At 38.4% G+C, this 487,701-nt stretch overlaps 2 protein-coding genes across 11 annotated transcripts; one reads left to right on the top strand and one right to left on the bottom strand.

Annotated features, from left to right (window-relative positions):
- The first annotated feature begins 53,388 nt into the window (after positions 1-53,388).
- Positions 53,389-354,423, top strand: SULF1 (sulfatase 1). Of its 10 annotated transcripts, XM_021555564.3 has the most exons (23): positions 232,626-233,045; positions 234,325-234,417; positions 257,265-257,362; positions 291,950-292,009; positions 292,327-292,560; positions 297,910-298,149; positions 310,475-310,626; positions 312,650-312,819; positions 322,348-322,498; positions 323,503-323,678; positions 324,230-324,358; positions 324,621-324,677; positions 325,667-325,796; positions 339,533-339,749; positions 342,759-343,005; positions 344,169-344,265; positions 344,353-344,447; positions 344,852-344,917; positions 345,408-345,580; positions 346,601-346,743; positions 346,848-346,971; positions 347,868-347,901; positions 353,048-353,183. In XM_021555564.3, exons 5-23 carry the CDS (start codon positions 292,389-292,391, stop codon positions 353,076-353,078), a joined length of 2,604 nt encoding a protein of 867 aa, XP_021411239.1. In that variant the 5' UTR covers positions 232,626-233,045; positions 234,325-234,417; positions 257,265-257,362; positions 291,950-292,009; positions 292,327-292,388; the 3' UTR covers positions 353,079-353,183. The 10 variants fall into 10 exon arrangements, with proteins under 10 accessions (XP_077639406.1, XP_077639405.1, XP_077639401.1 ...); XM_077783279.1 differs by lacking the exons at positions 232,626-233,045; positions 234,325-234,417; positions 353,048-353,183 and adding exons at positions 64,108-64,126; positions 115,181-115,252 and having other exon boundaries at positions 347,868-348,595; XM_077783265.1 differs by lacking the exon at positions 353,048-353,183 and having other exon boundaries at positions 347,868-348,595.
- Positions 354,424-357,601: 3,178 nt separating this feature from the next.
- Positions 357,602-430,764, bottom strand: SLCO5A1 (solute carrier organic anion transporter family member 5A1). Its single transcript, XM_031503737.2, has 9 exons — positions 429,843-430,764; positions 399,279-399,411; positions 392,812-393,032; positions 385,368-385,532; positions 381,911-382,109; positions 374,032-374,191; positions 370,249-370,490; positions 366,984-367,048; positions 357,602-365,770 (listed from the first exon to the last, which is right to left on the bottom strand). The coding sequence occupies exons 1-9, from the start codon at positions 430,762-430,764 to the stop codon at positions 365,325-365,327; spliced, it is 2,553 nt and encodes an 850-aa protein (XP_031359597.2). The 3' UTR covers positions 357,602-365,324.
- Between the last annotated feature and the right edge of the window lie 56,937 nt (positions 430,765-487,701).

Genomic DNA, 487,701 nt, shown 5'->3' with positions numbered 1-487,701 from the left:
TTTATATTCATTTCAGGAAGGTACTTTGTTAATTTGCTGTCAGTAAAGAAAATCTGTAATGCTGTGTGCATTTGCAATATACTTGGAGACTCATTTGCATACAGGAGGGTATATTAGCATCGATTAGTCAGCTGTGCTCAGAAAAGCGTTCTTGTGAAACTGATATCTCCTTTTCATGAGTTTTATTCTGCGTTAGTGGCCCTCATTTCACTTTTTACCTTGACATTACTGAAAAATATAAAATAGGATTGCCTTTTCTTCTTTCAGTTGCTTCACTAAACATCTGCTAAGCTGCATGCTTTCTGCTTCATGTCATTACTGTGTGAAATTATGACTACATTTAATCCTTGGAGAAAAATCTCATTGACTTCCGGAGAACCAAGATTGCTTACAACAAGTTGAGAAATAAATTGGAATTTGGCAGCATCTTAATTTTAGAAGTTCTGGCATATATGAGAACTTGAAGACAGTTTTGGCCCAGTAGGGCAGAGATATTTGATCAGGGATGTCTGGTTAGATTTTTTGGTTATAGGTGAGGAAATACAAGACGGGCTTTATTCAGAAAGGCAGAATATCAATTGTGTCACTGGTATTCAGAGGGGAAAAAGGCTTTTCAATTACAGATATAGTGAGTGCATCAAGAGTTGTCAGAGTGATTAAGAATTTAACACATACTAATGGTACACAAGTATCTCAAGGTGTGACAGGATGGCCTGGGTGGTCTCAGTTGTAAAAGCCCTGAGCCCTGTGAAGCCCTGAGCTCCTGAGATATATGGCTGTTCTTGGGGCTGGCCAGAACAATGGTATTATTCTGGAACACTTTCTAAGCTGAAGGGCAGAGGATAAAACCACAGAAAACATTTATTTCTTTATGCTAAAACATACAGAAAATCCCATGTGGTTTTTTTTTTGTTTTGTTTTGGTTTTGTGGGTTTTTTTTTGTTGTTGTTTTTTGTGGGGTTTTTTGTGTGGTTTTTTTTGTTTGGTTTGTTGTTGTTGTTGTTGTTGTTGTTTTAGTTCTCATAATTTTGACATGATCTCATGATTTTTTAACACTCATAGTTAGCACTACTCCCTCTAAAGCATATGGCAAACAATTTTGGCTGATATTAGTGCTCAGCCCAGCAACCAGAGCTGGCACTGCAGAGGAGAAGCAGCCACCTGGTGCCCTGACTGCAAACAAACTGGCAGTGAAGCATAGCAAGTCAGGAGAGCTCCAAAGAGGAGCTGAGATGTACTTAATAGGCAACAAGCAGCTCGCCTTAGGGGGCCAGGGAGCACAAGCAGCAGCTGGGCAGACCATGTAGAATGCATGTGTGATAAACTTCTTTTCACCTCCAAGCTACAGGAAGCCTTATTCATTTTCTGTTTGGCCTTTTTTGGCTTCAGGAACCAGTTTCTCAATTTCGTATGGAATAAACTGTGCCTACATGGTGTCTAATTGAATTCAGAGTCAGCTGTGGATGCTCTTGATGCTTCTTTAGTTGGTTTGGCAAGAATTTCAAGGTGGAGGGGTTTTTTTGTTTGTTTTTGACTCTGCACCAGGCACAAATAAAGCTATTGTAAAGCTGCATAGAAATGTGCTGCTGTCTAGTTGCATGGAACAGAACAGATTTAGCACTTTTCAGAAAGATACTTTGTGGGTCATTGCTGGTGCTATTCAGTTACTGAATTTTGATGGAAAAAAGAGTAATGAGAAACAGATACATTTTTCCTAGCCATATGTTTGCAACTTAATTTTTTTAATCCTTTATGAATGCAGTAATGTAGGGATGCAGAATTTTAAATAGCACTTGTTAATGAAAAAAACCAAATATGTCTCAGTATATAAAAATGCATTAGCTTGTCTAAAAAGCAGCTGTTTTTCTTTCAAGGGCCAATTTATAATAAAATAGGCTTTATTACCATATGAGTTACTGCTGCTTCTTTTTAAGGCCTTCATACCCTCAATACTTTATTTGGCTAATCTTAAAAACAACCTTAATGTATCTGTATTCATTTCAATAAAATTATATTATTAATGGATTTCCTTCTGTACTGCCCATATAAAGTAATTTCATCATTAGTCAGATTTTAAAGACTGTGTTCTTGCTACCCCAGTGTTTAGCTCTAGGATTTGTAAGTATGACTGGGCGAAAAACAGGGAAGAACTTTTGCTTGCATAAAGCTATTATAATTAAGCAATTTCTTTTGAAATATTCAGTAGAAGGTTTCTCTGAGCAAACCATTATCTTGAAAATTTCAGCAATAATTTAGAAACACTGACAAAACACTCAGTTGTACTCTGTATTAACAAAACCTTCTGGCCCTGTAGGAATGTTTCCTAATAATACGGCCTTATTCACTGTTCAGGTGTCTTTCTTCTGAGTCAATACTTACAAAAGAGGGAGAAAAATAGTTTCCTGCTTCCTGCAGTATTGTTTTAGGTATGTAAGTAAAATCTACATTTTACTTACAGAGGTAGCTAGACAAGTGCAGGGGAAGTCCTATAATCCAACAACTAAATTCAGAAGAATATATGAATTTGATGAAAGCCAGCTCACATGCATGAATGCAATTCTATCATTTCATTCCTCTGGCTGTACATGGACATGCTTCACATTTAATCCAATAAACTATTCATGTAAAATACAGAAATGCTCCCCTGGGTTAGATTACACCAACCTGGACTGCTCTGCAGTAAGCATGCTAACCATAAAGTTACTGTTCTTTTACTAACTCTGTATTACTAGCTCCAGTCAGCTTCATTGGAAAAAAAGATGTGCAAAAATATGTGTTCAGAGAATTTTATGCCCATTCAGTCTTTTCCCTGGTTTCTACTTTTTTATGGATCAGAGAATAGATAGTTAGGCAATACAATTACTTTTGTAGATATTTTTGTGCTTTACAGTTTTAGCTGAAATTGCAAAAGTTTGGGATTAATCAAAAAAAGTTTAAAGAGACCACTGGTTTGACAGCATTAGCATACTTCTGCTATATTGCTGAATTAAATTGCTTATAATTATCAAGTTGCTGACTAAAAGAAGATATCTATTTTTAAGTTAAATTTCTGACACAACTGTTTATTAGAACTTTGGTTGCTGTTTTCTTTCTTGACATGTTATATAAAACTAAAGCATAATCAAATATGCTAAACTAAAACATAATCAAATTTAGTTTGATTACACATCTTTTTCTTTTTCATTTGGATATTACAGTCAGCTATTTTCTATGGCTTGTCTGCCCTAGATATGCAGCAAATCTAATATGTAACTGTCTGTAGAAGTTTCCTCTACATCAGCTTTAAATCTATCATGGTGCATCTTTAAGTGAAAACACTGCTCTAGACCATAAGTTCAGTTTAATCAGCAAAGCAGTCTAGTGGTGTTTTCACTTACACAAACACAGTACGAAGGTAGAAATTTCCCTTTATTAAGAACTGAAATTTAATCTATGAAGATCCAATCATTGTAGATCTTTGTTGTTGGAAGATGCAGTGCTTTAGTGACTAATATTACACTATTCCAGAAGTTCTGCTGTAAAATTTGCTCCCCTCTCCAGCTCATGCATCTTTATTGTATAAAAAGTATCTGTGTTTGAACCTCACATTGTTTTTTCTTTAATTATTATTAGCTAGTCCTGAAGAATGCTTCTAGTTCTAAAATGTTTAGGTAGAATCACTGAACCAATCAACTCTAGATTCCTGGACCTTCTTTTGAGTGCTTAATGATGGAATATTGTTCTAAATTGAGAGACAGAAGAGACCTTTTTGCCCACTAAAATCAGCTACACAACAGCTCTGAAGAGACCCCCAGGAGAGTGAACATAAATAGTTTCTCTTGTGAGTTACTTGAATGCTGAGCTGCTGATTCTCACCAGGGATCTTTTCTCCCAGAAATGTACACGTTTGCCTAGAGAGGGAGTGTAATGGGAAATGGGGCTCCAGATATCAGTTTCTTACTCTCCCTGCAGCATCTCTGGAGATGGAGAACCCCTCTCATTATCTTTAGAAAATCAGTTACCCAAGTGCTTGTATTTTGCATGACAGCTCTTTCTCAGAACAAAATCTTTTCTCCTTGAATACATTCTTTATATCTTAATTGCCTACATCTTGCTTCAGCTCAGATAACAATGAATTGAGATACCACCCAAAGCAAGAAAATTAATTACTGGTCCTGTAAACCCTTTTACATTTTTGCAGTGATGCAAATGTGGTCAGGATTTAATTCCAAGTTACAAACAATGCTAAAGAAGCATTGTTACAGCCCCACAGATTTGTCAGCAGCACACAGCAAGGGTGGACATGCTGCTGCTCTGAGAAGCCCTGCTTTTGCACTAAAAGTGACATGAGATGAAACAGCAAAGAGTCCTTTGAGCATCCATGCTTCAGCCATTGTAGCTATCTCCAAAAGTGCATGAGGATTTCATGAGTGCATTTCAAAAACTTGCCAAAATACTCCCTGGGGCCTGATCAGTACCATAATTCAAAATCTCTCCTAATTGCCCCCAGAAATCATTCTCTTCTTATTGATGTGTGTAATTCAACACCTACACACTCGCAACTCCAGGTTTAATAAAGTCTGGGGCCCTTTAGCTGAGATTCCACAGCAACTTATACTTCTTATCTCCCCCAGGTGTAGTTATATTTCTGTGTCCAGAATACATTATCTGTTATTGACTTTTCATCTGGACACAGATCTTGCAGAATTTTAAATATTTTCCTATGAGGATGAGTTGAAAACCTCTGATGGGTTTGCCTGGGGTACTGTGATGCATAGGCCTTCTGAGAGAGACTGTAGCATCAACTTCATCTGTAATTCTGTGTCTGCTCTATGCAAAGACAGGAAGCTATTTAAAGACAGCTAAAGTTCCTGATGTAAGAATAACCAAAACTCCTGAGACAGATGTACACTCACTATCTCTCTTTAAAACAATTAATTTGAAGTGTGAATTAATGTTATCTTCTTTCTTCTATCACTTTTTCTGCACACAAAATGTTTGTTAATAGTAATTCTCTGTTCAAATGGTGTAACACTGAGTTTTCAGCATTTGGACATATCAGAAGAAGGTTGACCTATTTAGGAAAAATAAATGTTGTACCCTGTAGATTTTAAAAAGGGTAAGAGAATGAATCTAAGAGTGTAGGAATGTTTATTTCAGTATTGTGATCTGTATTCAGACTGCTTTATTTGTCTAGCTTGAGGTAAAAAACATACAGTAGATCCTTCTCTGCTCCATTCCACTGGAACTACATTCAAGTACATAAGATATAAATTTTGTCAGCCCTTCATAATACTTTTTACTAGAGATTCAGAAATTTTCACTAGAGATTCAGAAATCTGAGAACATTGACAAGTGTCATGCAGAATACTGAGAAATAATATCTACAGAGAATGTTCATATGTTTTTTGCTTGACTTTGACCTTGATGGTCATGTGGTATCATGCTTTTTTCTCAGCTGCTTACCTGACCCATGATACTTTTCAGTTCTATAGCTAATGTAGTTATGAAATGCTATACACTGATATGTAATAACAGAGACAGTGAGATAAGGTTTATCCTGTACTTATTAATACAGAGGAAATACTGATGTTTGTGTATAAGGTTGTCCCATCTGTGACATGCCATATCCTTAAGAATGGTCTTCTCTTACTCACAGCATTAATAAATTCTCTGTTCAAAAAGCTACACTCATTTCTGAACAGTGAAAACCATCATATCCAAATTGTCCTGTTGTCTTTTTAACCTGGTGTATTCTCTTCTTCGCAAGGCAAAGTTGTCCTAGCAGAGAGCAGCCTCCCAGCAGCTGCATCTTCTTGGCACCCTGAAAGATCAGTTGCATCCTGGATGATGTTTCCAGCAGATTCTGTAGTATACAGTGAACTTTCAGCTCTCAGAGTCCTCATGTTTTATGCTCTTGGAAGACATCCAGTTTTATTACATAACATTTTTAAAATATCATCTGAAGGTTTTCATCATTCTTTCAAAACTATTTCTTTTGATTATAAGTGAGATTTGACATAGATTAATTACAGGGCCACAATTTTTCCATTAGGAATATCTTTTCTCTTCCTTCCCATTGCCTCCATATTAAATATTTTTTTAAGTTCTTAATTGAGATGGCTACTCTTATATTAATGTAGCACTTTTGAGTGATTCTGAGAACCAGTGATAGTTTTTCCTGCTGTTAATTGTAATTTAACACTACCATGGGATTTTGGGGAGAGAGGGCGATAACTGAGAGAGACTTAAATAAAAAAGTTTATCTTTTAGCATGTTGAAATTTTGAATTTTAAATTCTTTGTTATGTCATATTGCTTGTAAAATTGCATTTTTCTATTTGAAACACATTCATAAGATCTGGCAGCAAAAAAATCTCTCATTTCTCTGTTTAGTGTGCCAGTAATTGGTCTGTATTTTGATTTCATACCCTATGATGTCACAGGAATACTGTAGTGTTCTGTTTTATAGCCTTCATGCTTCTTCAGTATTGAAGTTTGGTCATAGCTCAATTTAGCAAACTAACTAACCTCATAGCAAACTAACATTTATGGTTCTCACAGGCTCCTGTGAATTTCTAAAGAATGTTCTTCATTCTTCAATAAAAAATTAGTTGTTTTGGCTTATGTTTCAGCTTGTGTTAGTTCGTATTTCTCAGTAGAAAAATACATGCCACTGGACAAGAGGAATTTTCTGGGATTTTGTTTGTATAATTTCTTTGCTTTTTTTAATGCTAATGGGATGGCATTTAGCCACCTAGAATATGCAGCTAAGTGTCAGCTAATATGATGACAGTCTGATTGCCTCCAGGTAGAGGCAAAGGGGCATTTGCCAAGTGTACTGAAATACAGTGAAATGTGCCCTGAGATCCACAACATTCCACTTTCTTCCAGCAAATCAAGTTCTTTGAATTCCTCTCCTTCAACGGCTCTGAGGAAACTTTTGCTGCACTTTTTTGTCCTATTCATTGTCTGTCCCCAGTACACGGCTTTCCACATGAAGCATGTCCTTTTGCTTATTGGCTGAAGTGCTGTTTTCATTGTAGCTCTCCTTGGTGGAGTGTTGGAATGGCCTCAGATGTGACTTCACAGGTGGAGAAAATTTGAGATGTGTTGGGAAGTGAAGGGAGTTTGCACATGGGTGTTCTGTGCTGCTGTTTGTGCTGTGTGAGTGTGTGGACATTTCTGTACATCTCTACTGCTTTCTGTTTGAACGAGTGGAGCTGGGTGGGCACCTCTGCTCCAAGCTGCTCTTTCTCAGGTGCTTGGCCACACATTTCCGAAGGATTCACAGCACTGCTGCTGGGCTACCTCATCACTTTGAGCTGAACTCCTTCACTGATTGCAGTATCAGTTTGGGAAACAGAGATTCTTGCTGACACTCTTTGATGCACCCCAAATCTTCTGTGCTCTCACAGTTCCCACATCCTGTGACAGCACTTGGACACTTCCACAGTCATCTGACACTGATGTTCCAGGAAGATGCCCTGCTGCTGTCCTGAGATGAGCGGTCTTGTCTCAGCTTTGAGAATAAGCTCAGATCCACAAGTCAATGGTGCAGTTCTTATCGTTAAAATGATACAATTTAGTGTTCATTGTTCTGCTGCCAAGCAAGTATCTGGCTCTGGACAGGACTGTAAGAATTTAGAAGTGCTTTCTGCAAACCCTCTATTTGATGCTGATGTGCTGAAATACTCCAGAAAGTGCTTCTCTCAGTCCCAGAACTTGATGAACAGGCAGTATTTACTGCAATCTATTTTTGACCTTCAGAGCTTTCAAATCTGCCCTTTGCTTTGTACATTCTGTACACAGAGGTACCAATTTCCTCTCTTATGAGGGAGAGAAAAGTTATTCATATTGTGATAGGTTCTGTAACTTTACAGAATGAGAAAATACTTTTATTTCTGGCAATGGAAAGCAATATTTATATCACAGAGAGGAGGTAGACTCCAATATATTATACAGGATTCTAAATTTATTATACACATTGAATTTTTTCACTCAACAAGATTCATTTTTTTATAAGATTTAAGGTTCCTTTGATGAAATATTTGAAACTTGAGACTTTTTTTATTGCTTCTATTGCCTTGAAGTTGAAATTGATCATGTAATAAAATATACTTATTCTGGACATACAATTATGAAGCTTTCTTCTCTACAGAATAATTTTGAGTTACTATTCTACTGGCATATTTCAGAGGAACAAGATTTAGCAAGGGCTAACTTATAGAAGACACGTAGAATAAGCAGATACAAAGTTTGATCTACCAGTATACACCTAAGTATCTTTTTTTTCTGTGAGGGTTAGAAAATTAGTCTTTGAGCTGTAGCCTAGTGCAAACAGTAAACAAATAGTGTGATTTGGCCCTTTTGGAAAGTGACTGTGTATTTCCAGTGGTGGCAGGCAGCACCACTCTGATTTATAGCAGAACATCTTTCACTTAATATTGACCATATGGCAATTTTCATCACCTACATCGTGCAGGACCTGTGTCAGAAGCACACAAAGCAATGAGCCTTATTCCCAGGAAATGTGACTAAGATAGAGGATGCTGCATTGTGTCATATTGATTGATAGCACAAACCAGTCATAATTAAATATCTCTTAATCTTTTGTAAACATGTGGCAGGCTTTTGAACTTTATTGCATTATTTGGACATTATTGAATTATCAAGTATGCCAGGTTTTTTTGAAATTGTAGATTTGAAGAAGATTACAACAAGAATATGTCATGGAACTATTTTATTTACTATAACCTATTTTATACATAATCTATATTAATTGATAGCTTTAATGCCAGAAATGGGGAAGTAGGGATATTTTTGGGAGTACTTGATCTTCATAGAATCATAGAATGGTTTGGGTTGGAAGGGACCTTAAGAATCATCTAGTTCAAATCCCCCTGCCTTGGGCAGAGACACCTTTCACTAGACCAGGTTGCTCAGAGCCTCATACAACCTAGACTTGAAAATTTCCAGGGATTGGGCATCCACAACTTCTATGGGCAACTTGCTTCAGTGCCTCAACATACTCAGTGTGAAGAATTTCTTCCTAGAGCAAATCTAAACCTGCAGTCTTTCAGTTTGAATCCATTTCCCTTTCTCTTGTTACTACATTCTCTTGTAACTAGTCCCTCTCCATCTTTCTTGTAGGCTCCCTTCATGTGCTGGAATGATGAGAATATTGCAGATCTTTCACAATGAAATTTTTCCTCCCAGTCGTTTATTTTTATAGTTCTAATTGTTGCACTGCATATTGGAACAAAGCTGGAAGCAGGAACACTTATATTTGGAGAGGAAACATTTTTTTCCACTACTTATGGAAATATTCATTACTGGAATTCTTTGACGGCAGTGACTTGGCTGATATGCAGGACTGTAGGAGGGTGTTGTTGGTGCAAGTGAAATAGACTTGGCTTGGTACCTCACTGTACCCACATTATTTATGCACTGGTTATGTGTGGCTAGTTGGAAAGGGAACTTCTTGGACTGTCTGGTGACACTGCCAGGTGACATGCCCAACATCATTATGTAGGGCATGCTGCCTGTGACATTAACTCCCATTTGGCAACATGTCTTGCCAAAGGTGTGTGTAGAGATCTGCCCTTCAGTTGACTGATATTGGATGATTTATTGAATACATAAAGCTTTGTGAGCTAGACATAACAATTCCACTGAGGCTGAAAATCATATGGCTCTGTAGTTGGACTGCCTAATGGCCAGCGTGTGCCTTCTCAAGCCATTGGGGCCTGTTCTGATCATACTGGGACTACAGTAGTTGCTGCTGAGAAACCTCCCCTTTCCCGGTGCCAGGGTTTATGTATTGTTAACTGCTTTCTTTTGTCAATCACTTTCAGCCAGATTGTTTCCCAAATCACTAAAGTATTAAGCCTAAAAACTAAAACTATATCTTGGGTCAAAGATGGAGCTGATGTTTACAGAAACCTCTAGCTAGTTGAAATGCAAAAAGCAGTAGATCCAAGACACAATATGATTGTACTATAGGCATATGGAGGTGGAGTTGGAGGGTGGGAGGTGAGGGATAGGAGGAAGAAATGCTGATCCACTATAAACAGACAGTGCATATAAGTACAGTAAAACCACATATGGAAAAACATGGCCAGTATGCATTATAAGTATGATTACAACCTCTCACCTAGTCCCAGATCCTTTTGCAATCAATTATGAACTATTGACTTTACTATGAGTTCTCTCAGGTGCTTTCTGATACCATAATTGCTTTTATAATGGAAAAAGAATTAAGTGATAAGAGAGAGAGAGAGAGAGAGAGAGCTCAAAACACATTTATTGTATCTGTGATAAGAATGAATTGCTGCAATGATAAAGTAAGTCGTGGGAAAGACAAGAGTGGTAATTTTTGTAGTCAAGGAGAAGAAAAATAATCTGATAAAAAAATATTATGTTGAATTCCTTCTGCCTCAATAATGTTAATAAAGATTGGCTGGAAACCACTTAACTCTCAGTGACACCCACTATTCTTTCAGACATTCAGTAGTTCATGGGTCCTGCAAATCAAGTTGTCTATCAATGTAAGTTCAAGGGGCCAGCATTTGGGTTTGGTTAACTATCCTTCCTGATGGGTCTTACCAAAATCTCCTGAATATCCCTCCATAAGTCTCCAGAACACTTATGTGTCTAACTTCAACAAATTAATCTTCCTAATTTTTTTTCTTTTTTTTTTCCTTTTTTTTTTTTTTTTTTTTTTACAAAATCAGGTACTTCCTTTAGACACACCCCATGGTTTGCATAGTCATTTTAGCCACATGAAATCACAGTGATTTCTGTGGTATCCTTTGCAGTTGGAAACATTTAGTAAATTTATGAAAATGGACCACTTTCATTAAAAATACTCACTCCTGTCATGGACTTGTCAATATCCTTAGGCTTTAAACATATGGCTTGTAAATATGTAGTGTTTAAAGCATTACTTATGTTTTGTTTCATATTAATATATGTGATAACAGACTTCTAAAGAGGTCTGCCCACATTTTGGGGTGTTGGATTATGTGTGCATTTCTTGAGTCTACAATAAAAAAATAAGAGCCGTATTTAGTAGAAGTCAGCGTAGCTACAACAGATTTATCATGGGCAAGTTCTTTAATTTTGATTTTTCATGAAGGAAAAAATGTTTTTTCTCTCTTGCATAATGATAATAATATTGAATATAATGTTTCTTTAGCAGAATTCTGATGGGAATTCATTATTCTTTCCTGACAAATGCTTTTTTAGAAAAAAAAATATTTTTGGAAAAAGACTTAAGTTCTACCGAAGTATGCCAAATATGTCTATATAAATGTAACATGTACTGACTTCTTCTATATTAAACATTTGTGTTTACTGGCAGCCAAACCAAACAATGGTGCAATAAAAATAAACAAATAGAGAAACTTGGTTTCTATTTCTAGTTTTTTGCCATCCAATCAGGTAGAGCCAGTTTTTACCTCCTTTGATGAAAATAGAGTACAAAGAGAACTTGACTGATTAGAGAAGTACAGTTCTTAGACTGAAATGATGAGACACTTCTGATCATAGGCTGTAGACCAACATTTAAGAGTAAAATTTAAGAGCTTTGATACTGATTTTCCAGTGGTGGGATTTCATACCTTTTACTTTCAGATTTCATTAGTGGTCTGGAACTAAATGAAAAGGGAGAGGCTTTTCTTAGATGTCAGGAGAGTTGACCATCCCTCAAACTTAATAATTGTGCTGTGGCAATTAAAATGATACCAACAGAATTCTGGTGTGTCTTTGTATCAGACTAAGAATGCTGTTTCTTCTTTACTTAAAAACAGCTTTAAATTGAACATCTGAACTTAGATAGATTGCATGTTTACCCAAATATTTACAGACTTCCCAAAATTGTTTGACCCTTTATCCAGAAAGGAAGAGAGGAGATACTTTACCTACTGCCAATGAGCTGAGTAACCTAACCCTCTCAGTTGTAAAGCTGCTCAGTGCATTGGAAGATTAACTAAAAGGGTCTCTGGAAAATTGCCAGGCTTTTTAAAAAATTAATGCCATCTATTTTTAATAAATGTTGATATGTCACTATCTTCTATACAATTAACGAGTAGGTTAATTGTTCTTCCCTCATGTGATGCAGTTCCTGATCCCTTTCAGCTGCCAGTTTGCTATTACTACAGGAGGTTGTAAATAAGAACGTTTCTGAGTGACTTGATAGACGAATGTCTTGTGTTACGTGAAAAGGGCTTCCCCATGCTTTATGAGTTGTGATGGTAGAATAGGAATTCACCGTGGGTATTCTCAGTTCAGTCAGAGAGAAAACGAAGGTTTCTAACCAGGCAGAAGCCTGGGAAACAGTTGAGAAAGAATGTAAATAATTCTTTATCTCTCTTGTTGCTCACATTGTTTATAGATAAATTCTGACACTGGGTGTCATTCACTGCACACCGATGGTGTGAGATGTTTTTACTCTCGGACCAATAGAATGGGTCTGGATGATACTCTCTATAAAAGAGAGATGTATTTGAAATAAATCAGATTTCTACTCTCTTCCCTTCTGAAGTGGAGCCATTTCATACCGTCCTTCCTCAATGGCATCAATTCACCATTGCCAAAATTATATGTGCTGTCTACGGCGTGCATTATGATTACATTCACTGTCATACCTCTGGGTACACTTCCTTTTCTGTGACCTGTAATTCTGCATGCAAGCTTCTGGGTTTTTTCAGCTACTCTTCGTTATTAGTTTGCCAAGTGCCATTTAATGTCCCTGTTCAAGGAGATACTTTCCTTGTTCATGCCTACAGTTAGATTGAAATCAAAGATAATTCAGAATTGGGCAGGATAAATGAGCTCTGTCCTCCAGACACACTTAGAACATACTTCCCTTGCATGTGAAAGCATTGCTACGTGCTCTGTGTCCCATGTTTTGAAGTGATTCCTCAAGTCTTGTGAACTGGATTCCATAAACCATAATCTGATAAGATTACTCTTTATCAGGGACTCAGTATTAACATTATTTACCTTCATGGATGTGTTCCTTTGTTTTGATGTGTATATGCTGATTTGTTCAACATTGAATAGAGAATATCTAAGATATACAATGTCAATAGTAGTTTCTTATCATAAGCATGTTTGAAGAATGTCTATCAAATTTCATTTACCCTTTTCCTCAGCAAGTGAGATTGTAACTCTGTTTTGTGACATGGGCTTTTTGTTCCATGTGAGTACAGCACTTGGCTAATCTGCTGTGATTTTAGGGTACAGCACTGGAAAGTCAGGTCCTATTGAGATCTGGTTTTAGCAGCTCTGATAGGTACCCCTTGTAGTGTCTCACTCAAATTTATATTATAAACTCTTTGCCTTTATATGGCTGAACCCAGCAAAGTAGAATCAAATAAAATATGGAATGTGGCATGGCTTCAGTAATAATTAAGGTGGGCTCTCAGGTGGATGTACTGTTGCAATTCATAGTAGCTTCATCCATTGGCTTCTTTCTCTATCAGTCAGAAAAAAAATCCCTTTTGCATTTATGCATTGCTAAAAAACACACACAAATGCATGCTGGATGCAAATTTTTATACATTTTAAAAATTTAAATTGAAATTAACATTTAAAAGCATTTCCATGCTAAGGGTAATAATATTTCAAAAAGCTTCATCTTACTATCCTACTCCAGATGAGTATGCATGTGAAAAATGCTGAATTAAATTCTCTTAGAGATGACAATTAGATTTTAACTTTTTTTTATAAATTTCAAGGTTTTTCACTGGTCAAATCAGCTGATATTATAAGTGCTGTTGGCTCAGGAGACACTATTATATTCCAAGAGGATAGCCACTAGCTGCTGTCTTATTCCAAGACAATAACCTCTAGATGAATACCATGAGATTTAAAGAATGCTGAATAGTTCCTAGTTTCAGCCTGCCTCATTTTATAGCTCCCTCCATTTGATTACAGTGTCCTTGGAGCATGGAGAATAACCCCAAAAAACCCTGTATTTTTGTAACCTATCCAAAAGATGACACTTGAAATAAATTTGCTATACGCTTGTGGTCACATTAAATCAGCATTGTAATAATGACAAATCAGTCCATTGAAATGTCAAAATGCTAAAATATTTCTGACCTAAAAGAGATCTGTTTTCAAATACATGCTTGTATTCGTAGTGTAAACATAAAATATGAAGATGGTGGAAACCAGACTCACAGCAAGGCCTTTGTGCATTACTGCTAGTTTTCAAAGAGGCTATAGAGACTATATGGAGTATGCCATGCCTCACATTGTTAATGTTAAACTATTTAGTGATTTAGCCTTTTATTAAATGACAATGTTTGAATAATGGACAATACAGGTGGAAAAACTTATTCTTTAGCTAAGCCAACATAGTTAGAGTTTGTGGCCTCTCTGTTATTGTTCATCTAGAAAATAGGGAAAATAGCTATACTGTGAATCACTCTATGGAATACTTTAGAATACCATGTTATTGAATTCCCCATGAAACCTGGCTGGATTACAACACTACTTCTTTTCCTATCCATTATCAGTAAAATCCCACAGAGGCAATAGTGGACTTTTAATGACCTTTGTTTATAAAATCATCAAAACTGTATCTATACTAACTTGACAGTTAATTTAAAAAGGTTTGTCTCAAGTTTGATGTGTACATTGGTTAAATAGCTTCTTCAAGCCCTCTCATTCATACTTATACTGTATCATGAAATAGCAAAGTTTAATAGTTCAGATACTTTTCCTGTATGGAACACAGGCATTTTATCAAAGCTAGAGCATTAGAAACACAAACCAGCACTGAAACTGCTATTTCTCAATTTTGACATGAATACTAGCACTTTCTAAGTGACATTGTAGTGATCACAGAAAAATTATTTCCCTTATTTATGCTATGCTAATATCAAATTTCACCTTTTGTCTTTTAAATCTCCACAGTAATATTCCTACATCCACTGAGAACAATAAGCGATCTGGATGAAGGATCAAACATTTTACAAGAAGTTTTTTATGTACTTCTTCCCACAACCCCACAGCTCAGAGAAATCCACTCAATCTTCTGTTTTGGTTGTCATTTGTTTCATTCCTGTCTTTTCAGGCAAAATGGAATAAAGACTGCTAGGTGAGTAACTACACACGGACACTGAAGCAATGAAATTCACAGAATGCATGATTCCTTTACTGGAGATGTCTCTGTATGCACCTATAGATTATCTCAGAACTAACAAAGTCTCACTTTCATATCCAAAACATTCTGAGCTAATCAAACAAACCCCACTTTATTGACTCTGTATATAAATATAAAATTTTAACAGCTCTAGTTATCACCTAACTCTAAATGTCATGAAACTTTTCAGGCAGAAAACCAATGAATAGATTTTAGCACAGATAGGTTCTAAATACAGCCAGATCCTCAGCAGAAAAGCATCTATCCTGTCTTTTAAAAGGCTGCAGATTCAGAAATTTTGCTTAAAAAAGCTAAAAATTGAACTGAGCACAAATCTTGGCCTTAAAAAAGGTAGAGAAATCTTCACTCTGTAGCGCACTCTGGTGTTTAGGGTCCTGCTCACAAAAACCAGTGGCATTGGATTGCTGTTCTGGAATCAGAAGGATGGTTTGATTGTGATTTTCCAACATCTTGAGTGCTCTAGGCAGCAATATATAGAACCAGAACCTCTCTATTGTTTGTTTGGATTTTTTTTTTTTGTTTGTTTTCTTTTTTTTTTTTTTTTTCCATTTTGCTTCAGGCTTTTGAATACTGAAATGTGGAACTGCTCTACCAGACAAAAGAGCAAGGTCAGAATAGTTAGTTCTCTAGTTGTGATGACACACGCTTGGATGAGTTCATGGCCCCTCACTTTTGCATCTGATTTTTTGGAAAAGACTGTGCATATGCAGGAAGATTCTGTAAATATTTTCAACAATCAAATTTCTCACTGGAAGCTCTTGGTCCTTCTTTCTTTCTCTGTGCCTCCATGAAGGAGCTGATAAAGTTTCTAAAGTTTCTTTAGAACATTTTGTTTTCTGCCTAAAAATCAGGACCTAGCCCTGGTAGAAAAAATAGATGCTTAAATGGTCATCTTTCTGCTTTATTTTATTTTGTACTATCCTCCTGCCATGTGTTTTCACTGAGCAAGAAAACTCTGCTTGATAGTGCCTAGACAATGCAAACTTGAGAAATTATTAGTTGTAGACATTTCTAAACAACATTTCTATACCATACCATTTTCCTTATCAAAGCTACTGCTAATCATCTGGTGATGTATTAAATAATTTCAATTTCTTGATCATGCATTAATTCAAGAAAGTGCCATGGTGACCCATTTAATCCACTGTAAAGCCAATCACTACAATAAGGATATAATAACTATGAGGTGTTCTTTGGAAAGGCAATTTAGGTCTTCTGGTAAGGACTACATAGCTGTTACTTAGCCAAGTGCAGTATTGTACATCTGTGCCTTGCATCACATAGCTTTGCACAGGTCAATGTGCATGCACAAACTTACCTGGGAACAAATACAATACTGATTTGAAGACCCCTGTAATAAGTGGATGAAATGCCAGCTTTTGAAATTCTGCTTCTATATCCAGAGCATATAGTGAGCGTGGCACAGTCTCCAGAGAAGGCAGAAAGACAGATGACACGTGGTAAGCACATCTAGAAAACCATGCAGAAAGCTACCAAAAAAGAGTTAGGAAAAATGCAGTAAGTTTGGCTCTGCACTCACTGTTTGGATGGATGGATTGGGAGAGGAAATCATTTGAGAGCAGCCTGAGGGTTCTGAAGGATGAAAAGCTGGACATGAGCTAAGTGTGAGCTTGTTAGCCTAGAAAGTGAGGGCATCCTGGGCTACATCAGAGGAGGAGTGGCCTATAGATTGAGGAAGTGATTCTGCCCCTCTACTCAGCCCCTGTGTGACCCCACCTAGAATTCTGTGTCCAGGCCTCAAATCTTCAGCACAAGGAAGATGTGGACCTTTTAGAACAGTTCCTATGTGGGTCATGAGGATGATCAAAGGGTTTGAGCACCTGTCCTATGAAGACAGGCTAAGAGAATTGGGATTGTTCAGTCTGGAGGAGGGTTCAGGGACACCTCATTGTGGCCTTCCAATATCTAAAGGTTGTTTATTAAAATAAGGAGGGTGACATTTTATGAGAGCATATAATGATAGGGTAAGGGAAAAAGGATTTAAACTAAAAGAGAACAAATTTAGATTCTATGCTAGGAAGAAATCTTCAGTGTGAGAGTGGTGTTGCACTGGAACAGGTTACGTGAAGAGGTTTTAGGTGCCCCATCTGTGGCAGTGCTCAACGCAAGGTTGGATGGGCCTTGGGCAACTTAGTCCAGTAGACAGTGTTGGTGGAGATTGGAAAGAGATGCTCTTTAGGGACCCTTCCTATATGAACCAATCTATGGTTGGCTTGAAAAGAGCTGTTTCAAACCATCAAGATATTCAGCTTTAAAACAGCATTTGGAGGGGCTTACTAATGCCATTGTTCAACTGAAGAGTTGAACAAGTGTCTTTCTTTCTTTAGTTTCTTTTCTTTATTTTGGTTTGATCTGACTTTTTAAATTAAATTAGTTGGTCTTGCTTCTATTTGCTCCATACCTAATTGTGTGTATTAAACAGCCACTGAGTTACTTATTACAATCAGTGATTGTCTCTTAAGACTGCCACAAAATCTATGGCAGAACTTCAGACACAGCAGAGGTTAAATGTGTCTGTTCATATTGTAATTTAATCACAGGCCACTGGCTTTGTAGACATGCAGGGTTTGGTTTGGTGAGCAGGCTCAGTAGTTGCCAGTGTTGTGAAGGTTGAGTTATGCTTGAAAATGTTCTTCTGGTTATTGCACACGGATAGGTCAGAGGTCTTGTTACCAGGATGGATATTTGTCTGGATTCAATGCCTTGATCTCTCTGTTGAATCAGTTTCAAGGGCAGACCTTTATTTTGCTATAAAATATGAATGCTATCATACAGGAATAAAAGATATTTCATTGAATTATTCAGTAATGATAAATTTTTATATAGTGAGGGCAGTTTCTTGTGAACACATGGTTGCTGCAAGCTGGGTATTGTAGTCTCAGTAGCTGCAGAACAAATTTTCCTTTCCACCCACTTCCTGACAAAGAATTACCAAAGAAATAGCCCACCATGTCTTCTGTTTAAAATTAATTGCCAAGACCAGGTACTCCAAAAAGAGGAAATCAGTGGAGTTATCTTAATTTGTCCTCCTACATAAATAGACAGTGCTTTCATAAACAGGAAGAACTAAGCATCATTAGGAAGCACATTTGCCCTAAGTGCATTTTCTGGAAATATTTATGCTCGGCTCCTTGTTTTTTGATAATCAGCCTACATAGCTGGGAGAAAAGTAGTCTTGGGTCCTTTGCTTCATTACAGGCTGCAGGCTGATCTCTTACAGCCTCAGACTTGTTCCTTAGAACTATTTTACTATTTCTGGGGGAGAAGTAATCTCAGTTGTATGATGACTGATTCCCTTACTTCTTATATACCTCTAAGACATCCATTCAGTTTCAGGGGGATTCCACATTATGCAGCAATTTAGATGACTTTTATGGATTACTTACTGTGTTTAGCACTGTGTGTATGGGATGCCTGTCACAAATCAGATCTGCCAGAAGGGGGATGTCAATGTGGTTAATTGCTTTGATGTAACTGTATTACATATTGGATATAATTGAGCTAGTAAAATTACCCTTTTCTAACAATTAAACACCTCAAATCTAATTTGCTACTTTTAGAGTAATATTATTTGATTTATAATGTGCTGGGAATGGCTGTAGTCATTGTAGATCTATGAAAATACTTATATCTGGTGGTGACACAACACATTTAAACTTCTAAAATATATGTTTAATTTGGTATTTAAGACATTTACATTTTAAAACAGTTTTACTGAAAAACTGAGCTATATTCAGGTAGAAAAGGCTGTTGTATTTTAGATTTCTTTCAACTCAATGTCTTCCAAAGCATGTGCCAGTTATGTTGGACTGCTCTAGTGCTTGCAAGTTTCAACATCTGCTGGATTCCTTATTTTTCCTGTATAATGCTGGAACCAAGCTCATTTCTACTTGATAATCAAAGTTCTGTCCATCATAGCTGTACAACCCCTTCAAACATTGCATGTATGGCAGTGACTTTGGTCTTTGTAATCTTTTTTTTTGAGTTTTGTTTTTCCTTTTCTATCCTATGCTCTTCCTTCTTTGCTATGCTTTCTAAAAGTTTTCTTATATCTCTCCTGATTTAGTCTGTGGTTTAGCATCATAAAGATTTTTGTGCATGATAAAGACACATTCATAATCTAAAACCAACCTTGAACAAAATGTCAGGGTTTTGCAAAATACCTGCCCTGGCAATCAAGGCAAACATCCTTTTGACTGCAGAGCGCAAACCTCAGAAATTACTCTTTCCCTTCCCATTTCTCTCCTTTGCCCCATTTCCTCTTCTCTTCTTAGTACCTTTTCTTAGGGAAACACCTTTGCTTTTCTAAGACCTGAAGACCCCAGTCCTGCTCTCCTTAGCCCTGTTGTTGTCCATTACTCTCAAACATGCTGATAGGGAGAGCATCCATCTCCCAGGCTCAGGACCCAGGACAGGAAAGAGACCAAAAAGCAGTTCTGAAATTTCCTTGCTCCTCACAACAAAGCCTGGACCAGGAAGTGTCCACTGAAAGGAGAGGAGTAAATTACAGTAAACCTGGTGCTCTAGCAGCAGTTATTTAGGATATGTTGCTATGGAGCATTTGCAGCTACTAACTGGGTCTTGGCCTTGACCTGTCACTGTATAAAACTGTCATTATTTGCATTCACAGGAGCTTCAACATCTCCAAACAAAATGAGTTAAGTAACATCTCATTGCTTTTTAATGGGTTTGCAATTTTAATTTTAAGAGGGCAAGTGTTACTGCATGTTTGTTACTGCTGGTAATGAAGATACTGGTCTCAGAGCAAAGTTTTCTCAGGATAGTAGAGAAGCTTTTTGAGATCTTTTTTGCTTTTGTCTAGTCCCTGCCCTTTGAATTGTTTAATGGAGGCAAACACACAGGCAGGAGATATTGATTAAATCTTTGTCAGCTCTTTCAGTTCCCAGCTAATTTAGAATCTGAATGCTAGCCCCAACTCCATTAACACTGAAATAATCAAATGTGTGTTATTTTGGACCAACTTAGCTTACATTAGTTCTGTTATCTTGTCTTCTTGAAGCACATGACCATTAAACTCAGCCATGTAATAGATAATGCAGTAATGTTTGCACAGTTCATGTCTTATTACAACTGATTATGTACTTGGACAATCAGTACTGTACGACCAGTCCCAAGAGAGGACTATAATTCAGCAGTTCTTCTGAATGCCCTATGAACAAAAGCATGCCCACATGCCTTCTCCATCTATACCCTGTCAACATGCCAGCGCTGCAGGAATTAAAATTTGCTGCAGCTTCACTGCATTTTTGTGCTTTTTTTGGAGTCTGAGATGAACAGCCTGAAAAGTAGATATTTTTGTTATTTTTTGAGTTTTCTCAGGATAGAATTTGGATCAATCACCTCTTTGTTTTTTCAATGTAATTTGATTTCAAACCCCTATTTTTCCATTGCATTGCTGAGCTAGCTTTTTGCTTTCACTAAGAAGGATTGGAATAACTTCATATTGTCTCACTGAACGTGACAGTTGACATCCTGAAATTATATATTTATGTATGTTAAACCACAATTAAAACACACTATGTTGCACTTTAAAAGCTGATCTCATCATCTTAAGTTTAGCTCATTTTTCTCTTTCTTCACCAATGCTCCCATTCCAATGGTGGATTGAAACCAGGCTTTCTGGCTGCAGCCTTTGAAATGTGAATTTCATCAGTGATAGAGCACTGGAATGTCTGATTCGAAGCAGAAAAGATTTATTGCAATCAGTGTTAGTGTGCACAAAGTCACGCCATCCTGTTTTAGAAGTTACCTACTGCCTCTCTCTTGCCTCCAACCACTCCACCTGACTTAGACCTTACTGTAGAACAGTGTACTTGAAATCCCATCTCAGACAAGGGTGGGGTTTTCTAATGATTCATTCAAATATGTAATAATTATGATCAAAGCATATTTCACAAATTGAAATTAATCACATTTTTAGTGTTGGCCCATGAACAATAAACAATTTCTTGTAGGGGGCCCTATTAGAGATCAGTGAAAGTTCAGAACTTAATTTGTCTTTAGTGCATTTTTTTTGGGGGGGGGGGGGGGGTAGTAAATTATTTCATACAGACTTTCTGGCTCTATGTGAGCTTTCCTTTTGGCACAACTTTACTTAAAAAAAATGTAGAACAGACAGTAGCTGCATTTCATAAACCATTCTATTATTTCAAGTTTATTTTTAATACTATAAATTGACAGAAAAAGCTTGGCAAGTGTGTTAGATCAATTATCTGTGATGCTTTTAATTTATAGGGGAGATTGTGATTTTCTACTAAGCACGAAATCATATTAGCAATTGGCAACTAAAAAACACATTTTCCTAAAAGCTGTACATGGAGCAAATGAAAAGTGTACAATCAGGAAGAAACCTTGTGGGAGTTTTCTTTTTCTTTCTGTAACATTGTATAAGTACAGGTAAATTTTAGACAACTGGGAGCAGTTTGTTTAGGCAGATATCTGTTCAAAGTGCTTTTAAGCATAGACTCGCTGTGAGTCTATCTGGTTTTGCTGTCACAAGGGTTCCTATGTCATTCTCATATTGAAATTAGGTTCCTCTCCTGAAATGTGGGAAAGATTCCACAAAATGTCTGTTGTTCACAATCGATACAGGAAGTAAATCAATCTACTGAGTAACAGATCTCTTCAGAAAGTGCCAAAAAAGCTATGAGTTATTTGAGGGATATGACCTTGCTGTCCTCTCATTGTCTCAGGGGATGACAAAAGGAGTTAATTTCATGTATATTCCTCATCTAGATATTTATCATCAGTAGTGATACATTCTTAAATTTTCTTTAAACACCTCCAAGATGAGTTTCTAGTGCTGGCCAAACATTCCAGATTGGTTCTAACAAAAGGGAAAACTTTTAAAAGTTTGAGAAAAAAATATGAATGATAGCTGTGAGGGAACGTTAGGTTCTTCACAGGGTAAGGACATGACAGGACAGAGAAAAATACAGTGCACATTGGAGAACAAAATAGAAAAATTTTTTTTTAAATGTCTTTTTTGATTTCTCTTCAGAAATGTTTTTGGGTTGGAAAAGTAATAAGATGGGTCCAGCACAGCTCTCAGTGTGGCTGGATTTACAATTTTGTGAGGCTTTTAGTACAGTGAAGTCCCAGAAATTCCAGATGTTTTCAGGATATACTCACAAACCAAATAGAAATTTGGTTATAGGTCATGTAGGTAGCCCAGGATCTCGGGATTATTATAATTAAGCTTTGCCAATATTTTTCACAAAGTATCCTGAAAGCTAGATTAAAGACGAATATGAATGAGGGTTTCTACCAGCTGTGTGGGTCCATCTTTACAAGAACTTCTGCTATGAACAGGCCTTTGCCAATTAATTCTTATTCCTGTTATCTTTATCTTAGTAGAGGCCTTGTTTTTTGGAGGAGTCCTGAGAATCTCTGGAATTCTGCCAGAATTCCAGAATCTGCCAGAAACTGAGAATCTCTGGCTTTTCTGCCACTTCATTTCCCAGAGACCCTGTAAAATGATAGGGTAAAGCCCCAGATTTGTACTGGTAGACTTTGGAATTACAGGAGTACATAGGCTTACCATTTCTCTCCACAACATTGAGCCATGGAGGTTAGGAGAAGAGTCTTTAATTGACTGTTTGATACTTTCAATACATGCAGAGCTGTAACCAAGCTAAACTTGAGAACTAAGAACCTAATCAGCTCCTACCAGTTTGCATATTTTTTGTTTAATTTATATGTAATACAATTTTCCCACAGCTTACACTGGAGGAAGTTTGCATATGCTGACACACTTGCTTATTGATACTGTATTTTACTCTAGGATTTATGAATGAAGACTTTTCTGAATGTTTTTTACTTTAGTGTATGTGCAATCTGCCATGGCAAGATCTACAGAATTCAAGGGCAGATCAGTTTTGAGAAGATTTTAAATTGTATTCAGAAAGCAAGTTAGGAGATAATTCGATGACCACTCTTGTGGAATAAAATTGTGTCTCTTTTGTGAAGACACTGCTGTAATTGTTTTGTTAGTTTTGACTTAATGATTGTAGTGAAATACTCAAGACTTGACTACTGGTTACCAAATTTACTCATTTTATATGGATGTTAGCTGTGTTTTAACAGAATGGGGATGGACTTGCTGTAAGAGCTAATGCCACTACTAGTTCACAAGATGAAATAATTTCTCTTTATTTTGCTTTTAATTGATTTGGATTATATAATCTGTGCCTTTTGCTCTGTGTTTAGTAACCTCAGTGCAGTGTGTTCTGCTGCTTTAAATTACAGTGGCTTTAATAGTACATGCAATTCAAAACCTTGTTTGGATATATCTTAGTTGTTTTACTTCTTGTAGCTTTAAATTATAACTGTTTAGGTCAGAGAAGAAAGTCTGTTTTATCTGTTTCAGGTGGTTAATCTCAAAACATCACCTCTCTTTAGTTTTTCAATCTCCTGTCCTTCCACTTTTTGTTGGTAAATTCTATTGATTCCCATGGTGGACGAAACCTTCTCCTTGCACCACTTATCCTCTGCTGGGTTGTCCTGTGTCTTGGCTAAGACAGCCTTGCTGCCAGTCTCAGTGGCCACCATCTGTTGTTTTTACAGGCTTTTGTGCATTCATGGGAAAACTCCAGCCAGGCTTCCATCTATTTTGTTTAAATCCCTGGTGCTCTGCTGCGGTGCTATTTACTAAGCTAGACATAAGTCAAAAATTGACTGCTCATCTAAACTCATCAACTAAACAAATTTCCAATTCATATTTATGGTCTATCTCAATTTATTCTTGCTGAGGATCTGCCTTACCTTATTTCATTAGCTGAAGTAGCCCACTGCACCCCTTACTTATTAATATTTATTTGGACAGCAGAAGGGAAGCTGACTGAGTGGTTCTTGCATAGCCTGTCCCACTGGAAGGTACTAGAGAGTGGCTAGGACACAAGGAAGGTCTACAGGTCTCTCCAGGGAAAAGGTCTGAGACTCTGTGCAGAGCTTGCTACAATGAGGAGCCTTAGTCTTGTTTGAAAGTCTTACATGCTTCTCTAATAGAAAAATAGTACAAATAATAACACCTTCATCTTAACTCTCATACTCCTCTGAGCTTTGTGTTTGTAATATATTAACACAGGCAGACATTGATAAGTACTTTTTTTCCACTTCTTTTTGCTGTCAAATTTAATCTGTAAATGGATATTACATATTTCTGAAGTACTATCTATTCAAGTAACAGAAATTCTTATCTATTTATGCAGGGACTAACTAGCAAAATGAAGGACAAAGGCTGTGACTGAGGTAGTTGTGCACATAAGGTACAAAAGTACTTGAATCATTCCCTGAAGACAAAGATGTGCACAGCTCAGTTCACTTACCTCTGACACACACAAGCCCAGGTGGACTTATTCTCTCAGTATGTCTGCCTCTTATTAATGCTATTAAAAATTATTGCTCCAAACAAGACGAAAATATGCCCTTAAGGTAACAGTTTAACATTTATTTCCAATCTTATATTTGCTTTTTTGGAAACATAGAAGAGAAATATCCCTCATTTCCCAGGTGGAGTAAAGGGGAACAATATAAACTTTGTATTTTAGTGTGAAAAATGTAAACACAGATGAAATGTACTTCAGAACTCATTTTGCCAAAGCTTTTCTTGGATGATTTCCATCTGCATAGTTATTGTAATTATTTTCCAAATGTTACCCATGTGATTCTCGTTTGCTGCGTGTTTAATTCCCTGCCTTAAATGAGGGCACTCAGGTATGACTAAAGACGGCAGAAATCTAAAGATTTGTAGGTAGCCTGCATAATGGCCCCACAGCAGTCACATAGGTGCTCATGTGCTCTTATATGAAATACAAGGACTGGTTAAAATTCTATGTGTGGATTCAATCTTGTGCCTTTTGAAGCTAAAAAGCAGATGTTATCCATGGCATGATTCTTCATGCATAAAATTAATATTTAAAATTAATTTTAAAAATTTATTTCTGCTATTTGACATGTAAAAGCCTAAGGTTTTCCATCAAAAGTATCTAAACTAAGTAATTAAAGGTCAAAGCATTTGCAGTAAAATTAGAGCTACTTTTGAATTACGTTATTCTCATTATTTACTTCTCTTATTCCTTCTCCTCTAGACAACAACTACAGAAAAGCAGTGTGTCTCAAATTCAGTATAAGAGTCAAAACTCGTCAGCTTAGACATTAGTTAATCAACCAACAATAAAAATTTTGGACTTAAGGCTCCTTTTACTTATGCTTGTTCTATGGCTAAGAAACTTCAATGAATTTAATACTCCCAGCAGTAAAATGCAGAGTATGTCCATTAAAATTTTTCATCCTACATGAATGTGGCCTTTCTGCTTTCCTTTCACTTCTCTTAATTTAGAAATGTCTGGTTGAATCACAATGGTGTTGCCAGATTATCTAGGAGTTGGGGAAGCTGCAATGCTAACACCAAGGTGACTTTCTTGCAATCCTGAAAGAACATTAAAAAATTCTAGAAAAAGTCCAAACCCTGGAAGAATGTTAAATGCAATCTGTCAATCTTAGACTAAATCTCAAAACAGAGGACTGTTTCCTCCTGCAATATTTGGATATTCTGGCATATTGGTGGAGGTAACATAATTCCCTGAAAAATGTTCTGCACAACACTTTTTTGTTTAATGAACCTTGAATTGGTGTCAGAATATCTTTTTAGTTTTATGTAATACAGCATAATGCTCCATTTACTGAAGCAGAGCATAGAAAACAGAGAAGCCAATGGATCACAACTGTCAAAAAGCAACTGCTTCCATAATGATCCCTATATCCCTCCCAGTGCAAGAGACAGAGGGCAGCCTTGCATTTCTTTTTTTTTCTATCCTCCTTGGCTTTGCTTTATGTTTTGATTCCAAATGTTATGAGACACAAGGTAAGTTATTCAAAACTATTTATTAGCTTGTTAAACAGAAATGCCTTTGCTCCTTGGCCAGGTTTTATAGGAACCCACAAAACATTGAAGTACCTCACAGGCAGAGCCCCACCTTCGCAGATGACATCAGTGCAACAGGACTTGATTTTTCAATATATCTTTAAAAATATATTTCTAACAAGTACACATTCTTACATGTATTTTCTTTCACTTGAATCAGCCAACTTATATGAAGTCATGATTTATGTCTCCCAAAGGATCTTAAGAATTTAGAATCTATAAGCCTGATCCTAATGTCTTTACTCAGGCAAAATGCCTGGAATAAACCAGAGAATGTATATAAGGCTTCGTATAGCATTTGGCCCCATGAATTTAGAAACACCATTAAGAAAAGCATTTGCAGGTAACAAAGGTGAACTTTCCTCATATCTAAAAGCAAAGGAGCATTAAGATACACCACGGTTTATTCCACACATACAACTTTCAGCAGTTTGCTTAATGGACTCTATCATATTTTCAACAATGTCCATTGAGTCCATCCCAGCAGGCACTGATACACATACTTGGGTGTATCTTTATGAGCCTTTCAGCTTAGTCCAGCTGAGTGAGCATTCCTGAGTGAGCATCCTGTTCTCTATCAACATTTTGTGGAGATTCCTCCTCGCACCCAGGCAGTGTTTTGAGCTAAGCCATAGCAGAAAATATGCATCAGGAGCTGAACTAATGCAGCCCCGCAGCTCATGAGGGGCTTTGGTTCTACATGGGCAGACCAGAGCTTGTCTGAACCAATGTCCTGTCCTCCCAAACACAGAAAATTTAGAAGTCTGGACCTTGACTCTAGCTCTTTTGCTTTCCAGATCTGCTCATGTTGGGGTGCACAACTTGTCGGGGTAGATACAGTCACATGTTGCTCGTGATCCTAGTACAAAGCGGACTGTAACTGCAGCCTCAGCAACTAACCCACATGTCTGCTGCACATCTGTACAGTGAACAAGTCTGTGATAGGGGTTTTCTGGGGGGATTGTTGTTTTCTTTCTTTCTTTTTTTTTTTTTTTTAACTTCTATCAGGGAGTCTTAAATCTGGAGTTGTGGTTTTCTGTTATTGAATGTAATTTCAGTGAAGAGATCGGTTGCATCTATCTGCCCTTATCAGTTAGTGCCTCAAGCTCAGCATAATCTCAGTGTTTTATAGACAAGCCATATGTTATTTGAAAATCTCTTACCTGGAAAACTGTTCCTTTCTTACTGTGGAAAGATTTATTTCACTGAAACCAACACAATTTAGCCTTATCAGGCAATAAGTTTCAGTGACATGTGTCAAAGATCCCAGAATGGATGGAGCTGATTGAAATCCAGGCTGCCCTGCTAAACTGGTATTACTTCTGCCTTAAGCCGCAATACTTGAGCCAGAGTCCTTCAGGAAGCTGCCCCATCAAAGGTTTGTTTTCATCCAGTCACCCACCTAGGGTGGGTCACTGGCATTTCTCAGCCACACAGCTATGGCAAGGATGACCAGGACAGGAGTGGTGCTGAAGCCTGGACCACAATAATTCAGACCTAAATAGTTTTCAGCAGATTTCTAGGTTTATGCAAATGGAATTACACTGATTTGTAGCTGTTGAACATGGCTTGTGAAATTTAAGTAAAAAAATCTTATCTGGTAACTATTTCAGAAAGCATTCCATATTCAGTGTGAACCATTACAGAACTGGGATTGTTAAAATAAGAAGAATGAATTGTGATATAGATCCTAAAACCCACCATCCTTTTAATGCAATCTGTTCCCTAATTCATCTCTGTGTTGCCCCTTTTTCCTCTGAGTGGAAAGTTCACATGACACCATTAGAAGCGAGCACTCCAAAAGGCAGAGAGAGGCCACTTCATGTACTGTTTTGGAAGTTCCCTAAAGTGAAAAATGATATTCTTGAGGATGAAAATTCCACAATGCCTTAAGGTACAGTACATTCTCTAAAAATGATGCCTAAGCATATTTTTTACTATCTGTAATACTTCCAGCATAGTAAGATTACAGACATGCTCGTAAGGATTTGCTGAGAGCTATAACAGTCAAATCCTTCCATAAATTATCAGCACAAGAAAGCAGTCTTTTACTAGAAATTGATTTAACACTAACAAAATTGTGCTTATCTTAATGAGTTAATTTGGTGTTCTCATGCATATCATATACACTTCCTTGGGGCTTTAAATAGCATCTAAAAATACATGTAATGGATATTTAAAGTGAATTGTCTCTCATCTATGGAAATATTAGTTCTATTTCTGAATTAATGCAATTGACATCTAAATAGGTGAAATGGGAATTTCAATAGAAATTCAAAATGGACTTTGCAATATAGAAGTATTGATTGATGACTTCCTTCATTAATGTATATCAAATAAAAGGCTATAAAATTAGAAGGTCATGCTGACATCACTTATTATGATTACTTGCTGCCCTGGACACTTTTATTAATGTCTTAATGCTCAGTAGCTTTAAGCCACCTATCAATTTGCAAAATAAAAGACAATTGATCTAGTTATTTTTAATGGCTGCATATTTCTTAGCTGTATAGTGGTGGTGCCTTGTTTTTTTCAGCAGAAAAGGATCTTCCTTCAAACTATTCAATATTTGTTATGAGTAAAGATTTTAAAAGTAATTGAATACTTAATTAATCTAAAAGTCTTAAAAAGAATTAAAAGTTCAGCTTGGGGAAGGTGAGACAGGCCTGTTTTGTTGTGTTTTTGTAATTGTGAATGACTTCTGGGTGTGAAGTTTGCTCAGGTGATGATGGCAATACCTGAGTAATCAAAGTCAGCAATAAGCCTTCAGTCATGAAGAAGGAAAAGTTCCATATCTTAAAGATGTAGCATTCAGGTGAATAGTGAAATCCTCAGTGTAAATATGGGACACATTTAGCATAGCATACCCCAGAAATTTAAAAAAAATTTGTTTACAGATTACATTTACAATCTGGTATACATTTACAGTCTGGTGACAGATTACACTTAATTATTATTCTCGTTCTCAATACAACTCTCCCCAGTTCCTCTCAAAAGATTAACTGCATCTGTCAAACAGAGAAAGTACTCTTGTGAGCAAATGCACACAAAAATGACACTCTATTGGTGACAACAGAGTCTCAATATTGCAGGGAATTCACACAAAAACTGTAATAGTATAGAGGAGCTTTTTTACCCTAAAAATAGTGATGCTGTACTATTGAACACTGGCAGCATACACGGGGAATGCAGACGATAGCCACTGCGGAAGGACAGTGCTGGTGTCTTTTTAAGTCACTGTTCCGCACAAAAAAGTAAAATCATCTAACTTCTTAATATGATAATCTGTTATTAGCCAAATGTTTTAGTAGGCACATCCAAATCTTGTTAATCCATGCTACTGTATTTCTAGGGACACACAAGCTACCTTGTACTTTGCACTGCTGTTTTATTCTGTAACATCATGTATCATGAATACAAAACTGTAAAGCAAATTAAACAGAATCCTGCTCAAAGCAAAATATAGCTAACCCCCCCAAAAATAATTCTTATAAATTGAAACATGAGGGAATATATGCAAAAAAAAATCACCCTATGCTGTCAAAATAAAAATGGAGTAGAGTTCCTCACATATATAACACCTTACCATATATTTCTGTTCCCCCTTCCACTCACTTGAACACTCTGTTTAAGTATATTGAAATACCAGTTAGGTGTTTATTTTAAAAATTAAGAAATGTTTAGGAAATGACACAGTTTAGCCAGTGGCAAATAAGTGAAATTAAAAGTTGGCCTTCTGCCGCTGAAAACAGAGACATGCTCCTAATGTGTTGACTCAAAGCTCATAACATTTCTGGCAAATGAAACATGAAGCATATTGTCAGATAAGTAAAGACTGTTACATCCAGAAAACTACTTTGCATAAACGCTAAGATTCCAAGTCAAGCACTGAGAAGTTAATAATTGCTGGGGTTAAACTGCCTAAGTAATATTAATTCAACCTACTTGTACATATTATGATGTTCTTTAATTACATGATAATTGCAATACCTATTAAGTGCACAGAACATGGTGAGGGTAAGATTCAGCTGCCAGTCCAGCTCTGTCTGGAAACTTTCCATCCAGTCATTTGCTGTTCTTCCATTTGGCCAGATGCTGGGACCTTGCAGGATTGCCTCGATGACATCCTTCTGGGAGGAGGTGGTGGGAGGCACACGTCTCTCCTTGCAGCTGGGCTCAGAGCCAGAAGTCATGGTGCCAACATAACCTGCAAAAAGAAATCCCAAGGGCAGGAGTTAGTCCTACATCTACGGAGCTTTGTTCACCTGATTTATTGCATGAGTTTGCTTGTGGGAACACTTGATATGTTTTTACAGAAGCTGAAAGGTGTCAGTGAATAAAATGGAGGCTTTCAAGAAAAGAAAGGACAATATCACTACTACAAAAAACTGAAAAAGACACCAACATTTAAATGGCCCTTATCTCTGTTTCTGTCACAGAATTCTTCATAGAAGATGATCAAATACTTTTAATTAACTTTCTCACAGCTGCCTATTTCCAATCCCAGCACTAGCAGTAAGAAAGAGAAACTTCTTCAGGAAAATCATCCTTATTTGTTAAGCATTGTGACAGTACTAACAATAGGACTGAATTCAAAGATGGGGAATAAATACTTGTACTGTATTTAATACATTAATCTTGGAAAAAGTATAGAACTGTGAGCCATGTAGTAGCTGTTGTCTGTTTGATTATCCTACAAAGGAGGCTGTGTAAGAAATGGGCAGTTAGAGACTTGTATACATGTATACTCATGTATAAAGAGTAGATTTGTTACAATGTTAATTCTAACTATTGTCACTTTTGCGAGGGATTCTTTGTTTTAATGTGTTCCATTATGCATAGTTGTCACATAGGGAAGGAGCAGGGGAAGGAATGACTCTCCACAAATTCAGGGCCAACAAGCCTGGAAACTTCAGAACTCAGCTAAGACCCCAGTCCACGCTTGCCATGGTTGGCTATTACCTAGCGTTAAGCCACACATTTTAGCAGTGGTTTTCACAGCAATGTTTCATTGCACTACAGAGGGACCCAGGACTGCTGCTTTTCTTCACAGATTTCTAAAGGGAACAATTTCACCACTTGTCTATAGACATGCTTGTTTCTGCTTCTCAGCCCTCTCCTGCTCCTTTCTGCTTTCGTCCAGACCCTCAGCTTCTGACCTCTCTCCACACATGCCTTTTGTTTCCTTGTCTCTCTTTCCCCTTGGATCAGATTCTTTCCTTTACTGCCAGGACACTAATGTGAATGGCATGCCTGAAGGATAGAAACTGGTTTTCTCTCTTAGATCTGGACTACTGGCATGACAAAACTGCTCCATCCCTTGCAGCATTTCTCCCAGGGAAACATGCATATTTCCAGTATTTTCAGCCACAAGCATTTAAAACATCAGGACATAGACCACGACAGATGATGAAACTGCTTTCACAGTCACAGGACTGTGTTAAAAAAACCCCAAACCCCAAACTTCTGTTGTTCTTTTTATTACACTTCTTGGGCTTTATTTATTCTCAATTATTTTTTAAGGTTTTACCATGTAGTTACACTGCATTTTCAAGCTTTTCATTATAAGAGTGAGTTCTGGAAACATTCTCTTAAAAATATTGACAACTAAAATTTTCTTAAGCTCAGCAGAACTTCAGAATTTGTCATTTTAAGAATGTAAAGTGGTGCAGAATGTGGGCTAGAACCAGGAGCATTGTTGGCTCTTCCCCTTGTCCATGTATGGTGATAAGGCATGCTCAAGGCCCAGAAAATCCTTGGAAAATTTAGCTGCCAGGCTTCAGCTGACTGTCTGAAACGTGTAGCAATGTGTTTTCCAAAGCTGTCTCCATCAGCATTTTAATTGACATAGATTTTTGTGGCAAGAAACCTCCTGAGCAGATTCACACCTCTGCTCCTAGCAGCAAGGATAACAGACTTCTTTCATGAGGCAGCTGGGAGGATTTTTACATGGACACCATTTTAACGTAAATACTCTTCCTGGAAATGGGTGAAGCATTTAAGATTACTCTCTCTAGAAGAATTCAGCCTGAAATGAGCTAACAGCATTACATACTTCAGGGAGAATAATTGAAATATGGCAAACTTCTGAGACACTCAAAATAAAAGTCACTGTGGGAAAAAATTATGCAATATGGCATTGTTACCATTCATGTTTAACATGAGGTGAAGTTGGGGAGTCTAATAAATTTATTCCATATTCACTTTAAAGTTTGTTTTAACACTTAGATATGTATTGATACTATGAGACTATGTTTATATACTTCAGTTACACTGCTGGAATTAAGTACCTAACTTTAATTATGTGTATATAAGGACCTGTTATTTTATATTAATGGATGTTACTTTTAAGTCCGATTTTAAAATATAATTTCAGGACATTATCCCACTTTAAAATTCTGGATTACACAAAGATATCCTTCTGATTAACAGTACTACTCAAAATCAGTTTTAATATATAGTAATTGGAAATAAGGACACTTGGTATTAAGAATACCAATTCTTTTTGCTATTTGTCAGTTGTGGCTCCAATTACTGCCCTGTCACTTTGGAAAATCTCCTTTACTTAGTGGGAGTTGACAGCTTCAAGAATAAAGAAAAGTGGCAAAATATATTTTATAACCTTCAAAATTACACTTTTTGATTGTTTTCTACTTATATGTATACAGATCTGAATTCAGTTGGTAATTAAATTTCTTCATACATTATGGGTATCACAGGTTCATTTACAATCCAATGTTTGAAACTCTTTGAATCTTTGAAATTATGATGGGCCAAACCCTACCCTATCCCACTGGACTAAATCCAAAATCCAAAATAATATTGTGAAGAACTTTTTAAAAAAAGGACCTGGAATTCAGACTTACGCCAGCGAACTTACTTTCATATTCACATTAAGGAAAGGCTGACAGCTCAGTAAAGTATCTAGCTGTGAATGCAATTTAATGAATAAAACCATGGTTCAAATTAGGCAGTAGGAGGAATTAACAGATGACTGTTGTGGTACTTGTGTTGCACTTGTATTATATTCCAACCATGACTTTTTCTGCTTCCTCTCTGAATCTGTCCCAGATATATAGAATACTTAAACCTTTGTATCCTCTAAACCTACAGTTAGAGCTCTCATAAATGGTGAAGAATTACATCAGTCTTCCACACACAACTCTTACAGCTGTTGAATGCCTACAGTATGCTGCACACAAGTGATAAAAGTGTGTATGTGTGACACTATGTCTGCTTGGTAGCGGAAAGGGAGAGAGAGATGCTGAAATACTCAATTCTACTATTAAATAATGACTTGCTTATGAGACTCACTGACCTGTTAAATGCAAACATCTGGTCTAGGTGTTCAGGATCCAAATGAATTACCCACCAAAGACTAACCAGGCATATCAGACCTCTACTCACTCCCAACAACCAAATCACCCAATATTTCACTTGTAGAAAAAGTAAGTGTTTTGTTAAAATGGGGCTAGTCAAATAAAGGCTTTTTCCAGTACTGACAATAAGGCTTTATGATTTGTGTTACTGTATTAATCAGCAATGTTCTGTTGCTATTCTGCTAAACATACCAAAAGCTTCAGTTTTCTCATGACTTTCCTCAATCACACTCTGATCCCAGCCTGTCTGATAATTTATAGACAGGTCTTTCTGGAACTGGGAAAGAACAAAAGTCAGAACTATGGAGAAGGGTTTGTTTATCACTTCAATTTAATATACACTTCTGTGTGGGTCAGTATTAAACAACTTATGCATGGTTTTGAAGCAGTTGTGATAAATGATAGTGCCAAAGACTTTACTGATACTAATCTGAGACCAGGTTACTTGCAGTTGTTCTATTTTTATTACCTTAATGGGCATATGCCAGACTTGGTTCGCCACTTACATGGCTAGTTGCGGCCATGCCACAGAAGCTTCAATGTTGGTCTGTGACAGAACAGCTCACGTCTCTGTGCTTGCTGACAGCTGAAGAGGAAGAATGATCAGTATGCCTCTCTTTGCTCTTGCCTTGTCTGATATCTATTTTCAATACATTGTTTTGTTGCTGCTCTATGGATCACTGGGAGACAACTAGTCTTGCCTTCGGGAAGGCAGAAATCAGACCACTGGCTCTGTGTTGCAGAGAACAAAGAAGAAAGTGTGTGCCACTGCTGGGTGTTTGGCATTTGATTAAATCATGTTTTCTCAGAAGCCTGAATTGAGCTTCCCTCCCTAGAAGGGCAAAAGCTGTGCCTATGTAAAAACCAGGTGGCTGCAAATCCTGTCTAGCCATGCTTAGGTCTCAATTATCCAGTAAGGCATCTGTGTCTCCTATGGTCCTGGGTCTTTTAACCCAGGGGGAGAGACTAGATTATTCAAGTTAGAGAATATGAACTGGCTGCAGCAGTCATAGCAAAACTCCTGCCTCCAGCAGGTGAGCTGAATGGCTTTTTCTAACAGGAACAGTAGTTGTCTCCTGGCACTACCTGCAGAATAACATCTGCTAGGAGGCTGGCAAAGAGCAGTGGGAAGAGTTGGCTCTGTGGATTATAAACCTTGGATGCCTTCTTATCCAAATTTTGTAACTTTCTCCTGCTAGTAAGCCAAGTGTTGCTTAAAAATAAAGGAATATGTTCTCTCACATAAAAAATGATCACTGGAAGGAAACTCTTAACCCTGATGTTAACACAGTTAAGCTTCCTTTGTCCTGGTGAAGGAATGCAGAGCTGTGTGTGAGGATGTGAGGATGGGGAATAGAGAACAGGTGGAAATATACTTTAGCAAATGCATGACATCTACCTTCTTACATGCTGTCTAAGCGAGAGATGCTTTGGTAATGACTATACATAATTTTCTTTTCTTGTCCACCCCCACCCATCTTCCTCCTGACCTGCATAACTTATTCTATTCTTAATTCTCACCTTCTGGCAATACTTTGTAAAAATGGTCTACATGCGCGCTAGTCTATAGCTGGAGAAACTAGCAGAGAACTGGATGCAAAAGAACAATATTTAAGAAAAAATCACTGATTGTTAGTAATGCCATACTAACTAGTTGTATCTTCTCTTTATATGTTTTATCCATTTTGTTTTATTTATTTATTTTAGATTGTTGGCATGCTGGAGCAGGAGCTGCATTTTATTATGGCTTTTTAAAACTACACTGAAATTGCAAATAAGAGAGTTTACATCAATCAGGAAAATGAAAATGATTTTACAAAGAGGGACATCACTGTACTTTTTTGGGACTTCAAGTAAATTTTATGTTACTAAACAGTCAAAAGTCAAATCTAGGCTGTAATGCAAAATTAGCAGTTCATTATGTACTTTTCAAGAAAAGTTATGCATGAAGGTGGAGCCATAGTTATGAAAGCTTTAAAATCTTACAGTGAATTGACATCAACGGCAGTGAAAAAATTACTTTATTTACAGACAGGAAATCTTCTCAGATAAACAGATTGATAGCTGTTTAACATTTCCTGTTGATGCTGTTCCTGTTTTCCAGTTACTCTTCAAACAGGCTGATTTAAAAATGCTAATAGGTGGATTAACATTGTGCCACAAAATGCTATACAAGGTCTCCAAACACAAATATGTAAAGCTAAGCTAGTTTAGTAACCTAATTTAATAACTGATATTTAAATATACTTATAGACAATGCAATAAACCTAAACAATTCACATACTAGTGCTGTTTATCCTCTGTGAATCTGTTTTCAATAGCTGACTTGTTTAACCAACATAAACAACTCCTTTATTAAATCATGTATAATTTTGGAACTTGGGTTAAAACATTCCCACAATATTTGGTGCAGATGTTGTAAAGTTGTAAAAATCTGCAGAAAATCCAGTTTTAAAGCTGGTTATTTTAGGATTAAGAACAAGATGAGTAAACTGAATGAATGTCAAACACACTATAAATTATGAAAACATTAAGCAACTGCTTTTTACCTTATTTGCCTTTGTGGTGAGGGTAACAAGTACGGGGACAATGGGGAATCTATCTGATCACACATCACCTGACAGACTTTTGAAATATTGTGGATTAAAGTCCAGCACTGGCGCATACAAAGTCATTCTACAAAATTGTTGAATACTATAGGTACCACCATTTTTTAGGTATCATCAGTGTTTCTTTTGTGGTTGAGTTTCTTCAGTGTTCACATGCCCAAAGATACCTCCAGTCCCTGTACCTGTTTCTTCCCTTTGTTGAGTGGAATTCAGGACCCAGAAGGACTAGAAACTTCTTCAACCAATTTTTCTCACCCTGCACTATCCTCCCAGCTACCTTTCCTTCTACCAGTTCTGCTATGTGGCAAGGGGAAGGTTGTCCATTACTTTCCCAAATATTCATAAACAATTTACTGTTCCCCTCAAGTATGGTCAACCAATCTCACAACTGTGAGGGCAGAAACAACTCTTTCTTAATTCTGACCTGACTGATTCTTACTGCTTACCTGAGATACCAGGTCTAACACTTTGGGCCACATTCACACTCTGAGCAAACCTGAATAAGAGAGGACAAAGGGCCATGCTTTTAATGTCACCAAGCTTGTGGGGGCTGAAGAGCCAGCCCAAGAAGATCCTGTTGCACTGTCCTGAGGGCCAACCCCTGCACCACAGACTCTCTGGTTAGGGTGAGCAAAAATCGCCCCCAGAGGCCTTTGCAGTTCTATGTTAATTCCTTGTTGCCCATTAGTCCCTTCCCTCATGCTCCGCTCCTGAGCCTGCATCCCATTGGTTACCAATTTTGCCCCACCCTTCACCTTCCCTATATACAGCCCTGTTTTTCCCCAGTTTGGGGAGCTTCTGTTCCTGACTCCCTTCGCAGAGGACCCTGCTCTCAATAGGGGCTACTAATCTGTGGAACGCCATACAGAGCTCCAGTATCTTTCTGCACATTGCCTGAAGGAAGAAGCCAGAGCCGAGTATCACACACCAGGCTGGGAGAAGGGCGTGCCTGTGCTTCTGAGCCATTCTTAGGATGCTCTTCAGGAAGGTCACGGTACCCTTACCACCACCCCGCCACTGCGGCACAAGTGAGGTTTGAGGCTTGTGGTGTGATGGTAAATTGAATAGAGCAGCCTCACATTTTGTATTGTGTTCCTGTAGCTGGGCACGTGGAGGGCTCATGCAATTCTTCATTGATGCTGGGACATGTTCTTGAGCTGTAGTGTAGCTTCAATTATGTTTGGAATATGATAATTTGTAAAACTACCTCTGAAAATACTGACTGAGTGAACAGTGAAAAATTGTTTATAAGCTGTGCATGTCAAGGAGCACAAACTCAGGGGCTGCCTGTAAGATGCTGTTTGGGGCATTTCTGTGCCCAACCCAAAATTTCTTTACAAGCTTCCAATGGGAAATACAGTGTCATAGATTATGTACCAAGGGAGAAATTTAAGGAACTTCAGTTGAAGTGGTAGCCTGGTCAGGGTCCTTGATGAATGAAAAAAATTCAAGGTACTGCAATAAAATCTCAAAATAAATAGTGATTTTTGTTTTCAGTTTAAACACTTCAGTATTTTGATAAATCGCTAAGAAAATACAAAACCTAAATCAGAATGTGTCCTCTTCCTCCCATGACCAGGAACTGGTGTATCACATGTGGATTAAGTAAAAAGAAGAAACCTCGTGAAAGAAGAAGAAAGTCGTGTGAGTGATTCACTTTATTAACTCTAAGTTAAAGAAAAGCTATATTTGAACATCCATTTTCCTGTAATTTTGTGCATGCATGCTATACAGGAACAGATTAATTATGATTGTGAAAGTCTACGTAAGTGAATGGTAAGGGAACAAATGTACAGGAGTGCTGCCTCTGAGTTTGCAAGCTGGAGCACTCCAGCTTGCAAAGTCAGAGTTGGAAGTCTCTTTGATGACTGAAATAGCTGAAGGTACCGGAATGTTTCAGTCAAAGACAAATTTTGGTAATTCTTGCCATTGGCAGCTACTGATCATGTCTATATGTTACACAAGTATCTTCAAAGATTCCCCAAGATAAATGAGTGTGAATAGCTGCTCATGGTTAAGCAACATCCATACTTTATCCTTCCATCTGCCAGCCTTTGCCAGCCTTAAATCCCTATCCCCTAGCACACATTCCTAAATTTTCCCTTCTTCAGACACACACTTAAGTTTCTCCCTCTTTCCTGCCTACGCTATCAAGTGGATCTAGGGTGCGTGAGGACTCCTGAGAAGTATTTAATAGATGTGGTCATATTTACTCCTGTCAGCTGCACTGAAAGTTATGAAATACCTCTGCCACCACCACCACTGTTCCCTCAGAGAAACTTGCTGACAATTGCTTGAAGGGTGGCTATTTCCCATTGTGCTCTATGACAGTAAAGCCAAATGACCCCAGGGAGAAGGATGACCTCATAACCGGTGAGGAGATGCAGACAAGAGAATCCCATTAAGAACAAAGAGACAGAAATGCCACTTGAAAAATCAGAGCCCACTGAGGTCAGCTGGGAAAGAATAAGGGGAGATGGCAGCCATGTTGAAAGGCATCTTCAACAAGGCAGTGTTGGACTTTTCTACTGACCAACTTTGTCATGGAGACTGTTTGTTGATGAAAATTAACATTAAAATATCTAAATCACTGAATTTTATAGATTTTTTTCAAAACCTAGCAATTATATAGGGGGGTTAGAACAACCTCCCTATTTTAAACAAATGTGGCATTCTGATAAGTCCCCATCTGTGAGTGAAATCATGCAGTTGGTCTCCAAATTACTTTAAAAGTTATTCTTGCAAATAGGATGCACTGGCTGTTGAAATAGAAAAAGAGTGTTTTATTCCATGTAATGGATCTATCTCAAATAAAACAAAAAACCCCAAACCAAACCAAAATGAAAGACTGTAATCTGAGACACTGAGAGACAGTGAATAAATTAATTTGTGGGTAGAATAAAATGATGCAAAGACATGGACATATTGTTTATGTTATAACTTTACAGAATTGATCAGAAAATAAAAATCAACTACTTTATTTGTTGAAGAGTTTTTTTGCTTTTATAGTGGAAATGATGATTTATTTATAGGCCTGCCACTAACTGCTGCTAGAACCTAGTGTTCCTTCTCAAAATTAATACCTATAAATAACTGACATTAGGGAGAATAAAATCCATGGTCCTGTATACATTGTATTTGTACATCTTCTTTACTTATTTTCTTTGTGTTTTGACCTATATAATTTTCCTCTCGATGGCTAGACAAATTTAACTTTCGCAAATTAAAACTTGAGATGACATTTATTTCTCTAAAATACGTAGTTTTGAGACCATAACTAAATATGTTATGAATTATAACTGCAGTCCACTGAGTTACATACTCGCTTGACAGAAATAAATAAATGTTAGCTAGAATCAAATTGTAGAACTCAAAGTGTACTGTCTTAAAAATAAATAATTAAAAGCCTAGATATTTTCTTTGAGATGTATTGAACCAGGATAAAAAGAAGTGCATCTTTCATGAAATTGAATTAGCTTTCACACACCTATTTGCAATTTTCACAAAGGCAAAAAATCAGGAATACTGTTAAAAGCATCTGCTAAGCAGATACTTGTAAAAGACTATGAATCATTTCTGTGTACAGTACACAGCTTTAAAGGAAGATTTTTGATGCATTAAATGTTGATCCTTGTAATCCTGGTTATTCTTTCTTGTCTCAGTTGTTTATTTCTAGTTACAAGGTCATTCAGCTCTTTCTGTATCTCATGTTGAATTTGACATTAGAACCATGAAACATTAATTTTCCTTTCTTTTAGCTGAACTACTTATTGTAAAAAAAATCCTTAAAACATGTAGATACAAATTATTTTGAGCTTTAAGAAAATTCGAACTGATTTTGGAAAAAAAACTTTATAATTTTTCTGCCTGAAATCTTCTTTCCCATGATATGCATTATGACTTGGCTTTCAGGACCATCCTTATTTAATTATGCTGTTTTAAGTCAAATATTGAGATAAATTTGGAGCTTTTCCAAAATACTTCCCTGAGACATAATCTGTTCCTTGTTGCAATATTTTTTTTGCTCTGAAAATCTAACTTTCTCTTGTGATAATTTCAAAGTAAATTTTTAGTTTTAAGTTAGATGATCAAACTGATCAATCTGTACTCTTAACCAAGAAATGAGCAAATACAGCAGTAACATTTTTTGTTTGTTCCTGAAAAAAATGTTTTGCCAATACTGCAGGAAGTACAGTTTTTTCCCTATTATTTTTAGCTCCAGAAATTTAAACTGCAATCCTGAAATCTTCATGTGGTCTACATCTGCATGATGAAATTACCTTAACTGGGACCAATTGCTTCTTTTTCTAAACAGCTACCTAAGTGTGTTTGCAAGATTGGAGTCTTAGAATATTTTCATTTTAAACAATACGATAACAGCAATCTGTAATGGTGACTCGAGACTGCCATTCATTTAGAGAAATGGAATCTAATTTGTTTCAGCCAGGACTAATCTTTCTCTTGAATGAAAACAATGGGTTTGGCTTTTTGTTGTTCACAGTGTTGTTTTAAAAGAGCGCTTGGTCACTTTTTGAGAGGGATTATATGTTATATTGCCTATGATAGCAGTGGATTCAGTTTGATGCCTTTGACGACCCCCTTCAATCTTGTGCTTGTATATTAACCCAGTCATTATTATTGCTGCTGTTTTGATAGATATTTTTTGTTATGTCCAAAATTTTAATTGGTGTATTGTCCTGCATAGCAGCACACATGTTACACTTAAAGTGTTGGCTGACAAGAATTCTACAAAAGTAACCTGCTAGAAGAGACATTCAGTGATTAACAAATTTACTGGTATATTCTTGCTATGACAAATAGGGAACACAACTGTATCCACTGCTTTTCTCTTTTTTTTTTCTAGGTTATCCTCTTTAAAAAGTGTACCCTGTAGGTGTTCATGTTAGCTGGTATTTCCTTTCAGTGTCTCCAGTAAGTTATCCTTTCATTGTGGGTAAGTAAGAGTTTGCAAAACTTTGCACCCTTATTCTTAAATTAAATACTGACAAGGAATGGAAGTGTAAAGCATGCTAATAAGCAAGACCTCCCTGTGGGAACCTGTGATAGAAGACTGTTTCACATTGAGAGGCAGACAGTGCTGTTGACACAGGCTGTCAAAAAGGCTTCATGTCTTTGAAAGAAAATCTTAATCTTCTTTATTCATGTGTGAACAGGTCCAGGCCTTCATCCCGTAGCTCATATGCATTGACTGTTTAAACTGTGGGTTGCTAGGCTTTGGGTAGGGTTTGTTTGCTTGTGTCTACATTGTACGAATGGATGAGGACTGAAAATTAAAATCTGTCTGACACAGAGCACTGCTTTTCTGTCTCTGTTTGAAGAGACATGGCAACCCAGGGTGAAATGAAAAGGAATTTTATTGAGCGCAAAAACCGCTCAGTGTTTAAATGTTGGACGCAGGAACTGAATGGTCAATTTGGGAGGCTTGTAGGTTGTTTATAGACATTGGGATGGCTGTCAATCACAGTACAATGGTGAAATTTGTGTTGGAAAAAAAGTGCTTTTTAGTGACTGAACTCCTGTTTCCTGTTAAAATGCTCACATCAACAAACAAAAAGAGGTTTTGTCTGAAGTTTACAAGCAAGAAAATTTCAGAATAACAGAGATGCTGCTACTGTTGTGGCATCTTTTGATCATTGCGGCACTAACTATTTAACATTTAAGACCAAATTTTACGGGGAAAGATCCTATTGCTCCATGGATCAGATTCTGATCTACTTCTGTGGCTTATAAATCAAGAATAAAATCCAGGAATATGTAGATTAAATGAATGGCATTATGGTATTGAAAAGCAGTATGACTGTGGGTTCTGAAACTTTGTGTATGTCTGTGCTTAGATATGTTTTACATGTTCTCTATATGTTTATAAATCAATAACAAGGAGAAGCAGAAGATAAATAGCACCTATAAAAATGTAATCTCTTCCAGCACTTGTTAGTAACAAGTAGAGGGAAAAGCCTTATTTCAGAAGCAACTTTCCCCTTTCCATTTATTGTTAAAGCTAACTGGAAGCATTTTGTTACTTCATTTTACAGAAACTTATCTCAGCTATAATATTTCATGCTGAAATTTGGCCAAATGTCAAACTTGCCACCATAGGCTTTGGAATAATTTTAAAAAGAAAAAAATAATAGAGGGAACTGAAGGAAATAGAAAATAAGACTGTTTTAACAGAATCAAATTTAAAGTGTTAGTGCTGTTGGCTTTTTCTGGTTTTATAACATGAAAAAGCATGTTTTACAGAACACTGGCTGAGAACTCAGACCTCAAAATCTGACATAAAATGTGGTTTCTGGGCCCCTGTGGGATTCGTAGGAGGAAAGAAAAAGAAGACTGTTTCTCTCATTTCAATTCTTTCACCTCCCAGCATTTCAGCCCCCAGCCTTAGTGGCAGGGGAAGCAGGGAGGCTCAAAATGGCCAAGGCAGGACAGAGCTACCATCTAAGTGATAGTTCATTAAATTCTTACTCACTTTATGACCATTCAGCCCTTATATTTTCCATAATCACTGGGAGCGCATAGAGCATTGGAATGTCATGCAGTTTTCTGGTTCTGAACAACAGGGCTCTTCCTTTGTGTTCACCTTCATATTTTCACTAACTTCCTCAATATATGTATATGTGTTTACAGTACTTTTCGTGTCTTTCTGAGCAGGTTTTTCATTGGTACATGCAGTAATAAGCTACTTGCCATTTTGTAGACATGTGTGTATAGTTAATCCTGAAATAGCTACCACTTTCAAATGTCTTCATTACTTGTTTGATGCTTCTCCTTTAATATAAAGCCTGTGATGTAGATAGTTACTGAAATATTCATCATGAGGAACTTTCTGTAATTTTTAAATGAGCGAGTACCTCTGCAGACAGTCTCAAAACTAAATTTTCTATCTCTTTGCAGATTTCTGAAATTTGTTGTCTATTTACCTTTTCCAATCTTTGCCTAATTCCTTCAGTAGCATCAGTTACAGAGCTTACACAAACCACCAAAATTTAGTCATATCACTGCTTTCCAAACTGGAATTTCTGTTTTTTGAGATGCATCTTTCTTTCAATTTAAATTTACCATAGTAAAGCATGTACAGCCCTAATTCATTGTTTAATAATTGGCTATTTACTGCAACTCTCTCTCTTTTCAGGTTTTGTTGGCTTGACAACAAGCCCTAAGATAAACTGTTGTGGGTAACTGCACAGAAAAACAGAACTGGAGTTTACATTTGGAGAGAGAGTGAATTTTTTTAATCCCTGTATTATATACAGGAACTATACAGGCACTCAACCTGCTCAATGGAAATTCACAGAGGGATGTCTCACCTGGAAGTTCATTTTCTCTTCTCAAGTATCCCACATTGCTTGTTGCAAAAGAGCTTTCCTCCTTCATTCCCTTCAGCTGCAGCTGCATTTATCTTCAGCAAGAATACAGCTGCATGAGTGAAATGCTGTGGGGTTTTCCAAGCACTGTGCTTAGCTGTACTGCCACACTCAGCAGCTTTAGGTGATTTGTATTACCTAGCTGTATGCCATTTTCCTCTCTTCTGTAAAATGAGATCAGCGATAAGGTTTCTGCATAAAAGCAGCGATGAAAACTGATTTTATGAAAAGCAAAGTTGCTGTTGTTTATTACTACTCATAAGTCTCAGCTGAGTAAAGCATTTCAATTTCTTTATAGTTTCCTTCACCAATACATCAACACAACTTGTGTTGCTTTCTCTGTGCATGACTAAGAGGTAAATATGTCTTCTCTTGCAGAAAAGTAGAACATTTACATTTTTGTTTTCACTCATCATCTTCCATGTTAACTCTTGTAAGGTCCTACTATTTATTAGTCTCCCTGATTTAATCCCTTAGAAGTATATGTCAGTATAAGCTGTTCTTGCTTGATCAATACATTATTCTTGTTTATTACCAATCTACCGCCCTTTAGCATGCTCGATAGATACAGCTGCCCCTGGAGTCAGCTTCCTCCCAGGTTTGTCTCCTTCTGTCCAAGGTCTGCTCCCTTTGCCATCAGGAAGGTCAAATGCAGAGCTTTCTTAATATGCTAACCCTATTCTTGTTCTATTGATTTCTTCCTCTATGCTATGACCAGCTTTTGAAGTCTTGATTTGCCAAGGTCTTCCCATCTTAAAATGTCTCCTAAAGACTGACCTTTTCTACAAGTATTGTAAAAGGAAACCATTGCTCTTCTTTCCAGGTGTGCTTTAGTCTTTCCTCTGCATTGTAGGGTCCTTGGGGTCAGGGACTGGGTCAGATTCTCTGAATATGGACAAGAGCTTTATTTTTTAAGGAATTTTATCTGGTATAGAGGAGCCACTGCAAACTGGACAGCTAGCTAGGAACTGTATGCTACATACAGTGGTCAAACAACAAACTACATCTTTCAGGCAGCAAGTGTTCCTCTCCCTCCCCCCTTCCTCCAGGCTTTATTCTGGAGGTCTAAGTTTATAACAAAAGAAACAAAAAGGTTTTTATATAAATGGAAAAGCAAATGGAGCCCAGCTCATGTTACAACTCAGCCTTCTGACAGCCCGGAATGGAGATCTGCCCTAGTTAGAGGCCTCTCTTTGCTCTGAACTGCAAGGGAGCTTTTAATATTCCCTCACTTGCTTTGAGTGCTCTCTGATTAGACCTTCACCTTCAGCTCAGTCTTAACCCAAACTGTACATTTGGCAAAGGTTGCTGCAACAGTTTTGTCTGTACAGTAACTGCAACAGTGGAGCCATTATCCACTGCCTCAGTGTTATTGGGGTATAAATAAGAAGCAGGGTGTGTATGCACAGCGTTGTGATAGCTCAGAAAACTCCACTGTGTTGCAAGTCCTTTAAAGTAATATAGCGAGAAAGTATTTCAACTTTCCATTAGTCATAAAAGCCACATTTTTAATATGCATGATTAAATTTAGTCAGGAAGATAAATGTGTGTTGTTTTTTCTCCTTTTTTTTTCTTTATGAAAGAGATTAATGGAAACAACCCAACACATTTGGTGTTGGTGCTTAAATATGTTTAAATTTAAGAGGGTGCTTTAAATTAACAAAGCAGGTGGCAGAATGACTAAACTCAACCTTCATATTCAGGTGCCTAATTTTAGGCAAGGCAGTATTAGTAGGATTAAATATCTTTTATTGGACTATTTAGAAAAAAAACTCAGACTTGGGAACACAAATCATTCTCTTTTTAGGTGCTTGAAACTTTAGAGAAATCATTCATGCTGTAATAGATGGTCTGTGCTGAAAAGAAACCACATTTGATACTTTATTTCTTGCAGGCTTTCTGCAAGCCATGTAACAAAGGTAGAATACAATTTTAAAAGCAAATGCCTGGAAAAGCTGCAAGATGTAGTGATGCCTGAATTGAGAGCCACAGATTGCTGCCAGATTTTGAGGCTGAATGATTGTCGTTTTATGTTAAACTGACTTGTAGATGACAATTTTTTTGCTATTTTTGCCTATTTTAAAAATAATTTATTCCTTTAAAATGAGAGCTTCCAAAATTTTATGGTTGTAAAATAATAAAGATTTTGGAGGGGGTGTGGGAAAATAACTAGAGTACTCTATGGCTCCCAAATAAAATGGAAAGTGTGGTCACTGGCAAGAACAATTTGAATCTGGTATATTTCCTGAAATAAATCACTATCTGGCTTCTTGTATAGTTATCTCAGTACATAAAAATTTGTGAAGAGTAGGAGAAGCTTGGGCAGGTCTATTCAGAGTAATAACATGGCATACAGAGCATCACACAATCCTTCCATGCAAGGTTCATCCAATGTCATAAGCTCTTTTCTAAACTTTCTTTGCCCTTTGTTATGCTTTCTGCCTTTGCAGAAGAGAGAAGCATGAGGAGATTTCAGGGATATTATTTTCTCTAGTTTTATAAAGGACCAGATAAAACCCCGTATGACCTTTAGAGCTGCAGGTGACCCTGTGATGAATGCTGGGCACATCATAGTATTGTGATGTGTCCTTTCCACTTAGAGCCCATAAAGTCTAAGTTCCCAAAATGAGTAGCTGCAATCTTATGCTAGTGAAGAAACAGATGGATGTGCCACTGATGTTTGGAGCCAATAATTTTCAAGATGCCAACTTCCATGCATTGTAAAAATGGCTAATTGCTTTGCTTTCCTAACTGCCTTTCACTTGGTGGGATGCCATTGGCCTTTTGTTAGTTGGCTATTTTGTTAGTGCTCTGCACTCTACACCCCTGCTTCTGTTTCTCTGGATGTTAGGCAGTGAGTTATATATTCACTTGAGAGACAACCCTCCCAGTTTTGAGAATGAATGCAAAAGAGAAGCTGGATAAGCACTTTGTTTCTCTTTAAATTTGAAATCTACAAAAAGTAATGTGTAGCGTGTGTGTGGAAGAACCTTCAGTTTCTACTAGCAGTACAAGGATTTATGGGGGAAAGACTTCTTTAGAAGACTCTTGCTGTGTCATGAGAAATAGTATAGATAGATATACAGATCTATCTAATTTTTATGCCTGTACACTCCTCCTTAAAAGGATTGCCAGCTTTGTCAAACAGTGAGGTTTCGGTACAGTTAGCTTTTCTTTCTCCTGGGAAGAATACATTGACTTTGACTGGTTTGCCCTTTGTGAGCCTGGTCTTAAGGACTCTGAATCTCATCCTAAAACACACTCTAGACAGCAAAGTAGAAAATGCGTGCTCATTGCCTGAGCACTGCCCTGTTTCTGCTAAAACTAAGACTTCATTCTATATTGTAATAGGTCTGGCAAAAGGAAGCCAAGAGCCTCACAGGGGGCCAGCAGGTTTTTGGATCTCAGTTGGAGTTTACTTGTGAGCTTTTTCTTAATATCACAATGGGCTCTTGCTGTGTCCTTCTAATGCCTCAGCAATGAAGTCAGGGTGTATTATGCCATCTGTCCAGGAGTCAACACTACAGGTCAAGCTAATTTAAACTGGCACTTTTCATCTCCCTATGCTTGTATGCATTACATTTAATAGTTTAAGTGAGTGATTGTATCTCCTGACCCTGCAACAAAGACAAAGCACATGTTTGTATTTTTTCATTATCTCTAGTTGTCAGGAATAAGGACATTTGATCCTTTAATGAAAAATATGGTTTAATCAGGGACTGATACACAACTTTTGGTTTAGGACTGGTTATGTTCCTTTAAATTATTTTTCATGCCCTTTCAATTTTTTTTTTCTTTGAAAGGTAAGTAAGAAGGAAAACTTATATATGGTGGAACTTTGTTATTTAATCCTAGATTGAAGAGTTTAAATGTAAAAATCATTCTTTTTCACATTTAGAGTTAAAAAATAGAGTTAAAAAATTTATCAGGGGAACTGTTTACCCTCTGGCAAACAGAAGAGTTAAGTGATGATCCTGGAGCAAAATTACTCCCATAAACACTTTGAATGCTGTGAAAAGAGTAACCTCTCCATAAATATTTCTCAGCTGAGCTCTGCAATCAGCTGAGAGAAGTTAAATGTATAGACATGATGGGTGAATTTTTAGAATGGAGGTTTGATAAATGAAAAATATGCACAACAGTATAATAATACACGCTAAAAATTCTAGGGAAAGCTTTCTCAAGAGTAGTACTCAGTTTGTTTCTTCTGTCATATTTTTCCTCCTTCTTTCTGCTATTTCTCTGACTTGTTTCTCCTCACCACCATGCTTCCAGTATTTTCCTTTTTCTGACCCTGGAGAAATAGAATCATTGCTGAGGAGGGAAAGGGAAGAAAGACCACACACAAGTATTTATTTCTTAAAAACATCTGAAGTTTGGAACAGGGATATTGTTCTTATTATTAGATTGTCAATATGCTATTTTCCCTCATTTCCAGAAATGTTATACAATTACAATAACATAAATCTATCTCCTGCAACCATATTAGCCCAGGGCACCAAAGCTATGGCTGCCAAACTCAAGATCATTTCAGAACCAATTGAGATGGATCTATGTAAATTAACTCCGTAGACAGATATATGGGTTGTTTGTTTTTGTTATAATGAATCTTAGTGTTAACCTATATGATGGCTATGACCAGCTATTAGTACAATTTTTTTTGTGATGCAAACCTTTTGTCAATTATCAAAGGCATGGCAACATTCAACACACACACAGAACCACATAAAGTCTAAATATTAGGAAATGAGAATAAATACTCAGAGCTTCAAACACTACACTGAGGTAGAAAGAAGAGACACATGTCCCTCCTTGTCATCCAAGGGACCCTGGAACTGAGAGAAACCAAAGGACAAAATGTGACTGAGCCAAAAGCCAGTGTGCAGACATGAAGGTACAGCCTGCCCAAGGTACAGCTTACAGCTGAAAGTGTTTGAATTGCCAAAATTAATGTTTTTACAGAAAGGTATTAATTTCACACCTACTTTCCATACTAGTGAAGTTAAACTTGGGACAAGGAGCACAAACATACTAAATCGCTCATTAACAAGGGTAAAAGGAAAAGAAAACACAATATGCAATAGATATTTTTCATATAATACTGAGTGTAATTTCATATGCATATACAAGGAAATATCTGTGTTATAAGCAGGTACAAACAGAGCAAATAAAAAAAAATTGAACTAAAATTTAAAAGCTGGAAAGAAATATAATTCTTTCAGAACCATGTGCAACATTTTCAAAACTAACCCTCATATTCTATACTGTTTCTTATCCCTATTGCATCTAAAATATACTGAAATTTGCTAATACTGATATATGGTTTATTAATCAAAGTGAAACTGTAAAGTATTTCTTACAATTATTGTGAGTGAAATATTGCATTCTAGGTAAAGGTTACCAGTCCAGAAGCGAGATTCATAATTGAGAAGTAGGAATAATGGCATATTACACCACTGTTGAAAGAAGAAAATTATGAGAAGCTATAATGGTGACTTCATTGGCTGTTATAAATCTGGCAGGGGAATGATGTCACATAGAGCTGTACCTTTAAAAAGACATTAAATTAATCCAGTAAGGCAGAACAAAAGTGGCTTAGATTAGAATTACACATGAATATTAATTCAGGGCAAAATGTATTATATATTCAAAATCAATTCCTAAAGAAGGGACCTGACAAATTTAATGAATAAGTACAGAAACTCCCATTATCAGTAATAAAACTATTAAAAAAATTGAAGGATTAACATTTATTAGGTTGAATGTGTTGTACTTACACGGCATGATAAAAAACTGAGGTACTTTTATTCATGCTTGCAATTCTAATGTATATAAATCACAGGAAGGACCCATCGTCAAAGAGCATTTAGAGAAGAGGGAAGGGACAGATAGTCATTAGCAGCAAAATAAGTGAGAGGTTTTTGTGGGAGAGGGAGTGCTGGAGAGTGATCTAGCCTCCTTTGCTTCCAGCAGACTAAATGATGTTATTCTACATTATAAAAACAGACTTAACAAGCGGGCATTTCCCTTTAATTCAGGTTAATTCCTGCTTGTTGTGGTGTTCAGCCCTTGCTGCCATGGCAGCAAATTTCAACCCATGAAACACCAGATCACTGATCACAGACGCTGCCGATGGTGCAAACTGCAACGTCCCCTGTGCTTCCTGCAGTGCGGTTCCCCACAGGAGAAGGCATTCTCTGACTTTTGCCTTAATTGGCATGGCATAATGGGTCCTGTAGAGGAACTGACAACATCCTACAGAACATTCTGAGATCCATTCTAGCTTTGTTTTCCTTAGGAGAGGCTTTCTGCTTTGTAGTCCCAGCTGAACTTAGGAATGAGTTTGCTATTTCCCAATGCCTACGTGAGAATGTCTGTTAAGGGAGTTGCTCTCAGGACACCAAGCTCCATAGAGCTCGACTTCCAGAAGACCTTTTTAGAGCACGAAGAGCAGGAGCCAAGCCCATGGCTCTTGCACAGTCTATGGTAGTTCACCTGCATAGTTTGTCTCAGGCAGTCTTGGATTGATGAAGTTTTACACTGTGTGAATACATCAACTACTGATTTTTGAGAAGGCAAACTTGTTTATCTGTCATTTACACAATTTGTTTCCCCCCCTCGAAATGCTGATTTTTGACAGGGCAGGTAGAAGAATGGTACCTTGCTTCTGTGAACTACTGGTTAGTAATAGAGTACTATGTTCTGTTTTCTGTTCAGCAGATAAAAATTCAGAACCAAAATTCACATGTTGTGGAGACTGCAAATTCTTTTCCTTTGCACAAGCTTTTGGGAACAGAAGGTTTTTTCTTCCTGCACATCTGACCTTACAGGAATTTTGCTCTTTAGGAAGGAAGGGCATACTGTGGTTTCATTTGCAGAAGTCAAGAAGGATAATTGTCCCTATAGGCTTTATAGACCGGGCTTTTGGCTTGTTTGGGAATACTGTCTTAGGAGATTGATGCCAGTTTTGCCTTGTTTATTTTTTTCATATTCACTCTACTGTGCATGGTGTTTTGCTGATCTGTCTTTGGAACAAGTGGCATGTTAGTTGAGGAAGGAGATTTGTTGGTAACTGACATTAGAAAGAATCCACAGAAGATTAAAAGAATATTGTTCTTTCTTCTGTTCTTCTTTTATCTTACTCTCTTCTCTCTGAGCTCTTGTAAGCTTGTTTAGTAGGCTGAGATATGTTGTGTATATTATATAAGGGTATTATGTAAGAGGCTTCTGACAAAAAATATATTGCACTTACTGAGACTTGATGAAATGTGAAAGAAATAAAGTTACAAATGTACAGTAATATTTGGCTAGGTATGGACATTAACAGACATTATTTGTTGAAATTCCTTCTCTAAATCAGTAAATTATTGGAAATGAGCAGAAATCATTAGTATTGATGCTGCTGCAATACTTCCTCTCTGTTAAAATTTCATTAACACTTTCTCTCTATTGAAACTGCAGAAATGTAAATCTTACTGTATGTGATCAATAAACAAATTAGCCAAAGGTAGCTTTCAGTCTTATACCTTTACTTTGAATAAATTGAGGAATTTAATTTAATTTTAATATTATACTAAAGGGAAGAAAGAAAAGTGAAAAAACAAGCAAAAAGTGTTCTATAATTTTGGGACAGAATATATTGAGCATTTTTTTCCTGTACTGACATACTGCATGTAGTGGCACCTTATTTCAACATTTACTTCTGTTATGATTAAGAAACTTGTGGGGGTTTTTTCCTTCAGCCAATTATGCCTGGTAAGCAGATGTTGGTTTAAGTAGCATAACCAACAATTAATTGGGTGCCAGAGGCTCAGAACACTCTTCCACTTTCAGAAAGTGGAAAGCCCCTTTCTGATTTGGGAGCATGTATAGCCAGTCCAAGTTCAGAGCTGGAGACAAGTTGTGTGCTGCAGTATTATTCTCTTGCTGACATACTCTGCTTCATGCGGTGTTGTAGGGCTTGCTCTGCACATCCCACTTCTGTCTATGTCATACAAGTGCTTAGGATAATGCACTAAAGCTGTGGTTTACTGTGCCTTAGAGGAGTGGCAAAGTTTACTGCTGTCTTTGAGACATTTGTAAAAAGCAATTGCTGCTGTAGCACACTAACACACAGCCATTTAAGCAGGAACACCTGAGAGGTTTTGCAGCTTTCCTTCCAAAAATGACTGCCTGATCAGCTGCAAGTTTTCTTTCCATGCTCAGTTATTTTGAATTTTTTCCTTTGTTTTTTCTAACAATGGTACAGCTGACCTAATGAGTTTACAAGCAATAGGTAAAAATAATTGCATAATAATTAAGGATATAGTTTCTGTTCTATAAACTGATTTGGTTTAATTTTAATAAGAGCTGAACTTGATCCATCTGCAAGTGAGGGCTCGGTTGCTCCAAACAGATAAACACGCTACAGATTTTGTACAGCTAAGATGTCTGCAATGTTTTATAAGCCAGAGGAGAGACTGTTTTATTTAACATAGTTCACACTGAAAATATGATTTTATTCTAAGTTTAAAGGAGAAGTGCAAATTCTAAACCACAGGCTTTGTTAAAGCTTTCTAATTCCATTCCAAGTATTATGGAAGTCTGATGTTTGAATAAGGCCAAGTCATCTTTTAATTCCTAAACTGGCTCCCATAAAAGGCTGAAAAGTCTTTGATCTGTGTAAAAGAGATCACCAGGGAGAAGTCTCTGCTTCTGTTTGTCCAAATGTTGCAAGCAGAGTCTCTAGGCTATAGCTAACAACTGAAATTATATTTGTTTGTGTCTTAGGCAGACATTTTGATTTGCATATAAAAGGGGTTTCAGTGGCAATATCAGCTCTTTCATGGGATTTGCAAAGGAGGAAAAAGGGTAGTCAAAGTTTCATCTAATAGACTGGCTTGCAATGATGTAATGAATTAGAGTGTGGTAGTATAAATATTTCCTGATATCATACTTCTATTTCTAAAATTATCTGTATGTACATACCAAATCTGATAAATTCAATGCGAAACTGGGGAAAGAAACTTTTCCAATATTGGACTAAAACATGGAAATAAAATACCCTCTATGGAATGGAACGAAATAGAATAGACTAGGAGGGGATAGAAGTTTCCTGAAAGAAAGAAAAAAAATATCTGGAAGATTATTCTAGGAGGAATAAGGGAAATTCACCTCCCATATATGTGTAAAGTTTGTAGAAATACAGTTTCTAGCAAGGTCTCCTGAATTTTTTTACTGGTCATCTTAGAGAAAAATAGAAAATACAGAAACAGGCTGAAGAGCTTGTTTGACTATTTAATAGCAAAAAATATGAAGGAAGCACCGGAATTATAAAGAAGACTCCATGCTACAGCTTATGTTGATGGCATCTAGTTTTATTTTGAGTGAAGTGGGAGGCAGAGTACCATGCAATAACACTGTCATATGTCTTATGACTGAAGTTATACTTCTCATAAGCAGAAAGGTTATTTATAATCACCTGTGAAAATTGCCTACCAGTATTTTTTCTACATAGCACACTCCTGTAATTACCTTTTATTTTTTCCAAAGAAAGTCAAAGAGGATTTAATGAAAAAACCTTTCCAGTTTCTGTCTCCTCCCATCCATAACAGTCTTATGTGAGGGCATAGACAGGAAAAACTGTTCTTGCAAGCCAGACTTTATTGCTCTCTTCTTGAACATTTATCACATCCAAATGCAGATACCAGAGGTTGTCCTTCAGAAGAACCATGCTAGATTAGGCTGGTACTTATCTCTTCATGTCACTGGAGCCCTTGACTACATGCTAGAGATTATACTTGCTTTTTCCATTATCCCCTTTTGGCCATCATTTTAATTCCCTTTTGATGTTACATGGAAAAAATTGTAATTTTTAAAATTACATGAGCTAAGTTTACATGAACTAACTTCATCCCTTGAAGCCTTACATCTTCCCTCTCAGTATGAAATATGGCAACTCTAGAGGTAAATGCATGTTTTTAACAAATAGTAGAGATGTTAACTAGATTAGAATTTGTTTCTAGTAGTATATATATTGCTTCAGCACATTAGGTTTTATTGTTCTTCATGAGAATGATGTAATATCATGACCTCATATTAAGAGCTAATGCAAAGTACAGCTGCTCTTCTACAAGAGTCCTTTTAAACAATGCAAATGTGTTGCTTTCCTGTCTGCTCTACTCAGAAAGGCACATGTCCTCCAAATAGTAGCTTTTTAGCTTGATGTAGCTGGAAAAATAAAATATGTCATCTCTTCCTGCAAATTTTGCCTTTGTTATCTATGTAGTGAGTAATTGCTAAAATAAAGGGTCTGGACAATCTTAATGACATCCAAAGAGTTCAAAGGAGTCTGTAAAGTTTGTCATCACTGCTTAAGTTGTCAAATCATAGAAAATAGTCGTGGAAAAAACCTCAAGAGGTCATGAAGTCTCTAAACTAAGATCAGCTATACCTATATTTTTTTCCTGAAAGATGTTTGTCTAACCTTTTTCAGTGATGGAAATTCCATGACCTTCTGAGAAAAATCTATTCCAAAGCTCTTTCTTAATGTTTAACCTTTGATGCTGTCACTGCTTGTTCTTTCCACCATGAGCAAGTAGAACAGATGATTTTCTTCTTCTTGACAAGAGCTTTTCATGTAATTGAAGGATGCTATGATCTTGCCCCTCTTTTCCAGCAAACTATTTTTCTGCCTTTGTGTTTTCTAATCTTTAACCATTTTCTTTGCTCTTTTCTGGAGAGGTGCTGAAGCAAGAAGATTTTATATCCTTCTTCTAACCCTGTTACCTTCCTTTCAATCTTCCTACTAGTTTAGCAAGCAGAATAGAGATAAGGCTCTTTAGATCATCATGTTCTCTCCCAGGTTACCTGAAGAATTTGCTTTGGTATTGTTAGCTATTTTTTACTTTTGTCTAGTTAGCTCTTTGCTTTCGTCACTGATTTGTGGCTTTATTTGGGGGGTTTTTCTTTATAATTTTAAATGCAAATAAATATATTTATTTGAATATAAACAAATGTAATCTGTATTGATCATAAAATCATTGAGGTGACTCCAAAAATATTATTCTTCAGGGGAGTTTTGTCACTTCTTGTATTGCTGAATGTATTTCCATCCAGCTGAGCAGGAAAGGCTAGACATGCTTGTTTGCCTTGAAAGCTATGATTACCTTGGTTTCCATATGATCTGCATCTGTAGTTAACTGTATTAGTTAACTTTGGTTAAAATATCATCACCAAGGATCTGATTTAAACCATTACCATAAACAAACACTTCATTTTCAAGGGACATCATTAGGGACATCAAATCCCTTTGGCTTCTGCACACAGTTTTTTTCTAAGACATTTTGCCTTCTTTAGAGCTTCAGAATCACTTTTGCATCGAAACTTTATGTTAGTTAGCAGCAGGGTTTTGAGTTCTTTTTTGTCTGTACTTTGTCTATTGACTGAGCTGCACCCATTTCCACTATGAAGTGTAGGTCAGTGCTTTTTTCTTTCTCCCTATGCAGCTGTCCTTCTGGCAGTCCTCATGGAGAATTTCTTCCAGTTTTGTTTCAGTCCCTGAACTCTACAGTACTGAGCCAAAAACTCTGTCTTGCAAGTACCATCAAAATATCTGTTTCTTAAGCTTGTGGGATCAGTCTCTTTTTTTTTGTACTCTGCCTGGAAATTCCAAAGTTATGCCTGATAGGAGATCCCCTTGTAACATCTGTTCTGGGACCACACCTTTAAGTCATTAGCAGTGGATGTAGCATTGGCTTGCTAATCCAACCCGTGGACAAGAGAAAAAATGGATGTTGAAATTAGACATTGAAATAAATTCTCCACTGCCACTACCCCAATAAAATTATGTAACACTTAATACTTGCTTGACTTTGGGAGCATTTTGTTGCTCTGAATTATGAGCAATACAATTGTGGCATTTATTGGAACACATTAGTCCTGGGCAAGGATTTTGGATTTCCATAAAAAAATGTAGCTATGTGACTTAAAACAGTTTTTGCATAAAAGAACAAAAAATTAAAATTTTAAAAGACAGATAGCAGCTCAGGATTTTACATGGCTTTAGCCTAGAAAATAAGTTTCTGGTCTTGAAACAAAATTTAATGAGGCTGTCAAAATTAGCTTTCTATCTTTATGGACATCTATGTGACCTTTGTGAGGACCCTTTCTGATTTTCCATGAACCTCATCTGGAAGTAAATGCAATAAGTCCTTTCTCTTCCCCTTTTCCAATGCTTTTTGAGATGCAGATATTCATGCATGGGTCACAACAGTTCTGAAGTCCAAGAAAGTAAAACCATGTGGTCAGGGGCTTTAAGAATTGTCAGTAAAGCCATATATATGTTGTGCTTTTATATATGGGAAAAAAATAATGGTTTCCTCTCATATTTGAATTTGAGGGGAAAAGAGAATTTTCAAAGGCATGAAAGAGTTCAGTCTTCTGAGCATGGATATCTAAGCAAGATGTGATCCTAAAATGACAAGGAGTCAACATCTGGGTATGTTTTCCCACATTAGCAACTGCTGTCCTAAGTATGTGATGTTAAACAGCTGCTCTGTTTCACCCCAGAGGTAAGACTATTCTGTATTGAATTTACATTTAAGTCTCTTATAACTTTCAAGATAAAAAGGTATTAGAGAATGTGTAAAGTAGAGGCACTGAATCTTCACTCTACTTGGTAACTAGAAACTCATGTTTTAATTCAATAAAAAGGTGCTGACATGTTTTAATGTTTTTTCTTGGCACTACCGTATTTCATTATCCAACTACCGTTTCTCATTATCTATGTACTAAGTTGTTCAAGTCAGTAATTTCAGTCTCTCCCCACCATGTATGACTGAAATAACATAGACATATTAACAGCTGGTCCATTCCAAAGTACTGTACCTTTGTCTACAGTTTGCAGTAAGAATGATCTCTATCCTCCCAACAGCATCAAGCCATTGTGCAGGCTGAAAAGCCTGATGGCTTGTGAAGCTGAGTGTCTTAGTAAGGTTTCTTACCATACTGCTTTTTTGTAGAAGAAAAAAGATTGTATAGGATCAGGGAAATAATTTGGGACATGTTTGTATTTAATAATATTACGATCAGGAGATTTATAATGGGTAAAAATGTTGAATGTTTTGTAAATGATGCAGGCATTCTTCCTGTAGTGATTATAGACAGGATACTGAAATGTAGCACACCAATGTCTGTAGTTTCTGTCTGCATTTCTGTATCTTAAATGAGATGAATCATGCTACTAGAAAGAAAAAGCGTGACTATAACACAGCTGCACTGGATGGGACTACAGTTCCCCAAAACCTCCATGACTTTTTGTAAACATGTTCATAACAAGGCAGAAATACGATTTTCTATGCACTTGCACAGAGAAATAAGACACAATTGTGATTTCTTACAGAATTGCTGATGTGAGAATTATGATGTCACTTCTTCCAAAAGTTTCATTGTAAAAGATTCTTTTAAGGTGGCCTTTTTTTCTAAGTCCAGATGGAAGCAGTTAACCATTTTCCTGATTTCTAAGGCTAAACTGAGCTCCAAGTGCACTTGCAAAATCAATGGCTCTGGAGTTAACTTTGTTTACTAATGTAGTTCAAACATTAGCTCAATTATATATTTTTCCCTCAAAATAAGTTCATAACTTTTTTTCCATAAGAGGATATGGTGAGATGATACTTTTCAGTTTGGATTACTGCAAAAGATCTGACTTGCAGTGTAAGAACTGCAAAGAATAACCTGGAAGAGACCCTGAAAATATTTTCAAGTATCTCTCTCCTAAAGTCTATTGAAGAACATACCTGAAAATGGTATGGAGATTTTTATGCTTCTTATTAACTATAGAGTGTCTGAATTATTGCTGTAAAAGAAAAATAAGATTATTGTGGTAGCTGGAACTATATTTTGAGCGAGTAGAACCCTCTGAGTATTCTAAGACTGAAAAAGTCTTGTACATCCACTTTTCCTTCTTTTGCCCTAGCCTTGTTAAACAAAGGCATGTGAGTGTTTTCATAGAGAGGGCAAATGTTCACTTATTTACTGTTTCAAAATTATCTACAAACAGCCATAATTTACTTGTCATGCATGTTAATGAATTGTGCTCTACTGGACTGTTTACCTTCACTAATTGTATGTATTTTTGCACTTGCAATTCAATGCTGTGATCCTTACTCCACAGTGTTAGTTCTAGAGTCACAAGAAAGCCTTACAAGGTGTTCTCTTCCCCTTGTGGAATATTACTCTGTATTCACCTCACATAACACAGACTCTTTATAGATTACAAACGTCATTCAAGTCAAGCCAGTCTGGTTGTGAGTGTCCTCTAAATAAACTTCCTTTTATGTCCCTGGTCTTAAAGTCTGTTCTCTGTCTCCATTTTCTTTGCTCTTTTGTGTGGGCTTGAGATTTATAAGGACTGCTGTTACAAGCTATACATTTTCTTACATTAGTCCTTTTGGTCTCAAGACCTTGGAACAGAGAATTTACAGTGGCCATAAAAAGGACCCCCCAAAAATACCTTTGCAAATGTTCTGAATTTGATGAAGAAAACTCGTGAGATGAAAGGTCATTCCTATTATTCTCCATGGAGAAAACCAGCTCCTGGCTACCATTAAAATTAGTGAGGATCTTACAGCAACTCTCTTTTTAAAAGCTAGAGAAAATTCTTACCATTTTTAGAGTCTTGATCTGTACCTTTGCAGAGAGCCAAGCTGGCTTGAGATCTGAGAAACTTTCATCTTCAGGAAAATTCAAGCACAGCTCCCAGAGTTTTTCTTAGGTCTATGTCTAAGGGAACTGTATTTCTTCATGGAACATAGTGGAATATTCTAAACAAAATACGAAAACCTGTTATAAATAAGCCTAATTAAGCATTTTCAGATGAATAAACAGTAGTTTCATAACCCTTGCTATGAAATCTCATAATCTTATAATTAATTCCATGTTTAATATCAAAATGACAGCTCAATGGAGTTTCTTTGAGGATTAAATAGGGCAATGTATCATATGCAGTTTTCCTGCTCCATATACTTCAGATTTTACATGGGGATGACGTCATACTAGATCCACGTGATCTATTACCTGGATCATGTGTGGTAAATAATGTTGAACCTGGTACCTTGCAAGTGAGATCCTTTTTTGGGATTGCACTCCCTAAGGTTGTCTTTGCTCACATTCCTCCAAACTGGTCATCTCACTCTGAAGCATCATCTGTATAGTCTATAAAAAGTAAGAAGTGAAAATCAGACTTTGGTTTTCTTAGGATGTATTCCAGGATTCTATGACTTGTGTGAGGTATGTTTCCCACTGTTACTAGCACGCTGGATGAGATCTTAATTGATCTCTTGTTCTTTATTTTCTGGGCAGAATGGAGTCTTTGAAGATGAATACTGGCTCATAAACTAAATGCTTTCAGCTGTTGCTGCTGAACACAATTCCTAACAATCTTCTAAAAAGATTTTTGTCAGTTGCTAAGATATTTCAGTGTTTTTATGGAGAAGAAAAGGTTGTATTTTAACCCTTAAACAACTTCTGGATAACATTGCAAGTCATTCTAAATGTGTACAGTAGAAATTTAACAGCTGGAGAAGGAAAGCACTCTTTATTAAGGCAAAGCATTTAGAAATGTGAACACTATCCTGATTAGATGCAGGATTAATATGACCTGTTATGCAGGAGGTCATACTCATTGAGTAAGTTGGTCTACTCTAAACTTAAAAAACATGAATGGATAAACTTAAATAAGCTTGAATATTTCTACTGTGTGTATATGTAGTAACTAGGTGAGAAAAGGTTGCAGGACAAGACCAGTGTGCTGACACAACACAAGGTAGTATTAATCTTTCACAGAAAGCCATTTCAAGCCCTTTCTTCCCTGTATTCCAGAAAGGAGCGACATGTTACATGGTGCAGCTGGCAGCTTGTCTTGGCCTGATAATGCATGATCAGAGCCTCATGAAACAGTTTAGCTGGAACGCCCTCCCAGTACATAAAATATTCTAAATGAAAAACAGAAACACAGTGGGATGAGAGGAGTGTGTTTGGGAGTCAGGCGTGTCTGAGTCCAAATTCTCCCATAACAGAACTTCCCCTCCCTGCCTTTCTCTCTCCCCAGCTGAGCAGGTCACAGTATTCTCTGTCTTGCTGGAGTAAATGTTGACAGTCTTTTGAACCTCTCCAGCAAGTCAGAAGATTACTTCAGGAGCTTTAAATTCTACACACATCACGTTAACCTTGCTGCCAGGCAGCAAGAGGCTGGAGAACAGCTGATGGGAATAAATAGTATGGGAGTCTTGTGACTGCTGCCTGGAATTAATGCAGGGTGCACAAACAGGGGGAAGGGAAAAGAGAAACTAGGATCTCCATTATAGCCAGGGTTGGACCCAAAACTCACATTATTGTATAAACTGCTATGGATGAAGTAGTAAAATCCAGAACTTCCATGTTATTGCATTTGTGTGTTCTCTGTTGGGAAGCCATTTGAGCTGCCACTGTAAGTCTTTGGTGCGATGGGAGAACAAATGTCAAGTAGGATTAAAAGATAAATCCATATTCCATATAGCAGGAAAAAAGTCTTGTTTCCTCTAGGGAACTTGTAGAGGTGATGGGAAGCACCTCACTCTCCCTGTTTCTCTGCTGAAAGCAAGACATCTCAGCTGTTTCCCAACCTGCCATCACGTTTTGTCCCCTTTTTCTGGTATACATAAGAAGTGGCAAACCACTACACATACCACCTGCAGCTCAGACAGTTCATGCTGTTGGCTGAGGAATTCATATTTTGATAGCACACTTTTCAAGAATCCACAAGAAGGAATTTTTGTTTAGTAGATTTAGCAGCCCCCCTCCCACCCAAAAAAGGTAAATTGCATACATAAAACTGCCTTTGAGGGCAAACTCTTGCAGCTGTTACATAGAAAACACCAGAATTAAGGGTGTTGCTTGCTTGTTTTCCAAAATTATTTAATTTTCCAGTGATTAGCTTTTAGATTATCTGTAACTTCTGTGAGCATGTGCTTCTTTCCTGCAAGGTCACTGCCTCATTCAGAGCAGTACATACTCGATGAGCAACTGCTTAATCTTTCCTTCCTTTTGTGTTCCCTGTAGCATTGCTATGTACTACCTTGCTATAAAACCCACACTACTCATCTCATGGAGTTTTCTGTAAGACTGATCGCTTTGGGTTTTCTTTTTAAAGCACTTAATTTTTTTTTCCATTTCTGTGAGAGAAAGAACTCATTTTCTCAAGATTTCCTACAAAATACTAATCCACACTTTAAATTACTAAGGTGGATTTTTTTTTTTTTTTTAAGTAGCACATTCATTTTGAGTACCCAGTTCCAGAAGACTCAAACACAAAGTGATAAGCAGCTTTCACCATGAGAGCAGCCAAAATAAATCTAACACACCTTGTGGAACAACATCTAGGGCCTTTGCGACATGTTGAATACAATTGAAGGACCACAGTTCCTTGAGTTTCTTTCAACTTCTGCAGCAAGAAGAGATCTTGCAATCAAGAGGTACCTATTTTCAAGAGAGTCATGGGCAATGGTCTACTCTGCTTAATCAACTGGACAATTTAACTGAAAATAGTGTGTTACAGTCTTTAATGTCATGGTTTCTTGAATGTACTTGCAGAAGGATACTAGCTTAGGACTATGGGGACAGTCTAATCATTGATTTCTCTTAATTATTGCAATCTAAAATTCTTTTGTATTGTATTTTCTTTTATGAATTTGTCTTAGTTTTTGAGAGTTTTGCTAAATTATGCTTGAATGTGGAAATCAAAAGTGTTCTAGTTTTTTTCACATATTTGGAAATATTTTCTTGGATAACAATATGGAACAAGCTCTTAGAAATGAGAGCATCTCCACTACCTCTTGATTATATTTAATGCTTCAGTTCTCTTGCATAATGCTTTCATGAAAGTTGGGGTAGAAGGAGGAATGGACCGTTGTTTAGCAACTATAATTTGTATAAAATGAGATCTTAGTGTGCTCTTTTCACAATAGTCTTGTTACAATTAACTTTAACACAAGATATTACAAGAACTCTGTAGATTTCCTGCCAGCATGTACTGTTCAGATATTGAAGAATACACTGAAGATGTCAATCCTGTACTGACTTGTGAAACTTCCAGCAGTTCATAACTAGTTCTTTGCCTTAGACGTCACAAAATCAAATCCTTATTATATCACATGAGTTCCATATTAGGCTGGAATTCCAATGGAAATTCATGAGGGACTTTCTGTCTGCAGGGTTTTGTAATGTGGCTATGAATACCACTAAAAATGTTTTTCTTAAAAGCTGGATATCCACACATGTCCTATTGGTAAACCACTGGGTTGCTGAATTAAGGTTTTATTTACCACTGAAATAAATATACTACCCAGTATACACATATTCAGGAACCACATATGGGAACCATTCCTGAGCTATATCAACATCAGTTAAGTTGTTTGCTGTATTTAATGCTGTGTGTTAGTATTGGGAAGTATGATTTAAAATCATTAGCTTTGCTAGTTAATCTCCTCATCTTTTCCAGAGATCTGGAATCTGTGAAAATCTTGGTCTTTGCAAATTTGGAACTGTTTTGCATGCATTTTACTTCTAATTTGTTACATGATGAGATGAGTAATGAGAAATGCTGTCTGAATAAAATTTTTTCCTGAATAATTTAATAAACCATATACATTTTTTCCAGATTATTTATGGCTGTAGCCATTTGATACTGTATATTTTTTAAAAGTTGATTGTTGGCACTAGCTGATACACCTGTCATAGTACCTATTTACAGTATATACATCCTCCCTGCCAAGTTAGGTCATAGTTTGCAATGTGGTTAGCACTGAATTCACAACATGGCATGATTGTGTATAACAATCTGAACTTGTGAAACCAACTAAATGGTGGTAATCTTATAGGGAGTTTTATTAAGTTGTAGCTACACATGGGAATATAGAAAAAATGTTGCTGAAACTAAAATTTATATTATTAATCATTTCAAAATGAATTTTCTTCTTGGTGTGGGTATTTTTGTTCAGGATAATTAACTAACCATAGTTTGTTTATACAAGGTGTGTGTAATCTGTTTATAGAGCATGGCAGCTGACATAATGTAGCTCTTGGAGAGCTGTGACATTCCCTTCCCACAAGTAACATTTGAAATGATAAAACAACATTCAGATGAATAACTCCCCACCAGGTAAAAATCATTACAGCCCACATTCTCCAATAATATTTTCAATCCACCTTGTTAAACCTTTCCACAGAAGCAACCCCACTTGCTGTAACTGTAGAGCTATTCTTTGGCGAGTTTGGGGCCCCAAAAATGTGTCTGAAGTAAATTTACTGTTACTGAGAAGAGTGTTTTTTGTAGACCAAAATGTTATGATTTGGCTCAGACAAAAATAATGATACTTGATTAGGGGATTAGAAACACAAACACACAAGTCCCCTGTCATCTGGTTGGAAATATGGCATAATAGGGCATGAGGAATTTGAGCCCAAGTGTTTGCCATCTTTGAGACTCACATTGTGCCTGGACTCTGAAAAAGTTTTCTCTAAGATCACTACATGCTACTCAGAGGAGAGCTTTCAGAAATGGCAGGATATCAAACTTCTCTATTTGATGGCCTCCTAAAGTATGCATCATTTTTTGCTCCAGGGTCCATGTGAATGTCTTTTTTCTGGACTGGTGTATTTGTCCCTGTAGAATTACAAAGCAGGGAGCATATTATTGTGGGATCTGCTCTGCATGGAAGTGTTGTGCAAAGATGGACAATATACCTACTGCCTACATCTTCTGGGAGGGACACTGTGCCAAGAGGGCTTAGAGCTGATGTGAATGGCTCTGGCTTTGATTTGCAGCACAAGCACCTCAGCAGGCCTGTGTTTGATGGATTCAAACTCCCAGGGGAAAGGTAACCTGGCAGAAGTGATGTCTGCTGAGGATTAAATTTGTTGGCCTTCAAATAGCTTAAATACATGTAGCGAGTGGATACAAACTAGAATAAATTATCCAGGGAAGCAGTCTGGCACAGGACTGAGGGCCGTGTACATCTCTTTCTTCAGTCTGCAGTGGTAAAGCAAAGAGGGAAGCACAGTTAAAACAAGAAATTGTGTTAACAAAAGAGAGTGGAGAAACATTGCCTCTTCTTGTGCAGTATTGTGCAGTATTCTTTTCCCCCTAGATATAGCATCTTTCAGTTCTTCATGCTTGCAGCCTGGCTCCCAGGACACAGTAGAAAAGAAAAAGAGATGTAGCTGGCTTGGGATACAGATTTCTGTCAGTGAGGTCCTCCTCCACCCTGAAGGAAATCCATTGCCATACAGTATGTCCCAGTGCTGAAGCATTGCCGGTGTTCGTACACAAGTGAAGATGTTTGCTCTGGAGTCTCTGTGCTCTCCAGCCTGTGGAGACTCTCACAGTCATGCCAATGGACAGCCTAGAGGGCTCTTCTGACTTGAAAATTCAACTTGCAAGGTACACTAGAGCTGCTCCTACCCATCTGTTGATTTATTTACACAGTAGTTTCTTCTTATAACTGCTATTTGCTGGTAATAGCACCTCCTTCATCTTACTTTGACAGCACATGAAATAGGTGCAAATGAGCTAGCTATTTACCCATTTGCCAGCTCTGAGCTGCAAACTCTGTAAGTATGCCCAAATTATCCATTTCTGCAGAATTGTGACTACAGCTGAAAAGTTAAAAGAGAGTGGACAGGATCGTGTTCTGCAAATAAGTGAACTTAGTCCTGAATTCTATAAATGCAGTAAAAGTGAGTGGGCGATTGCAGTTAACCTTTCCATAGCTGCACTTCTGCAATTTGAGATCCAGCAGGCATAGGTGAAATGGGACAGTGACTGTTTGTCTCTACCTGAAAGATATGTCAGGAAAGACCCCTGGCTGGTAGAGTGGTTACCTGGAAGTGAGTAGAGACTCATATTAGGAGAAAATTTCCAGTTTTATTTAAATAATAGGATATTTTGTTATTTAATTCAGTGAGATAGGCTGTCAGTCCCAAATCCTTGAGCATATAAGAAGACTGCAGCATGAAGAGGTGTTACTTTCTTACTGTATGTAGGGCTAGGATGGATGTCAGAATCAGGTAGGGGGTGAAGTGGTAGGAAGAGAGGTCATTTTTTCAGTAGGTTGGACAGTGAGATATTCACTGTACCAAGCACCTGCCATACTGAATGGTGTATATATAGCTGTTTCCAAATGATTTTTCTGCTGAAACCTTTCAAGCTGCTGTGGCAATGATACAGTATGTAATGTATGCTGGTTTCTCTGTGTAGGATGTTGTCATGCATCTCTTTTGTATCAACCTGTGACTATGTGGTTCTTTAACTAGTGGATGGGTGCTCAAGTCTTCCTCATGGGGTATATCATGTAAAAGCTGCAGGTTTTTCTTCCTAATACTTTTATTTTGCATATATGATGTGTACCTGAAATATTTGTCCTTGGTTTTTGTAGATTTTATGTGACATATTTGCTGTCTTCCAGAAATGTCCAATATATTACTAGAATTTTGAGAGAGGGAATAAGATGACCTACTGTGTTCTATTTCTGGGAACATTCCTACATGATAGTTGTGTTTACACTGACGGTATCCTCAAGCCCACACTTAAAATGTAGATCAAACAGTATTGCCAGCATGTTTTTTCCTTGAGAGTTTTTTCCAAATATGGAGTAATATTTGCTGCTCTGCCAGTATTCTTGCAGCTAGTATCTGTTTTATATTTCAGTGCAATTCATTTTGTTAAAGAAAGAAAGAAAAGCATAATGGCCAATGTCTGGCTAAAACATGCAATTGGGAGTATTGAATATGTTGTGATTTCAGATGGTAAATGATAAATAAATATGCAAGGAGCATGCAGCAATGAACTGTTTGGTATAGTGTTGCTATTCTACTATTGCTTTTATGTTCAGATGACACTAAGATAGTCTTGTAATGGCATAAAATAGAAATTGGGTGATTAAGAAGTCTGCTCTCAAGCTATTTAATATGCAATGTACTGCTAAGAACCCTGCTACAGTGGGGATACAGATATATAGCTGGGCCTCACACATTTGATTCATGGTTTGTTAATAATATGTGATCAGTTAAACAGTACAGAATGAATATATAACATTATTTAATAATTTAGAAATCACAAAATTTGCTAAATAATAGGGTAAGGAAAATTGAGTTTGTGTAGCTTTTTGTCATTGCAGAGCAGTCCAAGCTAGCCTTTAATTTTCATTACTGGGTCAAGTTACAGTGTCATTTATAAAAGGCACATTTTAACAATCTTCATTAGGAAAAATTCTATAATTTTTCCTCAAGGGTCATAAGATATTGCACAAAAACCGAAATAATCTTAGGCTACTGATCTGAAAAATGCTTTCTTTTTTTACATTCTTTGCACCATAAGAGGGCAAAAGCCCAGTATCTGTGCTGTTACTCACTTTGGTATATTTCATCCTCTTCAAAAGGCTTCATCTCTCTGGACAGCCCAAACGATTAATCTAGGAGAAAAGAGTCAAGCACTTAGTAGCAGAATGTTACTTTATTGAGCACTTAAACTGTGGCCAGGAAAAGCAAATACACTCTGAATCAACCCAGTGCAGTGAAGTGGAATATAAATGTTGCAGAGCTTATCTATGGAAGCATGTTGTCATTTCTCTGAGGTTTCTATCAAACTTTTAATCAAAACCATAGCTGAAATTGGCCCACATTACTGTGATCATTTTTGAATGTTCTGTACTGTTAAGTCTAGCACACAGATTTATAATGTTTGAACACTAGCACTTTTGCCAAAAGTTACAAGAAAGTTGCAGGCTTCAGACACACATCATCAGTACATGTAATATATCTACTTCAGAAGCAAAGAAAAGTGCACTGGAGATGGCCACAAATGCACTCCTGTGGCTAGAACCAATGATCCAATAAAGCTGCAAGATGATCTGGGAAATGTATTACTTTAATGAATAAGGTGGAATGTATTCACAAAGACCAGCTGCAGATCAGGTAGGCTAAAGGCCTGTATTAGCTCCTGTAGAAGTCAGTTTGGAAAACCTGTAGTTAGAGTTCAACACTAAATTGGCCTTCACTGAATGGCAGTGCTGCCGGCACTGATTTAATATCTCGCTTAGTGATGTGTTTTTTCTATTAGTTCACTTTTCTTAGCACAGTTGGTCATTGTGCCTCTTATCTTTCTTAAATACATATTGTGAGGGTCATACCGAAATATGTGAAGATAATCTCCATACATAGTCCACAATGCCTACTGCACGTGCCTGAAGTTCATGTTTCAAACTTCAGGCAGAAAGATCCTAGCACTGCCATAAGCTCTAGTTTAGGCTTCACTTCCTGTTTTGTTGTTTTCAGTGCATGTAAACAAGCACTTGCTCGCGTGTTCTGATAGCCCATGGAAACAGACATGTCTATAGGCAATTTTGGGTTTTTTTTGTCTGATAATACAACTACTAGAATAGCTGTTAGTCTAGTGACTTCATATAACACTAGATTTTATATGCAGACATCAAAAAACACAGGTACCTTATGTTCTAGGCATCTTTGGTTTATATTAGAAACACAGAAAAGAATACAAAACAAAAAATGAAAACCAGGAGTTGTTCGCCTAATTTCACAGCTGATACTTTTTCTATGATGGCAGTATTATAAAAATGCTTCAAGAAGTATCAAAAGAAAAAATATTTATGTGCACATAATACATAATGTTAGTGAAGTAATTATTTAGTAAACTATACTAGTTAATCATGACCTCGTTAAAGGGTTTTGAGAAATGCAGGTTGATCACAAGCATATAATGAATCATAAGGTAAGGAAAGGATATACTAACATTGTCATTTATTGATAGTTTTTTCCAAGAAGAACACCGTATGTTGTTTGTTTTAATAATGGAATAGGTGTGAAGAATAAACTTCATGTAAGGATCAGCAGACAGTGTAAAATGTGTATTTTACTAGTGGTTTGACAGTTTAGTTGCTTGTTTCTAACTTTTAAAAACTAGAAAATAAAAATAATATATTTATGGTGATTAGATGAAATATTGAATTAATTTAATGAGGCGTGTTGAATTAGGAAAAATGTCATTCATTTGGTTCTCCTTTTGCTAAACTTTATCTCGCTGGGAACTGATCTTGGAAAAAAGTCATTCTGTACTCAATTTTGAAAGGGTTTCCATTTGGTTTCATGATATTTTTCCCAATGTTTTAAAGGTAAATAGGCATTCAAGCCCTCTAGATACTCTGAAGAGTTAAGTGACCATGATCAGGGTTTTCTGAGGCAGTCACATAGTTAGCTGGGGGAAAAAATTACTTATGTTTATGAAGCATCCAAGTCCATTATCCTTTATGTAGCCAAGACCCCAGATTACCCTGATGTTCTTGGCTGAGTACATGATGAATGGGTTGGCTGGAGGAAGGAACTGGTAGAATTTGTAATTTCCATGTATCTCTGGGAGGTCCCTATGAGGAAGTCTCAAGCAGTAATTTGAAGGCTCCTCACATTATGTAGTTAAGGATTATTATTTTTCTATCTTTTGAAATGAATTGCATAAGGTAATTTAGACAATAGGAGTAGTAAGTGAAATAAAATCATTCTAAATGGAACTTTGTTTCCTTCTTAACACATCATCCATTTTGATTCTTACCTCCTTCCTGTCACTCTAGCATCTGAATGACTTAATTTTTCATGCCTCTGTTTAATATTTGCCCTGTAAATTAACAGAATAGTGGTGTCTACATCTAAATTACTAGATTGGGGTGGGGTGGGGGAAGGAGTCTTCCACTTTCTGAGTTCTTGGTGAGATTCTGCCATGCACCAGCACACACCAGAATTTATGAAGAAATAAAACCGAGGCGTTCTGTCTAGAAGTATTCTCCAGTGACCACCATCTTTGTCCCAGCCAAGCCATGGTCCATGCCATAATCCACTCAGTCTAGGTGCTGCCATAATCACCAACGGTGCTTACTCCATACAAAAGGAGGGAGACACTTAGAAAGTCATCTATTCTTCATAGATCTGTTAGCAGAAATACTATTTACATATCCATAACAGAAAAGGTCATGGAGCTTACAAAACTTTTTTGTGTTAATGTCACCCATTGAAAATCATCAGGTAGCACGGATCACGGAATTACTTTCAGCTAAGCCAGAAATACAAGAGTCAGATGTTACAAATAAACTCCAATTTCAATTGATTGAATAATTATTTTATTCAGCCAATTTTCTTTAGAAAATGTTTATATCAAATAGTTTGAAAACTGTTCCAGAAGTCAGTTGTTGTTTTTCATTGGGAATGCATGAGCAAATGGAAGGTCATTTGATTGATACTAGCATCACACATAAATATGACGCCTCATTCTATCTTAATATATGTGACAAGCAACTTCACTCCCAGCAAAACTAAACCTGGATGTCCTTTTTGCTAATTTAAACAAATATTCAGTTTATTCAGTTTTAATCCTGTTTGTAAGCAAACAATACACTCCTGCGTCCCTTCCAGAAACAAATACCTCTGTATGTTTGAAGACAAAACTTTAATCTGATACAAGTTCATCCTTCCTGGTATCATTTAACTTGATGTCAGGGTTTACTGAAAGTCTTCATTCAGAACTTTTAAGAACACACTGTTTTTTGATGGAATAACCCTTTTGTGAACCACATTGCTGCCTATAGAAAATGTTGACTCTTGGTTGAAATTGCTGGAAAACCAGAAGTGCTATGTTGGATGTACTTTCTCCATTCTTCCCATTCCCACTTACTTCTGTGTCCAGCTTCCTTGGTCAGATTACACTGCCTGTAAAGCATTTAAATGCCTCTAAGAGCAGTGAAATTCAGTAGACTGTGAAGGCAGACAGGACAAAATGTTAGAAGAAAACATTTGCAAACAATTGTTTTTCTTCCTTTTTCTCCTGGCTTTGAGGTCTGTTACTCTGAAGTAGTGATTTACAACAAGATCATGTTACTTAACATATTCATCATAGTTTTGACAGCTTAATAGGTTTCAATAGCACATTTTAAAAAGCTGACAAACATTTCAAAATATAATTCCTGATATGTCATTAAAATAATGCTATTCTAAGGTATTTCCTTTATAAACAAAATAAAACAATACAAAACTTCAAACAAAAATTCACCATGCTTTTAAGGGCTTAAAACAATGATTTTTTTTTTCTTTGAGGTTTCACAAGTTCTGGAACAGTAAATAAAGCATGATTTCTAATGTGTTTCTGTGGCCTATAAGAAAGCAGATACAATAAAACTGTAGTTTACACAGAGCAGTTGAAGAAGTGTTAATTTATGAGGAACAGTCAGCCCTATTGTCTAGATTTGCTCCTTAACAACAAAAAACTCTGGATAAATCCTGACTACCTTGAATTCCGTGGGAATTTAATCACTGACTTCAACAGCTTGGATTGTACTAGTACTAGTAAATAAAAAATGCTTGGGGCTCTCCTCTGCACCACTGCATTGTAGTTGCCTACTGGGACTATCTTCATGCCCCTTCCCAAGCCCTGCACAGGAGTGCTGGGGTAGAGATGTAACTGACCCAGGACTAAGTCACACCCAAGACTTTTCTGGAAATCAGCAGCACAAAGTAACATAGACATGAGTGCTGAGGCAAGAAATTCACCTTCTCCTCCCAGTCTCTTTTAGCTAAAATATACTTGTCCCTTGTTTCTCCTATAATTTCAATATCTGAAAGACTAGATTATAAATATGGGATCACATGATTTTTTGCCAGTGCAGTTCAAAGGGATCAAGAACTTTTCCAGTGAAGTTGATGGTTAGTTGAAAGCTTGATTTGACTGAATTCTCCCCCCTCAAAGTAAAAAAAGAAAAAAAAATCTGTAGAGTAATAAAATTTTAAGTGTCCTTAAAACTGTAAATGTTAAGCAACTATTTTATTTAATTACTTACCATATGCCACATTTGGCACACACTAAAATCTGTAGGATTTTTATGTGTTTCTTACTGCTCCGTAACTAGTACTTAGTTAAATATTTAATCTAAAACTCCTTAAATACAGAAGTGCCCTGCATGAATTTATAGTCTTCTGTCATGCAAGAAAGGAAGAGGTAAAAATTTGCAACTCTATAAAGCTTTAGAGAGTAAGAAACCATATATAATGAATAGGAATCACCTTCCCTCTGGATCACTGAAACTTAGGTCATATGCTCCATCCAATTTGACAAAATTTTTACAAATTAAATTATCCTGTAGTGCAAACTTAGTGCATCTTCCTATCTGCCATGTATCTATTTGAAAGCAAATATTCAGTTCAATTTTCATGTACAAATACATGCTCTTTCAGACTGGCAAGTCTAAAAATGTTTCATCTAAATGTGCAATTAAGTATTTAAATTAAATTTGTGTTTTTCCTGTTGATCATCTGTTGTGTATCTTCTCTCAATTATGACTCCAGAGAGTTGAAAATAAGGCTTTGTCTTGTATGAAAGTCACAGTATGAAAGATATTGAAGGCAGAAACAGCTGTATGGCATGCTAAATCAAATAAAACTTATTACAATTAATTTTTGTAGCCTTATTTAAAAATAAAATTGTTGCCAGACGAGGAATTTTAAACCACATAGAGAAAGAATTTCTGCCTTTTGATTCCCTCTTTTAGGTTGTAATGGCATAAAAAAAAACTGGGGACGAAGAATGGAACAAGAAGTATTCACTTAATGAAAATAATTATAAAATTAAATAAAATACAAGCAAAGCCATAGTTCATCTGAGTCCAAAGGACTTGAACATAGAGCCTTCTCTACTCTACCTTTTCTTAATAGTGACAGACTTTCATATGTGACAAGGAGAACTATGGGAAATGTTTCACTTTTATTTTGCCTAAAGAACCTGCATTTTTTTCCTTGAAAGTGATTCCATTGGAAATATGGAAGCACATGGAAATAAAAGTGAGATTTTTTTTTTCTGAAAAATTAATGATCCAAAAGAATTTGTTAGTACTTGTGTGCTTTCCAAATGTAAAATGGAAAAGATGTCTCCCTCCTGGAATTTTTTTTGGTTATTGTTATTTTTTAGAATGGATGAAAATTACAAAGCTTAATATTGTCAACAAAAGTCCTAAAGTCTTCCTCAATGCTGGTAACATATGGCATTCTTTAATTTTATGTCTCTCTGATCACCAGGGTCATTAAATCAAACCATGATCTAGAGTCATCAAAGGGATAATGTACCATGGAAAGATGAAGTTAATTCAATTGCAATAACTTTATTAGCACTACATGGTACCCAGGTACAGTGGAAGTTAATGAAGGCAATGAATAGTCAACATCTGTTCATTGAAAATAATTTAGCCCTAATTTAGTGTAGAGAGATAACTCCTGCACTGAAAGATCAGTTTTTTCTATTGCTGCCTAGTATACAAAATCAGCATACTAATTTTGCACAGATTTCTAATGGAACAGTCCTGACCTTGTATCAGAAATGAGAACTGTGATTATGAAGAGTAAATAGTTTTTGTCTGAAAGTCTGGCATTCTTTGATCATCATTTTTAAAATTGCTTAGGTGGACATTCATCAATGATCAACTGCAGGGCTTAGAATAATAATGAACACTGTGCTCATCACTGGGGAAAGGTCACTTGAAACTCAAAATTTGTTCCCGTCCTGTTCATTTTTTTTTAATATACCTCTTTATTTTTATATGCTCATCTGTTGGGTAGCCTACTTACCAAGAAACTTAGTTGAAAGCTGAGGATTGAAGGTGTACTGACCTTGTGGCATAGAATATTTCCTTCTCATCTAAAAGAGTAAATACTCAATGCTGTTAATTAAGACTTAAATGAAAGAGATAGTGTTTCTTGTTGCTGTTGGTTTCATCTATAATTTTTCAAGCTTTCTTGGAAGCTGTCTTAATGAAGCATTCCTCACAGTGAACTGGTTTGTGCAAACCAAACATTTGAAGAAGCATGTTACAAACATGAATCAAGCGGAAACAGAGGGCTTAAGGCCCTATTTGAAAAAAAAAATATATTATTTGTAAGTTATCTTCCCTTTTTGGCTTAGAATATTCCGCCAACATCATAATTTCTGGAAAGATAGTATCCAGGAAGAATTTGAAGCTAGTTGTTTCATGTAATCTATTTTCTGATAGCTAATAGTGGACTGTCCATTACTTATTATTTAGGAAATGGATTGAAAGAACTCAGCTACTAATGTAAAGTCCTGTAAGTCAAATACATACTGGAGTTTAAGCATAATAAAGTATTTGCCAAAAGGTAGCAAGGAGAGGGAAACTAAAGGTATGTCTAAAATTGCTTCTATAAGGCTCTGAGAAAATTTTTATTAGGAAGTTCTTTCCCTTCTATAACAGCAAATGCATGAAAGACAGTGCATCAATATTCTGTCAATGGCAGATGAGCTTCTTTATGAGTAAATAAGTGTTAGAGTTGCAGTTATTCACATTTAATGGTATCCTTAGGAAAGACACAGGTTACATTTTTTCTTTGTGCTTCACTGCAATCACTTTCTTACCCGTTAATTCCTGAAGAGATCTGAGCACTGCAGCTCTTACAAATGACTGATGTAACAGGTTCAAGAGCCAGACAGGCATAAATCCCTTTTCTTAGATGTCTTCTAGGGTGCTGACAAACCTGCAATCAGCAACACGACAGTATGGTATGTTTAAAGCTGTGGATGAGCCTCAGCCTTTCTATTTAATGACATATTTCTTGTAAGCAAATATGCAGTGGAAACTGAACTCTGTGTGTGTGTGATTTTGTGTGTTTTGGTATTTAATGCAGCTGTTAAATACCAGATTAATGTCTCTGTACAAACCTACTCAGTTAGCCAGGTCTGAATAAATAATGTATTAAGTCTTATTCTGAGTCTCCTAATAAAGCACATTGAACCATTCCTTTTAATATTGTTGCTATAACCTAACATAAGAAACTAGTATTACTTTCTTCACAATAGGGAAGTCAAAGATTAACAGAGTCTCAAGTGGAATCTTTGTGGTAAAGAACCAGGGTCAGTAGATTGAAAGGTTACCTTAAATTACCCCAGCAACAGTTAACTTCCAGAAGTTCAGATTTATCAGTCCACTCTCAAAAGACTAAATTTACTCAAATAGCAGGTAATTTCATATCTGTAAGTAGCATAAAATGCAATGGATTGGGCAGTAAGAAAGAAAATGCTGATTTACTAGAAGAGTTAATTAATTTACTTTGAAAAAAAAAAATTAAAATATAGTGCTTGGCTTAAAGGTGTGGATTTTGACTTGGGATCATAAAAAGGAGATCTGACTGTTTTAATTCCTGACACAGTTCTTCCAGTCTACTTTCAGAAGCTTTTTGTAGCCCAGAGTGATAGACAGCAGAGAAATGATTTTCTAATTTTTATTTATTTTAGCTGATCTATAAACAGTGCTTTGACCTTAAGATTGAGATTCCAGAGACTTATTCTCCTTGGAACCAGGAAGCTAAAGAAACCCAGACAAAGTCACGAACAGGGGCAACTTTTTTTTTTTTTCACTTGTCATGAGGAGAATAAAGCTTTTATCATTGCTGATAAAAAATGACTGCAACACTTATTGCTTTCAATGTAGGAAGCTGCAAGATCAAGGTAATAGGGCATTCTCCAAAGGACACAATGGGAAGTAAAACCACTATTCTAGTATAGTGAAATAGAAATTCTTACGAAAATGTGGTCATCCATTTTAAACTGAATGATACTCAAGGAAAGAAAAAGACCATAGCTGGGCTTTTTTGGTGCACTATAATCACAGTCAGCCTAAAGCCCTGAGTAATGAAGCAGATGATCCTATGTGAGGTTGTCCATCTAAGCTTCCCAGCAGTAAGGAATTTACTATAACAATTTATGGACTTTGGTTCCCATGGAAGGAAATATGTGTATGCCTATCCTGATGTAACTGAAAGTAAAAGCTGAAAAATAAAGTAACTGTTCCCAGAGCTTTTCACGTTCGACTTGATTTCTGCATTAATCATCTCTATCACAAACAGTCCTTGGCTGTAGTCCATGAAGACAAAGGAATAATTTCACAAAGCAAAGGAAGACATTATTCATTTACTTGTGGACATCCTCAGTCTGAAAGGTAATCTTTCAATAACAGAGAAATTTAATGTGGAAGCAGTGATATTGACAAGTAAGGTTAAACAGACTGAAACAATGTTGAGTTGCACTTCAGATGCTGGATAAAGACACTTCTCTTTGCCCCAATGTGTTTGAAGCTTTGAATCCTGGAAAAGTTAGGGCTAATCTTAACTTTTTTTTTCTTTCTCTTTCTTTTTCTGTCAAATGCCAGTTAGAGAACCAATCATAGTGCTTATCATGTAACTTAGAAGATTTCCCACAAAATTTAAAAGGTTTTTCACAAAAAAAAAAAAAAAAATCACAAGTAAAAAGTCTGAGAGATAATAATCTGTATTAATGTGCAATGTAATTCACAACCTTCTCCCCTACAGCTGAGTGCTGAGATGCTCAGAGCCTGGAAGGACAGAGAGAGAGTTAATCAATCCATGGAAACTAATTTCTGAAGTAAAAGATACAAAGCTGATACAAAATTGGAATTTCTTTCAATGAAGAGTTCTGCAGGAATGATTATTTTGGTAGAATGCATAGGAAAGCTTTTCCTGTGTCCAGTGGGAAAATTTTGCTCTGTGATGTTGAAGCCACTGAGTTTGGGCTGTGTTTCCCACAGCACCTTTGGATGCAAGGTGTCCTAGGAGGGCATTCAGCAGTGATGAGCTGCAGGGCTTGGAGCAGGGTTCCCAGATCTTCCCACCCACGGGGACACCTGTGGCATGAGTGCTCCTGTTACAGACAGGGAAATGCTGGGAGCACAGGAGGTGAGCTGATGAGAATTTAGACAAAGTTTCTAAAAAAATAATTTTTCCTCAAAAGTTTGCTTGACCGGCCTAATATCATAAAGTATTTTGATCACTATATTTTTCAGAATAAGACCCTTTCACTATAAGTTTTCAATTACTTCAGAGAGTGGCATTATCACCATGTCTCCTAGCTTCTGTCTTATCTTTTTTGGCATTAACATGTCTATAATTAATTAAAGGGTTGTGATCAAGAATGCCTTTCATGTGTCTGAATTGATGTATTTTCCTCTGTAAGATGAGGGTATAGAGCTGATGAATGAAAGATCCTGGTTGTTTTCTTGATTGGGATTTTTTTAGTTTCTTTGGGTTTTTTTGTTTGTTGTTTTTTTTTAGGGGGAAGAATGTGAGAAGAGGGGTAAAAGTAGAAAAGTTTTGGGATCTTGGGAGGTCATGGATTCACAGTCAGACAAGGTTGCTCAGGGTTTATTCAGGAAAGTTTTGAAAATATCCAAGAATGCATATTCAACCGCCTTTCTTCTGCTGTTTTTCCCTTGCTGACGTTTGTGTCTGCTGCCTCTTGCAATAGGACTGTGTGTCTCCAGCACCATTTTCTCTGTAACCCCTTGGCAGGTAGCTGAAGGCAACAACACTACTCCTACCTCTAACCTTTTTCTCTTCAGATTGAACAACCTCCCAACACTGTCAGTTGCTTTTCATGCACCAGGTGCTCCAGCCCCCTCATCTTCTTGGTGGCCGTCCAATGGCCTTGCTCCAGTTTCTCAATGTCTTTTTTCATTTCTCATACAGCAGAGCCTAAAGCTGGAGGCATAAGTCCAAACGTGGTCTCACGAGTGCTAAATACAGGAGAACAAATGCTCCCCTTGGCCTGCTAGCAAGAGTATACTCCTGCTAAAGCTGCTGAGTGAGCAGCTGTCCTTCCTCCCTGCAGAGGTAAACTTCTGGGTTTTGTTCACCAGCACCCCTACTTCCTTGTCTTCTTTCTCTCCTATCAGTGCCAAGTCTTTACTTTTACATGCTCTTCTTTCATGCCAGATGCAGAATTCTGTATTTGTCCTTGGAAAATTGTGCCTGCAGAAGTGTACTCTTGCTCATGCTTTAAACCCTGGGTTGTAGTCATTGACACATTACTTGAGTAATACAAACCAAATACTACTGTAGTCCTTAAGTACTTATAACTGTGTCTTTTTTCAGCCACAAAAATTGGCAGAGAAAAACAAGAAAAAATAATTTAGCTTTCTGAAGTGAATGTTGTCCCTGTAGGAACTAAACTGTATCCCTTTGGATAATATTTTTTTTTCAGTGGCATTTTTATTTTAGCACCCAAAAGCTATAAATATTAAATGCACATCCAAATTTATTGCAAATGTTACTGTGAGTGTATTAAGACAGCTATTTATTTATCTGTGCCTGAATGAGATATAAATTACCTTATTTGCCTAAGTAAGCACCACTAAAATTTCTGCCACGCATTCAGGCACTGAATCCTAGTGAAGGCTTCCAAGACATGGTCAGCAGCTTCTGGGCTTAGTTCCCTCTGTGAACTCAGCATTCAAAGAAAGAGGATGAAGACTCTTTGCCAGATAAGAGAGGGAAAAGCATTTTGTTATTAGTATGCAGAGATGAGGAATTGTGTGACTCAGTTTGTATAAAACCACAATCTGAATAAGCCCGGGTGAGACTTGGCAGGTGAATCCACCAAACCAGCCTTTGAGAATGTCCCTAAAAACCTAATTGGTGACACAGCCAGATGAAAGAAAAATAAAAATGGCTGTGATGATCAATCTTTCCAGTGCCCCATAAAGGGCCAAAAGGCTGCAGTGCATAAATCCTTTTACAAATCTTTTTCTTTTATTACTCTTGTTTAGTGTCAACCTTATCTTGCATTTAAGACAGCAAGTGTGATGAAGTCTCTGCAGGATTGACATCAGTATGCATTTTCACTATGCATTTTCACTCCACAGATGGAATTAATACTTGACACAAGCAGTTCAAAACTGACTTGTTTTTCGACATAGCCATCTGGTCTTTTTTATTCTCAGTGCTGAGGACACAGGTACCTAATATTCAGGGTATTCCAGCAGGTCAAATCTCTCTCTTGGAGACCTACTCTGCTTGTTTCAGTCTTCCATTCTGGATACAAATTCTACAACTACATATGGACTTATAAAAGAGCCTAAATAGCACTTAATACAATTTTGCGCACTTTAATATTAAAATATATATTCACAAGTAAGATGCTAACTTTTTTTAAAGGGTGACTTTTAAAACAGATATGAAATGTGATTTTTTAAACCACAATGAAAATACAGTTGTTCAATAGGGAGGCAAGTGAAGTCTACATCTAATCCATTTCACTGCTTCATTCCATTGCTCAGTTTCAGTCTACCACAAAGATCAGGAAAAGAGCTGTTAAGATAAAGGATGGGAGTTTTGTATTGGAATTTCCCTGAACCTGATCTTGTTCTGAATTTGATGAGATTGTTTTACTGCCTAGTGGAAAGGATTAATAGTGGGTAGACAAAACTGTTAACAATGGCAAAAAGTTTGTCTATAAAGAGTTGAAATATCAGCTTGGGATGCACAAATGGAAAAAAGCCTAATATTTTCTGACCTCCTTCTGTATTTGTCATTGTCCACCCAGTTGTTTTATTATACAAATGCTTTGCTGTGGAATGGAAAATCCCTGTTTGACTCCTTTTCTTGTGTAAGTTCATAATAAGCCCTTTGATGGAGTGGAGATCTAAGGCAAGTACAATAGAAATCAGTCTCAGAACTTTCTCCCAAGATTTTTGAGAACTTTTAGAAATTAATGCTGTTGTGACTTCTCAAAAAAAAACCTCAAAAATTTTTGTAATGTGATCTCAGAAATGCAGCATGCAGCACTTCCATACTAGCCCTATCTCTTGGTCATCAGCTGAAGTTTTATTGAGAAACAAAAACCTAAAAGTCCTGGGAGCACAGCAGGTTATAGGTTTGTACTTTTTTTCAGGGGCTATTTCTGATCTTGTGATGCAGCTGTGGTGAGGTTAGTGGATCAGAACAAGAGGAGCCAAAAATTATATACATGGCACATGATTCTCTATCTGAAGCAATAAGTGCAAACTTCTTAAGGCACTGGAGAACTCCAGTGACTTACTGTATCTGGATGGCTCTGATAAGCTTTAAAATAGCTGTGTAACAGTCATGGTGATCTGTGTAGTACAGAGCAAAATATGTAGCCATTTATTACAGATATGTACTCCTAGAATCATGAATCTTTGGAAGTATTGAATGTTTGAAACAACTAGTGAGCAAAGCAATGAGGTAAACCTTCCTACTTTATTTGGTCTGGGCATAGCAGACAGTGATTTGAAGTAATTATCTTACATATTTTATGTTTCTGGGACCAAAAATCTCATGAGATAATGGCACTGTGGGAAATCAAAAGCAGAATATATGTTTGCATATTTCAAACCCCTTCCCCTCATTCTTCCCCTTGGCTGGGTTGACGTGCTCAGCTCTGAGCCACCACTCTGCTGTTCAAGGTGTGTTGAACCTGGCCAGGCTGGCAGGGTGTGATGCTGGTGGATAATGATGCAGAGTGCCTGCTCGATGAGGGGCTGGCCCAGCGCCGTGGCAGGTCCATGATGTATGCACCAATCCAGGGCACAGATTCCCAGACGGGAGCGCAGCGCTGCTCTGCGGATGGGATAAGTGCTCTCATTATTCACACTCTGGACAGAATAAGTGCTTCCATTACTCACGTGTGGGTCCACTATATATTATGTAAAATATGTATCTTTATTGTTTACTCAGTCACAGTGCAGCATTTTATCAAGGACAGTGTTAGTGATTTAAGTATGGGAGCACATGGCCTTTTTAACCTTTTTTAATTTGCTCCTATCATACTTGTAGGTGGTCTCAGGAATAAAATCAGAGTGATCTGTTATGTCACCAAAGCAAATGCTGTGCCAGTGAAGAATTTATGTCCTTTCGTGGGGATTGTGTTCATATATCAGGTGGAACTGCTCTTGATTGGTAACAAAATGAAAATGCTAGTTAAACTGACAATTTTGAATTTAAAATATACTATAAAAACAAGATTAAAATATTTTGAAATATTGTAATAGATAAAGGATATTTATTTTCCCAAATAATTACTTCATGGATGGTACAAAGACATCTATATTACTGTTACAGATTACTAATGAAAGTTTTTCCTGTAGCCTGAGTATATCACTTTTACTTTGATATATGTTGAAATACAGTAGTCTGTATTTCAACTCTGAAATATAGATGTGATTCAAACTTTGAAAGCTCTTGGGGACAAGGACAAAGTAAGGGAAAAGTTCCTTTTCACCTGTTTACATCAGGTTCAATGCCAGTGAAGACACCAAGAATTGGCACTCACAAGTATTGCTTGCTTTGACATGCCCCTTGAAAAAATTACAAATTAAAACTCACAAAACCAGAAAGAATTAAGATGAAGAAGACGAGGAGATCAGCAAAGCAGCCAAAGGCTTGGTCTTCTGTAGAATAGTATCACAAATTAAAAAGCTATTTGCAGACAATTTACCCAAGAGACAACGAAACGTTAACTCAACTGCAGGAGCTAGCACATACAAAAAGTAATATCAAATTGTTGGTGACAGGGATATATGTCTTCCTTTCTTTAAATTTAACCCAGTGTTTCTAGGAGCCCTTTTTGACAGCATTTCAAAAAAGCCCCTTGAATAATTATTCCATGATATAACTGTATCCATTTTGGCAGGGCCAAATCCTGTTCATCACTGTTACCCAGATCACAGGCAAAAGTGGGAAGGACTGGCTTTTTTTTAAAATTATTTTAATTTTTTTCTATTTTTTTCCCCCCTCTGCTTTTATTTGAAAATGGAACAGGAAATGACTGATGTATCTGTTAGAATGATGGAGTGGTAGCAGCTTAAACAGCTTCTCTTCTGCTATAAGCATCTTAATTCTGACCGGTCACGTGAAGATATATATGTCATTTTGTTCAATTCTAGTTTCAGTCAGTGCAGGAATTTGTAGCTGAGTGTGATGTGGAACACCTTCAAATTTAGTGCAGGCATTTACCCAGACTGAATACGCAGACAGTCTAAAGCGGAATGAGGATGCTTAGAGTTCAGAGGATTTATTTTGGAGCTAAAAAACAACTATTTAGACAGTTCACTTAAGAGACAAAGTAGAAAAGTTGAGATCTGAGCCTCTGGTGGTCTGTGCAACCTGAGTTCCTGTCTTGCTGTACAGCCTATCTTGAGCTGTTTAGACAGAACCCTGCCTGCACAAGGCAATAGTGCCCATTATCTTTGTATGCAGTCCTGTAAAACACTCTGATACCTTTCTATTGGAAAGAGGTTGCGTGAGAATGCCTTCTTATTATATGAATCCAAATTTGTTGCTAGTGTAGCATTTGTCTCATATGGCCCTGGATTTCTAAATTTTTACATCCCCCAGACGAGGCTCAGATTTATTGGAAAGTCTAACAGACCATGTGAGAATGTTCCCATTTACTGCATTTCTATTTAATAAGTCAACTTCATTGCTTTTCTTGTTATTTATGCGCAATATCAGGCACAAATGCACAAATCACTGTTATATGCGATGCTTAATGGAGAGGCAGTGAAATTGCCAACAGATCTAAAAGATATCCTTTCCTGCCTTCCCTTCTGCAATCTGTCTCAGGGTTACACCTGGTGCCATTCCTGCCAGCTAACAAGCCTGGGTAATCTTGCTGCTGGTCCTTCTGCTGATTAGTATTGATTATTCCTCTCACCTGAAAATGAAGAGTTGTTATTGAACTCACAAGGCCATATGCTGAGAATGCAAACATCTTCTGCTACCCCTGCAGTAATAAAACATCCAAGGGACCTGTTTCTACCTGTTTATAAAGAGGACCAAGTAACTGCCCAAGGCCTATTTAAAGCAGTGTTTAAACTGGGGACAAATGGGGAATTGCTGTCTGTGGAGTGTAGGCAGAACTGGTGCTCATCTGGGAAGTGCTGCAGCTCTACTCAGGAATAGAAAGCTGACACTTTCAGGCAGCTTGAGTGTGTCCAGCAATCTGTCATGCAGTTTGTCCTAAAAACTTACGTAAATTAGCAACTGACCTGACTAAAATATCTCCTTCAGTGATATTTTGGGTTGCTGGTAGTTTACAGGATGAATTTTGCTTTCTACCCATTCTTAACTGTGTCCTGCATAGACAGATACAAAATCCTATCTCCCATATAAAACAGAGTATATGTATTTTCCTGTGTTTTGCTCTCTGGAAAGAAAGGAAACTAAGAATTACTGATGAGAAAAGTGTCAGTTAACTGAAAATGCTGGTTATATTTCAACTATAAAACAATTATACTGGAAGCTATCAAATTTAGGTATTGAATTCATCCTCTTTTACAGCTGGAGGCTTATAAATTTCTTCTACTGGGAAACATTAATCATGACTGATGTTTCTCAGCAACATTGAGACAGGGTAATAAATGCTAGGGAAGAGAAACACGAAGCCTAAAACTTGAGCTGGTTCATGTCACCTGTTTTGTATTGGTTTTAAACAGTCAAATTGCCTTAATTTACAAACCTGTAGCTTGCATCTTAATTTCAGCTTACAAAGAGCAGAGATAGATGTCTCCGTTATGCTGTAGGTATTGACAAATTTCTTCTCCCACTTTGTCACTTCAGCAGTTAATTGGAGCCATCTCTTCTCCATGCCTTTTTCTAAGCATGTGCCTGAAAGTTGGCCCTCCTTGTGGTGTCTGTATTATTAACTGTATTGGCAGGGACCTCACTGTTTCTTTTTCACAGGTTATCAATAAAGATATTAAACATTGCCACGGTCTAGTTGACAAGGTGGTTTTTGGTCACAGGTTGGACTTGATGATCTCAAAGGTCTTTTCTAGCCTTGTTGATTCTGTGACTTTTTAATAATAATGGCAAACACTTAAAATCCTTTGGTTGAGAATCAAGTGAGGTTGTAAGACTTTCAAAGAATGACTCAGTCCATTTTTTTGCCTGTTTATTGCATTATCCCCTGAGGCTGAAGTTACCAGATATTACTAATGTCTGAGGTACTCGGACACTGATAGATTGATGTAAAAATATCAGTATTTCTGCCTTTCACTTGTGAACTTTCAATTTTGGATTCATTGCTGTATTAAAAATGTATGTGTTTATGATGACCATTAATACCATTAAAAGTAAGTAAAACAATAACCATCTCTAAATTTTGCTAAATTTTTCATAGTCCAAATGGACATTTTGAGTAAAATACTACAAGGAAGTCTCTTGGTTAAAGCCATTCTTTTTTATTTTACTAAATAAATAATGAATTCAGAAAGTTATTGCAAACTTTAGTAATTTCTGGGGAGGGGAGAAGTAATTTGTTTTTTTGATACACCAATTCCTTAAGCGTTCCTCAAAGAGTCCTACTCTTTCTGCTAAGGCATCCTTTGTGAAATGGTCTGGGTTGTGGAGCTGAACTTTCCACGTGACTTTTTATAGCTAGTTCCTCAATCCCTCCATCTTCATCTGCTTTCTACTGGCCAAGAAGGTTAAATTCTTCTCAGCTGCCATTTCATGCTCCATTTTCCAAAGGTGCAAAGCTTCTGATTCGAGTATTGTCTAACTGACAATTCCTCCCAGTGTATATTTGCTTGAAGTGGGCGAGGGGTTATGCATCAAGTTAATGTGATGACATACAAGCAAAAAATAACTGGAGTAAGTGTGGGTTATTAAAAATCTGTTTATCTGCAAGGTGTTTTTAGAGTTGCAGTTCTTCTTGATGACAGGTAGTAATGGTTCCAGTGAGCTGGAGGCTGGCATACTGTTGAAGCTTACACCAATTATATTTTTCCTTTAGACCATGTGGGTGATAAGAGATTTTTTAAAATAAATGTGTCTGACAAACAAATCTGCATCAAAAATTGTTTATGTGAGAGATCAGGTCATCTTGCCAGAAGTGCAGACCAGCCCATTTTTTCTGTCAGCTACTTTAGAATGCTGTGATTTTGGTTCTCTCCTTTATTCTAGCTGAGTCCCTGCTCAGAGACCATAGTTCTGTTATGCCCACCTGAGAATTATTTTGAATTAAATGGATCTTAAGACTTAGGGCATTCAATTTGGTATTTTCCATAGGTTCTACATGACCTCAATAAAACTCTAAGGGAACGAACAGCATAACTTCAGACACCTGAATGAAGTGCTTTAGTGCCAGTTCATCTATCAGGGCTTGTCCAACAGTCAAATGTCTTGCCCTAGCATTAATTTAGAAAGTATTTAATGAGGAGGTCTAAATGGAAGGTAAATGGGTGCGCTAAATTTTCTCACTTTGTGTTGCAATATCTATCAAAAATGTAGTTAGAATACAGAATGCATCTCTCCTTCAGACAAGGCTTAGTAGAAATATTGAAAGAGGTGCTGTTAGATGTTATTGCATGTACCTATCACTCCTCCATAGCTTTGGAGTCCCTAATCATGTTACAGTTTCTTGCATCTTGCTTTTGTTTAATTTCAGATACATAAATCTCACTTTTAAAATTCCAAAATAAAGCTTTTATTTGCAGGTTATCCTTCAAGTACATAAGAATGGCTACATAAAAATGTCAGAGGTCCTTGAGCAATATAGCCCCCAACATTTTAGCCTTTAGGGTCAATTGGTATGATTTACTACTTTTTCTAAGAAGAGACCTCACTATTCTCACTTTCTAGGATTTGTTTGGGATGGATTTTCATGTGTTGCTTATTCACAAAAAGGCAAAAGATGTGCCATATCTTTTTGATAGTCCTGAGTAACCAAAGATTACAGAGTTAAATGACAGCACTTAATCAAGTCATTGTGAAGTATCTGGGTATCCAGCTATCCCTTTTCAATTCTAATCTTCTCCTTTCACCCCAGTTCCTTCAAGCTGCCTCTGCTGCCATCTCCTGCTCAGAACATGACCAGGGACAAGCATCCTGGCAGGTTGCAACAGGGTCAGCCTCCATCCATCTGAAAACCTGGGAGTACTGTGTGTTTAGCACTTAATTGTGTCAGAACCCTCCTCAAGAGTGCACCTGCCTCCTACTTGGAACTGAGAGGTTGCCTAATTACATCATCATCTTAGAAAGGCCACTCAAATGTAAAAGCTGTGGAGAAAGTAGAGAGATGGGAAGACAAAAATATCAGGTATAACTGCTCCCCTCTCTTTTCAAATTGTGCTTTGACTTTCGTGAGCCAGAGAATCAGCATGTTTGGCCAAAAATCCCAGATGCAAAGGTCAAGCAATAAAGATAACATACTTTATTATTGTAAGAAACCATAAGTTATTTAGGATGGAGATCCTTCCGCAATACTGAGGTTTTGTCCACTGAAAACACACCCAGCTTTCTGTATCTTTTGCTGTGAAACGGGGCTTATAATTTTGGTATGCATTTAGAGGTCATGTTGAGCTGAAAGGAAATATATAAAAATTTGGTTTATATAATTAGAATCAGATAAAGCTTCAAGTTGGTTTTTTACAGTATGCAACATCTATTATGTGAGAACAAAATACAGTGCAGTTAGTTCAAAGATAAACTACTATAGTAATGAAAAAAAAAGTGTTTTCAAAAGATTTTTTTTTCCTGGGGACCCAGCAGGCTATTTATTCAGCCTTCCTTCCTTTGTCTCTTCCTCTTTCTCTCTTTCTCTTTATTTCTCTTTTTCTCTCTTGCCTTTTCTTCTCTCTTTGCTCTTTTATCTTTCTCTCTTTTGAAAAGGCCATCTGCAGACTGAAAAATTCCTAGCTTGAAAAATGTTCATGAAAATTGATCAGTTATCAAACCTGATAAATTTTTGGTTTTGTAAAAAATATTTTAAAAATAAAATTTTAATTTTTTTTTGGCAGTTCACTTTTAAATTGAGCTATTATTTTGCATTTATTGCATATTATTATTTTGCATCAGGCACTTTATTGCAGATTATATGGTTATATTGAAGTTACATGAACTGGGGCACCTAAGGGAATGTTTTTATATCAGAAAAAAAAATGGTCTGGATTGAAATGCAGCATGAATCATTAGAGAAGTTTAGAAGTACAAGAAGATAAATGTGACTAGATAAATGTCCCTAGTCACTCAACAGAGAACATCTGGTAGGTAAGATGCCTTATAAATAAATACCTGAAAGAACCTTGGTTTTAGTAAGTATCAACAAAACATGAAAATGTGCTCTAAAAATCTGAAAAATGTTTATTATTGGTTTCATTTAAGAAGGATAGAATATACTATGCATTTGTCTGATCACACTGGGAGACTCATGGAATTGCTACAACAGCTAGCTGGAATGAAGTCAGTTTAGAAACTCCAGGTCAGGCCTGTGGAGGGATACTGGTGCAAAGCAGCTTATTGCAGTCATCAAAACATTGGGCACATGGCAGCCACACTGATAAATGGAATCCCCTCTGGGAATCTTCTCTCAGATTATACTTTTAGGATGGGCATGCAAGCAGTTGAAGGCAAAGAGCTGTCCCAAAAATATGGTGGAGATCTTTCTGAAAGTGTGGTGGACACCTTCCCTTCTCACCTGGCTCTGCCTGGTTTCTGGCCTCAGTTCCTTGGTCTGCCACCTGCAGTTTCCAGTTGGGATGTGGAAACACATGCTGAAGAAGGGTGCTCATTCAACTCCCAAGATCCTTTTCAAGACTGTCTACTTGAAGAAATATCAACAATTGAACTAGCAGACTTTGACCAGATTACAGTTTGCAAGACTGCTCACCGGAAAACAAACACATAACTCAAAAATAAATGCAGATTTACCTATAAAATATCTTATTTACTTAGTCAGGTGTTATTTTCTGTATCTATCACTGTATAGAAAGATTCACAGGGTCTGGAAAGAGATTAGTTTGTCACTTGATTGATGCAAAAAACTTGAGTTCTGATACCCTCTTCAGGGATTTCTTAATGTTTATTTTGTGCTAAACAACCATTGAAGAAAATGCACAAACATTTTGTTTGTATTTAGGAGTAGAAACAAAAGTCACATTCAGTGTCTATTCTAGGAAGATGTGCCTGGAACTACTTGCTGGCACAAACACGTTCAAGTCTGCTAATCTGAAGACGTTGTAAATGGCAAAAAAGTGACCCATATTCAGCCTACTAAACATTTTTATCCTCCAAAACTGTCTTGTGGGGACTGCTCCTGGGATGCATTAATTTCCAGACAATGTCCAGGATCTGCTTGGAGGAGAGTAAATCGGCCAGTGCCAAAAACAGTCCAGAGTGCTCTCTGACAGTTCAACAGTGTGGGTGCTCCAGCCCTGCTGCCCAGGAACAAGTCCTCTCTGTGGTACAGGTTAATTTACTGGCATGGGCAGAAACAAACTCTTCTGGGTGTCACTGGGGCAAGAATGCTATAATCTGAGATTTTTCCTTTATTTTCATTACACAAAGAGAAAATGGCTTCCCCTTCACACACCCACCATGACAGTCTCCAGCCAAATTTACTGTCTTGAATGAGCCCTGCTGAGATGAGGATGCTGGTCTTCTGCTAGAGCCACCATCTCCTCTTCTGGCTGGTTTTACTTTTACATCTTTTTTTTTTATACAGATCAGTCTTTCTTGTTAATGATACAGTGAAAACCCATCTCTCTATTACCTGGACTTCCTCAGCCCAATTTGGTTTTATCTGGTGATGCTGTGTTCTCACCTTCCTCTGGATCTCACTCTGAATCCCACTGGGAGATACATGTCCTTTATTTCGTGCCTGATTTGGTCCTTGTGTGAGTGATTATGTGAGTCCATTCTGGTAATTGATTCAGAAAAAACTTAAAGTTTTGGTTTAAGGTTTAGGTTTTCAGTCAGATAATTTCCCAGAACTGGCTTGCTGCTACTGTTTATGTGATCTGAAGAAGGAGGAATAAATGCTTGCAGGCAGCTCTTAATTATACAGACACAAGTGCAAATGGAATTTTTGCAGAAGGCAGGCAGGAAGAACACCAAAGCAGGACTTTGTGGGTGAAAGGAACTCAGTGTCTCTTTGCTCCAGGGCTAAGATGGCTGAGGCAAGCACTAAAGCAAAAGCTGAAGCACTTCAGGATTTTTTATCAAAATCTCTCCTGTCTGCAGCCTTTAAATGTACCAGAGACTATTAATGGATTTCAAAATGACACTTCAGGAAACAGCATATAACTGTTACCTACTGCCAACTTCAGGTGTCTGCCTTTTGTGAATTTGGGCCCAAATTCATGAGAAAGCCCAGTTGCCAAAATTCAGAATCCCTGAATTTTTCTGCAGCTCCCTTCAAGACACAGCATCTTCCCAGACAAGCTACTGCAAACTGTGTAGGATGTTTTAAAGTAATTTATTTAAGAATTGCTTTTCAGTATAAATAAAACATTCAATATTTTAGTTGACATGAGATCCCAATTTCTTTTTTTTTTTTTTTTTTTTTTTCCTCCCAGAAGTACCTTATATTGTGCAGCTGGATTTAAACTCTTTGTTCAGTCATTGGGGAAAAAAGACATGGTCTTTTTTGTGATTTACTTAGCTGAGTATGTAAGCAGCATTTTTTTTTAATGTGAGAAACTGTAAGAGAAATGAGGCATATAATATTTTCAAATTTAAGAAATTGCAGCCTATATTTGGGCTGTCTTAGGTGTAGTAGCCCCCTTGTTTATCTCTGTAGCACGTTCAGGTCTAGTAATCTGAAGACATGTACTAAATCTTTTTGCCTACAGACTCTGAGAGACTTCTGTTTATTGACCAAAATGGAATGAAAAATACCCCATTTTTTTGATCCTTATCAAAATAAACTGTATCCATGTTAATTCACAATGTTATTCCATAAACATTTTTTTAAAGCAATAAGGAGGGGAACACACACACACAAGTATTCAGCACAAAAATACTGTGGGTACACTTTTCTGTAAATATTAATCCCCTAATCATGAAATTCTCCTTCATGTGAATCCAAAAGAACTATGTCTGGGCAGATACTACCATTTTCTTTTCCATGAATAGTTGAGTTTTTTCAACAAATTCATTCTGGCTGTATTAATGGCTGTTCTGTATTTTCTTTGTGTCAAAACTCAGACAAATGCTCTTATTGTCCAGAAAGTTGGCAGAAACTCTGAATATTGGGGAAAAAAATTCCATGTGACCTATAATTCCAATCAAAATGAGTACGGCCACTCAACAGGGCCAATCCAAAGCCTATTTTAAGTCAGTGGGAGATTTTCCATCAAGTTCAATAGGATTTGGATGAAGTCCATGCTGTATACTGGCAACAAACAGCTCATTCACAAACTACAGACCACAGCTTGTTTGCTGAAATTTTGGAATGAATAATTTTGAATCATGAAGCAAAAGTCCTCAAAATTGTAAGCAGCTCATGGGCAATTTGTACACTCTGAAAACAGTTGCTGTGCATTAGTAAGCTTACTTTGACACAACAAAAGTACAGCAGTGAACTGCCTGGTGGTTGATGTCTAAATTCTGTAAGCATCTGTCGGGTGATAGGAAACATTGAGTTTTAGGTTTGGGTTTACTTATTATTCAGCATTTATTACCTTATATATGTATATATATTTCAAATGAAGCTTCAGAACATGCTTGAAAAATAATTGGTGTTTCCTGTAACTGGCAACTATCTAGTGTTAGTCTTTCCTAGCAGCAGCAGCAGCAGCACCAGCACAGCTCACTAAAATGTTTCTGGTCTTCTGCATCTTTGTTCTGCTTCTGTTCAGTTAAACTATTCCCACTACATTCAATCTTGTAAGCATGTAGTTCAGTCATTTTGAAATTCCAGCAGGCAGGCTGAAGTTAGTTGAGTGTCATAGAGTCCTAACATATACAGAGCTGGAAGAAACCTCTTTGGTCTTCTGACCAAACCCTCAGCTCAAAACAGGGACAGCTTATTCCAGTTTGTTGACAGTTGTCTGATTTTGTCCTGCATACCTCTAAAGCTGGAGACTTCACAACCTCCCCCAGCTTCTTGAGGACCCTGTTCTCATCATGGGGCTTCTCATGGTTTAAATCTCCTTTCTCCAATCTGAATCAAGAGTTTCATAGCTCCATCTTCTACCTGAGGCCATTTGTCCTATCACTGTGTATGTGGAAGGAGAGTCTGGCTCTGTTTTTTTATCTACACCTTCCCCTTATGTCACTGAAGACCTGCAGAACCTTCGAGTTCTCTCTTTAAGGTTCTCTGTATGTTGTACTCTGCAGGTGCCTAACTATCTGATGGCCTTCCACTATATCAGGAGCTTGTAACTGGATGCTATATACCAAAAGCAGTCTCTCAAGTGCTGAATATAAAAAAATTATCTGCTGGCAGTGCTTACGCTGTTCTTGAAACTCATGAGGTTCCTGTCAGGCTGTCAAGATCCCTCATATCTCTCCACCTAAATAAGGCATCAAAATGCAGCCAAGTAAAGCAAATGGCATATTTTCTGCTGATGAAGACCATATGGGATCCATTTATTGCTGATTCCATGGTTAGACTCTGCCAGGAAATGATACCTGCTTTCTGTCTAGCTTTTTGTTGTTGATTGCGAGGTCACCAGGTCTTCACCAGTAAAAATTAGGCAATAATATGGCAATGAAGTCCCATAATGTCTAAAGCAGCTCAGCAGATCCTGATGTGTCTATTGATACACTGTGCCAAGAGTAATTATATCTCCAAATAACTTGCTTGTTATCTTGAAGACCAGCTCAGAAATCTATTTTCTGATTCAGAAATTTTTGAGTGACCAGAGCTTAGCAACTTTGCTCCTATACATGTGCAAGAAATACTGCAGTTTCAGCTTTCTTGTATGTAGGAACTGCAATAACACTGAGAAGATTTAGACCCCTGCACTGCCTTGCCTCCTTAATAATAATCAGCCTCCTTTCCTTGGCTGATCTCTTTATAGGACAAAGAGGAATGTATGTATTGAGTAAAACCATAAATTCAAAAGGTTTGCTTAAACAATGAGGTGGATGGAAGAGGGGAGATCCATTAGGGATTTTGCAAATCATTAGATTTGCAGATGTGATGACCACACCTTTATTTCAGGCTAATTTTGGTAGTTGACTGAATTTCATGTGATTACTTTTGCTGTCATTGAATTAGAAAAGAACTTATGAAATTCTTTAAATAGCCTAGACATTCCATTAACTGCTTAAAATGCAAGGCTTTGTCAGGCAAAGCTGAAAGTAAAATTTATTGATAGCAAAACTAAAAGGTAACATTTTTTTCTGAGTTGAGTATTTCTCCACAATATCCAAAGTGCTGTATTTTGAAAGATTTCAGCTTCCCATAAATCTAGACTTTTAACTAATGCCTATGTTATATAGAAAATAAGATGGTGGAGGTTCTCTTGCACAGAAAAGTGTAATTTGAGGTACTCTTGAGGTGAAAAATCTGTGTTCACACTCATATCATCATTGTTTACTTCAGAACCATTTAATATAAAATAGATTTGCTTGCTTTAGATAGACATAACTGTTACCTAAGGATTGCTGTTGTTTATTTTGCTCACACTCATGAAAACTGAAAAAATCTAGGGGCTATGATTCACAGAGAATGTCACTTTGTATATTTCTGACTACTGTCTCAACTTGCTTTGTATTTATATTTTGACTACTGGCTTTCTAAAAAATCCAGTGCCTCTTTGTTCAAAATCAGTGTAGATTAGACAATGTACTTTTGGGAGGCAGTTTTCTTTTTTGTTTCCTTTGAATGTGAAAGTATTTTGCTTTTAAAATCATGTGCTAGATGCTAATTTCATGTTTCTTTCTGTGGAATGTCACTGTCAAAATTTATGAAGTTTCTGCTGTATTTCAGTATTTCCTCACTGTCCAGACTATTTAGTCCTATTTGTCTCATACTGATGTTCTTAAAAGCTTTTCACTTGTGTTAACTAGGCTCTAAAGACACCTTTGTGTATAAGTATTATTATTGCTATTTTTAGCAGGACCTAGGTTATGAATTTTGATGAGATCTCCATATATATTGGTTAACTACATGCATCTGATTTGAAATGTCTGTGGTTTAAGTGTTTTAAAGAGAACAATTTCTCTATCTTTAGGCATGTGCATACTATATTTATTGTTTCTCCCTACACAAAGAAATTTGTCCAGGACCTGGTTATTTATCCCATAATTCTACTAAGTTCCCATGATCTCCCCTGTACCACAGCCAACTAAATAGTGCACAAGAATAACCCCTTGGGGTTATCCTAGGGAATCATGACTAAACAGACATGAGCACACTTGGGATGATCAGTGACAGATGTCTCATTTGCTGGTTCATCTGTGCACAATTCATTGGCCTCTGTTGGATGTGGCTTGGCAGTTTTTTAGGCAAATTCTGAACAACTTTTGCTGATTACTCAAACACACAAATAGCAACCCCAAAAGAAGAGCAACAGGTCCCAGTGAGGTGGTTTGAACAGCTTGTATTGAGGTGCCTAGGCAGCATTCTCTCAAGACAAAATTAATTACCTTGAAAAACAACTGACCATACTGAAAAGGATTTGATTCCTCATCGTACTGCTATATAGAACTGGGTTATGTGATTCTCTTCTGGGAAAGAGGCATGATTTTTTTCAAAATAGAAAAAATCCTACAAACATTCCCCTACATTTCTTTTCTGGGAGCCTAAATTCAAAGAGTTTAAGCATGAGAACTTTGGCAACAAAAGCAGTGTGCTTGCTGACATTTTTTCTTATTGGGGTTATATTTTCCAGGTTAGTTTTGTAAAGGTCAAGCCTATACCCTACCTAAATGACCACCTATTTTGAGGCTAGTGCTTTGCCCTTGTATCCATCTGGAAGGTGTGACTTAAATAATGGAAAGATTACGGATTTTCTTTACTATTTTGTATATATTTTTATATATTCAAGTGTTAAGAATATGAATCTAACTTTGCTGCATGATGCTTGTGGTTTAGCTCTCCTTCTTGGTGTCTGTCATCATATAATCGGGGATTATGGGGCAGTAAAATGGCATTTGATCTTAGACCATCAAAATAGAAGAACTTTATGCCAAATCTCTCCTCAGTCCTTACTCCATCATTCAGAGAGCTTTCCTGCTCCATTACCAACTTGTCTTTTAAAATAATGAGATGTGATTGGAGTTATTATTCCCTTCCTCTTCTTTTCTGCCACACTGTCAAGCACTACCAATGAAAGAGTGAATGTCATGAGATGCTGACTACCTAAGTTAAATTGAGGCCTTTTAACAATAATAAGTCTATTACATGCAATATTAGATCACTTCCTGTTACTCTGGGCAACAGCCTTTCCAGAAAAAAAAAGCCATTTCAATTTCCAACATCAAGAATTCCTCACAACATTTTCACTTAATCTCATGGTATTACAAATACAGCACCAGACTGACAGATGAGCCTAGGAAATAGCAACTGGCCACCTACCTTAACTCACAAACCTCAAACTATGAGCATTAAAAATGCCATCACCTTGCTCTCCTGGCTTGAGCTGTGAAAATTGTACTTCTGTGGGAGCCAGAACAGTCATGTTGCATGATGTCATTTTGTAGTGGAGGAGACTATAGTAAGATAGTTCTGCCATTTCTCTTTTCAGCCATTCTAGTGTAGAAATTTGTGTGTAAAATTAGTGCTCCGTAATTAATAGAGTAGTACAGGCTGGATAACTGAGACCATAAGGGAATGTGGTACATTAGGAATGTAGAGATGCCAGAGCTGCATTTCAGTCTGCCTAAAGAAGAAACATCAAAAATCTTAGGACATAGAAGGACAGATGAATAGGGGATTGAAGTAATTTGTTTACATTATAGTTATGTCTCTTCTAGAATAAAGGTCTGCTTTTACTGAGGTGCAGGATTTGTTCTGTAAAAGCACCAGGAACAAATGCACTTTGTTCAGAGTGGCTGTGGTGCTGTTCTATCTCCTTTGCAGTGTTCCATATTATGACATATGCCTTTTGGATATCTCTCTACAGTACATACTTCAGCCTCCTACAGCGGTGACTTTGAGAGATTTTGTCTGAGGTAATTTAGACTTTTTTTTGAGATTATGGGAAATTACAAGAGATATTAGTACCCATATATTTTATTTTAAGTAATCAAGAACTTGCACAATTTTCCTTCCTGGAAAAAAATTAATATTCTTGTTGTCCAAAGTGAATGCCTACTTGGAGATGCTACTCTCACATCTTCTACTTTTACATGGTCTTTGCTGGAACTGCTGAAAAGCACTGCTGAAGATTTGGGAAAGTAGAGTGAGAAAAATCACTGGCAAAATTAATCATGGCCAAATTTTCTCAAATTTGGTCAGATTCTATCTTGTGCAGATAGAATCTGACCAAACATAGTGTTAACTCAAGGAATATTTGCTTTGTTGTACTACTAATATCCTTTGTTTTGCCTGGGACTAGGGAACTACAGAGTAGTAAGAATTCAGGTATGTTTTTCTTTTTTAATTATAAGTCCATGCAGACCCCTGGTAGATTGCATCATTCTCTTATTCTTTTTCTCATACATGTCCTTTTTAATATAGAAGAACATCACATCTTATGTTAGCTAAGAACAGTTTTTTAACTTAGAGCTCATGGCAGTCCACGAAATGAGTAAGATCTGTCCATGGTCCTCATATGAGGCTGTAAAACAAGAAACATGCTCTTGCAAAGTCCCTGATTTTAACTTTGGTGAGCCTCTGTTCTCACCATAAGTCTATGGCTGGCCAAGAACTGTTACTGAAGGAAATAAAAGAATTCTTATTTTTGGGACCATTTTTGGGAGTAGATTTGACCATGATTATTTTTGGGAGTAGATTTGATGATGATATCCCAGCCCTCAGATTTTTGGTTTACTCTTAAGTAAAGGCATCCCTTAGGGGTGGAGTTTTATTGTTCATTATTTATTCTAATGCAAATCAGCATGTTTAACACTCATCTCCACTGGTATCCTTAATCTTCCTTTTTTGATTTTAAAGTGAAGATGGAAGATTTTTATATTCTAAGACAATGACTACACAATTGAATGTGCATCCTACCTTTGAAATCTGACTGAGGTTATCTATTTGAAAAATGAGGATATGCAACAAAGTAACATAAAATAATAAAGGCTTAAAAGGAGCATTCTGAAAATTAAAAAAAATTACTATGAATATAGCAGGATAAAAGAAATATAGAACAACTGCTTTTTATGTAGTTGAACAGTTGCAACACAAGATTTTTAATGCTAGAGTTTTCAAAAGGGACATGAAACCTAGGGATATAACTGAGCCTCCTGTTAGAAGCTTTAAGAAAAAAAATATCTTACACTTACCTTCCCAGGCCTGTTCATGCAGTCTAATCTTCACCAGTGGTATGTTCTTTTCTTACTTTTTCTGCAGGAAAAACTCATAAGAGAGGATTTTCATCATAATATTTCTTAAATATTTTTAAGTGGATATTTATAACTCTTCCTGCTGGTGGAAAGATATAACTGTCTCTCATAGCTGCTTCTCATACAGCTTTCTTCAGTTGATTTTATCTTCAATGACATCAATGTCGATGTTTCCTGAGAAAAATATTTTGCACTTCTGTTTTGTACTTCAGATATATGAAGAATAGATAGGAAATATAAATAGAATTTATAGGACCTACAAGGATGTATATTGTAAAATAAATAATCCAGAGATGCCACGTATCTTTTCTCTAACTAATTCCTTGTTGCTTTCTGACTTGTTTCTGAAAAAATCTTTCTAAAGTTGAGACAAATTTCATGCATACAGATGTCAATAATCTGAATTGTTCTGTTCCTTGCACTCCTGTTTGTGCTCCTCCACAGTCATGATTTGTCGTTGTTTTTCAAATAATGGTGTCCTGGAAAATTTACTCATATAAGTACCACTTAGAGCTACATTATGTTTTGGCTGGGCATGCTTGGATGATGACCACCTAAACCAAAAAAAATAACCCCTGTAAACTGGACATTTTTTCCAGATTCCCAAAGAAACAGGAAGAAAAGTTGTAGAACCTATGAGGAAAAGAAAAAAGAAGCTCTACTTACAAGCATTATACTTTTAGTTTTTAGTATTACTCCACCCAAGCTACCAGTTCTAGTGGTGAAAATCCATCTTGTGACTGTTTATGTTATTTTGAAGTGCTTTTGAAAACTGCCTCTGAGGTCTGTCTTTTACTAACTCCACCAATTTGCCTTTTATGGTACAGCTGCTTGCTGAGTTCGATCCTGAGCCAATAAGAGAGAACAAAGCTGCAGTTTGAGTCAGTCTACGCAAGAAGGAAGAAATTATATTGAGAATCTTGTTGAATTGGATTTGAACAAAAAACTATTTATTGGCATTCCTAAGTGATCTGAAGGATTAATTAGTGAGAAAATGGTGTATAGAAATTATAAAATGAGAGAAAGGCTTCATTTCAGCTTATAGGCTATAATACTTTTATTTCCACTTCTGAAAGACGCTTCTGTAAGGAATTAACCTTTGTATTGACATTTTCAATCCACAAATAGGTTTTAGGTTACACTTAAATGAGGCTTCGATTGCTGACTCTGGAATTTAACTAGTGAATGAGCAATTCAGCAGAAATTCGTAAACATGAATGTTACAAGTTCCCGGTATCATATTCTTGTTAGAAAAACCTCAGTACTTACAATTTCTCCAGAACATTTTTTCCATAATTTACTTTTAAAATCATGACAGGAGAACAAAGGATTGGCTGACATTTAAGGTGAAATAGGAGGATTTCCTCATATTTTATTTCTAAGTTTGTTTTTCTTCTATTGCAGACTATGGGAGGAATAATTTGTGTCTGTTTTAAATCAGCTGGTATCAACATGAGAAATTACTAAGGGTGTCACTTGACTGGAAGTGGAAACTGTTTTGTTTCCTTTAAAAAAAAACATAATAATTTATCATTTTTAGACAAGCATTCAGAAAATGATATTGTAGCAGTTATCTGCTCTTTTTTCATAGCCTCAGAATTTCACCATGCTTGTGTGTGCCTATGCAAGATGAAAGAATAATTTGTGGCTCAGTTTTGTGCCTTCCAGTTGTATTTGCTCATTTTCTTTTGGGAAATGATCTGTTCTAGAGGATGCCTGGATTTGGCGCACTTGTTCAAAGACAATGTAATTTTAAAAATTGAAGTAAAAATTGTTGTGACAATTTTGGCAGAAAGTAGAAACTATTAGTCCTGGGTCTCACATCACAAGTAGAACTACTACTTTGTGCAACAGCATTAATTATATACACTATCAAAATCTCATTTATAGAACTCTCCATCATAAACCAACTCATGAGTTATTTCCTATTAATACAGTTCTCAGTTTCTGGGCTGTCAGTGCGCATAGGCAGGAAACAAATCACCTAAACAGTCTGTGTGGAATGAATTGAAGAATAAAAGCATGTAACAATAAAAATGGTAGTCTAAACATCTCAGCAAAGGAGCAAGATTTAAGAGTACAGTTAGCTGATGGTTGCTTAGACAAAAAGCAGTAAATTAGAGACTATAAATAACAGAACAGTTACAGGCTTTGTAATAATGTCCTGTAACATAATTTGAGAGGCAATGGTTTACTATTATTACCTCTAATGACCAGACTGTATAAAGAAAAGAATCTGTAAAGCACACTACACCTATAAATTTAATGAAGCACGTTTAGTCTACAAACACACACCACAAATATAAATGTCCATTTCATGTATAGTTAAATGAGAAAAACAGAAAATACTCGAGACAGAAGAGTCACCCCAAAGCTGAAGTCTGAGAGAGTTTATTACAGCTCTCCTTTGTGCCTATCTCACAGATAACACACGTTTCCACCTGAGACTAGAGTTAACACCAATTAGCACTCAGAAGCTTATTTATCGTAAGAGGTCTTTTCCAACCTGAATGAGTCTATGATTACTTCTTTCTGGAACTTACCAGTTAGTTATCAGATTTCATTCCTGAAGTTATGTGCATGTATGTGTGTATGGTAAGGTTTAATTTGTTTTTGGCCCTAGGAAGATTTTAGGTATTGCAGATCCTAGCTGCAGATTCTTCACCCTTTACCTCAACCTGTGCCAGATAATATTGTTTTCTCTAGATGTTTCTGCTTTGTGGTGCCCAGAAATGTCTAGAGCTTTGACAGCAAATTTGACACTACTTCCAAAATCAAGATTTTTCTCTTCCCAAAGAATTTAGTGTCTCTCTGGATCTGTGACCCTGAAAAAGGGTCATATTACACCTTCCCTTGGGTTCAGTTCAGAGGCTCACTTGACGGCTTATAAGGCATCTCAGTTTATTTATCTTTTTACTGAATATATGAAGCTCCCTGCATTGGCTAATGTAATAAAGGTGATACTGTTTACTGATGACTGAAATGCTCCTGTGTATCAGCTGAGGTGGTTGAAAGGATGGAGCCACGTGCTGAGGAACAGTTGGGGCATGAGAGCTGGTAGAAACCCCTCTCTGCCCTGTGGATGCTGAGTGGTGCTGCAGTCCCAGTTCTGCTCTGGGATCTGACCACGCTGGGTGTGTAGACCCAGAGGGTCTGTGCCTGGGAGATGAAAAGAGGCTGAAACCTATCCCAGGAAACAAGTGGGTGTTGTTCACAGCTGAGAAAGAGGTCTGGAAATACTTTGTAAAATTATGGGGAGAAAAAGATCTGCTTGCCTAGAGGAAAGATTGCTCTCCAAGAAAAGCTAACAGGAAGATAGAACTCGGCAAACATGGTCAGACAGTTTCCTCAGCAAAGCTACAGACCCCGCAGCACCTTGCCAGGTCTTACCTGACAAACTAAAGCACTTACCAGCACTCATTTTCTGGGCAGTGCTTCTTTCTCAGTATGTTTTAGTCAATGTTTCAAGACGTGGCTACCATCCTCTAGGAACATTCAGTCATGGTGATGTCTCACTGAAACAGGCTGGTGATCTCACTTGGTGACCACCGCTCATGTAGCAGGACAGCTGCCCAAGCTAGGCTTCCTTAGCTTTAAATGGCATCATATGAAATAAGTGAATAGTTGATGTAAAATATACCTTGCTCTCTGCATTTAAGACATTAGATAAACAGATTATTTAAATACAGATGATGTGGTATTTCTGGATATATTTACCAGAGTGCTTTATTACGAAAGAGTCCATGTTTATACTGTGTGCATGTGATCTTCGGAATGGAAAAATTGCATCCTCTTTATAAAAATCATGGGATCTCTGAAATTATCAGAGACATCATCCTGTCTAAAACCTCTTCCTCCTTTGTGCAGGCATCTTTCAAGATGCTGGTGCTGTTCAGTAACATAAACACTTCTCTTTGTTCTAGAGCATGTGACAGCACAAGATATATTTTTTCCCTTTTGAAATTTCAAACTCCCAACTTTCTTTCAGCTCTTTATGGTAAATTGTTCCTTAGGTGACAGGAAGTTCATAATATGTGCCTGAACATTTATGAGAAAATGCTACATTATAAACGTGTACATTTCTGAGTGAGAGCAAACTAACTTCAAAACACCAGCAGCTTATCACAGCATTATTCTAATGTAAAAGAATATTTTTTTCTATTTTATTTTACTGACAGATAATATAGGGAGGATGAAAGACAGATGGCAGCTTTTCAATTTAGTCAAGAGAAGATTTCCCATAACCATTTATTTAAATAATTCATTTGATGCAAGGAAATTATTAATTGTTCTTTAAGTAATGAGCTTTGACATTAATAGCTCCTTAAAATCTGTCTTTAATTTTCCAAGAAACTATGTTCATGCTTTGGATTAACATAAAACAATAAAATAATTATATGGAATCATGATTCAAACATTTCTGATCTCATTATTTTTAACTTGATTTTCAAGTTGTCAGACTATATAACTTGTGCAAAGAAATAGCCAGCTTTACAGAACTTTACAAAAAGCTGACACAGTCGGTTACCATTTAATCATTTCAATAAGATATTTGTTCTGCTGACTTTGAAGACAACTTGTAATGGTGCCTGCCTAGTACCTGCCCCTGAAGTTGGTTTTGAATGACAGGAACTCAGTAAGTATTTCTTTACCAGGATGAAGGTTGTTTTTCTGCTTCCCTGCCTTCACCAGCCTTCACAGTTCTGGGGATGGAGAGGAAAGAGGGAGGCAGTCCTGCTTTAAAGAGGCTGTGTAAATGGAGAGGAAGGAGAGAGGCAGTCCTGCTTTCACAGGGCACTCCATCTGCCCTGACTGTACAACACCTTGGCACAAGCAGCAGCCCTTTCCCAGAGTATGACTCAACTGTATTTTCATTTAAAAATGCAGATGGGAAATTGCCTCATCAAACCCAGGGGACAACATCAGGCATTGAGAGCAGCAAGAAGTTTATATCTTGAAGCAAAATTAGCTAGTTTTTAACATGAGTTTTGGCTTTCCTGGCCCAGGTCTTGACAAGAAAAAACCTACAAACTGTTTAAGCAGTAGAGAGAAATCTGTAGATTTAAATGTGAATGTAACTTCATTCCAATTTGTCATCAGTATTTAAGGGAATGGGGAGCTCTGAGAGGTCAGTTTGCAGAAAGACCGTGAGAAGAAAATGGGCAACCTTCCTGGCCTAATCCCCTCCCCCTCCCAAGGGAGTTCTTACAGACTGTGACATCATAGCTATATATATTTAACCCTGCCGGAAAGCATGTTGAGAAGACTTATTATTGGTTATTTGATTTAGAAATATTTGCATTATTAAAAAAAACCAAACATCTGCTGCTATTTTTTTGCATTTTTTGTTGTTGCTGAGGTATGTGTCTTTGTGAAGTCCTTATGTGCATTTTCACTTAAGCACAGTGCTTCAAAAGCACTCTCCATCTTAAAATTCATCCTAGTATTTGTGGTTTTTTTTTAAAATGGAACCACTCTGTGACAATGTGGGTGGCTGGGTATGTCATAATCCTGTCATGCACTTGGGTGCTCAGGCTGCAAAGAATCTCTTCATTTTCAAGTAGGCAGGAGAATTTCTTTACCTGAATGAAAAGAAGGCTTTTCCTTCCTTGGTGGAAGATGCCACCCAAGTAGGCTGTGAGGAAAAGGCAGTAAGCCTCTCCCCTTAACTCAAACTTGCCTCTTGATGAACCATTTGATTTTGAGTTGTATCTTATTGTTGTGGTATTTCTGTCCCAGGGCATGGGATACTGTGCTGTTATTAAAAACATGTTAGCGGAACCAAGCATTTGATGGTACAGAGAAAGCAGTAAGCAAAGCAGGCTATGGAAGTGCACTCTGAAAGTCAAAATGTGCTATGGAAAGTAGGTATATTTGAACATATGATCCTAGTGAGTCTGCTCAGCTGCTAGAGAGTTTGGGAAGAAAGAAATTCTGGGTAAGTTGATGGGAGACAGGCTTTGACTGCTACTGAGTGAGTTGATCCAGATGAGTGAAAATATTTTGCTGATAGGATTTAGCATGTGTGACAACAGTATGGAAAACTCTCTGGGGGGAAAAAAATCCTGAAAGGATTGCTTATGGTATAATCCTACAAACGCTTTTGTTCAAAGCCAAGGGAAAAAGTTGCCTGTATATCCCAAAAGGACTGTATCTTTTCTGGGGCTTGACTGTGAGAAATCTAAGCTTATGAAGTAGGAAAAGTATCTTTAGTATTTCTTCCTTAATGATAAAGGAAGGCTGAAATTTATGTGAAGGTTGTGTAGGTGGATAATTCTCTGCCAGGTGGATAGGGGGTTGGGTTTTGAAGGAAGCTTGCTAAGTGTCAATTATAATTTAGATGTTCCTTTTTCTACCCCATTGCTTCTGGGAAGCAGGAGTGGCTCTTAAAAGCTATGGGCCAGGTATTTTTTATTAGATTTTTTCTGTTTTGTTCAGTTTTTCTCTAACTCAGATAAAGTGATTGGTTTTCTTAGTCCTCTAGCTGATAAACTTCTCAAAGATTTACTATTTGTATTTATTTTACAAAGAAGAGAACTCTTTACTCTGATTAGTATTTCAGTGAGAAATTGATCCAATAAATTAACTGACATGGTTATGCAGATTTATCCAAATTGAAGGAGTTTTAACAATATACTTGAGTTTTGTAGTGTGACAATGAGTTATGCACTCATTATGAATTTTCTTGTAACTTCAGCACTGTGGTCCTTTGAGTCTGTTTTGCATTGCTATTTTTCTTGACTGAAGACAGAAAGACCCTGCAATAAATTATCTCTCATAACTGATTCTTTTCTATATTATGCTTTATTATGCCCCCAAAATACTTTTTTTTAAGATGGTGCTGATTTTGCTGAGCTGGGGAGTTGCTGGACACCTATAGCTTGTGTGATCTTCTTGCTTAAGTTAAAATAGTTCTGTGATTGATATTCCCCATTAAGTTGTTATCCTAAACACATAATCTCTTCTGTACTTGCTGTTTGTTTGCAGCTAAAGTGATATCCCCTGTGCCATTTTAACATGCATCTGTAAATGTCAAATATTCTCAAACAAAGCCATGATGGAGCATGATGGAATGTCATTAAAAAGTGAGTTCCATTTCACTGCTGCAGCAAACCTGTTCACTTCAGAATACCCCTCATGGGCATGGAGCAGCATGGAATGTGACAGGCAATCCTGAAGAAACAGCAAAACACAACTTTCATGATAAATATAGAACTGCTAACCATGGGAATATAGTGCCAAATTGTGGTTTATTTTACATTGGGACAGAACCCCGTGAGGCAGGATAATATTTCCAAGCATTAGCAACAGTCAATTCCTATGTGAGAAATTAAAAGTTACATTGAGAAATTGTTTGCATATGTACAATATTTTAATATGGCATTTTGTCCTTTAAATATAGTATGGCAGAATTTTCACTTAAAATTCAGCTAGTAGTTCAATACATTAACTGTGTGTTTCAACATGAACTGTGCTGTCATCTGTGTTGTTAGATATTAACAATTAAAACTACATTTAAAAACTGTCATTCAGTTCAGACAATCTTACAAGCATTTTTTTAAATTGCTAATGACATAATTTAATGGCCAAGGAATTATCAGTATTATATATAAATATTATATCTTGTTTTAAACAATGGGCACCCATTTTGGAACTGCAGATTGTTCTTCACTTACATGACCATGATAAGCAGAAGAAATAGCCTTGCAATTTTATAGTGGAATACAACTTGTCCATTCAGTTTGAAGGTATGTCTAGTCAGTTCAGAGAATAATCTTTACTAATGACATAGACAAAGGGATTGACTGCACCCTTTTACAGATGACACCCAATTTACAGCTGAGTGATGCAGCTGACACCTGAAAGACAGGATGCCATTGAGAGGGACCTGGACAAGCTTGAGAAATGGTCCCTTGAGGTTTAACCAGGTGCAGGGTGCTGCACCTGGCTTGGGGAAACACTTGGTCTCAACACAGGCTGTGCAATAAACAGTGAGAGCATCTTTCTGAGAGGGACGAGGGGTGCTGGTGAGTGAGAGGCTGGACACGAGCTGACAATGTGCACTTGTAGCTCAGAAACCAGACAAGGTTCTGGTATATATCAGAAACAATGTGGCCAGAAGGTCAAGGCAGAGGATTCTGCCTCTCTGCTCTGCTCTTATGAGACCCACCTGGAGTTCTGTGTCCAGCTCTGGGATCCACAGCACAGGAAGGACAAGGACCTGCGATAGCAAGTCCACAGGAGGGACACCAAGATACTTAGAGGGATGAAGCACTTCTCATACAAGGAAAATCTGTGGGAATTGGTTTTGTTTAACCTGGATAAGAGAAGGCTTTGGGGTCACCTAATTGCCAGCTTTCAGTTCCTGAAGGGGCCTACAAGAAAAATAGAGAGGGACTTTTTACAAGAGCATGTAGTGACAGGAGGGGCATGGGTTCAAACTAAAAGAGAGTAGGTTTGAATTAGACATTAAGTTCTTTGCTTTGGGGGTGGTAAGGCACTGGAACAGGTTGACTAGGGAAGTTTTGAATTCCCCATCCCTGGAAGTGTTCAAGGCCAGGTGGGAAGCAACCTGTCTAGTAGAAAGGGTCCCTGTCCATGGCATGGGGACTGGAACTAAATGATCTTTATGGTCCCTTCCAACCCAGCCATTCTATGATTCTGTGAAAAAAGTATTAAAATATACTAACTGAATAACTGAAATAGACAGTGCTAAGGTAATTGTAAGAGAAGAAGAAAAATTCCTGAGAAAAGTAAGTTTGGAGAAGATTAGGTACTTGTGGGAGCAGTGAGTTATATGGCTCGGTAGTAAAAGAAGGGAAGATAAAATTTGTAAATATCCCTTTCCATTTAGGAATGCCTAATGGGGAAAGACGAAGAGGAATAAGATAGACCAAGACACATTCCTCAAAAGCTGCAAATATCAAGGGAGATAGACCTGAAGAAGAAGGAAAGTAGATAAATAAGGTTTGACAGCCATTTAAAAAGATGCTTTAGGGAATAGATAAGCACACAGTGTAAGCATTTGGAACAGGAAGACCTGCAAAGTTTTGAAAGCACGAGGGAGAAAAGTGAGAAAGCATAAAACTGATAATGAGGGAATGAATTTTGAAAACAAGATGGATAACAGCTTTGGAATTTGGTGCAGAAATGGGAAACAGTTCACAGAAAACAGGAGCAAATCAAGCATCTTTCTGAGGTGACAGTGGCACATTTGCAAGTCAACTGAAAACATGGATTAAGCATAGTGCAGAAAATGACTTGTGCAAATGTGGCAGCTGAAACTCTGATAAAGTAAAAAAATGGTATTGATGAGGAGCTAACAAGAGAAGAAGGGATAATCTTTGATTCACATCTTGAAGAATTCTATTACAGTAGGGAAAATAAAGTCTCAAGGGTCATGAAGTGAGATAGGCTAAAAATCAGCACCCACAGAGAGTAGGAGATAAAACCAAGTAGACTATAGAAGGCCATTTTTTGTTATTTACTTGTAAAAAGGAGAGGTTTTTTTAATGCAGTAAATGTGTTGCCTATGCTAAGTGGTAATACTGTTCTCCTGTGTCTTGTGGCTATTTTGAAAAGTTTAAAAGTTTGTTTTAAAATGACTACTATTTACTTTAAAAGATGGCATGTCCAGATTTGTCTTTAGATGACTTGAACTCTCTCAGACTGAGGTAAGTACAGCCTTTATCATAAAATTAATTTTTAACTGATTTTGTGTATGAATCCTTTATGAGTTGTTTCATTACTCCCTAGAGCAGCGATTGCAATGAAAACCATATCTACACTATAATTACCTTTACTGCAGAAAAACCCCAGAGGGTTAAAATTCTTAATTCACCATTCCAAGAAATGGTGGGATGCATTTCTAAGTATGGAGATGCTATTTTCAGTTGTAGATTATATATTCCAAATTAAATTAACACAGTTTTTAATTCCTGTAATTAATGCTGCTAAAGAAGTTTAAAAAACAAAGGTTGTGGTACTTCTAGTTAGTATCATAGTATTGCTTTCACTGTAAAATAAATACTTCAGAAAATATTTAGCCTTGGTGCAGACAGGTCCTAATCCCCTGTTGTGCTGATCCTAAAATGAAGTTAGATTTGCTTAGACCAGATCTTATTTTGGTATATGGAAATAAATGTTTTTATGATGTGAAATGCACAAGAACCAGAAATACTAAGCAAGAATGCCAAAAGTACAGCAACCTCCAGTGGGTGCTGTGGTATCCAAAATGATATCATGGTAGTGAGTATATCATAAACACTTAGTTAGTTCATCTAAACTGACACTGCAAGAGACCAGCATAGTATATAGCATGAAGCCAATGGAAAGATGTGTTAAAGGATCAAGTTTAGATAAAAATACTGACTTTATTAAAGAGATATTTGCAACATTGCCAAACGCAAATACTCAGAATGAATGTTTTGAATTTGACTTGAAATGAACACTGTATCTCTAAGTATACTTCTACTTTTATGAGTCAGTGATTTGGGTTTTTTTTAGAATTTAAGATTAGTAAGAACAGGACATATTTTAATTTTTTTCTGCACAACCATTACTGCCTTAAAACTTCATTAAAAAAGACAAGGTTCTTCTAGAACCTGAAGAATCTCAGAGCAAGTACTTCAGATAAATGGTGAAATGATGAAGCTTTCCATAAAATTATAAAGTCTGCCATACCATTTGTGAGACATATTGTTTTCCACATATACATTCCACTTTTTAAAGTATGATAATACCAACTACAAGACTGGTAGTAAAATCCTTGCAAGCAGGGACATGCTGTATCAAAAAAAAAAAAAAAAACAAACAACAAGCAACCTCTGAACACAGCTGAGGATAAAATTAGTCTGGGCAATGGAAGTCAGAGGAATCTTATTCATGCTTGATGGCTTCATTGGACAGTCAAGGCAACATGTAATATGATATATTGTTATGCCTGGAATTAGCTCTATTTTCCTTTTATTTTACCATCTCTTCAAATTAAACCTCTGCTACATCACTTTTTCATTACACTTTTTCTAGTCTAGCCCAAACAGAAGAGACTTAATCTGGTCAACACATATGCTAAGAGCACACAGTGGAAAAACCTAGATGGTCAATATTAATACTACTACTTTATAAACTCTTCTTCTCTGAGCCTTACTAGATCCCACAGAAATCTCTGTAAATTATTCTGGTTTCTGAAATATTTAGAAATCATATTACAGAAATCGCCAACAGGGTAGGATGTACTCAACATTTAGGTGTCATTTTCAGTAAATTTCCATTTTATTATAGTGCCTATAATTCTCCTAGAGTGTAATGTAACCACAAGGAAATCCACAGAGGCATGCAATAAGCTTTTGATTTTTTTTTTTACATTGAGCTTTTTTGTCATGTGAATATTTGAAATTGAGTTCATTATATGCTTTGTTAAACACATTTTAGTCCAAACAGAAAAATCCAAAGATACCTGATCATGCTATTGTTAAATAACATAACCAGGGTGCGGAGAGGGGATGGTGCAGAGTAGGTATGGACAAGAGCTTTTGGCAATCGAGCAGAACAAATAAAGCCCAAGAAACTTGCACGTTTTTACCACTAGATATAATACCATCACCAGCCACACGAACCTAAAGGACCAGAGAATGCACAATTCAGCACCTCCCCTCCCCTCAGTAGGGAGTTACTGCCATGCAGAATCTATCTCACCCCCTAAAAGCCACGGACATGTACAGATGCATGATTTTGTCAGGATCCCTTCAGTGTAAGATCTTGCAAGCAGATCCTTGCTTAAGGTTGCTGGTACAGAATCATGAGCTGTTATTACTGTGAGGAAGAGGACAATTTAATTTGCATTACAATTGTAAGTACTTCTGTGAATTGGCTTCTAGGGACACAAAAAGAAGTATTCCTTTCTCTCTCTCCTTTGGAGGACAAATGCTACTAGTGGAGGATCCTGAAGAAACACTTCTGGAGAGTATGTGTCCTTAACTTGTGACTAAAAGCACTGAAGTTGTGATCAATAGAAAGGACTCTAAAGTAGCAGCATTTTAATATTTTGTCAGTTATTTTAACCAAGGAAATCCTTAGAACAGGCCATTCACTTTGAAAAGAGTCAGAAAGATCAGTCCTGTAGCAGCTTAATAGTCAGGTAACAGCTTCAGAAAACATCTTTTAATTCTTTCCTGTTCTTGGTGGTCATGAAGGTAGAAGCACACTGACTGCTGGTGTGTCCAACACTGTTGAAACTGTTTAATGGAGAAATAAACCACTTTACTTTCCAGGAAAGCCAGTATACCTGGCAAGAGTATATCTATATTTCAAAGTCCTTGCCAGACAGGCACTTTTGTATGAATGGTGACGGTCCAAGTGAAAACAGAATGCAACCTGGATTTAGAATTTAATGTATTTTTTAAATGAAAATAAAGAGTTTTTTCTGCTTCATCATCTGCATAGTCAAAATCTGGAATTTATTAAGGCATTAAATATGAACTGGGGATTTTGTCCAGCATTTTTTTCTATTATTTCCATTACTCTTCAGAATAAAAGGCATCCTAATATTGTACAAAACTGAAATTTATGTATTAAAGACTGACTTTCCTGTATGGAATAAAGAGATAAATATTCAGCATGGGAGGGGGGAAAAGGCAACTAATACAGATTTTCTTAATTTCATGTATATTTATAAAACACAGTAAAAGTACTGTAAATGAACTACAAAAACTTGGTCTGTTTATTAAAGATAAGGTCCCACATTTTAGAACCACACACTAAGTGGAAGATATTCAGTTTTATTTCTGCAAGAGCTGGTCCAGTTATTTCTGATTAGTTGCTGAGACATTTTAGAAACTATCAGATATATTTATCCACATTTGCTTGGCTGACTTTCAAGGAGAGGATCAAGAAAGGAAATGGAGAACACCAATGATAAATATTCCCAGGAACATTCTGAAGTTGGCATACTCTCAAAATCATGTTTCACTGAGATTTAGATGATCTGCATATTATGTACAGTCTCTGGAAAATGAACTAAATGAGTGCATTCTGTGCTGTGGTTCTTGAGTTCAAGAAATGTGTACTGAATCTGCTGTGTTTTCTGTAGCTATTTGCTGGTAAGAAGTCATAGCATAAAATGACTCAAAAAAATTTGTGGAACTAAAAGTCATACTTCTGGAAGTATGAAGAGCACACTGTATCAGCTGAGCATACTGAGCTTGTTGAAACAGGCTGGCTCAGTGATGTCTACTTGCAAAATTCTGTTTTTTCTTAGCTTGTAACTAAGTATTTCAAAATTTTGTTTTTCTCCATATAACCCCATACTACTTCTTTATTTCAGAGAAATTACCTCTTCACTTAACCTCTACAGAAATGTTATTATTGCATGAGTAATTAATATTTTGTCAGTATATGCCCATTAAGTGAGCAGAAAAATTATACTAGGGAGCAATTCTTGCTGCACTTACTCCATGGCAGATGAATTGTTTTCAAATGGAATGGTTATTGGTGACAACAGAACTGCATCTACAGAAAAATATTAGGATAAATTGATATTAAGTAAGAAGACATGTGTTTTATCTACGTTGTGGCAGCATTATTTTAATCCAAAAAATATCTGTAATATGATCTCTAACATAGTCAAAGTGATATGAGGAGATACAGAACTATGTTGTGTGAACCATGGACATTGATATACACATTCTGTTGTTGAAATCTAGTGTGGTTCCTCCACTTTCAAAATCTGAAGGAAAAGGAAGGACCAAGCAGTTTGATTGTATTTTGCGGCTTCATCTGTATGTTATGTGACATTTATAACACCAGATCCACTTAAAGGAACTGGTATGTTATGTTGCAATTAATTTTTAATTAGCAATAGTTCATATATAAATTACCTTTTTTGCTGCTACAGCAAGTTATTTATCCAAGCTAAAATTATAAAACTTGTAAGTCAGGAATAACTGTCACACTTTCTATGTTGCTATTCAGCAAAAATAAGACTTTAAAACACTTTATTAAGACAGCCATATTTCATTACAGACCTGTCAGTATTGGAATGATTGTGTTTGAAAAAATAGTCACCCCCATTGGTATTACTTTCCTGCAAATTTACAGTGCTCTTGAGAAGTACCCAGAAGCTAAAGTAGTCGCGGTAGGCAGGTGTGAGGGAACAACTGCAGAATGGATGAGTATGACATAAACAGATTCATGTGATTGGCAAAATGCAACTCACAACATAAGGAAAGACCAGAAGACCAGGCACTCATGAGGGAAATAAAGTGTATTTATTTTTATGAGATTTGACTGTTGACTTTTATTTGTGCAAAAAAACCCAAAACAAAACAAAATAGCAGTACTGCAAATATTATCTATGGAAACTATTGAATTGTGGAATGGATTAGAATCATAAAAAAAAAACAAACCCAAGATGCCTTTTTTTTGATGTGTGTAAATTGACTTTCCTGTGGGATCTTCATGAAGAATCAAAAAATCTATGCATATCTGGCATGCAAAAAAGGATCTGTGCATGTTTTGCCAGCATGAACTGTGTCTTCAGCCCCCTCTTAAATCTATCAGGAACTTGAATGCATATTTTGGTCTGGGCCCTCTGAAGTCAAGTTATGCCTCGGTTTCCATCTGGGATTTCACCAGGAAGTGCTTCAAGTACCAAGCTGTAGGCTGATACTATGAGATTTGCAGACCTGAGAAATTCAGATAAGCCCATACAAACTTTGAACCGCCAAACCTTTTGAAGTTTGCCTGTCAAGAAGTGTAACTCCACTGCTGTCTTCAGACAACACTGAAGAATGAATGGAAACAGATCTCTGTTTCAAAAAGCTCCTGTGGGTGGCTTAAGGACAAAAGGATAAATAAAATTATATATGGAAATATATAATGCTTTCAGAGAAGTACTCTGTCTCTTTGCATACTTGAGTATTTCTCTGCATCCATGATGGTAACAAAAGCCCATAAAATCAGTTTATTTCCTGCTTGCTCCTGCAGTTTCATTGCGGTTGATCCAACGCAGCGACGTGTTCTTTAAACATTAATTTCTCTATTTATACAGTCAAGCTGTTGTTGTTTACCATATTCCCATTAAGCTGGTCAAGGGTGTATACTTGAGAGAAAATTCGGCAGTAGCCAGAAGCTGCTGCAGTAGAAAGAAGACTAAACAACCAGCAGTCATTGACAGGGACTCAGTGTGGGGCAGAGCCTGGCCCATGAGCCTATGCCAATATTTCTGTGTCTGTGACTAAAGTCATAGAGTGTCATCAGCCATTAGATCACCACCCCATTTTTAACAGCAACAAATAGCAGATAATACAGAAAAGTGTACAAGGATTGGGAAAATTTAGGGTGACGCTTCTTGCAAACATTCCCAGATTTTAATAGTCTTTGAACAAGCTATTTTCCAAACTAAATGTGGCATGGCCATTACACATTTAAAGTTCCTGTAGACTTTCTTCACAAATTGTGGGTTCAGAAGACTATTTCTAGGATACAAAATCATGTGGCAATTAATTCTGCAAAGTCACAAATTGTCTGACTTATACATCATCTACAACTATATATTTTTTAGAGGAAAAAAAAAGTTATATTTTTAATAATCTCTTTGTTAAATAAATTTGTTTTCTGCCTTTCATGCTATGAAAAAAGGAGTGATTTTTATTATACTGACTCAAGATAGAAGAGAAGATTTTATGTAGATCTAAATAACTTTCCAATACCCAAGATGAGCTTACTGAGAAAACTGTCAGGCTCTTCATAATGTGAGGATGTGAAGATGATGGACATATATTGAAACAATAAATTGTTGGATGAGTTAGGAAGAAAAGCTTTTAGATTATGAGGGCAGTGCAGCAGTATAGGAGCTGTGGCAGAGCCTCATCCCTAATGGGCTACAGCTGTGAAAATCGGGTGAACAGCATTGCAGGTATGAGACCTGGAGTGCCCAGGTGCACTGACCAACCACCAAAGGGAACAGAGGGAACACAGGGGCAATGCATGAACATGAGGGGTATAACAGGTTGGGCTAAAGACCAAGATGGGTAGCTGCTTGCAGCATTCTGAAGCGATGTGATGTTCTGCTGTATGGGCAGATGCCTGAAGCCTTCTGATGAGGTGTGGTGTTACTCTGTATGGGGCTGTTTAAAGCTTTCTGCTATTGTAGGGTGATGTTCTGTATATTGTGTCTGTCTCAACTGCAACATATGTGGCAACAGTTCACAGCTTTGGAGTTTGTTCAGATCCGGTTGGGTAAACCCCAGCTGTCACCCTGTTAAAAAATAGGTGGTTGGCCTAGAGTCTTCCTGAGGTCTTTTCCAAACTTTTCTTTCATATGCTCTTATGTTGTATTCCCTGCTAGATTTCTCTTTTCCAAAGGAAAAAGTTCTTCCCAATATAGAGACCACTTACTGCCATTGAATGTTTTTGTTGCACTTCTACCTTTTACTGTGTCTTTTTTGTTAAAGGGCAACCAGAACTGCACATGCTTTTCAGAAGAGTGTGCACTGAAGGTGTTCAGTGCCTTGTTCTTTAATCCCTCAGTAGTATCTTTGTCCTGGTTTGTTTGCCTCTGACTGAACCTCGCTATGCAGTAGATATTTATTATGCAATAATCCAACAGCTGTGGGTGCCTGTCAAATGGTCACAGCAAATTTACAGCCTGTTACTTTGTATATACAATTAAGTCTGGTTGTACTCATTGACCCAGATTTTCATCTGTTGTTTAATGTCTAATATTGCTAACTCATTTTGCAGTGCTTTCAGTCAGCATAGCTTTGATCTCATCTGATTTTTTTTTTGCATCAAAAGTTTAATTACAGAATAAACAGTCATGCAAATGATATATTTCTTTTATATTATGTTTTTACCTACTTTCCAGGCACCTTAAAATCTGTTAGCAAACAAAAACTCACTATCATAGGAGAGTGAAGATGTAAAGTTCTGTTATTCTTGTCCACGTTCTTATTATTTTTTCCACTGTTATATGTTTTAGACCTCATTTTCTTGATCTTCTAGTTGGACATGGCTTCCATTTCTAAATTATTTGTTAATAATTTACATTGCTAACTTATTGATTTATAATTCTTTACCCTGATGTTTAGCCTTGGCTTTTTTTTGTTCCTTCCAATGTTATTTGTCTTGCTAGAATATCTATTCAAAGTCTCTGTTGTGATGTCTCCCTAAGTTTTGGCTATTCCTAATAAAGTTCCATTGATAAAGCTTCTAGGGTATAATTAGTAATTATGTATTAGACCAATTCACACATGTCTCAAGAGGAACTTGGGAATTGCTTCTCCTTTTGAGCATTCCCTAATTTGCTGTTCATAAAAGAAATAAATTATGGCATGGAAAACCCACAGCCTTTGTGTGTGGTTTTCATGACATCTACTTAACCCACCCAACAGACTGAATCCCCCTTCAGCTTTCACAGTCTCTCCACTTCTGTGGCTGTGTGGCAATTTGTACATACTTATTATGAGACCTCTGATGGGTTGTGAAGGGAAGGGTTGCAAGATTTAAGCTACTGGGGAAATCTGCCTGTGTTTCTAAAGGAAGGATTTACCGTGTCAGGAGTTCTTGCATCACTTTTATCCTTCAATGGTTCCTGGTGCCCTATTAATGTGCTGTTTAAGCTGGTAATGTAATATGGCAAGCAATCTGTAAACACTTTATTTCTGCAATATCATTTCTTGTATTGATTTAATCAGTGTAAGGCTGACATTTGGGCTTGTTCTTCCCTGACGGAGGCTCTGAAATCATTCAGGTCTTTTAGAGGCCAGAATGTTGACACCAAAATGGAACCCCAAAGCCAGAAGGCCTCAAGAGAAAAATACTAATCAGTAGAGAAAGGGAAAAACCCTTCTTAAGTTTCATTTACATAAATTACATCTTTGCCAAGAAAACTTTCTCCAGTGTTTTCAGTTATGTGTTTTTAATATCTTTGTATTCTGGCTATAGAAAAACAGAGTCATTACTGGAGACACAGGTACAAATGATGTCCGTGGAATGGGGGGAAAAAAGTAGAAGAGAGATCCTGAGGCACTTGAGTGTTCACAGTACAGAAATGTCTATCACTTTGTCCTGAATGGTAAAAGCTATCCAGATGAGAAGATGAAAAGAATGACCATAGCCAGATGTCTTTGATTCCAAACCACAAGAAAAGAAGCATGCACCTACCAAGGAAAGTTTGAGGTCATGAGCAAATCTTGCAAATTACCTGAATTTTCTTAGATCAGAGCTTGTTAAATGTTGCAGTGCTGCAGTACTTGCATCTAGGACTAGGTATTATGTGTCAGATAGCTTTTATGAATAGTCTTTTCAGCTGCTTTTATGGAGTCTTTACTGAAAATGTGCAAGCCAATAAGAGACCTGTGAAAGGGGAAGGTGATCTGGTTCCTATTAGTAACCGAGTCTGCCTCTGTGTTGAAGTCCAAAGGTGTTAAGGCAAGAAAGGGAGCTCATGACTTTTAGATTTTGGTACATCCTTCTCTACCAAAGTAGAGAAGTTAGTGAAGTTAGATTCAGGCCTGTCTAACAGTTAGCTTCACTGAAAGCTAAGGCAGTACAAGTGAGCCATTTACACACTGGTTGGAAAGAGGGTTATGAGGCATTTGTCCATTCATGAAAAAAGGGGCCTTTGCCTAGAAATTATTTTTTGCTCATTCCCCTGTCTGTAATGGAAATGGCTTATGGTGCTGACTGAAAGTGAAGGATAAAAGCATTGTAGATGGCAGTGGAGGAAAAACATGAAGAGATTCCTGTGCTAGGAATGAATAAGATATCATTTTTATTAAAGGGATAAGGCACTTGGCAGACACATCTGCATGTGGTTAGCTGATCCTGAAAGAGAAACCTGTCTGCTTCCTATACTGTCAGCTACCTCTTCAAAACAAACTTATCCTTACAGTTTGAAAAGCAGAGATAGAAGGTTATCATGAAACAACTATTGCACATCTGGTAACCATAGGTTATGAAGGAACACTGGCCAGCCAAGTGTGCTGGCTCTTGTGCTGCAAAGACTGTCAGCAGCACTCTATCCATTCAAATCCATGTACCTGCGCTAGGGTCAATCTCCACAACATACTCTTGTGAGCTATTCACTTACTGCTCATGTTGTGTCAATTTAAGAAGGTTTAGCATTTATTCTAATAATTGTAAACCATCCTGGAAGTTTGCTATTTATCTCATTTGACTATTGTGTGGAACTAAACTGTTAGTTCAGAGTTCCTAGTTTTGTTTTTTGATTTGTATTTTTTAGTTTTAACTTTTTCATTTTTCAAGGGAGGTAATTTAAAAGAGGATAGCTTTTATTTCTTTGTTTTCATGTCTTTTCCTTCTCCAAATTTAGTGAGGTTGCACAGGTGATCCTGTGGGCCTGTCAACAAGCTTGTCAATATAAACATTTTGATTAAATCCAGTCTGTTTTAACCAAGTCTGTTTATCAGGCACTTCTGTCATCTGTGGTTTGTTGGGAAATAAAACAATTGATCCAGTTCCTATTAAAGATCTAAGCCCAGATCACACTTTGAAGTGAATGGCATGACATCCATTGTTTGGTGGGAGTAGACTCAAGCAAAACTACTTTTTACAGAACAACACAGACAATTTTATATTTTTACTTTTGCACTGCAGATGTCTTGATTGCTAACACTCCTGAATTCTTCAGAAAAACGTCAATTACAGGACAGTTAAAAAGTGTCTGGGTGAATTTCAGTAATGCTGCAATATGGAGGACAGTGAGACAGCTAATTTGCCAGCCATGAATCTATTCAGCAGTTTGACAGGTCTGCTTGTGGACACATGACCTCATGTTCACAGTAAACATTGGGCTACATTTAATGTAGGAGGTATTCTGGAGGATCCTTATGCAAAGTGTAGGCATTAATAACTGCTTTACAAAAGGAACAAAGTCTGCAGAAAGATATCTGGAATTTTTCTCTTTCTTATAGCATGATGCTCTAACCTGGTATACACAGTTTTTTCTCAAAGTGTGAGACCCTACCACTCTCTCTCTAGACACCAGGTCTGCTCACTGTCACCCTCTCTCTGGAATGATGAATGTAGAACTGATGCCTTCACAATGACTGATCTTCAAAGTGGGAACGTCTCCCCTCCCACCCCACCCTGGTGTATTGTTTATAGCCTGATGTTTATAGTCCTGTGGTTAAGGAGCTCCTGGGAAATAAGGGTTTGCGTGCCTGCATGACAGGAGGATATTGCACTTCAGCTTCCTAATTGCCACTCTTCTACTGTGTGAAAAAGGGAGGGGGTGAATAAATCTCTGTGGTCTCTTTTAGAAAGGCAGGAAAAACTAGGGAGGTCTTCAGAGCACTACCTGAGCAGCTTTCAGGTGACCATGGCAGGGACACCGGGGAGAACACACTCCAGCCACCAAGTACTTTTAGGATGCCATGGTGGTGTCTGTTGCTCTGAGCTTTACTTCAAGGTCCCAGCGTGAAGTTAAGGTAGATTATGTATCAGGTTGATTAGAGAGGTTCAAGAGGAAACTTTTACTCTTGTTCTATTTCTGGTATTTCAGATGCTTGTGTTTTTCTTTTTTCCTAGGTCCTAGTACTAACATTCATCTAAGGAAGTAGGAAATGGCTGAGATAAATAGATTTATTTTAACAAATGGAGGTAAGTGGATCAATCTTGTGCTGAAATAAGATCTTTTGGATGTCTCCATTGGGTTTTACTTGTGTACTACTGAGTTTCTCATAGCATGAGTCTTCCCAACATAATTAGCAAAAATGAGAGAGAGGTTTTTCTTTGGGGGGGGCTCTTGCTGATAAGGTGTTGAAATAATTTTTCTTCCCCTGTAAACCAATATGTATTTGCAGGTTGAGGAAACTAGTGGAACAGAGCAGCTTTACATTCCATCCACTTTTGCTAAGGCTGGGAACAGCTGGCTCAAGAGCTTTGTTCATCATCTAATTTGGGGCACTACAAAAAGGAAAACTTCACACAGACACAGGCTTTCCAGACCTCCCTCATAACATGGAATTTTCTCTGTTGTGCCTTCAAACCCTATGTCCTGTATAAAAAGCACACAGGAGATAATTTTTTCCATATTTTCCTTGTTTGTCTCCTATCTATTCTTTCCCAGGCTGTGGCTCTGAGAAATAAGCATTCATAGTAGCAGAGAGAGGGAAAGAGGTTTTCAACGTTCCGATTTTAATACTTCAAACCTGGCATTCTTATGCAGCTATTTTCCATATTTTACCCTATCTATACATTACAGTTCAAGTATGCAAGGAGACATTTAAGAACAAAAAAAGATGACCTCTACAATTAAAGGTAAAATTTTATATCAGCCTATCAGGCTTCTTGTAACTTTAACAAAGACTTTTCTAGTGATTCACTGCTGTTTAAAAAAAAAAAAAAAAAAAACCAAAAAAAAAAACCCAAAAAAAACCCACAAAACACCTCTGCTTGCTCTGATGTAAGCAGTTATCTGAGAAAGTCCCAGGTGTATTCATTCCTTGAGATGCTGCACTGAAGTAAGACCTTGATTGTTCTTTTGCTGTTATAGTATCAGGATTTTTGGTCCAAGGGAGAAGTACAGGTCATGAATTAGTGGTCCATGACATTTAAATGCTTATCATTTCTTGCTTCCTTAAGGAGCTGAGATAGTTCAGTGTATTAAATAAACTGGGACTGGGTGGAGTAAGTAGGAACATCTGCATGTCTTATGTTATGACTCCCCTAGCAGTCATCTGTAGTGCTGTATGGTTCCAGAAAGTCTCTCAAGCATATAGATGGTGGTGTTCCAACAAGCTGGAGCTGCTGGCTGCAGCTGATGTTTCAGCAAGTTACTTTATCTGCAGCTGTCTTCATCTGTTGCTAGATTTAGGGAAGAATATCCTTAGATTTTGTATGCTGAAGGAGGAGGGAAAAAAAGTAAAAATACAGAAATCAAAAAAGTAAAGAAGGGATACCAAGAGAAGTCTAAGACTCTGAAGATGCAAGGAAGTTTTAGAAGAGGTTATGAGAATGGTTCCTTTTAAGTACATGGTATGATTATGCTAGTAGGATGAGCTCCTCCAGTTCAGTCACTATGACAAAATGCACTACTGTTGAGGATGGGTTTACATGATCATGCAATCCCAGTAAATAAGCCTAATTCTTACAGAGAAATCCATAGTGATATTATTGATGAACAAAGCACAAATATTTGAAGAAAAATCATGTTATCACCTTTCCTCAGGACTATGAACATCTATTGTTAACTTCAACATCTAATAGTTAACTTCAACTCAATTTCTTTTTTGTGTGTGTATTTTTAGTTTATATGCCATGAAAATACATTGCCTCACAAGAGGAAATAGCTCACAAGTTCCAGCAACCACAATAGCAGCTGTCAATTTGCTCAGTTTATGGTTACTTTCTCAGTAGATTGATCAGATAAAAAGGTTCTAACTGCACAATTCTATTTTATTTGCAAAACTGAACAAAATAATAAAAATATGTTAGAAAGGGTTTGCAAGTTAAATAGCACATCTCAGCATCATTTAGCTGCCATTTCCCCTACTGCCATTCTCATTCTACTCTCTTTTCCTCCCTGGCTCAGCCCAGTTAATGGTGTTTCCCCTCCCTGTTGTCCCTCTGCTTCTTCATTCTCTCAGTTCTATTATAACTGAATAATAGTTCATTCTGAACTGAGCTTTCAAGAACATTCTTGCTAGCTCATAAATGGAAACTGAATAAGTTGGATTTAAATTAAGATCCTTGGGGTTTTATTTGCTTTAATTGATTTGTGGGACAAGGTGATTTGTATGTTCAATTGCATCTTTACTGGAAATGAGCTGTCTTCCTCCTTTCATAATTTAATGCATAATGGAGGGGAAAGAAAGAACATTATGTATTTCTACTTGTCAGGTTGCAGACAGCTGTGAAGGTACATGGCTCATTCAAGAGAAATGCCTTTTACTCAGAAATGTTGAATGCTGATAAAGATCAGAAATTCTGCAAAGAGAAAAGAATCCCTAAGCAACAAGCCCTAAAGCCATAACTGAGATTTAAAAAGAGATTTAGATTTAGGAACGGATATCATTGTGTGTCTTGAAGATGGGGATAGTCATGAGGTAAATTTTACTGGGTTTTCCATTCCCAGTAGTATTCCTAATCATATTGAGTCTAGGAAAATGAAATTTTTCCTCTCTAAGAGCCCGTCACAATTTGAAATCCTGATGTTAGTAAAAGTCACAACTGTGAAGATCTGAGAAATAAGCCTGTTTGGTCCACATTTCTATTTATGAAGCAAGGTTTTCTAAGAAGGAATATTGCATGTTAAACCAGCTGAAATTGCAAGAAAAATGAAAAATTAAGCAAAGTACTGTCACGCTACATAAATTTTACTTTATAATTAAGCACATTTTCTGCAAGTAGATTTCCCTTGCTAGCGAGAGTGAGAGATGATAACTTCCTAGAGGAAAAATTAATTTATAATGGCCAAGATTCACTCAAGATGTTGCTATTATTACTTAGGGTGTTGGTGTTATTATTTATTGCTTTACTTGCATTCAGAACATGAGTTTGTAGTTCATACCTCAAAAGAGAAAAACACTAACTTAAGCACAGCACAGGGCTTTTCTGTCCTAGTTTTTGTCTGATGTACTGGGCTTTTGAACCCAAGTTTCTTTGTTTTTAGCTGTGTTATTACAGTGCAAACCTGGGCATTAGCCCTAGAAGCTGTTTCTCACTTTCTGCTTGTGTTACTCTCTAGCAAAACTGATGTGGGAATTGGATGCCTGAACTATTCTAGAAGTATGAACCCAAGCTGAATGCAATAGCTGTGTCTTTCCTGCTAAACTCAGATGATCACTTTATTTCAAAGGATGACAGCTGTATCCATTAACCTTATGAAAGGTTTCCTAGAGACAACCTGAAGCTACAACATAAGTCATGCATTTGCTCTGTAATGCTCTGGTTCAAAGTGCAAGCAAATAGTTTGGGGTGTGGTATTTTTACTGTTCATAGCAACGTTGTTAATCATTGCTTCTTGCTCTGGACTAGACAAACTGCCAGAAGAGGTTCAGTTCTATTTCACAGTTAATTTCACACTGATATTGCCCAATAGGCACAAAGATCTATTCTGGCAGCTGGATATAGCTGGAGCATAGAGATACTCCAGCCAGGCTTTAGAAAGGGGAAGTTCCCAGCAAGTCAGTTAAGCTAAATCTGCCCCATGAACTTGTCTACAGAACTTCCAAAACTTTTCAGGTCCAATAGAGCATACATCCCTATTCCCAAATCAGGTCTTTCATTCCTAGTGGTAATTGAAAAAAGCCCTGCACCATGATTTTGAAATCAATTGATTCTGTTCTCAGCCAAACCAACTCTAGTCCTTTAAGTTGATGATAACCATTTCCTTAGGAAGCTGTGCTCTGCTCAGTGCTATCTTCCTGCCTCCTTTACCAAGTTCTCCTCTATGGCATGAGCCCTGTCTGAAAACTGAGGAAAATTCAGAGAAACTACTACATTAAGTAGTATTTTAAGCATATAATATTGGATGGGGGAGAGCATGGAATAATGTCATCCTTTTCCTAATTCAGTCAATAGACATAGACTGCAGCAGTGGCTTCAAATTTCTAGCACATGATGCTTCAGCCTGCAAAACCCACAGTTTTTGAGCACTACCTAAGACTAAGAATCTTTAATGACTGCTACAGAGGTTGCTGTGCTGTCTTCCCAAAACTCCTGGTAAAAATAGATGAGGAGTGTTCTCCAAATCTGTATAATTATAATGGAATTGTGTTAGTAGATATGTGTACACGGAACCCAAATCAAATGCAGGAGTACCTCAAAATATTTTTTCTGTAGTTTGTCTCCAGAGGGGTAGATTTTATCCTAATTAAATTTTTCTCAGTGGCAAGTAAAGCACTTAAAAAACCTATTCACCAAGTTATTCACACATAAAAGGACTTTGGAGCCAGAAAGAAGAAAAGCAATTCTAATTACAAATCAAGGGGATTCCATCAACTTCAGAGAAGCTGGAGTGAAAGCCAGGATGAGAGAAGCTGCATGTTGTGGAGGAATTAAGCCCAGGAAAAGGACACTGAGAGGATCCTATCCCATCTGTTGCCCAAAAGTGGTCAGGAGAGGGTGATGAGGTGTTTCTTGTTTTGTCCATGCCTCTGTCTTATTCTGCTTGAAGACTATTGTATTGGCCTGAGTAAAGTTTTGCTGTTTTATGGTTTTTGAAAGTGTACAAAGTCTGTTTGTAGGCCTTGAATAAATGCCTCTTGATAAGGTAGTTGTAAATTAAAACACTAACAAGATAGGAGCTATTAAAAATAACAACTTGAACTGGTGGGTAGTTTCAACAGAGAATTCTAGTGTGAAATTCTTCTCATGAAAATGCTTCATTTGAAGCATACTGAAGCAGTATCAGGATTGAGAAAAAATGTGCTATAATCCAGTTTCTGATAATTGAATGGCTAACCAAAGGATCTTAAATAATCTGTGCTACACAGAAATCACAATGATTGTATAATTTTAATTGTGTGTATGGGGGCTGATTTTCTTAAATGTTCCTAAATGCAAAGATGTGGACTTCCAGAAAGCTATATATGGAATAACCAGAAATTTGAAGTGACTTAGGACAAATGGAATTTTTTTTACTATTCTTCATTTTATTTTCATGTTTATTACTTTCCTTTTGCCCTCCTCCCTCATAAGTTCTTAATCAGTGATTTACCCTTCCTTAGCAATTTTCCTGAGAAAACTTCCAGTAGATGACATACTTTAAAATTTGAAAAAAACTCTGAAGGTCCTTGAACTAGTTTGTTTTGTTCTCATTATTTTTACACATATGCATCTTTCTTTATGTGGCTGTCACTTAGCAGCATAATTGTTCCAAGCCAGTTTATCAAAGTAAAGCTCCTTTTAGCACATAGATAAAGACACATTTGTATCCTTTCAGTTTTCTCCAGAAAGTTGATGCCACTTGATGGTGGTTGAATATAATAATATCTATCTCTGGGTAGATTTAACATCAAAATAAAGTGAAATAGTGTGAACATCTGATTAACATATGGAAAGATTTTCTAAATAAGGCTTTCTTTTCAAGTGCTGAAAGTTTGACAGTCTTTTATACTGTTTTATGATGCTGTGGTAGCAATTCCATGGTTATAGCTATAATCTGCTTTAAGACTTGATTTTGAAAGCCCAAACTCTTCAGTATATCAGTGTTGAGAAAAAAACAATATTTAGTATGGCATTTTTCATGTGTGGTCTTCAACGAGAGAGAGCACATATTTATGGGAAACAATCAGATGATACACACAGAAATTAGAAAGTTTGAATAACCAACCATTTCATCTTATGTAAAAGCTTCCAAACCCATCATGAGCACAGAGCACTTTACATGCATGTATAGAATATGAGCTCATATAACAAGGTAGTATGTCACTACTAAAACAAGTATGGGAGAGGATCATACTCCAGTGAAATGTTATGGTTATATTTAGAAAACTTTTAGTGCAGGCTGTACAGTTTTAGGTTTTAGAATTAAATTCCAAGTTTTAAGTATAAATACTCTTGTTTTTAGTCATGCATTGTTGATTCAAGTGAGCAAAACGATTTATAATCTTGGTTTTCCTGAGATGGTCAATTTAATCTGAACTTGGATGATTCTGAAATACTTTTAGATGCTTACTTACTGAATAGCGATGTCCAGTTGCCAAAATAATGGAAAAAATGTATTAAAGATATGACAGAAAAAAGTGTGAAAAGGAATGAAGTAAAGAAAGAAAAATTGTCATGCAATAAAATACTCTATAGGAAATATTTGAAATATGTCTCTAATAAGTCCTCTTTTGTGACAGCTCAATAATCTGTTTCTTATAAGGCTGTTCAGTAACCTTTCTGTTTTCCTGGCTCTCTTTAGCAGAATTTCTGGAATCAGGATTCCACTGCTAATTAAACAGAACAATAACAATATTTCTTTTATCATTTCCCTAACTGGTAGGATTGAGAAAGTCATGTGCATTCACCAGTTATACACATTATTTCCTGTCTGAAGCATGTCTGGCACTGGGCCCACAGCAAACTTTTGCGTGGAGGAGGAGCTCCAGTTTCTCCTGAGTGCAGTCAGTGGCATCTCCCTCTGCTCTGTGACAAACCCTGTGCCTGGTGTCTTTCCTGGTAGCTGCAGCCCAGTTGTAGCTGCCCTTGAGAATACATTTGCCCAGAGGTCAGCGTTGGTGTCATCCCCTACTAGGACACTGGAAAATGTGAGTTTGTGGAACTGGCTCTTGCACACAAGAAAATTTTCCTCAGTCCACTCCTCTATTGGACAAGTTCAGATGTTAAGAGCATGTTCTCTTCTTTCACATACCCTACAAATAATTTTTAATCTCAGTGGCAGGTACACTCTTAAGAAACTTTGAGTAAATTTTATACTACATTTGTAGCAATGTAATACTACATAAAAAATAGCTGAGGACAAATAATATTAAGGACTATGCTTTTAATTTTTTAAAGGATACTTGAAAAGGAAGTCCTTTCAGATGACTTGAAAATATTTTTTCACAGTATTCCATATTAAATACTTAAGATGTGTTCTAAGTGGATATATTCAATTGTAATTTGCAAAATGAAAGAGCACATGAGCCAGTCCCAAAACCCATGGGGATATTTTCCTCATTCCAGACAGGGAGCTCATAGGATGCACAAGTTTACACAAGACTGTGGTATGTGCTCCTAAGAAGCTTAGTATTAGGAGCTTCTGGTGGGGCTTGAAAGTTCCAGAGAAAAAATGTATAGATATAATAACATCCATTATTGTATGTAACTCTTGCCTTCACCACAAAGAGGGCTCAGTTAATTGATTAGAAATCTCACACATGAGCCCAGCTTTGGGTAGGAGAGTACAACAGGTTTAAGATTGGAATGTAGGAATAAAGATGGCCAGGATAAAGGGAAATGTGTGAGTGCTAGACAGAGAAGAAAGAGAAGCCAATTCACCTGAAACACACTACAGCTCTCAAGGAGTGCCCAGATTTTCAAGTGCATGTGGGTTCTGCATTTGGGTGGTTTGTGACAAACTTGCTCTTCATATTGAAAAGTTTCCTTTCCCTTTTAATAGTGAATGAAAAGAAACATTTGAGATTCACTTCACCTTGAGTTTTTTTTATTGAAGACTGAGATACAGAGCTCTGATTGTATGCCATCTAGGAGTGTTACAGGGAAAAAGTACTTTTGGGGACTTCTGAATCAAGACCACAGGGATTCACAACAATGTGACTATTTTGAATAAGCATTTTGGGTTAGTTACCACACCACCAAAACTTTCCATTTGAGCTAATATAAAAACCAGAAGCAAAAGTGACAAGGAAGGCATGTTAATGGGGTCTCTGGCCAAGAGAAATGTTTGTTATTACAGGACTGGAGGAATAGAAGGATAACAGCTTCCTGTCTGGCTTGTTACCTAATTATTAGAGTAGAATAGAGGAGCAGGTATACTGGGTTGAGCTTTGCAGCAAAATACCTGGGGGAACATGGGATCTGGTTGGTAATTGGGATGGAGCATAATTTACCAATATTAAAAACATCACAGTAGTAAATTACTATCTGGAGAAAAACAGCCATTCTGTTCTTCAAATATCTGCTTCAGGTAAAGTGAAATATGCATCATAGAATAAAGCTTTACTGTATGGTTTATCCAGAGTTAGTCTAGCATCAAATCTATAAGCGGTTCATAACAACTCTATAGGTATTTGTCCTGCTAATTATTGTTTATTTTATTATTTGTAATTTTTCTTCTATTTTTGTAAAAAAAAAAAAAAAAAAAGGTTTAAGATGTTAAATATCAGGGATTGTTCTGCAAGATTTTTTTTAACTTTATAGGGTATTTAGCATTTAGACTCCCTCTGTACAGAGCAATATCCTTCTTATTTTAGACCCTTTGGGACAAAATGAATTGCCCTCTGGAATTACCTACATCACTTGAGAACAACTGAGGGGCCCAGATTACTTTTCAGAATAAATAGGAGAGAACTAAAATGCAATTCATCCTGGATAAATCAATACTTGTTCTGTCCCAAGACAACAAATGTAATCTTCAACTCTGTAATAAACTCCACACAGGTGAAACACATGCCAGATTACATCCCCTCTGGATATTGTTGTGAGTCTTATGGTATGCTGAGGGTTTTTTTTTTTCAGTTATGCTTCAGGGTACCTGCTGTAACTTTTCTACTTTTCTCTATATTGTCTCTTACTGAACTATTATAGCAATTGGTAGTATTTTCCAGTATGTGTTTTATAGCCCAGCAAGGAGGAAGAGGGGAGTTCAGCCAGGGGCAGGGTAGGACCAGACCCTTTGCTTATGACTGACAGAGCAACAGAACAAAGTGCTTTTTCAGATTGTATATGAAAGGATAAAAAATGAAATTATGTTCTTTTCCCTTATCTGCAAGTAAAGTATTAGAAGTGATTGTTTATATTGCAATAGACAGTTAATGAACTGTGTTCATACATTAAATGGAATAATTACTTCAAGAGCAGTTCTTCATATTTTTGTTATATTTTCAGGGTGGTTGGCATAAGATTCATGTGGCACAAAAAACTAATGATGGGCCTCAATTCTGCTTCAGAAACAAAAGAAGACTTAACTTTCTGCTATTTGAAAATTGCTAGGAAGACAGCATTCTTAGAGATGGATTTGGAAGGACTTATTCCTCTATTTGTTTACCATGGAAACTCTATTAACCTGGCAGGTCCTGTGGCAATCCTCCTTTAACCATGATATAAACCTCAGTTTTTCAAAGAGATAAAATTTCTTCCCTATCCCATCATTCTTATTGTTACTTCTGCTTTGTCTTCTTCTGGAATGGTCAATTGCAACTGGTAGCACTACATTGGTTAGCCAGCTCTCTTCCCTGATTTTCTTGTCATCTTACTTCCTGCCTCATTGCCTTTTATAAAAGGATTAAGTTTCCCCAAATATTTTTTCCTTGCAGGTGGGTTTCAGGACTTGTCAATTTTGGCATACAGCTTTATGTTCTATGCAATCCAGATCAGGAGGGATTAGTATAAAGTCTCATTCTTTTTCATCATTCTCCATATGCTGTACATTCTCCATTGGCTGTAGCCCAGAATTGCTGCATCACCTCTTCTCCAACCTCATCTACCCCTCTTACCTCTTCAGATTATAATGGTCCCTTTTTTGGATGTGCAGCCACTTGTTTGAAGAATGCCAGGCATTGTGTAGCAAAACCTCAAATGTTCCATAACTTCTGTTTCATTAATGGGTTAAATACAAAAAAGAACCTGGTAGGTTTTTACACAGCCTGTGGGCAAATGATAAGAAAGGCATGTTGTGGCTACACAGAGCCATAAAAAGTCTGTGGTGTGAGGCAAAATGCTGGAAACCTGTCTTCCATTTGGCAAGCACAACCTGCATTCAGTTGTGTTCATACACAAAACACTGAGGAAAAAGGTAAAATAAAGAATGTTTTCAGGAGGGATTGTAATTTATTTGCTTAAGCTCATTAATATTTAAACTGTCACCTAAGAATTGCATGTATATTAATGAGCATAATCCATCCATTGGATTATGCATCCAGAATTCTACAAGGAATGTCTCAAGTCCACATCAAGTTTTCACATATGCTATATTTTCTTTTAGGTGAAAACTATATATCACACATTGCCAGACAACTTCCTGCTAACTAATGATGAGTCTTATTTGTTCAGTCCTCTATCGAGATTAATGTAGAATTGGTGAATTAACTTCAGATGTTCATAATTTGTGAAAGTAGGATGGGGAAAGCTGCAAATAAACAGGACAACATCACACTTGTAGTTGAGTGGTATCTCAGTGTTCTTTCAGCAGTGCCCAAATCTACTGTAAAAATTCAGACGGAAAAAGAATTAATCAGCAAACAAATAATTTCAGAAGTCTGTGTCTATGTATATGTAATTATGTGTGAGCATGTGTATGTACATCAACATATATGGTTCTGTATCCAGATTATCAGTATGGAAGCTGAATGAGTACTAGATAATATAGAGTGTAATTCATAGTTATTTTGTACTATTTTGATCTTATTCATTAGTTTTCAATCAGGTTTTGAAGAATACATATAAGAAAAATACAGAGATCTTTGTGAAGACTATAGATAACATTATTATGGCAACTATAAAAATTATCTAATTTGATTTTCAAGCTTAGGTGCAGCTCTTGTAAGGTTAAAATCCAACAACAAAGTAAAAATTATGACATTTATTTATTAATTTGATTTTTTTAAAGCTACTATATAGACTGCAATTGTTCTTTTCATGTTGTCTTGCTTCTTTCCTTGCTGCCTCTTATAAAATGACCAAAATATCCCTAAATTTAGATCTGGGGAAGAAAAAAAATATCATGTTCTTTATAAAATGAAATATACTTTTAAAAAATTGTCTTTTTAAGGTTTTATAAAGTTCTCAAATTAACTTAATCATATCTAATCTGTTCAAAGTTTCTAGACTAATTTGAACTATCATTGGAATACTAATTGCATTATTTACCTTCGTTCTTATATAAAACTGCTTGGGAATTTAAGTGAAAACTTCAACAAATGAAAATTTTTTTAGTTATTGGTATGGATCAAGAAATTAAAATTTACTGTCATGGATAATTAGAATTTAACAGAATTTTCAGATCAAATTTGTTATTGCTGCAAAATTGCTGCACTATGAAAGCAACTGTATATCAAATACTTTATACCTTTGGAGTAAGTGAAAACTTAATACTTGATTTAAACTAAACAGGTAATTTCTAGAAGATTTTAAAGAAGAATCATCAATCATCCAGAACTCCAATCAGTCCACTTACTGGAGCTGAAAGAAATCATTAACATGGGCTTTTGTTTTTTTATGCTGCACCCCTGTGCTGAATATAACTTTCACAGCTTTGCAGGCAGTTTCTGGACAATCTCATTTGTTATGGAGTTGTCTGCTGCATAGTTAAAAGGTGCCTGTTTATTTTGGCAGTGCACTTGGTAACTGATTTGCAGGATTTTTAGATTTCAATGTTCTGCTCAGTTATGTAGTCCTGAGCGAAATAAAGGATTTATACTTCAGGCAAAAAACATGCATTACCTTGGACATTGGGAACTTGGGTCACACTGCAACCTCAGGCTCTTGTAGACATACTTTCCTTCATCATCATTATTGATACTGGTATAGTAAATACATTCCTTATACTTGAAAATGTAAATTAGTTTTCTTCCCTCAGAAACAATTTTCTTCTAATAGCATATGTAACTCTTCTGTCCTCAGGAATGAGTAATAATATTGAACATATAGAAAAGTTTAAAGTTAAGGGAGAATATGCTAACACACTTCTCAAAGCCAGCAAATTGTGGCCTTATGTTTGAAGACTCAGAGGCCTGATGAGAGCACCCCTGCAACCACAATGTGTCATCTCCAGGTCCTCCAATGATGCTGCATCCTGATTAGAACTTTAACATTCAAAAGTCACTGACAAGTCTATTAGTGGCAGGAATAAAAAGAAGTTTCCCCCAAATATCTGAAGAACCACTATTAAGAAACTGAATTGGAGGTAAGTGGAGTACACTACATGTGTTCAATGGCTCTGGATTTTTGTGTGATTTTCTAGGGCTGTGAATACTGGAATAGCTGATGCCCAAGAGCAAACCCCAAAGTTTTGGCAGAGTAGCGTTTCATTTAGGTCTAACTTCAGCACCACAGGAACTAGGAATTGTAATGCAGGGACATTTAAACTGCTGTTTAGAAGCCAAGATTCCAGAGAGTAGCTAAACTATGTGAAGTTTATCTGACTAAGATAAGAAGCAGATCAGTGGTTCACGCAAAAATTTACCAAACTCTCATCTATTCTGTTTGCTGAACTTTCTCATGCCTCAAACGTGACAGGTAATCATAAGAAAGATCTATCAGGTATCTATAAGAAAGATAACAAAATAAAAACTCAGCAATGCCTTTTGACTTTGACAGGTAGATTGGACCTAATTACTCATAAGAGAAAAGATGATCATAGCTTGAGTGTCCATTGAAGGATCTGTGACACTTCTATACTTGACCACTGAAAATCACTATAAATCTAGAATAATTTTCCCCTCAAAAATTCTAAAAATTCATATCAAAATTGTCCAATATGAAGCATATCTTGTGACCTTAAGGGTCTAGACAGGAATTTAGATTCTTCCTACAGATAAAATTCTGGCCTCATAGGAGACAAAAACACATCTAGTCAAGAATGATAGTTTCAGGAGTTGAGGCAAGTTAAATACAGAACTGAAATACTAAGACAAGGGGCCAGAAACAATCTGTTCAAAGTCTAGAGCCTGGAACAAACTGGACACTTTTCAGACCTTACTGGAACAATGGCATGAAGCACTCATCCAGTATCTATTCAAATGCAGGAAACTAAGGAGATTGTCAAATCTGTAAGATTTCTCATGGTCGTACTCATATTTCCAGTGCTAGGCTTACATGGCCTGTATCATATAAGCTTTGCAGCCTTCAGTGAGGCAATCTGTGAGTGTATGGGGGAGATTAGCACACTCACAGGACATAGCCTTGGTCATTTAGATCAAACGGAACTCAGTTTCACAGGATTCTATTTATATCTTCAAAAACTAATTGGCCAAATAATCCTCTCTCCTTCTTTGTTCAACATTTATATTATATATATAATTCAACAATTATATTTGTAGACTTAAAATTAATAACTTAAACATTATAGAAAATAACTTTAAATTAACTTAAAATTAACTTAAAAATAACTTTAAAATAACTTAAAATTATAGAAAAGTCATTGTGGAATGAATAATCAGTTATATCCATAATTATTTGCCTGTTCAGCATATAGATGTTCAATGTAAACAGAGCTGACTCCCAGATGTTCTAATGCTTGATTGGGATCAACACTTGCATAAAGAACATATGGGTGATAGTAATTTTGGTATGATTTAGGTGATGTTGATAGAAAGAATGAAATTAATACAAAGTTATTCCCTGCAGCATCCTCTCTGTAAGAGCACATCCTCCTTGCGAAAATGCATTTGGACACACTTCTGCTTCTTGAACGTTTGAATCACCAAAAGTGTGTGTAAGAATCCCTTTGTTCAGCCATAGGCTTGCTGACTAACCATCATTCTAGGATGAAATCATAGCAATTATCTTTTATTACATATGCAATCTCTAAAAATACCTTAACCAAACATTCCTTTATAGGCTCCATGATTGGTGAAAAGCACAACAGCCATGTTGTTATCTAATGTTAACAGTGTTTCCAAAATGTGACCAAAGTCCCTCGTTTGGAGTGAAACAATCACCCATAAATGGCTGGATGGAATTAATGCATTTTCTAAGAAGGAGTGATGCTTGTTAAACCAGCCAAACTTAAAAAAAAGTATTCCCACTCTACATAAACTTTGCTTTATAATTAAATGGTTGAAGTAATCAAGGGCACTCTTCTTAAATTCTCTTAAACACAAAAGTTTTAAGGACATACAGTGAGCTGAAGAGCTCCTGATAAATTGCTGGCACAAAGCTTGTCCTAGTGGACCAAGTAGCTAAGACCCTAATGTCATTCAATACAATCTTACATCATTGCTAGGGGTAGGGGAAAGGGACTCTCCCTCACTTCCCAGAAGAAAGGTAATCCCTTTTCCAGTTGGGAAAATGTCTGTCGTCTAGTTGGGTTGGGTTTTAAATGTGGATCATTCATTTGTTATTGGTTTTGTTGCTGTTATTGTTAGTTTTCTTGTTTAATTGCTGTTTCCAGTAAATTGTTTATCTCAACCTAAAATTTTCACCTTTTTGTGCCTCCAATTCTCAGCTCCATCCCTGGAGTGAGAAGGAAAGGTGTGGGGCAGGAGCAAACGAGCATCTGTGGATGGGCGAGTTTCAGAGTGGGACACTAAACTGGGGAGTACCATTCCTAAACCATGACTAAGGTTTACACTAGTGTCCTCACAGGACTGTCAGAGAACCAAAATGCAAAATACCATCTGTTCTTCAGTCATAAAACATGTTAGACCCCTAATATCCATAGTAAAAGTGCAAAGTTTAATCTCTAAAGATTATAAAGAATAAGAAAGAAATATATATTGTGTTACCTTGTAACATTCAGAGATACAATAATTATCACATAAAAACTGGAATAGGCTGAAGGATGACATTATAAAAGAACATATTATAGGCAAGTACTTGAAAGTGTATTTCAAACCACTATTTTAAAATTACCTGTACGTAGGAGCAGAAATAAACCCTTGGAATCAATAGTAATCTTTTAATGTGTTTGTATTTAAATAATAATTTTTATTATGCTTGTTTTTGCTTGATTATTAAAGCAAGGAAAAAAATATCCAAAGTTATTATAACTACTTTTCAAAACATGTTTAAACAAATCACTTCTACCAGGCTTATTTAAGGCATACAATACAAAGGTACATACTTTCTGTTCTGTACTAGCAAGGCATTCGATCATAGCCAATTTGCAGCAGTGAAAAGGAGAGCTGAAATTCCAAATTGATTCAAAATCTACATTTTCCTCCCTCTAATTTATTAAATGTTAATTATGTCTTTTTTCTTAGAGAATTTTTTTTTAATTAATTGTGCATGAGAAGAAACAGTTGTTTGGTTTTAATGTTTTTCTTCAATATATTCTAAAATGCCTTAATCATGTTTTTGAAATCATAATCCCTATCTGTTGATTAGGAATGATTTAGCACCATAATGAAATAGTTAGAAAGAGCTCCATAAGGACCACATATGGGAATTTACATCAAAAGGCAAAATATGGAATTCATAATGTATATAAAAATATATGTATTAGATCAAATAGACTCTTTTCCATGAAGCTTTTACTCTACCACTTAGAGTGAATAGATAATATTGAAAGACTCATTAAGTATTTGATCCTTGAGCATCAGAAAGAATATTTTAAGCAGAAGATAAAGGCATTTGACATTCCTACAATGCAGCAGGTATGAAATCATTCCTCATAAAAAAAAGTTTAGTGGTCATCAAACTTAGGAATGCATTAGAAGAAGGGTCTATTTGTTCTATTATCTGTTGTGGGGTTTTTGACATGATTGGTACTTCTGTTTCAGCAAAGAAAGATTACCTGTAGTGTTATCTTGTTGCATTCAGTCTATCAGTGACTCATTGACCTCTACTTCTAATGGCTTAAACCCAGCATAACAGTTGCTTCTTTTGATCAGAGTAGATATAACCAACACCTCAAAAAAGATGGCAGAACCTTGTTAGTCAGCCTCAGAGACTACTGGAGAAATTATACCTGCTAATGGGGATCCTTGCTGTTAAACATAACCTTGAGATTCTATTTTCCTTTTATGAAACTGTTCTAACGGCAATCAACGGTTTCAATAAATATATCATTTTACCTTAAAATCTTTACAGAATTCATGGATCTCATGTACTAGGCATCCAATTCCATTGGGTATGGAGAATCCATGATTCCAGGGAGGACAAGTCAAACTACACTCCAGCACTGAGCTGTGAGTTCCTAAAAATTTCTTTTTCAACTCATACCTGAACACTTACAGGATGCTCATAGCATCCTGTAAGGACTTTGGGGTCTCCATGAACTCCCTTCTGACATTCCTCTTTGCATGGTCCTGTTTCTTTGCACTACTCTTTTACATCTTCAAGAATATTTAGTGTTCCTCTATGACCTCCAGCTTTTTAGCTCTGTTCTGTTCTGTAAGACTCATCTTTTTCTGTTAGACTTGCTTCCCTCTGTCATTACTATATTATATTCCTCATTTTTTTTGTCTTATTTGTTTGCTGAGTCCAGTCTCAGCTGAGCAATAGTTTTTGGTGCAGGAACTTATCAGTGTATCATTTTAATGTATCCACAAATCTTTTGTATTTTTTTCACTGTAATAGATTTGTGGGGATATAAACTTTCTAAACTACCTGCTTTTCATAATTAAAAGATACTTTAAAGGTAGCTTTTGATTATAAATTAAAATTTTAAAGGAATGGAGTTTGTGCAATAGCAGTCCAGACACTTTATTTTCATAGTCATCTGTTCCTTCACATGGCTATGTTGATAAGAATGTGTTTTCGATTTGGTTTTTTATCTTTGCTATTTTATGAGTATTAATAATTCACAATAACTCACTCTTGATATATATCAAATTATTTTACTTTATATTATTTATTACTACAAGTCTGAAAACACAATATCCTCAATAATGAAAGATAGAAGAAGAAAGATAGAATTACAGAGAAGCAGCATTCCATATACTCCTGATTATAAATATATTCAAAGTCCTTTCAAATATGGAAACACTTTTGAGTGAGTCAAAATTGAGTCAAACTCATCCATTTTGAGTGAATAATTGCTTTTGTCACAGATTTTAAGTTCATTGCCTTCATAAAAAAGAGCATTATTCTGAATAATACTGCTGTCTTGGCTTTTAAAACCTCTATACATAGGCATTTCTTTCTGGAAAAAAAAATGCTTAGCTTTTATATAAACTGCCAGTGAAATCATGTCCACCTTTTAGTTACAGTAGCCTGTATTCACCTAGATATTCTCCAGATTTGTTGTCCCAGTTGAAATGGTAGTACTTCAAGTTTGGAAGGGTTAATTTCTATACCCCATCCCTCTGGGGACACTCCATTAAACTGAGCCAGAAAAAGCATGAAGCTCATTCTTCAATTCAGCAGCTAATCTATATTAGGAAATTAAATGCTTGCAGGCTCTTTTTTCCCAGCCTGGATTGTTGGCACATTCTGGCCATGATCATGTTGTGTAATGCCACTCTGGTAAGGAATGGACCATTGCCAGCTGACGGTACTTCTAGGACTGTGCATATTCCCAAACTCTATTTGGGAAATATTTTGGTTGGTAAAAGATGATGCAGGTAAAAAGAATAGCAGCAGCCACTCTAGAAATATAATCATTTAGCCTATCAGTACCCTGAGAGTGTTTAATTTTCCTATTTGGATACAGCCATCATGGCTGAAGTTTATGGATACATTGGAACCAACTGCATAAACTCGAGGGAATTGAGCAGAGCTGAGATGACGACCCTTGTGATCAAATCTTTACCACAAATTTAAGTGAGCTCTTTACATGTTAGAATGAAAAACAATGTTTAGTTCAAGCCTAATTGATTAGCTAAAGGGGACTTTTCTAACTACTTTATCTGTATCAGAAGAAAGCAAACCGTCAGAATTTAAGTACATTGCTGTTCTTCTGTGACGTGTCCATCCTCCATTGTCCTCAATCCCAGGTCGCATTTAGGAGAGTCTGTTCCTTCAGTAGGAGTCCTTTCATTCTTCCTGTGGAACCATATTGCTTTCCTTGGAGTCTCTCTTTACATCTCTCATTCATCTGCCTTTCATCTGTATGTCTCTTCAGATACAGTTTTCAAAATCCCAACTGTGGTTTTCTTCCTTATTGCACTTTATAAATGGTTCAGCTGCAGCCATTTCAGAGTTTTGCTATAATGTCATTCAAGGAACGGCACTTTCTTTATGTGACTTTTATCACAACTAACTGTTTATTCAAAATCAGAAAGTAGTACTAGAATGAAAGACAACTCCATCCACAGCATTTGCTGAGTGACAGTTCAGCTTTATACTGGCAGGCAGGGAGGCCCAGAGGAGTGGGTTAACAGAATGAAGTGAGGCTGAGGAGCTAAAGATACTACTATATAAGATTTGGGTATTCATTTTTTTTTTTGATAGTGTTAGTCTGGTCACGTATATTCAGTGGTCATTTGTGGCTGGAACAAATTACTCCTAGTCTTCAGCTTAATTTTATGCAAAACTGTTCAAAATGCACACTCCAAGATGACTCAGTGATGACATATGGGGACAACTGGGACATCAGTTTCAAATACACCTTGTTCAAACTCTACTTCATCCCTAACTTTTTTATTTGTGTCAGGAAGAGATCTGAGGTTATCAGAAGAAATTTTATATGAAGGTTTAGCAAATATTGTTAAAAAATGTAGACAATACTAAAAATCAACCAAAAGGCTGTAATATTTACCAAAATATTTCAAGTGAACAACCACTGTCATATTGAAACACCTTTACATAGCAAGAGGTGGAATAAAAAGAGTGAGAAAGAAAGAGTAAAAACCAAAACAAAACACAAAACAAAACAAAACAAAAAAACCACTAGGCATTGATTAGTAAAAAAAAACAGTAAAGAAACATAGAAGTGAACCTCAGGAACTCATACTTAAAGACACAAATCTAGTCTGTGCTAAATTACAGATCTGAGACAATAAAGTTTCAATTAATTTTCAATAAACTCTTTCTTAAGGTAACTGAATTTAGATTCATATTAAGACTTTACTGTCTATATATAGCACAGCACACTATAAATAGCACACATAAAGCAACAAAAAAAAGTCATTAGCAGCTGTAGCTCCCTTGATCCACTTAATTAGGAAATATCTGTGGTGCAGTCAGTGGTCTTTTCCATAATTGCTTAATATGGAACAGGATGATATGAAAGCAAAACATGTGTTTGGGAGATTGTAGCTCACCAATTTACCATGCATATGTTTTAAATGCTTCTAAAAAGTACATTTTCATCATAGAAAGAAATAATACATCATGGAAGCCACTAAGTTATAAGATGTCAACTGTTTCCAACTTCAAAAGCCAGACTCTTATCTTGATCAGTGGGTGGTGGAAGTTAATATTTTTTTAAGTGAAAGTTAAGGAATGGGGTACATAGACAAAAGTTGGAATTCATTTAAATAAATAAGAGTTGCTATTTCTTTCTTAGGAATATTCTGCACTTTAGTCTTGTAACACATATGATTTTTAAATCTCCTGAATTGGCAAAGGCCTCTGAGAAAGTGACAAGACTGTAGATTAAGAGCACTCAAAAGTAAATCTGAATTCCTTTTTTTTTTTTTTTCTGTTGAAACATGAACAGTATTCATTTCTAAATGCACTTTTCTACCATGCATTTTTTATACCTAGTAAAATAAAACGAAATCTATATACTGCTAGTTAGTAATATTCAGTGTCAAAAAAAATTAAAATTTAGTGCATTTTTCTCCCACTTGTAAAAAAGATAAAAGGAAATGGAAGAGAAAACTTATTTATAAAGAAAAAAATGTAGAGAATTAATTTACCTGTGAGTGTCTGGGCTTGGTAGAAAAATGCCATATCAGAAACAAGTCTTTAAACACTGATTTTGTTCCTCCCAAAACAACAATAGTTGCCACCCTTAGCAAAAGCTGTTGTTTCATTTACGCTTCTGTGTTCTTTAAAAATCTTTACAGAAATTAATTGTGCACTTTTGAGCTAAGATACCTGTAAATCACGGCATGTCAACTTCATGACAACAATCTTTTAGGATTTGAATTAATAATTTTGGTTGCCTGATAATTTCTTTGGTTTTGTACTTTTCTTTTCAGTAGACAAAATACGTAGGTTAAGCAGAGTGGTAACCTTTTAGAAGGGAGGGACTGTGAGAATGAGCTTTTATTGCTCTTGTCTTTCTCTTGTTTTCTTATGGACTGGTCTCAAATATTACCTCCCATCAGTTTTTGATCTGTGGACAAAATAATCTTGATCAAGAGTGTTGTTTCTCTTCTCATTTATTTGTATTCACATGATTCTGTCACTGAACTGTTGAAAAGCCCCCAGAAAAAGTGCAGGATGGTGGCAAGGGGAGGCACTGGGAAGACTGGAGTCAGGAAAGAGGTAAGGAGTCAGTCAACACAGAGCCTGTAAATTTTGAGATAGCTGTCTGACTGGCTTTGTTTTGGGAGTATAGACTTTCTCACTCTTAAGTGACCAAATTATTTTTCTTTTTGTCCGCACTAGACTGTGGAATGATGAGGGCCCCTAGAAGAATAAATTGGAATTTGATGGCTGTGGTAACAGAGGGGCTGAAAAGTCAATGTGGTTGTTAAAACAAGCCTTTCCTCCCATGTGTTGCCATACATGCCAGCATCAAGTGTTCCTGACAGGAGTGAGAAAATAAGTGAGATAAAATCCCAATTGGCTCAGCTTAATTCAGTGATGAAGGTGATGTTGTAAACACCAAGAGAAAGGAGAGAGACCAAATACCAAAGGTGATATTAGATAAACTCCAAGTATAATACATGGACAACAACATTTAAAAATCTTTTATTTTTTTACTTTCCTCTTTGCTCACGAGGAGCTTTTTTTTTAACCGACATGTTTTGAATTCACAGTCCCCTCAGATTTTTCAAAGGCATTCAGATGGTGTCAGAATTAATGCTTAGAGAGTGACAGCTTCTTGTAAATACAATTAAAAGTCACTACAGGATGAGTAAAGTATTGTGAAGTTAACTACTACAGAGTCAGAGGAATTTTGAAAAATTGTATAGGTAAATAACAAAAAGTAATAATTATTGAAGATTTTAATTCAAATTGTCTTAAATAATCCCTCAATTAAGAAGTGTGTCAACTTAAAAAAAATGGAGGGTGGCAAAAATTAAAAATATTATTGGGCAGATCTTTCAGCAGTATCTTAGGGCTAGCTCCACCCTCTGCCAAAATCCAGTTTTCGTTATTAAGAACTAAAAAGGACATGAAGAGTTTTCTAATGCAAGTTTTATTCTGTGTTTGTAGAAGACAATACCTGTCCCATAGTCATGGTCCTAAAACTTTTCACAGGCTGAGGGCTTATCTGAGACAAATTTAGACAGTGTAAATATTTTATGAAGGTATTCGTTTGATAGAGAGGCACATTAGTATGTAATAAGGACAGTTTTCAGGCTTCCTCTAATTGGGTCTGAGCCTTCAGCACATATGTAAAGAAAAAACCAGAAGAACTTGTGGGCTTTGTTTTACCTTGTGCCTAAGGACAGAGATTTTAAAAAGTCTTCTAAAAAGATAAAAATAAGAAAATAGCCCTCTCTATTGAATATTTGTTGCCCATTATTTATATTTTGTATTAATCCAAGACTTCAGACTCTTCCTTGATCTGCAGCAGGAGTCAAGATGTTACGCTCTTGCTTTGTAAAGAAGAGAGAACAAATGGAAGCAGCAGTAGCTAATCACCTTTTATGGATTCAGCTATACCTTTTATAATCAGCTTTTAGAGACTCAGAAACTTGTCATACTTTGAGCATGTTGCATGGGGCAAGGTCATTCCTTAATAATATTAAAAATCTCATGGAGTCCAGCAGCACTCTGGAAAACTACATTCTTTCCCACTGAGGGGTCCTTTGGGGTTGTCAGTGGTTTTGTTTTCTCCTGCTGTTTCCCTGCAGCATAAAACAGCTTTGAAATTTTTTTTCTAGATTGCAAGTCTTCAGCTATCAGACACTAGGAAGCAGTATTTGGTGCAGAAATGTTTCAAACCTTTTTTTTATTAGGTTTTTGCTTGTGGTTATAAAATTTTAACTTTTTTATTCCAATGGGCCAGGTGTGGGTTACTAGCTATGTTTCTAAGAGCTTTTGATCAATTTTCAATAAGAACAGTGATGCTGAATATGGAACAGAAGCATGATAGCAGTGGGAATGTAGAAAAGGAAATTATAACTGCAGTGGAAACCAAAAGTCAAGCAACTTAATGTACTCATGTTGGGGGAAATAGATAGTCTCCCTGTAGTACTACAAAAACTCACACATGAAGGTGCAGATCAGGCAGCTTTTAAATAAATCTCTTAAATCAGGAAAGGTAAAATTAAAAAACAGTCAATGTAGGATATATATATACCAAATAGAATATAAATAATGGCATACATGAATGTTAGTTATGTACAAGACTTTAGAACACTCAAAAAATGTAGAGGTAAATAAAAATGAAATGGAGCATAGATTTACCCAATTCACATTTTACCAAAGCAATATAATGTCTTTTTTAGATGAGTGATTCTTAAAGACAGGGATATGAAAATCAGTCTAACTTCTTAGAAATCCAGTAAATAATTTTATGTGACTTCATGTAAAGAATGTATTTAGTTACAATAGAGACAATTAAATTAAGAGTTGCCAGACTTTTCTGAATCAAAATATCTTTATTAAAAAAATGGAATGGTTCCACTAGTGACCTTGACACAAAAAAGTAGGCATATGTAATGATTTTTATTAACAAAGATATAAAATGTTATTAATAAAGAGAAGGGCGGGAATATCTTATGAAGGGCTGAATAATTCTAAGTACACAAAAATTCTACACATGTAATGCATACACTAGTACAACAGTGGCAAACTGAGTAGTATTTAATTAAATGCAATTTCTGCTGTTAAGATGAAATGACTGAAACAAATGAGAAGCTGCTTAATCTTGGAGAACTAATTGATCATGAGATGAAAATGTGCTTGTATCATGAAGTATTCTGAAACTAGAAAATTTAATGAAATATTTGTAATCTTATGTGGGAGCTTATGTGGAAATATTTCTAGGAGGTTTGTCATAGTTATGAGAGGCCTTTTAAAAAGGGGGAATTTCAGAAGAGTTTCCCAGTCTGACATGTTTGTGCAGTATAGAGAGAAAAGCTAAATGAACTGAAGGATGTAGCTGGTATTAAGTTGAGGGGAGAGTAAAATGGCTGGTAATTTATGTAGGATGGAAACCCTTAATCATGAGAAGATTTCTAGCTCAGTCTTATATTATCAGTGGGTGCTAAAAGCATCCCTGTGGTTTCAAGATGGAACTTGGTAAATGTATTAAATAAAATAATATGTGGTTATGTATGTATTATGACTTATTTACTGCCTGGAAAGCAGAATCCACTATTCACCCATCAGTCCTCTATTAAAAAACTGGCTAAATCATAAGCTCTTTAACTTAAAAAAAAGTATTAACTTTCACTTTTCTTTTTTTAGCCCTCCAAATCTATTTTCAGCCAAGCCTTCCAACAGTTGAGGGCTACAATCCCATTTATTTTCTGATAAAATTCTCATTTCTAAAATCATAACCGTACTCCAAGGTCTAAGAATTAGAATTCTGGGTTATAACACCCCAAACCCAGTTCTAGATGGCCAGAAGAGCCAAGAGGCTTCAGTCAGGCTGACACCTTATGATGACAAGGAACAGACAACTTATAGGGGTTTTTTATACCTCTCCACAAATCTCTGATGCACACGCATTTTGGACACTGGTGTGCCATCCTCTTTCCTCTTCCCCATGTCAAGAAGGAATAGTGTAGCAATAAGTAAATATCTGGGGAAGGATGCCCAGGAATTTGAAAAGGCATCCTCCATGAGGGAAACAATAAATTAGAATAGGACCCTTCAGCCTGGCAAGAGATTAATAAGGAAGAATATTCACACACGTGTGAATAAAATGTGTGTGAAATATAAGAAAAGTTGGTATGTATGCTTCCACCAGTTAAAAAAATGATAATAATATTATATGAAGCTAGAATGGGACAGATTCTTCACACAAATGAAGGTAGCTTGTTTGCCAGTAGCTTGCAATCAAGATATGTCATTCCTTCCCTCAGGATGCTGCCACACCTGGCTCAGAAAATCTCTGAGCTGCCTGCTGCTGGGGGTAAGCCAGTATCCTGGAGAAGCATTGTTAAAGCTTGACTTGATCTTACACTTTTCCAGCCTTTGTTACTGCCAGCATCAGCTGTGCAGGATGGAGTTTTGTTTTGACCTGACACAGTCTCTTTTCAAAATAATTTTGATAAATTCAGGAATTAGTCAAGAGAATATTGCTGGACATTTCAACAAGGTCTGGAGCAATGACCAACAAAGAATTCATCCTATCTCCAATATGCTACAATTTTTTTTTAAATCCTTTGCAAACATGTACACTGGTCTTGGCTGCTTCCTCCCTCATCAGAAACAGTTCTAACTCTTGCTTTTCCTATTTCTCAAATCCCACAAAACCAAGTTAGGAGGGAGCTGCACTGCAGCTAATTGGAAGGAAATTAAGGAGGTTCAATTTGTCCTCCTATTTCATTGCAAATAGAATTGTTCCAGTCAGCATCTCACATGCAATGCTGGTGAATACATGTGACAGAGCAGGCTGAGCCTTTAACTACTGATTATTCACAAGAAATGGGAGACTTGGCTTGCATTTCAGAGGGCAGGCTGTGCTTCCAGTTTTTTGTAGGAAGAGAAGAAAATTATGTTTACCTGCAAGATGAACATACTTTATGTGGAGATTGTGAGGAGATAATCAGTGTGAAATCCTATGCCATGATTTTCAGAATAAAGCCACAAAATAAATTAGCAAGGAGAAAGTTGTCTGTACCTTTGCCTTACCCTCTTTAATGACAATACTTTTACTGTTTTCTCAGTATTTTCAAACTGTAGGATTTATTATGCACTCAGGTTTGGTTTTGTTTAATTTTAGCCGTTTTTGACATTACATAAGCAGGAAGTTTTGATCTTTATCTCCTTTTTCTTTTAAACTTTTCTGTATAGCAAGCAATATAAAATTGTGACTCAGTGTGTTTATGACGTGTCACCTGATAGGTCCAATAAATGTAGTATCAATGTTAGTTGACAATTTTGACTTTGAAGATGGCTATTATCTCCAAGAAGTGGAGATATTTTAAGTTCCTTTGAAAAATTTCAGAGGAAGATGCAAGCTTTACTTACTTAATTTTGTGTTCAAATACCAGATGCAAATTGCTACCCCTTGACTTAAAGTCATAATTTATAATTAATGCAGAACAATTCCTTTTTTTTAGTCATAGCATTTGTTGGTGCCAAGATGTACACCTGTTAGTTTGCTTGATCCTTGGAGCATACTACTAGATTTCTCATGCATGTTTAAAAATTTATCAACTTGAAGACCAAAACTAATCAAGTAACTCCTTTGGTTCCAGTGTACCAATCTTTCATGGCTCTCTGTTATACAACCAGCTTTATCCAGGACATTTATCCAGCATGGAAATTGGGAGCTACTGTAAAACTCTTCTATCAGTAGTGATGTTTGAAATATGTGCCTTGGTCCCCCGCAGTTAAAGCATTGCAAATTGTCAAATTATATGTGACAGACTGATTGTGATTTGTCTTTTTCATGACAGGAAAAGGTGTTTTCCTAATCCTGGGGGAAAAAAACCCCAAAACATTCAGCTACACTGAGAGATTATTCGGATCCCATTTAGCTGTTATTTTGTGAAAGGTTCGGGGATTTTTTAACAGGCAAATACAATTTTCTCCCAGGATAGTATTTTATAATTCGTGTTTTTCTTTCCCATATTAATAGTGCTGTATAAATTTCACAAAAATTCTGTGATCGCACAACCTACTGATGACTTGTAGTCATGAAACCATTAGTCTATTCAGCTACAGGAAAATTAAAATATTTTATGCTTATTGCTGGTGTTGTACAAAGAGAAAGTCATTCACTGAGAGCTACACAATATGTCACTTCCTCTGCAAAGGAACAACTGTAGTTGCCTTTGGTGGAAAATACTTGTGGTGTCAACAGTGGATGAAGTCAGGCAGTGCATTCCAGTGTGAACGTACTGAACACCAGGGATGACTCTGCTGGAGTCACACTTGGGTGCTGCAGTTACATAACTGCCCCAGAAACTTCACTTCTTAGCCAAGATTTTTCTTCACATAATAACTGTGTTATAGCTGACAGAAAATATTCTCCTCTTTTCATCACAGGGTAGGATAGACAACATAGACAACATCTGTTAAAAAGACCCTAAAATAGAGCTGGTGTGAGATATAAAGCTCTTCTAAAAAATAAATGGGAAGAAAGGAACTACCATTTTTCAGAAAAAATTAAGTACTTTATTTTTGTTTATTGGTTAGTTAATGGAAACAATATATAGTGTTACAATGAAGAAAAATATCAAATATTCATTACCCACTGTTGCTGGCACATAGCACAAAAACTAGCAAGTAAGCTGGAACAATCTTAAAAATAAGTCCTTCAAATTTTTGTTAAAACACTCCTGTGCAGGAGTTAAATAACTAATTGAATTAGTTAAGTCTAGTATTTGTTGATGTCTTAATTAGATAATTATATGTTAAATATTCGCTGTCTATAATCTACATCTATCTGTAACTGAAATTCAGCAATTGTGACTAATTGAACAGTCTGTAATGATTCTGGAGTCCAAACTGACTCAAGCGTAATTTGCAACATGACTATGAATGCAACACTCATTCACAACTTTTCTGGGCAACGTGTTCCAGTACTTCATCACCCTTAAATTTCTTCCTAATATTTCACCTAAACCTACTTTTGGTTTAAAACTTACCTTTTGTCCTGTCAAACTAAAAATACAGTATGATAATTATACATAACAATTTGGGAATTCAGATCTAGTATTAGCTCTGCTTAGACTATTCTAGGCACAGCTTTTTATATTCATTACCCAGTAATTTGTAATCTGCTCTCCTCAGGTTTCCACTATGGCTTATTTTTTTTTTTTTTAATCTCGTTGTGTCAATGAGCTTCCTTTTACAATTTTGGAAGTCTGAAATCTGCTATTTGTCATATCTCTGATGTCAACATCCTTGATGTGCTCATTAAAGCATTGTAGCATGCAGCATACTGAGCCCCACTTGACTCGAGTCAAATGTGGCATCACATCTCTCTGTGACTGAGAGAGGAGCCTCCTCAAATGAGCCACAGACTGCCAGGCAGCAGTACATCCACAGAACAGAGAGAAGCTTAGAAAACTGGCTGTCGTCTTCCTCATCTTGATATTTGGTCTACCCCTTGGAAGGAGGATTTGATGAGGCAATGTGGAGACAGTTTTGTGAAACCAAACCAGCCCACTGGGGAGGCGCTCTGAGATGCTGATGCATTTCTGACACTGCATCCACTGGTTATCCACAGAGGAATGCTTCACTTGGCTGGGCTCAGCCCAACCACACATAACCAGAACTGCTTTCAGCTGCTGTCATTTGAACCTCTGCTTGTTAAGCCCTTATCAAGGGACAGTGCTAAAAAATAATAGAACTGTTGCTAGAGACATAGCATATTTTACACAGAAAATTCATTTCACCAAGTTTGAAGTGAAACCACTTTAAAATTAAAATGCATATGACCTTTTAATAGTTTCTTCTCAACAGCATTTACAACTGACCCATTATGTAAAAAGTAACTAACTGCACTAAATTCATATTCTCTTACCAGTGCTTGCCCTTCTTGTCAAGAGTGCAGAATGCATCTCTAATAAGATGGTTCAGGTCCTCACCTGCTGTGAAAGGCCTGTCAAGTAGAGACTGAGTTTTACATTAACTAGACTGTTCTCTTTTGGAAAAATACCCCTGATACCTGTTTGGGATGATTTCAAGCGTCCTTCAAGTCACCATTATGGCTCAGAGTGCAGTTTAATTTAGAGAAAGAGTAATACCAAAAGCCTATAAATTTAAAAATATACTTCATGTAAACTCAGGTGAGAGAAGTTCTCAGCTGATAGGGAAAAAAGTCCTCTTCAAATGGAAAATGTTGTTTGTTCTTTTTCAAGGCAGGTGGTAAGCAATGCTCTTGAGGAGATAAAAATGACTTTTATTTCCTTTCCCCATGCAGAAGATCAAAAGAAAAGTAGGCAACTGCCAGACTTAATGAGCCATGCTGAAGGGCTGCATCCTGACAGAATTAATGCATCATTTATAAAGTACTTCGTAGGAAAATGATTTAGTGAATCACGTATGACTTTGATGTCTTGTAACGCTACTGCATTTTAATATTCATGCAAATAATTTAGCAGTTACAAATGACAAAATCATACATACCAATAGCTGGAAGAACATGTTGTGGGATCATTGGTGTGGAATGGTTACAGTTAGGAGAGTTGGGATGAATCAGTGCACACTATAAGTTTTGGGACCTGCATATGAGTCCTTGACTTGCACCCAAATAAATGTCACTCAGTGTGGTGGAAAGATATAAATGGTCTCTGGCAGACTGTATGCTGCCTTTGAATGGTCCTGCTCTGCTCATTCCAGTTGGGACTAAAAGTCTCTGAGTGGAGAGCTGGCAATCCTGCTCTTGCCCAAAGCACAGGGCACTGCAATGCATATCTGCTGTAGAAGGAAATGAAGAACTAAATTATGTCTGTGCTACAGACCTCTGTGAAGGATACTGAGTACTCCCAGATCACCCCTGCATGCAGCTGCACAGGTCCTGTTTCCAAACTCAGTGTTTTCTTCTGTTGATCAGAGGAATGGAGCACCTCTCTCTCCTATGAGGAAAAGCAGAGAGAAATGGGATTGTTCAGCCTGCAAAATAGCAGGCTTCAGAGTGACCTAATTGTGGACTTCCAGTATTTGAAGGGCCCTACAAGAAAAATGGAGAGAGAATTTTTTACAAGATCATGTAGTGCTAGAACAAGGGGGAATGGATTCAAACTGAAAGAGAGTAGATTAGGATTTGATATTAGGGAAAAAGTAGTTTTTACTGTCAGGTTGGTGAGGCATTGGACTAGGTTGTCCTGAGAAGTTGTGGATGTAATTTCCTCTAATTGTATATGGCCAGGTATATGTATATGGATGGGGCTTTGAGTCACCTGGTCTAGTGGAATGGGCCCCGTCCATGGCAGGGGGATAGGAACTAGATGATCTTTAATGTCTCTTCCAATCCAGGCCATTCTATGATTTTATTATAATCTACCAATTTTTTTTTTTTTTTAGTAAGGATTCTGCCACCTTTTTTTCAGTAATAAGGTCTGTAGGATACTAAACAGAAGAGTACTTTTCAAATTTTTCCTTGAGACACAGGACTCCAAAATGCCCAGACTATCCCACAGGTTTCTCAGATCTTGCAGTGGCTCAGATATTTTCCTCTGATTTCTATCCCACTCTAGGTACTCTGGCTTCTAGCTTAAACATCTTCAAACATAGTTTGGCAAGCAAGAAATGAATATAGTCTTATACAAATTCTTAACCCTAGTCACTTTGCTCTGAAAAGGCACAGATAGAGGGCTCTGGAAGAACATGCAAATCCTAAGGCAGAGCTTTGCTTAACCTATTCTTCATCTTTCTGCAGTGAACACCTCAGCCTAGGTGAAGTTCCCGTGTTCCCTTGTCTACCCTGGCAAATTCTTATTAAGCAGCAGCACACCTAAAGTAGCACCTTCTAATGTGGTCTCACTCCTGTGCCTCCTTTTTCCATAAATCCAGCCTAAGGATAAGTAGTTATAACATGCAAATTATATTGTTTGATCCAGCAATTGGGAATACAAGTTCCCAATGTCTCTGTATGGTTTTGCCATTCACTTTAGCTCTAAATCATTCTTTCTGTGCAAAACAACTGTCTGAAGTATTTCACAGCATGTTTCTTTGTCCTCAAATAGACAGGATTCCAGCATATTGCAAAAAGAAGTGGAATTCCTACTTGGAGCCAGAAATATCCTAGCTTATCAGAGAGGAAATTGGGCACTGGGTTTTGTCTGGATTCATGGTGCATCCCTGACATTTGTTCCTGAACCTGTAACTCTGCCAATATACTCAGTTTTATGTAAAATTTATCAAGAACTAAATGTACTGGCAATCCTGATGTGAGAAGTTCCAAAACTCAGTCTTGGGATTGCTGCATGATTTCACTGCATCAAGAATGGCTTAGGAGGGACTCTTCTCTCATTGCTTTTGCACTTTGCCCTGGGGATAAAAAAGTATTACCTTTCTCCTCCTCCTTCAGTGAATATGGGGATTTATATCTTCCTTGGAATTGTCTAGCTGATGCTGGAGACAGCTTAATGAATATTTTTTCATTTCCTGTGGTCTGCACTACATTCTCTAGGAAAAGGCAGAAAGCTCTCAAACAAAAAACTATAATTTGTTCACTACAAAACCAGAGCAAAATTATTCTTTTGACCCCCTCTGGCAGCCTGCTTTTTACTGATTGTGCCATTTCTATGCCTCTGAAAAAACTGTCCTTTTAACAAGTTAAAAGCTTACTTAGTTTACCTGAACACTCTAATGGAAAGATAAATATGACTTCTCTTTTTCCTCAGTATGTAGCATGAAAATAGACAAGATCATTGGGATTTATGTGGAAAAATGTGGCTGGCTTCTAGTATTGGATTATGAAATGCAATTTAGGATCACTAAGAGCAAACATATATTTTGAAAACCTGATTAAGTACTTATTTTGGAAGGTCAAATATGGCAAGTAATTTTTTAAATTATTTTTAATGGTTCTTTTTAAGTTAAAACTTTTGCCATTTTGGAGGAAATCACATTCAACTCTATTTTGGCAGATAGTAGTGCAGAAAAAGTATTTTTTAATGTCCATAGTTGGTTGAGGAATACCATTATTTAATGGGTTTTAGAGAAAAATAACTGTATTTAGATGAGGGCTTTTCTTATAACTGCATTTCAGCAACATCAGAATTAACATAGTTCATTCAGAATGTCTTCATTATGTAATATGTCCTAGAAGACTGAATAAAGAAATAAAAACATCTTGCTGTATAATACAGAAGTTTAACCTTTTATGATATGACTACATGGAGAAGTATTTTGAGAACTTAATTTCAGGTACTCACTGTTTAGCAATTTATTAAAATCTCTTCACACTTCAGTAAACTTTATGTATTGTGGCTTTCATTCATTTCCTCCCTGACAGGTTGAATGAAAATATAAAATACAGCTCTTGTATATTCATCTTTATTCTCTGTGGTTGTTTTCCCTTAAATGAACAAGTATTATTGGCTTTTATTCAGGCTTATAAGTGAAAAAAATCCCTATAGTACAATTCAGGCAGCACAGGAGGACGTCACATATCTCTGAATACACTTGGAGATAAAGAACTTAAAATTGAGAACTATTTTAAAATCTGCTTCTGTTAACAACCATATGTCTAGACCACACTCATTCATATAATACACCCAATGTATTACCTCTGAGTAGCAAAATTGTTCTTCATTCACAGAAATACATCATAGTATGGCATTTCTCAAACTTCAATTTTTCTATTGCTGAAATTGTTCTTACTTTAAAAAAAGTCCCCTCAAAATAGTAGATAGGTTTATACTGATAAAAGTTGATAAATGAAAATACACATAGCTGAGAAGCACTTTTACATTCTCTGTAAAACGAAACTGTGTTTTTCCATTTCCCTAAAATAGTATATTATTTTGGTTTTGAGTTTTCAGCAGACTGGTGTCTTTCAAACAAAAATTTTACTGATCATTTTTAGAGAGCTTGTTTAATTTTATAGAGTAATTGTTGCATTTGCAATTCTACTCAGTAAATAATGCATGCAATTCACGTTTGTTCTGAGGTGTTAGAAGAGCTCCTGATGATAAAAATATTTCTGTGAGAGCATAAAATTTTAAATCTAGTTTGTCTGGGTTTCACCTAACAAATGGTGGGATGCATCTATTTCTTTGTCACCTTAGCTGATATGTAAGCAGAATGGATACAACCAAATAGAGGTGTACCTGTTCATTCATGAGAAATAAGTTTAATTTTACTCACACCTTTTCTCCAGCTCCTGTTTTGTAAGTCAATGGAAAACATCCAAAGTGAGAATCCTAGAAGATTATCTATCTTCACAAGTTCATTTGTGGTTCTGACATTACTTTTTTAAGGGCAAAATGAAACTTTTCCGATATTATTTAAGCTTTTTACTTAATTACCAAGCAGGTAATCATTTTACCTGACACCAAGAAATGGAGCTGTTTGTGAGGTAAATTACTTTTCCGAATGAAGTAAATACTGGGGAGATTAAGTGCAAAACAGGTGTCATATCTGGGACCAAATTCAGAGACAGTATCACTTGGTGAAAACCGTGCTTCACTAAATGCACAGGCAATGTCTTATACTGATTAAATCTTATCCCCAAAAAGAAGAATTAAGAACATTATGAAGAAGCATAAATTGAAGGGCGCAGGTTTTTTTCCTCATTTACTCTTAAATCTTCTAAAATCTGTTTGCCAAGTAAATTAAGTGTAAAGGCAAACTGAAGTATACACCCAAGATTTTTCCTTATGACTTTCTCACCCAGGATGACTGCAAGAGGCTGCAGCAGACTGAGGCACAGCCACATGGGTGTGTGACCAGACTGGCCTCTGCTTGTAAAGGACCCATGAGGAACAGAGCATGAAGCCAAGCAACTCTGAGGATATCGCTGTTTTTACTAGAGGCAGAGTAGCCTGACAAGACAGATCAAACTGTGGCCATTCGTTACTTCTCTGACATCCTTTTTATCTAGTCGTACATGCATAATTTCAACTTTCCATCTCACGGGCTGGTTTACAGTCTTCTGGGATTCATAAGAAGGTCCTTCAGTGTGCAATCTTATTCTTCCTTATGACCAGGCCCTAATTCCACAGTAGCTGTAAGCCATGTTCTTGTTTCACAAAATAGCTTCCTTGAGGAAATTACTTGAACTTTAGGCATTTCATAGCTCCTGTGGATTTTTCTGACCATTTAGAGACATGAAAATATCTGGGCTTAAGATATTTTCTTCTCCTTCATTGCTGGAAGATAGAAACAATGAAAGACAGGAATGGCACACCTTTTCTATCCAGGTAAGTTTTTTGCATTTTGGATGAGACCTTCAGTTTCACTGCAGTGCAGAGAATTGTTACTCCAAGACATTTTGCTGTAAACATACAGGGAAGGACTTGACTGTAAGTTCCATTCCAATGTCATCCCTAAATAAACTGTCAAAAACCTTCTCTTTAGATCACCAGCTAAGGTTATCTGAGAGAATTTCAGCATCTTGGTGGCAGAGTGGGATGAAGTCTGTGTCTCTTTGATGTGCGGCTCTCATGGAATCTTCTGCCACATGAGTCTATATCCTTTTGAGGTAACTTTCTGGGAAACTTGAAGGTCAGTAATTGTTCACAGTCACACAGAGCTGCCTTTTCAAGAAAACACTTGGTTTTAAACTAGAAGGCTTTGTATTTCTATTCTTCAAAGCAGAGTAAACATCAAGTCAAATGTGCATATTTGTCACCTGGTGCTGTTTTCTTCTTTCTCACAAGGCAGTCATCTCACAGCCTCCTTTTGGGAGGCTGGCTTAGTGCTTGTCTCAAAACTCTCCTGGCTTCAGTGTTTCCTCTGCTGCACCTACTGCCAGATCAAGGTCTACTCAAAACTTTCTTCCCTTGTTTTCACTTGCAGTCACGTTAACTCAACATGAGCTGTGCTTTCTGGTGTAGAGAAGAAAATTGTGTTGGTCCATCAGCTCTCAAGCTGTGAGGTTCAGTTGATGGCTGCCCAGCCACAGGGACAGCCATGAGAGTGTGATTACTGCTTGTTCTTTGTGTTGCTTCCTTCTTTTACTATGAATGAAAAAAAAAAAAAGAATGCCTTCAATTCAGTTAGATGATCATGTAGAAGCACATGGGGGAAAGCAGAGTTATATTTTGTGTATGTATTTGTGTGTATAGATATGTGCATTATATAATATATATTTATAACTGTAAAGATTTACCTTATACAATGCAAATAGTTATGTTCTTTGTGGACCTATTTCTGTCGCAGAAACTACATCATTCCCATAGTGTGCTCCCAGCATAATCCTGTTCTCCAGTTGAGGTGAGAATCAATTAGCCTTTGCTGTCTCCTCTGTCACTTTTTGTGACAATCCTCTTGGGTTACTCTTTAGTATGGATCTATCTACTGCCAATTCTAGCTATCTCAATGCTAAACAGATGTCATTTTTTGCTTTGTAACAAGACCACATCTCTCTCACACCAAGTGACAGCATTTCCAATGAACTTCTAAGCAGAAGTTTAGTGATACAGTGTCTCTACTGGTAAAGGACAGAAGAGGCTCCAAAGGGATTTTTTTGTCTCACTAGGGTTCTAAACCAACAGATTATTTGAATATATATGAAACAGCAAAAAATAAGAATAAAATTAATTCTCTTTCTAGACTGAATTCTTCTCAGAGTATTTTTCACAATTTTGGAGCTGATGCTAACTACTTCAAACTTCTTAATCATTTTAAATACAAGTGTTTGTGGGCATACGTTGTGGTCTGTCATTCTAAATATTTATTTATAATTAAGGTGCAGCATAAATCATGGACAAACATGAAAAGTCATTTATCCTAGAGATAAAAAAATTCAAATAGAAATTTCCTTTTAGATTTGGCATACAATTCATGCTTAAGAATAAATGTGATTATGATACAGATATTCTGAGAAAAACAATATATGTAAAATCTATACTGTTGATATTTTTTAAGTAGTCATATTTTATTTTAAATAATTTATTCTTTTGAACCTGAGGTGCAAAAATAACTTTAGATCTAAGAGGCATGAGCATAGTCACAAAAAGGACAATCTAAATAGACATATGTTGCAGTCCTGAAGTAATGTCTTCTATCCTTCCCCATAGTTCCACTTTTCTTCAGTATCAGACTGTACACAGACTTTCCTCCACAAGATAGTGAGTACAATGATTGTGTTAAGTAAATGACCATGCAGATTATTGACCAATGATGGTGTAAAAAGGCTTTTGGTAGCTTATGGTGCTGTGGAGTCTTATAGAATTACAGTGATACCAACCAAGGTAGTATCTTCTTGTGTCCCTGCTCCCTTTGGGCAGCTGTGCACACATCTGTATTCCAATCAGATTAAAATTATTGACCAAATATTGTCTAATAAGAAGGAATTTACTAACTTTATCTCATCAAGTTCTACACAGCCAAGTTTTGAGTGTATTTTATCTTGGAAAGCTTGTTTTGTAATAAACTTGGGGATCATTAGAGTAATAGAATCATATAATATGCTGAGTAGGAAGGGACTCACAAGTACCATCAAGTTGAACTGTCAGCTAATTTTACCAAGCTTTAACATTTTCTCTCACTAGGCCAAAAAAAAATACATTTAAACAGTCTCACTTGGATACTCTAATTCAAATAAATCCAAGATACTGCAATATTTTACTTATACAGAAATTCAAAACCATTTTGAAAAGCAAAAATAAGGAATTGCATGTTTCAATTCCTAGAAAGGAACCATTAATGATACACATACTATAACTAAATAACGTGTAAATCATGGAATATCAATAATTCTATTCCTAAATAGCCAAGGAAGCAATTTCTCTTCAAAGGGAAAATAGGTAACTTAGGTTAGTTGATGTTCTGTATCCAGAGGGAACATCACTGTTGATGTTTTTTGTTCTACACTGTGGCCTAGTGCCATCTCTAAATCAAAATTCATTTATCTTTTTTTTTCAAATAGAAGAGTTTTCTTTCATTTGTTTAGATGAAGCTAGTGATTTTCCTTCCTGACTCTCACTGGCAATCTGTCTGTCCTTATGGAATGTATGAAACACAAGACAGATATATTCTTTTTCCTAACACAGCAAAATTTCTAGATAGCAATTCTGTCCATTATCATGAAGCATTTTCATCAAAACATCTAAACAGAGATTTGGTTTTAATTTTGCCTACATTATAATGAATTCTAAGACTTGGGATTTTATAATGCTACCAGATAGAACCTCCAAGGAGAACATCTTGTTTTTCCAGGGCCATCTTTCTTGATGTATTACAACTCCTGTTGATATGAAAAGTACCCTCCCATTCCTATTGAGAACACATTCCTAGCAAAAGATAATTAAGAAAAGCAAACACCTACTTTTAAAATACTTGCCTTTTATGACTACATCAAAAGCTGAATGACTGCTAAAGACTGAAGAAAAAAAAAAATATACTGTTTTCTTAAAGCTGAAGCATTACCAATTCTTTTCAATAACTCAGAAAAAAAAAGGTTCAGGGAACTCTAGCAAGTACCAACTTTCTGAAACTTCAGCAAGTTATTTTAAACAGGTCTCTCAGTTTCCTTCACTTTGCTGAGTATTGGGATATTTGAATCACTTAACTTCTTGAACTGAATTATTTTGTGCACCACAAGCCAGATTTTGCAATATCAACAGCTCATCATGAAACAGAGCCAATGCAGCACCAGGAAATAGCTAAAGCAAGAGAAGAAACAGATTTGTTTAATTTTGCACAAATATTCATTAGAAATCAGTGTTCAAGGTAAAGAAAATCCAGAACACGTATAAAGTTTTCCTAAAAAATGTTTGGATAAAATTAATTTCATATTTGTGAAGTTTTCCACAGACTACTGAAGACTGAGTAACAACTGTTGCCAAAACTTTAATCTCAGTCAGTTTTATGGCCCTTGCCTTATTCCTAAAAGTATTTTTTTCAAAGAAGAGTTTTAGAAGACAGTCAACAGTCAAGCTTTTAAAGTAGCAGGAATCTTTAAGAAAATATTTTTTAATGCTATTTGAGATTATTTTTTTTCTTTCCTTAGAAATACAGTTAACATCCATGCTTAATTTCTTAATGATGAGTACTGAGTGTACATGTATTTGTTGTCTACCTGTGTATCAAATTCTATAAGAACAAATAGTTTTTCCTGAAAAATGCTTTCTGCAAGAGTTAGGGGGGGAAAGTACAATCCAGACAGCTTTCCCATGGCAGAGTTTCACACAATTTCATAATTCTATATAGTCATATTTGTAAGGGTGTATGGATAAGAGACAATTTTCCCATTTGACAGTTTCCAACTATATAAAATCCACTACAAGAGACATGAGAAAGATAACATACATAACATCTATGTGAGGTTCTTTTCACTCTTTTTATCTGTTAGTACCAAGGATTGTCACATTTGGAATATCTAATTATTTAATCTGGGAAAAAAAAGTGATTTGACAATTTCCCACATTTATGGAAATGTCATCTTTGCATGATTTCTCTCACCTTCTGGAGCCTGTTTATTTTATGTGTGTATATCATAACTGCAGTCCATGTACCCCATGGCTAGCACTATATTAAAAGAAGCTTTCTTCAGTTTAAAGTGAAATAAAACCAGAGAGATATGTGCTCTGGAGTAATAAGGAAAACACAAAGATTTAAAAGTACTTAACATTACTTACTGCCGTGTTTGCAAATGTCAAAGACCATTCACAGATGGAGGGGTTTTTCCTGGGTTTAAAGTCTTTATTGTCCACAAGAAAGACAAGAAATTGTTTCATGAAGATGTCAAGGGATACCACAATGGTCATTAATACTGGTGTACTGAATGGGAAAGAGAAAAGGCAGAGTCAGGAATGCTTGTAACGCAAACATGACCTGCAGCACAGAGCCCAACAGCAACAGGGAATACAGCAGAAACGGGGCCCATGAGTCAACTCCTTTTCTGTCACCATGGTCTCATCCCTTTAAAGTGCCTTTTGGCACTGTCCAGCTGAGAGAAGCCAGAATTTCAACAGTAAAAACACGATCTCAGATATCATAGTCGTAGAAAGAGAAAGAAATGCTAAATGTCTGGTTTCCTAGCCATCAGACTGAGGGTACACCTGCCCCCACCTCTTTTATAGAACTTCCCTAAACACCAGAGATTTTAAAGGAGCAGGGAGATTTACCAACACTTTTTTACACAGTGTTGTAGCGCTAAAGGCAGGCGCAGTCAAGTAGAGTTTAGTTTTTACTGCTAAACATAGGGAATGTTTCAGAAACATAACCTCCAGGGAAGTTGAACAGCCCAAGATTCAACTCCAAAACATCTTCAAGGCCTACTGCTTTTTATGGGAAACAGAAGGTCAGAAAGTCTTTAGACTAAATAAAAGCAGTTACTTCATCAAAGAGTTCTGTTTGATAGATACACTAAAACACAGAATAGCATTATCTAAAGAGTAACAAAGAGGAGAATCAAAAAGGAAGGGGCAGATGAGCAGGTTTTAGAGTCATAGATCATTTAGATTGGAAAAGACCTTTAAGGTCAAGTCCAACAGTTGCTGTAGCGCTGACAAGTCCATCACTAAACCATATCCATAAGTTCCACATCTAAGCTTCTCCAGGGATGGTGACTCACCCACTTCCATGGGCAGCTTGTTGCATTGCATTGCTTGAAAACCCTTTCTTTGAAGAATTTTTTCTTGATATCCAATCTAAAATTCCTCTGATGTAATTTGAGGCCCTTTTCTCTTGTCCTACTATTTGTTACCTTGGGGAGAGGAGACCAACACCCACCTTACTGCAGCCTGCTTTCAGATGGTTGTAGAGAGCAATAAGGTCTCTCTTGAGTCCTTTTCTCCCGAGCAACACCAGCTCCCTCAGATGCTCCTCATGAGACTTGTACTCCAGACCCTTCCCCAGCTCTGTTGCCCTTCTCTGGACATGTTCCAGCAGCTCAGTGTCCTTGCAGTGAGAGGCCCAGAACTGAGCACAACATTCAAGGTCAGCCTCACCAGTGCTGAGGACAGGGGGACAATCACTGCCCTGGTCCTGCTGGCCACACTATTCCTGATACAAGCCAGGTGCCATTGTCTGCCTTGGCCAGCTGAGCACATGCTGCTCATGTTCAACTGCTGTCAACCAGCACCCCAGGTCTTTTTCCAATGGGCAACCACTTTCCACTATACAGCCACTCTGCCCCAAATCTGTAGCAGGGCATGGCGTGGTTGTGACCCAAGTCCAGGATTCAGTAGTTCATCTTACTAAACCTCCTAAAACTGACCTTGGCCCATCAATACAGGGTGTCCAGACTCATCTGCAGAGCTTCCTGCCCTCCAGCAGACCAATGCTCCCATATATAGGCCATGTCATGACACTCAAGATAATTGGTTCCACATTGTGCTGGTTTTCACCTTCTCTTAAAAACAGAAAGATTTGATTAGTTCAAGTTCTCATGTTAGAAGTCCATTTTGAAGGGATGGATAATCAGTTGCTTGGATGTATACCGCCTTTTCATTATCAGAGAAGTATTTCTTGCTGAGACCTTTATATGGGTTACATTGCCCTTTCATTAGCATGGTTTCTCAGTGCCTGACAGTAATACTCTGGGGGACAAAGAGTGGCACCTGCCACATGAGATTTTTATCTTCCTATCCTCTTCCCAAACAGAAATTTCTCAATAAGTGAAATATTTTTCCCTGGTAGGTTTTACTTTGTCATATGTACATGCAGCAAAGTGCTTGTTTTAAATATAGCTAGGTCAAAGAAATTATGATTTCTAGTTCCTGTGGAAGTTCATTTCATAGTCTTGCTCTGAAGATCTCTTGTCTGGTTCAAAGACTCTTATCCTTGAGGAAAATAGTTGAATTGCAATTGAGGGTCATCAACTTGAATGGGAGCCAGCAGCTTTTAATTTAATGACTTAATTAATCCCTGTTCTTCAATTAAAGATCAATCATTTCTTTCCTTTTTTTCCTCCCATTTTTTAACAGAAGATATTCTGTGAGGTTTTTCTCCTTTTTGATAAAAGCATCTGAATGATTGGGTATGATGTGATGAAATTTTACAACTATTAGTCCTGTTCTGCAGAGCTGTTGATCTGCCAGTTCACAGTACTTTTTGTTTTAAAAATGTGACATTTCATTTTGGTTTCCTCTCTACTCTTTAACAGGAGAGAAATATATCTCCTAAACTAAAAAGTTAGAAAGAATTAGGGAAGGAAAGAGTTTCAAGGTTCTGAAAAGATACAGCTGATTACAAGATGAAAAAGATAATTGAGTAAATACTTATACTTTTAATACACATTTGTCATGCGTTTTGCACTGCTTTTTATCCTGAGCATTATTTTTCTTCTACCAGTTTGCTTGTGGCTCCGCTCAAATAAAGTAGATTAACTTTCAGCATGATTTATTGCAATCAGTAAAGATTGATATCATATGCTATTAAGTCACTTGTATAGAGATGTCAAACAATTAATTAATCAAATCACTGAAATCCAAAGTGTAATAACAGAGCAAATATTTTTATTTGAGCCAAAGTACTGCAACTGTGAAGAAATATTGGGACAGAAGGCCATTAGGGTCACCTTTCAGAAAATGAAATTAAAACAAGTCCCAAAAAAAAAAAATTGTTTGACTGAAAAAATACAACTTAATCTAAAGGATTCTGAGTTCACAGCAAAACAGCAAAATGGAAGCAGAATGTGCACAGTTAATTCTCTCCTGAACATTCTAACTTTACCAAAAGCAAAATTCCAGCCTCCTGAATGTATGCAGTACACTGGGTTAGGGAACCTTTATCTAAATGAAACCATGTTCCTGTATCAGCTCTGCTTCCTTCCTTATCTTGTTCTCAGGTTGACTAAGAAAGTTAAACACTGCTGTCTTCAGTGTGAGCCCTGTTTAGGAAGAACTTCCACAGTCAAAACACATATGGATCAGGTCTAAATATATTATACAAAACCCCTCACACTATATGTGAAAAGTTAGACAGAAGAATCAGATTTACTTAGAAAAGGCAGAAAACATGGTGAGACTGTGTGATATACCTTAAAATATACTTTGTACAGAACCAAGACCAGCAGGTCAAAAGAGATAATCCTTCCTGTCTTCTACTCCACCGTTCTGAAATCCACCTGGAGTACAATATCCAGATCAGGGACCTCAGCACAGGAAAACATGGACCTGCTCCAGCAAGCCCAGAGAAGGGCCATGAAGATGCTCAGAAGCCTGGAGCACCGCTCCTGTGAAGGCAGGCTGAGGGATCTGAGGGATCAGCCTGGAGAAGAAAAGTGTCTGAGGAAATTTTATAGCACCCTCCAGTACTTAAAGGGGCTACAAGAGAGCTGAAGAGGGATTTTGTACAAGGGCACATAAGTAATAGGACAAGGACTGATGGCTTTAAACTGAAAGGTTTGGGTAGGTTTGGGTTCAATATGGGGAAGAAATTTTTCTCTGTGAGGGTGCTGAGACACAGGAACAGGCTTCCCAGAGAAGCCATGAGTGTTCCATCCCTGGAAATGTTCAAGGCCAGATTGAGTGGATCTCTGAGTAACCTGCTCTAGTGGAAGGTGTCCATGACCAGGGCACAGAGATTGGAAAAAAGTTATCTTTAAAGTCCCTTCTGATCCAAACCATCCTATAATTCTGTGAATCACTCCAGCATTGTACACATCTATAATAACAGATTAGTAGTGCATCTCCTGGATGGACTCCAGTCTTACTTAGAGAAGATGTTCTTATGCCTATTCTAGAGAAAGGAATTATGCATTTCCCTTCCTATATCTCTGAAGACATAACTTTGAACAGTGAAACAGAAATATTTTAACTTGTAAAATTGTTTTAAAAGTCTGCTTTTCTTCCAAATATTTCGGTGATTTATGGATTTATACTAATCACACTCCTTTAAACTTTGTGATATGTAATTTTGCGTAAATGCCAGTATTTTAATCCCACTGTCTATTAAGAGTTTTGGTACTGTTTACTTTAATGTAAGACCTAGGGAAAATTAAGTATCAAAAACTTCATGTTTTCTAGGACTTTAGACTGTGTATATATATGTGTGTGTGTGTGTGTGTGTGCACATATATGCATTTCTATGTATAAAATGGTAGCTGTAGTATTGCTATGGTTGAAATCAGACCAAAAAGAGGCACCTACCCTCATTTCAGTTATATGTAAGAAGCGATACACCTGTCAAAATCCCAAGTCATACAGGCATATTGTCAGTGTGCTCAGGAGAGAAAAGTAATTGGGCAGAGACATTTTCTGGCTGATGTTCTGCATATGTAAGAGAGGAGGAAGATGAGAATAAGAGGGATGAGAGAAAAAAGACAAAAAATCTGCAAGCCACAGTAAATATCTTTACGTTGTGTTTTGAGAGATGTCCAAATAGTGAACATGGAAACATAGCTTTGTGTCTTGCTTCCCTGACAAGATGAGACACCACCTCTTAGGCACAGTTAGAGGTTTATGTGCTGTTGATGTGCTGTTAGCTCAGTGTGGGGCACTTTGGGTGCTCTCAGGCACACCTCCATTCTGTATCTGCAGGCTGCCTGCAAGCATTTCTGCAATCACTCGCACTGCTGCCCAGGAGTTGTCTGTATATAGTGAAGGCAAGCAGACCTGGAAATATGCCATGTTTCTGGCTTCTTCAAGGCTCTACTTTAAGACTCCTATCGACAAAGCCAAAGACTGGTAACATGATCCTGAAAAAACTCCAAACCCCCTACTGAAAGTATTTGTGTCAAATGTTGTTTGCCAGAGATTTGGATTAAATTATGAGCAATTTTCGAAAGTAAAAATATATGGACAAAATAACCTGAAATTAAAGAAAATCTTCCTTAAAGACAAATTGATGTGAAGATAAGAGAAAGAAAAGGTGTGTAAATACCAGTAAGAGTGGCATATGTTTTGAGATACAGTGAACACTTCTTAATGCCATCTCTCAAAACCAGTGAGCAGTAATACTGTTTAAATGACATAAATAAATGCTGTACCTATCTTATAATATTCATATAGTGCAAATCTGTCTACAGCTCTGTGGAAAGAGAGCTGCATCCTCAGCAGAGCTGTGCACCTTCAGAGACATGCAAGGCCTACAGCCAGGCAGGCAAGACATGTCTTGTCTTTCTCCAGAAGACAAAGGGGGATAGCATTTTCTGCCCTGTGATTTTAAGGCATGTAATTAACCTGCTTCTATTTACTGGATACACGAATGCTCCTGGGAGAGTGAACTCTTCTTCTTTGAGGAGTGTAACAAATAAACAAAATGGACTGGCTGTTTAATCAAGTAATTGCCCTAACGATGCCCTCCTAGGCACAAACACTGGTGGATTTGGGAGAGAGCTTGAGTGTTGTTGACTTTTGGTCATGTTACAAAGGCCATTTATTTACTCAGATTTCTCCTCAGAGAAGAGCTAAATGGGCAGAGTTATTTCCTCTAATCACAGAGGACGCTTTTTAACATTCTGGTTAATTTGGTTATATTTTACCACTCTCTAGTTTTTATTTTATTAGCTTTTTTAAAAAAATAATATTTTGGAGATGTATTCCAGCTTACTAATAAAATAAAACAATTTTAAGATGAATGTACATATTTTCCAGGTTTAAGAATTAAATTTATGAATGAAATTAAAAAGAAGTATTAAACTTTAATTCAATTGCCTAATTTCAGATCAATATTGAGTTTGGAGGGCCATATTTATAGGGAATTCACGGACCCAACATAAATCCATGGCCAGTTGTATTGAAAGGCAGAAGTTAAATACTTCCAAAAATATAAAAAAATAAAAATAACAACTTGCTGTTTAATTATTAAATTCTTTTCATACTCTATTTCTTTCCAAACTTTGGTCATCCCTGACAATTTTTTAAACAGCTATAATTGTAAAGTAGCAGTCCTCAGCAGATACTCATCAATAGCATTGCTCCAGGAGTATAATAAATCCAGAGAAATTCCTTACACCAGCAGAATAAACAACATGCTCCTACATCTCCTTCAAATCTGAATACAAACTGGTTTTTCATAGCACAGAACTAGAAACTAGTGGAAAGGTTGAGAAAGGACAAACTGATATGGCTAATGTGGGAAGGGGCAGCTTAACAAGACAGCCCCCAAACTGTGCTCCCACAGGAGCTGCAACAGGCTGCTGAATTGTCATCTACATCTGGAAGAAAGGAGATTCAACATCTCCTTCTGCAAAGCCTATTAATCCTCTCACACTTTCTTTCTTTCAAAGGTGTCTTTCTTGTACACCTTTGTCTGCACTTGCTTTCTGTAGTTACAACAAATAGCTCCTAATGAACAAATAACTTATAATCATACCCACTGATCCTTCCCCAACTCATGAAAGAAACTGCTACTTGACTTTAGATAAGAACAATGAGATGAACAATCATCTTATGCCCAAAATTGCTTCTCCTCAGTCATTGTCATTTTCCTCTCGTTTGGTTGAAGTATGCCACATCTTTTCTTCCTCCATCAGGCTTTAGGACTGTTAATCATGCACACTTTGCATGCTCGAAGTGGGCAGCTGTGACTGGCTGGGGGAAGTGGTCTCTCTGTCAACAAGACCAGAACCTACAACACTACCAGCTTCTTGTCAGTTTTAATAATTTAATTTCTAAGCCCTGGAACGCGGTACTAATGTGTTACCCTGTCATCATTTTTAATCCCATTGCACCTGGTCTGTGCTCACTCTTAAATGCCACTGTAGTGTTTTTCAAATTGTAGCTAGTTGTGTCTCCTCTGGCAAAGTGATATCTGTAATTTAGAGCTGTGTGACGAATCTGCCTCCCTGGTTTAGCTAATGGTTCATCCAATCAGCCGGACACAGACGCAGCTAGCATGGCAGAGGCAGGAAAATGTGTGGGAGTTTCTTTAATAATGTGGTCATTTATTAATGATACTGCTTGCATTTGGGACTTTTGTAACTCATCAGGGAATCCTACTATTCACAAGTATATAAAAGGGGGATAAAAATATATTTTGTCCTTCAATCCAGACTGAGGACAACTCACAGTAGACTGCCCCAAAACTTGATCTCATCAACATTTTTGTGAGATAATGTGATACAAATTAAAAAAAAAACACTCAAACCATCTGCTTGCCATTGTTTGCAACAGTTTAAAGCAAATTTCAAAAAAATGTATAAAAACTTCCTGTAGCTTTTGTAAGTGAAGATTTTTCCTGAGCATACTGACACAAAGTAGTGGTTTGTATTAGGGCAACAGTCACCAGCATAAGGATTGAAGTTATAATTTCTTATGCTTATCTTTGCTGGCTGTCCAGCAGGTCATAAACTGGGAATTTGTCCTGCACGTTTGCTAAGTTTCTGGATGCAGTCCAGTGGCTCTCCTGACATTCCCTCTCTTACTGAAACATGTTGTAATGGCTAAGGTTGTGCATAACCTGCTAATGAGGTCATATAACAGTTGCTCTGTTACTCTCAGTTGTTACAGGAACCACAGTTCATTCTTTCTGGCCTTTTTGTAAGGCATTTTGTGATAGTTTAACAGTGAAGAAACTGTGTCTGACCAAATTTCATGCAGACATGGGAGAGTTGTGAAGAATATACACACTATGTGTAGCAGAAAAACACAATACAGTGTTCTTTGGGCATAGTATCCTTTCTTTCAGGGAGACCACAAGTCTAATTGGTAGTTATTTCATGATCCCTGTTTTCCTTAATTTATTTGTATATCTTTATGTTAGTGTGTGTTGACTGTTCTACTCCAGAAGGAACACTTAAATGAAAATATTGAATTCAAGTATATTAAAGTGCTCACATGAGATGACGTCTTTGTTGGTATTACTGAGGGAGGTGCTAAAGAAATGGGTGATCTTTAATGCTTATAATGGGCACCACTCTAGAGAATCAGAGGATGTACAAGGTTTTATTTTATTTTATTTCACAATTTTTTTCCATAAAGGGGATAGCTAACCACTTTTATAAACCTACTGCCTTGTTCAACAGTTTGGCACAAACTTCAAGGGGCTATTCCAGCTGCATCTGATCGATCCTTGACACAATGAATAGAGATTAAATAGACCTTCTGGTATTATGAGTGTTTGTCTTCTTTTATTCCTACTGGACTACAAAAACTGCCCTTCACACTGGCCAGTTTTCAAACATGAGGATACAAACTGGGGATTAAACTAAGAGGGAAGTGCTTTTTATTTGATCTAAATGGTTTTTTTGCTATACAAGCAGAACACAAAGATCTAGAAAGAAAAATAAACACATTTTCTTAATTTATCTTGCCATGAGAATTCAGTGTATCCAAGAGAAACTTTGTTTACTTCCTTTTCCAAACACATTCCTTTGAAGTCAGAAAAACTAAAGGTATTTGATTTGTGTCCAATATTCTCAGGATCATATGCCCAGTTGCAGTAATCTTTTTTTACATATTTTATTTTAAGATGAGCTAATGAGTCACATTCACTGCACTCATTTATGTTTTATGATGGCATTTCAAAAGTCATGTTGTACAGTTACATACTCAGGCTCACACTTATGCAGAGGCAGTGCAAATTGGCACCACAATTATGTTGCCAGGAAAAGGCACATTTTCAGAGCATACATAAATTTATCTATAGTCAACAAAGTAATACAGTGAGAGGTGTCCACCCAGTTGAGCAAGACACTTGAAAAATACTTTTACACAATGAAAGGAAAATTCTGAAAGGCAGAAGTTCATTTGCACAGGACATAAGGTGAAAAATTGTGCTACTGTCTTAATTAAATCCATTTCAGTACTGGAGATTCAAGATGTCCTGAAGGCAAATTCAGAAATTTGGCTTAATTCTGACAGCTCCCCATGGCAGCTCTGAGACCCGAATAACAGAGAAGGGGCCTGCGGGTATCAGGATATTTCAGACACAAGTGTTCTCCACTCTCTTTACTTCAATAATTGTTTAGCTGCCCATGCCTCCCACATCACTACCCTCTTCTCACAGCAGTCCTGGCTTTCCCTTATTGGCCCATGCATGCTTCCTTCAATGTACTCATGTCTTTCCAGTGTCAGGTCCCCACTGAGTCTACCATGATCTAGTAAACCCATATTTTTGTATCTCCTAAGATTAGTTAAATTGTGTTGGCAGCATTAGAAATTGTACAATGCCAAAATGTCCTTTTTTCACATAGATTTCAATTACCTCTACTCATAGATTAAAGTGAGTGAGAATAGATACAGGGATTTAGTTTTTCATAAGGAGCATTTAGCAAAGATGGCAGAAAGCCTTCTAGACAAGATGAAGAGTTTTTTTGTATTGTTTATTACCAGATTTGCAGGTCCAAGCTAAACCTAGCTTAAACAAAAGGGAGTTCATTCATTAAATTCACAGGTTTAGGATCAGACTCTAAACATAATCTTTTTTTACAGTCTACTAGCCTATTGAATTGGAACAGTACAAAAACCAAATCAACATGAGGCGTTGGTTCAGAGATATATGAATCTAAGATTTAAGAAATCTAGAAAAGTCTAAATGTCTTGTGTTAGCAATATTTTCATCTTTACAATCAAAGCATGGTCAACATTCTTAAAAGTTTAATTTATTCTATGAAAAAGTGTTATGCAGGTCCAATAACTTTTGATGTGTCACAGATAGCAGTAAAACATCTGACATGGATTTTTTGTGAACTTATTGCTCCTTAAAATTACTGTAGACCACTTACCACAAAATGAGAAAATAGGTGCTGTACGATTTACTGTAGAAGGGAAGATAATTAACTCTAATTAATTCATTACATCTCAGATTACTTAATGACATCAAAACCCTACTACTAAAGATAACACTAAAAATTTCCTACTAACTAAAAATTTCCTTTTCATCAAGTTACCAAATATGATTTATCCAATGTTCCTGATGCACTAATTTTTCTCAGATGTTTTCTCTGACTCTGGGGTAAGAACCAGTTTCTGGAGGGTGCCCTGCATTTTTCTGGACAATCAAGTTGTGTGTTAAGAGCTTCAAGACTGGCCTTGGTACACAGCCATTGTGAGGAAATGACAGTGTATACAGTCCAATACTGAGAAATAAAAGTTTCTCAATCACTGATTTATGACTGCTCACACCAGAGTCACTGACAGTTAAAGGAACTAATTACATCTAGCTTAACTGGAAAGTATGATTATTCTTGTTTCGATATTACTAGTGTTGGTTGTTGTTGTCTAGCTGCTATTTATAACACATAATTTTTGGTTTTGTGTTCTGGTAAACCATATCTTCTTCCTGACAAAACCAGAATGTTTTGTTTCTGAGGTAAGCATTGAGATTAAAAATCGAAACTGAAGGAAAATTCTAAAATAAATTAATTCTTTAACTAAAAAAAAAAAAAAAAAAAAAAAAAAAAAGATAAATTACAATATAAACCAGTGAGATAGGATTCAATGATTAAATTTATATTACTTCACTGCAGAAATATACTGGGACAATGTAATAAAACATTTCAGGTTAAACTAATTCATATTTCTTGAAAATAATATAATATAATAACAAAATAATTTTGGCAAAGATTTTGACCCAGTTCTGCAAGGAATCCTTTCTGAATCAGCACAAAATAAGTCATTGAGACCAGAAATTCATTATCCTAAATGACCACAGTTTGAAGGAAAAAGTTAACCTTTACAAGTGGGTCCTTGATAACTTAAATTTATAAAAAGATGCTCCAGTTGTGCCTATTCATAATTGGAAATATAATGCATATCAGATTATATGAAGCTTTTTAATCTATTTTGCTTAAGAATAGACTGTAGGCAGGTGTCAGAAAGGAACATCACAGCTTGGTGTAAGCTGCCAGGCTGCAATTTGTGACAATAAGAAATATAAATCAAGGGGGACTGAATCCCAGAAGACACTGACATTGTGGTACTTCTTCATCTCTGCAAATAAATATCTTTACAAAAGGCCCTTTGACAAACTCCTAATTGTCTGTTGTTTAGTGCAAAGTTCCTTCAAACAGAGATGCTCCCTTCTAAAAGCACACAGAGGCAGCCTGCATTAACAGCCTTTGGGTCAGCTTTGAAACACTTGCATGAAACTGCATGTGGAGTCTTGTACTATCCCAGTTCCTTGGATAATGCAATATTTCAGCCCCTAAGCCTCTTAAGTTTGCATATTTCGTGAATTGTATATGGAATTTGAGAAAAGTATGAGAAATAGAAACTTTCAGGCAATAAAATCCTATGATTCAAATATTTCTTGAAAACATGTCTCTCTGATCACTTAATTTTTTACTTTAAACTGTGTAAGTACTTTGCAAATTGTTAGTTTTTATGCACTGGGATAATTTCAAATGAACTTATTTCCTCTATTAATTCTAAAGAAAAACACATTGGCACAAAAATAAAAGTTGCTGACACTTACAAAAAAAAAAAAAAAAGTGAGTAGTTTTTTGAAGTAATGATCAAGTAATTATATGTAAAAGGCTTGTGCTGCCATTTCAGTAATTTTCCATGTTTTACTCTCCAATAGAGCAATTACGATGAGGATGTTTCAGACATTTAGATTGTATTACTGTGTTCACTAGTTACCCTGGAGAAGTGAGCTCTTTGCCTCTTCTCCAAAGTCATCTATCACTAAACCTTAAACACTTGAACATTTTCTAGGGAGATTAGCACTAGAGTCCTAAAGCCCCACTTAAAAAGATGGGAACATTTAAGGTGTGACAGGGAAAATACGGGAAGCATGAATGATCTGAGATTTCCTGATGCTACTAGATTACAAATGACAAAAAGCACAATTTGTAGAAAACTACAGGTAGATTGTCCTTAACTGTCCCTTCTTTGTTAAAATCCAAGACTTTCCTTCCTCATAGTATTTCACTTTAAGTAATGTGCTTGACATGTATCATATCAAATAAGCTCCTTGAGAACTGACATTTTTCTATGCATTTACAAAGCAGCTGTTAAAATTATTTTAATTCCTTGTATTACTTTTAAAATCCAACTTCACTAAGACTGAACACTACAGCAGCACAACCTAACCAACTACTCGCTTTTACCATTGTGAAGTTATGTAGTGATACAAGCTAAAAACCCCATAAAATTAATTTCTACTTGCATTCCTGTAGTGTTGAATTCTAACACCTATCCATCTGCCAAGAAAGCATTCATCTGCAGCTTTAAACAAAGTCCTTCCCAGTTCTCTCTTTGTTTTTGGTGTTTTGTTTTGGCATTTTTTTGTTGTCTTCTATTCTTTCTTTCTTTTTTTTTTTTAATTTATTTTACAGCATTTTGATTAGCAAACAATATCTGGTTCTTCTTCATCATTTACCTCTTCCAGAAAACTTGGGGATAAAAACTACAATTCCTAAAGCAATCAATGAGTCCTAGCAGGCTTTTTGTATTTTATATGTCAAAGATGAAAGAAATGGATCAGATGTTACAACACTGCAAAATTCCACCATGATGTCTCAGGTACTCAAATCCAATAAAATATATTGTTCTTGTGCTAACCCATACTGACTGGCACCCCAAGGGGATTTTTCTTTTACTTCTCCAAGTCTTCTCCAAAACATACAGTGTTGCAGTACACAAAATAACATTTGGATGTTGATTCTTTAACTTCCAGGAATTCTATCTTGGACAATTCGACATTTTCACATTTTTCAGTGCAGATTAAAACATACTTGCGTACACTGTCCTGCTAGATGACAGTCACTTCATGAACATAAAAGTGGTATTTGAAAAGACTGGGTGAGTTACTGGATGCATTTTAGAGGTTTCTTTGGAGAGATGGATCTTGATGAATGTCACCTCTTTTTCTTGTGTGCTTTTCTTTCTGGGTGGGTTTTTGGCTTTTTGGGGTGGCAGTGGGTGTGGGTTGTTTTTGCTTTACAAGACCTTACAACATTTTGTGTTTTTCTTCCAGTCATAACTAATAGTTGAAGCCAGGGGAAAAAATTAGAAAATATGTGGTAATTAATTTCTATCTAAACAGTAGATATGTTAATTTATATTTCCCTCTGGGGGGAAGGTGTGTTTTCACAACCATCACAAATATCATCCTGTGGCCAACTTGCAGTTCCAGAGTTCAAATGATCCAGATTTCATGGGATAATGCAGAAGGTATTTCAGAAAAGCTTAAATTGTTCTTTTATAAATACTTTGCTCTTTTAAATTTTGCTGATTATGTGGGTTTGCTAGCATATAGAAAGCAAACTGAAAAACAAATAAATTTCATGAGAATAGCTTATTGTCTGAATGGTAAATTGTTGAGCTTTCTGTACTTTTTATAAGTCAATCAAAAAGGTTTTCTCTTGTAGAGAATGTATTGCTCATACTCTTTTACTGCTGCCTCACTGATATCAAGCAGAATGGAATTATACAGAGTCATACAAAGTGTTGTTAAGAAGTGAGAGACAAGGATTTATTAGGTAACTATGTATGATAAACAGGAAATTATATGTTTTCATAAATATCTGAGATTTTGTTCCCTGACTGGAACACTTTCTGAAATTTGCTTTCTTGGTTCTCATCCACTCTTGCACCTAGTGATCAGCTGAAACAAACCTTGAACAATATTCCTGCCAAACACTTTTATCTTGTATTTTCCATTCTGTTTGAAAATATTTCTTTGATCTATCATGCTCTAAATTTACAAAAAAATTTCTAACGCTGATTTTCAGATGATAAACATAAATTTTAGTATCCATAAGATTAAATAGATGTCCTTATTATTGTGCAATCAGTCATAGAGCATAAAAATAAACAGGAACTCAAAGTCCACATTTCATTTGAAGTTGTGAACAGTTTCCTATGGGTAATTTTTTGGAAAGAATCTTAATTTTTTGTAAACATCTTGGGCTTGGCTCTGTGCAGCTCATAGAGTTGCACACACACACAAAACTCCCTATACATAGTAGGGTGCAGCTCCTCAGTTTTGTTTTATTTCATTCCATCTGTTATTTCTCACCTGAACAAGAAGGGATAGGAATATCACTTTCTTTTCTTCCTGTTGGTTTATGGATATCCAATATAGTTCTAGTTTAATCCTCTGGACTTCAGCAAAAAACAATACCTAAAAACATCCCACCCCCCACACACTCATTAGTGAGGCATTTAATTTGTTTTATTTAGCAAGGTGTTGACATTCTGATCTTGTGCAAAAAGTTCCACACTGCAGCTGATTTGGGGGAGCAAGAAAAAGAGAAAAAGACTTACTGTTTTTAAAACGATGTCTGAATTATAGGTCAAGCAATGTTTAGTACAATATTTGTCCTTTAGACTGAGGCATGCCAGAAATGGTAGTTTCAAGTTGTGATTAGGAAGGAAGAGAAATAGAGGAGACAAGTAGGAGCAAAGAAGTTTCCTGTGAGCAATGGAAAGACTGTAAAGGAAACAGGCACATTTAAAAGATAGAAGACTCATTGAGATGAAATTACAGCTGGCCAAAGCAACCATCAAAAAAACAGTTTCCATATCTTAGAACTGTCCATCCCTTTCCCAACACAAGATGTGCTGAGTAATTTCCAAGGAAAAAAGTATTAGAAGTATTTCCTGAATTATAAAATCTAATTCATCTTCCTGTGAGGTGCAACACAAGCAAGGTTTAACAGTGGTCCATTGAGCAAGACTCTTGTTTCTAGCTCTAGCTAATGTCAAATGCTGTCTGAAGCAGAGGACCTTGTGGTAGATAGACAGTACCAAATAACATAATTTTAGGAAAAAAATCTTCTTGTTAACATTACTCTTAAATCTAGTGTCTGTTTCCAATCAGAAGTTTTTTTTCCTAGTGGGTAGGCTTGTTTTCTTCCCATTCTTCTGCAATTTAGTCAGGAAGCCTTTTGTCTCTATTTCTCTTTTGAATTCTCCCAAGGTTTTAAACTTAATAGTACCTTGTAGTGACAAGCTTTAGTCATTGTCAATTTGACTTCTAGAAATGTAATTGTTTTTACTGGTTTGGAGTTTTCTCTATCTTTCAAATAGTAGCCTCTTCTTTCATGGAAATGGGAAGTCTCTTGTTTCTATTTGCCTTCATTTAGCCATTTATTATTATTCTCTTCAACTGAGCCTCTCCTGTTTCTCTCCTTTCTAAATAAAGAAGTCACAGACAGTTTCAATCACTCTTCATGTGGAATGTTTCCTGCACCCATGACATCTCTTATCAGGCACTTCTATTAATAGAAATTAAGGAATTGGAAATTCAAACTTGCACTAGATTTTGTGCTTGGGTTCTTGCTTGTAAAATAAGGCAAAATAATGCTAACTTGATCACATACTTATTACAAATATGTGTGCCAATTCTGTTGTTTGATTGCACTTTCATTGCATATTTTGCCATTTTTGTTTTGAATCCAACAGCATCTGCTGCCTCCATTTCCACACACAGTCCACCTTTGGGCAGAAGATATACCGTGATAAAAACTCATCTCAGGGTATGAAATTTGTCTTCCCTTTTGTAATTTATTTCTGCCATAGCATCATCAGTATTTGATAGATGACACTGGTTTTGTTTTGCTCTGTCACAAATATCACCTGAGAGGTCTGTACAGTCATTTCTGCTTCTCCTTTCTACCCCTACTGGCAGTGTGCTCAGCAGGGATGTAATCAGGAGATAGCTGTTAGAGGATGCATTTCCAAATGGGATGAGTATGGTCTGCAATTCCTATAAGATTTCCATATCCATATCTCCTATTTCAGTCTTCGTTCATCCTTCTCATGAGCACTTTAAAACAAATGCATTTACCATTAGGCCCTAATATATCACTGTTTATTAAGATTGTACATGACCAACAAAAGAAATAAATCACAGAAATTAGACATAATCTCAATACACAATCCATGACTGAGTGAGCTTTTCTAAAATCCTAAGCAGTTTTTTTTTAACATAGTTGCCTCATGGATCCAGCCAGCAATGCTAACTCAGTACCACCCAGAACATCTCAGCACCGCAAGTTCCTAAGTTCAACTAGCAATTTTCTTCAACACAAGTGACAGGGATGGGATTCTTGCAGCAAAGTAAAGGGGGACATATTTCAAGGCACAGCCATAATTTTAATTTTTTCCCCTGATATCTGACAAGTCATTCAAAATAAAAGGAGGCTGTTGGCAAGACTTCAAAAGGAGGCTTGTGGATGAAGTACTATATGCACTGCTTTACCTGGCTAAGCTCTTGGAGACCAACAAAGATAAAACACATAACTTTTGGGTCAGCCAGGAACCTCTTTGCAAAACTACAGATGGAAAGTTGCCTGGTCATTGTAAAGTAACAAGGTATTCAAAGATTACAAAACAGTACATTGCCCTTTCATTGTGGATATTAATTTCTGTAAGACATAAATCAAGTATATGCTTTAGAGATGAGAAATATCATAAACGTGAAGCAGAATGTAACTCTACATGGCTATTTTCTTGGTAAAACTGCTAGTTAACAATTTGCATTTTCTTCAAACTACAATTATCCTAAAGTATTAAAAGGTTCTAGCATAAAAAAGCAAATATTTACATAACAGACAGCAGAACTGGCCAGATTCTTTTCCTCGGTGCAAAATTTTGATATTTGATTGCATTCTAAATTGAACTAAAAAGGCATCTCTGAGTGCTTTGAGCAAAGCTGAGTCACTAATGGACTAAATATGTTCCCAGGGAGGTATGGCGATAAAATCAACTGGATCTGGTGGAGTATAACCATATCCTATAACCATGAAGAAGGAGGAAAATAATGAAGACTAAAAAAAAAAAAAATATATATATATAGCATTCCAGCTTCAGTAATGGCATAGGATAGGGCATGGAAGAGTTACTGACAGAAGGATAGTGTTAGATAGAAGAGCACAAAAATCCTCAGGCCTTCATAAGGGCCACATCAAGAAAACCATGAAAATGAAGCTAAAACTTACATTTGCTTGGCATTTCTACCTATGTAGAGAGAACTAGCAAAATAAATCAAAGGAAAATGTTTTGAAGCAGCAAGCAACAGGTAAAGTTGCTGCTAGCTGCTGGCTGCCTTAGGACAGCTGAAGGGAAGCTCTAAGACCAGAGAAGCTGCAGTAGCAATGTGCAGATTCCAACCTATGCATGCATACTGCAAACATATACACACACATACATGTGTGTGTGTGTGTGTGTGTGTGTGTGTGTGTGTGTGCGCGCGTGTGCGCGCGCATTGTTTTTTTTCTTTATTGCCTCTTCTGGTCATTCCAATAACATTGCCAGCTTAATAATGAAGAGCATCCTGTTACAAAGTCTGGAAATTCAGCCATCTGTACTTGATTTCTTCTAGATAGTATTTCTGTGAAAGAATGACAAGGCTATAAGAAAATGACAATCTATAAAAGAATAACAAGCTATAAAAGCAGAATTTCTAATCTTGTTTAGAAATTCTGCTGTGTCATACCTGTAATGTGCAAAATCAACCCACAAGTGGATTGCAATGAAGTAACAGATTATTTTCCCATCATAAATTATTTTAACCTGATGCAACAGCAAGCACATTTTAAAATCTGCTTCATTCTTATAAAGAACTTTGTCTTTCATTGTGCTATGGCTACATAGCCTAAACCCACTTGGATAAAACATATTCAGTATTTCCACTAGCATTTTCCCCTGTCAAATGTTCCATAATTACAGTTAAAAGTTAGAATTAAATAAAACTCGTTTTAATCTCATAACCTATTTTATGGCAGGTAGGTAGGGAAAGGGAGTTGAAGATCACCCTCTTAATCATGAGGCAGGAGAGATTGTCATATATTTGCCATGTCTCTCAAATGCAATAAGTAAGGATTGTGAAATACTGTCTTAAGCTTGTGACCATACTAAATGTGGTCTGTCATATTCAGCAGATTGGCAACAGCATTAAAGTAAATTTAGTAACAAATTGTTGCATTTTTTGACTAGTTACTCTGAGGGAAAAAAAGAAGGCATGGTGAAAAATAACCAAGCAGCACTTTTTATTTGATAACCTTGCTTATAGGGAATTTTAGCACCACATCAATCCAGCAGTTCCATAGCATTATGTGACAGTGTGAGTGTGAGAAGATGGCCAGGCTGGTACTGAAAAATAAAACCACAAGATTTATGGAAGGAAAAGCTGTCATCAGTAGAGATCTGTACATGTCCTTGACTAGTTGCAGAGGATAAAGTGTGTCAAGATATTTTGCATCTTTCCAGCCAGGCAGGTCTGTTTCATTCAGTTATTCCTCAGCTCCTCCTTCTGCCCAGCCCTACTGGCTCCAGTGGCATAGCTGAAATACAAGACGAGTCATCTCCTGGGGACATTGCCTTGGGGGTATTTTACGCTCCCTTAAATAGAGATCAAGCACATGGACTCCGAATTCTTTGCAATGAGAATGGAAAACTCTTCATCTCTTAGTATTTCTTTCAAGGGTGTCTTTTCCAGGATTGAGAGAAGGGAGAGGGTTTCAAAAGCAATGTGGCCTTCTGCCAACAGCAGAGATGTGTTTCAGAGTCACTGGATGACCTGTTATGATACAGGGAAGTATTTGATCAAGCTGACAGGGCTGTACTAGAGCAGATGCCTTGGTTGGTGGACAAGTGTGACAGACAAGAGTTTTTGCACATGTGAGCCAAAGTGGAACTGGAGAGTTACTGTTATTCATCACCAGTCTGTCAATGCTGAGGTGGAAAAAAAGGAGTCATACAAACTATTTTCACCCAACAGTGTGGGATGTCCTCTGGAGTGTTTTTCAAACGGCTCAAAATTCATATAATACTGCCACAATTATATGATTAACTTCTAGCCAAAAACATCCACAGAAAACCTTAAAGATGAAAGTCTGAATTTACATCTTCAGAATGAAAGACTTTCACAGACCAAGGACAGATGCTTTGCACATACGGATGATAATTTATTATGCCTTAATCACCATTATCTTATGTTTACTAGAAAAGTCATATAAATATGTCTGAAAGGCTTTAAAAAATGTTTGTCCTCTAGTTTTAGAAAGTGAGGAAGGTTTAAAATTACTTTGATGAAGCAGGAGATTAAAAAGTCTAAGGGTGGCTTGGATCCTTTGAAATGGCTCCCTTTCTATCCATGCTGAAATTTTTACAAAACATTTCTATGATCACATATTCACGATGGGGATGATTGTTCATGCTGTCAATATCTCTATTGTTCATATTCTAAATATCTCTAGTCTTTTTCTGTGTCCTCTGCCCAAAATTAAGGGGCTCGCTGAAGTACAGCAGTGTTAGACTGACATAGATGTATATGTGAATAAATGTATTTCAGAAAGGTTTAGCTCACTGAAGGACAATGGTCCCTCCAAAATCCTGCAAGTCAGGAAGTAGCTGTAGCTCAGCTTCCCTCTCAAGGTATCAAAGGAAAAATCATATTTGTGGGAGCTGGAGAAGGAGACTATTTCTTTGTTTTACAGCCAGTGTTTGCTGAGGTATATTGGTCCCCAGTTCAGGGAAATTTTTCTGTCTTGTTTTTGCACAGCAATAATTTATTTTGCTGTTATAACAGTCCAACCTTCATAAAAGAGATATTGCTCAGTACTTCTAGTAACAACTCTACTAATGAGCCTGATACAGGCAAAAGTTTTCAGTGAGAGAGTAACGACTGAAACTTTGATCTCCACTGGAGACTCCAAAAACGAACTCCTCAGGTTTCAAATTTACTAGCAGTCTGACACATCACTGCCATAAACACTAGGACAAAGGGAAAATATTTTTTTATATTCTGCATATAGAAGGATATTAATTATGAGTTGTGACTGCCTGCAGAGCAGCTGTGGTTCTTTTAATGAATAGTCTTCCAATGTCTAAAATAAAATTCCAAGACTGGTGGAGATTTGCAATTGGAAAAGCTATATAAGCTATTTATATGAGAAAATCAACTATAAAAAAATACTTGCTAAACGTTTCTGGCTTCTGTATTGCAGCTGTACACTGAACTCCTTAGTCAAATGTATGTCCTCATCACTGGTATAACCTCCCAGAAGTAACTTGGTTTAGAGGTCATTTAGATTAGAGTTCTCTCTCCTGAAGCTGGATAATAAGTTTATCTTTTCTATAAAATTATCCCCAAAAGTATCAACCATGCTGATATTTTCTAAGAGATTCATCAAACATTGGTAGGACTTGTACTTTACCAAGGGACTTTCTAAAGGGATTTTCCTCAGGGTGATAGGAAGTATCAGGACAAAATAGCTTTATAAACCAAATATGTTTAAATATTCTAAAATTTCCCTGAGACTAACCCAACTCATATTAAATGGCATCCTTTTAGGCAAGTTGGCATACTTCTGCAAAATTGCGGCAAGGTGCACCCTGGTGCCTTATCAATGAAAGAGCAAAGCAGCGTGACCTTGGCAGCGCCGCGGCGGCGGGGCCGGGCGGGCCGGGCCGGGCGCTCCGGGCACCGCCGAGCGCTCAGCGCTCAGCCCGCCCGGCCCGGCCCCGCCGCGCTCCGGGCACCGCCGAGCGCTCAGCGCTCAGCCCGCCCGGCCCCGCCGCGCTCCGGGCACCCGCCGAGCGCTCAGCGCTCAGCCCGCCCGGCCCCGCCGCGCTCCGGGCACCCGCCGAGCGCTCAGCGCTCAGCCCGCCCGGCCCCGCCGCGCTCCGGGCACCCGCCGAGCGCTCAGCCCTCAGCCCGCCCGGCCGCGCTCCGGGCACCCGCCGAGCGCTCAGCCCTCAGCCCGCCCCGCCGCGCTCCGGGCACCCGCCGAGCGCTCAGCCCTCAGCCCGCTCGGCCCCGCCGCGCTCCGGGCACCCGCCGAGCGCTCAGCCCGCCCGGCCCGGCCCCGCTCCGGGCACCCGCCGAGCGCTCAGCCCGCCCGGCCCCGCCGCGCTCCGGGCACCCGCCGAGCGCTCAGCCCGCCCGGCCCCGCCGCTGCCCCGCTCTGCGCCCCCGCTCCCCGCCTCTCTGCCCGACCGCAGCCTCCGCCTCCCGCCCGCCGCCAGGTGAGTCCGCCGCTCCTTCCTCATCCTCCCCGCCGCCCCCGGGATGCGCCCCTCTGCCGCAGCCCCCCGGCTGTTTGCGAGCACCACGGGACCCCGCGCGGAGGGAAGCTGTTAAACGGTTCCTAAGGATTTTCCCACGTAAAATACGCCAGAAAACTCCACAAACAAGCAAATAATAAAACCCCCAATTACGTTAGCTTGTCTTTATTTATTGCCCAGTTGAAAATGAGGTTCAAATGACATGTTATGGAGACAAGACAGGGTTTGGGAAGGACAGTGAGCACTGAGGGACTTTTAAAGAGCTGGAGAAATTCATCTTCATTGTGGAGGAAATTAAACGTTTCTGGTGGTTTGTTGTTTTTGTCTTTTTGTGTTGTAATGGTTTGGGGTTGGGGTTTTTTTTGGTTTGTTTATTTGTTCATTTCCCAGTAAGTCACCAACAGACGTTTTATGAAGTTAGCCACAGCTCAACACTCTGTTGGAAAATATTTTTGTTTCAGAGTGGATAAAGCATCAGGAGTGCAGTAAACATTTTAAACTTAGAACTGCAACAGATACAGTAAATCACATGTTGTTTGCGTGTTGGAGCAGGAATCCCTGGAGCTGCAGCTAGTTCAGTCCCTACAGCAAGTTCACCCTGGGACAGTTCCCAGAGCATTTTTGGCTTTTGCAAGGCACTTTTTATGGTTCATTGTATCTTCCCTATGGCACATAGATCTCAGTAGTGGCTGATTGATAAAGCTGGCCACATTTTAGGCCCCTGACTCATGCCAAATGCAGGAGGTGAGAAAAACTAAGGTGCATGGCTGAGTTCCTTCTGGTGGATGGAAACAACAGATAAATTCAAGTGAGATTCTTTCTGTCCAGATCTAGTTCTGGAGGTGGTTTGCCCTCTCTGATGGTAACACAGGGAGCTAGCACCCTAGCACAGATGCTGCAGTTGTATGTCCTCACTCAGGTGACATCTAGCTCAGCTGTCATCACGCTATGTCCTTGTCTTCCGCAGACCGTGATTACTGATGGTGCACAAAGTTCCTCCTGATCTGACAGCTGTCAAAGAGAGGACACCTGTCAGCTGGAGAGAGTTGTAGCTGTCTCATTTCTAGACAGCAAATAGAATGAAAAGAAATTAAAACCTTCAATTCTGGTCTGGTTTTTCTTTTTATTATTATTATTATTTTTCTTTTTACTTCCCCACTGAGTTAATAATATTGTAGCTGTTACAGAAATATTAGCTGGTTACGGGTGGGATGGGAGGTGGCCCTCAGTCTGTATGGGAGGGATGTGGTCTCATTTAAGATGTGGTTCACAAAATGGAAAAGTTTGTGTAAAGGGAGTTGCCTCTGTTCCGCTCTTTTTTGAACAGGTGCCCACATTACAAACACCACCACAGCCTGCAGTATTAGCAGAGAGGTTAACAAATTGGCTGATCCCAGTTATTCTTTCCAAATATCCTTGTACTCTGAAATGTAACAGTCCAGCTCAGTGAGAGTAAATCAGTAAGATGGTGGCCTGCCTGCACTGCCACATCTTCTGTGTGTAAAAGAGTTTTATTTTTTGCTTCATTTTATGTATTAGAAGCCTTTATTTATGTTAGAAAATTTGTTCTTCCTTAAACTCCTTTCACAGCTTTTTGCATAATTAAGGCATAGAGAGAGGCATGCCATCATCAAGTTTTTAAGGACCTATTCAAGTTTGCCTGTAAATTAAGATTGTGTCACAGCAAGGGGATGGAGGAAGAGAGAACAGTTCTGTGACAAAGCCAATTTCATACGGCCATATCTATGTAAAGCAGAGACTGGCAGGAGTAAGCGCCTCAGAGTCTAAGCTTGTTAGTTAATTAAGTTATTAGCAAACTTTATAAGTAAGCTGTACTCTCAGGAAATGAAATCACTGTAAAAAATAGCATGATAGTAATCTTGCTTCTTTACATATTTTAAGAAACTATAGAAGCTATTTAAACTATAGAAACTATTTAAAGAAACTTTCACTGATGTACACACAGTGCAACTGGAAATTTTCTTCCAGTTTACTTTCAATGTGGGTCTTTTTTGGCATTAATTATAGCCTAGAATTGCTTTCTTCATTAATTTTATTATAGTCGTTGTGCAATTTTATTATTTATATGCATATGATGATACTAGTTTAAGGGTACTATTCAGTGTTTTAGAAAATGGAAAAAAAAGTATTAATCTAAAACTTTTCCAAACAGCTGATCACAAATATAATATTTTTTGTTTGTTCTGAGTGCATCCTCTGATAATCTAATATATTTACACATGCCATACACATACTGCTTTTCTTGTTTCCTTTCCAGACAAACATGTTGGAAATATGAGGGCCATTTATGATCACATTTTCCTCTCTCCAGCTAAATTCTGTTCCACTTGGTCTAATTCCGAACCTGTTATGGACATTGATAAGACAAAATGCGATCCAGTGATGCTTTGAGGTTGTGATGTCCTTCTTTGTATTTTCTTCAGCAAACACAATCAGTGGTATGGCATAGATGACATTGCAGCTAAAAAGACATGAGCAAGGGGAGTGGAAGAGCTGCTGGTTCAAAGCCACTTGTATGATATTATCTAAAGAGGAATGAACAGATGGGGATTTTTCAGGTGTGGGTTCTAGGTGCTGTTGCAGGTATCTGCTCTCGTGCTTTTTAGACGGCACTCAGAAACATGCTGGACAGTAATAGTAGTAACAATGGTAGATGTCTTCTCTGTTTTCCTAAAGACCAGGTACCACTCCATTTTCTAGACAGAAATATATTTATCCTCAGATTGAAATACTGCAAATTATTCTGTCACAGTTAGGAGAAGTAAAGCCAAGCAATTAAGTATGGAAGTTAGACCTAGTTCAAATGAACACTCCCATGGCAATATTTCCCTTTCTATTGCTTCCCTAAGCAATACTTTCATTGCTTGTGTACATTTCATAAGTGTTACCAAGTGTGCATGGTATTAAAACTCTCTGGTAAATGGAGACAAGATATTAGACATAAACACAGAGGTCACACAGCTCCGGAAAGAACCACCAGGCACAACTCTAGCTAGAGGAAGGAACCAGCTGATACTGAAACCAACTGCTGCAATCAGTATCTATCTATATATATTTCAAGCATGAGTAGCATTCAGAGTCATGTGAAAGAAGGTGATGTGATATTTTGGAGAAAAGTACACCAAGGGCATATTAAAGGCACTTCAGAGACTTTAATGCAACAATTATTTTCCCTTTTATTTTAAAAATATTTTTCAATTAGGCTTAGATCAGAATAAATCAACATCTTTGACAGCGTCAGGAGAGATTGAATGGACTGGACTTCCAAAATACAGTTCTGGAGGCCAGTAGGTGCCAAGAAGGGACACAAGAAAACATAAAATTATATGACTGCAAAAAAGATGCCAACACACCTAGGGAGGTCATAATTTAAGCTGTCTGGTTTCCAAAAATACACTTTTGAGTAGCACATGGTTTCTTGTTTCAAGACAGGCATCAAAGCAGCAGTCCTGATATATTAGCAGACAGGCAGACTGAGGATGTCAATAAATGCAGCAGTCTTTGATGAGATGCTTTTCTCAAATGTGGCAAGTTGATTAATCTGCTAATTAAAAGTGAATGTATGGAGCGGCAATGATCCCAGTCTTGTCTACCCCGCAGCTCCGCCATTGCTGTCACTGGCAGAGCACCCCGCAGCACACACACTGTTCAAACTGACAGAAGGAGTTTTTCTGGCATAGTTATACCACCTCCCTAAGTGATGTAAGTTGAGCCAATATAAGCTCTCTCCTTCTGGCAAAGTTATGTCCACACCAGGAGTTCTGCAAACATAGCAATATCTGCTGGGGACGTGAATTTTTAACACTGGCAACTGCCATAGCTATGTTGGCAAAACATAATTTGGAACAGGCAGGAAAAAATGCATTTATCACCCCATCCTCAGCCATTTGCAAAGCATTAAAGAGTCCTTAATACATAAATTTCTCTTAATGGTTATACTTTGCAGACAGAAATTCTTATTTCAGTGAGAGGGACTGTATGTTGTTGTATTTATTAAAAATGCACTGCTTCTGCTTCCTAATTCTTAGTGATTTCTATCACTGGGGTGTCTCTTGATGGCATCTAGAGTATTTATAAAATATGAAAATAACTTGATACAGTTTGAGTGTTCTACAGAAGCATAACACTTCCAGACTGAGACTTCTGTTTGGCTGAAGTCTTGGTCTCCCATCCTCATTCTGGATAGGCTGGAAGTATACAACATGCACAACCATGGCACCTGGCACTGCACCACCAAACTCCATGTGTGTCCTCCTTTTCAGAGTTATGGCCAGCATCTGTAGTGGACAAAACATGAAATTTTTTTTTCAGAAGAAAGCAATTTTACTGTAAGCAATCTTATCAAAGTAGGTGAAGAAGCAAGTTGTTTATGCAACGCAAACCAGAGTGACTTTTGTGCAAAGTTCAGGTAGGCACCTTCAGTCTGGAAAAAATGCAGCTGTCTCCTTGCAATCTCTAATTGTCTCATCACTAGTCATTCCCAGTTTCCACAGAACACCAGGAGCAGGGGGAGAATTGTGAATGCTTGCATTGGCATTTCCCTTTCTGCTGCATCAAAGGTCACCACCACCTTGCTGGGAGTTACCATCTCTCCCCTGGGCTAGATGAGATGGAGCTGGAAGGATTGTCTAGCCCATGTCAGCCAGAAAGAGATGGGTAAGCAATAATTCACTGTTTAAACAGGCTTTAAGTAAATTGGCTCATTTTAAGCACCAATTTTAGCAATAGTTTAGCCAGAAAATCAGGAGTGGGAGGGCGTGCATAACCTCTAGGAAGAGGGTGGTGACAAGTAGCTGGCTGAGGGCTGCATATGAAAACCACTGCTAGTGGCACAGCAGCAGCCAAAGAAGTATGACTATACTGACTGTTAGCACTGCTGGCAGCTTGCTACTGGCTTTATCTGGATGGAAATCATCTAGATTCCTCACTCAAAAAATGCCTATCACTGTAAAAATGGGGAAGGGAGTGGAATTTCTAATATTCATGGGATATCTTGTATCTATCACACAAAAAAAAAAAAAAAAAAAGAAAAAAGGAGAAGGAAAGAAACTTTCATAATCAAAAGGAATAAAGTAAGGGCAAATGTAGGCAGAAGATCAAAAGGCATCTCTGCCAGTGAAATCCATTAGCCTTGAAGTAATCTCCTAAGGGAACTGAAGACATTCCCATTGCTTGAGATATTTAAAACTAGGTTAGACAAAACACTAGGAAGTGTACAATGGAGGACAATCCATAATCAGCAGGGAAAGGGCTTAAATAGTCTTAATAAGCCTTTAACATATATTCTGTGATTTCAGTGCCAAGACTTCACATGTCCCTCTTCTCTGTCTCCTCCCTGCAGCTGCCATAATGGGAGATTGTGAAATCACTGTAAATGTGAGCAATTAACTATTGTAATAGAATTTGATAATGCAATGGTGCTGCATTTTTATTCCTCTTAGTCTCAACTAAGACTCCTTTTACAGTGGATTTAAGCTGACTTTTTAGTAGACCTATTGCAATCTTCCGGTACAGAGATTTAGAGTGGTGATTCTAATTGCTTTGGGTTTCAGGCAGTGATTTTATTTTTAGTTAAATCTATCCATTTTTCCTCCTAAATTTCAAAATTCCTAAGTAGTTAATCTAAAAAATCCCATCTTTTATTTCTATGTTTAGTCACTCACCATTATTATCCCACATCCTTCAGTCTTTTGAGAGCACAGAAGTGCCAAGAGGTTCTTCTTAGTAAATCAACAGGTAAAAGATGTGCTTTGTGGCATAAAGATGAATTAGTATTTATATCTCTGTTCTGTAAGTCACTGTAGAAGTATTCAGATCAACAGTGTATGTTAATATACACTGTCTAAGAAGAATTTATTGCTTCACAAATGCCACTACTTGCTATGATCTCTGAAATTTTTCATGTTTCCTGTTGTGTTGGTTTGAGACTGTGTCCTTAGGTCCAGATGACTGCTTGAATCATGTTCACACTGGAACATGGGGTATTTTGTTTAGGATCACCAGGGGAGAGGCCAGCACTGTGGTTTAGAGAGGTCCTACTAGTGGAGACAGCTCAGTGAAATCAAGTTTCATGCTTAAGGTAAAATGAGTTGCAATGACTTTCAATTGGCAACTTTTTAAGTCCTTTTAGTTTATGCTCTGATGAAGAATTGCTTTGTATGTACACATCCAAAAAGTCAAAGTCATATCCCAAATGAATTAAATTTAAATAACATGTGGTTTCTTTGTGTAATTTTGCATGAGCATTATTGCACCCATAAATCAGTGCTAGTCAGTTTTGGTCTTTTGCATATTTAACAAATTTCTATAAGTAATACATGACATTCAACTTGGGTATAAAACTGTCTTCAGACAGCTGGGAATTCATAGCTAGAATAGGAATCTTATGGAAAAAAAAAGTTGTTTAAATCAGAAAAATGGTGATTTATAAATGGCTTTGTAGCAGAGAGGTTATTACTGTTCTCTGGAGTTACAGCTGGTAACATCAATGATAGATGTGGCAGTGGGGAAGGAATATGATGATTGAAAAGTAGGCTCCGTTTTCTTTTTCACATCCAAGTGGCACTTACAGCAGCAGATTCTCTTTTGTGTCATCATTTTCAGCGGGATTGAGCAAATGGTTACCTGCAAAACCTTGAAGTGGTACACACATAAATCTAGAAGAAGCCCTGACCATAATTTCAAGATCCAGATTGAATTTTCTCTACATAACATCATTAGGAAGAAAGCTTTGTGCTAGGTAATTGATTTTTTTAATGTCTTGAGAATTAATTTTCACCAGGAAAAATTATGGTAGCTTTTTTACAAGTGAAGTAAACAACTATATTACACTGTGGGAGGTGGACCCTGACATACCTATTCATCTTAAGACAATTCATTCTTCTCAAACCACTTCAATTCTAGCCTAACTTTTGATGACGAAGTATTGCTCAAAGGTTGTGAGGAACTTATTATATGTTACTTGCCAATATTTTATTATTATTGATCTAAAATAGAAAAAAAAGGTCAGTGAATTTAGAACAAGGATGAATATGGCTTTTAAGCTGCATCTATAACAATATGATTAGTAGCTATTTTTCCCTTGCACCTTAAAACTCAGCATAGATTGATATATTGGCAGTTGTTTTTAATTTTCCTCATCCTATTCTTTTGACAATGAGAAAAGGAACACATGGCTTATACGTACTCTAGTAAATTTAAAAGTACCAGCAAATGCTCTATGGCATTGAAAAGCCTGGCATGGAACATTCCACATATACACAATTACATTATTTTCTGAATAATGACCAGCTGCAAACTGTTTTTTTCTGTACTGTGACGGCTCCCAGACTCTGCCCAAACCATGACACCTCCTCACCAGGAAAGATGATGCTGCTCAAAGACCTTTTCCACACCTGAAAACTGCCCTCACTTATATTACTGTTGTGCCATTTCAGTGGTATAATAATTTACTTAGAAGTCAAATACTTTTGTGGTTCAAGTCAGGATCGTTTATAAAATGCCTCATTGTGTTTAAAAAAATGTAGTGGTGATAACTTTAAAAAGTTTTCCAAATAGCTTGTTGAGTATTATTTTAAGTAAATGTAGTTAAACATCTAGCCATTTGACATTGTTGTTGTCAATGTGATAATATTTCAAGCTTAAATCTGTGCTATCTAGGCTAGACTTTTCTCTGAGTTTTAAGACAAAGAATAAAGCAAGAGCAGACACAGCTTGTGTGACTTCTGGAGAAGAGCCCCTAGCATTGGCATAGCTGTATGAATACTTGGGAGTTGCCATAAGTTCAGGTGGCTCCAGGGTACAATGAAGAACCTGTCCAGACATACATTTATTGCAGCTGGATGGTTTTGCTTATAGAGCTGGGATCCCAAAACATCCATCTGGAAAGCATACTGAAAGCTTAAGGAAGCATAAGCAGCGTTCCTGATGATTTTAGGAAAAACTGTCTAAGGAAATTTGGTAAGACTCCAACTCACGTTTACATTTCTTTAACCCCTTTGGCTTAAAATCCTACCTGGTTGACTAAGCCAGAAGGAAAATTAGCTGGGGTACATTCAGACATTTCCCAGCTATTTCATCTGGGTCACTCAACCCCACAGCAAGCCAATGAACTCATCATAAGATAAGAATAAGAGTTAAATAACACTGTAAGTGCAGTTAGAAGTGAGGTAATATGACAGCGAGGTGCTGTCAGCACCCTACACTGCAGGAAACTTTCAGCTTGAAGTCACCTGTGGTGCCCAAATGAGTAATGCTACTTTTGGAATTGTATCCTTCCTGTTGATATGACATAGCCAGCTGCACGAGGATTTTAGTATGATGGGACAGATTAGATCTGTCTTGATAGGGCATCCTGAAAAGGATGGACCCAATCGGAGGGACTGGAAGGGTGCTCTGGGCTTCTTCTATCCTTGTGTCCCTGACTGACCTTTGCTGCGTGGCTGTTCCATTTAAACACAAAGGATATTTTTGTCCTGGCAGTCCTGCAAGTCTTCTCTGGGAGTAAAGAATCAACCCACTACATCTTGTGCTCTGTATTTTTATGAGCGATCATTCTTCAGCCTGCACTCTAATCAGAGTTATCCTCAATAGGATTTATATAGATGCCTCTTTTAAAAATGTGACCTTCAAGTAGAGTAACAATAAAAGACATATGAGAAGATGCTAAACATATTGTTTTATTTTAGCTGTGCTGGCTGTAGAATTAATGGAAATATTTAAAATGTTTTTCTCTCCTGTTAAAAACATAGAGATTTGAATGCCTTAAGAACACAATCCTAATGGGAAAAGTGTTCTTTTCATATAACCTATTATTGGAGTAAGCATAATTTCAAACAAGCAAATTATCAGTTTTATTTTATTTTTGGTAAAAACTCCATTCATACAAGATAATTGAAGGTATAATTTTAGACTTTTTATATTTTAGCATGATAAAATGTGGTAAAAGATAGGAAAAATAGTCTGATTATTCCATTTACTGGAATAATATTACTTTAAATACAGGTAATGAAACTCTTTGTTTCACTGAAATCAATGGGAAATCAGTGGGAAAATGCCAATGGCTTTTAAACTGAGCTGTGGCTTAGTTCTTCTTCCTGCTCTGCTTGTTTTTTAAATTTGATTTCTAGGATTTACGTTTGAGAGGGCTCTTAATATTTTCCAGTTGAGCATGTATACATACAAATTTATACATGTATGTGTGTGTGTTTGTAAAGAAATGGACTTGAAGAGAGTTATCTGTTTGCTTTTTTTGGAGAGAGCCATTACAATGGCAGCATTTGTCAGGGTATACCACAATTATCTCTGATTTCAGCAGTTGGAGACATATGAGCATTGTAACTCCTGGTAAACAAATACTGAGTTGACAGGACACCTTCCAGGTCAGAAACCATGCTAGATGGCTAAATAATCTAAAAACCCACCTGTGCCATTCAGGAAAAAGACTTGGGGTGTGAAAGGGTGAGGTTTTTGGTAGCATCACACTGGTTTGCCTCCAACCCCACCGAGTTGATAGGAGCACTGCCCATCTTCAGAAGAAGCTTCAGAAGAGCAGGGCTCAGCAGTACTGCTCACAGGAGTCACATCACACCATTTGCTCTTTCTACTTATTCCAAAAAGAAAAAATGTCTTGACCTATGCCTAACTTTGTTGCGCTTAATTTGCCAGCTGGTGAGTGTCACATGTTTAATTTGGGCAATGTAAATAACAATCTCTTCAGTAGCTGAGATTTTCACTGACAACACAGTTGCTGAGCTTAGACAGCTGATTGCTGCTGCTGTAGAGCTAAGTCCTTAAATATTATCAAACTAATACCCTTGTATGGTCACACTGGATACAGATTAGTGAAAGCCATAATCCTATTTAATTTAACACAGTCCCAGGGATTTTCCTCTACAAAGAACTTGGTCACATGCATACTGCATAATTTGCATAGTTCTTAAATATATGGACCCTCTCTAGGAGCAGGGCTGTCTGCTAATTTAATGGCAGTTATTAAATCCCATTGTACTTTGTACCACAATCCAGATGCAGGTATATGCTAGAAAAAGCTCATGGTTCATTAGAATTTGTTATGGCTCTGAGCTATGCCACAGCTGGTTCTCTCAGGTCATCTGTTTCAGCCTCAGAGGAGGGTGTTAACCCTCAGCAAAGGTAATAAGACAAAGGACTGCAATTAATTTTAACCACAGTGCAGCCCAGCCAAGATCCAGCTGTCCAAGGACTCAGACATAAAAACTGACTGTGCTTGTACTGTCACAGATTCTGGGGTTTGTGGTTAAGCAACTCATATCTCAGTCATAGGAAAGGTCTGATTTTTATGTGCTGAGCACAGTTAAGTTAATTTGCCTTCAACAACATGTGATATCTTTGACACTACAGCAGATTAGACTTGGAGAATTAGGGCTACCCTTTTTTGTTTCTGGGATTTTTTTTTTCTTTTCTTTTTTGGTTGTCTTCTTTTTTCTCCCTCCATGCAGAACTATTGTCTGAATGGAAAAAGGAGACACTTTCCCCCTGTCAAGGTCTCTTAGCTAACATCATTGCTTATCACAGGCCAGCTGCAGATTGCTAGGACCGTGTTCTAGCTTGGCAGTCACAGACACACTGCAGACCTCACAGGGCACAGATGGTACAGCTCTGTTGGGTGACCCTGGGCAGAAGTATGAGAGTCTAGAGGAAAGGAGATGTGCTGAAAGCTGTAAGCTATGTGGTCAGCTCTGTGTTCAAACACATATTGAATCCCAGCAGGCTGAAACCACAGGATGCTCTGCCACCTAGTCAGGAGCTTCCTTTCCAAGCACAGCATCAGTCCAGCTAATCTTGCAACTGTCTTAGTTCAATTTTTTTTTTTTTTCCTGTTACACAATGTTTGCAGCCTTTTATAGGCTTTAGGTATTTATTGTAGGGAAATGATGGTGAAATTTTGATCAACAGATTTCAGGGTAGTCAAGCAGCTCCAGACACAGGGAGCAATCTTCCACCTTTATTTTCCTGGCAATTTCCAAGCATGTTGCGACAAATATGTGGCCTGGCTGATTTCCATGTGAAAGAGTGTCCCTGCTCTCTTTTAGAAGGCTTGGTATATAAAAGCAGCTCAGGCAGAGAAACTTCTTCACCCACTATAGCACCATGCTGGAGGTAGAAGCTTTCCCCTCCGGGAAGCAGAGAGAGTGGTTTGAGCTGATTAGGTTTCCAGATTATTTTCAACAACTTAGGCACCAGCTGAATGGCTGTTGGCTTAAAGAACAGAGTAATTATTAATATTATTACTACTATTAGCATTAGTAATAAAGTAATGCTTCTTCCAAAAGTGCCTAAGGAGCAAGTTGAGCTTAAACTTCACCTTGCTAGGTGCCCCACAGTTTTGGGCTGTCATTCAAGAACACAGTAGATGCTGCTTCAGGGTTCCCACTACTGGATCAAAAGCACCAGAGCCACAGGAGCCAACATGCTGATGCTTTATGAAATAATGCCTTCCCCAGCCATCCACTGTGGTACCAAACCAACTGCAGCCTGTTTACTCAGCACTGGCAGAGTCAGCATAAACCCCAGATCAGGTTCTCCCAAAGCTCAGTTGTGTGACCTCCTCTGGGTCAAAACCACACTGAACATCTACTGCTAGCTTTCATGGAAACATGGTCTCAGAAGACACAGTGATTTTCTCGTGAAGAGCTTGCCAACTACACAGACAACCTCAGAATAGAGGTTTAATGGCAAAGTGAAAGGAATAGAAAGATGGTGTTTGGAGGCGTAGTGAGGGAATGAAAGACTGTGAGGAGAATACACCAATGGAAAGGTGAGGGAGGGTAAGGACACAGAAAAGCAAGGAGAAATAAGAAAACAGATGGATGAAGAAGCTGTTAAAATACCTAGCTGAGAAAGAAGAGACAGAAGAAAGAGACAATACAAAGGGAACTGGAAAGCCTGGGCATAAGTCTGGGAAGTTGCTGTGCTGTGCATTACCCTAGCTGGGTTTCCCCCAATATCTTCCTGGGAGAAAAACCCAGAAGGCATTTGTCTTGCTCACAGGTAGCAGAAACCTCACTGAGACTCAGAAACCAACCTCTACCACATCCAGAGCTATAGTTTCTCCTTTTACCTACTCTTCTTGCTGGTGTTTGCTGTTCTTACAAACACTTCTTTAGTCTGGCAGAGATGAATAAGGCATAAAGGACAGCGGCCGCCTCCAGAGTTTGCTCATCACAAAAGGATAAGCTACTCTGTCTTCTAAAACTGACACCTTATCAGAAAAGCAGAACCTGATGACATTTAGCTCTCGTTACAAATATTTACATGTATAGTTGAGATTTGTCAGTTTTACTGCTCTCAGTCATGCATAGCAGAGTTTGCCTTATTTGCAGTATGTTTTCACATGTTGTACATCTTTAATCAGGCTGGAGTGTGGACTGGTTTAATTTTTTTCCATTGATGGCTCCTGCGTGTAGACTAGAGGAATTGTTATAGCTTTGGCTTTTCTAGTGTCACATCCTGAAGCAATTATAGGAAGTAACAATTAATTTTATGCCTTCTAGCTCCTTCAATTTGATTATAAATTTGGATTAGTTACATATGTATTGGCTGCTGCATCAAGATCCAATATTAGACTTCTTTTTTTTCATAATTTCATGTGAAAAGTAGAAGACAGCAATATGTATGCATCTCTAAGATGAAAACTCTTATCATAAGTAAAGTGATCCTAAAATGGTATGGTATTATCTGATATTGAGATTAGTAGGCACCATGATACAGTTCTTTCACTGCAATACTCATCTTTTCTCTGTTCTGGATTTCCCCTCCCCTACCTTCTGTCCTCATCTTCTGTCCCTGAATGGGGACTGTGCTGCCCCACAGTTGTTGAAAACTAGAGCTTCTATGAATGTGTATGTTGCAAAGGCAACGTTTGAACGCCACAGTGCCACCTTGCTTTCTTTAAAACAAGGTGGCACTTTGATATTACTGGAAATGTCCGTGTGGGAAAAGATTAAAGCACTGTAGTCTGCATCTTCTAAAGACCAGAATTTCCTGTATACCTTTTCTTATCCTGCTGACCTGCTGATTTTTGTATAACTTCTAATGAGTTTAGGCCTGCTATCCCTGTTTCCAAGAAACAAACAAACAAAAAGCTAGTGGTAGCTTACCTGGCATCTTTTATTCTCTAAAATGTGTATAACCACAAAATGCTGAGGTGATACACATTGCCCAAGGAAAACGTGACTCCTGAATTATCCTGGTGAGCAAGCTGAGTAATTGGCTTGTGAAGAGAAGAGAAGGAGAGAGGGGATCTGGCAAAAAATCCACTGTATGTCTACCACAGTTGAAATATCTTTGATTTATTAAAAAGAAGGAGAAGGTAGCAATCTAATTTAGAAGAGCTTTTTGTAAGATTGTGTAATTGTAAAAATCTGAAGTAAGTAAAGCCAAAGAAAAATGCTTTATTAAGTAAATAATAAGTAATTTATTACGCTTGTTAAAAAACATGCAGAATATTACACTGCAAATAATATCTTCTAAATCTGTGAACTAGTAACAAGATCACTGGTCATAGTCTTTGTTTCCTCTCTGTTTTTGAAAATGCCTCAGTATATAATAATTACTTTATAATAAAGAAGTATCTGATTTACTGGAAACAGTAATGAAATATTAGTTGCTATTAATGTCAGCTGAATGTTCCACAATTTTATTATTTCTGCACACTGAAGTAAACTGTGAAATTCTATTCCTTGAAATATATACAGATTATTTTGTATTATTATCCAAATTTATTTTACAATCTTTCTTCTATTGGAAATGCAACTATACTGCAAAAGTTTGAAAACAAAAGGGATGGGCACATTAAAAATAAACTCAGGAAAAACTACGGTGTTCAGTTGATCTGTCATTGTGAGATATGTATTTATATATACACATATGTATTCCTGTCCTGAAGTTTTACGTGGCTCTATGAAAATTCTTAACCCTTTCTCCTTCCAGTTTTTGAGGAGCTTGTTTTATGTGGTGGCCCTTTACCTTCCCTGAGCTCTGGTGTGAGTTTTCAGAGAAGTGGACCAGAATTTGCAATTCTGTGGGCTTCCTCCCTTCACCTCCCTCCTTCCCACAGGGACTTTCCCATTTTTCTCCTAGAAAGCCTATTTTATTAAATAAATCAAGCTTAGATTCAAAAGCATATCGAACGTGCTCACAGAGCTGGGAGCACTAATTAAGGAGCCCGTGGGGGTGTGGGGCAGCGCTGGAGCTCTCTGAGAGGAGCACAGGATCAGCTCCACATCCCACTCTGCTGAGTGCACCACTGCTGCTGAGGGAGAGCGTGGGGGGAGGAAGGCAAAGGGCTCCCTTCAGCCTCTTCAGCTTGTGCTACAAAGCCTGAGAAAACATCTGGTCTTTACAGATTCGAAAGGAAAAACTTTTACATAAGAATACAAATTGGGAAACATATTTCTTCACAAGCCCTTGAAAATGAGTGTCACCCACGACATATATTATGTCCACCACATACATTATGTCCCTGAACTGAGCTAAATTGAAGCCAGACATATATTTCTCTTTGATGACTCCATCAAGGTATGTTTTAACTCCTCTCCCCAGTTCTTCAGTCTCTCAAAAGATACATGTGTAGATAAGGGAACAGCCTCAAATCCATGCACAGGAACAGCAGCCAAACAAATGGCTTTCAAAAGAAAAATCCAGCTTTGTAGATCTCTCTTCCTGCAAACAATTTCCTTTTCCAGTTATATGTTTCAGTTCCTAAAAAGAAACTTCCCTGGAAGAGGCAGAGGAGACAGGGAAATAAGAGTTCGAGTAATACTACGTATTTTGAAACTGGAGAAATCTGACTCAAAACTTCCAGCCATCCCTCAGGTAAATAGATACAAAGATGCTTTAATTTGCATGTTTGTATGCCCTAGTTAGTAACTCAGACATTTTTGGCGTCTACACATACTTATCAAAAATAAGTTATATTCAACAGGCTTGCTCTGCAGGGAGTTTGAGTAGGGTACAATTGTTTGATAGCATGGTTGGTGTTAATGAGATTACTGTAACTTGAAAAATGCATCTTATTTTCTATTACCTCTTACTGAGTGTCAAAACCAGTCTACAAGCTTATATATATTTAGCAGACACTGTCAGGTCTAAGAACCAAATCTTGTTGTGAACTATATTTTGAAATGCTGGGCCTGGTGAAAATAAGCCAGACATCCTTATTTGAGGTGAAACTTAAACCCTGCTTTCAAAAGGCTTCATCTTTTTTTTTTTTTTTTTTTGGAGAGAGATAAATGGCCATAATGGCCCCTTATAAAATCAGGAAGACAGGATGAATCAGGACAAAATGCACTTCCTCACCAATTCCCATCTCCATAGAAACTCCTCATCTCTGCTATGCCTTCTGCCTATACAGATTAGGCAACCCTGTCTTCCAATAACAGACAGTGAATTCTGACGCTTGCATTGTCTAACAGAGGGGTATCTTGAAGAGCAGAATCTAAGTATAAAAAGAGAATTTTGCCAAGAATTTAGTGTTGCATTTCCCAGCTTTCAAATTCTTCCTGTTGCTTTTAAGGTTCATAAGAAAATGTCTCATGAGAAGCATCAGTATTTGCTGCCAGGGTACCCACAAGTCTGATAACACTTTTCTCAAACTATTTTTGCTTCAAAGGATGTGGTGCCATTAAAAGACTAGTCCACACTACCCAGTATTGCAATTCATATCACTTATGGGGAAGACAGGGAATCATCAGAATCAGACTGTGGGATGCTAATTTAAACATAAAGCTTTATTTTCACATTCATTTAATAGTTTATGCATGAATGGATATGCTTTTCCAGCGGTTCAGATAAGCAGACAAAGAGAATGGTGTTTTAATGAAGTGAAATATATGAGAAAATGTATTCATTGATTATTAGGAAAAGAAGAAGTTATTAAACCTCAGTAGATAAGCATCAGCTCGCAAAGTTCCTTTGTTAATAAGAATAAATTGATAGATTTATAGACTTTAAATTTGGTGAGATCATTTGATTGTCTCATCAGACCTGTAAATCAAAGACACTAAATTTCACAGTATTACCTCTGAGCTGAATAGAGCTAGACAAAACATGTTGGTAAAGCAGTACATGAAACAAAAGATGCAATTCAGCTTCACAGAAGCCTTATAGCTTTGGGTCAAATCTACCTTCATTAAGTTTCAAAAATAAAGAAAACTTCTAAAATTGAAGTGCTGCTTTCCACAGTTTTTCAGCTTTGACTTAGCATACCTATTGTGTGTTGATTTACCTATGAAAATGGCATTTCTCTTTTCCTTGTTCTAGACTTAGTCCATAACACACACATGCACACACAGAGCAAAATCATATCCCTCTGAAAAACATGAGGATTTCAAACAGCAAAAGTTTCAAAATTTCTGTTGTTTCAAAGGCTGATCACTCCTTTTGTGTGAAAAGCTGAAGTGCATAATTTCTTATATAAATATGTCCAGCTTTAGCATTTAACTTTTATGATATCTTCTTGACTGCTGAAGGACCCTCTATTTTCTTCTTATAACTCTACTGTATTCAAGTGTCTCTCAGTTTTATTTTTAATGGACTAAATCTGTTGAAGTATTTAAGTCTCTCCCAATAAGGTATTTTCTATGGCTTTTGAATTAGTCTGTGACTCTACTTTTAAAAGTGCAATTTTTTTCCAATATATCTTCCTTTCTAATGAATTCATCTTTGCTAGAGAGAAAAATGAAGATGTCACCCATTTTCTCTACATTTATACATCCATGGATTATATTAGCCCTTTTGTCATAACCTTGTAGTGAACACTTATGCTTTACTGCTTACCTACTTTGACACTAAATTATTTCAGAAAGATTGCTTTTCAAGATACTATTCTAACTTGATTTCAGAATGCCATTTTAACAAATGTCCTAGCTTTATATGTCTGCAGTAGCCAAAACTTACAGAAATATTGTCTTTTGAAAGGATTGTTTATGTGTTCTGTCTTCATTAATATATGATAATGTTGGTGTTATGTGCAGATTTGTATTTGCAAGTTATTAATTGAAACAGTAAGAGGATTTAAGTTTCATGCTGACATGACCAGAAACATGCCCATTCAGTGCATATTTTTTATTAATAAATTTTGGGAACAAGGAAGTTACATATTTTGATTTCTTTACCCGTGTGTATTTAATCCCAATACAACTGCTCCTCATCTACATCCTGGTCTCCAACAGTTCTTGTGCCTCCATGAGATGTGTTCCCTAGCCCACACTCTCTGATCCATTGCTCATGTTATCCTCAGGTTCTTGTCTTAGTCACAAGATCTTCATTACATTTTCAACAAAAATTCTTTTACTTCTTTTCTCTTAATGGTTATTTTTTTTTTCTCTTGATGGAGATGCCTTTCTTTGCCTATCATTTACATGGCTGAAAGTACCATGTAGAAATAATTTCTGGGATGAAAGATGAAAAGTTGTGCACTGATCTCATGCTTCACCTATGAAGATTTTCCCCTCAGACCAGAGCACCAGTGCTTGGGCAATTTACACTGTATTGATTCCAAGGAGGAAAAATTACTGTCTGACAGCTACACCACATCCTTTATTAGCATCCAAAGTAGAGCTGGCATTTAGCTAATGAAGCTTAACTATCTCCTTTTGCAGCTGCTGGAAGAAGTAGTCATTTTGGAGGTGCAATTAATATTCAGGGTTATGTCCTTTTGTCACACTTAAACACCTGAAGCACATTGTCCTTGGTGAATCTGGGCCCTTGCCTGAACACCACAAGGGCAGAATTGTAATGGTTTCTCTGTCTTCATTTTGTCATTGTTTAAAGTTATTAAAAATATGGAAAGAGAGAGGACTTTAGAGTTTAGAATAAATTAACTGTTATTTTTGCCTTTGTGTAAAGGATTTTCTGCACTTTCATAAAAAGCTAATTATCTATGGTACCTACACCTGTATTAGTCAGAGATATCATTAAACTGGCCCTTGCTATATTCAGTATACTCAAATCAAAAGGCATTTCTAGTTGTTTCCAGCAGCAGCCATAGAACCCTGCTCTGTGCTTACACATCTGATAAGAGTTTCTTTCTGAGTGATCATATAGCATAGGACAATGTGACAAAATTTCTTTCTATGTTGTTTATGAACAGTACATGATAGAAAGTATTACAAGACTAATTGGAGTTATTACAACAGTGTGCTTGGCTCCCTTCTCCCTTCTCTTGACTAATTAGCCTTTTAACATTACAAAATGGCTCTGGCATGAGCTGTCAGAAAGTACTGCTCCAGAGTCACTACTACACATGAAGCTGTCTGCATACATTCATAAGGAATTTGCCACTGCTGTTAGAAATCCTTGTTCTCATTATTTTCTTTTCTTTTGCCTATTTAGGATGTTCTGGGTCACTAGATGTTATCACTTGTACCTTCTCATTCTTTGCTCTGTCTCTCTGCATGCTTAGGGAATTCACGTGAACACCAGCTTCGTTATTTCTCTTGGGTCAGTTGTGGCACTCCTTGCAACCAGGAAAAATCATCACTTCTATATTAAAATACTGAGTTAGATACAGAACCATGAGCCTGCATTAGAAAATAGTATTTTTTCAATTAGTCTCATCACAAACTGCAGCTTAGTGTTTGTTTTTGCATTCCACTCTTTCTCTTAATTCCCTGATTTACTCCATCAAGGAATACTGAGTTCTATTGTTTTAGGAAGTACTCCTAGTAATCAGGGCCCCTTTATCCCTACCATGGTCCTGCATAAATATAGTGCCAGATAATCTCTTGAATAGTTTTTTAAAGAAGTAAAGAACAAACCAAACTGCAAAGTAAGTTGGAAGGAGCTGTTGGCACAGAGCTGGAACTTTCTCCTTCCTGAGAGCAGGGGACAAAATGAGAGAATTGACAGGCTGAGAGAGATGGTGTTGCTCAGTCTGAAGACAGACTGAAAGACATGAGATCCTAGAAAGCCAGAGAGATACTAGAGCATCTTCCTGCACCTAAAGGGATCCTACAAGTAGACTAGACATGGACTTTTCAGAAGGGCATGTAACAATAGTACACGGGCGAATGGCTTTAAGCTGAAGAGGGCAGGTTTAGATTGGATATTAGCAAGAAAACCTTCCTGTGGGGGTGGTAAAACACTGGAAGAGGTTGCCCAGGGAAGCTGTGGTTACCCTATCCTTTCTCCTTTAGACTGTACTCAATTGATTCTCCATCCTCTCTGGTGTTGCTGGGGAGTGCCCCAAATACATAAGCAGCACCTTGCTCTTGACCTTGTTAAACTTCATGAGGTTCTCACAGGAGCATCTCTCAAGCCTGCCGTGGTCCCTCAAGGAAAATAATTTTATTGTGCACTGCTGTACCACTCTGTAAAAATTGCACTCTGCTTTCTTTTTTTCCACAAGTGTTCTTTTTCTTGACTTCACCAGTGAAAATTCAAACTGTCTTGCTTTCCAATTTACGATGCTTTCAAATGGTTTTTAGCCTCTAGAGAGCACTCAAACAGCAACTGTATATTGGTCTTTCCTCAGCTGATGCTTATCACTGCCCCTTCCTCATAATGCTACGCCTGTGCTCTCCAGGCCAGCTTTTTAACTTAATACCTAGAGGAGGCAGTTACCAGAAGAGTTCCTCTAGGGGAACCTAAACTGCAGTAGCTCAGATGCTTTGCTAAGAAAGCTTTTCTCAGGTATCCTTTCAAGTACTTAAAAAGAAGAAAGATTTGTCTGGAAATTGCATTTTCCCTATTTTTCTTTTAGCTAGCTTCAAATTCTTCTTTGGAGAAAACCATCATTATGAACTCTCAGATACATAAATTATTATTATTTTTCCCAAAAAAACTCATTTAGCATTGAGTCAGTTATGTCTCATTAAATATGTATCTTGAAAACACCTGCAATGCACAACCAGAATTTGTTCTGAATATTTTTCAAAAATAGTTTTGTTTCTTTCCATGGGCAATTGAAATGGAAATCTTTCTATTGATTGGTCAGGCATTTACAAAATGTGTTAATGATTTTCTTAAGGGACACATTGGTGGCATTGGTTTATAGATGAGGAAAGGAAAAGGTTCATTACTGTGTTTAAATACAAGTGCCAAAAAGATGACTGTTAAAAGTACCAGGGATTGGCTAAACACAGACCCTTCGTGACAACGTTTCTTGTATGGTACTTCTCCCAGAAAGTCAAACTAAATGCTATATGCTCAATGTCCCATGTTTTCATTCACCATGATAACTAGCTAAATGTGACCTTGATTTTTAAATCCATGTGTTACTATCTGTAGTAAAAGAGAACTAAAAATGAAAAATTCCATAGCATTTTTTCTCCCAAAGGAAACATAGGGTTACTTGATTACTTGATTTTTCTTCTTTACTTTCAGAAAATGTGATAGAAAAATTTTGAATATAAGACAGAAAGAAAAGTGGTGCGTTTGTGTTTAAGGCAGGAAAACTCAAATTCAATGTTAAGGCATATTTTATTAGGGTAGTTATTAGGATTGGTCAAACACTTTCCATTGGTTCTGTTTTCCCATAGGAAACAGTTTTTTAACAAATTATTTTGTGGCTAAAATATTTGTTTTTAATAAAACTTTCTCCACTCCTTCTTTCTTAAGATTCTCAAGTATTGAGTTAGAATAATTTTTCCAAATCAGGTTCATTGCAATTGCTGCCAAAGATTTTTTTGTCCCATGTGAACCAGGTTTGCACCTAGATGCCGCCTGCTATGGGAAATCATAGGCACCCCTAACATTCAAATTGTCCTTGAAGAGAGGAAAAAGGGTAGAAAATACCTTTGGGATTTGGACTGCAGGTAACCCCAAAAAAAGTTTTTTTTCCTCACTAGCATTTAATTGGAGGAAACCAATGGAGGGGAATTTTAAGCATGTTAAGCAAGGTTGGTAACCTGCCTTTTTTTTCCAGAGAGCCTACCAGTTAAGTCTTTCTTCCAAAACTGGACACCTGAAATCAACATTCTCCTCCTCCAGAGGATTTAAACATGTATGTCCCATATTCTCAAATAATGTCTCAGCCATCAAACATTAGAGATGGGATGTTCTTCAGCTAAGAGTTCTCTAGCTTGCTACAGCAGTGATGTTCTCATATAGGGTATCCTGAGATAAACGCTCCTCAGTTGCCCATATGAAAGAATCCCGTCCTGTATAATAGAAAACAATGCACGTTTCTGACACAAAGTGAAGTGACTCAGGCCAGCCTTGTTTCAAAAGAGGGCTCTGCTATTCTGTTGCCCAAATCCAGCCAATAGTTAAGCCTTTTAAAAATGTAGTTTGAAAGCTCTCAGTTGAAACTTTTTAAGCTTTTGGTAACTCTGTTTCCAAAGAATATTTTTGCACTTCAGTTGGGTATGTAATTGAAATAGACTGTTTGGGACTGTGTAGGCTATCAAATCCATTTAACCATGTCCGTAAGGATTTCCTGTCAGATCCCAGCAACATGGAAAAAGAAGGTGTTGTATTTGAATGAAATGTAAAAAAGGCTTGTACAGCTGAGCAGCAATGAAAATACTAGAAAGAGATAGCAATAGGAATTAAAGAGGGAAAGAAATTGGCTGCAAAATAATACTGCATGAGGAATTGGGATGGGCAGGAGATTTGGACCTAAGGTAACTGGGCCTGCATGGGATGCAGGATAGATAAGATAAGGGAGTAGACAGAGATCTATGTGTACCTCATCACACTATTCCCTGGAGGATAAGAAAAAAAATCACAGTACTTTTGTGTCCCACTTGTCTGCAGGCAGGACACAGCTCTTGCACACCACATCAGAGCTGCCCATGGTGGATATGCTCTGGCTGGTGCAGACCCCATAGCAGCAAGCAATTTTCCACACCACAAATATATTGGTACTTACTGTGATGGCACTAAGCTTGGGGACGTCCAGCACAGGTTTTGATAGGAAAACAGAAGGGAATTAAATTCTCAAAGTATTTTCTATTTTAAATACCAGCTTGGAAGACTATAATGTTGTAAAGCTAAGCCAAGAATGATGCCAGAAGGCAATTTGCCTGCAAAATTTCTTTTTCTCAGGTACCACCAACTGGCACTTTGGGTACACAAGCCCATCCTCCTCCAGTTCACTGGGCTCATAGGGGCATCCAGGGGAAGTCACACTGAGTGACACCAGCCCTCCACCCCACTGAGGTGTTCAGAATTTCCCTTTGGAGGCAACTTACCTCTCTTCCTTCACTATGCAGGAGTTTGTAAGATAGGTGCTAAGTGTAAAGGCATTCAGATGGTCTTGATTCTACTGTTATCCCACAGGACATCTATCATCTGCACTATACAGAGAACCTACACTTTTTCTGAGATATAATCAAAAGTATTTAGCAAAAACACTGCTGTTTGTGGGACTTCTCAGTTTGATAAGGGCAAGAAGGAAATGGCAAGAAGGGGAAATGAACCTTGTTAAATTTTGGGTTCCTCTAGGATTTGTAACCATTTAATGAAGAAAAGAAGTTTCAGATGGTCACTTATCTTTAGCATGCCTTTCTGGAGAAATGTGGGCAGATTTATAGAGAAAAAAAATACTCCCTCTTGGAGATGCAGTAAACAAAGCAACTCATTCTTCAAACAGATAAAGCTCTTCTTAATGTGGAGGACTCTCAAAAATATCAGGTCCTGCTTCTTTAAATTATATGGCCAAAATCCTTTTGGCCTTTTGACCTAAAGTTCCCCCCTAATGAAAGGATGATAGCACTTTCCTGTTGCAATGTGTCCCTGTCCTCAGAAACATGCTGTAAAAATAAATTCATCGTGTTCACAAAACCTTTAGATACAATATTGTGAGTAGAGCCATGAAAATGTTCATGGGGAATTTAATAACTCCGTCTTCAGAGCAGGATATGAATTGCGTATAGTAAATAAGGCCTCTGGGCACAAACATTGTGTAGCTGCTCATTGTTTGAACTCTGCCAATCCTAAGAATTGAATGAAAAGAGAGGAATGGTAAAAGAGCTGATTTTACCTTTTCTATTTCCCTTTACTTAGAAAATTTTACTTTTGATACTTCTTGACTTCTGAAAGTTTTCCTTGCCAGCTCTTGCAAACTTTTAAGATATATTTAGCATGCAATTAAAAGATTTTTCTTCAAATCAGCAGGAGGTTTGCTTTGCATGTAGCTCCCAAATTGCTCCTGGCTACATCCATGTTTTGATTCAGATCAGATTCTAGGCAGCTGAAAAGGGTCCATAAATATATTTGTTCTTCAGAGAAGGCCTTTTCACTGCTCCCTCATCTTGATGTCAAGGAACCTCAGCTGACTTCAGTAAGAAAACTTGTGCTAATAAGAAAACTTATTATATTTTTTGGCACTGAAAGCGCACTTCCTCATACAACTGACTGCAGAAATCAACATAAATCAAAATTTTGAAGAACCTTGGTTTATTCAAAATAATTTTTTATTTTTGTTTTTAAAGTTTTTATATTCTGTCTGAAGTTTAACTGACAGGTTTTTGCTTGGAGTGTCCTCTTGTCTCTGAGCTATTGTTGCTATTGTCCTGAAAACAGTACTGTTCATGGTGCAAACTCTCACAAGGAATAGACAACCTACTGTTCCTAAAGGATATCCAGAAATGAAAGAAATACACAGAATGATTCTTTTAAAGACAGAACTATAACAAGGTGAAATTTTATTTCATGTCATTTCCTTCTATGTTCTATTTAGACAGAAATCTTTGCAGTCTCCATATATCTGTCAAACAGAAAATACTGATGAATGAGCTTGGGTATAGTATACTTTCACTGGTCTTGTTTGTTTTCCATCTTTTTTTTTTTTTTACATAAGAGTCAAAGATATACTTTTGCTTGGTCCCTGAAAAGGTCAGAAGCAGTCTGCAGGAATAACTAACTGATATGATGAGGTGAATTATCTGCCTACCAGAAGACAGCCAGCGTGACTGGGACTGAGCCCTGCCCTGGCTGGTGCAGAACAACAGAAAAGTCAGGTTTTACGTGTTCAATTTTGAAAAGATAGCCTCCTGTACAAGTTCTTATCTGGGGTATTCAAGTCAATGATTGCATGTCATGCATCATCACACATGCACCTCTCTACTGAAAATGGAGGAATTTCTGTTAAACCTAAACCCCTTCTTATTATATACTAAACCTACTAAAGCCAAAGAATATCTTCCTCCCAAAATCCCTTTTTCCCAGTTAGCCATTTCAGACATCTTCAGAAATAACCATCTGTAGTACAGATGCTAGAAGTTAAAGATCAAGTGGTAGACTTAATGCTGAATTTCACTTTTATGTTTAGACTTGTATGACCAGGTCTCATTCTCTAGTGGATTTATATGATTCTATTTTCCTTTTAAAAATATATGAGAGAAATGCTCATAGGCCCTTAAATACAGCAGTATGAATACAACACTATAATTAATGCCCTGGTCTACTCCCTCTTTTTCTTTTTTTTATTTTCAGGGAACAAGTCCTGTGGAGTTTGCAGATTGATTCAATTGCAAAGTTAGATTCCCACTGTGATAGCCGTTTTCAAACCACTGGGCTATTCTGCCTGTCCTGCCAGCCAGGGAACAATGGGTGCTAATTAAAACCCTGCTTAAAAGGTTCCCCTTTACTTCAGCATTGAGGCTTTCAGGGGGCAGACGGGGGAAGGATGCCTTGTTCTGTTTATGCATATGCAAGCACTTAGTGAGCTGGGTGGCTGACTGTGGGTCGAGAAAACACTACAAAAGCCTGGTGCTTATAGGAAAGGGCTGTATTTCAACCTGATAAGGTTAGTTAACAGACTAGACTGAAGAGGGCCCAGCTGTATTTTCTTTCCAAAATTTGAGGCACATTTCAAAATAGAGATCGAGGCTTTTATAATTTGCTTTTACTGAGATACTCAGGTCTCTGTCTTCTTGTATTGGAGTGAGCATTTTTCCTAAAGTATAAGGATAAGGAGTGAGTTTATTTTATTTTTACTAATGAGATTAAATATTTTAAACAACTGGCTTTCAAGCAAACTGCTTGTGCCAAAATGTATATATGGAGTAAAATTTCTTTCTTACATCAAGGGTTTGTTTCTTGAGCCAACTTTTTAATAAAACTTTAAGAGCTCTCATTAGATACTTTTGTTGCTCAGTGGTATAACTGAGTTCTAAGAAGTATATCAACCTCTACCATTTTCAAGGTGGAAAAATGAGAAATGACCTATACCTTAGAGCTTCATTTGTAAATTAATATATAAAACTGCTCAGTTCCAAAATATGGCAGATAAAGAATCAGTTTCATTATGTCAAGCAATTCAATATGCTTTGGTTTTCAGCGAGAGCTGAAAAAGAAAACACAACACTGCAAATAAACTCATCAATAAGCCACACAGGTTTTTGTTTGATGTCATTTGTAACTGACAACTTGATCAATCTTGCATTGAATAGTCCCTTAGAAATACAAGAGTAATAGGAGCAGAATCTGTCTCATTTCTTTTGTTGAATAGCAGTTCACTTGGTGGCATTCACAAACCTGTCCTAGCCTTCTTCAGCTGTTTTCCTTGTATAAAACTATCTCATCCATTGAGGTAGTAGAAAATATTTAAGGGGACAAATTGCATGTCATTGATAGTGAATGGCTGAAATGAAAAATTCACAGATAACCTCATAGTTTGACAGGTATTATTCTAAATCTTCCTGCTTGTTTCAATCTCTATGAAGAATGAGTGCTTGTGAAGAAATCAGGAGTGCCTTTCAAATTAGTCACCCACCAAAAAGACTATTAATTTTTTTTTTTTTACTGTCTGCAAACACTGAATAAATTGTTAGCTGTATAGCTATTTTAATTAAAGTCCTGATAAGATATTTCTCATTTTTATCTTTACAGCCATATGCTGTAATAATTAATATTGCTTAATAGAGCTACTTGCATGCTGAAGACTGCTTAAAAGACTAAAGATGTCTAGGATTGGGGCATATGGCCTTTGTTGTGAGCCCCATGCACTGAGGAATAAAGACAGTGAAGCCCAACCTCCTACTCTCACTTTGTCACTCCGTGGCTGTTCACACTGTGATTCCTGCTGTGGGGAGAAGGCAACTGCTTTTTCTTCTAATTTTTCCTTTTTTTTTCCTCTTTATTTTCTTTTTCCTTCTTTTTTTTTTTTTTTTTTTTTTTTTTTGGGATTGTTGTTGTTTCCCATAGGAGTGGAGAGGGGAATGAGACTTTGGGATAAACCTGTCTCTGCCCTTGCATTTGCCTTTTCCATTTACTCTGCTGGGCATGCAGAGAACAGTGAAGGTTCTGAGCAAAGGGGACAGGACCTGAGTCAGTGTGCCAGCCCAGCCACCCTTCTCATGAGCACAGCGAAATTCATATCAATGGAGAAGCAAGGTGCTTATGACAAAACTGTAGTCCCAAGCCAGATGCACACATTTGTTCACAGATAGGCAGGAGCTTTGCTAAGGTGATGCCCTACACAGATACTCAGTTCGGAAAGAGCTGCCATGCAGTCTCCAAGGTCTGATCCTGTAGCCCACGTACCACTGCCTCACCAGGATGAGGAGATGGGGACCACCTGAAGAGCCTCTCTCTACAACACAAACCTACAGCCAGTGCCAAGCACCAGGTCTGTAAGGGTATTTGAAGACCTCTTGAACAGGCACTTCAGAGGGTGAAGATAATTTTAGGAACACCTCAGCAAGGATGTTACTTCTTTATTCACTGGAGCTTTTTCAGGGATTACTCAACAGTACAAACTGAAATAATCAAATCATAAAAGCTGTTGCCCAGACCCTCACTAACAAAGAGCGTTTTCCCTGGTCACAGGAAAAACGGTGTTGCTGTGGCTACAGGCAAGAATCCAAAAAAGATTAACAAAACCCTGTTAGTGGATAATCCCTGGAAAGGTAGTCTAACACCAGATTTCTCTGTTTTCTGCCAGCATCACCCAATATTACCTAGCTTCCAGCATTGACAGTTAAACCTCAAGGAGTGAAGTTCAGCTAGACAGCTGGCCAGCGTCACACAAGCTTGCTGAATGGAAATGTAAAATCCAGGACTAGGTGCCTTTTGATCTCATCTTCTCAGTTGCTCATCTTCATATCTGCTCCTGCCTGTGCCACCATGGTTGATGCCAGCTCAGGTAAATAGATAAGAATTTTCTAATTTGCCTCAGCCCATCTATGTCCGTTTTCCTAAAGGATCGTACCATCTGTTCCTCAGCTGGATGCTGAGGATAGCCAGGAGCAGATAAGATTTTCTCAGAACACACTGGTGATTGCTCCTGGGAAACAAAGTCAGGGATTCCTGGGAGACTGACAAACTATGCCCCACTGTGGTAATGGAAAACTGAACACTGCATCTCTTCTGTCCTGTGGCCTTCACAAGGATACTGTGTGAGATGGTAGCAAGAGAAGGGTTTCCACCATTTTCACTCTTGGGCTGTGGGTCCCAGTTGCCAGGGGCATAACTTTGTGTGTTCAAAAGCTGATCTAACTCTAACACTCCTTCACTGCTCTCTGTCAGGTATGAACAGGCCCAGTGTAAACCTGAGCAATCAACTTCTGGAACCAACCTACAGTTGGAATAAAGTGGGAAGGGAAAAAATATTTCTGATTTTAGGGACACATTTAGTGTGCACATTAAGGCGCTTAGTTTTTTGGGTGTAGATAATTAATCTGATGACCCAGGAACTCACTTCTCAAGACACTTGTAATATATACATTTTTTGATTAAGGAAAAGAAGCTATTATCCTTGAATATATCTAGTCTGATCTAAAGGGGATGCTTGAACTTTTGCTGCATGATTGGCAGGGTATTTTATTAAAATGCTGTGCATAGGCTTTAATATATTGAATTCTCACCTTTTTATAGCATTCTCTAACAAATGTTATTGTGTCTCTGATAAGTACATCTGTTTGAATCAGTAGATTCAAGGCTGGTCACCAAATTCTTTTATTTTCAACAGCTAATTTACACAGCTGCTGAGCTTCAATCTTGAATGATTAACATAATTCTGTGATTAACATAATTCTGTGTCAATCCATTTCTTCTTATCCCCCATCCTATCCATTGTGACTGAACTTTAATGCCACCTGTGAGACTGGCAGGTGGGTCACATCCAGTCTTGCACAGAACTTGTGCTGTGCAAAGATGGGTTAGGAAGGATCCTGCAGGATCTTTCATCCCAATTTCTCCTGGCTCTGTGTATCAGTGTGAGTGCTGAGAAAGTTCAAGAAGATATGGAGCCTGCAAGAAGGTATAGATAGCTCTGCAAGAATTTGTACACCAGTTCTGACAATGCACATGCTTTAATGTGTGCTCAGGCATAAGCCTTACCCTGGACTAATGAGCTAAAAACTTGTGATTATTGTAGTGCATGTTCTAACCTAGATATCTCTAATTCAGGCAGGTGTTTAGATAACATGTAATTTAACCCAAGCTTTTTCTCTGATGGAAAAAGAGCTCCTCTTACCAGGACCTAGATTCACTGGATATTATTTGAAATTGGCTTATATATGTCCTGAACATAATCAAAGGCAATCTTACAAGCCTTATTCTGTAGTCCACAAGAAAGATGAACTGCCCCTATAGTTTCCATATTCTCTCTTCTCAGAGGATCTAAAAGAATTCTTAAGGGTCTATATAGCAATGGAAAGTACTTATCATCATTTCACTTTTGGTTGTCAATTTTTGCCTGTTGCCAGGGTATTTGTAAATATTAGCGGCCAGTGTCTTGGTGGGTGATGGTGATGTGCTATGTTTGTTTCTGTTTCTGATGGCCATTGGAAGCCTATGTCTTAGTGATTTTAAGAACCCAAGAGCAATTCTAATTTATTCTACAGATTGGTGCAATAATTCAGAAGAAAGCTTTTGCACTGGGATAAAAGCTGATATTATTTTGTGGGTTTAAATGCTTTTCTCAAGGTATATGTGGATAAAACTTCCAACAAGAAGTGACAGTATGTGGCTAGATATTGATCAAACAGGTGAATAATTTCAATAAATTTAGGCTTACTACATCAATTATAAGCATTATCCTTTCCGTATGCTATGGACAAAATATATTCAGATACTGTGATACCTAAATGAAATGTGATTTAAATACAGTAAATTAGATCCTATTGGTTAGTAACAAAATGCAGGTGATGTGCACAAAAAAAAAAGCACAGTGAAATTGTGCAGCTTGCTGAGAGTGGAGATTTCACATACCCCTACCTTATTCTGAATTGTATTGTTTCCTGCTCTGGGAAGCCGCAGAAATTGTATCATAGAGTATTTTGATAGTTCAAATGCATTTATACATAATGATGAGACAATTGCCATGCCTGTAATGTCTGCAGAGGTTTGCATACTGGAAGTTTGCTCAAAATTTACATAAGATTTTACTAAAATATAGAAACCTGCTGTCTCAAACCAGTAGCAAGTGCTCAGTCTGAAACAAAGCTAACCAGAAAATAACAAAAAAGCTGCTTTCTGTTCCCTGCTAGTGCCAAGGGCCTTAACACTGTGCACATAGTATATAAATAAACCACTGTGATCAACACCTGAGAGCTTATAAATGTCTGAAATGTATGGTGACAATTTGCAGAACTTCTGCATTGCTCCCTCATGCCCACTTATGAACTATTTGGATAATCTGGAACCTGTTAGGCAGTACCATACACCATTGTTTGCTGGTCTGCTCTAGGCCTGCGCAGTGCAATAGTAAACACTGCTAGGAATGCTTCAGTTTGTACTGGGGAGGGCAGAGACGTGCAGCTCTCCCTCGCTGTTTGCAATGCAAGTGTGCGTGGCAAAATGAGTTGCAACTGGACCACCTTAGCCAGCTGGTAAAACCATGTCTGCTCTCAGCTACCAGTCTTACATCTTAGTGTTCCTCTGTTTTCACCCAGGTTTGCATTATTCTTTATCCTGTGTGTCTCACTGTGTGTGCCTCTGTGCTTTTATCACCGTGCTTTTATCAGCTGTGGAAAACTAGGTCTGGAAACCTGTATGTGTTGGGCTCAGTTCACCTCTACTATAACACTGTGGGTTCAAGAATACTTGGTGGCCAAATTCCCGTGTAGGTCTTTGTGGCAAGCAGATGGAAATTCCACAGAGGTCTCTGGATCTCGTTCAGAACTGGCCTGAATGATTCTTACTCATCATGTGTGACTGATCATTAAAAGGCTTTTAAGTGTTTCCAAGCTGTTCCCCAATTTATCATACGGTTTGGATGCAGAGGAAAAAAATATATGTATTCAAGTTCCAATTGAAGAAAATTAACAACAAATAGAACAGAGAAAGTCCTATTCACGTTCTACACTCCTGTCTTCTTGCTTCTTTCCTGCTCTTTTACACTTCTGTGCTGTTTCACATCCATCTGCCCTTCACATTCCTGCACCCCCGCCCCCCCCCCCAATCACTAATTCCTATGCTGTCTAAAATGCCTTTGAGTCCTATTTCAGTTCTGGTGTTCAATAGATGTGAGTCCCATTGATTTATGCCAAGACTGAATTTTGTCCCCATAGCATACCAAATTGCTTCTGCACACACAGGGAATGCCAAATCAGTGTACAGACATACTACTTGGTAACTACTTTATTACTCATCTACACTTGGCATGGAATTCATGCCCTCATTTATGACATTGCTGAGTCTGGTTTGTTATATGAATTTGATCCTATACAAAGCTGACTGGCTTAGAGCACTGGCAGTGGATACAACACCCACCCCTTGTAAATTATCAGCTCAAATTCTAATCAAGTCATTAAATCAAACCAACCAAAAGCTCTTTCAGTGCAATGCTGTTATAAAAATGAAGTTGGTCTCCTCCTGGTTCCCAGTACATGTGTATCAACACCACAGTTGACTCTAGCACCCTTGCTGGATACGAAAGCTCCCGAGCCCAGGATTTAAGCAGGCAGGGAGACTGAACTCTTTGTCCTGGCCTCAGGTCATGGCAGGTTGATGAACAAGCAAGTCCTACTTCTGCCTCAGCTATAGCTGCCTTCTATTTTCTGGGACTGACAGCCTGGCACCTTCTACAAACATCTTGTTTTCATTAAAAATATTCTACTCTAGACTGATTGCATAATATATGTATATTCTCTCTTTTTAAGAGAAGTGTTAGAGCTAACAGGCGTTTGGTTTGAGTAGGAATTGCAGGACTGTGACCCCTCTGGGATCTTTGTCCTAGATTTCAGCCTTGGCAGGTGGAGCATTCTGTAACCAGTTGACATTTAGTGGCAAGTTTGTGAGTCAAATATCTTGTTTTATTTTTTCCTTTTTGGTTTGGATGAGTTTGTATGAGTTTCTAAAGTATTTGGGAAAGGCATGAGTTTTGTGGTGCCACTGCACCTTCATCGAGCCAGAGAAGTTGCTTTCCTCATTGAGAAATCTCACTTCAAAAGAAGTTGCGATGTTTTCTAAATTACTGTTTCAGCTGGCTTTTATTTCCAAATGTCTGCATCACTCAGAAAATCTGAGTTTGTCCTGGTTTGTGGTATTTCTGATTTATTTTCCTTTTTAGAGGGAATCTTTTTTTTTTACATATGTCCACTTTTTTCACACAAAACATGCGCGTGCACACACACACACACACGCACAAAAAGAAAAGAGAATTTGGAATGACCTCTGTTCTTATTGCAGTTTGAGGAAAGAAAATAAGAATGTAGAAAAATTCTGGATCTCGGCCATTACAATGAAAAACATCTGTTGAAGCCTTTGTAAGCATAAATTTATCTTACCATGGGCATGATTATTGATTAAAATCCACATTCTTTTTTCTAATAAATTTAATTCTTATAATTTTTCTATTAAATTTTTTCCTAATAAATTATTTCAGCTTTATTTTCCTCCTCAATAAAGAAAGGTAGAAACTTGTTGCATGTTAGTGCTTCTGTAAAGCAGAGGTGGCCAAAGTTTATTCTAGGCACAACCTGATGGTGGTCCAGAGTGCTGGATGATCCCACAGTGCTGGCTCCTTTCCTCTCTTTCTCACTGTTAAATTACATAAAATAGTTTCCTACTGTTGTGTTTCCATGTAAGCAACCAAACAAAGTCCTGTGGAGGTATGTGTAACTCTGAAATCTGAGTGGTTTCTCTGACTGAATGTGAAGAGCAGCATGAGGCAAATCCATAAAATTCCTGTTTCAAGAGATCTATCAAATCTAAGGGCTGCAGTGTCTCCAGACTTGCAGGGACAACTAATTATGTCCAAGGTTGTCTGGTTATGAATGAGTATTACACAGTCTTGCTGGGATACGGATCTGTTTTGGGATCTGTGTCAGAGTTAGGACATGCCCATGCCTGAGTCATAGCAGCACACCCGGAGAATCGGAAGAGGCCAGACCTGGATGGGTTCCAGTTCCCCTCCTGGACTGGGCAGGGAGTCCTTGGGAGACTCAGAGGTCTGCTTGCCACAGAGGTGTCTGTGCTCTCTCCCAAAGGAATTTTGGTGAAGAAACATGAAAACACTCTTTCTCACTATATATTCCATCGCACAACTTTCTTCAATGTGAAATTTTTATTTAATTACACTGATAAAACTCCTCCCTGTGATTTATTTTCTGGAACCTCTGCAGGTTTAAGAAGGAAAGTGCTCTGTACATTTCTGTTCAAACTAAAAATATATCTTCTACAGAAAATGTCCATTTCATGCCCTTGTGTGGTTTTATTTAATCTTCCAAACCCATATCTAATCTAAAGGCATAAATCACTTTCCAAGACTCAGTAAATTCAATGGGTGTGTTAGGCTGCCTCAGAAAGTTAGCTAATGAATTGGGTCATGGACTTAGCAATGTTTGAGAGAAATTGTAAATGATGCCTGTTTTTATTGGAGTGAAGTAACATTTAAGCATAGGTAATACACATGATAAACTTGCAACACTAGCAAACTGAAAAACACATGGGACCCATGCGTGTGCCAATTCAAATATAACTTTATTAAATGCACCTGATTTTAAGCTACCTTTTAGTATTCCATTTAGCAGTTTAATGAGAACCAGTTATAACATACTTGGGGTTTTTTTTTCTGTGTTCAGAATTCAGCAAGCTACACAGCTAACATGCATATCCATTCAGGCAGGCAGAATCAGAAAAATACAATGAAGGCCTTTACTGTATGTAAATGTAGGACATCAGTGTGACCCTTTAAACCAACACATCCCTTACACACTCTGCAGAGAACATCTGAAGCAGAAGCTATCAGTGTTTCCTTAAGACATTTGAGCAAAAAGACTGTATCATGAATTAAAGAGCTCAAGCTGTTGACTACAAGGAGTCCGGCATTAGCAGAGAATGGTACCGAGCAGTGTCCATTCTTGCACAAACATCTGCAGCCATTGAAATGGCCACTTGCTCCTGAAGGCAGGGGAGCAGTCTATTATGGACATGTTACAGAGTTCTCTTTCAGCTGCTGTTTGCCTGAAGTGCCAGGTGCAAAAGATGTGCTATAAAAGAGAAGAGGGTAATGGTCACATCGATTACAAATTGATAATTGCTCACTCACTATTTCCCTGGTGTTCAGCTGACTGGCTGTTTCAGCAATTATTTTCTTGTTCTTTATTTCTATTAATGGTGTGCCCAATATTGGGGACTTTCCTTCTTTTGTAGCTCTAACCCGCTATTGAAGTCCTGGAAGTGTAATGTATAGCATTAGCTTTAGTGTGTCTGATTAATGTAATCACAAGCTTAGTTCTGGAAGGAATCCACCCTGTAGTTTACATTAGCTGTTAGATGACCTAAAATTCTCCTCTCTCCCCCATCCATGTGCAAAGTACTGCTTACATGTTTTTCCTTTTCTTTTTGTTTATTCTTACAATTTTGCTAAGTCTGGTGAAAGAGCTGACTGCCTGCCATTTTCCACATTCTCAGTAACCTTATAGTTCTGAGTTCTGTTTTCAGATGCACAGGGATGATGAGGGTCACAGAGTAACATACGCCTTTGTTAATTTAGCTGCTGCATCTGTGGCTGCTGATTTATATGGGTTAGAAACTGTTCAGAAAGATAGCCACAAAAGCCTGCAAGCATCTCTTTTTTCTCTTTTCCCCCCTCTTTTTTCTTCTTCTTTCTTTTTTTTTTTTTTTTTAATGACAATACTTTATCTTTTTTTCCAGCTGAGATATTATGGGGAGTGACATCCTTTGTATAAATTAATCAAACCATTGATTTTTAAAGATATGAAAATTAAAGCCTTTCAGTTTCTTCACTTAGTATTTATTTTCTCAAGTAAGAAATCTTGGCTTACATAAGGATTTCAAGATCAAATGCAAGTTGTCTATATTTTATTCGGACTCCAGAAATGTCAATTCTGGATTGGGTTTTGTTTTGTGGTGTTTAAGTTACATAGAATTAAACTCCATGGCAGCATATACAAGATAGTAAAAGAGGGTGAAAGAAACAAAACCTGCATTTCCCTTTCTCTGTGAAGAAAATAGTAAACTATTTGAAGAGGCCAATTATGTAAGTTGAGATCAATATAGCATTAAAAATCACTTAGGATGAAATGCCAGACGATGACAGATTATCATATGAATTAGATCTGTGCTTGCAGGAACAATTATGATGGTACCTGTTAGAAGCTTACTGTTGTTATTTCAGTACAGCAGGTCTCCTCCTATCAATGAACAAAAACTTCAATAATATTGATTGTTTTGAAAATTCTGGCAGATTCTCTACCTGGTAAAGGCATCAGGGAGCTGTGTAACAGATAAAGTGCCCAGTAAAATCTGGGAGTTTGCAGGTGGGGAGCTGTAGATGAAAGTGATCAAATTATTTTTAATAGAATTCTCTAGAATATGAGGCTTCTTAGAGTGATCCACAAAGCTGGTGATATTCATGAGCCCAGATTGGTTTTCTTGATAGCTGCAAGAAGGCTTTGAGTGGCAGCAGCTATGTACTACCATGCAAAGTTTTGAGATAAGGATTAGATTAATCCAGTGAATTGTGATACTATACAAATCTCTGACAGTAACTGAAATCAAAAATTATTTCCTCACAAACAGACTAAGAAGAAATAAAAGGCAAGGGTTCTGGGGTTATTGTTTGTGCTGCTGGAAGTGGGAAATGTAGAAACTCAGGAATATACAGAATGTATGCTCTGGCCTCCATTGCTGCCAATGTATGTTAATTCTTTTATTTCTAACTCAGAACATCTAGGCTAGCAAATCTGGCATAATTAATTGTCTAATTCTGTGTTTCAGTGTCATTTAGTCACAAGCAAAATTTGCTGCATGAAATAATTTGTTATTTTGGATGAGCATTATTAAATCTACTCTGGCTGTGTCAGATAAAGGATGAGACCACTACAAGCAAAGTAAAAGTGGATCCCTTTTCCACTATAAGCCATCTCAAGTACCTGCTGGCTTTGCAGGCAGGCATCTCCCTGCCTTGCTGGGACACTGCTTGCTGTGGCTGAGACGCTGGTACTCACTCCTTCCATTTTAAATTGTTGCTTTCTGATGGCAGCTCCTCACAAGCCTGTGAGAAACCACTTGTCCTTCCACATTCTTTCCATATGGTGCTGTACAGAAATTGCCGTGTGTGCTTCCCTGTGAGGAGGAGAGTGTTTACAGGAAACAAGTGTGAATCAAAATAAGTATAAATTTTCTGGTGGTTTTTGCACCCAAGCGCAGAGCCGGTGCACAGTCCTTACCTTGGAGCTGCCAGCGGAGCCTGTGCTGTGGAGCTGGGCTGCATGGCAATGCCACGGCCGGGCCAGCGCTTTGTGCAAGTGCCCTAATTGGGAATGCCGGGTCTCATCCATCCAGCAAAGCGTGCTGAAAGCACAGTAGCCTGCCTGGGCTCAGCACTGTCCTACCCCATTATGGCTCAGAACTGAACTGCAACCACAGCCAGATAGTTTAGGGGACTGCTTGTGGTGAGTACTGTATGTGGCAATAGTTTCAGTTAATGCATAGGATGTTGTTCTGTGTTCTCTCTCTTTCCTGAACTTTTAACCTCATCCCACCTCTACCCATGCTTGAAATGACAGCCACTGAAAAGGGGGGTGGGGGAATGCTTTCCATTCCTTTCTCTGTTTAAATATGCAAATATACAAATATGCTTAAGCTGATCATAGGCTTTGGTACTGCTTTCACTCCCCCTCAGTGACTCCATCTTCCCAGTCAAAGTGGTGGTCCCCATGAGTAAAAGGGAGTTTACTTCAAGGTAAGGTACTTTATTTCAGGACAGATGCCAAAAGAATGCAAGAAAGCACTTAGACACTTTTAATGGACAATGGTTTTACTGATGCTCTCAACTTTGAGCTCATATATGGGATATTATGAGCTAAGTCGTCCAAATATATATATTCACATTTCAAAAAAAGCAAACATCTTAGGGAGTATAACACTTTCATGTTGCTGGAGAAGACTATTCACTTTCCAGTTCACTTCTTGCTGGTGTGTAGATGTTAAAAATGAAAACTTAAAAATAATTCTTAACTTTGGCAGTGAGATCAACATCAGTGCATATCTGTCAGTGCTACTCACTTAGCCTGTGGTCCCTCTGCATAACTTGACAGAGGGTCAAAGCCATTCTGACAGCTCCACAATGGAAGAAAGATGTGGTGACAGGCAATGTTGAAGAGCCAAAGATGTCAACAGGATCTCCAAATATCCAAAGGCCTTGAAAACCAAAACTCTGAGCTGCAGAAAGGCAGTAAGTTTGTCAAACGTAGGAAAGGCAATCTAGCATGAGATGGGCCCTTTAGACAGAATCAGAGGATACCTGGAGATACTGGCGTGACTAAACATTTATGAATCCTATTTATGGACTGCCAGATACATGGAAAGGACTGAAGTCACTTTGCAGCCAACTATCAAACTTTAACCCATCATATTTTTATAGGGAGTTGTTAAGTTGAAGTAATTTACACTTCTCTAATAAACCCCATTGCAAAAGATTTCTAAACTAATTTTCCTCCCTTTGGAGCTTTGTCCCAAGTATCTGTAAGTATCTAAGGCCATATGTGGTGCATTTCAGCTGGAATAAAATTATTTCATTTAGCTCACTACTTTTTATTTTTTTCCCAAAGTAGCTCATAGTTTTCCAAGTAAATAACAAAAAGGACAATCATTTTTATTTTATAATTTGCAAGAGCATGGGCTACTCTGGTTTAGGCTTGGAATGTATTAATAGATGCTAATCTGGTGTAATAGGTGTGATCTGGTGTCTGCATTTTTGATGTCTGTGTAGTTAAATATGCAATCAGGATTTTAGATAACAATGGACTTAGATTTTCTGCCTTAACACAGATGTGATTAATCACTTAACTATGCACTGACTTTACAAATGATATTCAACAATGATGGGGATCATTCAGAATTTTCAGAGTTAAAAATGGGAGGTGCTGGTAGGTTCATCACATGCCTTGTCATGACTTCACATGTCTTGTCATGCTTATGGCTCTGTTAAGTGGTACTGGCAGCTGAAAGAAAAGCAGCTAGAGAGGCTTGGCATGTTGAGGAAACTTAGAAGCAAAGGGTGAGATAATTGCTCTCAGGTGTGCACTGAAAAAACTGGTGTTTTATCTAGATACTATTAGTACTCCATGGAGCCACAGTGAAATACTAATAGCTCTGCAGTGAACATTGAAAAAAAGATGCTGCTGCTTCCTGAATACTCAGGCAGTATCTTCAGTTTGCAGCTCCTTGTTGAAACTGAGACCTTGTCATGGTTAAAGAATTGGAGCAGAAAGTGTGTAAAATCCAGTGAGGACATGATTCCATCCTCATTGCTGCTTCTGATGGTTGACAGACCTGAAGGAAGTGGAGTCAGGCACAACATTCCTTAACACTACCAAGGGGGAAGACCCTGCTTCCCTTTCACAAATCTCCTTCCTTGCCTCCTCTCTGCCACATTCTCCCATCCCTTCAATTTGGCAGCATTTTGGCTGACACAGCTCAGTTTCCCAGGCTGACAAGACAGCAAAAACACGGGCATTTCTCTCCCATTTTTGGTGACCTAAATCTCTCAGATAATGGACTCTGACACAAGGCAAGTGTAGGAGAAAGGTGAGAGATGAAGATGGAAAGAGGAAGAGGGTCAGACTGCAAAGGAAGAGAGCAAAAGAGAACATTTGGGAAGTGATGCCAGCTTGGCACTTGAAACAAGAGCAGGAATGTGTTCTGGAGGCAGGGAAGGTCCACCACATTTGCTCAGCTTCAGTGGCCTGAAAAAAGAGCCTCTTAGGAAATCTGCCACTGTGTTTGGAACATATACTTAAATTATAACTTTTCTTTTTCCTCAAAAAAAGATGAGTAATTTGGATCTGGGACAAAAAAAAAAGGAAATTTTGGCTTATCCTACAAACAGGATATGGGTGTTTATTTGAGTCAGGGATATTTCTGTTTAAAAGAACGGTATGATGTGTTGCTTCTTGCTATGCTATGGACTAAAGAAGCTATTCCTAAACTCTTTTTGAAGAGACCATATTCTCCTTTTCACCTCTGACTTAAAGATGGTCTCTGAAAGAGGCTTCAAGGGAAAACTTATGAATTGCATACAGAAAAATGTCAGTGTCCAGCTGACCCTCCACAAGTGTGATGCAGATGTTTCAAATCACACGTATGTTCCACTAATGCATATTGGATAAGTGCAAAATCCTTATTGCCTAGTCAACAAATCTTAAAAATACATGCTGGTATTTCAGTTGTTACTAAAAATGCTTTACTTCTGTTATTATACCATCAGTGATACACAAAGTAATTGTGTGGTAGTTCTTGCTGGGCCCTGATTTTTAGCTATTGACAAGCCTTACATGCAGAGTTAAAATACTGTGATATCCTATGAGTTAAATTTGACAGCTTAAGGTAAATTAGCCTAAAGATCCTTCTCCACAGATCTAGTAGGTGTAAAATCTGACTCTTGCTAGGTTTGCTTTCCCTACAGAGATATTCAAAGAGCAATAAACTTCTGCTGAACAAGTCTCAGGTCCTGACATACAGTTACTGACCATGTTGCAATCACAGGTGTGTACCTATATGAGAGCTGGAGTTGGTCTTCTCTACTGATAATGGTGAAGTATTTCTTGCAGCAATCAAGTAGACCAGGTTCTGGTGTCTCATTGCTACAGTAAGCACCATCCCCCCTCTTAGCAGCAATTTTAAACTTATTTGGCATTCTGCAGCAGCTGCCAGCTGTAGTGCAGGTGTAGCCTCTGATGGGCCTGTTTAGAGTCCTGCTCTCACTGTCCTAGTAACTTTTCCTGGAGGTAGTTTGCACTGCAGTAGTATCCAAAGCAAGATAACACCCCCAGCATTTATCTGGATGCCTTTCAGATGGCAATATGTTGGGAAACCTGAGTGACACGAGTGTTTCTGTAACATCTCAGCCCTAAAACTGAGTGAAGGGTTGGTGCAGACACAGCCTTGAGAAGTCATCTCTCGCTCTCTGCAACAGATATTAAATGCAATTTAGAGCTTTAGGAAAGCATTAGGAGTGCCTTCTACCTTTTCCCATTCTCCTGATTTTGCCTTTCTGGTTTAGCCAAAGAAAATAACTTGGAGGCAGAAGGAAAGAGGAGTCTGAGCAGCTGTTACTGAGACCATGGTATTTTGCTGATTCAGCAAAGAAAAGAACAAGATACATTTACTTACATTTTATTGTGGTTGAATACCATTTACAGGATTGTAACATTAGGTTGCATGACCAATATATGGAAAAGAAACCACAGCTGAGATGAAGCTTTGAGGTCAGAGACAAGAGAAACTTCTACAACAGCGGGGTGAGAGTACTGCCATGGGAGGTGGTCCTAGCTAAAACTTCTCAGTTGTTCAACAGCCTCACCCCAGTCAGCTGCTCCCTGTCAGCAAGGGCTGGCACTGCTCTTTGCCCACTCCTCACTCCAGTCATGAACCTATAAAGCAGAAACAGTCTTACGGGTTTCAGAGTAATGAATTTTGTGCATTAAGGTAAGCATAATTGCTTCATTAATTCTTGGTACACCTTAAAAAATCTATGCATTCTAGTGGGGACTTGCCAAGGCACAATAATTCAGCAACAGGAAAGAGTTAAACTCCAGATTTTCACAAACACCTATGGCTCCAAGCCTCATTTGGAAGTGAGTAGGACTGCAGTGCTCTGTTCAAGCACATGTCCATCAGCCAAACTACCAGAAGCAGGGAAGTCAGCATTTGCAAAAAATATGCCTGATTTTTCTGGGACATGGGATTTACATGCTCCTCTGTAAGTTTTCAATTATTTGGAACGTCCAACTACTTCTTTCTGTGAGAAATGTTTTCTGACAAGAACATTGCTGACTCATCCATCAGCAGCTAGCAGTACTTTGTGTGGCTCCTGTTATGATATATGGAATAGCTTATAATACTCCTGTATGCAGTGATCTTTTACTGAGCAGCATGATCCTGGGAAGAGTCACATAATTCCTCTGATCCAAGAACCTAATTCACTTTGACATTAAATCAGAAATCCTAAATGAATATACTGACTAACCTGTATGAATGCTCTGCCAAGGATGGATGGCCACTTGGTCTAATAATACTTCATTAACTGTATGGTAGCAAAACCAACTATAGCTAGATTACTTAAAATTTAAAGGGTCCAGTATTTCCCAGACACTTTTTTTTCCCCTGTGCATGGGTCCTCACTAATTAAGGAAGTCCAGCTTTATAGGTGAAGCAATACCAAAAAAGCACCAATAAAATTTTTAAAGCTCTCTAAAACATTTTAATACCTTATTTCATGTGGCATATACAGAGTTATGATGGTTCATATGGTATAAAGTTTTTTATTAGCGGTCCACTGGGGAGACTGCATAACTCAATCACTCTTTTGCAACTCATTTAATGCACATCACCACAGCATTTGACTAGCATACTTAGCACAAATTGAAGTCAGTAAAATATTTGACTCAGCAGCCCATTACATATTTACACAAAGAGAGAGTTAACTGGAAACTAATTTAGGGAATTAGTGGTTGGTTACAAAACACAGTATAAACAGACCAACTTTTTCTCCAGATAAGGCTACCTTCTTCCCAAAAACCTGTAGGTCTTGCAGTGCTTTTCCCAAAAAATGTGTGGTATAAAAATTGCAAAATCAAGTGTCTTGTGCTTTAACATCTTTTTATGAAACAAATGGTGAAACTGATATGGGAGGTATAGGATTCATTTTCTCCCTCTCCCTTCTTCTCCTTTTCCCTTTCCCAATGTTTAGAGAGATTCACTTCAAACAGGATAAGCAGGATTGTAAGGTTCTTCTTCTAAAAGCCTACTTCTTTCCATGTTTGACAACATCTGACACACCCAAATGTAAGAGCTCAGTCAGTCAGTCCCCAAAGTGCACAGGGATGGTGACACCACACATAGTGCAGTCACTTTTTAGGTGACCATCACTCTTGATTTCCCTACAGCAGTAGCTAGCAGAGCATCAGAGATGGCACCTATCCAAAAGAGAATAGAGACTGGTCATCCTCTGTTATTTTGTATGTCACCAGCATCAGGAGATTAATTGTGTTTTCAACTGAGAATTTCCTTTGAATTACAAAAATGTTGGTTAAAACCCTCCTGTTTATCATAGAACAAACACAGATGGCTATAGTATACCATTTTCTTGTCTTATGATATGGCATACTGACCCTCTATAAAGAACTTGAAGCTTGTTGTGTGAAGCAGTAGAAAAGAGGAAAAAAAGCACTTTGCAGGAACAGATTAAAGACCCACATACACAAGTGTTTGAGAAACAGGAAATTTAATTTAGATCTTCAGACATTTCAGAGTAAATGTTTGATTCTTCTGTTAAGGTGAAAAGAGTTATTTCAGTCTGTTTCTACTAATATTAACCTGTATTTGTTGCATTTATATAGTATACTTTTCACAGTGACATGTGGCCAAGAAATGAAAATTTCCCTGGTTGACATTAGAACAAACAAATGATCTCCTGGAATTGTTTTCATAGATTTCTGAGAAAAGCCTGCTGATTACATCATTTACCTGAAATCTTCTACACCAGCTTAAAAAGTGCCATGCAGTGCAACTTGAAGCAGAGATATGAGCAATAGACCAGAGAAATGTTATGACCATTGGGTCTAAAAAACAGTTTTGCTTTGGCTTCAATGTTTAATTATTTATACAAAACAATATTCCAAATAAGAGACTAAACTTGGCAACAAGGAATAAAAATGTTTTATTCCTCTACATCCTTTTGAAAATCTATCTACAACTGGCTGAGGTATATATATATATATATATCAGAACTGCAAAAAATTCCACTGCATGTTGTTCCATCCACATACAGCTCTGACATGTCAGCTGGGTTGATTGTGTACCTTCCCACAACTGCAAGGGAGGTGCAGATCTCCTCTAACATTATTTGATATTTACTAGACTTTAAAAATGATTGTGCATTAATTTAACACATTGTCTGTCACAATCCTGAAGAAGAAGGAATAAACAATCTAATAACTAATACAGAAAGCTGCAGATATTGAATAAGGCAGGAAAAAACATGCAACACAGACAAAATGAATGAATGGGATTGATAAGAGTCAAAGAACACTGGGATAGCTTATAAATAGAAAAGTGTTTTTTAAAGTGCAATAGCTGTGAACTACACTTCACTTAGCTGTGAACATCCCACTGCTAAGAAATAAATAGCTATTGTAGTAGATTCCTCTTCTCTAACCCTTAGTAGCTGCTCTACAAACATAATCTTGTTTATTTATAAACAATTATAAAATTACTGAATTTAGTTATAAAATTACTGATTTTGTTTAAGAGGCAGGGAATCCAGTCTTTTAATAAATGCTATGGACTTTTTCTGAGGAACATCAAGGTCTTGTCAGTTTTTCAATATTCCTTTTTTTTTAAATATGTGTATAAAGCCAGATAGATGGTGCTAAAACTGTTAAAACCCCATAAAATCTCAGACAAATTACTTCAACCAGAATGATGATAATCTGGGAAACTTCAAAATTCTCCCCAACTATATTCTTGTAAATTTGTATGTGACCCATGCCTTATTAAATGATCCTTAATTTGAGAACTTCTAAGTGCCTTTAATACTTGATCATTGAATCTAAATGTTCTTTTAAATTCTTTTAATTTCCTCCTTAAAAAACCATCAAAGTAAAAACGATATTTCAAAGAGCTAATCCTTTATCAGCAGTTAATAGCTCGGTTCTGCTGTGCATACAGCAGCAAAATCCTCATTGAAATCAATGTCTAAGTTCAGAGACTTCTTTTTCACTGGATGCCTTTAAAGAAGTATGGAATTTCTGTCCCAGAAAAGATATGGCTCAAATTAAATTTCTGCAGCAGTTAGATTCAGGGCTACAGGCCAGGGATGGGTGGTATATACAACAGGGTAGGTCCATCAAAGACATATGGTCTGGTAAGCTTAAGAAAATCAGGGTAGATATAGAAGAAAATTGGTGGCAAAGCAGGTAGCCTGGGTGCCAAAATGGTGATTTAAAAGCAGAGCAAAAATAGCCCTTAAGAGTTACAGCAAACTTCTCATTGTGAAGAAGCAACAGCACGTAATACATGCTCTGCTTTGGCCTGACACCATATGGAAATTCCCAATGAAAGGGGATTGCAACTCCAGCAGGGAAAGTGTTTCCATTTGCTTAGCACAGATTAAGAAGGAATCTCATCCTATGGCCAGTTTTTGGCCCTGAAGATTGACAGGGTCTCATGTCTCTAACTAAAGGTACCAAGAAGTGCCTGGAAAGGGGCAAAATAAATTTGCATGCCATCTTTTATATTTACTAGATAGTGACACTAACACAAATGCCCATGTTATAACATAATATATAATACATATCTTTATTTTTTTGAAACTTGTGTTTATTGCATAACTTTCCCCAAAATATTCCATTTGGAAACATTGCTTTCATAAAGACCACATCTCACTTTAAGTTCTGTAATGATCAAGTTAAAGGACTACTTGGGAAGGTAGTAACCACTTGCAGCAAGATAGATTAATTGGTATCCTAACTGTAACCTTGTGCTCTACAGTAGCAAACTCTGAGGAAACTTGTACATGTTAGCAACAATATCAGCTATGAATTAGTAAAACAGGTACTTCCAAAGCCACTTTATTAGTTTGTTACATGTTTCTCTTTTTGACTAATATCTATTTGATTGCTTGCCAAAGGTAACTGCGGATAGTGAACAATATGGAACTACTACACTTCTTCCCTCTGAGAAAACACACAAGTCCTACCCCACTCTATGTACAGCTTCCTGAGTTTGAGCATGTGTTTTCAGGCATGGAAATGGCTGTCCTTGCCTTATTAAGTTATATTATTACCTCTGGTACTGACAACAGCAATCAAAAAGTCACATAAACAATGAAAGACTGTGGAAGAAGCCAAAGTTTTGGATATACATATATATATACAGGCAAAGAATAGTTCCTATTAAAAGATTCCATGGTACATTCTATATTTACCAAGACAGGACCTTATTTTTAATTTTTTTAAGCTTGCATCTGAATGACCCAAACATACTAATCATGAATGCGTGTAATTTTTTTCTCCCTCCTTCTGCTCGATCCTGAATTTAAATCATAATGCTGAACTTGTGACGTCACTCTCAATCATTTCCACATGGCTTCACTTGTAGGATCAAAAAGAAGGTGAAGTTCTCTTGTGTCAGCAGAAAGCTGATTTGGGGGATGGAAGATAATTCAGTGAAATTTCTAGTAATGACAAGAAGACTTCAAAGAAACCTGCAGGTAAAGTACTATTCTTTTTCAGTAAATAGTTGCTCTGCCTCAATTTTAACACTATTAATAGAGGTTCAGTTTTAAAAGGGACTCTGCTCCTAAGGAGATCCTGAGTCTTCAGATGCTTCAGTTCATTTAGAAAATCTTTCATGGATTTAAAATCAACAGGTGTATTCCAGAAAATAAACCTCAGTGGAAACAGGTTAAGATAACAGCATGGTGGGCAGCCTAGCTTCATATTTCCATTTTCTCTGGTACATTAGTTTTCTAAAGATGGCATTTTGGCTCTGATCAAATGGAAGGGCAAAGGTTACCGAATGTGAGGCTGTAGCTGCTGGAAGAGAGAACCAGTACAATGGTGGGGGAAAGCAGGCCACCAGCATTAAGCATGGAGAGATGTGGGAAACTCGCAAAAAGGAAGAGGATGTCATTTTCTGAGAAACCAGGAAATGAGCTCTGTGTTCAAGTATTTCTATTTATGGAATAAGAATTGTAAATATCACAGGAGATATTTGATACTGAGACAAGGAAATACGTGTCAGGCCTTTTAGTTTTAAGCCTTTGTCTTTGCATGGGCTGCTTTTGTTCAAGGAAGGAGCAATGAAAAAGGAGGGATTTGGGAAAAAAAGCTTTCTGCTGCAGCATTTCCCAAACTATTTTTCCTGCGCCCCTCTCCCAAGTGAGTTCTACCGTTCATGACCCTTCTCTCCGCTTTCCTCCCCAGCTCATTCAGCATCCAGCATTCAGGATTACAGCCACTCATCTCAGTTTGCAGCCCTGACATTATCTCTCATACCCCCCCTCCTTCTTTCCCAGAGAGAGGGTGAGTCCTAGTTTGGGAACTGCTGTTTCCACTGGATTCCAGTTCCTGGCAACCTATCTGTAAAATACTTTGACCAAAAGGGAGCTGTTCCCCAGAGACTGTGATGCTAATTCTGCTGTGTAGTTATGGTGTGATTTCAGAGCAATCTCCTGGCTGCACACCAGTGGGCTTGTCCCTAAATGAGAACCTCTACAATGCATTTTTTAAGCATATCACCTCACAGCCTTTGAGGTTAGCTGCACAGTTTGGTTAGAAAAGTGTCTCTGTGCTCATTTCTATTCAACTTGGAGCCCAAAAATGTTCTCCCTCTTCTGCCAATAACCTTTATTAATTTAGATAATTTTCCTTTAGGTTTCATTTGTTCTATGTTTTTAAGGCAAAATCAAGCATTACAGAAAAGGAGGATGGGACACACCACTGTTTCCACTGCTAATTTTTAAAATGTAGGCAGAAAGTATGTGACTCTTCTATTCCAGGGTCTTTCCCAGAGCTAACTCTCATTCCCATTGTATTTATATTCACCAGAACCACTGACTTGTTTGCCTGAGTGAGTGGCTGCTCAATTCCTGGAGGCCATTTACTTATCATTTACAAGATGGAGACAACAGCAGTGCTCAGCACTATCTGTTTATCTACCCAAATATGGATTTTAAAGACTCATTACAGTTATTTGACTTTGAAACCTCTCAGCCCTGAATACCAGGTAAATAAAACAAATAGGCCATTTGGTAGAATTCCTGCTATTTTGTTTAAAGGTTTCCAAGACACTCAATCACCTTATCTCTAAAATAGTGTATCCTTCTCCCACTGTTTGTTTATTTTTTTCAAATGTAAAGCATTGCATCTGAAATCCAGGAAGCAATAGTGACATGCTTTGGGGAGAGTGTGGAAGTGAAGGCAAATTATTTGAAGTTATGACCTCTGTAGCAACCTTAGATGTGAGGTACTTGCCTGGCCCATGCTCATGAACCCTGAGGAGGACACACCAGCATGTCAGGCACCCCATTCTTCATGCCACCCTTCTTCTGACACATATTTAACTTCCTTGCCATGTGCCAAAGTTAGGAGAAGTTGCTAGATGTCATCATGGCTCTTGTTATCTGTGGTACCCTGCATGCTTCCTCTTCATGGCAGTAGGCAAATTAGGTTTATATAGGAGATACATTATTTTGCCTGAAACTAAAGTCACTGGGGATAAGTCTATCATGAACAAAATACATCTCTGTTCCAACCCTATGCACTTGAGAGGTTTTTCTGCCTGTCTTTCCCGCAGTAGCTTTGCTGTGAGTGGTGTCCCCACACTCATCCCATGCCGGCTGCTGCTGTGTGCCAGGGCAGCCATCTCTGCCTGCCAGAGGATGCAAAGCAGCTCCACAGGGACTGTAGGGAACATATCCAGTCCATCCCGGCTCCTGTCAGGCCAGCATTTGTACTTGTGTGAGATGTAGGTGATTGCTAAAATTGTTTCTGAGACTGCTTGTTATATAAAAAAAGACAGTGACAGAATTGTATGGAAATGCAATCTGATGTAAAACCACAGTGCTATTTTACTTTTCAGAAAGGCTTTGTAATGTGTTTGAATTGGCTACCTGGCTATCTTTGGCTGTGACTGCTAATCCTTCAGTATCCTTGAAGGTGTCCTTGATACTCTAAATGAGCTGATATTTTTAGAATATTTCAATTTTTATTATCAGTTATGCAATGGACATATCACTGAGTATTTTTCTGTCAGTGCAATTAAAACGCTTAATCCCCTCAGAGAAAATTACAATGACAGAAACCATGGATAAAAATCAGCTCTAAGTATAAGGAGAGCAAGAAGTCAATAAATTTATCAGGCAACAATTTTTCCAAAAGCTTTGTTCAGTCTCCTAAAACATTGGGACAGTTCTTTTGCAGAGGCAAACTCAATAAGAGTACTGTATGGATACAGAGGATGTGTTCTGCACTTGAAAAACTGGGGTGCCCCAGAAGTGGGGCCCAAGACCAACTCAGAATTTCTAAGGAGCTGAAGGGACTGTGACAGCAAAGCAGTGGTGTGCCCTGGCACTGAGCTGGGAACAGTTGAGAAACAAATCTGTGTGTTTAGCAAGAATCAGAATGGTCCAGATCTCACCCTATGGACAAGAGACAAGGCTTAATTTTGAATGGGAGGCATTCTCTGCAGTGACCCTTGCTTTGCCAAAATGATCCAAATTCATCTCCAATGAAAGAGTCTTCAGAAAACATGGTACATGAAAGGCCTTTCCTGGGACATCTGCAACGTCATTCTGCTTGTGGAAATAAAGAACCTCAGAAAATACAATCTTTACATAAGAAAAAATTATGTGCCCTAATTAACACATCTTGTTCATAAAGAGGTACCTTCTATCAAACAGTATATCAACTTTTTTCTATATTTTTTCAATATGTTCCTGACTTTGCAACAATCAATGTGCAGGGGAACTTATGTGTGTTCATATCTTGATCTAACAACTATTAAAGCTATACTCGTAAAACACTTCTGATTTTGCTAGGTGAGGCTGAAATGTCAGCCTGTTTTTCAAAAGCATCCTTGATACCACTTCCTTTTAATATGCACTGTATGCACATAAATAATGCTTATCAAGAAGACCTTCCAGGGAATTTCTATAATCTAAATAAATGTCTTTGAGATTACTAATATTCAAAATATAAAAAGTACTCTCTTCTTTTAGCTTAAGTTTTTACTCTCTGGAAAGAGAAACTGGAATTTCAGAACTACAAAGGGTTTTCAAGGATATACGGGTGAGATTTCTCCTTGGAAAGGCACAGATAGCTAGTCTCAAATCCAAGGGGCCCATGAAGAGTGTCTGGGTTTCTGGAATGAATTGCTAAGTTGTACGTACAGGTGCTAAGTGTGATTACGTCAAAGTGTAAGTGCAGGAAATGAGATCACCCAAAGGTACCACAGGCACTGCAGTATTAAGAACTGGGTATTGCAACTGTATTTATCTCCAGGTTTTAAATCCCCCCTGTTGAACCCCTTATTAACGATTTTGTTAAAAGCTGTGAAGGAGACCAGGCTGGGGTAGAGGGATACAAAGAATTCAGAGTGAGTTTTCAATTAAAATCCACAGTCTGTTCTGTTTATGATAATCTCTAAATTCTTTTGAAGAATTGATCATTATAACTCTGTCTAATCTGTTTTCAAAACAGATTCTGAAATAGCCATTGTGTCCGCACCTTCTGTTTTTATAACTTATGTACTTTGATATTGTAATTGATCCAAGTGGGTGCAATTAAATCTTTATTTGGAAACTTGCACCAAAGCAAGTCATTCAGTAAAAAAAAAAAAACACCAATGTGCTTTGACTCTAGATTCTCACACATATTTGCACTTACAATCAAAGCTTTTGTTCTGTTAAACTAACAAGGGCTGTTTAGCATAAGAAAGAGTTAACACAGGCTGCCTTACTTTGTGCTAATTTTGGGAATAACAGTTGAATGGAAAAAAATTTGCAGGAAACTATGCTGTCCCGGTAAAAATCACCAATTTTTATTTTAATAAGTAACTCACCACAAGTGGAGAGGTTTAAAAAAGACCTGATGATATGCCAATGATTACTGTCACTCAGTGATAAAATACTTCTCTCGTTTTTCCTAAGAAAGATCACAAGAGAGCAGATCAGATCTCTAGCTCAAAATTGCTTCTAAACTAGGCAGTGAATTCCACTCCACCACTTTCACTTGGGGGGATTTCACATCAGCACAAGTCAGGCAGGGATCAAGATCTGCAATTAGTCGTTTGTTGGCATATCTTTATTTATTAGTTCTGTGACACAGTTATTGATCAGCCATCACATTGCTACTTATAATTCAGGCACTGCTGTCTTAAAACTTAGCTGTGGATTGGATTCTGTGAAAGGAATTTTTGTAGAAGGGTAAGCATGATTTATTTCAGTGAAATGATCTGTCTGCTTGGTCCCACTGCAGGGAGAGGCTGTAAAAGCACAGAGCTTAGTCAGGCTGTCAGCTGCTTCTGGAAAAACAACAGGTTAAAAGTTTTTTTTCATTCACGCAGAGACTCTCAACTAATAGGAAAAATCTTAAATGCAATAAAACATGGTGTGTATATGTACATGCGTATATTTACATTTATATAAAATATAGTTCCTTTTTCTTCTGAGAAAGCTCAGGTAGACCACTTTACCACCTATGAAGCAAAATCATGAAAGCACACAGAGGGTGTAATCAGGTTTAAAAACCCTTACAAGTGGGTATAAAAACCTCTATATTCATTTATCTGGAAAATACCATCTTGGCCTTCTTGAGAGCCAAAGATGATGTCCTCAAAAGGGCACTCTTTGGCAGAATACACCTCCAGCAAAAGCAAGGTTATTTATGGAGCTCCTGTGTCAAGCTACCTTCCTGACAGGAAAGGTCAGCCTCCTTGTGTCTCCAACAAGCATGGCAGAGACTCTAACCTCAGTCTATCATAATTATGAGGAAATCAAGTTCAACTCCACTGAAACTTTTTTATTGTTGATTAGACTGGCCTGAATAGCATCAGGGCTAAAACCTAAAAATAATACTTTTTATCTGAAGATTGCCTCTCGATATAATTCAGCATCTCAGGGACAGGTCTCATATCCTGTAGTAGGACAACTGCACATTAGTAGAACACTTTCTGTCCTTTGTACCATCCGAGAAGAGGTGGCCCTTGTAAAGTTTCTCCAGTTTGACTTGTCCTGAGTTTGTGTGAGTTCTAAAATTTGATTTTAAGATCAACTTAAGCCCATTTAAGATGAGATTGTCTCTGAAGGAAGATGAATCTTATTTTTTCTCTCCCTTGGCTCTGTGCCTTTTCTTGTGTCAGCCCTATAATTTTCATAGCTTTGTGGTCTGATTAAACCTGAGTAAAATTTAGCCACTCAAAAAACCACCAAAGTGGTCAGTTAATGTTTACACAAAGAAGTCAGCAAGAACAAGAAACATGTGAGCAGAGCAAGAGGAAACAATGGATTGTTTCTGCCAGAGGTTTTTGCTGGATGTGAACCTGTCCTTGGAAGCTGTATCACCTGCAGTTGGAGTAGAGCTCATAGCCACCTTAGTGGAGCCATTTGTTGGACTGCACATCAAACAACAGCCCTTACTACAGTTCTTTTGCAAATTCTGATTTTTCAGTGACTCTCTGATAGCATCCAGTTTGAAGAAAATGTTAGAAAGGCCTTGGATTTATTAAAGTGCAGATTAAAAACAAGTTTCGAAACTAGTTGCAAAATGGCATTTCTGTCCTGTTTTTAGAACTATGTGTACAGCCTTGGGAAGAGAATGAGCCAACTATAAAAAATATTCTGAATCCCTTAGGACAGTACAGAAGAAAGAATAGCTCTGCCTTTTACATTAATCTAACCAACCAGGTTCTACCTTCCTACTCATCGATACCAGAATGAGGAGGAAAAATATTTTCCCTCCCTTCAACCGAATATGGAATTCAAATAAAAACAAAGTAAAGCAGCCAGGCAAATAGTACAACTTCCTGCTCCAGTCCCTCTAAAATTCAATTTTACTGACATAAGCTTGGAAAAGATTCAGTGCCCCAAATTACCACTGAGAGTAAATAATAATTACTTTTGTCATGACAGGAGATTTTGGGTAAGTGTCAGCCTAAGGACAGCAGATGAGACTCTCTGTTGGGAGCTTTCCTTTGCTGCTGTGGAAGGTTTTTTGTGGACAGGGAGAGACAAAGGAGACCTGAAGGGGTACTTAGGCCCATGGTGGCATCAGAAGCAGAAAGTGCTTTTCCAGACAGAATTCCATTCTGTCTCTTTCAGTCCTGACCCTTCCCTCTCCCCTGTGTCCCTTGCCCTTTAGTACTCACAGTCTGGGAAGTGCCACAGGACTGTCTAAGGAGAGAGAGGGAATGTGGCTGCTGTACTAAAGGGCAGTGGAGGAGAGTGAAAACGGAAAGCCATGAGGATGAAGAATCAGATCCTCCTGTGTCACAGTTGAAGAGAAAGTACAGAGAGGAGCAAAGAGACCAGCAAAACAGGCAGGAATTTCTCTTCTGACCCACAGCCTTTCGGAAATGCCATGTCCAGAACACTCCGCAGCCCAATGTTGTTTTTTTCCAATTCTGACTTTCATGAAAACCTCCTTTAGGTAGATCAAGGATGGATGTTCCCCTAGGACCTTTTCCTAACCCGTCCAAATCTTTACTCCTTCTTTGAAGACCTCTCAATGCCATGCCAATCATCTTGAATGCCCTCAGCCTCTTTTACTTTCTGAGATTGACTAGTACCTTCTTGTTCTGCAAAGTACTATGCCTTTTTCCTTCCTTCCTCCCCCAAATCCTTCTGCCACTGCTACGATATTGAATTTTGCCTAGCCTTTGGAGAGCACAATTACAGCTAGTCAATACAGTTGAACTATTTGCTGTGCATTGGGACCCTTAGATGGTGACACTTACTCTGCCCAAACTAGTTCTGCCTGGAAAGAAATGGGAACTCTCTTTCCATTACCACTGAACATCCTCAGCAATACCAATACAGGACCTACACCTGCTACTGGGATTTTTATGCATCTTCAATGATTGTTCTGACCTGCAAAGTAATCAAAATATCTTCCAGCAGCTCACAACCCCACATCAGCTCTTCTCTCTTGGGCTTTCTCAATATTACATTTCAGTTTTCAGTCTGCCCTCACTTTTTCAGTTTTCTTTACAATTACAATTAATTTCTTTTTTTTGTTGTTTTTTCACTGACACAGGATGTGAGGCATAGATGTTTCCAGGAGGTGAATTAGAGGTTTTGGCAGTGGAGTGAGGAACATATGGGATTTTGGCACCTACAAAAAGAATGGCAAGTGGGTTGGTGGGATAGGGATGGTAACTTTCCTTCTTTTTTCCTTCTTTTTCCTTTTTTTTAGAGTAACTACATTTGAATTGTTATCTATACATCATGTTTCTAAATATACTGCATTATTATGGCTTTATTTTGCTTTCAATCTATGATATCCCTAATTTAGGCCCAGTAACAAGAATTTAAATATAGAATTATATACACATGTAAATATATATGTGTTTTACATACATATATATTTAATTCTACTAATAAACATTACCTATACACATCTACACATACTTTTTTAGAGATGGGTATTGACATTTAAGTCATTCCCCTGGGCAGGAGAAGGTAATAGTTACACCCAAGACAATTCTAAGAATACTTTTGCTGGAGTCAAGTTTTCTCCATGCAATGAATACTGTTTTATCATTCTTTTGGTGACATAAAACTCTATTATGTCTTTAGTTGTGCTTACCTTAGGTGTTGTGACTATGTCATGATTTATGATCAGGAGGGCCTTGAATGAGATTGCCAGCTGTTATGGCTGCATTGCCCTACCTGTTTATTTGTATGTCCTTACATGAGATGCCAGTTTTTTTGAGGTTAATTGTCTTAGCAGGTGTAACTGTAAAGTTAATTATATGTGAGGCAAGGTAAGCATATTAGCTTCTTTTCTCAGTGAGACTGAAAGGTCCCTGCTACTATACAAAAATTTCTGTACACAGAGGTATAGCTGGTCCTGCAATGTGTCTGCTCTTTCTGTCCCCAAATATTTTCATCATTGTGTCTGAGATCACAAAAGGGTTAAATGAAATGTTTTCCTAAATTGTTATGGGATTTGCTGATACTTTGTTGTTATAAAACTAAAAGGGCTACAGGGGCTGTTGCTTCCTTGACTCTCTAGGAAAAAAATGAATCTGTATGTTAAACTGTGTGTATTCCCACGCTCTGTCCAGAAGAACATCATGAACATAGTTGGTTTTTTTTAGGCAAGCGGTACCTTGATTATGTGCAATAGTAGAAGCATGCTCAAAGGGGAAGGAGTAATATTAAACATTCACAATTACACTTTTCCTGATTTTGGTGAGTTTAACATGGAGTCATCAAAATCCTTCATTCTTTGTTATTGCAATTTTTTCAGGCTGAAAGATTTGAGTAGGAGCAAAGATGATAATTATGTAAGAGGGAGGGACTTAAAGATGTCCACTGGTCATCACTTTACTAATGCTTAACATTAAAAGCTATGAGACATTCTGGCTTCTAAATTTTTGGCATTTTTTCAATTTTTGTTAAGTATTGGATGGTTTACCTCAAATTTCTTTCAGTAATGAAATTGAACTCTGTCCAAAAATGTGAAGTCAGCACAAGTTCTGAGAGCATGTTGCTCTCTGAGTTCTCACACTTTTAAAGCCTTATAGATTCCATATATATTCTCTCCTTGATGTGCTCCCTACTGCTGAGAATGGGATCACCTACCTTGTGCAGACTGGTTAAATCTGTTGATTTTCCTGCCTATATTTGCCCCTATTTTCCAGCTGTCTGGTGTGTTGAGCTCTTCCCAGACGCAATGATCACTTGTTTACTGCGCTGGAGTTGAAACTCTTGTCCAGCTGGCAGCTGAGAAGGGAAGAACCACAGCTTCTTGGTGCATTAAGTAGTCATATTAGGCTCTAGCTTGGAAAAACTTTTGCTGGCTTTGTTTTCTTTTTCCCTAACAATGACATGACAAATATGCTGCGTTTTCATTTGCTGAGTTCTTTTGGTCTTCTTTATTTAATTCTGGGATACTAAAAAAAAAAAAAAAGCACCTATGACAAATTTAATCAGCTCTTCTGCTAGGCTAAGACATGTGCCTTTTTATTGCAGTGATCTCGTTTGGTAGTAAATTGCTATGCAACCACTAATGAGGGAGTTACCTTAGAAGAAATGGTAACCAAAAAGAATCAGTGTTTTGAGAGTGGGTGTAAGTGAAGAAACACAAATTCGAGACTGACAATTATTTCAGCTATTAATCTTCTTCTGGAGGCAAGTGATAGTGATGACAACAACCTGACAAATTGTAAAGCCCTGTGATGAATTGAGTCAATTATGATCTTTTGTCTGTCTCACCTGCACTCTATCCTCTGTTCTGGTTACCCCTCAGGGGAACTGTTTTTAGTATTGTAGTCCTAAAACAGGTTGTAGCTGGGTATAACTTCCATACCATCTGATTCCATTGCAGGGAAAATGGAGCAGGGCAGAAGAGCTTCCTTAAAAAATTGAAGTCTATATCCTTCCATCCCACAAGAGCTATGCACAGGCAGGTAATCCTGATTCTGGAACTATGCCCTTAATGCATTTCTAAAGCAATCCTTTTGTAGCTAGCACATGTATGGTTTCATACTAAGAGAGTACATGTATAGGCCTATGCACATTTCCTCAGAAAATATGGGAATTGTTCTGGGATGCCTGGATTAACATCCACACTTCTAGGGTACAGAATTCTGCATGTGTGCTATATGTAACTCACCAAATTTCTCAATATTTTTTGTACATTAAGCCTATTGTGTTTTTACACAGAATAATCACTGTTGGAATATTTTTTTTCAGGTGAATAGGTTTGAGCAGGGGCAGTGAGAAGAAAGCTATCCAGCAGGCATTTGGTTGCATGTCCTCAAAGTTATTTATTTCTTCTTCCTCTGGCCAAGTTTTTGATCTTTAGCTATACCACTTAAATGTCTCCATGTTTGGTAGAAGAGTTCTGAGAGCCCCTGAAGCAATTTAGATGACTGTAGTGAAGGGATGCCTGACTCCTGAGTCTTGCACAGCACTGGGGTCTCTGCATGGAGGAAACGCTTCTAAAAGACCATGTGTTTCTGAAATTTAGGTGACTCCAGGTTAAGAAATAGTTGAGTGGACTTTTGAACAAAATATAGTTTAGGATTTAGCTCAAAAATTTTACATGAGCCTATGTCTGACTTTGGAATGCCCACATATGGAGAAAACAAAAATTAAATGCTGGCATACAGCAGCTGCTGTATATTCAATACTTTTGATCAGACCTTTTTTACTAAGACTCCTGAACATGGATTTATGAGCCAATCTCTAAAAATCTTGGCTGAAGTTCTTAAAAGGAATTTATCTCTCTTATACTACCCACCATGAGGCCCCAAAATTGCCAAATTCTTTAAGAAAGAAAAAGCAGCTGTGCCACACTAAGTCATAGATATACTAAGGCTTGGCACCCTCCAGTAGTGGAAAATAGTGGATGGTTGGGGCAAAGCGTAAGAATAGTAGAAGCACAGAATATTTGTCCAGGATCCACTCCAGGTGATTCAGGGATTCCCTGTACCAGAAGCTATATATTTGGATTTAATTGCAGTAATTTTTTTCTCCATGAACTTGTCCAAACACTTGAATATATGTCGTTTTATCCTCTCTGCATCTTGCAGCAAGTGGCTCCAAGGTTTCACTGTGCTCCACATCAACATATCTTCCTGTGCTTCTTGGAACCTGCTGTTTGCTGGGATCTTTAGAAAGACACATTGGGTTTTAATTATTTAGCTTTTCTTTGCAATTCAGGATTTCAAAGGCTTTTTTATTACATCTCATTTTCTACGCGATATCATTGAAACTCAACAGGAGCATGAGCGTGCTATTCATGCATGAGCATGCATTTCAAGATATCATTAACAGTAAACTTTTCTGTAGATTTATAGCCATGTTCTAGAACCTCTTCTGTTCCTATATAAACTCTTCAAAAATAATTGAATCCGGGGTAGACATAAAATGATTCAAGGAAATAAAAAGTCATCTTCCATTCATACTGGCAGGAAAGATAGACTGAGGTTGCTGCAGGAATAATGAAAAATCCCCTTTAATTATTTTTGAGAGCTGAAAATGCCAGAGTTGAGAATTACATGATATTCCTGAGCAGAGGTGCATGTGTGTGATTATGTGGATATGTTCCACACTGGCACACAAAACTGCCAAGGCCATATGTGCTGGAGAAAAGGTGGTGAGTTAAAATCTAGGCAACACAGAGAGAACCTCAGTGCCCTGCCTTAAAGCTGCTGTTGGCTACCATGGAAACCAATTGGAACCACTATGTGAGGGACATGTTATCTGTGGGAACAAAACAGGAGTGACTATTTCTCAATATTAAAATTACCTACAATTAATCTTGCATATTAGGATGTCCTGAGTTATTTGCATAAAGCGTTATTCACTTTGTTACCAGCCTTATGTGAGTGGGGGCAGCCTGACCTTAGCAAGAGTTCAAGGATTTGACAGTCAACTTGAGAACCTGTTTTATGATGCATAATTTTAACAGCATCTTGGGTATGGCTCTTCAGTGCAGCTTTCATTTCAGCCTTAAAACCTAAACTCTTTGCAGATGGCAGTGTGCATAGAGGAGAAGTGGTGGTAAAGTCTGTTATAAGCTGTCATAGCAAACTAAATCTGGCTATAGTCACACAAGTAGCAGTAGCTTTTAAGTGAAAACATGATCACGCGTGATGTTTGAAGGCTATTAGTAACACTAGTAATAGAGATGAAAATTTGTATTTCAAGTCATGGCAGAGTCTTTGAAGAGAAATGTGGGGTGTGTGTCTCTGTATACAAAACACTAAATTAGGGGACATTTTAAACATGTCAATTTTACAATATTGTGACTTGATAGGCATCAGCAGAGGCATCCCTGGCTTACACAGGCATAAAAACCAACAGATCTGGGCCTGTGCATCACACAAATGCTCAGTAACTTGTTTATGTATATTTATACTCAGATATAATAAACAACATTGAATAAGCATATACCACATCAAAACATAAAATAATCGTATGCACATAACTGTCATTCATGTTGGTTAGAGATTGAACCCTGCTGAATTTGCCTCTCATCTGACCAATAAAACAGAGCATCTGTGAGGTAGGCTGCATTTTAGAAAATGAGTCAGTACACAAGATGATGCAGCACAATTTGACGGGCTTTTTTGATATTGCACACCTTTGATCACTATAGATTTTTAATGCAGTTACTGTACAATACTGGTAAGAAGTACAGCTACAGAAAATGCAGATGAGCTCAATAAAGTCTCCAGGGCTTTTTAAGGATGTAAGGTTATCCAGCCTGTTTACAGATCACAGTCTGCTAGAATGAAACAAAATCAAACCGAACCCTTGCCCTGAAGATATAATTGACAACATTAAGAATCTTACAATACCTCAGGGACAGTAGTTGCATCTCTACTTCACCACATATTATTGCTGAAAGTATTATTCAGCTGTTTATTTATCTGGAATTTGCAGATTAGGGAGTAGTGTTTTAGTGGATACCAAACAACTGTGATAGCAGATTCAGAGTAATAGGCTGAAACAGACACTGTATCATCACTTTGGGGAAGAATTTAGACAAATACAGTTGTGACTAGATTTTCTTCTTTTTCCTTTCTTTTCCAGGTCAGCTTTGCTAACAGCTATCTGGGCTCAGACCCCAGCTCTTGAATCTCACATTTTATTAAGTATTCACTTTGCCACTAGTCTTTCAGAAACAGCCTCATGTAAGGTATTAAAGAAGGAGTAAGCCAAATCAACATTTCAAGACTCTCATATGGCTTTCATATATCTGGGCAGAGTGTGTCTTTTCACAATTGCAAACCTTTCTTCAGGTTGGATGTTAACACTTTCAGAGTAACTTTTAATGCCAAAACAACGTCCTTCCCTTTCAGTTCAAAGAAAACAACATCTGTCATAATGTGAAATGTAGATTTAATACAAGTGTCAAGTCAGGCACTTGGTAATGAGGTAAAAACCCTTGAGATTTTAAGTCTCTCTTCCACGCTATCCTATTACAGGGAGGGGAAAGGAAAGAACTTTTTCTCTGGCACTTAGCAGCTTTTCTGTGTCCCTTATCTATCTTTCCCGGACATCTTCTGTAAATTAGTGGCTTTTTCCTGGCAGTGTCCCTGAGAGGAAGGAAGGTGTGATAATATTTGCTTTGTGGCAGAAGGCAACTGAGGTACAGACTAGACACAGTCCAGACTTGCCGCGGCACTGCCCGGAGCCCCCCAGCCCCGACTGGGGCGCTGACGGGTCCCGGGGGAAGGGCAGCGCTCCCGAAACTGCGGCCGCATCCCGCAGGACACTGCGGGGCGGCGCGGCGGTGGCGGAAGCGGGTGGGAAGGGGGGAAGCAACAGGCTGGTGGCAGCTTCCCGGCCGGGGGCGGCAGCCGGGGCCGCGGAGCGGGGCCGGAGCTGTCACAGCAGCGCCGCGGGCGCGGAGCGGCCGCTGCACAGCCGGGGCGGGCGGGCAGCGTGCGCCGCCGGGCCGCTGGGAGAGCAGGGGCGGCCGGCCCGCGCCCCGGGAAGCGCGGGCTCGGGGGAAGGACTCGCAGATGTCTGAGTGCAGAAGCAGAAATATTTGCTCTTCGGATATCCCCTCTTCTCCCCGCCTCGGCCCCCACCCCGGTTTTCCTCTAGCCTCTCTCCACCGTTCTCCCAGGAAGGCTGGAAGCAGCCACGGGGTAACCGCGGCACGGTAAGGAGTCGGGATTTTGGGATGCAGATGTCACATCGCCGTGCAAACGACTCCCGCAGTAGCACTTTATCAGGATTTCAAACGGCACCATTTATCTCTTTTAGAATAGCGTCTCTCGGAGGAGATTGCCCTCAAAAGACCCGCCACAAAACATGCTAGTGTTGCTCTTGTGCTTCTGTGCATCCCACTGCGAAGGGGTCCCAGTGGTCCCTTGGGAATACAAGGAGTTGTGAGAAGTTACACAACTGGCCACCAGACTAATCCACTCCCTCTACCTTCCCGCGAGTACCTCCCCCTTCTGCTCTTTTTTTCAATAGCAGCCCTTTCTCAAAATCTCAGGTTACTTTGCTAAAGAGTTCTCAGCCTTATAGTTTCTGCCCTTGTCTCTGCCTCCAGCTCCTTAAGAGCCACCCAACCCCAGCGATTGGATTGGGCAGCCCGTCTTGACACACCACTGTGCTGAGTGCTTGAGGACGTGTTTCAACAGATGGTTGGGGTTAGTGTGTGTCATCACACTCGAGTGGGGATTAGGGGAGAGAGGCAGCCTTGCTGGAGCTGTGTGGTCTTCCCCAAGTGTGAGCTGCAAGCAAAAGAAGAAATACCTAGCTCTGGGGAAGAAACGGGAAGAGTCGTTTCCAGCAGTTCAGAGGGAAAAATAAAACCGCACATTTTGTTCAGGTAAAGTAAAAGGTACCTCATGCCTCTCTCAATCTCTCTCTCTCTCTCTGTCTCTCTCTCTCTTTTTTTTTTTTTTTTTTTCTTCACGGTTTTCAGAGGAATGCTAGCGCAGCACACTTGTCAAAGCCAGTTGCTGCTGCCTTATCAATGCTGCTATTGTACGGCTGACAGATAACAGCGAGCACAGCCTGATGCTTGGCTGTCTTCACAGAGCTAACACTCTTAACGCCGCTAAGGTCACGCTTTCCGAGGTGTAGATTGGGAAATCTCCCCTGGAGCGGTGTATCCCAGCCCTGCGGGAGCCTCCTCCGCTGCCCCCGCAGGCACCGCTCTCCGCTGGGCGCACACGTGTGTGTGTGCCCGGAGCGGCGCGGGGACGCGGCGGGGGCGCGGGTGGCGCTGGCTCTGCGAGCGCCGCCGTGCTCCATCCAGCACAGCCGTGGAAACGGCGTGGTCGGGCGGGAGGGAGAAGGGACCGCGGCAGAGCATTTCCTAGGTTTTAAGCAGGATGCTTCAGCAGCGCGCAGTCTGCCTGGGGCTCAGCTGGGAGGCAAACCAGACTGTTTTGAAAGTGCGTTTGAGATGTCTGTAAAGTTTGAAGACTCATTTTAGAGACCTGCCTGGGCTCCTGAAAATCGGCATCGAGACGGTTTGGCTTACACATGGGCATAAAGTTAAGAGAAAATCAGGAAAGCAGGGAAAGTCAGGGTACAAAGTAATGGTGCTCTTGCAGCTGCAGCAGAGCAGATGGATGTAATTCATTTGCAGATCTGTTTGTGAAAGTTTTACAAGTCATTGAAAACGAAGTAGCATCACTATAATGGATCATTAAAGACTCGCTATATTTATCGATTCTAAACTAGCGATTTGAAGTGTTAATTAGAAGTAGGCAAAAATTTATGTTTAGGAAGGAAGAGGGGCAGAAATATAATTAGAAATTAGTTATGGAAGTACTCTGCTATAATTTTCATTTAATTCCGCTATTAAGTTCATTGATGTCTGGAGCGTGGGAAGCCCAGCAAATGAACTAAATCAGAAATGTTATCGCTAATTACAGTATGTTAGCTTATCAGAAAAGATGTTTTCATTGTTTAATTCTAAATTATCTAGATAGAGAAATTAGAGGATGGATTATTTTTCCTTTTATTTGGTTTGGAGTTGTTTAGTTTAAAATTTTCTGTATATATATATATATATATATATATATATATATATATGCTGTTTTCCTGTGCAGAGTAAAAAAATAATTTGATTATTTGCTTCTTTTGCACCTTAACAGTTCCTCACAGTAACTGTCACATACCTCTGGTGCTTATGAATTATTGGCCTCCTACTTGTGAAAGAAATCTAACACTGTCCTCACCACTTACAGGTGAGATATTCTATATATAATACTGTATATAGTGTGCTCTGAAATAAGATCTGTTTAGTAGGCTGAGCAAGGGGATTTATAGCTGGTGCTTTGTGATTTTGGTATTCAACTGTGTAACGATGCCCGTAAACCCATGTTTCATTTTGCACATATATTTTTGCCTCAAACCAACTATTATGTTTGCTTTTTTTCCTTGAACAGACTATTTGGCCTCTTTACAGGCTGTTCTCAGCTTGTATTTTCAAGCACACTCTTAAGTACGAATGTGTCCTCAGAAGTCATCCACAGCAATTTGAAACAGAGAATTAGCTAAATCCCAAAAATCACTGTACAACCAGACCAAGATTTATGTGAATAAATTTGACCATTTTGGTTTTTTCTCTCAGTCTACACTTTCTCATTGTAAAAAGTGATGGAAACTTTTACAAGCTTAAAATGAAAAACAAAACCAAAGGAAAACCTCATTATAACTCCACATATAAGTCTTGTATATTGGATTTCTCCTCTTTCTCCCAGTATGTCCTGTGAGAAGCTCAATACGCCAGCTTCAGCACACAGAGGTTCAGACTTCCAGCAAAGCTGAGGTGCAGCACTGCAAGCTGCAGAGCCTGATGCTGTCACTGCCTTACTGAAACCTTTCCATCTTTGTGGGTATCACTGGATCACAGATCAGCTGACCTACAAGAAACCATATTTTTTGAAGAAAGTGCATAACTAATTACACATGCCCAACTTGTTATTGTTTTACTAGGGAAAAAAAAAAAACAAGCTAGTTTCTCTAGCACTGCCAGAAAATTTTGTTGAGAAACTAAGAACAGCAAATCATGTTTTTCCTTCCTTCATAATGATGGGGCTGTTTAAAAGACAATGCCCACGGGGCAGTCCAGCTTCTTGTCAAAATGTAATCTACTGTTCCAGATGGTAAACATTCAAAGACATATTTATGGTGACTTCTACATACCTTCCTTTGACATTGGCTTTTTTTTTTCCTGAGAGCACTTGTGCTGGGTACTCACATGAAGTTCCCATTAGCATCCTAGCAGCTGTAAAAGTGTTCAGAGCTCACAAAGATGTTCCTCACAGTGAGATAAAAATAATCTTATAAAAAGATCTGAGACAGTAAAAGTTCCATGATATGCTCAAGGTAAAAAATTCCAGAGGTACAAAAAAAAATCCATAAACTGCTGCATGAAAGCTGTAACACATTTTTGTTGCGGCTAATTCATCTTTGCTTGATATGGAATGCTGAACATACCAGGCATGTCTGTACTATCAACTCTGTTTGTGATGTGAGGCAACTTGCACTGCACAAAAGCTGGTGCATTTCTTTTTCCCCCAGCTAATGAAAATTAGGTGGGATACTTATTGTCTTCACAGAGTTTTCAAAGTGTCACCCTGTTTTTTTGGTTTTGGTTTTGGTTTTTTTTCTCTCAGTGCTCTGAGCAGTTAGGTAGAGCACATGAAAATGTTTTACAGCCAGAATGTATTCTGCCTTGAATTGTCTTAATTATGTGTCATTTTATTGCTTGTCAGGGGCTTCCTCTTCTTAGCACTTTAAACTTGAGGTGGGTGAGCTCATTACGTCACAATATACAACTTCAGTTTTTGCTTCTTGGCACGTCTCCTTGGCCTTTCATTGATTTTTGTTTCTATTTCAGAGGGAAAAAAAATATGATTTGTGTAATTTACATTGAAAAAACCCCCTTGGTGAATTTCCAAATGGCATGTAAATGCACCTTCAAAAAGTAGGTTAAATTAGACATTGTTAGGGAAAAAAATGCATGTAGAAATCCAGAAGTATCCTAGAGATTACAAGTAACAGTGTGAAAATTATTTTAACCACTTTTATTCCAGTCAGGAACTGATAAAATCAGTTTATTTAAAATGTTGTGATGCTGGTGACAGTGCTCCTAAATGTCATGAAATGACATGAATGAAATGAAAGCCATTATAAGACCCACACTGAGTGGATGTTAGACAGCTAAGGAAAAGAATATTCTGAAATATTTGCAAATTCTGTTCTGGCTATAAACACTTTACTGCAGACTATTTTGACAGTTTTCAGGTTTTTTATCTAGCTTTGTTTAACTTACATCCTGCACTTGATAACATATATATATATATATGTATATGTATATATATATATATATGTATATATTGATATATGACTGAATGTTCATGCAGGATCAGGAGTTTGAGCCTTGTGTAATGTCAGGGCCCATTCTCACACTGATGAGGCAGGACACTTTGTTGCAGATGTCATGGGAGTCATGGGTTCCATGATTTCCTTAGCTTTAGAAAGAGCTTTGGGGGATTTGTGTTTGAGTGGGAAGGCAGACTGATGTGATAACAATTGAGAAAGCTCCTTTCTGAGCGCCTTGTGAGCTGCAGTGTTCAACAGAGAACGAGGGTCCCGTGACAACTCTGCGGTGACATAGAAAGAATCCAATTAGTGGCCACTCCTGTTGTTGATACAAGATCTCTCCTAAAACATTTCCACCATTACCACCCCCACTGTAATCCCATCCACGACACTGATAATGGGATCAAGAGTGTCTTTTCAGAATGCCTGTTTAAATTTTAACTGCCATCTTTGGAGATTTTGAAGATATTAAATCAGAAGACACTGAATAACACAGCTCTCAAGAGAGCTTTGTGACACCATAAGACCCAGTCGTCTTCCTCATACTACAACTTCCTAATGCCTCCATCACAGGTAGAGCTGCATCAAGTGGGCTACAGGTGAAGTAGGAGGGGCTGTATGTACATAGTGAATATTCCATTGAGTTGTGTCTGTCCTTGCACTGCAGTTACCTGTAGACTTTGTCCCTGAGCAGTTACATGTGTAAAAAACAGCAGTCGAAGGCAGTGGGAGAGGGTACAGTCCCCTGTGCTGTGCCCTAGCAGTGGCAGCAAGTCATCCTGCTTCTCCCTTTAACAAGCCTGAAGTCATTGCTCTGCCTTTCCAGCTGGATCAGCAGCATAATATTCTCTCCTGCCCCCCCTCAAAATTTTTTTTTGTCTTTCACTTGCTCCAACGCTAATTCATCATTTCCATATCATCAGAGTGCAGTAACTCCATTGTTATTCTTACCAAGAGGGGCAAGTTCAATGCTGTCATGTGCTTGGAGAGGACACTGTAAAGTGGAAAGGCTCAAGGCTCTAAGCAGTGCCACCTCAGAATGCAGCACAGTAATTATTAAATTAATAGCCAAACCAGACTCTTTTTTAGCTGAATTATTTTAGCACATTTCAGTTATGTCAGTAGACTGCTTTTGAGGACCCCTGCAAGATCTTTGTTTAACATTGCTTGTTCATACTCAAAAGCTGTTAACTCATGACAGTAATTCCATTTTAATTTCATGTGTCTTAAGAATTTTATTTTCTGAGGAAACTAATACTTGTTTTATCCTATGGTTTATGCAGATTTAGTGTCAGTGATTTTCCCAGAACTTTAGTACCCACTTTCAGAATCTGCTGAAAAGGTTGGTAAGCCTTTGTTACTGTGTGCTCTATTAATCCTGGAGTTCTGAACCTTCCCAGTCATAACCACCATCAGTGGTTTGGTTACACTGAAACATTTTTTGTAAAGGTTGACCTTTACACTCAAAATTTTATAATTATTTCCTTTTTTTTATAATTACTTCTTTTGCAGCAAAAATTAACTTTAAATTAAATATAAGCTTGCATTATAGTATTTATATCTGCAAATTTGGTAGTATTGCTGGAATATATACTGGAAGATTTCTAGATGTGGTACTGTGCTGTAGAATTCCAGGCTGTAGATCAGTATTAGACTATCCATAGAACACTTCATGAAGTTTCTATATAGAAGCAAAAGACTAGAAAGTCCATGATGTTGTATTCAAAAAAAAAAAAAAAAAAAAAAATCCTATGCTGGTTTGAATGTAATTATGGCACTGCATACTGCCATTTCTCTGTGATGTGGCTCTAACCCATCTTAGCAAGGAGAGGAGCTGCTTGACAGCAGCTGTATTTTTGTGGTGCTTCACAGGAGGTGAACTCTGTTTGGAAAGCCCACAGAGAAGATGGGGAAGCTTTTGGCACTAGAGTTCTGGAGAATAAATGTAACAGGGAGCTGAACACAGGGGATTGTTTTTCTCAAAAGCATCTATTAAAACTGAATAGTGGTCTGTTCCAGTATTGTAATTGCAATGTGCCAAGATGTTCGTTATTCTACCATGTGCACTGTTTTGTCTGTTTTCACTTAAAAACAAAAAAATATGTTGCCAAGCCTGTAAATGCCTGCAAAACTGCCAACTCTCCTGACTTTTATCAGTAGTCTGAAGATATTTAGCCTTTTTTTGTAAAGCTTCAAGTGTAAGAGTCAAGATATAACGTGAGAATTTCAGATCTCTGGTTTCTGATTTTTAAACCTAATCCTCCTGGTTACTGAGACAGCTGGCTTGCATGCAGCTCCAGAAACATGAAGGAAACTAACAGAAATCCAAAATCTGCCTATGTAAATGCACACAGGCTGTGTGAACAAGGTGGGTTTGTGCATGTCATGCCTGGCAATTAAAGCAACCCAACTTTTTTTCATGAGGTTTACTGTAATCAGCTCCCCCTGAAATTTCTGATCGGTTGTCTGATAACTCCCATTTTGTTAAAGAGGTTTTATTGCAACAGAGGGTGAGGTTTCTTGTCTCCTCTCAGACAGCAGAATAGCTTGCTGCCCTGGAGAAACCCATCCTTGATCTTCCATCCTCTGCCTGCAGCAGTGTTCTTCCTCGTGCCAGGCTCTTGGCTCACCTCCTGGAGTGCTGAATGAACTCATCAGGGCAGTGGGACACTCTGTTGGCTGCCTGCCTACTGCGTTGGTTCATCTCAGCAAGTGGACAGAGGGTCCACAAAGAACAGTGAAAGTGGTTGGAGCTGGTGGCTTGGGGTGAGGAGGGGAAACATGGCCAACAGTGAGCTGTAAGATATTCAGGTACCTGGTGACACTTTCTCAACCCACACACTGGGGCACTGTGTGTGTCTACAGTAGAAGTGTGGTAACATGTGTGTGACTGTGCCAGCATCACCATGAGCATGAGGCTAAATGTGCACTTTTAATGAAAGCTTATCCCTTTTTATTTAGAGAATCACTGCAGTGTCACTCAGGATATAGAAAGTCCTCCATTACCACTTCTGACTCTAATCCAACAACTAGGCTTTGAAGAGAAGCTAGTAAGTGGTGTGGAGACAAAAGAGGAAAGAAACAATAGTGCCTGCTCATGTGCTGCTTTAAAAAGGTGAATAAGATTGTGAGGGTGGGATCCAGCCTGTGTAGCCAAGGCGCCCCTTGGGTCTTAAATACTTATGTAGCAGCTACCTAAAGGTGTCTTCTCTCTCTGATCAATGAAGAGAGTCCCCCTGAAGACCTCCAGGCACTGCAGTTAGGAAAGCAGGATTTCCTTTTGTAAATCTTCAAAGGCACCTGCCTCTTTCCATATGTAGGGATGAAGCTCGATTCCTTTGCAAAGATTTCTAAAGAGGTTAACCTGGAAGAACTAGATATCATCTTGAGTTTCTTGATCAGCCCATAGATGAGCAATGCCATGGATAAACATTGTATTTGAACAGCTGGGATGTAATTCCTACACGGGTCTTTAAGGTGTTTCCTATACTTTCCACAGAAGAATGTATGAAGCAGGTCTTTCATTTGAACCCTGGAGCTATGATCCACTTGAAGAGACTAGGATACTTAGATTAATGTAGTTTTGGTGCTAACTGTAGAAATAGAACTCTGTACTCCTCCAAAGTGTCACCTGTTTTATTGCTGGGTTATGCTGAGCAAAAAATGTAGATATAAATTATACAGGTTACAGCAAAAGGTTTTAAAAATCATTCAGTGTTGTTACTTAAGGAATGTTTCAAAGGCCAGTGTGGTAGATAAATCTTAGGGGAATCAGAGATGGTGGTGGTGGTGCCCACAAGGAGCAAAATCACAATGACGAATAATGGATGATCTTAGAGGAATAAGATGTTGAACAAAGAATGGAAGAAAGAGAGAAAAGTAAAATATTCAGGACCCATGTTTCTGGATCTACCTATGCTAAATCTTTTGAGGATTATTTCCCTGTGACTTGACTGCCTAGGAGTATGCCAGTCACAAATTAGAGAACAGTAGTGCAATAATAAGCTGAACATCCTGTAAAGAACCAGCAAAGGATGTCTTTTAGCTATCACTTTATTTTTCCATGAGGACTGCAAAAATGCTAAGAATAATAGATTTTAGAATAATATTAGGGTTTTGGTAACTTTGTGACAATAAAGAATTCTGCATTAATCCAATCTTTGTAGAAATATTGAGCAAAGGTTCCTTTGATGTAATTCCCCGCTATTTTATTTTAGCTATAACATGTGAAATCTTGAATGTGTGTTTAGTAAAGCACATGTGAATTTAACTTGTTATCTATTATACATCTAGGGCAAATTTATGAACTGAGACTGTAACACTATCTGCTTGGCCACCAGGAGGTGGTAGGATTTAGGGAGACAACTACCATAGTTAGACCAATAAAAATGTTCTGAAGTAAACACAAGTAACTGTCAGGAATTCCAGTAGTTTCTTTTATTTCTATAACAGTAAGACATTGGTATTTTTTTATCCCACTGTAAACTTCCTTCCATTGCCAATATATAGGCTTACAGAGGAAGGCTTCCTGAGCTCTACTGCTCTGCAATTCAACTCCTAAGTGAAAAAAGCCACTGAATTTGGGTTTTGTTTTCCTTCTGCTTGGTATGGAGCATTCGTCTAAAACAGAGATCCTCTGAAGTGAGGAAGGACAAAAAGAAGAGACTTTGAGGTATGAATAGTCAGAAATCACCAGAGTCCTCAAAAGAATACAGTTCAACATAGGTAGATGTGCAGCTATAGAGAGGTATTGAAAGAAGTACACCATTTTTTCAGATTTTCCCCATCCTTTGCAGCTCACGTCCCATTTTGTCTTTTAATAAATTGCTCTGCAAACATCTCCTCTTCATAAATTTTGCACAATTTTGCACATCATCTATTTGTAAAGTGTTTGAGATGTTATAAACCATGTCTCAAGAAATAGGTCTGTGTTGCAGTTATTTGTTTTGGTCTTGAGTACCATGGATATCTATAGCACAAAGACAACCTCTATCAAATCCTGTGAAACCTTTAGAGAGTATAATAGTTGCCAACGTGCAAAGTGGTCTGCAAAATCCAGATAAAACAAGGACATGGCTAAGTATATCTGACGTATGTGCTGTCTTGGACAAGTGACATTGTGAAATTCTATCTTGATGTTGTGTGTTTTGATGACCCTGTCTATCTTGTATGTAAGGATGGAGAATTTACTGCTCTTTCTGGTAGCTGCAGAGCATTTGCAGTGTAAGAATATCATGTGTACTTTGTGTATTCCTCCTTTTATATGCTGTGTAAGAATCCTTAGCTGTTGTTAAGAATTCCAGAGGGTTATTAGAGAGGATCAGTTGCTGAGGAGTTTGAATCTGTGTTGAGGGAGTTCTGCAATGATATTCATATGCCTATCACACTGCTGTTGGGTGCTGGTTCAAGGCTGCTTTGAATAAAGCTGTTTCCTACATACTGTGTACAGTTTAATGAAGTCATCAATATGGGCATCAGCAGCTCAAGTTCAGATGAGTGATGCTGCTGCTGTGACCTGTCTGCTTCACTCCTCTGATGGAGATTACTCATGTACACACCTTGGAAACCCCAGGGCAACATACAGTGCAGAGCAAATTTTCATTTCCTACAGGAATTATTTGCCCTTCAGTCACAGACCATTCCGATAACAACAGTAATTAACCATTCTGCATTTGCTGCAGGATCACAGCTCAGTATGAAGCCCGAACTGTGACACTAGTGCTGCCATGACAGTGGAAGAGGGACACAGACATGTGGAGTACCAGAGTGTTGAATCTGGTAGCTATTTGAACTATTCACTAGTTTGTTTTAGTCTCCAGCCACTAGTGACTGCCAGAGTTGCTATTTCCCTGCCTACAGTAGAAGAATATGCTGGCCTTTTCAGTTCAGAATTGATCTTAGTAATGCATGTATTTATGAGTCTGGGTTTTTGAAGTCATACCCAACTGTCAAAAAATTCATCTCTAAAAAAAGTGTTGCAGTTATTTTGGATGAGAGCCTAACACAGGGAGATAGAGCAGGTTTCCTAGAATGCCTCACCCATCTCTTCCAGACACCTTGCTGAGTCACATCTGGTATGAAAAGAGGAGTCCATGTCTCAGTCCTTATCTTCAAATCTCTGTGTGGGCCACTCTCATTGTTTGAAGAAGCTTTTTGCCCCACTTCATGAATTGTCAACATATACAGTTATAGGAAAAATGATACTGAACAATGAAGGATGAAAATTGAGGTGGGCAAGAAAGCACCCTGCTGACACTATAGGGCAAGAGACATCACATATTAGACTGAGAGACTAGGAAACTTCTAAAATAGATGGAGTAGGAGTCTGAATCATGACAGATGGATATCCCAAAGGAAGGTAGACTAGATTTGGTGAGTGGAGAAAGGAATGAAAATATATTATTTTTCTCTCTCAGTAGCATTTCTGAGTGCTTGTTACACATATCTCTTGATCCATTCATGTATCTGTCTGCTCAAAGTTATACTTATCTGTTCTTCCAGGAGAAATCCTGAGTGTGACATTTACCATATATTATATTCTGTTGCCCAGAAACCATAGTTGTGTTATGGACATGAGGAGGTGAGAGTGTCAAAGCAGAGCTATTTTGTTTTCTAAGCAGCTTGGAAATTACATACCTGTAGACATTAATTTTCATCTCTTTTGTAGTGCTTGAAGAAAATATTTTCTTCCTTAGAAGCTTCATATAAAAAAAAAATTCACTTTGGTAAAGCCACATATGCCTTGGTAACTGTTCAGCTTAGAGTACCTGTACATGGAAGTACACAGGGTGGATGATTACCTTGCATACCACCGTTTAAACAATTTGCTAAGGCTAAAGGTATTATTCTCTTTTCTCTTTCTTATGCATCCTTCATACTTTTCCCTGTTTTGTGTACAGTACACAAATTATTTTCTATTTACACTTTTCTCTTTTGACAAAAGATGCTTTAGATCTTGTCTCCAATGCTGTCAGGAAACTGCTTTAAATGAAAGTGTGGAGTGATGTGGAATAGTTTTAATGAAGACCAAAAGAATGTGAATTTCATCTTTTTCATAGGAAGTTTTGTTCTGTTCCATCCTGTGCCCTGCTTAAATACATTGGCCTTTTTTGACCTTTTTCTTGATGAAGGTTAAGTGGGAAATATCTTGGCTGAAGCCTTTCCAGCTTAACCAGAAAGACTTTTCACAGTTCATGTTTACTTTCCCTGTTATGGTCATTCATCTTTTCTGAATGAAAATTGTTACCCTGGATTTTCAGAGGGAAATTAATAGCTTGTAACATTGATGATGAAGTGTCAAGCATTCTTCTTTCATGTCTCCAGCTCTATTTTGCTAGTGATGATTTTGTCAGTTCTCTTGCTAGAGATTACCAAATCTGGGGAAAAAAATCTGTTTGGTTAATGGTTGCCTTCCAAGCATCTTCCTTATTGTCATTAAGAACAAATGAACAGAATTGCTGCATTTGCAATTTATTGAGTGCATTGCTTCTGCAAAAATCTAGAAATATTGCTATGTTTTCATTTCTGTCTGGGCATCATTTCTACTACTGCCACACACAGAGTGAGACAGAATGCTTTTGGCTAGATAGGGGGTCTCAGTCCATGGTGTGCTCACTCCAAAAGTATTTTTCAGTCATCTTGTAAAAAAGTTTCAGAGACAGCAGGAACCATGTCCTCAGAGCATGCTGCTTTAATGGAAAGGCAGTCGTGTTATTCAGGTACCCACTCTTGAGAGGAGAAAAGCTTGGTCTGAAGCTCTCTTCTGCTCTCAGTCTCAGTAGTAACCATCGCTGAATTTTGAAGTTTGGGATGTCTCCATTTGTTATACCACATCGAATTGTGTTCCATGGAGCTTTGTTACAAGACACAGAATAATGTGCAGTAATAGTGGTAGGTACTGTGTAGTGCAGGGAAAGAACCGGCCAATCTTCACACTGAAATTTCTTTTTGGTTTAGTTCTCAATGTAAGTTTTACCCTCACAAAGCTCAATTGTGTGAGTAGCACTGTGTTCATCCATAAATATTCTGAATGGAGATGGTCAAGTCAATTCTTTATCCCTCTGTCAAGAATAAGGAACATCAACCTTTCCTGTGAAGACACTCTCAACCAGGCCCTTCACAAATATATCAAATATTTCATATACTCACACACTGGAACATTCAGTCTGGAAAGGACTCGGGAGGTCTCAGGTGGTGCTAAAACTAGACTATAAGATCAGGGCCTGTTGTTCAGGACTTTATTCAGGTGCATCTTGAAAATCCCTTGAAGATATTAAGTGCACAGTGTCTTGGGCAACTTGTTCTGCTATCTGACTTTGTTTCAGAGAAGAAGTTTGATTTATATCCAGTCTGACTTGTTTCAGCTTATGCCCCTTATCTCTTGTATTCCTGCCATGCACTGCTGACTCCTGACAGAGCCTGACACTCTCCCTTTATAACCTAATTACAGGCACTGGGCAGCTGCTCTGAAGACCCTCGCCATGTCCAGCTAATCTCCAGGAGGAACAACCCCAGGTTCTCATTGCAGGGCAAATGCTCCATCCCTAAAACATCTTGCTAGACCTCCACTCGTCTTGCTGCAGTTCATCACAGCTGGTTTTGTACTGTAGGTCCAAAAACTGAGCATAAGTGCCACTTAATGAGCTCTGAGCAGAGGGACTTCATGTCTGTCCTTGCTGATTTCCATTAGGATCCTGATGGCCTATTGTTCCAGCCCACCTAGGTCCTTCTGTCAGTCCTGTCTTGAGGAGATCCATTGCTACCTCCAATTCAGTGTCATTATGTAACTTAATAACTGTTACTTGCTTCAAACACTTGCCCTCAACTTGTTTTCAATATCTTACTTTAAATTAAATTTTATACTCAATTTTCATCCTGACTTCTCAGTTCCTTTGAGTAAACTGGATATTTATAAAAAGCAGTATATAAAGCAATTACTTCCAGCTTATAGTTTGCCTATGATATGTGCAGTTGTTCTTAGCTCACATTTAAATAGATCTTCCAGTCACAGTGAACTGCAGGAGAAATATTTCTCAAAATACATTCAAATGAGAAGATGCTCTTCCTGTGTTTGGCTAGGTCTGTCACATAAGGTATTCTTCAAATAGTATCTCAAATTCAGTTGTTTACTGTGCAGTCCAACTAAATAGTGTTGAGGACTACTACTTAAAACATATAAACTAAAACTATGCAAGATTTTTTACTTTGAGTTTAGGTTTTATTTTCAGCATGGATTTTTATTGCCTTCAACAGAAGTTTAGGAAGACTTTGAATTAACTTTTTGAGTCCTAAAATAAATGCATTTCAAACAACAGCATCCCACAGCCTGGAACTGTTATTAACATTGACATTAGTGGTATTATTTCCCCTGAATATCTTGCTGCTTTACAGCAATGCTGCATTTCCTCATCTTCATGTTGCTGGAACTACTTCCCATAATTTATTGTCGATTCTCCATAGTGGTGCTTCTTATATGTCTCTATAACTTTAGAACTGACAATTATAACAATCTAATTTTAGTCCAATATACATATATCCTATTGATGGATGTATTGTCCTTATGAAGTTATTTTAAAATTCTGTTTGTAGCCAGATAAAGAATTTACCACTAGAATTGAAATTTATCAACTTAAAACATGCAAAGTCTAAAGCCACCCTAGTTTAGAGAATATTTTGTGTTAATTTTAGCCTGATTTCTACCTGAGTTTGCTCATACCTGCCCCCTTCAAAAGCCTCCTGCTCTCTGAGCTTAGCTACTTTGTGACTAGCAGTGAACATTCAATTAATTCAATGCCAGGCATTTAATTAGGAACACTACTAACCTCTGGTAGTATTCTAGGAAACACAAGTTTAATTTCTCCTGTTACAGGTATAAGAAAAAATATCTTAACCACTTTTTTATTAAGAATTTTGTTTGGCATGTAAGAGAAGATCAGCTGTTGACTCATCCATTATGCAAGTGATGTGACCACCTGCACCAGTCATCCAAGTCTTGAACATCTACACATGAATACAGGTTTTCTGAAGCTCAGTCCACACCTGAGCAATCTTTGTCAGAGTTTCACAGTATGAGGAAAGTGAAAGGAAACTCCATGGTTTTGTATAGGGTTGTGGTAAGGGAGAATACTTATTTATGAGACTTTTTTATAAGGTTTAGCATTAAAAATACTCAAAACAACCTAAACTTGAGCAACACTTACATCCTAAAACCTGGCTTTTTTCTCTATGCTTTTCCATGATCCATTCCTTTGTAATTGGTCATAGGTAACCATAATGTAATAGCAGTCATCACCACAAATCAGTAAGTGTCTCTGAAACTCACAGCTTGTCTAGAGTGGCATTTATTGACATTTTGGAGCAGTGCAAACTCGCTTTTGATGTTTTGAAACTGGCTCAGCATTCCTCAAATGTGACAGTGGAGCCCCACAGGCATGTGGTAAAGGTACTCCCTGTAGCAAAGAGATCTGTGACCACTCTCATCTGAAGGCTGTTTCTAATTTTTTTACCAGTATTCTTTGCACCACAAGATCTTGACCCTACAAGGGTTGAGCTCCTCCTATAAATTCCTGAAGAGAATAAGTTGTCTATTCCTGAGCAGGATAATTTAGACATACAAATTCTGACAAGGCAAAAGTGTTCTCCTTCTCACCAGCCTGCTAGATCTACTCTTTGCTCAGCAAGATGATGGGTCTGAAATACTGTCTTAAGATTTCTCACTTGTAGCTTGGAGCCTCAACACAGATCTTTATTCTGCACCGATCCTTGATCTCTGATGCCTCAGGGAGATTTTGGAATCTGTCCTCCTGGCTCTTGCTCCTGTAATCTCCTGGAAATTAGAAGTCCTGTTGCAAACAAAGATGAATGTCCTCCATAGAATCTCCTCAGCTACTCTGTATCTTGATGCACATTGAAGTATTTTTAAATGGTATTTTATATGCCAAGATATGAACAAGAAGCACTGGGGAGCTCTCCCATCAGGATAGACCTCATATTCTGCTGATTTAGAGGGTTAGTAAATTTGTCCAAAGATAGGACTATAGAAAATGGAATAATTGGAAGAACTAATTTATTCATTTAATAGCATATAAAATTGTACATCAGGGCCTTGAGTTTCACTGGTGAATTGATATTGTATGCCATGATATTAAGGGGAGAAATGCTGATACCAATTTTCTCACTGTAGATTTCAGGAAAAGATAACAATATACAATAGAAGAGATGGATGAAAGAAAGTAGACATGAATTTTTAAGATCTAAAATAGCTTTTATAACTAAGAGTTTTCACAGTCCTTTATATCGCTGGAAAAACTCAAAAGATACATAGATGCTAAAAAAACCCTTCTCCTTGGAAGAGGAGACAATGTGGCTGAAGCTTGACTATAATCAAATTTAGATTTTGTGAGTAGGATGTGGAAAAAATGGTCTTAGTAAGAACTAGTTCCACCATCATGTTTTAATAAGGAAAGTGAATGTTTTTTTCTGTGGGCACGTGTGTGGGAGGCAAAACAACAGAAGTAAATCCCTGTATCTCTAGCATTAGAATACTTAATGTAGCTTTCACTGTTTTGGACATACTTTTCTTCAGGATTTTTCCATTTTTAAGTTCAATATAAGGACATAAAAATAAACAAATTGCACAGACACAAGAGAGGCAGTGCAAGCTATACTTCTCAGCCAATCCATGAGTTTTTTGCCTCCATCTTTAATCCACCTTTGTTAATATAGCAACATAAGATTTCAACAAGAGTGGTTTTTTTTTTTCCTGAAGAGCAACATTTGTTATCACTCTTTATTATGTAATGTATTGAGAACGCAAAATGTCTGGATAAACTGATAAGTCACCTTTTTGACTTATAAAAATATATTCACACTGATTACTACAGCAGTGTTGCTTAAGGCTAATTGTATAATAGATACAAATTCATCCCATAATTCTTTTAATCTCGGCAAATATATTGCAAATGTTTAGTGTCTATTGCGGCAACATAAAGCAAAAGTCATAATTAACCCAAACAAAACAAATCAAAGGAGACAAACACAAAACAAAGGAGAGTTTTCAAGTGTGTTTCCAATTTCAGAAAAAAAAAACCCTCATAGATTTTTCTTTTTTTTCTTTTTTCACATCTTGAATCAGACATCAGCAAATGTGTTTGTATGTGTGCATTTTCCCCAAAGCACTTAGAAGAATGTCATGTGAGAATTATCTTTTCCATTCACAGTCATGCTGCTATTTGGTCACATTTCAATCCACTGAAAGAAAAAAAGAAGGTGGGGGGAATTGAAAGCCCAAAAGAACCGCTTAAATTATTTCAAACTTCAATGGTGCTGCAGCCCTTAACAGAAGGCAGAGCTCAGTTGTGTCCATGGAACGGTTCCACATTTCTTAAAAAAAAAGCTAATAAAAATTTTAAAAAGCACAGACATTAACAAGCTAACACAAAAGATTTATCACTTACATTTATTTTCTTTTCTATCTGTTTCTAGTAAACTTCTGCATTCCCAAATAACAGAGGCAAATTTCCAGCAAGTAAACTTCTTTCTCTCCTTCCTCACCTTCATGTTTCATTTTCCTCAATTGCTCCTTAAATTTTTTAATTAAGCTCATCTTGCTTTTTGATCAATGGATTGTAGTGACATTGTTCTTTACGTTCAGAAGGCGACAAAGAGTTGTAAAATTTCAAGTCACACTGACTTTGTTATTATAAGTACCGAAATACAGGAAAACCTGTTTTATTATAAGACTCCTGAGATATTTTTCTGTCTGAAACAACCTTGTCAGTAGGTTGTGTTTCTTGCTAAACAAAAAGCTGTATTTTGCTGCTGAATAATCTGCCAGAACAGTAAGGCAGAGGAATATGTTCGTATTTTATCAACCAAGAAAGTACACATATAATTGAGAGGTCATTAACGCTCAAGTCACATCTAAGAAATTCCCGTTTCATGTATTTTGAGTGTTAGTTAATATTTTAAGTCTATTTTGTGGCTGCCATGTCTTTCAAACACCCAACTAAGATGGACATCCCTTCAAATACAAATTAATACTTTTCTCCCTTCATGATTCCATACTAGAAACATGGGAATGCTTTACATCCTGAAAAATTATAGTGGTTGTATAGAAGACTATGTCAAGGAGATTCTGTTGCCTTTCTGGTGTTTCTAAGATGGCACATATCTTTTGCCCGTTTCCTTAGTTATTGATGCTCTTGGAATGATGGTAACAGGAATATCCATCCCCAGAGTCTTTATTTATATTCAGAATTAGTACACTTGCCAAATAAAACCAATCATAGATGCATAGAATCATAGAATGGTTTGGGTTAGAAGGGACCTTATAGATTGTCTAGTTCCAAACTCTGCCACGTGCAGAGGCACCTTCCACAAGACTAGGCTGCCCAAGGCCCATCCAACCTGGCATTAAACACTTCCAGGGATGGGGCATCCACAGCTTCTTTGGCAACCTCTTCCAGGGCTTCACCACCCTCACACTACAGAATTTCTTTCTAATATCTTATCTAAACCTACTCTCTCAGTTTGAAGCCATTACTCCTTGTCCGGCCCCTACATGGCCTTGTAAAATGTTCCTTGCCAGATTTTGGTAGGGCCCTCTTTGGTACTGAATGGCTTCTCTAAGGTCCTTTTAGAACCTTCTCTTCTGCAGGCTGAACAACCCCAGCTCTTCTCCTCTGAAGACAGGCTTCAGAGGAGAGGTGTTCCAGACCTCTAACCTTGGTGGCCATTCCCTGGGTGTATTCCAACAGTTCAACATGCTTCTTGTGTTGGGGGTCCAAGACTTGATGGACCACTCCAGGTGGGGTCTCATGAGAGAGTAGAGGGGAAGTAGAGGGGAAGAATCACTACCTCTGACCTGCTGGACACATTTCTTTTGATGCAGCCCAGGACACAGGCTTTCTGGCCTTCAGGCACATATTGCTGGATCATGTTGAGCTTCTTGTCAGCCAACACCCCCAATTCCTTCTACCCAGGCTGCACTCAACTCATTCTCTGCCCAGCTTGTGCTTGTGCACAGGACTAACTCAATGGAGATGCAGCCCTCCGTACCTGGCCTCATTGAACTTCATGATTTTTTCATGGACCCACATCTCAAGCCTGTCATGGTCCCACTGGGTGGCATCCCCACTTCCAGGGTGTCAACTGCACCACACAGCTTGGTGTGTTAGGCAAGCTGTGCCAGTCTCAATACAAAACCCTGAGCACTTTTCACTGCTCTTCTCTTGGACATTGAGCCACTGACCCCAGCCTTTTGAGTGTGACCACCCAGGCAATTCTTTATCCAACAAGTTTTCAGTCTATCAAATCCACACATTTCCAGTTCATAGACAAGGAGACATTGTCAAATGTTTTACACAAATTCAGGTAGATGACATCGGTTGCTCTTCCAATGCCATAACCCCTCTGGTTATATCAAGGAAGAAAAATCACAAGTTCTATATAAAGTAATAAAGTTATATTGAATTTCGTATTTTTCTATTATTGTCGAGTGTTTACTATATTTCTATTGCCTACTATGTTGACTTTATTGTATTTCTGCTTTAGTACTCTTAATGTTCAAACTTTTGGCTTTGCTTTCTACATTTATGTTATAAAGCAGAATTTTCCCCTTTGTTCTTTTGAAGTTAAGAATTATGCCTAGTTTGTCACCAACTAGCTAGCAATACACTGGGAAGCAGACTTGAATCCTGTATCAGCATTTTTTCACAGTGTAGCAAAATAGATTCCTGCATCAGGCTAGCATCTTTTTCAAACATTCAACTGCTACTGTTATTTTTAGTTGTATCTACTAAAATAATGAAAAAATAAATTATTGAAGTAATTTGTTTCAGGAGAAAAAGTATTTATGTAGCTTAATTATATTTAATTTGAGTGTGTTGCTCATGACTGCTAAAAGCAGTATTTACTCTCAAAAAGGTGACCTCAAGTAGTTTTCTTCTGTACCTTCTTACCCAGAAATGGGCGTCAGGGGTCATTTAATAACTGATGCTGAATTGCTCCTTGTATATCCAGTATATTGGTAGCAAGCCATCTTCAGCTGCAAGTGATCAAAAATGCTTATAAATTAGTCTGAGATAATCCTACTGAGTTATGACTATCTAAAAGCATATGAGATTAGTTATAACTGTGCTGTTTGGAATACAGAAATAGATGTATTGATCTTCGTAGGCTGATCCTTTTTTTTTTTAAATAGATGTTTCCATTGTGATGGCAGTAGTGCTGAATGAGTGCTGAAGTCATTAAGGTTCATAAGTTGCTGACATTTGGTGCCTTTTAACTACTCTATCTTCTCAATCTATTATGAGCAATGCTAGATGGCCAAATAACAGTGCCAGACAGTGTGAGAATTCTGTGTACACTGAAGATCCCTTATATGTCAATAATGGAGTGCAGTTCTGAGTAATACTAAGTTATATCCTTATCCAGAAATACCTCCTACTGCCTACTGAAGTCAATGAGAAAGACAAAGCCAGAAGAAAATTCAATGCTTGCATAAATTGTGGTTCCTCAGGCTGCTTTGCAATCATTGTTGTTGGTAGTCCAGCAAAAAATAATATTGGGCACCTGGATTTGGATTCTGCTGTCCATTTATTGGCAATTGTGAAGTCTGCCACCAAAATATTTTCCAGGGCATTCTGTTTTCAGTGAGTTACATCTGCAATCATGTTGCCCTTCTAACTTATATATAGAATATTTATACATATGGAAATGCACACAGAAATCACCAAATTGTCCACTGAAATAAAGTTGTTTCTGAGTGAAATGGGAAACTGCTGCATGAGGTCATTGTACGTCATAGGTCTGATGAAGAAAGGAACATGTCTTGGGCTGAGTCTGTAGGAAGAGGTAGGTGTGGTATTTTCCTGTTTTCTGAAAGACCTCCCTTCTGGCATGAAACTGAGTGTATAAATTTAGGTCTGTCTGAGATGAAATGAATCACACACAACACTCCCAGCAGTCCCTCAGGTCTTCCTTGGAGGCTTTGTGACAGTGTTTCTTTTGTCAAATTAAATAAGATGACTGCAGCCCCAGGAGATTGTTACCACCATGTATTACCACTTCTGGAATGATTTGGAAAACTTTTTATCACCAATATGTCCCAGGTATGGGAAAAGTCCTGCACACAGTAAACTCTCCTATGTTTTATGGGTTATCTATGTTATACAGGGAGATTTATTTCAGTGTCACATATGCATTTACATTCCCCCAAATTCCCAAACAATATGCCATCTGGCAGTATCTAAACTCCTGCTGCTCAAAGGCAGAAGCAATAAATAATCATTTTATGTATTACAGTGTGCTGTAAGCCTTTCTCATCATGGGATGCCACGTTTCCATCTGTACCGCAGTTTGGAAATGCATTGTGACTAAGTTACTGTCTGTATTAAGAATTTATACTAAGAATTTTGGTAGTAAATGATGCACAGAAACCCAAGGAATAAAAATAAGAAAATAAAAATTAAAATTCTAATTCAATTTCTTTAAACACAGGAGTATTTAAAGCAAAAAATTAATCCTTTTTCCATAAAATCAAATTATGATATAACCTCCTCTCAAAAGTTAAGTCATAACAAACTCTTTTGTACACCTACAGGAAAACATTGTAATTTCATATGTTCATGAATGTGGAAAACAGGGATCTGGAAACTTTGACAATGGTAGTTACCATCTCCATATGTAGTTTTCTGCTCTGTATGGACTTGATCACACCTCCTTAGGTAAATGGAAGGATTCTTGTTGATTCCAGTGTTGTTTGACTTCAGTATGTCATTCAAGGGCTTATTTCATCATTACTCCGTTTCATCATCTGATATTATTCTTTTGTATGTATAGATAAAGAGATTCCTAAAGCCAGTGTTTCACCCCAGATGGTGCAATTAGGTAATTCTTGATTTTGTCTTATCATGTCCTTGAAATTAATATCTTCTGTTTGCAGTGAGCAAAAAAAAAAAAGTATATTTAGAAAATCATCTCTCTCTCAGTGATAGAGGAAGATATTTTTACAAATGAAAAAAAGATATTTTCTTGTCCACATGCAGTCAGCTTACTGACTGTGAACATGAATGATGTAAAGATGTTTTTTTAAACATCTTCTTTCTGTTTAACTTGGTATTCTAGCCATTGTTTTCTTCATTAGCTTAGTAATCTTAATAATTTGTTTTATTTTCTTTGCTATTACATTCTTGGCCATTAGAAAGCCCTTCCCTTCCAAAAAATTCTTTGCCCAATTTGTTTCCCATAACAACAACAATAATAGGGAAAAAATACTCATTTTAATAGCAATTTAAGGGCCAAAATTCATCCTTTGGTACTTCAACGCAGTCATCCTTTCTGTGGGATTTGCACTCAGATTACTAAAGCTAAACATCTGGCCTGATGCATCACAGCCCACCTCTCCCATGTAGCTACAACAAGCAACAGTTACAAAACAGAGTAAGACATCATTAACGTTTTAAAACTGAAGGAATAATATGCTTAATCATCTTGAAGTATTTGCATGCCTATCCTTCCTTCACATCCCCTTGTACTTTAGCCGATGGCTGATATTTCCTCACACCATGAGGCTTGGTCTAGCTAACACAGAAAGTGGAAAAAACATGTCTTTTTTGACTTCTTGGCCTTTCATTATATCACAGATTTTGCTGTGAGAAAAAAGAACTGGTTGAACGCCTGTTCATTCAACCAGCTCCTGTGGGAAGGGGCCTGATGCACTCACCCATCCCTAGTGCTGGTCACCAAAGAGTTATGGCACTCAGAAGGTTGGCAGAGCATTGCTGGCTCCTCTGATGTGGTCAAAGGAGAGCTTGTGTGGCCACTGGGACAGACAAGTTGTGTTGAGGGTCATCGACTGTGAGAGTGCCTTTTTTTAATTCCTAACCTCTTGCTCCAAGCAATATACATGCCCAAGGGTGCTGAGGGTATCTGGAGAGAAAGCCAAGTCTTCATTAGTTGCCCATAACTTTATATGACATCAACGGTGAGCAAAAAGGTTCAATAGTAGCTAGTGATAATATCAAAGAAACCCTTCAGTCTAATTATCCGAGCAATTACTACCCTGCTAAAAAATTGGAACCCAAACAACAAAAATAATTCATTATTAAAAGCTGGACAAACTAATCTTTCAAATAAAGAGATACAAAGCCACATATTATGTAAAACAATAATAATATTAATTTTCACTTCTGTAGTTCTTTCATACCTGTGTATTTTTTAAACACTAAGAGTGTTCAGCACAGATTATGAGCTTAAATTTTCAAGGTGAAATTGCAGAAGACCTACTGGTTTTCAAAGCCACTACCAAACTGAAAATCTAACATCACATTTGTTTATATTTTGATTTATTAGGAAGCAGGCTTAACTGAACTTACTGGCTGGAATCTAGATAAGTCTTGCTGGATTTCTGCTTTGCACCTGCAGAAGCAGTTTTAGAGAGCTGTTGCCTTCTGTAGATACTGTATGCTGCCTGCATAATCTTATCAAGAAAATAATTAAATAAGAAAAATAATTGTTTATAAAAGCAAAAAATTGCAGTACCAATGTATTTTGCTGTAACTGCTCCTTGCTGAAATTTGAAACCATGGTCCTAGTGAAGTTTATGGGACAGCTCAAAAAACATTCATGTATGCAATGTTTTTCTTACTGTGCTGGGATTTACTCCTAGAAGTAAAGTGATAGGTATAGTGATTTTTTTGTTGGTTTTTTTTCCTTCCAAAATATTATTAAGTTTATGGCTTAGAAATGGCTATAATTTCTATTGGTTTATTTATTGCAGAAAAAAAAAATACTGAACTGGGAGTGGAAAAATAATGACAATATTTCTTTCTTGCATAAGAAAAAGGTAAGATTTAGAGGACCATAATACTGCAGGTACTTATTTATGGCATACTAATAACTATGAGGTAATTTGTTAAGTTCCCAAATACTGGCAGCTTTTGATTTAAACTTATTCAGACCTTCACAATCCTGGCTGCCTAAAAACTGATGATTTAAAATTCACAATCCTTTCCAATTAACTGAGACAATGAGTCTACTGTTTATGCCACTGTATTAACCTGTTCTGCATTAGAAAAGAAAAGGTTACATTTCATTTTGTAGCAGCATATTAGCCTTGTATGTATTTCAGGTTCCTCAGTTTTGATTTATACTATCTCCAGTTTGGGTTTATTGAAGGGAGAGGTCATTCTTTCATCCTTTCTTTTTTTTCCTCCCACTCCATTCCCTGGGAGCTATAAATGCCCCAGTTATCCTGGGATTTTTTTTTTTTTTTTGTCCCAGGTACCCAGCTGTGACTGAAATAATGCTCCCCATCTGTGTTCATTGTTTGCATTGATGGTGTCTGTGCAAGTCACCAGAGCTTTCCTAATAAGGTTCAGTTTGACCTTTCAGAAGTTCTAAAATGAAGAATCTAACTGCGCTCACCAGCCTCAAAAGAGATAGACTTCTCTGCCACTGCCCTTACAAACAGCTGTAAAAAACAGTAAAGAACCAAAACCAAAGTCAGCCCTCTAGGTTGTTCAAGAGTGCTCAAGCACTGGACAACCAGGGGCTGGCTGCTCTTCCCAGAATGGTGGTGCACCAGATGGAGAGAGATCCTGGAGAAGGGGAGCAGACAGACTGACAAAGAGACTTCACAACAGAGGATGAGAAAGTCTACAAAGATGCCCTTTTAACTGACAGGCTGATTTTTAGGCAGGGAAGCACTGTCTGGTGGTTTCAGTGCCCATGTGTTCAAGGCAAGGGCTTCAAGCTGCACATGCTGACTTCTGGTGTGGTGATCCCCTGGTTCTCCTCCTTTTTCTGAGAGCACTGGAACTGGTGTGACAACACAGGGAGCCAAGTGAAAGGGCTGAACCATCTAAGAAATAATCTTGTTTGCTAGTTTGCTCTAATGACTTTGGCAGGTTATGGTTAGTATTTGGACAGATTTGTTCTCTCACCTGGCTCCCCTCAGCCCAGAAGCATTTGTGCTGACCTATCCAGGGGAGACTCGCTGCCAGGATGGTGGGGGAAGGTGGTGTCTCTTCTGTCAGAAGCTTGTGCTGAGTTGAGGCTGAAACTATGGCTCACGTCAACAAAATATTTCCTGTGTTCATGAAAACAAATGAAGCAAAGCTCTTTTTTTCTGTCAGGGAAACCTTCTGACTGAATTTGCCTTTGATATCTGGAGTCTTAATGAACCTTGGTTCAGAAGCAAGAAAGTTGATATTTACCAGTTGGTTTTTATCAAAGGAAGAAAAAGAGCAAGGAATTCAGATAAACAAAGCAGATACTGGTAGCTACCTCTCAATGCCTAAAGACAAAATGGAATAGTTTGTGCTAATTTATATATGATTTCAGTATTATCTAATTTTAGTAAAGGACAGCCGAAAAATTATGAATTAGACAAGTATCTCCAAAACAGAAGTTTCAATTAAAATATTACAAATATTCTCAGAAAATATCCTGTCAAGTTATAGAACTGAGGTATATTAAGGCTCTCAGTTTCAATTACTTTAACTATAGCAACATGCTGACTTGCAAGCAAGGTAATTATATGTGGATAAACTTGATTCTACAGAGTGATACAGCTAAGTAAATAGGAATTCATAAGTTAAAGTTTACAAACAAATTCTAAACCCGGTATGAACAGAGATTGTGTTACAACTGTGTGGTTCTTAGTAGTTATAAGTATTAATGTGTTCTCCCCTTTTTGCAGGTTTTGCCCATAATAAATTCACTGAGCAAGACATACGGACTTCTATCCAATGCTATGAAAATTAACCAAGGCACATTAACTTCAGGAAATTTTCAAAGGTAAAAAATATGTGTATTCAGTAATTAATTAAACCAAATAAGCCATCAACTTATGCTACATAGTTTAAGTATTATGTCAGGTCAATAATTAAGCTGTAGTAAATCTGGAAGTTCTATTCTGCCAAACTTTAAAGGCTCAAGACTAACCCAAGGACCCTTCACATTTTAGTAACCCAGTGAATGATTACACAGATAGCTTTTCAATCCAACGTTTGCTACTATTAACTTTATTTTTTAAGACATCCAGGAATTCTATGTTCTGTGGTTATTTAATAATATCCTGTGAAAAACTGTATGCCTGTCTTGAATTTATGAAAAGGAATATTTAATAGGCTTCAGTTATGTCAAGATAAAAGTGCAGTTTTCCTGTAGGAAAAGATATACATTAAGCAAAAATAATGATTTGGAATTTTCCCTTGTTTATGTGAACATGACAATTATGAAAACTTGAACCTAATATCACTGTATGCAGCTGGTCATGGTAAAGAAAAAGTATTTTGCAAGCTGTCTTATGCGACTCTGCCAAAGCAATTCCAAAATATCTGTGGTAGTACTGTGCTTTCAAGGTCTGGCTGACTTTTAGGTGGAACTCTTACCAAGTTGTGTGGTGACCTCGTGATGTGGGAATTATGGCAATAGACTCGGTATCAAATCATACATCTCAGCATAGCAAATAAAAATATAAAGCCACATGATGGAACACAGAGCAGGAAGTTTGAAATGCTCTGAGATTCATTTTTTCCCCTCAGCGATATTATTTTCTGTCACCTCATTTACATAAAATATTTCTGGTTAAACAATTTACGAATTCATGTGATTTAATAGCAGGTATATGTGTGGCAGAGGTAAATTTGGACTTAAAATTAAGACATTGCTAGCAGTGAAAGACAGCTGGTATACATCAAGTTTATTTCACATGCAAGTCTTTGTATGGGATTTTCTTGGAACCAGTAACTTTCTGACATGTTAGCTCATAGTTTATTTTAATTACAAAATATCTAAATTTCCAGATCTTCAGATAATGTTTCATAATTACTAGAATTAACATAAGATTATTCAATCTGCTTTATTTTCCCTCCAGATGTGTGGCTGCATAATGGTCCCATATAAAGCAGATATTATTTTCTTGCATGCAGCATATCAGAATATCCAGGCTTTCCTATACCAGTGATCTAGTAATTAACTTACTTTCCAACTTAATTTTCTCTCCCAGCTTTATCTAAATTTTACTATGTTTACCTATAGGTTTATCTATAATTTTCCTATGTTGCTCTGAAAGAGGTTAACCAGACTAAGGCCAAGAAAATACTACAGATTTCCACAGAAGTTGAAGTTATGAATAATATGATATAGATGAGTGCTCTTGATTTTGATGGAGAGAATGGATCGGATTATTATTTCCATACCTTTCAGTCCTACTCAATGAAATGACAAGTGATCATTTTGGTCATGTTCCCAGTCTACCAAAGGCAGGAAGCCCAAATAATCTTAAGAAGGATGTTATATTGGAAGAATTCCAAGCCATTTTTGCTGATCCAAAGGTTAATTTTTTTTTGAAGCTTGAACATTTTTTTGTCTAACATGAAATTTCAGTGATTCACTCTTCATTGACTACATTATCTGCTGTTCTAGAGAAATTTTACAAGTTTATAAGCATACCTTTTCTCTACAGATTTAGGACCATAATGTCTTATACTATGTACCTATAACTGTGAATGTACATAAATATAATACATATTTATCAGTATTAGGAATGCCTTTAGAATATTTATTATTAAATAAAGTGTAATCACTTGCACCCTGGATAAAATAGTTGGAAAGTTCCAAGAAAAATGTAAAGTCAACTTTTTGACCTGAAGCTTAAAAATCATGTCTCTTATGTAAATAATCTATTAATGACACACTCAGTGCAAAGAATTTTCTGGCACATTATCCACTGACATTCCAGGATCCAACTTCAGTTAAGTTGAATTCTACTGAACCCTGGGGGTCAGTTTTTTTAGAAATGCAGTTTCATTGCTGCCTGCACATGTATCCCAGTTCCAGCTCCAAATGTATACATAGGATTCCCAGTTTATTTTTGGGAAGTGAAAGAGCTTGAAATACCCATTTCAGTCCATCTGAAATGAGCATGATCCTGAAATGAGAGCTGGAGAAACTTGCATGTTACAGGACTTAAGAAAGTGAGTATGTATGAGGTCAAGAGAACAGGGCTGACCAGCAGTGTCTCCAAGAGAAACCTGGGTAGATGGTCAGATGGGTCTCACAGAATAATTCAGAAAAATCTCAAGTCAGCAGTTTGCTAGGAGAGGTTAGGAAGCTGAGGAACAGACACAGAGTATTAGAGCATGTAATATTTTCTTGCAGTTCAGTGCATCACCCTTCATTTTACTGTGTTTGCACTACGGGCCCATCAACAAGGTATTGCTGAGAGTCCTGTTTGCAGATGTACAGCAGAGCTCCTGCCTTTTTGTAGAGTTCCTTTTTCTGTGCTGTGATACTTCATTGTTATTATTTGTCTACACAGAATGCAGCCAAGTTGGGCTGAATCTGTAATAAGCTTTTCTCTAGCTAGAATCTTGTCAATTGTTCTTCTTGTTTAGAGGCTTTTTCTTTCTCTCCTGCTAAAAGGTCACAAGGAAATACCCACCAAAAATAGGGAGATTCTTTAGGAAAAGTCCTCTAACCCATACAGAGAAGTGCATCTCTGTATTGCGTGCCTATACAAGTTCAGACATGCACCCACAGAAAGATTATCTGCCGACAAGCCTGACAAGAAGCTAGTCACTTCTGCATACCCCCTGTGTGATCTCTATCATCAGTGACTTCAGTTCTCTGAGTAGCATATTCCACTTTTGCCAACAAAACTGACTCTTTTTCCTCTCATATTGCCAAGTTTCTCAGTTAGGAAAAGTGTATTATGTAGAAGGGGATTATTAGCTGAAAGATAAGGTGGGGTGGGGGTATAAATGATTTCTAACTACAATAGTTATAGCTGGAAAAATGAGATATTAGAAAAATACACAAATTTGCCCCTTCTTTTCCTCTCCATTTTGTGACTTTCTTGCCTACATCATATTTCTGATCTGACCTGGTAAACAAGACCCTTTTCCATTTCCATTCTTTCCCATCACACTCTCACACATAAGCCTTTCCCATGTTTCTCTATATACACTGTTGATTAAGATCTAGAGGGAGTTTTTTTACAGACTGTCAATACAGTAGAAAGTCTGTGATCTCAGAGTTTTCCCTTTAGAAGCTGTGAAAATGAAGATTCTTGGCTTCGTTTTTAGTATATCTGTAACCTACCACATGTCACTTAACTTGTTTGCCTTTGTGGCTGCTCATCCCTATTAAATTAGTTCACACCAGTAGAGCTGCAAAGAGAAAGGATGAGGTTTTTCTCCTTCGTTTCCTCCTGCTACTTAGTGGGAAGGGGTTCTCAGCTGCTGATTATGTTGCTTCACTGGTTTTCTTACTGGCGTGTTTCTCTGCACCACATGCCTTAATGAGGAACAGGCGGTCAGCAGTTTGGTGGGCAGTGTGCTCAGAGTGTGCTCGGGAAAAGAGACAAGGGCAAGAGTAAAAGAGATCCAAATAGCTTCCTTTCCAACCTGCACCAAAATGAAGGCAGGAACTTTTTTTCTAAGTTTACTCTTAGGATTTCAAGTTCAGCTGTCAAATTGCTAGTCTCTGGAAGTATTTATAAGCCTTTTCTAACATTTAGGTGGCAGGGTTTTTTTTTTCCTGTAAGAGCCAAGTCACTTCCTTCCTGTCCAGTATCAGTCATTACTTGCTGAAGAAATATAACCATGCAAGGACACCAAAATAAAACATGCATAGGCCGATAAAATACTTCCAGTATTTCATGTAAGAAATGTTTTTAAGGTGGATTTTGTAGAAGAATTGTATGTGTCATTATTTCCCCTACCTCCTCCCAAATATTTCCCATCAAATGAACATTTAAGAATTGTGATTTTTTTTTTTAAACCATACACTTCTACACTTCTACACTTCATGCCAGTAATTTGATTCAAAATTATCTCAACATTTTTCTTGCAAAAATGCAAAGTTGCCCTATAAAATAATTCGGGTTCTAATTATTATAGAATAATAGCCATAGAATGATTTGTATTGGAAGACACCTTAAAGATCCTCATGGAGAAGAATTTCTTCCTAATATCTAACCTAAATTGATCCTTTTGTCTTTTAAAGACATTCCCCCTTGTCCTATCCCTACATAGCCTTGTAAAATGTCCCCCTCCTGCTCTTCAGTACTAAAAGGCCCTAAGGCCTCTCTGGAGCATTTTCTTCTCCAGGTTGAAGAATCCCAACTGTTTTAGCCTGTCTTCAGAGGAGAGGTGCTCCAGCCTTCTCATCATCTTAATGGCTCTCCTGTGGACATGCTTCAACAATTCCATGTCCTTCTTGTGTTGAAAACCCCAAGAGCTGGATGCAGCGCTCCAGGTGGGGGTCTCACAAGACTGGAGTAGAGGGGTGAAATCACTTCCGTCGACATGCTGGCCACTCTCTTTTTGATGTAGCCCAGGGCACAGTTGGCTTTCTGGGATGAAAGTGCACATTGCTGGGTTATGCTGAACTTGTCAACCAACACACCAAGTCTTTACCTCAGGGCTGCTCTCAGTCCTTTCTCTGCCCAGTCCATGCTTGTCCTTGATCCACATGCAGGACCTTGCACTTGGCCTTGTTTATCTTTATGAGGTGCATGTGGGAACAAGATCACAGATATAGTCTGGGAAAGGAAGAAAAGAATGCTAGAAAGGAAACTCTTTTGTGACTTTACATATTAAGCGAAAAATGTCAGAAGAAAACTGTTAAAGCAAAACCATGTGAACAGGCAGAACTGCCTAATGTCACATAAGTGGTGAGATAAAGCAATAGTAAAACTGTAAATGCTTTTTGAGTGAGGTATATGGGTATATGGGTAACATTTTTTTCACAGAGGACTTTTTTGGACATCCAGAAAAAAAACTATGTATCTGCAACTGCTTAAATCTACTTGCAGTGAGAAAAGTATTTGGACATGTGTTTATGTATGTGCTATTGACATAGCAATGAAGCAGCTTACTGACTCAGGGCCAAGAAACACTAATGGTAAAACTTTCCAGCATTTGTAGTTGCCTTGATGTTTTACATAAGACATCATTTCTTATTGTCACCTCAATTTGTAATCATTTTCCCTATTGCCTCCTTACTTCTGGGGAAGAATTCAACCATGTTTCACACTTTATTCCTCATGTGGAAGAAAAATTCATGGGTTTCCAGCCAGTTTTGTGGTTCCTAATATATAGGAGTATGTACAGAGGAGAGAGGTGTATGTATGAGACTCTCTATGAAAGATATCCCCTTCTCAGCTTCTTTGGTGCTACATTGCAGTGAGAAAACTGGTGCCCTAGTTAGTTGGATAAGCTAGTATTTAGAGTAATCTAGTCCCACCTTCTTGCTCTGGCAAGACTTCCTGTGTGACAGTGCTACAGCCAATGCCACAGGGAAAACATTGCTTCACCACCTCACAGAACAGATACATTCAAGATTGTGAAGTGCTTGGGTAATGCAGTGGGATGCTCATAAATGCCCCAGAGAAATCCCAGGCTTCATGGCTCGACAGCTACATATCACACAGGGAGAATATTTATCTCCAGGAACTGATCCTGGAAGGTGCAAGCCACAACAGTTCCCATTGAAGGTGTTCTCAGACCCCTCAGTGCTCAGAGATTCTATGGCATTTTGAAATTCTGTGACATGTGAGTTAAGATGACTAAGGCAATAAAATATAAACACTGATTAACAAAGCAGGTCTTTATACCCATTAAATTTATATTTATAAATAGCCAAAGACATGACTGAGTGACAATGTTCAACCATGCAACAAACTGAAAGCAAATAAAGATATGATGACACAGTAATTGTAACTGAAATGAAAACATTCTTTACCCAGCATTTTTAGATTCTTATAGACACATTAACTTTTTCTTTAGGTAGCAGGCCTTCCCCACTTCATAGTTTAAATGGTACCAGATTAAACCATCATGTACACTGTGTGTTCCTGAATATTTAAAACTCTGCGTAACTATTGAAATAATCCAGAATAAGACAACAAAAGAAAACAGTTTTTCTGTGAAAATTTAAACTTTGTATTTAATTTGTGATTTAGATAAATTCATAACTATCCCCATGGCCATGATGCCATGGAAGGGGTGAAATGTGCTTGCACAGTCTAATGCTAAAATTACACTTAAAAGTCCAGAAGAATTATATTCTCTCATGTTCAGAACATCGTGGATGTATTTTATGCCTCAAAGCACTCATCGGGATCATGATGAATTTTTAACCATATAAAAGAAGATATGCATTTTAAGAATATTTTGGGATGGAAGTGGTGATGTTTATTTTTCTTTCTATCTTTTTCTAACTGCTGTTGTACCAACTTCAGAATGCATTATCTGATTCTCAGATGCATGGCAATTTTCTGCTGAGTCTGTTGAGAAAAGTCTCTGTTGAAACTTTTCTTCCCATCTGAATATTGTATCTCATACACAAATAGGCTGGGATTAAAATAAAAAGAGGTTAAGGTGAAGCATGATGGTGAAATACGGGATTAACAAAGATCTAACTATTAACTCAAAAGCTATTAACTAGAATAGACAAAACAGCAATACTAATAGGTGGAGAAATTGTGGTAAGAGAGAGCTGAGGGGATCTGTCTCATTCCAGGAATATATGAATGGTAGAACAGCTCTACTGTTCTACTGACTTCTAAAAAAATTTGTGTGATATTCATGAATGTGCAACTCTGTCATATGACTAGTGTCATAAAAGTTCCACGTCTTCCATGGTTCATGGTGGTTACAGTGATCCTGTTAAAGCTATCAGCTTCTTCAAGCAAGTTTACAAATATAATTTCTATCTTAGAAATCACTGTTACTAAAGGTAGATGGGCTACATTAGATACATTTGAGTAGAAAAAGTTTTCTGCCTCCAAGTTTTAGATGTCCTATGTAGACTTATTTATTAGACTATCACCATTATAACAGCTAAACGAGACATCTGTCTTTGGAAGACATCTCTTCTGGTTCTGCTCTTGCTTTAGTCCTATATCTGTTATTCACCAAGCAAACATTGCTGAATAAGAAAGCATCACTTTTTAAGTTGAATTTTCAGTGTAGGGTAATACTAAATGTGCATTCTTGATCTGCATATTGAATAGCGGCAAAGTAGTTTTATTTGCATTTTAAAATGCAAACTTGAAATGCGTGCACTTTCTGTCTAAAAACAGCATTAGAGATTTTTAGCTCTGAAGTTTCACTGTCTGGATTTTCTTGGTTGGTCGATTGGCTGAGTTGTTTTTTTTTTTTTTTGTAGACAGGTCCTTTCTGTAAGTATAAATAAAGTAAAACATTTTCATGTTGCATTGTTACTTCACTATATGAAGAAAACAAGGGATCATTTCACCCTTCATTGAAATGCAGCCATTTCAATGATGTATAATTTTATGGATGCTAGCAAACTAAACAAGGGATTAATGTAAACAAACTAAACAAGGGACTAAAGTAGAATAATGTATGCTGCTAAAACTGCAGAGAAAACTAAAAAAACTGTTTCGATAAAGGGAGATGTTTGACTTGCTTCAAGCTATAAAAGAAAATTTGTGATTCTCCTAAGTCCACAATCCCTAGATTAATGTTAGTGTCAAATTGACTCTGTGTTAAGCTCATTTGATGTACCTCTGGGCTATAAGATGTTACTTTGCCAGCAGCAAAGGTCACATGTTTTTAGGTACTGACAGTGCAAGTAATGACAAGTTTCTGTGTTTGGGTGGATCAGGGTCTTTTTAGCTTTCATTCAATGAATTTGGCAAAGTGTAGCCTCTGCCCAAGAGGGCCCTGTGCCTTTGAGCATGCAGCTGAGGGAATTGTCAAACCTCCAGCTCGAAATCTATAGCTTCATTTAGCTCAGACCTCCCAAAGGAATGTTTATGCCCTTAGCTAAATAGCAAACAATTTTTACATGGGTGGAAAATTTTTTCTTCTTCAGATAAAGAGAAAGAATCATTTATATATTTAGCCCTAAGAATATTTTTTTTAAAATATGTTTAGGTATGGTAGATCAAACTAGACTTACAATTACAGTTATGAAAAACAACAGCTTTTGTGAAACTTTGCAAGCACTGGTCTTAAGGAAGGAAGCCTGTTCAAATAGCTAAAACTCAGGAGCAGAGCTGAAGTGCTGCTTTCCTGGCTCCTTCCTGGGTTGTTGAGTGACAAAATAAGTCGTGTAACAATACCAAGATTTACACAACGTTGTGAGTCATCTCTAACAGGTAATCAGAAAATACATTAAGCCACTCAGATGGGAGCCTGAAACTTCCCAAACAATCACAGAGTACACATGACTTCTCCTGTGCATTGGAGTGATGAAGAGTGCTTTGAGAAAAGTTTTGTTCTCTAAGGCAAAAGGCAATAAAGGGAGTTTAGGTCAGAATGCTCTGGGAACAGAATTTGCTAAGTATTATCTGACACCTACAATCTGTTGGGTAGGTTTCTTTCCTCCCAGCATGAGATCTGAGTAAGGGGAAATGATAACAGCTTATAGTGGATGACAAGGGGATGGATACCCCAGACAGCTGTCTCTTGCACAAACACAGACACAGTCAGTCTTCTCTGAGAAACAGATGCTTGAAACCTGAAGTCATGCCCTCAGTCTCAGTGCTTGCTCTTAGGCTCTTCCTAATTATTCCAAAATTTTTGTTTGATAAGAAGCAGAAATGTGTCAAGAATGCCAGCAACCCATCACCATGTCAAGAGATCTAACCTGCAGAACTAAGGCACCCCACCCCACACCCCGCTCCCCAGCATATGGATCTTACCTGATCCAGCTTCCTAGAAGAGCTGTATTTAAACTCTTGTCACCATTGCCTGGTGACTGAGGAACACTCCTGGGACTGGAGCTGGAGCTCCAGATGTCTTCATGATGAGGAACCCTTGAAATTGAGACTTCCAGTTTCTGATGGATCCCCAACATCCCATGAATTTTCCATGAATAGTATGTGCCTCACAAATTGGAGTCCTTTGGAGAATTATGCCTGTTTTGCATCTCCCAAGCAGCTTTAGCTAAAAGGCAGGATCTCAAGCAATTAGTGCAACACAGACAGGGTGACAACTGAGTAGACCCAGAAGCCCAGCATTAGGTCTCCAAAGAACTTGAGGTATCTTAAGCTGTGCAGCACGATAGGTATGGATTATTTTAATTGCTCTTGTGATGTTAAGCCCCCAAGTTTCTCTGAAAGGGCACTGACGTGATTTGTTGTGTACTTGCTGAAAAGCACAGTGGTTCATGCTATAGTGACCCAAGTACTGACAGAGATTGTTAATTTGTTTGTATATGTGTCACAGTTCCTAGAAGTGCCTATGCAAGGATTTAACTGAACCTGATTAGCTTAATCAGCTCAGATCTGTATATGGACATGCCTTTTTCACTTCTGTGTTATTTGTTTCACTGCCTCCTTTCTCTTTTTCCTTTAGTCACATTTTTTCTTAATGAAGTTTACATAACTTTAAAGTCCATAAACTTTTCTCTGAGTCTTTTCCTTTTTATTCTCTTCTTAGTTGCATTTTTAACTCTGTAGAAAGTTGTAAAAGGCGTAAAACTGGCAAAAAGAAATATAAGTAGCAAAAAGATGAGACTGAATACAACCTGAAAATGCAATATAGTTTGCCCTCAAGCTTTTAATAGCAAATTTGGGATCTGGACATCTCCCTGAGCCTTCTAGCACAGCTGAGCAGAGAAAGGGGAAAGGACCACCATCGAGTATGTTGATGCATTAGGCTTCAGAAAAAAGCAAAAAAAATATTAGAGGACAAAACTGGCCATGCTTTCCTTCACAGTAGCATTGGGTACTCAGGCATAACTTCCCTAAAGCATAAGGAAAAGCAGTAAATAAATATTTTTAGTACTGCAAGTGTAATCTTATGTCAGTGTCACTCCTCCAAAGGCAACAGCATTTTATTTGCTTGTATTGAGGGTTGCAATTTTTGCTTATGAATACAAGCCTGTATTTTTCATATGAACTGCAGATTGCAAAACATTAATATGTTTTCTCTCCTTTTATGAGAAAATAAGTGTACTAAGTTTTAAATGCATGCATAAGAAAATAATGTGTATGTGCACCTGTAAGTAGCTATCAGTGAAGACATAGGTGTCACTTCTAGCCTTGTGACAATCACTGCTTCCCCAGACACAAGCTGGGAAATTATGAAAATGTATTAATCTGTCCTCAGTGTGGCTATTTAATCTTCTTCCTCTTATTCTGTCACTTTTGTACTTGTGTAATAATTGTATCTTTGCATACAACTTGAAGGAGCATCACCAGGGAGATTTTTTTTTTATGTATGTATGGTAGGTTGATTATATCCTAAAACTTTCAATTTTTCACTTTTCAATATCTTTTCTGTAAAAAGGGTAAGGCAATAGCTCACATAAGGGCACTAATTATCTCATCTACTGGGTTGGATCAAGACACCTAGACACTAGGATGTGAATATCTGGACTCCCAGTATAGGCAATAGCATTTGAGTCAATACAGCCAGTGGAGCTTGGAGAGCTGCACCTGGACAGTGAAATAATTTCCAGGTTCCCCTAACTGTACAGGCTAGATTGTCCTCTGACTGTCATAAGAACTTAAACTCCTACCAACATTTTGATAATTAAATCTTGATGTCTGTGGTGCAGAGGTGAATCCTATCCTGTGAAATCATTTAAGAAGATGCAGATGTATGTGTGAAGTAGACAGTGATTGAATTTAAACTGTTGTGATCGTAACATGAATAAATTCCTATTCTGTTATGTAGCCATCGGGTGTAATTAAAATCCAGTGTATGGTTAACTTACTTTTATTTACCTATCACAGGAGAGATATATATGTTGTATTCGTAAGGCAAGTAACTCTAGATTATTTTTTCATATTTAATATATTCAGGGTGGTCAGTAAACATTTAGTAATGCTAACTCCCATTAAGCATTACATAAGTCAATTACACTTACTCATTTCCAATGAAAATATTAAAACCAGAAGTCAGAGAGCTAGTCCTGTAGAATTTGAACAATTCCAAATAATGATTAGTACCACACTTGTTTAGCGCTAAGTAGGATGGAGGCCTCGGGGCTGTGTTCATACCACGAGAGAGGCTGATCCCAAGACCCATGGAGCACTGCCAAGTGGTCAAAACAGACCTGAAGTGATTCATAAATTTTCATGCTTGATTCCATGCACAGAGGTGAATCTGACTCTCTGACCTTCCTTTAAGTAACAAGATTCATTCTTGTTTTTCTGTGCAAAACAAGTTGCTGACAGCCTAGGAATAAAGAAGGGTTTTAATTTCTTTTCAGCTCAGAGCTCTTAAATTTTTCTGTCCCAGCACTGCCTCACTAGGTGTGTTGGTTGTGCACCCATTCAGAAGCAGGATACAGTCAGCACTTAATTATCCATGTGTTGCAGATTATTCATGCCACAGGTATCAGCTGAAGCAGAGAGATGCATGAATGTTTTTAAAGTCCTTCCAGGAGCATCTCAAGTCTATAATTGTTACAGCAGCTTTTGAGTTACACAGAACTGAAGATCATAAGCCCATATAAATCTTATCTGGCTCCACAGTAAGCCAGCTCCCTGGGAAACACAGAGGCTTGTGGTGTCAACCTGTATCCAGCTGGAGTTTATTAATTTTGGCTCAATGCTGCTCTGCCAAACCCATAGTGGAGCTGGCTTTGGTGGCAATCCATCTGACAGGTGACAAAGGGTGGAGGGAGTGAATCAGCTGCTTCTGAGCCATGGTCCATTTTTCTAGAAGAAGAGTTTGCAATTTATTAGAGGAGGCACTGTGCTTAGCACTGAGCACTGTACTAAGACAGTTTGGTCCTGTTTTAAAAATATTTTTTTAAATTTTTTTAAATTATTTTATTTTATTTTAATATTTTAATTTCAACTAGCATGTATTTTTGGTGTGACTGGAGGAGTTGCATGGACTTGTGTTCAATCATAAAAGTAAATTCTAGATAGCTGTAGATTGAGGGGATTTTAGTTCTTATTTAGTTTTCATAGGATAGAGGTTTCTAGGCTGCCAAAAAGTAATCCATTTTAAAGATGTCTATTCATCTTTAAAATGTGCTTCACATCAAGAGACTTCATTGCATCAATCCTACGCTGACACTGACCTGAACTGCTCTTGAAAGCCTATGGAATAGCACTACAGCACTAATTTTTCAATTTCTCCAAACTTTTAACACTCATTCATATGTAGTTTCTTTACAGGACAGTGAGACACATATGTTTTAGAGTAAACTTGAAAGCCTAGCCTCAGACTTTGTAAAGTCTTAGAGGTTTATGGTGGCTGTGAAATTTGTTAAGTTTAAAGCATGATGCTTCCACATCTGATGGAGGCACTTCCAACAAAGTTATTCCTAGAGGCCCTTGGTTTTATTTTGTCAAGAGCAGAGAATTCTGATCAATAAACTTTTGGATAATTCAATAAGATTCTTTATGACTTTTATTTCTGTATTTTTACTTTTCCCTTCAAAGGTCCTATTTCAAGCAGCAGAGGTCCTAAAACTGTAATGTCATCTTGTGTATAAATAACACCAGAAACCTCAAACATTCTGTTAGACAATGGAAAAGAAAATACATGGACAAGACAGAGACATAACTAGAGAAAATGTAACAAGAAAAATATCTTAATTGTGCTGAAGAAAACATTTCTATGGCCTGTAAATAGTTTTGATTTCTATAGCAATCATCAATAACTTTCTAAAAAGATTAATTAATTGAGTCTCACAATTTGAAAGGTGAATAAGAGTTATATTGGGATGGTTCTGTTTTTCACTGGAGTATAGTCTGATCCACTTGTGATTGATATTTGACAAAATACACTGCTGTTGACCCAGATGGTAACAATCACATACAGAAAGTATTTCTAGATCATAACTGTAGTGAAGATTTTGATGCAAACTTCCTAGCATTTAATGTAAGCAGTGGCAGAACTAAGACACCACTTAACCTGAGAAGGGAATTACTGTCAGTATTGTCTGTTAAATGCATTGGGACCTGCCATAAATACAGGTAGTTCCAACCATGCTTTGCTAATTGCCTGGGTAAGTCCCTCAATCTTCTCTTATCAAAATAAGGACCAAAGACACACCATGTGGAACAGATTCTGAAAGCTCTGTGAAGCCAGCAAAATATGTTCCCTCTGACCCCAGAGAAAACTTCACATTTGGTAAGACTTCAGTTTGATTGTATTTCTTTGAGCCTTTCTGCTACAAGGTTTAATAATTTGAATTATGTCAATAATTGCCCAAGTTTGCCTACATGAGCTAAGTCATTTAAGAAATTACTTAGGAAAGTAATGAATTTGATGAGAGTATAAGTTAAACTAATTAATCATCAGTTAGTCACAGTCTTGTCTCTAGACAAGCAACAGTCTTGCAATATGCAGTAACTGGGGAAAACAAGTAAAAATACTGTATTTCACATGAGCTTTTATTTCACTGTGATTGTGGTAGTGTATAGACACACTATAACATGATTAAAATGCAAAACCCAATGTACTTTGTCCTTACAGTGTCCTTACTGTTTGCCCTTACAGTGATGTAATCCAGATACTGTATTCTTCAATTTAATTTCCTCAGCCTGTTGGAAAAAGAAAGCCTCTTTCATGAGAACACATCTTTTCCTAAAGCTTCAGAAGTTTTAAATGTATGTATGTAACTAACAAACTAATCTGTCTTCATGTTACCCCTGTTGTAGAACTGTAGAATTCTGATAATTCAGAAAACAGAGTGTTTTCTGTACAATGTTCAGAATCATCTCTTTATAGACAAAATTCAGTGCTTATCACAGCATCTAGAACAGCTTTGGTTAGCAAATCCTTTCTGTCTGTAAGTCTCCTGGAGCTAAATGTTCTGCAGTAGCTTCAGAGCCTCAGTGTGTTTCTAACACCTCATAGCTACCTGTGATACAGTGCTGCAGCTGAGCTTTGATGGGACAAGGGTTTTTATCCAAGACGAATCATGTCTCTGCTTTAACAGCAGAAACTTTTTTAAAAGGCCTTTGTGGTTTCAGCTGTCATTTTCAACTTTAAGGATCTAACTTAAGGGCAGTTTAGCATATTTAGCATTCGCTTGACAGACCCTTGGTGTGTTCCTTATCTCTATCCAGTGGTTTCCTTTCAGCTCACCTGAGTGAACTTTCAGTCCACTGGATTGAAACTTTCAGCTGCTTCTGCAGCTTCTTTTTACTCTGTCAAATCTGTCTGAACTGTACCAAACTGAGCAGAACTAAAAACAGAGCAATAACTAGGAATTAAGAAGCTAATACTAGTGTGACCAAATGTACTAATCATGAAACAAAACAATAAAATTTCACTGCTTCAATAAAAGCTTGCTTGCTATACTATATGAATTCCTTTATTTTACATGCTGAGTGGAAGATGCAAGAAATGTGTCTTTCTTATGGGATGATTTAGTTCATTCATACCATAGCCATAGGCAAAATTCCTCAGCACACTATATTTTGCTCTGAAAATATTCGTGTTCTGAAGTCTAGTTCAAATGTTTAGTCACTTAGATATTTGAACAAACCAAATGTTTAACATTTCATGTCAATTTTTAACAAAGTCCATTTTATATACAAAAAACAGTTCCTAGCTAAATCTTGAGTTTACTTTTGCCAACTGCAGTGCCAACCTCACTGAATCCTTAAATACCTGAGGACCAGGTGCAGTAATACAAAAGCACAGTAAAAACAAATTACTATATTCACCTTAAGTATATTAATTGTAGAGGAAGCCCTGCGTTAGCAAGGTGTCCAAAGAATTTAAGGCAATTATGTGATGTGAAGCTGTAGTGCAATACCATTATTCCCAGCCTTGCCAGCACACAGTTGGACAGCAGTTTTCTTTTGTCTGGAGAATAAACAATTATTCTGCCTGTTTCCCACTTCTGCCCTACCAAAATGAGTAAAAGGACAGGATCCTCACCAAAACAGTTTAACGAAAAGGGAACGCTCTCATGCAGGAGGTACATACCAGCTCATATCTTGATAAGATGGCTGCAAAGCAGAGAAGGGCTGAAATTTCAGAATCATATCATTCTGTGGCTTCTTTTGTGACATCCCACTTTCTTAGATGGGAAATTACTTTTATTTTAAAGTAAAGACACATGGAATTAAAACTTTTTACTTCTATCCAAGTGAAAACCACGCTTCAGAATCATACAGCTGGTTTGGCCTGGGACATGGGAGTGTTCCTTCTGATTCTCTGTCATTAATGGAGGCACTGAGGAGCATGGATTAAATTTTTTATTTAAACCAACTACTTAATTACATTAAAAAAGTAAGTTGGATAAAATTATTCAGATTTTCTTGACAATATCTTAAAAACAATTCCCTGCACAGCTTCACATATAAAGTAGAAAAGACTTACCTAAAGTGACTTGACCACAGGATTTGTACCAAGAATCAGAGGCAGAAAAAGTAGTCAGAAAGAAATGATACTTCAAACAAAGTGGAGCAATATTTCCTGACATTTTTGTTGATTGATTTTTTTTAGAATTTATTTTTATTATTTTTTAAGCACTGAATGATACTTTGTTTTAGTGGAGGTAAGTTGCCCAAGCTAGCAGGCTACATGACAGTGAAGTCATGTTTTGATTAGCATCGAGACTCCTGCTGACCTAAATCAATTCACTGTGCAAACATATGAGAGTCCAAAAAAGTAATACTCAGAATTAATGATGTTTGGTTATCCATTCTCCAGTGAGGTTTAAAACACAGATGAATGTGGTGCCCTTCCCATTGTGTGTCATCAGATCCATCTTTCACGGTCCTAAAGAAAGCATATTTTTAGCGCTGCTAGCTCATTCTCTTTTATCAGACATCTCAATTTTTGGCATCATATGATTCTAGGAAAACTTATCTCTAATTTGAAAGAAAGAAATAAACACATTTTAGTACCTAGGATTGCCAAAAATAGTTTCAAAATGCACAATCTTAGGGGCTAGGAAGCCAAAAGTAACATGAACACAGAATTTATTAATTTTTTAAAGAGTATTATTTTGAAAATAGTTTCTTGATTTATCTTGGGCATTTGACTGACATATTTATTTAACACTTGCTGTTGGCAGGAGTAAAATCTTCATTTCTTGGTGGTTCTTCTGATTACTGCTGTGCAGTAAAGTGAACATCTCTGTCATTTTCATCCAGATGGACCATCTTCTTTCTTTAGTGCTGCTGTTGCTATTGAAGTAAGCAAAAGTGTTGCAAATAATTTCAGAACAGATCTTAACAAAAATATATTTTGGGAAATCTAAGCAGAGTCTTTCAGACCATGTCAGACTGGACCTCTTCTGCAGCATGGTTAAATCATCATTGTTATTATTTTATTCCCTCTGTATAAATATGACATCAGTATAAAAATCTTTTTGATGTCTAGGATAGTGTATGGCATCACAGGAAAACTAAAGAGGTCTTCTAAGCTGATTAAATAAAACCAACAAGAGTCACAGGAGGGAAAGGAGGAGGGAAAACGCTTGCCTGATCTAAGATGTTTGCAAAAGCTGCAGCAATTCTCCACCAGTTAAGGATTGAAGTTTCCCTGGTGGACTGATGACCTTTGATGTGATAATTGCTGGTTTTCCTGAAACTCCCAAAAGAGAACATGTATAGTAGGGTTAGAATAAAAAGGGATAAATATTAATGAAGCATTGCATTTTCATTCAAAAACAGCAGGAGCCAAGCAGTTAAACGCTCCTTTTCATCCCATGAAACAGGATATAAACTAAGATCCCTATAATATTTGCCACACAACTTACAAACCCTAATCTCTGAGTAGTTTTACAGTGTCATGTATCTCTGTGGGTATGAGCTTATTCTGTTGTTGAAAAGTTCATTAATTATCTTAGATTTTTCTTCTTTTGAAATTGTAATGTAAATTAAAGTTTAATTTTTTGAAGTATTAAGTTTTTGCCTCCAATGTAACACATACATAAGTGTTAGGGTATTAATTTTTCATTATGGTGACCTTAGAAATTTTATTCTTCAGGTGAGGCTGGAGAAAGTGCCCCTAGGATAGGAAAATGGTGAAAGTATTATCCTTTCCTTGTTGTGGTTCACATGAAAGTTTTTATCCTTTACCTGCATCCAAGTTGATCCTAAGTTACTACTTTTCAGCATCCACTTGCACACAATTCACTGTCATGTGATTGATCACAGAAAATAAGAGGGATATGTGCTATAATTAGTATGCAGTTTGCTTGCTATCTCACAAGCTGGGTGAAAAAAAATATTTGCAGAATAAAAAGTGACACTATAAGCCCATTGCTTACCACAAGAACTTTTTTGAGTTGTTTGGGAGTTTCCTTGGGTTTTTGTTTGGGTTTGGTTTGCTTCTTTGGTGTTTTTTTTTCTTCTCTTTTTTTTTTTTTTTTTTTTTTTTTTTTTTTTTTTGTAATAGAGACAGAGAGTTTTATTTATCTGGTGAAGCTACTTTCCTCTGCAGCTAGCTGTTGCTTTAGTTAGCAGGTGAAAATTACTTAAGAGTTTGTCAAAAGGCTTACAATCTCTATTTAGATTTAATTTACATGTCTGTAATGGCTTGGAAAAGATTGAGTATTAGCCTGTCCTCTAGCATGTCAGTCATATTATGCTGTTATCTTGAAGTATTTTAAAGACAAATAAAATTGAGATTTTCAGACTGATTAGGTGGTGTGACTGCAAAGGCATTTTTGCATTGAAGAAATGTCTTTGTTATAGCAGCCATCATATCTGACCTGCTCCCTAGGTCAATAAAGATGAAGGGCTCTTGGTCTGCTGCAGAAGAAACTCATTGTGGCTCATGACTGGCCCTGCTTTCACATGCATACACTTACTGCCAGCCTAGCAACATGCACCTTCTCTCCAAATGATTAATATAGCATCAAATGAGACATACTGTTTCACTGGAAAACATCCTTGTGAGGCTGGCTGAAATGGGAGGTTAAATATCAAAGGGCTAACACAAAGAAAGGGACTGATCAAACAACTAGACTATTCTGTGATTTACATGGGTTATTTTGCTGATGATTAGGTAAAGAAAAGCCTGCTGAGATGAAGAGTAAGCAATTACATATTGAGGAAACTCTCATACTTATTACCTTATTAGTAGTATTCATAGACTGAGAGACCCTCCACAGGGTGATCCCCAGCTAATTCCTTATCGACAAGGGCTTTGATGTGCATACATTATGTGGTTTTCTTGGAGGAAAAGGCAGGAATTATTCATTGAATACATAACCATCTAGCATCCGAAGAAAATTGCAGAATTGAGGAACCCTTTGTAAATAAAGAAGGCTGCATGTTAACTAATGCGTGTATCCCATCTTCAGCTGTCAATGTAATTTCCTAGGTTAATAAAAAGAATAAGAAAAGTAATAAGAATCATAACCACTGATTAGTTCAAGACAGAATAATTCCTAAATTGTGAGGGAGACACTACACTGTCAGCAGAGATTACAACATCAGTAATAGTTGTCTGTGGAACTAGAGAAAACTTTGATTACTTGATCCCAAAAGTTTCCTTTTACTGAACTTTTGGTGTGTTACATGCACAGATAAGACTTGGAAAAATTATACTTGACAAACTTTTTCACTAGAATGGCCATACCTGGTTCTTTCCATGTGAGATACTGCTTTCTCTCTGGTAAGGAGCCCTGCCTCTATGCTGATGGTCATTTTAAACTCCTTTCCTGCTCCAGGGCAAGGGAAAGATGATTGAGAAAAATTAGGTTCAGATGTGAGTTGATATTGTTAGATAGACTCAAATACAATGGTGAGAAAGAAGAGGATGTCCTACTGCCTGTGCCAGTAATGAACCAAAAACCCCAACAGATGGTAACTACTGTTCAAATGCTGGGAAGCGTTTCTCATAAAGGTACAAGCCTGTTGTGAGGACTTTGTGGCAGCTTGGAGTCTACCTGTGAATAAAGCAGCTAAGTAATACCAATAACCTGGCTATGGGATCAGCAATTCATCTGGCCTAACTGTGCTAACTTACAGTTGTTCAAGATGTGCTGCATTTGCTGCAACAGGTGATGCTCTTATTTAACATCATGTAACCACCAAGATAGCCCACAACACTGCAGGAAGCATATTTTGGTCCTCACTGTTACTTTCATTACTGAAGTCTGAATGCCCTATAGATCATGCAATTTAAAACCACTTTGTCTTCAAAGAGAGTGTTGAGGATTTAAGCGTAGAAGGATGGCTGCATAGTTCTATATGGCAGAGAACCACATCACAGCTGAAGACTGCAAAAAGAAAATTTCATATTAATAGATAGGTAAATATCAGTAAATCTTTTCAAGTCCCCTTATTTAGCTCCTAAGGTAATGCACACTTTACATAACTGAAGGTCATGTTTTGAGCCCTGCCAGTTCCTAAGCCCCATGGAGCTGCTTGCTCACTTACACCCATCAGAATGGGGGAGAGAATAGGAACAGTAAAATTGAGAAAACCTGTGTTTTGAGATAAAGAGAGTTAATGACTCTGTAAAGAAGGATAATAATACTACTAACACTCATACTAATAGAATTAGAATACACAAAACAAGTGATGGACAATTAATTGCTCACCGCTTGGTGACCAGTATCCAGCCAGTTACCAAGCAGCAGCTTCCAGCCAGCTTTCCCCCCAGTTTATATACTGAGCATGATGCCGTGTGTTATAGAATATCCCTTGGATCAGCTGGGGTCAGCTGTCCAGGCTGTGTCCCCTCCCAACTTCTTGTGCCCCTCCAGCCTTCTCACTGTCATCAGCATGAGAAGCTGAAAAGCCCTTGACTTCGTACAAACATTACTTAGCACCAACTGAAAACATGCAGTGCGCTATCAACATTGTTCTGGTACTAATCCCAAGACATGACACTATGCCAGCTACTAGGAAGAAAACTATCCCAGAAGAAACCAGGACACACAGTCTGTCTCACATTACTGCTGTACAGATCAGTAAGTGAAATTATGGTTTTACTTTGAACATTGACTCTAGTATGGCATTGTAAGGTTATAATTTCTCTTAATTTCTGCATAGTGTGTGATCATTTTACAAGTAAAGAGATTAATTAAGTGTAAGACAGTATTAGCTTAAATGCAAGGTTGATGAATGTGAGTTGTGGAATATATCAGCAAGAAGTCTTACCTGAATGATCATGAAGGATCCAAGTTCATGGTCCTGTCTAGCTTGACATGTCATCATCCAAAATAAATTAATGAATGGTGTTGGTTTAGAAAGCGCTGTCTGGTATAACATCCTCAGTCATAATATCATTGGGTTTTAAGTCAGGCCTTGTACTTATGAGTCCTGTAATTTAATATTATAGGGATGTATGAGCTGCATTATATCTTTCATTAAGAGTAAAGATGGCCAGAGGATCACAGTTTAGCTTTCAAGGATTCTTTTTATTTTTTCATTTCACAGTGCAATGGAAACAAAAGACTTCCAGTGTTTTGGTTTTTTTTTCTTTCTATAGCATGAAATTGTGTTGAAATTTATTTTCAGATTGAAAAGTAAAGGTTTTCCATCTGAGTCTCACACTTCAGAGTAAGCAAAAAGCTTAGTCCGAAGTCAGAGTACCCAAGCTGATCCTTCTTCATTTTAGTTTCAGTGCTACTGTGTTAATACCAGTGATAATCAATTAACTAATTCTTTGCATGGTAAATCATGAACTTTTATGAAGTTTCTTACATAACTTTTATGAACATTATGTAAGAAAACATTAAAAAATACTGGAAGTGTTATATTCCATGTATCATTTACAGACACAGAGAATGACAGATTAAAAATTTGTCCAAAAGTCCTATTCAACAGGATATTTCCATAACAGATGGCATGAGGAGTAGTTTTTCAAGCCTAAGGCAGGTATTAGATGCTAACTTGTGACATTCATCACACAGTCTAGGAGATCCATCTGATTCACACTAGTCAATCAGCTGCCTTGGTTTTAAGCAATTTCATGCTAAAAAGAAAATGTATTAGCAATAGCTCTTTGCTATTTGGTTACAGCTATTTGCTTCCTAAAATTGCCTTCCCACTGTGTCCTCACCTGTAAGCTAAAACCTCTATAATTTTGCATAGTTGCTGAACCGAATGTTAAACCATAGAAGATATGGTAATTTATAATAAATAGGCTCCTCTTTATCATGCTGGTAAAGGTGATTTGTGACATTCTACTGTATCACAGGTCTTGGTTGTTGTTGTTTACACTGCTGCACACACATTAGCTGATTCTGTGGTTTTACCTGTCACAATTTCCTGGTGAAATACAACTTTTAGGGAAACTTTCCTGAAGTTACAGACACCAGTTTTGATTCTCATTCAGCCATATAGGTCCTTGTTCAGGCACTTACAACTGATCCTGTTGCTGGCTGTGCGTGTCACAGCCGTGAGGCACTGCTGGTCCCTGCCCACCCTCCAGCACCTTCAGCTCCCTGCCTATGCCCAGGACTCCGTTTCAGCCCTCCAGGGCTTCCTACATCTGCCCACAGTACAGGACTCTGTTCCAGCCCTGAAATGGAGTCCTGTAGGCTCCTAGACTCCTCCCAGGCATTTCCCAGCATGGCCTGTGCCTGTCCTCATGCCCAGGGAGCTGGGGCTGCCGCTGTGCCATCTTCACACCCCACTGCTGGCTGTGGGCTAGGGTGGGACAGGCTGCCAAAATCCTGCCCAGCTGCTCCTGGCCATGACCCACAGGGCCCATGCAGCATCCTGAAAATGTGCTCATAGGTGTTGTTGGAAACACAGGAGGATTTCATTTGCACATACATAAAAATTGCATTAGCAGGTGTAGAAAACAGATGCCAACGCTCAGACATTTTGTCATATCTCTTTCCTGGCTCTACCCTGTGAAAAGTGGAATATGTAACTCAATATTGTAATAAAGGCCTATTTTGGTAAGGAAAATCAAGCGAGGAAATGTGCAAGAGTTTAACAAATCATTGCAGTGTTAACATAAATGCCTCTGACAGGTCAACAGAACTTTTTAAATGTAGGAGATAATGGAAACATAAGCTGGTGCCATACGATACTTTAGCACAATGCATTTTTCATTTCAGATTCTTTCTCCTTCTTCATACCCTGAAATGTTTGATATATTTTTGACCAAATTTAAACATGTCTATAATCTGACCATATTATACAAGGCTGGGGAAAAGATAAGTTTCTAGGAGCTTTCAACAGGGGACAAAGTGTGGATTATGCTTTGTGCTCTGTGGGTGCTGTCACCCACATCCTCAAAGTTGGGAGGGGATTTAGGGTGTGTTTTGTGTTCAAAACCACCTTGATTTTAAAGGAGGTGAGAAGAGCCACGAATATTATAAAAACACTTTATAAACTTGAATAAAAGAACAAATACATGAAGATGCTGTATTATTAGGGCATCATCTTTCCTGCAATGTGGAATTCTTTTGTGGTGCCTCTCTGCATACCACCACCACCACCACAGTAAGTGGTTTCCCAAACAGTGTTGATTTTCTTTATGTGCAAATTGCCATCTCCAGATATGCATCAAGACACTAAACACTAATTACGGCATGGTTTCAGTCCTGAAATTTTTCTGTGTTTATGTTCAGTTCTGAATTCTTCTGCCACAAAGGAAAATGTTTTTGCAGCAAACAGTGGGGATTATGCCATGGCTTCCATGTAGACTTTTTCTGAAGCTTCTGCTCAATAGGCGTTTGCTCTTCACTGCAAGCCATGGAAAGCACCTTTAATTTTGGATGGAATTTATTTGGAGTCTGTATAAATATAAGAAACCTGTGATCCTGAGTCTCAGACTATCTACTGGTAGGATCTTATGATCAGAGCTTGCCTCCATGAGTAACCTGTACTTTTGGGAAGATTCTATGAGAACAAATGCAAATTAATAACCTCATTTCTAGGGTAGAAAAACTCTGGGAAACACATTAAATATTGTGTGGTTAACAGATCATAATGACATCTCACAAAAAATAGTACATTTTTGATAGATTTTAAGATAAAATATAAAAATTATTTGTAAAATTTAATGCATGCAGAGCTTGTTATGATTTTACTCCTTTTTTAAGAGACTTCCTATAAAACTGCTTTATTATAGTTACAAATTTTACATAGAAATTTCTTAAATTAAATTTAGAAATAAACATGTCTTGCAAATGCAATGCAATAGAGACTTTGGGAAATTGTCATGATTCACCATCTGCAGCCCTGTGTTTAGTGTTTTGCAGTCTTCCAAGAAATAAATAAGCAGTCCAAATTATATTTTAAGGAACAATTGGAACTTGTTGACAGTGTTAAAAATTGAAATTCCATATTTTAAAGCAATATCTGTTTCACATAGTGAGACAGAAGATGTAGCATTTAAGCTGCCTTCATTTAGACTTTAAAATCAGTCATGGGACACAAGGGGTCCCTCTGGAAAACTATTCATTTAACTCAATAAATTACTCATTTTTGCTTGTTTATTTTAAAGGACAACATATACAGGAATGTATTCATGGCAGATGAATTAGCTCCTGTATTATGAGTGTGCAATGTGGTTAGTATGAAACATTTACACCACCCAGCTCATCAGAAACAAGTGAGATCATTTGTTTCATTCCAACTGTGCTCTTTGCGTTTACATGGGGCCTGGGTATTTCAAATCTCTCTTTTCTCATACATAAAGTTGTACTTTCTTTCCAAGTCCCAACTGCTTTAATTTTTTATTAAGAAGAGAAAAAACCCTAAAAGTATTTTTAAATCAGGTTTCATTTCTGTTGAAGAAATGACCACTGAAATAACTGGAAGACTTTTCCCCATTTCAAAGGACAAGGATAAAATCTGAAATTCTGGCTAGTTCTTTTGACTGAGAAACCAAATTTAGCCTTCAGCATTTAAGAATTCTAAATAGGGGGACAAATCTCAGTAATTTCTTATAAACTGTGTACAGTGATTAAATGGGTGGAACAGAAGGCCAATAGAAAGGGTCTCAGACTTGTGGGCAATGACAGACGCAGATGTTGTTCTTTGATGCTACTATATCCTAAATTCTAGGATTGTCTGAAATAGTCTGTCCAGCTCTAGGTTGCAGTATGGGAGTGTGTAAACTGGAGAGTATCTGTTGGCAGATAGCCATCAAGATGCTGGGGTGCTGCAGTTATTGTCCCAAATGAAGGAGTTAGAGGAGAAGGGTTGTTTGGCCTGGAGAAGGAGCAGCTCTGGAGGGTCCAACTAGACAGAGGTCACTGATAAGAGAAAGCCTCATTCTTAACAGTCATCCATGGTAGGAGGACAGGGCAAGAAGGCAACGGACATAACTTGAAATAGAAGACATTCAGACTGGGTCTAAAGAAAAACAAATTTCACTTTCAGAACAGCTGAGCAGTGGAATAGGGCCTCAGAGTATCTGGGCAGTGTCCACCCTTGGGGTTTTCAAACATGACCTGGTAAAGCCCTGAGCAGCCTGATCTGACCTCACAGCTGAGCCTGCTAAGGACAGAGAAGCGGATTCTCTATTGGTCTAAACATTCCTGAATTAGGTCATTGACCGTTTATGAGACACCTTTCATGTAAGAACAGTTTATCTGAATGTAGGGAAAAAAAACCCAACCATCCAGTAAAGCAAACATTGATGTTTGATAATCACTGTAAAATGAGATGCCTCTCAAATTCCTTCCTACACAAAATGAAGAAAAACGCTATGGTCCTGATCTTTGCCTTTCTAACTCCTCTCAATTTTCTGGGGCCAACTTCCTATACATCCTAATCCTTGATATTCCTGATCCATGTTGCATTATTCAGAAGCTTCTGCCTAATGATTACCAATTTCCATTCCGTCTTCCCTTCTCTCTGCATAATGCACAGTCCAGTGTAGCGACATAAGATGGACTGCCTGCTCCACCACTCCTAGAAAATATAATTCAGTATGTGCTGAGCACCTGAGTAGAATCTGGGCTCATGAGCAGGCTTACAATTAATCATATATAAAGATATACAGTTATCTATATTTATAAAAAATAAAGATGATATAAAATCATGCCTCTTCATTGCTAAATAGAAACTTTGCTTAATAAGAAGGGCATTGGAAACAAAAAAAATGTTTGCCTCAATATAGTCAGCTTCATCTTCCATGCTTTAGACTCTTCTCTCATCTACAGAAGCCAGTACGGTGAAATTGAAATACCTGTATGTGTACTTGAAAGATGAAGAAAGTGTTTCCCCAGGCGTTTTCACTAGGAAAATGAAGGTGCATTTATATGTGCTATCCCTTCAAAATGTTTTCTGAGATAAAGTTGTTCACAGAATAATTTCAGGAAGTCATTCCTGAGTTTTTTAGATCTCAGACTGAAGAGCATTTTCAAACAGCCCTTTGAGAATGGTTTTTCAGAATTCAAGTTGGAATAATTGGTGTTCCTCAGACAAAAAAGCTGTATATGGTATATTCTGTCCTTGAATCGGGAAATGTGACTCTAATTTCAGGCTTTTTTGACATGACTTTTCAGATGAAAGCCAATATTATGATGCTTTGTACATTTTGGCCTTTCTTCATGTACTATTGATGCTTAGATGTTTTCTGAAATAAAGATACCATAGATCTTAAAATATTGTTGCACCAGGAATGAAGAGCCTGCAGGAAGTTGTTTTAAGGAGCTGAGCAGTCCTGTTGAATACAAGGCTTATTTCATTTGCACAGCAGGACATATATCAGAGGTTAACTAAGTCTTAGACACCTGGTTTGGCAGTAAAAGCCGTCAGTTGTACTCCTTGCTCATATTTGCTGCCATTCCTGTACTAAACTGAGTTTTCCCATGGTGAATCAGTTACAGGTCACTCTGCAAATCTCCCTGAGCAGACTCAGGTGTGTTCTTGAGTGGGGATGGTGGAACAGAGAGGTGAGGGGAGGCGAGGGGACTGGGAGGATCTCTGTGATAGCAGACACTAGTCCCCCATGCTCCTGGTAGCTGGGGTTCTACCTTGTGTACCACCAGAAAATGGAGCTTGGGAACTCCAAGGGCTTCCTGATTACAAAGGAGATTAATAGTAAGGTTGAGATTAAAAGTAAGGGTGATGTTGTTCCAAGCAGTGCCTCAAGTCAATGCATCTTCCTTGCTGACTAGTCTTTATGGAACAGGATATGAAGCATGGTTTGTTTTTGGTTTTTTGTTTTTGTAACAAATTGTTATGTTTGGTCTGTCTGTTTACTATTAATAGTAGGCTGGTTTTTCTATACTACAGGTTTGTCAGGGAGGAGTTTATTTGAAAAACACATTTCTTGGCCTGTCAAGGAGATTTTACATGTATATCAGTGAAGGCAGAATTTATACTGTGCCAGGACTGGAAAAACTGCTTGACAAGAAGTAGCATAGTAGGAGAGATCTTGCTTTAAAAACAGAACTCAGGACCTGAGGCATTGGTGCATATCTTAGCAGGCCAATTATGTTCAGTTTGAACTTATTGAAAGTAAAACTCATTAGAATATAATGGGATTATATTTAAAAATTTTATTAGGCTAGGAGTCCAGACCTGAAAGTGAAAGAAAAAGTCAACAGACACCACATACAACGTGTAGTGGACCTAGGTACACAAGAACATGTTCACTGTATTTAAGCACACAAAGTTCTGGCACTAAAAATAAATTTACTTTCTGCACTGTAGTATAATAAAAGAAGTTTTCCAAAAGCACTTAGAACTGCCTGACTCCCCTGGCTATCCAGGGCACCTGTCTAAAGTCCTACAGTGTTTCTGAGTAGTCCATCTTCTGTCAATACAACTAAAAATGTATTTGAGTTCCTCTCCTAGAAATACAGGTGACATATTCTGTTTCCATACGCGCACTTGTGTAGATTCATACAGGCAATTCCTCCCCCTTCAGTCCTTACATCACCTCCTCTGATGCCCATGAGCTGTTGCTGCTTCCCCTGGTCAGCCAGCAAGGAGAGTGGCCAGGGCAGCCATGGGTTAGGCTCATCTTCCTCTCAAGACCACCCACCCCCATGGCAGCACCACCTACCCTATCCCCTCCCTGTGACAGCAGACATTTGGGGGCAAGTAAACACATCTAGAAAGAGAACTTTTTAAATGAAGGGTTTTCTCTCCAGAGGGGATGTGGAAAGCTATGGTCTTGCACAGTTTCTAAAGCCAGTAAACTTAAAAACAGGGATTTAAAGACACATGCAAATGTGTTGCTGTTGTTCACTAAGGAAAAATACCACGCTCCAGCACGGTGTGGATGAATGGAGGCAGAGATCTCTGAAGTTTGCTCTTGGGGAAAGAGGTTTATTGGGGGTGCAGGAGGGTCCTGCCTCGTGCTCCCAGACGCAGCACGTGGCCGGGCCTGAGAGCGTGGGGGAGGGGAGAGATAAAAGGATGCTCTAGGAGACGGGAAGCCCCAAGGGAGGGGATGAGGTTCCAGGAGGGGAGGAAGTTCCAAGAGGGGGGAAGAGGTTCCAAGAGACCGCGTGGCCCCTCAAAGCCTCCTTATCAGGGGCTCCTAGGTGGGTTGGGATGAGGCATATCCAATGGGGTTACAGACTCTGATGTTTTAGGGGAGGGTACAGAGGTGTGGGATGAGCCATACATCTTGTGGGGGATGGGATGGAACAGCCCATTTCACCCCAGGACTCATCCGAAGGCAGGGGTGTCATCCGGCCAACTGGGAGAACTGTTCTCATCCTAGCTGTATTATTTATGAACAATCATATTTATCTATCATCTGCAACAGTTCACCTCTGTGATATGATCTCCCGTTGCAAGGCTACTTACTGAATTGTCAGTGTGTTATTGTGTAGTATATTTTCATAATGCCCCACACTGCTAAAGTGGCAAGTGAGGCATTATGCTATTCATAGCAAAAATATGTGGATTTAAAATAGTATTTTAAAATTACCTGAGATTCCCTCATATACAAAATTTAGTTTTTATATTTGAAAAATATTTGGAGTCTTTTAGTAATTATATTACCTTCTAGCTGGAAAGCTACTTCCTTTAAAGATGAAAAAAATCTGATATCAGAAGACTGCTTGGAGCCTAGCATGCATCTAATTATCTCGCTCAGTCTTAATTATTTAGCAAGTGCTAATAAACTGCACGTATCATGACACTCATGTGTAATAAGCATATAAATTTAATTTATTTTTTTCCCTCTCTTTGAAGACTAACAGACATGGAATTCAATGACAAGGCAATGGCATTATAGCCTCCAATATAACATGAGGTTTTAATAAGCCTCCTGTTTGCTGCACACATGTGCTTAAGACTGCCTGGAAACCAAATCAGTAGAAAAAAGGGATTACTTTAGATTACTTTGAAATGTGCATTGTTTGAAATGGCCTCTGGTGACCAGCTTTCATGAATGGCTGATTTTACTTGTGGGGCACATCATCTGGCTCAATTATACCACGCTCTTTTGTATGACAAGTGCACTCCTTGGCTGTGTTGAAATATGAAAATCTAAAACAAAGTAAATCAGATAGTGAGAAATAAATTTAGATAACATCACATGATTAGAAGTTCGTAACTTAAGAGTGGGCATTCTTCTTAAAAAAAATATGTGGGAATTTTGTTTTGAAACTTCCACAGATTTGAAGTTAATATAAAAAACATTATTTTTTATTTTCTTTAATGTTTTGTTCAGCTATATTAGCAGCATCAAAATGAAATACATGTTTTTCTTTTCTCAGATAATTTTGCCTTCTCTTGTATATTTTTAAAATGTTATTGTAGTTTGTTGTTTCACCCAATCAGAAGAAATGTTGGAAACTTCTACCTACTAAGGATATCCCCTAACTTGTACAAAGTCATAAAAGTGGGTTAGCAAGCCTGCATTACACTTTCAAGTCACTGCAAGCTTTTTCCTTTCCTGTCAGTAACTGTTTGCGAAATTACAATGTAAAAACGTAATATAAGGTTATGATTCTCCCTACCTGCAATTACTTTAAATTATAGTTACTTTAAATTAATCTAGCCTGAGGCACTGAGGATCCATCCATTAGAATACACAGATTACATTTGAAAGGGGAGAAGATATCTGATTGATTAGCTAAGTGTGTTGGAAATCCAATAGATAATGATTAGATTAGACCCAGATAGGAACTACATTCTTTGTGTTCACTGTAAATCCTGTACTTTACAACCTAGATTAGGGGATTAACCTTTAAAACAAAGTGGTAAATCTTGCTTTTTCCTGACTTCTGCTGTACTGTAAATGTGTTTCCCATGGCTGCAGGCTTAATATTCCCACAGGAAACTGACCTGCAGATTTACGCAGCATGCTTGGTAGTCTGAGATTGTAGTGTTTGCCTTTAAATATGAGATAGAAGAGTAAGATGTGAGAAGAGCTTTAACATTGCTAAACTTAAAACAGTCATCTGTCAACAGCTTTTTCCACTGAAGTGCTTCACTGTATTAGTGAAAGTGAGAGTTGCTGTTGTGGTTGTAGGGTGTTACAACCCTCTAGTTGTCAAGGCAATATGATTTAAGGGAGAGATTTAAGACCTATGAACTACTGGGTTGCTCGGTGCAGTGAACATCTCACCTCCCTGACCTTTTATTATGTAGTTTCGATCTGTCTGCACAATCTTCATGCAATTACTAATCTTATGAAGTTGCTAAATTTGTTGAGTCTCAAACCATACACTTGTTATGATTCACAATATAGACCATGTGAGACTTGGAGAGGTCCATCCACCCTGTGACACAAACATCAAGGATTCACAGAATCTGTATGTGTGTGGCTCGGGAAGCCCCTTTCACCTTCTTTCACCCTGGAGTTTCCATGTATGCAAAGTGTTCTCAAAAACAGCAGCAATGTCAGGTGGACTCATCTCAATTTAAAGCATACAATGGTAGTTATAATAGTAGTTGTAAACCCTGAATCTGACATTTGTAGGGTCATGATGGATGAAGCCACCTCCAGTTTACATGATGCCACTGACAGTGGTTTCTGGCACTACAGGCAGACTGGCAGGTTTTTGAAATTATGCTGAGCTGGTGCCCAGCAAAGTGACCAATCTCCAAGGTCACATTGGAAATTAAAAAACACTGACAAGAGCAGAATCCCAACTCTGAATCAAGAGAGCTTTTCTATTTGTCCTTTTCCTTTCTCTTTTTCTTATTGAAAGTCAGATTTTAAGGAAACAGAGAATGCTGGGATCATATTCCTGTAAAAAAAGCTCATTAAAGCCAAAACTGTCAAGTCAGCAGGTCAGAGGTAACATACATAGGAAGATGCTCTTCTGCTTGACGTGAGCAAATCTAGTTTTCTTGTGGTGATTGATATCCAAGGATTTGTTTCTTTGAGAGGTTTTATCCATTTATTTATCAGAGAAACCTATAAGAAAAAAATTATCCAAGATTATAATTTACATAAAGCAAACTATGCAACTGAACACTTGCAATGACAAGGTCTTCTGCTTCTTTTCTATGTATTTAATATATTTTTGTGCAATTTCCTTACACTTGTCAGAGAATTTTAAAAATGTCCTAAGTTGCAACACATTTGTTTGTGAACTATATCTTAATTACATACAACTATGTCAGTTTATGGAGGCGGAGAAATCTAATTGCAGAGATCAAATCTGTAGGATGGTGGATAGTAAAGAAGAGCACAACACAAAAAGGTGCTGCATTAGAAGTTTATTGATTTAAGAACCCTGTGATACCTTACATTCTCAATTCACTGGACATATTTACTAGTAATATCTGGGAAACAGAAGCCAGAATTCTCATCCTCATGTTTGCTGATGGTACAAAACTGGGGGTAGTGACTGATACACCTGTGTGCTGCCATGGCAGGAGGTTTGGACTTGATGATTTCCAGAGTTCCCTACCAACCCTAATAATTCTGTGATTCTTAAGCTCTGCAGTTACAGTGTCATTATTTCTAGTATTATTATTTTATTACTACTGTTTCCTTTATTCTCTGATCCATTCTTGTTTCAAAGGAAAGGCCACTAGGACAGTGGGCCTTAATCTGTGACTTTGGATAATATAATGCCTCAATGTTCATGCTCAAAAGAAAACAATGCAGAGATGACAAAGTTTTTTGCCCTTTGTTACCCCTTGGTTGTGAATTACTTATATGGGGCATTGGATAGCACATAGTACTGGAGATGTCCAGTATCATTACTCCTCTCCCCACATCTGAAAATGTGTTTATATAAGACAAATTCCCTGTGCAATGATATGTGGAAAACACATTTTTAGATTATTAAATATGAATAAGTTCCTATATCTTTAAAATTTATAATGGCATATTCATGTGCATACTCAGTACTCTGTTTCATAAACAAAGTGCATGACTCTGGACAGTTTTTATTGGCCAAACACAAAATGGCATTTTAAATTAATCAAGTGAAAATGTGGACATAAGAACAAAGTGGCAAATGCTCCTTTTTTGAATACTGTTCCAAACTAAGCACTTTCAGTCAATGCCATGAAAAATCTTGAACAGTTCTGGATGAAAATGAGTAACAAGTCTACAGACTTTCAAAAGATACTGTTCTGCCTTTTGTTTTTCTGCTAAATCACTGAAAGATACTCTCTTATGAGACCTTGAAATAAAGTCCTCATAGCTTTTTATGCCACACCACACAAAGTGGCACTGTAGCCTTTCTTTGCAGTGCTCTGCCAGTGTAAATCAAGTTTCATGGATAATTAATTCTCCATGCCAATAAAACCCTGAACTGCATGTTATAATACTAACTGCATAGAAACAACTAAAGATGCAAGTTTTCAGATTTTATTCCTTGAAAAGTGATAGCAAACTATGTATTTCTGCCTCTGTGGAAAAAAAAAATAGTTTCCTTGGATTCTTCTGGTTTCATTAATTTACTAACTAAAATTTGGTTATGATAGGTATCTTCTATAAGAAAAATATACTCTAAAATTCCCATATAGAAGTTAGATCAGCACTTGTTTATTTGGCTAGAAAAAAGTATTTTGCAGTACCATCTTGATTTCCTAACACAAAAAAATTACTATTTGCTTCCCCATGTGACTTTGAAAAGTTCTTTTTTAGAATTTCTCCTATTTTTGTCTGTTTCTTAAGACAAATTGCAGTATCTGCAGGGGCACTTATATGCTACCAGCCAGTATCCAACACAAATATTTCAGCCTTGTCTTCCCTATTAACCTTGTATTTTGACAGTTTTCTTTACTTCATTTCCTTCTAGGACCGGGAAACAGTCTGTAAAAAGACAAGTTGTCAAAGATCACCTTTTAATAAAGATTTGCCATATGCAAAACTGAAAGATGAGCAATAAAACATGGCATTGCTGTACTCTTGTATAAGAACCATTCAATGAAACTTGAATAATTAATTTTATATGTATAAATCTGTCCTGGTATTTTCCTTTATCCATCAAGAATAAAAATGTTAAGAGTGGGAAGAGAATGTTTCATACTCTTATTTCTAGCAAAGACCTAAGGTGCCTCAAACATGCTAGAGGAAAGGGATTTTTTTTAAATACTAATACGGAGCAGACAGGTTGAAATGAAGAATACTTGTTAATGGCCATTTGGATTAGTGTAAATTTTATTAGCACTGAGGTGTAATTGTCAGGAACTTGCAGTTTCGTGTGGTGGGGGATTATTTAAACACATTGGTGCCAATGTTTGCTCAGCACAGTCAGGATGACTGCACTTTCGGGTCAACATTGTCTGAAAAAGTTTGCTGTACAACAGAGGTAAGAAACTAAACATTGAGTTTCACTTCCTATAGCCTTTTGTGCTTTGTTATGTGAGTCAAAGTTTTGCTATTTAAAGATCAGACATCTAGAGACATTGTATTTCTGCTTTTACACCAAGAGCATGTATCTGGTGTCTGTCAGAAGAAAGCTGACTTCTCTGGTCACCCTAGTCTTCGGGGCTCTTGTCCGATTTTATGTGACTTAAGAACATATACATGAAAATGGAACTATTTTTAAAAGTCCATCCAGGCTAATTACAGACTTCCAGTGACTTATCTGAATATTGTGTAGTCACTGAAATAGCATTTGCTTTTCGATGGCGATCCCCTGTATTGACTTTGCAGTTCTGTAATGTTAGCAGAAGGCTGGAGTGTTGGTTGGTGCAGAGACAATGAAAGACAAGATTTCTCTGCCACGGATGCTTGGATTTTCCTTTTAAAGACGTTCACACTCTTCTGGTGTAATTACAGCCTGCCAGAGTGAGGAGCATGAAACTGTTTAGCTTGCGAAGCTTAAAATAAAAGGTGTATGTGGAAACAAGAACACGATCCTTTTTCTAGCAGTCCAGCACCAAGTCCCATCCCCTCCCTCTGCTGTGGCTTCTTCCCCTGAAATTTAGAGCATCTCCTTATTAACGCATTTTTAGGTGAGTGATTGGAGGCCCCTTTTGTCTTCTGTGTTGCTCTCATTATTTCTGTTTATTAATCTGTTTGTGGCTCATGTTGCATGTCTGAAGTCTCAGGTGTGGGTGCACAGATCTCGTGATTTATGCTCCAGTCTAATTATATAAGGCACACCCCAGTTCCCATGCAGTTTTCCCCTTGGGCAAACTTCTTGATTGTTCTTGGGCTTGGGTGGTTTTGTGAGTTTTTTTAATTGACCGATATCACCGTGCTTTTATCCACAGTCTCAGAATAAAACCAGAAGAAATCTATGCGGCAGGTCAATACCCTGGAGGGCACAGGCATGACTCCGTGGTTTCTTTCCCACCCCCTTCCTTTTTGCCCCTAGATATTCCCTCCCTTCCCTTGTATTACAGACAGGTTTTGCAGAGCTTCAGTCAGTAATGCCAAAAATGTTAAAGTGTAAGTGGCTACCCCTTCCTCTCCAGACCAATCAGTCATTTTCAGTCACTGGTTTAAATGTGCCGCAGCAAAGCCAAGCCTCTGTGCTTGCAGCAGGTCTTACAAAAGCAAGGCTGTTTGACTGACAGGCACGGAGAGGGGGCTCTGATAAGGCACTGAGACAAGTCTGGAAGCGGAGTGTCAAGGACGAGGCTGTGGCAGAGGTACTGTGCATTATGGATGAGGCGCTCAGCTCTGTCGCTGATTGATTGAGGGATGGTTGTGCTCTTTCACAACGCTGGGTAAGATCATATGGACCGTCATTTAATATGAGCTTTCTTGTCAGTGGGAAGATGACTTTTCACACAGTGATCCCATGCAGTTTGTAAATGACATCCATGCTCTCCCCTCTGCTTTTTAAGGGATTAGTCTCTCATGCAGGTGGGTTAACCCAAAACGGTGTTAGTGCTTGCCAGGTGTCATATGCTGGAATTAATGCTTGTTCTCAGAATCTCACTATAAATCTGACTATGAATATTGGAAAAGCACCTGTGTCTGATGATATGAGATATATGCCCTTTATCTCTAGCAGCCAAGATGCCATCCAACCCCTGCATAGGTATGGTATTAAATTAGATAGGGGAGCTATGGAGAATGCAATTTTTTCACTCTTTTCTTTCAGGACAGAGAAAGAAGCTGTAACAAACAGTTCTGGAGACTTTGAAGCACAGCCACAGTACTGAGGGCACTGACTCACAAGACTTCTGCTTTCTTCTTCTCACAGGGCTCCTCCTACAGATGTTCTGAACACGTCTGCATCCCGGCAATTTTTTACTGTGCCCAGGTACTGAATGTAAGGAGCCAAGCTTCATAAAAAGCGTGGGGTGTAGGAGAAGGAGCACTGTGAGGAATTTACCAGAAGTCATGTCTATACAAAATGCAGGCATGACTTCAAGCAAAAATTTATTTGAGAGAGCATAGTTGCAGAATGACCAAGTTTATTCTTAGAAAATGACAGAATAAAGCTCTCATTCAACAATATGGCTTATAATCATGTTAAATGGTATGTGTCAGGCTTGACTTCCTTAAGTGCCATCCTTTCAATGTATGACTGGAAGTTTATTTATTGCTTGAACAGAATCTCTTTTCCTCCTTTTACAGTCTTGAAAACTAGAGTTCAGGGACTTCTGGATCAGTCTTTTCATTGAAATACTGGAACTACTATGAAGCCTTCTTGGTTTGCACTCATGTTGGCAGTGCTCAGTACTGAAATGCTAACAAGTCACTGTTCCACCATCAAGTCTCCAAGGTTCAGAGGACGTGTGCAGCAGGAGCGAAAAAATATCAGACCAAATATCATCCTTGTACTCACAGATGATCAAGATGTGGAACTAGGTGAGAAATAATTGTTGTTTGCTACTACATTTTTTCATGTGTCTTTCAGTAGTTTATGTCAAGCCAAAAGAACTTTAGATTCAGGGAAGTTGCTGGTCCTGGAATAGTAACAGAATGTGGGACAAGTTTGGAAAATGAATTAACAGTATTATTTAATGGCATTCACCACATTTAATTACAGACTTTAGGAAATACATGATTAGCAAAATCCACCATGGGAAATTTTAATCAGCACAACAAAATGATTTAATAATGTATGCAAGGACGTACATGTAAAAAACTTGCATCAAAAATCTTTTCTCACTCTATGACTTTTTGTAGCATTTAGAAATAGGAGGCTTGTGAGGCCAGCATTTCCCTCAATACGTATAGGTGTCTGTATCTCCACATATTTGTCACAGGGATGTATGTCATCTGACATACTTATCCACACAGACAAACTGGTCTAGTTACAGGATTTAGTAATCTTAATATTTACCTGAATTACTGACGTGTTTAAAATCCATCTGCTTTAAGAACTATGCTGTATGTATAAAAGCATGGTAGTTTTGCATTCACAAGTATAGTAAATATCTGAGCACATACCAGTTAGAAGTGATTTTTGCATATTTTTCTTAGAGTGGAAAAAGTTAAAACACTTAGATGATGTTCCAGGAGGCCTTTGAATGTTTTCCATTAAGTAAGTTAGAAAGATATTAATGGTAGTTATGCATATAACTGATTTTTTGGTTCACTGCCCAAAATGAAAAATCAAGGAGAGAAAGAGGATCATTTTAGGTTACCCCCAAGCAAATATTTTGGGTTGTGAGATCAAAAAGGTGAAAAAACGGCAAATTAAGTTGAAATGAAATCTTACATTCTTAGCTTTTTTTTATGAGAGACATATTTTTAATGGAAGTATAGTGAATTTCTAGACAAAATGCCATATGGCATTGAAAAATAAATGCTTCATTCAAGAAAACTTCATTTGTTCTAAAATCGCATACTTTCAGACAGAAGATTGCAGACAAAATATGATCTGTATCTAAATGCAGTTCTTTGGTTGCTAGCATTTTTGTATTTGCCATGATGCAATAATAATTCCACAGTTCTTCAGGGTTCTGAAAAGATAATTAATAAACTATATTTCATGACTGAGGATTGGCACTTTTATGCAGCGGAGCTCCAAACACAGGCCTTTAGATCTGAGTGATTCTTATCTTTTTTCTTTTTCACTCTTTCAAATCTCTGCTCTGTTTAGCCATGCTGCATAATGAATAGCTGTTCCCAGTGCTATTTTTGGTCTAAAATACAGGTCTTACAATGGGAGTACATTTCTTCTTGATGGAGTCTTTCTGAAAAAATTTGTTAAAAGGGTCAAGTCAAGTCTTCCTTTCCGTGGTCTGAAAGAGTTACTCTCTCCAGGGCACTCAGGGCACTGGGGAAGGTAGGTCAGCAGACACACATCTCTGAACACAGTGTTACCAACTTGCTGTCCTCAGTCTTGCAAGAAGGTTTGCGAGCAGTGAAAAAGGAGGAAGGATGTGGCGAGTCACTTTGTTCATACTGTGGAGCTCTTCTCTTTGAAAGCTACTCTGAATGTTCACAGGGCACTCTGGCTCCTATTAGCAGGCAGCTGAGCAATAGCCTGGGTGTGTGTGCATTCCCACTGCCTTGAATGAACACACAGGTTTCCCCTTTTCATAGATCATTTCACAGGAAACAGCATTCAGCCTAAAGATTTACTGTACTGCATTATTCGCACTTCTGCTAATAAATCATTCTGCTTATTTGAAAAATAAAGCCAAACTGTTTTCCATGTGTGAGTTTTCCTCTTGCTCTTCATTGATTCCTGAGAAATGTCTTAAATTTCTCAAAAGTCAGTGGGAAATAACACTTTCTGCCACAAACAGAATAAAACTTAGGCATTGGTATCCAAAAATTACAAGACTGAAAGTTGCTGAACATGGATTATTTGCTATTGTATTCCCAGCATGAACATTTCTAAAAGCTATTCTAAATGAATTCTTTAACATAAAAGCATATAAGGTGCATTATAGACTTCAATAAGGAAGAATTTGTCTCCAGAGCTTGTATAATCATTGAACAAAAATATTCATCTGACTGAGTGCAACTGATATATAGAGGAGTCATCCAAATTAAATTTGCAAGAGGCAGGGCATTTGCATTTAGTTAGTGCTCAAGCCATAGGGGTATGCACATCTTCTATTGATCTGCACCATCCCCCTGAGTTTTGCATTCTGAGTGCAAAGAAATTCAGCAGAGTTGTGTCTCATTCGCTCTATTAGATAAAACCAACAAATTGACCCACAGTTTGTGGGGATCAGCTAAATCAGCTAGTGGATTTCAGCTTAAGCTGTGTGAAGTAGCCTGGCCCACAGCTCTTGAAGTAATTCAGCAAATACTTGGGCTCAAATGGTATTTTACTTCTTAAATCATGCCACTGTGCGCTGTCTTTCCCCTACCAAGATCCTGAGGGTAGAGGACTCACTGCCCAATGAATGCATCTTGCTCAAGGCAAAGCTCCCAGAACCCAGAACTTCTTCCCTCTTGCAGACAGCATGCTGTGGTGCTTCAGGCCAGTGGCCCCAGCTCCCACTGGGGTCAGGTCCATATTCTCTTCTGTCCAACATTTTGTTTGCCTTTTGATCTCTTCCCCTGTCCTCCCAATTCTCTATTATTTGCACACATTAGTACCTCAGTATATGACACCCCAATCTCACTATAAAAAATATCTTGCATAATGTCACATAGAAGTAAAAACTATTGAGTATGTTGGTAATTACAGTGGTTTTGACCCTTTTTTACAGCCTAATGCACCACCGAGTGAAATCTACATAAACCAGCTACTGCATAGAGCACTGGGTGAAGAGATCATAGCATCATCTACATGCATCAAAGGCATAATTTGCCTGGTGTGCTTTCCATCTTCCCTAGAACTAGTGCACTAAAAAACATAACCCAAAAAAATGGGGATATGTGCTGATCTGAAAAAGTCCATTACCTTCCTGGGCCCTTGCATACACCCCTATAAAGACAGGGTGGCTCCTAGACATCCCTTTGTAGAGATGCCCACCCCATAGCAATTTTAAAGACTTGGTACTTTGGTTACCAAACATATTTCTTGAAGTATGAGAATAGACTGAGAAGTGACACTGAACTTCTTGTCTGACAAAACTCACTAACTTCTGTGTCCAAAGTGGCCATTCCCAGTTATCTGGTTGCCCTCAGGTGCTCCCCAGCCCGTCATGTAGAGCGCGAGTGTCCTGCTGACAGACAGCGCCTGAGCACGTGTGCCCTGAAGACTGTGGGCCAGATGGTAAAAAACACAAGCTGTGAGGAGAGTCACAGACAGCAAAGGATTATAACTTATATCAGCAACTTTTATCTCCTGCTTGTGTTTTGTTTTCCAAATGAGGACGTCTCACCTGCTTTGAAGTGCCTGTTCCAGAATTTCCAGAGGGGCTTAATCTATTATCAGTGTCAGTAAGTGCATACCTGGAGGGAAAACTTAGTCATAAACAGCAGGTTTGCAAGAGCAGAGGGCTGACCAGCTGGAGGAATGAGGAAGCACTCTAACAGCTACTCATTTATAATACATGGAGGCAGGAAAGTGAAGATGAGCTCTGCTGCAGTTACTGTGCATTAGGGTGCCTGAATAGCCCACTTTCTATCAGAGCACCTCGAAGCACTTTACAGCCAAGTTCTCAGGAAAAAACTGTGACCTTTCAAAAATGGGAAAGCTCTGGTGAAATCAGAACAGAACAAAACAAAGCAAAAACTAAAAAGTCAGCCTAAGGTCCAAGATAAAAGCATGTAGAATGAGGATGATCTCTCATTTGTCTTTTACTTAACAATTCAGTTAAATGCTCCTACTCATGTAAATGGAGACCTTTTGTGTTCAGGGACCTCTCAGTTACTCTTCTTCTTTCTTGTATCCCTAGCACATGGGATTCAGGAAAGCACAAATGCAGGTGTTCTGCATTTAGAAAATAAGGGCAATGAAAATTGAGTCCAAAGTGATGGTGACTTTCATACACAGTATTAAATGTATCCTTAAGGACAGAGACCCTGGCATTTTAAATGAAATGCAGAAGAACCTACTGCCTCTTCCCTTTTTTTAACAATATTTTTGCACAAAAGTCTTCATATTCAGCACTGACTCATTAGCCTAAAACCAAAACAGAGTATGCTTAACTTTAACTAGTAAGATAATTTTTAAGATTTTACTGCTAACATCTAAAGTTGAGTCTCCTTAGGAGTTTTATGGTTTTACAGGCAGGTTTGCAATTGTTTTAGAACATTTTTAGTTTAATTTTCAATCAACATAAACAAAACCATCAAGAAAAATTGTTGTATCAGAAGAATCAACAGATTTAAATGTAAAGGACAGTCAGACGCAAAAAAAAAAAAAAAAAATATATAATTCCAGAAACTCTTTTTTATCACCAACATTGTGCAAGTACTACAATTCACAGATTTGTTTCCTAGGCACATACTGACATATCTACAATTCACCCCCACCCTTCAATATCTGCTCTGTTGGATAACATAAAGAACAAACTTTGACAGCTGTCAGCAAATACTGACAGGCTCTATCCAAGGCTGCTCAGCCTTTTTGCAATCAGAAATCTGCAAGCCCTGCCTGTCTCACCTTGCAGTTCATGAAGATGCTTTGAAGGATGCAAAAAATGTCTTTGTTCTTTCAACAGTATCAATGCAATTTCTTGAGAAAGGTGCTGCATTTTGCCTTTTTTTTTGCAAACTGATTTGAGCACAGTGCTTTAGTATCAGAACCAGACATGCTGATCTTGTGTCCACAGAAACTTTCCTTTAGAATAATTGCTACTGAATTCTCTCCTTCCTTCTTCTGTCTCTCACTCCCTCCTTTACTCCCTTCCTCTCTCTATTCTCTCTTTCTTGTGTTATCTGATAAAATGGAAAGAGTATTAACATTTTAATTGATAATCTCAGTATTTTACATATTTTACTGGCATATTGACATACTCAGTCTGTGTAGCATACTGCTTTTCTACAGCTGCATTTGAAGAACTATTGACCTATAAATTTGATACAGTTTTGACACTGTTTCTAGATTAGTCCATATTTTAACTTTGTTTTGAAGTCTGAGGGAAAATAAAATCATCTTTCTGGAATCCTTAAAAGTATTTTTGTTGGTATAGTAAAAATGTGATCTTTTCTCCTAAAATTACCAAAGCTACAGAGTCAAGCACACTGATGTTCAGAGGCAAGATAATCACTGACACTTTACTTTTAACAGCAAAATAACAGCCAATATATTCAAACTATCTTTTACGGCACAGTGGTGATCAGTACCTCTTATTGCAGGTTCTTTGCAAGTGATGAATAAAACCAGGAGGATTATGGAGAATGGAGGAGCCTCTTTCATCAATGCCTTTGTAACTACCCCCATGTGCTGCCCATCTCGTTCCTCGATGCTGACTGGGAAGTATGTGCACAACCACAACATTTACACCAACAACGAAAACTGCTCTTCTCCCTCATGGCAGGCTACTCATGAGCCTCGTACCTTTGCAGTGTATCTCAATAACACTGGGTACAGAACAGGTAAGAGATGAAGCACAGCTCTTGGTTTAAAGTGAAAATGACATATTCAGCAATTGCTCTTAAGTCACTGCTTGAAATGAAACTGCTCTTGGCTGTGATGGAGTTCATTACCTTCCTAGGAGTTGCTGTAGTGTTGTGTATTTGATTTAGCATGAGAATGATCTCGATAGCAGAACAAAGCTTTTAGTTGCTGCTAAGTAGTGCATATACCAAGTCAAAAGCTTTTAGTGTCTCATGCTGAGAAGAAAGAAAGCTGGAAGGGCACAAAAATTTGGGAGGAGACACAGCTGGAACAACTGATCTAAACCAACCAGTGGGATATTCCATAGCATAAGGCATCATGTTCAGTACACAAACTGGAGAAAAGCTTGCCAGAGGATGCTGCTTAGAAACTGGTTGGATGAGAAACTTGGTAAATGAGTGATGAACAGTTCTATTTTGTATTACCTGGGGGTTTGGGAGTTTTTTGTGGTGTTTATTTCTCTCTCCCTTTTTGTTGTTTCCCAAAATATTATTATTACTATTACTATTACTATTGCTATTGCTATTGCTATTGCTATTGCTATTGCTATTAGTATTACATCTATTTAAATTGTTAAACTGTTCTTTTCTCGAGCCATGGATTTTACCTTCTTTCTTGTTCTCCTCCCCATCCCACTGTGGCAGGGGGTGGGGAGTGAGAAAGCAACTTACTGGTACTTAGTTGCTGACTGGGGTTAAACCACAGCAAAAGCAACTGTTGTCCCAAACTTGCTGTGCAGGGCAGAGGTTGAATATTATGGAGAGTAGGGCAGTACTGCCTGCTGGTCCACATCTGCAGTAACAGCCAGGTAAAGAAACCCACTGGTAGTGAAGCAGCATATTTTCACATTTGCATGTCCCAGGTGGGAAATAAGCTGCTGGGCAGTTACACCTACAGTGAAAGAGGTGCATTTTAGTGGCATTGTGGGTCTGAACTGGCAGGTCCAGGCGTGATTATGGTCAATATTGCATCCTGTTTGTGGACAGCTGTTAGCAGTTATGGAAGAAGATGTCAGGGCCAGGCTGGGAACTGGTGCCAAGGACCTCACAGGAGTGGAGGGACTGTCATGGGAGCAAAACAAGGTGAATAGTATAATTTAAACTTTGCTGTGGGGTGATATTTCATTTGCATTTTCTGAAAAGGAATAGAAACATGCCTTTAAGAAGGATTGTTCTACTGTGCACCAATAAGATTTGATAGTTTTCTTGTAAATTCCTGGTGGTTTTCCGTAGTCAGGAGATCCCTTTCCTGTCTACAAAGAACTCTTCTTATTCCTCTCGTCTGTGCTTCAGCTTGATGTAAAACTCAATTCATTTCTCCATCACCTATCCCCAAAAATTGAATCTGTAGACACATTAGGCTCCATCCTGACTTCCCTTCCTCAAGGTACCAGAGTTGTGCGAGGTTGTCAGAGTGCAATTTGTCCAGAAGTGTCATTCAGCTACACAGACTCCCCTTTACAGAGCAAGGAGGCACAGATCTCCTGCCAACTGCCTTCCTTACAATGTAACTGGCAGCAAAGAAACTTGTTTCTATCCGCAGCTCAGGCACAAAAAGGGATTGCTTTCAAAACACAGAGCTGGCAAATGTCTCCGTGCTGTCTGCTAGTCTTAAATCTCTTAAAGCTACTACCTCCAATGCCTCAAGTTTATCTCCCTCTGTGCTATCTTTTGTTCACCACAGACAGTTCTCTCTTTTTTCTGTCTCTCTGCATCTCTAGTTCTGGAGAACTTCTGCTTCTTGTATTGAAAACAAAACCAGACATATCTTTAACTTTTTTGGGCTCTGACATATGAGCTGAATAGTACTTCAGTCACTATGAAGCTGGTCTCAATGAAGTTGCCATCTGAGTACAGCATTGCTAAGCCTGAGTAGGGGTCAGCATCAAGGCTTTGGAGGAAAAAAGGAAGGAAGAGTGAATTGACCAACACTGTTAGAAAAGGTGCTGAATTTGACCTAAAATATAAGCTTTATCTCATGACTTACATCTCAGAAATCCTTTCTGCTTGATGTATGGCTGCTTCATGTGGGACCTGGCTTTAGTGCTCTTAAAAAATCAGCATCCTATTGGTTTGTCATCTATGTTTTGCACAACTAAATGCTTCACACATAAGCAGAACAGCTTCTGTCACTAGTCTTTTTTGCCCCTCTGAGGGTAAACACAGCTTAGAGCATACCTTCTGCACTGCCTTGTGTTATGAAGACATGTGGAGATGCTTACTAAATGCAGACTTGACCCTATTACATAGAAAGGAAAAAGGGGTCAAAAGGAAAGGAACAGGAAAAAAGTACTTTTTCAAAGGCAGGCAAACAGAACATCAGTCCTAAAACTGTCAGGATAGGTGAGTTTTAACAAAGGGCAGAAAAGAGTAGAAAATGGAAACAAATGGAAATACCTGCATGAATCTCCAATTCTGACTGAGGTACCTTGTTCAATCCTACAATACTATGGCTGCAAAGATTTATCTTTTTACTCCTTGTAAGATAACCCTATCTTCTAATTAAGCCACAATTATTTTTTGAGGTGGTAGCTTAATTAACAGCAGATCTTATAATACATTTCTCAAGGATAGTGTTGCCTTATTAAAAAGTCACCAAAAGTCTGCTAGCCAAGTGATAATCGACATTTCACAGCTAGAAAGTTTAGTAAAATTATAATCACTCAAAAATACCTGGGAGACAAGAATAATTGGGAGTGAAAATGAGGAAACTGTGGAGAGAGGTTGCAGATGTTATAGATACTTACCCTGTGCATTTCTACATGTTTTGACAGTAAATCAGTAACCTCCTCAATGGGAAACTGAGACACATAAAGAGAAGTGAATGACCCAGGCCAGTCACAGTTTAGTGGCAGTCCTGATAAGACACCTGACCAGAGAGCTTCAGTCTGGATGAGACGATGTACAGTACCTCCAGTCTGGTAGAATTTATGCATTTTTTGCATAGGATCAAATTAATACATGTCAATGGCAATATACGGGGGGGGGGGGGGGGGGGGGGAAGTGTTTCTATAATGCCCTCACTTCTGTTTGCTCCATTTCTCAATATCTATAAAGCATCCATTGTCTAAACGTGCAGCAGCCTTTACTAAGGCCCCTCTATTGCAATTGATCACATGTGGGCAGACTGTTATGAGGGGAGTTGTGCTGAAGCCATGAGGACTCCACACAAGCACAGCAGGCCCTTTAAAGTGAGGTCTGAAACGTGCTCTAATAAACTGTGATTATAATTAGAGCCCACTGGGGAAACCTGGCAAAGGACAGAATGTTTTTTTCTTTCCTTTTTCTGTTTTATTCTTCTACTCTGATGTGATCTAAGGGCAAGGTTGCATTTCATGGAAACATCCCTTTTTGAAGTTTGTATGTCAGTGCTAAATCATAGGCAGACACTGTGCTGGACACTAGCAAGGCAGGCAGCATACAGAAAAAATACTGGGCAGTAGCAGGGCAGACAATATTCAGAAATAACAGTGACAAACTGAAATCACTTTTGCTTCTAATTATAATTTTCCAAAACTATTAAGGATGTTTCAATGTTTACAGTTTACCGTATTCACAAGATGTATATCAATGCAGCAACGAACCAATTGCACAGCTTCTTGATTGTCCACAAAACTGGTAATATTAAATTTGAATTTGTAGGACATAGCAGGGAAGGCACACAGTAAAGAGGTAGAAAGAGAAAACAAAGCAGCTCTGGAGAGTTTCAGTGATGACATTTGTTTTAATTACATAGGATCCAGGCAGCCACACTAGAGAGGAGAAAGAGTCCCTCACTTTCAAATTTTTTGAAACTAAGAGAAATGCTTGAGAAGTTTTCTTTCATCTCATAGTTTTTTTATATCAATAGATATTCCTTCAGATATTTAGATTTAGAAGTTTAATTCATAAATTTACTAACTGCAGGAGTTAGAGATTTTGCTTTGTACTTTCCAAAGTATTGGCTGGTCATTTGCTGTTCTTTCAGTCTCATAATTTCTTCATCTCCTACTGCTCTGTTCCAGTCCTACAGCACATAGTCTTGCCTCTCAGATGTGCCCTTTGCTGTTGCTAGTTCCCCCTGTCATTCACCTACACAAAGACAAAGGAAAATCCCAGAAGTGAAACTTTGGCTTCATTAGTAGGAAAGGGAAATTGTGCTACATTTTAATATTTGAGCAGCACCCAAGGATAATCTTGGTATTTTAGAAGACAAACCATCACATGAGAACAGCCAACATTCAGAAGATATAAATAAAATAAACACTTTATTTTTGAGTAGTGGGTCATACCTTACATACTGCAGGATTTTACATTTTTACCAGCTGAAGTTTCATCCCTTTGCAAGTATGAAAAGAAGTATAAGTTTTAAATTCTTATCCTGACTTAACACACCTACGCACTCTAAACCCTCTCTGCTTAATGTTACCTTGTAGAATTACTACTCTCTAATCCTCTCTCCTCTTAGCCCTTCACAGCCAGTGTAATTGTGCAGGAGGGAGCAGGACTCTGCCTTGGCTCAGCAGCTGCTGACAGTCTCACAGCACCATGCCAAACTTCATGGAATCCCACCTGAAAGAACAAGGACCACCAAATTAGGCAATTATTTGCTTGCACTTTTTGGAATTGTCTTTGGGAAGATGTATTTCCCAGTATTTTATTTCTTGCTCAGATGTATCAACTGATTAGAATAACACTCAAGATTCATGCATGGGAGTGTTCTGATGCCATTTGTGGGACAAAAACGGTAACATGCAAAGTTAAGCAGCTCAAATGTTAATTCCTGAATTCCTTCATTTGTAAGACTCCAAACTCAAGAAGTGACACCAAGATGCCCCTATGTGGCATGTTTTGACATTAGTCACAGACTTCTGTGCAGTGATGAGCAGAAATGGTCACTTAGTTGACAACTGGCTAATGTGTTCAACAGCACATATCAGTGTGCCCATTGACATCTGTCACTTATGGGTACATTTCTTCGTGTAATGAACAAGGAACTGATAAAGCACTGAGATGACAGGAAGCTGAAAGTTAAGGAGTATTTAAACTGTGCACCATTCCCTTCTGACACACAGGGACATGTTAATCTTTCATAAAGAGAGCAAAAGCTATGCCTCCTGAAGGTGTAGGCAGACAATAAATTTCCTCTGGAGGCAAAGCCAGTATGTTTCCTGTTCACAGTCTTGCAGTACAAATCACTGCCAGCACTTGCTATTTTTAATCTGCATCATTTCAGTGACCTAATTTGTATCCTACCTCATGCACCCTTTCAAAGCAGAGAGGGTGGCACAATATGATACAGAGGTGGGAATGAGTGAGCAGAGAATAAATCCTGGTTTTCAGATTATTTCTAAAGTGAAAAGAAGGAAAGAGAGAACTCTGAGTTTTCAGGCTCTTTCTTAATTGGTATGAAATATTCTGGGAAGCATCAAACATAATTTAATCTGCAAATATTTTAAATAATTAAAAATATGTCTAGGTTTTCAGAATAATTTGCACTTTCTGTCTATGAAAAAATGTATAAATGAAAGTGCAATGTGGTGAATGTGTGCACATAGTCCACAGAAAGTGAAATGTAGAAGAAGAAAAAGGCCAAAAGAATAACATGCAGGATTTTCTAGTTCTATGGTATCATGTGAAGTGAAACTTTTTTGGTTTCTGTCCAGGACTTCATCAAATACCACAGTATATCTGCCTACTTATGCTTAAAGCAGAATTCTATGCTATCAAATATCACACAGAAAACCATACACTAAAAGACTTTTAACAAGTTTATATATTCAAGTGCTTAATTTAGGAAAATCTGGGTAGAACATTTTCTATGCAACCATTTCATCTCTTGTTCACATGGCCAAATTATAGTCCTTGACTACATAACAGCATACCACTTTATGGAGGATGATATTTCCTCCATTTGAAAAGATAGACTAGTTCTATCAAAGGACACAGTGCTGGCCTCCACATCAGCAAGGATCAGGGTTTCATATCCCATCTTCCCCATGCCACTGCTCACTTGCTGAGAAACTAAGCAAAGTGGGGTTTTATAACATACATAGGGCTGGGCACGCTGCTGTACGTTTCTAGATGTCTTATGAAAGGCAGGAGCCAGTAAGACTCAAGAGTCCTTTCAGACATTACTGTGTCCTCCACTCTGACCAAAAGGACTTCTGACTCCCTCCATCCTACCCACCTTAGGCAGTGCAGTGTCCACTCCTCAGTTTTCTTGCCCTGCAAGACATCACTTTGGCCTCTGCTCTGAGCTTTGTCCCTATGCTTCTCTGTCCTCAAGTCATTCCCTCCCTCCCTCTCTCCCTCTCTTCCTCCCTCCTCTCTCAAGTCCAGTCAGTTCTTGACAGACATGTCCTGTTCCCACTGCTTACCATTAACGATCTCCTTTTCCAGCCTGATCAGCAAATCTGTTTCTCCCACCCGGCTTGTCAATCAGCTTCTTTCTCCTTTCTGCACTCATTGTCCCAGTTCTTGGTTGACATTCCCAGTCCTGGGGCCCCAAGCCCCCACTGCTTCTTCCCCCGCCCCATTCCTTTGCTGGATTTCCTGCCATTCCCCAGACTGCTTGTCCTTATCGGGTCACCTCCTGCCCTCTGCATTTCAATCAACTTTCTCCCTCCTACTGACACCATTCACAGGTGGACAGGGAATAAATGTCCTGAGGTGTCCAGATCTCCAGCACATGCAAATTACAGGGTTTTATTCAAAGGATTCTAATAGATGCCTCCTTGGCAGAGAGACCATCATGTCTTTCACAGAGCTCCTGCTCTCAGTGCAGAGCATGTAAGTACTATCAAATGAAATCTTACATAATTTTTTTCAGATGTTAAGCCTAATTTCTTTTCCATTGCTGTGGTTCTCAAAGATGGCTACTGTTTGGGCTAAAAAGTTTCAAAAAATTCAGCCTGAGGCAGACATCCAGTGTGGAAAATTTAAGTCCAAGTATAAGAGAGTTAGAAGCAGCTGAAAACAGGGTCTTATAATGAGAAGTGTCAGACAACATCAGTATTGGAAAGTGCTACCAGCTTGGCCCATAATACAGGCTTTGTTAAAGACATCACGCAGGCTAACAATTGCTATATCAAGTTATAGGCTAATGCCTTTTGCAAGTGCAAAAAGTTACAAAATCCTTGATGATCTTTTTGGTTGCAGTGGTAAACCTGGCAGCAACTGGGAAAGACCCACAAAGCTGGAGAAAAAGTAAAAAACCTGGGGTTTTCTACCATGTTTGAGTTACAAGACTGGGAACCGTGTAATCTGAATTATATTCTTGGCAATGCCACAGGCTTCCTGCATGACTTGGGTGTAGCTGAGGTTAACCTCTTAGTGCCTCAGTTTCCTCATCATATTTTTTGGGACAATGCTTATTTCATTTCCTAGGCAGTGCTGGCATACTGAGCTGGCTTTCTACACTCCAGTGATGTGATACACTAATCCTCTGCAATTTTTCAACAAAGAGGAAAAATCAAACTTCCAGGGTTTGAATCTATGGCTGGCATAATGGGAAGAAAGCAAGGAGGAATTTACTGGAATGATTCAGAAGCTGAAATTATATTGGGTTCTGTCCACAGAAGCATAGAATCACTGTGTTTGAGTCCTGAAATGTCATATAAACAGTGCCTTGCAACTCCTGTAAATGGTTTCCTGACTTTGTTAAAGGAAGTGGCTGTCTACTTAAAGCTCTTGTCTGGGTCACAGTGACTAAACCTTTTTGCAGTGTGGGTTTTTAAAGGTTTGCATTTGTTTTAACTTGGAAACATTCCCATAAGTCTCAACAAATAACAAGGGTGTAGAACATGATATATGTCCTTTGATCCATGGAAGTGCAGAGATGTCTCACTAGTAGATGTAGCCCAGCTCACCTGTGCACTAATCCACTAATGCTGACAGGAGTCAGAGGACTAACTCTATTGTGTAACACTGTAAACATTAGTCATAATTGCTAGAAAAAAGTGCTAGAAAAAGAAGTCCTGGGAATTATGAGAATTTGAATCACAGTCAGCTGTAAGTATTAGAGAGCTCCTGGATAAAATTATATTTGTCTTGCACCCTTTGCAACCCTCTGAATTTCTCAGTCCCGTACAGAAATCATTAGCTAACTGTAAAAGGGAAAACAAAACACTGTCTTAAGGCATCTGTTCATGTCAGGTACCAGACATATATATTCTTCAGCCCCTCCAGAGACACACAGATGTCTGTAAAACTGTCCACCATGCCATGTGTTGTTGTTTACATAAACATAATTGAACATACTAATACAGAATACAATTATTCTGATATTCAAAGCTACACTACATGTGATTAGAAAATAACAATGTGTCCTGGGAATAGTTAGCAAAACTGCCAGAATGCAGATAAAAATTGTCTTATTAAAATGCAAAAGTAAGCATTTATCTTTGCTGCTATCCCTATGGGGGCTATTACACATAATAATGAAAAGATGTCCCTTGAAATGGCATTACTTTTTAATGAGGCTTTTACCCACTGAGTCATAATCTCCATTTTACTAATTGCAAGCAGAAATGGCTTCCTAAACCCTTCCTAAATCTAAACTGCTGAGTACAAGCGGCTTCTGAAGCTGAGGCTTCCCAGTCAGTTCTCAGACTTGGGCAATTCAGCAAGTGTTGGGCTACAGCTAAGTTGAAGATGGGGGTTGACTCTACAAGCCAAGCATATGAAGACCCAGCAAAAACATCTGCACATCACAATGTCAGTTCCTGGGCAGTTCTTAGACATACTCCATAGTGCTTTACTTGTTAACAATCCTCTGGTTAAACAAAAAACAACTAGGATACCCATGGTGATTACTTAGTGATTGTAATTAGTCCCAGGGACACTCCTGTGCTTTCCTTTTACACTGGCACTTTTCTTCATTCAGAGCCTGAAGGGCCAGACACTTAACCGCTGGTACTGGGCCCCAGTTCTGACTCACTGGCCCTGTCCTATTCTCAGTAGTACTCAAAATACCACATGGTGCAAAGACTGAACGCTTCTGTTTCAGTAAAAGCCTGGCTTTTCCCTTCATCTGTCTAATTACTCATATCCTCTTGAGCTTATGACCAATAAACCATTTTTGGTTAAAGCATTTTGGCAAATATGATCCATTGTCACAGCCACCGTTTCTTCTAGTATTCAGGTCTTTGCTACACATTTGACATGGGAATTGCTTTACACAGCAACATGGAGAAACATCTATTTCTGCAAACTGTCACTCAGGGAGCTGCTTAAAATTTGACAGCACTGAGATTATTTTTATGATAAAATACTGAATCATTGCAAACACAAAGGTGAATGGTTCAGGCTGTCAGTCTGAGGTCTCATAATATGAACTGAAATATGGGGTTCAGTGGGCCAAAAGGTATCCCGCAAAACATTATTAAAGTTAGAAAATTAAGTAATTTAAAGCAAGGAAACTCCAAGATTAATTGGCCCTCCCCAGCTCCAAGCTATCCTTTATTTTCAAATTCAGTTTATCTATTCTCATCCTTATGCCCCAGGTCATTTCATCTCTTCATTTTATGCTGGTGGCTTTCTCTCAGGTAATGAATATCAAAAAAGAGTCAGGAGTAAGGGAAACTGATGGCTTTTTGTTTTAATGCCAAAAATTAAATTTGGGGAACGTTCTCAAATCCATAAAGGAGCACTCCATTGTGATGTTAAAGTGAGAAGGTGGAGTAATCATCTGTGTGCTACAGTTTTTCTGAGCTTGGTCATTTTGAGACAGATTTTCATAGTCACCTCTGTTGTTTATAAAGGTCCTACATCAAATCCTACATCAAGACACTAGAACTTCTTATAGAAAAGTTTGACAATTATTTTTAAATGAGTGAACCCATTTCTTTTTCCCAGTCTTTTTCTTGGAAATTACTGAACTGTTTGGCTAAAAGGTTCCATACAGCCTGAGTCAGATAGCATGGAAACTATCACCACTAATGATTAAAGTCTGGCAAGGCTGTAAATAGCAGAGTCCAGGTCTCCAAGTGAGTCAATTTTATAATACATGGGGAGTTCAAACCATCCTATATGATGAATTGTTATAGCTTCCATTTCACAATTTGAAAACCTCTATTTGTGACAGACAGGTTGGTAATAGAGCCCTTTACTCATGAGCACAGGACACAAAGGTTCCCCAAAATCGTACAGCAGCTGCTGGTAGACCTGGGATGGCACTCAGAAGGGCTGACCTCAGATTTCCCCTGTAACCACAGACTGCCCTTAGTTTTGCTCGGCTCTCTCTGTTACATCACTTTCCCATATTTTTCTTCAGTGTTGTCTCTCTCTGTCTTCTCTTCCCCTTCTCCTTTTTCCTTGGTTTCCCTTCTCACTGAATTTCACCCTTTACCCATATACTTTCCAATGATATCTGGCTGAGAGTTTAAACCAGTTTGGCTGCCTTAGATGAGAGGTATGGTTTCCAGTCCAGGAGACAACAGTGCTGGGCACGCATTCCCTGCCCACTGTCACTCTCTTCACCTCACAGTTCTTGATTTCTGGTAGGCCTCAGGATAAAAAAGGAGACAGGTTGGATTGCTTTCTTGGTGGCTGTGGGAAGAAGAGCTGGAAGCCCCGTCTAATGTCTGTAGGACTTGTTTATATGTCACATTCCACGTGGTATAGGAAAGTAACATTATATATATGACCGTAATCTCTGGTTACATTTGGCATTTGGCAGTTCCCTGATTGAATTGCATCATATTTATGTTGCCTCAGACAAGTCTTAATTATTAACATTTTGATTTTTCCACCAGTTTTCCCAAGATGTTCACCATGCCCACATCAATCAGATCTGAATTATTTGAGCCTTCCACAAATGTGCTTTTTTTGGTTAGATTGCATGTGTCTAGGTTGGATGTGAGGCTTTCCAATGTGACTTCATTTCCTAGTAGGAAACAAGCACAGGGATTCAAGGTATGTCCCACTGCCCAGCTGAGGGACAGCATCTCTGGGCAGCAGCTCTTTGCAGACAAGCCTGACTGCTGAGTTGGGGCTGGCAGCAAGGACAGGGCTGGGCACTGTGAGGGGTGCAGGGACAGCTATGAAGAGCTCTGTCCCTGGAAAGGGAGAGGTCTCTGTTATTCCCTCCTCTGCCATGGTGTCTGATTTTGTGAGCACCAGGAGTACCTGTGTGCATACTGCTTGGGGACACAAGCAGCAGAACTGCTGGCACAGGTGGCCCTCCAGGGGCTTGTAAACCTCAAGAAAATTAGAAAGGGAAACAGTGAAGATACTGAGACACCCCAGTAGGTCACTGGGACTGAATTGGAGGTAATCAATCCCAAAAAACCCACATGGCAAACCTGATCAGGTGTCTTGTCACTGCAGTTCCCAGGCAGTGGAAAAGCAGAATGGACCCATCCAAACTGACTATTTGATCCAGGTCACAGAACATACACAAGCAGCTAAAGACCTCCCATACCCCTCTCTCCCTAGAAGCAACGTGGCTGCATTTGCCAGGGTCCTATGCCAGTATTAATGCTCCCTTCCAAGGGCAGCTGGCTGGCTTTTGGTGTCTGTGTATCTTTGCCACAGGCAATTCACAACTCCCAAAGAGCTGGGAGCCCACTGCATTGTGAGATTGCTTTTCTTCCCACTTCTTTGCAGATGAATTGGCAGGAGCACCTATAAACCTACAGCAAAGGCTGAAATTTTCAGTCTGAGTGGGTTCTGACTTGTAACCTTGAGGTAATGGGAAAACATAAATGGAGTTTGGCAAGCCAGGTAGAGGATTTTGACCTCCAAGTCTTTGCCTCTTTGTAGGTTTTGCCTTGGAGATGATGTGGCAACAAAGCAGGGTGGGGATCCCTTCTTGCTCTACCTGAACATGTCCTAGTGGGATAGAGATCTGTACTTCCCAGACCTTTTATCAAACCAGCAAATGTAGCCAGGATAGCAAGCCTGAACTTTCAAAAAGTCAGAAGCCAAGCTCTGAAACATCACAGGACTTGCTTAAAACCACAAGGTGTTTCTCAGATGTTTCCTCTGGGCACTGAGCTTTTATTTCATATTCAAGTGGAAACCAAGAGGAGTATATTCTTTCTAAAAGAAACCCTGAAAGTATTTCACATGAACACTGGATTCCAAAAGATTAAGAATAAAACATAAAGTCACGAAGGCTTTCAACTCTCATAAAAGTCTGGAAATAACTTATTTTAATCTCAAAACCCTCTAAGTTATAAAAGGAAGATTTTTGGTAAAGCAACTCTGACTCATTCTAACACATTTTCTCTTCATTCATATGTTCTTTTGACTCAGACTAAAAGACTTGGATTGCAAAGCCTCATACGTGTGTGTGTGTTCTTTTTTTTTTACTTCACAGCTTTTTTTGGGAAATACCTCAATGAATACAATGGCAGCTACATCCCTCCTGGGTGGAGAGAGTGGGTTGGATTAGTGAAGAACTCTCGCTTCTATAATTACACCATTTCTCGCAATGGTAACAAAGAGAAACACGGATTTGATTATGCAAAGGTATTTTCCAGACACATAAATGTCACATGATTAATCCATACAAAAATAACTTTCAGATAATTAATTAACAAGATAATTAATTAAGTAAACAACTACAACCATGAAATTGAGATGTCATTTTCAGATCAATTTCCACATAAGAATATTAATCACTCAACAGAAGAATGTTCCCAAGGCTCTTCAGTGGAGCCTGGTGATACCTCCCTCCTTCCTCTCCTCCCTCCCTCTCCCTGACAGAATGTAAAGTTTTGGTGTCAGAAGCAAAGAGTAAATAAAAGCCTTTCCCGAAAAGAATTGTGCCCCTTGCGCTACTGAACTTTAAAGTTTGCTGAGTGTTTTCAGTTATTACCCACAGAAGAGCCTTGGTTAATGTTGTTTTCCATTATGGAGTGCACACCAAAGAAAGGCTGTGTGCCTGTGGTGTCACACTCCGGATATGAGTATAAGAGTAGATAAGGGCAAGAACACGGCCGCTGGAAAAGTTCAGAGCTTGTTTGTGCTTTTGAAAAACTGTGGAAAATATGCCAAGGTGACCTGCCCACTGCCATGAAGTTTCTTGGAAAGGCTTAGGAGGGGAGATCTCAGACAGTTCAGCCTGCAGAAAGCAATCTGGAATTTCCTCAAATTGTAGCTCAAGGAAGATGATACAGATGTTGCAGCTGTGGTTTCTGACCCATGTAATGAGTTTTTATTGGAAGCTAGTGACGCCTGTTTCTGATTTTCCCATCCATAGAAATTACATTATACTGATTATATATTTATACAGAGTATAAAAAAAAAGGAAATATAGAATACTGGTTAGTTATACATTCTTTACACACCCTGTGTATGTAGCTAGAATAAACTGGGAAACAGGAGGGGAGTAGATGCTTTGGGAGAGCAGTCATACAGGCATTTCACTCAGGCCACAAACCCAGAAATTATCACAGCCCTGGTGCCTCACACTCGTTATCCATTTTGGAAATGAAAGGATCACTCACTGTCTCATCCATATGCTTGCAGGATTTGTAGCAGCCAGGGCTACTGTGCATGTTCCAAGTGTGCTGCAGGAAAGGGGAAGGGGCAGGGGACAGGGAGCGGGTGACCAAGGAGGTCACAGCTGGATGGCTTGTCCTAGCACTGACATGTGACACAGACCTTGTCCCTCAGGCTCTGCTTTTGCAGCTGTTCAGGGCCTTGAATCCACAACATAAGATTAGTCATGCCTGGAAGTGCTTGAAATTACAAACATTGTCTCAGCACTTTCTCAATGAAGCTCGAGCTAGACCTCCAGGCCAACAGTGAATACTCCAAGGTGGCAGGTGGTTTAATTTAAGTTTTCATCTATTTTTCTTAGTTCCATTTCCTCCCTTTTCCTTGTAGGCTTCCATTTGCCACCTTAGCTGTGGGTTAAGCCAGTTTATTAGCGAGTCACAACCTTAATCTCAGCAGCTGCACTACTTAAAGTTGCACAATTAAATGAACAGAGCCCTCAGGAATTCAACTGCTCTCTGCATTCTCATTTGCAATTTCTTTGATTAAGATTTTTTGCAATCTGTTGCCTGTTGTAGCTGTCTTACACTTTGTACATATGCAAAAGTATAGTCTGAACAAGGAGTGTGCGACAGAGGTTTATGTAAACATAAAACCAGATTAAGATTCAATGTTATTTGGGAGCTATTACCTTGTGAGGTGTTTCATCAATGAAATTTAAGAAACATATCTTTGTCAGTACAGTCTGACATTTTAAATGTTACTTAGCATTATATTACCAAATCTGGTTATCAAATTTACTTAATACTTGCTGTTGTATCTGATTTGCAAAATACTGTCTCATTTTATGTGGCATTGCCTGCTTAAGAAAATAATTACTGCTCAGTCTCCCCTATGCTCCCTCAAATCATACATCTCTTTGATGGTATGCTTTTACTTCCTGACCTGAGCTTTAATGAGGACTTGAAAAATAACGTAATAACATGATAGTGTGTGATCTAATTAATCATGCACTTTGTAACTTTTGCTTTGTGTTAATCATATGTTCCAGGACTACTTCACAGACCTAATCACTAATGAGAGCATTAATTACTTCAGAATGTCTAAGAGGATATATCCCCATAGGCCCATAATGATGGTCATCAGCCACGCTGCACCCCATGGCCCCGAGGATTCTGCACCGCAATTCTCAGAGCTCTACCCCAACGCTTCACAGCACATGTAAGTGAAACTCACACACTGCCGGACCCGCTCCTTGTATCTGCTTCTGCGCAGGATTTGTTTATGGAGACGTTGCAGGAGCAGGGAATTCAAATATAAGACACTCATGTAAGCAGAGAATGTTTGCTTGTTTCTTTTGCTGTGCTTGTTCCTTTTGCGGGGGAGAGTGACAGCTCTGACCATTATTAAAGCAGAGAGAAGCTCTTTTCCTCCTGGGAAGTTGTGGGAGATTAAAAGGTCAGTATTTGGCTTTGTAAGGGCAGCTTCTTACAATACCCTGAAAATATGTAGACACAGGTCAGGATCTGTTGGAAAGATATTACTTCCTTCGTTTCCCTCTAAGATATGCGCTTCCTGGGCTCTAACTAACTGAACGCATTGAGAGTAAAAACACCCTTTTGAAGCTTTTGAGAGCATCAGATTTGTTTATAGACTAGATACTGGCAGATTCCCAAAATAGCCTATTGGTCTGCACTTTTAAATAACATGCTTAATCTTTTCTGGTGATTAAGCTATAACAAAAAACCCCAACTCTTCATTTTGTTTCTAGAAGAAAAAGCCATTTCAGGTAAAAATCTGTGGAGAGTCTACATCTGTGGATTCCTCATCTTGCTTCCTACCTTGAAAATTCTGGGTCCTTTTCATTATAGTGAGAGGCTATGGAAGATTTCCATTGCACTTGTGACTCCCATGGGTTTGTAGACCAGTCTTTCCATTTGTTCTGAAACAATGTATTTGCACATCTTTAGAAAACAATAGAACAAAAACAACTAAAAAAAAGTAAAACCAAAATCTTAATAAAGTATTTCATCTGGATTGTACATTTATCTGTCCTCTCAAAATGAGGATAAATCAATTTCATTAGACAATGGAAAAGCTCCTTGGTCTAAAAATTTTGGACACTCTGCAGTAGTACACACACCAGTATGGTTTTTCAACTTACATCAAATACTTTAAAATTTCTAGGAGTAGTAGTTACTGCATAAACTGCCTGCATAAACTGATCACTGGTTGGAGCCAGAAAGAGATTTGCTGTTCATGGCACATGATTACATTTTTGTTGTTTCGCATCTTTTATCCTCTTACAGGCTGCTACTTTCTAGATATGCCAGTTTCCCTGACCGTATAATCTTATATTCTCCGTGATCTGACATTCCTAAGACCAAACTTTGCAAGTAACGCAAACCAGTCAGCAATATTTTGTAGTTACTAAAATATTCAGAGTAGTTTCTACCCATATAGGGAACTAATGAAGTTGAGATTTTAGTTGGTAAATAAGGTAGACACAAATACATTAAACCTGTCATATTGGGTTGTATGCAAAAACATTCTCAGGCCTGAATTATGTGCTCCAGCAGAAAGTAGCAGGGAACAATGGTAGAGTGAGGGGGAAGTAAAACCACATATTTTTTTGCCTGTTCTTCTAGCTTCTGAAAATCACGAGTTTAGGTGAACATCCATGTCAGGATGTCCCATTCTCTTTGCATTGGTTTAATCTCTTTTTGAATTCTGGTAGCAGCCCCACCATCCTGCAGCAGCAAGTTCTACAGTGTCACTTTGTGCACTGGGGACAAAGGGCTACTTTTTCTTTCCTTCTAAACCTGCAGCTTGGTTATGCCACCTGTGTCCCCTGCTTCCCATTCTGTGAAGAATAATGAATAGTCACTATATCAAATTGAAAGGATTTCTCCCATGTCTCCTTTCAATTGCCGCTTTTCATTACCAGAGAGTTATATCTATTTGTTCTCACTCCATTCAACAGATTGTCTCCCATTTAGTGGCAGAGACTGCCTGGCCTCAGGCAAGCCATCCTGCCTGCTGGGGGACTATCCATCATGCAGAAGGGCAGGATCCAAACTGCTTCCTCTTAGCTGTGGGGACGGTGTCTGAGAGAAAAGCACTGAATCATTGTATCTCACCCTAGCTCTCCCCAGGCCAAAGAAACTCATTTGAGGCTCCTTGCTCCCCTCTGACAAGTGCTTGTAGGAACTTGCTTTGGTTTTTCATGCTCTTGACACTTTCTGCTGCTTGATGTTTTCAGCCTGCTTGTTTTCTAGCTTGTCCTGGTACGGCAAAAGGCTTTAGTTAGTCTCCAAATTTTTAGCTGTGTCTCTACCTTATATACAGGTTACATGTTACCTGCAAAAGTTAAGCAAAATCCTAGCTACAATTAATTTTTATTTGTGTGGACTCCTGGGGTCTAAATACCTTGCTCTGCTAGGCTACTTGTGAGAGCACTCAGCTGTGCTTCTTCTTTTCTTCTGGTGTTGTTGATTTCTTGGCAAGCTTCTTGTAAAGAGTTTTTTCTCCAATGACCTTAAGAGATCCTTGCTGGCTTGTTTTGTGTTTCTTATTGCACTGACTGACTGCATGTGTTAAAGTTCAGTCTGCAGGCTGAGAAATGAGACAAATTGAAGATAAACTGCTAATTTGGGTTTGGGTGACTGAAGATTCCAACTGATTTCTCTATCAAAAATATGAGCAACGTGCTCTGAAAGATATGAGAAGTTCAGTTCTCATAGAAATATTCTGCGTTCCCTATGAAAACAGAACAAGAACAATAAAATCCCTCCTGCCAAGGTTTGTGTAATTTGAACATTTAACCCTTAGGTTTTCTTCCTTGGTGGTCAAGCACCATTTGAATCTCTTTCGTTCTGACCTTGGGTGACAGCCATCTGACCTTGGATTTTGTTTTTAAAAATGTAGTTGCTGTATCATGTTACTGTAACGCCTACCTCCAACAAAGAAGGGAAGCCAGGTCAAAAGCTGCTTGCTGGCTTAACAAACTGAGATGGAAGGTTATACCTACAAACTAAGGATTAAGATAGCCTGTCAACCACATGTAAGAAGTTTTGCTTAAGAGAACAGTAGCTGAAGCAGACCCTTAAATTACATGATGTCTCTTTGCTGGTAAAGTGCCTGCTAAAGATTTAAATGCTGCCTCTATAAATTAAAACAAAACCAAACAACATAAAAAAACAGACCAAAAGTTTGTTTAGAAGAAGTTTTCCACTGGAACATATAAAAAAGGGAGTGGCTATGGCAGGAAATACTCCAGTTCAGGGAGAGCTCTGCCCTCAAGTGTGGGCGTCTATTGGTCCCATTTCCTTGCTTATCACCATGGCAAAAATAAAATTAAATTAATGCAGCAGCAAAGACCCTAAGATTCATGCAAAATACATCAAAGACAAAAAGAAAATTGAGAATTACATGCCATCATTATGTTACAGTCCTGTCCTCTTCAATACAAACAGGCTCTGCAGTGGAATGGAAAGTCTTACAAAGACAACAACAGTAATGATGTGTACACTGTTTACTTATGAAGTGATTCCTGTTAATTCTTATTAACTCCAGATTAAAATGAAACACAAACTATATCATATGGGAAGCAGCAGACTCTTTATCGTTTTTAAGCATCCATTCTCCCCTCCCACTCTCCCACTTCTTCTCTCCATAATGTATGTCCTATTTCTGACATCTAAAAATATTTCTGAAGGTTTATCCTGGCTGCTATCACCATAATGAGTGAAATATTTTCGAAAAATAAATCATACTAATGCATGTACTCTAACTATCCCCAGACATAATTTCTGAGAAAGAAAATGGAACTAGAGAAGATGTACTAGATGAAAGCAATACATAGATTTTTGCTGTGGTAATGAACATCATCTGTTAGGGAGCAGGGTTGTTAGACCTTCGGAAACGTTGTTAAATATGAAAATATGTTACAGGACAATCTTGTTTCACCAGACATATGAGCAGGTAAGCTTTGACTAAAAGGATACTCTGATGAAAGCCTGAATTATCTGTTATGCTCAGGGCCTCTGACTCTTTTAACTTCCCTTTACCTTCCAGTGTGAACCAGTCTTAGGGGAACTGTGAATCCTTATAAACAGACCTAGGCTGTTTATAAGCTGTGAAGTAAACAAACACTAGAAGCAAAAATCTACAGGAGGCAGGTTTACTGAAGAATGTAAAAAATGGAAATCTGAACCACTGCTGGCTGGGCTGAGTTAAAATACTTGGGCTGGCAGGAGGACTCACAGCCAGATTTTATGACTACCTGGAGGCAATCCTATTGCCAAGCTAGAAACATTAGGAGGAGCAGATAGAAATGGAATCTGATCTATCTTGGAATAGATCAGAAAACTTCACAAGCTAAGAAAAGGTAGGTGATATGAAAGGCAGAAGTTTATATTTCCATTTAAAGATCATATGAAAGGTGCTGATATGCCAGGTGTGTAGGTCTGAAGTAGTGTAGCATGAAAAGAAATGTTGTAGCTCTGCATCCCCAGAGCAGTCTTCAGTGTGAGTTTGGGGTGTGAGCTGGCTCCATCTGGAATCACTGAGGCCAAGTCTCAAACATGTGCCAGTAGCAATAGCACTTCTTGTAATGTGGGCACAGGGCCATTAGAGTGGGATCATGCATTTGCATCAGTAATAAACCTTGACATGGCAGTATGCAGTGTCACTGCTGGCCCAAGGCTTGCTTGGACTCCTGACTTAGAGAGAAGTGATCACAATCATCACACCCATCATTGTGAGTGTGATTTTAAAGGCAAGACAAGAAGAAATGGTGTGAATAGAAATGTAAGTAATATTCTAGTTGCACAATTAACTTCTGCAGGAACAACAAATAATGTTTCCTAAGTGGAAAAGGTGTTAACAGGCAACAACTGTCTCTCTTCTTTATTCTAAAATATAGCAGTTGTGTTCACGTCAGGAGTGAAACTTTCATACCCCACATACCCAGATCTATAAATATCACTGGGTTTTAAAGAGTCCCCTTTTAAAAGGCAGAAAAAGCAGACCCAGAGTGGTGAAATTCAACTTCACATTAATAATAACCATGGCTACTGGCTGTGGTTTTGTTTTTTGGGTTTTTTTACTCAGAATTTTGCCCAGAACCTAGGCTTCCTGCTTTCCAAGAACAGTATCTAAACCTGGAAGTCTATTTTCCCTGGAAACAAAGAATTTGCTTCTTTTGTTTATTTTCACTTGAAGAAACATGACCACTTATGCTGTGTTTGCTAATCATATTTCAAAGAATAATAGAGGTGCTAATTCTGTACAGAAACTGTTCATTTTTCTCAATCAGTTTTACCAAAGGTATTATTTTAAAATATTGTTGACTTTTATTTTTATGAAATGAAAATATTCTTGAGGTATCTAAGAATAGCGTATTATTTTCACTAACTGGAGAACTCACAATCCAAATAGAAAATTAGCCAACACTTTTGGGACAAAACCCCCTGCGAACTTTATAGAATTATTCAAACCCAACATCTTTAGTCAGTATTTTTGTGAACATAATTTATTTTGTTGAGTAGAAACAGGAGGAAATTACAAGGTTGTAATTACAGGCAAACACAGATTTTTACTATGAGCAATTGAACAAATGTTTGGAAACATACTTGTTTCTCTCCATATTATCCCATCTCTCTATCCCATTATCCCAATATATATGTTAGAGACATATATATTTACATTAATTTTTTAGAAAACAAATGTTAATTTAAAGTTGTATGAAATTCTTGAAGCTCTTAAAACATTCTGTACTCTCCCAATGCTTTCTTAACTGTAAAATATATTTTTGTAATAATGATTTGCAAAACATCTGTATTCCATTTATTTCATTGAATATGACAATTCAGTTACTAGTAGAAGCTAATGTAATTTGTTTCTGAATTGGTTTTTTGGGGTCCCCATTTTAATAGATCATCAAATACAAGCATCCATTTTTTGGGTTGTTAGGTATTTTTATTTTTTTCTTGCCTAACTTAAAATTGTTGTGATACCTTAAGAGCCAAATAAGATGCATTCTTAATTTAGAATTTCAAATTTAAATATATGAATATAGTAAATATGTTGTCAGAAAGAGTAACTGAGGCCTTTTGATTACAGCAGTGACTGCTAATACTACTCCTTTTCTCTCTACCTAAGTATCTACTTGAACTGATGTTTATGGACAAATAAACTATAGATTTTTGTGGATAAACTTTTTTTAAAAATGCAGTAATGCTTACAAATCTTTATTCCTTCCATGGTCTATAAATCTCTTGATTATCACTTTAAATTTCTCTCTTAACTCATTCACATAGGTGACTGACCACAAAATCTCCGGGTGAAATGTTCTCATTATGAGTATGTCTTTATAGGAAAGTGTCTGTGCTCGGCATTTGTTATTGCTACATAACTGTTGGAATTTTTTTGTTAGTTTAACTGAGGGTGTCAATTTAAAATTTTATTCATCTAAGACCTTCCTGTGCCAGAATAGATCTGTTAGGGAGTACCAAGTGGTCTCCGTGTATTAAATTCTTCACAGTATGTGTTGGACAAATAAAAAAGTGAGCAATGGAGCAATCTAGATTTGCCCTAGGTAGTACATTCTACAAGAATGACAAGTACTACCGTAGCAACTTGCTAGACTTAGAGGCCATGGACAGTCTGAAAATAATGGGCTACCTGGCACTGTCTGCTAATCATTGGTCAGCTAATGTACTCAACATAAAATGGACTCCACAACTGAGAGGAGGCCATGGAAGATACGGCCCACATCTTCAACTTCAAACTTCCAGTGACTAGAGAAATCTAGGAAATGTAGATGTCAGTGATACTTTATAGCAGCACTTGTAAATACAGAGCAAAATTGTTCCCAAAATTGGAAGAATAGAAACAGAGACACACCATACCATAATGACCTTCAAGGACTTATAAGAGCTGAACATTTAAGTGGTATCTCCAGCTGCTTCAAGAAAAAACGTTATGATAAAAAATTATCGCTGACCAGGAAGAAATCTGTCTACATGGAAAAATTTTCAAAAGTCAGAAATATTCTCCCTAAGATTTATGTCTGCAGTGTTTGGTTGGTTGGTTACATTTATACCAAAAAAAAGAAAAGGCAGATAGATTTGAGGGCAATGTCAGAACTTGGGCCTGGCAGCCAGTGCCATTCTGGTGGATTTCTGAAAGGCCCAGCAAACAGGGGTGCACAGGGAACATGTACAAGCTGTGGGGTTTTGGAATTCCTTTCTGTCTCTTCCTTAGTACTCTTTCTCCAACATTATGGACCCCTGTTTCACATTTATCCATCAGCCAGTGACACTGGATATTTCACAGAAGGTTCCTGTTCTTTGAATTGCCTGGGAGGAAAATTCTGCTCTCTCTCTGCCTGCTGCATTTCTCACCCAGAAAATTCAAAATGCATTTGGAAAGTGTCTGCAAAAGGTTTTAACTGTCCTGCTAAATCGTTGAGTGCTGCTTTTAAAAACTATCCATTATGTGGAGGAGGCTGCTCACAATAGCCTGGGAACATAAGAGCTGAGCCTGCTTCAGCAGCTGGCTCTCCTTCCTGGCACAGCAGCAGGCTGTCACCGCGCTGCCGGCGGAGCCAGCTCACAGCCACCTCATCCCTCTGTGCTGGGGCACACAGGACCCCTCTGAAAAAAACTCCAGTGTTTTACTAGGAAATGCTGATTAATCAAAATGAACTCTTTCATGGGAAAACATCTTGTCTGACAAACTTCCAAGGAAACAGAGAAAAAATTGCACTGAAAGTATCCTTCTTTTCTGTCTGATAACTGATAAATGGTAGGTGACAGAATTCCTAAGACTTGCTTCTTCAAGGGCCTCCCTCTGCTAGGACTGCTGGCTAGCCAGCAACACAGAGGCCCATGCTCCTGACATAAATCTTATTGATATTATGACAGTATTAATTTTAAAAATCAGACTTCAACCATGGGAAATTACAAAAACTTTGACTTTTCAACATGAAATAAAAGATTTTTCAACAGAAAAGGAATTCTAGTTTATGCTTGTCTTTGCTCAGTAGGGAGTTAACCTTTTCATACTTTGTAATCTCTATCGAAGTCCTGTGATACTGTTGTATCACTTCTCTTTTCCCTTGAGACTAATAATTAAGTAGGTTAGTCAAAACTTGCTGTGTGTGTTAAACACATACTTCTCAAATTCTACCTAACTTCTCAAATAATGCTCTCCAGTTAGAATGTGGATTCCACAAATTTATTGAAGTTGCCTATCAGTTTACTATGTTATCCTTTCAGCTGATTTTCTGTCCTCAGAGTATGCAGTTAAAGGTTATACATATCTGATATAAAAATCAGCTGCTTCCACCATTCTGGGATTACATACAACCATGTAAAGAAAAATGAAATCTAAGTGAAGGACTGGTCAAAGGTATCACTCTAAGTTATATAGTATTCTGATATTGTTCATTTTAAGAAAAGACAACTACACATAGACATTTCAGCAGGAAAAATGTACCTTTTGTTAAAGTACGTGTTATAATTTTCAGTACCTAAACAGTAAATTGATATTGAATTGCATTTTTCTTGTAAACCAAAAAGATAATAAAAATAATCAAATTAATCTAATCACCCAACAGTATTTTTTTTCCCTTTCTCTTTATGTTTAATTTTCAAATGCAATGCTGCTGTTCATGTATCGTGTACTGCAATGTAGTAGAAACAGGGGAAAAAAACCAAAGAACTTAATGAAAATGACGAAGCCTAGATTCCTTCTTTCTAGAGAAGGGAACTGCTTATACGTAGGTAAAACCATTATGGGAAATGGATATTGCTTGGTTTCACTTCACCTTGTAGTTGTCATGTATGCTAGGCATAAAAATAAGAATGATTGAGAGCTTTTGTAACATGTTTCTCTGTAGAGAAAATTTACTTGACACATTTTTTGCCACACATTTTCTTCCAAGGTGATATCTCTGAGAAAATATTCTTATTTCTTATAGGATGTCTTTCAGAAAATACACTGGCTGTAGATGGAACACCACTCTTAAATATTTCTTCTGGTGTTTGTGCAAACTCCTAAAGCATCATTCTTCGCTTTAGATAGGACTCTGTGTCATACTTCTTCTTAGTACTAGTATCAATAGCAGTGTTAGCTCAGTTTTGTTGTCATGGTTCATTTTATGCTTGTAATGCACTGCCCTTTGCACTCACATTGAAAATGACACCTCAACAGTATTGAGTGTAGAACAAACTGTAACACAGTGGTGTTCTTTATACTGACTACTAAATTTCTTTATCCCACTGGAAAATACCTTTCATTGACTTTTATTTAAAGGTAATTTCTCTACGGGAAGTACCAGGTAAATATACCTTAACATTAAGTAAGCAGTCCTTTTTCTGACTTCCTTAATTTTTTCTTGTCTATATGGGATCCACCATTCAGATAAGCCTTTTTAATGATTGCAGGTTTGTTTGAGAAATAGATTTTGGCAAATCCCAAATATTAAAGTGGAATTTGTAGTGGTCTTTGAGTCTGAAAGAAAGCTTGGAAAGCAAGTAGTTAAAGTATTTTGAGGAGGTGATACATGACCCAGTGAATCTTGGAAGCCAGTGAAGTGATGTTTGTTGATATTTGTCAGATACCACATGGAATTTTTGATTTAACTGTTTGTTGTCTATTTCTGTGTTGGAGGAGTTCCCACCTGCCTCTGATGCCTGTCATGCTACACAACTTTTCAGATCCATTTTTTTTTTCCTGCAGCACTCCCAGCTATAACTATGCACCAAACATGGATAAGCACTGGATTATGCAGTACACGGGGCCCATGCTGCCAATCCACATGGAGTTCACCAACGTCTTGCAGCGCAAAAGACTTCAGACCCTGATGTCAGTTGATGACTCTATGGAAAGAGTGAGTGCAAGAAACTGCTGTGAATACAATCTTATAAGCTGGTAACAAAATTAAATTAATTAATTCTTTTTTTACCTTCACCAACCACATTCTGGGGTAAGCCATTATACTATGAGGAATTAATCCACTTTTTCCGGGTGGAATTGAATTCTGATTCTCTGCAACACGAGGCCAGGCTCCTGGCTTTCCTCTTTCAATTGCTGGGTCAAAAAAATAGTGGGCTTTTTTAAAGGGAAAAGTCACTGGGCCTAGTATAAATCCTGGTATTAACAGAAGATGCATCACCTGTGTGTACACACGGATAGACACAGGTGCACACATGACAACTTCTATTCATTTCACACACTCCATTCACAGTTTGTCCTTCCGTTGAAATCTGGGAACTGGCAAATCACAGCAACTCAGGTGTCAGTCTACAAGTGTTTGCAGAAGTTGGGCAATGCAGTGTACTGCTAATTATAGGTAACATGATACATGAGCTATTAGGTTTACTATGTATGACTTTTTGTTCCAAAATCAAGCACCATGACCAAAGATCTTCCCCTAGAGAGATTTCTTTAAACTTTAATAAAAATTTACAGCTTTTTCCCAAGCCCACAACTGTAAGGAATGAGAAAGATGTAGACTAGCACAGTAAATCAAATCTTAGTACCTTTTCCCCTAAAGCTGTAGCAGACATTTTTCACAAGCTGTGTTTGAGTACACAATGAATTTTGGACATACTAGGGCAACTACCCCATCTTTACCATATTCATTCTAATTTTCTGGAATTGTTTAATTGTCCCCCCTGTCAAATGTGAAATTGAACTAGTATGTTGATTATTTTCACAGCACAGTAAAGGCAAGATGTACAAATGCCAGTCTCCAGAATCTGTGTCATCAATGTCATTGATGCCCTGTTTGGTCCTGTGTATTTAAGGGTTATAAATGATGGTTATACACAACTCTGCACAAAACACGTTTTGCTGCACTTAACTCGGAGTTCTTTCTGTGCTGGGTTACAGTTACACCAAATGCTTGCAGAGATGGGAGAACTGGAGAATACCTACATTATTTACACTGCTGACCATGGATACCATATTGGGCAGTTCGGACTGGTGAAGGGGAAGTCAATGCCGTATGACTTTGATATTCGAGTTCCTTTCTTTATTCGTGGTCCAAGTGTGGAGCCGGGATCAGTGTACGTTCCCTTATGTCTCTAGCACAGCTGTTGAGCCTAATGTAAAACATTTCTGAGAGCATGTAATTATCACTCTGTCTAGTTTCATTTCATAAGGGATGTCCTATTATTGCAGAGCAATGAGTCTCATAAACAGGCAATTTTTTCACTTTGCATATTATGAATAAGTTATAATGCAGATGAGAAAACTGCGTAATGCATAGTCCAATAGGATTAGACTTGGGTTTTGGTTTTAAAAACAATGTGCTCATCTTTACTGCTCATTCTGTCATTTAGCATCATGCCCTCATTGTCAGTGAGATAAGAGCAGTGTTGCTGCTGCACCTCCTTGTTTCATTGTGCTTAACTTTTTCTTTGTGATGTCAGTCTGCAGTACTGGCCTATCGTTCTGAATTGTAGACTTCAAAGGGGGTTTTCTAAACTTAGCACTTCTGTAGAGCTTTACATCTTCAAAGGCCTGATAAGCATTAATTATCATTCTATTTCCAAGAGAATGTGAAGACTTACACATTGAACACATGGCAACTATGACCTTTCCTGTTGATTTGCAGTGTGCCTCAGATAGTTCTGAATATTGATCTTGCTCCAACAATTCTGGATATAGCAGGCCTTGACACACCTCCAGATATGGACGGCAAATCTGTCCTAAAGCTTCTGGACTTGGAGAGACCAGGAAACAGGTGGGTCCCATGATCCTTTTTTAGCCAGTTCAGAAGCAAACACCTTAGTAAATCAACAGCTGAGTGGAAAAACAGATTCTGTGAAAATGAGTTGTGTCATGGCAACAACCACAGCTTTCCCATTTCAAGAGTCTCTTAAGTAGTAGATCTATAAAATTGTGTGTATATGTAAGTGGAGAGTTATTTTTTTCATAAATAATTTGTTAACACTTACAGTGGTGTACTTCAGTGCCAGCAGTAAATGTCATTATTTTACTTTCAGGTTTCGAACAAACAAGAAGACCAAAATTTGGCGTGACACGTTTCTAGTGGAAAGAGGGTAATTATTAGGGGTGAGAGAGTTTTGGGAGAGCCTGCCTGCTGGGAACACTCCCTTGTACATGCTTTCCTTTCTGCTTCCTCCTCTTCCTTTTTATGGTTAGACAAGCAGTAAATTTTGCAAGCAAACTGACAGGCATGACTTTTTTCCTAGTTTCCCACCACTGCCTTTGCAATCTACTGTGCTCCCAAATCCCTTTCTCTGAAGAAATTTGAAAGCATGTTTTCCCGGTGATTCTCCTAGCCTCTTTCCCTAACATTGTGCTTGGGCCCACTTTTGTCATTAACCAAATAATTTTCTTTCCAAATCTTGGTTTCAAATCCAGCTGTGTAGAATCCTCTTATCATCTGATTTTTTATTTTCCATCATGTATTAGAAGCATTCTTCATCTTTGTTCTAGCTAAGACTTATGTGCAATTGAGATTCATGACTATAACTGCTCTTCTCTTTACTGATAACTCCTTAAACCCTCTTACCTTGCCAGTTGTTGCCATGAAAATTTTCTCTGGGTAAAAACTTCACAGCATTTTCATTTTGGCACTTTATGACTCTACAGATTATTAAAACCTTTTCTGATGTATTACAAACAGTGTATGAAAGACACATCATAATATGTAAGATACAGCCGAGCTTGTGCTGAGTATGAAAGTCCTGTTGTGTCTTCAGCTGTGTTTTCCAGCCAAGAAAGTATTGCTTCAAAGAGTTTTGCTTTTTGTAAAAACCTACATTTATGTATGAATGGTGCTGAACTGTACCAGTTAGACATATTTTAGCAGCACTTATTTGTCTTCTGGCAATTTTCAGCCAGTCACCTGAGGATTTTTTTCAGTATGTGACCTACATCGAAAGTCAGTAACAGAAATGTGGTGATTTTTTTTCCCTGAGAAGACATTAAACCTTCAAGTAGCTTCACTGTTCAAGTTAAATTCATCGTTAGGGCTTAGAACAAGGTAACTAAAGCATTCCACTTTTTTTTTTTTTTTAATAAGCAAATTTCTACGCAAGAAGGAGGAACCCAACAAAAACACTCAGCAGTCTAATCAACTACCAAAGTACGAGAGAGTAAAAGAATTATGCCAACAAGCAAGATACCAGACAGCCTGTGAACAGCCAGGACAGGTAAGCCACAAGTAACTGCAGTTTTCGAAGTGTCACAGGGAAATACACATTTTACACTATAGGTCAAAAGAATTTGAAGAATATGGCTTTTAGAAGGTAACTAAAATATCACTGTTGTTAATATCTTCAAAGCAAAAGAAAACCAGGCAAATTTCTCTAAGCTGTGGTCAAATTCAAGGTGGTGAGGACCTGGTCCTTCATTTGCTGTGTTAGTACAGAGTTTATCATAAATCTCCCATGCTCAAACATAACATAAAATGACTACTTTTTCTTTGATCATGTGCATTGATAAATATGCACAATAGTTCAGTGATAATTGTTAATAAGGGAGAGAATCTTTGTAGCTGTGAAAGCTTGTATTCACTGGGGTAGTTCAGAATTACCAAAGCGATCTGGTTAGTCCTAAATTTACACATGAATTCATTTGCTGGGATGAAACTGAACAGCACACTTAGTAATAATCATCCTTTAATATTTATCAAAATACTTTAAATAGAAGGGTTCCCTTGCCCAGAAATACTCCCAATTTCAGGTCACTGTAAGGATTCAGACAGTGATACCCATACCCAAGCATTACTTTTACTTCTTGCAGCCTTAATGATTTCAGTGTAACGCCTGACTTTGATACAAAGGTCTAATTGCCTGCTCATAAAACCAGAAATTACTGCAACCCTGACTATTATGCTTACACCTGCATCTCTGAAGTGCACACGCAGGAAGAGAACTAAATTAAGAAAAGCGATTGTGACTCCAAATTCTCGTCAATCCATCCTGAATTAATGCAATACCTATGGTAACATACGAAGATGGATTTACTGGGGAGATGTGTGAGCGAGCTGAACCCTTCTCACTGACACCACCTCCAACCACCCTGGGGCACATGCTGGGGGCCGCAGACAGTGGCTTGTGCCTGCCTTGCCGTCCTTGTAGTCCATCCCCATCCCCACACACCTCCCCGGAGAAGTGTGAGGTGATTTCTCCCAGGCAGCGCTTGCGCTCTCGCCTCAGCTGTTTGCTCAGAGCACTGCAGGCAGCCGTGGGCTGGCGCTGGGATCTCGGGCGGCTCTTTGGAGCGCGGGCACAAAGCCCTCTCTGTGCTGCGCTCCGCTCCGCTGCCACCCATGGTGCCGAGCCCCGGGCAGGTCGTGATCTGCACGGCCAGCCCGAGAGCTCCCCTAGAGAAATGCTCCCTCCCTGCCTTTCTGCCTTTCCCCTTCTCCTGTGGAGTGTAGGGTTGCAGTAATTCTCAGTTAATCACAGATTGGACTGGATTAATGTTTTGGCTGTCACATCCTTGGTCAGGTCCTCTGTCACGGCTCTTACCTCACACATGCTCCTTAAATGCAGCCACTCTTGAAGGGATATACACAATATCACAGTCTCACCCAAGGGCAAAGTTTTCAGGAGTTCAAGCACTGCCATTGTAAACAGAGATTAAGTTTGAAATACGAATGCTTTATAAAAACTAAAGGAGATCAATGAAGTAATTTAGACTGTTAGACACTAAGATGTTTCATTTTAAAGTAGCAAAATATTTTCTTCGAAATTATTCCTTATATTTATTACCTCTTATGCCAAAATCCAGGTTTGGAATAATTACATTTTCACATATGAATAGAAAAGGTTAAGTGTCCTGACCAGATACGACACCTGAAGCAGTAAGAAACCCTGGCCACAGTCCTGCTCTCAGCCCAGGGCAGTAGGCCATCCCATATTGGTGAATCCAGTTTGATCAAAGGGTGAAAGAAGAAGAGCCGCAGGGAGGCTACAAGAGCAATAGTGTTTGATAGTGGGTCTCCCAGCTACAAACTGTCATCAAGGTCTTTTTGATGCTGAAGATATGTTGGCTGCACAGAACCCAGCAGCCATCCCTCACAGCTGGATGAAGGACAGGGCTGAACTGACCTCTTTGAGACCAATATTCAGACACAACTGTTGGCGTGTACACATTATTTTCTTTAAAAAATAGATCAAGGCTGTCCCTGATAATTCAAACATCTTGAAGGCTTCCTGCAGGGATGCTGAATTGAAATATGCCTATGGAAAACTTCTGTTAGGCAGAGCATCATGAGGGGTGGATCATCCTCTGGGGTCATTCAGCCCGTGTGACACAAACGCATTCCTCCCACTCCATCCACCCTCATGCCAGCCTTAGGAAACAAGGCCAGTTTCTCTCTCAAGGACAGACTACCTGTGGTGCTCACAGGAAAGCCAACATAGAATAAGTAAGGTGTGAATTTCAAGACCAGTGCTGAACTTCAATGAGGCATTGCAATGTGAAATAAGTTTCTGCAGGATTTTTTCCATGCAGAGAAGTTCTAAAAAATAAAAAAGTTAGTAGGTCAAATAAATGCACCTTAGTCCAAATGGGTTCCAATGTGAATTTCTGAGCCATCATAGTTTAATACAAGGTTCCTGCAGCAGATTTGCTCTAGTCATTTTGCACCTCTTAGAAAAGAGAAAATATTGCTGTGCATGAATTAACTTTGTTTTATCTTTTGAGATTTGTATAGTCGATTTCAATTACATAGGCGCATATATAGAAATAAAATCTTCATTTAAATTATGGTCGTTTATAATACTTCCTACATTTACTCTACTCAGTTGCAGTTAACATCAATTAAATTAAAATTACTTTCACAGAATGAGTAATTGCTGACAGATTCTAAAATAGTGAAATTACTGGTCTGTGGGAAGCTGCTGCTAAATGTTTGAAACTAGGAATAAGCATGTAGGGAATTAATACCCCATTAAAAGCTTGCTCTTAGTTTAAATTTACTCTAGTCAATACATAGTTTATTTGAAAGGGAGAACACAAGGAAGCTGAAAAAGAAAAAAAATCTTTTTTCCTGAGGTGCGATCCTGAGATCTGCTAGTTCCAAAATCTCCAAGGCTGTGGTACTCAGGGAAATACTTGTTTCAGCTTATTTTCTCCTTAAAATAAAGGAAAATAAAGGAACCTAGCATAATATTTTTTAAATTAAAACTGTCAAAATTCTTATTTTTTAATCCCCAATGTGTATCTGAAAATAGATAAACCTCAAAAACAGAGGGATTTGAAGAGAAAATACTAAACACCTGTAAAATATAAATAGAAAATACCTTCACTGTTAGGTTTTAGTGTATTTAAATTTCCTAGCACCATTGACATGTTGTATCACTTTCATTGTAGATCACATTGTAGATCACTGTCCCCTTGCTGTTTTTTCCTAATCCCCTTTATGGGAGGACAGTTTCCAAGCATTCACCCACCTCGCTGAGAACGTCTCAGAAGTGAGATGTGTATGGGATGTGTTCACTCCTGACTTATGTTCCAGCAGTCATTGACACAGGTCAGCAGTGAGCCCATGCCAAGGAGAGGAGCTCCTGCTGAGCTACACTAGCAGGAACACTGCTAAGAGGTCGTGGGAAGGGAGCGCTCACCTCTCCCTGGTGCCTGTGGGCTGCACCTGGAATGCTGTATCCGGGTTGGGATCTCCATGAGCAGCAGGACTTCAGTGCGCTGGAGCAAGTCCAGGGGAGGACCCCAGTTGGGGTGGAAGTACTGAGAAGGGGCAGAGGTTTGTTTAGCCGGGGGAAGAGAAGGCAAAGGAAGAAGCTAATTGTTTCCTTTGATTAACTGATGGCCAATTAGAGAGAAGACAGACCAAGGTATGTCTTGGAGGTTCACAGCAAAAGGGCTATTAGTAAGAGACAAGTGGCAGCAAGGGAAATTGTAAAGAGGTGCATGGAAAAAAGTGTTACCATAAACATGATTAAGAACTGGAGCCCAAAGAGGCTGTGGAAAGTCCACTCTAGGATACATCCAAACCTAATAATGTTGCTGCTTTGAGGAGGAGGATGAACTAAATGACCTCCAGATGTTCCTTCAGTACATGCTCTTAATTTCTTGCTTGCTTAGTATCTGGCCTTGAGGATTTAATGTTTTCTTCTTCATCCTCAACTTCATAACTTGGGATGTGCTGTTAATTTTATGAATTTTTAAGTGAATTATGCGTTACCTGCCCATGTTATATTTGGGTATAGACCAGATTTCAGCCCCTGCCCTGCCCCAGCTGTTGATCTGAACTCATCCAAGGCACAGACAGTCCCATCAGATCAATCATATTCACTCCCCTGGAAAAGAGAGCAGGAGCTGGTGGGGCTCCCTGTTCAACTTGGGGCTTAGAGAAGGGGAGACATTTCCTTTGTGTTTCCTCCACATCTCCACATGAGAGAATGCTCAAGAAATTATGATGGGAACGGGAGATTTCTTTCATAGTTTGTATGCCAAATTTGTCACCAGTTTACATGGTGTAACTTATTGAGGTCACCTGATTGAGCCCAGTGGGTTTAGCAGTGGATACTGATGGGTTTTAACACTTAAAGGGTTTGCAGGGTATTTTTACATTTCACTGATGTATATTTACCCTCTCAGTAATAAGCTACACCATACAGAAATATTGATTCATCTTCAGTGTTCATCTGCAGCGTTCATCTGCAGCATAACCCTGCTTTTGTTTTAAAATGGGAAAGAGTTGGTGTCAGCTTGTAATAAAGCTTTGTTAATTTTCCAACAGAGCAGAAAAAATAACATGTGAATAAATGTTTCTCTGGATTAATACAACCTTATCGTGACACAAATCTCTTCTCAGTTTTCCACTGGAATAACCTGAGACAAGAATATATGTTAGTTCAGGAGGTTTAGAGGCAAGCTGCTCTTAAATCCTCCAGCAGGTTATTTTTCTTGAACTCATTCCATCTTCTCACTCATGAAATTCTTCTGGATACTTAGCAAATATCAAATAAAACCATGTTAACTGTGTTTTCATTTATACTTTTTCTTTCTATCTTCCCTTACCTAAACGTGTAATTAAGGAGTTGAGTTAATTCATAAGTATTTATTCTTTTTCTCTCCAGTCTGAGTCATAGGAATTTTCCTAAGGCATAATTTTGACTTCTGGGACTTAACACTCTTTCCCAGATCACAGTTACCTTATGAGGTCTGGTGACTGATAGGCTGGATGTCTCCAGTGTGCTGCTCAATCCATTATTTATAATCAGTATCAAATCCATAGCCAAATATGCATTTTCATCCTCTTAGAAAAATTACACAAACCACAATCTTTTTTTTTTAATTTTCCCAATAGGATAAAAAAAAAAAAAAAACCTACTCTCCCCAAATGAGGACTGTGAAGCACTGTGTTTAAAATTTCAGCTCTTAGATTGGATGACTCAGCAGTGAAACCCAGACATGGGTCTGTTTATTTTATGAGCATACATCTCCTACCATCTGCTTGACACTACCTGCCAGTTTGTGAACAGCAAAGGTCTGAAACTTTTAGAGATCCGTGGCCTTGTGCCAGCTCCAATGAGCACTGACAGTGGGCAGAGCAGAAAAATGCATCGTGCTGCCCGTGTTGGTATGACATGAGCTCACACTGTCCTAGACAGGTATAATGTTGTAGCTGCACCTTCCCTGTGCTCTCTTTTCATGTCTCAGCTTTAGGGATGCAAAATATTGAGTTTCCTCCTGAGGAACTGTATCCCAAAACTACCCTGAGGAAATAATGTTTCATTTAGAGAAAATGCCTGAAGACTGTACAGTGAGATTTTAGTTAGATTAGGTCTCAGTGCATTTTACAGTGATCTGAGGCTTTATGGGTAGTCACTGGAGACATGTTGCTGAATCCAAAAATCAGTTTTGTGGTAAATGTGCAAGATTCTTCTGGGTCTGATCCAAAAAGCATGTTTTGTAGCCTGTACTCCTCCTATTCCTCACATATTTTTCACCCTCTAAAAACCTAGCATAAGAATTTAATTTTATTATTGATATTCATATTCATCAAATTATCATATCAGCATTCAGTCAAAAGAATGTCTGTTTGCCATGCTGAAAGAACACTTGCCATCAATCAGCTCACAGATAATATTGTAAAGGAAATTAGAATGGGGCTTATTAGGTGTAGTCTGGTTTGGCTCGAGTATCTATGTTCTCATAAAATAAATATCACAGACCATACATTTGTATAGGTCGGCTTTATGACCAGCTGCAGAGTATGAATAAAAACACACACGCTGGTAAAGCTGGCCAGAAGTGTCAGAGGGCTGGCCAGCCACTGACAGCCAGAGCCTGAGCACCCACTAAACCCCAAAATTATGCTATGGCATATTAACACCAGTCATGGATTCTCCAGATTCCAGAACAATCTCCTGATACTTGCAGGAGTCAAAAAGCACTTGGTGATCAACCTGTTTTACCAGAGCACTGATTCAAAGCTGTCTCTTCTTTGCTATCTCCCCACTGATACCATCTTTTCTCAGTAATAATTCAGTGGAGGCATCCTATGCACAGGCTTATCTGGAAGTACATGTGTTTGGGACCAGTTATGTGCCTAAAACTAAGTGCATACTTCAATGCTTTTGTGAACAGCTCTTGTAGCTATTCCTCACTTTAGACCCTGTGGAATCATCCTTCACAGCTGACAGAAACATGCCTGCAATTTAGTTGCTCAAGAATTCATAGGAATTGCCAGAATTATGATACTTCTAGTTAAAATACCACTCTGTTTATGAGTTGAAATAAAATATGAAGATAAGTTCCTTTATCTGTAAAAATAATCTTTCAAGGCATGGTATTTCATTTTTCAGCCTAAATAGTTCACATTTCAGCCTAAATATTTAAGTTTTTATCAAACACAGAGCAGCTCTTCCCAGATTTGACAATTCTTTAAATTCAAGCAATTCTTAATTGGAGGTATGAAGTCTATTCTGGATAAAATCCAGAGATATTCCAGGAAGATTACTGGATCCACTGATTTCATCTCTTTCAATGCACAACTGTGTTCAACCTTTTCACTGTCATCTTGCTGGTGTTCTCTAACAGAAAGACTTTTTTGGTGGAGTGGCACAGTTTATAACAAAGCAAAATCTTTATACCTTTATTAATGTAACTGTATATACCAAAAATGTCTAGACAGAAAACACAGTTTATGCAATAATTATTTTTAACACTTTCTGTAGTACTCCTTTGAGGTTCTCTTTTTGCAGAGTTTCCATTTTAAAGTATCCAGTGAAATAGAATATAAGCTAAGTCCTCTGCAAGTTAAATGTATATGACACAATAGTAACAGATTATTATTGCTATTGCTATTTATAGCTAAAGGATTAAATTTATCCTTTTCATTAGCTCCTATTTGTTTGCACTTGATAGTGGATGTTTATTGGATAACAACAGAAGTCTCTCCATGTTGAGCTGTAACTGCAGGCAAGTTAATAGATTTGGTAGAAAATGCTATGTAGGAAAAATATTTGCTGTCTTGACCTAGGTGCGTACATTTCTGGAGCTGACAATGCAGTTCATGCATATTTTATTGCTAGAGAACAGCTATAACTGTGACACTTAAAATCAATCTTGTCTATACAGCAAGAATGCAACATTTTGTAGTCTGTAAAATTCCTGGGCAATTTTCTTTTTCTTCCTTTTCATAAGCTTGTGATGTAGCTCAAAATTCCTAATTTTATATAGCTATTTCTGTTATCTAGTGATTAATACCTTCATTCCTTTTTTCCTCCAGTTCTGTCCCTGTGCATTTATCTGAAAGTATTTCTAAATTCTGTCATACATTTCTGCCCATGAGTTCTTGTAGGACAAACTTCTTCCCTATCTGTTGAACCACTGACCACTGCATTTTTAGTAACACTTCTCAGGGGCTAAGGCCGTATATAAATAACTTTGAATATATTCATGTTGTCAGACTCTGGAGCATGATCCAATAAAAAGTGGTTCACTTAAAAGAGCGTGGGGCAAAACTTGGGATCTGCCATTACAGGCAGTATCTACTCAGCTCTAAAATGGAGGATGAGATTTTTTTTTCCACAAAAATGCAGCAATTCCAAATTCCCTGAGTGAACCTGGCAAACCATCCCTGTTAAACAGCTGCACTTATCTGCAATGTTGAAGTACTGCTGAGATGAAACAACCCAGATTAGTAGGGGCATTTAGGAGCCTTGGTCATGACCAGGGTTCAGTTCTGCTCTGTGGGAATGTGCAGAGGACATGACCTTAACCAGCAAACATTTCTCAGTATTCAGGTCCAGTTCAGCAGAAATGAACTCTGTACTGTTTACCATAGACAACTAATTGCAGGGCACTTTTCAATATGTTGTGTGACATGGCCTCTTCTAATGGCCCAGAGAAAGCAAATGCAAGACAGCTCTGACTGCAGCAGCACAACCCTGAACCAGACTCCTTTTCCAGCATTATCACATCAAGTCCCCTTGCACTCCCCCATATCTGGTTACTGCTAATGAAGGAAAATGGTGCACACATACTCAGCCTGTAATGGTATTTCCATCCATACTGTTTTCAAATTTAGAGAGTACTTTTCAAAACAGTAAGAAAAGGGAAATGAGATCTTGAGGATATGTTTAAAGTCATGAAGTCTTCATTTTTCAGGCCTTATCTTAACATTCCCTAGGCTGAGCAATAATACTCAAAGTCAGTCATACATTACAAAAATGAAAAAGCACCTGTAAAAATATTGCTGCTATGTTATATTTCTGGTTGCATGTTGTTTGGGGTTTCGTAACTTTGTGATAAAATCTGACAAGGTATTTAACACTGACGTGTCTACTGAAAATACTAGGTGTTTACATTTCATAGAAACCTTTAGCTTGCCTACTGTTGGGACACATTTCATGACTTGTCTAATTCATTTCCCCTCTATATAAGGGAGCAGCAACTGTCTCAAAACTGTGACAGTCTATTAACTGCACAAAGCTGATTGGAAGTCCTGCCTAAGCAGCTATTTTGTAATGTGGAGCATATCATAATGATTCATTCTGAATGTATAGTTTTATGCCTTAATTATAATCAGTAATGAAATAGACTTAATTTTAAGTCTGTGGCACAACTGATTAATACCAGGAAATTGAGATCCCAGGTAGTTATGAAGTCAATTGGTGTTGTCTTCCTTATGTAGCTGCAAGTCACAACTGGAGCTATGCCAGGTAGCAAGGCAAAGCAAAGCCACCAAGGACAAACCATCCTTTTTAACCAGCCCATGTTCTACCCTTTGTCTTTGAACTATCTTTATGAGGACAGACCTCTATCCCCAGAAGAAAGTGCATCATGCTAGTGCCATTATCCAAGGAAAAGCTCCTGCTGCAGTAGCGTTGCCTTGCTTGCCTCAACACTGAGGAACAGGCACAGGTACTTACATGTTTAAACTTCAGGTTTGGCAGAGATTAAAGCAGCTTGACATCTGAAGGATAGGATTAGGATAGGATAGGATAGGATAGGATAGGATAGGATAGGATAGGATAGGATAGGATAGGATAGGATAGGATAGGATAGGATTAGGATAGGATAGGATAGGATAGGATAGGATAGGATAGGATAGGATAGGATAGGATAGGATAGGATAGGATAGGATTAGGATAGGCTAGGATAGGCTAGGATAGGATAGGATAGGATAGGATAGGATAGGATAGGATAGGATAGGATAGGATAGGATAGGATAGGATAGGATAGGATAGGTGTAGTGGTTTAACCCCAGCCAGCAACTAAGCCCACACAGCCTCACTCTCTCCCTCACCAGTGGGATCAAAGAGACAATCAGAAGAGTAAAAGCTAGAAAACTCATGGGTTGAGATAAAGTTTGATAGGGAAAGGGAGTGCACACAAGCAAAGTAAGAGGGAATTAATTCACCCTTCCCAAGGACAGGACAGGCTCCATCATATGTAAAAATTATCTGGGAAGAAAACCTTCCCTTCTTCCTTCTTCTTCCCTAACTTTATGTACAGAGTATGATGTCATATGGTCTGGAATATCCCTTTGGTCAGTCAGCTCTTCCAGATATGTCTCCTCCCAGCCCCCCAGCCACATCCAGTTCCTTCACCAGTGTGGCAGCAGAAAAAGCAGAAAGGCCTTGGCTCTGTGTAAGCCCTGCTCAGTAATAACAAAAACATCTATATATTATCAACCCTGTGTTCAGCACAAATCCAAAACAGCCCCATACCAGCCACTGTGAAGAAAATTAACTCTACCTCAGCTTAAATCAGCACAATAGGATGGGATCAAGCTATTTCTGTTGGGAGGGACCTACAACAATCATTGAGTCCAACTGCCTGACCACTTCCATGGCTTGTCCAAATGCCTTTTGAACATTGATAGGCTTGGGGCAACAACCCCATCTCCAGGAAGCCTGTACAGTGTTTGACCACTCTCTTAGTAAAGAAATGCATCCTAATGTCCAATCTGAACCTCCCGTGGCACAACTTTGAACCATTCCCACATGTCCTATCACCGGATCCACATTGCCCTCTCTGCTTTCCCTCCTCAGAGAGCTGTGAAGAGCAATGGCATTGCCCCTCAGCCTGTTTCTTTCAAACACAACAAACTCAAAGTCCTTAGTTGCTCAGTCCTTTCACACTTTTATCTCTCCTAAGCTCCTTTGCAATTTGCTGAAGGGGGTAGGGAAGGCACTGGGAAGAGCTGGCAGCCAGCACACACAAACTCAGCCAAGGCTCCAAGTGCATATACAGAACAAACCCTTCTTGGCTTAGGGTGGCTGTAAACTACCAAAGCTCCTCCCAGCGGGCTAAATTCCATCAGCTCTCAGGTGTGGGGTTTCAGGCCTCCACTGGTGTGGAAGCATTAAAGATCCTTTCTCACCTTTGCTTTCCCTCTGAACCTAAATTGAGGAGGAATGTGAACTGAAGGCAGGGAGCTGAGGTGAAAGGGAAATAGTGGCTGGGGGGTAGGTGATGAAATGAGATGAAAGAAGGAAAAGATGAGTCAATTACAAGGAAAAAGGCTGACACAGATGAAGTTTCACAACATGACTGAAACAATATAACAGCTTGTTACAGCCAAATGTCAGGGGCTTGTTTTTTTTTTCTACTGTTAGTTTTGAGTTTTTAATTCTGAGTTAGTTGTCTTTTCTCCTACCGAGGGGAGAATAAATCAGTGCAGGGTCCCTAAATCAGCAGGCAGCCAGAAGCAAGGACTATCCTATATTCCTATGGCATCAGTGGATTGTTAGATTGTCTTAGGTATCTTGTGAAATATCACTGTAAGAAAGAACAGAAACCTAGGAAAAATAAGAAAACATGGACAAATTAAAATTTGATGAAGCTTGTGTATATGCTAATGGGGTTATTTAATTGATGGAGAAATGGTAATCCAGAAACCAAAATTTATAGTCCTGAACCTCAAAGAATAGTTTGGTTTTCAAAGTGGGAAAGAAGGTAGAAAAGAGGGAAAGGGGCCGGGCATTCAGTCAGAATCTTCTTCTATGTGCATTAATAGATCTAAAGATGAGCAGAAGGACCGTTACGACTTAACTGTATAAGGGATGCTCAGTGTCTGATTACACTGGCATGGGCAGAGTTTCAGGAAATTTAGATTGAAAATTCCATCTTAGAACTATAAAGCATCTTTATAATGACACTTTTTAAACTAAAATTTTAAAAAGGAAAATAAAAGAGGAAATGAATCACATTTAATCCCTGTTTTAAATAGGGAACTATTATTGACTTGCACTAGACAGAGAGTGTCTTGTTTCAGGGTTAGTCATAATACTGTTAAAAGTGATCTAAAAGGTTATTGAAGCCACTCCTACAACTTCTTGCTATGATTAATGCAAAGAGACAAAGAGAATACTTATTCTACTTTAAAATGCTGCTTTTGAGACTCCTTAAAAGCTTGTGCCATATGTTTATAACTGTAACACGTACCCAATAAGGACAGGAAATATAGTGATGCAGTCAGCTCTTATCCCATAACAACCATCTCTTACTGCAGAAGGAAGAGAGCATATGCTATGGCAGAATAAAGTCTGCAAAGTTTAACAGCTCTTGGACACCTTTTCTTGTAGAAAGTTACATTGTCACTTACAGATGTACCTTTACACTGAAAGTCTGGGTACAATTGTAATTTCTCTGCCAGTTATTAGACTTGTTCAAATTAATGTCCTTTTACACACATGACTTACTGTTCTGAGATCAGTCATGCCAATCTACAGGAGGATCTCAGCATGGAGTCCATCTTTAATTCAGCCCACATGTTAGGCCAGAGAGTGCACTCATGGTGCTGTGGTTCAGACTCACATCAGCTCATTCCTCAGTTTATCAGGCCAGAAAATCTACCTGAGGCTCAGTTTTCTTTCTCCATTCTTCAGTCAGCATGACAGCATCCCCAAAACAGTCCAGAGCAGCCATTAGTTAATGGAGCTTACTGAAATGTGCATGTTCTAATATTAGTGTCCATTTCAAAAATTAAGTTGGCAACCCCATTAGGACCAGCATCCATCTGTCTTGTTGTTACTAATGAGGCAAGAGAAAGCTACTTATGCTATTCAGTCATGGGAACCAAAAAAAGGACACAGTACTGAGAAACATTACTGAAACTGCAGCTAAAACGTTCCAGTTACCAGTAGCATTACTGAGTTTTGTTCTTTGCAATATCCAGCCAAGCTTAGTGCTTTGTACACAAACTCTGGTCATTGTGGCTTAAGATGCAAAAGTGAACAAAACTCACTAAGTAATAGTAATTTATGGTTGCAGTAAAATTATAAATAAACATAGCTATTTCTAGTTCTACCTATTGTTATTCAGACTACCACTGACTTAAAATCTTCACAGACTTCTTATTTTGTGTAGTGTATTGTGAGTGCCATGTATGGCAAGCTTTGGGTGTGCGTAAAGGGGCTCTGATTTCTCGGCATCTATCCATTTTTTGTTTTTAAATAACATTTAGGTTTTTTAAAACAAACTGATGTGGAAAGGAAATTAAAGTCCCAGTTGCTTTTTAATTTGAAATGTGAAGGTGATGGGATCCACTAGAAAAATCCACCTGGAATCTTCCATCTGGTCCAGTGATGTTGATAATTAAGTCAGACAGATATTGTGCAGACAAACTGGAAAAAAAAAATCTGTTTCCTTTCATTCTCCCACACTTGCTCTGATATTCAGCACACATACAATGCTTTTTACAGGTACTCCTTCCAGAGCTTTTCCTCCCAAGTCTCATACAAATCTCATTACTTTAAATCCAAAGGAGTTTATCCAAGATAATTTCTTGTTTACTGTCCCTAAGGTTCTTCCCCTTGCTTGAACCTGCTGGCTGAAGGGAATGGTTTATGTATTTTTCTATAGATTACATCCACAATTTGTTCTTTTCATTTCAAAACACTCTACAATTGAACCAGTTCTTCCTCATCCATTGATTGAGGATTTTTTTTTTTTCCCTGAATTATGCTAGAAAATCTAAGCCACAGGACGAAATATATTCTTTTTTCAAAGAAGACAAAGAGTGGGTGAAAACTACCTTGCCACTACTCCTTGACTCAGTAAACTAGGACCTTTTACTTGCTCTTTTCAGGGATGTGTGTAGTCTAGATTCTCTTGATTTATGTATATGTGTTTGGTTTTTGTTGGTTTGGTTTGATTTTTTGTTTGTTTTTGTTTGATTTTTGTTTGGTTTTGTTTTTGGGTTTTTTTTTTGCTTGGATTGTATCATTTATACAGATTTGAGGTGATTTCATTCAAACTTATGTTTTCCTAGCATGAGAAAGACATTGTGGAGAATGTGACTGCATTTTTGCCCTAAAGTATTTCCCTTCCCAGTTTGCTATTTAAGGGACTGCTTAAATTTAAAAATAAATTTACTTGTCTCCTTTTACTGTCTACCTGAAAGCAACAGAGGTTTGGAAGGCTGCTGGGAAATCATCTTCATGTCTCTCTCTCACAGAAGTGGCAGTGCACAGAGGATGCTTCTGGCAAACTTCGAATTCACAAGTGCAAGGTGTCGAGCGACATCCTCGCCATCAGAAAGAGAACGCGCAGCCTCCACTCCCGGGGCTACAGCGGCAAAGACAAAGACTGCAACTGTGGAGACACTGATTACCGGAACAGCAGGACTCAAAGGAAAAATCAAAGACAATTCCTGAGAAACCCTAATGTGCAAAGTAGGTGTCACTTGATCTCTTGGACTCTGAGGCAGAGAGCAGGGGGAAATGGCTAGCAGAGCATTTTCCTACTAGTATGTTCTTGCTTTCACCTTCGTGTCTAATGAAGATGTCCAGAATTGGTAGTCATATTCTGCATAATTGCCTCTGTAATAAGTACCGAAAGCGGCCTAAAGCTGGAGAGGGACTTTTTACAAGGCCATTTGGTGATAGGACAAGGGGAAATCACCTTAAACTTGGACAGAATAGGTTTGGGTTAAATATTTGGAAGAAATTCAGTATTGTAAGGGTTGTCCAGAGAAGTTGCGGATGCCCCATCCCTGGATGTGTTCAAGGCCAGGTTAGGTGGAACATTGAGCAACCTGTCCTAGTGGCAACTGTTCCTTCCCATGGCAGGGGTGCCGGAATTGGGTATTCTTTTAGGTCCTTTCCAATGCAAAGCGTTCTGTGATTCTAACAGCAGCAGCAACGATACTTATCCTTTGGATCGGGGTGAGGAGCAGCTTTAGGCTGCTTCAGGCGCGGCGGTGATGCTCTGGTGCCGCCTCTCGCACAGCTCACACACGACAGCCCGGCGGCCTCCGCGGTGATTCGGGGCCGCTACTTGCCAAGGTGGCCGGGGCAAGCGTTTTGTTGCGTGTCTAAGGCTGAATTCACTCGCTGTCTGGTGATGCCCCGCACACATCTGCTCCCCGGGGCGCTGCGGGGCTGCTCTCGGACTGAAGCTCTGCTCAGCTCTCGCTTCCCTTCTCCCTGCGCCGCGCGTCCGTAGCGGGATCCCCGCAGGGACAGTGAGATCACAGTGTCCTCTAGTGGAGCGTGGGCTGAAGGATTGTACAAGAAGGTTTTAGGACTGTAGCACTTCCTTTCTTCTAATGACTTCTACAAAAGAAGCCTGTTTCAAGAGGCTATTCTTTTAAATGGAGCACGGTTTTTCTTCGTTCTGCCCAGCAATGCAAGTGATTTTAGGATTTGGTGAAGAGCAGGCTGTGTTCTCCTGCTCTCTAACTAGAATAAAAAACTGGGGAATTAAGTAAAGATGGGTCTTCAAGCAAGATGTTAGTGAAATTGCATGAGAAACACAACGGTTAGAAGGTGCTGCACAGATGTCTATGAACTATGAAAATAATGTCAGTATCATTCAAAATATTTCCTGATTCAAAGCCCCCCCCACACTGGGGATGTGAACAAGAATTCCTGGTATTCTTTATACATTCAACCACAATATTGTCTGTCTTAAGTTTTCTCACTGTTTGGCCTAAATACTGTCTTGATCTAATTTCTTCCATTTGTTTAGTGTGACCTAAGGAGCCTCATAGTGCATACAGACAGAGCTCTGCTGAAAAAGTCTACATGCCACAGACTGCCAGGGTGATTCTCAAACTGGGGAATGTTCCCTCAAGTGATATTTTTGTGGGAAGATACCTTCTGTGTACCTTGGAAATATGTGCTGTCAAGTCAGTCACCAGCAAGGACTGAAAGGGCTTGTGACTGGAGCAAGTTACTTGGGGAAAGTAAAATATGGAAAACATCTGAAGGAGGCATTGGAAAATGTTGCTTTGTTATGATTTAACTCTTTACAACGTTCTTATGTCTCTTCCCTTCTCTGCCTCCTCCAAATCAGCCTTAACACTCCTCTGAGTAGAGCAGGCAAAGACTCATAATGATGAAATATTTTAAAGGGAATTACTAATTCAGGTTTGTCTTCAGATGACACATACATGAGATGCCTATATATTCCAATATCATCAGAGGCTGTCAAATGTATCTTACCCTATGAATCTATATCATTTTATTAAAGAGTAATATGGTTACAGACCAGAAAGATACTTTAAAACTAAAAACATTTAGGATGGGGTGGTTTGAATGAAAAGTTCATTGAGGCTCACTATCTTCTCCTTTAAAAGATTCTTGCAGGAAAAATTCAGCCTGAGTCTCTCAAAGACACTCACAAAAACTTCACTAGAACTGATGCTGCCTGCCAAAGGCAGTACTTCTTACAGCTGCTGTTTTCTACTGGATAAAGTATTGTTAGATGACATGGGTGTGCAAAGGAAATGCCCTATAATTGACTTTTTACAAGCTTAATTTTGTATGTCTAGAGCTCTCTGTGTGTGGCTTTGCAAGGCATCGATGGTAGACAGAGTATGCTTTGGTGTGGTATTGACTGTCAGTTTTATCATCTTGGTTTGGGTCAAGTGCATTTAGCAAAAGAAGTAAAAAGTGTAAATAATGTCTTTCAGACTGAGACCAAACAGAGATTCTCTTGTACATTAAATTTAAGACCCCTTAAAAGAGTTAATTGTCTTAGTCTTACTTATATGCACAGGAACTAAAAGAGGCGTAACCCTACTAAGCTCAGAGCTTTCAAGAGGTAAAAGTGGCACAATTAATCTCACTGCAGCTCTGAAATGCAGCAACTCTTTGGTGGTTTATGACTTGCACATGTAAATACAGATGAAATATATGTCAAAGTGTATGTACATATATTCATGTAGATACATACAGATATTGATATCTGATGGATTCTTACCCTCTAAATTCTTACCTTTAAAAAGGAAAAGCTATTAACCTTTTAAAAATTACTTTTTTACTCTAAAGTATACCTTAATATGTCACATGCCAATTTACAGGTGATGACCTTGTTTCACAGTACTGAATGATTTCATTTTCTGAAGTGGTTTCTAATCCTGTATTCTCTGATATTTTTTAGTGGCTCTTTCTAGATAAGGTCAGACTAACATGAAATGAAAACATCAAAGCAACCAAAATTTCATGTTACTCATGGAAATGAGCAGCCCAGCCTGCACAATGTATCAAAAAAACATTAAATAAGTTTCTGTAAAGTCACAGAAAAAATCAACTGGTTTTATTGAACAGCGTTCTTCTCTTTGGAATATGTTTTGTGTTCATAGCATGGACAATGTATATACATATAGATACATATATAGATACATACATACATACATATATATATATATTTGACTGTGAATGTTTCTTCTGGTTCAGAATACAAACCTCGATTTGTTCACACTCGCCAAACCCGGTCCTTGTCTGTGGAATTTGAAGGTGAGATATATGACATAAATCTGGAAGAAGAAGAGCTGCAGGTGTTGAGGACCAGAAGTATCACCAAGCGTCACAATGCTGGAAGTGAGGGGGAAGGAGAGGAAACTGCTCGTGCTGCTCGGGACACAATGGTCGCTGATGGCACTGATGCTATTGGTCAACCCAGCTCTGTCAGAGTGACACACAAGTATGATTGCTTTCCCTATATGGTATTTCTGTTTCCTAAAACCAAATCTTCATATTCTAACTGTACTCTTTCTCCCTCTGTACAATATTTAGGGACGTGAAACTGACATCATAGATTTTAGATACACCTGAGTTGTATTTTTTAGAAGTGGAATAATTTATATTTAGTATGTGTATTTTAAATGGAGGCCTCTAGGTTCTGTTGATAGGGAGGAGTAGGCATCTCCAGAGGGAAATTCATCCTTGGTATCAAAATATGCATCTTATGATGGATTAATCACCCTGTTAAGCTATGCTTATGATGTTTATTATAAGGTCTAGACTATCAGTTTAGCATAGAGGCCTAAAAACAGAATAGGATAGCATTGGAAGAGATAAGCATCTACATCTTTTTTCTGTTAATCTTCTCAAAAACTAAAAGAAAGGCTCTGATGAAGGAGAACCCAAGAAAAGTTCTGTCTATAAAATTGTATTTCTCTAATTAAGGACTTTCTATTTGTCAGCATGCACTCTGCTGGATTTTCTGTCCCAGTCCACTGCCTCAGTCTTTCTTGTGCTTTTTTTTTTCCTCTTGGCAGGGATGTTTTTCCAAACACAGTTGCGAATATTTTTGTCATTGCACTGTTTTTAACTCAAGTTCTGTGTAGACTTTTTGTTTAATGACGTTTGAACTCTTTCCACTAACTTTGGTTCTTCTTGGTCTTTACTGATTATATTGATCTTCAGTCCTCTGACTGTATGTTCTCTTCTTGAATGTTTTGCATGCTGGGAAGATGAGCCACATTCATGTGGCAAGAAGAATGTATTTCTCAGCAGCTGATGGTTAAATAAACAATGGCACATTTGATTAACAAGGGGCTTTAAATTCTGAGCAGATTTTTACTTCAGTTTCAATTTCATTTCTGATTGAATAAGAATGTATTGCATTTTTTGCTTAGCAGGCACAGACCATCTGTTATGGATGACAAGTTTTCCAGAGAAAACAGATAAAAGCAATTGTTACTATTAAGTCAACAGAGGAAGACCTTGTAGAGTTTTTATTTATTTATTGCCAGAATAGTAAAAAAAAATTTATTAGGAATGTTGGAAGAAAGACAAAAAATGTGCGGTTAACTGGGAAACGAGTGATCTTCATTTTCCTATTTCTTAAACTCACATCTACAGATGTTTCATTCTTCCAAATGACACAATTCACTGTGAGAGGGAGCTGTACCAGTCTGCCAGAGCCTGGAAGGATCACAAGGCTTACATTGATAAGGAGGTAAGAGGTACTTTAAAATATCAGTGAAGTCTTTACACTGATGACTTTTCAAAGAATAATTCTGACTCAGAAATATTCTCTTTGCAGATTGAAGCTCTCCAAGACAAAATTAAGAATTTGAGGGAAGTTAGAGGACACCTAAAAAGAAGAAAACCAGATGAATGTGATTGTAGTAAACAGAGGTAAGAGAGGTGGCACTAAATACTGAATGCTACTCTGATTTCTAAGACTTACACATTTTCCAGGGATTTTGAGACTGAAAATAAAAACCCAAAGCTTTATTGATATTTATAACCATAGTAGGCCTCTATTTTAGTTAGATATGAGTAGAAGCTACTGTGAACCACAAGAAGATAAATTTTAACATTTTAAGATTACATATGTTTGTATTCTACTAACATGTTTGAATCCAGCTGTAGTTCTGCTATAACCAATTGTAGGGTCACAGATATAAGTTCCTTAAATTAAGTGAAAATTTAAGTCTGTATAGTTCCTTAAGAAAATTCCAACAATAGTATATTTCTGTTTTGGTTTTGTGTTGAAAACAGTTTTGTGACTTAATAATTCCTAATTTTTTTCCCTGTAGCTATTACAACAAAGAGAAGGGAGTAAAGGCCCAAGACAAACTCAAGAGCCATCTTCATCCCTTCAAGTAAGCTGTTATTAACACTCACTCTCACAGCTCACTTTTTGGTGACTGGATAAATGTAGTTTTGGGCATTTGGGGAGTTTTTTTTTATTTGGCTTTTGTTGCGTTTTTTGTGGAGGGAGGTAAGGGGAAGAAAAGGTCACATGTAATAAGCTATCACATGAAGCATTCAGTAGTTTTGGACCAACTTGTGAAAGCTTATGGATAATATTTCTCCAACCTATTGATATAAAAAGGATGAAAATAGTATTGTCAGAAACTGATCAATATCTTTTTAAGGAGATCCAGTAAAACCTAAATGCAGCAGTGCATCCTTTCTCATGCTTGCTGAAGGGAACACCTTATCTCAACAGCTGGGGAAGCTGAGCTAGAAGGTCCTGTTCTCATCCTTTCACCTTTATAAAACCCAGAAAGATGTAAAAACTGCTAGTGCTATTGTTAACCAAACAGAGACTGTTCTTAGTCAGCCATGCCCAACTTCTTCTCTGAACAGAGAAGCAGCACAGGAGGTGGATGGCAAACTGCAGCTGTTCAAAGAGAACCGGAGAAGGAAGAAGGAGCGGAAGGGGAAAAGGCGCCAGAAGAAAGGAGATGAGTGTAGCCTTCCCGGGCTGACATGTTTTACTCATGACAACAACCACTGGCAAACAGCACCGTTCTGGAACTGTGAGTCTTGTGTCAAAATGCAGATGTGATCTACATTATTCTCTGCTGTATTACTGGCTTTCCACTTCATGCAATCAGGGCATTTTTCTGAACTTTAATGCTGTCAAAAACTTCAGTACATAAAAGGTCTACTTTCATTTTAACATTTTCATTTCAAAGTATATCATAAACAACGTATTGTGAACAAAATGCAGATACTATCCTTGATGAATTCTGCCCTTTATATATGCTGAAATATTTTCAAAATCACTACTCAGTAGCACTTGTGTATATGAACAAAATATTAGAGGTAAAGGATATTTTAAGTCTCTTTAAACTTCAGGGTATATAGATTATTATCCCATTGAAACATACTTAAACTTTTCTTCGTATTCAGCATTAAAAAATGGTATTTTTCTCACCTGTGATGATGGAGAAAGAAAAGTGACTGAAAACTTTATTTTCAGAAATTTCAAGATCAGGCAGTGATTAAGTTACAACATATTTGACTTTAAGCTAAAAATTTGCTAAGAACAACTTTGCATTTGGAGAAAGAAATTGTCTCCTAGTAATAATCTGCTCTGATTTTCTAGGACTTCTGCTAATATGTACTTTACATTTTAAAATGTTCCTAAAGTAGTCATATGTATGGTTTTTGTTTTAAAGACAACATTTACATTAGTTAATTTCTTTTTAACTGTGGAGTAACAAAAAGTTATGAGAAGAGTTCTCATATTGCTGTGCATTCTGGCAATGCTCAAGCAACAATCATGGGGTAAAAAAATATCCTTTTGACACAGTTCACAATTTAAAGAAGATGTATTAATGTATTGTAATACTATTACTATTTTTATTAAGTCTGTTCAAAACATTGACACTGTTCACAGCTAGTCACAATACCCAAATCTAAATAATCTAAATAAATCCAAATAAAAACCTAAGGCAATGCTAATATTTTATTACTGTGATTAGAGGTACTAGTAGGAGAAACAAGCATATTATTTTTGACTGAAAATTAATACCTTGTTTCTCTAATTACAGTGGGCTCTTTCTGTGCTTGCACAAGCTCCAACAACAACACTTACTGGTGTTTGCGGACAGTTAATGACACCCACAATTTTCTGTTTTGTGAGTTTGCAACTGGCTTCTTGGAATATTTTGATATGAACACTGATCCCTATCAGGTAAACACCTTTCCCTTTTACAAAATGTCATTCACCAAACTCCTCCAGAGTTTTCTTAATTTTTGTTGACAATCGCAATTTCCCTTGGTTCCTCTCTTTCTCAGCTGACCAATACAGTTCACACAGTGGAAAGAGGAATTTTGAATCAATTACACATCCAGCTTATGGAACTGAGAAGTTGTCAAGGTTACAAGCAGTGCAATCCAAGGCCAAAGGGACTTGAAACAGGTACAAAATAAATAGTAGTGTTTATTTCCATTTTTTTAACATTGTTTTCACCTACTTAAGCTCTAATTTTATCCATGAAGTGTCACTCCCCTAAGTATTGCTCTGAACAATTTGGAATGATCCATATACACCAATCATGCACATCTGCATGGCCAGGAGGATACTTCGCAAGTCTGCACGGGTTATTCTTGACAGATATTGAGGGCAAAACCCATCACTTGACAGAAATGCTGCAGAAGGGATATCATTATTGGAGCTAATCAATAACAGCTGCATGCAGATCTTCACAGCCATAACTCTTTCTCTCTTGCAGGGTTTATTTCATTAGTTTTTGCCTCCCAGTATCAGGTGAGGTATTAAATCCTGTGTTTATTTCAAATGCTGTCTGCCTATGTCAAAAACTTCAGGTTCCTTACCACAAGATTTAACATTGCAAACTTCTAATCACAAGTAGTCACCTTCATTTTTTAAGAAAGAAACATCTCTTTACAAGAGTCTCTGACTAAAACAAAACTGGTATTTTTTACTTCAAGTCTCTGAAATTGCACTTAACTTTGGTTGATTGAACATTGTGATTTATTATTTTTTCACAGGAATGCTCCATTCTGCATAATTTGTGATGTTGCCTCTTTGTATCTCTTTCTACATCTACAAATGTTTCTCTTTTTTACAATATCTAATTGTTTTGGGGTTTTATTATTTTTTTAAAACCTGTGGGTTTTCAGTTCTTTTATGTAAAACTTCCAGGAAATCTTTATTGGACTGCAGCTCTGTCTTTATTTAACACAGTACATTTCTTTTTAGGAGTTAGATGCTGTGCATGGAAAACTACATTTTGAATGGTTTTACAAGTTCTAAACACTAACAAAAGTTACTCTTGTATTTTCCTATATCAGGAAATAAAGATGGAGGAAGCTATGATCCACACAGGTATCCACACTTTTTTATTCTCCTCAGCAGCTTCTTTCCAAATAATTGCATGACTCCAGTCCATTTCAACTAATGTCTGTATCCTGCCATGTTGCACACAATGTAGCTTTTGATGCATGCATTTTCTAACTACCCTACACTGAACTTGGCCATTGTTTTTTAGATCTACCATTCTGCATTTAACGTAGCTCATTGTCATAGCAAGACTTCATACAGTTCATATTTCATGCCTGTACTCCTTAGATGTTTGCCCAAGGAAAATTTTACAGGAAGAATCACCTCTTTTGGGTTGCTCTTGTGTTATCATGTTGATTTTGGATGGGTTGGAGGTGTTTTTCTGGTTTTATTTAATAGGTCTTCACAGCTGCTTTTTAAATGTAAACTAAGTATACTTAGAAGGCTTTCTGAAGTACAAAGAACCTAGTCAAACCTATGGAAGCAAAGCAAAATCTTCTCACTGGCTTTTGGAAATGTTGGCAGATACCACTTTAAGCAAAAGCAGTGCTTAATAAGAGCAGCCTGTGCTCAGAAGCCAGCAGGAGAGTGTTCAATTCAAGTATGGCAGAAAGATGAAGCTTCTTTGGGCTGGGACCAGATCAGACAAGCATAAAATAAAATTTGCTAAAAAGGTTGTATTATTTGAACTGAGGAAAGGCACCAGGTGAGGTTTTTTTAAACCTAACACTTGAACATGAGGCATACATGACAGACATCTCTTTGAAAGTATATTTTTCTGTTTAAAAATATACTTACTGTACCTACATGTTTATCATTCAGAGCTCTGTGTCTCCTGGTGGAGAAACCAGACAAACATAAAGCAAAACCTGAAGAGAAGGAAAAAACTCCATGTCTTAACAGTACTGCCCTTGCTATTCATTGAGCAGTACTTGTTCTCAGGGTGCAAAACAGATTAACATCTGTGGAGTGTCATATTTAGACTGGACTCCTTTTCACAGTTTATCAGTTTTATACATTTTCACCTCTATACACTTTGGAGGAGTAGCTGCTGATAGGCATTGCTTACTTGAAAAGTAAACAAGGGAGTCCAAATGGTATACAAGTCTACATAAAACCTTTTTCACAGAGTCTTCTGGAAAGAACCTTTTCATTACTTTCTAGCAGTCAGAGAAAAATTAAGCTAATGTATTTCAATGTATAGATCTGCAATTTAAACAGCTAAATTTTCTTTTGCAGACAGTTTTGTATTTTCACACCTGAGTAATTTTGGGATCTAGGAAAATTATAAACTTTTGTTTGGTTTATATCCCACTGTTTGCATTGCTCAAATGCAAACTGGTGAGAACTGGTTGCTACAATGATAAAAAGCAATCCCTGTAATTATGCTTTTAAGTCTTTCATTAGAAGCAATCCTTGTAAGTAAGCATTCCTCATTTTAACTCCAGATCTAACAGAAATAACATTTTTGAATTGTAGGATTACATGAAATAGTAGAGCACACAGGAGTAATCTTTAAATTATATCCTCCTACAGTGTTTATCAACAAAAACATTTTAACTTCTGATACCAAAGAACATACCGTAAACATCTTGCTACTGTGATAAATAGCAGTATAATATAACATAAGCAATATTGTTCTGTGTCATGACACTGCAGACACCCAGTTTCTCAATTTATACATTCAACATTTTGGTTCAAGCCCCAACATGGTAGGATGTTTTTCTTTTCTTAAACAAAACAAAACAAAAATTAACAAATTCCATTTATCAGGAGTCATTACAATGATCTAGTAGAGGATCCTTTTGTTGCTGCCTGGAGAGAACAAATAGAATAACAATGGAAAGTCATCTGAACTGCTCCTTAGGCTTCCTTCAGATCATGTTGATTCTCAACTCACCTGTTTTCAGTTGAAAATGCCCTAAGTTAATGAAGCACTGCCTGTGCTGCAGTAAAGCACTGGGCCAACAGGCCCATGTGGGAATAGCCAGAATGATGCTGTTTGCTTTGCACAAAGGGACAGAGAGCTTCAGCAGGGAAGATCTGGTGCCACTTCTATCCTGCGACCCACAGAGTGTGGCTCTGCTGATAAGGCTGATCACAGGATGTGTGAACTGCACATTCCTCTCTCCTCTCCTACTTGTCTGAAGTTTTTCAAAGCCACCAAGGATATGATTTTACCACCTGTCTTTAGTCTCAAAGGAGACATATTCAAATCTCTTATTAGGTTTGAGATAAACCAGGCAAAGATGGCATGCCAGGGTAGGATAAATGGAGAGTAAATCTCAACTAAAGGTTGATCTACAAATGAACAAACAACAAAAAAGGAGTAAATTTTGCTTTGAACAGCTAGCAACATTTTTTTCTCTTTTGGATCTATGTCATAGCTGAGAAATTCCAAAATGTTGATCAAGGAAAGTACTGCCATGCTGTTTCTCAAATGCAACTCATCTGCACTTTCCCATTTCATACTTACTTGTAACAAAATTTCTTACAGGGGAAAAACCTCTTCTTTCCTCTCCTCTTCTCTCTGTTTGCTTTAATTTCAGTGGGAGACTTTTCATGCTTACTGCAAGTTGTGGAATTAAACTGTGAAGTATTTTGCTCAGTCAACCAAAATAGCTCTAGGACCTTGAGACTTTGCTTCCCTGTTTGTTTAACATATATGAATATAAGCTATCTCTGTCTTCAAACAAGCTATTTTCCCCTGTGTGACACAAAGATCGTGGAACAATTCCCAGTGCCTTCTTAGCTGTGAAACTTCTCTGAGACTGCAGAAACAGTGCCACATTTAGAGAGCAAAAAATAGATCCAGAGTAAAGGACAATGTAGCCCTGACTCAGACTTTCAGCTATTTTGTAGAAACACTGCAAACTCCTTGCTGATCTTATTCCTGTGCAGCACAGCCCCCCTGCCCTACTGCTGAGCTTCCTCAGAAACCCTGTTCTTCTTCACTGGTTCCCAGGCATCCCCACTGCCCAACCTGCCACCCAGCTCAAGCCTCTGTTCCCCTGCTGGGGATGGGCAGCAGAGGCTCTCCTGGCCCCAAATGCAGCTTTATGGGTTCTGCTTTGCCCCCCAGTCCCCTGGTCTGTTCCTAAACCTGTTACCAGTCAAAACAGCATCACTCCTGTTCCAGTTCCTGCCATAACATAACAACCCACGTGACTGTCCCTGCAACAGTTTGTTTTCCTATACAGGCTCTGACTTGGCAAAGAAAAAATAAAACTAAAACTCTACCAATAAAAATAATAATAGACAAAATTAAATATTGTTTCATCTGCAAGTGGTTAATATCTTCAAGGATTTAGTGACTAAATTCCTTGCAAAAGTAGCCCCCTGCCATGATGTTTTCTAGGGCCATTTATGCCTCTAGGCACCAGAAGAGTAAATCTTCTTTCTTGAAATCTCTGTGGTATTTAATTATCTTTTGTTTCAGGAAACAAATTATTCATAATGTGACTTACAAAGATGGCTCTCATGTGGCCATGCCATCACTTCATTTCTCTTGTCTGCTTCAGGAAAGAAAGAAGATGCTCTGTCATCGCTGTTCTACCAAATCCAAAAAGCTTTTGTTTCTTCCTGGATCAGGAAGACTGTTAAATGTTTGCCAAAAAAAAAAATTCTAGAATTTGATATTTAAAAAATAAAATACTTAAATTTATGTTGCAAAATATTTCCAATTAAGAGCAAAGGCTCAGGTGTTTTCATATAAGGAAAGTGGTCTCCTTTTGGTGGAGCAGAGTAAGGCCCCACATTATAAGAAAATATCAAGGATTTTTTTCGACCATAATGGCATTTTTCTGACTTTCCATATGATGGACTAAATGTTGGAGAAATTCTTTTACTGTGAAATCCCAAGCTAGTAAGAAGCAAAGAATGTAATCTATGATATCTTCTGTTCTATTTGAATAAAAAGAATGGGCAACTTAAAATACAAACAAATTAATTGAGATGATACCAAGAACCATCTGTGGGAATGTAGGACTCAATATAGATGAGGATTTGAGCTAAGTTCACGTGATTGGAATGTAGCCACTTGAACTTCTAAAGTAATTGCTACTAGCCTACCTGCCTGTACAATTTTCATGAAGAGAATAAATCAGTAAGTTAATTACTAAAGATTGGCTGCAACATCATTTGTAAGGGCAAAATTATCACTTTCCCTGACAAACATTTGCATTGCTTGATTCGCCTTCCCTTGTAGACCACCTTGTTGATAAAATCTTTCCAGTGAATTAAGTAAAATGGTGCTGTACAGTGTTACTTTTCAGTACAAAACAGGCTTCACATCACAAGGAATAATCTGTGTCACTATAGTTACTGTAGCAAATTTTAAAATATTTTGGAAATGGGTTTCTTTTGTGTCTTTCATTTTCTGGCTGTGATCAATTAAAAAATGCAGCTCTGTTGTTGTTATAAACCCATATCTATACCCTTTATTCAGACTTATTATTTGAGAAGGCTGCTATATGTTTTCCTTGAAAGCTTTCTAAAAAAACCTTAGGAAGATTCTCTGTGTATATTTTAACACTATTTTACACAGTGGTGCTGTCCTATAAATTAATTCACACCAGTTTTTTACAGTTTTCATTTCCCCTAATTGCTCCATGTAAAATAAATGAATATTTACTAAATAGATTAAAACCCCCTTTGGCTAACATTTACTAAACAAAATGTGTCTAGTTAGTTTGTAGACCATATTTTTAATCTATCCAGAAACAAAATTCATGTGGGCATTGGAGTTCAGGTCACCAATGGTTTCAGAGTTAGTCTCCTCTTTTATACTTAACCATTGTTTGATTATTGCATGTTGTGCTGGAGTGCTCAAGAAAGGCAAATGGATTATTTGTGTATTGAAACATTTTTCCTGCCTTGAAATATCAGAGGAAGGACTTATCTCTGAATGTCATCACAAAGCCCCATTAGATCAGATTTTGTTCTTTTTTTATTCAGCCCAGGGATGTAGCAGGAGACAGGGAGCTCTTGGTCTGTGTTTAGCAGGGCTGTGAGCATACCCAAGGCCAGAACCATTCATCTGATGACAGAAGAGGTGGAGTGTCTTACACTTTGAGCTGCCTGCTTTATGAACAGTGATGCTTTCAAGCCAATTGAAGTAGAAACACACATGGAAGCTTTGCTTGCACCTTTAATAGTGTTCACCAGTAGGCTTTATTCTTTCTCTCAACAGAGGACACTTATGGGATGGATGGGAAGGCTAAGCTGCCCTTTTTCACTGGCGACATTGACTGGCAAGGACTGGAAGACTTGTACAGTGTGAATGAAAGTGTATATGAATACAGACACAACTTTAGACTTAGTCTGGCTGACTGGACTAATTACTTGAAGGATGTAGATAGAATGTTTGCACTGCTGAACAGTTACTACCAGCAAAATAAACCAGACAAGGATAACACTGGTCAAAGCAACGGGGACGGGCACGAATCATCCACACCGTTCACCTTGGTGGAAATGACTTCTGCTGAGGAGTCCAGCGGCCTGATTGCAGAAGAGCTGCAGCTTATTGTGCCAACAGACTTTGCAGCCCTTGCTTTGAGCACGGTGAATTTAAGTCAGGAGAGGAAACTTGAATTAAACAATGATATTCCTGAGAAAAGTAGTTTGAATGATGCACACTGGAGAAATAGTCATCCAGCTGAAAAATGGATGGAGGATAAAGAATCAGACCGTTTTGATATGGATTTCAGTGGAAACGGTTTGATAGAGATGGAGTCCCGGCATAGCTTCATGCTACAGCCCATCAGCATTCCTCAAAAAGACACTCATCAGGATAGTGACACTGTGGAAGATATATTTGAAGACCAAATGTATCTTCCCATGAGGTCTGATGAACCCTTTGTTCATCAGACCATAAACATATCCATTAGGGATTCACCTGTCAGTACCCAGGAAGAAGGAACTTTTTTAAAAAAAGCCAAACAGAGTCTTGCAGGAGAAAGCTCACAAATCCTAAATACAGAAGGCAGTGCCTCAGCTCCACTCTCCTTGGATTAGATCAAGTTGTAAACCATGAAATAAGTTCTCCTTTTTCTTATTAGCAAACTAATAAAGGTAATCAAGACAACTGACATTCCATGTTTATTGTAGATATATTTTGCAGCTAAATTGAGCCCAGTTTAGCATTTGTGCATTTTTTTTTTTATTCACATGCACATACTTTCATTGTAATTCTCCACACTGGGAAGAAAGATTTCCAGTTTTTCTTTTTCATTAAAAGAAACAGTGTTAACTTTCAAACGCAGTAGCACATTCTCTTAAAGTTAAAAATTATTCCTTCCAAAAGAATGTTCAAGTCACTTTCGCTATTTCCAAATGGTCCCACCATGACTGAGTGTTTCAGTTCACCCAGTATACCTGCATAATGTCTTTTTCATCAATTATTTTAACCACTGGCAATTATTAATGCCATGCTTTCAAGTAAAATGCACTTTTAAAATCTGTATGCCATACCATTTATGCTTCTAATAACTTACAGGTTCTTAGTTTGCTCATTGTCTTGTGGAATTATGAGACCAATAAATAGACTGACGTGAAAGAGGTAAACACCATGGATTGTGGAAGCAGACTCTTCAAATGTTATCTTAGCAAATATTGCATGATTTTTTTACTTTATTAAATTTAATCTCAGAAAGGTATGGCTAATAATTGTTAACTGTAGAAGGATTTGTTTAAATTGGATTGTTTCCTTATATGTTGATATTGTCAGTATTAAAATGCCATTAATTTTTCTGACTTTTTTTTTTTTCTGATACTGGTAGAAAGGTTTACATCAGTACATAAATGTTTTTGTTGCCCCACCTGATGTTTATTATTCTGAGCAATACCTTGAAAACATTATTATAATTTTGAGTCTTAAATTCCTTTTCTGTTTTGAAAAGGCATTAAAGGGAATGATAAAATCATGTTAGGTTTCCATTATTTTAGACACAAAAAGCACATGAGAGTAAAAAATAGTACTTTAGTAATCATTTTTGTTGTTGTATTCTAAATTTTCTCTTGAACTTTACCAAACATTAAATCATATTAAGTATAATACAAAAATTACTTCAAAAATCTGAATTAGTCAAAACTTAATTATTTAAAATTTATAAAAAAGCAAGGGGAAAGATTATCACAACAGCAACAAAAGAGAATTACCTCAAACAGACGTAATTCCATAATGTCCAACTCACAGGTGTGTTTCCTACCTGTTACATTTTATTTAGTGTAGTGAATATTTTTTTGCTATTGCAAGCACTGCAGGTTAAACTTACATTCATTACATTGTATTTTAAGTTGAAACTTTTTAAAAAGGAGATTCTTTTAGTAGGATTTTAATAATTTTAAGAAGCAGTCTTTTTGATGGACTCTGTAAATATGTTAAAATTACTAGTTCTTTATCTGATGTATGTGTCATGGGCTGATTGATAGAAACAAATATTTATGGTCATGAATGATGCTATTTGTACATAGGTTTCAAGTTACTAGGATACAAACTGTGTTTTTAAATCTTGTATAATATTTCTGTGATACTTTTATAGTACAATTCTGGCTTCGGGAAAGTCTAGAAGCAATATTTCTTGAAATAAAAAGTGTTTTACTTTACCTGCTTCAGAGAAGTCCACATGATCCACTTTTCCTCCTGAATAAGGTTCATTTCAAAAATATGTTAACAGTTGTTTTAAGAACCCATCTACATTAAAAGCGACAGTAACAAAATAACACACAACATTCTTTTAGGTATAAATTATTCCTGGAAATGTGTATATTTTTTGTTTAAGACATGCTGTGATTTTTATTTTTTTAAATTCCAAATTCATCCGGTCCTTTTTTCCTTGAACTCCATGCACCGAGCTGCACAACCAGCAGTTCCCAGAAGTCATGAAATGTTTCATGGAGCCATGTCTTGCTTTGCTGCTTTCTCTCCTCCCTGCACAGCTCTCCCTGTGACAGCACAGTACTGCAAACCAGACATGCAGCACTTAATAAGAGTGAACCACAGATCCCTAGTCAGGACTTGTGTCTCCTTGTACAAGAGTCAGCACAAAAAGGAACTTAGCTTTCAAGGGATACTCTCTCTTACATGAACTCTATGTTTGTTCAATGGCCTGTGACTAAGAGTACTTTCATATCTAAATTCAGCCTCTGAATCTGGACTTCTTGAACTCTTTCTTTTACATGGTCCTGGGACTCTGATGCTCCTGCAGACATGAAGTTACAGGTGATGTTTGCAGGGATCAGGAAAGTGGATGAATCCACGTGTTCAAAAAGCAGTCACTGCAGTGTCAGGTAGAGCCCTGGGAGAAGTCTGCCCTGGAAGCACAGCAGCAAGCACAGGATGTGTCTCAAAGCAGGGTGCAGAGCAGGCTGAGCCAATGAGTTTGGGAGGACTTGAAGGACAAAGGCAAATTGAAGCAAGGTCCCACATAACCACCTCTTGTACTTTTGTGCAGGGAATTATCCAGCGCCAACAATGTCCCCTACATTCTTTGGAAGTACAGTTCTTTGAAAGAACCAAGCAAGGTGCTTTCTCTCTTAATGCTGGGCAGAGATAGAGAAGGGAATGGTGCAACAGTGTGGTCCATAGATTCATCCCACTTGTCCTTCCTCCTTACCTGAGAGCTTAAAGTATTCACTGAGGAAATGGAAAAAAGAGTTTGAAAGTTGTTTACCTTCCCTCTTCTAGGACAGTAGTCTGTTATCTAAACTATCAGCTAAACACTGCCCTACCTTCTAAACCAGGTGAGAGCCTTTTTTACAGGTTTCTTATAGGAGTGTGGAGGAAAGAAACTATAAGAACACTGATTTTGTAAGCAAGAAGTACAGACAGCAATGAGCTCTGATCCTTGCTGTCTTGGAAACATGCACCAAATATAAAACTAAACCAAGTTAAAGAGGCCAAAATCTCTCATATCTCTAAATATGCATCCTAAGCAGTGTGTTACTGTCCCAATTTGTTTTGTATTTCTTTCTGCACAGTACTTCTTGTCCCATAGCTAAGGTAGTCAAGTTAATGAGCAGTGCATGGTGTGACCGTCAGGAAGCTTTTACTGGCAGTTGCAGGCTCAGAAATGATGCAAGTGCCTAAATCTAGCAAGTGCTCCTCAAATAGGGGAGGGCCAAGAGGATGACCTTTAAAGCTTTTTTGATCTGCAGAGCAGTAGACATGTGTCTATTCTGAAAGGCAGGACATAGGTCATGACTTTTTGAAGGGCTCCTGGAGATAGAAGAGTTTCAAAATTTGCACATCTTTGGGAGATAGCATCTGGATTTAAGGTAAGGCAGCTGTATTGACCTCACATCCTTGGACAGTGTGAGATACTTTCTGAGACTGCCTAGCAACTGAAAGCACTGCAAAAGAGCAAAGATGTGTAGTGCTTCAGTTCCAGAACTAGACATGGAATCACAGAGTGGCTTGGGTCAGAAGCAGTCTTAAAAATCATCTGGTTCCAACCCTCACCATGGGCAGGGACTGACTTAGAGCTATTATCAGTAGGTGAATCCTGTTGTTATTGAGGTAAATGCACACTAGCAGCTTTGTAAAAAAAGCAAAGAAACAAACAGCGATGCGCTGCTCAGCTAACTTCATCCACTTCCCTCGCTTTAACACCTCTGGTCCTGGACACTGGTAATGTGCAGGGGGATCTGAAAGGTGATTTTTTTTTTTTTGTGTAGTTATACGTATTGGAAATTAAAATATGCAAGCCTTACTTTGAAATCAAAGAGGATCTGGACCCAATCAACACACGTGATATGCTATTTTTTATTTCCAAGTATCAAGTATTCAAGAGTTTGTTTTGTAAACACATGTTTACAACAGATGCTGACAGTAGGTTTCATTAAATCATGGGTTATATAACTTTAAAATTACTCTAAGCTCTGATGAGAAATAAATATAAATTTAAAAAAAAAAACAAAACCAAAAACATATAGGAGTAAAGTATGCAAAAATACCCAGCATAAACCAATTCTCTTTTTACCACAGCACAGCACCCACACACTCATACCATCAGACATACTCTACAAATTTCCTTAATACTCTACACATTTGCTTAATAATGAGGTTTTAAAAACTAAACAGTTACAGGCAGCGTGCCCACTCCACGCTCCTACAATACTACCCAGACTGTTGCTGTTCTGCACAAATCATTTGGTAGAGGTATGCACTGCAGCTATGGGCAAACTTCCATGTGCTCAGCTGGTGAAAAGAGCAGGTCTTCTTCCAGGAAAGCCTCCACTCAACTGTGGATCTCACTGACATAAAATTTTCTTCTTTTTTTACTGAAATTCAGGTTTGGATAATTTTGTATATATTTTTTTGTTTTGGTTGGAAATTTCCTTCCAGGTTTTCAAATATGGAGTTTGCTACAGAGGCAAATTTTCTGGCCTGACGGTCAGAAGTGTGATTAGTGCTTATTAGTGCTTTCAGTGCTATTTGGAATACAGACACCTGCCCTGCATGAGCAGCCCAGGCAAAACAAGACAAAAAAAATGATGGTTCAGAATTCAAAAGGGAAATTTTGTCTTCAAGATTTTAAAACCAAATGCCCCTTTGGAAAATCATAGCTCACTTTGGAGTCAACCAGATTTGGCCTTTTTCCATTCCTAGAGATAGAATTTGCTCTTATTCTACCCCTCTCTTTCTTGTATTCCATGAAAGAACATTCAGATTTCAATCCTCATTTTCATTCAAAGGCTTGCTAATATTGCTTGGTTAAGGGTTCCAGAATTTAGCCCAGTGTTTCTTATCATTACTACAGAATTTATTTTTAGCCCCTGCTTAAGCAAAGCAACTAAATCAAGTAACATGCTACAGCAGGCTGAATACATTCTACACACACGAGACTTCTGTGGTCTGTGTAGCTTTTACTTTACCTAATAGTGCTGGGCCAAATCCTACACAGACTCCTGAAATTACTTACCCACAGGAGAGCTAGGTAGGAATTGGCTCACCATAAATTACAAACACTGTCAGAGCAGTCCAGACTTTAAGAACAGAAACACATGCAGTTGCATCATTGACATGCCTTGAATATGTCATTTAAGTCATAGTGAATATATAATAAAATACTTCTGTACCTATTAGCACCACAGTGTTGTTTAGTCTATTGTCCAGAGATTATCAAGGTGTCTCACCCTTCCTCAAGGTGAACATTTGGATGCTTTTTGTAGCCCTTCATTAATTCCACAGCTTTTCACCTATTCTATATAATGAACAAAACACTGTTAGAGGATAACATTGTGACAACTGGTTTGATAATGAAAAAAAATTTTAAAATACAATACACACAATCGATAATGTAATAATTAGAAGAGTAAAATAGGAACTGGATGAATAAGCATCTATTCTGTAACACTTGAAGTCAAGAAAACTTTGGAGCTGCATTGAAATTACAAAGATACCTCTGTGTTTAACGGGCTGTATTAACAAAAAAGAGAGCTGAGCTGAAGGACTGGAGGGGTGACTGCTAAAATTACTAACTGTAGTTATTAACTGCAGTTTAATGCAATGAATACAGCCACAGGACATGGGTAGTGTTAACTTTCCTCCTTAATTTACGCAATAAATTATGAGGAAAATATAATAAAAATTTCCTTCCTGAGGATCAGGTAGGCTTTCAAACCTTTGTCCACAAAGTAGGATGTATTAGTGATATTCAGTGTAAAGGAGACTAATCATATGAACCTGGCCATATCCTGTCCTCTCCACATCTCTACTCTTGACAATGTTTACATGTGATCTTTTTGAATTGTTATTTGTCAAACAAGATGTTAAAAGGAAAAAAGAAGAAAGCTCTAATTCCCTACCAAAGACTAAATCTACCACCATGATGTTGACTGCCTATTTTCTAAGCACTCTGAAGTGATGAAAATGTGCAAAGAATCAAGTCCAGTATGTGAAGAACCTGAAATGTGTTGATTGCAGGTTTAATCTATTAATAGCAAACACTGTCCATAGCAATGATGATGCAGGTTGCAGTCCTGGTAAATCTCTATTACCAGGTGTTTTAAGCCCCTGGAAAGCAACCACAGCTGGATGGCTTCAGATTCTGAAGCATGCAGCATGGCATCTCCTAAGCCATTATAAAAAACACATTATTGAGAAAACAGAAAAAGATAAACTTGTTAAGGGAGATTTTTTTTTTGTCTTTGATCTCCAAAAACAGTAGTAACAACCAGTGAATAGAGTATAAAAGCTAAACAAATTTGATATTCCCTACTTCACACATACTTGCTAAAGCACCAGCTTGTTAACTTCCAACACGAGGTATGGTCTAGTTCTTCAGCCTCAACATTGGACTAGTGAGGCCAAGAATCTGTCTCCAAAATAACAGTAAGACACTTTGAACCTATTTCTCATCAATTTTATGTCAATATAACACAATGAAGAGCTGTGGTATCACACGCACACTTAAGTGTAGTAAGGCAGCAATTATTCAGGCATTTTGGGGGAAAACCTGCAAGAGCAGTGCAGAAGGTGCTGACCCCTGTCCCAAACATGCTCTCTGAAGTTCCACTGAGCAGGCAATGCTCTGCTCCATTTGTGCAGGATACTGACACTTTGTCATCTGCACTTCTAGGTTCAAATTCTGTGAAAGGGCACAATTTGAGTCTACAGCATTACTTGAGCAACTTCATTGGCTCTAAGGTCAAAAGGATGCCTTTATTTAATCTAACATGTAACACATAGGTTTTCAGACAGAAATTCATAAAATAAGTGAATGGCAGGAAGAGCGAGAATGAATCTTAGCCCATTCCCACAAAATATTTTGAATTTGAATTCTATTTGAAAATAACAGCCTTCCTCCATTGCTGGATATGTAAGTAGCCACACCTGAATGCTACAGGAGAATACTCAAGTGCTACTTTGTGCTATTCTGGTTACAATTATCATTGAATCCATGGGGGAAATGCTCAGTATAGAAATATTCTTTGGATAAAGGAATTTCTTTTTGAATGCAGACAGGATTCAGTCCCATACTTGCATATGTGCATTATTTTCAAGTTCATTACTTAAATATATAAATTTACCCACATATTTAAATGTTCTGCTGGATTAGAGCCATAATGAATGAATAGCTAATACTACAAATTAATAATCAATACTAAAAAAACACTGTATTTTTGAAAACACTATTAATTTAGGACCTTTCAAATGTACATTTCTAATACTTAGTAGTGCCTCCACTTACATACAGTAAGTTCTGAAGAACTGCATGTTACAACATGCACTTTTAGAGATACATAGGCTGGCCAAAGAACTGAAAGATTCTGAATAAATAGAAATTGCACAATAATATTCAAAGGTTCTTGCAGCTGCTCACACTGTACTGAAAGGCTATAAAATGTCATTGGTTCTAATTTATATCATATTTTATCCAATATGCTCAAGGGGAAAAAGGGGGACCAAAACCAGGGGGCTTTTGACTAAAACTGGAAACAAGGACAGTCCCACTCTCCAGATCACTCCAGTCCTGCAAAGATCTACAAATTATCTCCTGAGGGTGCTGAATTCATAAGCACCTACGGCCATAACTGCATCCATTCTGAAGTTTTCTCCTTTTTGAGGAAACAAGGGTGAATGGGAGGCTAAGCAGGGACAATTAACCTGTTCACTCAAGTCCATGTATTTGGGCTACTCCTCCTCCCATGTTCCTCACTCTAAATCAGGAATAAGTGGTGGAAGAGGGATTTAGAGTCTGTCCCTATGATGGCATGGTGGCACTTTGACCATCACCAGATGTTTCTCCATATTACCTCTGGCTGGTAAGTGCAGGCAGGTGACTTGGATTTGCTATCAATAGCAGCCTGTGGTGAGCAGGACACCTGCTTCACCTTTTCTTGTATTCACTGCCAGCACACATTTTGTGTTCAAGGACAGAGAGTCAAGGTGGTAAAAATTAAAACTTAATGGAATTTTATGTTCTATGGTGAGAAGATCTCACAGTAGGAAGACAGCTTGGGCCCCTTCACCACATGACAGGCAATATTCTTTTTTAGTTCCTGTGAAGTTGGTTTAGCACCATGCATCGACCACGACTACTGCTAGGTGCTCTCAATGTCTGGAGATGCTGCTTCCTCCAGCAGTGACAGCCTCAGAACAGTGTTTGGTCAGCAGGTCTCAGTCCACATACTGGTAAATGACAATGCTGGAATTGACATTTCTAGGATGTGAATGCGTTTCCCCTGCATACCTTTATTGGCTTAGTTTAGATTGTTATAGATTACTCACGAGAAACCCTCCTTCAGGAATCAATCAAAAACTAGCCAGTGTTTGGGTTTTCTTTCTTTCAGAGGATGCTGGCTTAATTGATTATATAGAAATATATTTGTATTGCCAAAATTATCTATATCCAAAATCAGGGAAAAAAATATTTGAAAAGTAAGGAATTACATTTTGTTTTGCATATAACACTTAAAGAAAAATTTAAATTTATTTTCCAATTAAAAATTAAAATCGAGAGCACGTAAAAAAGGCTTTTTCAGTATTTCTGAAGTTAATATCTTTCTTTCTACATTCCACTTCTTCAATCATTTAGGAAATATGAATGCTCTTGGAAGTCAAAGGGACAGAATATCCTAAAAAATAGATGGTTTCTACTGCAACAAGCTCTAAAATCCCTTTGAAGCTCAGAAACAGCAGCAGCTGCAGAAGTGTCACTTTTATCACTCTCATTCTTTGGCATCAGTGCCATTAGTTCCTGACAATCCTAATCTGCTCTTCCTTGGTTTTTGTATGGAACTGAAGCACACAAGGCATGAAATATAAGAGATTGGGACAGATTATTAAATCTTCAGTCTTTTAAAATTCCCTAAATGCTCTGTTCCTGAGGTATTTGAAAAGATTGTCATTCTTCACTTCTCCCTTGTGATGATTAAAATGGGGAAGTGATGAAAATAGACGAGGGCTGGGCTGCAATTACACTTTGTCACACTACTTTGCCAATTTTCACCACAGTAGAAAATTCTTGGTGCAACAAGCATTTGAAACTGAAGCAAAAGGAAACATTTTTATCATCTATTCTGATCTCCTATAGCAAATATACACACACACACACACACAAATATATATATATGTATGTATATTCCAAACACCTTTAAGCCAAGGAAATTAACTTTCAGGACAAGAAGTGTAAAAGCCAATTATCTCAGGAAGTGCTAACTGAGAACACGCTGCTGTATCTGGTGGCTGCATGAAAAGAAAAGACATTCTCAAGCTTAACCCAAAAAAGGCTGTTAATATGGACAGAATAGTAGGAAGAGGTCAAAACAATACTTCTCTATGTTTGGGGTAGAAGAATTGGACTTTTCAGACAAGAAGAGTAAGAATTGTTACAAACTACATAAGTGGACTGACACATTCTGAAATAAGCAGCCCCGTGGGTAGTCCCATGTGCTGGTCAAGAAGATCCAGGTGATGACAAAAGGCAGCTGGCAAAGGCAGACAGGGAAATCTACACTTCCCTGGACAATTTAATGGATGCCACAGAGAGTACTGCCTTTATTTTGAAGGACTTGGTTCCGTATAATGTTTAATCAATATACATGTTCTAAATTGAAAAATTAAATCAGGAATACCTGTTCAAAAATATGTAGATCTGCTCTTTCCTATTTATTTTCATACAAGTTCTCTACTCAGCAAAATCCAAACCAGACTATCACTAAGTCCTCTTAAAAGACTGCTTTTTCATTTCCTACACTTCTAAGACTTCCCCTGCAGGGCACAATACAGCCTTGACTTCTCAGTGTCCAACTGACAATTTCTGCCTTTGAGACATCATTAGTACCTCATGAGCATGGCACTACAAAGCCTCCAGAACAAGAAATGAAATGCCAAGCACATTTGATTAGAAAGTTTAAGCATCTCCCAGGCAGAGAACACACTACAGTAATTTGGAATAAACAAAGGCCACATCACATCCTGTGAGTCCACACTTGCCGATAATTTCTATTCTTAGCTCTTCACCCGGAGGGCCAAAGGAGAGACAAACTCACTCTCTGCCTTCACAGGAGCTTTCAGTGAAACTGAGAAAAGGAAAGGCAGACATGTGTGGGACACACCACACAGCCAGGACCTCCTAGCCTGTCCCTCCAGCCTGCCCAGCACCGACCGGGCAGCTGGAGAGGCAGAAGGGTGGCAGAAAGCAGAGGGTCTGAGCTGGGTGGTAGAAAGCAGAGGGTCTGAGCTGGGTGGCAGAAAGCAGAGGGTCTGAGCTGGGTGGCAGAAAGCAGAGGGTCTGAGCTGGGTGGCAGAAAGCAGAGGGTCTGAGCCAGCCTCCCATCCCAGCTGCCCTGGGTGTCGGGGTGCTCCGTGCCTCGGCGGTGCCAGGAGTGCAGGGAGAGCCTCCGAGCTGGCACCATGGTGGGCAGGCTGCTTGCAGCCCCTAGAGGGGCTCCTCTGCTCACTCCTGCAGCCTGAACTCTGCTGCTGGCTGCGAGGGACCCGCCAGGTCCCAGACACCAGATGAGGCCATTACCTCTCCCTCGGGACTTTGCCACTGAAGCTGAGATACACTGGCATGCAAGTCTGAAGGACAGACAAACTTCCTATCCAGCTATAAGCAGCTGTTTTCTTCTTCAAGAAAATATGGATTTGGTGCTAATAACAGCCACCCAAATAACATTGCAGAAATGTGCACATATCTGATCTGGTATGTGTGTATGATTCCTACATCTTAATGTTACTATAAACCAATACTGAAGTTTTTTACTTCAAGCATTACAGTATCCTACATACTTTGTGAAGAATGACTACATCCCATCAGATGAAAACTAATGCACATTTTGATAGAATAAAGATGTTACAACTCAATATTTGCAAACATTACCTGATGCATAACTCTTGTATGGCTTGACATGTTATTAACAGTACTTTAAACCTTATGTTATTTTTTAATTTAATGATTACACCTGAAAATAGCCCCTTTGAAATTCAGTTGCAGTAATGTCTTTAAAAGCAAGCTTTAAATTTAATTTGCTGCACATACAATTATCCAAATAAGTTGCATAGTTTAAATAAGTTCAGTTGTGCTTTGTAGCAGAACTCACAGTAATCACTCATCTCTTAAAAATACAATTTGTGGATATGAAGTTGACAATACATTTACTCATTTTTGTGAGTCTAGACATCAACAATATGAGTTTTTGTCACTCTTCCACTGACTTCTGCTGTTTGTAACATCTCAACTTTACAATTATATTAGATCAGAGCATGGACATTTAATGGACACATCTGAAATAATTACAAACACAATTTTTAAAACTCCATTGTCAGGAGGGGAGAAATAAGAACTTGGGTTGGTTTGAGGTGTCCAGCCCTCAGGAACATATTATGGTTGTTTGCATCAAGCTTTGTTGGTTTTATCACGTGTTACATTTAGATTAAAAATAGAAGGCACAGGTGTTTTACAAGGCGCCGTAACTAAGTCAACCAACAAAACTAAATATTACATTACCAAGCCATGGGTCTATATCTCAACAGTGACTTCTTTCAATGCATTTTCATTTGAGGAATTTATTGCTTCTGAAAAAGGGCCAGGGTAGGTCTGTGCTAAGCAGTTCATTCCTTGTGCCACATTGATGTCTCCTTGGGAACTGAAGGTAGGGCAGGATCTAGTTCGTGCATAGTTTTGTTGGGGTCCAGCTTGTCCAACCATCTCACTCACAGTGTTCACCGGCGAAGCCCTCCAACTCTGTCTCTGCAGTTGTTCTTCTTTACACTTTATGGAATACCAGGCCAGGAAAATAAAAAAGAATCCCACGAACTTGAGAGCAGCTGCCAACCCAAAGTAGACAAAACGAAACGAGGTGACATCGTATTCCCAACAAGATCCTTGTACACCACAATCCTGTTGCCAAAGCATGCACGTGGTGTCAATAACAGCCCCAAAATAAATTGGAGTGGGAATGTAAGCTGAAACAAAAATAGCAAGAGAAATAATACGTGTTAGCATATTGTGGAAAACTTCTAAAGAAACTACATGCCCCAGCCAAAGAGTGTAGGTTGAATATTTTTGAGATTTCTACACTGCTGTTCTCACAAGAAATGTAAAACATGGAAAACTGGCCAGCCAATCTTCCCACCAATACTATTTACCCCACACATGAAACCTACCACAAATAGGAGAGAATTGAAAGAAGGCAATGCAGCAGCACCTCACAACAGATACTACTATCTGCTTTCCCCAAACAGCTCTTCTTGAACTACGTGTTCCCGACAAAAAAAAATCCAATTTTGTTCTCAGGTAGTTAGAAGGGGAAATACATTACCTCCATAGCATTACCTGCTGAAAATCCTTTGCCCATGAGATGGGAAAGGTGCTGGTTTTAGATTAAGGTGAAAAAGCACTGAAGATCACAAAGTATTTTTGAAGATAGATTTAAGGGGTAAGACCATTGAGATAACAAATTTCCTTTTGCATAGAACTTCCCAAGAAACAGACTACCTTCTAAGGCAGAAAAAAATGCAGCCAGTCCAAGGAATGCTCCTGCTTTCTCCAGAAATACATCTTTAAGATGAGATTGAAACATCCTTCCTCAAACAAAACTTGAAGATGCAGCTTTATGGGCTTCTCTTGTTCTCTTAGAATAGAACTTGCTTGCTCTAGTCATGTATTTCATACTAACTGAACACCTGGAGTGTTCTTTATGGGCAGGATTTTAGAAATTCAAGAGTTTGAAAGAGAATACTTTGAAAAATAAAGACTTTTAATATCTATCCATTTTTGCTTTGAAACACTTGAAAGACATTAAATAATATTAGAAGACATTAAGACATTAAATAACAAATGCTTATTTTAAAATTAGAAAAACTATTTTTATTGCTGAAAGCAACAGAATTCTGTTCTTTGAAAGCTAAAAAATCCTGGTAAAATAGTATTTAGTAGCTATTAATTTTTAAATACAATTTGAAGCTGTAATAATTTATCTTTTTGCAAAACAATGTTGTTCTAGAAAGTCAGTAACCTAAAAAAGTAAATTAACCACATTTTCAGAAGTTATTAATTTTAGATTACTAATACAGTTAGCCAAGCAATTAATTGCATATTTATGGCATTTTAATACTTTTATGGTGCTTTAAGCTGAACATGGCCTTTATGGAAATGCTGAGCTACTGTAAGACTTACCAAGAGTTCTTAATAAAACAAACTGCATTCCTAGTGCAAAGGGTCGCTCCCCATCTTCCACGGACCTAGCAGGTGAACAGAAAACTCCAGTGAAGGAACAGGCATAACCCATAATCATCCTGGTATGTTCTGGCTCTGCCTCATGGCTTTTTTCACAGCTATAGAAAATCTTTGTCCAAATTTCTTGTCTTTAGCTTCTACTATCATTAACTCCTACTGTTAGGAAAAAATACAGCCGGCTCCTCCTGGACCCGTTTAATCAAAATCTCAGTCGTGCCTTTTGAACCTTTCTTTACTTGCATAAGGCCTGAAGAATTTGATCCAAACACATTAAATAAATTTAGAGAATCCATACCAAATGTTTATATGGCTTCTTATGATACCTTTCTATTATTTTATTTGTCTTAATTTATTTTTCTTAATATTTTTGAGGCAAATTAGAATTAATAGATAACTAAATTGTTGAAGGCTGGACTCAATTTCTGAATTTAACAAATCTTTGTATAGCATAAGCACTTTGGAACTACTTTAAGAAGAATACCAGTACAAACATCAAACAGTCTCTTTAAATACCTTTTCAATTCAAGTAATACAAGATTCCTTCCAGCAGTTTCAAAGGAAAAATGTCAAGCTTACAAAGGCGAAATACAAAGGAACAAAATTTCACACTGCAACCACAATTTTCATAAATGATGAATTATCTACTGATTTTAAAATATTTTTAATTCTTAATCTAAAGGTCTTAAGATAGCCTCTAATTACATTAATGACCATAAAAACACACAAAAATTCTACAGTCAAAGGGATGCATCTGTAAAATCCAGTTTTCAAGTCAAGACATTGAGAAATTGGAGAACCAACTTGTGCCACAGACCTTTGACCAATGCACAAAGCACAATATGTGGTTTGGGACAGCAGGTGTCACTGTCCATGTGTGTGGGCCCCCATTTTATGTACTGAACATTACAAAATCCTGTTGGAGATGTCCCTAGTGTACCTCACTATTGTGAAGTTCACTGCAATATTGATCTTTATTTGTCTTTGCTAATTGCAATGCAAAGGCAATTTTTTAATTATTACTATTATTTTACATGTGGGAAATCCAGAGACAGAAGGAATAAAGCCAGAAGTCTCTGAATTATAAAAGTGCTGTGCACACAATAGTTGAGGTGAGGCTGACCAGCTGGAATTCTGATCTGCCCAGCCCCGAGTGCCTGGCTTCAATGTCCCAACAGTGACCTTTACACCCATTCTGTGGATTTTTTGAAAACCAAACTGGAAGGCAAAATTCCTCAGTGTGACACAGCACAATCCTCCCTGTGCCAGCAGCGGGCTCCTGCAGAAACCTTAGCCACTTGAGCTGAGAAAATGACAGCAAGAGAGTGCCTGTCCTTGGAGGGGGTGAGACAAAGATTCCTGCCAGAGGGTTTCTCAGCTGTGCTCACAACTGAGCCTAAGGATGCCAAAGTTAAGTCGCAACCTGCCTCATGTTTTCCAAAGTTCCATGACCTATTACAAAGATTTGCCATTATTATTATTATTTTTAGAGGGGCCTAAGTTTGTCCCAGAATGTCAGGGTAAAGTTGTAAAGACAACACTACCAGAAGGAAATCCTACTTGCTGGGACCCTTCTCACAGAAATAAAAGGCACATGACTGATGTTAAAAAAAGCTCAATTTGAAGACAGATTTTACACAAAACCATGACAAAAGGCAAAATGTTAGCAATTAATGCAGCTAAACAACTAGTGTTGAGACCAGACATGAACACCGCAAGCATTTCAAGCATTTGTAGGGATTTATTTCAAGTCAGCTCTAACCTGGTCTCATGGACAGGATGTCCATTTGCATCTGGATCATTTTGTGTGTGTTTCTCACAAGTACCTCACACACTGGAAGAGGCTCCCTAGAGGTGGCTGTGCCTCCTGCCTGTCAATGCCCTCACTAACAGGTTTTCTGCTCAGTCCTGCAGTGGTCAGGCAGCTGGATTGGATGACTAGCAAGAGTATTTACCAGAGCATGTAAGGACAGGACAAGGGGCAGTGGCTTCAAACTGAAAGAGAGCAGGTTTAGACTAGATATTAGGAGAAAATTTTTCACTGTGAGGGCAGTGAGGCTGTGTAACAGATTGCTCAGAGAAGTGGTGGATGCCCCATCCCTGGAAGAGTTCAAGTTCAGGCTGGATGGAGCTCCGAGCAATCTGGTCTAGGAAAGATGTCCCTGTCCATGACAGTGGGTTGGAACTAGGAAATTTTTTATGTCCCTTCAAGTCCCTCCAGAATTTATGATTCTGTGCTCATTGTAGGTCCCTTCCAACTGAACTATTTTGTTCTCTCTTTTATTTTCCAACTCATCTTCATCTGAAAAGAACTTTCTTCTTAAACTCTGAGCTCTTTAGCTTCAGATCCCAAACCAAACAGACATTTTAAACCATTCTTTGTCCTCCTGCTACTAGCAGAACCAATGCTTATGGGTATGCTTTGTAAATTCTAGTAAATAATTATATAATTTTCCTCTGATTTCTCCTTCTCTTTAAATTACAGCAACATAGATTAAACAAATACAAAATTATTTTAGCAGTAGACCATATTATATTTTTTCAGCTCACTTTTCTTTAAAAATCAGCAAAACAATTCTTACAGGAACTACATTTTACATGGACAAAGATGTTACAGGAAATAATTATGTTTATCAAACTAGACGGCAGAGATGGGAAAAGCCAATCCAGAAATACGATTTTTTTTTTCAAATTGACAAATAAATGCTACTGCCTTTTTCCCACAAAGGATCTCTATTCCTATAGTAGTGGCAATAACACCATTACTACAGTACAAGTTCAAAATTCTTGGGAAGATAAAAAAGGAAAACTCAAAACCAGGCATGTGGCTGGAATGAGCTATTTTAAGAATGAGAAAAGGATCATTTTAAATTTTTAATATTTAATTTTTTCATTTGCATTTGAAAATCCAAACCCACTGCTCTAAGAAGGTTGAAAACTTTCCAAAAGCAATCATTTTCTTCCAGGAAGCTTTGCTTGTTTTCTCCTTATAGCACCTGGAATTTACCACACACTTCATGTTTCTTCAAGTGGATTTAGAATATTACATATTTTAAATACAAACAGATTTCACCCTATCCCTGTCAGCACTTTCCCTTTTTAAGGCTACACAAGGATTCTATTCACTTTTTAAGGCTACACAAGCTTCACAGGCACTGGTGATAGCGGGCATGGCAAAAATACTTACGAAACCTCACGGAGTTCTCACCTGAGTGTCACTATGACTGCTGATGGCTGGGCACATGCTGTTATAAGGGTTACAATGAAGAGGAATATGAGGAATGGGATGAGCGTGTTGCAGGTTCGGTCGCACTTCCCGGACACAGCGTAGCCGTTCTCGTTCAGGTAGGTTTTGACAATCACCAGCCGGAGCTGACTGCGCTGGCCCACTGTCGGCGGAGTGATCACCTGGCGACTCTGCACACAGGCACATTCTGTGTAATTTCTGACCTAGGGAAAAAAAAATAACATTTCCATCTGAAAAATATGTGTAAGAAAGACATTGCAAAGAGATATCGTACAACAGTCCTGTGGTACTTCTCAGAGAATCTTCTGCCTTGAGCACCATTACCACAAGCACAAGCAAAGTTATATCTCCAAGTAATTTTAAAGTTGGCCGGGACTCTCTGTGATGAGGTTGCCTTTCCATTGCTTTATTTAGTCTGAGTTTATTTTAAAAAATCTGGAAAGAATTTGGGAAATATTGACAAAACAATTCAATCACTTCTGACAGGGAGACTGGAGAAAAATATTGTTTCTATTGTACTACAAAAAATGTGAGGAAACACTCTTCAGGCAGCAGTGAAAATGCCAGATTCTGAAATTCAGCAAGCTGCTGACTTTCATATTCAGGCAGTGTCTTCTGCCATGTTAATGGAAAGCGACCCAGATCTGGCCACTGAGCAACAAGCTGCACTTCACACTTGAAGCTAAGGACTCTCCACCTGATGTGGGTGTAGGTTTGGCAAGGAGCAAAAACAGAGAATAATAAAGGGAAAGCAAAGACTAAAAGAGTGAGACTGGAGGACTCACTGAGAGATGACTGAATGGACAAAGAGAATTAAATTAAGATGAAGAGACTGAATAAAGAAGTAGCATTTCACAGGCAAACAGGACTGTGATTTGAACAAGGGGAGGAAGACCTAGATCAGAAATAGCCTTCTTTCACCTTTATGCTACTTCTGTTTTCATCTGATGTATGGCAAAGGGGTGCAGTAGATCAGTATATTCCAGTGCTACAGCAGAAACTGGCCAGGACATATGTGATGTTACAGGAACAAGCTTTCTGTTTCAATTTTCATCAAACCTTGGACCACACAGGCACAGAAGTTACAAAATCATCTTAAGATAAGAATTTAAGCACTTAGACACCAAGACATATCCAAATCATGGCAGTTTGTCAATTTTGATGTGTACCTTTATATGCATCCATGCCATCATGTAGCCTCACACTTTTTTCCCCATGGTATTTAGCTGAATATCTTAATAGTGTATCTATTTATCCAATATTTTACCTCCTATTTTCAAAATGTGACTTCAGGTATTTTCTTTTCCTCAGACTAGGAATATTCTACTACAAAGACGGAAGGACTTATATGTCATTTGGATTTTCTGTAACTCACTATTTTAGCTTAACTCTTTCAAAAATGAGTCATTTATCTTCAAAACAGTTATGAGGTATTGATGTTATCTTTATTTTGTAATTAAGTAACTGAAATGGATCAAAGTTTTCACTAACATGGGTGACTAATTTGAGACAACTGGAATCCTTTTTTCAGAACATTTTCCATTATACCCAACTAAATATATTCTAAATGTAAATTTTCATGCCTTCAAATACAGATCTAGGCAGCCCATCTACAAGTGAAACTTGTGTTTGTTGCTCATGTTCATCATCCAGAATATGAAGAATACAAGACTAATGAACAACAGGGAGAAGTTCTGCTTAACTGACTTGCCCAACATCACTTAGAAACAAAGCCAATGACAGATGCTGGTTTCCCAAGGCAGCATTCCACTCTAACATCACATGAGTACCTGATTTCTTTCTACAGTACCTCACCCTAAACTCTTTATTGCTTCCAAATGCAAATGTCAAATAGGAATCCTACAGAAATTAGACCTCTTTACCACACACTCTTTATTCATCAACAGTGAAACTAAGTCTGTGTGTTAAATGAGACAGACATAGCATGACAGAACTATTAAGAGTATAGGAATAGATATATGTATAAATATATATAAAACAGGTATGAACTGTACACTGGTATCCTTTCCTCTTAGTTTGAACTTTGAAATGGTTTATTTTGAAAACACTCTATGTTACGAACTTAAATCCAAATATTACACGTTAGGAACATTTTGTGTGTTATACAGTGGCACGAACTTACATTTTTTTGTTTCTAAAAGCACCATACAAAAAGGATTATTTAATCCAAAAAAGTTCATTTTCCAAGCAATGTCAGCCCTATTCTATTCACCATTAGATACTGAGTTAAAACTTCAGGCCATGAAGCATCTTTTCTTAAACCATAAGGTGCAATAGCATGTTTCAAAATCTGTAGAGTACACACTCCCAGAATATTTCCCTACTAAATAAATTAATAGTGCCAGTTCAATATCAGATGAAATGCAACAAAGATGAAGCCTGTCTCAGTCCAGGAAAGCACAAATTAGATTATATAGATAGGCTTTTCCAATCAGTCAAAACAATTTTCTACTAAAAAACAGCAAGATAGTCAAAAAAAAAAAAAAAAGAAAAAAAAAAAAAAAGGAAACTAAAAAAGGGAAAGAGTGGCATCTATATATGAACATGACCATTATCCAGGTGACCTGAGAAAACACAGTGCTGGACCTAACATCCTCCTGCTTCACAGGCTCCTGCTTCACAACTGCAAATTAGGAGACTGATACTTTTTAATTAAGCTTTCTGGAAAGCACAATCAAGCCCTAAGAAAATCAATGTTTACATTACTTCTTTTCTGTCTTAATTATCCTTTTTTAAAGGACAGTTCTGTAACAGAAGAATTTAAGAGTTCATTTTTTAAAGAAAATAATATGACCATAATTCTCTGTTGATACTAAAGTCAGATTCTACTTTTCAGCTGTCTTCTTGTGACTAGTCCTGGAAACTGCCAAATTTCTATGGTTTGGTTTTACCAGCAGGATGTCTTTCTCCAGTTCAGCATAACTAGAATGCTGGGTTGTAACAAGCAATGTATTTTCAAGAAAGAAAGTGGATTATTAACATCTTTTTAAGTTCTTGCTACTTGAGCTTGATGACAACCTTGATTTAGCATCAAGGTTTAGAAAAAGGCCATGGGACTGGTCAAACTGTTTTACAAGAGCAGAACACATGGGCAGATTTTACCTAGCCAGGCAAACCACAGACCTATCAGTGCACTGGTGCAGGTGCAGGAGATACTTGGGCAAAATGATGAGTTTCAAACATGAGTTTAAAACACTTCCAACTACCTGAAAAGTTAAGTTCTTCCTTCAGTTCAGAGAGGGAGTCACAAAAAAACCCAAACTGCTCTAAAAGGTAAGACTAAGCTTGAAGAAAGAGAGTTTGATATGGCTGCCTATGTTGGCAGTGTTAGATGACACTGACCCAAGGTACTCCCTCCAAGCACTGTAGGAACAGCAGGCATGCAGGTCACTGCCACCAAGGTCTTTGGGGTCTGTATGGGAAACACCAGCCCTTCCTATCCCATGGCATTTGCACTCACTCAACTGGAGGATTCACTTAGTACAAATGAACTTGTGCCTCAAACTGGTATATAACTAAAGGAAGTGGGGTAGCACCATGCAGTAACAGCATTGCCAGTCTTTCAAATCATGGAAAGGCTCAGAGATGGACAAGTCACCTCCAGAAAACTTCTCTGAAGCTCAGAGAAGGGATGCTTGAGCAAGGAACAGAGAAGTCTCCCATCTGCACTGGTCCCAGGGGGCTACTCATGGGTTTTGTGTGGATGGTGGGTGAAGCACTTACCCCTGTGCTGTGGTTTCCACCACTGATGCAGCCAGCTAGGCAAGGGTTAAAATATGTTATTCCATCTGATCCACAGACAGGCTCGTACTCATGAATCTTACATCCACAGTTAACATTACAGCTTCCAGTCAGATTCCTGTGGGCCATGGCAAGAGTGGGACTGAAGAAAGGAAAAAGAACATGCTAGTAGAGCACACACAGATACCCATATTCTTCTGTACAGAGGCAGCAAACATCCTACTCATTAACTCTGGGACTGAGAGTTGATGATTAGACAAAACTGTGTTACCTCTAGGTTATATATATATGACTTAAGCATATAGAAATAAAAATATAGAATAACACCCAGGTAATCCTTGCCATCAACTAAAAATACAATAAAAGAAATAATACCAAAGTTTAAAATTTGTATCATATTTGGCTAGGTGTATTTTTCCCCTGTTTCTTTTTCCCTCTATGAATTAAGACACCACTATTTTATGTTTATTCTAAGCTGCAGTAATTTCTTGTTGATTACTAATGAAAGATTCAGCAACAAGATGTGAGGATTCTGTGAATTGATGTGAACTAATGGGCATCTTCTCCTACATACCAACAGCTGTTCAGAAAACAATGCTTGTATGACTTATGTATTACAAATATGTGAAATTTACAGGAAGCTCTCTAGATCTGGAAGACTGCTGTGCTTTTACTAAATGTCCATAAATCAATCACCACTCTGCTTCTCTATACCATTCCCCAAAATGTGGCCAAAGCCTAAATCCTTTATGGATTTGGACATATTTTAAATGCTTCTTGACCATCCTTGAGTGAGGACTGCTTAACAACTGTACCTACACGGCTCCCCTAAAACTACACAAATCTATGCCTGGTCTTTGAGTGCTCTGGCCAAAATGCAAATAGCTTACTTCACTTCAGTAGTCCTTGAGAATTGGTAACCATACTAATGTCTGAGAATTACACTGGAATGCACAACAACTCCACACTGGGCACTACACTGTAATACTGAATTAACTGCTCTGTCTTGTTTGTTCTGTCATTCTCTCAGTACTGCTCAATGGCTACTGCTGTTTAAAACAACCTCAAGTACTTCTGCTCTTGAGCAGATCAGTAGATATCCAGGGAATTTCAGCACCTCCTCAGCCAGGCAGGAGCTGAAGGGAATCTGGATTGGGTTTGTGGCTGCATCCTCGAGATCCTGTACACATGCTCACAGACTGCCATGGCTGCAGAACCTCACAAGGGCTGCTGCTACCTTGTCTTTATGGCTGTGATGTGGGCAAGGCCAGTGTGAAGATAAACAACTAGCAGCAGACTTACTGCACCCCAGCTACCCCAGGGACCACAAGGAATATTCTTCTGTTCCCATCTACCCCTGGCTAGACCAGAGGCTTGGCTCGGGAGCCTTTCTGCACACAGTGACTGGCACCGATGCCGTGTGTCACCTCACCTCCTGTCGGCAGTGGCACGCAGTAGCATGACTGCTGCTCAGAGCATTCCATGTGACTGGTTTTCTTGTATTTATACACCACTATTTGCTTTTGCTGAATAAGCTTGTCTTCCCATCTCTGCACTTCTGCAGACAATTAAATATTACTAAGTAGCTTTCAAATGTTTATTGACTATCTACTGATCACACAAATCAGATTCACAAATTTAGCTCTTGGATATACTTTACACTTTATGGTCTAGTTGGATGGTAACCAAAGCCTTTCTGAAAGTTTTGTTTCTTGCTCCATAAACAAACAAGGTACACTTTTAGAAACAAGTTGCAGCTTGAGCAGGAAGTGAAATACCTGGGACTGGTAGCGGTTCTATCACCTTCTCAGCTACCAGCTGAAATTTGTCATATTATATCCTGCTGGATTTCAGTAAGCAGTATGCAGCAACATATCATATAGCAATGGGCAGATTGTTCCAGTAATCTCTTAACAGAACTTTTTCTCCAATGGAAAAAACTCCAAATCATCAAAACATTCCTCGGGAACATACAAATTTCAGCAGCAAAGTGACAAAAGCTTTTCACACCAACAGAATAGGCAGCATTTTTAGAAGCATTTAGGTAGCATTTTTATGAAATCCTAGTTAGCCTGCTGAGCTGGATGTCCCAGATGGGACAATACTTGGCGTAAGAAGAGCCTTCACTATCTGCCTGGGAGACCCTTGTACCATGTTCCTGTTGACAACAGGGCTTTGCCACACTGCACAGGACCAGGTCCAGGGACAGCCCAGACTGCCAGGAGAAGCACAGCTCTGGTTCCACTCTCCAGCCTCTCTCACCCTGCAGCACAAATTCTTCTGATCTCTTAACCCTCCACCACCTAAAAACCCTTCTCAGGAGCAGATAGGTAGGGTTCCACAGGAGAACCCATTCCCTGTCTCACTCTGCTTCCATAGCTAACTTCAGCTATGTAAGCTTCAGCTGCTCTGCTGAACATTACCATGACACAGAGGTTAGGAATCAGCTTAAAAATAAGGTGAATTAAATCAGGCATGCAAGAAATGAGAAATATGAAACTGGAAATTGAACTGAGACCACTGTGATAATTTAATCTCAAGCACATTTTTTTGTTTGTCCTGGAAGATTACTTAAATTTAGAGATACACAAAACAAATATGCTCAAATTAATAACAAGTTACTGCAAGCTGTCTCTCCAGCTTTCACCACCTTTTGTCCTCAGCATATCACTGTAAGGCTTATTTGGGGAATTTCTTTTTGTTGCTTAGAGCAAATACCTTGCACACAGAGAGGTATGGGTTTTGTTATCCTTTAAAGAACATGCAATACACAAAATCATCTATTAACTGCATTCCCAGAAGTTCATTATCAAACAGTTGTAAGAGGCTCATGCTTTCATCTTCATTACCTTCACTCATCACTCATTGTTCACTCCTCTTTCAGTGGTGGGAAATGAAGGATGAAGGAGGTTCAGATGCTGGGGTCATGAAATCTCTACTAACATGTGTCTGTGTAATCTCATTTTCATCACATGTGATCAACCATACAACACATACCACAACAGATTTCTTGAACACTTCTTTCAGGAATGAATAATTTTTTCCTGAAGGTATACGTATTTCTGGAAGTAAGCTGAACCAAAGCACTCTACTAATCCTGACTTCTGACACTGGGAGGCTGCCTACTCTCCACAAAGGAAAACTAAGTATTTATCCCTGAATTACAGCACAGCACATCACAGATTTACCTCCATCAGCCATTAAGAGTAGGTTCTTAGGGAAATTTCACCCAAGCTAGTACATCCTGCTCATGAACTGATCTGTGGGAAAAGCAGCCTAGTCTCAATGCAGCAGCTGCTGTAGAAACATGGGATGTCTGAGAAAGAGCTGCTCTGCTTGCTTCAGCAGGTGCAGATACTGCCAACTTGCAACACTGCTGCACCTGAGCAGACAAGGACACCAGTCATGCACAAGGCACACAAACAGAAACCAACCCCTAATGACAGCATTTCCTGAACTATTCTTTCAATTACAAACAATGATGCTGCTCCTTCCATTAATAAGATTCAACTGCAAGTTCACTAAACATGTGCTTTGACAAAATCCAGAATCCCTTCTGCCAAACTGCATTTCTTCACTTCTCAGGGAGACTGTTCTATGTCTCCATGTCACAATGCTACAAAAGCTGTTAAAAGGAAGACCTTTATTAGATGTGACTAACAATGTAAAGGACTCTAGTTTCTAACATTTTTTCTAAGTCATGTTTTTCTCTCCAACTTTTACTTGAGGGAAGGCTTGTGGTACAGGAGTGAGTAAAAGGAAAATATAAAATGAGATTTATTGCCTGAATTTTTTGAGCTGTAACCTGCTATTTCACATACTCAGACTTGGACCAAAACATCACTGTACTGGCAGTCAATGAACATATATTGGGAAAAAAAAGTAGACCCTCTTCCCACAAGGTTACAATTTAAATGAAATGCAGTTTAAAAAAAAAGGAAGTCAAACTATATTTTGTAACATCTAAACAAATTATTGATTTTGTACATGGTTTTATTGATATCACTGTAGTAACCAACAAAACCAAGAAAATACAAAGGGAAGGAGATAACCTCACCACATAGTTTCTATAATATTAATACTGGGCTATATGATAAAAAGGATTATCTTAATTTGATAGCAGTATTTTTGGATTGGTATTGAAGGACATTCTGGATGGCAGAGATCTGCAGTCTCCTTGTTGGCAAGCAGCTGGAATTGCAGCAATGATGCAATTTTTGTGTAGCTGTCAAACAAGGGACCCTCTCACTGTGTTAGCTGGATTCCTTCTTTGTTGTCATTGTTCTGATCCAATTAGTCACTGCTTTCAAGTTAAGGGATACCACTGATTGCACTGAAATAGATACAAGAATAACAGAAACATACACAGATGATACAAGAGGAAGAATGTAAATATTTTTTATGTGAAATACCTCAGCAAGCCAATTGCACACTTTAAGTAAACTTTACTTGCACCGAAACAACACAAAGCAATCAAAGAGTCTGTGTTGATTCATTACATATCAGAAATGTGAGAGATGAAACTGAACTAATCCAGGAATCTGACACTATGAGTAAGCTCACCATGGAGGCTGTTTTAGCTGCCTTATACAACAACATATTGAAAGTTCATGAAGATGATGGAAGGTCTGGAGCATGTATCATCTGAGAAAAAGCTGAGAGAGCTAAGACTGCTCAGCCTGGAAAAGGCTCAGGGGCATTTCATCAATGCCTGTAAATATGTGAAGAGATGATGCAAAGGAGACAGAGCCAGGCTCTTTTCAGTGGTGCCCAGTGGCAATGGGTACACAGTGAAACACAGGAGGTTCCCTACAAACACCAGGAAACAGTTTTCACTGTGAAGGTGACTGGGTGGTGACACAGGTTGTCCAGGGTGGCTGTGGAGCTTCCCTCCTTAGAAATACTTAAAAGCCATCTGGACTCTTGTCCAGACCATCCACTCATTCAGGACTTTGCACCTGGATGCTGTTATGGTGCAAGAGAAGGGATGCCATATTGTGGTTTGACATAAGGCTCCTTACACTGCAATTCAAACATCAAACACACCCTCAGAACAAGGCTGGGGCATGGAGCAATAGATTCTAAAATGCTGAGATGAATAATACAGAGGTGCCCTTGATCTTCCGGAGAACAGAAATGCTGATGACATGCCAGCAACAGCAAAACTGCTTGTGCCCAACATAAAACAGTGGAAAATCCTTTCCAATATATTCTAATCTGTGCATGCCTCCAGGTCCCATTCACTTCTTTGCAGCTGGTACAGTTAGAAAAATACTGAGTTATGAAACATACTGAATTATGAAATGTCACTGCCTACTTTTCTGAGCACTGGTATGCGCATAACTTCTGTGTTAACTGAAATCTAGTTCACCCCTCTCCTTTGTAGTGGCTTAGGGCTCAGTTCACTAAAGAAAAAACTGCAAGCTTATATGTTGAAAAAATAAACAGTAGAAATGAACATATTTGTCCAGAAATTATCCTGCAGGGTATGTCTACACTGCCCAATACATCTGAGATCTCTGGGTTGGTGCCAGTGCGGGAGATATCAGACCTGGCATTGCTATGTTAGGGCAGAGTATCATGCAATACATTTATCCCAAACCAGGCAGCTCTGCTGCTTCCCCTGTCCAGTCTTGTAATGGAACTGGCTTTGACATCCCTATGTTGCACTAGTTGAAGTAGGGAATGAATGATGTGTTTTATTAAATTCAAAATATAAGCATGCTTTTTTAATTCCATGGCCAACAACATTCTTTGATGGCTGAGTTAAAGAGTTGCCTACTACGTAAATTATTTGAAACGATCAAATGATTGATCATGAGAATTAAAAGAATGCTTACCATATCAGCTATTCAAGATTAATTTATGTGTAGTGCTGCTTTTTTACTATCATTTTGATAATAAATGTGGACTTTGTCTTTGCATTAAAAAAATCCAGCTTAACTATGCTTGGTAACATGCTGGTAATTCTCAATTTCTGATGACATTACAGTCAATAGGATTTTTGTACTGATTTCAAAGAGTTTATATATATCAACAAGTTGTTAGAATTTTGCAATCACTATTTCTCACCTCTTTTCTCAATAAGAACAATTACATGAATGTGGAAAGAAGTAATGTACTGCAGATTTGCACAACAGCTGTGAATTGATGGCTATTTCAATTGATGTTATGTATTTACTGCAAATGTTATTGCTTACTAAAAAAAAAATTAGATACTCTAACAAATCCAGCATGAAGACTGTGAGTTACATGACAATAGTACACCCTGTCTTCAGTTTAGAAAAAGATTTAAAACAAGTGGGACTTGCCAAACAGAAAAGTATGGGCTTCTCATTAGTCAGGCAGGGACATTCTGACTTGCCACACAGATCGATTCATTCCTATCTGAAGTTTATGTTTTAATTCCTATTAATTTTCATCCTCTACACTCACAGGCTGTCACAAACATTAACAGCAGGTGGACAATCAAAGCATTCCACCCCTCCCCATCCCTCTTCTCTCCTTCTTCAGCCCACTAAGCTCAGATGAGGTTATATGACCATGCCACTTTCTTCTGCTGACAGCCCCTCAGCAGCAAGCTTTAACTCTAGGTCTTAGGAATACAAAGGAGTAACAGCTTTTCATCAGCTCTTGATTTTTCAGCTGCTGGTTTTCTTTGCTCAAGCATTAAGGTTTGACAGTAGCATAGTAACACCCAGCAACAAGAAATGCAAAACATTCTCTGTGTAAACAGTGCCTATTTTCTTCCTCCCTTGCTTCCCATTTTACCTCTTTGTTTTTCACTTGCTATCCCTCTGCCCCATAGTAGTTTTTTCTCCACTTCATCATCTCTTTTCCTGCTCCACACTCTACATTGTCTTCAAAATATTAGGAGTGCAGAGCTGAGCCCTAAAAGCAAATATGGATCTGATACCCAGCATCTGGTCATAATTAAGGCAGACATGCCTCAGATGTAAAAGCAAAGGGAAAAACATTGCTTCAGACAGGTTCACTCTCTCCAAACACTTACTCTGTTCCTGTGTTTAACCTACATGAAGAATGCAATTTTGAGGAACATCTCATGCAAAAAGTAAGAAAGAAAATAAAGCTCATGATCAGGCTTCTACGGAATCCCTTTCCAGTGAAAATGTCTCAAGTTTTACCACACTGTCTTCCCTCCAAATATCTTTTTTCTTTTTTTCATGCCCTTCCATGCATTTCTTAATGCCACAGACTAAATTCCTCACTCTCAAGTCCTTCCTACATCCACATCTTCTTCCTCATTGCAGTCCTCTTCAGTCTCTATAAAACTTTAGGGAATATGGTCTAGTTGATGATGATATGGTCTTGATGATGATCCAGCAAGCACTGGAGGGCATTCACACAACTAGTAAGGAGTTCAGAAGCAGTGCACACCACTAATGTCAACAGCACACACCCAAGTAATTCCTCTCAAATAGGGACTATAGACCTAAAATACTATTAAGGTGATAATTAATAAACCCATTTAGAAATAATCTTCATAATCCACTTCGTTTTTTCACAACTGTCATGAGCAGAAAACATTTTGAAACACTAAGCAAATTCTAAGTAACCTACAGAGGACACTATTCTTATTCTGCTGCATCACTGAAGGCCATTCTAATACATTTTCTCACCCCTCAAAAAGGTGATTTACTACATAAACTGCATCATAAACTAGATGTAAAAAAACAAGGGCCACAAATTAATAGCATGTGTTTATATCACAATACTCACTAAATTCTCATTTGAACCTGCGGCTTCCTCAGTACATCAGCTATCAGTATTTTTAACATTTCTAGATCAGGCTTATTGGAAAAAGCTGGTTTTGCCAGAGATAATAATGCAAGACACTTACCCAGTTGTGTAAGGTATATTTATTCCCCCTAGATTTATGCTTTCACATCCAACAATGAAGAGTGTTGAAAAGCACAGCAGAGACACACCACTGCAGATCATAGCCAACTTTGCAGACTCTCTTGCACCGAGTTTCAACTTTTTTATAATGTAGCCACCTAGGACAATACCAACACCAGCACTTGGGACAATAATCACACCTGCCAGGAAGAAGTTCAAACAACATTAAAACAGGACCTAAAGAAATGGCATAAAACATAAATATTGGTTTCATTCCGTAATTAGATGACTGCAAATACTGCACTAAGATCTCCATTGTCTGATTCTCCACTAGCAAACTGAGTCAGACTTTTCAAACCTCTGGAATGTTGTCAAAGAATTTATAAAAGCCTCCTTATCATATTAACAGTGGCCGAAGCACTATAAGAGAACTATTGTACTTGCAAGCAGAAACATTGTTTTGTATTTACTTTAGAATGGGGAGAAAGGCTACATATAAGCCCAATTCTCCCACTGAAATTGGATGAGGAAATCCAGATTTGGACACAAATCTCCCTCCTCCCATTCTCATGTGTAATTCCAGCAAAGCACAAGTGCCAATCTCAAGCAGGACCCCAGAACCCTGCCACCCTGGGAGTGCACACCCAAGCCTGGCTGCAAATTCTGCCTTCTGGACTCAAGCTGAATAGCACTTTCCCAGGTAACCTGCATCAGGACAAGAGGAAATGGCCTCAAGCTGGGCCAGGGGAGGTTCAGGAGGTGGGCATTAGAAAGAGTGGTTAACCATTGGCATCGGCTGCTCAGGGAGGTGGTGGAGTCACTATCCCTGGAGGTGCTCAAGAAATGACCAGAAGTGGCACTTGGTGCTGATTTATTGACATGATGGTATTTGGTCAAAGGTTGGAGTTGATGATCTTGGAGGTCTTTTCCAACCTTGAGTCTATGATTCCATGGCTCCTACCTCAGCATTCCAATTCATCTCTCCACAGATATGTGGAGTGCAAACTGATCAAACACAATTTAAAAAATTAAGATAATACAATTAGGGTAAGTGTAAGACACAAAGACATGCCTATGAAACTTCTGCTGCTGCAGTTCAGCAACATATGACCAGGACTTGTCAGGTCCTGAGGTGGTGGTAAATTCAGCAAATGTCTTGCACTGTTCTTCCCTTGTCTATTGCTTCTCACTGACATGTAAGAAGGTCATTAATTAAAGGCTTTGCCAATAAAGATACATTCCATATAAACATGGAATTTGAACTACTTTTGGCAGCTGCATCTACAGAGATGCTAAACTTTATGATCCAAATTGCTAGAGATGTTGGTCTCTTACAAGAAGCCAGTAAAATAATCACTTGCAAATACTTTAACAACTATTGCAAAGCATACTCATTCTCTGCTAGTATGTGAAAGGGACATTTATCAAAATGTTGAGATTGTAAAAGCAAAAAAGAGGGGAAAACAGCTGACATCTTAATTATCCTGCCATCACCAATGACATTATAGAATAAAATATCATTTCAGGGGGAAGATTCTAAACAATAAGTCTTCACAGAATCAAAACCAGTCTTTTTTCCAAGAGCAGAAATTAAATGTAGAAGCTGCTCCAGTTCAAGACAAGAAATTTGGCGCACAGTGTTTTTAGATGATGATAAATGCCAGGCTTGTTTTAAAACTGAAGGAAATTGAGGCTTAATTAAAGAATTGCTGCTTAGAAGACAAAAAGTTGCCAGTAAAATCTTTCCATGAAGAGATTCAGGAAGTACATGTACTTAGCTGGCAATGTGCATATTAAGCATAGATGTATAATGTAAATAACATATAAATTATCCTTTTACTAACCAGAACATTGTGAACTTGTCATATCTTACTTTATTAGCCAGTAGCAATCTAATACAGAATTTCCAAGTTTCCCTTTCCCATCCTTTCTACAAAAAATATTTATAAAATTAACAACTGTTGACTTCAGTGCTAAGTTTAAGAGCTGGGATTGTGGAAGCAGCAATCACTTGTCCTTGTTGCACATCCAGCCTGATATATTTCACCTTCTTCTTTGGGATCATTTTAATAGTCTTTATCAAGTAATTTACAACAGAGGAAACAACAGATGTTAATAACTTCACACTTCAGGAAGATCACACTAGTTTCACATCTGTTAATGTACTGCCTGTTGAGTCTTTCTCCTGGCAAGAATATTTCTGGTTTATCTTGAGAATGAAGTAAGTTATGGTGCAGCCATCCCATCAAAACTCATTACAGTAAAACTCCTGCATGTGTAGCTACCCTAAGCTTCAAAAAGCACCACAGTCCCATGAGTCAGTGTTTCCTCCTTATATGCAGAACACAGGGATTTCATGCCCTGAAGAATATCTCATCCCAGAAACTCTCAAATAGAAAGCACCACAGGGTGCTTCTTTGACTTTTCTCCTCCCCACTCTAGAAATTCCTTGCATTTCTTCCAACCACTTCAAGTGACAAATTCTTCCCCTGTGAGGTCTATGTGCCTTCCTTCTTCCTTCTGCTACTTTTTGCCCTTTTTTGACAGATGCTCCTGGGCAGCTTCATCCCATATTTCACCTGTGTCCCCACAATTCACTCCACTCCATCATTCCTAGGGCACAGTGTCTAGAAATATGAGGGAAGAAAGAACTGCCCAGCAATTAGCAGTTATTCTGCATGAGAAGCACTATGGAGAATTTAAAAAGATCATTATAAAGACAAATGTCTTTGACGCAGCTAGAAGAGAAGGAAACTCATCTGCATGACACAGGCCCTGACTGCACAATATTTTGGCCTCTAGTAGCCACGTTCTCATCTCTCTCAGTCAAAGTGTGAAGCTTAAAATTTTGTGGTCTGTAGCTCTGTTAAAAGTTGGACATGGCTGTACATTGGTAAAGCAGGGGTCTCCTGAAATGACAAGTAGGAGAGAATTTGGGGAGTTCTGACTAGACTAGATTGTTGTCTCAGTGTAAAGGAGGAGAAAACCACTACCCTGGAGGAGAGAGATAAGTGAAGGATGGGACAGATAAACAACTTTTCACTAAGGAGAAAAAAATATAAAGATATTTTAAAGATCAAATAGGAAGCAAAATTCACAGGAAATAAGAACAGTGTTAAGAGACCTGTTAAAGCACACAACTTGCAGTCATGTCTATGTTTTTTCTAGGTTGCTTTTGTTGATTTTTTCCCCCTTGGAGCTCATCAACAAATGAGAAAACATCTGCCTAGGCCTATGCAAAACCAAAAAAAAAATCCAGCCCTTTAACAATATAAATGGGTTCCCATCTTACTAAATACATATCACAAACATCAAAAAATAGTCTGCATATCTAACCAAATGCAGAAAGCTGGATCCAATCACCTGTTTGAACAAACATGCTTTGGTTCACTCCTAATTAACTCATTGTATTAGCCAAAGCCAACCTTGCAAGGTAACACTATGTGGCAATGCCTTACCAGTGTAGATGCTGGCATTGGAAGCTGGGATGCCAAACTGTGACTCGATGAACTTGGGAATGAAGGTAATAAAAGCTGTGACAATGGCACTCTCAGCTGTGTATGACAAACTCACAAAAAGGAATGTCATGTTGCTTAAGATCCTGACAGCTGCTCTTGGAAGCTCTATAAAATGACAAAAATGACAAACAAATGTTATAAACACTGAGTGAGAAACAAAAGCAAACTGAAACAGAACCAACTGATTTTCTTTGAGACACTGGCAATAATGGCTTGCTAGCAGCTGGTACATTTGCTAGACAGAAGGGAGAGTGCATACTTGGGATTGCAACCCTTGCTCCTTGTTCTGACCCCATCTCACTGCCTCACTCAGGGCCACAGTCCCACTTGGCACAAACACAACTGAGGTGTGTATTCAAAAACCATCTGAAAGAACAGATAGTAACAACACAACAGAAAGAAAAACAGCAATAAAATGTAGAAATTTTGGAATTACTCTGATATCTTGAATTTTTTTGTGAGATAACACATACCACACTGCTGAACTGACAGTACTGAGATTTGCACTCCATAGGAGGAAAGAAGATCCTACACTCCCCCTGTTATTCTCTGCTTCAAGGACCATGCTTGGAAAGCTGGGGTAATAATAATATTCTAATTTGAAAGGGGAACCAAAATATTTTTAGTTAAACATTTTTATACATTATTTAAAAGCATTTACAATTATGCAAAGCATAATGAAAAAATTACATCAATGATATCACAGAATCTCAACATACATTACATACAACTCAATAGTCTCAGAAGGGATAAAGCAATCAATTAAAAATGAGAGTACATCATTAACTTAAATTGAAAAAGTATTCATAGATGTTGCAATTATTCTCAAATCAAATATCAAACCCCCGTGAAATTCAGGACTGTAGTTAAATTAAACATTTACATACTTTTAATTTAGTCCTGCAGTGATGTCAAATTATCATCACCCTATTCAGCACTTAATTTTTTTCAGATAAGATGCCGTGATTTTAAACACGTCTTCTTTTCCTTGGGGCTTCTTTACACCAGATCAAATTTTTTTCAAGTGTTGTATCTACTATAGTTCAGATTTTTTTCATTTGCTTTTCACTTGGTACTGAAATAGAATAGTGCTTGAATCAAAGCCAGTTGAATTCAATGACAAGAGCACCCATTAGAAATACATGTTGAGCAGGAACAACTGAGAATTCTACTGATGTTAAAAGATGTCAAGACAAAAATCTGTCTCACTTTCTCCACTGACTCCAGTAGGTTATCTGTATAAAACCAAACATAATTTCATTTGTCATGTCAAAACCTGTCAAACTGCAAATTAGCACTTAAGCTGTCTGACTGCATCCAGTATTAGCTTATGCCAGTTGTCAAAATTTATACTGAATTCATTATGACTACTAGGTTTATAATTTTAATGCAGTCAAATGCTCTCCTGCTACATCTATGAAGAAACTTATATTAAATGTTAAATACAAAGATTGGTGGAAATAACTAATGAATAAATTATATTAAGAAGCAATCATGTATTTTAATGTTTTTACCACCTACAGATTTTAAAAATAAAAAAAAGGTGGTACTGTTTGCAATAGAAACAACAGGAGCAAACAGTTATGACCATGTTGATGATGCTGTGAGAAAGGAGTCAGGAAGCAGAAAGAAGGATTGGTACTGCTGGATGGAAACTGAGCTACTTAGTGGCAGCAGCTCACCTGAGTTTAAAATGTGGGAGAAAATAAGGTATCATCACAGAAAGATAATTTTATTAGGATGATGAACTGAGTGTTCTTTGTAGAAATTTATTGGGAGTTCTTGTCCGAGAGCTGAACTCAAGGTCTTTGCTAAACTGATTATTTTAAAGAGTCTCGTCCAGACATCATAATACGTGGTATAGTTTGCCCTTCCTGGTAAAAACTGAGCTTCAGGAAAATGTCTGCTTTAGAATTTTCAGTCAACTAGAGAATTAATTTGGCAAAGAACTGCAGAGCTAATGAACATTTTGCTCCGGTGTTTGTATGTAGAATTGTATTTCTGTTGACTCCTACTTACATCTCATCTGAGCACTCAGGCTAAAGGTCATATTCATTTCAAAACTAATTAGTATTTTGAAATGGGATTTTTCCTGTTAAGTAGATAAAACTTAATGTCTTGGAATAAGCACAAGTTCTCTTATACTCATGTGAGGGGCTCTTCAGAGAACAGCTTTGCTGATTACTATAAATTTTGGCATGAAATAAAGAGTTTATTTCTGCATGCCACATTAATGCATGCCACCTGGATCACTTAAGAGTTGATCTTCATGGTTTATAAACAGCAATTGTCTGGCATACAAAGGGAAGTTGCTATATAGTAAGAAACTTGGAAATAAAAACACACATTCAGAGTTAGACTTTCCCTGATTCCCTCCCATGATCACTATCAAACCTTGTGTTGGCAGCACTTATGCTACACTTCTGAATCTAAAAACCTATACTAAAAAAGTACTATTAAGTAAATCATTATCTTTCAACCACAATAACTGTAGCAAAAAGCAAGAACGCTAAAAACTTTAAGGATCCTGTAGACTACATAATCAATCACGCTCTTAAAACATCTCTATGTCAAATTATTTTTGTGTGGCTAGGTTTTGATTTCAAGGCCATTATTAAATCTGTCAGGTTAGATTTTTTTGGAAAGACATCTTCAAAAGACATTGCATATTTTTGCAAATTTGCATCAGAAACAAACCTACAGAAATTGCAATTTCCCTCATTCTGTTATCTAAACTAAAAAACCTCTATCAATGACACTCCTAGAACTAAATCAATATTTTAGCATGGCTGCAAACATGTTTGTATTTCTGTGCAGTAACTCAAATTTTAACATACCATCTTTTTTTTCTTTTTCCCCCAATAACTAGTATATAACTAAGAGTAAATTGAAACCTTCCTTGCTGGACTGGTTTACTAGACTACTGGCAATTTTCTTCCTTTCATGGTCTTTGACAGTATTTTTTCTTGGGTCAGTATTCATTTTTCTTTCACTCGTGTGGTGGACCATTGCTTGATTCATGGCAAGGGAAAAGCAGAAGAAAAATCTGCAAGTAATACAAGTATTCACAAATATTTCTCTAAGCAAAGCACTATAAACAGAATTTCAATAAAAACTCAGTTATGACTTCACCTCCTTTTTCAACATTTAATATAGTTTCTTTTATCCCTGTTCCTGCACACCCAGCCCAGGGCAATGCAATGAATACAATCAGGTGAATAAATCATTCCAGTCTACAGCAGTGTCATTCTGCAGTCCATCAGAAACTTGTCAGGGTGAGGCAAACACTGGCCAGAAGCCCTCCCCTCTGCTAGTGCTCCCAGTCTAGACAGCACTACCCAAGCCTGCAGCTTTGGAGAGGGCTGGCTCTGCACCCAGGTCTCAGGAGCAGCTTCCACTCTTGTGCACTACAAAGCAGGGCCAAGATTTGAGACAGAACCTCTGGTTTGTTTATCAGAATGGAAACTAGCAAAATGACACACAACTATGTCAAATATATCCTGAATGGAGCTAATCGCTAACCTCCAGAACAGTATTTTGCCAGTTCGTTATCTACTCACACACCATTTAAACAACTTCATTCAATTCTCAGGACAGGCCTTAAGAACCTGGCTGGTGGCTGGATCATTGAACAGTCCCTAATAGCCCATCAAGAGAGGAAGGGTTCAGAGCCAGTTTGATATGATTATTATTTATTTTAATTTGATTTAGAGCAGGTCCTCAAGACCCCAGTTAGTACTGCTCATCACTACATGGAGCTATGCCAATCTTTTCTATTTTGAGCTCTTCAGGACAGCCTAAGAAAGGCCAAGAGGGAATTGCCTTGCTCAAGTGTCATTGCAGGATCTCCTGCATGCCATGGTCTGCTGAACTCTCTGACATTCACAGTGCCCACCAAGTGCCCCTACACACAGCCCTCTGTCTCCTCCTCCTCTTCTGATGCCTGTCAACTGATCTTCAGGTAGCACAGAAACTCCACTCCAGTTCCTTGGCAAAGCACTTCAGTGGGCTTTTCCTGCAACCACAGGCCCCTCAGGAGTTTTATTTCTCTCTGCTGATGCCCTGACAAACATTATTATCCTGTCTCTGCCCCTCACAGGAACTGACCCAGAAAGGCATAGGACAGCTGGTAGATGTGACAAGCCAGACAGGAATATTCTACATTTAAGAAAGGGCTGTACATAGGGACAAAACAAAAAAACTCCAAAGGCTACAAAATACATGTAATTAATTAATTAATTATTTGATTCAGATTAGATCAGCCTTTTATAAGTAATATATACATTTGCTTTCTTTACACTGCTCCTTTATGCAATTGCACAGTAAGTTTCATTATAGTGGTAAGTGAAAGGGACTGCAGATACAATTTGCATGGTACAAAACCCTAAGGGTATGTAGGTAATAAATGAAAACAGTAGTTTTGTCTGCTCTGATTCATGTATTATCTGTACATATGGAATTGAATCCTGGTTTATTCACTATAAAACTCCTCTAGCTCACGTAATCTACACTACCTCTATTTTTCCCAATAAACTACAACCAATTTTCTTCCTCCTGTGACCTACTTAACTCTTTTATTTAGTACTTTTGACACCTGACTCAGAAGCATTCTTCAGCTCACATTTTCTACTTGAAACATAAGTAAGAAAAGACTGAATTCCAAGCCCTTGCAACTTGAAACAAGTGAAAAAGCAAAGTTGTATCTGTATTTTTATCTGATTTCAGCTCTGCCATGGGCCAAAATAAAGCTCAGATCACTGAAGTTTGAGGCTACTTGTGGATGGAGCCAGTTTTGGTTTCTTTCTCCAGCTTATACTGGCAGTCAGTGCAGAAAAAAAGACTCATGACTTTTTGATACCTTTTCATTCACCTAGAGAATTAATTAGGAAATTAGAACAAGTTACAACAAGACAAAAATCATTTTGCCAGGCTTCCCAGGTAAGATGACCTTATTTTGGAAGAAGAAAACAGTTACTGTCCTTACCAAAGCTGCATAAATTTCAGAGATTTGATGGATGGCACTGACCTCTGTCATGGCAGACTATGACATCATTGATATTTATTAGTATAGAACAGAAGATATGACCTATTAAATCAACAGTCTCCTGTCTACTGCCTAAGTGGAGTTTCTGCCCACAGTGCTATAAAAAGATGAAGCACTGAAATTCGAAGTATAAAATGTTCACTGCATCTCAGAAAAAGCAATGCTGAATGATTTAGACACATATGATCCCTTTTTCCTTCCCATTATAAACAAAATTACCTCAGCTGAGAAGCTTGAGGCATGATCTTATTTCATAAAGCCACTTAAACTGGAAAAATAATTAAATGATAGTGCATTCCTGCTGCAGGCCTTCTTTGCTAGAGTAACTGACACTGAATGGGAAAGCTATTATCAGCTTATAGAAAAATACTTTTTCTGCTTATCTGAACTAGCTTGCTATCTTTCTGGCATGTTTCTTTTCCCTGTTCCACATGGGGAAGTTTCTCCTCTAAAGAAAACTAAAAGTTTTGTGCAGTAAAAGTTCTAGTTTGGCAGCTCCATTAATATATTCATATAGAATTTTATAAAATGTATGTTATACATCTAGGCAGATACATACCAAAGAAACAATAAGACATACAGAAGTTTTTATTTTTGTAAAAAACAGTCCTAGAAAACATTCTCCCAAACAATTACTTGTTTTTTCTGTACCTGCTGTGCCTGTAGGGACAACATGACCTGGAAGGTGAAATGATGTATCAGAGAACCTGCATCAGCAAACCCACCGAGATGCAGTTCATCTGTACACCTGTATCTTCACCAGGCACACCTAAGGGTGAAGCAGTCCCTCTCTGGACATTGCCTGCAATCATTAGGAACGAGTCCAGCAAAGACTAGACTCCCTCAATTCCCTGTGTTACTGGGAAAATCTTGACAGGGCTACCCCTGAATTACTTCCACTAAACAGAGGCCAGATAAAACCCACAACTAGTTGTGTGGATTGATGAGAAAATGGACTCACAAATAGAGTCTAGAGACTAGAGTCTTTAAAGGAGGAAGGAACACGTTTTTTTTGCTTCTCCATCACATTTTCAACCACTTTGCCAAAAGGGAAAACATGATCTGAAAGATCTAGTATTTGAGGTTCACTTTGCTTGCCTTGTACCTTAAGAAGCTGATTTGTAAGCTAAAAAAAATCACACCAAGAAAGTTCTGGTATCCTCTTTTTTCTTTACTTCTGTAGAAATTAACAGTAACTTCAGGTACCCTGAGAGAACCGGTGTAAATATAATACAGAGCAAATCAGTATGTAGATGTGCAAACATAACTTTAAATTACACTGGGTTTAGCCTAAAAACAGCTGATTTTGATATGCCTATGCCTTATCACTCACTCAGCATAAAGAGTGATCATAAATGTTTCATTAGAAAGTCTGCCAATCATTATAGCCTGGACTTATATCCATGTAAAGAGTAACACTAATGTCTATTCAAACAAGCATTTAGAAGATTGAGTTCAAATTATGTCTGATGGTACAATAGATATTTCATAGCTTCTCCTAGTTCCAGCTGCATTTATCAGGCTACCATGGAATGGCACAACCAGCATTTGCATCATAGAATCCAAGGAGGACACAACAGCACTAACAACACAATGGCAATGAGGCACATTCACTCTTGTCCTATACTATTCAATTTTATGCTACTGTTGAGTCTGTATTGTCAATTTGAATTTTATATGCTTCACATTAATCAATTTGCAGCAACACTGCTCTTCTTCCCCAGACAACTTGACAATGATTATTACTTACTGTTAGATTTTACAGTAATGGCTACTCCTTGAAAAAAATTAAAATCTCTACGACTTGTCAATCTTTTGATCTCTTCACATTTCAATATTAGCACAGGTTTTATTTGTCTTAGCCTTCAGAAAATAGTTTGCAGTACAAAACAGACAGGAAAGGAATATGAAATAAATAATCTTTCTCTATGAACTTACCCAAATACATGAATGTATTTGAACTCACATACCAGAATTCCTTCTACTTGTTTCAATTACACTGTGGAAGAGCACTTTATTCCACAAAGTTCAGCTTACAAAGCAAGTGTGACAATTACAAATTCTAAGATGCATAAATACATGTGGGAAGTGTCCTGTAACTATAGGAAATAGCCTACCTGTTTGTTACAGGTGCACAAACACTGACAATTCAAGAAAAAGAATGTCTTACAATCATTGCTGCACCCTGTCATTTTAGAGGATAAGCATCTATTAAAATCTCAATAGCAAAAAATAATAGCAAATATATGGTGTCAAAACTGCCTTCAATTACACCCATACAATCCTGGATGACCCTGCACACAAAATCTAAAGCATTTACAAATTAAAAACAAACTTTACCTTTAACATTCTCTCCAAATCCCATAGAGGCAGAAACTGAACTGTCTGTTTCTGTTTTGCTACTTGTTTTCTCTTTCATCACATCATCATCACTTGAAACGTCATCAGAATTAATCTTCTTTTTCTTTTTTTTATGTCGAGGAGGGAGCTTTTTCGGAAAGGTAAACATGGGAAATATCACAAGGAGCATAGCAATAGCACAAAGGAGAAATCCACTCCACCTAATGCCAGGAAAACAGGAATGGAAACAAAAGTAAACACATTACATGTAACAAAAAAACCAAAGTTACTGTTAGAGGGTGCACTGGCTGGAAAGACACATTTGCAAAATATGAAAAACTGGCACTGAGAGTACAGAATTGGAGTGGGGGACAACCTTCACTGCACTAAATACCTTAATCAGAAGATGTTTCTGTTGGCTTATTTACTGAAAGAAAGTAACTTTTAAAAAGCAAGACATATACCTTCGTCTACAATTGCTTTAAAACTATGTCTTCCTAATTTTAATAATCAATACTTGTTACCTTATTTTGATGAAAATAAACTACAAACTTTAACAAAAAGCTCAAATGCTATTTCTACTACTATAACACAGAGAAATAAAAGAGATTCTCCTCTCACATCTACTGTCACTTCTTCTAAACTTAGTTCTGTTATTTCTATTCAAATATATTTGAATATTTATCCAGAACCCACCAAATTTTATTAGTGTCAGCTTTAAGTTACCAAAAATTTTCAGTTTTGGTAATTTTTCAATACTGAGTGATGAGAATTAGATTTCACTTTGACTTAGCCTTTCACAGATAATTCCCAGTAAAGCAATATAGTATTTCTATGGAGAACATAGAAAAAGCTATCCATGTCATGAGAAGATAAAATATCCTGATAGATACATCAGGGCTAAATCTGTTCTGCTTTCCACTGCCTACCTCTCACTGCCCTGACTGTCCAATCCTCTCCTCTCACAAATGAAGAGTTCCCAAAGCTTAAATGTAAACAACTGATGGGCTACAATTCATGCCAAGGTTTATGCTCAAAACTCTGTTCTGTGACTGCAACCTGAAATAGCCTTCACAAAGAATTTCTTCTTCTCTCCATCTGTCTTTTAAATATGGGATATAAAAACAACCCTGAAATGATCCCTTGTCTCTCACGGATGACCTGGGACATACCCACAGAAGGGACAATGTGTGGGATACAGAGCAGAGCTCTCCAGCTGCATACAGTTGTCCTCCCTGCAGCCAAAAAAGCTTCATGGGCTTCACCTCAGCACCACAGATGGGCAAAAGGGCTGCACTAAAAGGTTCTGTAGAGTTAACTCGAGTCAGCAGCCAGAACACTGATAGCAGAGTGTCAGATAACATCATTTCTCGTCTAATAGTGAAAGACTAAGGGAAACATAACCTCACATAGCTGGTTCTATAAAGAAGGACAACCTCAGAATCCATCCGCAAACTTCTTACATACTGGAAGTGCAGTTTTCACTACAGACTCATCTCGTTGTACCAGGTTTACATGGCAAGGTTTTGGTAGCACGGTGGGGACTGCAGGGGTGCTTCTCTGAGAAGATGCCATGAACTGTCCCATGTTTGACAGAGATAGCCCCAGACAATTTTAAAATAGATCCACACTACCCAGTGCTGAGCCTATCAGAATGATTGTGGCACCTTGGTGTTCACTTACTTAAGAAAGTGAAAAAACCACACAGCAACTGTGTAAGTGAAACAGCCCTGCAGACCCAAGGTGAGAGAAGAAGGGGAGAAGGAGCTCCAAGTGTAGAGATTCACCTGTAGGACAACATGGTATTCACCTCCAGACTGTGGGGAATCCACACTGGAGCAGGCTCAAGCAGGAATTGTGGCCTGTGGAGAAGAGCCCTGACTCGAGCTGGTTTTCAGGCAGGACATGTCACCCAGGGGGGATGTTTCAGGCTGGAATATTCTGTTCCTGGAGGACTGCACCCCACAGAAAGGACCTGTGCTGGACCAGTTAATAAAAGACTGTCTGAAGCAGAGAAGGGGCAACAGAGACAAGGTGTTACAAACTGACCACAACCCCCCTTCCACAGCCCACTGCATCACTCCAGCAGAGGATGTAGAAGAGTCAGGAGCGAAGCTGAGCTTTGGGAGAAGGAAGGAGTGGGTTGGAAGTGCTTGTAGGTTTCTTTTTCATTCTTTCTATCCCACTCTGTTATTAATTGGTGATAAATTGATTTCCCTGCATCAAGTCTACTTGGCCCATGATAGTAACTAGTGAGGGTTTTCCCTGTCCTTATCTCGATCTATGAGCTTTCCATCATATTTTTTCCCTGTTCTGCTGAGGAAGAGGAGTGAGACAGTTTGGTGGGCACCTGGCAGCCAGCCAAAGCCAACCCACCACACAAATCTACGCTGGTATTTGGAAGTTCCAGTGAAGTCAATCATGTTACTATAACAGCCAACCACAATTACAGCTTTTTCATCTCAAATCAAATTTCCAGAATCACGGCAAGTTGACCTGGCCGGATGCCAGGTGCCCACCAAAGCCATTCTCATCACTTCCCACCCTCAGCAGGACAGGGAAGAGAAATGTAATGAAAAGCTCCCATTAGCTGCAGGGGAATCTCTGCTCTGGCACAAGGAGCATCTCCACCTCCTCCTCCTTCTTCTTCAATGACATTGGAGTCTGCAGAGCTGTTTCTACCACATAGTCTCATTCTACTCTCTTCTGACTGCTGCTGGTGTTGCACACATCTTTTTGTCTCCCTCTTCTTAAATCTGCTATCCTAAAGATGCTACCACAACCACTGATGGTGTCATCCTTGGCCAGCCTCCTCTTGGAGGCAGCTGACATGGCCTCTCTCAGGCAGAGGTGAAGCTTCTGGCAGCCTCTCACAGAAGCCACCCCTGTAGCCCTCCCACTACCAAAACCTTGCCATACAAACCCAATAAAAGAACAATTTTTATACATTTTTGTACTACTTTACAATACTAATGATATATTTGTTCAAATTTTAAAACATTTTAAATTCTGAGTAGATAGGATTTCTTGCACAAGAAACAAAAAGCATTTGGTCTCATATTTGTAATGCAAAGATATTGCAAATTTTATTTTTTAATGAAGACAAATTCATACACAATGCTTTGCATGGTAAATGATTACACACAGGCAAAAAAACAAATAAACAGCCATGTGTAACACTGTTTTTATTAGAAGCTTACAGGAAGCTTTTGCAAGGCAAATATAAGTGACTGAAAGTTTTGACTAATTTTGATATTATGTAAACAGAAAATCCTCCATTCATTTTAGCTGATAACATACATGGATTAGAAAGCAGACTTTTAGGAGGATTAGTCAGCACTGTCAGACAGAATAAATCCATAGTCTGTATAAAAATGTAGCAACATCCCTTTCAGGATCTCAAAGGCAGAAGCTGCAAAGGCACTGATCAAAGAACGAATCTGTGGCAATAATATGCAGAAATCTGCAGCCACACACTCAGGAGGAAACAGCAAAGGAGACAGGGCCTGTAATGTAGTACCATATGAAATTCAAATCTAAAGGGACCGTTATGACAGCATACCAAATGCTGGAGATGTCACAAATGCAGCACTGGATGCAATTATCTCACCATCTACAACTTCCTGAAGAAATATCAAAGAATTGGAAAACAGACAAAATACTGTATCAAAAATAGTAAGGACACCTACAATGGGAAATTGGGAGGTCAGAACAAGAGCTTAATTTATTTAAGTAATTTAATTAATTTTAAAAACCCTTGATTTTCGGTCTTCTGAAGCCAAAGAAAATATGCAGAAGAATACCTCAAAGGCATCCGCACAAGCCCTAGGACCTCAAATAAAGCAATTAAAGCTAAGGAAAGACCAGACAATGCTGAAGGAATTCCTTTAAACTTCTTGTGTGGAATGTTGATGAAAGACTATATAGCAAGATCCAAGTATTAAACAGATTTTGAACTAGGAAAACACTCAGAAAAGCATCAGCAAAAGAAAATTTGTTTCAAAGCACCTGACAGACTGCCAAGGGCTACTCACAACTAATGAGGTTCCTATACAGCACATTAACAGTTCTCAAAGACAACAACATGATGAATGATTTCTAACAGATATCCCTACAGTGACCACATCTGAATAAAAAACAATTTCAAACATTTGATGGGCTGGCATAGACAGCTGGCTTATAATTTAGCACAGAGCACCTACAGAAACCCCAGGTGTGCAAAGCCCAGGAGCAGAAATCCAAGTCCTGTGAAACTCACAGAATAATCAGATCAGACATAACCCTGAAAAACAACCATTTACTTTACCATGTTGCATGAGAGATAAACCAAATTACATGTCCTGCAATATACCTCCTAGAAAAGAACAGCTTAAGGAAAAAAAATAGGCTATACTGCTTTTATTTTAGCCATATATCATAGCTGCTATACTCGCTATTTTGTCTGCAAGCACTGCCTCCTCTAACAATGGAAATTGTTAAATTGAGTCCCACGATAAATTACATTAGGAACCTTACAGCTATAATAAAGAAAAGATAGGAATCAAAGACACTAATTCACTTCAAAGGAAACAAGACTCAGAAATCTCATATATGACTTCCCACTAAGTTATCTCAATTGAACCATACTTTTAAAGTGTGTCAGCTAAAGTAAGTGTTAGGCTATTCTAACATTTCAAATTGCTAGATTGCATAAATAAAAATAAACTTGACTACACAGCACTTCCCTGCAAGGACAAAATGTCACAATCCCAGAAAATACATTTCAGTGGAATGAAAGTCTACACTTCCAGAATTCTCTGCAACCAGGCAGTTAGTGAGTATCAAGGAACAAAGGTTAACCCTCACACCAAAGGAGTCTTGCTTTTTTTAAATAGCTTCAGAAAGAGAAAAGAGAATGAGACACAAATGCTATGAAAGGCAATAAACTTTTATGAGAGGCCAGCAAATAATCAGAGACCTGATAGCAGTTGCTACTCCTCAGAAATTTAAGAGAAAAAGAACTGACATGATCCAAAATTAAAGAAATAAAAAGACCCGGAATACACTTCAAGGAAAGCCAGACCCTATAGATTACATCAGCAAGATAAAAAAAAAAGAAAACTTTGAATGACTTTTACTGACTTTCTTGCTTTGATTATTTTACTTTTGCTGAAGCTGCTTGAGCTAAAACTCAGTTATATCAGTGGTTGTATTATAGATTAAGTTTATCCCACATTCATACAGCCCCCATATTCATACAGCCTCACTGATTTCAATTAATAAATATATTTATGGGTCTGTTTGCAATTTCTGTCAAAAAGTACTGATCAGATGCTGATTACCAGCTCTGACATGTCATTAAAAACACATGAAGTGTAATAATTTTACAAAGAATGTATAATATTTTCCTTTTATTCCAAATCTTTTATACTAGAATAGTCTGAATTCTGACATTGCTGCACACTCACAGATCTTTCAGTGAGATAAGTCAGTAAATAAATTGGAGCAGAGAGTTTTTAACCCCAAGGTCACACTCAGCACTCAGCTTTGCCTTTCTCTTGCTGAAAATTCAACAAAACGGTGCAGCAATGCTCTTGGACTCAGAAAGACCAATAAAGCAGGACTAAATCTTTAAGGGTTTAAAAAAACTCCAAAGAGAGAATTTTTCATATCAAACTGTCAGGAAAGATCACTGTAGAATAAACAGAAACAGATACAGACTGACTGCAATGGCGCAGTGACAAGCACTTACCCAGGGCGTGAGAACTGACACTGCACCTTACACCTACAAAGCAGAGGTCTCTTTCTGGGATAATGAACTTCAGGGTTTTTTCTGGGATTACATGAAAACTTCAAGGCAGATTTATGATTTATCTGAGAAAAGGTAGTGAAAGCCTCCTCAAGACCTGATTTCTCAAAGACACATTCCCAAGGAGGCCACATCTCAAAGGCTGCCTGAAGACATCAGCTAACAATTACAGCTGCTAAATCTCAACGCTGATGAAAGCCTACTCCTTACTAGAGAATAATGTGATGGTTTACAGTATCTGCTGGCTAAACACAAGCCATCACCCTGAGAAACAAAGACTGGAAAGGGCATGTTCTGACCCCATCCTATCTCCTTCACCAGGAATCAGATCAGCAAAGTCAAGTGTTTCTCATCTGGGCAGCAGAGTTCAGTTCTGAGCAGCAGAGATCATCCATGCCTTCCTGCAAGACCAATATCCTGCCTTGCCATCCCATGTGCCAGTCACTGTGGTCAGGGACAGCCCTGAACAGCCAAACATAGGGGAATTTCCATGCACTGTTCCTGTGCACTCCTGTGGCAGACTTGTCCTCTCTGTCAGAGGCTAGTGTGTAGCAATCAACAGAAACATCATCTTCCTCAGCCTCCTTCTGCAACCTTAAACAAGTCCTCAAGCTCCCAATCTGTCTTCATTCCCTACAGGCAACTGAGAGAAAACTTTTGAAAAATGTTTGATCCTTACCAGTTTCCAATGAATCGGGGATCGCTCTGGTCAATATACACAGTTGTCCTAGGATCAACATAGAAACCTATAAGAAGTCCGCCTAATAAGTATCCAGCTGCAGGTCCAAGTGCTCCCATTACGTACATGATGGCTGAGGAAATAAAAGGTCAGAGACACAGATCAATAAAATTAATGTTTCACTATTTATTTACATGTGAAATCACAAAATAAATGATGTTTTTTTAAACAAGAAGTTCTGCACCCTAAAACTTGAAGCAACGTTTTCTGCAACCAAGGCAGCAACTTCTGCCTAAGTAACATATTACTAAGAAGATTACTGCTTTCTGTACATTTTCAATCAAATTATGCAAGTATACACTATTTTGGTATTCTGGATGGAAAGCATACATGACTTGCACAAAATTTTTCCTGTTTGGTAACATTTCCTTAAAATCAAATCAAAATTATTTAGCATATACATTTTTTAAAGAGTCTGATTAATGGTAGGGAAAGAGAAAAGCAAAGAATAAAATTTGTAACCAAGTGATGTACATTCTAGAGAATGCACATTCTAAATTAGAATGTACGACATTCTAATTTAGTTACCAGCAGTCTAATACTGTGTATAAAAGAATGGTCCATTTTAAGAAATCAAATATTCCTCTTTCAGAAATTGACAAACTTGGGTTCACAAAAGGAAAAGTGCTATTTAACTAACTTGTTATCTTTCATGGTAAGGTCATCCACCCAGTGGATTTGAGAAGTTGTGAACACGATTTTTCTGGATTTGAGTAATGCTTGTGATACTGTCCCTCACAGCATCCTTCAGGACAATTAAATTTGTCCAGCTGTGGGATGAGTGGCAGCAGGCTGTGCTGGGTGAAGGGCAGAGCTCAAAGGGGGCCACTGGTCACCAGTGGTGTTCCCCAGGGGTCAATTCTAGGGCCAGTTCTGGTCAATACATTTACCAACAACCTGCAGGCAGGAGCTGAAACCACCATTGGCACGTTTGCTGATGATCCCAAACTGGGAGGTGCTGCTGACTCCTTAGAAGGACAAAAGGCTCTGCAGAGGGATCTACACAGACTGGAACACTGGACAGTGATTGATGGCATGAAGTTTAACAAATCAAAATACCAGATTCTGCAGCTGGGACAGACTAACATCAAGCAAAAGTATAAACTGGGAGAGGAGTGGCTGGAGAGCCTCTCTGCACAAATGGATCTGGGGCTGCTGGCTGGCAGCAGGCACAGCAAGAATCAGCAGCGTGCCCTGGAAGCCAAAGGACAAACCCCATCCTGGGGTGCATCAAATACAGAATCACCAGCTGCTCAAGAAAGGTGGTTATCCCACTGTGTAGAGCACTGCTGCAGCCTCACCTGGAGCACTGTAGGCAGTTCTGGGCACCACAATTTAAGAAGGGTGTGAGGGTCCTTCAGTGGGTCCAGATAGGGCAACAAAGCTGGTGAGAGGGCTGAAGGCATGACCTGTGAGGGGCAGCTAAGGACTTGAGGCTTCCCTAGTTTGGAGAAAAGGAGACCTAGGGGCAACCTCATTGCTCTACAGCTCCCTGAGGAGGGGATCGTTACTCGCTGGGTTTTTCTCTCTGGTATCCAGTGACAGGACAGATGGCAATGGTTCAAAGCTTCACCAGAGGAGGTTTACATTACATCTTAGGAAGCATTTCCTTATGGAGAGGGAGGTCAAACACCCATTAAGGTTTCCTAGGGAGATGCCAGACTTATCTGTGTTTAAGAGGCATTTGGACAATGCCCTTAGTAACAGGGTTTAGTTTCTGATCAGCCCTGAAGCAGTCAGACATTTGGATGAAATGATCCTTGTAGTTCCCTTCCAACTGCAATGTTCTGTTCTATTCCACTCCACTCCACTCCATTCCATTCCCCTACAGTATCTCTTTCCTCCCTTAATACACCCTGCAGCACCCATTCCTTTTAAGATGTTTCTGCATTGCTTCCCATATGGTCTGGATGTCAGTATAAAAGGCAAGGGGGTAGAAGGGTTGGTCTCTGCTGTCTGTCCATGTATCTTGTACCACCAAACCCAGGTTCCAGCACAGCAACACCTGCTCAGCTGCTGCAGATCCTATAGCAGCACATGACAGAACTGATTATCTAATTATCTGTAATTCTCTATGTCCAGATAGTTACTGGACCAGTCCCTGTCCACAACAGAATATGCAGACTCCATTCTTTTTGGTCCCATCCTCAATCAGACATGCTGAATCCTAGACTCACAAGTAAAAATAGAACTTTATTGCAGTGAAAAAAAATCACAGGAGCCACCACAAAAAAGTAAAATTGCCGATACTAAAACATGCTGCCAGACCACAAATTGATTGCAGTTTTATCACTTTTAAGCGTTGTCTTTTTTTTTTCTTTGTAAACACATTTTGGTTTTTATGAAACTGCAATTTTAAATAAATAGATTTTGCTGAAGTCTTTTTGATATAATGGTTTTCAGAATTCTGTTCACTATTTAAATTTATTCCAGCCATGTTCCCTACTGATTGATTGTAAACAATTCTCTGTATGCTTAAAATGCTCCATTAGACATTGAAACTCTGCTCCTTAGCAGCAAGTGGTTAGATAAATCCCACAGTAACTTTTATTTGCAAAAATTCACATCATGAGAAGGAAAAAAGAAACCAACAAACAAAAAACTATCTCCACATTCCTGTAACCAATAATAAATTTTGTTCTACACGTTTGCTTAGAAAATTGTTTCAGACAACTACAGCAGACTCAGATCTCTAAAATCTTTAGAGAGGAAACACAAAGGGAGTAAAAGACTGACCTAATCCATTCACTTGGGTATTCAGAAAAAATACTTATGCTGCATTAATTCAGCTTTAGTCCCACCACTGAAAGCAGCAAAATGCAGCAACTGCTTGTGTTTCAAATCACTACCCAAACAGTGCATTTTGTACACCTGGAAACTTCAGAAGGTTTTCCTTGTAAGCAGAAACATTGCACAATAAAGATAAAAGCAACATTGTACACTGTTCTGCTTTAGAGGAAGAAATCTTGTTGACAATTTCAGGAGTATTTTAAAATTACTATATGCTGTTCAGGCTTCAAGATGTATTTGTTTTTAATATAACTTCCAAACAAAATGTCATTTTCTGAGTCTTTCAGAAAACACAGAGCCTCCATGCTCCAGGTCAATGGCAGCAAGTAAGTTTGTAAAATTGCCATTTTAAGATACACTGCAGCATCCTTTTCAACATCTAATAATGGTCACTATCAGAAACTGGACACCAAGTGCAAGAAACTGATTTAGACTTATAAATGGGAGTAAACAGATGTATGGCAAGCATAACATTTAAGCATTTCAAAATCACATACTTGAAAGAATACGCCCCAAACTTTCAAATCTTACTGTGGAAGTGAAGGGCAAACCAGCTCCATAAGTCACCCTGGCAGGCTACTCAAGGGTCCTGGACCCTTAAAATTCTGGTCACAGCTCTCACAGCTATTTTCAGGAATAAAGACATTTTTGATTCCCAAGTAGGCTACCAGGATTACTAGATGATACAGAAAGGAAACTAAACTGGAAACAGATTCAATAAGGGTGTCATCAAAATTTTTCCTGCTTCACAAATAAAAAATCCTATGGAAAACAGTTTCAGAACATTTTCCACTCAAAACACTAGAAGGTCTCCAGCTTCATCATCTGTAGATGATGGAAGAGCACCTTCCTTTCAGCCTTCTGCCAAGGATTTCAACTAACTCTTTTTGGTCCTCCCTCTTTAGGCCATGATCAGGGATCTTGATCTAGGGAGTTGCACAGATGTAACAGCCATGACCTTTCAAATGGAAGGAACGAATATTTTTATCACAGGACATGCTGGAGTACTGTGATGTTGAGGCAGGGTACACAATATCCAGGTAATTTTTTTAATTGCACCTAAGGAAATCCAGCTTCTGTCTTATAACCTCATAGCCATAAGCTTGCCTGGTGCTTAGATTTGCAAGCTGCCTCACTAACTAACTTCTAACTCACAAAAAACTATGCTGCAAAATAGCAGTAGCATGTCCTTTCCCATGATAAAATAGGTGGTGTACATTCCACAAGTTAAAAGCTCTACTCCCAACCATAAATCATCTTCAACAGATAGCAAAAGGAAACTATTGTTAATATAGACATATTGACTACAACATCAGTCTGAATCTCTTCTGATTGGGTTGCCAATGCAGGATTGCACCGCTCTGAGTTCCTGCATTAGCCATGCATGTTCAGTGTTGACAAGTCATATTACAATTCTGTGGGAACACTGGTCTCTCTAGGAAAGCCCATCTGCAGGTCACCCACACCTACCAACTTCACAGAACCACAGAATATTCTGAAGGCCACCCACATTCCTGAGGGAATGGCCTGCACAGGGATCAAATCCACAACCTTGGCATTAACACTACCATGCTCTAACCAACTGAGCTGTTCTCAGAGTGACTTAGAACTATTCATGACATTCAACACAACCAGCTTAGACTGGACCCGGCAAAAGCTTTTCCCCAGAAGTCTGTTGTAGCTTACTGCTGCTGCTGTCATGTAGGATCCTAAGTCTTCAGAGAAAAGCACAGGTTGGTTTACTAAAATTACATGGTCTTTAAGCACCACTGTTTCAAAGACCAAAGACTTTGTGGATTCTTTAAAGTCGCCCTCTTCTATAAAGACCGTAGTGCTGCAGTTAAGAGTTTTCATTACGAAGCATATCTCCTCCTCTCGCTGTATTTTCTCTTCAGCGACGAGGGACAGCCTTTCCCAGCCCTCCCAAGCCTGCTCTTCAGATCATAGCTCTATCTCTGACACAGACCATAGATAAGTAAAAATATCCTGGTTCAGAGAGAGTTAGTTAAGTGCCCATTTTCACCCAAGATATCTAGACATGGCAACTTTAATTCCTTGAAGCTTTGTACTGGAGGAGCTTCACTGCCTCACTGTGTCCTCAGCATGGCACATCTCAGGCTCTACACCATACTAGCACGGTGGTCTAGTTTCAAAACTGCAGCTGCTGCCAGGCTCAGCCATAAACTGCCAGCACAGCTAAGATGCTGGATGGGAGAGAAAAGGAGAGTCAGAGAATAGCCTACTTACATAACAAATTTACCTAAGCATGTGAAATAAGATTAAACGGTGTCATTCTTAACCACAGAAAAGTTATCCTGGGACATATTACAGTGAATGTTGCCATTCTGACAACGTTTGACAAAATTATAATATTGTCTATTGCTTTCCTCATAGAGAATCTTCTTCAACAAGAGAAAGCTTTACATATAGCCTATTGCAGCACAATCTTTGTGACTACAGTAAGATGAGCTGAATCCTCTACAGGTCTGAAAAAATTTTGTTGCCAAAGAATTTTTTTAAAATCTACATACACTACCAAATTTAATGAGACAGAGGTTATTTTATATTGTGAATGCCCTTTTCCTCTTTTAATCACACCAAAAGACATCTTCAGTAGGCTCTGTATATGGGAGTATATAACATATGTCTCTGTGGCACCCTCAAATGCTTATGTGAACCCTCTGACTGTGCCTCTTTATATGAGTCATGCTAGCTGTGCCCAGATGAACAGAAGCAACACATTGGTGAGCTACAACAAGTTAGCTTCTGGGTTCTAAAAACACACTTTGCTTAAAAAAGTAAAAACAAAGGCATATATTACTCAGTCCCTGTCATCTCCTCTGTGTGCACACACATGTCACCACACAGAGTTTACCACTGGAGGAGGAGGAACATTTCTGAAAGACCCATTGTCCAAATCTTGGCAGCACATCACCATAGTACAACTGTTCATTTCATACATGTGTAAGACAAGTAGAATTTGACCTTTATTCTTTTTTAAATGGAAGTTTAGAATTTGCAAAATCCTGCAAAAGCTACAGGATTCATTCTGAAGATATTTTTTTATATGCATACAAGTATGTATATGAATGTTTGCTACTGTCAGAATAGTAGAGCAATTTTAATAGATTTTGTAGGATACTTTCTAGGGATATAGAATCATAATCCTTTTATATCTGTAGATTTCAATTTTTTACTCCAAAATCTTAACTGTCATTACCATGAGGATATTGACTGGAAACAGAGATACAAAAGATAAAATCAATCCCCTAGAGTTGTGAAGTAGACTAATAAATCCAGAAGTGTAATTTACTTAATTGAAGCAATAACTCAGAGTCCTACTGGCTGAACAATACTCTCATGAAAGAACAGCAAAAATAAGAATAAAAACAGCACCAAAAGAAAACATTCATGTAAATTTGCAAGGAAAGCAGTCTGTTTGAAGATTACATGTTTACAATCTGAGGACAGAGCTTTAACCAAAATGCAGGATGAACTTTATATAATCTTGAATATTTATGTGCCAAGAAATTTAAAGGGCTATAGGTTAAAAGAATAGTTGCAGGTGAAGCACCACCATGCTATAGCATAGCATTCTCTCCAGTGCTAGCAGCAGACATTTCCTTGGACAGCTGTACTGTGCTGTCACTGGAGAATGAGCAGCACTGTTATTTCTCTAGGGTACAGGGCAGGTTTTGATTTCTACACAGAGCAAAGCCGATAGAGGTTTCAAAGGGGAACAGGTCGAGCTCTCCCTTGTTCCTCTTGTGTCACAGCACTGTGATGAGATAGCAAGGATCAAGCATAAAGGAGCTTTCAAAGAAACACTGCTCTGATTTATAAAGGTGTATTTACCTCATTCTGTCTAATTTCATCACACAGAAGCTACCCCAAAAAACATAAGATACATTGCAGCATCTTTAACCACTCTTTTAAGCCTGAGGACACAAAACTGAGTTGTGAGCAGAAGCCAGGCAGACTTTTCAAAAGCTTTGAAGTCAGGAAACTGGTTCACTTCCTTCTTTTCATCACAAACGCATAATCAAACATATCTATACATGCTTTAGGATTTTTTCTTTATTGTGGTTATTTGCTCAGGAAAAAATAATGCTTTGAGCATTACTGCAGTTCAGATAATAATGTCCAGTTCACATCTCCAAATAACTTCCTTTCAAAACGTATTAGTGTTACATGACTTTAATAGTCTCTCAGATCCAGTGTTCCACTTAAAACAATAAACAGAGCAACAAAACTACTTCAGTAACCTCTCTTGATCTTTGTATAGAATATATTTGTCACTATTTTAACAAGCAGATTCCACAGACCTGGAAGACAAATTTATAGAGAACCATAATTAAAGCATAATTTTACATGCCTGCCAAGGAAAAGAAAATGAATAGTCCAGCTTAACACACCATTAAACAATACTGGAAGTTAAATTAAATAAAATATGATGATGGTATTCCATAAGCACACACAACTAACTTCAAGCATATGGATAGGCCCATGTGAATTGTTTGCCTGACCAAAGATATACACATCTACATCAGATGTGTATATCTGATATACATATCAGATATATATCTGATATATGATCAGAACCTAAATTGAAAACAAAGATGTTCTGATATTCTTCTCAAGAAGTCAAAGGCATTGGTAACCTAAGTAGACGTTTGGGTTTTTTTTTAAATAGAAACATCAACAACTGCTTAAATAAATGAGTAACAGTCATCTTTCTTAAAATTCCCAATTTTTTTTCCATATGTAGGAAATTTTGATATGGAAAAGTACTGTTATTGAATTTTAGGTCTCAGACAGATGCACACACTACTTGTGCTGAACAGAGTCAGAATGTCGGAAGAGCTGCAACAGAAGGCAAAGCTCTGCTCTTGGCTGTTACTTTCTGGAAATCAGCTCTCAAAAACACTCCATATCTTCAAGTTTTTAAAGTTTATGTTGGCATGTTGAGTTATTAACACAAGGTAACATATCCCAAGAAGTTGACTAGGCATGAATTCTCAAAGTGTAAGTTTTCAAAAGAGCATGCTTCTTAAAAATGTCTCCTTTTGTGAACAGTAAGGCAACTAGACAGACACATTGACCATTTGTGTTAACACCTACTGAGCGACTGCTTGGTCCTTTCTGAATTCTTGGTCTGTCAGCATCCCAAAGTTCTGACTACTCCAAAGAATGAAACAATGAAATGTCATAGAAGTAGTGTCCATTTCCATACAGCAAATTATCTACTGAATATAACTATTATTAACTACATCACAAGCAAGCTACTACTCCAAATTATTTTTAAAATGTTTAACTACTAATTGTTTAGATAATTTCACTGTATTATTTCCCAAATACAGTTAATTAAAACATTGGGAGCTAAATCCGCAGTTGTGAATTTAACATTCACATTAAGAGTATTCTTGAAGCCACTGTGACTTCTCTCTTGAAGCAGGCAGGATTTGGCACTTCTGCAGTAATACTCAGTGGTGCTTCTACTCAAAGGACACTGAAGTTGTTTGCTATCTTTAAGATACTAAAGCAGCCTCTTGACTCATTGGCATTCTTTCCATAAGGTCATATCAAATGGGAATATCTGATTTCTGCCTTTTAATTGCTTGGCTTTGGGGGTTTTTAATGGTTTGACAGTTGAGGTTTCATATAGACATTTCATTTTCTCTACGGATTATCCCCAGGCACATGCTTAATAGAATCTGTTGATCTCAGCTTCTTAAAGCATATTTTCATGTCTTTAGCATTACTTCTAACTGCACTCGAGTGGCCAGGGTTGTTCACCCCTTTTCTTCAAATATCAAACTGTGAAAAATATCAAACTGTGAAAGCTGAGATTTGGTCTTCAAGTGGACCTCAACAGGCAGATCCCAAATAAGAAAATGGGAAAAAAGAGATCAAATTTAAAATCACAGCTGGAAAGGTCCATAGCTACAAGATTGCAGAACCTAGCCCAGAAGAGTACTTCAAAGTTTTTGTATTATGATTTATTTTTAATTTGTTTTACATCATGTTCAGGTAGTCTAAGAGCACAAGCCAACAGGATTATATTACTCAAGTTTTCTCATCTCTCTGAGCTGGGAGAATACACCCACTCCAAGAGGAAAAGCAGAGAAGAGCCCAGTGAAATTTATCAGGCACAGAACCAGATGTTAAGAGCATGCCATCACAAACCATCAGAAGAACCAGGAATAAGTATCAATTCCTTAGCAAAATCTATATACACTAAATACCCAATGTCTATGGATGTGGGCTTTCATTGTGCACAAACCAGCTAATGACACACAAATACCTGTTTTTCAGAGGCAGGTTTGACATGCATTCTTTTATACTTCATCATTATTCAAAGACAGGTCCTTTGTGCCTAGAAAAGAAAATGTGAGGAAGGGGTGGAAATAGACCAAATATCTACTGAAAGGGAAGGTGAGGTGCTGATACTAACACATATATATTTATAGATATTTGTTTTGGTTTGTCCCACCAGCAAGACAACAGAACGAAGAAGTAAAGGGGTAAATTACTTCAATCATATTCCCTCAGAATTTATTTCCTTTCAAAAATTGGTTTCTGCCTGGGAGGCATAGGTTAATTATTGAAAATGTTGGTGATCATTTTTCCCTTCACTACCTCTCACTAATAGACTGCAAAGAAGGGCAATCCACACATCATTTCTTCTTATTTTCTTTGTAATTCCACTTACATTTTCATCTTTCAACCGAAACAACAGTAATTACACTTCATTACTCATATCTGACGCAAAATCTGCCTGTAAGCAAAAGCCCATTATTCCAGCAATTTGCAGATGACCCTGTGAGTTTTAACATCTATTGTATTGCTAAAAAATTATTTTGCTACATTCAGAAAGGCTGAAAGCTGCAACAGCTTCAATAAAAATATATTAAACAACAATTGGCAAAGTGAATTGCAGAGCTGTATAGTCATATTTGAAACAATAGTGAAAATATTATTACAGGTCAAACAGTCTTAAAACATTTCCATCCATGTGTAACTGTTATAAATAGAGGAGACTGTTTATTTTAGCTAAAGGACAACACCGCTATTTTATGAAAACCTCCAAAGCTTCAAAATATGGTCTTTATCTTCATAGGAACAACAATGTTTAGGCACCTTCATGAAGCTGAAAATATAGTGAAATGTTTGATTCTGGAAATAAAACTTGAGCTTTGGGTTCTAGGAAAGGATCTCTCCTCTGTTTTCCAGAGGGATTGTAAGATAGACAGGAGAGCTTATTCAACTCCATGTTCTGCTTGGGGACAAAGAGTTTCTTGCTGTAGCACCCACCAAGCTCAATCTCTTCATCCCAGCTATGGAAAAATATCATCAAGCAGCACCCCAGCAAATTCTTCCTTCCCCATGGTAAAGGAGCTAATGGGTGCCCCACCAGGGAGAAACAAATCGTCCTCAAACAACCCTAACGCTCCTGATGCAGCCCCATGAAATAGGATACAGCAGCACCAAGCTGCTGCTGCAGATCCCTGAAAAGATCCTCCTAAATCTGATAATGGGACATGAATTGTTAGAGATACTCAAGAAAATCAGAGAAAATGAAATGGAGATTACAGAGAGTCATGGAAAAAAGAGGTAAATAGTGTTTTGTAAGAAATCAAAAGGCAGGAAATTAATTTATATTTTTGGGTTTTTTTTGTTTTTGTACAGAAAATCACCACAGACACCATTTGTTAGTAATGAACTGATTCTATAAATAAATATGATTTGATAAATATATTTCCTTAGACCATTTTAGTCAAGTCCTGAAAGAAACAAAATGTACGCCTCATGAGGAAAGGTAGATATTGACAAGCAAAACCCATAATAAAATAAAAATTGCAAAAATATTTTAGTTTGACATTTTAAGTAAAGTGTTTTACATGGTTTGCTTTGGTTTGGTTTTGTCTCTGAGTCAAGCAAAAAAGATTATTTTTTTAAATGCTAATCTGTAATCCTACATAAAGATCAAAATAATTCAATGTAAGTTAAACATTTCAAAATTATCAAAACCAAAAAATTTTCTCTACATAAAAAAGCCTAAATCACTATACCTCTGTAATAAAGATTTAATTGTATCAGCATTTGTCAGAGCAAGACCATCACAACATTTTTATCAGTGTTATTAAAAGGCATAGTTTAAACATCATGTGTAGCTTTAAAAAATCACTCTAACAAAAGGTTCTCCTATTACAAATGGCAATATCATAGCTACATTTGTCTTTCTTTTTAAGATATAAATTGTCATTGTGATTCACAGCTCCATTTGCAGCTCATTCCCAGTTCCAATAAGATATGTTAATAAAATACAGAAGTATTACTAACTTGCAGTGTTGGCATTTCCAAGAGAAAACTATTTATATTACAGGGATCTTTCCAAGATTATTTCAAAACACCATATATGGCTGACTTACAAAATCTGAAACATTTCTAATCAGCTAAAGTTACTTTCACTAATTAGGTAATTTAATTATTCAGCTGACATATTTTAGAGAAAAATGCCAATATCCTTTTATTTAGTCTGCAATTTTTTTAAAAAAAGATTGTTCATTTTGGCTTTTTCTTTCTTCTGTGAGTAGAATTAGACATGACAGCTTTGTTTTTCAACTACATAGATTAACAGATTATTAAGCATAGTTTTATTCTTCAATAGTAAAAGATGCTTTCACAGACATAAAAATGTGGTGGCTAGAGGCTACACAGAAATTACTTTCTGACAACTTTAGACACACTTTCATGGCAGCAATTTTTTTAACAAAATAGTTTATAATATTCCTAGGGACATGGTAGATTAGCTGTGATTGCTTTGTTTTAAGCTACATGGTTTTATATAAATAGAGCTTTGGATAGGGATAACACTGTAATGAAATCTGATTGAACACAGATATCAGAGTAAATGAGCGTAACAGTCCTTTCTGGCCCAATAAAGCATGAAATTATCCCACCAGTTCTGTTTTTGTCTCTAACACAGTAGATTTTGCAGCCCCCATCCTTTCCAAAGAAGGATGCCAAAAGACAAGAAGCCTCTTCATCTTCCCTCCTGGCTATGATGCCTTGAGACATCTCCAAAGGCCTTACCCTGGCAAGGGAAGGGCCAGAGCTGGGTCTGCACTTTGCCATTTCACAGGTGTATCAGCTGAGCATTTAGCAGAGATTGTCCCAGCATGGGTGGTGGCATCAGTACTGGCTGCAGCAGCCAAGGAACCTCGAGGCTGTCCTGAGCCACCCCTGGGCATCCCCTCTGCCACGGTGACTCTGAGAGCACCAAAGAGCAAGGACACCCCAGAAAAACTGACCTGGCAGACACTGCTCAGGCGGGCTCAGGAAATAACCTATCAAGTAACAATGAAAATCAAATGTATTTCCTGACGCAGATTTTTCTCACTCAAGCAACTCAGTGACCTTTCTTTCTAGTATCTTTGTCCATTTGCATCCATTCTCATAGGGAATATGTTTTCAGTTATTTACACTAAGAAGATTTAATTGGAAGATTACACTTATGTACACAATCTGCAAACTATCACAGCTTTCAATCAATTTATAACAAAAAAACAATTTGTTGAAACTCTTATCTTATGTTGGCAAAGAAAATTCAATTTGTGCCCTAAATCCCACTGAAATCCACTGAAAGTTAGGTCCTTTGACTTCCTTAGTCTCCTTGGGAAATTTTAACCTCAGTTATTAAATTATTCTGACAGAGAGAGAGGAGAGATTGACAGGAAGATCCTCAAGGAATGATACTGGAGTTGCTTGGAATAACCATGATTTCAAGTGTTACCAGTGGTCTCTGCTGCTGTCAGAGCTTTTCCAAGTCCAATGAAAATTGATCTGGCATCTTCTCACTCTTTGGGAGTTTTCTGCAACATGTGACAGAAGAGACATGTCTTCACACACTGTTGGATCCTTAACTACAGCTCAGATTCATACTGATGAATTTGCCAACATAACAAGTGGGAGTCCACAGCCCATAGACAAAGAATAAAAACGTCCATCAGTAAAACCTGAAACACCTAGTACTCTTCCAAAAAGCAAATATAAAGAATGTACTACATTTCTAAACTGCATGTTATACCTAACTGCAATTGTTATCCACTGCAGTGATCATTTTAAGAAATTGTCACGTGATTAATTTATGCCAGTGCAGATAGAGTTTCAACAGAGCACTCGCAAATATTTATTAAACATATTCATTTGAAAGTCAGTGCAAGCCTTCATTTGTCTCTTGTAAAATGTCTGGTTGTCATTGTAGAAGAGACACAATGTAAAAGTTAAAAGAATCAAATGCAATACTAGCAAGAAGGCTCTTAAATTTACAATCAGTTTAAATCACACTTGCTTCTAACAAACTCTGTAAATAAAAACACAATCTACAATAAAAAATTGCCTCCAGAACAAACATCTATCACATTGCCTTGAAGTAAAACTGTTGTATCTACTATTTATATATGCTAACAAAACATACTTGGATCCATATGATCCATATCCATACACAGATAATTGTATCTGACACATGCCTATCTCTAATGCACATTGCAAGTCTCTAATAAATTTTTTAAAAATCCCAAGATTATACATCTACTTCTGCCATCAGTGTTGACACTATATTCAGACCACAAATGGCTCAGACAAAACAAAACAAGTTTAAAAAAGGGTCTTTGCAGAACTTTTGACAAACACAGACCTTCATCACCTGTAGCCTCTTACGCAGGTGAAATTCTTCAGCTGCTTTTATTAAATATATCATGTTAACACTCATACACAGAATACAGGGCTCAAAACACTGAAAACATGGCACAGTAAATTCAGCTTTGAGATTTCTCAGATAATTTCCTTTTTCACCAAGCAGTTCACCTGCTGCATACTTAAGGTCACCCCATTTTATACCTGAGTAACGTGTCCTTGCCTAGAGGCCAATTCTAACCCCCAAAAATGTACAAACCCTTATCAAACACATTATGGCTGCTCCATTTGTGCTCCCAAACACCATAGCTACTTTGCTCATCACTTTGTAAGAGCTTGGTGGAGATTTTCTGAGCCAGAGACACACTTAGAGAACCAAGGCTCTTGCTGGTTCAAGCGCATTTAAATCACCATCTGCTAACTCATAAAATAAACCACTCAGGCAAATGTTTCTTCCAGAACACACAAATGATGGTAACACAGCATTATGCTTTTCAAACACTAAAACTGTTGGGAAAAGATAAGCAGCTGAAAGATCAAAACAGTGCAGTGACAACACCAGCAGAATCAGACACTTGTTCCCAGCTAACACAGCTGACTAATCAAACTGAAATGCTACTTCTCAGTTTTACACCTGTGAAACTGTGTAGGTAACTCTTAACAGCATGCATCTCCTTTTCCAGTGGAGGAACAATTCAGAAGTACCACCTCAGGCTTTTCTCTTCAGGATATTTAGCACACGGCTGATGGACATTGCCTTCCCTAGCCATGTTTTGTGAATGCGTCCATTCATTTCTGTTGTACCTTTACAAATGTCCATAGAGAAAATGACACAGTAATTTCATTTGTTTCCATAAAATCACAGAAAATATGTAATGTTTCAATTATAGAACTGACTCAGAAGATGCAATAAAAAACTATTTGCACAGTTTTAAAATAAAAGAAAGAGTAAAAAGCTTAGATCACACCATGTTCTCTTTTACACTGACAGGATACAGGAAAAAAAAAACAACACAGAAATCAATGAAATGTCTTCAGATTGTCACAGGAAGAAACAAAATTAGAAAACAGCCTTCTCATCCTTATTTCGCAGTTTCAGGAATATCCTGAACTCTCAGATGGAAAATAGGAGCACTGATTAGTGGAATAGTAATTAACTATTTAGCACAGCTTTTCAGTAAGCTCACCTGAGTCATATGTTTACAGTACATATACTGTTTACTCAGTACATATACTATTTACTGTTACTACTTTATTCCATTCGAAAGAAAAGAAAAAATAGGCAGCTTTCATTTCTATAGAGATCTTCTTCAAGGAAAAAAAAAAAATTTGCAACAATTCTAAATTATTTTAGCTATTACTGTTAACTGGTTTGTCTAATTTCCTTTCCAAAGTCTTCCACTGGCATGGCACAACTGTACAGCTTCCCAGAGGTCCTCAGCCCAAGATGTCATCACTCAATTAATACAACCTCAGGTATCTGTGACGAGGGAAGAGGTAAAGGAATCAAGTCTTAAAGAACGGAGATATTCCCCCTCCTGCATTTATAATAAATAAAATAAAATCCATCTAAAAGCACACACATGTGTGTGACAGTAACAGATATTGACTGTGACAGTGGAGATATTGATCTTTGCAGAGACTCGTCAGCTTTATTTCTCAGGGGAAGGAAAAGCCAGGCTTGCAAACAAGCCCTTCCTCACTGGTGGGGTTCAACACTGGTTTCCCTTAGCACTGATATGTGGTGGTATCCTGCCTCGTGGCTTCACAGAGCTTTTTCAGCTAACATTTCTGCACTATCATCCTCTTCCATTTATTGCAATTTCTAAGAAATAGAATGCATCACTTTGTCTTCCTATTCTATTCATCCCTAAATAAAAATTATTTGACCTTTCATTGTAAGAATAATGTATTTGGAAACAGAATAAATACCTTATTGGATTGTAACATCCATCTCCCTATGTGCTACTCAGGGAAAGAACAGCACTTAATCTCAAAGGCTATTCTACCCTATTTTTTTTAGATCAGATTCATCGTTGCAGTATCCAAAAGCAGATTACAAACACTTCAGCATGAATATAATTTCTCCTGGTTTAAAGAAAAGAAAATTAAATGTTTGAGGCAAGGTAGAACAAGGTGAGTTTGGCAGCATCCTGGGGAGGTCTGCTTGTCTGTTCAAAATGCAGGAAGAGAAACTCCTACTGCAAAGGAAAGAAAGGGAGCATGTCTATTATCAGGGGTACCAATCCCTATTACATTTTCTTCATTTATCACTTAATCATTCATTTTCAATACTTAACACTCTGTAAGACCAAATGGCTTTTATATTTGGCTTCTATCCTACACAAGCACCACATTTATGAATAATGTATTACAATTCATTACAACATAACCCTGAAAATTTGTATTTACAAGTGTGTAAGAAGCTTATCAATGCATAATGTAACTGTTAGCTACAGTGTGGGAGTTTCAAACAGTCACAATAATAGCGAGAAAAAAAACCTCTAGAGAAAATATTCCACTGAAAAATGTGCAATGAGGAAGACACTGCTACAAATATGACATTGAAGAAAAAGCCTCCCTTCCACCTCTCATTTCAAGTAAGTGGCTGACTAAAAGAATGGAAGTTTCAGGTAGTTGTTAAAAACAAGATGTTTGTGGCAGCTGCCTCCTCTGTGGCTCAGATGCTGGTAGGAATGACCCCCACATGTGCAGGCTGCTGCCTGGGTGATTCCATGAGCCACCTGCTCCCGGCTGCCCTGGCTGTCCCACTCCAGCCCAAGAATGCCAGGACACACCAACAAGCTGCAGATTTGGCACGAACCTGCCCTGGCAGCTGTGTCAGAGCAGCTGGAGGTGTGCTCAGTGCCAGTCATAAAACCCTCGAAGCAGCAGCAGGCACCCACAGCACAGGGTCAGAGACGGCCAGGCAGCACATCACACCAAAACACATCTGCTGCTGACAAAAGCTAAGGGACAGCCCTCAGGGAAAGCAGCCTCCAGATCCAATTCAAGTTAACTAACCAAACTAGCACTGCAATGCTCAGCTAAGGTTGGACTCCATGATCTTAAAGGTCCTTCTTTTCCAATCTAAATGATTCCATGATTCTATGTACCATGTAAACTATTACCTCAGCAATAACAATGTTCAGCTAGAAAGTCCCAGAAGATTAAGGAGACAAAAAGCTATGCACTTAAAAATCCATCAAAATGGGAAAATCCAAGCATTTCAGTTCAGCTTTCTTATTGTTACATTATCAAAAGCTGTGACCCTCATCCAGTACTTTTATTTATTCCTCTGAGATAGTATAGATTAATTATCTTGTTATGCAAGTGTTGGGCGATACAGTAATGTGGAATGAGAACACTTTAATCACAAAAAAACTACACTAACAGACAATTAGTGTGATAAAACACTATATTAACTGCAATGTGATATCAAAGTTTGCTTCCAAAATGGAATAATAAAGCTGTTTATACAGATAACCGTTAAAATAAGAGGTGACACAGGGATATTTAAACACAGGCAACATCTAACCAAAACTAAAGTTTGTAGATTACAACTCAAACTGGATTACATTGGTGCTCCTGCACAAAGAATAAATCATCAGAGAGATCATCCTTTTATTAACACACACTGCTGAAACCTATCAGGGAAATATTTATAAATATAAAAACACATAAGCCTGAAGCCACAGAGCTGGTATTCTCATGAGGAGCAAATGGAAAAAGTAATCCTCTCCAGAATACTGGAGTCTAGGTATGTCTTGAACGATGTACTAGAAGAAAACAGAAGCAAGAGTTACATAGAGAAATGACCTTCAACCAAATGGGATTTTATTTGTATTTTCCACCCAAGAATGAATGGAAGTTAAAATTAATAAAAACTGAGAATTAAATAGCAAATTGCATCTCAAAATGTCAAGCTACGCAAATAAGTATACACTGGTGGCTAAACACTTTTCCATCAAAAGTAATTTTGCCATCAAACTCAGATTAATAGAAATTATACTTGCCCAAAACTGTGTCCACAATGGGAAAAAAAAAAAGTTTATTGCTCTCTAATTGGTTTGGTGACTTGAAAAATATTTAATAAATGACATGTCTTTTCCATTGTTTCAGATTACTTAAGCAAATATAGTACAAAAATCCCAAAAGGCCTTGTTATTTGTTTAAAAATGAAAAAGCTTTACATATCAGACCCTGCTCCCACGCAGTATCAGATGTACTTCACTACCTTCAGGGGGAATGTGTCACAGTTGTAATTTACTAACTTACCTGGAAAGCTTAACTAAATCTAATGTTCATTAGATACCAGGTTTGAGAACCACAAGAGGAGGCAGCAGCAAGCTGTTGGTCCTTGTAAGCACAAAAGCATTAGAATTAATTAAACGCCTCCAGACCTCCCTTTCTGCCCTGTGCTTGCTGTCGAGCTAATTGCTTCTCTCCTCCAGCACAACTTATCTGTCTGCCCTGGTGCAGAGCAGCCAACTTCATGTCTTCTAAATGGGATGAACAGCCTGCAGGCAGTAACTCTGATTGCTTCAGATCTTTTCAGAGCTCCTTGTAAGACAATTGAAATGTTTTATGCAGACAAAATGATCTTCAAATTTTTCTTCATCTGAAGTTTTCACATTAGGAAATGAGTTGAATTATAAAACTCAAAATCTCTGTGGCCTTTTTAAAGCAAGAGCATCAATTAGAAAAATGAATAGGAAAGTCTTGATAGCAGTTGACATCACATTGTAAAACAACATATGCAGGACTTAGAAGAAAGACTTACTTAATATAAAGATTAAGAAGTACTAAAAAATCTAGGAGATATGAATAACAATTATGTTTATCAAAAAAAAATCTCGGAACTGGTGGCACTGACTTGTACTCTATTATTACTTACTTGACAATCCCACGTAAAAGGATTACTGTCTATTTTGGCACGATGTGTAACAAGAGTATACAGCACATCACCAAGGGGCTGTATAACACCCACACATATTCAAGTCAAATCTCCCACATCAGAAAACCACCAGCTATCAGTTCCCTAAGCTCCACACCATTTTGCTATTCAAGGAAATTATGGGAAAAAAGAAAAAAAAAAAAGAAGTATTTTTAACAGGTGTGCAACATAGACTAAATTATGGGTAGAATTCTTGTATCATTCTTTGTCCCCTTGCACATAAAAATAACCACGTTGCTCCTCACACTCTCTATCCTGATTCAACAGAAAAGCAGCAGTGAGCAGTCCTAAGACCATCCAGCAATTGTGACACAATACAAGGGTTACATCAACCCTTCTTCTCTAATGCTATGCTACTAATTCTCTTAATATCTTCAAAGACACCATGAAAACTGTGACAAATCTAGCACTAGAATACTCACTTAGCCTCACAGTTGTATTTTGGAGAAATCCTAATGCTCAGACCACAAAATAATTGATCTGAGCATCCTATTAAAATAGACAAGGGAAATGTACAACATTCCTGATATACTCCATCATTTTTTACTGTCAGGCACAATCCAAACAAAAAGCAGCTGGCTCATAGTGTAGAATACCTACCTGCTAATATAAACCTTACAGCTATCAAACTCTTCTACCACAAGCACTCATCAGTCCTCTCACTGTCTCTACCAGTTAAATCTACTCTTCCTAGAGGAACATGGTCAACCTTGGTCTAGCAGTTAGTAAAAGATTTCAGTATGCCAGCTTGGGCAGATCATGTTATTTCTCACATATCCTGAAACTGCAACACATGATAGATCCCTTCCTCAGTTTCTGTAATGCTCAAGGTATTTATACACACACAATATAAATCTGACAATAAAAACATGGCGTTTTCTTGAAAGCGTGGCACTGCATCAGACACATGGTAAGCTCTTATTTCAGTAGGATTTAAATTTGGAACGTGGGGATGCAAGGGATGATGAAGAGGGGAATAAGCATAAAAGGAAGTTAATTATAGATCTATCCCATGATACACGCCTCTCTGTCACCTCATCCAAATACTTAAAATTTTTTATTATTAGTTACAGAAAGGAGTAATAGCTACTCTAATGACAGTGTAGGAACTCTTAAAATTATGTTAGTTCATACACTACTGTTTTTCTCTGGTTAATTGAATCTCTTACCCTTAGAGAAGATGAGAAGGCATATGTCTACCCAAGGCTTCTGACTCACCAGGCTTAAAAGCTCTTCTCAGGCTCTTTCCCATTAGCTGGCCTGGCCAATATTAGTCCATCAGTTTTGCCTCATTTCTTATAGAAGGCTGATCTTCTTTTAATTATCACAAATGCACAGGGGCAGTAGCCTTAACCACTCCTTTTATTTTCCGTTTCAAGGCCACATGCTTCCCTTTTGTTGTCTGTCCTACCTGCTTGTGAGTGTCCAAAGCTAGTGCAATTAACCACAAACTCAGTAAGAACAATAAATGACCCCATCTAAGCAAAAATCAGCTGCTAACAAGCACCAAGACAAGAAGCAAAAGCTAATGAGGAGAGGTCTTTTTTTGTACTTCTCCATAGGGTGAGTCACAGAGGTACTCCTAAAAGCAGAGGGCACTCTGAGTATTGCTCATCTTCCTCCTCCCAGAGGCTCTGGGGAAGCCATGGATAGGAGTAAACACACAGATACTATTGCCTACTTTGCTTCTGCAGTCAAAGAAATTCATACCAGACAGCTCTATCCTTTATAATTATATTATTATTATAATTATAATCACAATATCATTAAACTGTTCAGTCACTGAGGTCAATGACTATATACAACTTCTATGTATCAAAACAGTGCAATAGCTACTTAGGAACTATAATTTAGAATACAGCTCTTCCTTCAAGCATCAATTCAGTCCTCAGCTATGCTTTTGAAAAATTTTTTACAGTATGGCATTTTATTACAACAATGTAGTGCTGAGTTCAGAGTCTTTTTACTCTCATTGTGTAACGAGACTAATATTCCTCAAGTAACAAACTAACAAACTGTGGTAACAAGCTAACAGTGAATTGTTTCAGATGACCCCAAAATCCCACTTCTTTCCCTTTTCCTTTCTATTAGCAGAAGAAACAATTTTTTAAAATTCTTATTTTAGGCCAATTATATAACTTACCAGATAAATGCCTACATTGATATGCATCAGCACTACTATTCTGCAGACTCAAAAACTTCATGTGCTATTTTCTCCTGTGACTGTAAAAATTCCCTGGGGATATACCTTCACTATTTCTGTCACTAGACAGCTGTATTAAATCAAGTTGATATACACTGCCCATCATATTTACAACAATTACAGACTCTCTTATATGCAACAGGTTTTTTTTACATTTTTTAAACAGGAGGATTATTACTGAAGCTATTTGCACCCTAGAAGGTTACACTCATCATTAAATCTCTTTTTCCCCTCACTGGGACGAATTAAAAAGCAGAAACATAAATTTAGATTAAAAACTCACAAAATGAAAAACTATTTTGCTACTACTTTTTAAACTCCCGCTACTGAAATGGCAGGCACCAATGAATGGCATGGAGAGGCACTTTGGGCAAAAGTGGAAAATGCTGCTCTGTGAGAAAGAAAAGCATGGCAGAAGGAAAGCTCCTCTGTTCTCTGCATTGCCAAAACTCACCAGCCTTGTTATGGACCTTCCTGTACTCCACAGACACTTAAAACAGCATCTTCAGCCCTTCCCATGGGCTCCAGGTACTGTCCCTGGCAGGTGCCTCCTGACAGTCCATTCTGGCCTGCAACACACAGAAGAGGCACTAACACCCCATGCTGCTAACACTCAGCCTCCTCTTCTCCTTCACTTTTCCTGGGGCTTTTTCAGCTGAAAGTTCCCACCTAACCGGCATATACAGGTTATTCTGCTCATGAATTTCACATGGGTTTGACCTCTGAGCCTATGAGCTGACTCCTTTGGAATCTTTGATGGAAAAGATAGTGCTTTCAATTGTTACACAAAGCAAAATCTACTGAGTTAACAGCCCAGCTGAATACAGCAATTTCTCTTCAAGTACAAGGAGAGCTTAACACACAGCAATGTCAGGTAACATCTTCCAGAGTATTTCCTTTAGATATTTGTAGATGCAAGTGAGGCTTGCTTGACACATTCTGTTTAAGTAATCACAGGTTAGCAGCCACCACAGCAGAGCTTACAGCTATTTCCCTGTCTACTCTGGATTATCTACAAAAATACATTACTTGAAATTACTTCTGGGGAGGTCAGGTATTCAGATTTTAATTGAATCAGTGAATGAAAAAAGGAGAAGCAGGAACGAAGGTGTGATTGAAAGCACTTGACTTCAGAAGCACACCAGCACCTTCCAGTGCCTACATGACATCTGAAGTCAATAGCTGTGAAGAAACCCAGGACAAACACTGGAGTAAACTACAACTTAAGTATAAAATAGCAAATCACAAGGTATCAGAAGATATACTCGGCTAATATATGCATTATCTGAAATATTCTGACTCTAGAGGATAGCTTAATTAATACAGAAAGAAAATGGTACTATCACAGGGGAACCCTGCCAGGATTTCATCTTTGTCACTTCAAAGAAGTCGACTGAAAACGGGTAAATATGGAAAGGTGCCCCTAATTTAGAAAAGCTTGCTAAATTCAAAAAATGGAAGAGCTGGTAGCTGATTTCAGAGAAGTGGATTTTAAGAAAATCACTACTGAGACACTCTTGAGGATTTCATTCTAATCCAGTAAACATCAAAGATAAAAGGTGCAGAGGGCAACAACCAGATTGAGGTCCTACTGTGCATGGTGCAATGTAAGCAAAGTGTTAACGTCAATATAAGCAGGGAAAGAAGTGGAAACACTAAAAAAATATCCTGGGAAGCTGATGAAAAGGAAGCAAGCTGCTGAAAAGAAACCTGTACTAAAAATGGGGAAAAGAATCAAAGATGCATGCAATTAGTGGACCTGCAGTACTGCTTTGCAAGCACATGTACCTGCTTGTTCAAACTACAAGGAAAAATATAAAGTTTTTTTTTCTGACTGCATCACCTTCAAACTCACCACAAAATGTAACTCATACCACAGCATGGTGTTTTTTACTGGTGTAATTTGTCTTTGCTGCCAAGTAAGCTGTTTACTTACATGAGAGTTAATATTTTCTGATTAGATTATCAGGTCTAATGGCAGCATAAAATAACACTCCAGTTTCTGTGTCTGCACTTCCTGATTTCTCAGGTAAGAACAAATTCCTTGTGGCAGAAAACAAGAGAAGTTAAAAGTCCCAGGTTCGTTAGCTCTCTCGTTAATGCTGTCAGTGTCTAAATTTCTGGCCTTGTGACAGCACAACAGATGCCCAAACTGCTCAGTAGCAGAGCAGGACAGAGCCCATACATCTCTCCACTGTTCACTGCCGAGCAGTGATGTATTTGTTCCCATCACAGGAAATGTCCTATTTTTTTCTGGGCACTTGGAAGGATTTGGCTGACTCGGGTGAAATCAACCTGCATGCACACTGCAGAGCTGTCTCTGTCATAAATTTGCTAGCTCCAGCCCATGTGCCCAGATTGTCCAACTGAGTTGAGGTAAAAGGACCACGGTGCTTGAGTAAAAGCATGGATGCCAGCAATCAGAAAGCCAACAGTTTGCTCCCTCTTCCCACTGTGCCATTTCAGAGCTTCCCCATTACAGCCCCAGTAAGTCCCAGCACCCCTGTAGCTGCTGAGTGGGTTGCAGAGACACCCTTGGAGTTGTGAGCTGAAATTCTGACAGCTCTGGTGACAATTCACAGGAAGACAGGCGACCAGGTTGCCCTGCCCTCAGAGTTCATGTGACACTGCCCCATCCATCAGCAGCCAAATCAGAGCTAGTGCTTACTCTGACGTTTCAGTCAAGAGGGGCAAAAACTTCCAGAGGGAACCAGCTGAAATAGGTGCTATTTTCACATGGTGGCTTCTCAACTGTTTTCAAAATAAATACAAAAGGCGAGTAAAAACAACAAAAAAGGAAAACTGAGTTCATTCTTCACAAGAAACAATGGGTTTTAAAAGTGCTATCAGGGTAAAAAATACTTCATAGATTAAAACAAGAGCATAAAAGTTTAAGGTGACTGAGTTAGTTTTCTGTTCTTTTAAAAACCATGGATAAATTCCATTCATCTACTTTAAAAACCTGAATTTTCGGATGCTGGCCTTCAGGATGAAACAGAAGGCTTATTTTTAAAATTGCCTGTATTTCTTGCACAACCAAGACAGAAACCCATATGTCTCTGAATGACAGTACAGAGAAATCCAGCCTCCTCTCTTTTGACTGCATAAGCACTTTCACAGCAATTAAGACCTCCCTGGTGAGGCAGCCACTGAATGAGAGTTAAGGGAAAATGGATGAAACACAAAGCACCTCTAATCCACCTGCAACAGGAGTAGTCACAGTGACCTTTTACAAACAGTTGAGGTATCCAGCAGACAGCTAAGGTTTCCAGACCCCAGGTAATCAGACACTAGATCCCAAGCCTTCAGTTCCTGGCAAAAGCTACAAACAAGCTGTTACTTAAAGGCCACTTTCATGTCTAGGTTTCCAAGCTGCTCCGGGACCACGGCAGGTGGAGACACTTGTCTGCACAAACCAGCCCTGCAGCAGAGCTTGAGAGAGAAGGGAGCTGCTCTCCAAGAAAACGCTGTTCCCAAGCTCAAGAGGGTGAAAAGGGCACTGTCAACCTCGGAAACAAAATGCTAACCTTTTGATAAATGCTCAGCAAGGGAAACAACTGGGCCTGGGAATTCAGTGAGTTTCAGAACCCTGGATCCAACCCAGTTTTTGTCCTTTAGTACAAAGAGAATCAGGGAAGCATGTGCCTAAGTCTCTTCTTGCTCCTAAGAAGGACAAAGTGCATTTTGCCAGTTACTGGAAGTGATGCTTTGTCAATACAGCTGCTTGTGAACAATACCACAGCTCATGGCAAGGACACAACTGGAGAGATGCAGAAAGCATCCCTAAGGGACACAACACTGGCAGAGCAAGTGAAGATATATCACTCACGACATTAAATCCTGCAGGCAGAGAACTTCAGAGCAATGGCTGTCCCCACTCTTCACTGAACTCACTGTTATGTACACATTACTTAAAAGGACAAAAAAATCAGCTTAATTAAATGCTTAAGAAAACGATATCTAGGATTACAGTATGAAAAAGAAGCATCAGTCCATCAATGAAATAGGAAACTAAAGTGAAGAAGAAAAGTAAAATCTATCTATTTCCTCAGTTATAGTAATGAACAACAAAACTGCACAGTGCTACTGTAAGCAATTATTAGGAACTGTGCCAGCTGCCTGATCAGCATTTTAACAAAAAAAAAGGGATGCTACTGTGTGCCAGAGAAGCATAATACTGCATCCTCTGAGTGTTATATCAACTGTGGGAGAAAGCAGTATAATCCATATACCCAAAAAGAGCTGCAGTCACTCACCTGCATCCCAAGATGCTCCCTACCCCCAGCCAAGAGCACAGCGAGTTCAGCCTTCTGCTAGCGCTGCCCAGCTGAGTGTGCAAACAAAACAAGTGTTTCACACACACATTTCATGGAATCACAGGATACACTGAGTTGGAAGGGACCCACAGGGGGTCATCAAGTCCAACTCATAGCCCTGCACAGCACCATCCCCAAGAGTCACACCATGTGCCCAAGAGCACTGTCCAAACACTTCTTGAACTCTTTCAGGCTGGACCTGTGACCACTTCCCTGGGGAGCCTTTTCCAGTGCCCAACCACACTCTGGGTCTGAGAGAAGAACCTTTTTTTTTAATATCCAACCTAAACCTCCCCTGACACAGTATCAGGCCATCTCCTCAGGTCCTGTCACTGTCACCACTGAGAAAAGATCAGTGTCTGCCCCTTCTCTTCCCCTCACAAGGAAGTTGTAACTGCAATGATGTCTCCCCTCAGCCTCTCCTTCTCCAGGCTTAACAGACACACTGACCTCAGCCACTTCTCACACAGCTTCCCCTCAAGGCCCTTCACCATTTTCATCACCTTCCTTTGGATGCTCTCTAATAGTTTAACATCTTTTTTATATTATGGTACCCAGCACTGCACACAGTGTTCAAGGTGAAGCCGCCCCACTGCAGAGCAGGGACAAACCCCTCCCTTGCCTGGATGTGCCTGATGCATCCCAGGTTTGCACAAAAAAAAAAACGACTGCTGATGGATCAAGTCTTAGTGCTTGCCTCTGCATAAAACAAGAGGTAGCCTTCTCTGAGTTAAAGTAAAATCATTTATTTGAGAAATAAGTTCTGCACACTTCCCCTTTACAAGTAAAATAGAGCAAGCAATAAAAAATACTAGTGAACACACCATTTTGCCTCAAGTTTTGATTCAAAAAATCTTCCTTCTCACAGGCATGCTGTAAAAATAAATGCACGATTTCTGTAGAGTTCACCAGCTATAGGGATCAATGCTGAGAAAACCCTGTCGGAAACTAGCCTTTTGGGTTAGCAGGAAGCATATTACAAAAGTAAACCAAAAGTGGTCATAAACTGAATGGTGAGAATAAAATTAAATGCTGGTCAACTGTTTCCCTATTTCTAGATGGTTCCCTCTGCTCAGCTAGCAAGTCTCAGCTAGAAACTGTCTCAGAAAACCTCAATGACCTTGCAGCATCCACATAAAGGACCTAATACCCCCAATGGGCTCCAGTTTCTGTCTTCCACAGACATCCATAACCCCAGAAGCAGCCAAATCAAAATGGCACAAAAATCCAGTGCTTCCTGTGCCAACATCCAAGCAACAGCACGCTACAGAGACCTAACTTGTTTGGCAGCTGGGCTATAGCCTAGGACCCAGGAGGCACAGGTGGTAGGTTTCTGATATGAAACTACCCCTCCTGCCATCTCAAGTGGGATGTGGATATCAATTATCATACATACATTTATAAAGATTTTGGGGAAGTCTGTAACAAAGACATGAAGGGTACATATACAGAATATCCACCTGTAAAACACGGGTAAGGAGATGTTTTCCAGACAGAATACTGTCACAGTGAAATGGTTTATTTTATGCTAGAATAGCAACCCACAAACAATCCTCATGAAAACAAAGCAGGATTCCAAAATACTTTTGAAACTTGTCTAAATTTTTTTCCAGGTTATGAAATGACTTTACTTCCCTGGCTTTCAGCCATTATCTGTACCAAGACCATTTGCATAGGTTTATCCAATTTTTCAGCCATTATCCCATAAAACCTTTATCTTTGCATTTTGCAATTACAGTTTGTTCCAAAAGCTAGGGACAGTCTGCATAAAATTAAACTGAGACACTTTTCTCATATCATATCCTAGCCAGCCTACAGTATTCAGGAAACTGAAATAAAACATCCTTAGCACAATGACCAATTTGTTCACTAGTCATTTTGTGGGGGTACTGGTAAAAGCCATTCCTGAATGCTAGAATATTTTCATTAGTGCAATATTTCTGTAAAACCTAATACTGCCTCTCTATGTGTGAATTTTTAGGGTAAGTTCATTTTTTATAACAATATCCACTTGCAAAAGAAAAATATTTAGAAATTTTCAGCCACTATTAAAACTTCTAAGTACCAGACTTAATTTTAAAGAGCTGCTTTTTAAAATCCTGATATAATACAAGGCAAACTCACATTCAAGACAAACTGTTGGATCCCTAGAAAAAAAAGCCCACAATGTTTAGAAAAAGCACAGTGCTTTAAGTGCTAGAATTTGACAAGTAGCAGAAACACCAGCAAGAATACAAAACAAGACTCAGGAAGTCAAATTCAACTTCAAACTGAATTGCAATTAATTTAATTGGATAAATACTTAAAAGAAGAACCTATGCACATCAGGCAGCTGACAACAAACATCACGGTACAGCTGAGCACAAAAGGGAGAGACTCTGGAGAAGATAATGACCATTTAGTGACTGCCCAGTTTATACACAGTGTGCAACTTCCCTTTTGGATTATCTGTGATTAAGGGAACCAGTTCTTACATTTCCTAGGCACCTGTTACAGCCATTACTTGTTTTCAAGCCTGATGTCACACATTCCTCAAAGTTAGCATCAGGGCACCAAAGTATTGTCAAGTTTAAGGGGTGGGAGGACCCGGAGGTGACACTGCTTCACACGGAAGAAACATCCCACACAAGAGCTCACACGCTGCTATGCGGGCAGCCCAAATACACATCCCTGCTTGGCACCTTTGTCCTACTAAAAATGACACAGCACCTTGTAAACTGGCATTGTGCCATTCTGACAGATGGACTTAAGTGTAGGCAGCCAAGAGACTATGTATAAGCATCAAATATGTTTTTTGAGAGGAGGACCTCCAGCCAGGAATGTTAAAACAGCTGTCCACATTGAGCTTGCATGCCTACACTTAAGAGGATATGCTACTGCCACTTGAGCCCTGAGCTGGATTAACTTGGAAAAAAAAAAAAGATAGCTTCCACAGCCACATAAGGTGAGTTTTTGCAGAATCAGGATTAGTGATACTCAAGGGGGGCTTTACTGACCTACTATTAGTGGGCACACTTGCACAGTCAAAAGCTCATCAATTGTGAAGCTCAGGGAACCTTTTATCACTTGCACACTTATATATATTTATTTTCCTTTGGAAGAAAAACATAGGATGCAATACCAGCATGATTATGAACAAACATGTTAGTGACCTTCCATCCTATGTTAGAGGATACTTTTTTATGAATTAGCTGTCCTCACTCAAACACAAGTATCTGTGTGACTAGGACATGTTTCCCCAGGCTTTCATGTCTGCTTAAAACCTCAACTGCCATGGCCTGCTCCAAGACGTTTTGTTAGCTCATGCCTACACACAGACATACAATTTACATTTTGACATCACTTGCATAGTTTTCCCCAGTAACAGAAACACACCACCTGGAGAACCAGGCATTGCATAACACAGGATGTAAGGTGGCAGGCCTGCAGAGCCATGCCCAGGCCACTTCTATCCTATCCCTGTACCTGGCTGGGCTGTCTGCTGCCTCTCCTCAAGGACATGCAACATTCCAAATACCATTGAGAAGATCCAACAAAAACATGTTTGCTCACATCAACGTGCCAAGCAGTGCTCTTTCTCCCGCAAAAACTCAAATTTTACTCCTGCCCCTCAAAAAGGCACTGGTCTATATCTGAAGTGAGGCAAATATTTTAACATTAACAAGTTAAATGCTTCCTCAGAACCCCACACTATTTAAAAAAGATAATACCAAGATTTCCAACAGCAGACAACATTGCTTCTAGCCCTCAGTGGCTTCAAGACTGAATGGAGGTGATAGTACATTTTATTCCATATTTAAACACACTCTGTGTTCATTTTAATTCTTCCTGTGGTCACAATCAAATCACAGGCATAAATTTTTCACATACACTGTAGCTGGGTGTATGTATCTTTGTTCTCTTGAATCACTAAAAATGAACTTCAACTCTACAAGGGTCCTCCCAGTATAGATCAAAGCTGCCTTAAGTGCCTTAAGTGTCTGGCAGGCAGAGTCACATGGAGTCTACTCAGCTGCCAGTGCCTTTTACCTTTGTTAACTTCACTGCAATTAAAATTACCTGAGTCATTTCATTACTATTTCCTGTGCTAGAAGCACATCAGTGGTAGGCATAATTTTTCCTGCACAGTGAGGATTTCCCCCCATTGACCTTGCCTTCCCCTTTGCTGAAGAAAGATTTCTACCTCTCTCACCGTTCACCTCTTTTACCCTTCATTCCTCATCTACAGCATTTCCTTGTCTTTTTCTGTTTTTGAGGACTGTGTGAGATCACCTACTTGCAAAAGTTCCAAAGCACAATTTAGCAACCTCAGTAACGAGATGCTTTGTTTTTTCATGCTGCCAATAAAGTCAATGCTAGGTTAATCTTCATTTCCATACCACTTAACCTTTCTCAGACAGGAGAAGAGAGGGAAAAAACACTTTGTCAAATACTTCATCATGCAGATTAGGAGTGCAGTGAATACCTCTCCCTCCTTCCAAAAACCTGCAGTGCCCCAGGCTTTTTCAAGACACTGCACGCAGACTGTGCATGGCTTTAAAACGGTTCAGGGAACAGTCAAATTGCCAAGAACAGGTCAAAAGGAACGAAAACATTGATCCAGATGACCACTTTTGCTCAGTAAAGTAGTTACACACACACACTCCACAAGTGTATAACTTCCATAATGTGTGTTTTACACGCAATTATTATCTCCGTGGCTAAGTAAAGCCAAATAAAATTGAACTGTAGATGGTAATGCTAAGTATCCAAAACCCCTTCACAGCTCTCTCAGCCCCCTAAGTGCCTCTGCTTATGTGAAAAGAATCTAAAGGGGTACATGAGGTTCACTTCTTACAGAAGCATGTAAGGCGCTAATGCAAAGCCAGGGGACAGTTAACCTTCTTGCACATTACACGAAATATCACGACCAAACTCCAATGAAGTTTAGTACCCAGTTATCTGAGATGCCCCTTCTTCCCACCGTCCCACAACTATCAAGAAGACTTGTCCGTAGCTGCTGAAAAATGTATGCCAAATTGGACTCTCATTTTGTTGTGCACCTTGAACTGCCATAACCCAAATCAACTCTGAAGGTTTCACATGCTGATTTATCAATGGGTTTTTAACTCTGAGATGCCTGATGATGTATCAATGCCAGTCAAAATTCATTACTAGTTCAAGGCCAATGATAGAAAAGTAAAACAAAGCATGCCAAAATTCTCTTGAAGTGCTTATTAAGCATTAACATTATAGAGGCTTTAGGCTAAAGGTACAAAAACCAGAACAACTTTCTCTGCTGCTCTATTACGCGTGCAAGAGGGTGTGTGTGAGTACAACTGCTTTAAGCCACGCTGCGTTAGCTTCACGCGTTACTACTGTTCACCATATCACAAAACATTTTAAAACAGGAGAATGGCAGTTCTACTTCAAAAGGTCATTTGAAAAGGAAAACTTAGCACAGATGTTGTTCAGCCGGACTAAGGCAGAAGTACCTGTAACTGGCCCCTCTGAGAGACCTGGGGTTTAGCAAAGTACCCAGGTACTTTAAGTTGCCTTACCTAGGTAAAGCGAGGCGTTTTCTTTCTTGACATTGTCATCTAAGTAGGTTGGTCCCAAGGTATAGATGGGTGTCGAGCCCATGCCAATGAGGATTTGGGCACAAATGAATAAAGCTACATAGAGAGAGTGGTCTTTTCCACCGGTGTCCTTGAAGCAGGCCGACGAGTCCCACTGCTCTTTGGCAGTGCCATTGCCAGCCACGCACAAGCCCTCGTTACTGACGGAGGAGTTCAGTTCCTGGATCTGGTACGGCGGAGAGATGAAGTGAGGTAAGGAGAAGAGCGCAGCGCCCAGGGCGATGAAAAGCCCCCCTACGGCCAGCCAGAGCGGCCTCCGCCCGCGACCCCCGAAGTAGCTGATGAAGACCACCACCACCAGGCTCCCGATGTCGAAGCAGCTGACCAGCAGCCCCGACTCCGAGCTCTTGAGGCTGTATCTCCGCTCGATGGTGGTGATGACGCTGCTCAAGTAGCCGGAGACCATGAGGGACTGGATGAAGGTCAGGAAGCACATGCACACCAGGAAGAAGCGCGAGTCCGCCAGCACTGCCCGCAGGCACGCTCTGCCCGGGGGTCCCGCCAGCAGCAGCGCCGGCGGCGGCGGCGGCAGCAGGAGCGGGGGGCCCAGGGATACCCCTCGGCCGGACGCCGCCGGCTGGCCGCCCTCCGTCTTCCAGGGGAAGCTGCCGCTGGCGGCGGCGGGGGGCCGGGCAGCCTCGGCGGCGGCAGAGGCGCCCTCGCCCCGCTCGGCCTCGGGAGCCGGTCCCGCGGCGGGGCTCGGCCGGCCGCCGCGCCCCCCGGCCGCCAGGGGGGAGCCGAGCGCGGGCAGACTGCGGCACCGCGGCGCCTCCGCCCGGCCCCCCGCCGCCGCCGGCCGCTCCGCCCCGGGGAGCCGCTGCTCCGGGGTCCCCGCCGAGGCCATGCTGGGTCCGGCAGCGTGCTCAGAGGAGCCCGGCCGGCTCCATCGCTGCCGTGCGTCGAGCGCGCTGAGGGGCCCGGCGAGAGCGCAGCATAGCGAGGAGGGGAGGAGGGAGGGGAGGGGGGTGGCCCTAGCCGCGGCCGCCGGCCGCCCCGCCGCACGTGTCAGCCAAACTCCTTTGTGGCTCCATCCACCCTCAGTCTCGCTCGAGGGGCCGCCCGCCCGCCGGGGCGCCCGCGCTGCCGGCGGCTCCCGCTGCCCGTCGCCGCATGCCCGCGGCGCCGCGATCAGCAGCCGCCCGCCGGGGCCCCGCGGACAGCCTGCCCGCCGCGGGGCAGCGCCGCCCGCTCCGCCGCCCTCATCCTCCTCTGTCCTCGCCGCCGACGCCGGTGACGGAGCTCCGGGGGGTTGCTGCCGATCTGCGGGGCGGAGAGCAAGCACGGGAGGTCAGCGGCGCCGGCCCCTGCGGCCCCGTCCCTCCCCGCCCGACCCCGAGGTGTGCTCTGAGCTCCGGGGAGTGCCTCTGTCCCCGTCCCCGCGGGGGCTGGACCACGGCAGCGCCTCGGGGACCGCGCGTCCTTGGGGACGGCACATGGATTTACATAAGAGCTGGGGCGGCCTCGGCCAGAGCGCGACCCTTTTATTTGGCGCCGGATGCGACAGCCAAAGGTCGCCGTGCCAAGCCTTTTATTTTCCAGCCTAAAAATAAATGCACTGAAATAAATACTCCGCTACAACTCGGCGGCCCAGGGAGCGGCGGCAGGCGGAGGGAAGGGGAACAAAGCAGGAGCCGGGCAGCGGCGGCGGGCACCCCGGGACCCAGCAACCCGGGGCCGACCTCGCCGCCCCAGCTCGCTCGGGTGCCCCCGGGACCGCCGGGTGCAGAGCGGTGCCCAGACATCCCTACCCCGGCAGCGGAACACGCCTTTTGCCTCCTTTGTCCGCTTTTGTCTCCCCGCCGCCTCCCGCTCGCTGCGGCCCCGCGGAGGGGTGGGCGGGGGAGGAACGGCACCCGGGCAACCGCGCCCCGGCAGCGGATCTCCCCCGCCCCCAGAGGGCGGCCAGCGGGCAGGGCGGCGGAGCCGGCGGGCGCACCGGGCTGTCCCCCCGGCCGCTGCGAAGGAAAACGACGGGGCTACTCACCGAGCGTGCGGCGCCGGGGGCGGCCGGCCCGGGCCCTGCGCCCCCGCCCCGCCTGTCACCCAACGCCGGGTCCCCCTCGGCCGCCTCCGCCTCCCCGGGCGCCGGAGCGCAGGCGCGCCCGCAGCCGCCGCCGGGCCGGGCGATGCCGCCGGGCACTCCGTGCCCTCCGAGCTGCCCTGCCGGCCCGCGGCTACCCGGCTACACCCCGCCAGAGGGGCCGGAGCCCCCGCGGGACGGGGAGCGCGGCGGCGGGGCACGCCTTGGGGTCTGCCCGGTCGGTGCCCTTGCTCACCCACGGAGCTGCTGAGGGCTGCGACTCGGCGCTCGTGGCTGAGAAAGTCCGCGGAGCGCCACGGTTGGCAGCCGGCAGCCCCGGGCGGCGTTTAGGATGCTTAGGATGGAGTTGCATCGTCTTGTGTAAAAGGTGGAAATATTCGGAAGACAGAACCGAATCGTCTGCTAAAAAGTGAGAAGAACCAAGGAATGATTTTTAAAATTTTTATTTTAAGGAAAATAGATCACCTTATGATCCTTTTTGTCCCAGATTTTTTCTCCAATGCAAACCCAAATGCTCCAATGCTTCCCAAACTGGGAAGCACATGCGAAATCTGGGAAAAGTAGTTTGGAGATTAGTCCTCATAGGGTTTTCTCCTAATCTCCTTTTTTAGGTTTATGTAGTGTCTTGAATTGCAGTGGTTTGTTTTGCTCTCAAGTCCCTGTATTTAAAGCCCTAGTAGCAGGATAAGGCTAAATAGTCCTGCAAATTATTGTATTTGTTGTGGCATAATAGAGTGTGAACTATTAAGATATTTGTCTTTTCCATAAAGTAATGTGAAGGAATACACCAAAGAAGCATAATACCATACACATTTCTGAATAGTTAGTGCTTTTCTGGAAGGATGGAAGATTTACAATTGATTTGTTTCTCCTCCTTCAAAAAATATTTAAGACTGACTCATCACTTTTTTTTTTTCTTATTTATCATCTGGATCAATAAGATAGTTTCATATTATAGTTGCAAAAGATACCATCTTCAAGTTTTATGAAGCTGTTATCCAGAGATATTTTGATACCTCTTTGTACTCAACACTCCAACTGCCCAAACTCAACACAGCCAAAACAATATCCTTTTTTTTGTTGTTGTTGGTTGGTTTTCAACCACATTTTTCCTGTTGAGAAGGTGTCCCCAGTTTAGTGCTTGTTTAGGCCTTAGTTTTATTATTGCCTTTGATTCAGTTAGGTTTTCAAGGATTCTTTAAAAACACATACTAATGATTCTTTCTTGCTACCTAAGGTCCTTACAAAATTTATTTCATTATCCCACAACTAGTTGTTATCCCTGCAGCTTCTCTCTCCCGCCTCTTCCACTGTCAGCTTCCCATGGCCACAGTTTCTGTCACTGCAGCTCTGGCACTCACTTCCTTGCACAGTAAGCTGAATAAACTCACTGAGGCAGCAGAAAACCAATCCAAGGAGGAAAAAAAGTGTTTTGCTGGTTTTATGAGCTGAATCACTTCACCAAGGATGAGAGCACAAGAACTTGGAAAAAAAGGTATAAATGGGAAAAAAAGTCCATGAAGATAGCGGGAAGAGATAACCCGTTTCAATAAGAACAAGCTCTTAATTCAACTACATCTTCTAACTCAGCCATCCCTGAGGATATACATGTAATTCACCTGCTAGGCAGTATCCCTTCCTTTTGCACTTGAACTAGTACATGAACCAGTAACTGCAGTTTGTGAGTCTGATGCATCTGGCATCAGATGTATATGGCACCTCAGTGCTGGGTTCTGTCCTTGGTTCATAACAACCCCATGTGGCTCCACAGGCTTGGGGAAGAGTGGCTGGAAAACTCCTGGAAGAAAAGGATCTGGGGGTGCTGGTTGACAGCCGTTGAACATGAGCCAGTGTGTGCCCAGATGGCCAAGCAGGACCATGGCATCCTGGCTTGTATCAGCAATAGTGTGGCCAGCAGGACCAGGGCAGTGATCAGCCCTGGTCAGGCTGCATCTTGAGTTCTGTGTTCAGTTTTGGGCCCTTCACTGCAAGAATGACATTGAGGTGCTGGAGAGTGTCCAGAGAAGGGCAAGAGAGCTGGGGAAGGGTCTGGAGCACAGGTCTCATGAGGAGCATCTGAGACAGTTGTGATTGTTCAGCCTGGAGGAAAGGAGTCTGAGGGGAGACCTTATCACTCTCTACAACTACATGAAAGAAGGTTGTATCCAGGTGGGGGTCATTCTCTTCTCCCCAGTAACAAGTGATAGGATGAGAAAAAATTGTGTCAAGTTGCATCAGGGGAGATTTAGATTGGATATTACAAGAAAAGTCTTCACCAAAAGGATTGTGAGGTATTGAAAAAGACTGCTCAGGGAAGTGGGGGACTCACCATTCTCAGAGGTATTTAAAAGACGTGTAGATATGGCACTTTGGAACATGGTTTCGTGGTGAACTTGGCAGTGCTCAGTAACAGTTAGACTCAATGATCTTAAAAGTCTTTTCCAACTTAACAATCCCATAATTTTTACATCAGCTTTGGGATCTTGTTCTATGACTAAGATTCCTAGCCACTGTTGTGTAAAATCAGCAATACCTTTAGTGAGATTGCAGAATAACAATAAATACACAAAAGTGTTCTCCAATCCTGTGGGGAAATAAAGGAGCACAGCATTCCCAGTTTCACAGCATTTGCAAACATTTTCAGGTACAGTTTCAATTCTTTCTACAGTGGCAAACCTGTCAGGAGAGAAACTTGTTCATAGGACTATGTGAAGATGTTTGTTTTGGGAAGTTATTCCACCAGACTACAGGTTCTAAAATGTTTGACTTCCCTGCTTACTTTGGGGTCTGAATACTTAAATAATGGGTTGGCAGTTGGGTATGAGCATCCAGCACTAAGTAATGAAAGGGAAATCAGTATTACTCTCTTCACTTGGCAAGTTGATTACAAAAGGTGCAACGATAGTACCCAAATTCACAATACAATACAATGTACAAAACTTATCATGCAAAATTTCTCCTCTTTGTGCTTTACCATAGTGAATTTAAAATACACAATGTCTCTCAAGCACAAAGCAATCAATTGGTATTACAGACCAGCCTTTTTATTTCTAGTTCCCATAGTTCCCATATGTTCCTCAACATAGTTCCCATTTTGCTAGATTAAGGTCATGGGCTGACATCCTATTTTGATTTATCTGTGTTAATGAAAGACATAGGACTAGTGAAAGGCAGGCCCTGCATCCTGAGAGTTCCTAAGCTTTCAGCTGACAACCTCCTTTTATTGTAGGCTGCCCTGCTGTAGTAGCAAGCGTTCACACAGCACTCTCCGCTGCTGTTCTCTGAGGGACAGGACCTTAAGTCCCAGCTTGGTCTCATGAGCTGATCGGTTCCGAAAGAGGGTACCAGAGCTACCAAGGCACCATCTTTTTAAGGTCACACTTTAGTTGCTGGCAGTTTTGAGGCTTTACATGTTTGGTGTTTCAGGAAGCTGATGATGCCCAAGAGTTACCTCAACCTAGTCTATCTCAGGCCACAAAGAGGGAAAAACTCAGCTGAAGGGTGGCATGAGTTGATGGTTCTGCTTTTCCTTCAGTATTTCAGATTTCCAGCCAGGTTTTCTACTTGATGAAATGTCACAAATACAATAAATCAACACACTTGCCTTTCTTCCTCTTTTCCTTCATGCTGCTACCACTTTTGGGCAATGTCTTCTCTTCATTCCCAGCCCAATATTAGTAAAAGAATAAGCAAAACAGCATGTGCATTAGGAGGCTAAGGACTTTAGATTGTCCTGGAGCGTTAGCATTGGGAAGCATAAAGCAAAAGGACAAGAAGTGTCACTCCTCAGGGACCCTCACCAAGCTAGCGTCCTAATGAACTCCCGAGGGCAGCTCACTGCTGGGAGAGAATAGCTCATTATTTTTATTTCAGATGTTAGAGAGAGCACTTGTAACAGCAGATCCTGTACTAAAGAGCTCATTTAGTACAAGAAATGAGCTTAACCACAATCAGATACTGTTGGGAGACATCCGCATTAACGTTTGTTGGTCTCCAGAGAAGAACTAGCTGTAGTCTCATGAATGAAATAAAGAAACCATGAATGCCAGGGAGGTGCAAAGTGATAGGGAAAAGGAAAGGAGGAAAATCTCAGAAATAATGGTTGAACTTAGAGGTGACAACCATCAGTATTAACACTGTACGTGTCACAGAAGAAAGGATTATGTTTTCTCACTGACCTTATCATCTGCCTCTGCCATGCACTCCCATGCAGGCAGCAGCCCCAAGAGGCGCAGTGGGACCAGGGCAGTGGGAGCAATGGATGCAGTTGGCCATCCAGGGATCATCAGGCATGGAGAGGTGGTGAAGTGGCTTACGTCAGGGTGGGGCCCAGTCAGAAGCAGCAGGTGATAAGGACACCTGGGAAGGAAAGGCTCTGACATGCATTGAATCCAGCACCATGCCAATAACATGGACTCTCCTTTGAGGGCCTAGCAGCAAGGTAACCCATGCCACCTGTATTAGTCATAGCGATGGTTTTATAGGGCTTACTGTTTTATTTTAGAAGATGTCCAGTCTCAAGAAGTTACAGTGAATCTGCTTGAGATAATTTTAGCAGCTGTGTTCAAAATTAGACTTTCCTTCTCAAGCGAAAGACCAATGTGTGTGTCTAAAAAAGCTAGACAAGCATCTTAAAAGTGGGACTGACTCAGTTATTTATATCTCTCTCCTACACAAACACACAGAGAAAACTTCTTCTTTTGAAAAATAAAGTGAAATATAGTAGGTGTCAGGCTTTATACATAAGGAGTGTAAAGAATATAATAAAATTTTAATAATATAAAGCATAAAAGAAATGAGAAGAAGCTAAAACATATTTTCTTTTTATACATACCATTAACTTGAGATCATATTGATAAATGCTAAGTAACAAAATAGGAGGCAGGGGCAAGAAGACACTCTAAGTTCCAATCTTGCCACATGTCAGACTGTGCTAGGAATTGTCTGGTGGGTCAGAGGTAAGGGAAGTGATGCAGGAAGTTTTCAGAGTCAGCACAGAACCTTCATCTGGGCAGTATCTTAGGTCTGAGGAAAGCAGTGAGGGCATCCATTGAAGGAGAGGAGCCAGCCTTTTCCTCCCCTCTGGAGCCAGTCAGGCTGGAACCCCTCACTCAAGCCCCACAGGCTCTGGGCAGCTTTGAGCCACCACTCATTCTGCAGCACAGTCTGCACTCTAGCCCCAAGCAAGATATATCTAAAGGCAGATAATCCAGCAGCTAATCATCAAAGGTATCTTTTTTTCCAAGTTATTTACAAGCAAGACACACCAGATCATTGAACACATACTTTATTTGGAATGTATACAGGGCCATAGTAGCCTAGGAGCAATAAGGTGAGAGATGATATATACAAAGACACATTTGGTGCCTGTAATTGTTTCTAAGCCCTATACTTCTGGGTTTAAGCCTTTTTTTTCCTACTGCCTTACTTACTTTCCTACTTGTAAAATCAGTCATTAAGGAGGCATGAAATACTCAGACAATTTACATGGGAGAGGAAGAAGGGAGCTGTACTGTGCCTTTCGATGTGATTTCACTCTTTGTGTTCACACCTTTTCCCTGAACATCCCAGTCCCTCTACTACATCCTGCTTTTAAAATGATATAAACATTCATCTGACACTGTGAAAGCATTGTTTGAACCCAGGATCAAAGCCATGAGCAAAGACTAAACCAGACTTCCCTCTCACTCATTCACAAAGATCTCATTTCTCAGCATCTGCTGCTTTATTCCAATGTCACCTTTCAGCAGTCCTTTGGCAATAGTTCTGTATTTATTTATAAGCTAGTGCACTTATGTTTGGCTAATATATGCATTATGACATTAACCAACTTTAAACATTATTCTTCTCTCTAAACTTGTATGCTTTTACATGTGCTAGTTTTAAATGTTAAGTGACAAAATCAAAATACTTGGAATCAAACTGCTTGAATTCTTTGCTCATATGCACATCCAAAATTCCATATTAGAATAGAACATTTGCTCATTGTTTTTTTCCCCCCACCTGATCATTAGTTTCTCTCAGGGGAAACACACTGGCAACATCACAAAATAGAAGTGCCACAATAGAAGAAACATGGAAGAATGCCAGTGAGTAAAAATATCCTCCCCAAAAGCTAGTACACAGGAACATAAATATATCTGGGAGTTTCTGGGTCATCATCCCCCAAGGCCAGTCACCAGGACAGGCTTTTAGTGGGGCACAGTGTAGCCTGACCACAAACATCAGTAACTTCAAAATGTAGGGGATTTAGTAGAAAGTACGAAAAAAACCACTAAATCTATATTGCACCATTAAACAGCAAACAAGAAAAAAACTTGTTTCATTGCCAGCTTCTTAGTAAATCTACTGTGTGTCTAGAGGTAGACACATCAAAGACATTTTCCTGACCCCTGTCCAAATTGGTGCTTCAGGGTGCCACCCAGCAAGTCACCTTGAATGAGAATCAGCAACGTGCCTGTTAGGATCAGCACTTCTGCCTTCACACAAAGAGAAGGAGCATTTGTCCAGATAAAGTACATGACATTCAGAATCGATATCTTTAAATAAAATAATGAGAAAGTTTAATTAGAGAGTAGCAATAAAGTAATTGAACATTGATGAATATAGAGAAAGGCAACACAAAATAAGAGTAACACAAGAAGGAGTGATGAGGATAGACTCTCATGAAACACTGGCATCTAAAATGTGATTTAATAAAATCAGTTCAGTAAATCTGAGAATATTAAAAATCTTCTTCAATTGGAAGAACAGAAGCTAGCTCCTTCCTGTTTCAGTAGACCTGAAAAGGGAGAAAACTTATGAAATTAAGAGAATTATACTCTGGGATATAAGACTTCTCCTATCTACCTCTGGAATGGTAAAGCCGTTTCAAAGCCCTTAGGCACTTACTGCAACCCCACACTTGAACCAAATTTTCTACCTAGAGTTTGAAAACCAGAAAGGAATGTAGCAAGCTATTTACAATTACCCAGTCTGAAGCAATACAGTGTGTAAAAGGAGTTACAAAAGCTAGCCAGAAAAGCAGCTGGTAAATAGGTACCAATGTTCAAAACAAATTCAGGCCAGATATGAGAGCAGGGTTTTGTTGGGTTTTAGAAGAATAATTTGCCCAGTAAGCTATATTTTATAGCCTTAGGGTCCCTATACAAATAAAACAAGCTGATCTTTTAGACGAATGCATGCAAAATTATTTGAATTATCTGAAGTTATTTGAATTATCTGAAGTTATTTGTTTATTATTATAAGGCTGAAAAAAAGAACTGAAGGAAATACTTTAAGAGGAACCATATGCTGAAGCATTATTCACCTTTTATCCTCAAAATCATGTTTTTAATGTGGGCAGGCTCATTTCAACAAGCAGTAGTTACTGAAGCTGCTGACCCAAGAAAGATTTTAGGCATGGCAGTCATGGAGGCTTATTTATGAAATCCCGCAGTAACTTTAAACAATTGCAGCCTCCCATTCCAAGTTAAAGACTACCCTACTATTGTCCTGAGTTCTGACCTGTGTAGCCCAAATTGTCTTCTGAGTTAAAGGAAAAAGTGATTCCCTGTGGCTCAGGAAAATACTTTTGGGTTTGTTCTACCCATAGGGCTGAGATCAGCCACTTAGCTGTCACTGAGCATAAACACAGACTTTAATCCAGTGTTCATTGCTTGGGCAGGGACTGGGGAACCTTGTTGCACTGGAGCTGAAGTGAGAGGCAGCACAACAGAGATGTGGTGACTTGATCTGATGGGTCCTGCACACCACGGGGACTGGCATCTTTAGCGTTGCACACAAGGGACATGTGCTGGGCTGAAAGGATACCTTCTCAAAGAGGGAAAAGCAAGCTAGCCCCACTGTTTCTTCAGTGAATCTCCTGCCCCCAGTGTTATACTGCAGATTCCACTGCGTACTCCAGACGTGATCCTGCTCTCTCTGTCATTGCTGTCAAGAAGAGAAAGGTGATTGTTCCAGTGCTTCTTTAAATGATAATTACCTTTTCATTACCTTTAAACCTAAGTCACCAGCCTGTGCAGTTCCTCAGCTTAGGGTCACAGACACTTGTAAAATATTTATTGTCATGACATTTTGGGGAAGACCTATTCTAATTTTAGCTCTAGCTAGTAAGTTAAATCCTAGCAGGAGACTGGGAAATACCATCTGGAGTAGTGAGGCATTGCCAGATCTCAGAACTTCTGCAAATACAGTTTCCATGCAACTGTGAAGAGAGGAGGCTTTATCTTCTCCCTTTCTCCACTCACCCCAGCTGGAAATATAATCCTGGCTGGATACTAAGTACATGTTATTTTCTCTCTTTTATCTGTGGCCAAGATTACAACTTGCAAAAAAGTTAGGGACCAAGAAGTATATGAAGGTTTTTGACCCAAGTTTGCCTCTGAGCCCAAGTCCTCTCAGCCAAATCAAGGCACTACAGCCTTGCTTTCACCCAGATGGCCATTCTTTCATTTTCCTACTTGCAAAAAAGTGTTTTGTATTACTTTTTATGTTATTGTGAGATGTCTGTAGGGACCATTAAGACCTGGGTGTTGTTCATCGCTCAAGGACACCCTGCAGAGTGTGATCACAAGGCTCTCATGATAGACTTGATGTCATATAGGACATCTCTGGGACTGCTGCTGCCACTGTCAGCAGGAGCAAACATTGAGGTTTTTGCCTTTACTAGTCCTCAGAAACCCTTTGGTGCCACAAGGACAGAGCTTGTGTTTGTACAAGAAATGCTGAAGTCTGTTCACTTTCAATATACAACATTACCTGCTGTGAATGAAATTAAATTATTTTTCTTATAAAATGGCTATATAAAATTAATCATAAATAGTTTTAAAATAAAATCCTGCCTATAATGTAGCTCATAAGCCAGATTCTCACTCGGATGTTTTTAGTTTGTCATGGTTGCCCCTGCAGCTATTACTGCTGGATGTGAAATGTCAGAAAATGGGCTTCATATTCATCACCAAAAGGAACAGTTGCTCCCAGCATAAGGACAAGAGAGAATAAGTAAAGCTTCAAAGGCAGTTTTAGCAGGTTTCTTTATATATTAAAAATATTGGCAGGAAAAAATACTCCCCAAAATGAAAGAGAATACTAGTAAAAACTATTATTATTTACATCCACATATGCATCTACACAGGCATACAGACTACTCTCATACTAGTAACAAATAAAAGGAAATAGACTAAAAAAAACTGCAAGAAAGTGTGTGGATTCAATGGACCTGTATAAAATTTCTGGAGATGGCAATACAAGCTTCTCTCTCCTCATATGGTACCCAGTGCTAGCTCTTGTACTTGCACTGTGCAAGCAGAAATTCCCACTGATGTGTTGATTTGTGTTCTGTGAATTAGATGTGGGCAGTGGTGAATTCAACAAGGGCTTTTTTTAGGTGCTAGCTACACCCTAGAGGTGACATGCTGTCCAAAGTCAAATGGTCCCACAAGATTCAGTGGTAAAATTTCCTTTGCCATGCACCTATTCTCCAGGTTATTGCTGCCTTTAACCCATTATATTGTCTTTTGAGAAACAAAGAACAGGTGTGCATCTGAAACCTCTTTATGTAGTGTCTTTGATTCTTATCTATGTGTTCCTGTAGGACCCTGTTAGGAGGGGTCCTCTTCTCAGAAGTTTGACCATTCTTTCCTTGGCCTTGGATCAGCAATTACATTTCAACAATAAGCATTTCATTCCAACAGGAAGAGAAATATGGCTCCTAGAGGGATGATTTGATAGCAAAAATAAAAAAAAAATATTTGTCATTTTCAATTGTTTAAAGATGGTAGAAGTTTGAATGCTATGCAGGAATTGTAGACTAAGAAATCACATTGTCCAGCAATCCTTGAGAAGATTAAATCTGTAAATTTAGCAGTATTTTGAAGTGTTTAGTATTGTTTAAACATGTATGATAGAAAAATTCTGTCTCTACACATAGCTATTTATACTCAGCTGCCTCAGGGGAGACCTTTTCCCTGTTGTGCCTTCAGAGAGAATTAAAACTGAGTCCCCAGGAGCAAATTATTTCCTCAGAGTGCTGCTCTCTCAAGCTTATTTACAATTTGTCTTGTCTTCCTGCATATTTCTGACTTTTCTACCTAGTCTTCATAAAAAGATGCCCATAGAAGAGGTGTTGAGGAAACATCCCTGTCTGACTATCCAGGAGCCACACTGGCACCACCTAAACTGGAACTACAGCCCCTTCATAGCTACACATCCCAACATCCCACACTCACGGAGCCAGATCAGGTTTCCTCACCATCTCTATCCCAGGTTTCCTACAGCAGAATTTCAGACATCTCAATCCTTAAAAGAATGTAATTGTGGTGAAATAACAAAATAACAGCTCAAAATGGGTGCCTCCAAGAAGGGACCTGGAAGAAGGGAAACCCTGGGCTTTTATTCCAGCCCAGTCTATGTGCTCAGTAGTCTGGAGGTCATCACTCCTGCTGTGTCTCTGAGTGTCCCTCACCTGGCTGAGCCACAGGTCCATGAGCCCTTTGTTTTGCAAAGGGTGAGAAGTTCATGGGCTCTTTTCTGGGCTTCCACCACCCAGAGTTCAACCTGCAGCTGCACACCAAGCTACCTGCAACAAACATCTTCCTCAACACAGGGGACCCATTGCACCCATGCAAGAGGAGTCCCCAGCTTTCAGATGCTCCTTCTTGGAAGACCAATAACAATTTTGGAACAGAGGACATGATCATATGCCCATTGTTCACAATCTAAATAACAATGCGCAGCATCAGCTTCCAAATGTCAAGGTCATTTGTGATATTTCTATTTTGAGTAAAATGGTTCCTTACAGTTTCCATGGTTTCACCTGAAATTCGTACTGAGCCTCATTGTTAAGAACCTTGAAACCCAACCATTCTAATAAGAAAAAAGAGATCCTCTTCTATAGCTAGTCAGTTTGACTTTTAAATGTAAAGCAGTCTGTATTTACCCTGGATAGGTTTATGGATCTTTACACTGCATTTGTGAACAAACAAGATGTTCGGATTATCCAGTTTGCCCTTCTTTTGGCATATTGCACAATAATGCATTTAATTATTTCTACAGCATAGATTTTTTTTCTACAGGCAAAAGATTGGCTTTATTGTTTACTTCACATAAGGAAATATCAGCTTTATTAAAATAAACTATTGAGAAAACATTATAGGTTACAGTCAATCAAAATGCAAAAGAAACACAACATGCTTTAGAGATAAATTTTAAAAGTGTAGCATTGCTTCAGATTTTATTCTGTATATCACATTCATCTGTGGAAATAGTAACAGCTATTAGAAATGCCAAATTTTACAGGACAAGATAGTAATTTTTCTATTATTGTTGTTACAGAAACAGAATGCTGGAAGGAGATTGAAGAATGAACTCAGATAAATAAGGCAAGGAATAATTTAATGAATTTTAAAACCTCAAAATGCAAAATTAAAACTGTGGATACTAAAAGAGACGGAAGATTTCCATATTAAGTCCTCCAGTACTGTTCTTGTTGAGTTGCCAGTTTCAGAACAGTCCTCGTTGCAATATTACTGGCATAAATACTGTGTTCTGTCACCAAAATGGGGTGATGCATTACAGTGATGTAGCTCCACTGGTAGAGATAGGATTGGAGCAGACACTGCATAGCAAGAAAGTCCATTATCTTATTAAATGGACACCTCTGCAGCCCAATTTTAAGTAGAACATGGAACCATGTCATTATTTAAATCTGTCCTTTCTTCTTTTCTTCCTTTCTTTCTTCTGAAGCCTATCTATTAGTAGACTGTCATCAGCTGAAGCTTTCATAATTCACATTACATCAGTCTGTGGTATTTTTCTCATTTGCTACTCATTTGTTACTCTTTTTACAGCTGTAGAAGACACAGAAAATGTACGGACATAGAGGAAAATTGCCATTTTATCTCTGATAAATTGCATTTTCATGTTGTGAAAAGTCTGTTCATTTTCCCCTTATCAGGCCAAGAGATTTTTAAAAGCAGTAAATGGGATCCAACTCACCCAACTGCAGTGTCTTAGATGTGGCCATTCATGTTGAGTTCATGGACTAGACTCTATATTCAGCAATACAGAGAGAATTCAGTGGTTGACCTCTAGATATCTTTTGTTCTTTACTTAATATATATACAGCAAATAGTTTGTGAAAATGCTTAGGATATCTGCACACTGACATAGCTCTGAACAGTTTTGCTTAGTATCAATTTTATGCAAAATTATAGAATTTTATACAGAATTAGGCGTCAGAATTTCATAAAAACTAAAATGTGTGAGGACTTAAGACTTCAGCTACGTATTATTTAAAGAGGTTTTGTATATTTCTAGATCCTCTGGTGTTATTTCTCAGTTGATACATTTCTTCTACATATGTGGGATTTTATAGTCCTTATGGTTTTAATTATTAGAGAGGAAGAAAAAAAAGAACATAAAAACTTCATCTACCTTGTATATTTTCCTACTCTTATTTCATTTGAAATCCTGAAGAAATCTGTAAAAAACTAGAATAATTAGCATACAGCTTGCTTGCGTCCTCCATTCTTCCTATCCATCCCTATTGCCTTCCTCATACATCCATCCAAAAAGGTCTGTCCCACTGCTCTGCAAGCTATGCAGAAGTCACCTTGTAGGTGTGCAGAAGGATGCCCAGCTCCTAGAGTGTGTGGTCTCTGCACCACAAGGGAATGGATGCAGACCACAGAAGGATGAGTTGTTCCTGTAGGCCTCACTTCAGTATGATGGCATAGTTCTGTGCTCTCCTGATCTTGTTCAGCCAAACCAGCTGGCCTGAATCTGCCTTTTATAGCAAAACTAAATTGGTCAAGCAGAGCTTGAGGCATCATGATGTAACAAAGCATTGCATCTGATACAACAAATATGTTAATAATCAGTTTGGTTTTGTTTTGTTTTTTTAATGCAGAGTGAACTTATAAACATGCAAGATCTGTCATATCCTTTTTTATACCTCAAAACACAAGAGAAATGCTTGTGTTAGAAAGCATTCCCAGCACTGAGACACTTCAAGTTCCTTCATAGCTTTAATACCTAGGGGTGAAAAACACTGTCTATAAGGCTCTAAAGGAACAGAAATTACTGCAGGCTAAAATATCCTAGCACACCCAAATAAAAGCATAAGATGTTACAACCAGTAAAGACTATGAGAACAATATGAATGTTTCACAGACTGATCTATCTTAGGCAAGCTTACACTTGGGGCAAGGTGCTTTGAAAACTTTTCATTTTTTTGGTTTTTTCCCCAGCTTTCTTTTTTCCTTCACCTACAGAAAACCTCCTTCAGCTCTTTTTTAAAGCTCAGAATATGAATATGTACATCAGTATTGGAACTGCACAACTTTTGCTTGTTTTGCAAAAGGCCACATGTTGAGTTCTGTTGATCAGAATTGCCAGCCCTGGGAGAAAGAGAAATTTTCTACAGTCACCTGGCTATCTTGCCTTCAAAATAAAATCTGTGTGTTCAATAGTTTCAGTCAAGAATTTACAAGGAAAGCTTCAAAGCCCTTTAGACAGAGAAGAATTTCAAGTATCTCTTAGCAGTATAGATCCCTTACTCTTCCCTGGAAGACCATACGGTTGGTACTGTGCTGCCAATTCAGTGAGTGATAAGAAAGCACAGATTTTTAATCAGCTGTGTTAAAACTCAAGCAATGTTCTGTTTCTGCTTTTAGCATTAAAGAATGTAAATATTTTTGAATGGATTTTACATGAATAACATGAAACTACTGTTTTTAAAAGCTGATGCATTTTAGTGTCTAAAGCATAGAATCACAGAATTATTTGGGTTGGAAGGGACCTAAAAGATCATCTGGTTCTAATCCACAGTGATAGCATCTACATATTACCTAAGTTTAGAATTCCTTCTAGTCACTGAAGATGAACTTTTTAACTCATTTCCCAAATGTAGATACCGAGTGCCATTGGAGATGTCACAAGACACCCGGGAGCACTGCACAAAGGTGACAGATGTTGCACACATTGCAGAGGAGACCCATGACTTCCCAAGCTTCAGCAGGACATCAGGCAGAACACTCAAAGGCCATTAGGCAAACTCAGGAGGGTTTGGAGTTCCTCATGCAGGCTGCTGTTGGCGTGACTTGAAGAGCTCAGAGCAGCGGGCAGTCTGTCAGCTGCCTCGGGTAGTTTTCCATTGAGTGTAACAAAGTTCAGACAGTTTGTTCCCACATAGTTACCTGCATCTGCATACCTAAATCTTAATGTTATGACCTGCTGCTGAGTCTCACCACAGATATGCAAGCAAGAACACAAAGCTGTTGGGATTTGTAGAGAGATAAGTAAAATGTGCTATGCATCACATAATACTGATGTTCTAGGGAACAGCAATTTCCAGAATTAAACAATACCTGGAATAAGTTGATGGATAAGGTCCCTCTCCAGAAAAGAATTTACTATCAAGCTTGCAAGAAGCTTTGTCTTTATTCAATGAAGCATTGCAGCACACTCTGGAATTTAGGATGTGCTTAATAGGCCTGCTAGTTCAGGACTCTAGACCCACATGCATACACATATTGTAGACTAAATCTTGTGCTTGTACACAAGATTTAGTGTAGAATCTTTGCAACCCCTGCCCACTGTGCATAACCTTGGAAATGGGGAAAAAATTCAAGTCAAATAAGTGGATTTCTGAGCACAACCATAAGATAACTAGAAAATCACATCCTTATCATGTTCAAGCACTCATGGTAGCTGCCAGTTTGCTGACATACAGCAGCTGATGAAATTTCCTTTGCCTGAGCATCACAGGGGTTTGCTTTCAGTTGTATGGCTTTAGTTCTGCAGTACTCATGCAATTCAGAAACATGCTTTTGAGTAAGGATTATTTGAAGTGGAACTCAGTTTTAGGAAGCTTGCAGGACATAATTGATTGGCAAAAGAGATAGGAAACATCTCTTACCAAGAGATATTTTGTAGGTTTTGAAGGCTACAAAATCAGCTTTTACAAAAATATATATTATGGATATAAAAAACATTTGACTTCTATAGTCAATGGGAACTTTGTAACAAAAATGTTCATTTATTCTTAGTTCACCCAGGATGTCACTGCTGTGAACTTAAATAAAACTCAGATCTCTTCACTCCCAGGACTGAACTGAAAGATTACAAAAATAAATGGTCATATTCTCATGGAACAACCAGTTTCTAGTATGAAATATATGGTAAAGAAGAAAATACAAGTAATTTAACCTAATTTTCAAAAATAAACTAGTCTTATAATCTAACTTACTTATGGCTTCTTATCAGAGCTGGAAAGATCCGTGTCTTGAGTAGGTTCTCTAGATCTGTCTGAGCTCTTAGACCTGATTTACTTTTTCAGGATCTGTGTAATTGGCTTAAAATTGATAGAAGAAGAGGGAATGAGACACATGGGAGGACACATGATAGATACACATGACACTGGCAAACATCATGTAGCAATATTTTATTTTATTTTATTTTATTTTATTTTATTTTATTTTATTTTATTTTATTTTATTTTATTTTATTGTCTGTTCCACAGTAAAACATCTTAACAAAAATATCCATCCTCCCAAATCAAAAACATGTTTTGCTTTTAAACTTACTTTTTAAACCAAAGCCAAGCTTTGCTTTATTTTGTCTCCACCAATGTTCTTTCTACCTTGAACTGAACTGCCAAATGCATTTTCAATGCATAAATTATCCAAAAGCTTTGCTGATAATTCTGCTGAAATAACAGGATGATGCTGATCACCTTGTCACTATACTCCACAGACAGTTTTTACCCAACTTCTCATTAAAATACTGGTTTTTTAATTTACCTGTTACAGTGAAATATCTGGTTGCTTCTCAGATATTATTATTGTCTTAAGCCATGAACTCTGTAAACATAAGAACCATCCATACAATTTCACATTACATAATTATGTTAAATCAGTAAAAACACTGTTAATACAACTCCAAAATACATTCTCAATTGAAGTGCAGAAGTCCAAAAGCACCTGGTGAAAGGCAAAGCTAGGACTCAAACGCTGGTACTATCCACTGAGCTTCAAATACCTAAAGGCACCATGTTACTTGTGATGTGTGGTCTACTCTGTTTCATTAAATCCTGCTCCTGTAGCTGTGGCTCTGGCATTTTCAAGACAAATCCGTCATCAGTGTTATAAAATTGGGTTAAATTGGCTGACAGTCTGATCCGAACTAATCCTACAGAAACGTTAACAAGACCCAAAAGCAGTTGCTATTAGTAGCTGATCTGTTTGAAGAAAGATGGACAAAGTATGATGAAGAGGTTAAAAATAAGTTCAACAATCTGCATGCTTGGCCATGCAGCTTTCTGTTATCTAACATGCTCACCCCTGAAGAAATCTCTGATTTAATTAGAAGTACCAATCTGGGATTCGTGCACTTACATAACAAATCACCTTGGGAAAGAATTTAAAAAAAAGGACCTTTCCACCAGGAATACTATCCTCAAATATTAATTATTTATGCTTGTAATAATTACAGCATGGAACTGCACAACTAGCCAGCTCACAGTTTTGCATATGCTGAATTACAATAGTTGCAGACAATTAAGGCTAGAACCTGAGTGATAATGATCATGCTGCAGAAATATTATGTGTTTCCTCTATCTTTCATTATTCACTGCTTTAATGAAATTCCTTCTGTTTTCTAAAATATATACTGGCCATTGTATCTTTATTCTTATTTCTTGTGGGATGATCTGCCATCTAGCCAGAAATCTGAAACTGGTTTAGCTTCTATTTTTAAATCTCTGTATTTGAATTAGGTTTTCTTGGTTTATTCGGTTTGTTGCCTTTTTTTTTTTTTTTAACTCACATCTGCCACTTAAAAAAAAAATAAAAAGAAAAAGATAAATGAAAATGCCACAGTTCAGTTCTGTGGATTTATCTCAAATCCTGGCAGGTTAGCTTGACTCGTTTTTGCAGAACACACAGGACATTTGGGATTAAAGTTACTCCTTGTAACTGTGTCATTAGCATTGTAGCAGTGTGCAGGCACTGATTATGTTCTCTCTGCCTCTCCTCCACACCTCTAATCTCAGAGCTGACCCGATTTATATCACTAGCTTTACATGGGCCTGTACATATTGAAATCCAGGAAAGGGAAAAGGGCTCAGACTCCCTGAAAATAAACTCAGCTGGCAAAGAGATTAACCCATTTATAAATGCATTTTGCCTGTTGCTGAGTGTGCAGAGTTACATCCATTTAAGGAACATAGGCCTGAACCCAGATACTAACACTGCTTGGAAAGGGAGAAGAAAGAAATAGATTAAGTGGTATTTTAAATGGATCTGTTGCCAGCACACCAATTCAAATGATTTTGGGAATTTTGGGAGGGAGGGAAGGGAGGAGACAGAACAGTGAATTTGAAATCAACACCTCAGAGAAATCATCTGCAGTGGCTGGGGTGAAAGAAAATATTCTTTTCCTTTTCAAGTGCCACTCATCATTGGTATCTTTGGAAAACCTGATGTCTTCGTAAAAGCATTCCCAAGTAGGTGAAATCAGTCATCAATGGCAGAGGTTTTATGTAATCCCACATATACAGTGAGGAAAGCAATGTACAGATGAGCATAAACATGAGACACAGTGGCCCTCAGTCCTTTGTCAAAGGATTCCCAGAAAACTACTTAGCTGACACAGAAAATTACTAGTCTACCTCACAAGTGTCCTTGTCCCCTTCTGAGCACAAGGAGTCTTCCTCATTTGATGATCCCAGTTCTAAATCCAGGTTCTTCTGAGATTCAAAACACCAAACACTGTTATTCTTATGAAGACCATTTCCCACCCTTCTGTAAACCTCTTCTGCTGAAGCATCAATTACACAGGACAAAGTTTCAAAGCAGTGCTTTGAGAATTACATTCACACATAGTACCAGGAAGCAGTGAGACATGCAAGGTTTATGCCAGATGTGAGTGGATGAGATGTGCAGATGCCAGATGTGTGTATGTGATCTTTTTGCACATGGGGAGACCTTAATGAGTGGGGATCCATGGCTGGACAGGCAAAGCACCCGTGGATCTCAGTTGGGCTTCTGGAGTTTCAGCTCATTCACTCACACCTCTGACTCTGCTTCCCTCTTCTGATTGAAGGCAAGTCCAGAACATTTCAACAAGTCCAGAATATCTAAACTGTATTTTAGGCACTATGTAATATCATCCCAAGGAGCACACCTGGCTGTGGGGCTTCAACACTCTGCTTGATAAGCCAAGGTGCATCTTCAAAGATTGTGAGCGAGAGCAGGGATGAGAGCTTGTGGATGAGAGCAGCTCTTTCTGTGGGCCCTGAGACCAAGGCAGTAGCTGTGCCTGGAGCAAGCACACTTATTTGGTGATTTCTTACAGTGACAGGGCTGTACAGGTCATTGCACCAAAAATACTGGGATTATTCTCATTTTTTACCTAAAAATATTTAGCAGTAAAATCTTAAATTCACAATATTCCAAAGCAGCAGAATGATTTTTCCAAGAGGCAATTCAGATAACCCCTAATATAGATACTTAGAATAATTTCCATCACTTCTAAGTAAGATCTAAAGCAGAATAAAATCAGTGTAGAGTTATGAAAAATTGAGTATGACCAAAACTCTTATCAAAATCAACTCTTCTGAGACTGTGGGAGAAGTCATCCTGCTCTTGTCAGCCAGAAAAATGTCATGATTGTATTGCTGTCAAATCTTTCTTTAAGTTAAGAGTGTCAAGTTTATTTTTGCACCTGTTACTATTGCATGCCTGATGTGTTTTAAATATGTGCAAAATTCCATCTCAAGAGAAATTTTGATTTTGAAAGGAAGAAAAATGTAAGATAAATGTTATAAAAAGAATAAGCAAAAAAAAATAATTGAGTAGGAGACAAGATAACAATCTCATTTAGATCCTTTGTAATGTGTCCATAGCCAAGGGGTTTTTTCAGACACTTCCTTCATATAAAAACATAAATATTCAATAAATATAAATAGTATATTGTCTCTGAAGGGTAATAGAAGAGACACACAAGACAGCATAATGATCAGTTCAGAAATCTATTCTACATTTAAGTGGATTTAAGGTTGAAAGTACTTGTCAACAATTCAAAGGTAAAATACATTAAGAGACTACTGTAATTATCCAAAGCTCAGGCAATATAATCTGGGAAACTGAGAATCAGGGAACTGATTATAGAACATCCAGCCATGCAATCATCAGGATTTTGTGGTTACTGTGTAGTATTATGACTGAGCAGAGTTAAGGATAGTTGCCTGCCTCTGTTGTGCCTGCTTTGTCTACATGTATGTTGATTATTCTTGGTGTAAAGTAGATATACATTTAAATGTAGTTGTTTGATACAGAGACCCTGGTGCCTCTACTAAGAAGCAGTCAGCCCCTCCAGTGATTGTCAGAATACGAATAAGGTTATTTTCCTATCCATGCAAACAAACATACTTCAGTGAATTAGAGCAAGAAAGATTAAATTAAGAGACAACCCATGGTCTCTGACAGCTGTGTCTCCTTTCCCTCACACAGCCCAGAACAGGACATCTTGTATCTTTGAAAATAGCCTAGAAGAAAGCATTCTGTGTGTAAAATCACAGAAAACAGACTGAAAGGGATCTAGGGAGTCCTGCCTAACATGTTGCTACATCCTAACCCCGTGCAACAACTCCTTCAGTAGGTCACTGTCATAGATAGCAGCAAAATTAAATTACTCTTTCTTAATGCTTTACCTTCTTAGCTATGGCTATTTAGGAAAAAATACCCACTAAATATAAACAAATGAAGTTCTCTTGGGAAAGTGCTGCAACTACAAATGACATAATCAAATTAAATAAAGCCTGTGTTATGGGCATTAGTCATCCATTCTGCAAGTGTCCAGTTAGTTCAAAATGACAGAGAATGCCTTTGGCTCACTTTGGCATTAGAAAAGAATCATGGTTCCACTTCTGACTTGTTTTCTTAGTCAGATGGTCTACATACACTCAAACAAATTAGAACAGCTGAAAAAAAAAGGCAAAATAATAAACATCTTTTTGCTTTCTTCACCACCACTCACTGTGCATCTCAAATTTGGGCTAATTAATTCTTACAATTCGGAGATTGTGCTGCCAGATCAGATCAAAACAAAGAAATAAAAAACCTGCACCTGGAATGCAGCCTCGTTCAAACAACACTGACACAGATTGTCCCTGCTCAGTGCCACAACAGCTGTGTTCCTTATGCAGAGCACACAGCTGATGGCTAAACAGAAACAGGAGTGGCACAAACAGAAAACCATCCATTCTGTTTAGTCTGTGGCTGTGTGTTACCAGTGGCAGAAGAATATTCTGGATGATTCCCTCCATGCTCTCTTCACCAAGGACCTTTCAATGACTCCTTTGAAGCAGGGTGTCACATTAATGGATGCTCTCAGCTCTATCTGCCTTCCAGCTGCTGGCTGCTTGCTGCAGAGCTCGTCTCTGACATCTGCCAAGGGAAGGTTCCCTCCATTCTACTGGCCTGGTACCTGACCTCACCAGTCTCCAAATCATCCCAGAAGCCTGACAAAGAGTGCTCCCACTTCGTCACTCTCTCTGCCCTAGGCTAGGTGGTAGGAAGTTTAGGACAGGCCAGCTCAGCTGTAGATTTGTTATTCTTATCATGTCTGTTGCTTAACTTTGAGAACTCTTCTCTTCTTGAGAACTCTTATTGCTTGATGCTCTCACTCCATTAAACTACTGGGCTGAGGGCTGGGCTGCAAAACTAAATGCTGAGTTATAAAGAGATCAAGTGATCAAATGGATTATTAATTTCTTATAATCCATGGGCTTCATCTCTCACCCTTGACAAGCCACAGACACAATAGTGAAAAGGTCCCTGGCCAGCATTTCCTTGATTTTGGTAATTTATTTTGTATTCCTCCTAACTTAGGAACACAATGAGTTCAAAGAAGCATGAAAGTAATCTCACTATTCTCCTGGTCCTTAGGGGATAGGAGAACATCCTAGCTTCATATGTATCTTCTTCTGTTCTTGCTATTCTGTTCACAGAGTTTGTTGTGTGTTAATGGGAATGGAAATGAAGCAATTTTTTTTCTCCTGGATCAGCCAGTCTGAATAATGCTTAACTTCTAATTTAAGTGCTGGGAATGGATTCTTGATACTTCATTGTGCTTGAATTAGTTCATTAGCCAGAGTTCTTTATTTTGTTATAGAACACCAAAAAACGTGTAAGGTTTTCCTGAGCTTCACCCACTGGGCTTTTACATCCCAGTGCCATTCCACTTTGAGTCTCAGAAAAATGACAAGCAGGATAGTGGAAACTATCTCCATTGTAAAACCTCTTGAACAAAAATGAAAGTTGAACCATTTTTGTAAGTAATTAGGCTGGGTAGAAAAGAGTCATTGTAGCCCCTTCTATTACAACTGTGTGGCATGGTTTATGCAAAGTTCTGGGCAGAGTACCACAGCTGAGCACCTCCACAGTCACTGCTGAGGCTGAATCCCATCCTGTCTGTATGGATGTTACACACTTGTACTGACAGCATCGACATAGAAACCTTCTATCTAAGGCTGACCAACAAACTCTCTTAAAAGACCCATGTGGAAGCACTTATGAATTTACATAAAACATATTTGTATGGGACTTCCCACTTCATTCAGAACAAAAAATTTAAAAAATTTACAAAATCCATTGTCACTGGCAATAAAATATCTTGATGCAGAAAAATATTCAAAAAGAAACTGAGTGTATGGAACAAGATGTAAGTTACCTTAAGGATAAACTTGGGTGGTTGGCTTCAAAGATGGGTTCATTTGATTCAAAGACTGATGGCTGATTTGGAAAACATCCAGCAAAGCTGCCTGCCAATTTAACCTCCCAGAGGACACAGCTTGATGAACATTACAGGCAGGAAGTCAGGAGAGTGTAGTACAGCTTCGCTCCTGAGCACCTATTACAGCTGCAGTCACAGTGCAGGGCAGCCTGAGGCTGTTCCTCCCACCAAAACAGGGGTTCAGGGACTAGGCAGGAATAGCAGAATTTGAGCTGAGTCTGACTGCTGCCCCTCAGGGGTAACAATGTCATTGGGAGACACAGCAGAATTTACTCTATGCTCAAAGCAGTGACAATCTTTCCATTAAATTTAGTATATTGATTGCAGGTGGTGATCAAAATTATACCTCAGATATACTCCTTAGAGTTTGACTCTATAGCGGTACAAACTTGACTGATAGTATAGGAGTTCTGTCAATCAATTAAGCTATAAATATGGCCTTTCAACTATCAGTGCCCAAATATTGAGTAAACTGAGAAATTCTATTAATACACAGTAATAACATTCAGAAACACCTGGATGAGTCCAGTGCAGCCAGTTTTGTCCTCTGTAACCTCTCTTCAGTTCTGCCACATATCATTTTCAAAGTTGACCCCATGCCCCTGGCTCATGCTGCACTTGTTTAATCCCACAGTTTTATCTCCAGAAACAAAGAAAAAGAGTTAAGAAGTGATCCCCTCTAATGTAACCATTAAGGGTGTTAGCCATACATTGTTTGTTGGGCAATGCATTTCACCAATGCCACAGAGATGCTGCTAGAAAATCAACAGAGCTGGTGCTATTAGCTGTTCTCCTTTCCAAGAACATCATTTGAGATAAGCTGTTCCTTCAGCAGCCAGAAAGTGTTCAGTAGCTGTGAATCCTCTTTGTGCTTGGCTGCAGGTATATTACAAGAGCTCACAAGACTGATTCAGTGAGTGATATCCTCAGGGATGATGCCTTCCAGAAGATATTCACTTAAGCTGTGATGCTAAAGGACGCAAATAAGCCTGCTCTAAAGACACAGTGGAACAAAGTAGACAAGAATTCAAAGCTAAAAATAAGACATACAACTGGGAAGTTTCAAACTGGGAATTTTCTCTGTAACTATCCTGATAATAGATCCAAAGTCCATTGGCAAGAAGCTACACATGTAAAGTCAACCCACCTGCAGCTCTAAGACAGGTTTGATTGATTAAATCTGCCCTCTTTTCTGTCTGTGATTAAACCCTGAGAAAATAGGATTTACTTGCTGTGGCCACAAGACCTCATGTGCTGCGAGGCCCATGTTTGCCTCCCTTGCTTTCTGTTTTGCATCCCTGCTCTGCCAGTCACTTATTGAACTTTTCCCCATGCAGACTCCAGTTCAGAGGTGGGGACTTTTTCTGAGATGTGTTCATTTTAATCCCCTTTATCTCCGCTATAAGAAAGCAACTGTTCTGCATTTTTAACTGCTAATATAGGAATCTACCATTTCTATGCCAGTGAAAGTTGTTCCTCAGGCATCTGAACAGTGTTAGTCCTAATGTTTTCCCAGGTCATTAAGCAGCCTGTTGTGGTGCTCTGTTGTGTTTCATAAACCATGCAACACAGGTTGTCTAACCATAATGGATAAAGCAGGCTGAAATGTGGCATATTAATAGATCTGCTACAAGCCCAAAATTCGTAAGTCTGTCCTGCGTGATATGATGCTGCCTAGAGGTGCTCAAACCAGATTTGGTATCAAATGTCATCTAGATCCATAGCAAAACTTTTTACCTGTGCTTTTCTATCCTAGTTCCCAGATGACAAATAGTACCTAAATTGCTTCCCAAATAATACATGAGGAGGAAACAGATTCAGGACGTATTTGTTGAAGCTTGGGGAGGCCAGCATGGTACAACACTTACACAGTCAATGCTCCTAGCACAGACTCCCTAAGGATCACCTGTACAAATAAGATGGTGAAGGATCCAGACCTTTGGGCCAGATCCAACATTACCAGTTCTAACAGAAAACTCCTACTCATCTCAATGGATTCTAAATTAAGCCCTCAGGCCCTGAAAGGCAGCTGCTCAGAAAATTATGCTAGGTCATGGCTAGAGACCAGGCGCTGCAGTCTCAGGGATTACTGAATATTTTATCATTCAGTTATTAAAAAACGTGTATCAGACATCTATCAGGTTGGGCATCCATAACCCTGGCTGCTTCTGGGGAATTGAGGGAGGATATTAGCAGAAGAGCTATTTCAGGACTGCAGGAGCCTGCCTCCAATAAGCCAATAATTTTGTGCAGTGAGAGACTTTGCTGGATATTCTTGTCTCTTCAGTAGGTGTGGGGCTGACTCATGTTCTGCTGCATTAAATAGCCATAGCAGACAACTCAGGAGTGAGCTGCCCTGTGCATGTCCCTGCCCTCCTGGAGGCAGACCAGGGCAAGGCCAGGGCAGACACCTGAGAATAACCACCTCCTCCCAGCTTGTGTGCACATGGGGTCAAAGCCTTCGGGGTGTGCAGCAGAAGGAAAAAGCTTCTGGAAGGAGAATGGCTGCAGGGAGCTGTGCACAGGGAGGACAGGTTTTAACAGGCATCTCAGGGTGCAGCTGTGATTTCACCAGTCAGTTCATCCAAACTGCATCAATCTGTTCCCAGCACAACCTTAGAGGCATTGCCATTGAAGAGCAGCTGGATAACAATCTACTTGAAAAGTGGCATCAACAATAGCAGAGTTACTTAGGTTTTCTTCAATACAATATGTAAACCAGAGAAAGTGTTAATTACTTTTTAATGATTACTAAATCCTACTATGATATGAAATGCCAGTCACTTTGCTGTTTCTTAGATTCTTGAGGAAAATAGCAATGCCTAATTGATTAATTCTAGTTCTAACCTAGCTGATCCAAGATGCATAGCAAAGGAGCTGTGATAAATGAAGTCTGTATTAAAAAAAAAATATACTGTTTTAGTCCTTGTGCCTCATATCAATGTTTTCTAAGACAATGAAAGATTTCACAAGTAGATGCATGTATTCAAAGAAAGAGCTGAAAGTACTCCAGACAAGTAAAGCACTTTTCTCAGTCTGACTCACTGAAAATAAAAATTTTTGAGATAAATCTCACAAGATCTACTATGAACTCCACCTTGAAGTGGTCGGTAGGGAAACCCCATGTTCCTGAGAAAAATTATTTAGATTGTAATATGCCAGTCTGCAATGTTCACTATATCAAAAGTGGCAGTGACAGTGTTAAACAAACTTTAATACCTGGTAATATTTGTCTGTCCTCTGATTTCCACTTCTTCACTTCTGTTTGCAGTTACTGCAAACACTGATACTTCAGAAATTGTGGCTAGAAGGAGTGGATCAGACTGAGAAGCACCATACCAAGAGAAGCAGACATAATTTTCTTCAAGTAGTGCTACAAAAGAAAGGAACATGGCCCAGTATCTTTATTTTAAGTAGTAGTAATGCTATGTACTCTGGGTCAAATGTATCACCACAGCATTGCAGGCATCCTTACAACAGCATTGTACTTTCTGCCTGAAAGACAAGGGGCAGAGAAAGCAAATGGGGTCGGATTCTCCTGCCAAGTGCTCTGCTTTGAAGCACACTTTGGTTCACATAGTTCCAGACCTATGAGGGATGGGTGCTGTTATCAACAAAAGAAAGTGTTCAGACAAGCTGCAGGGTGCTACTGCAGTTAGTGGCCCTGTTGCACTCCCATGTCACAGGGCAAAATAACCTGAACAGAAGCAGTGGCACTCACCTGTCTCTAGATACTGGTGTGCACGTGGATGGGGAAAAAATGTGCTTCCTGTGCACTTATCAAACAAAACTGTCCTGCACTGCCACCAGACTCCACGCCACCTTCAGATAAGGGACACCCTGGATATGCTGCCCAGTATGGCTAGGGTGCACCCAGGACAGTGGTCCTCGCCACACAGCACAGAGGGAGATGAGAGCCTCTCTAAGAGACACCCAACACATAAGAAGAGGCCTGTCCCACCCCAGCAAGGGCAGGCAAACCAAAACCAGGATTCTGAGACCCCTAGAGGAGAGAGTGCTGTGGGTACCCAAGGGCTGGTTTCACACCCACTGAACCAGGGTGAGACGTGATACAGCCAGGGCTGCATGGTGTCGTGTCACAGTAACTAAACCTCTGGGTACCAGAGTGTTCATCTTAATTAAACTGTTTTAACGGTCAGACACTCCAGTTCCTATGTGCAGTGCCCGGATGTCAGAGCTCATCCTGTAGGATCAATCCCTTAATGACCTCGCTGAGCGCCGGTGCTGCCCTCACTCAAGCTGCCCAGCGGCTCAGGCTGGGCGAGGCAGGCAGCTCGTCCATCTGGACACCATCTGCCTCTCAGGAGCACCGAGTCTGCTGAGGCCACCCCCTGCAAGCTGTGGTGTGGAGAACGAACACAGGCAAAGAAAATCTTTCTGCAATCCCTGCTAGGACACCACAGATTTTGTCCTAAATCTCTACCGTAACAGGTGGTTATGCTGACCCAGGACACGCGCAGAGTCTTACCTCCTGTTTGTAATGATAAAAGGAGCTCTGCATTTTTTGTGTGGCTCAGTGTGTGCATCTCTTCTGGATCAGAGGCTGGTGTCTGCCTCACAGCTGACAGACAGAAAGGAGATTTGATTATTTGTCAGATGGAAAAAGCAACGGTGATCCTCTCTTGCAGTCTCTGGAGAGGTGAAGAGGGAGTGTCTGCTCTTAATTATAGCCTTCAGACTGGATCATGTCCTGAGAAGCTGAGAGCAGGATGATACATATACATATACATATACATATACATATACATATACATATACACATACACACACACACACACACACACACACACACACACACACACATACACATACACATACACATAGATACATATACATACACACACACACACACACACATACACATACATACACATACACATACGTATGCTTATACGTATACTTATGCATATACATATACTTGTAAGTCACTCTATAAGTGACTCTGTGCTGGCATTTGTGGAGACCAAAAAAAAACCCAAACTCAACTGAAAAAAAAAAAAAACAAAACCAAAAAAAAACCCTAACATGGCAACACTACTTTATTCACTGTAACCTATATTATTTCACTATGCATCAAATGTGCAGGAGCATTGTAGGAAGGATTTCCAGATAAACACGTCTCTCTCAGATGGCATATTGTAACTAATTGCTGCAATGCCTCCCAGCATGTCTTACACAGGTAGAGAATCCTGACTACCCTGCACAACACAAGTGTCAATCTGATCCAGAGATGCCAAGAGAAAAAATCAGAAATTAATGCATTTAGGAAGTCTGGGTATTTTCAGATGGTTGCATTAAGGAAAATGAAATGTTTTCAAAGGATATTTTTAAAGCTTGTTTTCATTAAAAATAAAAACCTCTGTGATCTTTTGAAAGACAGTGGTAGTGTGGTAGACATAACTGGTCAATAATTTGAATGGCAAAACAAAGTCTTTGTAAATGATATGAATCATTTAAATTATTATTAAAAAACAGCATTGCAACCACACTTGCTACTTCTGGAAATATTAATGAAGAAGGAACTTAAATTGCAGTTAACTGTTTGCTGGATTACAGTCAGGAACCTGGTACTCCTGCCACAGGAATTGATCGAACTTCTGTCTATATTTTCTGCAAGCTTTGCAATCCCTGCAAGAAGGGTCTGAGCCCCACAGTCACTCCCTGACTTTCTTGGACAATCTAAAAGAGGAGCTCAGCTAATTCAATCCCTTTATAAGCCAGGGCTGCAGCCTAAGACGCTTTGTGAGCTTTGTCAGTCAGACAAAGAAACAGACATTTGGGGAAGGCGGTTCATCTAGGGACTCTGTTTAAGGCAGGATGACACATCTTGTGAGGACGTTTACCTGCTGCTGATTGTGGGACCTAGATGCTCCTCCTCACTTTTAAGGGAAGAGGTGAACTAACTAAGATGAGAACCTTCCCTTCATAACCTTGCAAAATGGAAGGAATCACAGGCACAAAGAGCAGCAGTGCCCAGCTGGTCAAGTCATACTTCAGTACCTTCTGCCTTGCTCTGGTTTCTCCTGCCAGCCCTGGGGTAAACCCAAAAACTGAGTCACCAGTGGTGTTATTCCATGTTGCCTGCAGAGCCTGCTCCCCTATGGTTCTGGTTCTCTAGTCTGACCTCTGATCTTTGTGTAAGGGCAATTGTTTTGACAGTCCCACACTGAAATACAGTTACCTTGCACCAGGAGCACTGAGGACAGCTGATTTACTAGTTCCCTTGCCTAAGTTAACATTTAAATTATTTTTCTGATGTTAAAAATTTTTGGTATCTTTTTCTTAGGGAGCTAATTTTCTTAGAATTTGGATCTTACACATGAAAAACTTTAAATGTTGAAAGTATGGGTGCTGAGAGTTCTCATCTTCCACTGTACCTAATTTTTTCACTTATGGGTTCCTCATGTGAGTAAAGAGTACATCCTTCTTATGTTCAGACTTCCCTAGACAGCACCTGTCTTCATAACATCTGAGATTACTACCTGGCCAAAAACTTCTAGGGAAGCTTGAGGGAAACATGAATACACACACTCATATGATTATATAATTGCTAAAGCTTTGTTCGGTCTATTGTAGAACAGAGGGGAAGGTAATTTCATGAGGAATAAATGAATTTTTGTCTCAACAGAAAAAATATGAAATGTTGCTCTATTCTATTTCTTTATGAGACCTTTGCTTAAAAGTCTCAAAAATGTAAATCATCTGACATGATGATTTTGTGAATTCAAATACATGTTTTTAAGAATGAAAGGGAAATATTTGAGTAGTCCAACTCCAGCTCTAGTTTATATCCTACTTTTTTGTCTGAATTTCTCTTTTAGATTGAATGCACAAGCAAATCCACTCCAAGTAAAAAGGCTATATTCTACACAATTATTCTATATTTGGTCTTAGTCAAATGCCACTGTGGCACAACAGTGACACAGAAACACCTAGGATTTGATATCCAGATTTACAGCAGAGCAGATTTATGTTCATGACCAGAGACAGCAAGTCAGAAAAGAGATCTTGAACATGCCCCAAGGAGTTATGTCTCTTGACAGTGTATTGATTGCTGATATACTCTATCTGATCTCAGAACTGAATGTATAGATCTGCCTCACAATTCTCATTCTTTGCCTGCTCATAAATATGTCCAGAACCCATCTATGTTTTCATTTTGAATATATTACATATGACTGGTCAAATTATTCAGTATAACTGTTGTTCATACATAAAGTTTACAGCTAAATTGGAAAATATTTTATTCATAATAAAACTTTCCCCTCCCTGTACTCAACTGGTGGGTGATTTTCATGATTCTGATCTATAAACAAGTCTTAATTGCTGTGACAGCTCTTTTCTATCAACATGTTATATTATCATGCCATTATTTCATTTGTTTGAAATCTTTACTTTGCTGGGCTTCAGAAACATGAACACTTCTGCATGTTTGAATGTTCACTGTTGAGCAGAGCAGAATAAGAAGAGAACAATGCCAAATTTCTGCTCTATTTTAGAAAGAGCTGGTGTCCTTTTATCCCCTCTTCCTGTTGGCTGATAAGAAAAAGTTATGACCCTCTTTAAAAAGATGGGAAAGTTGATTGCATTGCATTAAATATACCTTTCCTACCCCAGCTGCAGTTGTACCTGCAGCTAAATACTTGAACAATCTGTCCTGCTTTGACTAAGAAACTAAAGACATGAAAAGACATGTTGACGAAATCAGCAGCTGCTCTAATTGGGACTGTTTCTCTGCAGTTACTGATTTCCTTGAAAGATGTGTAAATCATGGTGTTTTCACTAACACCATTCAGGAATGTATGAGATACAATTACAATATTTTTCCATTTATTAGATCTAGAGTGTTGGGCATCTGGTGCAGAAGTCTGAAATGTGGGGGTGTGAGCTGCTAAGTGTTATCTTCACAGCCTTCCACGAAGTAGTAACAGTGCTCTCAGCAAACCATTTGGTTTGCTCTCTGTTACCTGGAATGCTGGAATGTTTGTTGCATACAATTCACCTGGAAGGACTGCCCTTGGAACATGGTATTTGCAGGGAGGATGTCACAAACACCAGCAAACAGAAATAGTTACTCGAGAAATTGCTTCCAAATTAATTTCTCTGACTTACCAAAAAAAAAAAAAAAAGCATCTTCTTTAGGAGAGATGTTGGAAATAACTCATCAATGGAGATTTTAGAGTAACAATTCAAAATCATAATAGCTACATTTTGCTCTGGTCTTTGAAGAAAATGAACATTTTTTTCCTCTAGATCAGCTGTCCTCTGTTAACCATGCCAGTGGGTCAACCCAAGTTTCTATTGAAATCATACAAAGCTATCCTTGGAGCCACACCATGCTGATCAGCTGGAGAGAAAAAAATCTTCAGCTGTTTCTGGGAAGAGAGAGGGTTAGACTCCTAAGTTCACCAAGAAAGAAAAAGAATATATAGAGATATGCAGTGACCCTATTTCACCTGCATAGAAAGTAGACCATCTGTGAATAATGAATTCCACATTCAGCAATAGTTACTTGGAAGCACTCAGATTTTGGGACTTTATTGGAATAGATACTGCAAGTAAAACAGTTTACATTAGACTAAACAGGCCAGCTAAAGCTGAGATATTTTTTAAAGATGAACATTCCAAGTGTGTGGTATGTTAAGTTCCTTAATTAGAGACCCTACACCTGATTTATGAAAAAAAATATAGATATTGATCTAGTACCAATTGTGACGGACAAAAACTCTCTAACAGTTTAAAGTTAGAAAGTGTATGTTTATTCGACGCTGGGCAGTGCACAGGATCGCTCCCAAATACAAACTGCACCTACCAGGTGATTACAGAGTCCTTTTATCCATACAAGCATTGAATACCCAAAATACAAATACATATTCATAATTTTGGTACATCCCATTCCTCACTTTGTATGCTAATCATTTCAAAAGCTATTAAGCATGTGTAGTTTGTTCCTTGAAATGGCTCGGTGGTCCCTTTCATGGGGAGGGGTCCCAAAATGCAGAAGTAAATGAAGTCTTCATCATTCTGACCTTTCTACCTTTTCAATTCAAATATGACAAATGAACTCTTGGTAGAACTCCCATTCCTTGTCTTCAATTGGTTTCAGAACAGAGGAGGCCACAATTGTCTTATGATCCTAAAAGCTATTTGTCAGTTTCTATATTCTTCATTATAAACCCAGCTAACTAAACATTGTGTTGACAAGCAATTAATTATTAGTTAACTACTAACTCTTAACTTCATCAAGGCCTACTCATTTATTTTAATTAACTCTAGTAAGGCTTATTTCTAACTAAAATCTTAGCTCCTCTAAAATCTCTAAATTCCTTAAAATTTATGTTTCACACCCTTTACAATAAATTGCCATATAACCAGTTCAAACAGAGCTGCCAGGCTCACATCCATCTCCAAAACAGTATGGTTACAACAAATGTGCCATGGTGTCAGGATAAAATGAAACTCCTGAAGAATCAAGGTATTACATATCCAGAAGCCTTTTGACTCTGAGAGAAAGCTCACATAATAACAGAGTAGCTGAGGTGGGAAGGGATCTCTGCAGACAATCTGGTCCAAACCACCTGCTCATGCAGAACCATCTGCAGTGACTTGCTCAGGATCATCTCCAGATACCTTTGCGTTTCTCCAAGGATGGGGACTCCACAACTTCTCTGAGCAGTCTGAGCCAGTGCTGGCTCATGCTCACACTGAAAAGTGTTTCCTTGAGGGAACCTCCTGTGTTTCAGTGTGTGCCCATTGTCTCTGATCCCTGGGTACCAGTAAAAACAGCCTGGCTCTCTCTTCTTTGCTCCTTCCCGTCAGATATTTATATACATTGATGAGATCCTCTGAGCCTTCTCTTCCCCAGACTGGACGGTCCCAGCTATCTCAGTCTTTCTTACAGGGGAGATGGTCCAGTCCTTAAATCTCTTTAGCTGTCCTTCACTGGACTCTCTTCAGTATCTCCATGCCTCTCTTGTGCTGAGAAAGGCCTTGGTAACAGCAGGGCTCTAGCCCACTCCGAGAGTCAGGAACCTCAGCAGCACCTTCAGCATCTTGCTGGCACTGCCTGTCTGACTGCAGTAATGGAAGAAATCCTAGCCCCTCACTAGGAGAGGACTTCCTTTTTCAGCTCATTGCAGAATGGCTCCAGTTCAAAGGAAACATTCATTGTATACCTCAGTTCTGTTTCCAAGCTGTCCTCTGCTGCTGTAGGGATAAAAATTAGCCTTTTGTAGCCAAACATTTGAATTATCCTATATATTCCAAAAGTTACACACAAATCAGAAATTCATCTATTCATCTTCATTCTTCCAAGCTGGCATGTTCTACAGCATGCAATTCTATTTCCATATAATATTTCCCCATTTTAAAAAAATTTAAAAAAATTAGGGATGAGGGATAATTTATTTATAAGTATAATGAGCTCCACTGCACTTCAGGAATAGCCTCTGTGTAGGTTGTGCATGTTAAATGTAATCATAGTCTTGAAAAAGGAGAGTGCATTCAGCATCCAGCAGTCCAGGAATAGAGGACAGGCAAGGGACAGGGACAAAATGAACTAGAGTGCAAATTACTAGCCTGGGAATTTTAATAATGTAGATGATATTTTCCCAGCTTTAATGCAAGTCTCAACATTTAATTTTAGTCATAAAGACCCCATTTAAAAAAAAGCAAATATGCAATATTATGAGCTTATTTTCTTCTTTTGAAAGTACAAGACCTTTTTTCCATTTAAAGTTTAAGATAATATTAGTATTAGTATTAGTATTAGTATTAGTATTAGTATTAGTATTAGTGTTAGTGTTAGTGTTAGTGTTATTATAGGATAGTACCTTTGAAAATTCACTCAAAGAGCAGAAGACAAAGGAAGGAAAAAACCTTCTCAGTGTGTGTCACTGCGCTGATTTTTTGGCTCTTAACTTAGACTTCCCCGCAGTTGCCGTATGTCCAGCAACATTAATTTGTGATTATTTGCAACACCTGCTTGCATTCGTGCCTGGGAAAAGCCTCTCGTTACCTAAACCCTGGATTGGCGAGGCTGAGAAAATCAGTGCCCCAGCTGAAGAGGCGCCAGTGCTTGGTGCTTCCAGCCGCGGGGAGATGGACGGGGAAGGGACCACAGTGTCTCATGCACGCAGCGCCGCGACACGAGGGACACGGAGCTGTGGCTGCTGCCCTGCCCTGCCCAGCTGTGCCAGCCCTGCCCAGATGTGCTAGCCCTGCCCCGCCGTGCCGCCCTGCCCAGATGTGCCAGCCCTGCCCAGATGTGCCGCCCTGCCCAGATGTGCCGCCCTGCCCAGCTGTGCCGCCCTGCCCCGCTGTGCCAGCCCTGCCCAGATGTGCCAGCCCTGCCCAGATGTGCCGCCCTGCCCCGCTGTGCCAGCCCTGCCCAGATGTGCCGGCCCTGCCCCGCTGTGCCAGCCCTGCCCAGCTGTGCCGGCCCTGCCCCGCTGTGCCAGCCCTGCCCAGATGTGCCGCCCTGCCCAGATGTGCCGCCCTGCCCAGATGTGCCGGCCCTGCCCCGCTGTGCCAGCCCTGCCCAGATGTGCCGCCCTGCCCAGCTGTGCCGCCCTGCCCAGCCGTGCCAGCCCTGCCCAGATGTGCCGCCCTGCCCAGATGTGCCGCCCTGCCCCGCCGTGCCGCCCTGCCCAGATGTGCCGCCCTGCCCCGCTGTGCCAGCCCTGCCCAGATGTGCCGCCCTGCCCAGCTGTGCCGCCCTGCCCCGCTGTGCCAGCCCTGCCCCGCTGTGCCAGCCCTGCCCAGATGTGCCAGCCCTGCCCAGCCGTGCCGCCCTGCCCAGATGTGCCGCCCTGCCCGGGCTGGGTGACCGCGGGTGGCGCTCGGAGCGGCCCCGGCCGAGCCTCCTGCGCTTCCCGCCCGGGCCGGGCTCGGCCGCGCTCCTGAAGCGGAACCAAAAAAAGCCATTTCCATCTTTGGCCAGGAGAGAGCAATATAGCGTCACTAAAGCGCCCAGAGGCCGCGCTGGTCCTGGTGATAGCGAGGGAGAGCGAGCCGCAGAATCACAGAGTGCAGAATCCTAGAGCGGTCACTGTTGGAAGGGACCTCTAAAGACCAACTAGTCCAACCCCCCTGCAATAAGCAGGGATGTTCTCAACTCAGAGCGCTGAGAGCCCTATCCAAGCTGACCTCGAATGGTGCCAGGGATGGAGCATCTCCAGGCAACCTCTGCCAGTGTTTCACCACCTTCATTGTAAAGAATTTCTTCCTTCTATCTAGTAAAAAATCTACCCTCTTTCAGTTTAAGATGTTTACCCATTGTCCTATTCCAACAGGCTCTGATAAAAAGTCTGTCCCCATCTTTCTCATAAGTCCCTTTAGATTTAGAAAAGTAGCAATGAGATCTCCCTGGAGTCTTCTCCAGGCTGAGCGACCCCAACTGTCTCAGCCTGTCTTCATAGGACAGGTGCTCCATAATCTTTTATACCAATATAATACACCTTTTCTACTTCTTTTTGCACCTCTCTTGCATTTCACTGCTTTATAAGGTTCAGGAGCAGGTCTCCTGAGACCCCTACTCATCATAACATCCTTCAGCCTCCCAACCCCAAGCGACCTGAGCGCGTGAAACTCAGCGATTTATCTTCAGCAAGCAGAGGATATTGTAAAGCATATGTGAAAATACACTTGAAGAAAGGCAAAAACAAGCAAAAAAACTTTTCAAAGTTCAGTAAAGGAAGAGCAGTGTTCCCTGTAGAGGAGTTCAGCTCTCACACTGCTGCACTGGCAGCGCAGACCTACATGTGTGTGAGAGGCAGTGATCACAGACATGACCACAGCTGGCTCATCAATCCTTTCATCCCCCACCTCTGTTTTCTGCCTCTGGCTTTCTGCCTCCATTTCCAACTATCTGTCCTGCTTGCTTTCCTATCACAGATTTGTGCACACTCGGGGTGTCTCTATGTTCCCCTCTGCACCCAGTTTAAGGACTTTCAGCAGTGTCACTTCCTGCTTCAGCACTTTCCCTGTGAACTTGAAACCTGTGGACACCTGTTTCCTGATGCTTCTGCTTCCCTGCTTCAAAATTTTAGGGCAAATGTCTCTCTTACTGACCCTGAGGAACAGTCTCTGAGCCACTGCGGGGGGGATCCTCTTAAAGGTTTTTCTCAAACCCTTTGGGTGTTATTAATGCACCATTTTGTGAGAACTTTGGTAGCTCAGAAAATCTCCATCCACTGGAATTAGGTGAGTCAAGTAATTTCTATTCATGTTCTCAGTGCTTTTCCACTGCAGTGAGGGCCAAGGGGAGGTCTGCTTTGTGGATCCAGTGGTCAGGAAAGCAGACAAATAGCACAGATGAGCACACACTTCACAACTAAATGTTTCTTTGGAAGCACCTCATATTCAAACAATTTTTACCAAATCTGGAGTAAGTTTCCTGGCAGACTGTGCCAGCATTTCGATCTAGCACTCACTCACCACAGATTATCAAGATTACCCCAGGGCAGAGCAGACAGCATCCTTTGAACAATTTACTGGTTTCCATCTAATATTTTTTCATATCAAAAAGTCAAATCTTACACAATTTCCTACAACAATGTTGCTTGATGACTAACTGTAAGCAAAACACCATGCCTAGATTCTTCTAATGTTTTTTTTCATGTGACCTTTAATTGTTTTGAATAACAAGAAACCAAGTAACCTACTCCTGCAGAAACACTGTACACCATTAACAACTGTGGCTTGAGTGATTTGCACCTTGTGTGCTTCAAAGAGTTGACAAGAGTTTTATAAACACTAAGTAATAAAGTACATCAGCTCTACTTGTTAGTATAACCAAGGAAAAAAGAAGGCTCGGCTGACATACCACAGAAATCCATCTCCCCCTTAGAAATTAAAAGGTATTTTACTCAGTCCAAACACATGTAGCTTGACCTAGATGCTTCTGTGAATAGCTCGCTGGTCCTTCAACTACTTAAACCAAGAATCTGTTCACTTTCATCCCATCAGAGTGATCAAAGAAGCCATTGTGGGATTGTAGCTTGCACAGAGGAGAGCTGCCTATTGTGTCACCAGCTGCCCCAGCATCTCAGCAAACACACGGAGTCTAACTAGGATCAGCTTAGCTAATCCAAGGGCTCTCACGAGGTCACAGCACAGGCAATAAGGCTGCTGTCCAGAGCTCGGGAGAGTGGTATCAGCATTCCTTGACCATGGTACTTATCAGGGAAAAATGCTTCAGAGTTTAAACTGCAGGCAAAGTCAGGTCACACCGTGACCAGCTGCTCCACTGTCTGTCCAATTTTCCTGGAATTGCCTTCATAGGTACAGCAAAATTGCTTTATTGGTGTATAAAGAAGGACTCAGCCAGCGTGAGCTAGTTATGGACTACACTAATAGAAAACATGGCATATCCTTGGCAAGGTCTGCACTACCAGAAAATTCAAAGTCATGTCAACAAAGCCTAGTCTTGCCACCTACATATAAGGAGGGCATGAAATCTCTCATAGGAATTTCACACCATTCTCACGACAGCACATCTGGAGCAAACAGTCCCAGAAGGAGAGAGCCTCTGGAAACGGTGCTGTCTCCTGGGCTGGAAATACTTGTGGAAGGTTGAAGAGTCTGCTGGTCATTCTGGCAGACCACCATCTTATACATTTCACCATTTTCCATGTACCAAGAATTGCAGTTTCCTGAATTGTGCTGTCATTACACAGATGTATAAGAAAGTTCAGTCTGTTGGTGGGAGGAAAAACATGCTCCCTAGTCACAGCTAGCAAGTTGTTTTCTTATTTATTTTATACTTCTATTTTTCTTAAGAGCAGGAGGTATAATACAGCTGCAGTGTCTTTCCTTCTGACAGTCCTCTCACTTCTAGTGATGTCTGAACTTCTTGATCAATTGTCCTTATAAACTGAAAGACATAAAGGCCTCAAAGACATTATGTTGATGCAGTTTGACCAACAAGTGCAGTGTGGCTGGAAAGAAAAGAGCCCAAACCTTCCCACAGAGAAAAGGCAGCACCCAGCAGCTCCTGCCCAGGCAAAGGCCCTGCTCTCACCCAGCAATCATGGCCTCAGTCAGCAACAGCGTGGGAGCTGGACAGTGCTGGATGTGGAAGATTGGACAACTCACATCACTCTTCCAACTGGAAAGCAAGCTTGGAGTTATTTATAAAATTCACTATCCTTGGATACACTGTCCTTTTTGCCTTGGACTGATACTGTTTACACATTTTTATTGGTTTCTTGCATTTTGCTATCCTTATCCTGACATCCAGCACCTGAAATCTCAGCTCCATTTTTTTTACTACTTTGAGGATGGTTTGTGCTTTTATATGTATAATGAGCTAGCCAGCCATATTAACTTGGACTAGTATGATTCAGTGTGCATTTTCAGGACTCTGAAAGACAAAGCTAACATTTTGTATACAATGTAAATTACTCCTGACCACTGCGGTTGCTCTTCTTGTTGGAGACACCTACATTTTCCTATCTATAAATTTAGAAGCAGAAAATCATTATTTTTCCTCAAATAGTTCAATGATTTTGAGTGACCCAAACTAAACAACATAAAAACCAGAATTCTGGCCATGGCTCACTGGAGTGCATAGGCCCTTGTCTTGCCATGAAATGTGTGGCAATAGGGAGCTCATGTGACTCCCTCTTCTGTACATCACGATTGCTCCTTAAAGTCTTAAGGTGAATACTTGAGGGTCCTACTATAATTATAACTTCTTTGCACCTGAGACAGGGAAGATATCATTGGCATCTCCATTTGGGGTGTAGTTGGAAGCAAAGTGGTTGACTAATAGTAGAATTATACTATAAAACTTAAAGGACAAAAAAAAAGGCAAGAAAAAAATTAAGTAGTCCTCTGCAAAGCTGAGATAATATTGCAACTTGTGCAATCATAGGATGAAATCTTCAAATCCAACTGGATAAAATCAATTAAAGCTAAATCCTTGGTTTTTCCTTTTTTTAAATTTTTTGCATATGTATTAATACAAGTTGCTGGTTTCTCATGGCATAATAACTATGTTAGCTTATAAATTATTTCACAGATTGAAAAACATTTATTTATAAGAGGTACTGGTGTAGTGGTTTGTGGGAGCCAGGAAAGTGCTATTTCTGATCACACAGAGCCATTGACCAACGTCTGTGGTCAGATAACTTGACTTCTTCCCTCAGTCATCCCAGCTGGAAAGTGTGTTAAATGCATTGCCCCTGGAAAATGGCAGTCATGCATTAATGTGTGTTTTACTGCATATAGGATACTGCACTTCTCCTTCCTCTTCAGCTTGTAGTTTCTGGTTTCCTTAAGTGTTATGCAGAATCCTGTGCAAGTAATGTTTTACATTTCCTAAACCTTTTATATCCTTGAAGTTTAAGAAATTAGATAGCACTAGCTCTCCTCTCTTGGATTTCTAAAGACATTTCAGGCTTGCCTTTTATCTAAATCATTTTATGGCTCGTTAATTGAATATATAATGTTTCTCAGCAAAGTCTGAAGGGTCATTTAGCATTTTCAGCATGACACAGTATATTTTCAGCCAGGGATGATTTTTTTTTTTTTTTTACAGTTTCAACACCAACAAGTGAGCCAGCCTTTGATATCAACTGTTCTTGATACATGTAAATCTTTGTGCTGAAGTTGAAGCAGAAGAAATAGTATTTTGGTTGAAATGGCATGTCATCTGAAAAGGCAAGGGAGACATTAACTACTGCTTGTAACAAAACAGGATAAAATCCCTCAGAGGTCTAGCCTTAATTCTCATAGAATTCAGAGAAAGCTGTTAGGTAGTAAAATGGGTGTTTTCAAAGAAAAATCTAGTTATAGTACACATGTCAACTCCAAGTCCGTTTTGTAAGTCAGTTTAATCTCTGTTAAAGACCTGTGTTAATGTTGCCCTATGGCACAGTCATAGAAAGTCAAACAGGTAAGTCCAACTTCTTACAGCTATTGACATTCTGAACATTGGGCAGTATCCAAACAGTCAGCCCATGTTATGTTTAGGCTACTGAGCCATTAAGTTGATGCACATAGCAAGGAAATGGGAATGTGCATCCTCCTTGGTGTTCTTCAGCCACTGCCAAGTGGGACCCAGTCCTGCAAGGCTTTGCAAACATGTTAAGCTGTACATACACCTTTTCCAGACAGACAAGGACAGGAAGATGAAATCTCATTGATCAACGAGTTAGATATTTTATGTCTGGAGTCTGTGAGACTTCTTGGCTTTTGGGAAAATAAAAGGAAACCACTAATCTTAGTGGTTCAAAAAAATCAGCTAGTCTACATCGTACCTTTGGTTAATCATAGAATTATAGAAAGGTTTGGTTTGGAAGGGACCTTAAAGGTCATCTAGTTCCAGTCCTCCACCATGGGCAGAGACACCTCCCATGAGATAAGGTTGCTTAAATAATTATACTTTCTAAATTTAATGAGAATAATTATACTTCATAATAATGCTTTTGTAGATAGTCCTTGCTCCTGAGTTGTCATAATTTGTGGTGGATCTTTAATTTTTAGTTATTTAGTAGCTACTTTTGTGGAGGTTATTTTTTATTGATGTTGAACTGGGGAGGGAAAAGGAAAGCTGGTCATTGATATAAATGTATGTTCATATATGTATATATACACGAATATAAATACCTATAACTAATAATTAGCAGCTACTTTAAATCTTCAGTGGCCACATTCAACAGCTACAACCTAAGAACATGGCAGATTATGGTCCATTATATAATTTTATGTCATGATAACTTCAGTGTGTGCTTTGAAAGCCTCTGAGCTCTCTTGGTGAGTAGCAAGTGACTGCACTTCATCTCTAGAATTAGTCCCTATTGATGCAATTCAGGTGGAAGAGATCATAACTGGGTACTCACCTCTTACTCCTCCTTATGGTACAGTTGCTCCAGGGACTACTTATGAATTCACACTCAGTGTTTATTAAGGGGATCACTCAGAGCTTGCAACTTCTATTTCAGTTCCTGCCATAACACAAAGTAACAACAGGGCAAAAGAGGGAAGAAGCATCATAACATGTAATGTCATTTTCTCTTTCATGACTGCAGGTGCTAACATAGGGTTGAGATTCTCTGTGAAATGAGAACAATAGATCACGAAGTTGTGCCAAGAGGTGTCAGGGGTACCAAAAAAAATTCTGTACACTTATGATCTTGTAGAGAGAATGAGTGCACTCAGAACTAATAATCTTTTAAAGTAATCTCTGATCTCCAAATTACTGGAGGCCCTGAAATATTTTTTTTTTAAAGGGTGTCCCCTGCACATGTCTTTTTTGATAAGCACCAATGTAAAAAGAGAACCTCAAAGGAGCATTCGCCCCACATGGTCAGAAATCCTTAGGGTAGTAAAAGTACCCAGAAGGGTCGTGTGAATAAGGCCTTAATGTGTGTAGTACCTTTTACTCTGAAAATATTGCTTGCCTCTCAAGGGACAGGAAAGACTAATATTTTTTCAATACTAGTGATATGACTGTGTGCTCAGGTTGGAAAATGAGCAGTCCATTCTCAAACCAGAAGCCTACCAAAATATATGTCAATATCACCTCCAACCATGACAGACAAAAAATAAGAAATTATAGAAGGATAATTTGGGTTGTTGTAGCCAACAACTGCCTGAGCACAGCATAGGGCAGATTCTTTAGGAATGAGTGTTTCTGATTCCATATGAATTAATGACATCTGATTTCATGTGGGACTTAATGCCCAGGCAATAAAGGAACTTGGCATCTGACACAAAGTAAGTTAGTATCTATGCTAGTCCTTCTAGAAATGTGATTACAGCAATGTAACTATTGAAAGAATTGAAAGACTGAATATGTCTTAGCTTTGTAAAGCTACCAAATAGTGCATTTTAAATGTTTTTAACAAAAAGCTTCATCTATAATACAGTTTAATGGAAGAAGAAGCAATAGTAACAAAGGTATCACACAGACTACACAAAGTGCTGCCCTGTGAGCAGGCATGACTTCCTGAACAAGGGCTGTGGCCCAGTACCAACAGATAGATCCTTCCTGGGGAGAACAGAAATAGTCAAAGGAAGGGGAATGGGAGAAGGAGGGTAAAAAAGAGCATGCATGGACTACACCCATTTTACAAGCAGTAGAAAAAAAGATGCATCTTACTCATATTGCATGATTCAGGCAGTAGAAGGAATCACAAAAGCAGACAAAGTATGGGTCACTAAGCCTCCAGAGATATATGGATGTGCATATTTTCAACAATGTGTATATTTTTACCTCATTCAGCTCATTGGCTCTTTGTTCTAATCCTCTTTCTTTCACTCCCTCATTTGCTATCCCTCTGCTTTGCTCCCTCCAAGCCACTGTACCTAACAATGCTGGCTGTCATCCCACAGATAACTGTGAGGTCTCATGATTTCCTTTTTCTCCCTGTGCACTTATCTCATCCATTTGCATTGAAAAGTCTCTGGGACAGGAGACACTCAAGCATTGTGTTTTCCCAATACCTTTAGGCCAACTCTGGTTCCTGTACTGATTTATAAGGTGCTAATCTACTCACTAGAAGAAGACACAGTATCTTAACCGATAGCACATTTAAAATAGATTATAGCCACTCACTGCTGAGTTTGAGACCAAAGCAACACAGTATACCTACTTCTCTCTGTTGTTGTTGTTTTGGTTGGTTGGTTTTGTTTTCTGGGTTTTTTTGGTTTTTTTTTTTTTTTTTTGTTTGTTTGTTTGTTTTTTGCAATGTGCATAGAGGACTAAAGTTCTTTAAGGGAAACATTTCTACTGTGAAATGAAACTCCTCTGTTTTTGATCAGGAGCATTAGTAATGTGTCCATGCATATTTTTTCAAAAATCAAGATGATTTCTTGGTAGTGGAGTAAAGGCTTGCAACCCCACATCAAATATTTTGATGGGAAAAAGGCTATTAAATATTTTGATGGGAAAAAAGTCAGAATGAAACTCCTCAGAACTTGGAGGGAGCTTGTGACCTCCTGGTGAGCACCCAGTAAGGTCCTGCTCTCAGTGGAAGCAGGGAGATTTTACTGTAAGTAGGTAGAATTAAATTAGAGATCAGCAGTAGATAAATTAGATGGGAGCAACACAATCTGAGATAAGTGATTAAAGAAGTAAACCCATTCCATTAAAAATGCAAAACTAAAAAATATGAGCTCAAATATACTTCCTTTCTATGGATAAGTCTGTACTTCAATCAGATTGTGTCTTCCGCTGCATGCATAGACCTTCACCTTTGAACTAGCCAGTGCAGATATCCATGGAGTCCAGCAGGAGCCACCAAATACCCAGGACAACCTTTACACCAGTGGTCTAAGCTAACACAACACTGAGTTCTTCCAAGCTAAGGCTGTCATCTCTAGCTCAGGGAATTGACAAACCATGGTGTTGTCCTGGAGATTTTTCAGGTTCTTCCACACTGGAACTCCTGCGCCTGAAGGTAAAGGATGACAGCAGAAGGAATGGATAGTGAGAGCAGTTGCACAATGTATATGAAACTGTAAATGCAGTTATACTGCCATTTTCTCCAGAGGCAAAAAGGTCTTGTGAAGTTTCTGATTCTTATTTTTTTGCCACTCTTGACTTCACACAATTTGCTTCCAGTGCTGCAGGTTAGAGCCCGCCATAGTGTACCACAGCAGCTGTGTGGGGCAATGCTGTGAGGAGGAATTTGGGAGGAATTCCCAAATTATACAGGGCAGGAGCCTCCCAAACTGACTTTGACAGGAAGTAGAGCTCATGTACAAAGAAAGCAGAGTATCTGTAACCTGTGTATAATTTCTCCTAGCAGAATTGTTTCATTTGTATGAGTGGATTTGAAATCAGCTTTTGTCTTATTGTGGGAGCCAGGGTAGGAATCCTTGATCCCTAAATTAGACCACTGCTGTAGATGAACTTGAACTTCTGTAATCTTATATCTGGAGTAAGCTTGCAAGTTCAGACTTGCCTGTCTTATTTTCCTAAATTTGAGGATAGTAATGCAAACATCCACCGGAGAGCAGGGCATCAGGAAAAATCAATTAAGACCTTGTGAAGTGCAGCATTCTACCGCAGGACTTTGCAACTTTTGATTCATCAGAAAAAGTTTAAATAAACAAGATTTCTGTATATTCTCACCCCTCGTCTATATTTAAAATACAGTCCTATCTTTTATAATTGTATTTCTGCATTAATGTTAGATGATTACTGTTTTGTTCGGATATTATAATTGTTATATCTTCCATCTCTTGGAAGTGATAGATTGCAAAAACCTGTGGGACAAAAAATTTGTCTCACTGATATTTATATAAGAATACTGGATAAAGCTGGGCTGTACACAAGCTTTATGATTAAATAATTTCTGTTATGTCCTTATTTGAATTTCGGTATTTACTTAACAAAAGGTTTCACTGGGGCTTTTCAGTCCTTATTTACATAGATCCATCAAAGATGGCATAGTTAGACACAGGATGTAGTTGAAAATAGACAATAGCACAGCAGGGTTAAGGTATTGGGCTGCAGCTAAAGTGTTTTGTTAGGAAGATCTGATAAGTGCTTAGACTTTTTGCTAAAATAAAGACCCTAACAACAGTGGGAATTCAACAGGATAATCACACTTAATGCAGACTGTTTAGAGCAATTAGAGGTGATTGGCAGTGTCTTAAAGCCCTTAAACAGAAACAACATATAAAAAGAACTGACCTCAATTGGATTTCAGTTCGCTGCCAGTTTCAATCTACTGTATTATATCTATCGTTAATGCACATAAGGGAAAGGAATTTTTTTATTGATACTGTAAAGTATCGGTACTGAGACTTCCTCTGCCATGGAGATAGCAAAACGCTCCACGTGCTATGCAGCCCGATCAGTAGAGGGTGTAAATAAAGAGTTCGTACTTGCCAAGGGATAAATCTCTCCTCCCTGATGTCCATGGGCTGTTTATCAATGAACGGATCAGGAATGCCGCGGGGAAGGCAGGCAGACAGTGACAGATGATCCAAAGGCAGAATGGACTGCAAAGTGTGTTTTTAATGCAAAACCAGAGTTTGCAAAAACTCATTCACAAAACAACAGTGTATTTGTGCTTATAAATAACACACAGACATTTAATCTGAAGTGGGTGCGATACTCTGAAATCTCTGCAAACATACTGAAGTCACTGAAATGAGGCTGACTTTTCACTTCCCAATGATTTAACTCATAACTCTAAGTGGAACTAACTCATGTAATGAATCACCAAAGCAGTTACTACACACAGTGGCTGCATCCTCAGGAAAAAACTTGCTAAGGCATGGCACCACTGGCATTGCCAAATGTTGAATAGTAGGCTGGCCTTGGTAGAAGATGTGTTTGAAATTAAAAAGACCCACTTATCCGGAGAGAGGATATGGCCAGAAAAACAAAACATCTGGCTGGGGCAATTTAAATTATGTGGGCCCAGGTAAGAATTGCCGTGTGTTCAGCTGAAATACACAGCTAGAATAGTCATGTGCTCCTATGTTGCTGTAGTGCAGATGTTTGGTATCTTAAAATTTAAAACCTGCATTTAGGAGGTAGCAGCTTTTTAAAACATTCTGTCCTGGTAACTTTTGAATGCCAAATGCCATCCAAGTTTTTCATAAGTTTTTTATATTTTTATTATTTATAGTCATACAGTGATTGTGTGCATAAAATATCTTATGTTCATCTAACCTAATCTGTTCTGAAAATATTTGTATTACTATATTGCCACCATTGTAGCAATATATCTGTAATTAGGATGTTGGAGTGGCTGTGGAGTGATGTGCTGAGGGAACAACTATTCCATCATGACAGTCACCCCAGCCAGTACTTTTTGGCTGAAATCCACAGCTGGGTACACTGCTTTAGCAACAGAATTTATGCAGTGTAATTTGTGTATTTTCACAAGTGCAAAATAATGACCCAAGGGAGCAATAATCCTATGCCAGTTTGAATAAACAGTGAGATTAGTATAGGTCAAGAGTCTTTCTCTGGACAAAATCTACAGAAAATGAAGATTTGCTCATGTGCTTTGCATTATGACAGACAGCAAAGAAAGATGCTGTTTTCTCTTTCTTAATCAGAGCCTTAGGTTTAATCAGTCGTCACAGTAATCCCATCTACACAAGGCTGGGAATTGCTTGGTCTAGCCACCCTAGAGATAAAGCCTTCCTTTAAGTCTGACCCACTCACCTGGACCCCCTCCACAGCCAGTGGAGACAGAATAGGCACCTTCACAGAGATATTCCTCCCACTCCAAGATGTACAAACCAGGTGGGACAAGAGGACGTGCACAGTGACTACCTGCAGGAAGAACATACACAATTAACTCATTGCAAGTACTTAGCTTGCAGTGATTAAAGTTTAGGTGAATGTTTGCACAGGGTGTCTAGCACAGTCAGATACAGAGACAGATCCCTCATCCTGCACCTATAGATAATAAAAAGCTTTTCTTCTGCTTTCAGATCCACTAGGAGCAGAGTTTTCTCTTGCAGTCATACCCAAAGCTACCTGCAACCATGTGTATTTCCTGAGCCATTTGCTTGTTTCACTTCGTTCCTTACTGGTTATAAGCCAGATGTTTGAAATCTCTGTTTGTGTACACATTTTACTCATAATAGAACAGGTAATAAACATTTCATATGGTTTCTACATTAGGATAAATAATGTTCCATTATTTTATTACATAAAAGAGGGGGGGAAAGCAAAATTAAAATTAATCTCCCAAAGGCAAGCTCTCAAAAATAGAGAAACATTATAATTTGATTGCTTGGCTAGTAGCAAAATTTTGAAGTTTTTTCTTTATGAACAACTTCAAGTTTTGTTTCCATTTTAATACATTAACTGGAGGCACAAGCTTATGGCTACTTAGAATGTTAGTTAATTAAAACAACGTTAAATTACCATCCTTTCCCTTGCCATGGGGAGCAAGCAGCCAGAGGATAATGAGTTTTATTAACTCTCATAATGTCAGCGTTGATTGCATCCAAATATTGGATCCATTATTTGTCAGTCCCCAAAGAACCACCTAGAGAAGCAAATGGGTCAAGGAGTAATTGATTTGGTGCAAGGTTCTCTCTTTCCAGTGCAGTTTTGCTACTGTGCCAAGGAGAAGAAAGTCAAGGTGCTTTGAGGCTGGGCTATTTCTACTCAGCACCAATTACCCTCCTTTTGCCTTGCTCCTTCAGTTGATGTTGTATGGTCAGCGACATCACTGCAACCTTTCAACGGCTGTCAAATATCTTTACAAAATGTACTGGTCTCAACTGGCAGCCACTGAGGAATTTTCTAGCCAAACTTTTAGATTTCTTGTTTTGCTTTGTTTCTTAAACCTCATGCTAATTTGTGGAGTTTGAGTCATTACCTGGGAATGTACCCCCCTCCAGGAAATTCTCACCAGGAAAGGACTCTCTAGCACAGAAATTTGGAAAGACATCTGCAGCCCAGACTAAGGAATAGGACACTTGAGTGGGATGTTGAAGACCTATTCTTCCTCTGTCCCAGCTTTGCACTAGCCCTGGGCTACTGCAAGAGGAAGGGAATATTCTTAATCTCCTCCAAGGGCTTTCCCCTTTGAATAAATAATCTGTTTGTTGCTGGGTGATACAAACTGTGTTATTTCATAACACAAATAGATGTCAAACATCTGGTTGCTATCCATGTGGCTTCCTAGCAGATTTTTTCACAAATTTTCTTTTATCTGATCCATCAGGGACATTTTCTCGGCTCCATGTTTATGGATGAATAATAAGACTACAAAAATTTCTGCTCTCTAAATTTTTTTCTGTAGGGAATCCAAGAATTACCAATACCAGCACAAAGAAAGCAGAGCATGACCAGGAATGAAGGGGCAAAACTGTTTTTTTTTTTGGTAGCAAGTAACCCTTAAATTCACATCATATGCATTAAATAATCATATCATCTTGTCATCTCTCTTGATGGTATTTCCTACCCTTTAAACTGTCCATAAAAAATCCATAAAGTGGATTTTAGATCATGTTTAAAGGAAACTTGAGAAGCAAAGTACATCATGATACTAAAAATAAGCAGTGAAACATATGAATATAAGTATATATAGATATACATATACATTTTTAAATTATGCACAAAATTCTTCAGAATATGTTAAAATGGGAAACCCTGGAAAATAGAGCATTTTGCACTGTGTTTCAACAAAATTGAAGTTTCAGTTCGTGCATCCTCTGTTTTTCAAGAAAGATGTGTTTTAGTGGTACATCCTCCCATGATACTAAGAACTGAACAAAAAATTTATGACGTTCCCAAGGTATCCTCAATGCAACATTTTAGGAACTCATTTCCAAATATCATTCTTGCCATTTCCACAAACAGCTATAGGTGAAGGTTGGCAATGTGAATGGAACGTGCTCTGTGCTAGCTTGGAAATCCAGCTTGTTCGGTTCCTGGGTCTGATAGAGTAAATCCCCAGCAGCAATGGTAAAGTAAAGGGACCCAGTAACAACTGGCACAAACACCCACGGCTCCACATCACTGGAAGGGAAGTGATGTGACCATATAAGATATCCCCCTCTTTTCCACCCATTCCTTTCCTACTCAGTGTTACACTGCTCCCTCAGCTGATCTAATGTGGCTGCTCATGGGCACATCATCTGCATGGCACTGAAGAACTGACCAGAATTTTTAAACATTAAGCAAATTTAAAATTGCTTTAAAAACTAGTGAAAAAGCATCCATAAGCTAACACTGTGACTTATATCAGCAGCAGGAATACTATAAAAGGAAAGACAAAGGGGTTTAATGCAGTCAGTGTTGTGCTTGCCTATCCTCAAGAGGGTCAGCAAAACTTCCACTTAATACAAGCCAACCTCTCTTACAAATAGGAGATACTGCTGGATATTAACACTCAAAGCCATCTGCAACTTGGAAAGTTGCACTCCTCCAGAGTGGCCTTGGGTTTTTTTTTATTTTTTTCTTTTTTTTTTTAAATGGATAGAGAAGCAGGTTAAAGGGTCTGAAGATAAATAATAAATGAGTGACAGCTTAAGATTACAATTAGGCCAACATTAATAAGCATCAATTCTAAAACATAAAGGATTTATCTTCAGAAGTGACCAGCACATTATATATGTCCTGCTACATCTTAATGGATAAACTCAGTTAGTATTATAGTTGAATACAAAACAGGAAAATGGTTTTACAGAGGAAAAGTCTGAACACTTTTTTTCCCTTTATTTTTCCCTTGCACTGCCTTGGCAACAGCCTTAGTCATTCCCACAGGGGAAAAAGACAAATGAGTGTAATGTCCATCCTCTGTTACCCAATACTAACCTTCAAAAAGGGATCTTTCAGACATAACTAGCTTTGCCCTGCACAGCATTCTCAACCCTGAGGGGATCCCCTTTCCCTAGTACTTTAAAATTTGCTAACTATAAGACCTGTTCTAAATACTAAATGTTCCAGACAGACTGGTAGGTCTTCTCAATGCTGTTGAAACAATCTGTAGCAAATGACATTCCAAAGCAAAAATAGTGAGTTAAATGAAATCTTATTTTGTTTATTTATTAGCTTGTTTCCCTTCTTCTCATATATTCTTACTGTTTATTTCATCAAAATACTGAATGGCAAAGCATCCCTCTGATAAGTCTGGCTCCTACTGAGCATATTAGCTTATCTGTCCCTTCATCCCATCTTTTACAAAATTGAGTGCTGTGACAAATCACAGCATTTCAAATTGTTTTAAGTTTCTCATCTTGAAGTGATGTACTGTTAACCTTTCTTTAAAAACCCAGTTCTTGGCGATGAGATAATGGCAATGTACAAATTTGTTACGTTATATCAACATACAACAAATAATGACTGGTAGGAAACAGAACTTTAACACATTATAATAACAATGAAGATATAAATCCCATAGTTAGTCAAGACCGACTTTATGCCTTGTTCAGCCAACAGCAGTGGAAGTTTAACTTCTAACTTGGAGAAGGTGAGCCTAGTAGAGATTTTCATTGTACTTACTCCAAAAAAATCAGTTCCATGGTCCTGCCACAGCCCTGGTTTACTGCAAGTCAGTAAGTGATCCTTAAAACCTACACTCTGAGTATAGGGGACATGAGCTCAATTTTTTAACGTTGGTGTTGGGAAGAATGACCCATGACCAGCAAGGTACAACATTGCAACATTTACCTGAGCATCTAAGAGCACAAGTACCTTCTTTTACTGATGGACAATAGCACTGCTTAAGTAATATAGATCTTCTTTTACCTAACACATAGCCAGGGAGTTGCTCTCTAGACACTAAGGTGTGTTTTGCTTAAAGCATTTAGAATAAAGAGACAAAATAAGAGACAATATCATGGCTCCCTTAAGGAAAAGTAATGCGAGGAGTAATTAGATGCTTTAACAAACTTTCAAGAATTTAGGATATTACAATTTTACTTATTAAAGAAAATGAAGTTTCTGTATGAGACTGCAAAGTCTACATCAGCCCTGGAATATAATACTAACAGTAATGCTAATACTTGTACTAAGATTAAAAATAGCTACTCTCCTGAAAGTCATTCAAGCAACCACTGTTACTGCAGTTATTATTTCTGCTGCTTGAAGCAATGGAAGAGACAATCGAGGAGCTAATACACTTCTTTAAGTGAAAACCTTCTTGTCAAGGACCCAGGATAAAGCTGTTATGCTACTGGCACCTCCAGAGAAATATCAGATGGTATCAGCTCAGGTAACTAAAATATCTCTGACAAAAGATTAAATTGATTATGTCCTCATTTCACAAACAAGAGGGATATTCACCCAGCTCTCAGTGACTCAGTGAAAGATTTCAGTTTCTACTCTGTTAGAAGCCCAGTGATTCTAAAAAGCAAATTAATATTGATGATAACAGACCTATTTTCTTCCATATTTAAGTATAAAAGTCTTTCCAAAGCAATAAATTATTACTTCATTAGTAACTTCTCTATTAAAACTGGGTATGGTCTTTCACAAATCACTTAGACAATAGCTCTCTCTATGAGGGAAACTGGGAGGAATAAGCAAATACTATCATTAAACTAGGCATGAACAGGAAAAAAAACATTCACCCCATGCTATGAGCACTGGATATTTCCAAAGGAACAAAGAAAGAAGTAACTGGTTATAATTTTGAAGGGCTAACTCTCAAACTACTTTTGCAATGAATGATTGACATGGTCTAATGTCCCTGTTCATTTGCAAGGGGCGTGGAACTAGATGACCTTCAAAGGTCCCTTCCAACACAAACCATTCTATGATTCTACTAGAAGTCTGCTTGATGTCAAATATCTCTACTTCTCACTGCTCCAAGTTTCCCATTCTTTTAGCTTACACCACTGAGCTCTGTCTGCCTGAGACAGAAGGCTGCAGCAATTATTGGTGTGACTGTGATAAACTCAGCATTAATGATGTGCGATGGTGTCAGTGCTTGTGTTCATGTATCAGCTGCCTATAGACCCTGCACACTTCCAACAATAGCAATCATGCTCCTGATTGATGCATTTGCTTTTTAGGCCTTTAAATCAATTCAAACTGCAAACACCTATTGGTCATCTTTAACTATAAACCTGGATAATGCAAATCTTGCAGGTGTTCTCAGAATTTAATGTTTCCTCATATGCTGGTTTTCTTTTCTCCAAATGCCTGAGCAATGGTTTTACATTAGGACATATATCTTTCATACCAGGCAGAATGAACATATGAGCATTACTTACTCTCTATAATGAAATTGATTGAAATTGGTTGAATTGGTTGAAATTCAAAACACCTTCATTCTGCCTCCAGTCTTTGTCCTACTGAAATTCTCATTAAATTGGTTGGAGTTTTCCCCCAGATAAGCACTTGAAAATGCATGCAGAGGGAGTTTGACCCTACTTGAGAGGTTGTTTGGATGAAGATTATGTAGGTTTGGGTTGCTCATCAATTGGTGAAATAACTGGATTATTCAGGGACTGCTAATGTTTGTTGAGGTTTTCAGTTCAGTATTACTGCTGTCTAGAATATAACTCGTGGTGGCACCAGATGCCAGCTGTTCAGTGACCCATGGAAGATGGGCCAGCAGTAGGTGTCAAGTCCTTGGGAACCTGACATCCAAGCAAGACAGGTGAGTGGTTATGTGGCCAAACCTATCAGAGTCCTGATGAATTAATCCTGAGTGTGAACTCCACAGTTATGGCTTTGTAAAGCCAGGAGGGCACAAAGGAATTGCAACATTTTATTTCCCAGTGCTGGTGGAAACCTGTGCTGTTAATTGCCCTCTCATTTACAGCTGATAAATAGCTACTTTGTTGCTGTGGAGACACAGATATGGGGACACTGGCCCTTGGTGATGTGAAATTTGATGAAGTGAAATTTGGTTAATTTTAAAGCCAGTCACATAAACCTTGGGATTACCTCCCGGTAGCAACTGTGGTCTGAAGTATATTATTCTCTTTATTTAAAAATGAAATTGTTAAGGAACAACTTTAAAAAGCAGTAAAAAGAACCCTGCCCACATTTATTGCTCTGGTGGGTTTTTGAGGGCAGTAGTAAAAGTTGCTTCAAAAACGACTTGATAAATTCACACTAGAAATATTCTTTCAAGGACTGTGTTAACAAAAAAACTGAATGCAAACTCACCTCATGAAATCCTTAAAATGCAGGTGGCAGGAAACTTGAAGAAGTATCAGAAGTAGTAGTTTGCTATGTCTGTTTTCCTATTTTTCACTAGTGATAATCCAGAGATATAATTTCTTTTACCTTAGATATCAACCAGTACTAATATTAATTTATTAGTTCGCAAAAAAGATGAAAATTATATTGTTCTGCTTATATGTGAAGGAAACTTCAATTATTTCTGGATGTCACATTTGTTTGAACTTTTAAAAATATAGGCTTTTCTTCCTTTTCTTTTTTTGTACCATTGAAGTCTATCAAGGATATATTAATATATTTCCTATATTCCCACCAAAATATTAGCCAGTAGACTTCGTAAATTTCTTACAGCCTTTTTCAAAATATTGACCAGCAGAGATGATGCTATTTTCTACAGACTTCCTCCAAAGTGTTAGTCAGCAATGTATATAAAGATATCTTCATTTATAGTCATATTTTCCAATATGCATCTCTCTAAAACCACTGTTTCTCTGTGGTTCTTACTGTGGTTTTCCAAGGCAAATAGGATTAGAACTGCATTTAAATGTACACCTGTAGAACAGAAGGAAGTCTTTAAAAGGAGTATCCTCTACAGACAGACATTAAAGATAACTGAATTCTTTTTTGTTTCTGTAACATTTTATTCCTAATATCAGTGATTTTACATTAACAGACTTATTTTATTTTAAAGGCCTGTGCTCCTGACTGTCAACTGCTTATCAAAACACAAATCCAAAACTTGACACATGCACCACAGCTCTACCATTTTTCCGTTTCAAATCCATCTAAAAACATAGGAAAATTACCTGAATGCTTTTCCTTAATACATAAAATACTCACTGCAGGCTGAATTTATAAATCAGTATTATTTAAACACATGGATTTAATCTCCTACTACAGAAGTAGGTTCAGTCTGATTTCATCTCTCTCCAAAGCTGAAAATAAAATAGACAAAAAAAACCCTAACATTTGAATCCCACATGTCAGGCCCTAATTATTAAACACATATATATATATATATATATATATATATATATATATATATTCACATATATATATAGCTACACAAGCAGAACTTAATTTATTAAACTGTTTTATTCCAAAATACATATTTAAAGGTCATTACTTCATTATTGAAGCATACTTAGTCTATCTATAGTTACTATCTGGCTAATCTTAATTATTTGTCTATGCTATAAATGGTTTACTACAGTGTTTTGAGGGTTTTTGGTTTTTGTTTCTTTGGTGTTTTTTTGCTAGGCACTTGTAAATCAAAGTCCCCTCAGGTAAGAACATAGGATAAGAATGTCAGCTCATGAAAATTCATCTATTCCCTTGTTACACTCAATTCTTTAGTGTCAGTTTCTTTAAATACTTATCTGAATTTTCCTACCTGAATTTTAAATACGTATCCTGAATTTTCCTGTTATTTTATTTATTTTTATATCAAAAGATTCAAAATGTGAGTATTTTAGTTTAGAAAAGAGAATAAACTAATCATAAGTTACAGAAATATTTTTTCTGAAATTTCCAGTAAAATAATACATAAATTGTCACTGGATGTTAGTGACCTGCTACTTCATCTCACTGTGGCAAGTTGTCACAAAACATTAGACTCATCAGTGGCTATAAATGTGCTATTTTTATGCCATTAGTAGTTATTTCTTGTATGGCCTTTAAAAAAAACCCAGACCTTTGCCTGAATTATTGTTAATGTGAGATGAGCTGCAAAATACAACCAGAAAGGCTACAAAACCTGCTTATTTATGAAATCACTAAGGTTTTCTGTGGTGCTTAAATTACTTTCAGCAAAGCAATTCAGTAAAGAAAGTTTGAGATCTGGCCTTCTATAGCAAGCACTCAATAGACCACAAAATAATGCTTTTACAATAATCGATTTTGCCTTAACAGACCTTTTTTTTTTTTTTTTTTTTTTGTAAAAATAGGTTTATAAACTATCTTGCTTCATTCTACATCCAGCAACCTTGAGATAACAGTGCCAGACAGTAAGAGATTTTAAGGTAGGCCTTCATATTGTAAAAAGCCCCAGCTTCTACAAGCAAACATAGATTTCTTGGCAATTAGACTAGTTGGACTAAATTTTTCTCTGACATGATTTATAAATTCATCCAACTTAATTTGCTGATAGGAAGCTGAGCACTGTACCCAGGTCATTTGGTCTGATTTATATCAGAAAAGTGTGCAAAAGAAAATGGAGCTTCTCTATCTTGCTCTTGTCCTCTCCTAGATTCCTGTTACTATATAACAGGCATTCTTTCCCTTTAATTACCTTCTTCACGGCTTGAGAGCTTTGATGACTTGATTAAGCTTTGCAGTGCAGTTCCAGTCCCTACCCTTCTGATTAATTAGACCAAACCTTATTAACTTCCTAATTCCAATCAATAATGCACTGATGCTGAACTGTGGAAGGGCAAAGTAAGGATAGCAATTTTGTCTGAAGACACAGAGCCATGTACAGTCTGTTCTTTTACTTCTTCATAGCTGCAAAATTAAAACAACCCATCAGGAACTCATTTGCTCAGGGAGGCATTTTGTCACCACCTGTCTTACCTCAACCATGTCAGCACTCAAACTTACACTGATGGAGGCCCATTGGTGGCACCTTTGTGCTGGGCTGCCTTCTTCCAAGTATTTAGCTGTTTCTTGTGCAAAATGGTACCTACTGTCTTGGAGTTACAGTTTCCTGCACAAAATGCTAATGGCACTGGGAAGGCATGGCTGACCCATGCTCCCTCCTGTACAACCTTCCCTGAACCTGTCCAGAAGTGAGGAGAGCCAGCAGGGGCTTTCACTGTATTTTGTGGATGCCAGTGGGTATACTTCAGTGCTGAAGGATTATTTCAGCAGCAGCCAGCACGGTCGAACAGCACACAAATAAGACAAATAAGGCAGTGCAAGTGTAACAGTGGGTGGCTGAAATAGAGCCAGGACGTGGTGATGGCACTTCTGTGGCTCTCAGCTCCTCTGTCCTGAACTCTGTCACTGGTGCTGGAGGTCTGAACGCTTACAAAAGGAAGTCAGGATTCTTATTTTTTCTTCTCGGGATGATCTGAATGTGCAAGCAGAGAATTTTGCATGGTTGGGGCAGGCAACTCCATTTCTCAGGCTGCCACTTTCCCACTCAGTGATTGACCAGTGCCACCATTTCACATATTTTTAGTACAATATGTTAGACCTAACTTGCACAGCCCGTAGCTGCTGTGTCTTTTTTAAAAATTATTATAATTTTCTTGCAGCAGCATTGACAGTGAAAATGGGATCCAAAAGACTCCAAAAGTCTATTCAGCTAAGGTTTCACATGAAAGAAGTTCTACCCATTATTATGAAAAACACTGCTCTTGTCTGTGTTATTTGGCTTGGTCTAGCTTTCTTCCAACTATTGGGTTGGGGTTGGGGGTGAATATTATAGAATCAGAGGATATCCTGAGTTGGGAGGGACCCACAGCAATCTCTGAGTCCAACTCCTGTATCTACCTAGGACAATCCAAAGAAACACACCTTGGTTCTGAAAGCAAAGAAGTACAAGAAAAAGTAGGGGAAAAGTATGACAAAAAAACCTCTCTAAAATTCTTACATCGGTAGTAGATAGTCCTGGCAATAGCAAAGACAGTAAAAGGTATAGGTCACATAACACTTCTCAGCAATGCACAACTGGTTTGCATTCAGGATAAGAATCAGTGATTGATGGTGGATGCTAACTATCCACCATTTATTCTCCACATAGCAACACACAGGTTTCCAGACCAAAGACATCTGAATAACAAACCTTTAAAGCACTGTATGGTGATAAGAATGTCTGCAAGAGGGGAGCTGGACAGGTAGGATGTGTGGGAGGACCCAAGGGCTTCTCATTAAATGCCATTGTTATTCTTGTTTTCACTGGGTTTTCATTTTCTGATCACATAAGCAGCTCTTTTGTTCTCATTAATGTTTGCCTTTCTAAACAATCCATAGTAACAAGTACCTCCATTATGCTTTCCACAGGCCACTGACAACAAACCACAATTCTCTGTACAATACATTTTCTTGGAGGTAGTGGGTATCAAGGACTCTTAATAGTGCTAGGATCAATTGTTCAGCTCTATAGTGCTGGAGTGTCTCCTGAGCCTCTCAGTGCCTGCTTTTGTGTACAGTATCACTGATGGGGAGTGACACATCTTTCTTAGGGATCCTTTCCATTAGAGAGGCTGCTTCCAGGCAAATCCAGTTGTGGAGCATTTTTAAAACAAAACATGGGTAGAAGTGGGCTTTTATCACATTTGTCCATGTGATTGGTAAGAAATTAGACACTTTTCTTTCTACTCAGTAAGAAACTCTAGAAAAGC

The sequence above is a fragment of the Lonchura striata genome, chromosome 1, assembly GCF_046129695.1.
Source record: "Lonchura striata isolate bLonStr1 chromosome 1, bLonStr1.mat, whole genome shotgun sequence".
In the NCBI taxonomy this organism is placed as follows: domain Eukaryota; kingdom Metazoa; phylum Chordata; class Aves; order Passeriformes; family Estrildidae; genus Lonchura; species Lonchura striata.
The sequence above is the reverse complement of the archived record's forward strand: the minus strand, read 5'-3'. Positions and strand labels throughout refer to the sequence as shown.

Bases quoted from the DNA above. Each gene is read 5' to 3' on its own strand.
- SULF1 (XM_077783290.1), top strand. From the start codon at position 292,389: ATGAAGCCTTCTTGGTTTGCACTCATGTTGGCAGTGCTCAGTACTGAA. The intron at 298,150-310,474 runs GTAAGAGATGAA...TTTACTTCACAG, and splicing joins TAACACTGGGTACAGAACAG to CTTTTTTTGGGAAATACCTC. The intron at 343,006-344,168 runs GTATGATTGCTT...TCACATCTACAG, and splicing joins TCTGTCAGAGTGACACACAA to ATGTTTCATTCTTCCAAATG.
- SLCO5A1 (XM_031503737.2), bottom strand. From the start codon at position 430,764: ATGGCCTCGGCGGGGACCCCGGAGCAGCGGCTCCCCGGGGCGGAGCGG. The intron at 385,533-392,811 runs GTAAAGTTTGTT...GTCATTTTATAG, and splicing joins ATTTGGAGAGAATGTTAAAG to AGCTTCCAAGAGCAGCTGTC. The intron at 367,049-370,248 runs GTGAGAACTCCG...TTCACCTGCTAG, and splicing joins GCAGTCATAGTGACACTCAG to GTCCGTGGAAGATGGGGAGC.